Source organism: Choloepus didactylus, chromosome 12, assembly GCF_015220235.1.
Source record: "Choloepus didactylus isolate mChoDid1 chromosome 12, mChoDid1.pri, whole genome shotgun sequence".
NCBI lineage: Eukaryota > Metazoa > Chordata > Mammalia > Pilosa > Megalonychidae > Choloepus > Choloepus didactylus.
Genome location: NC_051318.1, coordinates 37,183,525 through 37,707,237, shown reverse-complemented (window position 1 = coordinate 37,707,237; position 523,713 = coordinate 37,183,525). Strand labels below are relative to the sequence as shown.

The 523,713-nt window shown below is 39.8% G+C and overlaps 2 protein-coding genes, 1 long non-coding RNA gene and 3 pseudogenes across 28 annotated transcripts; 4 read left to right on the top strand and 2 right to left on the bottom strand.

Annotated features, from left to right (window-relative positions):
- The first annotated feature begins 150 nt into the window (after nt 1–150).
- On the top strand, nt 151–14,665 carry LOC119507288. Of its 2 annotated transcripts, XR_005211186.1 has the most exons (6): nt 151–272; nt 758–965; nt 2,611–2,943; nt 3,192–3,272; nt 6,370–6,434; nt 14,448–14,665. It is a non-coding gene; the product is annotated as an uncharacterized LOC119507288 (long non-coding RNA). The 2 variants fall into 2 exon arrangements; XR_005211185.1 differs by lacking the exon at nt 3,192–3,272.
- A 7,888-nt stretch (nt 14,666–22,553) lies between these two features.
- Nucleotides 22,554–23,883, top strand: LOC119507322 (annotated as a pseudogene).
- Nucleotides 23,884–119,666: 95,783 nt separating this feature from the next.
- DOCK9 (dedicator of cytokinesis 9) lies at nt 119,667–419,429 on the bottom strand. Of its 25 annotated transcripts, none has more exons than XM_037800399.1 (56): nt 419,017–419,429; nt 294,337–294,453; nt 267,711–267,800; nt 264,093–264,175; nt 262,289–262,358; nt 260,335–260,430; nt 259,298–259,432; nt 253,012–253,186; nt 251,956–252,023; nt 245,620–245,694; nt 244,659–244,799; nt 244,008–244,211; nt 243,483–243,605; nt 238,948–239,030; nt 238,208–238,330; nt 226,943–227,022; nt 226,669–226,856; nt 226,469–226,534; nt 224,702–224,794; nt 220,246–220,369; nt 219,767–219,888; nt 218,631–218,717; nt 218,153–218,242; nt 216,682–216,797; nt 216,367–216,436; nt 215,154–215,279; nt 214,510–214,581; nt 203,675–203,821; nt 203,368–203,451; nt 202,576–202,687; nt 199,558–199,736; nt 199,209–199,322; nt 193,921–194,041; nt 187,819–187,952; nt 185,747–185,861; nt 183,294–183,360; nt 181,816–181,863; nt 179,122–179,258; nt 171,493–171,608; nt 166,705–166,842; nt 166,398–166,580; nt 164,801–164,914; nt 164,467–164,682; nt 162,161–162,218; nt 161,141–161,218; nt 159,623–159,729; nt 145,401–145,523; nt 144,600–144,713; nt 144,387–144,392; nt 143,867–143,902; nt 142,875–143,021; nt 138,433–138,643; nt 132,279–132,469; nt 129,379–129,479; nt 129,108–129,246; nt 119,667–120,925 (listed from the first exon to the last, which is right to left on the bottom strand). In XM_037800399.1, the coding sequence occupies exons 1-56, from the start codon at nt 419,143–419,145 to the stop codon at nt 120,803–120,805; spliced, it is 6,405 nt and encodes a 2,134-aa protein (XP_037656327.1). In that variant the 5' UTR covers nt 419,146–419,429; the 3' UTR covers nt 119,667–120,802. The 25 variants fall into 25 exon arrangements, with proteins under 25 accessions (XP_037656327.1, XP_037656337.1, XP_037656324.1 ...); XM_037800409.1 differs by having other exon boundaries at nt 179,122–179,189; XM_037800396.1 differs by lacking the exon at nt 419,017–419,429 and adding an exon at nt 353,305–353,526.
- On the bottom strand, nt 275,312–275,970 carry LOC119507259 (annotated as a pseudogene).
- Nucleotides 419,430–448,642: 29,213 nt separating the features above from the next.
- LOC119506812 (arginine-fifty homeobox-like) lies at nt 448,643–449,779 on the top strand. The gene has a single exon (XM_037799903.1). It carries the CDS (start codon nt 448,643–448,645, stop codon nt 449,777–449,779), a length of 1,137 nt encoding a protein of 378 aa, XP_037655831.1.
- Nucleotides 449,780–509,038: 59,259 nt separating this feature from the next.
- LOC119506811 lies at nt 509,039–509,437 on the top strand (annotated as a pseudogene).
- The last annotated feature ends 14,276 nt before the right edge of the window (nt 509,438–523,713 follow it).

Sequence of the window (523,713 nt, the reverse complement as noted above, 5' to 3'; positions counted from 1 at the left end):
AATCATCACCCCTGTCCCTTCCTATACCCTTAAGTTCACCCTCATCATCATGCCTGTCCATATTAGGTCATCAGTCCCCCTTCCCTAGCTTCTGTCTGTATCTAGGCTCCTTGTATTCTGCATTATAAGATGTTTATTTTTCGTTGTTCACAGAGTTTACATCAGAAAACTCACAGCTTCCCGCCCGGCGATCCCCTGTCTCTGCCTGCTCATGATCCAGCCATAAGGTCCTGTATGGTGCTGCTTGAGAGGTGCGGGTCTTTGGTCCTCAGGTGGGTGTCAGTGCGGCTGGGGCGCAGTCAGCTGTGGCACCTGCATCAGGGTGGGGCCTGTGCCTGTCAGCTGGTGGGACCGAGAGCCTTCCGTTGCGGGAGCCCAGTCCTGCTTCTCCTTGGTGACCGCAGATGGAGCTGCTCCCACCACTAGCCCGAGAGCCCTGTCTGCCCTGTGCCCGGCCTTGCCATGGTTGTGCTCCCTTCCCCTGGCACAGGATTCTTGTGGCTTTATCCACACGTGTCTTTAATGACGTTGTAGCTGGCAAGGCTCTTATCACCTTCTTTTCCTAAAATTGGCTGAAATATTTTAAGTGAGATGTGAAAAATATGGAATGGCAACTTGGCTTTCCCTTGCTCTTCCTTTATTCATTTTAATGAAATGGTCTTGTTTGTTATGTGACAACCAGGAAGGATGCTCTGAGGAGGGGAGGGTTGGAGGCCGCCTTTCTGCCTCTCCTTCCAGTGCTCTCCGTGTCTTCCAGGTGGAGGCTGACAGAGGAGGCAGGAGGAGGGGAGGAGCCCGGGTGCTGCTGCTCTCCCAGTGCTCCCGGCCTTGCAGCTGCGTGTGTGAGCCCGAAGGGAAGGCCTGCAGCTGGGGGACAGGCTGCTGAGGGGCCCACGCTCGTGCTGCTGGAGGACGCGGCCACGGAGATCTCAGACTGGATGAGAAGTTCCCTCCCAGGCAGCAAGGTGGGCTGGGCCTCCCTCAAAGAGGTGACATTTCTCCCAAAGTGCTTATCAAATGGGATGTTGTTTTCTAGCCAGTGACAAGTTTCTTTCAGCTTCTCTTTAAAACAGTCTCAAACTTTGGAAAGGTTGTTGGTACAGATCATTTGAGAGTAAGTTGAGGACCAGTTCCCCATCAGCTTTAAATACCTCATTGTGTATTTTTGAAATGCCAGGTCATTTGCCAGCCCAGCCCCAGCACAGCCATCCAAGTCAGGAGGGCAGACACTGATGCCTTACTCCCAGCTAGTCTCCACATCCCACTGAAGTTTTCCCATTTGCCCTGGAAGGTGCTTCATCACAGGAGAGCCTGGTTCAGAACTGTGCGTAGCTTTTGGTCTGCCCCAGGCAGGGTCTGATCCTCCAGCTCATGTGGCCATATTAAATGTCCATCACATGCCAGGCATCATGCCTCCCCCTTTCCTGGGGCAGTGGGGTGAGTCCCGCTGGCAGGAACATCATAGTGTGGGGCTGCGTCTCCCTCCCGGCACCTGCAAGTGGTCAGAGCTGCTGTCCTGAGTGCTCCACTGGGTCAGTGATCCGGCGTGTCTGGCTTGGGTCAGTGATCTGGGGTGTCTGCCCTGCAGGCTCCTCCAGTGGGAAGTCCATCCTCAGGCCCCACACACATACACCACACACAAACTGAGGTATACACATGCTCTCACACACACACCACACACATGGGACCGCTGGGTGGGTGTGCACACTCAGTAGACTAGGAGGGATGTAAAAATTCACACACACACCCCACTTCCATGAACATACATGGTAGAGTGAGGAGAGATGTGTATCCCTGCACACTGTGATGGCTTGAAGTTGTTTGTACCCAAGAAAGTCATGTTCTTATATCATGTCCTTTCCTATGGGTGTGGACACATTTGTTTTCTTTACTTTCATTTTTCTAGTTCTGTTACTTAGATGTATGGTTTAGGGATGCATGTGTGCGTGGTAAACTAGGTGTTAGGAAAAGGAAAGGAATGCTTCTCACATACCCTGATGTTACCACCAGGTGAGGAAGGAGAGGAAGGGAATAGGGAGTGGGGGTGGGCAGAAAGCTGACCCCTGGACAAAGATGGAAGGGACCCTCCAGGAAGCACGGAGGCCTCAGGTTTCTTACATATTGGGGGTGGGGATCAGCTGGGTTTTCAGTTGGTTATTTTTGTCATTGTAAATGAATATTTCATCCATTCTTCTACATATAAGATATATTTCACAATAGGAATATCCAAAAATATCCTATGTGTAAGCAATAAAATAATTTCTACACTTTCTGGCAGCTGGAGCAAAATGGATCAGGTCTGTGTAGGAGGGTCGCCTTGCTGGCGGTGAGGGGGCAATCTGAGAACTGGCTGTGAATGGGGCTCCCTGCCTGAACCCGTGGGTTCTATCCAGAAACCAGCTCCATCAATTTCCCCCCAGCAAATTGACGGCAGCCATCCCAAGGTGCACCTTGATAAGCTTTTCTGTGCACCCCAGCCATGTCCTGGGCCCCCTCACAAATGGATTAAGCTCCACCTGTGCTCTGAGGGACCTGGGGCACTTGAAAGACACAGCCCCTCCTCTGAAGACCTTCCTTGTAGTGTCTTATTGTGTTTTCTTTGTTCTGCAGTAGGACAGCCGCCCTGCCTGCCAGGTGTTCCGTGTTGCCCCCTGGGGTCCTTCAACCTGCAGGCCTTGCTGCTGCCCTCCAAGGAGACCTTGCCTGAGGATTCGGCCCTGGAGAGACCCAGATGTTGAACTTGCTGAACTCTGGCAGCCCCATTGCTTTGGCACCAAAGCGTCAGGATGCTGTCCAGAGTAATCAGATTCCCCACAGTTTGGGGTTGATGTTAGCATCGGCAAGAAGCAGAGGAGTGAGAAGTTGTCCAGGTGTGCAGCTGTCAGCAGGACCAACCACCAAGGACTAAAGAGGATGCAGCTCCGATCAGGGAGTAAGCATCAGGTGAGGACATGTCTCCAGATGCTGACATGACTATGAATGTGGTCACCACTGTAGATGGGAACTTGGGACCAGATGGGGATGGGGCACATCTGAATGGGGTTGAGGTCTCTGGTGGCCTCGAGGATGTGGATGGTGACACGGCTGTGGCTGAGTTTTGGCCATGGGTGGGGACACGCCATCCAGCCAGGTGACCAAAGGCCCTCTTGGTACTCAAGGTGAGGTCAGGATTGACTTGTTCTCTCTTCAAGGCTAGGAGGATGGTGGACTCTCCCAAGACACCCTGGGGCCAGGGTCAGATGTTCCAGTGCTGTCTGTGGTCATCACAATGGGTAATGACTTAGGAATTTGAGAAACAGTTTTGTTAATTTTTCAAATTTAAGGGCGTCTTCAAGGATCTCTAAGGTGCTCAGCCTTCCCCACCTGGAGCAATCGCAGGCAGCCATGGGAAGGAGCCTGGGCACCCCATGGTCCTCGACCAGATCTCCTGAGCTTAGCACAGGCCTCTTTTCATAAATGAAAAGAGTGGGGGAAAGAAGGAGCCATCATTTAGTCTTTTTTGTCTTTGTCTACTTCAGAAGATTTTAGTAAGCTTTATGTTTTGTGAAGCTTAGTGCCAAGTTTTATTTTTGGATGTTAATTACAATTTTCTACACATATGTCCATTGTAAAGCTTTTTATCTAGATAGTCAGGTGGAACAAGAATGAGCAACACCAGAGATTTGTGAAAGAAAAGTTTTTTAAACCTCAAAGGTCCTAGAACACAGAGGAGTGGTGTGCCCTGCAGGACTGTACAGGGAAACACATCAGGAGTGTGGTCTCCACCAAGTTTGTGGGGACCATATAGTTACAGTGGTCCTGGGCCTGTGCTTATAGTGTTATAGTCACAGCAGTTGATCAAGCAAGAGTGGGGACAGGGGACTTTGCATTTGATTTTTGCAGGGGCTCAACCCAGGTGGGACGTGGCAAGGAGAGGAAGGAGCTGTTTGTCTTGTTTAAGCAGGTGTCAGGGGTGGTCACTGAGGATCTAGGATGCTGAGACATTGTGACAATGCAAGAGCCCCATGTGTTACCCCCCACCTTGTGCGTGCTCACATTGCATGATGTGAAAATCCTTGTTTTATTTTTTTTTTAGATTGTTCACATATGATACAACTATCCAAAGATCCAAAGTGTACAATCAATTGCCCATGGTACCATTATAGAGCAGTGCATCCATCACGACAATTAATTTTTTTTCAACTTTTAGAACATTTTCATTACTCCAGAAAAGAGATCAAGACAGAAAAAGGAAACTGAAATCCTCCCATACCCCTAGCCACCTCCCCCCTCCATTAGTGATTCATAGTATTGGTATAGTACATTTGCTACTGTTGATGAAAGAATGTTAAAATACTACTAACTATAGTATATACTTTGCAGTAGGTATATATTTTTTTCCTATATGTGCCTCTATTATTAACTTCTAGTTATAATGTAATACATTTTCTAGTTCGTGAGAGAGACTTCTAATATTTGTACATTTAATCACGGACATTGTCCACCACAAGACGCATTATTTTATACATTCCCACTTTTTAACCTCCAACTTTCCTTCTGGTAACATACGTGACTCTGAGCTTACCCTTTCCACCCCCTTCACACAATTCAGCACTGCTAATTATTCTCACAATGTGATACCATCCCCTCTGTCCATTTCCAAACATTTAAGTTCAACCTAGTTGAACATTCTGCTCATAAGCAACCATTCCCCATTCTTTAGCCTCATTCTATATCCTGGTAACTTATATTTCATGTCCATGAGTTTACATAATATAATTAGTTCATATCAGTGAGACCCTGCAATATTTGTCCTTGTGTGTCTTATTTCATTCAATATAGTGCCCTCAAGGTTTCTTCATCAACCTATTTATTTTAAAACAGTTTTGTTCACATGCCATAAATTCCATCCTAAGTAAAAAATTGTTGGTTCCCTGTATAGTCACGTATTTATGTATTCAGCACCATCACCGCTATCTGTATAAGGACATCTCCATTTCTTCCCCAAAGAAGGAGGAAGAGTCCAAGAAGGCAGAGAAACAAAAGAAAAAGAAAAAAAAGAGAGGAAAAAAATGAGAGGTAGAAAGAAACGAAAGGAAGGATAACATTCCCTCCGTGAATGTATGAGAATGCCTCTTTCCCACATCCCAGCAGCACAGTGGTGTCAAGCGTTTGGCTCTCTGTCAGGCTCATGGAGTTATCTTGATGTTGTTCTCTTAATTCACCCTTCTCTTATCATCAGCAAGGTTGAACACCTATTAATGTGTTTAAGAGCCATTTGTAGTTCTTTTTTGTGAATTTGCTGTGAGTAGTCCTTCCTCATTTTTCTAGTAGATTACAGGCTGTTTTCTCCTGGATTTGTAAGAATACTTAGGAAATTAACCTTTTGTCTTTGATGTAAGTTACAATTAGGTTTCCCCATCTGCCATCTCTTAATTGTCTTTGCCTCTATTGACTTTTCCCAGGAGGAATTTGTGTGTGTGAGTGAGTGGTTCTATCAGTCTTTTCTTCACATTCTAATGGATTTAATGCTTCTCTTTGAAAAACCTCCTTTCTCATATTTTTCTAATCATTTTATAATTAATTTTCTTTTTCTAGTGTTAAATGATAAATCCATTTAGAATTTATTTTGTAAATTTTTTTTTCCTAAATGGCAACTCGGTCATCCTAGTGCCATTTATTGAATGTCCATCTGCACTTATTCCTGCATGTGTTTGTGTTTATTTCTGGATTTTCTTATTATTTAAAACTTGTTTTTAAAAATTATATTTGCTGAACATGAATCCCACCACATTGTAAAAAGTTCAGTCAATGGTGAAGTGTATAGAATGAAAAAGGGGCTGTTTGCTTTCCCTCCTCCCATTTCCTCATTCCTTTTTTTGGGATAATGATTGTTAGCAAATCACTGTGATTCCTTTAAGACCTTTTTTCTAATAATTATGTATGGATGTATGCATATCACACACATGTAGATTAGGGATACACACACACACACACACACTATATGCAATATGCCGCAAATTGCTTTTTTCCCACTGCTGTCTTAGAGTTCTGTGATAGTCCATCCAACTCTATCTCATTATTCTTTTTAACTGCTGCATGGATTTCATAGTACGGAGGCATCATACTTCATTTAACCACTTCTTTCCCTGTTAACGCACATCTAGTTTGTTTCTAGTTTTTTCCTAATCCCATCAATTTTGGAGTAGCTTGTGTTTATGAAACATGTTGCATTGCTTCTCTTTAATTTGTGATATGCTTCTTTTTAATTTGTAATAAAGTTAATATTTATTTATATGATTAATAGCAATGTGTAATTCATCAGAGAGAAAATCTGGACAGCACTGAGTAATATGTTATTAACATTTTGTAATGATCCTGTCTTTCTAGATAAAATTTCATGCTGCTCACTTCTTAATACACACGGACAAAGCTGGAGAGATCAGAAAAATCACGTAAGATACAGTCTTTTAGCCTCTGTTCTAGGTTTTAAATCACTGAAGCTTTTCCTTTTACTTTTTTTTTCTTTTTTTTAATCCTTTCTGGCCAAACTCCAATTAGATGCAGTGCATTTATATTTTCAGAATGCCGCATGTCCCACTTAATCTCTTTGAATGGAATGAAGATAGGGTAGCTCCAGAAAAGTCTTTGTAGCTACTACATTGGAAGCATGTTTTTAAACACCAGCCAATTCCTATTCTACCCAAATGTTCTCTATGTAATATGACCCATATTAAAAATGACCCATAGATCTATGTAATATGACCCATATTAAAAATGACCCATAGATCTTCAAACAACCTTTCTCTCAGGTTGTTGGTAGAGTCAAGTAGATATGTCTGCTATCCAGTGCATGCTTTGGCCCATATATTGAGGAGAACTGCCTTTAAGTCACTCAGCAAGAAGAGAAAAGCCCATTTTCATTTTCTAGAAAAGAAGAGCAAGTTATATGTATATAGAGCTGATATTTTTATTACAATGTGCTTTAACTTGAAATAATATATACATGTATTTCATTGTCACTGAGATAAGCTATCTATTCTGCATTTTTATTTTCCTAATTGCTTCTCGCTCAATGAAATTTTAAAACTATATATAACCCATTTATACCCCCATGGGGCTGATACTACCCTACTGAGAATGCATGCCTTAGGATGTTAATATTCTGTAAATCTTCAAAAAGAAATATACATTCAGGAAAGAAATCTTTTTAGGTTATCCTTAAGCCAGGTGTTTATACATTAATCTATCTTAGTGTAATTATTTCATTACAATATAAAGAGGAAAATATGAACAAATTCATAGACCCATTACATGCCATTCATAATAATTTTTTTTAAATATTCAGTCTTATTGAGATATATTCACCTACCCTGCAGTCATCCACAGTGTGCAATCAATTGTTCATAGAGCTGTGCATTCATTACAATTTCTAAACATTTTCACTGCTCTACAAAAAGATAAAAATATGAATAAAAATGAAAGTATAAAAACACCCAAAAAACTCCATCTCTCATGCCACTCTATTTTTCATTTAAATTTTATCCCCATTTTTCTGCTCATCTCTTCCATACATTGGATAAAGGGAATATAAGCCACAAGGTTTTTTTTTTTGTTTGTTTCAACTCCATTTTATTGAGATATATTCACATACCACACAGTCATACAAAACAAATCGTACATTCGATTGTTCACAGTACCATTACATAGTTGTACATTCATCACCTAAATCAATCCCTGACACATTCATTAGCACACACACAAAAATAACAATAATAATTAAAGTGAAAAAGAGCAATTAAAGTAAAAAAGAACACTGGGTGCCTTTGTTTGTTTGTTTCCTTCCCCTATTTTTCTACTTATCCATCCATAAACTAGACAAAGGGGAGTGTGGTCCTTATGGCTTTCCCAATCCCATTGTCACCCCTCATAAGCTACATTTTTATACAATTGTCTTCAAGATTCATGGGTTCTGGGTTGTAGTTTGATAGTTTCAGGTACCTACCACCAGCTACCCCAATTCTTTAGAACCTAAAAAGGGTTGTCTAAATTGTGCGTAAGAGTGCCCACCAGAGTGACCTCTCGGCTCCTTTTGGAAGCTCTCTGCCACTGAAGCTTATTTCATTTCCTTTCACTTCCCCCTTTTGGTCAAGAAGATGTTCTCCATCCCACAGTTCCTCCCTGGGAGCCATATTCTACATTGCCAGGGAGATTCACTCCCCTGGGTGTCTGATCCCATGTAGGGGGGAGGGCAGTGACTTCACCCACCAAACGGGCTTAGCTAGAGAGAGAGGGCCACATTTGAGCAACAAAGAGGCATTCAGGAGGAGGCTCTCAGGCACAACTATAGGGAGGCCTAGCCTAAGGTTCAGTGGCACAGAGCCAGAAGGTTTTTGCAATCACAAAGTCACACCATGTAAGCTACAGAGTTATACCATCAGCTTCAAGAATCAAGGTTTTGCGGTTGCAGTTTGACAATTTCAGGTATTTCCATCTTGCTTTTCCAGTACACTAAAGACTAAAAAGGGAGTGCTATATAGCACATAAGAACATACTCCAGAGTGACCTATCAGTTCCGTTAGAAGTCTCTCATCCACTGAAACTTTATGTTTCATTTTGCTTCCCTCTTTTGGTCAAGATTTTCTCAATCCCATGAAGCTGGGTCCAGGCTCATCACCAGGAGTTATGTCCCACATTGCTGGGGAGATTTACACCCCTGGGAGTCATATCCCACTTATGGGAGAGGGCAGTGGGTTTACCTGCTGAGTGGGCTTAGCGGGAGAGAGACCACATCTGAGCAACAAAAGAGGTTGTCTGGGGGAGACCCTTAGGCACAGTTATAATTGGGCTTAGCCTCTCCTTTGCAATAACAAGCTTCATAAGGGCAAGCCCCAAGATTGAGGGTCCAGCCTACCAAATTGGTAGTCCTCAGTGCTTGCAAGAACATCAGAAATAACCCAGGTGGGTAAGTTTAATATTTTGGCACTCTTCCTGATTTCCTCAGGGGGGCCCTAGAAATACATTTTTTTTTGTTTGTTTTTGAAATAAATTCAAACTTAGAGGAACAGTTCCAAAAACAATACAAACCCCATATACAGAACTCCAGCGTATCCTGACCCCCCTCCCTGATACGATTCACCAACTTTAACATCCTGTCACACCACCATTTCTTTCTTTCCCTCCCTCCCTCCCTCCATCCCTATCTATCATCCATCATCTATTGCTGTCTTCTGAGACCAAGCTGCACACATCCTTGAACAAAAATATAATTCACCTATACATTTCCCATGAACAAGCACATTCTTTTATGCAATCCCATTAAGCGTAGCTAAGAAGTTCAAGAAATTCAATATTAGTACAAAGTGTACATTCTATATTTCCTTTTGTCCCAACTGTGTCCCTTTGAGCTTCCTCTCCTCTCCTCCATCCTTAGATCCCATCCAGGATCATCCTTGGCATTTAATTGTCATCTATTTAGACTTTTTTTTCAATTGTGGAAACATACATACAGCCTAAATCTTCCCATTCCAACCCCTCCCTAGCATTCCATTAGTGGGATTAATCACATTTAGAATGTTGCAATGCCATCACCTTCCTACAATCCATTACTAGAAATTTCTCTTCACCCCAAACAGAAACCCTGCACTCATTTCTTAACTCCCCATTGCTCCTTCCCCTACTTCTCATAATCCATGCTCTACTTTTCATCTCTATGGTCATATTCTCTGATACTTTGTGTTTACCACGGGGCTTAAATTAAACCTCTTAAATCTATAACAATCTTGTTTTTCTTTGATACCAACTTAACTTCAATAGGACACATAAACTATGTTCCTATACTCCTCCATTCCTCCACCTTTATGTAGTTCTTTTCAAAAATTACGTATTTTATGTTGAGTCCAAAACTACTGATTTATCATTACAGTTTATGTATTTTAGATCCTGTAGGAAGTAAATAGTGCAGTTACAAATCAAAAATACAGTAGTATTGGTATTTATATTCACCATGTGATCTTTACTGGGAATCTTTATTTCTTCAAGTGGTTTCAGTCAAGTGTTTAGTGTCCCTTCCTTTTGGCCTGCGCAATTCCCTTTAGCATTTCTTGTAGGGATGATCTACTGGGGACGAAGTCCCTCAGCTTTTGATTATCCAGGAATGTTTTCATCTCCCCCTCATTTTTAACATCCAGGTGTTTATGAACCTTCCAAGTCTCTGATGGTTATGGATTTCTATTTGTATTCCATTGTAGTCAGAAAATGTGCTTTGAACAAATTCATTTTTTTTTTTTTTAATTTATTGAGGCTTGCTCCGTGTCCCAGCATATGGTCTATTCTGGAGAAAGATCCCTGACCACAAGAGAAGAATGTGTGTCCTGGTGACTTGGGATGCAATGTTCATATATGTCTGTCAAATTTCTCTGTATCTCTCTCCTTTCTTTGTTTCTCTGTTGGTAGGGCTCCCTTTAGTATCTGAAGTAGGGCAAGTCTTACATTAGCAAAATCTCTCAGCATTTGTTTGTGAAAAATTTAAGGTCTCCCTCAAATTTGAAGGAGAGATTTGCTGGATAAAGTATTCTTGGTTGGAAATTTTTCTCTCTCAGAATTTTAAATATGTCATGCCACTGCCTTCTTGCCTCCATGGTGGCTACTGAGTAGTCACTACTTAGTCTTATTTTATTACTTTTGTATATGGTGAATTGTTTTTCTCTGGCTGCTTTCAGAACTTGCTCCTTCTCCTCAGTATTTGACAGTCTCATCAGAATATGTCTTGGAGTGAGTTTATGTGGATTTATTCTATTTGGAGTTTGCTGGGCATTTATGCTTTGTGTATTTGTATTGTGTAGAAGGTTGGGGAAGTTTTCCCCAACAATTTCTTTGAATACTCTTTCTAGACCTTTACCCTTCTCTTCTCCTTCTGGTACACCAATGAGTCTTAAATTTGTACATTTTATTTTATCTATCCTATCCCTGAGATCCATTTTGAGTTTTTCAGTTTTTCCCCCGTTCTTTCTTTTGTTCTTTCATTTTCCATTCTGTAGTCCTTGAGGATGCTGAGTTGTTGTTCAGCTTCCTCTGGTCTTGTACTATGAGTATCCAGAATCTTTTTAATTTGGTCAACAGTTTCTTTTATTTCCATAAAATCATCTGTTTTTTTAATTTACTCTTACAAGTTCTTCTTTATACTCTTCTAGGGTCTTCTTCATGTCCTTTATATCCCATGCCATGTTCTCATTGTCTTTAGTTCTTTGATTAATTGCTCCAAGTACTGTGTCTCCTCTGATCTTTTGATTTGGGTGTTTGGGTTTGGGTCCTCCATATCATCTGGTTTTATCACAGGCTTTAAAATTTTCTGTTGTTTTGGGGCTCTTGGCATTTGCTTTATTTGATAGGGTTCTTTCAGAATATGAAAAACACCAATCTCTAGTTTGTCACATCTACAGCTTGGTTGCATACGCTTTCTGTAACTACCCAGCAGATGGTGTCCATGAGTCGCCTATTCCCCTCAAGTCAGTTCTCCCCAACTTTGTCTTTGTGGTGTGTGGGGGTGTGATTCTTGTGGGGTTCAATTGGTGCACCAAGTTTGGGAGTGTTGTTGGTGCTGTCCACCCTGAATGAGGGGCGTGTGTCTGAGGGGTTTGGGAGGCAGGGCAGCTTTAATAATCAAACCTCCCAGGTGTTCCCGGAGATTTAAGGCTGTTGCAATAGTCGAATCCTTCATTTCAGTCTTGCCACAGATTGTCTCTGCCACAGATCCACGAGTCCTTGGTATTGGCGTAGGGTCCCTGGGATTTCCGAGCAGACCCCCCTTCTCAGCCGTGCTCTTCCAGGACCTCTGCTGAGGGATGGCTGTGCCACATCACAGGAGCATGCCAGCCCTCCAGAGAAGCCCTGGGCCGCTGGGCCATGCAGGGGCGTTCCCAGCCTGTTGTAAAGGTGGCTGAATGGGGTGTGTTAATTTCCACCTTTTTGCACAGCTCCGCCTTCCCAGCTCCAGGACAATTAGCTGTGGGTGCACTAAAGTCCACTGTCCACAGCCAATACTGTGGCATGTGCACGGTGCTGCAGGAAACAGTTCTGTCACACTGGGACCCTTGGTGTAGCTCTGGGCTGTGGTCTCCAGCCCACCGGGAAGATGGCTGCAAGGGGCATGGTTTCTTTCTCCTTTTGGCTCCCCTCTGTGCTCCTGGCTCTGAAACAATCAGCAGCAAGTGTGGGAAGGGCTTTCTTCCATGCCAGAAATTGAGGCATTGGCACAGCCCATTCCTGCTGTGCTTCACTGTGCTGTTCTCGCCGCCATACCTGCAGCTGCTCCTGGGTTGTTGTTTTTTTTTTTTTAGAAAAGTACTAGTCCGTCTCCAAATGTCAACCCACGGTTTCCCCACACCACAGCATGGCCACTGGACTTTCAGCTGGCTCATTCACTTGTTTCAGGACTCAGACTCCTGGTTTCACCAAATGCACGGTCCCTGTGGATTTAGCAGACCTATTCTGGCTGGTGCATTGCTGGAACTGCTGTTCTGGGTCACTTTCTGGCTTTCATCTAGTATTTTTCATGGAGGTGTGTTTTTTTTGCCCTGTCTCACCTAGCCACCATCTTAGGTTCTCCCTGGAAATACCTTTTTATTCTCTCCCCAAATTACTGAGGGATGTATGAGGATTTCACACTAACCTGTGCAAACCTATTCAAAGTCTCCTATAATTACGGTGTTTGAATAAACTGATGATGCATGTTAAATTATTTAGTGTGCTACAGAAAATATAGATCCTGCACTACATATAAATCTCTTCCCTTGGTCCTTACACAGAAGTTGAAGTTGTATAACACAGTCAATATCATCCTTTACCCTTTGGCCTGATTTGCTTCCATTAAGTGCAACAAAGTGATTTAAAAAAAAAAAAGGTAAAAAAAGGGAAAAATATATGTAGAGCCCCCTTTGAGGAGCCTGTGGAGAATGCAGGGGTATTGTCCTACCCCACCTTGATGGTTGCTGACATGACCACAGACATAGGGAACTGGTGGTTTGATGGGCTGAGCCCTCTACCACAGGATTTAACCTTGGGAAGACTGTTGCTGCAAAGGAGAGGCTAGGCCTCCCTATAATTGTGCCTAAGAGCCTCCTCCCGAATGCCTCTTTGTTGCTCAGATGTGGCCCTCTCTCTCTAGCTAAGCCAACTTGAAAGGTGAAATCACTGCCCTCCCCACTACGTGGGATCATATACCCAAGGGAGTGAATCTCCCTGGCAATGTGGAATATGACTCCCAGGGAGGAATGTAGACCTGGCATCGTGGGATGGAGAACATCTTCTTGACCAAAAGGGGGATGCGAAAGGAAATGAAATAAGCTTCAGTGGCAGAGAGCTTCCAAAAGGAGCCGAGAGGTCACTCTGGTGGGCACTCTTATGCACAATTTAGACAACCCTTTTTAGGTTCTAAAGAATTGGGGTAGCTGGTGGTAGATACCTGAAACTATCAAACTACAACCCAGAACCCATGAATCTCAAAGATGATTGTATAAAAATGTAGCTTATGAGGGGTGACAGTGGTATTGGGAAAGCCATAAGTACCACACTCCCCTTTGTCTAGTTTATGGATGGATGAGTAGAAAAATAGGGAAAGGAAACAAACAAACAGACAAAGGTACCCAGTGTTCTTTTTTGCTTTAATTGCTCTTTTTCACTTTAATTATTATTGTTATTTTTGTGTGTGTGCTAATGAATGTGTCAGGGATTGATTTAGGTGATGAATGTACAACTATGTAATGGTACTGTGAACAATTCAATGTACGATTTGTTTTGTATGACTGCGTGGTATGTGAATATTTCTCAATTAAATGAAGATTTAAAAATAAATAAATAAATAAATAAATGCAACAAAGGCAATATTCCAAAGCTAATGTCTATGAGAGGGGGATATAAGGAAGGGATATGGTATTCTTGGTGGTGGTATTGTTGCCTGATGTAATTGCATGGTATTTTGTTTTTATTTTTTCTCCTATCTTTTTGATATTCTTTTGAAAATAATTTTTAAAGTTAGATTTGCTAATAAAGAGAAGATATCTCTATATTTTCTTTTTAAAATTAATTGTGTGTATGTGTATGTGAAGTCCAATTATAAAGATGAAAAAAAATCACCCATATAATACTCCTTAACATTGTTTTGATTTCTGTGTTGTTTTTGTTTTCCATATACGATACTATTGCATGCAAAAGTTTTCATGTAAATATTTTTTAATGTACACCCACTATGCAAACAAAGGTAATTACAGCTTGCGATGATCTTCCACCCAGCAATATGCCATCACAGTATTGTTTTATTTAATTTTTCTTTACATTTATTTAAGAAATAAAATTATAACTTTTTTATTTTCATTAAGTATTTTATAGGTATAAAATACTGTATTAAATGTGATGAAATGGGTGTTTCTAACATGTCTCATGAATCTTATTTTCTATTGATTTCATCCTAGGAATGCTGCATGGCCATTCATTTGTCCCAAATTGTGTTCATTGAAGAACAGGCAGCTGGCATTTGGAAAAGGTTAGGTCTATATATTGCAGTCTTTATCATACTCAAAAAATGCTTCCATGAATCAACCTGAACTGATTTATTGTGATGCCATGACTGCATATTTGGAATGAATCTACTACTGTGTTTTGGAGCTTTAAAAATAAAAGCCACTGATCAGGAGGAAAATACCTTAAGAACATAGTGTGATTTATTAGTGTATGAAGTCATTCTTAAAGAATGAATAAAGTACTAAGGTTTGCTGCAATTTATTCTCATGTCATTGTAAATAAATATGGGCTAGCTATCACTGTATATATTTCCACACCTTCTTTCACATCTGTGTGCTTGTAGTTCAGTATATAAAATCAGAAATGACTCATCTGAGAAAAAAGAACTGACTTTGGTCCATTTCTAATTAATCATCAAGTTTATTTCTCTACTTTGACTTTTTCAGGTATCAGTGTTAAATAGATACTATAATCGTTATTATCCAAGCTGGGATATTTATAAGAATAATATTAAGATTGCATTATATGAATAATATAATAATATAATGTTTTGGGCTAAAGTTCCACCATGTCAGTTATTTACTTGTAGCTAGTCTAATACCCTAGAAACTAGAAAGCAATATTTCTATGAAGATTCAGTGATTGTAGTCTTTTGTTAAATGCTGTCTTATCTGTTGCTACCCTTCCCTCTCATTTGATCACTTTCTCAATCCTCAGGGATACTTGGGCAGTGACCACCCTAAGTTGTTCATATTGTAAAAGGGTGTCAACATAATGGGGAAGGGGGATGCTTCTGGTTGATGTTCTTGAAGAGGCCATTGCCTCTGGGATTTGGGACTTATCTGACATAGTTACACTCTGGAGGATTTAAGTTGAGGAATACTGAATTTGGATTTAAGTTTCTAAAAATCAAATCTGAGCAACAAGAGATTCTCTGCAGAAATTCTTGGGCATAATTATAGGTTGGCTTAGCTTCCCCATTACAGTATGAAGTTTCATAAGTGCAAGGCTCATGATTGAGGACTTGGCTTACCAAATTGGGAATCCCTAATGCTTGAGAGAGCATCTGGAATTTCCCAGGTCAGAACTTCAATAGTTCCATATTTTATTTACAGTCACTTGAGGGACACTGCTTACACTTTCTTATTATCTGCCCAATATACTGTGAAATGTATCAGAGTTTTACTTTATTTAATCTACACAGAATTCCACTTTCTCATTCTGTATTCTAGGCTCCATGTGTTTAGGTTGTTTAAATGAATTGGCCAGACAGATTAATTTATATTGTGTGCCTCAGACTATTTAAATTTTGTACAAAATGAACATCTCTTCCTTTGTTCTCACACAGAAGGTGAAGTTTTAAAATAGAGTTTTAAAATAGAGATATTGATATCCTTTATCCTATAGTCTGATTGATCAGATGAGCTTGCTCATATATCTAATTGAAGTCTGATCTCTTTTTTGGCATCTTTAAAGGTGCTGTATCGAGTAGTGTGATTTTCAGAGCTGCAGAACTTTAACTCTGAGTCTTAGTTGTCACACAGATACCCAAAGTTCACAGAAGTACCAGGTTATTCACATAAAGCACAGCATCTCAGAATTTAGAAATAACACTTAAAAACTCAGGAATAAATGGAACTGCTCTAAGAGCTTCCATTCTAGGCTCCAGTGTTCTTATGTGTATTTTCTAAATGAGACCATGTGATATTTGTCCATCTGTTTCTGGCTCATATTGGTCACCATCATGTCTTCAAGGTTCATTGACGTCTTTGCATGCCTCATAACTTCCTTTATTTATTTATGACTGCAGATTTTGTTGAGATCTACTCACATGGCATGTGTTCTGTCTAAAGTAAATAATGTGTCACATTATCCTCAGTTGTACTATCATCATCACCCTCAGTTTTAGACAGTTTTTATTCTGAAGAGAATGAACAGATAGACATACCCAAACCAAAGAGAAAGCCCAATTTAACTCTAGTATCAGTGTGGTACTAGTGAGGTACTCCTTGTTAAATATGGTCCATAGAATGCAGTCGATGGTTTTTCCCATATACCACTCTGTTATTAACTCTTTATACCAAGTGTCATACCTCTGAAGTAGTTCATGCAAGTACTTATTTATTTTTGTAGTGCTAATCGGTGAGAAATATGACTTTAAACAACCCCTTTCAAAACATGCTCACGTTCAATATGGCACTATTACCTATAATCAGACTAAAGAACTACCATCACGTCTATTCATTCCCATACATTTGCTTTCAACCTCATTAATGACTCTGAACCTATTAGGTAACTCCCCCCCCCTTATCTAGCTTTTCTCTCTAGGTCCCCTATATGCTACATTTTAAGACTCTGGGTTTACATTTTTTAGGGAGTTCATATGAGTTTTGTGTAATATGACTGCTGTATTTTACAATTTAGAATTAACATTTTAAAGCTACATTTTTAGGGGTTCATATTACTTTTCTGCCTGGCTTATTTCACTTAACATTTTGTCCTCAGATTTCATCTATGTTCTCACATGCTTCAGGACCTCATTCCTTCTTACTGCTGCATAATATTCCATTGTATGTATATACCACATTTTGTTTATCCACTCATCTGTTGATGGACACTTAGATTGTTTCCATCTTTTGGTAGTTGTGAATTATACCACTATGAACACTGGTGTGCAAATACATGTTTGTGTCACTTTTTTAAGTTCTTCTGTGTATATACTGAGTAGTGGAATTGTCAGGTCATAGGGCAACTTGATATTTAATTTTCTGAGGAATCAACAAAAGGTCTTCCACAGTGGTTGTATCATAATACATTCCCACCAGCAGTGACTAAGTATTCCAATTTCTCCAATCCTCTTCAACATTTGTAGTTTCCTGCTTGTATAATGGCAGCCCTTCTTATGAGTGTGAGATGATATCTTATTGTGGTTTTGATTTGCATTTCCCTAATAGTTAATGAAGGTGATCATCTTTTCATGTGCTTTTTAGCCATTTGTATTTCATCTTTGGAAAAACATCGATCCATATCTTCTGCCCATTTTATAATTGAGTTGTTTATTCTTTTGTTGTTGAGTTGAAGGTTTTCTTTATAGATGCTGGATATCAAAGCCTTATTAAATATATGGTTTCCAAATATTTTCTCCCATTATACTGGCTGCCTGTTCACCTTTTTGACTAATTCCTTTGAGGCAGAGAAACATTTTATTTTGAGGGGTTGCCATTTATCTATTTTTCCTTTCGTGTATCTATTTTTTATCTATTTTTTCTTTGATTGTGCTTTGGGTGTAAGATCTAAGGTACCTCCTATTACTAGGTCTTGAAGATGTTTCCCTATATTTTCCCTATATTTTCTTCTAGGTGTTTTATTGTACTGTCCCTGTCAAGTCTTTGATTGACATTGAGTTCACTTTTTTGGGGGGTGTGAGCTAGGAGTCCTCTTTCATTCTTTTGGTATGGATAGCTAGTTCTCCCAACTCTTTTGTTGAAAAGACTTCTGTTCCAGTTCAGTGGCTTAGGGGGTCTTGTTGAATCAACTGACTGTAGATCTGGGGAACTATTTCCAAACTCTCAATTAAATTTCATTAATCAATATGTCTATTTTGTGCCAATACCATGCTCTTTTGACCACTGTGGCTTTATAATAATCTTTAAAGTCAGGAAGTGTAACTCCTCCCACTTTGTTCTTTTTCAGGATGTTTTTGGCAATTCAAGGCCCTTTACCTTTCCAAATAAGTTTAATAACCAGCTTTTCCAAGTATGCAAATAGGTTGTTGGAACTTTGGTATTGCATTGAATTTGTAGATCAATTTGGATGAATTAACAGCTTAATGACCTTTAGCTTTCCTTTCCAGGAACATGAAAAATCTTTTCACTTATTTACATCTTTTCTTTCTTTTAGCAAAGCTTTGTAGTTTTCTATGTAGATTTCCTGTACATTTCCCAGATACATGATTCTTTTAGTAGCTTTTATGAGTGGAATTTTTTTAAATTGTTTCCTCAGTTAGGTCATTATTGTGTATAGTAACACAACTGATTTTTTTTTTTTTGCATTATTCTTGTATCCAGCCACTTTGCTGAATTTGTTTATTAGCTGAATTAGCTTTCTCATAAATATCTCACATTTTCTAAAGGTAGTATTGTGTCATCTGCAAAATAATGAAAGTTTTATTTCTGTTTTTCTTTATTAATCCAATTTTATTGAGATATGTTCACATTCCAGATAATCATCCAAAATATACAATCAGTGGTTCATGGTACCATTATGTAGTTGTGCGTTCGTCACCACAATCAATTTTTGTACATTTTCATTATACCTGAAAAAAACAAAAATAATAATAAAAATATAAAAGGACATCAAAAACATTGCATATCCCTTATTCCCCTATTATATTCTGTCTTTATTATCTTACTCATCTGTCCATGCACTGTGTAAAGATAAAGTCAGTCATAAGGTTTTCAAATTACACAGTCTCATCATAAAAGCCAAATAGTTATAGAATCATCCTCACAAATCGAGGCTACTGGATTATAGTTCAACTGTTTCAGGTATTTCCTTCTAGCTAGTCTAGTACACTAAAACTAATGAGGGTTATCTGTATAATTGATAAAAATATCCTCCAGAATGACCTCTCAACTCTATTTGAAATCTTTCAGCCACTGAAATTGATTTTGTTTCATTTTTCTTCCTGCATTTGGTCCAAGAAGACTTTCTCAATCCCATGATGACAGGATGATGCTCATCCCTGGCTTTTATGTCCCATGTAGGGGAGAGGGCAATGAGTTTACCAGAAGAGTTGGCTTAGAGAGAGAGGCCACCTTTGAGCAACAGAAGAGATTCTGTGGGGTTGACTCAAAGACATAATCTTAAATACGTTTATCTTCTGCTTGGCAGGAATAGGTTTCATAAGGGCTAGCCCCCAGATCAATTGCTTGGCCTATTAATTTGGTAGTCTCCAGTGCTTGTGAGAATATCAGGAATTCCCCCACTAGGGAAATTAAATATTTCCACATTTCCCTTCAGTACCTCAAGGGGTTTTTCACATATTTTTTATTCATTGCCCAAATTACTCTGTGATGTATTGGGATATCACACTATCCTGTACAAACCCACAAGATCTTACTCCATAATCAGTGTAATTCAATGCAATTATGTTGTTCAAATAAACTAACCATACAAGTTAAATTAGATAGTGTGCTACAGAAATGTAAATTTTGCACCAAATAAACATCTCTTCCTTTGGTGTCACACAGAAATTGAAGTTGTAAAACACTGTCATTATCATCCTTAACCCATTATTCTGATTTGCTTTAGTCCTAAGCAGATCAGCTTCATTCATATCTCTAATTGAAGTCTGATCTCTTTCTCAGCTTTTTCAACAGTTGCTGTGTGGGGTAGTGTGCTGGTTTGACTGTATTATGTCCCCCAGAAAAAGCCATATTCTTTGATGCAACCTTGTGGGGCAGACAGAATAGTGGGGATTAAGCTGGAATGTTTGAATTAGGTTGTTTGCATGGAGATGTGCCCCACCCAGCTGTGGGTGGTGACTTTGGTGGGATACTCCCACGGAGGTGTGACCCCACCCATTCAGGGTGGGCCTTGATCAGTGGAGCCATATAAAACATGCTGACTCAAAGAGACTGAGGCAGTGCAGCTGTGAGTGACGTTTTGAAGAGAAGCAAGCTTGATAGAGAGGAACTTCCTGGGAGAAAGCCATTTTGAAACCAGAACTTTGGAGCAGACGCCAGCCACGTGCCTTCCCAGCTAACAGAGGTTTTCTGGACGAACTTTGGAGCAGACGCCAGCCATGTGCCTTCCCAGCTAACAGAGGTTTTCCGGACGCCATTGGCCATCTCCAGTGAAGGTACCCGATTACCGATGTGTTACCTTGGACGTTTTGTGGCCTTAAGACTGTAACTGTGTAGTGAAATAAACCCTCATTTTATAAAAGCCTATCCATCTCTGGTGTTTTGCATTCTGCAGCATTAGCAAACTAGAACAGGTAGTGATGACATTCATATCTGCAGAACTCTCAGGTGCCACACCGTTACCTGAAGATCCAGGGAATGATGACCAGGTTATATACACAAAGAGCTGAGCACTTCAGAATTTAGAAATAACCGTAACAAGTTAGGACTAGATGTGACTGATGTATCACTTTCACTTTTGAATACTTTGAGCACAGAATTCAAAGTTGACCATTGTTTTCTCTTGACACTGATGATAGTATTCCATTGTCTATGACTGCCTTGTTGTGGCTGAGCAATCAGCTGTAGATATTACTGTTGACCTACGTAGGGAATCTGCCTTTTCTCTCTGACTGCTATTATCAGGGTTATTCAGTTTAACTACCACATGTCTAGTTGTGGAATTATTTTTATTCCTCCTTCTCAGAGCTTGCTGGGTTAGTTAAATCTGGTAATTTACGTCTCATAAAAATTGAAAATTGTCAACCATTAGGTCCTTGATACTGTCTCTTCTCCATTCTCCTGTCTCTTTCTGGGCCTCCTATATTATTTTAATGTACCTTTTTTGACATTTGAATGAAGTCATTCAATATAAATACTCATGTAACTTTCTTTTTTCACTCAGAGTTTCTGTAGTTCAGCCATGTTGATGCATGTGGCCATAATTCATTCATTTGTGTGCTCTATACCATTCCAGTGATTGAATATACCAGGCTTTTTTTACCCCACTGTTCTGTGAACATTAGAGCTGTTTCTGGTTTCTGGCTATCATGAGCAATGGATCTGGTAATGTATTTTACATTTCCCCTGCTGCACATGTGCAAGCATCTCTTTTGGAAATAAAGTTGTTGGGTTATAGGGTTCAGTTTTGAATAATATGCCAAATTATTTTCCAAAGGAGCAAAGCATAAGAGTTCCTGTTGACCCACATTCTGTCTGACACTTGTGTTGTTGAATTTCTTAATTTTGCCAATTTGTTGAGTTTAAAATGGCATCTCAGAGTGGTCTTAATCTGTAATTTTCTAATTATTAATGAGACTGGGTACCTTTATCATATGTATATTAGCATCCGTGTCTCCTTTGTTTAGAACACAAGTTTACATTTTTTGGCCATTTTTCTACTATTGTTAGCATATCTTCTGATCCACATATTTTTCTCTCAGGGGTTGGTTTATTTGCTTTTCTGTAAAGGGACAGACTGTAAATGTTAGGCTTTGCAGGCCACATATGATTTCTGTCACATCTGCTTCTTCTTTAAATATGTAAAAATCATTCTTAGCTTTAGGGTCAAACAAACATGGGCCTCCAGATATGCCTACCCTGTTACTTACTAAACATAATGTTCCAAATCAAATAGTTAAAATATTTGTACTATACAATGGAGTGAATGGTAAGGTTGTTCACTCCTGGAGGTAGCTAGCCTGGACTTCAGCTATCCCAGGTCGTACCCCCAAAACCAAGGCATTATTCTAGTATCTTCTTTCCTACATTTTTGTTTTCCCTACAGTTGAGAACTCTCTTAGTTTTTGTGTGTGGGGATGGTTTTTTTGTTTTTGTTTTTGTTTTTTGCTTTTTATTGTTATGTTTTTATATGAATTCAACCCTATGCCCTTTTCCAGTTATCTAAAACTTTTCTAAGGATAATTAACTGCATCAGGTTTCCATCAATCTCATTTTCCTGAAGAAGACCCTTCTAGAGCCTTCTAATTTACTCCAGTCTGAACTGTTTGCTGTCTCTACCTATCTTTTCCTTGTCATACTGGAGATTCCTTGACCTTTGTCCTTTGTTGAATTTCCTATTTCCTGTAATCCATTTCTTTCTTTTGTTTGGGTGACTCTCTCATTTTGATGGATCACATACTGCAACAGATTCCTGAGAAAGGAAGGTAGGCAAAGTTTTTGAGACATTTTTGTCTTAAAACATCATGATTTTATTCTTATATTTGATTAGTAGTTTAATTGCATATGGAATTCTAGGATTGAAAGTAGTTTCCTTCAGAATTTTGATAGTGCTCCGTTTCCCATTCGGTTTCTGATGCTACCACTGAGAAGTTAAAATCCAGTTGAGCCGCTCCCCCCTTCCCAGCCAAGATGTCTGACATGGAGGATGATTTCATGTGCCATGAGGAGGAGAACTACAACCTGGAATATTCTGAAGATAGTAACTGTGAACCAAATGTGGATTTAGAAAATCAGTACTATAATTCTGAAGTGTTAAAAGAAAGTGACCCAAAAGCAGCATTAAGCAGTTTCCAAAAGGTTTTGGAACTTGAAAGTGAGAATGGAGAATGGGGATTTAAAGCACTGAAACAAATGATTAAGATTAGCTTTAAGTTGACAGAGATTTCCAGAAATGGTGAATGGATATAAACAGCTATTGATATATATTTGGAGTGCAGTTACACAAGAAATTATTCTGAAAAATCCATTAATTCTATTCTTGATTATATCTCCACTTCTAAACACTTGGATTTACTGCAGGAATTCTATGAAACAACACTGGAAGCTTTGAAAGATGCTAAGACTGATAGACTATGGCTTAAGACAAACACAAAGCTTGGAAAATTATATTTAGAATGTGAGGAATATGGAAAGCTTCAAAAAATTTTACTTCAATTACATCAATCCTGCAAGACTGATGAAGAAGATGACCTGAAAAAAGGTACACAGTAATTAAAAATATGCGCTTTGGAAATTCAGATGTACACAGCACAGAAGACTAACAAAAAGCTTAAAGCACTCTATGAACAGTCACTTCACATCAAGTCTGCCATCCCTCATCCATTGATCATGGGAGTCATCAGAGAATGTGGTGATAAAATGCACTTTAGAGAAGGTGAATTTGAAAAGGCACACACTGATTTTTTTTTGAAGTCTTCAAGAATTATGATGAATGGGGGAGTCCCAGATGAATCACTTGCTTAAAATATTTGGTCTTAGCAAATATGCTAATGAAATCGGGAATAACTCCATCTGACTCACAGGCCAGGCTGTACAGAAATGATCCAGAAATTCTAGCAATGATGAATTTAGTAAGTGCCTATCAGAATAATGACATCACTGAATTTGAAAAGATTCTGAAAAAAATCACAGCAACATCATGGATGATCCTTTCATAAGGGAACATATTGAAGAGGTTTTGCAAAACACCAGAACACAAGTGGTCATAAAATTAATTAAGCCTTACACAAGAATACATATTCCTTTTATTTCTAAGGAGTTAAACATAGATGTAGCTGATGTGGAGAGCTTGCTGGTAGAGTGCATATTGGATAACACTGTTCATGGCTGAATTGATCAAGTCAACCAACTCCTTGAACTGGATCATCTGAAGAGGGGTGGTGCATGATATACTGCTCTAGATAAATGGACCACCCAGTTAAATTCTCTCAACCAGGCTGTAGTCAGTAAACTTGCTTAACAGAGAACAAGCTTTTACAGATGGACTTAAGGCAAAGTGCAGCAATGTAATCCTTAAAAGAACTGGGAATGGCAAAACTACTATCGGTTGATGTGTCCTGAAAATTATTGGAGTTATGGCAGAAGTGCTTTTTTGATCAGCTGGTTTGTGTTTTGCTGATGACTTATCCCAAGAAAAACAGCTTTAATCTCCAGAGGAAAATCAAAATGCCATGGGATTTATGCTGTATTGACATCTTGCCCTAAACATACAACATCATAGTAATTTGTCATGGCAGCATGACCAGATTTAAACATGTTTTACCTGCAGAAATTCTCACAAATAACCTGCAATAACTTGAAATGCGTACCCTTTTGAACACTTCCTTTTCTCATGTATATACTAAAATATTTGCTGCATTTTGCAAAATGTCAATTCTCTAAAAATGTGTCTGTATGTTTCTGTACCTGTAGTGTAGTAAAGGTTTAGATGAAACCCCTTAATGATAGTGGCATACTGTCACTTAGGTTTCAAGCAGCAAAATAAACAGTGCAGTTCAAAAAAAAAACAACAGTTGATTCCTGTTACTTTATATATTACAATTTTGTCCCCTCTCTGGAAGCATGAAAGATTTTCTGTTGATTTGAAATTTCACCAGAATGTGTCTTCATTTATATGTAGATCACAAGGGGTGACAGTGTGATAGTGAAAACCTTATGGATCACACCCCCTTTATCCAGTGTATGGGTGGATGAGTAGAAGAATGGGGACAAAAACTAAATGAAAAATAGGGTGGGATAGGGGGATGATTTGGGTGTTCTTTTTTACTTTTATTTTATTCTTATTCTGTTTCTTTCTTGTGTAAGGAAAATGTTCAAAAATAGAATGGGGCGATGAATGCACAACTATATGATGGTACTGTGAATAGTTGATTGTACACCATGGATGATTGTATGGTATGTGAATACATCTCAGTAAAACTGAAAAAAAAATGCCACAAACTGACTGTAGAAGTTATATTGTTTAGAAAATATAGTTCCTGCACCAAATAAACATCTCTTCCCTTGGTCTCACATGGAAATTGAAGTTTTAACACAGTGAGTTTCAACCTTTACCCTTTGGCTCGATTTGCCCTATTCTTAACCAGATCTGCTTCATTCTTATCTCTAATTGAAGTCTGACGTCTTTTTCAGCTTTTTTTTTTTTAACAGCTGCTGTATGCACTAATACATTCATATCTGCCGAGCTCTAGCTCTGAGTTTCAGGTGCCACACAGATACCCAGTGTTGCAGAGATCAATCAGGTTATACACAAGGGATCAGCATCTCAGAGTCTGGAGATAGCCATTACAATTCAGAAATAGATTTGACTGCTGTAAGAGCTTACAATCTAGGGACCATTACAATAATTGTTTCCCTGTTAGGCTGTGCTCTTAAGTTTCAATTCTGGGTTTACACATTGTAGTTAGTCCATATTGGCGAGGCATTACAGTGTTTGCCTTTGTTTCTGGCATACATCACTCAAAATGCTGCCTACAGGATCCATTCACCTCGATGCATGTCTCAAAGCATCAGTTTCTCATAGTTGCTCAGTATTCCATTGGATGCATACACCACCGTTCACTATTCTGTTCCTCAGTTGATGGACCCTCAGGACATCTCCACCCATTGCAAATGATGAATATTGCCTCCATAAACACCAGTGTGCAGATGTGCATTCATGATCTCTGCTCTCAGATCTTCCAGGTACATACCCCATAATGAGGTTGTTGGACCTTATGGCCCCCACATACTTACCTTCTTGTGGAACCAGCTCACTGACCTCCAGAAAGGCTACACCATTCTGCCTCCTCATCAATAGTAACTAGGTACATCTCTCACTCCATGTTTTCTCCAGCACTTTTTACCCCTATTTATATTTTTCCTACACTTTTATAGGGATATATTCACATACCATACAGTTATCTACAGTGTACAGTCAATTCACAGTATCATATAGTTGTACATTTATCACCACAGTCAGCACTTGAACATATTGATTACTAAGAAAAAGTGTTTTTTTTTTTAGCAAATACGCCACAGTTCTCCATTCTGTTCATCAGTTGATGTACCCTTAGGCCACCTCCATCCATTGCAAATCATGGATTTGCATTTCCATGATAGCTGGTGAAGTTGAGCATCTTTTCATGTGTTTTTGAGCCATTTCTTATTTTCTCTTAGGAAAGGTGGCTATCCATGTCTTGCCTATTTTTAACTTGGGTTGTTGGTCTTTCTGTTGTTGACTTGTAGGATCTTTTTATGTATTCTGGATATTAAACCCTTACTGATAATGTGGTTTCCAAATATTGTATCCCATTGCATAGGCTGCCTTTTTTTTTATTTTGAAATAAATTCAAACTTACAGGAACAGTTGCAAAAATAGTACAAACCCCATAAACAGAACTCCAGCATACCCCAAACCCCCTCCACTGATACCCCAATCTACCAACTTTAATATTTTGTCAGTTTACCATTTCTTTTTTTCCCTCTCTCCCTCCCTCCCTCCCTCCCTCACTATCATCCATCATCTATTGCTCTGTCTTCTGAACATATGAGAGCAAGTTGCACACATCCTTGAACAAATAATATAATTCACATATACATTTCCTATGAACAAGAGTATTCGTTTATGGAATCACATTAAATGTAGTTAAGAAGTTCTAGAAATTTAACATTGATATAAAGCTCACATTCTATATTTCATTTTTATCCTTATCTCCCAATTGTGTCCTTTTGAGCCTTTTCTCCTCTATTCTTAGATCTCGTCCCAGACCATCTATGGCATTTAATTGTCATTATCTATTTAGGCTGTCTTTTTTTTCAATTGTGGAAATATATCTAGGGCATAAATCTTCCCACTCCAATCCCTCCCAAGCATTCCATTTAGTGGGATTAATCACATTCACAATGTTGCAATGCCATCACTTTCCCACCATCCATTACCAGAAGTTTCCCTTCAGCCCTAATAGAAACCCTACATTCATTTCTTAACTCCCCATTGCCCCTTCCCCCACTTCTCATAACCCATACTCTCCTTTTCATCTCTATGATCATATTTTCTGATACTTTCTTTGTGTTTACTGTGGGGCTGAAATTTAACATCTTAAGTCTATAAGAATCTTGTTTTCCTTGATACCAACTTAACTTCAATAAGACACATAAACTATGTCCCTATATTCCTCCATTCCCCCACCTTTATGTAGTTCTTTTCAAAAATAACATATTTTTCATTGAGCCCAAAGCCACTGATTTATCATTACGTTTTATGTATTTTAGATCCTGTAGGAAATGAACAGTGGAGTTACAAATCAAAAATACAGTAGTATTGGTATCTATATTTACCGTGTGATCTTTACTGGAAATCTTTAGTTCTTCATGCGGTTTCAGTCAATTGTTTAGTGTCCCTTCCTTTCAGCCTGCACAATTCCCTTCTGCATTTCTTATAGTACTATCCATTACCTTTTCAAATTGTGTGTCATGAGCATATAGAAATACAAGTGATTTTTGTATAAGTTTGCTAGTATTGTTATTAGCTTTCACAGTATTTTTGTCAATTTTAGAGAATCTTTTTATAAATCATGTCACCTTGCAATGCAGAGAGTTTTACTTCTTCCTTTCCAGTATGGGGGCATTTTCATTCATTTTCTTGGCTAATTGCTCTGGGTTGGACATCTAGGACAATGATGAATAAAAGTGCAAAAGTATGCATTTTTTATTTATTCCTGATCCTGTGAGGAAAGCTTTCAGCCTTTAACAATGGAATATGATACTAGCTGTGTATTCCTAGTTTTGTTCACTTGTTTGTTTCATGTTTGATCATGAAAATATATTAGATTTTGTCAAGTAGGTTTTCTGCAGCAAGGATGTAATCACTTTTCTTCCTTTGTTGAATTAATGTTGCAGTTTCTTTTGCTTTGTTAATTTAAAAGATGTATTACAGAATTGAGGGTTTACAGAAAAATTGTTCATAAAATGGGGAGTTTCCATATACACCTTGTACACACTCAGTTTTCCCTATCATTAATACTTTGCATTAATGTGCTATAGTATTATTATAATCATACTGTTAACAGTAGTCCATCATTTTCATTGGAGTTCACTGTTTGTGTTGCATAGTTCTGTAATTTAAAAGATTTTTGTTCAGATAACATGTATACAACCTAATATTTGCAGTTTTATCCACTGTCAAATATACAATTCAGTGGTGTTAATTACATTCACAATGTTGTCACTAGCATCCACTACCTAAAGTTTTCTATCACCCCAGACAGAAACCTCATGCAAATTAAGCATTAACTCCCCATGTCCTACAGCCACTTGGTAACCTATGTTCTAGTTTCTGACAATAGTATTCATTTTTCAGACCACTTTTAAGTTTATGGAAAAACTTTGCTGAAAGTACAGTTGGTTCTGGTTATCACTCTCTGTAACCTGTGCACAGATTTCTTTTTATTAACATTTGCATTACTGTGATACACTTTTTACATTTGGTGAGCCAATACTGATGCACTTTTATTAACTAGAGTTACACTAGAGTCTACTCTTTGTTGTATAGTTCTTTGGTTTTGACAGATGCCCAAGGACATGTGTCCATTTTTGTGTTGTACAGAATAGTTTCACTCACCTAAAAATGACAGGCATTCCACCAATTCATCCTTCTTTCCCTCTCCCTGAAACCCTGGTGACCACTGAACTTCTTTCTTACTGATTCTATGGTACACCTCTTCAGGAATGACTTATCATTGGTAATAGCACCTAGGCTTTTCTAGACTGGCTTCTTGTACTTGGCAATGTGCATTCAAGTTTCCTCCCTGTCTGTTCCTGCCTGGATAGCTTGTATCTTTGGATCTCTGTTTAACACTCCATTGTGTGCATGTTCCTCAGATTGTTTATCCAGGCACCTATTGAAGGGCTGGTTGGTTACTTCCAGTTTTTTTTTTTTTGGCACTTATGGATAAAACTTCTACAAAAATTCTTGGAAAAGTTGTGTGTGGACATAGGTTTTCAACTTAGTTTGGTACAAACTTAGGAGCACACATGTTGGGGAGTGTGGTGAGCCTGTGTTTAACAGGAGAGTCTTTCCAGGTGGCTGCACCATTTTGCATTCCCACCAGTGAATGAGAGCTCCTGTTGCCCCACATCCTTGTCAGCATTTGGATTTGTCAGCTTTGGGGATTTCTATTCGAATAGGTATGTAGTAGTCTATCTTTATGTTTTAACTTTGCCTTTCCCTAATGACATATGAGGAAAATTTGCTCATGAGATTGTTTGTCATCTGTAGATCATCTTGGGGGAAGTGACCATTGAGACCTTTTGCTCACTTTTAAATTGAGTTTTTTTTCTTTTCTAATTGTTGAGTTTTATATGTTCCTTCTGCATCTTGGATGTATCAGAATGATAAGTCAGATTTACCAGTTCATATGTTTTGCATGTGTTTCCCCTAGTCTGTAGCTTAATTTTCATTTTTTAAACAGTGAACTTCCAGGAGAGTTTTTTATTTTAATTTTATTTTAATCAGATCCAACTTTCATTTTTCTTTCACAAGTTATGGCTTTTGGTATTGTATGTAAAACTTCTTTTTATTCTTTTCCAAGTGTCTGCCTGTCTTATTGCTGCACCATTACCACATTGTTTCAATCACTATGGCTTTACAGTAAGTTTTTATTGCTTGATTTTATATAGTGAACCACTGGTGAATTCTTGGGATAATATCCTCCTTGGTCATCCTGTATAATTATGTAAACATGCTGTTGGATTTGGTTTGCAAATATGTTCAGGATTTTACATACAAATTAAGAATAGCTGTTGGTCTGTAGTTTTCTTATGGAAGGTTTGCTCTCAGGATAATAATGGCCTTGATAAATGAGTTAGCAATATTGGTGTTAATTCTTCTTTAAATATTTAATGCAATTCATCAATGAAAACATCTGATCCTGGAATTTTCTTTGCTGGGAAGTTTTAGATTACTGAGTCAATCTCTTGTTCTAGTTCCATTCTCATTTTCTATTTCTTCTTAATGAGTTTTGTTGGTCTGTGTGCTTCTCGGAACTTGTCTGTTTCATCCAGGTTATCTAATTTGTTGAAGGCCAATTATTCATAATATTCTTTTGTAATACTTTTATGTCTCTAAAATGTGTAGTAATGTCCTCATTTTCATTTCTGATTTTAGCAATTTGATTCTTATCTCTTGTTTTCTTGGTTTGTTTAGGTGAATTATGATCAGTTTATTGATCTTTTCCAAGAAACAAATTTTGGTTTTTTTGATTCAGTGTTGTTTTTTCATATTCTCATTTTGTCTATCGCTACTCTATATTTATTATAGGTTATATGTTCTAGCTTTAAGTTTAGTTTCCTCTTTTCTAGACCCTTCAGTTATGAAAAGACAGTTTATTGATTTGAGACCATTCTTTTTAATAACTGTAGGCATTTGCATGTATAAATTTCTCTCTGAGAATTATTTTCCCTGATTCCCTTAAGTTTGTTGTTTTTTGTCATTTTTATTTGCCTCAAAATATTTTCTAATTTCCTTTAAATATTTTAATTGGCTCCTTTGTAAAATAAATGTGTTTTAAAATTTTCACATATTTGAGAATTTTCCAGCTTTTCACCTGCCATTGATTTCTAGCCTCATTCATTTGTGGCCAGTCTTTTCAAATTTATTGTCTTTATAATTTCAGTCTTTTCAAATTTATTGAGACATGCTTTGCACCCTAACTTATGGTCTCTTTTCAAGAAGGCTCCATGTGTACTTGAGAATAATTTGTATTTTAATGTACTTGGTTTAAGTATTCCATATTTGTATGTTAGGTCAAGTTTTTTTATAACGTTCTGTTTCCCTAATGATTTTCTGCCTAGTAGCTCCATCCATTATCAAATGTTGGATGTAGAAGCTAGTAACTATTACTGTGTAACTGTCTATTTCTGCTTTCATTTCCTTCAGTTATTCCTTCATATATTATTGGACTCTTTGGTTTTGTGCTTATATGTTCATATTTGTTATATATTGTTGATGGCTTGATCTTTTACCAATACCTAATTCCTTTTTATCCTCTTGTAGGTGTATTGGTCTTAAAGTTCATTTTGTCTTCTGATATTTATGTAGCCACCCCAGCTGACTTTAGTTCCCTATTTGACAGGATAAACATTTTCCATTTTTTCACACTCAGTCTATTTTTGCTCTGTCTCTTTAGTAAAGTCTCATCTAGACAGCATAGAGTTGGATCATATTTATTTAAAAAATTTTTATATTCCTAGAGTTTTCATTTAATATTTTATATATCATCACTTCTGCCAACCTCTGTCTTTTAATTGGTGATGTAACACTTTTACATTATTTTCTTAGTTTGTCAGTTTGATTTTTTGTTAGAGAAGTTATGAGTTTATGGAACAATCATGCATAAAATACAGGAATCCAAAACACAGCAGAGTTATCCTTTCAGAAATGTTAAAGGAAGGTGGTCAGAGAGAAGGAAGATGATACCAAATGAAACTTGTCACAGCTACTCAACTCTTCCATGGTAGCACAGAAGCACCAGACAATATGTAAATGAATGTGACTGTGTTCTAAAAAACAACCTTGTTCATGGACACTGAAATGGGTGTAAAAAGATATTCCACGCAAGCAATAACAAAAAAAAACAAAAAAAAACAGGAGTAGCTGTATTAATATCAGATGTCAGATAAGATAGACTTTAAAATGCAAAGATGTCATAAGAGATAAAGAAGGAACTATATATTAATAAAAGGTATAATCCATCAAGAAGAAATAACAATTCTAAATGTCTACCCTATCAGAGTGTTCCAATGTATGAGAGGCAAACACTGGCGATACTGAAGGGAGCACTAGACATTTCTACATTAATAGTGGGGACTTCAACTCACCATTTTCTTCAATAGATAGAACAACTAGACAGAGGATCAACAAGGAAATAGTGAACCTAAATAATATGAAAAAGAATTAAAGCTAACAGACATATAGATCATTGCATCTGAAAACAGCTTTTTGAATTGATTTAGATTTGTTTGAACATTTTCATTGGTTGTTCCAAATTATGTGTCTCCTTTAACTTTTTAATTTCCTCTTTTGACTGGGCCATATCTTCCTCTTTCTTAGTATGGCTTGTAATTTTTTGCTGATGTCTGGACATCGGATTATCTTGGAGAGTTTATTATGAAAGCCAGATTCTCTCTTTTAGATTTGTCATTGGATGGCTTTGTGTCAGTGCTCTTCTTTGACACTTGTTTTGTCAGTATTACCCAAACAGGGCAGGGCATGGTGCCCATGAAGGGGGTGCACACCAGTTCCACAGCCCCCGGGGGAGACAGGGTCCCATGAAAAGCCTTGGGACATCTTGCTGAATGTGCATGGTCCTCTCCTGCAGCAGATGGTGCTGTTTAGCATTCTGTTATCCTCATGCCTCCAGAAGGTGGTTATTGTTAACTCTCTGCTGATTCCAATCCCATAACAGTGCTTGGCCAGGTAGGTTGAAACTGCATGTCCCAGTGCTCCAAATTTGCCAGCTGAAAGCCAGAACAGTGCCAGCCCTGTCTTAGGAAAGTGGACCTTCAGGGCACTCTTAGTCTGCAGCGGCCTGCCTACCAGGGACCGGACACCCTGACGCTTTCTGCCCTGGGAGTGGTTTTGGCTGCAGGAGCCAGCGATGAAGGGGTCATGAGGACCTCTCAGTGCAGCTTCTCTGCCTCTTCATCCTGGCTCTTTTCTGGGTGTTTCACAGCCTTCCCCCAGTCTCCAGAGCCCTGGAACTGTTGTTCCCGACAGAGTCTTCCTGTCTCCCAGTTTTTTTTTTTATGGGAGAAAAGTGAGCTCAACCTCTCCCTAATCAGCCACCTTGGATCCTCCTCTCTCAGGCTATTTGTGTTTGGCCTGACACCAAGCCTGCACAGAGTCCAGGAGGGGCGGCTGCTAGGCTGAAAAGCACACCAGGCACCAAAACGGACGTGGGTTTATTGGGACTTACGAAGAGGAGAAGTTTTCCAGTGATGGCCAGCCAGATGTTAGTGCTCCACAGAGAGGTTTTGAGGCAATGTATGATTTCATAACAAGGACATTCCATATAGCAGGAGGACATCAGGTGTCTGGCATGGTAGTGAAAGGGGCCTAAGATGTGATGGTTATTAAGGTTAGTATGTAACAGTAAGATACAATCAATGCCATTTTCATATCTAATTACTCTCTTCCCCCGTGGGGAGATTATCTTTCTAACCTTTGTCCTTGGTTAAAGCAGATTTCTTACGAGCTTTTAGGAGGCCGCTACATGATTTTTCTAATTACTTTATTTTTATTTCTCCTTTCAGTCTGACTCATTTCAACTGTCTTGTCTTTGAGTTACCTGATTCATTCTTCTGTCGGCTCCAACCTGTTCTTGCAATCCTCTACGGAATTTTTCTGTTTTTTGTTTTTTTGTTTTTTTTGTTTTGTTTTTTTGTTTGTTTGTTTGTTTTTTGTCTTTAATTCCAGTGTGTCTGTTTGGTTCCTTTTTAAAATTTCTACATCTTTATTCAGATTCTCATACACATTCATTGTTTTCCTGATATCCTTTAGTTTTCTCAGTATTTTCTTTTACCTCTTTCAATATATTGAGGATCATTATTTTAAGTTTTTCATGTGGTGTGTCCATAGTTTGGTCTTCTCCATTGATGTTTACTGGATTTTATCCTGTTCCTTTGGATGGGCCATTATTTCCCAATTTCTTTGGTCTTGTAATTTTTTGCACCCTGTATATTTAATCTTTTAAACTGTTTACTCTTGGTTTTAGTCATGGAGCTGTCTGTTTCTTCATTTTGTATCCAGCTGATATTATCACAGAGACTTCTGTCGGTCCAGGGGCTAGCAAAACCACACAATCCAATGCAGAAAACGCTTTTTACAATTTTTGCAGATTTGCTTTGGGTTGGCTGTTGCTCTTCTTCAGAGTTCAGCCTCCTACCAAGAAGGTCAGCTGGAGGCGATTGCAAAGTTCAGGGTCCTCCTGTCTTTCCTGAACCTTATTCTTGTCTGTGGTTGTGCTTGCAGCTGACCTATGGAGATCCCCTGTGTATATAGAAATGTGGATGCATCCAGTGGTCTCCAAAAAGTAGATTTTCTCCCTATTGATTATACCCTGTCATGGGACATAAAGTGGGTAATCATTTGCCCAGGCATTCAGACTTCAGTGTTCCTGTACTGCCTTTTCTGTCCCAAGCTGCTTTTGTCTAGAAGGACAATGCTGGGGGCTGGGGGAAAAAGCCCAAGAGCAGTTTCCCAGGTCAGTCTCTCCCAGCAGGAGCCAGGCCTGGTCTCCCAGTGGGAGTGCATGCTGACTCCATGCTGTGCTGGGGGTGCAGGGGTGCCAGTAGGGTACCAGGAGCTTCTGCTAGGCTCTTGTTGCTGAGTTTTGTTGATTCTCATATCCCTGTTGTTAGGGCCAGAGCCATTCAGGAATCCACACAGCAGCGAGTCAAAGTAGAGAGTTTATTTAGAGGAAGAAAGCAGGTGGGAGCCGACGGGAGAGAAAGAAAGAAAATGGCTCCAGCTCTCTATCTGAGAGCAGCATTTTTTAAAGGAAAAAACCCACGTTGGGATGGAAGGGTGTCGGGAGAAGGGTGTCTGTTGAGTGCATCCTGTGCCTCGACTGGGTGGGTGCCTGTCAATTTCTAGGCTGATAGGTTGTTAGGATTCTGGCCCATTATTCTTCTTAGAAAAGCAGCTGCGTTATCTGTCTAGGGAGAGCAGGCCTTTTTGGTTGTTCATCTCATGGACATATCTGACCTTGCTTTTACCCGCCTTTTGGGGTTGGGGTGCCACTGTGGCTGGAACAGCCTTGAACAGCCTTCATCCTTTAGTTTATGGGGTGCCTGTTTTCTGTGAGATAAGCTGCAGGGGCTCCTGGGTTAGAAACTCCTTCTCCATGTTAGTTTCTTTCTTTCTGGGGTCTAACACCTGTTAGTGCAGCCCTCAAATGTTTTTTGTAGTTTTGAGGAGGGATAATGTCTTAAAGACTCCTCTGCTTCTTTTGCCTGAGGCAGGATGGAACGATGGCCACTCTCAGAGCTGGCCCATAGTAATCTGAATGATCTAAAGGAAAGCAGTGATCACACACCCATGGGTCTTGGGTATTAGGTCTTTATGTCCCACCCTGGCACCAGCAGTCTTCACTAGAGCTGAAGCTGTGGACCCCCGTGCTCCCTGCAGGGAATCTGGGGGATGAATTATCAGAGTCACTGCACAGGGTGTGAAATTGAGCAGTATTTTCAGGAATTTACCAGCCTCTTTCTGCCACTCCCACTCTTATCTGGATGCTCCATAGTGTTCTACTAAATTCTGTAGTTTCAGAATAGTTGATTCAGTCTACAAGTTCGGTAGCTGTTGTGGTGGAAGGATTGATTCCTGGAGCTTCCTACTCCATTATCTTCCCACAGTCCTTCTGTTGTATTCAGCTTTATTTAAAATTTACACACAATGAAATGCATATCTTAGTGATGACTTTTAACAAACATGTTAAAAGTAACCCAAATCCCTTTCAAGTTATACACAATTAACCTTCACTCCAGAATGTTCCCTCATGCCCATTTTCGCTCAATCCCCAAACATGTCCTGATTTTTTTTCTCTAATGGATATTTTTCACCTGTTATAATACTTCATATTAATGAAATAATAGAGTATGTGCTCTATTTGGTAACGCTTCTTTCACTCAGCATAGGGATGTTATATGTATCTATAGTTTATTCTGTTTATATATTTAGTACTTTACAATTATGTGAATTCCACCAATGGTTTACCTATTCTCCTTTATATGTAAACTTGGCCTTTGCCTACTTTTTTTGTGATTTATCACTATATTTATGAAAATATTTGTAGATATCTTTTTGTAGGATTCTCATAGTTTCGGCATTTGGAAATAGGTGAAATTCAGTTCAAGTCCGGCCAGTATTAACAGCTGTTAAAAAGCATGTGTGAGTGTGGATATATTCAACTATTACAAATGTGATAAAGATTTGTGTGAGGAGTCAATTAGACAAATTAAATAAGATGCTTCAAGTTAAGCACCTAAATTGGTAATTGGCATGAAACAAACGCAGTAAACAAATAAGTAAACTCATGTGACACAATGCACATATTTCCAGAGTTCACCACAACAGTCTTAGCAACATTATTCATTTTTAGGAAACCAGAATTGTGTTATAATTGGAGGCAGAAAATCAGAAAAAGGAAGGATATGGGGGATGTTTTTATCACTTAGTACCAAACCTCCACCCGGTGAATAGAGAGACTGGTGGAAAGAATTGCAGATGACACTGTTATACATCAGGGTTCTGTAGATAGAACCATCAGGAGATATATAAAAGTTACAGGAATTGGCTCACATAATCTGGGGTATTGGCAAGTCTCAATTCTGTAGGTCGGTCTAATCAGGAAAGTCTGAGGAAGGTGAAGTTGAATTCCCATGGAACTGACCTGCTGAAGCAGAGGCAGGAAAGCTTTCTGACTTCTGGAGTCCTCAGTTCTGGCTTAAGACTTCAAACTGATCGGATGTAGAGACTCCCTCATTATTGATGGCATTCTCTGGTGTCGATTGCAGATGTAATAAAAGAGATGCCATCCACAGTATGTAGGTGAAAATCTATCTGCAAAATACCCTCACAGTAAACAATTAGGGTTTGCTTGACCAAACAACTGGGTTCTATACCTAGCCAAGTTGACACATGAAATTAACCATCATATCACTCAATGTATAAGTTAAGAAAATTAATTTTATACTGATTTAGTGTAGTATAGGAGCACAGTTATTTGAATAGGTAAAAATAAATGATAAATCAGACAGTTCAAGTACAGAATGAGACATAAAACTCTAAGGAATTATTAATCAAATAAGATTCACATAAATACAAAAACAGTGAAACATATATTGTGAATGTAAATAAATTTTTGAACTCAAAAACACTTGAAAGTAGCATAACATTTTCTAATTATTAAAGGATCAATTCACAGTTAAAGGTAGCCAGGAGATTAGATTTAGGTATTAAACAGCTATAGTAGTATAGTGGTAGTTAAACTTGACTGTATGTCAGAATGAATTGGACAACTTGAGAAAAAATATATACATATATATATCTTTGGGAGCCATATTTGAAAATTCCAGTGTAAGAGACCTAGAATTGACTGGGTGAATCTAGGCTTTTAAAAGTTATGCAGGATGTTAGTGCTTGAAGATGGTAGTATAAATTTGGCATATCCACTTCTTCCAAAATCAGTAAGAGCTACCGGGGACATTGGAAACAAATGGACATTCCTTCCTTACATAAACTGAAAGTATTCTGGAATGGCAGTCCATAAATTGGGGGAAAATTGTTATAGATAAGGGAAAAGCAGGAAAGAAGATGCAGGAGGAAGTGGATCTCAGAATGACATCCAAGTCCATTTTTCCAAGAGGAGAGTGGCAACATCCCGAGTTCACACTAAAACCCCTTCCTTAAACATGTATCAACTTGTTGACCAGCCTGGAATAGGAGATTCTTTTAATTTTTATCCTGAGTATAAAAAACAATTAGAAGAGAGAAATGTGAGTGTGATGTAGGAAGAAGGAGAAACTGATCATCTTTATTGGCTGGTGAAAACTAAAGACTAAAATCTAAATATATGTTTTATATTCCTAATAAATTTTAGGAAGTGTTTGCCAGGATATAGAATGAAGAGAGCTTTCCTATACTGAGGCTCAAAGTGTTCCTTGCTGTAAAATTTGTGTACTACAGTTTGACCCAGCAATTCTACTGTTAGGTTTGCTGCCTGCAGCATACTGCACATATGTCCAAGGATATGTGGAAGAGCCTGTTTAGCATGTTAAAAATATCACTGTTCTATTAAAAACTAAAAAACAACCAAGGTGTTCATAAAATATGGTATAAGAAATTCTTTGAATACTATGTAACAGTGAGCATTACAAAAATGACAACCACTCACACCAAAATAAAAGAATCTTGCAAATCTAATCTTGAACAATAAAAAAGGCACATGAACCTTGAATAAATTTGAGTACATTTAGAAAGTCTACAAAAAATTCAAAATATATTTTTGGGATTTAAAAATGTGTGTAACTGCTGAAGAATACCAACATTTGACAGTCACAGAATTAGGGATAGTAGTTGTCTCATGATAGGAAAATGATCCAGTGAGACAGAGGCTCTCAGATTTTAACTGGACTTTAATAAACACTCTCTATAGCTTAAATATGTCTTGTATCTCTATTTAAAATAGTTATATGAAGTAAAATAAATATAAAGTAAAAATATAAGTAAATTATAGGAGCTAATGTCTATCACATTGAAAGTACATCTCTGTGTCTCATGTTTCATTTTGTAAGAAATGAGAAAAAATCAAACTGCAAGGAACTTATTTCAAGATAATTGATCTCATAAAAAGAAAAATTTCTAAAAAAAAAAAAGAAACAGCACAAGACTAACACAAAGAAGTTAGAAGAAAAAGGAAAGAAAAATAAAAAATAAAGTTTCGTCTTAGAGTATTTGAGAAAATAATGCATCAGAATGAATGATACTTTAAAATTTAAAAATCTGTCCCCAGATTACAAACTTAAAGAAGTCTTTTCATCTCCATACAGGAGATAAATATAGAGAACTCAGGATTCAGGAGAAAACAAAACAGATTGAGCTGAAGGGGAAGTGGCAGCACCCAGAAAAAATAAGTGTTAAACCCTGAAAATGCCTGTGTGGAGGTGCCATATTCTTTTTTTAATTCAGTTTTATTGAGATGTATTGACATATCGTGCAATCGTCCATGGTGTACAACCAGCTGTTCACAGCACCATCATATAGTGGTGCATTCATCACTCCAAGCAATTTTGAACATCTTCCTTACACCAAAAAGCATAAAAAATAAAAAAGTATAAAGGAACACTCAAATCATTCCACCACCACACCATTCCACTTGATTTTTCATTTAGTTTTTGTCCTCATTTTTTCACAAATCCATCCATACACTGGATAAAGGGGTGAGCTGCAGGGTTTTCCCAATCACACCATCACACCATCATAAGCTACATAGTTATATAATCATCTTCAGGAATCAAGGCTACTGGGTTGTATTATGACAGTTTCAGGTATTTCCTTCTAGCTATTCCAATACACTGAAGACCAAAAAGGGATATCTATGTGGTGCATAACAGTGCCCTCCAGAGTGACCTGTTATCTCCTTTTGAAGTGTCTGAGCCACTGAAACTTTATTTCATTTCATTTTGCTTCCCCTTTTGGTCAATAAGACATTCTCAATCCCATGATGCTGGGTCCAGGCTCATCACCAGGAGTCATATCCTGTGTTGCCAGGGAGACTTACACCCCTGGGAGTAAGGTCCCATGCAGTGGGGAGGGCAGTGAGTTCACCTGCTGACTTGGCTTAACTAGAGAGAGAAGGCCAGATATGGACAACAAAGAAGTTCCCTGGGGGAGAGTTTTAGGCACAATTATAAGTAGGCTTAGACTCTCCTTTGCAGTAACAAGCCTCATAAATGCAAACCCCAAGTTCTAGGTCCCGGCATACCAAATCATGAGTCCTCAATGTTTGTGAGCATATCAGCAATAACTCAGCTGGGGACATCAAGATTTCTGCATTTTTCCCCAGCTCCTCATGGGGTCCCTGCAAATATATTTTTATTCTTTGCTGAAAGTACTTTGGGATGTATTGCTAATTCATACTAACCTCTACAAGCCTACCAGGACTCACATCCTATTCAAAGTTCCATATCATTATGGTATTTGAATAAACTTTTAGTGTGCTGTAGAAGATACATATCTTGTACCAAGTAAACATCTCTTCCCTTCAGTCTCACATGGAAGTTTTAAAACAGTATCACCCTTTACCCTTTGGCCTGATTTGCCTTAGTGCTAATGAGATCTGCTTCATTCCTATCTCTAACTGAATTCTGAACTCTTTTTCAGCTTTTTTACCAGTTGCTCTATGAGGTAAAAAGTGACATTCATAGCTGCCGAGCTCTAGCTCTGAGTTTCAGGTGTCTCACAGATACCAAAAGTTCCAGAGACTGACTAGGTTGTTGTATATTCTCAACAATGGATTCTAGGATTATTTCACCCTTTAAACTATGTGATTGCATAACTTGATTTAAAAGTGTCAGTAATTAAAGCAGCTTCCTTCTGCTGTCCCTGTAATGCTTGATCCCCTTTGAAATTATTCTCTGGAGGAGGAATCTGGCCCCTGCTGACACTCCTCCTTGCCTGGCAGAGCTCATACAGTCCAGGCTGGCTGACCCTTTCTAGTACAACAATAAAAGGTCATGCTTGATGAGTCCCTCTGTCTCCTGGTGTCTTCCCCAGTCCTGAAATCATGTGAATATCTGGGCTGGTTCTGCATATCTCCTCCCTTAAGCCCCAATTCCTGTATTTCCCAGTTACTGCTGCTTGTTCCTGATGTTTGCAGCCCATGAAACCCGAGCCCTACACCCAGGCTTGTCCTCCCATGGCCTGACCGCTAGGGCTCCATTTATTTCCACCACAGGATGTTATATCTGGATACCTGCCATTCTAGATCACCTTATTAGCGGTGGTGAAGTGTGGGGATTGCCATCTTATATTTTCGTTGCTAAGGGGTTCTTGTTGAGATAGTTACCCAGCTTACGAAAAAGGTCTTGTTGCTTATTATGGGTATTATATTTTAGACAGAATTTCATTTTTAGATATGTGTTTTGCAGACATACCAATTGGTGGCTTGTCTTTTTATTTTTTTACTGTGCCTTTCATGGAATAGAACATGTGAATGTTAATAAAGTCTATCTAAATATTTTCATGAGTCAGGCCTGTGGTATTGGATGGAGGAGGCCATCACCAGATTCTAGGTCAAATATTTTTTCTCCTATGCTTTCCTGAACAATTTTTATAATTTCCTAATTTTCCTTTAAGACTGTGAAACATGTTGAGTGACTTTTTTTGGTAACATGTATATTTTGTGTCTCTATTCTCTCTTTTTTTTTCCTATATGTTCGTCCTGTTTGTCCATCATCATATTTTGGTTTTATTCACTGAATTACCTTTATGCCTTTGAGAAAAAGCTGTTGAATATACTCATAAATGCATATTTGTGGGCTCTCTATGATGTTACATTTGTCTGGCTATTTTTCGCCAATATACTTTTTAAAAATACAAATATAGAAAAAGATTTGTCTTGTATTTATTCATCTTGTACTTTGTTTCTTGTAACCTCCCTCTATTCCACTCAGGGATCATGATAGTGAGGTCCATTTCTCTTTGTACTTCCAAAATTATGACTTTGGAGATGCTGCATTTCATGATTCGGCGAGAAGCCCTGGAGGGCCACGAGGGCTCCACTAAACCATGAGCCCAAGGCCCCTTGGGCTGCACACCCCCTGCGAGGACCCGGCACCCAACCCTCCTTTCCACCCACCGCTGCTGCCTCGGGCACCCTCCTGTTCAGCCCTGGGACATGGTGAGGCCAAGAGCTTCCTCCCCCAGGACCGAGCAGTGGGGCAGCTGCGGCTTTGGGCCCACTCGGAGCTGGGTTAGGACTTCCTCAGAGGCTTCCTGTTCACCGCGCTGATGCCAGGGAAGGGCCTTTCTGTGGTTCCTCCTGGGGTGTTTTTAAGTTGCCAGGAAGGAACCTTTTGTTTTCTGGACCCTTCAGGTGTGTTTCATTGTTTCTGTTCTTGTGTCAAGTTTCAGGAAGTTTACAAAGGTATCCACTCCTCAAAGAGATTTTTCCACCGTTTCATTTCAACCTCTTTTTGTCCTTAAGTCTAAAGTGAGTCTCTTTTAAAAAGCATATAGATGGGTCATGTTTTTGTTTGTTTGTTTGTTTGTTTAATCCATTCTGCCATTCTGTCTTTTGATGGAGGAGTTTACTCCATTAACAAGCGGTTTTGTAAAGCCAATACTTACTTCAAACATATTATATGTTATTTCTTATTTTTCTCTTTTTTTACACTTTTAATTACTCTTACTGATAGTCTACCTTTCTATTCTTTCCTCTAAACATCCCTCTCTCTCTCTCTCTCTCTCTCTCTCTCTCTCTCTCTCTCTCTATCTATCTATCTATCTATCTATCTTTTTCTCTCTCTTTCCTATCACCTGCAGCATTCCCTTTAGTTTTTCTTTTAGGGTAGTTCTCTTGTTTACAAACTCTCTCAACTGCTGTTTATCTGTGAATATTTTAAACTCTTCTTCAGAGATAGTTTTGCCAGATAAAGAGTTTCAGTCTGGCAATTTTTCTCTTTGATTATCCTAAACATATGACACCACTGCTTTCTTGCCTCCTTGGTTTCTGATGAGAAATCAGCACTTAGTCTTACTGAGTTTCCATTGTAAGTGACAGATCTCTTCTCTTGCTGCTTTCAGAATTCTCTCTTTGTCTTTAGCATTTGACAGTCTGGTTAGTAAGCTTCTTGCAGGAGGTCTGTTCAGATTTGTTGTTTGGCCTATGTTGCACTTTTGGATTTGAATAAGAGTTGGGAAATTTTCTACTAAGTTTCTGTTTCGAGTAGGTGATACAATCCTGTCAAATTTCAAATGACCCCAAGTAATATAAACTATAAATTTGCCCCCTACACTTGTCTCTTGGTCACCCTGTTCCCATTTAGAGGCAAGTGCTGTATCAATCTAGAGAGCTGTGCATAGGGATGCAGTAAGCACTTGTGTTAAATATGTTCTTTCTTTTTTAAAATATACATTTTTAATACAGTGCACATTGTTTGGAACCTTGCATTTTTCACTGAACAGTCTATCTGGAGAATGTACCATATTTCATCAATTCTAAGTGCACATTTTTTTCTCACATTTTACCAACTCTGAAATTAAGATGTAGCTTAGCTGGCAGCTTAGATTTTATCAAACACAGTAAGTGCTTTAAAAATCACCTCATTCTATTTTTCCTAATTCAGTTTTATTGAGATATATTCACATAGCATACAATCATCCATGGTGTACAATTAGCTGTTCACCATACCATTGTATACTTGTGCATGCATCACCCCGATCTATTGTTTGAACATTTTCCTTATACCAGAAAAAGCAATAATAACCATAAAAAATAAAAAAAGAAAAAGACCACCCAAATTATTCCCCCCTTACAACCTATTTTTCACCAAGTTTTGTCCTCATTTTTCTACTCATCCATCCATTCAGTGGTTAAAGGGAGTGTGGTCCACAAGCTTTCACAATCACACTGTCACCCCTTTAAGCTACATTGCCATACCATCATCTTCAAGAGTCAAGGCTACGAGGTTGCAGTTTGATAGTTTCAGGTATTTACTTGTAGCTATAACAATGCTTTAAAATCTAAAAGGTGTTATCTATATAGTGCATAAGAAAGTCCACCAGAGTGACCTCTCGACTCCATTTGAAATCTCTCAGCCACTGAAACTATTTCATCTCATTTTGCATCCGCCTTTAGGTCAAGAAGATATTCTCAATCCCACAAAACCAGTTCCAGGATCATCCCCAGGAGTGATATCCTGCATTGCCAGGGAGATTTATGCCCGTGGGAGTCAGGTCCCACTTTGGGGGGAGGGCAGTGAGTTCACCTGCTGAGGTGGCCCAGTTAGGGGGAGGGGGGCACATCTGAGCAACAGAGAGATATTCAGGGAGACTCTCAGGCACAATTATATGCAAAATTAGCTTCTCCCTTGCAGCAATGAGCTTCACAAGGGCAAGTCCCATGACAGAGGGCTCAGCCCATCAAACCACCAGTCCTAATGTTTGTGACAACCTCAACATCAGCCCAGGTGAGGAAGTCCAACACTTCCACACTTTCTCGCAGCTCCTTGGGGTGGGGGGGTCTGTAAATATATTCTTATTCTCTGCCCAAATTACTTTGGGATGTATCACTATTTTGCTCTAACCTATACTATCCTACTGTATCTCACTTCCTATTCAGAGTTGTGGTGTTTGAACAAACCAACTGCAGAGTTGTACTGTTTAGAAGATATAGAACCTGCACCAAATAGACATATCTTCCCTTGGTCTCACATGGAAGTTGAAATTTTAAACACAGTTTTGACCTTTACCCTTTGGCCCAGTTTGCCCTGTCTTAACCAGATCTGCTTCATTCAGATCACTAATTGAAGTCTGGAGTCTTTTTCAGCCTTTTTTTTTAAAGTTGCTGTATGTGCTAATACTGACATTCATATCTGCTGAGCTATAGCTCTGAGTTTCAGGTGTCACAGGGATACCCATTTGTCCAGAGACCAATCAGGTTATATAGTAAGGGATCAGCATCTCCAAATTTGGAGATAGACATTACAATTCAGGAATAGCACTGACTGCTGTAAGAGCTTCCAATCTAGGGACCATTACAATGATCATTTCCCTGTTAGGCTGTGTTCTAAGATTCAATTCTGAGTTTACATATTGTAGTTAGTCCATATTGGTGAGACATTACAGTGTTTGCCTTTTTTTCTGGCGTACTTCACTCAAATATTGTGTACAGGATCCATTCACCTCGTTGCGGTCTCACAGCTTCACTCCTTCTCGTAGTTGCCCAATATTCCACTGTATGCATACGCCACAGTTCACCATTCTGTTCCTCAGTCAGTGTACCCCTAGGCCACCTGCACCCATTGCAAATCATGAATACTGCCTCCATGAACACCAGTGTGCAAATGTCCATTCATGTTTCTGTTCTCAGATCTTCCAATGCAGAATTGTCCTTTTTTTTCCATTGAATCCCTGAAGAGAAGTTTTCGGTACCAGTTTACATTGCCATGTTGATGATGTCAGTTGATGCAAAAGCTCTAGCTTTCTTCCATGATATGTCTGTATCCTTGTACTCCAACAGTGAGAAGCCTGTCTCCCAGCATCTGCTATCTGTTGAATAGACTGTTCAATTCCAATACACACATATAATAGCTTCACAGTTGCTAACCAAAACCCCCATTGGCAAGAACTGTATCTAAGTATTTTGCTTATTCATGGTTACTTTTGCCGATAGTCTTACATATTTTACTTATTTCAGAGTTACTTAGGTCCCCACATTTTCCCTTCCCACTTGTAGTACTTTTGCTTCATATATTTGTAATTCAGTTAGATTCTTAAATTGCATTTGAATTAATCTACCTGAAGTGAATTCTTTTAATTTGCATACATCAAGAATTTCTCTTTGTCCTGTAAAATTCTACAGGTTTTGGAAATTCATAGTGTCAGGTATCCACCATTAAACCTCATAGAGTATGCTTCACTTATTCAATCCTCTACACTTCCATCATGAATCCCTGGCAACCACTGATCTGTTTATAATAATCTGTTTACAATGTGTGTAATTCTGCCTCTTGGAGAATTCAAGAGGCTGAATGTAACCTTATCATGCAGTATGTAGACTCTCTGATTGACTTCTTTCTCTTAGGAATATGAATTTTATGTGCATCCATGTTTGTATGTGACAGGATAGTGCTTTCATTTTTATTGCTGAGTAGTATTCCAGGGCATCATTATACTACACTTGGGTTTTCCATTCACCTAGTGAAGGACTTCTTGGTTTCTTCTAGTTTCTGGTCATTATAATTAAAACTTACTATGAATTTGTGTGTGATTTTTTTTAAATGTCATTAATTATCAAAGTTGGGTAAATATTTTACAAATGTGATTTATGAGTCACAGGCTGAGATATCTTTGACTTTGTAAGAAATGCCACAATGTTTCCCAAAGTGGCTGTACCATTATGCATCCCCTCCAGCAATGATTGAGAATTCCTGTGGTTGCACTTTATTGCCAGCAATTGGTTTGACTGCTCTAGGGGTGTGAGCCATTAGAGTGGGTGTGTAGTGTCTCTCACTGTTTTAAGTTGATTTCCTGTAATGACAAATAGTGTTAGCATCTTTATATGTGTTTATTTCCAAACTGTATACCTAATTTTTTGAGGTGTCAGTTCAGTCCTTTACCCATTTTTCAATTGGGTAATTGTGATGGTTAGGTTCATGTGTCATCTTGGCCAGGTCATGGTACCCAGCTGTCTGGTCAAGCAAGCACTGGCCTCTCTGTTGCTGTGAGGACATTTGTGGCTGGTTAATAAACCAACAGGCTGGTTTATTACATCATCAGTCAGTTGGCTGCGGCTGTGACTGATGACGTCAACAAAGGGCGTATCTTCCCCAATGAGAGAATGCAGTCAGCTGGATTTAATCCGATCAGTTGAAGACCTTTAAGTGAGAGAGATAGAGGGCCTTCACTCCTTCTTTGGCTGCCCAGCAAAGAGTTTCCTGAGGAGTTCATCAAAGTTGCCAGTTTGTTTCCTGAGGAGTTCATCGCAAATGTTCATCGAAGTTCCCAGTTCATTTCCTGTGGAGTTCATCAAACATCTTCCTTGGAATTGCCAGTTTGTTGCTGACAGGGCAGTGCAGGAATGAGACACAGACACAAAGTTAAGAATTAAGGGAGCAGGGGGCCCACTGCATCTCATGCTAAGTGGACAATAATGCACCTTTGCTCCAGTTATTTATTTCAGAAGATCAGGGAGTATATGCTAAATGTCCTCAGGCTCGGGAGAGCCCACCAGATACCTATGTTTACATCCTGTTGCATATGAGAAGGAAAAATCTAGGTTTAGGACAATGGTAAACATTGTCCTCATAGTCAGGAGACACATGTCTTTACAGGGCGGGCCTGCATGGCATTCCATGCAGGCCTGCGGCTTAGCGTTCTAAGCTACCACCCTAGATATGCCTCAGGCAACATGGAAGACTCGGTTTCCCACACCAGTTTACTGCCTGTGCTATGGAATTCAGAGTTGCATGAGATGCTTTTTAAAATCTTATATTTATAGATATTGCTCATTGATTCTGTTTCCCTAGAGAGCCCTAACTAATACAATAATTTTTTTCTTATTATACACTTAAGGGTCTATTGTATATTTTGGTACAAGTCCTGTTTAGATACATGTGGGTGGCAAAACTTTATCCCACTGTAGGGCTGAAGGCTTTAGCATTCTATTAGCAGTGTCTTCCATAGAGTAGAATTTAAAAAATTTTTGATTACTTTCTATTACTTTTTCCTTTCATGACTCTCTTTAGGTGTTGCACATAAAAAATCATCAGAAACTTAAGGCCACATAGATTCACCCTTCTTTTGTCTTCTGAAATTTTTATAATTTTGCATTTTACACAAAAATCTAGAGACTGACGAGGGGACAAGATGGTGGCATAAAGGAGTGGAATTTAGTTAATCCCCTGGAGCTAGTAATAAACAACCAAAAACAATGAGTAAATAATCTGGAATAACTTCTGGGGGGCAACTGTGACTGTCCACACATTATACACCAACCTGGATTGGGGGGAATGTCTGAGATCACAGCATAAAATCTGTAAGTGAAAACTTCAGGACTTCACCAGGAGCCCACTTCCCCCATGGCAGGCTGAGCTTCAAAACCTTGCTGTGGTAGAAAGCAGCACTCTTGGAGCAAGCAAATATAGCTCAGCCCAGCTCCAACTAGGGTTTTAATTAACAAATGTGGACTGCTGAATACAAGCTACAATTCCTTAATAAGCAGAGACTTTTAGTGATGTCTGACCTTAAGGAGCCAATAGACTCCTGTGTCCCAGGAGGGGGTTGCCCAGAAGACCAGGTGCTCTCTGGCTGACAGACAAAACTGGGGGGCCTTGGACCACCCCTGAAAAGGGGCATTCTGTCCCTTTTTCTCTCTCTCAACCTGAGCAGTTCAGTGGAGAGGGCATCAGCCATTTTCAGTTCACTACGGTCTGACCCAGACAGGTGGATATAACAGAGTCAGAGAGACAAAGAAGCAATTCATATTCAGAAGATAACTCCCTAGGGGGTGTATCTTTCCTAAGAGGAAGGAGGTGGGGCCCAGATAAAGTGCCCACCCTTCCTTCAGAACTCAGACCCCAGGGCCTGGGTGAAAACAGCCAAAAGAGGAAACTAAAGGGGCTGCACCCACTTAACACCAGTCAGGAGTGACAGGCTGATGGAAGCCACCAGCTGGGCAGCTTAGGAAAAGCACAGCAGCTAGAGGCCTCACAGAAACATCTGTCATTCTCTAAGACACACCCACAGGGAGACTTGAAACTGAATATATCCCCACCCTGAGATCCGAACCCATTATGGTCTGGGAAAATCTGATTGGGGTAACCAAGGAAACAAGATGCCTAGACAACAGAAAACTACACGCTACACTAGGAAAAGTGAACATACAGCCCAGTCAAAGAACAAATTTACACCTCAATCAAGATACAGTTGAGATATTGTTTCACATTAGTGAACCAATCTATTAAAGATTTGCAAAGAAATATGTTAAATCAAATCAAAAACCAAATCAATGTGTTGAATCTCTAGTGAGGCTTTTGGTAGCTATTTATGTCACCATGTTGATGATCTCACTCCTCCTCATGTGATTTATGTTGTGGCTCAATTTGTTCCAGCTTTGGCCATTGGGAGATCTTACAGTTGGTGTCTCCTTTACACATACTTGTGAATGTGTGTGTGTGAGAGTGTATATGTATGTGCTTTGTTATTGCTTTCTTAATTTCTTACTTTTGTCACTAGAATATTCTCCAGGACTGCCTTGTATATTTCCTAGAATTAGCCATTCCTGGAGGGACACATGGCTCCTTTTATTGGAGAATAGCCTCAAAAGCCTTAATATGAGAGCTTACCAGGATTGTTCTTGCATCACCACCCTCTCAGCTGACAGTGCCAGGAAATTCATGTTATTATAGTAAGGTATGTATGTACACCTGACTACTATACATATTTCTATATGGAGCAATCTGTATTGAGCTAATCATTAATTCATACCCATGTCTCCAACTCTAATCCATTACCAAATGGATCATTCTAGTTTTCTCCCTTGAGTTATCTGTAAATTCCCACTGCATCAGTGAGAAACCTGTCTCCCACCATCTACAATATTGATTGTTCAGTTCCAGTGTACATGTATAGTAGTTCCACAATTGTAAATCAATACCTCCATGGACAAGAACTTTATAAATTAGACTCCATTGCTTATTTACATTTCCTTTTGCCTGTAGACTTACAGATTTCACTCCTATCAAAGTTAGTTCAGCACATTTTTCATCCCAGTTGCAGTAAATTTGTTTCATACCTAAGTAGTACAGTTAAATTCTTAAGTCACATGTGAATTACCTACCTAAGTGATTTTTAACATTTGCACATGTTATTATTCTTTGTGCTGTGAAATTCTGTGGGTTTTGGAAATTCATGGTGGCAGATATCCTTTAAATATCATATAGAGTACTTGCCCTGTTCAACCCTCTGTTCTTCCAACATAAATCCTTGGCAACCACTTACCTGTTTACAATTTCTATAATATTTCCTTTTGCAGAAAACAATAGGAAACCACATAGTAAGTATCCTTTTCCAACTGCTTCTTTCTGTTAGCAATATGAATTTGAGATGCTTTCATGTCTTTATGTGGCAGGATACTCCTTTCCATCTTAGTGCTGAGCAGTATCCCAGGATATGGTTGTACCACAGTTTGCTTATCCATTTTCCTAGTGAAACACATTTTGGTTTCTTGTAGTTCCTGGTCATTATAACTAAAACTTGCTATAAATAAATAAATATATGTATATATATATGTCTGCTGGTTTTCATTAAAAAAGTAGACATTTGTTATCAAACAAATTTGGTGATTGACGATGGTAAGTCACATGCTAGATGTTTAACTTTGTAAGAAGTGCCAAAATGTTTTCCAGTGTCTGTACCATGATGCATCCTCTTGAGCAATGAGTTAGAGTTTCTCTGGCTCTATATCATCACTAGCAATTGTTTTTTTCTCTTCTTTGGGTGTTAGCCTGGCTGTGGATACGTAGTGTCTCTGGTTGTTCTAAGTTTCTTTTCCACAGTGACAAAAGATGTTGAGCATCTTTTTGTGTGTTTATTTCCAACAGTATACCTAGTTTGATCAGCTGTTTAGTCCCTTACTCACTTTTTAAATCTGTGGTATGCTTTCTTATTGTTGAGCTATGGTTCTTTTGTATATTTTGCACAAGTTGTTTTGAGATATCAGTGTCTTACCACTCTTTCTTCCAGTGCAGTGCTAAGGTTTCTTCATTCTGTTACTAGTGCCTTGCATAGAGCAAGATTTAAAATTTTTTATTAAAGTGCCATTTTTTATTTTCCTTTAATGACTCTCTGCCAGGTTGAATGTATTTTGTCCCCCAAAACACCATTATCTTTGATGTAATCTTGTGTGGGCAGATGTATCAGTGTCAGTTAAATTGTGATTCTTTGAGTGTTGCCATGGAGATGTGACCTACCCAACTGTGGGTGATGACTTTGGAGAGTTTCCATGGAGGTGTGGCATTGCCCATTCAGCGTGGACCTTGATTACTTCACCGGATCCCTATAAAAACTCAGAGAGAAGGAGAAAGCTTGCTACAGTCAAGAGGGACACTTTGAAGAATGCACAGGAGTTGAGCGAGAAGCTGCAGATGAGAGACAGTTTGAAGACGGCCTTGAAAGCAGACTCTTTCTCTGGAGAAGCTAAGAGAGGACAGACACCCCAAGAGCAACTGAGAGTGACATTCTGAAGAGCTGTGGCCTAGAGAGGAACGTCCTGGGAGAAAGCCATTTTGAAACCAGAACTTGGAGCAGACGCCAGCCACGTGCCTTCCCAGATAACAGACATTGTCTGGACACCATTGGCCATCCTCCAGTGAAGGTACCTGACTGTCGATGCATCACCCTGGACACTTTATGGCCTTAAGACTGTTAACTGTGTAATGAAATAAACTTCCTTTATAAAAGCCCATCCATTTCTGGTGTTTTGCATTCTGGCAGCATTAGCAAACTAGAAAAGAATTTGGTACTGGAAGTTGGCTGCTGTTGCTGCTGAGTTTGCAAACTCCAAACATGTTGGAGTGACTTTTTAAATAGATAAGGGGAAGATTCTGGAAGAATTGTGAGGAGCTTGATAGAAAAGGCCTAAATTGCTTTGAAAACACTGTTTGTGGAAATATGGACTCTAAAGATATGTCTGATGAGGCCTTGACCAGAAATGATGAATGTGTCATTCCCAACTGGAAGAAAGGTGATCCTTGTATTATGGTGGCAGAAAATTTGGAAAAACTGAGTCCTTGTGTCAGATGGAAGGAAGAATTTGGGAGCAACGATCTGGCATACTTGACTGACGAGATTTCTAAACTAAAAGTTGAAGATATAGCATAACTCCTCCTTGCAGCTTATAGTAAAGTGCAAGAGGACAGAGATAAGCTTAGAACTGAACTCTTGGGTTCAAAGAAACTAGAAACTGATGGTTTGGAAAATTCCAGGCTTCTAGGAGATGGAATCCTAGAAGCTACAACCCAATGGGAGGATTTAACCAAACATGGAACCCAACCACCATTCCAGTACAAGCCAAAATTGGAGATGGAGTTATCCAGAAAGGATTGTGGATGGCTGTTGTTGGATGGCTTTGACCCCTGTGTACTTCATGTGAAGCCAACAGAATTTTTGTGAGATCTTTATAGACAGAGCCACTGCCAGTCTGGACTAGAGGAGACAGACAAGGAACATATTGAAGGAAAAATTTCTTCAAAGACAGAGCCACATGAAATTTGAGGTCTAGAGTCAAGAAGTCTCAGCCTGGGAAAGCAGAGTGGCCCACATGCAAGGAAAGGGTGAGTTTGCCCCGGAGGTTGAGGGTGGGCCTTCTACCTCAATGTTCAGGAAAGATATTGCCACCTCAGGCCTCAAAGAGAGTGGAGCACATTCCCAGGGGACTGGGGAGAGCATGGCCACCACACCACTGTTCTGAAGGGGTTGATCATGTGCCCCAGAGATGGAAGAGAATCTGAGTGCTGCCCAATTTTTGAGAAGGGTGGGGCCAAGAAGGTAGTGTTCCCTGTGTGTGGATATGTTGGAGCACTCACCCCAGCATTTGGAGAGGAAAGGGCTGCTTCAGAGGCCCTTAGGAAGGGTTAGACTCCTACTCTCTCAAGCCCCAAGGATGCAACATCATTCTGTAATTGACTCTCAGACTTTGAAATCTAATGGAGTTTGTCCTGCAGGTTTTGGGAACTGTTTTGGTCCCCTAAACCCTGCTTTCCTTACTGTTTCTTCTTATGGCAATGGGAATGTTTATCCTATGACTGTCCTTTGTATATTGGAAGCACATAACTTGTTCTAAGTTTCACAGGTCCACAGGTAAGAGGGGAATTTTGTATTAGGACAGACCATGCCTGTAACTGATTTTGATGGGATCTTGTACTTAACTTTGTTACTGAAATGATTTAAGTTTCTATGATAATGTGATGGAAGGAATGTATTTTGTGTAAGGAGAGATCATGTCATTTTGGGGTCCAGGGGGTGGAATGTGCCAGTTTGAATGTATTATGTCCCCCCAAATGCCATCATCTTTGATGTAATCTTGTGTGAGCAGACATATCAGTTTGATTAGTTTGTGATTCTTTGAGTGTTTCCATGGAGACATGACTCACCCAACTGTTGGTGATGACTCTTAGGAGTTTGCATGGAGGTGTGGCCCCTCCCATTCAGTATTGGCCATGATTAGTTCATTGGAGCCCTATAAAAGCTCAGACAGAAGGAGCATGCTTGCTACAGCCAAGAGGGACACTTTGAAGAATGCAAAGGAGTTGAGAGAGAAGCTGCAGATGAGAGACAGTTTGAAGATGGCCATTGAAAGCAGACTCTTGCTCCAGAGAAGCTAAGAAAGGACAAACACCACAAGAGCAACTGAGAATAACGTTTGAAGAGGAGCTGCAACCTAAAGAACATCATTCAGGGAGAAAGCCATTTTGAAACCAGAACTTGGAGCAGATGCCAGCCACATGCCTTCTGAGCTAACAGAGGTTTGCTGTACACCATTGGCTATCCTCCGGTGAAGGTACCTCATTGTTGATGCATTACCTTGGACACTTTGTGTCCTTAAGACCACAACTGTGTGACCAAATAAACCCCCTTTATAAAAGCCAATCTATTTCTGGTGTTTTGCATTCTGGCAGCTTTAGCAAACTAGAACAGACTCTTTGGATGCTGCATGTAAAAATTCATCAGCAAATCTAAGGTCACATAAATTTCTTCTTTGGTTGTTTTCTGAAACTTCATAATTTTGCATCTTACATAAGTATATAACTATGTAAACTATTTTGGATGAATTGTTCCATAAGATATAAAGTTTATGTCTTTATTTTTTCTGTATTTATTGAATTGTTCAATCACCATTTGTTGAAAGATAATGTTCAGCTGACTATATTTGCAATTGTCTACATATGGACTCTATTTTTTTCCATTTTTCTTTGGGCCAGGATCACACACTATAATGAAGACTTATAATAACAAATTATAATAAAATAATAAACTATGTGCAAAGCTCTTCAACTTTGTTTTGATTTGGATTGCATTGACTCTGTAGACCACGTAATTTGGCCAACATTTTCTTTTATTTCCATAAGATCTTCTATTTTTTTATTTACTCTTGCAATGTCTTCTTTATGCTCTTCTAGGGTCTTTTTTATGTCGCTTATATCCTGAGCCATGGTCTTCTTGATGTCCTTTAAATCCTTTGCCATGATTTCATTCCTCGATTGTAGTTCTTTGATTAATTGTGTGAGGTATTGTGTCTCTTCTGATATCTTGATTTGTGTGTTTGGAGTTGGATTCTCCATATCATCTGGTTTTATCATATGCATTAAGATTTTCTGTTGTTTTTGGCCTCTTGGCATTTGCTTTGCTTGATAGGGTTCTTTCAAGTTGTAAAAAAAAATACCTATCTAATTTTTCGGAAACAGTTTGGTGGTGTACACTTTCTCTAACTAACCAGCAGATGGTGTCTGTGAGTCACCTATACCCCTCAAGTCAGTTATCCACCTTGTCCCTGCGGTGTGTGGGGAAATGATTCTTGTGGGGTTCAGTTGGAGAACTCAGTTTGGGTGTGTTGCTGGAGCTGTCTGCCCTGAATGTGAGGCGTGTGTACGGGTGGCCAGGGAGGAAGGGCAGGTTTAATATTCAAATCCCCCAGGTTCTCAGAGATTCAAGGCCACCTCAAGAGTCTAAGCCTTCATTTCATTTCAGCCCCAGACCCTCTCTCTTGCTGTCCCACAAACCACCAGACTTGGCATAGTGTCCTTCCAGGCCAGACCCTGAGAGGCCAGCCCAGCCCCCTCTTGCTGTGTTTTACTGCATGGTTCCCACTATCACAACTGCAGCTGCTCCTGGGTTTTTCCCTTTTTTTAAAAAAAAAAAGAGCTAGTCGGTCTCCAAACGCCAAACCCTGGCTTCCCCAGACTGCCACATGGCTGCGGGTCTTCCAGCCAGCTTACTCACTTGTTTCAGAAGGCAGACTCCCAGTTTCACCAAGTATATGGCCCCTGTGGAACTAGCAGACCTCTTCCAGCTGGCGCATCACTGTAACTGGTATTCTGGGTCACTTTCTGGTTTTTATCTAGTGTTTTTCATGGAGGTGTCTTTTTGCCCTGTCTCACCCAGCTGCCATCTTAGTTTCTCCTAGAGCAAGTAAAAAGCAACTGACATCTTAAAATTTTTGAATCTGTAAACTATAAAGAGGAACATTTCTATATTTATTTAGATTTGCTTTGATTTTTTCAAATATTTCATAGTTTATGAGATAGAGATATTTACCAAATAATATGAAAGGCTGATTTCAGAGATTCAGAGGAAGGCCTGGAAGGAGTGCAGATGCAGAGCTGAACAGAACCAAGAGTGCTGTGCTGTGCTCTGAGGCCAGGAGTGGGTGAGCAACCCCCTTTTTTGACCAAATGAGCCTGGAACCAAGCAGCAGAGGCCTCTCTTTTGAGTCCCAGGGACTGTGGCTCCTTGTCCATTGTGAGGATAAGAGCTTTTTCCTTGTGGGACCCAGAGGGGAGGCACTCCTTCCCACACAGTAAAGATAAGAGATTTTTCCTGTGGACCGACAGGGAAGGCAGCTGCAGCTCTGGGAAAACTGGGGCTTTGGATAAAAAGCTTCCTGTTCCTGACTGGTGCTGGGCAGAGAGCTTTTTGACAGGGAGCACTGTATGTTTCATTTCCTGCACTTTCCCTGAGTGGTTTATTCTTGATTTTCTCATGGAATATTTGGGCAAGACATGCAAGATTCCATTCATGGAAGGCTTTGACAGCAGGAAATAATGGCATGCTGCAGTATCTTTTGCCGATTCAGGATTCTTTCTGGCGAGAAACTCCAATGGATTCAGAAAGAGTGGGAGAACATATATGGTCATGACACAAATGCACAAAATGTTGGGCCCTCCAATTGGATGAGATGGTGTGCTGGTTTGAATGTATTATGTCCCCCAAAATGCCATTATCTTTGATGCAGTCTTGTGTGGGAAGACTTATCAGTGTTGATTAGACTGTAATTCTTTGAGTGTTTCTGTGGTAATGCACCGAACACCCAACTGTGTGTGATGACTCTGATTGGATAATTTCCATGGAGTTGTTGCACCACCCATTCAGGGTGGGTCTAAATTAAATCACTGGAGCCATATAAATGAGCTGGCAAACAGAAGGAACTCAGTGCAGCTGAGAGTGACATTCTGAAGAGGAGCTACAGCCAAGAGGGACACTGTGAAGAATGCACAGAAGCTGAGAGAGTAGCTGCAGATGAGAGACACTTTGAAGACAGCTGTTGAAAGCAGACTTTTGCACCAGAGAAGCTAAGAGAGGACAAACACCCCAAGAGCAATTGAGAGTGATAGTTTTGAGGAACTGCAGCCTAGCGAGGAACATCCTGGGAGAAAGCCATTTCAAACCCAGAACTTTGGAGCAGACACCAGCCATGTGCCTTCCCAGCTAACAGGGGTTTCTGGATGCCATTGGCCATCCTCCAGTGATGGCAACCCATTACTGATGTGTTACCTTGGATACTTTATGGCCTTAAGACTATAACTGTAACTACATAAACCCCCTTTATAAAAGCTGATCCATCTCTGGTGTTTTGCATTCTGGCACATTAGCAAACTAGAACAGATGGGAACAGGATGGTGCCGTATGCACCATATGGAAGCCCAAGGAGACAGGGAACATAGGTGCTCCTGTTCACATGCTTCTTTTAATGTTTATTTCATTCAGTTTTGAGATATATTCACATACCATACAGTCATCCATGGTGTACAATCAACTGTTCACAGTACCATCATATTGTGCTTTCATCACCCCAATCCATTTTTGAGCATTTTCTTTACACCAGAAACTAAAAATAAGAATAAAAAACAAAAGTAAAAGATTACACCCAAATCATCCCACCCATTCCACCTCAATTTTCATTTAGTCCCTGTCCCCATTTTTCTACTCATCCATCCATACACTGGGTAAAGGGAGTGTGATCCACAATGTTTTCACCATCACACTGTCACTCTTGTAAACTACATAGTTATACAATCATCTTCAAGAGTCATGGCCACTGGGTTGAAGTTTGACAGTTTTAGGTATTTACTTCTAGGTATTCCAATACATTAAAACCTAAAAAGTGTTATCTATATAGTTGTTCTAGTTTGCTAATGCTGCGGAATGCAAGACACCAGAGATGGATTGGCTTTTATAAAAAGGGGGTTTATTTGGCTACACAGTTACAGTCTTAAAGCCATAAAGTGTCCAAGGTAACACATCAGTAATTGGGTACCTTCACTGGAGGATGGCCGATGGCGTCTGGAAAACCTCTGTTAGCTGGGAAGGCACGTGGTTGGCATCTGCTCTAAAGTTCTGGTTTCAAAATGGCTTTCTCCCAGGACATACCTCTCTAGCAGGCTTGCTCCTCTTCAAAACATCACTCACAGCTGCACTGAGTTCCTTCTGTTATGTCAGTTCATTTATTTGGCTCCACTGATCAACTTAGACCCACCCTGAATGGGCAGAGCAACACCTCCATGGAAATTATCCAGTCAGGGTCATCACCCACAGTTGGGTGGGGCGCATTCCAAAGGAACAGTCAAAGAAATCTAATCAACACTGATAACATCTGCCCACACAAGACTACATCAAAGATAATAGCATTTGGGGGACACAATATATTCAAACTGGCACAGTAGTGCATAAGAATGTTCACCAGACTGACCTTTTTTTTTTAAATTCAGTTTTATTGAAATCTATTCACATACCACACAATCATCCATGGTATACAATCAACTGTTCACAGTACGATCATAAAGTTATGCATTCACCACCACAATCTATTTCTGAACATGTTCCTTACATCAGAACGAATCAGAATAAGAATAAAAAATAAAAGTAAAAAGGAACACCCAAACCATCCCCCCATCCCACCCTATTTGTCATTTAGTTTTTAGCCCCATTTTTCTACTCATCCATCCATACACTAGATAAAGGGAGCATGATCCACAAGGTTTTCACAATCACACTGTCACCCCTTGTAATCTACATTGTTATATAATCATCTTCAGGAGTCCAGACTACTGGGTTGGAGTTTGGTAGTTTCAGGTATTTACTTCTAGCTATTCCAATACATTAAAACCTGAAAGGTGCGATCTATATAGTGCATAAGAATGTCCACCAGAGTGACCTCTCAACTCTATTTGAAGTCTCTCACCCACTGAAACTATTTCATCTCATTTTGCATCCCCCTTTTGGTCAAGAAGTTATTCTCAATCCCACGATGCCAGGTCCAGATTCATCCCCAGGAGTTACATCCACATTGCCAGGGAGATTTACACCCCTGGGAGTCAAGTCCCACGTAGGGGGGAGGGCAGCAAGTTCACCTGCTGAGGTGGCTCAGTTAGAGAGAGAGAGGGCCACATCTGAGCAACAAAGAGGTACTCAGGAGGGAGACTCTTAGGCATAATTATATGCAAGTTTAGCCTCTCTTTTGCAGTAACGAGCTTCATAAGGGCAAGTCCCATGATCGAGGGCTCAGCACATCAAATCGCCAGTCCCAATGTTTGTGACATCAACACCAGTCCAGATGAGGAAGTCCAACACTTCTGCACCTTCCCCCAGCTCCTCAGGGCAGGGGAGGGGGGAGGCTGTATACGTATTTTTTTTATTCTCTGCCCAAATTACTTTGGCATGTGTCACTATTTCACTCTAACCTATACTAACCTACTGCATCTCACTTCCTATTCAAAGTTCCATGTAACTGTGGTGTTTGAACAAACTGTAGAGTTATACTGTTTAGAAAATATAGAACCTGCACCAAATAGACATCTCTTCCCTTGGTCTCACATGGAAGTTGAAGTTTTAAAACACAGTCAGTTTCACAGGTCACCATTCTTTTTACATGAAATCATGGGAATGGTGTACTTCTTCCAGTTTACTCTTCTAGCTTGTCTCTTTGCTAATATAAACACCAGTAATAAAATCAATTTATATGATACCTCTGTCAACTACCTGGATTTCCATTCCACCCAGGCCACTTTAGTCTTCAAGGAAGTAGTTTCATTACTTTGGAATCATTGCATGGCAAGCTGTTTGTCCAGAGATGGGTATGTGCACTGGCTTGGATTGTGCTAGCAACACTTAAAATTATACAAGATGCCCCAAATATTATTTTTAACATAAAAAAAGTTTTATTTATATATGTGCAAACATATTTGGAAAGAGGAATGTAAAAATACCTTGGCAGAAGATCAGAAAAAAAGATGAGGATAAAATTTAAAAATATGTACAATATACAATGAAAACCATAAAACATTGCTGGGGTAATTAAAGAGGATGAAAATCAATGAGTGTTTATGCATAGGAAGACTCAATATTGTTAAGATGTCAGTTCTCCCCAAACTGACCAACAGATTCAACACAATCACAATAGAAACAGCAGCAGGACTTTTTTCAACATTGATAAACTGAATCTAAAATTTATAGGGAAATGCAAAGCACTTTGATAAAGCAGAGCATAGTTGGAGAATTCAAGCTCTCTGCCTTCCAGGCACATTTTAAGGCTCTATTGAAGACTGTCATACTGGCAAAAGTGTTGACAAACTGAGCAATGGAACAGAACAGAGCCCAAAAATAGACTCAACTGGTCCACTGATTTTTTATTTTAAGCAATGTTATTGAGATATATTCACATACCTTACAATCATCCACAGTGTACAATCTATTGCAATCTGTTGTTCACAGTACCATCATGGTTGTGCATTCATCACCAAAATCAAGTTTTGAACAGTTTCCATACTGCAAAAAATAAATAAAAATAAAAAAGAACACCTAAAATAGTCCAACACCACCCTATTTTTCATTTAGTTTTTGTCCCTATTTCTCTTCTCATCTGTCCATATTATTCTGGCTTATCTGGAAAAATACGGTCCCAATCTGGAGAAAAAAGAAGGAATGGCAGTAAATCTTTGTATACATTCTAATTGGAAATGCCCAACTCCCATTAACCACACTTCACTGAGTTATCTGCAGCTGTTAGGATGCAATGTAAAACCTAATGTATCCTATTTATGAAATGATATTTTCATTTAGTGTACCAATTTTTTTACCAAGTTTTTATAATTTGATTTTCAGAAATCCTGTCTAATGTGGCATTCTGTAATCATCACTAAAAGGTTATTATTTTCAAACAGAAGAGACTGTCTAATTGAATCAAATAAATAGCAGATACCAAGTGAAGAGAAGAGAAGAGAGAGAGAGAGTGAGAATTACAATACCGGGTACCCGAAAGTGGTCACCCATCCAAATTCTAACCAGGTCCCACCCTGCTTAGCTTCTGCTATCAGAGGAGATCCGGGGTGTTCAGGGTGGTTTGCCCACAGATGCTGGTTGATGCCACCTGCAGACTTAAGAGCAGGTGCTGTGCTTGGCTGTGCGCATGGCCTGGCCAGCTGCGGGGTCTGTGCCACACGGGGCGGGGATCTGAGACACCGGGCCAGGCTCACTGTTCTCCTCAGGGGTCTCTCTGTGCCTTCTGACCATTGGTGCAGGACAGCCCTGTGCAGCCCAGCTCAGTCCCCAGACTGACCCCCTAATTCTACCCCCACCCAGGCACCCCACACAATCCCATTCCCACCCTGTGTGCCCACCCCTGCCAGGACCCTGCTTCCCCCAGTCTCCTAAACCGAACTGCCAGTGCCCCTGCCATCCCACCTGCCCAGCCCGCAAGAGGCGACCTGCCCCTCCCGCCCTTCCTGGCAAGCCAGGCCCGGGTGAGGCGGAAGCCCGGGGCCTGCGTGGCCGCCAACGCACCCGAACGTCTCTCCCCAGGAGCCATCCCCTCGCCTCGCCTCCCCTCCAGTGGGGTCCAGCCGACCCTCCCGCCCTCCAGCCCCTGCTGCCCACGGTGCTCCTTCCACTGGCCGCCCTGGGATGAGCACCGCACCCGTCCCTCGGGACGCAGAGCCAACCGGGAGCCGTCCTCCCGGGAAGCCGCCTTGGGGCGCGAGGGCGGGCCTGGCGCGCCGCCACACCTTCGGGCCACACACACACTCCCTGGGCGGTGGCAGCCCGTCCCCTGAGCTGCTGGAGCAGCCCCGCACCTCGGGTCCCCTCCACTCTCGCGGGGAACCCACGCCAGGCCCCGAAACCAAGGCCAGCAGGTCGTGGGCTCGGGGACGGGGTGTCGGAGGCATCCTCCGCGGGCGCGGAAGTCCTCTGCGCGGGCACCTGGGCTCTGTCTTGGCCGGGCAGGTGGTGCGGACTCCGGGAGGAGGGACGAGGCTCCGGGGTCTCGGTGGGTTTTCCCGATCGGCAGCGGCAGTGGCGGTCTGGCTGGCGGGAGCCTGCGGGAGCCTGCGGGACGATGGGCGGAGCCCCCGGCACACCTCTGGCCCCTGCCGGGCTGCGGGCAGGCTCCCTGGTGAAGGCCCTGGCGGTGCAGAGGCTGCCGCGTTCGGCCTTGCTGTGGGGAGGAGGGCGGATGCTCCCCCAGCACCCCAGCCCCTCTGCCCCCGCGCCACCCGGCACCACCCCTGCTCGGCCTCGGTGCCACAGCGGATTCTGACCCAGGCGTCGCAGAGCTCCTGAAAAGATGCGCCAGGGCCGCGGGAAGACGATTGGCAACGGTTTCCAAAACTTAGCGAAAGCGTCCAGGCCCGTGGAGACCCCTTGGGGGCTCCTACTCCCAGTGGGCTGTCACTTGGGGATGGGTTCCCAAATCTGCCCGGCAAGGAGCCCTCCCTCGCAAACCTCCTGGCACCTAGAGTGACGCCCTGATCTGTTGGGTCCGTCAGTCTCCACCCACTCGCCTCCAGGGTGCAGCTTGCTGGGCTCTCATCCTGGACAGGATGTCCGGCCACCCGGTAGACCCTTGGCCAACCTGGGCTCTCCCAGCCTGAGGTAAGGAAGTCCAGGTGTGTGGCCAGATGTGGTGGGGGCCAAAGGACTCGGACATGGGCTCTCAGACGATGGTGACAGTTGCACAAGGACACAGCACTCAAACTCAGACTCTGGTGAGCCTGAAGATGGGTCTGGTCTATCACTCCCCTCTGATTTTTTATTAAATTCAGTTTTATTGAGATATATTCACATACCATACGGTCATCCATGGTGTACAATCAACTGTTCACAGTACCATCATATAGTTATGCCTTCATCACCCCAATCCATTTTTGGACATTTTCTTTACACAGTTAAGAATAAAAAAAAAAGTAAAAAAGGACACCCAAATCATCCCCCCTCCCCATCCTACCCCAACCTTCATTTAGTCCCTGTCCCCATTTTTCTACTCATCCATCCATACACTGGGTAAAGGGCATGTGCTCCATAAGGTTTTCACCCTCACACTCTCACCCCATGTAAGCTACATAGCTGTACAATCGTCTTCAAGAGTTATGGCCATTGGTTTACTCCCCTCTGTTTTGCCAGTGTTTGCCTGATGTATTTTTTGGGCACCTTGACTAGGGGCATAAATATTTATGATTGTTATTTCTTCTTTGTGAATTGCCCCTTTTACTAACAGATAGTGGCCTTCTTCATCTCATAACTGTTTTGCATTTAAAGTCTATATTATCTGATATTAATATAGCTACTCCAGCCTTTTTTGGTTACCTGCTTGCCTGGAGTATCTTTTTCCATCCTTTTGCTTTTAACCTATTTGGATCTTTGGGTGTACAATGAGTCTCCTGTAAACAGCAAATAGATGGATCATATGTATATATTTTAATCCATTCTGCCAATCTGTGTCTTTTGATTGGGGAGTTTAATCCATTACCATTCAAAATTATTACTGTAAAGGCAGTTCTTACTTCAAATATATTATCCTTTGGTTTTTATTTGTCAGATCTATTTTTTCTCTTTTTATTCTTTTAGTTACCCTGACTAATACTCTTCAGTTCTGTACCTTCCTCCTGGCCTCTGTCTCCTGTGTTTTCTTTTTAGCTGGCAGAACTTCCTTTAGTAGTTCTCCTTGGGCTGGTCTCTGACTAAAAAACTATCTCAGCTTCTGTTTATCTGTGCATATTTTAAACTCACACTCATTTTTGAAGAACTGTGTTGCTGGATAGAAAATTCTTGGTTGGAAATTTTTGTCTTTCAGTATCTTAAATATATTGTACCAGTGCCATCTTGTCTCCATGGTGTCTGATAAGAAATCAGCACTTAGTCCTATTTGACTTCCCCTATATGTGGTGAATTGCTTTTCTCTTGATGCCTTCAGAAATTTCTTCTTCTCTTCAGCATTTGACTACCTAATTAGGATATGCCTTGGAGTGGGTCTAATGGATTAACTCAGGAGAATGGTGGGCATCTTGGATTTGCATATTTATGTCTTTTATAAGAGTTGGGAAATTTTCAGCCATCATTTCTTCAAATATTCTTCCTGGCCCTCTTCCTTTCTCTTCTCCTTCTGGAAAACCCATGATGTGTGTGTTTGTGCGCTCTGTGTGGTCAGTCATTACCCTGAGACCCTGCCCAAACTTTTCCATGTTTCCTTCATTGGTTTTTTTCTCTGTTTGAATTAGGTTGTTCTATCTTCTAGCTTGCTGATTCTTTTTCCTACCTCTCCAAATCTGTTTTTGTGTATGTCCAGTATATTTTTAATTTCATCTCCAGAGTCTTTATTTCTGTAATATCTGTTATTTTTGTACGTATTCTGTCAAGTTTTTCTTTATGCTTTTCTACTTTTTTTTTTAATATCCTTTATCTCTTTATACACATTACTCTTCATTTCTTTGAATTTATTCAGGAAATTTTTTGTCTCCTCCAACTTTTTGATTTGTTCCTTTGACTCGGTCATTTCTTCTTGAGATTTAGTGTACCTTGTGAATTTTTGCTGATATCTGGTCATCTAATTATCTTGATGGGTGTGTTCTGAAGGTGGGTTTCCCTCTTGTCTAGGATTTAGTTGTTGCCTTTGTTGGTATTAGGGCATTGCTTTGACCATTGAGTCTTCACTATTTCTCAGCCAAAACAGGGCTGGATCCCTGTGCAGGGCACTTCCACTCTCCCTGAGTTTGGCTTGGAGAGGCTCTGAAAAGTCTCAAACTTTCCCCCTGCACTTTCCAACCTGCCCAGGCTCTTCAGTCACTTAATCCTCAGAAGATTTTACCTCCTTGGAACTGCAGAGAATCTGATGATTGGACCTGAAATTGTAAGGTTCCTGTGCTCTCACTGCACAAGACAGAATCTGGCTCTGTACTTGCAGTAGACTTCCACAGCCACCCTAGTCTGCAGCCCTCCCCACGGCAAGGATTGGGCTGCCCACAGCAGTTCCCTCAAGGATGGGGGATGGGCATCAGGACCATGGCTGGATTTACAGTCTCTGCCCCCATTTTCTCAGATTCTTCCTCCATCACTGGCCTGTGCCTTGAAATGTCCTCCCCTCACCCCTGGGTCCCCAGAGAGTTGATTCAGACAGTTTCTGCCTGCCTATGTGCTGCTTTGGGGAGAGAACTAGGTTCTGACCTTCCCTCCCTAATCCTCCATTTGGAAGCTCTTCCTCACTCCTCTTTTTGTATCCCCCTCTCCCCAGAGGCTTGAGTCTTGCTGTGGGTCCCTCTGGGCTTGCATCTCTGTGTCCGGATGTAGATGGGGATCTGTCTCACTCCGTGAGAGGTTTCATAGTCGGTGTCCCTGGTGGGAGGTGGGAGGGGTCCTGGCTGCTACCTCTGGGCACTTCCAGAGCTGTGTGGTGCTGAGGGGGAGGGGAGAGGATGACTGGTCCAGTATAGAAGTTTCCTACCTCACTTCTCTCTTTCTTTGATTTAGTGTTTGTGTGATGTTTCTCCAGTCTTTACCTTCCTCCAGAGTTCTGAACAAGTGAGAATTGCCCCTTTTCACTGAGTCTCTGGGGAGAGGTTTCAAGTAACTGTCCCACATTGCCATGTTCTACCCAGTATGGACTTCTATATGATGTGATTAAGTTTTTTAATAATTTATTGTTTCAAGTGTTTGTGTTATTGCTGGTTAGTAGGTTTATAATCTACCTTATTCAAAATAATTTAAGGAGGTTTAACAATTCTTTTTGTTATAGTTTTACATCCTTTGAACCTCCATGAATTTGTTTTCACTGAAATAAATTTTATCAGGCACATGATATATGATGTGCCTGAGAAAATTGCACTGATTTCAAATGCACATTCTTGGGTTTTTGTTTTTAGTTTTTAAAAAGTTTTGATATTTTTACTGTGGTAGCATATATACAGCATAATTTTCCCTCCTTTTAGTCACTTTCAAGTATAAAATTAGTGGTGTTAATTACATTCACAATGCTTTGCTATCATCACCACCATCCATTGCTGGAAGAAATTATTGTTTTTTAACATGAGGTTGTTTATATTCCAGGAACTTTATAGTTTGAACATAGAAAAATTCTTCCTTGTACTTTTAGATACTGTAATAGACTCATCTATTTTTGTGCCTTGAAAAATTTTTTAAAACCTGAATTTTTATTATGAAAGAGGTTCCAACATGTCTCAGCCTCAATACTGAAGAACACGCAGGCACAGAGTTAGACATGAGTTCAATAGGACTTATGGACAGGAGAGTTCTTCCCATTGGAAGCCAGTGGGGAAAGATGGAAGTTAGTGCTCCACAAAGAGTGGGCATTGCAAGGAGGTGATTTATAAGGGTTAGAACAAAGACACTCCATTGGATGTGAGAGCAGAGTTTTGGCAGGGCCTTGTGACACAGGGTGTGGAGAGTTGTTATCAGCAGTGATCAGGGGAGGGGATTTTTTGTGCTTTTTTATGATACAATTTGTACATTATTTTCCCATGCCCCTGAGAGGTCTTATAACCATTAACGACTTTTCCAGTGAAGTAGGCAATACATGAAATAACTCACTTTCACTATGGAGGGGAGGGGGGATGGGCCCTGTCACCATAGCCTGGTAACCTCTGATCTGTGTTCTGTCCCCATTAATTTGCTTCTTCTAGATATTTCCTATAAGCAGAATCATACAATGTTTGTACTTCTGCCTCTGGCTTATTTCACCCAACACAGTGGTTTCAAGGTTCATTCATGTTGCAGCATGTGCCAAAATGTCATTCCTTTTTACAGCAGAATAACATTCTGTGGTATGGATAGACCATATTTTCCTTATTCATTTTTCTGTTGGTGGGCACTTGGGTTGTTTCCAGCTTTGGACTATTGTGAAAAATGCTGCTATTGAACATTGGTGTACAAATATCTGTTCAAGTCCCTGTTTTCAATTTTTTTGGAGTATATACCCAGGAGTGGAATTGCTGGCTCATATGAAAATTCTATGTTTAACTTTTTTCAGGAAGTTTCCAAACTGTTTTCTACAGCATCTGCAACATTTTATACTCCTACCAGGACTGCACAAGGTTTCCAATTTCTCCATATCTTTGCCAACACATTTCCATTTTTTTGAAATAATAGCCACCCTGGTGTGTGTGGTATCTCATTTTGGTTTCGATATACATTTCCCTAATGACTAATGATATTGAGCATGTTTTCCTTAACTTATTGGACATTTATATATCTTCTTTGGAGAAGCGTCTTTTCATGTCCTTTGCCTTTTTTTAAGTTTAAGGGCAATTTTTTGATACGTACTCACACACCATAGAATCCGTCTAAACTTTACAATCAATGGCACATGGTATCATCCTATAGTTGTGTATTTGTTGCCACAATCAATATTTGAGCATTTTCATTACTCCAAAATAAAAACAACTATAAAAATTTTAAAAAATGGAAAAGAACACCCAAACCATACCATACCACTTATTCCCCCTATTTTTATATATTTTTGTCATTATTTTATTATTCATCTGCCCATACATTGGGTCTAGAGGGAGTGCCAGTCACCAGGTTTTCAGTATCACATGGATACACAATAAAATCTATGTACTTATACAATCATCATCAAGAATCAAGTCTACTGGATTACCATTCTACAGATTTAGGTATTTTCTTCTAGCTATTCTAATACACTAGAATCTAAAAAGGAATATCTACATAATGTGTAAGAATAACCACCAGATTGAACTCTTGACTCTATTTGAGATCTATCAGCCACTGAAACTTAATTTTGTTTCATTTCTTTTTCTCATTTGGTCAAGATGGTTTTCTCAATTCCATGATGCCTTGGCTAGGTTCATCCCTGAGAGTCATATCCCTCATTGCCAGGGAGACTTACACCACTGGAAGTCACATCCCATGTAGGGAGAAGGGTCATGTATTTATTTACAGAGCTGAATGAGAGAAAGTTTTTGCCCATTTTTTAATTGGGTGGTTTGTCTTTTTGTTGCTGAATTGTAGGAGTTCTTTTTATGTTCTTAATATTAAACATTTATTAGTTACGTGGTTTCCAAATTTTTTTTTCTTTTTTTGCATTCTGTAGACTGTCTTTTCACTTTCTTGATAATGCCTTTTGATACACAAAAGCTTTAAATTTTGGTGAAGTCCAATTTATTCTTGTTGTTGTTCTTGCTTTTGGTGTCATGTCTAAGAAACTATTGCCAAGTCTAAGGCCTATCCTTTCTTCTAATAGGTTTTATGGTTTTAGCTCATATATTTCAATCCTTGATCCATTTTGAATTAAGTTTTTCTTGTGGTGTGAGACAGGGTTTCATCTTCATTTGTTTCTCATGTTTTTTCAACACCATTTGCTGCAGAGATTATTCTTTCCCCATTCAAGTACTTGGCTCCCTTGTCAAAAATCAGTTGCCATCAATGTATGGTTTGTCTCTGGTCTCTCAATTCTTTCCATTGCTCTCTATGTCTGACCTCATGCCAGTCCTACCCTGTTTTGATTACTGATTTGTGGTAAGTTTTGAAATTGGGAGATGTGAGTCCTCTGACATTGTTCTTCTTCTGCAATATTAATTTGGCTCTTTGGTCCACTTGTGATTCCATATGGATTTGAGGATCTGCTTTTCCATTTCTACTTTTAAAATGTTGCTGAAACCTTGATGAGGATTGCATTGAATTGTAGATCACTTTGGGGAGTGTTGATATCATACCAATATTAATTCTTCCTGTCCATGAAAACATGCTCTTCTTCAATTTCTCTCAGTAGCATTTTGTAGGTTTTAGTGCACATGTCATTCACCCCATTGGTTAAATGTATTCCTAAGTATTTTGTTCTTTTGGATGCTATTTAAATAAAATTCTTTTCTTAATCACCTTAGCATCTCTTGGCTCTTTATGCCCCCATATAAATTTAATATCAAGTTCCACACACAAAATAAACCTTCTGGTGGGATTTTGTTTAGAATAGCATTGACCCAGATAGGTCAATTTGTAGAGAACTGACAACTTTCCCATGTTTTCTTCCCTTGTGAGACTATGATCCGTTCCTCCATTTCTTGAGTTCTGCCTTAATGTCTTTCAAGCAGGTTTTATAACTGTTATGCTGGTTTGCATATATTATGTCCCCCAGAAAAAAATATGGCTTTTTTTTGATGAAATTTTGTGTGGGCAGATGCATTTAGTATTGATTAGATTGGAATCCTTTGATGGAGTATTTCCATGGAGATGTAACTCAATCAACTGTGAGTGAAATGTTTGATTGGATAATTTCCATGGAGGTATTTCCCTGCCCACTTGGGGTGGGTGTTAATAGGATCACTGGAATTCACAGACAGAAGGACCTCAGAGCAACTGAGAGTGACATATTCTAGAGCAGCTGCATCTTACAGAGACATTTTGAACATGCCTGCTGAAAGCTGACATTTTGGAAAAAGCCATTTTGAAACACAATCTGGGAGCAAAGAAAGAAGACACTAGCCATGTGCCTTCCCAGATAACAGAGGTGTTTCGGATGGCACTGGCCATCCTTCAATAAAGGTACTCTCTTTTTATGGACTTAAGACTGTAACTGTGTAACCAAATGAACCCCCTTTTATAAAAGCCAGTCTGTTTCCAGTGTTTTGCAAAATGGCAGCATTAGCAAACTGGAACAACTGTCTTTAGAAAGAGTTCTGCAACATTTTTAGATCTATTCCTGGGTACTTCAATTTTTGCTGCTTTATGGTATAGCTTCCAAATTACAGTCATTGATGGTTGCTAGAGTACAGAAATTCCACTGACTTTGGTATATGACTTTTTTATCCAGCCACCTTGGAAAATTCTTTTATTAATTCTATAAGTTTTTCTGTTGATTCCATCTTTTATTTCATTTTCTTTTCTCTCTTTGCTGGCTAGGACCTGCAATAAATTGCTGAATAGAAGTAATGATAGGGGGAATACACATCTTTTTCTGGATCTTAAAAGAAATGGTTTCAAGTTTTCTGTTTATTCCAGTTTTTTGTACACATGTGTAAGTGTGTGTGTGTCTGTGTGTGGTTTGATTTGATATTATGTGAAATGCAGTTTATAGGCTAAAGTATTTCATCCTAATCCTAGTGCGCTGAGAGATTTTGGTGTCACCAGGAATGGATACTGAATTCCTTCACATACTTTTTTACATCTGTTGCCAATTAATTACATTATTTTCTAGAAGACCAATCAGGTTCCTAGGATAAGCCCAACTTGTCAAGATGTAGTAAATGTTTCTATACATTGCTGGACTCCATTTGCTAATATTTTGTTTAGGATTTTCCCATTTAAGTTCCTGAATGAGATTTGCCAGTCATTTTCCCTTCCAGAATTATTCTTTTCTAATTTGGGGACCAAGCTTATGCCAGTGTCACGAAACCAGCTGGGGAGTGCTCTATCTTCTTTTCTCCTGAAAGCATAGGTAAGGTTTGTATTTGTTCCTTCCATGATGGGCCAACTCTGATCAGAAAGCCACCTGGGCCTCATGATTTCCTTATGGAAAAGATGTTTAACTTCTGGTTCAGTTTCTTTCAGGGAACTGAGTCATTTGAGTCATTTGTCCTAACTCTGGATCCATTTAAAAACTCCCTATCCAGCTATTCAAGCATCCCCAATCCTATATCTCCAGCCTCTCCTGCTGCTCTTCACTGCCTTCAAATACATGGATTTCCATTCTGACAAAGCTGTTCAGGTTCTCTCCACGTGCCCTTCATTCAACTGACAAACAGATAGATTGATGCACCTTCCTGCACCATCATCACCTGCTGACATGGGCTCTCTACCTGCTGTCCCTGGTCCCACAGCCATGGCCATGGCTCCCTGCTGGGTGGAATCTGGGCCCCTTCATTTCTGGGTCCCAGCCAGGCCCTGTCGTGGGTCAGGCATGTGGCAGGAGATCTGAGGGTACAAGGTAGGGTCTTGACGGCACTGGGCTGTGCACCATGCAGAGGGGAAGTGTGGACTCCCAGGAGGGTGGCCACCACCACTCACCTGACCTGGAGGCACAGGGAGGCTTCTCTCAGGTTTTAGCTCAGGTGGGCTCCAGTGGTCCTGGACCAGATCTCTGCATCTCAGTACCTCTGCCAGCCCTGGAAACTTTGAAACTTGGGGCACTTGCTTCCCCCTTCTTTCTCAGGTATCAGTGTTTTAGAGGGAAGCAAATTAAGTAGGAGGCCCACATGGTATCATGAAATGTCTGGGGTCCAGCCAAGTGCCACAGGCCTTGTAGACATCTACTGAGCATCTACTGTTTGCAGGTGCCACATGGTGCCTTTGGGGAGGAGGCTCCCCTCCTGGGTGGATGGGGGCCTAGAAAGGCACTGCCATTTGCCCCCTCCCTCCCTTCTCCCATGACTCTGGGGTATTGGGGGTGCTCCAGGCTGCAGTTTCTATCCTCTGATTTGCAGAGCAAGCAGACCCAGCCAGAGAGGTGGCCCTGAGCAAGGCTGGGCATTTCCAGAGGGGAGGGTGAGAGGTGGCTCCCTCTGGGGCCCAGCAGCCTCTCTGCAGACATGAAAAGCTCTGCTTTAAAACCAGCCTCACCCATGTTATAAATACATTTGTTAAATTACATGTTGCTATGGATGGTGCTGTGTATTTTTTTTGTACTGTTAATTCCTTTATTTTCTGCATATTAGTGCTGTACTAACACCACAACCATAAAGAACACAGTTCCAACTTCTGTATGTTTTAGTCAGTCTACAGACTCATTTACTTATGTTAGACAAGATTAACCTCATTCCAAACTTACTGCAGTTTATAAGTTGACATAAATACAGAAGTTGATGCAGTTAAATAAAAACTTCAAGATATTATTTTTAAAGTCTTAAGTTATTCGATTATACCTGTGCTGGTTTGTATATATTATATCCCCCAGAAAAAGCGATATTCTTTAATGCAATCTTGTGGGAACAGACATATTCGTGTTGATTACATTGGAAACTTCTGATTGGAGTTGTGACCCACCCAACTGTGAGTGACACCTTTGATTAGGAGGTGACCTCTTGATTGAATGTTTCCATGGAAATGTGGCCCCACCCATTCAGCATGGGCCTTGATTGGTTTACTACTGCCCTATATAATAGCTCAGACAGAGGAGTTTGCCGCTGCAACTTACAGAGACATTTTGAAGACAGCCATTGGAAACAGAGTTTTGCTGATGCTTTGGCGGTACTAGCCCAGAATTTGACCCAAGAAGCTGATAAGAGACATTTTGGAGAATGCCATTTTGAACCTGGGAGCAAGCAGACACCAGCAATGAGCCTTCCCAGCTAACAGATGTTTTCCGGATATCAATGTCCTTTCTCCAGTGAAGGTCCCCTATTGTTGATGCCTTACTTTGGACATTTTATGGCCTTAAGACTGTAACTTTGTAACCAAGTAAACCTTCTTTATAAAATCCAATCTGGTATTTTGAATTCTGGCAGCATTAGCAAACCAGAACAATACCTTTCTCTGCAGGCTATTTATTACCTATCCTGTGATAACCACTGAATTAACTATATCAATTATAAACCTTTTTTTTACTCTTTAAAAAATGTAAGTAGTTCTGAAAGCAGTGACACAAACAAATATCTGCATGCCAATGTTCATAGCAGCATTATTCACAATTGCCAAGAGATGGAAACAACCCAAATGTCCTTCAACAGATGGGTGGATAAATAAAATGCGGTATATACACACGATGGAATACCACGTGGCTGTAAGAAGGAACGATGTCATGAAACATATGACAACATGGATGAACCTTGAAGACATAATGCTGAGCAAAATAAGCCAGGCATAAAAAGAGAAATACTGTATGCTACCACTAATGTGAACATTGAAAAATGTAAACCAAATGGATTATAATGTAGAATGTAGGGGAACTAGTGATATAGAGCAATTAAGGAAGGGGGAACAGTAATCCAATAAGAAAAGTTAAGCTATTGTGGGTAAATTTAACATTCTGGGATGACTATGGTCTGTTAATTTTAGATGTGTATAGTAGGAACAAGTTCACAGAAATGTTGCTATATTAGGTTACTTTCTTGGGGTAGAGTAGGAACATGTTGGAAGTAAAGTAGTTACCTTAGGTTAGTTGTCTTTTTCTTACTCCCTTGTTGCGGTCTGTTTGAAATGTTTTTATATTCAATGTTTTTAAAAAATTTTTTATTTTTATATAGTTGATTTTTTTTAAAAAAAGGAGTTAATTAAAAAAAAAAAAAAAACAGGGAAAAAATATGCAGAGCCCCCTTAAGGAGCTGGTGGAGAATGGAGGGGTGTTGGGCTTCCCCACCTCGATGGTTGCTAATGTGCCTGCAGACATAGGGGACTGGGGGTTTGATGTGCTGAGCCCTCTATCACAGGACTTGCCCTTGGGAAGACTGTTACCACAAAGGAGAAGCTAGGCCTGCTTATAAATATGCATAAGAGCCTCCTCCCGAATGCCTCTTTGTTGCTCAGATGTGGCCCTCTCTCTCTAGCTAAGCCAACTTGGCAGGTGAAATCACTGTCCTCCCCCCTACATGGGATCTGACACCCAGGGGAGTGAATCTCCCTGGCAACATGGAGTATGACTCCGGGGGAGGAATCCAGACCCGGCATTGTGGGATGGAGAACATCTTGACCAAAAGGGGGAAGTGAAAGGAAATGAAATAAGCTTCAGTGGCAGAGAGAATCCAAAAGGAGCCGAGAGGTCACTCTGGTGGGCACTCTTATGCACAATATAGACAACCCTTTTTAGGTTCTAATGAATTGGAGTAGCTGGTGGTGGATACCTGAAACTATCAAACTACAACCCAGAACCCATGAATCTTGAAGATGATTGTATAAAAATTTGGCTTATGAGGGGTGACAATGGGATTGGGAAAGCCATAAGGACCACACTCCCCTTTGTCTAGTTTATGGATGGATGAGTAGAAAAATGGGGGAAGAAAAAAACAAACAAACAAAGGCACCTAGTGTTCTTTTGTACTTTAATTGCTCTTTTTCTCTTTGATTATTATTCTTGTTATTTTTGTGTATGTGATAATAAAGGTGTCAGGGATTGATTTTGCTGATGAATGCACAACTATGTAATGGCACTGTGAACAATCAAATCTACGATTTGTTTTGTATGACTGCATGGTATGTGAATATATCTCCATAAAACGAATCTTAAAGAAAACATAAGTGAAAATTACAATTTCTTACCAAAATATTTATGGCTTTCCAAATTCCAAATATTTGCTCCCCATCCCACTTTTTCAGACATTTCAAATAAACTAAAAAGAACCCACATCTCAACTGCAATACTCAAAAGCAATCACTTAACGTATAAAATTTAAACTATGCCCCCAGTTATTTGAAGAAACAAAAAAATGGCTGCCTGGCAATCTGTTTGTCACAAGTCAGGAATACTACATTTAAGAATTAACATGAGGGTTTCACGTTCCCTCCAGTTTAGGCATTTATACCCTTGTGCTTGTCTTCTTTCAGGATGTTACTAAGCATTGACATTTGTATCATCCATGTTTATGTACCTTCAAATATCATCAATTAACACTGAAGATTTAAATTTATGGTGGAGTTTTGGGAAGTTTACAAGCAACCAATGTTCTTAGATGTGCTTGTCAGCCTCATTTCTAGAGATACTTCCAATAAAGTGAAAAAGAGAACTTTATACTTTAGTTGCATATTGAATTCAAAAACCCCTCTGTACCATCAGGAGACTGCAACCTTTTTTATCTGTTTTAAGTAAAATGTTTGTCAACAGTTTTACTTTGAATAATTTTTCATAGCCTTATGCTTGTCATACATCTTTGGTACAAGCTCAATTATGCAATATGGCCAAAGCATAAAGGACCCATACTGTCCAATTATAACATGATATCCTGCTCAATTTTAGTTTTCAGACACCGTCATAATCAAAATCCACCCCACCTTTCCCTGTATACTGCCTTTGCAGGCTACATTTCTAAAATTCCCTAAGTTTAATTCATAGAGGATGTCTAAAATTAACCCTTAACGCTACTGTTCCAGTTTGCTAATGCTGCCCTTTTGCAAAACACCAGAAATGGATTGGCTTTTACAAAGGGGGTTTATTTGGTTATACAGTAACAGTATTAAGGCCATAAAGTGTCCATCAACAAAGAGCACCTTCACTGAAGGATGGCCAATGGCATCCGGAAAACCTCTGTTCGCTGGGAAGGCACGTGGCTGGTGTCTGCTTGCTCCCAGGTTGGGTTTCAAAATGGCGTTCTCCAAAATGTCTGCATCAGCTTCCAGTAGCCATCATCAAAATGTCTGTATCAGCTCCAGCTAGCTATGAGTTCCTTCTGTCTGAGCATCTATAGTGCTCCAGTAAACTAAACAAGGCCCACACTGAATGGGTGTGCCACGGTCCCATGGAAATTATCCAATCAGAGTTATCACCTACAGTTGTGTGTCATATCTCCATGGACACTGAACCAATAGGTTCCAACCCCACACTAATACATCTGCCCCCACAAGAATGCATTAAAGAATATGGCTTTTTCTGGGGGACATAAATATACAAACCAGCACAGCTACATAAGAACCAGATGCTGTTTCACAATTCTCTGTCAAGCACTGGCATTTGCTTCAAAGTGTTAGCATAGTGGTTTCAACAACCTAGTTACAGTTAAGTAACTATCTTGCTAGGATCTGTTTATCTGCACACTTCAAGAAAAATACATTTACATTCACTGTCTTCTGTAGCTTCTTTCTCTTTCTCCTAATTCCCCTTTGCCATTCCTCAAGTCTACATATCATTCATTTCCTTAAAGAAAATAGTATATTGTTGAACCACCAGGCATCTGACTTACTACTTTCATGAGTTCATTTTACAATTGAACAAAATTAAATTATCTTTTTAATAAAACATCTTTTCATCTAATTAATGGAGATGTGGATCACTCACCTGTAACAAATGACTTATAAACTTAGTCAGTTGCTGTAATGTGAAAACATAAATGTATATTTCTCCAAGTAGGTAAAAGGTGCACATTATTAACTGCCTTATTAACAAGCAAGGTATTCTAGTAATTTTAAAACTGCTAGTCTTAGACATTTGAAATAAAGTAAATATGTTTAACTCAGTTTTGTAAAAAGTCATTAAAATATATACAAATATTTCATCTGTGTGGCATACACCATTATTGCTTCATTTTCTAGAAAGAGTCTACTAAGTTTCAAAAATGAGGGAAAATACAGCAAAGTTGCTAACTTTGCAGTGAAAAGATCTGTGTCCTTGATGGGTTGCACTTTGATAATTTTATGCAGTGTAAGTTAGCTGCATTATGAGTAACAGGTTTTGTCCCTACTCATGCATGATGTATGTTTCACAACTTAATAGGTAACATTTCAAAGAACTTCTTACATTGCCAGTTAAACATACTGATGTGTAACTGGAACATATTAAAATATTACTCATTCTTTGCTACTGTGAGCTCAGTTTACTACACTTATCTTAGATGTGAAAGGTCACATTTGAACTTACTAAGCTAAAATTAGAACTCCTAAGAGAGGGGAAAGGGTCTTAAATATAAAAAAAAAAATGGTTTGATTAAGCAATACTTTTAAGTTTACTAGATGAAACAGACTTGCAACATAGTCTGCATGAATGCAAAATAAGCCATCTACAGCAAGTGATAAGGAAGGTGGGCAAAGGGGAAGAAGCATACATTGGAAAAAACTATTCCCTTGATATTAAAAAAAAATCAAACTGTTATTATAAAGCACTTTAACAAAGTGCTGAATAACTCCCATTCCATTTGCTAGAAGTCAACAGGAACATCTGCCGCTTTGTGTTCATGTCACATCAGAGCATCGTAACGCAACGCCGCCCCATCGCCTGGCTCCCCTCCCAGCATGTCCGGCGCTCCCTGCGGTCCTCCACGCCCCACGACCCTTGCTATTCCTGCCACTGGCCCTACTGGCATGAGACCAGCACCTGCCCCTTGGCCATAGAGCCAACTGGGAACCATCGTACCAGGACGCCGAACTATTGGGGCGTGAGAGAATCACGCCTGGAAGACCCACTGCGTCTTCCCGCCACACCCAGTGACTGGCCAGTGGGCATCGGATCCCCACGAGTACTGGGAGAATCCCCGCGCCTCTGATCCTGTCCGCACTCACCAGACACACCAGGATGGGCCAGAAACGGAGGCAAGCGGGTCGGGGGCTTGGGGACACCCTGTGCGGGGTCATCCTCCAGCGGCCTCCTAGAAGCCCTTGCAGCGGGCAACTGGCACGGCTCTTGGCCGGGCAGATGGCGCGGGGTCAGCGAGGAGAGGCGGGCATCCAGAATTCGGGTGAGACTTCAGGGCAGCGAAGCCACATCGCAGGCGCAGGCCCAGCGGCTGCTGGCGGGAACCCTCCGGACAGCGGGCGGGGCCTCCGACGCCAATCGCGCCTCTGGGGCGCTGTGCCTGCAGACCTGAGAAAGGCCCCCACAGCAAAGGAACTGTCGCCCGCTTTCCTCAGCCGTGCAGAGCATCCCGTGTGGCTCCACCACCCCAGCCCCACTCTAGCCCTCCCCCTCCCTCTCCGCACCGGCTCCCCACCTCCAGGCGCCAACCCGCACCACCCCCTCTAGGCTCTGCAGCCACTGTGGTTTTGGACCTAGGCTCTCTCGAACTCGCGAAATCAGTGGGAGCACCAGGGCCATGGTAAGTGTATCCATGGCATTTCCAAGCTTGGCGAAATGGTCCAGGCCCCCAGAGTCACAGACGCTTGTAGCTCCCTCAACCGGGGTGTGGCTTCTCTTAGAGTGCGCCTTACCGATCACCGTGGCAGAGGAGCCAGCCCTCTGACAACCTCCGGCTCTACTGTCTCCCTGATCCCGTGGATCAGTCGAAGTCCACCCAGTCGCCTAGGAAGCGCGTGGATACCACTGATTCAACCCACAACGCTCTCATCCCCGACAGGAGATCAGCGCCTAGGGAAGACCTTTACCCAGTCGGGGCCTCAAAGTCAAAGCAATGAACTCCAGGGAAGCGGCCAGATATGGGGCCGGCCCAAGGCTCAGAAGGTCGGTCTCTGATCCGGTGACCTGCCGGTGCGCAGGGAAAGAGCGCTGTAGCTGGGAGAGGCGCTGGCAAGAGGGAGCTGGTGACAGGGCTGGAGGCTTTGGGGGAAGGCATTGCCCTAGAAACTAATACACCGAAGTTGTTGATTCATGTTTTTAGTCCTTGCCTTTTTGGAGAACAGAATATTTTCATTGCAGTTATTCATTATTTTCAGGAATGGGCAGGTTATTTCACAAATGGGGAAATACTGGTCGACTGGGCCCATGAAATAAATACTCAGGAAAAGGACCCAGATCTGCCAATATAGAAGGCAGGGGAGAATTTGTCTTTTATTTCCATCCTGTTACATGAGGCAGCAAGAGTTTGGTTAATTTACTGACGTTTATTATGAACTTTAATTTCTTTCCAAAATCTAAAAAGCAGAGCCACTTGAGTGAACACAGTCTTCCCAGGCAGTGGTCTGAATAACCATGAACTCTACAATACATAATCAAGCGAAATACTGGCCATTTGAAACAGTGCAACATAGTATTTTAGTGCAATGTAGAGGCAACAGGGTGGGAAAAGCAAGTCAAAGTAGGAAATTCTGTTTAGTTTTGTGAAAGCAAGAAACGTGGACTTCCCTTTTTCACTTCTCCTTGAGTAGATTTTTAGTGCAATATTGCCCGGAAAGAAAAGCTGGAAGGCGCAGAACGCCTCTGCTGGCGAGGGAGGGAGCGGCCCTGGCGGGCACGGTTTGAAAGCAGTTGCAAGTGGCTCGGGGGCCCTTGGCGGAGAAGGAGTCTAGGGGGTACGGGTCTCCCCTTGTCCTTGGGGATGGCACAGTCCCCGAGCCCAACCACCGCAGGGTTTCTTCGGGGACCGACGGACGTGGAGAGGCGGAACGCAGCCATCTTCCTGCCTGCGGCGCGGGTGGCAGGAGTTGGGACAGCCGAGGTAAAGACGAAGGCGAGCTTCTACGGGAGGGGGCGCCTGGCATTCGGTGTGGGAGCCCAGGTGGGATGCGCGACCGCAAGAAGGAGGGAAGTTGGCAAGGGGACACGACGTGCCCAGCAAAAGCTGCCGGCACCCGGTATTCCCGGGCGGTCTCCCATCCCGGTAGGAACCGGCCCGACCCTGCTGAGCTTCCGAAGGCAGAGGGGATCCGGCCCCGTCAGGCTGCGAGAGCCGCGGAGGGGCGGGGCTGCGCCGGGGGCCTCAGGAGGCACTTCTGCCTCTGGCAGCGCAGCCTCAGAGGGCCGGCGGCTGGGTTGTACCGCCCGGCACAAGAACTTTCCCACCCTGGTGCCTGCCCCTGGCCGGAACATGTTTGCCCATCCCGCTGAGCGGAGTCGCCGGAGCGCGCTGCCATCCCGCCAACTCTGGTAGGAAGCAGCCACCCTCCCGTCCAGCCCCTCCCCTGCTGCCCGCGCGGGTCCCCGATCCCCGCCAGGATCCCGCCCACACACTGCAGGGCACTGAGCGCGCCAGGGCAGGCGAGGGTGGCGAGCAAGCCGGCGGAGGGCTTGGCAGCCCGAGACACAGGCGCGTCTCCTCGCTAGAGCCAGTCGACTGCTTCTCCCGCGCTCTCCGCGGTGCTCCGCCCCACCCGCTACCGGGCTATCCCTGCCACCGGCCGTGCCGACACCGGACGAGCACCTGCCCCTTGGGGAGCCATCGTGCCCGGATCACGACCCCTTGGCGCGCGAAAGATCCGGTCCCCCCGAGGTTTCCGCGAATTCCTGCGCCTCTGGTCCTGTCCGCACTCACGCGGGACATGAGGCAGGGCCCGAAACGGAGGCCACCGTGCCGGAGGCTTGGGGGCACCCTGCGCGCAGGCATCCTCTGGTGGCCTCCTAGATGTGCTTGGAGGGGGCAGCTGGCAGCGGTCTTGGCCGGGCAGAGGGCGCGGGCTCTGCGAGGAGACGCGGAGATCCCGAATCGGGGTGAGATTTCCCAGCCGGTAGCAGAGCTGCATCAGCGGAGGCGGGGGACCAGCAGCTGCCGGCAGGAAGGCTGCGGGAGAGGGGGCGGAGCCTCGTCCGCCCATCCTGCCCCCGGGCGCGGGTGCGCCTGCAGACTTGGGAAAGGCCCCGGCAGCACAGGAGCCTCCGCCCCTTTCTTGAGTCGGGCTGAGCGGCCGGTGTGGCTCCACCACCCCAGCCCCGCTCTAGCCCTCGCCCGCCCTCCCCGCACCGGCTCCCCACCTCCGGGCGCCAACCCGCACGACCCCCTCTGGGCTCTGCAGCCACTGAGGTTTTGGACCCAGGCTCTCCTGAACGCGAGAAATAAATGGGAGCACCAGGGTCAGGGGAAGTGCTGCTACGGCATTTCCAAGCTTGGCGAAATGGTCCAGGCCCCCAGAGTCACAGTCGCTTGTAGCTCCCTCAACCGGGGTGTCACTTCCGGTTTCGGTGGGGTGTGCCCTTAGAGCGCGCCTTACCGGTCACCGCGGCAGAGGAGCCCCCTTCTGCCAACCTCCGGCTCTGCTGTCTCCATGATCCCTTGGATCAGTCCAAGTCCACCCAGCCGCTTAGCACGCGCGTGGGAAGCACTGATTCAGCCCACAACCCTCTCATCCCAGACAGGTGATCAGCGCCCACGGTAGTGGAGGATTCTTCTCTAAGAAATATAATCAGCATGACAAAAAAGACCGATTTCCACTGGCATTTAGGGCACCACAATGAAAAAGCCAGTTTGCAACAGGTCCATGGTTGACAAGCAACTCCCCCAACACAAATACACAGAGAAAAGTCTAGCCAAAGTTTAAGTCCACCTGTGAATATGAACAGACAACCAGAGAGAAACAAGCATTTGAGGAAATGTCTCTAACATGAAAGACGGGGAGCAAAATAAAGAATGCAAAGAAAAAATTAATGCAGGGACCAGAAAAAAACCTTAAAAACAAAAAATACAACACAGATTTTTTTTCCCAGGGAAACCAAAAAATTTGTACAAGAGAAGAAACATGAACATATATATTATTTAGTTCAGTGGTGCCCCACATAGAAGAATAAGCACTGACTTTGTGAAATAATTATGTTGGCAGAATGGAGGGCGGGAGAGCAAGTGGCACTGGGCTAAACTCTCATCCAGCCTCGCTGCAAGTCGATACATAGCCTCTTAAAATCACAAAGCATGAAACGAAGCGTGGGATTCTGGGCAAGCGGCATCGGCGTCAGTGAGGGAAACAGTTTCCTACTGGTGCTTAATGGCTTAAAGCCACACAAATCCATGGTTCTCCCGGTCTGGAGGTCAGAAGTCTGAGATCCGCTTCCCTGGGCTGGAAGCAGCAGGCCGAATGCTGTCTGGAGACGCCAGGGAGAGGCTTCCCCTTGCCCTCCCCAGCACCCCTTGGCTTGCGGCGCGGCCTCATAACCTCTGCTCCCAGGGGCGCCCCCTCCCCGGCCCTGCCACGGCCGCCCCCCGTGACTGCGTAGGTCCCACCGGAGCAGCCCACGGGGAGAGCCCTCCTCGGCACACGCAAAGCCCCTCTGGGGGAGGACACCGAGTCTCAGGCCCGGGGTCAGGGTGCGCGCTTCTTTGAGGGACGCTGCTGTTACCCACACAGTGGGTGGTGGCTGTTTTTAATCTCCCCAACCCCCTCTAAAAAGACAGAACCCAAAAACAACACATAACAAAAAAACTAGGCACCCCCGTGAACGCCAAATTCTGAGTGCTCAAAGCCGAGCCACACGGGTGACAAAGGCCCCGGGAGGCAGCTGCAGGAGGAAGCGGGAGGGACAGCCGCACCTGGCAGCCCCGAGATCTCCAGAATCACCAGGTGCTCCCTGGAGGCTCTGAGTGCCTCTCTGCGGCAGGAGCTGGAACCCAGAGGGCTTGTCCCCTCCGGCGGAAAGTGAGTGCGCGGTGACTCCATAAAGCCTGGAGGCAGGAGGCAGGCTGGGCCCTGTGCAGATCAGAATCGATGAGCCAAAATTCCTGTCTCAGACAAAGACCCACACTGAAGGAAAACTGCTGGGAACAGAGCCCACCATGAGCAGGACAAGGACAATACGGAAAAATACCGTCTAGATAAAAGTAGGAAAGGAGAACAGACCCGGAGAGCCGAGAAAAGACAACTGCTGCTTTTTTAATTGTTCACAAAAGCAATAGAAAAGGAAAGCCCTAAAACCACGAAATTAGAAAAACTCTCCCAAACCAGGTCTCCCTTCAGTAGTTTAAAAAAAAAAATTCACAAAAAAATGATCCTTAGTATAGGATCAAGGTCAAATGAACTGCAGAATTTTTGAAAGAAAACAGGAAATAAAGAGAAGAATAACATCCCGACAGGTAATGGAAGCATCCAGAAAGGCAAATCCAGAAAACAGATTAAAACTATAACTTAATATTTCAAATGAGCCAAAAGATATTAAGAAAATGGGACAAGATATAAATGAATAACATAAATCAGAATAAGAAAACTCTGAAATGAGGTAAAAACACTCTGCAAAACAGACATTTAAAAAACTAATTTTATTGAAAGAGGACTAAACAATAGGGGACATAGGAGGGACCAAACACAATAGAAAATACCTTAAATAGAAGCATAAAAGGAGCAGGTTTGAAAAATAAAAAAGAAACACAGAGATGAAAAGTATTCCAGATAAAAAGCCAAATTTAGAAAACAGGAAATGAAGACCCAGCATGCCTTAGTGGGAGGCTGAAAAGACCAAATACCTAAATAAGAGAACAGAAACAGACTAAAAACTATAATTCAAGAAACTTTCCTGAAATAAATGTAGCGAGACTTGAAACTATATCTTGAGAAAACACATTTGGTTGAGAACATGGCACCAGGATGGCCATAACAAGGCACCCTTTGGGAAGTCCAGGGGAAAAGCTCAGGCAAATTCTGAAGGCAATGCAATTATATTGTCATCAGAAATTTTGACAGAGATGCTGAACGCCAGAAGGAAATGGGGTAGTATATTTGAGATTCTTGAGGGATAAAAAAAAAATATGAACGAAAGATTTTATATTCAGTCAAACTGACTTTCAAGTTTAAATATTGAAGACAGGCTGACCACAACACGGAATAACTCAGGAAACACAATTCTCTTGAGCACACTCCCTTAGGAAACGTCCAGAGAATGAGGAACAGACAACTAAAATGCCTGGCTAGACACTGCCGTAAAGAAGGGTGGTGAGCATTAAATATATATTTGTTCATAAAAGTAAGACTAAATGAGGAAGAAAGAAGAAGACAGCACAGTAAGTTGTGACTATGTGCTCTGATGATATAGATACAGTACAAAAAAATAGGGAGAGAATGGGAAGGGCATAACCAGAAACCCTTAAACTATTTTCAGGAATCATATTGATGGTGATATTGTAATGCCAGTTTTAAAATGTTCTGTGTGAATCTGGGAAAAGCAAATGAGTAACTATAGGATATTCTCATTCTATTCATTTCTGGGGACCTTGAAAAACCAGGATTTTCTGCATGAAAGAAAAAAAAAAGAGATCCCTATATACAGTAGATGTGGTTAAGGAAGAATCCTGCAGTTCCAAATTTGAAATGGGGGGTGGGGGCATCAACATGAACTTGTGTGTGTGTGTGTGCATGTGTGTGTGTGAGTGTGAGTGTGTATCCTAGCTCTGTACATGACATGGCCAATCTGGTAGAAATGAGGACCTTTAGCAATTACAACGTGTTTTTAAAATATTATTTCCCACCGAAACTGAAAATAAACCAGCATGTCTTAGAGAAATGCCTGGGTCAGGAAGGGCTCAAGCTGAGCCTGGAATTTACCACAGACTATTAGGTCACATCAAAAGGGCACAGAAAATAAAAAGGGCACAGTAACCAACTTGACATTCTCACTGACCCAATATGGGGCAACTTGAGCATCAATAAGGAAAATACGTGCAATGGAATGAAACACATTTTAATCCACAAATTCACAATGATATCCCCTCCCCCTAAAATCACCTTTGGATGGTTCCTGGGAACTAAGTCTGTATTTTGAAAACTGGTGAAAACAAAGAGAAGCAAGTGTCCTACCCTTCTTAATAAACCGTACCTCTGGGTAACTAAGGTTTTCTTCAGAGACGTATTTCAACAAATGAATGACGAATGCAAAAATCAAAATGTCATCATCCTGCAAGGCCTAACAAGTAGGCCTTAGAGATTAATGATGGCTGACACTGCAGAGAGAGAACGGGGTATTGCTTGCCTCTTAGTGAACAAACACAACACTACCTATGAAAGACATTTGCTACCCCCTCCCCAAATAAATCCAAGTATCAACTTTCAGGATAGACAAAGAAGGGATGAAAACATTAGACTCCATGAGAACTCAGTCACCAAAACCAGACTGTGGAAACTCAACAGGAAAAAATAATCTGGAATTTTCCACAAATAAATTGCCAGAAAACCAAATGAGATAGATATAGATGAAAAGAGACTTAATAGATAAAACCCCCTCCAAAATAAAATCAACACTTGGGTGATAAAACTAAAAAGAAAAGGAAATGAGTGATGACCATAGCAGTGAGGAGAGCATAGCCCAGGGAGGAGGGCGTGGGGTGTGGACGGCGCCGCGAAAGGCATCTGGGGTCACCGCAACGTTACAAGGGTGTTCCTCTTACACTGCTACACTATACGTTTGTTGTATGTGGCTTTCTGTTTATATTTAACAATAAAAATAAATAGTAGAATCAACATCTTATTCAGAAATATGACAAATGTGAGAAGAATTTGTGAAAGAGTTGGAAGTGGTTGTCCTTGAGGAAGAGCAGTTGGAGACGGCGAGGAAAGGAGCCGGGACCACCTTTTGTAAGGTAAGCGTTGTCCTATTGGCTTTTTTTTTATGCATGCCTACTTCCCTTAAAAAAGTAATAATTAAAGAACGCATAGTCCATAAGGATCCGTCTTCGTGAGCTCTCCACTGGCAGCACCTGGCCCAGGGCCAGGGACGTAGCACACGACCTTCAGGGTCTTCTAAACCCAGGCCCTTTGTTCTCCAGGTCATGTTCTCAAATCACCCTGGGTGGCTCCAGGATCAGAAGACCTGGTTTCCAAATCTAGTTCTGCCTCTCTCTGGCCTTGGCAAAACGGTTTTAATCCCTGCAGAGAAGAGGGCCTAGAGCATGGTGTTGCAGTGGTTTGATCTAAAGCTTAGGTTGATCTTTAGGGGCAACACAACTTCATAACTGGTGTTGTGCTACACCTGTCTGAGGGAATTTGGGGGCAAGATTTGCTTACACTTAATTAAGTAAAATCAGCTACTTACATGTGCCCAGCACATTATCAGCATATAATGTGCAATTTTTAAAATTTAATACAACTACCATCTAGGGCCTCGTGAATGAACATCACAAAAGCCACGGAGGGGACCCTGGCCCGAGCGGCTGCTCGGCTGAGCCACAACCCACACGCGGCTCTGCGGGGTCACCGTCCGGCCCGCACTCGTTTTTGATGGTTGGAAAGTGGATCAAATCTCTGCCCTTCTCGTGCAGTGTCACGCACCTGCGACAGCAGCCAGGGCTGCGATGGGCAGCAGGTGCGCGGTGAGCCGCTCCTCCATATTCCAAAGAGGGACCCACTTCCTTGGGGTGTTCCAGAGGTGGCGGGAATGACTGCTCTGGTCTTCACAGGCAGGGCAGTGGCTCCGGAAAGAGCTCAGAGGGGAATCTCCTTTTGGAAGAGCATCAGTGGCACTGAGGGTGTCCGGCTGCCGCACGTCTATGCAGCCCTTTACAGTTTACAAAGCACTTTTACACCCTGGTTTCACTGGAATTTCTCAGCAGACGGGGAGCACGCCAAGGATCAGTACACTGCGTTGGCAGGGGAAAAAGTTGCAAGCATTTTTAAAAGATGCAATTAAACCAGCTAGCTTTCTGCTTCATTTCAGGGATTTCTTAGTTTAATGTAGGTATAGGTTGGATATTTTATAAGAAAAGAAAAAATCACATTAAATATGTCTGCTAAACTCACTTTGCCATGCTAGCTAGGAGATGAGGAGAAGGTGAGTAATGATTTTCTCTTTCTCTGTCTCATTAATTCTCTCTTGGTTTCTGTTTTTTCTCTCTCTTCCCCATCTGATGCTAACAAGACCCATTTCAACCCAATGCGCCACCAATTAGAGAACAGGAAGTTGTGCCAAAGCGGGAGAGGGGCCACAGAAAATAAGTCTAGGAAAAGCACACATTTGAATGTTTTTCTTGTAGCACACCTGCACACTGGCACACCAAAGGCTCTGAGAAGGCCCGCAGTGAAGGAACCAACCACCCGGTCTGACTCTGTTTAGATGAGTCCTTCCCAAACTTATTAATAGATCCCGTCCTTCTTCTTTAGGGCAGTCTCAGGACCACAGCATGAGAGCTTCCCCAGGAAAGCCAGGAAGGCTGAGTTCAGCCACCAGGTCCAGATGGGAAGAGCTGGCTCCTGGGCAGGAGATAAGCAGGAAAGGGGCAAGTGAGGCCTGTGATGGGCAGCAGCAGGCAGGGGCACATCACCAAGACCCACCAGCCCAGTGTGGAGGGCAGAGGGTTTTGAGCAGCAATGACGCCCCTAACGAGCACCGTCCTGCAGGGCGGGGGGTTGTTTACCTAGCCCCAGCCCAGCCTCCAGCCCCAGCCCCAGCCCAGCCTCCCTTGGCTGTGTGAGAACTGACCTTCGGGCCTCTTCCTTTGCCGTGTAAGGTCATGTTTCTAGGAACACGGTGTGGGGAATGCTGTCCCAGGGGCGTGAGTGTGCACTTGCCTCATCCTTTTCCTGTGCTCCACGGCTCATGCCTCGGCCAGCCCCACGTTAGCCTGTGCCCACCACCCACAGGGCATGGGCTGCACACGGGGCGTGGCTGCCAGGCTTCCATTTATGGTTGTCCACTTCCGCAGCCCACCAGAAAGCCCCCCGGGCAGCAGCACCTGAGCTGTGGATGAGGCGGAGCAGGAAGGTCGAGCTGTGACCACTGGTTTCTGAGGAAGGGGCTTTATCACCGGGAGAAAGAAACCCTCATATGGACTCGCCTCGCAGGCCCTGGCCTCTGTCTCTCTCTCCACAGGCCTCTTCCAACCCCGGCAGCGAGAGGAGGCTGTGCAGGGCCTGTTGCAGTTGGACACGCTCCGGGGCAGCTGGAGCGAGTGCAGGATGGGCACTGGGGGGCTGTGGAACCTCCTGAGAAGGCGTCCCTGGGGCCAGCATTGTGACCACTCCCCTCACCCCACTGAAGGCGGGAGCCCACCCTGAGCAGCGGGAGGTGGCCAAGCCCCAACCCCGACACGGCCAGGTGGATGCCGCAGTTCATTAGGCACAGACACCCCTAGCCAGACGAGGAGGACACCGCTCGCCACACAGGGCACTCAGGGGGCACTGAAGCCACAGGGCCTGTGCGAGGCTGTGTACTGGCTGGAGGATGGGGTGACCGTGGTTCCCGTGGGTACCCGGGTGGGGCAGCTGGTCCGGCTGAAGGGGGAGCTGGCCGGGTGGGGGGCCTTGCCCTCTGGGTGGGGGGGTGCATGTGGCGAGAGCCGGGGACTTCACGGCTGGCATGTGGGGTCCTGTGAGGCTCAGAGACGTCTGGGCAGCACTGGAATCTCAGACCTCATGATGCAGCAGACACAGCCACCGGCTCTGTCACTGCCACTGCTGTCACCAGAGAACACGGACCGTGCAAAGGCCAGAGCCCCAGGCCAGAGCCCACGCGACCCCTCTGAGTCCCGCACCCTGTGTCCACGCCCCGTGTCCACGCCCTCAGTCTGCCGGGACAGCGCCGCGAGGGGACGCTGAGCACATGCCAGGCCAAAGTGTTAAGAAGATCTGACACTTCCGCTCTCGGATCTGGGGAGCCCTGAGTCTCCCACGATGTCCGGCCACCCTGCTGGGGAGGACACATGAAGTGAGCACATGAGGCCGCAGAGACGCAGCCTCCTGCCACCCCACCCAGGTGACAGGCCTGGGGAGCAGCCACCTGAGAGGGTCCAACCCAGCAGACCCCATGGGAACAGGAGCTGCCCGGTCAGGATTCCTGAGCAATAATGAGTGTGGTCGGGGTCGTTTGTGAGCAGCAATAAATCACCGAAACAGAGAAGCTCCGGGATGCACCTGGACTGGAGTCAGAAGCCCTGGGTTCCAGGAAAACAAGCAGACAGAGCATGAGGGGTGCTGGCTGCATGGGCCAGCGGGGGACGGAGGGGACCAGAGGAACCATCAACAGGCCCAGAAATGACCCCACTGCAGAGGGTTCCGGCACAGCGAGGAGAGGTCCCCTGTGTTCTGCCTAGCTGGGGTGGGGGGTGCTGAGCAGGAAGAGAAGGCTGGGCAGGCCTCGCCCCGGCTCGGGGTGCACCGTGGCCAGGGCAGGGTGGGTGGGAGAGGACAGGAGTGGGGGAGCCTATCCCAGCTCCCCTGTCCGTAGAAACTCCCCCAGCACACCCACTTGGGCAGCGTGGCACTGTGGCACACCCACCTTGGCTGACCCTGGCACCATCCGAGGGGGAGGTAGCGTCAGCCCCTCCTGTGTGGCTCAAGAAGCCGGGTCTCCGACACTGACCCCATCTGGGAGTGAGGTTTTCACCTGGGGTACGGGGTGTGGGGCAGGCGGCCAGTCCCCCGAGACCCCCCTCCACGGCGGGACGAGGCTGTGCTTTGCTTCTTCACACACGGACGTGGCTGTGCAGAGGCCGTGCGCAGGGCACAGACGGGAGAAGCAAGCGTCCCCTTTCCACAAGCAGCTCACGTACGCAGCATGGCTCCGCATCCCAGTTCTGCCACTGATCCATGGTTGACACTTGGACAAGTTCCTCGACTTCTCTCTGCCTTTGCATCCTCGTCTGTAAATGGGAATGATAACAGTTCCTAACTCAGAGAGCAGATTCAAGGACTAAGAGTTAATATCTGCAAAATTCTTAGAACCATGCCTGGGATCTGTAAGTATTTGTTAAATATACAACTGAGAGCTACCTGTGCAGCTGTCCCCCAGCCAGGCTGGAACTCAGAGGGCAAGAAGCCAAGTTCTGAGAGTCATATGTGGATGGACGTCATCTTCAGGTCCCCTGCGGATCGACTCTGTCCTCCGTGCCTGATGCGGCAGCCGCCTGGGGCAGTGGCCGCGCTCTCTCCAGTCTCCACCTCACAGGCCCCAGCCTCTCCCAGCACCCAGGTGACGGCCACCCCCTCCCCCACCTGCCCGGGTGGGAGACCCACCAAATCCAAATGCCGGGTCGTGGCCCTTATCTCTTGGCCAAAGAGGTCTCTCCAGCCCATCCTCTGCTCCCGTGGTTCCGTCCTTGAAGTCACTTGACCTTCCCTTTGTCCCATCTCAGGTGCTCTCAGCCCAGGCTGGCAGTGCTCCTGCTCACACAAAGTTCTCAAAAATCCTGTTGGTTTTCCACGGAATTCAAGGGTTTCCAGCCAGCAAAGGTACATTCCACAGACCTTCCTGGATGACTCGTCTCCAGTCCTGACTTCCTCTGAGACGGTCGTTGGATCCATGAGTCACACCCCTCATTTCATTAGTGAACTGCTGTCTGGCTACACCCTGCTGCAGAGCCCCCTTCCCCGGGATGCCCTCCCAGGGGCTCGGGAGAGAGAACCCTGCCAGAGCCGCCTGTGGCCCTAGGATCAGAGCAGGCCATCTGGATTGGCCGAGAACTTACTACAGGAACTGGCTCATATGACCACAGGGACTGGCAAGTCCAGATTCCATAGGGCAGTTGGTGAGTTGAGAACTCTGATGAAGGTTTTTGATGAATCCCCCAGAGCAGCTGGGTGACTGAGCTCACAGAGAAACCCTTGTTCTGACTGCTGAAATCATCAGTTCTCCATTTAAGTCCTTCAACTGATCAGATGAGACTTCTCTCATTGTGAAGGCAATTTCCTGGGCTGATTGTAGGATGTAATCCACTGACCAATGATTTAATCCACGAAATGCCTCACAGTAAGCCATCAGGCGGTGTTTGCTGGACCCACACACTGGGCACCATCCCCCGGCCAAGGTGATGCAGGGGCTTCCCCGTCCCCAGGCCCCGTCTGCACCCTGTGCTGGCTGCTGGGACGGCCTCCGCGAGGTCCAGGGAAAGGCCTCTTCTCTCTTCCCAGTTCTGTTCTCTTCCAGCTCTGGCTGCCCCCTGGCTTCTCTCTCTGTGGCCTTCCCTAAAAGGTCCCCAGTAATAGGATTAAGACCCTATTGATTCAGCTGCACCACACTGTGACTGAAGTCACCGCATCAGAAGGTCCCAGTTACAACGGGTTCACACCCACAGAATGGATTAAGATAAGACATGTTTTTTGGGGTACAGAGCTCCATGGCCTGGAATATATATTTAAACCTGAACAAAATGTGTGGATGAGAACATACCCAACCCAACAGCTTCCTGTCCCCACCGCACACACAGGGTTGCTAAACGCACCCTTGGAGATTTACTTTGTCTCCACATACGGTGTCTCCAAGCCTGGGCCTTTCTCTGCGCGTGGCCTCTTCCCTCAACTGAACGCCTTTGCCTGCTCTTCAACAGCCTAGGCACAGCTTTTTTTTAAACCTCTTTATTGTTTTTGGCTTCAAGAACATCCATTTTTCACTCAGCCGATAATTTTGCTCAATATCTAATTCATCTTCTGTCTTGAAATAAAGCCAAATGTGGACAAGATGCAATTATTTGTCGATTTCAAGCCAGCCCATATGTCTTCCAGAGAGAGAGTTCGGTTTTCCTCTTGGGCAATCTTTGTTTTTAATGGAATTACATTCTGGACAGTGGCCTGGCTCAGAGCCCTAAAGAACCAGAGGAACTAGAAGGAAAGACAGAAAGAGCCAGAAGTTTCCAAAATCATCCTGAGGCAAATAAGACTGATGAGTTGAAGCAGAACATTAAAAATAATCCCCTATCCTCAAAAATAAGCCATCTATCCTCAAGTGTCTATTGCAAGACCACCCTGGAGGCACGAAGAGGGTTTGGTGCTGACTAGGGACCCGGCCAAAGAACCAGCCCCAGCCTGGATCTGCTTGAGCCAAGGCCAGAAGCAAGGAAAGTTCTGGGTTCCCAGTGGGCCCTACTGTGGCATGGCAGGAGCCAATGCCCCTCTCTGGCTGGAAAGAGTGGAGTATTTCACCCGGGCAATGAGACCCTCAGGGCTGAGCTCGACTAGGGCTGCCAAGGCAAGTGGAGACCCCGGGGGACCCCCCTTGGGAGGGTGTTCTAGTTTGCTAATGCTGTGGAATGCAAAACACCGGAGATGGATTGGCTTTTATAAAAAGGGGGTTTATCTGGCTACACAGTTACAGTCTTAAGTCCATAAAGTGTCCAAGGTAATGCATCAGTAATCGGTAACCTTTACTGAAGGATGGCCAAGGGCATCCAGAAACCTCTGTTAGCTGGGAAGGCACATGGCTGGTGTCTGCTCCAAAGTCTGGTTTTCAAAATGGCTTTCTCCCAGTACGTTCCTCTCTAGGCTGCTGTTCCTCAAAAATGTTTACTCTAGTTGCACTTGGGATATTTGTCCTCTCATCAGATTCTTCAGAGCAAGAGTCTGCTTTCAATGGCCAGTCTTCAAAACTGTCTCTCATCTGCAAGCTCCTGCGCTTTCTTCAAAGTGTCCCTCGTGGCTGTAGCTCCTCTTCAAAATGTCACTCACAGCTGCACTGAGTTCCCTCTGTTGCCAGCTCCTCTATATGGCAACTTAGACCTACCCCGAATGGCGGATCAATACCGTCCGTGGAAATTATCCAGCGAGTCATCACCCACAGCTGGGTGGGGCACATCTCCATGGAAACACTCAAGAGTTGCATCTAATCAACACTGATAACGTCTGTGCCCACACAGGATTACATCAAGATAATGGCGTTTGGGGGGGGGGCACAATATTTCAAACTGCACAGCCCTCTTGGCCCCATGCCGTGTCCCTTCACTCACGACCAACCCACCCATCCCTCAGCCTTTCCCGGAGGCTTCTGGACGAGGACTACGGCAAAGGTGGAGCTGCGGGGGGTCCCAAGGCTGCAGAGCCCTTCCACCTGGGACGGGGGTCCGCGACACCACTGCTTCCGGTCCCAAGTGGGGCCCGCGCCCTCGGCAGATGCTCCCCGCCAGGCCCGGTGGCCCCCGCTGCTTTCCGGAGCCCTTCAGGCCGCAGATCCACCCTTACAGCCGCAGCCCCCAGCTCAGCCAGGCCCCCCCCACCCACAGACAGAAACCCCGTGCCATGGCCAGGGGCCCGTCAAGCCCCGTCGGGGGACCATGTCTAAGCCCAGCAGGAGCCTCAGAGGACGCCCACGGGGGGGGTCCAGGGAGGACAAAGCCACAACCCTCGGCCTCAGCTCAGTCAGTGCAGGTTTCCTGCCTTGGTTAATCCGTCCTGCTGCGGGCTCTCTGCTGTCTTCAGGGACCCCTTCTCCGTGACCGTCCCTACCTCCCAGCAGAAATGCTCGACACACCTGACTGCAGGCTCCCCCCACACCTGCCAGGTGCAGACCGCACCGAACACCTTCCCAGAAGCTGGGGAAATCCTGGATTTCCGGGCGCCCTCGGTCCCGGGGCTTCGGCTGAGGACGGGAGCCCCCTTCCTTTCCCGTGACGCAGGCACCACGGACACTCAAGAGTTCCGGGTCCTTGCTCAGTTTCCAGGCTGCTGTGACAAACGCCCCCGCGACGGCCTGGCCTCAACACTGGGACCCTGGAGAATGTCCCCGAATCGCGGCCCCAGCGAGGCGCCGCGCTCTCCCACAGCCTGGGAGGCGCCGGCACTGGCTACCGGCGCCCCTGGGGTTCCTCCTCGGCTTGGCTTCGGCCTCGCGTCCCGGGGCACAGGGGCCTCTCTTCCTCCTCCCTCCGCCTCCATCGGTCCCTCGCCCTGGCCTCCTCCTGTCAGGCCCCCAGGAACCCGGTCGGATGCATCTTCCCTCGGCGGAGCAGCGCTGCAGGGGCCCAGGGGACCGTGGGCCACACCCGCGGGAGCGCGGACGAGGGTCCCCTTGTCTAAACGGGGCGCATGACTCAACCTGCCCGAGGCCCTGGGTCGGACCCGTCTCTCCTCCAAGAACCTGGGTGGCGGTGACGCCCCCGAAAACCACCATCGTCCAAAGAGGACGCGGCCCTGTGCAGTGTGGGAGACCAGGGCTGCTGCAGGGCACGAGTGAAATCAGTCAGAAACGCGGACGTGGAGAGGGGCGGGCCTGCCGGGGGGTCCAGGGGCTCCCGCGGGGCAGGGGCGCGAGGGGACCAGGAGAGGTGCTCGGGAACGTCCGCAGGACCGCATGGCAGAGGAGGCGCACCGGCAGGAGGGGCTGCGCTTCCGGGAGTTAACCGGCAAGGCTGGCTCCTCGGGGCCGCGGGCAGGCGGCGACTGTGGGGTCCAGCGGGACGCTGACGAGGGGCTCGGCTGCCGGGGCCAGGGCGGCTCAGATCCGGGGGAGACCGTGGAGCGGGAGGGAGAGGGCGGGGGATCGTGGAGAGCAGTGTCCATGGGGCACCTGGCTGGACACTGAGGTGGCGCGCGGCTCCCCGCTGCCCTCACCCAGCCCCCTCCGACCGGCTGCGGGGAGTCGGGCCTCATCGCGATCGGCCAAAACCATCCCTCTGGCACTGCAGCTCCCGCCACCACGAGGCATGCACGCCTCCGACACCGTCAGTGCCCGTCGGGCGCTTGTGGGAGGAGTGTGGCTCGGTCACCTCTGTGCCCCTGTGCCTGACCACAAGCCCTGCCTGGCCTCCAGTCCCTCAGCACCACAAGCTTCCCTCGTGGGCAGTGCCACTGGGGGCCCGCAGGGGGAGATTCTTTGGGAGCCAATTCCCAGGCCCCCTGGCACTGCAGCAGAGCTGGAGACGGAGCTCAGGTGGGCACACCACACGGCTGAAGCTGACGCTCCGGCCGTGGCCCACGTGTCCGGCCCGCCCCTGAGGCACCCTGCTTGCCCAGCCACACTCGGTGCAGCGCTGGGCAGGCCCGCCCAGAGGCTGCCCCAACACTTCTGCTCAAGCAGCTTCCGTGTCCTCCTCCAGGCCTGGGGAACCATCTGCTTCACTTCGGAGAAGCCCTCCTGGGGGTGGCTCCGCGGCTCCCCAACCTCCCTGAGGCTGGCTCAGCGCAACTCCGGGGGCATTGCTGAACCCAGGGCGCTCGAGCCGTGAGGTGGTGGGCCCAGCCCGCTGGCCCGGCAGTGTCTCACCAAGCAGAGCTCACCCATCTCAGGCCGCTGCGGCGGGTGTTGGACAGCCCGCTTCCGGCAGGCCACTGGCTCCAAGTACATTCCCCGCTTCACGTAGCACTCGGCCACGGCCCATCCAAGGCAGCAGACACCTGCAAAGAGGGCGACGCTTGGTCAGCACTTTCTCGTCAGCCTTATTCAAGTTCCAGGCCCTCTGAGAGGCGGTCCATCACCACCGCTGTGCAGACGAGACGAGGAAGCTCAGGAGGGGCAGCGGCTCGCACAGGCCCCACCCTCCACCCTCCGCCTCTCTCCCTAGGACCTGCGTGCCTTTCCGGGTCCCCCGCGAGAGGCCCTGAGCAGGCCAGGGGGGCTCTGGGTGGGCCCGCCTGCCCCTCTTGCCCCCTGTGGGCTCCAGTGGGGCTCCGAGCAGGTGTGTGTGTGCCTGAAGGGTCATTACAATGCAAGAAAAAAGTGGTAGAACATACTATATTTTTACATTTATTTACTATCTTGTCCTTTTAAACTTTATGTTTTGATTATCTTATAGTTACCACAACATATATTTTGCATGTATTTTGCATGTATAATTCATGAATGAATAAAATGCATATGTAGGATATGCACTCAAATTCAGGGTGGGCCCTGAATCCCAACTGTCTAATTGGTCTCTGGATTCACGACACCAGTGAAGTACCTGACACAAAATCTCTTGAGCAGTAAAAATGTCTTCAGGTATTCGGTATTGTTTGGGTTTGCTAAAGCTGCCAGAATGCAGTATACCAGAAATGGGTTGGCTTTCGCAATGAGGCTTTATTAGCTTACAAATGTACAGTTCTAGGGCCATGCAAACGTCTGCAGCAAGGCCTCGACAGGACACCTTCTCCGTGGACAGCTGCCGGCACCCGGGGCTCCTCCGTCACACAGGAAGGCACATGGCGGCGTCTGCAGGTCCTTCTCTCCTGGGTTCCGCTGCCTTCAGCTTCTGGCGTCAGTGGCTCCCTCTCAGCTCCTCTGTGTGTGTCCTCGTCTCTCGGCTTCCTGAGCTCTCGGGCTTTATCTGTGTGTCCTTTATCGTCTCATAAAGGACTCACAGTAAGGGGATTAAAGACCCACCTTCAGTAATGTTGGGTCACAATCTCAGTAGAAACAACCTAACCCAAAGGTCCCACCCACAACAGATCTACACCCACAGGAAAAGGATTTTAAAAGAACAAGACCTTTTCTGGGGTATGTGACAGCTCCAAAACAGACAGGTATGTATAAATCATTTTTTTTTTAAATGAGTGGCTTCCAAAGGCCTTTCCAACACTGATCAGCTCATCTGTTGGAATCTCCTCACAGTGAGCTGAAATCTAGCCACTTACCTGTAGGCTGCACCTGGGGGAGGCAGCTGGGGCCACCCCCTCCTAAGGAGGGAGGGAGCTCTGATGAGGCAGAGCTCGCTGCCCCCGGGGCCCGAGGCAATGCCTCCCAGCCCTGGGCCTCCCGTGCCTTCCCTCACTCCCCAAGCCCCGATTTCCCTGTTTTGTCCACTTCACCATCTCCGATGAAGTTCAAATAAGAAGATGGAGTGTTACCACTTCTAGAACTCCCTGAACAATGTAAAATCAGTGTGTTACAATAAAGAATATTGGGGGACCTAGAGATAGACAGAAGCTAGCGGAGGGGGAATGACAATCTAATATGTCAGATATGTTAATGAGGGTTAATTTAAAGGTGTGGGAATGCATAGGGGGTGACGATTGTGGTTAATGGATTATAAGTATTTAAAGCTGTATTCAACGCAAATAGGATTGAAAGGGGTTTGTTTAAAGGCATGTTTCCCACAGACCAGCACCACAAATACAGATAGGTGCTTGCATGATATACTTCTAAGGTATGACACTAGCACAGAGACTTCACAACAGACGGTGTGACAGTTTGAATGTATTGTGTTCCCAAAAATGTCATTTATCTTTGATGCAATCTTGTACAGGCAAATGTATTAGTGTTGATTAGACTTAATTCTTTGATTGTTTCCATGGAGATGCGACCCACTCAACTGTAGGTGATAACTCTGATTAGATAATTTCCCTGGAGGTGTGGCTACACCCATCCAGCACCGGCCTTGATTAGTTTACTGGAGCACTCACTATATAAGCTCAGACAGAAGGAGTGAGCTTGCCACAGCCAAGAGGGACACTCTGAAGAACGCACAGAAGCTGAGAGAGGAGCTGCAGCTTACAGGGCAACATTTTGGAGATGGCCTTTGAAAGCAGACTTTTGCTCCAAAAAAGTTAAGAGAGGACAAACGCCCCAAGAGCAACTAAGAGTGACATTTTTGAGGAGCTGCAGTCTTGGGAAAAAGCCATTTTGAAACCAGAACTCTGGAGCAGTTGCCAGCCACGTGCTTTCCCAGCTAACAGAGGTTTTCTGGATGCCACTGGCCATCCTCTAGTGAAGATACCTGATTGTTGATGCCTTACGTTAGATACTTTATGGCCATTAAGACTGTACTTTGTAACCAAATAAAACCCCCTTTATAAAAGCCAATCCATTTTTGGTGTTTTGCAAAAGGAAGCATTAGCAAACCAGAACAGATGGGTATATGGGAAAAATCTACCTATTGCATATTAGGGACTATAATTAATAGGAAAACCATGCTAGCACCACACAGATACTAGGGACAAAGGAGAGGCGAGCCAGTGGTGATGGGAACCGAGCACTTCCATGGCAGGTGGGGGCTAACCTCAACAATTGCAGGTGACAGAGCCACTCCTGGCTTGAACAGGTGTGATGACAGGTTTGCCTTCAGCAGGTGACAAAAACAGTATAGCTGGTAGGAGTCTACTTTTTACTAGAAATAATGGCGTTTGTGTGTTTGTGTATGTGTGTTATGTATTGGCTAAATTTTAAAAATAAGCATATCTTGCTTTCACAAGTAGGAGTAAAACAATAAACTTGCTTCCAATTTAGGGGGAAGGCTCTTTCTGTTTGAATGGCGGCTCTTGGAGTGTGCAGCAGATGTGCTGAGGGGCCCCACCTGGCAGTCCTGGACCTGTCGCCTCACAAGCCCCCCCCCCCCCCCCCCCCCCCGGGCGACTGTGAGAAGGCGCCACCCCACCGGCCCTAGCTCCCCCCCCCGGGCCACCGCGTCGTGCCGCAGGTGCACACACCCTCGGAGGTCGCGAGAGAGAGAAGGAAACGCCGGAGCGGGTGGCCTCGGCCCTCGAGGGAGCCGGCATCCTTCAGAGCAGAGGGTGGAGGTGCAGGCAAGCTGGAACCCGCTGGCACACCACCCAGGCGGTGGGGCTCAGGCCCGGGGCTTCCAATCCTCTCCTCTGTCCTCCTTGTCCCCAGATGAGTGAAGCTCAAATTAACCCTTTCCTACTTTACGATTTCTTGCAGCTACCCCCTTTTTCTAATAGTCTATTTAAAGGCTGGAAGAGGAACTCATTTTGTTACTAAAACGTAATTTGAGAGAATTTGCATGATACACAGCGGAAACAAGTGGGTCCTGAAATTATGTATGATCTCCTGTAATGCGCCCGAGTGCTTGTGTTTGGAAAATGCAGTCTTATAAACTACTGGGTTGCTTTTTATGGCAAATTGAACACCGTTCCCCCCTCTTGCTTTACATATTCTCCTAATTAGGGGAGATAAAATAGATTTTAGGCCTGAAAGGAGCGATTTCTTTTCCGAGGTGCCACATTTGGGTGGGAGGATGACGCTCATTTGAGTCAGCTGTGCGCCTCCAATTTAGAGCTGTTGTCAGCATAACGCAGAACCATAAGGGTTTCTTTCCTTCTCCGCCAGGCGCACCGACGAACGCCATCGGATCCCGACGGTGACATTTCCGAGAGGCAGGGAGCGGGGAGGTGTGTTTCCTCCAGGTGCCTCCGAGAGAAGCCAGGGAGTTTGAAACGAATAATATACCGAGGCCCCTGCCTGAGGGCCAGGGCCACGCCGGAAGGGGTTCGGGCGGGTCACTCGGCAGCCACGGGCCGGGCCGGGGCCGCGGGGGACACTGGGCACACGGTGACAGGCCCTTCTGCGGCGAGCGCGACCCCGGGGTTTCAGGGGCGCGGGAGGGAGGCTGGGCCGGGGGCAGCGGCGGGGCCGTGCGCGGCCGTGCGGGGCCCGGGCTCTCCGCTCTCCTCCGGGGACTCGCGGGCCCCACCGCAGCCACAGAGAAGCGGCCGCCTGGAGAGGGGACCGGCGGCACCGACGGGTACCGGGCGCGCCCTCCCGGGACCCGCTGGAAGGCGGGTCGGTCCGCGAGGAGAGGAGAGCGCTGGCCCCGAGGGCAGGGAGACCCCGGCCCGGCCGCGCAGGTCCCCCCGAGGCCCCGGCGCACGACAAGGGCGGGCGGCCTCTCCCCAGCGGCCCGGGGCTGGTCTGAGGCGCGCGCGGCCGGCGAGGGGTGCAGGTGTGGACACGGGCGCGCGGCCGGGAAGGCTTTATTTACAGGAACAAGGGGGCTGGGTCCGGGCCCTGGCTCGGGGCAGCAGCCGCTCGTCCGGGGTCATCGGCTTCGTGGGCCCCTCGGGCGGCTCCGGCCGCGTCTCCACAACCACGGGCTGAGCCTCGCGTCTCCCCGGAGCTCGGGCCTGGGTTCTGGATCCCCTGCTGGACCTGCTGAGCGAGAACCTTCTCCTCTGCGCGCGCGGCCCGCTCCACGTTCAGGCAGGGCCGGGAGCACCGGCCGGCAGGGAAACGCGCGCGCCCGGGGCCCCGCTCTGGCCCCAGCGCCCGGCGGGTCCGGCCCCCCACTGGCCGGCAGGACCGAGGGGCGACCCAGCCAGGCCGGCTCCACCCGCCCCCCCCCGGAGGAGCGAAAGCGCGTGGAAGCTTCTAGCAGCTGAGGAGTGGGAATGCGCGGGGCCGGAGGGCGCAGCTGAAGATGAGAGCTCGAGAGGGGCCCGGGAGCCCCGCGCTGTGACACACGCGACGCCGAGGGACTTCGGGGCGCCCAGGGCCGCCGGAAGGAGCCCCACGGACCCGGCGCCCCAAAGGACGGAACTGGAGGAGCGGGTGAGGAGACAACCCGCAGGACGCGCAGCCGGGGAGACGGGGGGCTCCGAGCGCGAGGAGCGGCGCCCCTTCAGTCGGCCCCTGAAACAGGGAGTCCCTTTTCCTTGAGAGAACGAGGGAGGGAGGAGGACGTCTTTTGTTTTCTCCTTTTTCTTTTGAGACGTCAGCTGTTTTTCGCGTCTTCATTTGCCGGCACCCTGGGGCGCAGGGGCTGCGGGACGCGCGGGGGGTCAGGACAGAGCGGGCAGGGGCCGCCACCCCCAGCTCTCTTCTTCCCTCTGAAATGTCACCCACACAGGCCACCATCACCTTTTAAAAAGAGAGAAGCAGCTTCTTAAATGACTACGACCGCCGTGCAGCCACACAGAGCTGCCTGCGGTGATTTTGGGGGGTGGGGCGGGGAGTGGGGGTGGAGAAGTGGGAGGAGGCGCCGGGAGGAACCCCGGATTTCCCCAATCTTTCTGGCTCCTTCGCCTGGTCTTCCTGGAAGCTCAGAGGGTAAGCCAGCATTCCGGCCCAGGAGTTATGATTTTCAGGTAGTAAATGTGATTTTAATGTGCGGTAATGATTTTTATTTGATGCTTCTATATTTATTTTCAGGGTTTTTCGTGTCATTTTTTTAAATGCAGTTTTGAGAGTCACGTATCATATAAGCATACAAATTCTATTGTTGTTTACAGTACCATTCATCTCAACAATTTTTGAACATTTTCCTTACTCCAAAAAACAAAAAGAAAAAAGAATACCAAGAATATCCCATACCCCCGTGCCAGTTTGATGTATTATGTGTCACCCCCCCCCCCCAACACCATTATCTTTGATGCAATCTTGTGTGGGCAGACATATTAGTGTTGATAAGATTTTGGAATCCTTTGGGTGTTTCCATGGAGATGTGATTCAATCAGCTATGGACAAGACTTTTGGTTGGATAATTTCCATGGAGGTGTCACCCCACCCATTCAGGGAGGGTCTGAATTAAATGACTGGAGCACCACATAAGCTCAGACAGGAGTGAGCTTGCTACAGCCAAGAGGGACACTTTGTAGAATGCACAGGAGCTGAGAGAGGAGCTTCAGCTTACACAGACATTTTGGAGACAGCCTTTGGAACCAGACTCTTGCTCCGGAGAAGCTAAGAGAGGAAGAACACCCCAAGAGCAACTAAGAGTGACATTTTTGAGGAGCTGAAGCCTAGAGAGGATCATCCTGGGAGAAAGCTATTTTGAAAGCAGTACTCCAGAGCAGACACCAGCCACGTGCCTTCCCAGCTAACAGAGGTTTTCTGGATGCCATCGGGCATCCTCCAGTGAAGCTACCCAAATTGTTTGATGCGTTACCTTGGACACTTTATGGCCTTAAGACTGTAACTGTGTAACCAGAAATAAACCCCTTTATAAAAGCCAATCTGTCTCTGGTGTTTTGCATTCCAGCAGCATTAGCAAACTAGAAACACCCCCCATAACCACCCCATTATTCATTTAATTTTTGTCCTTATTTTTCTATTCACCTGTCCATACACTGGATAAAGGGAGTCTGAGCCACAAGGTTTTCACAATCACATAGTCACGCCATATAAGCTATATAGTTATACATTCATCTTCAAGAATCAAGACTACAAGACTACTGGGTTGCAGTTCCACAGTTTCAGGTATTTCTTTCTAGCTATTCCAATACACTAAAAAGTAAAGAGGGATATCTATATAATGCATAAGAAAAACCTCCAGAATGTCCTCTCAACTCCATTTGACATCTCTCAGCCACTGAGACGTCATTTTGTTTCATTTTTCTTCCCGTTTTTGGTCAAGAAGGCTTTCTCAATCCCAAGAAACCAGGTCCAGGCTCATCCCCAAGTCATGTCCCATGTTTCCAGGGAGAGTTACACCCCTGGGAATTATGTCCCACATAGGGGGAGGGCAGTGAGTTCACCTGCCGAGTGGGCTTAGAAAGGCCACATATGACCAACAAAAGATGTTCTCTGGGGTGACTCTCAGGCACCATTATGAGTAAGCTTAGCCTCTCCTTTGTAGTAACAAGCTTCGTAAGGGCAAACCGCAAGATGAGGACTCGACCTTCTAAATTGGTAGTCCCCAGTGCTTGTGAGAATCTCAGGAATTCCCCAGGTGGGGAAGTTTAATATTACCACGTTTTCCCCCAGTCCCTCAAGGGGGCTTTGCAAATACTTGTATCGGGGCTTCATGCTAACCTGTACAAACCAACCAGATCTCACCCACTATGCAAGGTTCCACGTAAGTATGGTGTTTGAATAAGCTGATCATACAAGTTAAATCATATATTGTGTTACAGAAAATACCGATTTTGCCCCAAATAAACATCTCCTTCCTTTGGTCTCATATAGAAGTCGAAGTTTTAAAACACAGTCAATATCATCCTTTACCCTTTAGTCTGATTTACCTTAGTCCCAACCAAGCCTCTTTCGTTCATTATCTCTAATTGAAGTCTCAGCTCTTTTTCAGCTTTTAAAATAATTGCTGTATATGGTAATGCTGACATTCACAGCTGCTGAATTCTGGCTCTGAGTCAGGTGTCAGTCTCAGGTGTCACGCAGTTACCTGAAGTTTCAGGGACCAACTAGGTTATAAACAAACAGCTCAGCATCTCAGAATTTAGAGATAACCATTACAACTCATGCTGTAAGAGCTTACAATCTAGGAACCTTTCCAAGAAGTCTTCCCCTGATAACCTATGCTCTCAGATTCAGTTCTCAGAGTTTGCACATTAGATATAATTAGTTCATGTAAGTGAGGCATTATAATGTTTGTCTTTTTGATTCTGGCTTATTTCTCTCAACATGCTGTCCTCAAGGTCCATTCACCTAGCTGCACACTTCACAACTTCATTCCTTCTTGCCACTGCTCAATATTCCATTGTGTGTATACACCACAATTCATCATTCCATTTATCAATCGATGCACCCTTAGGCCACTTCCATCTGTTGTGAATCATGAATTCTGCTGTCATAAACACCAGTGTGCGATGTCCATTCATGTCCCTGCTCTCAGTTCTTCCAAGTATATACCCAATAATGGGGTTGCAGGACCATATGGCAGCCCCATACTTAGCTTCCTGTGGAACCACCACATGCCCTCCAGATGGGCTGCACCACTCTACTTCCCCAACAGCGAATAGGTACATCCCTCTCTCCACTTTTTCTCCAGCATTTGTATCCTCTGTTTATTTTTTAAACAGTCTTATTCAAACACCATATAATCCATCCTAATTAAACAGTGACTCCAGATATAATCATAGTTATGCATTCATCATCACAATCTACATAAGGATATTTCCATTTCTTCTTCAAAGAAAGAGGAGGAAAAATGAAGAATAAAAAAAAAGATAGAAGGAAAATAAAAATAAAATAAAATGAAATACAATGAAGATCAGACAACACCACCACCACCAAGGATCCCATACCACTTCCTTATAACCCCTCTTATAGACGTTTAGCTTTCGTATATTGCCTTTGTTATAATTAATGGAAGCATCTTACAATGTTACTATTAACTATAGACTCTAGTTTGCACAGATATTTTCCCCCTATACCATCCAATTTTCAACAACTTGCAATGTTGATATTCATTTGTTCTCCCTCATGTAAAATCATTCTTATATTTGTACATTTAATCACCGTCACTGACCACTCTAGGGTTCACTAAGTTATAGTCCCAGTCTTTATCTTCTATCTTTCCTTCTGGTGTCATACATGCCCCTAACCTTCCTCTTTCACACTCAGCTTTATTCAGAGCACTTGGAACATTATGCTACCATTACACAGTATTGTGCGATCCATTTCTGGATCCATATAGTCAATCCTGTTGAACTCTTTGCACTCCTTCAGCATCAAATGCCTCATCGCTACCGTCTTTCTATCTCTTGATAACCTGTGTTCTCAACTTTAACTCCCCAAGTTCGCTCATTAATATTAGTGCATATTAGTGAGACCATACAGTGTTTGTCTTTTTCTTTCTGGCTAATTTCACCCAACATTATGTCTACTATCTACAATTTTGTCTTTTGGATTTTTTTTATGTCATACTTTATTTTTCTTTTCCTCTCTCTCTCTTTATACCCTTACTGACAGTCTTCATTTCTGCACTCTTCTCCGAACCTCTCTCTCCTGTCTTTTCCTATCTGCCTGTAGTGTCCATTTAGTATTTCTTGTAGAGCAGGTATCTTGTTCACAAACTCTCTCAGTATCTGTCTGAAAATATTTTAAACTCTCCCTCATTTTTGAAGGACAGTTTTGCTGCATATAGAATTCTTGGTTGACAGTTTTTCTCTTTTAGTATTTTAAATATATCATATCACTGCCTTCTCGCCTCCATGGTTTCTCCTGAGAAATCAACACATAGTCCTACCTTTGTGTGTGGTAGATCACTTTTGCTGCTTTCAGAATTCTCCCTTTGTCTTTGACACTTGATAATCTGATTATTAAGTGTCTTGGAGTAGGTCTATTTGGATCTATTCTCTTTGGGGGATGCTCTACTTCTTGGATCTGTAATTTTATATCTTTCATAAGAGATGGGAAATTTTCACTGATTATTTCCTCTATTATTCTTTCTGTCCCCTTTCCTTTCTCTTCTCCTTCTGGGACATCCATGACATGTATATTTGTGTGCTTCATGTTTTCTTTCAATTCCCTGAGACCCTGCTCATATTTTTCCATTCTTTTCCCTATCTGTTCTTTTGTGTATATGATTTCTGATGTCCTGTCCTTTAGTTCCTGAATCCTTTCTTCTGCCTCTTCAAATCTGCTGTTGTATGTCTCCATTGTGTTTTTCTTCTCTTTGATTTTTCCTTTCATTCCCATAAGTTCTGCCATTTGTTTTTTTAAGCTTACGAATGCTTCTCTATGGTCACCCAGTGTCTTCTGTAATTCCTTCATCTCTTTTGCCACATTTTCCTTCAGCTCACTGATTTGATTTAGAAGATTTGTTTGAACATCTTTAATTAGTTGTTCTCACTTGAAGTGCAAGTTTGTTTCTTTGTGCCATATCTTCATTTTTCCTTGTGTGAATTGTAATTTTTTGTTTTCTAGGCATCTGGTTTCCTTGATTACCCCAATCAGATTTTCCCAGACCAGATGGTCCCCAGTCTCAGGAGGAAGATGTAGTCAGTATCAAGTTTCCCTGAGGAGCAGGTTGTCAGACTTTCCAGTGAGGCCTCTAGACTCAGTGCTTTTCCTATCCTGCCCAGCAGGTGGTTGCTTGTCAGACCACAGCTCCCCACTGGCATAAAGAGGTGTCGTTCCTTTAACTCTCAGTGGATCCTGTCACTGCCGGGGCCGAGGCTAAATCAGAAGTCAAGCTTAAGCTGTTTCTATTTTATTTTTTCTTTTCCCTCAGGCTCTGGGGTCTGAATTCTCTGAGGAAGGGCAGCCTCTTGAGCACCCCTCCCCTTTCCTTTGGGAAGATATGCCCTTTAGGGAATTATCTCCTTGACTTTACTTCTTCCTCTATCTTACCTCCACCCTTGTGTGGGTCAGTGCTGACAAACTGAAAATGCCTGAGGTTTTCTCTAATGAGCTACTAAGAATGAAAGAAAACAAAAGAAAAAAATAAAGAAATCCCCTTTTCAGAGCCTGTCCCCAGCCCCCCAGTTTTGCCAACCAGAGTCATTATCTGGTCCTATGTACCAAGTTTTCTTGGGACACAGCCCTTTTCCTGTATTCTAAGCTCAGCCAATTCCAAAACCCTCTGTTTTTATTTTATTATTACTTTTTTTCCATTAGCCCTGCCTCCTCTCTGCCAGAAGAGAGACCTCAGGGTCCCTTTCCTGCTTGCTCTGGGTGTATCTGTGCTCATAGCTTGTATTCAGTAGCCCAAATTTGTTAACTAAAACTGTGATTGGAGCTTGGTTGACCTACCTTCCCTTGCTCCCAACAGATTGCTTCTTTTTCCCACAGGGAAGTCTTCCAGCTCAGCCTGCTGTGCTGGCGGGGGAGGAGTGCCAGCTCCACAGTTTGAGGAACTTTACTTACAGTTCTATGCTGGCCCACCCCTCCTTAACCCCTGGCAACCAATTGTCTGTTTGCCATTTCTGTAACTCCATTATTTCAAGAACATTATATAAATGAAACCATATGTATGTAACATTTTGGGATTGACTTTTTTCACCCCAGATAATTCTCTGGAGATTTTTCCAGTTTGTTGTATATATGTGTGTGTGTATATATATGTGTGTGTGTGTATAAATATATATATATATATATTTGCTGAGAAGTATTCTATGATATGGCTGTACCACAGTTTATTTTACCATTCACCCATTGAAAGGCATCTGGGTGGTTTCCAGCTTTTGGCTATTGTAAGTAAAGCTGCTATAAACATTTGTGTACAGGTTTTGTGTGGATATACATTTTCATTTCACTGGGATGAATGCCCAACAGTGCAATTGCTGGGTCGTATGGTAGTTGGATGCTTAGGTTTTTAAGAAACTGCCAAACTGTCTTGCAGCAGGCTGCACCATTTTACATTCCCACCAGCAATTTATGAGTGATCCTGTTTCTGCCCAGTCTCACTATTTTTTTTTAGTGTTGTCATTATTTTTTATTTTAATCATTCTCATAAGTGTGTAGTGATTTCTCATTGTGGTTTTAATTTGCATTTCCTTAGCAGCTAATGATGTTGAGCATCTTTTCATGTGCTTATTTTCCATCTGCATAATGTCTCAAAGTCTTTTGCCCAAAGTTCTAATTGGATTGCTTGTGTTTTTACTGTTGAGTTTTGAGTATTCTTTATATATTCTAGATACAAGTCCTTTGCCAGATATTGGTTTGCAAATGTCTTCTCCCACTCAATACCTCATTTTTCATTTTAACAGCATCTTCCACAGAGCAAAAGCATTTAATTTTTATAAAGTCCAATTTATCAGTTTTTCTTTTATGGATCATGCTTTTGGTGTCAAGTCCAAGAAATATTTTGTTTTTGCTTAGCCCTAGAACCTGAAGATTTTCTCTTACGATGTTTTCTAAAAGTTTTACATTTAAGCCATGGGCTATTTTGAGTTAATTTTTATATAAGGTTTGAAACATTATTATTATTTTACCTATGAATGTCCAATTGCTCCAGCAAAATTTAGTGAAGAGGCCATCTTTCTTCTCTTGAAATGCTTTTGCACCTTTGTCAAAACTCAGTTGGGCATACTTCTGGGTTCTCTCGGTTCCATTGATCTCTGTGTCTATCCCTCCTCCAGTACTGCACAGTCAAGATTATTATAGTTATATTAGATGCCTACATGTTGGGCAGACTGACTCATCACACTTAATTCTTCTTTTAACAAGCAGTTTTAGCTGTTCTAGTTTAGAACAGTTTAGCTGTTCTGTTCTACTTCCTTTGTCTTTCCATACAAATGTTAGAACAACCTTGCCTATATCTTTAAGAAATCTTGCTGGGATTTTGATAGGAATTGCATTAAACCTATATTTCAATTTGGGGAGAATTGGTATCTATACCCCTGAGCCTCCCAACATATGAACATGATGTGTCTCTCCAATTATTTCTTCATCAGCATTGTGCATTTTTCAGCATACATCCCAAACATGTTTTTTTAGATTTATGCCTATGTATTTTATTTTTCTATTTTATTTTTTTATTTAATTCAGTTTTATTGAAATACATTCACACACCATACAATCATCCATGGTATACAATCCACTGTCCACAGTATGATAACAGTTATGCATTCATCACCACAATCTATCTCTGAACATTTTCCTTATATCAGAAGGAACCAGTACAAGAACAGAAAATAAAAGTGAAAAAAGAACACCCAAATCATCCCCCCATCCCACCCCATTTGTCCTTTAGTTTTTATCCCCATTTTTCTACTCATCCATACACTAGATAAAGGGGGTGTGATCCACAAGGTCTTCACAATCACACTGTCACCCCTTGTAATCTACATTATTATATAATTGTCTTCAGGAGTCCAGACTGCTGGGTTGGAGTTTGGTAGTTTCAGGTATTTACTTCTAGCTATTCCAATACATTAAAACCTAAGAGGTGTTATCTATAAAGTGCATAAGAATGTCCATCAGAGTGACCTCTCGACTCCATTTGAAATCTCTCAGCCACTGAAACTATTTCGTCTCATTTTGCATCCCCCTTTTGGTCAAGAAGATACTCTCAGTCCCACGATGCCAGGTCCACATTCATCCCCGGGAGTCATACTCTGCATTGCCAAGGAGATTTACAATCCTGGGAGTCGGGTCCCACGTAGCAGGGAGGGCAGCGAGTTCACCTGTCGAGATGGCTCAGTTAGAGAGAGAGAGGGGGGGCCACATCTGAGCAACAAAGAGGTACTCAGGGGGAGACTCTTAGGCACAATTACATGCAAGTTTAGACTCTCCTTTGCAGTAACGAGCTTCATAAGAGCAAGTCCCATGATCGAGGGCTCAGCACATCAAACCGCCAGTCCCAGTGTTTGTGACAACATCAACACCAGTCCTATGTATTTTATTTTTGAGCAATTGTACATGGTACTGTATTTTTAATTTTTGTGTCCACATGTTCATTGCTAGTATACAGAAATATAATTGAATTTTTATATTTATCCTGTATCCTGTGACCTTGCCAAGCTCATATATTAGTTCTAGAATTATTTTTGGGTATTATTTGGGATTGTCTACATAGACAACCATGTCATCTGCAAATAAGGACAGTTATTTTTTTCCTTTCTGATTTGTATGCCTTTTAATTCCTTGTCTTGCTTTATTGCATTGGCTAAACTTTTGAAAACTATGCTGAATAAGAGTCATGAGAGCAGACATCCTTGCTTTGTTCCAGTCTTAGGGGGAAAGCCTTCAGGATTCACCATTAAGTATAATGTTAGATTTAGGTCTGTTGTAATTTATCAGGCTGAGGAATGTGATGGTTAGGTTCATATGTCAGCTTGGCCAGGTAATGGTGCCCAGTTTTTTGGTCAAGCAAGCACTGGCCTAATTGTTACTGTGAGGACATTTCATGGACTCAAATTATCACTAAGTTGATTGTGTCTATTGCTGATTACACCTACAATCAACCGAGGAGATTGCCGTCAGCAATGAGAGCTGTTTCATCCAATCAGTTGAGGCTAGAAAAGCACAAGTGATGGTTTCAGCAGTGAGAAGAGAGAATTTTTATCTCTGCTTCAGTCAGCCAGTTTCTCTTGGGGGACTTCATTAAAAACCTTCATTGGAGTTCCCAGTTTGCAGCTTGTCCTTTGGAATTTGCACTTGTGCATCCCCACAGTTGATGAATCAATTTTATAAAATCTTATAATATTTACAAATACCTCCTGATGGTTCTGTTTTCCTAGAGAACCCTGACTAATACAAGGAAGTTCTTTATTTCTAGTTTTATGAGCATTTTTGTCATTAATGGTTTTAAATTTTGTTAAATGCTTTTTCTGTATCGATTGATTTTTCTTCTTTAGTCTGTTATTATAGTGGATAGCATTGATTGAGTTTTGAATATTGGACCAATCATGCATCTCTGGAATAAATCCAACTCGTTCCTGGTGCTTAATTCTTTTCTATATTGCTAAATTCTATTTATAAGTAATTTGTCAAGGATTTTTGTGTCTATATTCATGAGGGATATTGAGGTAGTTTTTTTTTTTTCCCTATTGTCTTTATGTCTTGATTCTGTTTTTGTGTCAGGGTAATACTGGAAGTGTCCCCTCATTTTCTATTTTCTGAAAGAGATTTTATGTAATTGGTGTTAATTGTTCTTTAAACATTTGGTAGAATTCTCCAGTGAAAACTTCTGGGCCTGGAGATTTCTCTTCTGGAAGATTTTATGTTATACATTAATTTTCCTTAATAGCTACAGGGCTATTCGAACTTTTCATTTTGGGTGAGTTGTGGCTGTGCTTGTCATTCAAGGAATTTGTCCATTTTGTCAAAGTTCAGATTTATGCATATATAGTTGCTTGAAGTTATTCCCTTATCCTTTTGATGGTGGCAGGGTTTGCAGTGATATGCCTATTTCATCACTGATCTTGGTAATGTGTCTCCTCTTCTTCTCTATTAGTCTTGATAGAGGTTGGTAAATTTTATTGATCTTTTCAAGAAACAACTCTTACTTCACTGATTTTCCATATTGATTTTCTGTTCCAACTTTATTATTTCCTTCCTTCTGCTTACCTTGGGTTTATTTTGCCCTTTTTTTTTTCTAAGTGGAAGTGGAAAACATATTATTGATACGAAACTTTTTTTTCTAGCACATAGATTTAGTGGTATAAATTTCCCTCTCAGAACTATTTAGCTGTCTCACATATTCTGAATTAAATTCAGTTTTACTGAGATATATTCACATACCATACAATCATCCATGGTGTGCAATCAACTGTTCATAGTCATCATATAGTTATGCATTCATCACCCCAATCTATTTTTGAACACTTTCCTTACACCAGAAAAATAATAAAAAATAAAAGTAAAAAAGGACACCCAAATCATCCCCCACTCCCACCCTATTTTTCGTTTAGTTTTTTGTCCCCATTTTCCTACTCATCCATCCATACACTGGATAAAGAGAGTGTGATCCACAAGGTTTTCACAATCACAATGTCACCCCTTGTAAGCTACACTGCTATACAATCATCTTCAAGAGTCAAGGCTACTGGGTTGGTGTTTGATAGTTTCAAGTATTTACTTCTAGCTATCCCAATACATTAAAACCTAAAAAGGGTTATCTATATAGTGTGTAAGAATGTCCACCAGAGTGACCTCTCGACTCTACTTGAAATCTCTCAGCCAGTGAAACTTGATTTCATTTCATTTCACATCCCCCTTTTGGTCAAGAAGATGTTCTCAATCCCACGATGCGGGGTCCAGATTCATCCCTGGGAGTCATATCCTGTGTTGCCAGGGAGATTTACACCCCAGGGAATCGGGTCCCACGTACGGGGGGAGGGCAGTGAGTTCACCTGCCGAGGTGGCTTAGCTAGAGAGACAGGGCCACATCTGAGCAACAAAGAGGTACTCAGGGGGAGACTTTAGGCACAATTTTAAGCAGGTTTAGCCTCTTCTTTGTAGAAGCTTCATAAGGGCAAGCCCCAAGATAGAGGGCTCAGCATACCAAGCAGTCAGTCCTCAATGTTTGTGTCTCACATATTTTGAAACGTTGTGTTTTCATTTTCATTCCATTCAATATATTTTTTGATTTCTCTTGAGACTTTTCTTTGACCCATGGATTATTTAGAAGTCCCTGTGGTTTTTTCCTCATTCATAAGTTACCTTCCCATTTTGCTTCCCTTTTTCTCAGCGGCTTTCTCCAGTGCTAAGTGCTGGCTCAATTTATGTGTACTACTTACTTAATTAGTTCCCAAGTAGCTAATATCCCTTAATAAGGTCTTCACTAGAGTTTTAATTCCAAAGTTGCTTCAATTTCCCCAGAAATGCCATCTTATTAGGTTACTTTATACAGAAATTAAAAAGTTGTACCTAAATCCAATGAGGTTTTGATACAAATTTTTTCCATTGCAGGGCCAGTAGAAGATGGTGTGCCAGTCTGAATGTATTATGTCCCCCAAAACGCCATTATCCTTGATGTAGTCCTGTATGGGCAGGAAACGTATTGGTGTCAATTGGGTTGGAGACTTTTGATTGGATGTTTCTGTGGAGATGTGAGCACTCAATTGTGGGCAAGATCTTTCATTGGATAATTTCCATGGAGGAGTGGCCCCACCCATTTAGCATGGGCCTTGATTAGTTTACTAGAGCACTATATAAGCTCAGACAGAGGGAGAGAGTTTGCTACAGCCAAGAGGGACACTTTGAAGAATGCACAGAAGCTGAGAGAGGAACTGCAGTTTACAGAGACCTTGTGGAGATGGCCTTTGAAGGCATACTTTTGTTCCTGAGAAGCTAAGAGAGGACAAACACCCCAAGAGCAAGTGAGAGTGACATTTTGGAGAGAAGCTGAAGCCTAGAGAGGAACGTTTTTGAAACCAGAACTCCAGAACAGATGCCAGCCACGTGGCTTCCCAGTTAACAGAGGCTTTCCGGACACCATTGGCCATCCTCCAGTGAAGGTACCCAATTGTTGATGTGTTACCTTGCACACTTTATGGCCTTAAGACTGTAACTGTGTAACCAAATATACCCCCCCCCTTTTATAAAAGCCAATTCATTTCTGGTGTTTTGCTTTCCAGCAGCATTAGCAAACCAGAACAGATGCTCTTGACTTTGAGAAGGTTCTTTTCTCCAATGTTGTAATAAATGGGGGCTGGCCCACTTCCAAGTTCAACCTCCTCTCACATGGCATCAGTATAGATTGTTCTCCAAATCTTTAATGAGAGATCAAGTTAGCTCTTTCTAGACCTATATTTATATTACTACTTGGTAGCTTGAGTTTCATGGCTTCCAAATGAGGCATTTATGACTCAGAAATCTAGCTCAGTGACAAACTCTTTCATCCATCCCTACTGATGATAGAGTCAAGGTTTATTGCACTGGGTTGGGGTTGCCAGAGACTCAGGATAAAGCTATAGAGAGAATTTTCATGGCTCTAAGTCCAGATCCACTGTGAATAGCAACTGGACTTGAGTCACTGTGATCCTTCACCAAGACTTTCCTCTATCTGTAAAGTATAGCCTCATCATCAATACACAGAGAATGTTTCAAAGTTACCCAAAGATCCCTGGCTTCTGGGTCCTCGAGATGCATACAGCATCACCTTTCCCTCCTTAACTAGACAGCCTTTAAAATGCTTCAAGCAAGAAAGCCAGTTATTTGATTTCTTGTAGAAAAACTCCCCTCCTTCCTATCTCTGGAACTGTATGTGGCTGAGTTACAAAGAGCAGACTCACCTGCCAGGACCACTAGATGCCCCGGAAGTGGGAGCAGCACCTGAAACCTGAGCTGTTGATGGGAGCTGGGCACGGCGTCTGCGAGGATGGGGGGCAGAGGGGATGTGTGTGTGGGTGTGTGCAAGTGGGGCGGCCTGGTCATTGCTGGGATAAACAAATGACCACTTCATCCCACAGAATTCATCTCAAAAGAAAGTAAGGCAGATAATACAGAAGGAAGTCTTGATGTAAAGAGGAAAAGCTGGAGGTAATAAGGTGTCTACGTGTGCTTGTGACTAGCTGGTATGGTTCAGAGGCAAGCCACGGTGCACAGAAACATTCATCCAAATCCTCCGGAAGATCTGGCTCCTAGCCCTGCCTTTTTTTTTTTTTTTTTTTAAATTCAGTTTTATTGAAATATATTCACAAACCATACAGTCATCCATGGTATACAATCAACTGTTCACAGTATGATCATATAGTTATGCGTTCATCACCACAATCTATTTCTGAACATTTTCCTTACATCAGAAAGAATCAGAATAAGAATAAAAAATAAAAGTGAAAAGAGAATACCCAAACCCTATCCCCATCCCACCCTATTTGTCATTTAGTTTTTACTCCCATTTTTCTACTGATTTTTTTTCAATTTTTTAACTTTGTTTATCAAAAAATTAAAAACAAACAGGCAAACAACAACCAAAAAAACCCCACAACATTTCAAACAAAGCAATGGATTAAGGAAAACAAATAACCTAAAATACCTACTTTGCTTCCAATATGTTCCTACCATACCCCAAGAAAATTAATAAACCATGTCCAAACAGAGGAGTAAGAAAAACAAATAATCTAAAATAACTACATTGCTTCCAACATGTCCTTACCATACCCCAATAAAATTAACAACCCCTAAGAAAACAAAGGAATAAGAGAAAAAAAAAAAAACCTAAAATAACTCTATTGCTTCCAACATGATCTTACTATATCCAAGAAAGTTTACAAACCATAATCATTCCTGAGCATTCCCATAACATTGAGATTACCCTCCATAGTTTTTCTGTTCTTATTAGATTATCATTACCCCTCCACTAATTGGTATCTCTAGGTCCCCTACATTCTACAGTATAAAACATTGTACATTTTTCACAGAATTCACATTAGTGGTAACATACAATATCTCTCTTTTTGTGCCTGGCTTATTTTGCTCAGCATTATGTCTTTTTTTTTTTTTTTTTAATCTTCATTTTATTGAGATATATTCATATACCACGCAGTCATACAAAACAAATCGTACTTTCGATTGTTCACAGTACCATTACATAGTTGTACATTCATCACCCAAATCAATCCCTGACACCTTCATTAGCACACACACAAGAATAACAAGAATAATAATTAGAGTGAAAAAGAGCAATTGAAGTAAAAAAGAACACTGGGTACCTTTGTCTGTTTGTTTCCTTCCCCTATTTTTCTACTCATCCATCCATAAACTAGACAAAGTGGAGTGTGGTCCTTATGGCTTTCCCAATCCCCTTGTCACCCCTCATAAGCTACATTATTATACAACTGTCTTCGAGATTCATGGGTTCTGGGTAGTAGTTTGATAGTTTCAGGTATCCACCACCAGCTACCCCAATTCTTTAGAACCTAAAAAGGGTTGTCTAAAGTGTGCTTAAGAGTGCCCACCAGAGTGACCTCTCGGCTCCTTTTGGATTCTCTCTGCCACTGAAGCTTATTTCATTTCCTTTCACATCCCCCTTTTGGTCAAGAAGATGTTCTCCGTCCCACGATGCCAGGTCTACATTCCTCCCCGGGAGTCATATTCCACGTTGCCAGGGAGATTCACTCCCCTGGGTGTCTGATCCCACGTAGGTGGGAGGGCAGTGATTTCACCTTTCAAGTTGGCTTAGCTAGAGAGACAGGGCCACATCTGAGCAACAAAGAGGCATTTGGGAGGAGGCTCTTAGGCACAACCATAGGGAGGCCTAGCCTCTCCTTTGCAGCAACCGTCTTCCCAAGGGTAAAACCTGTGGTAGAGGGCGCAACCCATCAAACCACCAGTCCCCTATGTCTGTGGTCATGTTAGCAACCATGGAGGTGGGGTAGGCGAACACCCCTGCATTCTCCACAGGCTCATCAAGGGGGCACTGCATCTTTTTTTTTTCCTTGTTTTTTTGTTTTGTTTTTTTTTTTTTTAACTTTCCCTTCTTTTTTAAATCAACTGTATGAAAAAAAAGTTAAAAAGAAAACAAACATACAATAAAAGAACATTTTAAAGAGACCATAACAAGGGAGTAAGAAAAAGACAACTAACCTAAGATAACTGCTTAACTTCCAACATGTTCCTACTGTACCCCAAGAAAGTTACCTAATACAGCAACATTTCTGTGAACTTGCTCCTACTATATCCATCAGAAATTAACAGACCATAGTCATTCCTGGGCATCCCCAGAACGTTAAATGGCTTATCTGTTCTTCTTGGATTATTGTTCCCCCTTCCTTAATTGCTCTCTATTAGTAGTTCCCCTACATTCTACATTATAAGCCATTTGTTTTATATTTTTCAAAGTTCACATTAGTGGTAGCATATAATATTTCTCTTTTTGTGCCTGGCTTATTTCGCTTAGCATTATGTCTTCAAGGTTCATCCATGTTGTCATATGTTTCACGAGATCGTTCCTTCTTACTGCCGCGTAGTATTCCATCGTGTGTATATACCACATTTTATTTATCCACTCATCTGTTGAAGGACATTTGGGTTGTTTCCATCTTTTGGCAATTGTGAATAATGCTGCTATGAACATTGGCGTGCAGATATCTGTTCGTGTCACTGCTTTCCGATCTTCCGGGTATATACCGAGAAGTGCAATCGCTGGGTCGAATGGTAACTCTATATCTAGTTTTCTAAGGAACTGCCAGACTGACTTCCAGAGTGGCTGAACCATTATACAGTCCCACCAACAATGAATAAGAGTTCCAATTTCTCCACATCCCCTCCAGCATTTGTAGTTTCCTGTTGTTTAATGGCAGCCATTCTAACCGGTGTTAGATGGTATCTCATTGTGGTCTTAATTTGCATCTCTCTAATAGCTAGTGAAGCTGAACATTTTTTCATGTGTTTCTTGGCCATTTGTATTTCCTCTTCAGAGAACTGTCTTTTCATATCTTTTGCCCATTTTATAATTGGGCCGACTGTACTATTGTCATTGAGTTGTAGGATTTCTTTATATATGCAAGATATCAGTCTTTTGTCAGATACATGGTTTCCAAAAATTTTTTCCCATTGAGTTGGCTGCCTCTTTACCTTTTTGAGAAATTCCTTTGAGGTGCAGAAACTTCTAAGCTTGAGGAGTTCCCATTTATCTATTTTCTCTTTTGTTGCTTGTGCTTTGGGTGTAAAGTCTAGGAAGTGGCCGCCTAATACAAGGTCTTGAAGTTGTTTTCCTACATTATCTTCTAGCAGTTTTATGGTACTTTCTTTTATATTGAGATCTTTGGTCCATTTTGAGTTAATTTTTGTGTAGGGGGTGAGGTAGGGGTCCTCTTTCATTCTTTTGGATATGGATATCCAACTCTCCCAGCCCCATTTGTTGAAAAGACCATTATGACTCAGTTCAGTGACTTTGGGGGCCTTATCAAAGATCAGTCAGCCATAGATCTGAGGGTCTATCTCCGAATTCTCAACTCGATTCCATTGATCTATATGTCTATCTTTGTGCCAATACCATGCTGTTTTGGCAACTGTGGCTTTATAATAAGCTTCAAAGTCAGGGAGTGTAAGTCCTCCCACTTCGTTTTTCTTTTTTAGAGTGTCTTTAGCAATTCGAGGCATCTTCCCTTTCCAAATAAATTTGATAACTAGCTTTTCCAAGTCTGCAAAGTAGGTTGTTGGAATTTTGATTGGGATTGCATTGAATCTGTAGATGAGTTTGGGTAGAATTGACATCTTAATGACATTTAGCCTTCCTATCCATGAACATGGAATATTTTTCCATCTTTTAAGGTCCCCTTCTATTTCTTTTAGTAGAGTTATGTAGTTTTCTTTGTATAGGTCTTTTACATCTTTGGTTAAGTTTATTCCTAGGTACTTGATTTTTTTAGTTGCTATTGAAAATGGTATCTTTTTCTTGAGTGTCTCTTCGGTTTGTTCATTTCTAGCATATAGAAACATTACTGACTTATGTGCATTAACCTTGTATCCCGCTACTTTGCTAAATTTGTTTATTAGCTCTAGTAGCTGTATCGTCGATTTCTCAGGGTTTTCTAGATATAAGATCATATCATCTGCAAACAATGACAGTTTTACTTCTTCTTTTCCAATTTGGATGCCTTTTATTTCTTTGTCTTGCCGGATTGCCCTGGCTAGCACTTCCAGCACAATGTTGAATAACAGTGGTGATAGCGGGCATCCTTGTCTTGTTCCTGATCTTAGAGGGAAGGCTTTCAGTCTCTCTCCATTGAGTACTATGCTGGCTATGGGTTTTTCATATATGCTCTTTATCATGTTGAGGAAGTTTCCTTCAATTCCTACCTTTTGAAGTGTTTTTATCAAAAAGGGATGTTGGATTTTGTCAAATGCTTTTTCAGCATCTATTGAGATGATCAATTGATTTTTCCCTTTTGACTTGTTAATGTGTTGTAGTACATTGATTGATTTTCTTATGTTGAACCATCCTTGCATGCCTGGAATAAACCCCACTTGGTCATGGTGTATGATTTTTTTAATGTGTCTTTGGATTCGATTTGCAAGTATTTTGTTGAGGATTTTTGCATCTATATTCATTAGGGAGATTGGCCGGTAGTTTTCCTTTTTTGTAACATCTTTGCCTGGTTTTGGTATTAGATTGATGTTAGCTTCATAAAATGAGTTAGGTAGTATTCCATTTTCTTCAATGTTTTGAAAGAGTTTGAGTAAGATTGGTGTCAGTTCTTTCTGGAAAGTTTGGTAGAATTCCCCTGTGAAGCCATCTGGCCCTGGGCATTTATTTGTGGGAAGATTTTTGATGACTGATTGGATCTCTTTGCTTGTGATGGGTTGGTTGAGGTCTTCTATTTCTTCTCTGGTCAGTCTAGGTTGTTCATATGTTTCCAGGAAATTGTCCATTTCCTCTACATTATCCAGTTTGTTGCCATACAGTTGTTCATACTATCCTCTTATAATTGTTTTAATTTCTTCAGGATCTGCAGTTATGTCACCTTTTTCTTTCATTATTTTGTTTATATGGGTCTTCTCTCTTTTTGATTTTGTCAGTCTAGCTAGGGGCTTGTCAATCTTGTTGATCTTCTCAAAGAACCAACTTTTGGTGATATTTATCCTCTCTATTGTTTTTTTGTTCTCTATGTCATTTATTTCTGCTTTAATCCTTGTTATTTCTTTTCTTGTACTTGGTTTAGGATTGGTTTGCTGTTCATTTTCTAGCTTCTTCAGTTGATCCATTAGTTCTTTGATTTTGGCTCTTTCTTCCTTTTTAATATATGCGTTTAGTGCTATAAATTTCCCCCTTAGCACTGCTTTTGCTGCATCCCATAGGTTTTGGTATGTTGTGTTCTCATTTTCATTCGTCTCTATATATTTAGCAATTTCTCTTGCTATTTCTTCTTTAACCCACTGATTGTTTAGGAGTGTGTTGTTTAACCTCCAGGTATTTGTGAATTTTCTAAGTCTCTGATGGTTATTGACTTCTAATTGTATTCCATTGTGGTCAGAGAATGTGCTTTGAATAATTTCAATCTTTTTAAATTTATTGAGGCTTGTTTTATGTCCCAGCATATGATCTATTCTGGAGAAAGTTCCATGAGCACTAGAAAAGTATGTGTATCCTGGTGATTTGGGGTGTAATGTCCTGTATATGTCTGTTAAATCTAATTCATTTATCAGATTGTTTAGGTTTTCAATTTCCTTATTGGTCTTCTGTCTGGTTGATCTATCTATAGGAGAGAGTGATGTGTTGAAGTCTCCCACAATTATTGTGGAAACATCAATTGCTTCCTTTAGTTTTGCCAGTGTTTCTCTCATGTATTTTGTGGCACCTTGATTGGGTGCATAGACATTTACGATTGTTATTTCTTCTTGCTGAATTGCCCCTTTTATTAGTACGTAGTGGCCTTCTTTGTCTCTCAAAACATCCCTGCATTTGAAGTCTATTTTATCTGAGATTAATATTGCTACACCTGCTTTCTTTTGGCTGTAGCTTGCATGAAATATTTTTTTCCATCCTTTCACTTTCAGTTTCTTTGTGTCCCTGTGTCTAAGATGAGTCTCTTGTATGCAACATATTGATGGTTCATTTTTTTTGATCCATTCTGCGAATCTATATCTTTTAATTGGGGAGTTTAATCCATTTACATTCAACGTTATAACCGTGAAGGCATTTCTTGAATCAGCCATCTTATCCTTTGGTTTATGTTTGTCATATTTTTCCCCTCTGTTTATTAATATCCTTTATTGTACCCATACCGAATCTCTTTAGTACTGAACCTTTCTCCAAGTCTCTCTGTCCTTTCTTTGTTTCTCTGTCTGTAGGGCTCCCTTGAGTATCTCCAGTAGGGCAGGTCTCTTGTTAGCAAATTCTCTCAGCATTTGTTTGTCTGTGAAAAATTTAAGCTCTCCCTCAAATTTGAAGGAGAGCTTTGCTGGATAAAGTATTCTTGGCTGGAAATTTTTCTCACTCAGAATTTTAAATATATCGTGCCACTGCCTTCTTGCCTCCATGGTGGCTGCTGAGTAGTCACTACTTAGTCTTATGCTGTTTCCTTTGTATGTGGTGAATTGCTTTTCTCTTGCTGCTTTCAGAACTTGATCCTTCTCTTCTGTGTTTAATAGTGTGATCAGTATATGTCTCGGAGTGGGTTTATTTGGATTTATTCTATTTGGAGTTCGCTGAGCATTTATGATTTGTGTATTTATGTTGTTTAGAAGATTTGGGAAGTTTTCCCCAACAATTTCTTTGAATACTCTTCCTAGACCTTTACCCTTTTCTTCCCCTTCTGGGACACCAATGAGTCATATTTGGACATTTCATATTATCTATCATATCCCTGAGGTCCATTTCGATTTTTTCAATTTTTTTCCCCATTCTTTCTTTTATGCTTTAATTTTCCATTCTGTCATCTTCGAGGTCACTGATTCGTTGTTCAACTTCCTCTAGTCTTGTACTATGAGTGTCCAGAATCTTTTTAATTTGGTCAACAGTTTCTTTAATTTCCATAAGATCATCCATTTTTTTATTTAGTCTTGCAATGTCTTCTTTATGCTCTTCCAGGGTCTTCTTGATTTCCTTTATCTCCCGTACTATGGTCTCATTGTTCATCTTTAGTTCTTTGAGTAGCTGCTCTAGGTGCTGTGTCTCTTCTGGTCTTTTGATTTGGGTGCTTGGGCTTGGGTTATCCATATCGTCTGGTTTTTTCATATGCTTTAGAATTTTCTGTTGTTTTTGGCCTCGTGGCATTTGCTGAACTTGATAGGGTTCTTTTAGGATTTGTAGACCAATTGAAGTCCTTATCTCTAATTTATCAGATCTACAGCTTCGTGGAGTACACTTTCTCTAACTAACCAGCAGGTGGCGTCCACGAGCCACCTGTTCTCCACAAGCCAGTTGTCCCCTGCTTAGCCTTTTTGGTGAGTGGGGGAGTGAGTCTTGTGGGGTCCAATTGGTGTACCAAGCTTGCGTGTGTAGTTGGTGTTGCCTGCCCTGTATATGGGGCGTGTTTCTGGGCAGTCAGGGAGGGAGGGGTGGCTCTAACAATCAAATCTCCCTGGTGATCCTAGAGTTTTAAAGCTGCTGCAATAGTCTAATCCTTCAGTTCAGTCCTGCCACAGTTTGTCTCTGCCACTGACCCACAAGTCCTTGGTATTGGCGTATGGCTCCTGAGACTTGCAAGTGGGCCCCTCTTCCAGGCTGTGCACCCCGGGTCCTCTGTTGAGGGATGACTGTGCTATGTCACAGGTGAGTGCCGTCCCCCCAGGGCAGTTCTGGGCTGCTGGGCTGTGTAGGGAGGCTCCCAGTCTGCTGAAATGATGGCTGAATGGGGCTTTGTTAATTCACACTGCTCTACCTTCCCAACTCTGGGACAATCAGCTGAGGTTGCAGGGAAGGCTAATGTCCACGCCCAGTTTTGTGGTGTGTGCCTGTTATTTGTAGCACTTCCGTCACACTGGGTTGTCTGGGGCAGTTCTGGGCTATGGGGCTGGCGATGGGCAGGAGTGTTTCCTGTCCACCAGGATGATGGCTGTGAGCGGACACCCCCCTTTTCTTGGGAAGTTGTGGTGTTTAGTGAATTTTCTCAGCCACTGGATTATTGCCTTTTGTCTCAGAGCTCTCCTAGTTCTGCTCTTGACTTGACCTGCCCAAATAGCAAGTCTTTGAAGCTTTCTGTATTGGGCTTCTTAGAGTAATTGTTTTAGGAAAAGAAAAAAGGATTAAAAAAAAAAAAAAAAAAAAAGGGGCCCTCCTCAGAGATCTCATGGGTTATTGAAATGCTAAGAGACAAAGCAACCAGGGCCATTAAGGAAAGGTCCACAGGGCAGAGAGATCAGCTTTTCTTCGGGATTTGCATATGCGCCTCAGGGCCCTTCCCCTTTCTGTGTTCACCAGAACTCCAAAAATCCTCCGCTTTTATTTTGGAGTTTTTCGTGTTGTTTTTTTTCTATGCCTGTCTCCTCTCTGCTGGGCTGGCTGCTCTCAGATTCTCTGGTGTCTGGTCTCAGTCTATCTATGGTTGGAGTTTGAATCAGTAGAATGAGTTTCCGATAAGAGCTGCCACTGCAGTTCTCCCTTCTCCTTCCCGGAGCTGACAGCCCCTCCTCCCCCGGGACTGAGCCTGGCAGGGAGGGGCGCGGGTCCCCTGGCCGCAAAAACTTACAGATTTCGCTGATCTCAGCAGTTCCACGTTTTCATGAGTGTTGTATGAAGTATGCCCAAAGTCAGATTGCTCTGTGGTGTCCAGTCCACGCAGTTCCTGGCTTTCTACCTACTTTCCTGGAGGAGTAACTAAAACATACAGCTCACCAGTCTGCCATCTTGCCCCGCCCCTCTAGCCCTGCCTTTTGAAGTCTGTATCATGGGAACTTACCCAAAAGTAGAGAAAGTAGTGTAAACCATTCCCCCTGGACTGAACCCTAGCTTTAACAATGTCACACATTGTGTCAATCTAATGTTTCTTCTACCAATCCTCCCCTCGTTTTTGGTCGAGTATTTTAAGGAAAACCCCAGATACCATGTTATTTCACCCCCAACTACATCAACATCCTGCCTGTTTTGTGGCTGTCAAACAATAAATACCCAGAATTCACTAGCAAAAATCAGCAATGTTACTTTTAATACAGATGTGGTACAGGATGTTTAATTACAGCAGGGCAGTGATTCCAGTTAAATAAAATTAAAAACCTTTATTTTCCCAAATATAAAATTACTAAATTAATGTCTTAAAAGAAAATATAACATGGTGAAAGCTATAAATTATACCAACATTCACCACAGGATTTATGATTTACCAATTACACACTCCATCACTTTGGCAAAAGGATGACAATTTTAAAACAGTTTATAAACCTCACATAGCAAAGACTGTATACATCTCCATATTGCACTTATTTATGTACAAGAATAAAACAGTAAAGTCAAAAGTATTGCATATACTAAGAACAGCACAATTCATCACAAACTTAACGCAGAAGCTGATGTATTAAAAATGTATAGAAATGTGATACATGTATGTACAGAATGCCAAGACTGTATTAACAAACTATATGTACATAATAATATACTGTACTACTTTTTAGTTTTCAGCATAGTTGTGTTTATTAATACAGGCCTTTGGTTCTAAACTGCTTGACTAGTTTTAAGTTCACATAGTTTCTTAAACTTTCGTAGTTTTTAAATGCAATTAAATGAGTACAAAAGCACTAAATCTGGTTTTAACTGGTACAAAAATTACAATGGTTGATTCCCTTACATCAAAAACTAGTCACAAAAATAGTTCTTGCTTTCAACCTGAATGTGCCACAGGGAAAAAATATTTTCAAGCTTCTCCAGATTAGCCTAGAGACAAAAAGGCTAACCCAACCCCAATTTCAGTGCTACTGTTTCTGCTATGTACATTCCATAACACTTGTTTTCTTTAGGCCATTTACTACTCTATAAGGAAATAAAATTTAGCTACAGCTTAAGACTCCTCTGTTAAGATACAATGAAAACTCTGAATATTGCCAGTGGGATTTAAAAAAATAAGTGCACCCTCTTACTACTTCTATAGAAAATCTATGAAACAACCCAGTTCTTTATTTCCTTTCCCACCCATTCCCCTTGACTTCTCCTTGTGCTCCGTCTTCCCCATGTCTTGCATGAGCCCAGTGATAAGCTTTGGAAATCATCCTGAGTTTGCAAATGACAAAGTAAGTCCACACAGAGTCCATGAGGCGCGATCACACAATCGAAGAAGAGCTGGTCATGCCGTGAACCATTGTGCTTGTTGGCGTTCCACTGATGGCATTGAAGATATGAAGGGAATTCGGTAAGACACTTGTCTTCTCCTCCAGGGGGCAAATCTTCAGACACAGAAGAATAAAATTACCAAAGTGTAATGCTGTAAACAAGCATTTCTCAAAATGGTACATTTCTCCTAACATATACAACTTCTTATCCAATTGTGTCATTAGTCTGAATGGTGCTCTCAGACAGCTTGGCTTTGACAGTCTGCAGAGACAAACTGTTAGTTTATCTAGGAAGTGACTATTTCAGATCAGAATTATAAGAAAGTTTTGTTTCCTTCACAAGTTAATCAATGGGAAGTCTTTTAGACTGACTAGATTTAGAGCCTTTTAGTCTCATTTACACATTCATTTCTTGAATCCTTTCAAAATGTTTTCTACTTTTTAAATGCCCAGAAGACAACTGCTTTCCTTTGCGCACTTGTATTGTCACTATATCAATGTCTGCAGTTGCTGCAACTCAGTAACAACTTTACGTAAGTCAGTTTATCAAGATATGGAAAAATAAAATTAAAAAACAACATTACCATCCCATCTGAATGTGTTAGCATGGAGGAGGAAAAAAGTAAGAGAGTTAAAGTGCAAACATTTAAGTTAATTTCCAACAATGAAAATTTTCTAACAAAATGATTATATAATATGATAACTGACACAAATGGTCCTGTTTTCCATTTTGCAAGACCAAAGGGCAATAATGTAGGAAATAGATGAAAGGAGGTATGTGCTGTCGAAGTAATAACATTAGTCTTTTTTTTTTTTTTGAGGAGCATTTATATTTTAGTTAGAAAATGTTTTTTAATAATTCAACTTTATTGAGATATAGTCACATACCATACAGTCATACAAAGCATACAATCAATTGTTCACAATACCACCATATAGTTGTGTGTCCATCACCAAAATTAATTTTTGAACATTTTCATTACCACACACACAAAAGTAATAAGAATAAAAATTAAAGTGAAAAAGAACAATTAAAGTAAAAAAGATCACTGGGTGCTTTTTTTCTTTTTTTTTTTTTTGCCCCTGTTTTTCTACTCATCCATCCATACACTGGACAAAGGAGAGTGTGATCCACATGGCTTTCCCAATCACACTGTCAACCCTCATAAGCTACATTTTTATACAGTCGACTTCAAGATTCAAGTGTTCTGGGTTGCAGTTTGATAGTTTCAGGTATTTACTGCTAGCTATTCCAATTCATTAGAACCTAAAAAGGGTTATCCATATTGTGCGTAAGGGTGCCCACCAGAGTGACCTCTTAGCTCCTTTTGGAATCTCTCTGCCAATGAAACTTATTTCATTTCATTTCACATCCCCCTTTTAGTCAAGAAGATGTTGTCCATCCCATGAAGCCGGGTCCAGATTCCTCCCCGGGAGTCATATTCCACATTGCCAGGGGTATTTACACCCCTGGGTATCAGATCCCACGTAGGGGAGAGGGCAGTGATTTCATCTGCCAAGTTGGCTTAGCTAGAGAGAGGGCCACATCTGAGCAACAAAGAAGCACTCAGGAGGAGACACTTAGACACAATTATAAGGAGGCATAGCCACACCTTTGCAGTAACAGTCTTCCCAAGGGCAAGTCCCATAATTGAGGGCTCAGCCCATCAAACCACCAGTCCCCAATGTCTGAGAGGACATCAGCAACCATCAAGGTGGGGAAGCCCAACACCCCATGCATTCTCCTCCAGCAATGTTCACATTAGTGGTAGCATATAATATTTCTCTTTTTGTGCCTGGCTTATTTCAAGGTTCATCCAAGTTGTCGTATGTTTCATGACATCGTTCCTTCTTACTGCTGCATAGTATTCCATTGTGTGTATGTACCACATTTTATTTATCCATTCATCTGTTGAAGGACATTTGGGTTGTTTCCATCTCTTGGCAATTGTGAATAATGCTGCTGTGAACACTGGCGTGCAGATATCTGTTCGTGTGACTGCTTTCAGATCTTCCAGGTATGTACCGAGAAGTACAATCACTGGATCAAAGGGTAACTCTATATCTAGTTTTCTAAGAACTGCCAGACTGTCTTCCAGAGTGGCTGAACCATTATACAGTCCCACCAACAATGAATAAGAGTTCCAATTTCTCCACATCCTCTCCAGAATTTGTAGTTTCCTGTTTGTTTAATGGCAGCCATTCTAATTGGTGTGAGATGGTATCTCGTTGTGGTCTTAATTTGCGTCTCTCTAATAGCTAGTGAAGCTGAACATTTTTAAATGTGTTTTTTGGCCATTTGTATTTCCCCTTCAGAGAACTGTCTCTTCATATCTTTTGCCAATTTTATAATTGGGCTGTCTGTACTACTGTCATTGAGTTGTAGGATTTCTTTATATATGCAAGATATCTGTCTTTTGTCAGATACATGGTTTCCAAAAATTTTTTCCCATTGAGTTGGCTGCCTCTTCACCATTTTGACAAATTCCTTTGAGGTACAGAAACTTCTAAGCTTGAGGAGTTCCCGTTTATCCATTTTTTCCTTTGTTGCTTGTGCTTTGGGTGTAAGGTCTAGGAAGTGACCTTCTAATACAAGGTCTTGAAGATGTGTCTCTCATCATTGAGTACTATGTTGGCTGTAGGTTTTTCATATATGCCCTTTATCATATTGAGGAAGTTTCCTTCAGTTGCTACCTTTTGAAGTGTTTTTATCAAAAAGCGATACTGGATTTTGTCAAATGCTTTTTCAGCATCTATTGAGACGATCATTTGATTTTTCTCTTTTGATTTGTTAATGTGTTGTATTACATTGATTGATTTTATGTTGAACCATCCTTGCATGCCTGGAATGAACCCCACTTGGTCATGGTGTATGATTTTTTTAATGTGTCTTTGGATTCATTTTGCAAGTATTTTGTTGAGAATTTTTGCATCTATATTCATTAGGGAGATTGGCCTGTAGTTTTCCTTTTTTGTGGCATCTTTGCCTGGTTTTGGTATTAGATTGATGTTAGCTTCATAGGTAGTGTTCCGTTTTCTTCAATGTTTTGAAAGAGTTTAAGTAAGATTGCTGTCAGTTCTTTTTGGAAAGTTTGGCAGAATTCCCCTGTGACACCATCTGTCCCCGGACATTTATTTGTGGGAAGCTTTTTGAAGACTGATTGGATCTCTTTGCTTGTGACTGGTTGGTTGAGGTCTTCTATTTCTTCTCGGGTCAGGCTAGGTTGTTCACGTTTCCAGGAAATTGTCCATTTCCTCTACATTATCCAGTTTGTTGGCATGCAGTTGTTCATAGTATCCTCTTATAATTTTTTAAATTTCTTCAGGATCTGCAGTAATGTCACCTTCCTTATTCATTCTTTTGTTTATATGGGTCTTCTCTCTTTTTGATTTTGTCAGTCTAGCTAGGGGCTTGTCAATCTTGTTGATCTTCTCAAAGAACCAACTCTTGGTGTTATTTATTCTATTTTTTTTTGTTCTCTCATTTATTTATGCTTTAATCCTTGTTATCAATTTTCTTCTACTTGATTTAGGATTAGTTTGCTGTTCATTTTTTAGCTTCTTCAGTTGATCCATTAGATCTGTGATTTTAGCTCTTTCATCCTTTTTGATGTATGCATTTAGTGCTACAAACCTCCCCCTCAGTACCACTTTTGCTGCATCCCATAGGTTTTGTTATGCTTTGTTCTCATTTTCATTTGTTTCTACATATTTACCAACTTCTCTTGCTATTTCTTCTTTAACCCACTGTGCTGGTTTGAATGTATTATGTCCCCCAGAAAAAGCCATATTCTTTGATGCAATCTTGTGGGGCAGACATATTAGTGGGGATTAAGTTGGAACGTTTGGATTAGGTTGTTTGCATGGAAATGCACCCCACCCAACTGTAGGTGATAACTCTGATGAGATATTTCCATGGAGGCATGGCCCCACCCTTTCAGGGTGGGCCTTGATCAGTGGAGCCATATAAATGACCTGACAAACAGAAGGAACTCAGTGCAGCTGAGAGTAACAATTTGAAGAAGAGCTACAGCCAAGAGGGACACTTTGAAGAATGCACAGGAGCCGCAGATGAGAGACAGTTCGAAGATGGCCGTTGAAAGCAGACTCTTGCTCTGGAGAAGCTGAGAGAGGACAAATATCCCAAGTACAACTAAGAGTGACATTTTTGAGGAACTGCAGCCTAGAGAGGAATGTCCTGGGAGAAAGCCATTTTGAAACCAGAACTTTGGAGCAGACATCAGCTACGTGCCATCCCAGCTAAGAGGTTTTCTGGACACCACTGGCCATCCTCCAGTGAAGGTACCTGATTGCTGATGTGTTACCTTGGACACTTTATGGCTTTAAGACTAACTATGTAACCAAATAAACCCCCTTTTATAAAAGCCAATCCATCTCTGGTGTTTTGCATTCCGGCAGCATTAGCAAACTAGAACACTCACTGATTGTTTAGGAGTGTGTTGTTTAACCTCCAGGTATTTGTGAATTTTCTAAGTCTCTGATGGTTATCGACTTCCAATTGTATTCCATTGTGGTCAGAGAATGTGCTTTGAATAATTTCAATTTTTTTTTTTAAATTTATTGACACTTGTTTTATGTCCCAGCATATGGTCTATTCTGGAGAAAGTTCCGTGAGCACTAGAGGAGAATGTGTATCCTGGTGATGTGGGATGTAATGTTCTATATATGTCTGTTTAATCAAATTCAGTTATCAGATTGTTTAGGTTTTCAATTTCCTTATTGGTCTTCTGTCTGGTTGATCTATCTATAGGAGAAAGTGATGTGTTGAATTATTGTGGAAACATCAATTGCCTCCTTTAGTTTTGCCAGTGTTTGTCTCATATATTTTGTGGCACCTTGACTGGGTGCATAAACATTTATGATTGTTATTTCTTCTTGTTGAATTGCCCCTTTTATTAGTATGTAGTGGCCTTCTTTGTCTCTCATAACATCCTTGCATTTAAAGTCTATTTTATCTGAGATTAATATTGCACTCTTGCTTGTTTTGGCTGTAGCGTGCATGAAATACTTTTTTCCATCCTTTCACTTTCAATTTCTTTGTGTCCCTGTGTCTAAGATGAGTCTCTTGTATGCAACATATTGATGGTTCATATTTTTTGATCCATTCTGCCAATCTAGATCTTTTAACTGGGGAGTTTAATCCATTTACATTCAATGTTATTACTGCAAAGGCATTTCTGGAATCAGCCGTCCTATCCTTTGGTTTATGTTTGTCAGATAAATTTTTTCCCTCTCTCTCTTATTGTCCTTTAATGAACCAATACTGAATCTCTTTAGTACTGAACCTTTCTCCATCTCTCTCTCTCCTTTCTTTGTTTCTCTGTTGCTAGGGCTTCCTGTTGGTAGGGCAGGTCTTTTATTAGTAAAATCTCTCAGAATTTGTTTGTCTGTGAAAAATTTAAACTCCCCCCCAAATCTGAAGGAGAGCCTTCCATGGATAAAGAATTCTTGGTTGGCAATTTCTCTCTCTCAGAATTTTAAATATGTCGTGCCACTGCCTTCTCACCTCCATGGTGGCTGCTGAGTAGTCACTACTTAGTCTTAATTGTTTCCTTTGTATGTGGTGAATTGCTTTTCCCTTGCTGCTTTCAGAACTTGCTCCTTCTCTTCAGTATTGACAGTCTGATCAGAATATGTCTTGGAGGGAATTTATTTGGATTTATTCTATTTGGAGTTTGCTGGGCATTTATGCTTTGTGTATTTATGTTGCATAGAAGGTTTGGGAAGTTTTCCTCAACAATTTCTTTGAATACTTTTTCTAGACCTTTACCCTTCTCTTCCCCTTCTGGGACACCAATGAGTCTTACATTTGGATGTTTTTTTTATCTATCATATCCCTGAGGTCCATTTTGATTTTTTTGTTTATTTCGCCCATTCTTCCTTTTTTTCTTTCATTTTCCATTTTGTCATCCTCCAGGTTGCTGATTAGTTGTTCAGCTTCCTCTAGTCTTGTACTATGAGTATCCAGAATCTTTTTAATTTGGTCAACAGTTTCTTTTATTTCCATAAGATCATCTATTTTTTTATTTACTCTTTCAATTTCTTCTTTATGCTCTTCTAGGGTCTTCTTCAGGTCCTTTATATCCTGTGTCATGCTCTTCTTCATGTCCTTTATATCCTGTGCCATGCTCTCATTGTTTGTCTTTAGTTCTTGATTAACTGCTCCAAGTACTGCATCTCGTCTGATCTGATTTGGGTATTTGGGTTTGGGTTATCCATATCGTCTGTTTTTTTCATATGCCTTGAAATTTTCTGTTGTTTTTGGCCTCTTGGCATTTGCTTAACTCGATAGGGTTCTTTTAGCATATGTAGGGTAATTCAAAGTCTAATCTCTAATATGCAGATCTACAGCTTGGTGGCATACACTTTCTCTAACTAACCAGCAGGTCGCATACGTGAGCCACCTATTCCCCTCAAGCCAGTTCTCCCAAACTTCCTTTGTGGTGTGTGGGGGACTGATTCTTGTGGGGGTCCAACTGGTGCACCAAGTTTGGTTATGCTGTTGGCGCTGTCTGCCCTGAATGTGGGGTGTGTGTCTGAGTGGTTAGGGAGGGAGGTTGGCTTTAATAATCAAACCTCCCGGGTGTTTCTGGAGATTTAAGGCTGTTACAAGAGTCTAAACCTTCAGTTCAGTCTCGCCATAGACTGTCTCTGCCGCTGACCCACAAGTCCTTGGTATTGGCATATGGTCCCTGGGATTTCCGAGTGGGTCCCTCTTCCAAGCTGTGCCCTTCAAGGGCCTCTGCTGAGGGAAGGCTGTGCTATGTCACAAGTGCGTGCTGTCCCTCAAGGGAAGTTCTGGGCAGCCGGGCCGTGTAGGTGCGTTCCCAGCCTGCTGTAAGGATGGTTGTATGGGGCACATTAATTTCCCCCTTTTTGCACAGCTCTGCTTTCCTAGCTCCAGGCAATTAGTTGTGGGTGCACGAAAGGCTACTGTCCACTTCTGATATTGTGGTGTGTGCGCATGATGCTGGAAACACTTCCCATCACACTGGGATTTTTGGTGCGGCTCTGGGCTGTGGCGCCGGTGCCGGGAAGGAGTGTTCCCAGCCTTTCAGGAAGATGGCTCTAAGGGACGTGGTTATTTTCCCTTTTTGGCTAATCTCTGCCTGCCTCGCTCCGAGACAATTAGCAGCGGGTGCGTGAAAGGCCATCATCCATGCCAGATACTGAGGTGTACCCACAGCCCGTTCCTGCTGCGCTTCACTGTGCAGTTCTTGCTGCCGTATCCGCAGTCGCTCGTGGGTTTTTTTTAAAAAAGTACTAGTCCGCCTCCAAATGCCAACCCACTGTTTCTCCACACCGCAGTGTGACTGCCAGATATTCAGCAGGCTTACTTACTCATTTCAGGATGCAGACTCCCAGTTCCACCAAGTGCACAATCCCTGTGGATTTAGCAGACCTTGTCCAGCTGGTGCTTTGCTGGAACTGGTGTTCTGGGACACTTTCCGGCTTTTATCTAGTATTCTTCATGGAGGTGTTTTTTTTGCTCTGTCTCTCTTAACCGCCATCTTCCGGAAGTCCCCAACATTAGTTTTAAAGACTGGTATAGTGACTCAGAAGAAGGCAGATTGTGACTTACGGAGAATGGAACACAAAAGGCAAAAATGTGGATGCTGCTCTTTGACATTCACTTTGTACCCTGGTCAGCTGTCCCTCTGATGACTACTGAGCCGACATACATAATCCTACCAAAAATAATAATAGATGAAAGAGGCAATAGCAATGTCATAATGAAAGATGCCCAGAATGATAAGGGATATAGAAGAAGTAATCATGAAGAATCCACTGGAGCATACAGGTCAGCTGTGAACAGCCAAAAATTGAACAAGCCTATTTTTAAGTGGCAAAAGACATTTAATGCAACAGATAATTCCTTAAGGCAAGCTGGCAAACCATGTTCTTTCAAAAGACTGGGTGAATAAAGACAGTTGTAATATCCATATTGGTATTGCTTTTTTGTGTGAGATTTTTTTGGGCTAGTTTGATGTGTGGAGAGACAAAGTTTATGAAATATTGTCACCTCTACAAACAAAGATGAGCAGGTAGATGCTGCTCTCTTTTACTCGCTTTAGATCTTAACAGATGGGCAATCTGTTTGCTGTTCCCCAAAGACCCTGGGGTTAGAGAGTAGCAGGGGTGTGGTATGCAACATCATTCTACTGATATCAAAGTTCTCGGAGGTTAGTTCATTGGAAGGAGTACTTCCAATTCCAACTAATTTAGTCCCTAAATGAGAAGAATTCCAAGTTGTCAGAGCCAGTTTGGCGCTTACCTGCTCATGCATAATTTCAGAAAGCTCTTTTGCCATTTCCCTGTAGTTGGCCTTCATTTCTTCCTGATACTCTAACTGGTCTTCTTTAATCAGACGCTCATTTACTGCTAAGGCTTGACCACAAGCTTCCACAAATTGCCTGAAATGGTGCAGGAGAGGGAAATAAAGGCATACAATGGACAAAGAATGAGTCCAACTAGTAGTATCTCTTTCCTGATTGATGACAGAACTTATCAATACTTGAGAAAAAGATACTTTCAGTGTGCTTTACCTGAAAACTTCTTTAAGCAATTTCACTTTGTTGTCAGGATACCTCTTTGTGTTTGTGTCATCTAAGAAAGCACGAGCATATGCTAGTGGACCAGCATTGACCTAGATAAACAACCAAGAATTAAAATTATGTTCTGAAGAAAATTACCAAGATCGTATATTCAGGTTCAGTTGGCATGTGCTAAAAATGCTGTTTGAGTGAACGGGTTAGTCATGATCCCCATACCACTTAGGAACTTGTAACCTCAAAAAGGAAATAGTGAATAAAGCTTTTATTCTCATATATCATTTAATTTTATCATCTTAGTCACCCTATGACATAGACAGGGCACTTATAACAGTGGTTTGTTTCATGTAGGAATAGAACAAGGCTTGGAGAATTTAAGGTTGAAAGTCAAACAACCAATAAGCAAAATACCTGGGATCAGAGCTGGAGTCTTCCACTACATGTCAAAGATTCTTACAATCAAGGTATTTAGGTCACTAAAATTTGTGCTACACTACACTGAATGAAGGCAACAATGTGGTACAGTGACAAAATTTTAAAAATAGTATACATGCCAGTTTTTAAAAACAATTGTTCACTTTATTCCACTGACATTATTGCCACGGACAAACTGATTTAATGTCTATGAATGAAACAACCATCCATGGTGTATCAAGAAGCCAAAGATTAGGGGTACTTAGCAACATGGGGCACAAATAAGAACCCTTCATCGGTCTTTCAATTAGCCAAGAAGAGTTCTCTGAAGTTGAGTAAGTCAGGAAATGTAGGAATTTGGAAAGAAGGTGGCTCACACTGGGCCAGGAAGGAGAATGTTCCAGCCCTTGAAACAAGATGGGAAGGGGTCTGACCATAAGATTATTGCATGATTTTTACTGGAAATTATGGTGGGCTTGGAAGGAAAAAAAGTGGGGACAGTCATCTGCCTTGTCTGTCACTGTTGGTAAAGGAGGACGGGCTGTGGTTCTGATCCATGACGTGCAAGATGGTAATGGCAGGGGAACTGAGCCACGAGAAGTCACACCGGGAGATGGGGAGGCAGAGCATATAGGCCACAGTGGCTAGAGGCAGAACCTTAAGTCAGGAACAACCAGGTAACCTCTTGTGATGACTGAATGCGTAAGGGCAGGACTTGGCATCCGACTGGATATGGGGGGACAACCACGTCAGGAACCTGAAGACCATCCAAATAACCATGATCCAAAATGATAACATATATTCAGCTTTAAGAAACTGCAAAGAAACTTCATAAGGGCTAACATAACAAGCTCTTTTAGTGTAGTGCCAAGAAGCCACCTAATGGCTCTGTCCTGTAAAGCCGCAACGCTGAGGAGCCTCTAGGTAAAACAATGACAGAAATACACAAATAAAATGATACAGTTACTTCCTTTTCCTCCCATTCTGTTGTTACCTTGGTAGGCATACAAATGTAAACGTAATCTCTTCATTTCATCATGTACCATATTTCTTTGCTTTTTAAGAGTCCTTGTCCAATGGCAGGGCACATGTTGCCCTATAGAAAGCTCAACAGGCCTGGCCAGCCCACCTTTACTAGCCTTTAAGATAAGACTGGATGTTCCCAGGTCACAGTTATTGAATGTTTTTGGCTTAAATGGAAACAACTGTGGCCTCTGGCTCCATTATGCAATCATACACATTGCTGGAATATTTATCACAGTCATTTACTAACTTATTTTGATGCATAAATCTTTCAGTGCTTAAGAGAAGAGGTTGAAAACATCGGCAAATACTTTGTGGTTGATGACATTTAGAAAAATGTTAGACAATGACCAATGGTTCTGTAGTGTGGAGCTTATGAAAAGTTGACAAAAACTAATTTCAGAAAATGAGTCAAAAAAAAAAAAAACAAAACAACAAAGCAAAACTATGCATTACAATCTACATGCAACTTTCACTAACACACCATTCTTGAAAATACAGGAAGTGAAAAGAAATGGGATATAGGGAAGTATATTTTTACATAAAACATGCTAGAATGATTTGTATATACTTAAAAATAGTAAGAAGCCTAGTTATCACTGGAAGGAGGTTATTTAACATTTATCAATTATTCAGGAAACCATGTAAGCACATCTTTTTAAAAACCTATTATTGAAGTATAATATATTTCACAAATGGGACATATTTTTGTAATAGGTGCTTACATCAAGGATAATGTTTTTAATAAATAGTGAACATCAACTGAACAGTCACATGGAGAAAAATGTCTCTTGACCCCTACCTGACTCCACATACAAAAATCAATTCCAGATGGATTGTCTCAGATCTAAACGTCAAAGCTAAACAAAGGAAGAAAACATAGGAGAGTATCTCTGAGACTTTGGAATAGTCAGAGATTTCTTTAAAAGTACACAAAGAGTGCTACCCATAAAGGAAAAATTGATCAACTGAGCAATCTTAGGATGATGAACATCTGTTAATCAAAAAATACCATTAGGAGAATGAAACTTAAGGTACCTTGGATGATACAGTTTTCATAGAAAACAGAAAACAAAAGTTCTTTAAGAAAACCTACTGCCTGTCCATACCTTATATTTAGATGAGTCTAATTAGGCACCTAGAATTCCCAAAATTATTGAAAAATCAGGTTGGCACAGAGGCCCAGGTGTTTGAGAGCTCTCTCCTGTTCTTTTCCAGCAGGGCAGCTTAGTAAGAATGACAGATCTTGTAGGTGGGTTGGGTGGGCCCTAAGGCTACCTCCCCCTCTGATGGAGAAACTGCATGGATGCTAGGGAACATGAGCTGGGGATTGTTTTGCCACAGGGGTCTAAACTAGACCTTGCTTGCAGGAAGGCCTTGAGGTTTGCCAAGGTCCAGAGGAGGTTTCCCCTTGGATGCTCTAAGTTCTGCTTTTCGTCCCAGTGCCGGGCGCTCACCTGGACGCTCACGCTGCCCTGAAGTTTGAGCTGCAGTTTGATCATGTCCACCTCGGCGGAGGAGCACAGCTGCCGGAGCTCAGCCACCTTCTTACTCATTTCGTCAATGGCCACCTCAATGGGGTTCAGATCGGTGTGATGCTGGTACATGACGGGGATCCGCTTCTTCACGTAAGGGAAGCAGTGTATTGCTGCAGAGGAGTGAGCCCCAGAATTATTCCACAGCTTGCACGGCCTTTAATTAGCATTAAAAATTAATATCATATTATAATCATGGCTAATTGACATAAGGGAATGCTCACTATGGGCTAGGCTGTGTACCCTCAATGTATTATTTCATTAATCCTCTCAATAAACTTGTTAAAAAGCTACAATTATTGAGATAGAAGTAATCATTATCCTCATTTTACAAATAAAGGACTTGAAGTTTGCCAAAGTCACACAACAGTGAGTTTGTGGAATCAAAATATTGCCTTCTTTTATAATAGTGCAACTATGTTTAATGACGGTCTTTGTTATCCATTTGTGAGAAGTGTCTTTGAATAAATCATTCCCTGCTCCATTTTCTCAGCTATATATGCTCTAACTCCCCAGAAGCTGTGTTGAGAACTAGTAGGTATAAAATGAGCTAGTAGGTATAAAATGGCTTTGAAAACATAAAAAGACTAAACAATTTTGAGGTATCATATAACAAATTAAGTCCAGAAAACAGCCCCATAAAGAGGTCCTTGAGGAAATTCATTGTTCTGCCCAGAGCAGCTTTGCATGGCATGATAAAGTTTGCACGAATCTGAGAAACCAATGAAAAATAACAAATGAGAGAATATTTCCCAGCAAAGTATTTCATGAACCAGACATCTGCAAACTACTGGAGTTACACTAATAATAAAGATATTTTGAAACATTCATAGCTATAAATGAAAAAATATTTTTTCATATGATTTTTTAAACAAAAAGATCATCAATATAGTTTTTATTTATCATAATAAGATTATCTAAACATACTGACACCAAAGAGTTAGTTTAAAAAAAGAATAGAAAACAGAAGGTTTTAGCTTGGATCTGTTCCACATTTCTATCTCACTGCTTTATATGGTCTCTAAATATCTATGAGTCTCAATTAAAGTATATTTACTAGTAGACATGTAGATTTGTGCCTAAAAGCTTATTTTATTTTTAACAAGCTAAAGTAAGATGGGAGTGGTTATGTTCAGACTCATTACTATTTTGTAAGTGGTTGGGAAGAGTTTACTCTTATCACAAAAGAGAAAACAGCTTCCTGTGAAAAAAAGTTCAGACAGGCCAACCAAAGGTCTGGACAAAGACGAAAAGATGTTCAATCTGATGCAACCTCATTTGTCACATGCTCAAGCCCTGTTCTATTCTCTAAATGTTTTACCAATTTAAGTTCAAGGGTTGTTGCATTTCTTTTGTGTTTCTTATGAACACAGAGTTTTTCAGTGGTGGAACTGGGATCAATAAATCCTCTTTGAACTGAAAACTCCTTTTATAGTGTGACAAGAACTGCATATTGCTGCTTACAAGCCATGGAAACCATGATCTGACCAGAGGTATAACTGTGTTTGGACAGACTGATGTGCTTTATAAAGTTCTACCACATTCCTGTCTGTGAGGAAGAAGTACCAGCGGAAATGTTTTGTGATGCTGACAGCCAGGTCAAAACACATGTAATTAGTATCGTTAGAGTATTCTGATTCCATGAATAACCAAATTCATAGAGTCAGAAACTAGAATATAGATTGCTAGGGGCTGGGATGGGGGTAGGGAATGGGGGTTTCACTACTACAGAATTTCCAATTGGGGCAATGGAAAAATTTTGGTAATGGATGGTGGTGATGGTAGCACATAATTAAATTATATGTTTGAATGAGGTTAAAAGGGGGAATTTTAGATTGTATATATGTTACTAGAATACAATTTTTTTAAGAAACCAATGAGTGTACAATACAGTGAGCCCGAACGTAAACTACAGACTATAGTTAATAGTACAATTATAATATTCTTTCATCAATTATAACAAAGGTACCACACTAATGCAAGGGCTTAATAATGGGGGAGGGGGTACATATGGGAACTCTATTTTCTGAATGATTTTTCTATAAACCTACAGTTTCTCTAATAAAAAAAGTATATTGAAAACACATGTAATTTGTATCATCAACATATTGTTGACCACCATTGTGTGGTAGCATTGTTATTTCAGAAAGAAAAACAAACCCCAAGGGTAATGTTGTATGTGTGTTGTCCAAGGATTGACAAGGATATAACTCCTCCTCTGATGATATCTGGAGACTTAAAGAGTAGTCAACTTTAAGGTACAGGAAGATACAATATTAATACTCAGAGAAAACACAGGGTCCTTTCAAGAGCCCACAAGGTCCCATGAGATCTGGGATCCACCACCAACTTCCTTGCTGGCCTCTTCTCTGCTCCTCTCCCCCTTCTCCCCCTGCCCCAGTCACCCCGGCCTTCTCACTGCTCCTGGAACATGCCAAGCTCACACACTCCAGCTGCAGGCCTCTGTACTGAGGCTTCTTCCTCCAGATATCTCATGGCTTACTGCCTTACCTCCCACAAGTCTCAGCTCACAGCTCACCTACTCCATGGGGGTCCCACTCCACTTACTCCATTTAAACTGCAGCCCTCCCACTCAACCTCACATTCCCTAACACTTGTCACTTTCCAGCATAAGTTCTAGTTACTCATTATGCTTAACCTCAGTCTCCCCTTGCTAGAATGTAAGCTGGACATGGGCAGAGATCTTTGTCTTATTAGTATGCCCAGCTGGAACACTGTTGAATTAATGAGTGTATAACTGCCAGAATGACTAAAGGAAAGCGCAAACTGACCCTGGAAGGCGGAAAAGGAGGGGACCGACTGACAAGCCATTGCGTTGATAAATGACTCACATGGACCTTTAGGAAGGAGGATTAGGAATAGATGGCTAATGTGTGTGTGTGTGATTACACGGTCTGGTTAGAGGGAATAGATGGTGTTGGGCAGGAGAGTATTTCCAACCTTAGTTCCTGGTAAGCGCTGGGGGTTTGGCCATGATTTAGAAGGCCATGGAATAGTGACTTGGAAGAAACTCCACGGCAAAGTTCCATGAAAGAAGGAAAAGAGGATCATGTTGGGGACAGGCTCAGAAATTTACATCTACAGAGACTGCAAGGTGATCATAAGGTTTTCAAACGTTCACACAATTGCAGTTAACCAACAGGCTGTGAACTATACAGGAATGTGATCCTTTGCTGGGTTAAGAGGCCAGGGCAGGCCAGGGCTTCCCTACAACTTGGAAGGTCAAAGGTCAGGTCTGAAGCAATGGAATGGAACAGAAGGACATAAGGGAAAGTTCAAAGTCTTCAGAAAGTCCTAGTCTGTGTATCTCTAACAAGGCTGACAAAAGAGTTTATAGCTTTTATTTTTAGTAGCATTTTTATAACGCATTCTTTAAATCTTTATAGTTCCCAGTACCTATCCCTTCAATACTTTGAAATCTTTCAAAGTAGTGCAAAACCAGCAACTTTTTTGTGTTTTGTTATACTATAAACCCCTTTGCTCATCATTGACCCCAAAAGGCAAGGAGCTTTTGGTGGATGAGATCCAGCAAAATGAAGTACATTCTTTCCCCTCCTGGTTACAATTTATAAAATTATATAACACAATGAGATAGATGATATAACTCATTTTTACAGATCAGGAAACTAAGGCACAGAGAGGTTAAGCGACCTGCCCAACGTCACACAGTGAGGATTTGAATCCAGGCCTGAGGGAATCCTAAGTCCAGTCTCTTCACTGCCCCTCATGGCTGTGTGACATGGTTGCATCCTAAGCCAACAGCATGGGGGTCTACTCTGCCTCTCTCTGTAGTGGACTCTTCCTCTTTATTCCCTTCTGTTCTGGCAGACACAGAGCTTTGTTCACATCCTTCATCATATAAAATATTTCTGTAACAAAATGATAAACTACAGCCCTGAAGGAAATGTGCCCAGGGAAAACACCCTATGAATCAGTATGCTGCCTTCACAAAATAATAATAAAAAAATCCTGGCCTTGCTTCATCAGTGAACAAGCTTTACTTAAAGCAGCAGTTCACAAACTTGAGTGTGCTTCCGAGTTTACCTGGAAGCCAGTTAAACAAAACAGTTGCACCCCCATCCCTAGGGGTTCTGATTTAGGGTTCTGGGGTAGGGCCCAAGAACTTACGTTTCTAACAAGCTCCCAGACGATGCTGGTACTTATCCCGGGACAACCCTTTGATAAAAACTGATTTAAGGAATCAAATGTGAGGTCATCACAGCTGTATAGATAAGCATTGTAAATGGGAAATTGCCATAAAATGACTCCTTTTAGAAATGTAGCTATCCTGCTTAATAAGAATAATTTGCTCCTGAGGTATGCACTGGAAAAAATAATTCATTTACTTATGGGGGATGGGCTGATTTTAGTGGGAACAATATTATTTGTACTTTATGTATGTTATCTGATTATTCTAAAAGGGGACAAGGGATTATTTCTTTCAGAATGTAGATTTTTTTAAAAATTTAACTTTTACCTCATTCCCCTTATATGGAAAATAAAAATTCCCCTTGATATGCTGTTCTGAGCTGTTTTACAATAATCCATATTCCTTTTATGTAACAGCTTTATTGATATAATTCACATCCAATAATTCACTCATTTAAAGTGTATAATTCAGTGATAAGAACTGAACCTCACCTGAAATCCAGCATCTTAACAATAGGCATTTCACTTATTTGAATGGGGATATTACCATTAACATACGAAAAAATTCGTAAACACCAACTTCTAGAGAAGCAATGGATGCTTTCTGGTTCACCTTCACTAAGGCCGTTCTGAAAAATCTGCCTGAACAGTGGATACAGACACACTGGACATTCTGAACAGGCTTCCCCACCATTTTTTAAGTTCAAGCATGCATTTTATTTTAGCTTATGCCAGCTACATTGCCGACCTTGACAATGGTTTTGACTCCCCCAAAGAAGGTAAAAAAAAATCACCCCTAGGGGGCTCTACACTTGTCAGGAACTGGATGCCAGGAACTGGAAAATGATGAAAAATACATTTCTGAGAATTGGTTACCCATGGCTACAGAGTACCAAAGGGATCAATTAAATAAAACTCTGAAATGATGGAACAGGGGACTCCTGAATGCAGTGAACCTCCTGGCACTGAAAGTGTTTAAGCTGAGATGGGTCAACCACTGTCAAGAATGAGGGGGCTCAGCCCTTCCCATCTATTCATTTGGACGGACGAACAACGCAGGGGTTCTTGACCTGGGGACCAGGGACTTACTGGGGGGTCCACATGCATTTTAGAAGGAGTGAGTAAATCATTTGAAATTGTGTGCAAAGGTATTCTTGGGAGATGAGTCCAGGGTTTTCATCAGATTCTATGTAAATGACCTCACATAGGATATGACCTTATAGTCTAATTGAAGAAAAAAATGAGAAAAGATAAATATAAACCATGACTATTAAAATGTAAGCACTTGATAAATGTTAAACTGAAAGGAGTTTGCGGGAGAAGCGAAATAAGCTCAAAGGCACTGAATGGGTCGAATAAAGGTTCCCCAAGTTATGTCCACACAGAACCCGTGAATGTGACCTCATTTGGAAAAAGGGTCTTTGTAGAAGGAAGGCAGGTTCCTGAGATGAGATCATCCTTCCTCAGGGTGGGCACTAATTCCCACCGCAGAGAAGGGGAGAGAAGAGGGGGAGACAAGCACAGACAGGATAAGGCCACGTGATGACGGAGGCAGAGTTTGGGGTGATGCTGCTGCCACAAGCCCAGAAAGCCAGGAGCCACCAGAGGCCAGAAGTGGCAAGGAAGGCCCCTCCCCCGAGCCGCAAAGGGAGCAGGGCCCATGGACGCCTTGATTCCAGGCCTCTGGCCTCCAGGACAGTGAGAGAACACATTTCAGTGGTTTCAAGCTGCCCAGTTTGCATCAGTCCCAGGAAACTAGGATAGGCTGCTTCCAAATCTGAAAGCTTGTCCAATTCCGTCCAGAGAGCTCTTCTTCCTAGACGCCCTGTGGCTGATGTCTGGATGTGATAGGAAACTAAAGTGGAAGGTACAGCCGCGCTCCCGAGAGCAGGCTGCTGGCCCCTACCTGTCAAGATGGTGCGGCGCTTGCACTGCTCCTCCACCCCGCCCTGCCGCTTCCCGCTCTGAGTGAAGGGCATCTCGAACATGAAGCGGCGGATGTTGTGGGACCTCTCAAACTCCGTTTTCCGCTCCTGCAATTCTTTTTCATCAAAGAAGGGGATCACATGAGTCACCTGGATATATGCGTACTTGGAGTCCAGATCCTTAGGGTTGACCTTTACGTAGATAAACAGAATAGAAGATTGGTGCCATTTAAATGGATTTTTCAAATCTTGCCTAAACTGTATCTTTCAACTTTTAATAAATAAAAGTCTTTGAAAAATTCAGAAAAGTTGAAAAAATAGTGCAATGAACACCCATATACTCTCCGCTTAGATTCATTAATTGCTAATATTTTGCTATATTTGTTTCAAATACAGACACACATATACACATGTATATATACACATATACATACATATACACATGTATATATATATATTTTTACTTTTTAGCTGAACCATTTCAAAGCAAATGGCACACATTCATGACACTCCTTTTGGTGTCTCTGCAGGACATTCCCCCAAATAACCATAATATCACTACTTTACCTAAAAAAAAAAAAAAAAAAAAAAAATCAACCATTCCCCAACATATCTGGTCTATATTAACATTTTCTCAAATGTCCAGAAATGTTTGCTTTTGAGCCAGACTATAATCAGTGATCACACTTTACATTTAGTTGTTACATCTCTTTAGTTCTGTTTAATCTAGAAGAATTCCCCACTATTTTTTTCATGACTTTGATTTTATTTTTATTTTGGAAGAAATCATACTAGTTTTGTTGAATGACCTACCATCTAGATTTCTCGGGTTGTTTCCTAAACTGCCTTTTTATAGATTTGATTTAGAGAGAAAAATGTTTGTTTTACTAATAATGTTTGAAAACTAGGCCTCCAAATTATAATTCATACAGCTGTAGATTAATTAATCCATTAGAGGTAGAGATTAATTGAAGACTAATCTAACCATAAGTGCAGTTCTGATTAACAACATATAAAGGCTTTTAAAACTACATTTCTAAAAATGGTGGTGCCCTAATTTCTGCAACACGATAGAAAATTAAACACAGGCATTTTTCATACAGAAGCAAAGCTAATTTATTAGAGAGAGAAATTAATTTTGCACATTTTAATTACATTTAACCTTCTAGAGCAATAAAAAGAACATGGAAGAAACAGCTGTGCAGAAAACTTTGAAAATGTTATTAAGGGCAGGCAAATGAATGAGAACAAGATGGTTTTATTGGTCTCATATAAATTATCATAGATGTACCACTATTCACTCAAAAGAGATTTTTGTGAAGACATATGAAAAATAGAAGTGAAAGTGCCTTAAACTTTAAAAGTTAGATACATGAAGTCACAAAGTTATTATTTCTATTAAAAAAAAAATCTGGCCAACCATTATAATTGCATTGAAACCTGTAAAACTTAAATTTCTTTAGCAGAAACAATTTAAAAGCAGTGAAAATGAAACACTCTTGCCTATTTTTCCATGGTATTTCCTTACTCTTCATTTTCAAAATTGTATGTATATAACCCTGGCATCGAGGGGTTGAGAATGCCTTTTTGACCAAAAGGGGGAAAAGAAAGGCAACAAAATAAGGTTTCAGTGGCTAAGAGATTTCAAACAGAGTTGAGAGACTGTCCTGGAGGTTACTCTATGCAAGCTTCAGCTAGATATGCCAAATGGCCAAAGTATAATAAGCCCAAGTCAACAGCAGTCCCGAAAACCCTAAATACCTGGGTCCCTATCTGAGACTCTATAAAAGTTCACTCACTAAGTTTATTCTTCAGAAACGTAAATCTACAGAGAGCTCTTATGCCAGATAAGTCCCAAAACCCAGAGGCAACAATGTCTTCAAGAACATCAATCAGTTGCATCTCCTTTTCCCATAATGTCAACATCCCTTTTCTACATGAACAAGTTAGGGTGGTCACTGCCTAGACATCCCTCAAGATCAGAAAAATGATTAAACTAGAGGAAGGGGTAGCAACAGACAAGATAGAATTTAACAAAGGATTATGAATTCTGAATCTCTGTATAATTTTCTTTTTCTTAGTTGCTGGGGTATAAGAATAGCTAGAAGGAAAGAATTTAAATGGTAGAACTGTAACACATAACATTCTTTGAAATCTGCTCTATAGCTACTTGTTAAATTGTAATTTGAAAGTTATCACCTTTTTGCATAGATGTTATATTTCACAATAAGGAAATGAATGAAACTGTGGAACTATAACCCATAACATTCTTTGAAATTTGCTAACTACTTGTTAAATTGCACTTGGAAAGTTATCACTTCTATGTAAATATGTTATATTCCACAATAAAAAAAATTGTGTGTATGTATCTTTAGAAGGAATGGAGGATCAGTGCTTGGGGGAAGAGAAGGTTTAGTTAATTCTTTTAGTTGCCATATCAAGGGCCACATATTAAAAGGGAAACAAGAATGCATGAGAACCTCGATTGAGAAAAGGTTATATTGTTAAAGTCATAACTTAACTCTCAAAAAAATTTCAGTTTCCGAGATAAAAAGGCAAATTAGGCCTCAGTTATTTGAACTAAGAAGTACATAGGTCTTAGTAAGGTTGTGCTGAGAGGTTTCTGGTTAAAAATGAACCAATACCACGTTTATCCTTTATCCCCGTGTAAAACTCTGTTAAAATGACAGTAAAGAATTAACTCACAAGGGTCAAGAAAAGAGGGCAGCAGATAGCAGTGGATATGCAATTTCAGTGAGTTTTTGGAAGGCAGCCATGCAGGCGGGGTGTGCTACCTGACTTGGCAGAGTGGGGAAAGTTATACCCTACGTGTCCAGGAGAGAAGCAGCTACAGGAAGCCAGTCAGCTCACTCTTCAAACCCTGGGAAGGACCAGCTCTTGCAGTCCCTAGGATGAGGGTGATGGGTGAGGTAGGGGCTGAACCCCAGATTCTCTCTCCTAGTCACCATCCCACAAGGCAGCAGAAGTTTTTCTCTGGAAAACAGGTTTGGATACACTCTAAGCGAGTCTACCAGTCTCAGCAGAAAGCAAGGGCAAGGCACTGAGCAGTCTCACAGGGAGAGCTAGTGGAATGTTGTAGGCTGAAAAGTAGGATGGTGGTGGACTGGATTGCGTACCCCAGTTTGGACATGTTCTTGGTCTTGGACCACATCCTGGTGTGTGTGGACCTACTGTAAAGAAGATCTGTTCAAGATGTTACTTCAGGTAAGGTGTGGCCCAAATGAATCAGGATGGGTTTCAATCTGTATTAGTGGAGTCTTCTGTAAGCAGATGAAATTCAGACAGAGAAAGCTTTGGGGAACAGCCAGAAGCTGGAAGTCAACAGAACCCAGAGGAGAAAGGGGAAGATGCTGCCACATGCAATGCCATGTAACAGAAAAGCCAAGGACCAAGCATCGCCAGCAGCCAGCCCAGAACACCATAGTCTTCAGGGAGAAAGCACCTCGATTATAGACTTCTCCTAGCCTCAAAATCATGAGCCAACAAATTCCTGTTGTTTCAGCCAACCCACTGTATAGTATTTGTTTTAGAATCTAGGTAACTAAATCAGTGACCATCAGCCCTTTCTCCTCTCCTGTATCCAGGATTCAGAGTCAGATATTTACCCCTTTCCTCATCCTCATACCACTTCCCTACCCACCTGGACAGGAGCCTGGAGCAGTCTTCTCTAGAGAAAATGAAAAGCCCCAAGGAAACTGTTCCCAGTTACTGGGGCTCAGGAAAGAAAAGGAACTACTAAGTATCACTCCAAAATTGTGTACTTGAGAAAGAGTGGAAAGCTGAGCAGTAGGAAAGTAGGAAATAGGAGATTTATTTTTGCTCGAGTTTTCACATGCTCAACCTCGTGGAGATGTCCTGAAGACAGTGAGACACATGAATGCACAGGAAAAATTTGCAAGTTCGGGATGGGTCTGCATGAGAACAATACACCAGAGAACAGCCTCTTGAAATATCAAGTCGATCTCATTCACACAAACACACTAGCTAGTTAGTTCATTTCCTTGGTCCGTCCATTTGTCCATCCGTTTATCTATCCATACATCCAACAATCAGTTAGGGCCAGGCACTGTGCTAAGTGTAGCGGGAAAATCACAGCAACTAAGAGAGCCTTGGTTCCTACTCTTACAGACTTTCTAAATGTCTGAACCAAAAATGTTACATCTTTAAGACACTAATTATTTTGTAAATTAATATTATTTTGAAAAACCATAAAATAAAGATTTGCTTAATGCAGCACATCTGGGAAGCACAGAAAGGTGTTAAGGAAAAAGATAAATATAAGGCCACTCAATTTTTCTTTTTGTTTTTAACACATTTATGAATATATAAGATAGGCTAAATTACATTTGATCAATCAAAACAATGTTACATTGCTGCAGAACTTATCCAAACATGACCATACCTTGCCAGAATCTTGTATCATTTTGACATTTTCAGAACCAAATTTATCTGAGTAAAGTTTAAGGAGTCTCTGAGAAATTTCTGACAGAGGTGTGAGTTTGGGCTCTTTGTAAATATACTCTTTTCCATCTTCATCTTCAAAGAATCCCTGTGACATAAAGCACAATTAGAACCATCCTCAAACATAAACCGAAGGCATACCACCAGGAAGAGTTCTTTTGTTATAAGGGTTAAAACAAAAGGGGGGGGGATGATTCTAAAATAAAATCCTACTTAATCAGGCTTTCCTGATGGAAAAGAAAATAATGTGAAGTCTGGGTACAAAGATAAAGAACACAAAATTGCAAACTTATTCAAGAATGTTGTCATTAAGTGTTGAGTGAAATGGAAAAATCTGGGATTCAAAACTGCATTCTCTCAGTCAAGCCTAATGACGGAATTCAAACCTGTTTCACATTCCCAGGAAGGAGAACTCACTACAAAAGATTCAGCAGCCTGCTAGAGCCAGGCCTGAGAAAGGCATATTCAACCCCTCCCCTGACAGGCCCCTTTTACACAGGATTTTAAGGTGTAAGCTGAAGCATTCAGATCTGGAGAACTTTCAGTAGAAGTTATGTGATTTTTGCGTAAATTCTCTTCTGCTTTACTGATAAGAAAAATATTACAGGCCTGTAGTATGAGATCAGAACACATTTTCGTTATCACCAGTCATCATCTGTTTTAGCACCAATCTTGTTTGAATAAAACAAGGCTTAGAATTGCATGGGAAGTGAAAAAGGTTGAAATTTTAAAAGTTCACATTGGGGTTAATATTTGAAAATTTTAAAAAAACATTTCTCATCTAAAATGAAAGAGAGAAAACGGTGCAAAAAAACACAGTGTATAAAAAAATGCAGGCTAACATGGAAAACAAAAAACACCCACATCAAACTAGGAGTTTAGATGCAGTCATTTTACTACATTACTTGCTTTTTAAGCATTTACTGTAATTACCTCCACATCTGTTTCACTGTCTGTAAACTGGTATTGCTATAAAGTTATAAAAGACAATAACAAAATAAATTTAAGGTTATATATATATATATATATATATAAAAATGTTATATAACGTATAATAATCATAGAAAACCACACACCCTAAAGAAACAGATAATTTATACCATTTAATAATGTTAGAGACTTGAAGGTTAAAATTTAAGTTAAATTTAAATGAAGGCTTCCATATAGGTTTCTGAATTATTGCCACAGTAAATGTATTTGTGGAGATACTGTATTACAAAAGATAAAGATGGGACAAAGGAAACCAGGAAGTCTTAATTTTGGTTTAAAACATGCAGTACAGATACACAAGGAAACAGGTGATTTATTTCTGTGAATGGAATAAAATGTTAATTGTTTTTGGAGAGCTTGTAATGACTAGACGGATATACATACAGACTTGAAATGGAAACTGGGAAACCACACTGAAGTACCAGAGACGCCGCTAAGAGAATCTTATGGAGGGAGAACTTACCGCTGCCTTTAGAAAGTAATAAAGAAAAGACAGGAAGGAAGAAAAAAGCAGAAAGTTTACTGAGGAAGGTAAGAATCAAACTAAATACGTAAAATTCATCCAAATAGCATTTATAGAAGTTAAAACAGAAAATTAAAAATATAATTTTATAGAGTTAAAAAAAAAAAAAAAAAAGACTTAAAACAGCCTGCAAAAAGGAGAGGTGTGGCTCACCTGTCCAAAGAAGGCCACTCGGAAGTAGGTCCCCAGGAGCCTGCGACCTGAGTGCATGACCTCTGTCACTTTGCTGTAGGCCCGGTGCAGTGTGTCATACAGATGGGCTAGCCTCTGCAGGTTAGAACAAAATCCATGTCTTCCCACTTGCAAACAGTAGAATCAATTTTAAAATAACAGTTAAACGTGATAATGTAGGTGAAATTTTCTTAGGCTTGAGTAAAACAAGAATATCTTTTTGCACAATTCACAGTGGTCATTTTTTGAATTTTAATGTCTCCCACAGTCAAGGGCCAATTTACATATGATGACCCACCAACCCTGGATTTTAAGAAGTTATGTGTCCACACCACAGTTTTCAAATTAACGTGAAATGCCGGAGATGATACATCTATGACGAAGCTTTTAGTCTTGGCTTTTAGTACTCTATTTGATACACGATCACGTAAGAGAAATTGGACTACCTCGCCAGCCCAGGAAGGTTGGAAGGAACACCATTTTCCCACACAGGTGGAGCAGAGAAGAGTTCTGAGGAAAAGGGCACCTACTGTTACAAGGTTCTGTACACAGCAACCTTTCCAAAGCAGAATGCCAAGGTGGTGCCCATGTGTGCCTGATGACTCTGTTAGGCTGGTGACTGGTGGTCATGTCCAGTGTAAATGTGGAGGGACAAAGACCACCTGTTCAGCACTGAACTGTGGCCTGCCTGTTCTCGTTACGGAAAAGACAGGTCTTAAAATATATGTGACTCCACTGTTCTCTCAAAGAGGGGAAGAAAACAATCCACTCCCACTCAGGTACCTCAAAATCTCTCCGCTTCTCATAAATGGGGATGATGAGCTTATAGATGTCGGCGATCAGCTCATAGCGCTCAGCCTTCCAGAGCCCATCTGCACATTGCTCCAGGAGCTCCATCAGCACGTCCTAGTCAGAGGGGAAGGGAACCGACCAGAAAAGAACATCAACAAGGTAGGAATGGAACGTCCTATTCCTTGCAGAATGCATAACGGGTAAGAGAGCTAGAAGGAAAATAATATACAGACAATTCCAAAATGTGCAATACTTTTTAAACACTAACATCCATAGATTTAACAACTCATAGTTATGTTCTTTCTCTCAGGAGCCATTTTTCAATCATGTTTACAAGTGAAAATGAAACAGGGTCACATTGCAGTGACTGTGACAGTGACCTGCATGGAAAATAACATCTATAGCTTCTCAATTTACATTCCTAGTTCTCTTTTTAAAATATATATATTTTCCTCCTTTCCGAAGAACAGTGACAATGCTGACACGTGGATTGTTCCTAAGCATATGACTTCAACCCAAATTAAACAATCAGCAATTTAGCAGTGGACCGTGGTAGGTAGCCATAGTTTTTCCTTCCCTCTCCCATTGAACTCTGAGTAGCCACTATGCTTCCATAAAGGTCTTGAACTTTGGAAGAGGCTACTTCTCCCTACAGCTCAAAGGTTGGGGGCATGGATTTAAAGTAATCAGCATAATTCTACTTCTTAGCCAGTCATTGATTTGTCATGAGTGGGCATGTGACCTAAGCTGACCAGTCAGGGTGAGTTTTAGGACCTCAGCATGAAATGCAGGGACAGAAGTGCTCTCACCAGACAGGACAGGAGAGGTTTTGACTGGGGCTGGCATTCATCTCATGACCACAAAAGGGGCCTGCCTGACTTTGTAACAGAGTAGAGAAACCCCTGCAATCTCCCTCAAAAAGCAATCTTGAAGTCAATCGCTCTATGGAATTTCCTAACAGGAACTAATCCTTGACCCATATCTTCGAAGCCCATTTGAATGGGGGTTTCACTAATGATGTTGAATAAATTTTTATGTGCTTATTTGGCATTCTGCATATCTTTGCAGAAGAGTCTGTCCAAATCTTTTGCTCGTTTTTCTACCAGGTTATTTTCTTATTAGGTTTTGAGAAGTCCCCTTATCAGGTATGTGATTTGTAAATATTTTCTTCCAATCTGTAGCTTGTCTCTGGATTTTCTTAACAGTGTCTGTTGAAGAGTAGACATTTTTAACTTTGGTGAAGTCCAATTTATCAAGTTTTTATTTTGTGGACTGTGCTTTATATGTTTTATCCAAGAAATCTTTATCTAACCCATGTTCACAAAGATTTTCTCCTGTTTTCTTCATAGAAGTTTTATAGTTTTACATTTTACATTTAGGTCTATAAAACATTTTGAGTTATTTTTGAATATGGTGTGAAGTATAGGTTGAGGGTTGGGTTTTTTTTTGTTGTTGTTGCATATGGGTGTCAAATTGCTCTAGCACCATTTAATGAAAAAGTATCCTTTCTCCACTGAATTGCCTTTGAACCTTTGTAAAAATCAATTGATCATATATGTGTGGGTCTATTTCTGATCTTTCTATTCTGTTTCATTGACCTAATGTCTACCATGGTGCCAATAACACCATGTCTTGATTACCACTTAGCTTTTGGAGCAGAGTTTCTCTATAGCGACGTTATTGACATTTTGGGTTGGGTAATTCTTTGTTGTTGGGGGCTATCCTGTGCATAGTAGGATGTCCAACAGCATCCTTGGACTCTATCCACCAGTGCCAGTAGCGCCACTCCCTCTCCCAGTTGTGCCAACTGAAAATGTTTCCAGGCATTGCCATATGCTGGGGGGTTGGGGGTAGAGGGGGACTGGCTGTCCTTTGATGTAGGGAAATGCAATAAGATTCCCTTTATCAAAGCCTTGCATTTCTTGTGTATTTTAGATCAAAGACACTGCTGATAAGTATTTCTCTGTCTGTAGGGCTCCCTTTAGTATCTCCAGTAGGGCAGGTCTCTTGTTAGCAAATTCTCTCAGCATTTGTTTGTCTGTGAAAAATTTAAGCTCTCCCTCAAATTTGAAGGAGAGCTTTGCTGGATAAAGTATTCTTGGCTGGAAATTTTTCTCACTCAGAATTTTAAATATATCGTGCCACTGCCTTCTCGCCTCCATGGTGGCAGCTGAGTAGTCACTACTTAGTCTTATGCTGTTTCTTTTGTATGTGGTGAATTGCTTTTCTCTTGCTGCTTTCAGAACTTGCTCCTTCTCTTCTGTGTTTGACAGTGTGATCAGTATATGTCTCGGAGTGGGTTTATTTGGATTTATTCTATTTGGAGTTCGCTGAGCATTTATGATTTGTGTATTTATGTTGTTTAGAAGATTTGGGAAGTTTTCCCCAACAATTTCTTTGAATACTCTTCCTAGACCTTTACCCTTTTCTTCCCCTTCTGGGACACCAATGAGTCTTATATTTGGACGTTTCATATTATCTATCATATCCCTGAGGTCCATTTCGAGTTTTTCAATTTTTTTCCCCATTCTTTCTTTTATGCTTTCATTTTCCATTCTGTCATCTTCCAGGTCACTGATTTGTTGTTCAACTTCCTCTAGTCTTGTACTATGAGTGTCCAGAATCTTTTCAATTTGGTCAACAGTTACCTTAATTTCCATAAGATCATCCATTTTTTTATTTAGTCTTGCAATGTCTTCTTTATGCTCTTCTAGGGTCTTCTTGATTTCCTTTATCTCCCATACTATGGTCTCATTGTTCATCTTTAGTTCTTTGAGTAGCTGCTCTAGGTGCTGTGTCTCTTCTGGTCTTTTGATTTGGGTGCTTGGGCTTGGGTTATCCATATCGTCTGGTTTTTTCATATGCTTTATAATTTTCTGTTGTTTTTGGCCTCGTGGCATTTGCTGAACTTGATAGGGTTCTTTTAGGGTTTGTAGACCTATTGAAGTCCTTATCTCTAATTTATCAGATCTACAGCTTCGTGGAGTACACTTTCTCTAACTAACCAGCAGGTGGCGTCCACGAGCCACCTGTTCTCCACAAGCCAGTTCTCCCCTGCTTAGCCTTTTTGGTGAGTGGGGGAGTGAGTCTTGTGGGGCCCAATTGGTGTACCAAGCTTGCGTGTGTAGTTGGTGTTGCTTGCCCTGTATGTGGGGCGTGTTTCTGGGCAGTCGGGGAGGGGGGGTGGCCCGAACAATCAAATCTCCCTGGTGATCCTAGAGTTTTAAAGCTGCTGCAATAGTCTAATCCTTCAGTTCAGTCCTGCACAGTTTGTCTCTGCCACTGACCCACAAGTCCTTGGTATTGGCGTATGGCTCCTGAGACTTGCAAGTGGGCCCCTCTTCCAGGCTGTGCACCCTGGGTCCTCTGTTGAGGGATGACTGTGCTATGTCACAGGTGAGTGCCGTCCCCCCAGGGCAGTTCTGGGCTGCTGGGCTGTGTAGGGAGGCTCCCAGTCTGCTCAAATGATGGCTGAATGGGGCTTTGTTAATTCACACTGCTCCACCTTCCCAACTCTGGGACAATCAGCTGAGGTTGCAGGGAAGGCTAATGTCCACGCCCAGTTTTGTGGAGTGTGCCTGTTATTTGAAGCACTTCCGTCACACTGGGTTGTCTGGGGCAGCTCTGGGCTATGGGGCTGGCAATGGGCAGGGGTGTTTCCTGTCCACCAGGATGGTGGCTGTGAGCGGACACCCCCCTTTTCTTGGGAAGTTGTGGTGTTTAGTGAATTTTCTCAGCCACTGGATTATTGCCTTTTGTCTCAGAGCTCTCTTAGTTCTGCTCTTGACTTGATGTGCCCAAATTGCAATTCTTTGAAGCTTTCTGTATTGGGCTTCTTAGAGTAATTGTTTTAGAAAAAGAAAAAAGGATTAAAAAAAAAAAAAAAAAAGGCCCTCCTCAGAGATCTAATGGGTTATTGAAATGCTAATAGACAAAGCAACCAGGGCCATTAAGGAAAGGTCCACAGGGCAGAGAGATCAGCTTTTCTTCGGGATTTGCATATGCGCCTCAAGGCCTGAGCTCCGCCCTTCCCCTTTCTGTGTTCACCAGAACTCCAAAAATCCTCTGCTTTTATTTTGGAGTTTTTCGTGTTGTTTTTTTTTTTCTATGCCTGTCTCCTCTCTGCTGGGCTGGCTGCTCTCAGATTCTCTGGTGTCTGGTCTCAGTCTATCTATGGTTGGAGTTTGGATCAGTAGAATGAGTTTCCGATAAGGGCTGCCACTGCAGTTCTCCCTTCTCCTTCCCGGAGCTGACAGCCCCTCCTCCCACGGGACTGAGCCTGGCAGGGAGGGGCGCGGGTCCCCTGGCCGCAAAAACTTACAGATTTCGCTGATCTCAGCAGTTCCACGTTTTCATGAGTGTTGTATGAAGTATGCCCAAAGACAGATTGCTCTGTGGTGTCCAGTCCACGCAGTTCCTGGCTTTCTACCTACTTTCCTGGAGGAGTAACTAAAACATACAGCTCACCAGTCTGCCATCTTGCCCCGCCTCCTGATAAGTATTTATTATCTTCATTATCAGGGATGCTGATAGTATCAGGGACTGGAGTAGATGTGGAAGAATTCTGAGATCATCCAGTTCCTCACCAAGAATGAGAACACTGTACAGCCAATATATTCTTCGGATAATAAAACAGTCAAAAGGCAAAGAAATTTTCCATTACAATTTTTTTCTTCATCTTAAGTCATAGACTAATCATTTGGCCTTTTCTGTTCTTTATTAGTGAACTTTTTTCAAAGAGAAATATAAACTTTCTTTGAACAACCACCATTGCTCCCACTGGAATATCATGCGTCCACGCTGTGAATGTAACCATACAATGAGGACACCCTGTTAATTGCGGATGGGATCAAAGAGATCTAAACATTCTTAATTCCATGTCATAGAAGTTATAGCATAACAAGAATCTGGAGTAATGTATTAATGCAATCTCAAAGGAAACTGAATATTATTCTGAAAGTTATAACTATGCACCATCACTTTCACATAATTAACTATTTCATTTTTTCATTCAATCATTCATTTGAACATTTTACAAAGTATCTACTATGTGCAAGGCATTGTGCTTGACAATGGCATTATCAAACAAATCTATATAAATAAAATTAAGTTCCCCTACTTTATAAAAATAGCTTGATAGTTTTTTACCAAATGTGGAGGGTGGATTTTAGATGGTCTATTGGGCTTGTGATGACATAAACGATATTTGCTTTGGGGCAGAGGGGGGTGTCAAAGACATACACAATTACCCTTCTGAGCAGCTAGAACTGATGTACTGGAGACTCATGAACACTAATTGGAAGAGAAAGGCATACATGTTAAGACACCAAGGACAGAGAAAAACAATGATTTCAAACACATGCCCACGTAAGTCACAAGGGCAGACAGTGAATTGAAAGCAGCAGGGGTTTATTTATCAGTCAGTGAATCTCTGGGTCAGTACTGGGGAGGACAGCTATCAAGTAAACATGGCACTTTCTTTGTTCTCATGTCTAGCATGGGAGACAGATCCATAAAGAGATGATAAAAAAAAACCACTGTAAGTGCACTGATAAGTGCAGGGAGGTGGAGAGGAGTGACATCCATCCAGTGATGAGGGAAAGGCAAGGCATGGAAGGCTGAGAAAGTGGTAACTGACTGAGTCTTGAAAGGTGAGCAAGAAATCCTAAACAATTCTAAGCAGGGACTCAGAGATCCTACGGCACCCATGTTCACAGTAGCATTATTCACAACAGCCAAAAGGTGGAAGCAACTCAAGTATCCACAATTGATGGATGGATGGATAAACAAAATGTGGCTGAGCCATACAATGGATTATGATTCAGCCATAAAAAAGGAATGAAGTACTGATATTTGCTACAACACGGATGAACCTTGACAGCATCAGGCTGAGTCAAGTAAGCCAGACGGAAAAAGACACTTACATGACATGTCTAGAATAAGCAAATTCACAGAGATAGAAAGTAGATTAGAGATTCCTAGGAGCTGGGGAGCTACTGCTTAACAGATGCAGAGTTTCTGTTTAGGGTGATGAAAAAGTCTCGGCCATGGATTGTGCTGATAGTACCACAACACTGAAAATGCAGTTAATGACGCTGAATTCTGTACGTTAAAATGTGAAATAAGCCAGGCACAAAAAAAAGAAATATTATATGCTACCACTAATGTGAACACTGAAAAATGTGAAATAAATGGTTTATAATGTAGAATGCAGGGAACCTAGCGATAGAGAGCAATTAATGAAGGGGGAATGATAACCCAGTAAGAACAGATAAGCTATTGCTGGTAAATTTAACATTCTGGGAATGCCCAGGAATGACTAAGGTTTGTTAATTTCTGGTGGGTATGGTAGGAACCAGTTCACAGAAATGTACTATATTAGTTTACTTTCTTAGGGTAGACTAGGAACATGTTGGAAGTAAAGTAGTTATATTATGTTAGTTGTCTTTTTCTTATTCCCTTGTTTTGGTTTGTTTGAAATGTTTTTTTTACTGTTAAATTAAAAAAATTTTTTTTGATATAGTTAATTAAAAAAAAAATGAAAAAAATATGCAGAGTCCCCCTGAGGAGCTGGTGGAGAATGCAGGGGTGTTGGGCTTCCCCACCTCAATGGTTGGTGATGTGCTCACAGACACTGGGGACTGGTAGTTTGATGGGCTGAGCCCTTTATCACCAGACTTGCCCTTGGAAAGACTTTTACAGCAAAGGAGAGGCTAGGCCTGCTTATAATTGTGCCTAAGAGTCTCCTCCCGAATTCCTCTTTGTTGCTCAGATGTGGCCCTCTCTCTCTAGCTAAGCCTACTTGGCAGATGAAATCACTGCCCCCTCCCTTACGTGAGATCTGACACCCAGGGGTGTAAATCTCCCTGGCAACGTGGATATGACTCCTGGGAGGAATGTAGATCCGGCATCGTGGGATGGAGAACATCTTCTTGACCAAAAGGGGGATGCGAAAGGAAAAGAAATAAGTTTCAGTGGCTGAGAGATTCTAAAAGGAGCCGAGAGGTCACTCTGGTGGGCACTCTTACGCACAATATAGATAACCCTTTTTAGGTTCTAATGAATTGGAATAGCTAGCGGTAAATACCTGAAACTATCAAACTACAACCCAGAACTCTTGAATCTTGAAGACGACTGTATAACAATGTAGCTTACGAGGGGTGACAATGTGATTGGGAAAACCATGTGGATCACACTCCCTTTTGTCCAGTATATGGATGGATGAGTAGAAAAATGAGAGGAAAAAAAAAGGCACCCAGTGTTCTTTTTTACTTCAATTGTTCTTTTCACTTTAATTTTTATTCTTATTACTTTTGTGTGTGTGGTAATGAAAATGTCCAAAAATTAATTTTGGTGATGAACGTACAACTATATAATGGTACCGTGAACAATTGATTATATGCTTTGTATGACTGCATGGTATGTGAATGTATCTCAATAAAATTGAATTAAAAAAAAAACTCATCCCAATGATATGACACATCTAAAAAAAAGGTTAAAATGGCAAATTTTATGTTATATATATATATACAACTGCAATTTAAAAAATAAATTACATTGATGGGACAAAGGTGAGCAAGAAGGAGGAACAAAAAGAGGGAAAGGGATAGGACAGGCAAAGTCCTGGCATGAAAATAGGTCAAGTGGGTAAGTTACTTGTAGTTTGAGGGGTTAGAGTATAAAATCTGAATCAGAGAGTGGCAAGAAATGAGACTAGGGAGATGAGAAGGGTTCAATGTAGACAAATCTGGCATGCTCCAAGTTTTCTATGTCAAAAGTAAATTAATAATTGAATATGAATAATTTTGTGAGACACAAAAACATAGATAAATATACGACAACCACCACAATAGATAATGAAGTATTAGGTAAGTCAGATATTACTTGATTTTAAAATGATGTTCTGTATGTTCAGGTAAGGTATCTGTGCACAGCAGCCTTTCAGGTTTATTTTAAATAGTCCTAGATTTAGTCACCTAATAAATATTTATCAAATAGAACATATGTGCAATCTCCTGGGCCAAATACTCCTAACTGTTGAACTAAAATTGAAAACTATTTTTACCCTTTTTTTTCCTTTATTTAAATTAAAATGACTTTATTTATGAACATTGTAGCTTAGTTTTGCAAACCAGAAACATGTAGAGAATTTAATAACAATGAAGCATGAATGCAAGTAGCACATTAATGCTACTTCTTCATTATGGAAAAGCCTGTCATATTCAGTAAAAAAAGATGGACATTAATCTAGAGAAACAAATTCCTGAGAAAGAATGGTCAGGGAACGGACAGTTTGATAAAACGAATATAGCTGAGTAAATAATTATGAAATAAGTGTGATAATTTGATGGCTATCAAAGAGTTAAATAACATATTAACATTTATAATCCTCTGAACATTATTTTATCTTTCTTTTCTGATTCAGAGGGCATTCAGGATCTGTAGTTTACCTGAATATTACTTATTATTGCAAAGAAATGATATGTAAGCTATAAAAAAGGCAGTTAGTAGAGATTTGGTCTAATAACAAACTAAAAATGGCTTTTATAAAAAAAGTGGTAAATCCTTCTCTTGTAAAAGTTGAGTGTGGACTACTGAATATCGACGCTTAATTTGGTAAGGTAAATTTAGTCAAGTTAATGCCAACTCTACCTAGATGTTTATAATTAATACATCTAATAACAATTCTTAGATAGAATTAACCAATAACCATACCAGGTTAAGTCTGAGAGACTGGATATAAATACAAAATTCTAAAGAGCCATAAAAACTAAGTCACACTGGTGGTTTGATGGGTTGAGCCCTCTACCATAGGTTTTACCCTTGGGAAGACGGTTGCTACAAAGGAGAGGCTAGGCCTCCCTATGGTTGTGCCTAAGAGCCTCCTCCCGAATGCCTCTTTGTTGCTCAGATGTGGCCCTCTCTCTCTGGCTAAGCCAACTTGAAAGGTGAAATCACTGCCTTCCCCCCTACGTGGGATCAGACACCCAGGGGAGTGAATCTCCCTGGCAACGTGGAATATGACTCCTGGGGAGGAATGTAGACCTGGCATCGTGGGACAGAGAACATCTTCTTGACCAAAAGGGGGATGTGAAAGGAAATGAAATAAGCTTCAGTGGCAGAGAGATTCCAAAAGGAGCCGAGAGGTCACTCTGGTGGGCACTCTTACGCACACTTTAGACAACCCTTTTTAGGTTCTAAAGAATTGGGGTAGCTGGTGGTGGATACCTGAAACTATCAAACTACAACCCAGAACCCATGAATCTCGAAGACAGTTGTATAAAAATGTAGCTTATGAGGGGTGACAATGGGATTGGGAAAGCCATAAGGACCACACTCCACTTTGTCTAGTTTATGGATGGATGAGTAGAAAAATAGGGGAAGGAAACAAACAGACAAAGGTACCCAGTGTTCTTTTTTACTTCAATTGCTCTTTTTCACTCTAATTATTATTCTTGTTATTTTTGTGTGTGTGCTAATGAAGGTGTCAGGGATTGATTTAGGTGATGAATGTACAACTATGTAATGGTACTGTGAAAAATTGAAAGTACGATTTGTTTTGTATGACTGCGTGGTATGTGAATATATCTCAATAAAATGAAGATTAAAAAAAAAAACTAAGTCACAGTAACTAAACTTTAGGGCATATATAAATAGTATTCTCAGCAGAAATTCTACTTATTAATTTACTTTCAATTCTCAGCAATCACTGCACCTGAGAACCAGAACTAATCCAGACAATGGTCAAATAGTGATGACTCTGAAAGGCTGTTATGCAGAAGGTTTGATGGTTTAAAAATCTTACTTAAAATTTAAACACAAAGACATTTTTTCTAAATTGTCAATACATGCAAAGAACTGTACATAGTAATTGGTTAAAAACAAACAAACCTCAATCAACTTTATGCATCCGGAAAGTACACATTTTATGATATTAGACTAATCTTAGGAAGATCTCAGTGCACCAAGCTCATAGACCACTTAGAAAGCTGTTTAAAATGTAATTAAGCCAGACCCATTTAAAAATGTGCCACAGTGATCGAGAACATTGAGCATTTGTCTGTGGCAATAGCACACTAATGCTGTGTGTGTGTGTGTGTGAATGCTTATGTGTGTCTATGTTTGTGCACAGTGTTTTAAAATTCTTCATTTAAATGCCGTTTGTTCCATCTTAGAATTGATTGATCTAAAGATCCTTACCTATGAAGTAAAAGTCTCCATTAACGACTATTTGGGAATAACTGTGAATGTGTGACCTGGCTTAGGCCATAGCACATACATCATGATATAATTCATCTTTCCAGGATACCATCATTTCTCAAGCTACAGTTGAGGACCACCTCCACCAGAATAATCACCTGGAATGCAGATTAAAATACAGATTCCTACACCCCAAACCTACCCAAATGAATCTGGGGATGGTGGGGGTGGGGGGTAAGAATGGGAATCTATATTCATAACAGGAATCCAAATAATTCCTAAGCACACTAAAGTTTGAGAACTACAGCACTAGACGAAAATGCCTGAAGCACGTACCTCACTTATATATCCCCGAGTTAGTACACAGCACACAGCTAGTTAAATAGTATGGATCTGCATAAGCTAATATAGAAATTTCCAGCTCACAAAGAATTCAGACAACTTTGAGTTCAGATGCTAAGAGACTGGTTTAGGAAGAAAGCATCAGAAGCAGTATAGCTTGTTAGGGAAGGGACGACCACATCCTGCCCACCTTTGTATCTCCAGCACCTAGCTCAGTGTCAGGGAAACTCCGCAATTATTTCCAAAATGAAGCAGGATGATGTGTCCTGATATGAGAGGCAAGGGTACAGGAGTTAGGCAAATTCTATTGGCCGAGCTCACTACTCACTACTACTACTGCTCTGGAGAACCATTAAGATAGTGAAGATATGGTAGGCAACTTTTATGGTTCTAATAGCACTGTCAGGGAACAGGGGAATGGTTAGAACAGCCTACATGGCTAAAGACAATTGTCAAGGCATGGATGAGATGTGAACAGAGTAATCCCTCAATATGCCTTCTCCCTTCCCCTCTCCCTTTCAATGTTCTACAGATATAAACATTTTTTGTTTGTTATTGACAACTATTTCTGAATAGAAACAATTTTGGCTAATAGAAGCCAGAGAACTGCCTGGTTAACTTTGTATAAGGCTTATCATACCCAACGGTGATTCTACAATGGTGATAGTTGCTGTTCTGTAAAACAACAGGTGCTAGATATTTTCCATTTCCCCCCCTAGATCTCTCCCCTGTCCCCCCAGCTCTGTGCTCTGGGAGGCCGAGACATATGGAATGATGGGCTGCATGATGGGCTGCATAATGGGCTCTCTTGTCCTCTGGTTCCCGGCTGAGTACGGCCAATGGAAAGTGCCAGCAGGAGACTGGAGAGGAGGAAGTGAGTAAGTGTGGAGCAGTTATCTGCTTGGCTGCCTCCCTATCTGGGTGCTAGGGCTGACTGGGTGTTGTACCGGTCCTGGCAGATGGACCCCTCTTTGACGTTTTTCTCTCTTCCCTTGCTTCTCTAGTTTGAGGGGTATCAACCCACCTGTTGCTAACTTGGGGAGTGCTGCAAAATTTCTTGTTGAATCAACTTCCCAGTTTGAGTGTGCCATCTATTTCCTTCCAGGACCCTGACTGATAAAAATAATGAGGGATTCAGAACTGCACGGGTTGTGTGGAATTTTGACACCTTCATGGAATCAGAAGTCTTCAATCTATACATGCTCCACCTTGTGAAACAAAACTGCAAATAGGAACTGGATGTTCTCTTTGTCTAATTCAAAAGCATCTGGGAGTCTGCTCTTTAGCTCAGTCAGGGAAGATGGAATTCCTACAACAGAAACTCATCTGGGGTGGGGCATATTCTTATGCAGTGCCCCTCAAATCATTTTAGTAGAGCATTTAACGCATTTAGTTATATCTAATAATGTGGATGAAAAGTATAATGATTTTTATACTATGCATTATCAGCTATGCATTATACACTTATTCTTGTCAGCTTTTCTCAAAATGCTTTCCTTCCTCTCCGATGAGATTTTAATCTCTCATAAAGAGACACTGTTTCTTGAAAAATCTTGGTAGCCAAAGCAAAAATGTATGTGGCAATTTCTGTTTTCCCTTCTTTCAGAACACATGCTATTTTTCCCTCTCCCCATTAGTATCAATCTTGATGGATATGGCTTGTTCAGTACTTCATAACCCCAGTGTCACACTCTAATCCTTATGAAGGGTCATGTACTATGGACCTTGTTAAAGATTTACCAACTTTATGCTTCAAGGACAAGGTGGGAAATCCATATTCTGAAAATAACTGATAAAATTATCCTTATCACATGTTTAGTTGCTATTGAGAGTGGGTGCCATTAAAAAAATTTCCTTGCAATTTTTGCACTTGATTTCATTTCCTTACAATTTGAGCACTTGATTTCTGCTTGATTTCATAATTCATTAGGCTATAATTATTTCAGCCGATTACTACCAGAGGAGCAATCTCAAGCTTCATTTTATCATCCCTGCAGGATAGGTTACTGAAAGTGTTTACTTTAAAATCTTTATAGTTGTTCTTGGCATCACTGCTTTTCTTATCTAATTCCAAACAAAGTGCTGCATTCAGGAGGTCTGACTTGGCACCTGGGTGCAAGGGTGGTTTCTACAAGGAGACAATGCAGGGAGAAACGTGCCGGAGTGTGGGCCTAGTTACTGCAGAGATAGATTTCATACTTCAGAGCAAAAATTACAAAATTACGATCTGTCTAGGCATTTCAAGGTGAAGATATAGCTCAACTGTTACTGCCATGAATTAACAATTTGCTTTTTTTTTTCCCTTAGGATACTAGAAAATTTTATATATTGTGATTAGAATTATTTCAACATCTAAAAAACTTTCCTGGTACTGCGTAGGCACTCAATATACTATCAGATTCAGCCTTTTTCATGTTTAGTTTTTAATTTAGAAGGTCATTTTGAGACTAGACAATTTATGGCAGTGGTTCCTGAACTTTTTGGTCTTGGGACTCCTTTACACTCTTAAAAGTTATTGGACACTCAAAAGAAATTTTGTTTATATGAGCTGTATCTTTTAATATTTACCATATTAGAAATTAAAACAAAAAATGTAAAAATATGTATTTATTCATTTAATAATAACAAATCAATTGTGTGTTAACAAAAATAACATTTTTAATGTAAAACAATATTCCCCACCAAATTTGAGAAAAGAATGGCATTTGTTTAATATTTTTGCAACTCTTTAATGTCTGATTTAACAGAAGAAAGCTGGATTCTTATATCTGCTTCTGCATCCAATATGATCAATATTCTGTTCTGGTTGCTGTTTACAAAGAGAATCTGGTCTCACACAGATATTCAGTTAGAAAAGGGAGGCCCTCAAAGACCTCTTGAAAAGGTCTTAGGGACCCCTTGGGTCTGTGGACCACACTTTGAGAACTGCTAATTTATGGACTGGTAATGTCATGGAGAATGTTTATGCATGGGCCCTATTTACTAGCATGAAAATGGTTAAAAGCCTTAATATCAACTCTATGCCACTACACCATAGGTCAAGAAAAAACAAGTAAAACACAGGCAAAAGATAGGTACTCCTTTCTGTTTGCTTTCTCTTTTCATATGAAGAAATGGATAACTTTATTTTTCCTTAAAAGAGCAGCAGGTATTAAAAAGCTCTCCGTTTAACATTTCATTCTGCCCTGGGTTGAGGTGAGGCAGACACACATGAGAAACTCTTCTGGCAGATATTCATGGAAAAGGAAATAACAGCAAGTGCAACCAGAGAACTGGCATCTGTTCAAATTCCTAGCTTTATTTTGAAACTCGCAAGCTACAATTAAGTGGCTGCAAGGTTATCCGGTTTTGGCAAGAAATTGCATATAGTGCTACAATTATTTAATGCTAGATTGTTTTTGGTCTCTAGAAATGCTCAAGTGTTCAGCCTCACTTCACCACTAACTGGCCCCTTAAACCCGCTTTCCAGAGAGGAGGAGGAATTCCTAGACAGGAAGAATGGCAGAGGCTTTGCTGTTTTGTTTAAGTTGTCTGGAAGAATTCTCTCAGTGGGAGCCAAGAGAGCACCTGCAGGGAACAAGCCTGGGTTTGACAGAGTGGTAGGATAAACAGTGGGCTCTAAGGTCCTCTAGTACTTGCACTTGCAAACCCACGTAAGTTCAAGCACTCACCTCGTTGAAATGGACATCCTGCATTCCGACATCTTCCATCATGGAGGCCTCCTCATCTATGTTTGGGGTAATTACCCTGAAGGCTGTACACCCTTGTCTAAACATGCCTAGGAATTGAGAGAGCAGGAGAGAGAGTTAAGGTTATTAACCTGAAAGTAGGCAAACCCTGGGGGTTCTTCCTACCCTATATGTTTCATGTTGAGTGAAATAGGCAATTTTGAAATCTATTGTCTTAGGCCAGCATTCACACAGGGAGACTGGGGTCTCTGCTTTTCTGAGCCCCATGCCCCATTCAACCCTCATCTCTCTCAATTTCTTTCTTTTTCTCATATCTTTATTTTTTACAAACCTTGTTTAAAATTTATACAATCTTTAAAGTAAGCAAACTGAGAAATGAGTACTGAATCAAATGATTAGTAAAATAATAACAAATAAACTACAATTTGATTTGGCAAGATGACCAACGCTCAGACACCAAGAAAAATAAAGATGCCAAAGCCGACCAAGACAAAAATACGACTCAAAAATTACTCTGTTTCCTTCAAGCTGCCATCTTACCCACTCTAGCTGGGGATAACCCCATAACTCAGGTTAGATTAGAACATTACCCTCCTCAACAGCCACATGGGGCCATGAACTGAAAGGGTGCCTTAGCTGGTTCTAACATCAACTGCCTAGAGGGTTAAGGAGAGTTCTTTTCCTCCACCCTAGAGAGGAACTGGATCAACAAAGAGCATGTACACTTTAGTACACTCTCATTCTCTAAGGGGAAAACTGTTGTAAGGCTGGAGCTAGGATAACTGTCTGGGAAAAATTCCTTAACCAACGATGCTCATTTGGGGTCTTCATTCATCTCATAGTTACAGGTACGCAGAGTTTTAAATCTGGCAATGTCAGCTGTGCAAAAGTCATCAAGTGAAGGACTCGAAATGTCTACGTACTTTATTTTGAGATGGCCATGGGCAATAAAATGAAACAATAGTCAAACCGTGAATTGAGACATTCCATATTTTGGGAAAAAGAAGAACAGAGTATTTTGAAATCAAGGCTGGAAAAAGTAAGTTGTAAAGCCAGAGATTTTTTTCTGCTGTGTATTAGTGAAGAATAACCAAGCCATTCATGGATGATCTAGCATCTCTGTCCTTGTCCTAGTCTAGCCTTGCTTTTATTTTGTTATTTGGAAACAAAAGATTTCCCAGTGAAAAGTATTCTTCTAGGAGCCTAAGGATATACTAACTTACAAAAAGAATTATAAAAGCCAAGCACCCATGTTTTAGGCTACCAGGTTAAATGTATAACTCAGCTCTGGTGGAATGCAACTAAGATGATGCCCAAAGTGCGTTCCCTCATTGCCCATATGAACAGATTGCCAGCGGGCTGGAGAGCCTAGGAAAAGAAGGGAGGGAAGGAGATTGAAGTCTGTCCATGCAAAGTTGCAACAGAAGATCCCCACACCACTGAGTGGCATGTGAACAGAGTAGCTGTGGCCGCTGCGGCTGGGCCGACCCTCAGGCTCACCTCCCCGGCTCCTCCTCTGGCAGGTGCTGTGGCTGTAGGGGAAGAGGGGTGGCTCCCGCCGGAGGGCTATGTCTGCTTCTAAACGTGAGGAAATGTATTACCTGATAAATGGTCTCAACAGGAAATAGTCATGATAGTAAATGCCTATGAGGCCCTCTAATTTCTTTCTCTTTTGGGCTCTGATATATAACTAACCTGGACACCCTTAAAATTCCACTCCAAATCACCAGCTTTACCAGAAATATACATTTTTTTTTGGCCTCCATATTTGTAACTTTATATCACTTTCTCACTTTCTAAAGGTAGTACTCCTCAGCCCAGGTTTGATACTGCTGTTCTCCAGACTATGGGGCTCTTCCAGGAACCTCAGATTCCAAAAACAAACACCACAGTTTGAGACTGATGATTTTGAAATGCAAATGAGAAACTGGTATTTCACCAAAAGGAATGAGTGAAAGACTTTATGGTCTGCTCATCTGGGAACAAATATATAATGCACAAATTAGCAGCATTCATTCCATGCCTCCTTCCTTCCACTGGGAGGACAGGTTTCCTTCCAGCAAGCCTGTCTTCTCACACAATAATGGAAATTGGGCTGTGTTCCAGAAAATGATGATTGATAATCTCCCATTACAACTGTCTATTGACTGATAAACAGTTCCACTGGGAACTATCTTGCAAGGAAAACAAAATCAAATCTTTTCAGTTCTAGATTGGCCTTTCAAGGACCCCCAGATGTAAAGATCATTAACTAGTTTTTGAAGATGGAGCCATTGGCAAGGATATATGACAATATGTCATTTACTTTTCTTTTTAATACTGGAGAGTCTGCTGTGCCTACCCAGTCAAGCAAATGTCATGTCAGGGAACAAAACAATGAATATAGTTCTCTCGCTCACACACAAAAATCCCCCACCTCTAAATCTTCCTGAATGGCTCTCAAACAGGACACTCTGTCTTGTCTTTACTTCTTTGTAAAGGTTTATAGTCATTTCACAAGACACAGGAATTGTTTCTTACCTTTCCGTGTGAGATATTCTGCCACCAGGGCTGTTACATGGACATAGCACATTGCTGCCTATAAAGAAAGACACGAGTACTAGAATCATCATTTATGCTCACCAACAGACAGAAACTAATGACGGTACGTATGTATGTAAGATCTCAAAGCATCAGCCCGTGTTTCTAAAAATTTATTGGCCTTTTGAAGGGCAAGTCAAAAAATGGAAGCCAAAATCTTACAACCAGTTGTCTGAAACAACAGCTGATAGGTTGAAAAAGGAAGTTCAAAAGCAAAAGATGTGTCAATTATCAATTTCAAAAGAACCAACTGATAGAAATTACAGAAACGACACATGGATTTTCAGGTGCTAATATAAAAATTTCTCTTGACTTAAAGGAAAAATAGATGAAGTTGTAATTTTTTTTCCAGATAAGAATTATGAATCAAAATCTTAATTCAATCTTAAATGGGTAAGATTACAAACACCTTACAATGAAATTTAAAAGTTACTTTCACCAAGATGCCATAGTGTTTAAAAGCAAATCTCCTGTAAGATTCTAATGCATGAGCCCCTGGTTCTTGTCAGTTGGGCCTGCTACCACTCCGGTGTGCCCTCTGCCGAGGTCTCACCCCTAGCCGGCTGATTCTCACAAGGCTTGAATATGTAAAAATACATATAAGTACTGTAGCCTAACACTATGTTCTGTACTTAATAGAGAGAAAAATCTGTTAGACTGTGGATTTGCCACACTATCAAATCTATATCTTAAATGTTTTGTCCCTTTCCCCAGGGCATATCATGATAATATCCCCAAAACAGGCACTCAAATATTTGATGGTTTGTTGATCAGATACATAAAACCAGAGATGGCTGGAACTAGAAGAAATCCTGTAAATTATCTGCCTTAATTCCTTATTTATAGAGAAACAACTGAAACTCAGTGATTTTTTTTTAAGAGACCTGGATCACACAAATCATTTAAAAAATCTTAAAATCTGAGAATGACATAAAAATATAACTATTAATATACGTAATTCATCTTACTATGGCTAACATAATTTAGATTAAATTTAGGGTCAAAACAGAATTGTAATACAATGTGTACTTTTTAGCACATTGGGCCCCTTAAATAACCAATATGTAAAAATAGTTAACGTAAATTTCAGACTTAGAACATTAATTATACTAATGTAAAAAACTGTATAATTTAAAAGTAGAAGCATGTTTGCTTTCGTAATATCGTTAATCATACCTAAATGTCTTAGGAGCACACCTGAACACAGTTCTCAAGGAAACACAATCTGCTTTACAGTCTATTGTTTGCATTCTTTTCCCCGTTTTACAGATGATGACACTAAGGCAGAGAGAGGCTAAATAACTTGTCTGAAGTCACAAATTAGTAGGTGTTAGATCTGGGGTTGAAAGTCACTCTCCAGATTTCACATACTCAACATCCATGCCATGCTGTCTACATATAGAAACACATTTCAGTTGTGTAAAAGAGGGAACATTCTAAAACCTAACATGTCTGAAAAGGAGCACATCATAAAAGAGAAAGTGATGCCCTACCATTACATTAATAGCAGAAAAATTAATCTTACTATAAAATAACTGCATTTTAAAACTAGAGAGGACTTCAACAACTGACATGTACTTTAATAGCAGGCAACTACATGAAGAAGTATGTTTTCTAAAAGCTTTCAAAGAATGTTTTTTTTTTTTTTTTTGAAATGAAACAATTTATTCTCAGTATCATCCCATATAATGAAAAGAACAAAACATGTATCCTTTTTTTTCTCTTGACAGTCCTAAAAATAGTAATGACTCTGAAAAATGACTCAGAATGACACTTTTCTAGTGAAAACTGTGTGTGGGGGGGGGGGAGGAAATGATTCAAATACCTTCACTTGGTCATTTTCAAAGAACGTTCTTTTGTGATAGAAATATCCCCTTACAATCTTTAGATTATTAAAATGCTTAGGTAACTATAAAGAGACTACCACTGTTTGAAGTATCACATATTTTAAATTGGCTTCCTTTAATTAATGGGACTTTTTTTTTTTCAAAATTGACTTCTTTTGATTTATGGAATATAACTATTTTTTTCAGGAACCCAGATCAAGAAGCTTGCATGTTGAGGTGATGAAAAAGTTGCGGTAATGGATGTTGGTGATGGTAGTGAATGTTGCAAATATAATTACCACTGCTGAACTGGACACTTGAAAGTGGTTAAAATGGCAAATTTTGAGTTGTATATATGTTGCTACAATAAAAAGTTAAACAAACAAACAAACAAACAACCATGGAGGCTTGCATGGCTACCTCTGAGAGATCCCCGTTTTTGACGTGGATTCTGGCCATGCTGTCGAGCCACGTCTTCCTGAGCTCCGGAGTGCTGGCATAGGACTTGGCCAGGCTGTACTGGAGGTCCACCAGCATCTCAGGGTCATTCTCATGCTCCTTCATCTGGGCAGTGGCCATCAAAACCGTGCGTATCCTTTTGGTCAAATCCTTCACATCGGAGGAGAAGCTGGTGTGCTGAAACGGGGGTGGAAGGAGGATACGTGTCGTTCATCTATTTTCTGCAGTACACACACAGAACAGAAAATGAGGCAGAGTCCTGGGGTAAAAGATCAAATGGGACCAGACCACACACCTTAATGAGTCTGTCACTGTTGGCACAGTTGTTGATGATAGACAGGGACTGCTGGAATCTGGTTCCCCCAATTCCAACAACATCTGCTATCAGCTGACTGACAGAAATAATGACCTGAGGGACACAAAAAGGTGAGCAAATCAATTAACATTCAAAGGACTTCCCAGGCTTGGCTTCTGTTTGAAGTTAGGATAGATGCATGAGGATGGGATATAGGTGGGATGATTTGAGCAGTGATTACTTTCAAGCAGTAAAAAGGTCTCATTTTTTTCCCCTTTTAGGAATTATTCCAGAAGGTGATTGTGCTATCTTTAAGTACTTAATTTGCAAAGCAAAATGCTAATCAGGAAAATATAAAAGAATAAGAATTAGATAAGCCTGCCTTACTTGGATATTTGTTTACCTACTACTTTCTTGAATACAAAGGAATGCCTTATTATTTATCTCCTTGGGTTTTTGGTTTGAACTCACTTGTATTAAATATTCAACAGGCAGACTGTTCTTTGCATTTTTTATGTGAACATATTTGTATTAAATATGAAACAGGATTTGCCTCTTCGGATCTATGAATAACACCTTTTTACCTGGTGGCTCAAACTAAAAATGGTGATGCCATCTATATTCCCTTTTTCCCTTCACCACATCCAGGTAAAATCAATCACTACATACTGTCAACTCAGTCTCCTCTGCTTTCTAATCTCACCATCCCTGGTCCAGGTCACCATCATCTTAGATTTGACAATGGTCTCCCAAAGGTCTCTCCAGCTAAAGTCTTGACTCCCTCCAATGTATTCTCAACACTGGTGCCCAGGAGATCCCTCCATGTGCCCAGTGATGTCCTCTGCAACTCGTTCTCGCTCAGCTCAAAACTCCACTGTCAGGAACTTCTCCAGTTCCCCAGACGGGCTCTACCCTTGGTGCATCCATGGCCTGGAACACACTTGTTCCTCTTCCCTTGCTAACCCTGACTCATCCTTCACTTCCTGGGAGAAGCCTCCCCTGACCCCAGAACCCCAGCCAGATGCCTGGCTTGGTATTCCTACTTCTCTCAAGTACCTATATTATAGCACTTGTCATACTGCATCCTAAGAGCTTTAGTATTTGACCGTGTCCTCCACAGAGTCTATGTTCCATGAAGGCCAGAAAGAGTTCTATTTTGTTTAGCATACAAACAATAAATATTTGTTTTTAGACTCATCAGTATCTTCCAAGATTCCCAGGAGAGAATTTGGGATATGTTAACTCTGGAGAGACAGGGATAGGTCAGGAGAAGGAAAAGAGAAAAGAATCACCTTGGGCTTTTTTTTTTTTTTAACCTATGATGTTTATTGTGAGATATCCTCACATAGGTTCTGATATTTCTTGATTCATTCATTGGAATTTCAATCAGTCCAACTATCTTGATTCAATATTTAAATGGCAATTTACCAATAGAAATATGTCTTGGGCCCAGATATTACAATATGGCAGATGAAATAAACCAAACCAGTAAATGTGACTTTCTTCTTGGAAATTAGTAAATGTAATACTCAAAAATTTCCTGCTAAAACAGAATTACGTACCATAAACTTGCATTGGAAAGCTAAACCACACATACTTGCAAATGTGTCCGGACAAAAGATTTCTTTCCGGTGTAGTCGAAGTTATTCCTCATCAGGAAGTAGAGCAGCTGGGAGGCCTCCGTTCGGATGGAGCTCAGTTTGGAGTTACAGCACTTCAGGATCTCATAACACAGAGCAGCACACATGTCGGCTCTCCCTTCATAAAAGGTCAAGGGAAACTGGGCAAAACATGAGAAAGGATGCCAAGTAAGAATTAGTATTTGGTAATATTCCCTTCAGGTCCAGGTGGCAAGAGAAAAACGATCGCAATCAATTATTACCATCATTGATGAAACAACTTACCTTATAAATTAATGTCCTTAAGGCAGTGAAGACATTTTTTAAAGCTGTTTCAGATTGATTTTTTTGAAGAAAACACAGGTAAACGTCAAAAACTTTTTTCATGAGGGGATTATGTCCGTGGTCAGCCAGGAGCTGATTCTTAAAACACAAATTGAGAGTGTACTTAGTGACATACCAGACACTTCCAAGAGGTATCATCCAATTTCCAGGTTCAAAGACTAAGCTTTGCGTGCATTAAGGCAATTTATAATTTAAACGTACTCTCCCATGAATCCTCTAGGAGAACAAAGAATTTTCTTGTAATAAAATAAGTCTACCCACAAATTTGTACTTTGAAGAGTTAATTTTTTTTTATTAAGGCAGGGACTAATTATAAAATTTCCCAGTAGACTGTAATATAGTTTAAAGTACCACCATCTTTAGTACTGATAGAGCCCTAATTAATTATTACTAGACTCTATAAAGGTCATGTCTGTGACACCGTCTTAATTCCAACAAGGAAGTCTCGTTACCATTGTCAGCTAATGAATGGGTGGGAAAAAACATTGAAATGGGGTATATGACACAGGTACTCTAAAAATGAGCCTGTTTTTGTTTTTGAGGCTTATGAGGCACTCTGCTCATCTATAAATAATCAGGCAGGGTGGTATGGTGGGAAATGGGTAGGCTTTGATCATGCATCACTTCCATTCGCATGGATTTGCATAGGTTTCTCAACCAAATCAGCATTCTTGTCTGCTAAATGGGAGCACCAAAACTGACCTTGCACAGCTACTGTGAAGACTTGAGATAAAGTATAGAAAACATCTGGCACATCCTTGTTCTAGATCAGTAGGTGGTAACTGGTAGCACATCAACATTTTATGGATTTTACTTCATAGAACAAAACAAGAGGACCACAATCAACTGCTTCCAATCATTCTTCGAGATTTCCTCACACCAGTAGTGAATTCACACTCATTAAATGCCTTGTAAGCCTGGTTGGCTAAAAATTCACATTAACTGCTCAATACACACAGAAGAACCATGTGCAGCACAGCAAGAAGCCAGAATGGAGATTCACATCCAATATGCAAGACACCAAAGAGCAGTGTCTTCAAATATAGACAAGCCTGTTTGAACAAAGGCCAGCCAATATCTCAAGCCAACCCTACAATTTGGCCAACTGAACAGAGATAACTTATGTCCAAATAATTTTGTTAAATAGCAAATTATTGTTGGAATCATAGTTTCAGAGCAAGACCTACCTCATCTTATTGTTGGAGAAAATTTTTACTCAAGGGATACCTTTTGTTTTTTAAGCCCAGTGATTTGCAGATGTAGTCACAGCTGCTGAACATGTGGAAGCACAGCGATCCTAATGTAATATGATGAAATACTGATGTATAGTATTGGATTCCATCATGTGAAAGAGAAGCAATTTAATGAGCAGAATATATGACTTTATTAAATGAATATGATGTAATTCTCAACCATGAGGAGCTCTTCACCAAATCAAAAATAAATAAATAATAAAGGCTGTTCCCAATGCTTTGGGAACCCTTACATCTTTTGCTGTCTGTGAAAACTGCTTTCCTCAGGAGCCCCACAGTTTAAAAGCCATAGCTTTTCACATTACATTCACTTTCCTAGTTATGGTTGGATTAAAGCTTGGGTGGATATGGAAATAAACTTTTATTCTGCCAACATTCTTTGGTGGAGCTATCCAAGAGAGACTATTCATACAAGAGTTGCCAAGGCTGTTGTGAAGGCTAATGCCTGAGGCACAGAAGGCACTCGATAAATAGCAGGAAGCTAATATAATAGTAATCACCAGAATTCAAGGCTTACATCTTTTCAAATATTTTATTTATTCAGAAATTGATTTCTTGGTTGCCTTTGGCAACTTATGAGATGTGGCAAATTAGAGGAATGATAGGGCTTTATCTGTAGAAGATGATTGTTCTGCACAGAATTATAGCAGCTAACAATCTTATAATTTCATTTTTCTGATATGCTCCAACTGGTGCCTCTGTTGAGTAAATATCTGCAAAGCAAGATCCCAGGGGCTGCTGAACCAGCATGCCTCATGAACCTGTGAACTGAGGCCAGGTGAGCCTATCGCTTGGTGCGACACTACATAAATGACACAGAGTGCAGCACGCTATTTACCCATTTGCTCACTCTTTAATGGGGAGTGCTGAGTGTAAAACAGCAAAGATTTTTTTGCACACAGGCATATAAAGTTTGTCAGAGATAACAGCAGTTCTATAGCTCTAAATCATCATTTGCTGCTCTCAGGAATCAGATCCTTTATCATAGGACCAGGGAGGCAAGAACACAGGTGTGCTGATTTGGAACTGTATGTATCCTACAAAAGGCCATGCTTTTTTAATCCATTCTTGTGGGTGCAGACCTACTGTGGATGGGACCTTTTGATTAGGTTGTTTCAAGGTGGAGCTCGATTCCTTTACTGGGGCCGTTTATGAGGAAAGCACAGAAAGAAAGCACTCTAGGAGAAGCAAGAAAGACCCACAGAAACTGAGAGAGCCATTTTGAAACCAGGGCCCAGGAGAGAAGGACCAGCAGATGTCACCATGTGCCTTCCCATGGGACAGAGGAACACTGGATGCCAGCAGCCTTTCTTCAGAGAAGGTGTCCTCTTGTTGATGCCTTAATTTGGACATTTTCACGGTCTTAGAATTGTAACTTGTAACTTAACAAATCTCCATTGTTAAAAGCCAAACCATATTCTAGTATATCACATTTCAGCAGCTTTAGCAAACCGAAACAACAGGTAAAAGTGTTTATTTCTAAACTAGAGCCAATATTTGAGGGCCTAGTGGGTGCCAGACACAGAGCAGATGTTTTTCATACTTTATATCAACCCACTCACACAGCAACCTTATATATAGTAGGCATAATGTCACATTCTAGGTAAGAAAATCAGGACTAAGACACATCAAGTAGACTCAGCCCAAGGCTGAAAAGCTGGTTAATGGTGGAGCTGGGATTTAAAGCCCACGGTCTTTCCATATACATGTTATCTCCCTAGTGTACTGGAGCCTTGTATGTATCAGCAGTGTGGTAGACTGTTCCAAAGGTTATCTTATTTAAAACTCACAACAGTCCTGTGAGGTAGACATTATTTTTCCAGTTTACAAATGAAAAAATCCTAGGTCCAGAGACTTTAAGTAATTTTCCCAAGGACATTCAGTCAACAACTGTTAAAAATCAGCTTTCAATTAGAAACCAGCAGATACTGTTCTTTCTTGAAAGTCAGAACCTATCTGGTAACTCTGACAAATACTACTCTTTAATATTAAGCAAGCACTTTAAAGGGGGCTGAATAAGAACTGAAGGCTGTTCACTAAGGAGGCTTTCACGAATCCTGTGGGTGCCTCCCAGACCATGCTGTGGCCACAGGTGCCTGTGCCTCACTCCCATGATGTCAAGTCAGCACCTGCTCTGCTGCTCCAGGAGTTTCTTCTAATTTTACATGGTGGGGAACAGGGGAGACAGGAAGCAAATGTTGCAACCACTGTTTCGAACTTAAGGATTCATGTTTACCATGGACAGAGGTGTACATGGCCAAATAGTCACATTCAAAAACTTCACTGCCTATTTATGTAAGAATTTTTAATTAAAAATGGAAAGAGGTTCCACAAACGGTTCTAGTAGAACCGTGGTTTTCTAGTAGAAATATAGCACCTAGTTTCTGATTCAGTACATCTGGGGTGGGGCCTGAGAGTTTGCATTTCTAACAAGCTCCCAGGTGACACTGAGGCTGTAGCCTTGGGACTGCACTTTGAGAACCACTAGAATAGAGGGTCCATGTAATAAGACACCGTTGTGCCCCATACTCATTCTGTGTGGGTCTTGATTTTCTCATCTGCCAACGGGGTTCCCAGTAATGACATTTTATGGGGACAGATGTGGCATGGCTGCTAAGAAGAATAAAGATACTTTACAATAAAACAAGAGGATATCAGAGTCCATTTTTACCCTCTCTAATAAAAATATGTGCTTTATGAGAGGTGAAGGTAAGTAAAGAGAGGGTGTGTTTGGTTATAGCTGGACGTTTTCCAAAATACTTTAGCAAATAAACATACTGTTTCAATATTCATTGTGGATTACGACTAATTCAATTTCCCCTTTCTTTCCTGGAAATGGAAGTAATTATTTAGCAAGAATGGGAAGTCTTAGGTTCCTTAAAACAAGATGGTGGCTGAAAAGTCCATCTCTACGTACTCGAATATTACTTTCTAAAACTTAAAAACAAAATAAAGAAAATTCCATATTCTACCCCTGAAAATTTTTTCATTTAATTTAGTAGCAGATAGAAAAATTTAAAACAATTAATGTTTGAACTTATTGTTCGTCTATGTATAGATATCTAATTTTAACTGTTACAACATTTGGATATATTTACAAGTATAAGAGGCAGAAATACATGAATAGGTTCCCATATTTATCATCCTTGAGGGTAGGGTAAAGTAATATTTCCCCTAGTAAATGCTTTTTTGTCACCAAGAATTAATTGCCTTCAGAGACTGTCTTTCTGTCATTTCCAAGCATGTAGCACACACTATCTGGCTAAGTTTTATTGTATTTCAGGGAATTCAAGTCATTAACTATGCAAAATTTCATTAAAGACATTTATGGATTAAGTGTTTTCTTATAGGGGCCAAAACAATTGCTTAAGTAAAAGCACAACACAATTTAAGTTCCTCTTGCTGGTTGAGCTAGATAGGCAGAATGAATGTAAGAGGTAAAAATCTGATCATGAACAGCTTGTTCAGTACGAACCTTAAACGCCAAGGTAAACAGAGACAGAGTGTCCAGAGCCGTAAGGCAAACCTCAGTAGCAATGTTGGCTTCGAGTAACGACTGGTGAAGAACATCTGCATCTGAGTAGCCATAACCTGCAGGAATCATAACACAAGATTACTGCCGAGTGCCTCAGACAGAAAGGCTGGGGGATGGCATAGTCACAGTCAACTTTTGATTATTTCGAGAAGGCACACTTTGGGGCCTTGTCTATCTGTTTGCCATTTTGAGGGAGTAAAAGGGGGAATATTAGCAATGTTTCCACTCAATTATAACTGTTTTTCAACTCTGAAAAGGAAACAGCAGCAAGCATTTATTGTGTGCTTGCTATATCCTAGCTACTGTTCTATGAACTTGACATGTATTAGCTCATTTAATTCCTCAACAGCCCTATAAGGCATGTATATTATTAAACCCATTTTATAGACAGGGAAACTAGGGTACAGAAAGGTTAAACTTGTCTAAATTCACACCATTACTGAACAATGGAGCTAGGATTTGCACCTGGGCAAGAATTAATCAATTCAGCTACTTGACTAAACGGATACCATGGTGGGAATGAAGGCGGCAGATATTTCTAAAGCTACCCTTGTGGGGAGAGGCAGCAGCCCTGCACAGGGGTCAAGATAATGAGCCTGCAAGCCAGGCTGCCGGTCACTGAGTCCAGCTCTGCCACTTACCAGCTGTGGGACCTTGGGCAAGCTACTTGACCTCTTCAAACGTCATCTGTAAAATGGGGTTAATAACAGTGTCTACCTCAAAGGGTTGTGGTGAGTACTAAATTCGTTAATATTTGTGAAGCTCATAGAACAGTGCCTGGCACCTAGGGGACACCGGGTAAGTGTTAAGTCAATAACATAAAGATCAGTATTATCAGAATCATGAATGATAATCAAGAGTTGACTGCACTGGTAACTGTAGTCTAGTTGCTTTAACAGAAAGCACAAAAGCCAATGTCTGAAAGAAATGTTTAAGAAAAGGAAAGGAATTTAAGAATCTGTGGTTTAAATTTAGCTTCATCTTACACAATTTAAATGCAAACTAATAGCCTCTTTATAATCAATTTAGAACTGATATAAATGTGGTTTGACATAAAATTCAAGATATTAAATTATGAAATGATATGCATTAGCAGAAATACATACAGGGATGCAAAGATGTTACAGTATTGATCTAGATTACAAAGAAAGATGGCAATATCATAAAATACCAAGTAATGTCTTTCTCCATGGAGCAAAAATAAATCAACACTTATTATTCAGGTAATTTTCTTAATACTCTAGAGAGGAAGACATTTTATAAATAGATCAGGAAGTACACAAAGCTGTAGGGAATTTTCTTGAGACCAGTAATGGGATAACACCAGAATCTACACCTCTAAATTCCTTTTCCAGGTCACTGTACTATAGTACATGCTATTAGGATAAAATAAATGGACTAGCATAAAATCATTGTGATTTTAATAAACGTTAGAATTTCAGAATGATTTTTGGAAGATTGCAGAAAGCTTTTTTAATGCTACAGAATTCCTTTTTAAAATATGATGAAGGCATATTATGTACTTTTATCCAATTCTGAATTGATTTTAAAAGGTGGTTCTAGGGTTTTATGTCTGTGGATTGCATTATTTTTACCCTGCAGCAGAGTCAAGGTCTCTTTTTAGTGAGGATATGTAACATAACTTGGCACCATGCTAGTTCTGTTTTTTTAATTTCTGTTTTTTGGTAATAAATCTCCCAGAGAAGAGAAAGATGGATGATTTTTGGTACTAATATTAATCATATCACCTTTATGAGCCACGGCATTATTTCATTCTGTGAGGTTTGTTTGTAAGATACAGAGACAATGAAAGAGGAAAACAAACAGATCTATGAATGTTGTTAAAATGATCATAAACCACGATAAAAGGGAACAAGACAAATACAAGACCTGTTATTAGACCAACCAAAATTATCATACAGGTCAAAAGGACCCTTTATTGAGAACCATTTACTCCAAATGAGCTTTAGTCTGATTAAATTTTAACAAGAAACTTGTTTTGGAGATTATTTTCATTTCTTTCTCTGCACTGACTTGTCGTTTTCTCTTTTGAGACAACCTATGGGCTAAGTATGTTCCAGGTGACCATGATGGATGAGATGAGGTAGCCTAAAAACTGAAGAATTCCTACAGAATTTACCTACTCCTGGCTCAAAGCTTCAGACAATTCCAGAGTTAGAATTTGGCAATACAATGTTCTAAAGAAAGTATGTAATCAATGGGCCATGCTAATGGAGTTATTATATAATTATGTATATATTTTATACATCATATAATTATGTACACATGTATGAAAACGTGGTAATGACAAACTTTCTTTATTACACCACCTATAAACCATTGCACAATCCACCTAATCTACTTTAGAATAAGAATTGGATTCAAATAGAAATCTGTCTGCCTTTGTCTGAATCATACAGGAACCTAAAAGAAATGGTTCTTTTAGTCACAGTTTGTTATATTTTGCTTTTCCTTAAGCTGTTTCATCTCAAAAATCAACCAGATTTCTGATCTAATATTATTTTAAAAAAATCCCTGAAAATAAATGTCAGTGTAAAGAGGTTGTCCAAGTGCTGGAATCTGTGAGGACAGTCTGCCACGTGATACCTCAGCAGGCTGTATGCCTTAAGGTCTGGAACAAAGCTCAGGGAAGTCGTGGATCAGTGGTCACCATGGTACAGGCCAACACAGGAAAATGAAACTGAACTGGTCAATCCAAGAAGGGGGTTTTAAGAGGCAGAGCAGTTTCTAAAATTAAGGGTTGGGCACCTTTTGAAAGCAGCTTAAGGAGATTCTGGCCCAGGCAAGTGAGGAGTGCAGTGTAAACCACTGCGATTTCCACTGGGGACAGAGGGGCCTGGGAACACCGGGCACTGCTCCACGTCACCCTTGCTGCTCGGGGACGGTGGGCACCTCACACAGGTGCCATCTTGGGCTTGTACTCTATGGCTTAGCTGTTTTATAGTCCTTGGGAGTCACTGCTCAAATTTATGCTTCTTGCAGTCAGTTGTCACTGTGACAAGAGACTGAATTCTAAAACTCCAAAATCTCAGGGACAAAGAAGTCAAGAAAGATAAGTTTGTTTCTTTCTTTTTCCTCCTAATAGTCCTATGCTATGTTTAGATGTAATTAACCTTACTCTCTTTCGTAAATGCATGCTACCTAAATAGCTCGATTTAATAATGCTGGCAATCTGTAAACTATCCCTCCCTTCTCACTACCACGACTTCAAGGGTTTCGTGGTAGACAGGGCAGATGCCCTATCCATGACCACAGTCCTTTTCTGAATGTCAGGGGACATTTGGGATAGAATTCAGCTACACATTCTCATGCTAGGCACTTCCATTTTGATAGCTTCTTCAACCTTTTATAAAAACAGAACTCATTTTTTATTTTCACTGGTTCAAAATACGGATTCAAAAAAATATTAATTTTTATGAGAAAATACAAGTACTGAACAAAATGGAATCGTCTTGCTAAAAGAAATACCAAAATGTGAAAGACTTAATCCCCCAGATATTAACTCATGGTATACAGCTTTACTGACTGCAAATATTTATACAAAATACCAACACAATCAACCTACACACAATCTATTATTCATGCGAGCCTCATTTTTATTGTTAAAAAGGTTTTCCTCACAGATGGACAAACAATAGAGGGTAAAATTATACTCCAAGGGGAGAATTGTATGATTTGAGCCACATATGAAGAAAGTAAATACGTTCAAAATGATTTGCAGAAATAGCCTATAATCTTTGAGTTTATACCCTAGGAAATGGTTGTCATGTCATCTGCCTTCTCTTTTCTGTGAATACCTCAACCTAATATTTAGCTGTGTGTGAAAATGGTACCTAGTAAGGGATATAGACCTCAACAGTGAAAACACTTGGGTTAAATATACCATCCTTAAAAACAAGTCCCCTTTAAGGACATGATTCACTTTAAATGGGCACTGTACCAGACCTCCTCAATTCTGAGACACCATTAGTTGCAAAAAATATCAATGAAAGACCACCATATAGATGTACACTTATCTGAAAGATATACACTGATTTCAGAAATAAAAACAAACATACAAAAAACATATCTCAGAATCAAGGAAAATGTCTGAGAATCAAGGAAATGTGGGCTCATAAGCAAACATTTCATTTACTATCTTCAGTATACACATTTAAAACATCCGAGCATATTTTATTTTTGAAGAGGTATTAAACATGCTAACAACTTTTGAAAAATATTAATTTTAATTCAGAAAATGTGTACATTCTCTGGATTTTTCATATTCATTCAATATTATATATAATAAAGGCATTTAATTATTACCTATACTGATTTTCTTACTTGTGCTTCATAGATATCAAAGAATTTCTGCATTAGATGGGGCCTTACAAGCCATCTACTCCAACTCCTATGATGCTTCAGTGATCTGGACAATATCCCCAATGGGTTGTATCCAGCTGGTTTTCACACCTCCAGCTCCAAGTGTCCACGCTTGCTTTAGAGGCAGCTCAGCCCATTCCGCTAACCGACAGTTCAGTTAGAAAATGCTCTCTCACATTCATCAGAAATCCAATTCCCTGAAACTTAATCTAGTGATATTAAACTGCCCCTTTTGTTGAATATAGGTTTTCTTCAAGTTGTTTCTACCTCATGGCTGGCTTTACCTCCCATAACATCAGTGGGAAATATGAACTCCCATGCAAATGAATATAATAGATTCCTAGAACACTACATAACATCAAAATAAATACAAAGTCTTATTTTATCTTTTTCTGCACATGTATCACTTATTTTCAATTACATATCACTTAGTTTTCTCTACATAATGTGGTTTAAACTATAAAATATTCCACATGTAGTTATCACTCTAATCCCATACATTGACACAATTTCCTTCCATTGATACACAATGGGGGCAAGTTACAGTAAATGGGTCAGTATCTTAATGTTCTAAATATTTATTTTTCATATACCTTGGAAATGACCCAAACAACAAACCTGCCACTGGATTAGTCTCATGGTCCACTGCTGCTCCCTGCTGGCCACATTGAGGTCTGCCAAAACCCTTCCTACTCAGAGGAAGAGGAAGTGAAAAAGCCAATTGTGTTGGGGCTCTTAATTTTTTATTCTTTTCTGAAATAAATTCATTTAGACTTCTTGGCAAGTCTCTTACATATTAGATCTATGTCATATTGGTTGGCCCAACAAAAGGTACTGTATTCATTGTTAAATGGGAATTTTTTTCTAGACATAATGACTGTAAATTTCCCATAAAATACCTAGGTATGGACATAAAAAAACATGTATAGATATATGCATATATATGTTCACACACATACACATGTATACATATCGTATACATACTGAATTGATGATTTGGAGCTCAAAAGCTAAAAGAAAGAAAGGCTGAAGCCACTCAAATAAATAATGAGAATTAAGAGCTGTTAATGAAGACTGAGTTCTACAGGAAGATGCAATGACTTATGAGATATCAGAACCAATTCAGAATGAGCAGGAATTGTAGGTAGGAACACAGGAGAAAGTTAAAAGAATCAGCTACACACTGTTTACTGGCAAAGCAGGAGATAATTTGATTGAGGATGGTATGTCACTGAAAACTGACAAAAAGCAAAAACTATAGGATGAAAGAGGAGAGAGACAGGAAAGATGGGGTTCTCTGTAGGTAGTAGGGAGAGAGAATGGAAATCAACCATGTTAGCAATATGGTTTTTGGCAGCAGAACACAACCAGCTGTCTCTCTCCTCCAATTCAAACCACCACCACAAAATCCATTCATAGTGGGAGGAGCTGCTGCATATCTTAGCGGGTTAAGGTTATTTATTCATGGGTTGACTGCTTCTTTTATTTTTGTTTTCTGTGTTTCTTAAATGATTATCTTTGGAGACAGGTACCTTTGTCTGTTTACGATTTTTAAAAACATGCTTCAAAGTTCAAGCATTTCAGCTGACAGTGAATTAATCCTTGTGTTATGTAACTTATCTGGGAAAAGGCTGTTGAGCAGATCCTGACTATTGGCTTTGTACATCACTGGGGATTTCATTTCTGTTTGCCAAATAAGAAATGAAAAATAGAAATAACAAAACTCCTGGTTTGATTCAACCCCTTGTCTTCAGAGCTTGAAATAACCCTAACAGATGGGATGTTGAAATATCAAGTATTGTAGCCTTAAATGTGTCACTAATGTACGTTGTACTGGTAAATGTATAACCCAGAACTAGTATTTTAAGGTTACTAATTCAGTGTGTGGCAGACTGACATAATATTGATGTAAATTTTGCCTAGAATTTTATAACGAGAGACTATACCAATTACATTTAACTTTGCTAGGTTAGAAGAGGGGGAAGCTGCTGTATTTTGATCCCTCGGCCTTCTTATGAATACCAGGCACTGAAAATAGTGTCTTTGCTCTTATCATATATTAAGAAATAGGTGAGAAAGTCACAGTGAATGAAATTCTTATGATTAGATATGATGGGAAGATATTAATAACTGTGTATTAAAGATAGTACTTGGAATGACAACAAATAATTTTCTAGATAAAACAATAGCTAGCTGTGTCATGCTTGGAGAGATGGAAAAACTTCAGGGAACAGACCACTAACAGAAATGATATTTATTATAAATGATCACATTAGTTTTAAACATACTGCACAACTGATATCGTTTCAGTTTTCTGGCTTTGTGAAACTCTTAAGAAGATGAAACAGCTACATTTCTAGAAAGAGGACACAATGCCATGTCCCCTCTGGTGACTGATAAAAATAAACTAAAAGTACACTCCCATTCAGCAGAATTTCTATTGTGAAGTTAGAAAGCCCCAAAGTTAGGAAGGCAAGATGAACAAAAAGATTTCGGTTTTGCAAGGGAAGCAGCCTCATAAGCAGACTCCAACCTGATCAAATCTTACCATTGTCTACAGAAATTCCAAGCACACTTGATATCTTTCTCACACTGAAAACACAGAAAAAGTCACTTTGTTATTGGATGCTTTTCCACACCCTCACAAATTGATTCACGGGCTTCATGTTTTCACAGCGGTTTAAGGATTAACATACATTCAAAGGAGAAATGTCAGAATGTGGACACTTGATCAATTACACACAAGGTATCAGGAAGGATGTGAAGGAATCCATACCAGATGTTCTCAGGAGTTGCAGGGGCAAAAAAAAAAAAACAAAAAAAAAAAACCTAACAATAAGTTGGTTCCAGGCCATGAATCCAAACATTAAAATACTGGAAAATGTTTGGCTATTGAATCTGCCAAATTTTGCCTTAAAAGTATCAAGCAGAGGGGATGTGGCAAAGGGCCTAAGTTTTAAGCTTTAGGTTGGGTGTTGTAGCTGACCACGTTCCACATTATGTCACTCCCAAATGCTGAGCACTCTTTTCCGAGGAAGGGAACTGTGCCATGAACTCTTCATCCTACTTGCTTTGAGCTGGAAGAAAAATCAAGTTGGTGATATAGTCTGGTGTGGCCTGGGGCTGTCCCCTCTTGGATGGCAGATGAGATGGCTGGCTGTTATGATGGTATGTCATGGGACTTACTGTGGTTAAAAGTGAGAGAGTTATCCAGGCTGCCCAGCTGCTGCAATCTGGCATGCATCATTCCTGTTCTGTTACGGGAAACAGGCAATGTCTGAGACTTTCGATCATGAACTATGGGTCCCAACCCCTCCTGGTTCCTGCAACATGAGTGAAATGGGATAGAAGCAAAAGTTAGACCTGTTACACTGCGGCGAGACGGGGAGCGTTAGTGAAGCCATTACAGCACACATGGGACTGGCCGCGCCTGACCCAGAGCAGCTGAGAAGCCTGCATGGGTTGTATGAGAGCCAGAGACAACGGCAGCAGCTCTTACAGTGTTCACAGCAAAACATCTGACAAAGAAGAAGCAAAAATCAAGCCAAAGCAGAGACCTTTTCATTTTTAGAAAGTATGTGACAGACACTACTTTTTAAAAAATTGAGCATCATTTAAATGATGCTTAAGGTTAATGCTCTGACAACTGTCAAAACATCACACATCTTTTTGGATATCATTAAAGAGCAATTTTTTAAAATTAAAAAATGCACTGAAAGAAACAGAGAACAAACATGCAATGGAAGGGATTATATGGGGCAGTTTTAACACCTTTATTCTTACCCAGGCAGGAAGAAGAGCCATACACTTTGTTAAACTTGTCAGCAATCAAGTGAAGAAAATAGAAAAGTGATCTGGGTTAGCAATCAAATAGCTGACTTCCTACTGTGTACCATCACCAGAGCAGATGAAAAATGAAACTAGTGCTAGAATCACACTTGTCCCCTATCCCACAGCCAACCATTTCCCTCATTGTGTTATTGTGTGTAGTATAACAGGACATGCATGGATTCTCATCAGACAACATGCTGCTGGGTGCTTTCAGAGTGACACAATGAAAAGCCACAATATTTATAAAACCATGGATGGCAAACATTGTCAAAATTTAAATTATAATTCAGGATTTTTTTCACATGCAGCAGAAACCGAAATGCACAAAGCAAAGTAACATGATCTTCCTCTCTTGTCTTCCTAGGCCTATCTATTTTTAAGGCAATCAAATGAAGTAAACCTATATAGGCCAATATATACAGGGTGCTTATGAGGTTGGAAGATTTTCTTTAAAAAATTAAATTTATATCCATTGAAAAAAATATATTAACAGTTTCACAAAACCCAATTCTAAAATATTTTGTTAGGACAGAAATCTTCAGCTTTCAGTATTTACCATTTTAAGCTCTGAGGCATTTTATTCTGTTTTGTACAACATTCTCCAAATGCCATCTTGTGACATGGGTGACAATTACTGGCCCAACACAGTGCTTGTTATAAAAAATAAACTGTCCATCTCCACAGGACAAACTTAAAGGAATAAAATCAATGTACGAGATGTCAATGGTGTAGACATCCTGTATATATTTGTAGCTGGTACTCAAAAATCAAATTAAAAATTTGCTGTTATAAAAAATAAGGGTTAAAATCAGAGAACTTTTAGTGACATCAAGTTTCAATAAAAATTGAAAATGCATATTAATAGGAGGAATAAGCAAAATATTCTATTTGCTTTTTTAAAAAGAAAATATATAGTTTTATTTCTTAACACAAAATGTAATTCTGAAAATTTCTCAAATATCCCCAGAAGAGAACAATCTTAACATAGAAAATGAATCTTAACAGAGTCTATTAAAAATCTTTCTTATTCTTGCCATAAAACAGAATTACAAATGATATAAGATAAAGAAAACTCAATTACAACTAAATTTTAAAACTTTTCTTAAAACCCAGATGTAAGTTTACTTGTAATTAAACTGCAAGAAAAAAAAAAAAGTAAAAAAATATGATACTTAGACCAAGATCCCATAAATACAGTAACACAAAATGGCTCACATACAGAGAAAAAAATACAGACATACTGAACAGATGCATGGGCAGAAATAAGAACTTGGTAAGAGAGGAAATAAGAGCAAGAACTTGTTAACAGTTAGGACATACTTCCAAAGAAGCAGCTGTTTGGGCACAGATCAGCAAGGAGTTTCTAGCTCTCCTTGACCTCAATGCAGAACCAACAGGGCATTCTTGGACAGGGCAGTAAGGATTTACGATATTCAACAAAGAGTTCTGGTCAGATAAGAAATTAGGGCACTTATAGATTATTCAGAATGAGAGGAGGAAAAGTCCAATTCCTAAGAAAGTTTTGTGGTAGTCTGAATAAACTTGGGGAGGGTTGAAAACGTTCTTTTGTTAAGGAGGAACAAAGGGGTCAGGTGAGATATTACTGTCTGTGTAGTTGGGAGCAAGAATGGTAAAAATGACTCATGAAAGAGAAACAGGGAAGAAAAATCCTTGAGGATGGAGAAAGAGAAAAAACACATCCAGAGGAACTGGGGAGAATAGAAAGAGGAGGGAAGAGAGTATGAGGAAGGGTTAGGAAGGAAGTGTAAGTGTGGCAACAGGCAACTAAAGAAATGCCTTCCAAGAGATATGCAGGAAACAAAATGAGACAGAAGGAATGTACGGCTGTAGGCGAAAAGATGCTGCCAGCTTTTTACAGTGGCAATCCAAAGGGCTGCCAACTGTCTTCATGGCTGTTTACGTGAATTCCAACTGCCAATCACCGCAGATGATGAGTCCCACAAATTCAGATCCAAGTAATACAGGAGGGGAAGGGAGAGGAGGGAAACCAAGTGACACAACATTTCACACTGAAACGCCCCACAGTACCTGGCTATGTATCGTTTTCCCATGTACTGGAACTGGTGCAAGCAGACCCTGCAGATTAGATGAAAAATTATTAGGGGAAACGTGAAGATGAAATTATTTTCAACACATTGCTTTATTTAAACTAATTAACAACAACAGATTCAATAAAATCTTGCATCTATTAGCCCCTTACTTTGGGTTTTCTCTACACCCAGTGAAAATCACTGACCTATAGAGGAGATCCCATCTCAAGCTGCTTCTTAGCACTGCAGTGGAATGTCAGAGGAACACAGAAGAAAGGCCCATGACTAACAGGATTTTCTGTCTACTCAGTCTGGAGCTTTATTCAGAGGCAGTTTTACCTTAGAAATCATGTTGTAAACCATATACACTCTTCCATGTTGCTTATTGTTCTTCACTCAGTTATACAAGGAGCACTCAATTTGGCTCAAGTGTGTGGACTAGTCTTTTACAGACATCAATTATGTAGTTTTTTGTTTTGTTTTGTTTTGTTTTAATATATTCCCCCAAAATGGGAAGTTGACTTTTAAAATAAATTATATTTAAAAATAATGTCTAGTGGGTTGCTCTGGCGCTAAATCTCAGTCTCAGCTACATGACAACTCCCACCCTATCTCTAACTCAGCCGAGGAAGGAGATATGAGGCTGAAACTGACCATCCCCTCTGCTGGAGGGTTTGGGTCCACAGTCTCTCACCTGCAATTCCAAAATGCACAAAGCTTTGAAAACCACAGGTTTCCACCCATTTGCATAAAGACACTCACCAGCAAAACATGACCCAAAATAACAGACATAAAGTGATTCATAGTTATTTATTTATCCAATGACTGAACAATCATACATCTCACTGCAGCAATGATAATATGTGTGATTGTGGGGTGCTGCCTGAGACTGTGCTGGAGTGCTGTGTAATATACTCTTTATGCAAAATTTTAAAAAATCTGAAATATTTTTGAATTCTGAAAATCCTCTAGCCACAGTGGTATCAGAAAAGAGATTGTGGACCTGTGCTTCTAAAAGAAAGGGCTTAAAGGAAATCAAAAACCTAGATTGAAAAGATAAAATGAGATAACATAGATAATATCTAAGATTTCACTTTACTTCTAAGATCTTTTTACACCAATTTTTCTGTCTTAGTTTTTGTATGCTTTTGAGCTTTTCATTTTAAGTTAGATTCAACGTAAGGAAGAAGCATTCATCCAATTCAGGTAATAAATTTTGTTATTAAAAAGGTATATACACATAAGCAGTTACCTCTCATCTTTTGACAACCATACAATTTCAGGCTAGCTACTGCCGCTGGGCCATGAGCCACTGAGAGCAGGGGTCGGGGTCAGTTTCAGGAGAAAGAAACAACTTAAGGAGTAAGTGAGGATGTGATACATGCTGCATTCCTGCTTCAACTAAGCAGGGTCCTTCACACCTTCCAATCAGTCAGGAAAAACCAAGAGGCAATAAGCAAAGACAAAACTACTCACTCAGATATTGTAAAAAAATCCATAAGTTCAGATGTAGAAGCCTTGTTCCAATACGTAAATAAGGCATCTGGAAAAGTAAACATTTATTTGGTCAGAATCATGATGCATATTAGGTACAATATGGAGAACCACCAATTATGAGAATGGGAAGGGACCTAAGAATGTAGGCCTCCAAACACCCACCTCTGCCTTCTTTAGAATGGATCAAAGGAAAAACCCTAGAGGCTAATCTATACTGCACAACTATGCTATAGGTTATTCAATTTAAAGAAGCTGCATTTGAACATTTGAACTTGAATGTCATCATATATCATATAGTATTTTATAGTTCAATTGCATATTTAACTCACACATAATGTGTTCTTAAATAAATGAGAATACAAGTGGGTATAAAGTTAGGCTATCTCTTCTCTTACTATAGAAACTCTCCCCAGTGGGGAGCCTGTTGAAAACTTTTGCACGTACATATATGCACTCCCTTCCCAATACACACAAACACTGAAATGGAAACATGCAAACCACACATTGTTTTGCTCTGAGTTTCTAATTCAACAATACAGCTTGTTGACAGTTCTATGACAGCATATTTGAATTAACCCCATTCTTTTTCAAGTTGTTTAATATTCTACTCTATGGATGTACTATAACTGCATTAACCAGTCCTCTACTGTTGAATACGTACAGTTTATTTTCCCTAAATACATTATGATTCAATGAACATCCTTTTACATGGATCTTTGTATAACACGTCAAAGTATATCTACAGACAAATTCCCAGAGGTGAAATGGCTGTGTTATGGTATTATGTACACATAAAATTTTCACAGGTATTGCCAAAGAGTTCACCGGCCAAACTTGCCAAAGAATGTATGAGAGTTTCTGTTTCCCAACACTAAGGCACAGTAAGAACATATGTCTGCTCTTAATCTAGGGCAACTTGGCATATTTTTTTGATTAAGGTAAATTCTAAAAATTCATTTACATAAAGTGTTCTGTGTGCATGTCTCTTAACCACTGAGTATTGCACAAAGTGTTCTCATTTAATAGTTTAAAATGTTTTGCATTTTTATATTTTACATTGAAATTGAAAAATAGATGAAGTGATTTCTCTCAGGGAAAAAGCAATTTAGTCTTTGGTACCTAAGATGAGCTGGAGTACAGCGAGGAGGACAAGATATTCTGAAACAGTTTTGAAAAAGTGGCTGCATTTTTTTTAAACTTTTTATTCTGAAATAATTTCATACTTGAAGGATAGTTGCAAAAATAATACAAACCCATACAGAGCACTCCCAACATACCCCATCCCCTCCCGGATCCACCAATTTTTACATTGGTGGTTACATTTGTAAAATATGTGCATAACCTTCCAAAGGGCTGATTTTAAAGTCTTTCACTTTGGATGTGATGGTTTTGGCACATTCGTCTTTAAAAAGCAATAACTGTCTAGTTATATATCATACCATGAGGCAAAGTTTTAAACTTCTGTCTTAAATGGGAAACCTTTTATAATTTTATAATCAACTTTGTAATTCAGACATCAAAATAACTGCCTGGGACGTTTGTACTTGGAAGCTCAATATAAAAGAAACACATATTTTGCAGGCAGAAATACCTTCCACTGGATTTTTTATGCCCACACCTAGAGCCATCAGATACAAGCAGCAAAAGAGGCCTTTGGGTTCTCAAAAAAATAAAAAAACCCACAGTATTTGTTTTCAAAAGAGTTCATCTTAATTAAATGACCTTAATGAAGCTCATATTACACGTTCTAATTTGTTGCAGGGAAAATAAGACACGATTTTTGACCAAGATAAGAACTGGTACCTTGACATAATTTCATGCGACTGCTTATATCACACAACTAGAATTGAAATTATCCTGTTATACATGTTTAAAAGCTTTATGTAGTACAGATAAAGCATTAATTGTGGTCATTGCTGTTAAAAACCCTTAGTAAGAAACAAAACCTACTATGAACCACTATTCCTATTAAAAATAACATATCTCCCTTCCAGTTGGACCCAGTAATGTCATGCACACTATAAATGGAGGTAATCCAACAATATATTTTCTAATACAAGAGATTTACAAATACAGATATGCAAGTGGCTGTTAAGGATGAGTTTGTTTGGACAAATAAAATATAAAACTACTTCCATTATCTGCTTCTGTCTCCTTTGATTAAGATGGCAGGGTCAAGTTTAAAATAAAATTTCAAAATATACCCATTCACATTTTAGAACTTATTTTCTAGAATAAAATGAGTAACAAAATATTTTTCCTCCAAATTAAAGCTTTCATTTCTACTATATTTAGTACATTAATATGTATTTCAAAAGAGGAAGAAAATCCTTCTAAATTCATGTATCTTTTCAACTAATTACAATGTTTTAAGAAAACAGATCAAATACCAAAACAAGGAAGGTAAAACAGAAATTTTCATTTTTACCTACCATCAGACATGCTTTTTAAGATATAAAGGAAACACATCAGCAGGCTCTTAATTTCAGACTGGTCAAGTTTGTCACATCGAACCACAGAATTTCCCAAAGTGCCACTTTGTTGGAGCTAAAAAGAAAATAAAGGTGATTTTTCTCTTCAAAAAGGGGGAAAATTTTAGTTTCACTTTTTTTCCCTTGAAAGAGAAAGATTCTTAGAAATTAGTCACGTCATACAAATTGGGAGGTATGAGCAATTCATCAACCATTAAAACTACAGACACACCATCACCTGGATATACACACAGATGCTGTTCCACAGAAGCTTTGGCTTGTCTTTTTTGTATACTTTCCTAAGGGGCACGCCAGAAGGCACAAACTTTTCAACTGGATAACTACCATTTAAGTTTCCAGCTTAGTGCTGAAATGCCAAGAAAAACCTCATGCAAAAAAAGTATGTGTGCCAGGATCAAACAGAAATGGTGATTCAGAATATTCTGCAGAACTAACCATATCCTCAGGGAAACAAAGTGGCTGAAACAACAAATCAAGTCTATGGTGCCACAAACTCCTGGAGGCAAGTCAAGTTCCTGTCATTCAGTAGACATCATGGGGCACCCTGAGGGGAAATCAACCAGTAGGTGCCCGACAGGTACAAACAGGGACATCTCAGCACAGCACTGCCAAAAATAACCTAAACTGATGAGGTCATCCCATCATCAGCTTAGCTCAACACTGCAAACGTCAGAATGCTCAAGGCAGAGCATTAGGGCAGTTTTGCCACTAAGCAGCAGGTTCACATGTTTAAAGTTTTCACACTTTAAAAAAAAAAAACAGAACAAGCATCTTATCTCGTGAAATAAATATCCGAGATTTAAAAACCCTCAATGTTTTATTTCCAAATGAAATGAAGAAAAAATTTTTTGTCCAATAGAAAGCAAAAGATCAGTGAACAAAGATTTTCATTCAAGGTGTTGGTGGGCAATTGAAAAAATATATTTAATAAGCAGGCTTAATTAATAAAATACAAGATTTTTTTTTATTTAAGGAGGAAAAGAAATGTACAATTAGTGGCAAAACTGTGGTGCAGATGCATCATTGCGCCTGCCTGTTTAATCAGAGCTGCTAGGGGAACTCAGTACTTCTTGCAGTGGGGGTGAAGGTGTAGCATGCAAAGTTTCCTCTGGCAAAGGTGGAATTGTTAGAAGAGAAAAATCCACAGTGACCCGGTTTTTCCTGGCTGATTGGCAGCTTTCCTCCTCTCCAGGGCTGCGTATGACACAAGCAGAGTGCCTTCTGAGCAGCTTCTCCCTCTGCCACACGAAGGCATGTTAGGGTCAAGGGAAAAGTTAGACAGCTCATGACACAGTTGTACCACGAAGCCTGCACTCTCCACAACTGCATTTAAAATAACCAAGTCAATCCAGTCACGGTAACAGGTGACAAGAGTATGAACCTGATGCTGAGGAAGAATGCTTCCCACATTTCTGAGAAACAGGAAGGCATCCCTGAATGGTTCACTTGTTTATTGTGCTGCTTTGTGTGCCTGCATACAACCTGAAATATCTTAGGGGAAGGATGCTCAAGATAATAGCAATCTGTCGTGGTTTCCAGGTTTAAAAGCCAAGTCTTTATTCTTTCCCACAAAGTTCCAGATAGAACTATTCAAATCAAGCTTTATCCCTAATCACTAATATGATCAATTAGTCTGTTTTGGAGTTGCTTTTGGGCTTCGTACCCATTAGTCTGTATAACTGTGGTATAAATTGTGTTCTCTTAGCACCAAGACTAGGATGATTCTAAGTGAGTGGCATTTTGATTTCCAACCTCCAAGAATCATTTGCTCAAGGTGTTACATTTAACACTGTCCTGATCTGACATCCTGGCAAAAGGAATTAGGGAGATTCTGGAACGGGCCCCATCTTTAGATAGTGCTCTGATGAACTAACCCAGGTTAACTGAGTTGTTTAAAAAGGAAAAAAAAAAAAAAAGGTTGTACTTAACCAACACTACAACATGAAGCATATTTACTTTGAGCTCAATCCACTAATTGTAAGAAACACTTGAGTTATATGAAAAGAAATTACCTTATCCAGGGAATAGCTTTTCTCACCATTCCTTTCTGGAAGGCTGTTACCCGAATCGGTGCTTATGAGAGATCCCCTCGAATCTGCATTTCTCACACTGTTGATATTTGGAGTTGAAGTGGTATATGGAGAAGCTAAATGGAAATTAAGCCAAGAACAAAGTTTGGTAAGACAGAGCAACACAAAGATAAACACTGGTCTTTAAGGGAAATTGATTTCAAGGTACTTTTTCTGTAGGTAATTGGCTCAAGAGTTGCTTTTAATCACCTCACCTTAAAGACTCTGGCCATAAAGTGAGAGATAAAAAGAAACTTTAATTTGACACATACAGACATAAATATCAACTCACTTATTAGAAACCTTTGATTGCTAAGACTAAAGGAATGAATATACACTGTTTCTGAATGGGATGGAATGAAGGCTTAAAAAATAAAGATGAATTCACCTAGAACTATCAAATAAAAAAATTAAACCATACAATAATTCCAAACTATGCTGAGGTGCCCTAGCAAACACAGAAATGTGTTATGAGGCATTTTAAATTTTCAAGAAAAACTCAGTGATACCTGACATTTGGCCTACACTGCAGTTTCCACATGAGATCAAACTACATTCCTTTTGATGACAGCCTAGCTTTGTGAAGCTGGAGTTCTGGAGGCTGCTACAATAAAAAGTACGTAGTGGGCAAAAGTCACTATCTAACAGGAAATGAGGTGGCACAGTGTCCAACCTGGTTCCAAAGTTTCAGAAGTTGTGCAGTGCCCAACTGGTACATATATTCCATTCATAAGTAATTGTAGTCATTTAGGAAAATTTTAAATTGAAATTTTAAAAATTTATGTGTATTATTTATTTCAGATAGTAGACTAAGTTGTAGAATGTAAGTACCTATTGAGTTATTTGCCCCTAATACTTAGTAAATATAACTGTTGTGTGTTTCTTTTGGCCTAGATGTGGCATGAAAAATTACTGTGATACCAGAGGAGCTGTGACCTAAGAATGTTTAGGAATCTCTGCAATAAGCAGTTAGGAGCAGAAAAGAAAGCTAACTTGGAAATAAAATATGAATGAATGAAGTTTGTGAAAAATAGCATTTGAAGGCAGAAAAGAGCCCCATCTTGGTACTATGGAATTTTTACAGGTTTAAATAAATCACATAATTAAAAATGACTCTTAAGACTTGTGCATCTTGTGCTGAACCCAAAAGCATGCCCTCCAGCTGAAAGCCTTGGCTGTTTTTGCAGATTGCATCAGGAGATTTTGGCACCATGCTCCTGCAAGCTATAAGCACAGCCTTCCGTACCAAAGCTGAAGATGCAATTACCAGCATCTCAGAACAAGTCAGTTGTTTTCAGGTTTCAGTAGGCAAATTAGCTCCCTTGGACAAAGATACTGCACTTTAGGCTTCTAATTAAAGAAAAAATAAATTATACAGCTAGCTCCTGAGTCACACCAAAAGTATTTTAAGTTGCACCATGTCAAGACAGTCTTTAACCTTAGGAGAAAGACCTGCTACAATGAAGCAGTAAATTCCTCCCCCTACTTAGCACTCATGTTTACCTAGCACCATCCCTGAAACTGATTCGTTGGATGGGAGTAAAAATAAGACCAAGAAAAGAAAAGCCTGGGGATTTGAAAATTTAAGGCTGGAACATGTAAACGACTTGGCCTTATCACCTGCCACAGCCTGTATCTTCCCAAGACAGAAACTGCGTAACTGATGGTCACAAAGGAGCAAGTGAAAACCCTATGAAAAAACTGTGAATGAGCCTTTTTCTGTACTCAGAATAAAGATAAACATACATTAAGATCGAATTGTAATTATAATCCTCCTAATACAACCATAATTTATAATAACACAGAACTCAGGAGAAAGAGATCCTCAGTAAAGTAAAATGAGATCCTAAATTCTCAGAGTTCTAGGCTTCATTCAAGAACTAGACTCCTAATCTAAGGCAAACAGATGGAAATGCAATAAATCAGTATCAACATGCTTAATAGAACTACATTCTTGTTGTGTGTGTGTGTGTGTTTGTATTTAATATCCTGGCCCAGTACATAACTTTTAAAAACCTTAACATGTAAGTAATATGAAAAGAAGTTTAGTTCACCTCCCTCCCCCTTATACAGACGGTTCAATGCAGTACAGTGAACAGGTAGAAAAAGGAAATCTGAGCCTATGAATGCTTGCCTTTTAAAACTAATCGAATCTCAGACTAGTTTTTATCCAGGCAATGAATCAGTTTTAGAAATTCTCATGCACCACATTTCAAAGACATTAAAAAAACTGGTGAGGCCACATCTGAGCAACAAAAGAGGTTCTGTGGGGTGAATCTTAGGCATAATTATGAGTAGACTTAGCTTCTTCTGTGCAGGCATAAGTTTCTTAAGGTTAAGCCCCAAGACTGAGCGCTTGACGTTAAATTGGGAGTCCCTAATGCTTGCAAGAATGTCAGGAATTCCCCAGGTGGGGAAGTTTAATAGTTCCACATTCTTCCCCAATCCCTCAATGGGACTTTTTGCAGACTTTTTTATTTTCTGCCCAAAATACTCTAGGATGGATTGGGGCATTACATTAACCTGCACAGAAAAACAAGATATCATTCCTTATTCTAGATTCCATGTAATTATGCTGTTTACATAAACTGACCATACAGGTTAAATTAGACAGTGTGCTACAGAAAATTTAAATTTTGTACCAAATAAACATCTCTTCCTTTGGTCTCAAACAGAAGTTGAAGTTTTAAAAAACAGTCAATATCCTCCTTCACCCTGTATTCTAATTTACCTTAGTCCTAACCAAGTCCGTTTCATTCATATCTCTAATTGAAATCTGATCTCTTTTTCAGCTTCTTTAAAAGTTGCTGTATGGAGAATGCTGAGTTTCAGAGCTGCAGAATTTTAAGTCTGAGTCTCACACAGATACCCAAAGTTCCAGGGAACTACCAGGTTATACACAGAGCTCAGCATCTCAGAATTTAGAAATAACAGTTAAAACTCAGGAAGAGATGTGACTGCTGTAAGAACTTACAATCTAGGAACCTTTACAATAAACCTTAGTATACAGTCCGTACTCCTTCAACATTGACTGCCCAATCTCTACCCATGTTTTATCCTCTGTTAACCTATGCTCTTGAATTCAATTCTCAGCATTTGCTCATAATAGTTTATATTACTAAGGCTTACAATATTTGTACTTTTGTACAACATAATGTTCTCAAGTTTCATTCACCTATTTACATGCCTCACAACTTCACTCCTTGCAGCTGCTCAATATTCCGCCTCTCTCTCTCAGCCAACTTGCAAATAAATTCACTACCCTCCCCCCAACATGGGACATGACACCCTTGGGGTGTAAGTCTCCCTGGCAACATGGGACATGAGTCCTGGGGATGAGCCTGGCCCTGATATCGTGGGTATGAGAAAGCCTTCTTGACCAAAAGGGGGTAAAGAAATGAAACAAAATTAAGTTTTCAGTGGCTAAGAGATTTCAAATAGAGTTAAGAGGTCATTCTGGAGGTTACTCCTATACATTATATAGATATCCCTTTTTAGTTTCTAGTGTATTAGAATAGCTAGAAGGAAATATCTGAAACTAATGAACTGTAATCCAGTAGGCTTGATTCTTGATGATGACAGTATAGCTACATAGCTTTTACCGTGTGATCGTGTGTTATTGTAAAACCTGTGACTGACTTCCTTTATCCAGTGTATGGGCAGATGAGTAATAAAAGAAAGACATACATACATACATACATATATAAATAAATAAATAAATAATAGAGGGAGATAAGAGGTATGGGATGTTTTGGGTCTTTTTTTTTTTTCCCTTCCTTTTTTTGGAGTAATGAAAATGTTCTAAAATTGATTGTGGTGACGAATGCACAACTATATGATGATTCTGTGAGCCACTGATTGTATACTTTGGATGGCTTATATGGTGCATGAATGCTTCTCAATAAAATTGCTTTAAAAAAAATCATAAAAAAAAACTGGTGAGGACTCATGCTCAGTAAATGTGGAAACAGGATTTCTTCTAAACAAAGACATAAGGAGAAAGTCTGCTTTTGAAGGATAAGCACTGAATCTAAAAATAACTAAAAACTCCTTGATGACTTAAAGAAGAGTCGCTAAAAAAACCCCAGTTCAAAGGTAGGACTTCCCTGGAAAGCAATCCGAAAATGAAACAAGGATTTAAGGTTTTAAAGAGGAGGGGTAGGAGTAGGGGGTAAGATATACAGATAAAACCCGAGTATAAAGAAGCCTGTCATGGTAAATTCTTATGGAAAAAAAAGTAGATTCACATCTTGAAATTTAGAAGGAGTGAAGAGAAACTACATCAGTCTCAAGTGCTTCTCATAATAGTGCCAAGAAAACACAGCAAAGGCCATCTGTGACATTCAGGACATGATAAAGATACCCGATGGTTTATTTCTAAGTTTTCAAGAATCCCAAATCTGAACGAAGTGAAATCTGAATTGGAGAAGTGAGTCAAATTAGTTGAAACATCCTCTCATTTACACAAGTCCTAAACGCTTCTCTCTGATATCCTTTCCTACAGTGTACTTGGTCAGAGGGGACAGAGAATTAAAATTTTCCTGGACCCATCTGACTAGTTACTCAGGGTATAACAAAAGTATCAAAAACCTGTGCTTGTTATAATAGGAATCAAATAATTATACTGGGTGTACTAGGTGTTTACCATGCCAAGCACTGCATGCATTATACTAGCTTGTTGCTCCTCATGATGATTCTGTTTTAGAGATTTGGACACTGAGGGTGGAGAGGATAAACACTTTGTTCACGACAAATAGTAAATAGTGAACTCCAGATGTAAAACCACATCTGTTTGACTTTAAAGTCAGTGCTCTGATCTACTGCAGACAAAACCATCTGAAAGAAAGCCCCTTCCCCACTCCCAGAGCAGTGGGCAGACATAACGGCAAAGCAGAGCAAAGGAGAAGACAGCCTGAAAGCCCCAGAGGAAGGCAAATGGAACCTCATGCTAGCGGCTAACATTTGCTGAGTGTTTAACCACATGCCAGGCTTTGCTCCAAGCACGTTTTAACTCATTTAATCTTTACAAGGGCCACTTGTGATAGGATACTATGAAAAATTACATAACTATAAAAAGGGATTCATATTGTAGAATAAAACTGGGCATTGGTACAGGGTTTCCAATTTTCTCTTCTGCCTGGTTTCATCATCTACATGAAATGGCATATTAAAAACACCACCAGCACAATAGGTAAGGGCATAAACTCAGAGTGAAGACCATCCTGTGAATTAATTGAATAAAAGGACTGCTCTTTATTCTGCCCCATGAATTGGTCCCATTGTTGGGTAGTCTAACTGCTAGCTATTGTAGGATGCTTCATTTATTCAAAGTACAGTAAAGGAGCATGAGAAATACAGACAGAAGAAGCCCATGGCATTTCTGTGACTATATATATATATATTTGTACTATATCTTTACAAAGGAGCTGGCACAGGGGTTCAACTAATCAGAATACTGTAAGCACATTTCTCAGGCAATTTCTTATGGAGAAACTAATCAACCTGAATCCTGATTTATGCCATCTGTTTTCTTCTCCAATGGGCCATTTTTACATTATACCAGATAGAAAAAATATTCTAGAAAAAATGATTTTAGAAAACTGACCTTAGGATTGAATTCTAGCAACAAAGCACTATCACCTTTCAGGAATTTCTCTTTTACATTTCCTCTACATCGCTAACACTACAAAGCCACCCATCCATCCACCCCCACTTAGCTGCAAAGATATTCTTTTTCTAAAAGCATCAATGATGCAATTTGAAGATTTAAAATGATAGATTAACATAATAAGCATTAAACAAAAAACAAACAGTACAAGTAAATGATTAAATGTACTATATCAGGGATTCACGAGAATTTGGGAACCTTTATTTTAATGTAGAATTGAGGGTAGTCAGTCATTTTTAAGGATCACAAAAGAAAACACTCAAAGCAGAAACTCAGACTTCAAAATACTAATCCGCAGGTTCAAGACTTTAACAAAACATTTGATCAAAGTCCCCTTTGGAGTTCAGCTGAGAGCAGATGAGGGCGCCAAGCCTTACCAATGCCAGAGATAGCACCAAGCAGGTCTTTGTGCAGGTTGTTATCTGGCTGGCTCCCTGGCTTCTGCGGAGTCACTAACGGATTTACGGCTGGCAAATTAAGTGATTCATCCTTCAGCGTCTGTCAAAGGGGAGAGAAAAGGAAGAAATAATCAAAGATGACTGAAAAGATTCACCAGCTGTTCCTGCAAGTGTGAGGGCAAGTGTTAGAACAAGACAGAGCAACCCGACACGTTCAAGGTGCCTGCATGGGGGAAACAGTCGCCTGACACGCGGGAGGCAGGGAAGGTGCTGGATGGCTCAGGGAAGGGCAAGGAGAGAAAAGAGCACGGACTATTTAAAGTTGGGGCAGATCTTGTTCCATAAAGTCATGATTTTTCTTTTTCCAGCAGCTCTAAAATCTTTCCCTATCCAGAGCTCTGATGCCCAGTATTTCTTTAGATTATTTCAGCATGTTTTTTCTCCTTCAGAAAAAGCCTCACATCCTCTTCCTAAATAGAACACTGATTTTTGTCTCACAGCAGAAATCCTCCAAATGAGCCACAGCGAATTACAATAGCAGCAACTGAAATTTCTGAAAGATGGAAAGCTTCATGAGTGCTCCTAATTAGCGGAGAAGTACTTATTTTGAAATTATGTCAACAAAGGGATATTACATTATGGTGATTTTACTTTTGGTGAAAGGCAAAGAAAGACCTTGTGTCCATTTTTTTTTTTTCCAGGATTAATACAGTACAGGAGGTCACATTACACTCTGAATTACTTATTCCATTTAGAAACTGACAGGTTTAGAGAATACAAGTGTGAAATACAACGTTGTATAGGTGAAGTTAGTGAGATACACTTCATTTAAGGACAGAGAAAGACTCTGTCCTTTGGAACAGCAAAAAAAACATTCTATAAATATGGCTTATCTCAGTGTAACTTATTTTAGGAAATGTATTCACAGGTGGAGAGTTAGTGTAAAAAAGAGGACAATGCGGAGAACCTAAGATGGCGGCTAGGTGACACAGGGCAAAAAAACACCTCCGTGAAAAATACTAGATAAAAACCAGAAAGTGACCCAGAACACCAGTTCCAGCAATGTACCAGCTAGACAAGGTCTGCTAAAACCACAGGGACCATGCACTTGGTGAAACCAGGAGTCTGCATTCTGAAACAAGTGAGTAAGCCGGCTGAAAGTCCTGCGGCAGTGCTGCGGTGTGGGGAAACGGGGGGTTGGCATTTGGAGACGGACTAGTTCTTTAAAAAAAAAAAAAAAAAAAAAAAACCCAGGAGCGGCTGCAGTTATGACGGTGAGAACTGCACAGTAAAGCACGGCAGGAGTGGGCTGTGCCAACCTCTCGGTGTCTGGCGTGGAAGACAGACCACTGCTGATTCCCTCAGAGCCAGGGGGGCAGAGGGGAGAGCCAAAAGGAGAAAGAAACTGCGTTGCTTGCAGCCGGCTCCCTGGCAGGCTGGAGACACTCCTCCCTGGGGCGGGACCCACAGCCCAGAGCCACGCCAGGAAACCCAGTGTGACAGGGAGTGTATCTCACGGCACTGCGCACACACCACAATATCGGCCGTGGACAGTGGCCTTGGGTGCACACACAGCTAGTTGTCCCAGAGCTGGGAAGGCGGAGCTGTGCGAAAAGGGGGAAGTTGAGATGCCCCATTCATCCATCTTTGCATCAGGCTGGCAGCGCCCCTGCACGGCCCAGTGGCCCAGGGCTTCCCTTGAGGGACGGTGCGCACTTGTGATGTAGCACAGCCTTCCCTCAGAAGAGGTCCTGGAAGATCACAGCTGAGAAGGGGGGCCTGCTCAGAAAACCCAGGGACTCTACGTCAGTGCTGGGGACTTGTGGGTCAGCAGCAGAGAAAATCTGGGGCAAAACTGAAATGAAGGCTTAGACTCTTGCAACAGCCTTGAATCTCTGGGAACACCTGGGAGGATTGATTATTAAAGCTGCCCTGCTTCCCTAACCACCCAGACACACGCCCCACATTCAGGGCGGACAGCACCAACAACACACCCAAACTGAATTCACCAATTGAACCCCACAAGAATTATTTCCCCACACACCACAAAGATGAAGTTGAGGAGAAATGACTTGAGGGGAATAGGTGACACGCAGACGCCATCTGCTGGTTAGTTAGAGAAAGTGTACGCCACCAAGTTGTAGATCTGAAAAATTAGATTGGTATTTTTTATAACTCGAAAGTTCCCTATCAAGCAAAGCAAATGCCAAGAGGCCAAAAACAACAGAAAATCTTAAAGCATATGATAAAACCAGATGATATGGAGAACCCAATCCCAAACACCCAAATCAAAAGATCAGAAGAGACACAGTACAATAGAAGAACGAGAGCATGGCACAGGATATAAAGGACATAAAGAAGACCCTAGAAGAGCATAAAGAAGAAATTGCAAGAATAAATAAAAAATAGAAGATCTTATGGAAATAAAAGAAACTGTAGGCCAAATTAAAAAGATTCTGGATACTCATAATACAAGATTAGAGGAAGGTGAACAACAACTCAGCCTCCTCAAGGACTACAGAACAGAAAATGAAAGAACAAAAGAAAGAATGGAGAAAAAAATTGAAAAAATCGAAATGGATCTCAGGGATATGATAGATAAAATAAATCGTCCAAATTTAAGACTCACTGGTGTCCCAGAAGAGGAAAAGGGTAAAGGTCTAGAAAGAGTATTCAAAGAAATTGTTGGGGAAAACTTTCCAAACCTTCTACACAATATAAATACATAAAGCATAAATGCCCAGTGAACTCCAAATAGAATAAATCCAATTAAATCCACTCCAAGACATATTCTGATCAGACTGTCAAATACTGAAGAGAAGGAGCAAGTTCTGAAAGCAGCAAGAGAAAAGCTATTCACCACATACAAAGGAAACAACATAAGACTAAGTAGTGACTACTCAGCGGCCACCATGGAGGCGAGAAGGCAGTGGCATGACATATTTAAAATTCTGAGAGAGAAAAATTTCCAACCAAGAATACTTTATCCAGCAAAACTCTCCTTCAAATTTGAGGGAGAGCTTAAATTTTTCACAAACAAATGCTGAGAGATTTTGCCAATAAAAGACCTGCCCTACTTCAGATACTAAAGGGAGCCCTACCGACAGAGAAACAAAGAAAGGAGAGAGAGATATAGAGAATTTTAACAGACATATATAGAACTTTACATTCCAAATCACCAGGACACACGTTTTTCTCTAGTGATCACGGATCTTTCTCCAGAATAGACTATATGGTGGGACATAAAACAAGCCTCAATAAATTAAAAACAAAAACAAAAACAACTGAATATATTCAAAGCACATTCTCTGATCACAATGGAATACAAATAGAAGTCAATAATTTTTGATTTATAACTCTATTTACTTCCTACATGATATAGAATACACAAACTCTAAGGACAAATCAGTGGTTTTGGACTCAATGTAAGATATGTAATTTTTGACAAGAACTATATAAAGGTGGGGGAATAGAGGAGTATAGGAACATAGTTTACGTGTCCTATTGAAGTTAAGTTGGTATCAAAGAAAAAAACAAGATTGTTATGGATTTAAGTGGTTAATTTTAAGCCCCACAGTAAACACAAAGAAATTATCAGAGAATATGACCACAGAGATGAAAAGTAGAGTATGGGTTACGAGAAGTGGGGGAAGCGGCAATGGTGAGTTAAGAAATGAGTGCAGAATTGCTGTTTGGGGTGAAGGGAAATTTCTAGTAATGGATGGTGGGAAGGTGATAGCATTACAACATTCTAAATGTGATTAATCCCACTAACGGAATGCTAGGGAGGGGGTGGAATGGGAAGATTTAGGCTGTATATATGTTTCCACAATTGGAAAAAAAAAAAAAAAAGACAGTCTAAATAGATCACAATTGAATGCCAAGGATGATCCTGATGGGATCTGAGGATGGAGGACAGGAGGCTCAAAGGGACACAGCTGGGACATAAGAAAAAAAAAAGGAAATATAGAACGTAAGCTTTGTATCAATGTTGAATTTCTTGAACTTCTTAGCTGTGCTTAATGAGATTGCATAAAAGAATGTTCTTGTTCATGGGAATTGCATATGCGAATTATAGTGTTTGCTCAAGGATGTCTGCACCTTGCTCTCATATGTTCAGAAGACAGAGCAATAGATGATGGATGATAGATAGGGAGGGAAAGAGAAATGGTATGACAGCATGTTAAAGTTGGTAGATCAGGGTATCGGGGGAGGGGGGCCAGGGTATGCTGAAGTTCTGTGTATGGGGTTTGTATTGTTTTTGCAACTGTTCTTATAACTTTGAATTTATTTCAAGCTAAAATTAAAAAAAAAAGAGGACAATGCATAACTCTTGGGTGGCGGAAGGGACAGCAACATGCATGGAATCATCCCAAATGTACGCCATCATGACAAAGCAGCAAGGTTAACAAATGATCCGGTTCATGGGTCCAGAATAAAAGGGGAGAGGAAATTGTTGGCTGGTAACATTTGCCCAAATTAATGGTAAATAAGCCTTCTGAGGCCCAGAAAAGGAACTTTTGAAAGATAAAGAATATGGGTTTGAGTTTGTAAAATTTTACAAATCTTAATAATTAACTATTATAGTTCATTATAGTTTAATAATTAAAAAGCCTCATGGAATTCAAAAGTGACAAGATATTGACAGTGATAATGCTTTAACAAACTGAATTTAAGATGATACCAAAAATCCTTTTCAAATCAGAAGACAAATTAACAAGTACCAAGGATTAGGTGAAAAACATAATCTCCAGTCAATAATTCCCAGGGTCATCCTTCAGTCAACTTAATTTCCAGTGCATCTTTAAACAACTGTGCAAAGGTCACATAGACTAAGGTGGTCAGTTCTTGGAGGGTGAGAACACGCGTCACTCACCTTGGCATCCCTGATGTCCACCCTAACTTTCTAATGTTATAGACAGAGAAAAACTGAGAGGTGGTTTGTCCTAGACCACTTGGCATATTCCTATCAGAACTGGGGCTAGAACTGAGCTCTCAGAACAGACAGGTCAGGGCTATGTTCTATTTTTGATGTGAAAATGAAGATCCTGAGGTTTATAAAGTACTGGGCCATCAAGAGGGCATGGTTTTTATAATGATTTCAAAAAGAGTTCAGAAAGTTTTACCAATTGATTAGGAAATGCAATTTACCAGGAGCACTGCAGATTATTACAGTTTTACTGTCCTCCCTACCACTACCACCTCCCCCCCTCAAAAAAAAGGAGAAAAGAATAGAAAAGAAGGTGCGTAGATGGAAGCTGACATACACTGCTGGGGTTCACAGGGAAGGGCGACACGTCCCTCACGTTGATCCGCTGGACGTTTTCAATAAGCAGACCAAACAGAGGTAGGTAGAGAGTGACTATCCTTGCTTGATGGCTCTGAAACAAAGACACAAATTACAAGCCTATTCCACAGGTATGAGAACTGAATGAAAAACCAAGCTGTCACTGGCCATTTCCTTTATTTGGATCCTACCTATAAAGACTGATATTTTATTTTATTGCTTAAGTAGGGAATTCTTAGTGCTGACTGCATTGATGGGTTACATTCTTTATATTGCCTAAATAAAGGGTATTTCTTTGCCTGTATTTCCCTCCATTGGAGAATACTCACCCTTGAAGCATATCTGTCATCAAAAGAATGCTTTATCAGCAGGTTCTTGAGCACACCAATTGCAATCAGTCGGACTTCCCTAAACTCCTGGAGGGCAGTCCCCACCTCTCTCAGCAACAATCCCACCAAGAAGTGGTTCCTGCAGAACTCATCTGTTAATGAGTAGTCAAGCTGGAGATCTGAAATAAGGATACAAGCTACTTTAATCAGGATGTAATGCGATTTGAATAAAATAAAAACAAAATCTATCTCTGCACTCATACCAAGCTGTGCATATCTACAGATGATTATATTTGGCTTCAAATAGGAAAGGGTCAATTATCTAAAAAACTGCTCTACTTAAAGTTTCTAACTCAAAGGAAAACAATTTAAATACAAATAATTGAATTGGATTTTGATTTTGGAACATACTGCATGCTACATAATTATTGAGTTAATGAATAGTTTTAGTACCAGTTTTTAAAATACAGAACAGCATGTTACATTACAGTTGTAATTTGTTATTAACAAATAACAAATTAACAAATACTGACAAATAAAGTTAATGTACTAATTAACAGAACTATAGACAAGTAGTAACAAGCATGTAATGAAAGAAAGGGAATATATATGTTCTATCAAAATGTTCTTTTCTATGTGAGTTTTACTCATTTTCTTGTCATTAATAACTATATACTCCACTTAACACCCAATGTGTTTAAAAACGACCAAGTTAGCATACAACCTATTTATTCTGCTATCACTGAACAAATTAATAAATTATTTAATGCACTACATTCTAAAATATACTCAATACTTCTGCCCCTCTAAAAGTAAATGAAAAAAACTAATATAAAGGAGAACGAACAAAGCACCAAACCAAACTAATAAATCATCAGCAAGCTAAATGACAAGGTAAATGACAAAACTGAAAGCTTTTCCAGAAAAAGAAATAGTTGTGCATGTACTCACATACATTTGTTTGTGTGTGTGTATGTGTGCATGTGTATGTGTGTGTATAAGAGACAAAGAGAAGCACAAGAAGGGAGAAGAGGGAAAAGTTCAAAAAATGTTTACTCCTATCAGTGCAAATTATCTGTGTGACCCACACACACCTACCTAGGGTACCCCTCTTCTACCAAATATCCCAAGAGTTTCCTAAGAGCTTGAATAAGTTGTGGCAGCAGGGTCTGCTGGGCACATGAAGGATTTTCAGTTCATTCAGTTTATAGGAAAAATAATAGGGCCCTGAAGGGCCAAAGGGGATGAACGGGCTTTGGCACACATTCACAGGGCAGCCACTGGATCTAAAGCCCTGGTCTCAGCACTTTGACAGGTGCAAGGAAAAGAGTTACAGTCCCCAAGTACAAGTGAGCTAGTAACTGTGAGATGAGGCTTAGGAGTGCAGGGTGGGATGCAGAGGGGGGCAGTGTCAGGAAGAGCAATTAATTCCAGTTGGAGTACTGGAGAGAGGGGAGGGAGACCTTGGGGAGCCACACATAGGGGTGCTGAAGATTCAGATTCCCCCAGGAAAGCAGCTATTTGAGGTTGAGAGAAGTCCAGGATGGGACGAAACTGCTTGCATGCCATGTTTGAGAAGCTGGGAAATGTGGGAAACAGTCAGAAGGGAGATCACAGGGGTAGGGTGGGGTTAGACTGGGGTCTGTGAATGCCTGGCTCTTACCCTTGCTCAGAAGGCTTTCCTACACACATGTGCATGGCTCCAACCTAGTTTCTCCAAATCATTCTTCCAAAGTCACCTCAGTTAGGGTTTCCCTGGTCACCCTATTTCAAATGTTATCCCTCCCACATCCCTTTTCATATCCCCTTTCCCAGTTTTGTTTTCGCCTTATCACTGTTAAATATACTTCCTATTTTACTTATGTATCTTTTGTTTCTCTGTCGTCCCCTACTAGAAAGTAAGCTACAAAGGGCCAAGGATTTTCATTCGTGTTGCCCATGCCCGTATTCCAGAGGCTAGGGCAGTCCTGACACACAGTTCGAGCTGCTCCTCAAAAGGAGGGTCTGTTCTGGAAGAAGAGACACATGCTTCTGAAATCTGTGTGCATCTCTGAATTTTAGAGGCAGCTGATTTAAGTGTTATTAATAGTTTGGTGGCATCCTCCCACTTTTTCTTTTCTTTAGCACAAATAATCCTGAGCAAGGCCCAAACTCAATAAATAGTACTTGAGACCTGATAAACTAATTTGGTGAATTTTATTTAAAAGAAATACCTTTTAAGCTCAACTTTTTTCAAACTTAAAGAGGATACAGAATAAAGACTCAACATGCAAACATAAAAAGCATGTGAAAAAGCCGTGTTGCTTGTGATTTAGGTTACTGCCACTAACATGGACAAGGGCTATGAAAATAATGGAACAATAAATGCTTTGGGCAAAGTAGGGCTTTTTGTTTGTTTCTTTTACTTAAAGAAGCATCCTAGAGGATCTAGCAACTCCAGGAGCAAAAAACTAGAGGCCTCTCTGGTATATTACAGCAGTGTCTTAGGTACAGTGAAAATAAATTCGCTGGTTTATCATGAGTATAAAAATTGATCAAGGGATATAGGAAATGCCGAAATGAATAGCGTATGTAAGCATTTCAGCAATCACTTGCATTTTTTTTAAAGGAGGACAATGCAAGAAAGCAAGCATCACACCCCACACCTACCTACAGGAGTGTCATTTGACTCCACAGTTGGTGAAAGAAAAGCTAATTCACAAGAAAAAAGGAAAAGTAAAACAAATAAAAATAAGCTACTGTAAGTAAAATGGATTTCTATTGTTTAAGCAAAGGAATTTTTAAAGCAAAAGTCACAATGGCTTCATCTGTAGTCTGATAGGTTTGCTGAAAAGTAAGTGCCCCATATAATGTTTTCATCAATACCTTTTAAAATGGGAAATTAACAAGAAAAAAATTTAATTCATCAATGAAAAAAAATCAGAAAGTTATAATGTCACGTTTAGATCAATTTTCTTATTAAAAATAAATGGGTCTCTCTGTGAAAAGATTAACATGAATATATATAGGGATAATCACCTTGATATCTTTGAATCCTGCCTTTTCCAAATGGCATTGGTAAATTCAGAGGAATATAATGTTCATGATTGCACACCACACGGAGGAATTCAAACTTGTATTCAAAAAGGGTCTGCAGGACAAAATGTTTAGTCATAAATTAAATATTTCATTGGATAGTTTATTCAGCATCCTAAAAAACCTGTAAGACATATATATCCCAGTCTTTAGCTTCTAGACTCTCTTGGAACTGCATACTCTACATTTTACAGATTTTAGAATGGCTAGAGGGATTTGATTGAAAAATGAGAACACACTTCATTAAACAATGTCCTCTACTGACTTTTAGGGCATTTATTATTTACGTTCCTCCTACTTCAATAAAGGATTTCAAGAATCTCATCCTTATAGACACAGAATCAATATAATAAAAAATTACTAAGGCAGAGATTAAAAATAAAACAAAACAAACAACTAAGGGAAGAGATGCAGAGAGATAGTCTACCACAGAAAGGATACATGGTTACTTCTGCTACCTTGTTAGATAAACTATAACTTACAACCAAATACTTTCAGTTTTGGTGTTGAGAAATCAGTTTAGGTATTCATAAGAAAATTAACAGGTAATGTTTATTTCTCATTTGGGGTTATAGTGTGTCCCTAATATCTCACATGTGTACTGGTGAAGTACTAGGATGCCAGGAAAGGGGTCTGAGTGGTGCCTCTGGGACTGATGTGAACCGAGAGAAAGAGATGGACTTTCAGTTGGAAACCAGAGAGAAAAAAAGGAATAGCATATAATATCCACACTACCTTTGGATCTCCAGGAGCAAAGCAGCTGATGTAGTTGTTGATCTGCTTAAACACAAAGCCCCTGTCCATAAAGGTGAAACATCTCTGTGGAGGGTGAGAACTCACAAAAGTAAATATTTCAGGTCCAAGTTTTCTGGAAAGTTGGTTTCAAATCAGCATTTACTGTTAGTAAGTTTATCCTTTAGCATGAAAACATGCAGTCGACACTGACAAAGCACCTCTTATGCACTGGTCACTCTCTAAGATAGCTACTCAAAAAGAACATTGTAGTCACGTGGCTAACACTATCCCTGCTGGAGATACTCACCTTGATGAAGACAGCAAGGCTATGATTTGCATTCTTAGATGCCTCTGGGTTATCTCTAAACTTCTGAGTGATGTGTGGCATCAGCATATTAACAACAGTTTCCACTGCATGGTGATAGGAAGCAGGAAATCTCTGATTTCGCAATAACTAAAAAGAATTTAAAGCAAACCTTTACTATTTTGAAGTTGCATTCCTTTTAAAACAAAAATCTTATCCTAGAGTCCAGAGCTCTACTTTTATTTATCTGAAATTAGATGAGATGAATTATTCTTTCTTCTTTCAAAGTACTATACAAATATTTAAATACTTCAAATAAATGCCATGTGTAAGCCCTCAAACTTCAGTGTGGTAAAGATCACCTTGGAGGTATTTGTGAAAATGTAGAGCTTCTGCCTCCACTCCCAGAGATTCAGATTCGGGAACTTGGCAGAGCGTGGGGAGAAGGAACAGGGACCTGCATTTTCACCAGGCACTTTGGGTGATTCTGATATGTGTACCTTCCAGATCTCTCTTTAGAAAATACTGGCTTGGGTTTAAGCTTCAACTATTCACCTGAAAATCCATGGGGTGACAATTGGACATAACCAGTTTAAACTGCTTAGAAGCAGTTCTCTTCAAATTAACTTTACACAATAATTTTTCCATATCAAGAATGCTTTCCTCAGAAATTAAACTCAGACTACTTATCAATTAGCCACTGTTTATTGTACATATTCTATATGCCAGGCACTGTACTAGGTATTTTTATGTACTTTTTAATTAAATTCTTACACAAACCCTTATAAGTTTAATTCTAATTTTATAGAGGGCAGGCGTCTCTTCAGTCACACAGCTAACAAGTGGCAGAGAGAAGATCCAAACCTAGATCCACCATGAATCCAAAGCCTGGGCTCTTTTGGCTAGGTGACGCTGTCCTGACCCCCTTTCTCACCTTCTAAAACTGGAACAATTTATTGAGAGCCTGTAAAAAGAAGGGCACTAAACTAGAGGTGGCTTCATTACATTTATCCTTCCCGCATTTAATTCTAACAGCCACAAGAGGGGGATATTTTCATCCCTATTTTACAGATGAGGAAACAAGCTTAGCAAGGTTAAGAGGGCTATTTTTCAATAGCCCTCCTTTCCTTCTCCCAGAGCTTTAGAGGCTGGTTGCCTAGTTACAGCCTGGCTGCCCAGTTAGAGGCCACACTTCCCAGCCTAACGTGCAGCTAATATGGGCCATCTGACTTTGTTCTGGCTGACAGGCTGTAGGAGGAAAGGCCATTTCCAGGTCATGCCCTTAAAAGAAGCTGCTTGCCTTCCACTTGCTCTTCTTTGCATTGCCTGGAGAGTGTTCTGGGGGTGGTGAACCAGCTTCTCAATCATGCAGATGAGAGTTACACCTAGGCTGAATAATAGGACAGAAGGCGCTTGAGTCCCCGAAATGACCTGCCTCACTCTCTAAACTCTCTACCAGCTCATAATTTCCAAAGAACCTTCTGTCTTAAGCCACTATTATTTTGGCCTCTTTCAGAACAGCCAATCCAGTATTCCATGCCAAACAAATAGCATTTTGAAAAGCTAGAACTAGATAATTTTTCATTTGCAAGCATGTGTCATTCTTATGTATTAAATACCAGAACCTATTGTGAAATTTTGAAATACCAGCTTTATAACCAAAACCAGTAACACAAAACATTTGTGCACTTATATAGACTAAAGTATCCAGAGAGGTAAGGATCAAACAATAAGAATTTGAAGTTTAGCTAATTTCAAAAACAGAGCAGCAAATTTTGAAATTTCAAAGGGATTTTGTTCCATATGTGTAACCAGTAATTATATCCTGGGATGTTGGCCTCAATAAACAATCAGCTTCCAGGAGTCCAGTCTGGCTCTAACCATCAGCCAGCTACCCAAGCTGGCCACTCTTGAAAAAGAAGTCTCCTAAGAAATGTCTGTGGTTTCAGAATGGGGCCAAGTCAATGGCTGCTAAAATCATCAGATGAAAAGTTGATGGAGAACTATATAACAGATGTATCAGGAACCACCAACTAAATCTGCTCATTGATATTATCATCACTAAAAGTTGGACACTCAAGACTTCAGAAGCCTCCTTATGTGATACAGCACCACTGTGAAATATACTTGCCATTGGGAAACTGAACCTGACTTTAAATATAACTACAAGTTTAAAGAAAACAAAGAGGGCAGAGGAATACATCAATACTGTAAGGCTACAATCAGCCAAGTGTAGAATGTGGGAAATTCTACAGGACAAAGGACTAACTTTCTTCAACAAATATATGACATTAAAAAACAAACAAAAAACGGAGAAAGAACAGTTTGAGATTCACTGAATCTTAAGAGACACATCAATCAAATGCAACATATGGGTCTTATTTAGATTTTGATTCAGACAAACCAACTAAAAAATGACATTTTTGAGACATCTGGGGAAATGAAATACAGATTCGCTGTTAAAATGATAAAGAAACATTGTTAATTTTGTTGGGTGTGACAATGGTATAGTGGTTAAAATTTTTTTTAAAGGCCTTACTGTTAAGGGTGACAGATTAAAGTTTTTATAGATGAAATGGTATAACGTTTGAGAATTCCTTTAAAATACTCTAGGAAAAAAATGTAGGAGGCTGGATATACAGAGCAAGAAAGCCAGAATGTTGGTATCTGTTAAAGCTGGGTGATAGTTATAGAGATTCATTACATCATTCCCTCTACTTTTGAATTTATTTGCATAATTCTAAAATAAAAAGTTTTTGTTAAAAAGAAAGAAAATGTGGTGAAGAATCGTGGATAATTAACATACCAACCCATCAATAATGCTTGCTCAGTGATAGGGAAATGACAACTCAGCATCTTTCAAGGTTGAAATGAAGCTCTCCTTGCCATGACAAACAGCTATTGACTGGAGTCCTAATTTGGCAACCAAATGCCTTTTTATGAGGTGAGACGTGCATCTTAGGTAATGTACACCTAAGTAATTAGATGTGTTTATGGAGATTACTATAAACTGAGATGGAAGGGAAAACTCCTAGGAATGGACTGATGTCCAGAGGGTTGAGTATTTAAGAGTTTGATCAGGGGAGAGGACACCAAGACAGTAAGAGACGACTCAGCCAAACAAAACCCACTCCTGACCACGTCCTGCTGCAGGATTTCTTGGCAGCGCTGCTGCAGCATTCCCACTGGCCCAGCCACCACCATCTGCTCCTCTGACAAATGCTGCCGGTGTGGGGTCTGCCTGCCCAGCACCTGTCCACATGAGATCAGCCTCCTCCAGCCGACCTGCTGTGACCCCCGTCCCCCTCCCTGCTGTGAGCCAGACACCTACATGCCATCCTGCTGGCTGCTCAACTCCCGCCACCCGACTCCTGGGCTGAGTGGGATCTGCCTGATGACCCACACTCAGCCTTGCTATGGACACCCCCATGAGCCCTGCTGTTGACAAGCAAAGTCTTGGCAGAGACCCACTGTTGGGGCTCCACCGCATCCTACATGTTCTCAGGGTACAATTGCTGCTGACCAAATCACGGCTTCATCTGTAAGGCCTTCAGAACCTCCTTCAAATTTTCAATTCTTTGTGTCCTTCCACACTCATATGGGGTTGAGAGATCTCCTTTCTATGGGCTATTTTACTGTTCTTTGAGATACAATAAATAAGACTATTAGTTAATATTCATTTTTCTGGCTTAGCAAACAACAACAAACTAATGGGGCCAAGAAGACATTTGCCAAATGGTATTTTTGGCATTTTGAAATGCTTCTCCTTGTTGGAATCCTTATATTACTTCCTCTCTCCTCCACTTTGCCTACAACTTCTCTTCTTCCTCCTACCCCCTTCATTATTTTCATTCATAAAAATCAGTATCAGTATCCTCTCTATATTCTCTGTGTTTATTTTTCTCTCTAGCCTACTGGTACTATGGGAATGGTGTCTCTAATTTCTGACTGCAGGGAACATAATTAGCCTATGGCCCAGCTGCTGTGCTCTGAAATCCACTGCTGCATTTGCACCTCAGCCACACTTTGCACAGGCTGCTCCCAGCCAATGATGCTAAGGCAGGATTGCTCCTGGGAGAAATGGGACCCCTTTGACAGTTGAGTTTGGCTCCAGCACTTTCCAATGGTCTTGCTGGGCTCTCTTGGCGCTGCACTGCAGTCTAAGATGTTTCCCTTCTTCCTTCTTTCCTTCATCTGGGGTCAGACCTGTACTGCAGACTACTGGTTCTCCCAGGTTCCCTCCCCATCTTCCCAGATAGTCATTCCCTTAATAAATCCCTTGTGTGGATAATCCCATTGGCAACCCAGACTGGCATGGAACTCCCCAGAGAAAAGTGTAGGCTTACAGTTCAGCAAATGGGGCTCACAAATCTATTTCTTTATTTCTGTCTGTTTTCTTCCTTGTCCAAGCCTGAATCTCTACCTGCCAACTGGAAATTTCTGTTTGGATGTATCATTGCCCCGTAAGGCAACAACTGTTAGTTATCTTCCAATATTTGTTCTCTCCCTTCTCTCTTATGGCAACAGAACCTCAACTTTTTAACTGGGCACATGAATATCCAAATACAGACTACATTTCCCAGTACTCCTCACAGCTAGGTGTGGTCACGTGACTAAGTCTGTCCAATAGGAGAAGTGCTCCATGCAACTTCTGGGTCATATCCTTAAAGGGAAAAGGTGTGTCTTCTCCTTCCTTCCTTCCCTCTACAATTTGGATGTGGTGGTGAAGCCAATTTAATGGTGAGGATGAAGAACTGCTCTCATCCTCACCATTAGCAATGAGATGTAAGGAGCTTGAGCCCCTGAAAACTTTTGTAGAACAGAACCCCCATGTTAGCTTCGACTTTCATGTGAGAAGAAATAAACATTTTTTCTTGTTTAAGTCACTGTTATTTTAGGGCTCAGTCACAACAGCTGAACCTATAGCCTAACACACACCTAAGGTTTAAGACATCCCAAGCATAACTCAACCCCTTCCATCTTTCCTGGTAAACCAACTTCTCTACTCTATTATCCATCTCAAAAGCTCTATTATTCTATGCTCTCATATCTAGGAGGCCCTTTTATTCCCACTTAAGACTGATGCTACAATTTTTTTTTTTTTGAAGTCAGGTTTATTGAGGCATAATTTACATAAAAAAGAACCCACCTTTTAAAATCTACAGTTGGTAAGTCTTGACAAGTTTATACAGTTATATGGCTACCAGCATGATTGACATAGTACATTTCTCTCACCTCTAAAAGGTGAGTCAATTCCTTTCCCCTAGCTCTGGCTACTGGCAACCACTGCTCTGCTTTCTGTTCCTATAGTTTTCTTTTTCTAGAACATCACAAAAACAGACTCAAACAGTATGTAGTCTTTTGTGTTTGTCTTCTTTCACTTAACATAATGCTTTTGAGATTCAATCATTTGCCGCATGAATCAGTACTTTGTTTCATTTTATACCTGAGGAGTATTCCATTATATGGAGATACCATCATTTATTTACCTATTCGCTAGTTGAAGGACACTTGCTTGCTTCCAGTTTTGGGCTATTATGAATAAAGCTGCTATGAACATCTGTACACAGGTCTTTGTGTGGATATACACTTTCAATGTCTCTTTAGTAAACACCTAGAAGTGTATTTACTGAACACACGTCTTTCTTAATATAATGTCTTACTCATTCATAATGCTTTCCATCTTTATCATCCCTCCCAGTGCTACATCTGCAACAGTTCCTTTCTAAATTACTACACCATAACATATTTCATATCATCTCAGTTAGAGAGCTAAAAAAAGAAGAAATATATAAAGCAACAAACCTACTAATTGCTCCAAAGGCTATTTATGCTAGGTGCCCAGAATGTATTAATATAATAAGCTCCACTGGGTAGGTAAACTCATTGATATGAAAGTTTCCAAGCCACTCTATCTTTTATATCCTCTTTTATCTTGTCACTCCTGTTAAAGAACCTTTTCTACCTCTCCACAGTCTCTACAAAATCAAGTCTACTATTTGGCTTTCAGAGTGCTCCATAATCTCATCTTTGCTTCTCAGCTAATATTATTTTTCCATCTTCCTCCTCTACTCTCATTCTAGACAGCATGGGCTCCACCACAGAGCAAGCCACAGAGGCCCTTACCTCTGCATGAGCTCTTTCCTCTACCTAATATTCATTCTCCGCTTTGTACGTCGTGGCAACCTTCTTGGTCCAGGTAAAACTCCACCTCTATCCCCACATGAATCTCCTATCATTATTGGAGATTACCTACACCTCCCAGCGCTCTTCTCTAATTGTTCCAAACTGAGTATCTTCTTTATCCAATGACTTTATCCAATGAATATGTCACACTCTACTTTATTTGCATTTCTTCTCATTGTTCTGTTGCCCAATAGTGAACAGCTGTTCAAATCACTCATTCGTGGGTAGAATTATGGCTATTAACATTCCCTGTCACAGATGTGCAATGTTTACAAGTTTGGGTTAGGGAAAGTTCAACCAGTCCACTGAGAATATGTACATATCACCCTTCTACAACTTTAAAAAATAAAAACTCTTTCTTTGCTCAATTAAGCCAGAAAATGGTTAAATGCTAAACAAGTAAAGCTTACTCAGGGTATATATTCATTTTATCCCACACCAGTCTTTCCAACTTCCTTTCTTGAAGTACACCTGTAGAATACTAGCAATTTACTTGATTCAGTGTGGGAGGAAAGGATATTCAAACTTAGCCTGCTAAATTATAGTTGCTAAATACAAATGACAGAAAAGAAACACCTAAAGAATGTTGACCAGAGGGGATGGGGAGGGCTGCTTAGTATGCCTTAATGAGGTCTCACATTTTCCTCAAAAAACATTCACTGTAAATTCCAAGCACAAGTGAAGCACTAGAGACTGGCACAGTCAAATATAATCAATCCAAACTGCAGATCCATCTGTTGTAGTAAGGAAATGACTTATGTTAGATGTCGGTCCAAAGGCATCTTTTATGCCTTTCCTCAGCAAATTAACCAGGTGCATTGACAGGGGCCTGGAAGGTGGACACAGGTGGGCACCTCCACCTTTCAGCAAGAGTGCAGCATTAAAAGGAAGCCAAACCCTGTGAAAATGTATCCTTCTGTATAAATATGCATCAGCTGGAGTCACTCCACTAACACTGGGTGTGTATATCGAAAACATCAGCTCAACATGCCGATCGGTGCTAGATATCCTCAGAAAGGCCACATTAATCAAAATTGAAAGGATTATCTGGCTCTTATATGAAACCACAGCCCAGTTGCTCCTGCAAAACTGATGTGTACCTGCTTATGGCACTTTAAGAAAGACTCACCAATGAGGAAAAGAAAATCAAAATCAGGGTTATAAAGACATCAGAAGAAATTAAGAATCTTCAGTCTAAAACTATAAAAACTGAGGGGATTTGATCAAAGTTCTGGAAATCACGAATAGTACAGGAATGGTGAATGTGAACTTGTTCCCTAAATTCAGAACACTAAAACGGGGGACTAAAGCAAGAAGTGTTCAAGACATAAATATAAGACAAACATAACACCTAACAAACACATAAAACTCATTACTCCTAAGAAATGAGACAAACTGAATGAAGGCATCAAAAAACATTCTAGTCGTCGATAGATTAATAATGTGTGATTCAGAGGACAGAGCAGTATGGTTCCTGAGGTGACACGGAGCAGAAACCATCTTAGAATTCATTATTCACCCTGGAGAGGAGAGCACCACAAAAGTGATAATGTTAAATTCTCCAAAGAGGTAAGCAAGTGTGCTGGTTTGGAGTTGTTATGTACCCCAGAAAAGCCTATGTTCTTTTAACCCATTCTTGTGGGTACAGACCTATTGTTGAATCGGACCTTTTGATCAGGTTGTTTCCATGGAGATGTGACCTAGCCCATTGAAGGTGGGTCTTAATCCCCTTGCTGGAGACCTTTATGAGAGGATAAATGATGAAACTCAGCTCAGAGAAAGCTAAGAGATGAAATACAGAGTTTGCCTCAGAGGAGCTAAGAGAGGACCCACAGACACTCAGAAGGAAATACTCAGAGACATTTTGGAGAGAGCTTAGAGAGAAGGATCAGCAGAGGTTGCCAGGTAACTTCCCATGTGACAGAGGAACCCCGGATATGAGCAGCCTTTCCTCAGAGAGGGTATATTCCTTTTGATGTCTTAATTTGAACATTTTCATGGCCCTAGAACTGTAAATTTGTAACCTAATACATCCCCATTGAAAAAGCCAACCCATTTCTGGTATATTGCATTAAGGCAGCTTTAGCAAACCAAACCAGCAGGTTTTCTGAATTTCTTTTTATAGTAAATTATGCTATGGTTAAGTTTTCTCCTTTTGGATACCAATACTGCATTTTAAGCTTAGCTGAATAACAATTCAAAAATGAACTACTTCTAAAAACTCTTGGAATACTGTTTTAGGACTAAGATATAATTAACTTATGGAAAAGGTTGTGCACGATAGCATTTTAGTGGCTTGTGTAATGTTCCAAAGACAAATAAACTACTTGCCAGAATTATTGGAGAATGAAGCTTTAAGGTTGGAAATGGCAGGATGAAGTTATAAGGCTGGAAATGGCAGAACACCGGGAAAGAGGCCGATTCTGACTCTGGCTCTCATTCTTGGCTCTGCTAAGTTGTGCGACCCTGGGCAGGTCACTTCACCAGGCTAAATTTCTGCCTAGACTTCTCTCCCCGCATCTGTGAAATAAGGGTGGAGATGGACTAGGAGGTACCTATCAGGTCCTTACCATCCCTAAAGTTCTGTGGTTTAATTTAGTGTCTTGAGAACAGAACACATGCAAATCAATGCCTTTATTAATCTTCTAACACAGGACTCATAAAGATGCCAAAGATACTTGATTTTGAATATAGGTCTTGCGAGTGTTTTTGGAAGTTTGCATGACCTCTCTAGACCATCTCTCATGTGGTCTTCTCTGCAGTCACAGGAGGGAATGGGCTGGTGTAGTTCCTTGAATGTGTGATGCTGTGTCCCAGCTCTTTGCCACCACAGGCCTCTTCTTTGCCCAAAGTGTTCATTCTCCTCCACATCTAGCCAACCCCTAATCTATTCTTCAAAGCCCATCTCAATTCACACTTCCCCCAGGCAGCCTTTTTTGACAGTTCCCCCACCCCTATTCTTCTGGAGCACTCTGTGCCCACCTCTATCTGAGCACGTGAGATAAGGTGACTGTTGATTTCTTTGCATATTTTCCAGCCTAAATTCTTTGAGAGCACAAACCATGCCATATTTAACTTTGTAAATAGCACATAGCAGGGGCTCAATGAATACTTTCTGATGAATCAGTGATAGTGATAAATATGATAAAATCATTACTCTCTCTAAAGTGATCACATTTATTTAGGTAGGAGACCAAAAACAATGAAAAATCCAGGGGTGGGGTGGGGGTGGAGCTTAAGTCTATCCCATATATGACAATATTTGTAAAAGAAAAGTAATAAATCCAAATAACTTCTGTGTGTGTGTGTGTGTGTGTATGTGTGTATGTGTTTAGATGCATACTGCATCTAATCTGCTAGATTTTTCCTTGGCAGGCTGTCCTGGCATCAATTGGCTGGTGCATTACTCTGTGAAAGGCAGGGCCCACTTCCATCTGGCAATCCCCTGGGCAATAAAATCTTTAACAGGATTTAAAAAAACAAAAAAGGAACCCACATGGTCAGGCACCAGCACCTGCACTACTATAAGAAAGTACAGCTTGAGCTTCTGAACCAGCAACTTTCCTCCTGGCGAAAAACCTAGCAGCCTTTCACAAGGCTTTCACAGAGAGTTCAGACACCTTGCTTGGGAGTCCTGGATCTCAAACGTCCCTCCCTATTGCTTCTCTCTCCTACCTGCCAGATTCCAACAGCACAAGCAATCATTATGAGAGGGAGCTCCAGCACCAGGACCAATGCCCCTGCATGAGTTCCTCCCACACCGCATCAGAACTCATGGCCCACTTCTATATTAATTCGAATAAGGCAAATATTCATATTCATCATGATAACTCCAAGCCTCTGCATGTCTCAGAAAGAACTCAGGAATCATCAAAATGGGACAGTTACATTGTCACCTGTGTTTACTGCATTTGAATTTTATAAAAACTAATGCTTCAGCCTCAGACAGACAAAGGCCGATCACACCTTGATGGGTATTAGTGCAGACATGAGACCAGGTGTCTCATGGCAGAGGCCAGCAGGAACCCAGGGACAGCATGGGAGATACCCACAAAGACAAAGTCACAAACCCAGACCCCATGTCAAGGAGGCAATAGGGGAAAGAGGAAATTTCAGACTGAGCATTTACAGCAAAGAGATTGTGATATTGCAGAAAAATCTATTAATTGGTTATTTAGAGGACATGAGATTGGGTCAGGCAATCCCATCCTAGTTTCTGAGAAATGTCTGTGATGGTCAAGATACTTAATAAACATTGGGTAATGGCATTTTAAATTAATCCTTAAAGAACTATTCTCATTTCAGCAAACTTGAAATTTAGTAAGCTAGTTAAAGGAAAAGACATTGTTTTTCTTTGGATTTAATAACATATGGCTTCAGAAGCAGGCTTTGGAGCCAGACTGGTTTCAAAATCTGGCTCCCCTACTCACTAGCAGCGTGACCTTGGGCAAAAAACTCAAGCACTCTGGCCTCAGTTTCCTCATCTATAAAATGAGGGTAATAATAGTACTTCCATCACAGGGGTGTGATGAAGCTAAAATGATGTATGACTTGTAAAGCACTTATACTGGTACTGTAATTGGCACATAGAAAGCAGGAATAAAAATTAGCTACCAAACACAGTGAAAGAGACTTGCTACGATGTAACATACCTTAACTTTGGAGTTCTCGATCAAATGCTGAGCCATGGATTTTATCAAAACATCAAAGAAAAACCATGAATACTGAAAGGAAAAAAAAAATGACCCCAGTAAGAAAAGCAACAAATAATAAGGTAGGAAGTGAGGCTCACAATGTTACTGACATGAAACAGATATGGCCCTAAAACACCACTGCATGTCTTAGCAAATTATCATCAGACCGAAGAGGTGCTGCTTCTGCTTTCACATGTTCAACAATAAAAAACTCCATTCCACTCGGAAATCAGGTGTACACACTCCAGCATGGCACAATCCAACAAGTCTCTAATATTCAAAATTACATGTGCAATGTTTTCCCATAGTTGAGTCTGTCACTTGGTAATATCTGCCCTTATAATCTCTAAATCAGTCTTTCAGTAAATTTTAATTTGAATGTTAAGGACTTAATATTCAAGAACCAATGGAACTTTGAATATAGTGATACTTTGCAGCTCCCCTCTCAAGACACAGCAGCAAACTTGGTATTGGAGAACTAACTCTGCTACCCTTTGGTGGCGACAGTCTTTCAGAGCTCACAGAAATGGATAGTCTGTGGTATGTGAATTTTCTTCAGTCAGTTTCAATGCTGCAGAGACACAATGACTCCCCCAACATACCTTAAGTAGTTTGTTGCTGGTAAGGAAATCTGCAGAAGGCTTGAGAATCACGGTCATGGATTTGGTCAGTTCTTCATGCACTGTCTTATATTCAGAAGCAACATATGGCTCAGCTTTATAAGCATACTTTGAAGAAAAGGGAAAGATACTTTAATGCACTCATTCGTAAACTGGGCTGAAAGCTCAAGAGGTGCTAAAGAATGGAAATGAGCGATGGATGTACAACTTCATCGGTGGGAGAGGAAGGTGTGGAAACAGAAAGTGGCACGAGTGATTGTCATTTAACAGAAAAGGGGAGGTTCATGATGTTTTCCAAGAGCATGTCAAAGTATGTGAATCAACCGACTCAGTCAAATCAGTGGCATTTCAGCCCAATAACTCCTTCTCTACCAAGGACTGCAAGGACTGTGGCATATGACACTCGGTAACCAATATCCTGAAGAAACCAAACCTTATTTTTTAAACTAATACATACCTATAATTCACAAAGGTGTCTAAAACTTACTAGAATGTATGTACTTTTTAGAATAGTAAATGCCATCACATTTATCGAATGTTACGTATAGAAAAGAATTTGGGATGGGGAGTAATTGCTTAATGAGTGAGGAGTTTCTGTTTGGTATGATGAAAAAGTACTGGAAAGAGTGGTGAAGGTTGCACATCATTATGAATGTACTTAATGCCACTGAATTGTACACTTGAAAATGGTTAAAATGGTGAAGTTATTTCTTACCTCAATGACAAAAGGCAAAAAAAAAAAGAACTTGATGACATTTACCCTAACGACATCTCTTGCTGTTCCAAAGTCATCTAATTGGATTGTGAACAAAACTAACTTTCCTATCTTGGGAGAAGCCATTTTATCAGGAATTTTAGAAGGTAAAGAGAAAAATGAAGACAGCTAGCTACACTTGACATCTAGCCAAGAACAATTCAAATTCTTTAAACTTTTATGTCATTTGGATTGCATTATTTGTAAAACACATTACAAGAAACGTAGTTGAAAGAATGAAATTAAGTAAATAAATGAATGGGTGCCCCTCTTCTGACTTCTGGTTCAGTATAAGCACTGGTCATTAAGCAGAGAAGAGAAAGCACTGGTATAAAGTAACAAGTACATCCCCCCAAAACAAAACTTTAAAAAAAAGGTGTCCTTAGAAGGCAAACTGGAGAGCCACAGATGTAAATGATCAGGACGGTTTATTTTACATACCTTAACGTATGACCTCAAGTGGCTCTCCAATCCTTCCTCATGGCACTGGGCAACCACATGAATAATGACCCTACACACCACAAGAACAAATAAAGGAATGAACAATACTGTGGAAATGGAAACATTTCATTGTTATCACAGTAGTAGTAGAACAATGATGATGCTATTGGCACTGCAAGAAACAAGGAATTAGATGTGGTCCCTATAAATGGGCTCAAAAGAAATTTCTTAAATTATAATGTTCAACGTGTACTAGCATCCAGATGTGGACACGCTGAAAGAGAAGACGCGTACTCATCCATCAACTTATCTCACCGTGTCACGTTGACTGCGACCTCCTCCTGGGTGGCTCTGGTGAGGACACGGAAGAGCTGGTTTAAGATGGTGGGCAAGAAGGCGATCATCACATGGCCTTCCATCGCATGCAGACTCTACAGGCATGGAATGGCAAAGGTCATGTTCTCTTTCTAAAAGTAAACCAACTCAAAGTAATCTCCACTCAGTTTCAAATAAAGATGGAAAAACTCCATCTTCTAAAACAAACAGAAGTTGTAGTGGGCAGAGTAATGGCCCCTAAAGATGCCCACATCCCAATCCCCGAGAACCTGTGCATGAATATGTTACATGGCAAAGGGAAATTAAGTGACCTTAAGATAGGGAGATTATCCTGGATTATCCAGGTTAGCCCAGTGAATTTACACGGCCCTTAAAATTGGAAGGAGGCGGCAGAAGAGGAAAATCAGAGGGAGATGTGACTAAGGAAGAATGGTCAGAGAAATGCTGTGTTGCTGACTTTCAAGATGGAGGGAAGGGCCACAAGCTAAGGAATGCAGACAGTTTCCAGAAGCTGGAAAAGAAAAACAAAAATACCAAAAACCAGAAAAACAGATTCTCCCCTAGAACTTCCAGAAGGGAACACTGCCCTGCCAACACCTTCATTTCAGCCCAGTGAGACCCGAGTAGGACTTCTAACCTACAGAACTGTATAATGATAAACTCATGTTGTTTTAAGCCACCAAGTTTGTAGTGATTTGTTATAACAGCAACAGAAGACTAATATAAAGGCTCTTTTTAAAGTCACATGTTGAAGGTGACTTAGCAAAGTAGTAATTCCCTAAAACCTTGTTCCATTTTCTTTGCTCAAACTAAATAAACCTCTACCCATTTCTCACATTTCATATAATTTATCCCCATGATTAGAATGCCCTTTTAGTACTCTCCTTTTTCAAATGTCCCTCAGAATCACATTCTGGATGAAATGCCTCTAGACAAATTCTATCTTACTCTCACTGCTCAGTGACTCCAGGAACCTCCCTAATCCCTACGCAGAGCTGGGATTAGTTATATGTATTATTTCTTAGTTTCATTTACCCACCCAGCACAGATTCACCAAATCTGTATTATCTCTTACAATGAGTTAGAATTTTGTTAAGGGTGGGGACTGAAGCCACCACTTCTTATGTGCCCATAATTGTGCTCTATATCCAGTGAGCACTCAACAAGGAGAGCCTGTGCAATGTGGTTTTATATGCAGGGGAAAGAATGTGGTCTAGAAGTCCAGTCTGAGAAAAATATACATGAAGCGAGGAGGAAAGCAGCAGTAGAATTATTTCTAAGTCCACCTTTTGCCACTACTGAGAACCACATAGCAGCTATGGTTGCCCACACATCTAGGTAAGAGCATCCTTTCAGAGGCTGCCAAGGAGTAAGAATAATGTGACCAAACAGAAAACCCAATCCACTCTAATCTCATTAAAAAGGTGTCAGTAAGAGAGTCATCTGATACCTTAAGATATTTTACAAGTTCACTTCCCAAGGCCTGAGCTCCAGATTCAGTTTTCTGACAGTACTGGAAAAAATTATGTAAATGCTGGTCCTGAAACACACAAAAAATAAAAACCAAAAAGAGAAAAGAAAGCCTGTTAACATTAACATAACTGCTGTGGAAACAGAAGTATCTGCTTTTTGTAGCATGCATACTTTTGTCTGGCTATGCAATGGATCACATAGAAATGACAACCCCCAAAATACCTCAAAGATCCTCCAGCAAAAGAGGAAAACTACTGAGAAATGTGACTTGTACTATTTATTTATATCAGCACATATGAGCATCTATGTACTTGTTTTCTTTAAAAATAAAAACAAAAAACTATAGAGTAAAAATATATCCAGAGAGCATATTAATTAGGCTTTTGTTTTACAAAATAAATGTGCAAACTCAGTCGTGGAGCTATCACTATTTATTTTAACAGAACAGCACATACCTGAGTATATACTGTAGAAACAAGATGAGTTGAAACTTTCAACAGGGGCTTGCCTCCATCTACCCATTTAATTTCTGGACCATAATGCTGAAAAAAATATGGAGGGAAAAAAAAACACATCACAACAGAAGAATTATCGGGCTTCAGATGTGATGTAGTCTAACAATGGGTGTACTGTTGAGGTACTGGATGCCCAAAGAGCTTCAGAGACTTGAGAGTGGTGCCTGGTCCACAGCAGGAATGCAAGCGTTACTGATTTCTGCCCACTTTCTTCCCTCCCAAGGTCAATGATCTTCATACTATATTTTCTAGTTATCTTTCCTGTTTAGTTGTAGCTATACGAGTTACTGTACATGTGAGAGGAAAAAAATCCTATTTCAGCAGTAGCTTAACCAAATTTGAGTTCAGGATTCTGAAAGAGATGGTACCAGGTAAAGCAAGCAGGACAGTATGTAAGCCTGGCACAGGCAAAGGCTCAATCATCTGTTTGCACTTATTTTAACTTCGGAAACCTCCATTTTTCTCATGTTCAGATGAGGGATTTATAACTGGAAGTTATACGATTTGCCCTTATTTTGGAATATTTTAACTATTTTTCCATAACATGGGCCCAAATTTGGCATTATTTAAATGCAGAAAAACTATTAAAGTTAAGTCTATAAAATGTGAGACAGCTAACAGAATACAGAACCAACAAAACCATCGGAAAAAACTGAGAAAAATCAGGCTTTCACAAATCAGAAAGGTATTAAAACTGGCTACCATATGGGTTAGAGATTTGCTTATTAGACATATATTAAGCTAGAAAAAAATCCCTAACAGTTTTTACGACTCCTCTTTATGTGAGCGTGGCTAATTTGCAGACACAGACTTCTACCTCATCCAGTATCTCCAAGTCTCTACTCCTCTGCAGAGGCACTGCTAGTCCAGGGCTCATAAAAGGTGCACACTCTAATTTTGAGATTGTGATAACTGTTAACTGCTTTCCAATGGTCTAAGCTGACTTGGAAGTGAATAACTAAAACCAAAATGTTGGGAATGGCAAAAACACTGTGTGCTTTTTTGTTACTGTTGTTTTAATTGTTTTTAATATTTTCCAAAGGAATTGGGATAAACCAATGTTAAAATCCATATACCCTGCCCATGCCAAGTTCTTGGTAGCAGAGGTAGCCAGATGGAAGATTAGCTGACACAGAGATGTGCTGCTCGTTAGTCACCACCCTTCCATCTCTCAGGAGAGGAAGCCAGGAATATCCAACTGTTGAAAACAAAGAACAAAAAACTTCACTCTGAGTGTAGGAAAGCTCATGAAAGAAAGCCAATGTGAATAAATTGCCTAATCTTTTAGGAACTGTTAATATCAATCAGAGTAAGACATTGAAAAGGTCTCAAATACAGTTTTGGCAGAACACTGTCTACAATGAGCTTTGTACTCCTTGGCACTAGAATTCTGAAACCACCTTTCATAAAAATTTACATATGCAATCCAGGCATGGTAGCTTCACAAAATTTATGTAAAAATCCCTAGCAAAAGGATGCAAATTCAGAAGCAAAATAAAATTTAAGAAACTAAGGTATAAGTTATTCAAAATTGAAGGAAAATGAAATTCCAAACCCTGTGTTTCAATGACGTCCTTCTTCTTTGTGCTTCCTTTACTTGAATTATCACAGCTGACATGGAAAAATGTGAACAACAAGTGGTGCTTTTCATGTAGCTGGGTGGGCAATTCTATTTTAATCTGCAAGAAAGAAAAAATAACAATCCTTCTAATATTCCAAAACAATTAACAAAAATTCTCTTGGTGAAAGCAGCAACACGTGTCACCCAATACACAACTGTGCATTTGTTCTCTAGAGTGATGTTAACATTTGCATTCAAAGACATCTGAAACTGTAACTTGTACCAGAGAAGAAATGGATTCTTGATTCTCTAAGGAGAAACAGGAGGAGGGTTGATAGGTATTTCAACTAGAAGGAATTGAAAAGCACACAACAGAAACCACCACTAATTTAGCACAGCCAAGGCAAGAACCAGGGAAGAACATTTAAAAGTATGATTCATACAGCATTTTTTTTTAAATTTTATTTTGAAATAAATTCAAACTTACAGGAACAGTTGCAAAAATAATACAAACCCCATACACAGAACTGCAGCATATCCCGACTCCCCTCCCGATACCCCAATCCACCAACTTGAACATCCTGTCACACCACCTGTCACATAACCATTTCTTTCTTTCCCTCCCCCCTTATCATCCATCATCTATTGCTCTGTCTTCTGAACGTATGAGAGTAAGCTGCATACATCCTTGAACAAACACTATAATTCATATATACAATTCCCATGAACAAGAACATTCTTTTAAGCATTCCCGTTAAGCACAGCTAAGAAGTTCAAGAAATTCAACATTGATACAAAGCTTACATTCTATATTTCCTTTTTTTTTTTCCTTATGTCCCAACTGTGTCCCTTTGAGCCTCCTCTCCTCCATCCTCAGATCACATCCAGGAACATGCTTGGCATTTAATTGTCATTATCTATTTAGACTGTTTTTTTTTCCCCCACTTGTGGAAACATATACAGCCTAAATCTTCCCATTCCAATCTCTCCCTAGCATTCCATTAGTGGGATTAATCACATTTAGAATGCTACAATGCTATCACCTTCCCATCATCCATTATTAGAAATTTCCCTTCACCCCAAACAGAAACCCTACACTCATTTCTTAACTCCCCATTGCTCCTTCCCCCACTTCTCATAACCCATATTCACTTTTCATCTCTATGGTCATATTCTCTGATACTTTGTTTGTTTACCATGGAGCTTAAATTTAACCTCTTAAGTCTATAACAGTCTTGTTTTTCTTTGATACCAACTTAACTTCAATAGGACACATAAACTATGTTCCTTTACTCCTCCATTCCCCCACCTTTATGTAGTTCTTGTCAAAAATTACATATTTTACATTGAGTCCAAAACCACTGATTTATCATTACAGTTTATGTATTTTAGATCCTGTAGGAAGTAAATAATGGAGTTACAAATCTAAAATACAGTAGCATTGGTATTTATATTTACCATGTGATCTTTACTGACAATCTTTATTTCTTCATGTGGTTTCAGTCACTTGTTTAGTGTCCCTTCCTTTCAGCCTGCTCAACTCCCTTTAGCATTTCTTATAGGACTGATCTACTGGTGATGAAGTCCCCCAGCTTTTGATTATCTGGGAATGTTCTCATCTCCCCCTCATTTTTACCCTCCAGGTGTTTGTGAATTTTCTAGGTCTCTGATGGTTATTGACCTCTATTTGTATTCCATTGTGGTCAGAGAATGTGCTTTGAATAAATTCCATTTTTTTTTTTTAATTTATTGAGGCTTGTTTCATGTTGCAGCACACGGTCCATTCTGGAGAAAGTTCCGCAATCACTAGAGAAGAATGTGCGTCCCAGCGACCTGGGATGCAATGCTCTATATATGTCTGTTAAATTTCTATATATCTCTCTCTCCTTTCTTTGTTCTCTGTCAGTAGGGCTTCCTTTAGTATCTGAAGTAGGGCAGGTCTTTTATTGGCAAAATCTCTCAGCATTTGTTTGTCTGTGAAACACTTAAGCTCTCCCTCAAATTTGAAGGAGAGTTTTGCTGGATAAAGCATTCTTGGTTGGAAATTTTTCTCTCTCAGAATTTTAAATATGTCATGCCACTGCCTCCTCGCCTCCATGGTGGCCGCTGAGTAGTCACTACTTAGTCTTGTGTTGTTTCCTTTGTATGTGGTGAATAGCTTTTCTCTTGCTGCTTTCAGAACTCGCTCCTTCTCTTCAGTATTTGACAGTCTGATCAGAATATGTCTTGGAGTGGGTTTATTTGAATTTATTCTATTTGGAGTTCGCTGGGCATTTATGCTTTGTGTATTTATATTGTGTAGAAGGTTTGGGAAGTTTTCCCCAACAATTTCTTTGAATACTCTTTCTAGACCTTTACCCTTCTCTTCCCTTTCTGGGACACCAATGAGTCTTAGATTTGGACATTTTATTTTATCTATCATATCCCTAAGATCCATTTCGATTTTTTCAATTTCTTTCCCCATTCTTTCTTTTGCTCTTTCATTTTCCGTTCTGTGGTCCTTGAGGACGCTGAGTTGTTGTTCAGCTTCCTCTAATCTTGTATTATGAGTATCCAGAATCTTTTTAATTTGGCCAACAGTTTCTTTTATTTCCATAAGATCTTCTATTTTTTTATTTACTCTTGCAATTTCTTCTTCATGCTCTTCTAGGGTCTTCTTTATGTCCTTCTTATCCTGTGCCATGCTCTCGTTGTTTGTCTTTAGTTCTTTGTGCCAAGTACTGTGTCTCTTCTGATCTTTTGATTTGGGTGTTTGGGTTTGGGTTCTCCATATTGTCTGGTTTTATCATATGCTTTAAGATTTTCTGTTGTTTTTGGCCTCTTGGCATTTGCTGTACTTGATAGGGTTCTTTCAGGGTCTAAGAAATCCCAATCTCTAATTTGTCAGATCTACAGCTTGGTGGCATACATGTTCTCTAACTAACCAGCAGATGGTGTACACGAGTCACCTATTCCTCTCAAGTCAGTTTTCCCCAACTTTGTCTTTGTGGTGTGTGGGGATCTGATTCTTGTGGGGTTCAATTGGTGCACTAAGTTTGAGTATGTTGTTGGTGCTCTCCACCCTGAATGTGGGGCGTGTGTCTGAGCAGTTAGGGAGGCAGAGCAGCTTTAATAATCAAACCTCCTAGGTGTTCCCAGAGATTTAAAGCTGTCGCAAGAGACCAAGACTTCACCTCAGTCCTGCCATGGATCATCTCTGCCACGTGACTCACAACTCCCTGGCACTGGTGTAGGGTCCCTGGGATTTCCGAGAGGGTCCCCCTTCTCGGCCATGCTCTTCCAGGACCCCTGCCAAGGGAAGGCTGCGCCACGTCACAAGTGCACGCCAGCCCTCCAGGGAAGCCCTGGGCCACCGGGCCGTGCAGGAGCATTCCCAGCCTGCTGTAAAGATGGCTGAATAGGGCATGTTAATTTCCCCCTCTTTGCACAGCTCCACTTTCCCAGCTCTGGGACAATTAGCTGTGGGTGCACTAAAGGCCACTGTCCACAGCCGATATTGTGGCGTGTGCGCAGTGCTGCGGGAAACACTCCCCGTCATACTGGGAACCTTGGCGCAGCTCTGGGCCCCAGGCAGGAGCGTCCCCAGCCCGCCGGGGAGATGGTTGCAAGGGGCACAGTTTCTCCTTTTGGCTCCCCTCTGCCCCCCTTGCCCTAAGACAATCAGCAGCAGGTATGGGAAGGGCTATCCTCCATGCCAGACAACGAGGCGTTGGGACAGCACGCTCCTGCTGTGCTTCATTATGTGGTTCTCACTGTTGTATCTGCAGTCAGTCCCAGGTTTTTTTTTTTAAAAAAGAACTAGTCCATCTCCAAATGCCTACCCATGGTTTCCCCACACAGCAGTGCGGCCACCGGACTTTTAGCCGGCTCACTCACTCGTTTCAGAATGCAGACTCCCAGTTTCACCAAATGCACAGTCCCTGTGAATTTAGCAGACCTTGTTCAGCTGGTGCATCACTGGAACTGGTGTTCTGGGTCACTTTCTGGCTTTTATCTAGTATTTTTCATGGAGGTGTTTTTTTGCCCTGTCTTACCTAGCAACCATCTTGGGTTCTCTCCCATATAGCATTTTTAATGAACTGTATTATAATTCTACATGAGCTAAACCCAATGGGAAGAAAGGAAGATTCTCAGGCCGATAAATATAACTATACTAAAGTATTAATTTGAAAGGAAATATGCTAGAATGTTAATTATGGTAGTGATGGTGGGATTATGACTTTTCCTTTTCCATATTATTTGTATTTTCCAAGTTTCTTTTCACAATAAATATATTACTTGCATAATTAGAAAAAAATATTTGAAATAAATACTTAAACATTCAGTTCAATTGCTGTAATTTCAGTATGGTATAATGCAGCTTCTTTTGAACTTTGCTTTACCAAGCAAATAACTAGGAGAAATCTTTAAAACTGGTTAAATTGAGGTTTTCCTGGAAAACATCACTTACCTCATCATAAAATTCTGGGTTTTGGTGATGGTGTAAAACAGCAGCAAGGGCGCTTCTTGTGAACACTGGCCCACCAGGTCTGCCATAAATGCACTAAAGAAAGAGTTAGCGAAAGGGAACACCAGTATTCAATTAATGGAGTAAGAAATTAAACTCAGATGCATTGCAAAGGAAGCGGCACTCCCACAGAATAAACTTAACATAACCACCTCTGATGGTTTTCTTCCGCCTGCACAGACTCTAGGCCTGCAAGCCCTGTTACAACTGGATTCAAGTCAAGCTCATCTCCAAGTCCTCCTACCCATTACCCTGCCCTTGCCTCCAGGTCTAGCTCTGAACTTCTCTGTGCTCCCTGTCCAAGGTCACACCTGCACTGCTTATGCAATTCCTGTCTGATGACCTAGGTGCATCAAGCAAACTGTCACTCATCCTTCAGCATCCACTTGATCATGAGGTCAGGAAAAAGAAATCACTACCTTCCTCTCTGTTCTCTCAGTATTGTTTTGTATACCCCTTCTATGATAATTATTCAGTTTTGTCCAAATAAACATTTCAGTACCTTCTGTATACAGGAGATTGATCATTACATTGCATTTTCTCCATGATTGTTTTTTCTACTCAACTGTGAATTCCTTGAAGGCAGAAACTGTATCTTATTCTTCTTTGCATCTTTGTCTCCTTCCCTTCTTTGAAAGTCATTTTAATATAGTTACAGTAAAGAACATGGGCTCTGAGTCAGAATGCCTGGGTTTGAATTTCTGTTCCACTATGTTAACTATATGACCCAAACTATTTGTTTAAATTCTATGCATGTTTCCTAATAAAAAAATTAAAATGTAGATAATAGTACCTAACTCAAAAGACTGTTAAAAAAAAAAAAAAAACTGTTAAGAGAATTAAGAGAGTTTAAGGCACAAAGAGCCTGGAACATAATAAACCTTCAATAAATGTCACCTATACTCTATTAATATTATTATTACCATAATATAATAAGCATTTAATAAATGGCATCTATTGTGAATCTATATTATCAATATTACTAATATCACAATTCCTAACATCTGTCAATGCCTAGCTCACAGTAGGTGCAAAAGAAGTGTCTACTGAATTAAATACGAATAAGAAACCTTTACCCCTCATTTAAATACAATTCAGCATCCTTAACGGATCTAAAAATGGAGGAGAAAAGGCTCAAGAGGACAATATTGAACCATATGAAAAAATTGGAATATAATTTTTGTAGCAATGTTAAATTTCTTGAACTTAATAATGGTACTTAAGGTGGTTATATAAGTGAACATCCTATTGTTCAGAAAATGTTCAGAAAACAGATCAACAGATATGCAGATAGACAGATAAGTGGCTGGGTGGATGGATAGATGGAATGATACAGAAAATGTGGCAAAATATTAGAATTGGTAGATATGGAGTTCACTGTATGTGTTTTATATTATTTTTTACAACTATCCTGTGAGTTTGAAATTATTTAAAAACAGAAAATTAAAAAACTTTTTAAATAATAAAAAAAGAAACATTCATCCCTAAAAAGTATCACAAAACAGAAAAAGGAAATGAGAAGCTAGAACATAATCATTTCATACTCTGTAAGGTTCAGCATATGTGGTTATATACTATAATGTCATATATTTTGGGGGTTTGTGTCAATTAAAATGGGCTAAATTCCTTTAGTTGTGCAATATCATGCAACTGCATTTTTAAAATGGAAAAAATCAGAGTATGGATGCGAACATACATTAAAAAACAAACCTTTAGAGGCTGAGAGTCTTCTTCATCTGAATCTCTGAATTCAATACAAATGGCAATATTTCTGGCCTGAAGCAACATTTAAGGACAAAAAAAGAAAATCAAAACAAAAAATCAGAATCCATAAATACTAATAAAAGAACAAGGCAAGCCAAATCCTAAGAGTTTGAGATCAAAAGTGAAATCTCAATCTTTGCACTCACCTTGGCAAAAGACTTTTGACTATCATATTTCAAGTACTTAGGATAAACATAAAGGTGATTGTTGTAGATGGTATAAGGCTGAGTGTGTTTGGGGATACAGGGCACAAATTCCTCTACTTCAAATGTGACTGGAGTTTTAGTACAGGTTTCAAATTGCTTCATGGGAATGTAAGATGAATTAACATAATCTGAAAAGATATTAAAAACAACCAAATTGAAGTAAAAACCAACCAAACAAAATTCTGTCTGTTTATCACATAGAACTTACACTTACTAGGGAAGTCTGGGGAAACATTATCAATTGTAATGTCTAGATTGCCTAAAATCACTGGGAGTTTAGCCATCTTCTCCGGTCTACAAACAGAAGAAGAGAAAAGTCAAACATTGATAAGTTAGGTTAGTTCTAGAACCTGAATTCTAGAGCAGCATTTCCAAGAGAAATATAATGCGAGCCACAAAAGTTACTTTAAATTTTCTAGTAGCCAATTTAAAAAAAAGTAAAAAGAGGTAAAAGTAGTTCTAATAATACATTTTATCTAGGCCAATATATCTAAAATCTTACTTCACTATGTAGTCAGTATAAAAATATTAATTCTACATTTTCAAAATCAGATGTACATTTTACACATATAGCACATCCTAATTTGGACTTGCTATATTTCTACTGCTCAGTAGTCACATGTGGCTATTTTCTACTGTGTTGGACAGCACAGGTCTAGATTATGAATTTCAGCAAGATGGTTATAGTTAAAAGTATTCCAGATCCACTTTTTCTTCACCAAAAATATTTGGCTCATTTAGAATCATCAAATTTCAGAATTAGAAGGCATCTTAGGTCCCAGTGTCTAGCAATACAATGGGTACAAAGTAGGTGCTCAAGGGATGTTTATTGTTTGCATTTGGTCTGACTTCCACCCAATACAGGAACCCCCTCCCTGATATTCCTAACAAGCACTGCTGCTGCCTCAACCATTCCTGGTGCTAAGGAAACTTTCAACACAGCCATTCCATCTCCACACTGCTCTTCATCATCATTTGGTGAAATCTGCCTCCCTGAAATGTCCATTCATCAATAGGCCTAGCTATATTTCTCTATGTAACACCTTTCAACCATCTAAACACAATTTTCCCACCTTTCTCCAGTCCTCTTTTCTCAGCTCTTTTGCACCTTCTGCCAATGCCATTCTCTCCTTGAAAAATGCCCCCATTTACATCATGGTACCCAACTGCATAGCTCCTACCCAGGATAGTCTGACCAGCTTGGGGTACAGTAGCAGCTGTGGTTTTGAACAATATACCCTTTGACAAAGCAGCCAAAATGCTATTAGTTTGGAGTAGCCATGCCAATCTTGGTGATCTATGTTAAATTTACAATCATCTACAACTCCTAAATCCTTTTCCACATGCTTTACTATAATGCCGCATTCCTCCATTCTGTATATATACAATCATGTTTTTGGACCTGAAGTATAGGATTTTATTTTTGTCTTTTTGAAATTTCATCCTTTCATATTAAGCCATTTCTAGCTTGTCAAAATCTTCCAAAATCCAGATTTTAACATTGAATGTATTAGATATTCCCAATAGCTTTATGTAATGAAGATATTTAATCAGCAAGTTACATTCTCATAAATGTCATTGATGAAGATATTGCACAGGATATTGCCAAGAACAGGCTCCTTCTCAAACTGCTAGAGACCCATCTTCAGACTGATACTAGCCCATTAATCACACTTGCTTGCATCTGGCTACTCTAGCAGTTGAACGACTGTCCTCTCCTGCACACAGCGTTTCTCTGATTTATTCATAGAATAGCCTGGTATGTACACTCTATCAAAGGCTACTGTCCGAGCTTAGTAACCAGTTAAAAAGAGAGATGGAGAAAAGTGGTAAGGATAACTAGTTTGATATGACATGACTTATTCCTAGAAAACAAAATGCTGCCTGGTGGTTTTTCACAAGCCATCTGTTAAATAATTTCTTTTAGAACATTGCCAAGGACCACCAAAACTCAGTGGCCTATAGATTCAGCATTTTGTTCCCATTTTTAAAAAGTTCCTAACTCTAGTTTTAAAGATTCCTAGGACATTAATGTTATCTATTAAACAATCTCATATGTAACTTCCCAGTATATCTTGGGATACTGTTCATCTGAATCAAGATTTCCATAAAAATCTAAATTCTTGCTACCCTATGACTAGCAACTATGTTGAGTATATCCATCTTTGCCCATCACAAGTTCAGAAGTTGCAGAATCACTTTCTCTCATTTCCCCTTGTCTTTTCTTTACAAGTGAGTTTAAATTAGCAATTCCCATTATATCTTCCTTGAAGTTCTGAGAGATGAAACTGTCAGGAAGGCAAGTTGATAATTTTTCACACATTCTGCCTTCAGTTAAAAGATTTCTGGCCAGCCCTGTCCATTCAAGATGGTGGAGTGAGATGCTTCAGAGTTCCATCTCCCGAACAGAAGCTTTGAACAACCAGCAAGAATGGGCAGAACAGTTAAAGGACTGCAGAAACACATGAGCACCAAATCAAGAAAAAGGCTGCCTAAAAGCAGAAGACCTTGTGGCTCTCTGGTTGGCCATCACCATTTTGAACTTGATAACTGCACTTAAGATTATAAGTGAATATCCTTGTTCTTAGGAAATACACATGGCAGTAATAAGTGTTCCAGGAGAATGATGTATATACCTACACTCAAGTGTTCAGAAAATGAATTGATAAATAAATAGGCAGACAGATAGATTGACAGATGGATAGACTGATAAGGCAAATGTGGCAAAATGTTAAAATTGGTAGATTTAGGTAGCTGGGAGGTAAGGATATGCTGGAGTTCTCTCTATGGGGTTTGTATTATTTTTAAAACTGGCCTGTAAGTCTGAAAATACTCTAAAATTAAAAGTTAAAAAATTAAAATAAAAATAATTTTAAAAAGACTCCTAGCCAAAACATGTCCTGGTATAGTCCAGCCTTACTCCTACATTTTATCTCTGTGCCCACTGTGCGGCATGTATCATAAACACAGTATCCTTTTCTTCTAGAAGGAGGGAGGTCAGAAACACTCTTTAATAATCATTTCCTCTGAGCACTGTGATAGGCTGTTCTTCTGTGGCATCTACCCTTACTCCCATGGGTTTCTATGCAAATATATATTTTCTTGAAATAGAATGTCTTGCTGTACCTTTCTATCACAAATATTTCACTTGAAATATTTTACACTGCAGTGTTCCAGATCTGAATCTATTCTACAAAATCTCAGAGGCAACTACAAAGTTGTATTTACTTCCATGAGGCAGAAACAGTCTGCTTTTTCCTAACGACACTTTTATATATAAGTATCCAAGAACAATTTATTTCACCTCCTCCTAATTATTTCTACCTTTGAAAGAATAGGAACTTATTGCATGTGCTGGTTTGAATGTATTATGCCCCCCAGAAAAGGCAGTATACTTTCATGCAGTCTTGTGGGGCAGACATACTGGTGTGGATTGAGTTGGAACATTTGGATTGGGTTGTTTGCATGGAGATGTGCCCCACCCAACTGTAGATGATAACTATGACGAGATAATTTCCATGGAGGCATGGCCCCACCCATTCAGGGTGAGCCTTCATCAGTGAAGCCATATAAATGACCTGACAAACAGAAGGAACTCAGTGCAGCTGTGAGTGACGTTTTGAAGAGGAGCTACAGCCAAGAGGGACACTTTGAAGAAAGCACAGGAGCTGCAGATGAGAGACAGTTTGAAGATGGCTGTTGAAAGCAGACTCTTGCTCTGGAGAAGCTGAGAGAGGACAAATATCCCAAGTGCAACTAAGAGTAACATTTTTGAGGAACAGCAGCCTAGAGAGGAATGTCTTGGGAGAAAGCCATTTTGAAACCAGAACTTTGGAGCAGATGCCAGCCACGTGTCTTTGCAGCTAACAGAGGTTTTCCAGACACCATTGGTCATCCTCCAGTGAAGGTACTCGATTACTGATGTCTTACCTTGGACACTTTATGGCCTTAAGACTGTAACTGTGTAACCAAATAAACCCCTTTTATAAAAGCCAATCCATCTCTGGTGTTTTGCACTCTGGCAGCATTCGCAAACTAGAACACTGCACCATATTTTTTATCACTCTCACATCATCCACAATATAGAATATTTAAATCTATTGAGAAGGAATAAGGAGATGAGACTAGAATTCACAGTGAGAGAAAGCACCTAACATGCATTTTTATTTATTCCCCAGGCAGAGGCTATTATTATCCTCCCTTTAAAAAGAATAAGAACTTAAACTAAGAAGCTGAGTAACCTGCCTATGGTCTCCCAGCATGGAGTGAGTTATAAATTGGGCTTTGAAAGACTGGTAGGGTTTTCTCAGAGAGAGAAAAGAAAAAGGGGAATATTTGTGATGTATGTTTTGGTGATTTGTGTGCTGTTTGGTGGGGGCAGGAAGGGTGCACAATTTGGGCAGAGGGAAAAGCATGGTGGTGTGAAACTACAAGGAGGGCTTAGAGAATGCCGGGTAGCCCCACTTGACTTGATTACATGTCAAGTAATCAAGGGGAATGGAGGCAAGAATGTGAACATAAACTAGGAAAGACTGAGGGAAACTTTCCTCCTTGTCCAAAACTGAGGATCCTAAGAAAATAACTGCACAAACACATATACACAGTAAGTCTTATATACAAATAACTGATATTATTATTACCTAAAGTACCCAAATGTAGTGGTATTAAAAAAGGTCTACATTTTAAGGAATATGCTCTAGTTTTATACTTTGCCTTTATGCCTTCAGATTTTCTGCATAAAAACACTGACTATTTATTCTTATATAAATAATTCTTAGAGCATATATGTCAGTAATACAAACCATCTGACAGAACTATTTTCTTCCTAATTCTTGGAACATATCCCCTGGTAATTAATGAAAGGAAAAAGGAAAAAGGGGCTTATTAGTTTTGGCAGCTATTTAGTAAGGACTGGGGCAGTTTGAGAACATTCTTCTCATCCAGCATTAACTGACATTTTGAGATAATAATGAGAGCAGAAATGATGATAGTTTTGGATCCAATCTGTGTGGTCAGGCCACTGGTATATCAGATTATTCCCTGCAAAAAATAAAGAGGAAAGAAAAACAGCAAAGCTGAAGTTTAAAAAAAAAAAAAAAAAAAAAAAAAAAAAAAAAAAAAAAAGAATTTCCATTTCCCTAACTCTATTGTGAAGAAAATAGCGAATGGATACTGGAGTTTCTTTAGATTCATATTAAGGATATCGGCTACTGCCACTGCATGTTCTGCCTCTGTTAGTATCTCATCTGGTTCTATACCTGGAGCACACGCTCTTCCCACCCAATCCTTCTTAAGGAGCACAGGCACAAAGGTGTGGTGTGCCGGGAAGAATCCACACTTGGTTTCTTCCTGTGTTCTGAACCAGTGAAGGTCTATGTTCACTGCTGGCTGACTTTGCCCTCAGATCCCTTTTTATTATAACCCTGAAAGCACCCCCTCCAGCCTCCACTGAAGAAAACACAGCCATGAGCTCTGGCTATCTCAGAAAAGCTGCCACTGTGGGGGACATTTCAACCTAATCAGTTTAGGAAGTAACTTCTGACACAGGGCTTCCAAATTCTATCACATCTAAAAAGCTTTATTGACTGTCTGCTTTTCCTGAATATAAAAGTAAATGTTAGTTTAAAAAAAAAGTTCATGCAAAAAATGATGGAAAGCTATAAGGTGGAAAGCGAAAAATCACCTATCAACCCATCCCTCAGAGAAAATAAGCATGATTAAAATTTTTGTGTACGTCCTATGTGAATATTTTTATGCCTATTTTCCCATCTAACTAGCTATATACCTATTTATTCATTTATACATAAAAAGAAATACATAAAATATTTTCTTTTAAAAAATGAAGTCATATAGATATACCTTTTTCTCCCTAATAATCACTTTCCTGGGCTCATATAGACCTACACCATTATTAATAGTTGCATGGTATTCTAGTGAGGGAAAATATTACAATATATTTAACTAAAGGTGGCTGGATTTTCAAAAAGTTAAATTTGTATTCTGAAAACAAGATTGAAAGTTTCCTGGAACTCAAAGACATTAATCACTGCTTCGCAATGTATTACCCAGTATCAGAGAAGGTTTTTATAAGACAATTAATTAATTGTGGCCCTATTTATAATTCTGAAAAATAAGAAACAATCTAAATGTCCAAAATAGGAGAAGAGTTAAATAATCCACAGTCCACCTGCTCCACGGACTATTATGGACTCATTAAAAATGATATTTATAAAAACATATAATATCTTCAGAATGTTATGCAGGAAAATATTACATCTATAGTATGATTACAACCACATAAAACAAACTAAATACACATAAAAGAAATGTCCCCAGATGTTCAGCATGGTCTTCCATGAAGGGTAAAACTATAGGTAAAACCATTTTTCTTCCTTTTATTTTTCTGTCCTCAAAATTTCTATAACAAACATGTATTACTTTTTTTTAATTTTGAAATAAATTCAAAGTTATAGGAACAGTTGCAAAAACAATACTAACCCCATACAAAGAATTCCATCATACCCTGACCCCCCTCCCCCAATAGCTCAATCCACCAACCTTAACATGCTATCACATCACTATTTCCTTCCCTCCCTATCTATCATCCATCATCTATTGCTCTGTCTTCTGAACATATGAGAGCTAGCTGCACACATCCTTGAACATACACTGTAATTCACGTATACACTTCCCATGAACAAGAACATTCTTTTATGCAATCTCATTAAGCGCAGCTAAGAAGTACAACAGGTTCAACAATGATACAAAGCTTACATTCTATATTTCCTTTACCTTATTCCTCAACTGTGTCCCTTTGAGCCACCTGTCCTCTATCCTCTAATTCCATCCAAGTTCATCCTTGGCATTCAATCGTCTATTTAGACTTTTTTTTTTTTTTTTTTTTTTTTAGTTGTGGGAACATATATACAGCCTAAATCTTCCCATTCCACCCCCTCCCTAGCCTTCCATTAGTGGGATTAATCATCTTTAGAATGTTGTAATGCTCTTTCCCACCATTACTAGAAATCTCCCTTCACCTCAAACAGCAGCTCCACCCTCATTTCTTAACTCCCCATCGCACTGTCCCCCATTTCTCTTAACCCGAACTCTACAATTCATCTCTATGGTTACATTCTCTGATAGTTTCTTTGTGTTTGCTGTGGGGGTTAAAATTAACCTCTTATATCCATAACAATCTTGTTTTTCTTTGATACCACCTCCACTTCAATAGGACACATAAACTATGTTCCTATACTCCTCCATTCCCCTACCTTTATATAGTTGTCTAAAATTACATATTTTACATTGAGTTCAAAACCACTGATTTGTCATTAGGGTTTGTGTAATTTATATCATGTAGGAAGTAAATAGTGGAGTTACAGTTCAAAAATTATTGACTTCTATTTGTATTCCATTGTGGTTGGAGAACGTGCTTTGTTTATATTGAATTTTTTTTTTTTTTTTTTTTTTTTTTTTAATTTCTTGAGGCTTGTTTTATGTCCCAGCTTATGGTCCCTTCTGGAGAAAGATCCGTGATCACTAGAGAAAAATGAGTGTCCTGGTGCTTTGGGAAGTAAGGTACTATATATTTCTGTTAAAATTCTCTATATCTCTTTCTTCTTTCTGTTGTTTCTCTGTTGGTAGGGTTCCCTTTAGAATCTGAAGTAGGGCAGGTCTTTTATTGGCAAAGTCTCTCAGGATTTGTTTGTCTGTGAAAAATTTAAGCTCTCCCTCGAATTTGAAGGAGAGTTTTGCTGGATAAAGTATTCTTGGTTGGAAACTTTTCTCTCTCAGTATTTTAAATATGTCATGCCACTGCCTCCTCACCTCCATAGTGGCCGCTGAGTAGTCACAACTTAGTCTTGTGTTGTTTCCTTTGTATGTGGTGAATAGCTTTTCTCTTGCTGCTTTCAGAACTTGCTCCTTCTTTTCAGTATTTGACAGTCTGATCAAAATATGTCTTGGAGTGGGTTTATTTGGATTTATTCTATTTGGAGTTCACTGGGCACTTATGCTTTGTGTATTTATATTGTGTAGAAGGTTGGGGAAGTTTTCCCCAACAATTTCTTTGAATACTCTTTCTAGACCTTTACCCTTCTCTTCCCCTTCTGGGACACCAATCAGTCTTAAGTTTGGACGTTTTATTTTATCTATCATTTCCCTGAGATCCATTTCGATTTTTTTGATTTTTTTCTCCGTTCTTTCTTTTGTTCTTTCATTTTCTGTTCTGTGGACTTCTAGGACACTGAGCTGTTGTTCAGCTTCCTCTAGTCTTGTATTGTAAATATCCAGAGTCTTTTAAATTTGGCCAACAGTTTCCTTTATTTCCATAAGATCTTCTATTTTTTTATTTAGCCTCGCAATGTCTTCTTTATGCTTTTCTAGGGTCTTCTTTATGTAGCTTATATCCTGGGCCATGGTCTTCTTGATGTCCTTTAAATCCTTTGCCAAGCTTTCGTTCCTCGATTGTGTTTCTTTGATTAATTTCGTGAGGAACTTCATTTCTTCTGATAACTTGACTTGTGTGTTTGGAGTTGGATTCTCCATATTGTCTGGTTTTATCATATGCATTGAGATTTTCTGTTGTTTTTGGCCTCTTGGCATTTGCTCTGCTCGACAGGGTTCTTTTAATTTGTAAAAAATCAAAAAAACAAACAACAACAAAAAAAAACCTATCTAATTTTTCAGAAACACTGTTTGGTGACTTACACTTTCTCTAACTAACCAGCAGATGGCGTCTGTGAGTCACCTATACCTCTCAAGTCAGTTCTCCACCTTGTCCCCGCGTTATATGGGGAAACGATTCTTGTGGGGTCCAGCCGGAGAACTCAGCCTGGGTGTGTTGCTGGAGCTGTCCGCCCTGAGTGCGGGGTGCTTGTACGGGTGGTCAGGGAGGAAGGACAGCCTCAGTATTCAAATCCCCCGGTTCCCGGAGATTCAAGGCCGCCACAAGAGTACAAGCCTTCATTTCGTTTCAGCCTCAGCCCCTCTCTCTCGATGACCCACAAACCACCGGACTTGGCGTGGTGTCTCTGGGATCTCCGAGCAGGTCCCCCCACCCAGCCGCGATCCTCCAGGACCTCTGCTGAGGTAATGCTGTGCTACATCATCAGCGCACGCTGTCCCTCAAGGGAAGCCCCGGGCTGCTGGGCCAAGCCAGTTCGCTTTCAGCCTTCTGCAAAAATGGCCAAACGGGGCGTCTCCACACCCGCCTCCTCGCACAGTTCCCCTTTCCCAGCTCCGGGACAACTGGCCGGGCTCTGGGCTGTGGGCACGGCCCCAGGCAGGAGTTTATCCAGCCCTCCTGGGAGCGAGCTGCTAGCCGTGGGGATTCTTTTGGCTTCTGGCTCTCTGCTCCGTTCCCCCGGCCCCAGGAATATCTGCAGTGGGCTATCTTCCAGGCCAGACACCGAGAGGCTGGCCCAGCCCCCTCTTGCTGTGTTTTACTGCGTGTTTCCCACGATCGCACCTGCAGCCGCTCCTGGCTTTTCCCCTTTTATCTTTTTTTTTTTTTTTAATTAAAAGAGCCTGTTGGTCTCCAGACGCCAAACCCTGCCTTCCCCGGATTGCCACATGGCTACGGGACTTCCAGCCAGCTTACTCACTCATTTCAGAATGCAGACTCTCAGTTTCACCAAGTATACAGCCCCTAGGAACTAGCAGATCTCATCCAGCTGGCACATCGCTGTAACCGGTATTCTGGGTCACTCTCTGGTCCTTATCTAGTGTTTTCCAAGGAGGTGTTCCTTAGCCCTGTCTCACCTAGCTGCCATCTTCTAGGTTTTGGTATTACTTTTTAAAATGAAAGAACCTCTGTTATTTAAAAAATAATACATCTGGGATCCAGACACAAGCTCTAACCAGTCCCTCCTTCCTTACCAGGGCACCTGACGGCCTGCAACGAGGGACGCCCTGTGTGGTCCAGGAGTCCGGCGAGGCTGAGCTTGGCGAGGTCTGACCCCTGCATCTTCATCTATTCCAGCTCTAACAGACCTAGTGAGCTGGGGAAAGCTCATGCAGAATCCACCAGTAGGTGTGCTCACCGAGCACCTCAGGTTGCTCACTACACCAACTACAAATCTCATTGGTAGAAGGAAGGAAATTAATTTAGTGAAGGGAAATCTGGGATTACATTTGCCATTAAAGCCCAAAATGTGTGTGTGGGGGGGGGGAGAAGAAGGGGGGATATCAAAACAATAAAGAATCACAGAATTGATTGAAAAAAACATTGAAAATTCTTCCTTGATTTCATTAAGACCCACCTTGATCCATCTAAGATTTTCTTCCCTCTCCTCCACTTTTTAAAACCTCTTAATAAGGGTCTCCATGTCATCTTTAAAGCTAAAGCTGCTTGTTGACAAGGACAAATTATTGGATTATTATGAGACATGCATCTCTAAGTTTTTGAAATTATTGAGCCTGTTTCTATGGCTCATTTCTGCCACTCTTACCATTTGTAGACAGATGTAAGCAGAAGGTAAAAACTGAAAGCGAATAGCCATTCTTGAGTTCTAGGCAAACTGATAATACTGTTACTTTGACATGTATTTTAAAAAAATAAAATAATAAGACTGAAAGGTATCTATGGCTTAAATAGTTAGTACCTGGCTTTTAATTGTTCTTTTCCTTTCATTACCTCCATTTCCTTCGCATTCCCAGATATTTCTCATAAAAAAATTCCAAAATCTATCTCTCTAGCAAAGGAAATCAATTTTATAGGTTCAGACGTGAACACATTAAGATGGAGAGGCACAGCAGTTAAGAATACAGATTCTCAGGCCAGACTGACTTCCACCTACTACTGGCTAACCAATGTTGGACACCCTGCTTAACTGGTCTTTCCCTCACTTTCTTGCTCCATAATACAGGACAGCAATACTACGTACCTCATTATAGGTAAAGCACTTAGAACAAATAGTAAATACTACAGAAGTTATCTTTTCCCCCCAGTCACCCATGCAGTTAACGGTACTATGAATCAATCCATCACGCAAGCCAGAAACCTGGAGTTACTTATCTTATTAAACTACAACCCACTTCTCTCTCCTTCCACCCTCACACCTAGTCAGGAAACCAAGGCCTATCAATTCTGCCTCTTTGGCATGACTTGAATTTGTCCCTTCTTCCTATTCCCACTTGCAGTAGCTTTCCTGAGGCCTTAGTCATACCCTGTCAAAGATTCCTCAATTGTCTCCTTCCTGCTTAGGCTCATTTCTAGCCTCAACCCATCCTCTGCAGCTCCACTGTAAAGATTCTTTATAGAATTCAAATTAGCTAGGTTACTCTTCAGATTTTAAATCCTCTCTCCCTTCACAAGGACTTCCGGAAAAGTTCCACACACGTTAGCATGGCCTATAATGGCGTTCGTAAGCTGTCCCCATTCAACACTCCCTATGACACTTGAGCAATTTAACACTGCTCCCTCCCCAACTCCCCCCCACCCACAGAGTGTGGAAATAAATAAGACCTTGAAACTCACTTCCGAAAGTCTGCAAGTAACTTGAGCATGTCATCATTTGAGAGCTTATTGCTGTCTTGCTTGTAGAGAGCAGAAAATCTGGCATTTTTATCAAGGTTTCCAGATGCATCCTTAAACAATGTCCTGAAATATCAAAGCAAAATTTCTAAATGGGATTTCAAAAGACCAAAATAAATCCATAACTTAACTCTGGTTTCTATATGAAGACTTATTATTATTCCATTGGCTATAGCCAGCCAATATCTTACTTTCTAGAGAGATGGAAGATATTTATGAGGATGAATAAAACTAACTCAATTTACATAGAAAACAGTTGCAGCAAATGGCCTGTGCTCAGGAAACAACATACACAGTCAAGTAGACTACAAATGAAGATTTTCTGCAGGCCTCACTGGGCTGCCACCTCATTTCCAGCTGGAGACAAGAGTGGGACCTGGAATCCCAGCCCTGCTGCAAACACTCCTGTCCACCCTGCCAGTTCCAACATCCTACGCTCCAGCCAGCATCTTCCTTCTCTGTGGCTCCACTGAAATATGGTCTAATAAATGCTTTTTAGATTTGAAGCTTATTTATTTTTCCACTTTACATATTCTAATTCTCTTTTTCAGTGAACAATTCAAACAAAATAGGCTGGCTGGTTGGACATTCTATATGTCTATTATATATGTACGCATCTATCTATCTGTTTCTTTCTCTATGTCTCTCTCTCTCTCACTCTGAAAAGTATTCATTCCCCTTACCTTGCTGCCCAAGCAAATGGCATTCTGTATTGTCCTAGTCTCTGGCATGCCTGCTTGGCATTCTTTAGCACCTTCTGGGCAACCTTGAAGACATAAGAATAAAGTTATGAGATATCGTATCCCACCGACAGGAAGAATTATGATATACAGAGCCATCCATCATCACATGTTCATTGAACAAGCCCTTAGCATAGTACCAGATGCACAAAAAAGTGCATCCTACAGTAAAGAATATGACTGGATGTATACTCAGTGGACTTTTTTGTTTAATGCATTCTCTAACAGTGACTCTCAAAGAACGGACCACAACACCTGGGACTCCTTTTGATAGATGAGGACTGTTTCCAAAATGCATGTCTTTTCTTTGGTCTTCACAGGTAATAAACATGCTATTTCATAGAATTTAACAGTTCTTTACGACTAAGGGCTACTTATTACTACTAGCCCACTGAGTTATTTGTAATCAGTAATCTTTGGTATTCATGCAAAAGATATCACAATACTAGAATTTAATGAGAACAATAATGAAAACCCTAAGCTTTTATAGATCTTAATGTGCAAATTCCCACAATCTGGGAGACAGGTCTTCATTACTAAGACATTATGGGTGCTGACTTAAGCTAGCCAGGGTTCTCAATTCTATATTCTGGAGTTTTAAGAATAAATTACTGCTGACTGCTGTTTTCACTTCCTAATGGTCAATTTTGGTTTGTTGTGGGTTAACTCATTAACACTTTAGTGCAAAGCAAAGCATATTTGCTTTGGACTGAGACATATATGTAAGGCAGTTCTATTATTAATCAACGGTACCCCTATAGCTAAAGCAGATGATACATAATCTTCCCAAATTTGCTTGTACCGTGATTTTGCAGTTACCAATGCACAGTTCGATTGATTCTAAAGGTCAGAGTGGTAGAAGTTGAAGGGTCTTCTAATTAAGTACATCAAAGTCAAACCAATTTTGAGAAATGTGCTCTAGTATCTTCTGAACCAGAGTGCTCTGCAAACCTGTAGCATCACCATCACCTTGGAAGCTTGTTAAAAACACAGTTTCAGACCTCACTCTAAACTTACTGGATCAGAATCTGCATTTTGACAAGCTCTCTGGTGATCTGTGTGCACCACCAAGTGTGACAATACTGAACTAGAAGACTCAGAAGTAGAGCAATAGAGCTGTCTGTATCTAAGACAAAGAGGAACCAGCTGTGGGATCCTGTAGGTCATCAAACCTTTCTAGGCTTGACTTCCCTCACCTGAAAAATGAAGGACTTGGCTATACTTTACATTATCCCTTCCAGTTACAGAACTTCATGATTCTTCCCTAATCATGCTGTGGGAATTGCTGCCTTCATTAAGTGAAAGAGATAACATAAATCTGGATTGTAATAAATATCAGAAGATCCTCAAAACCCTCCCTTACTTCTTTAAGTGGGGCATGTTTACGCCGCCTCCCCGGGACAAGTTAGTGGCATCTCAGGTCTATGTGGTCATAGGTAAAACGGTCTACCTCCTTGGCGTGTCAATTTTAGTTAAACATTTCCTCATAGAAACTATTATTTTAAGTTTTAACAATAAATAGATATGTTCTGAAGTAAAATACAATATTTGCATAAAATTTAAAGTTAAAACACAAGACTTCAAATAAGTTTCACTATTCCCTGCAATGAATGAGGACTAGAACTCAGATTTACTTAGGGTGTAGAAAGAACATAATATGTTTGAAAGGCCAAGTTAAAAATGCATTTTTGCCCTCTGGGTTTTTTCTTTTCCTTTTTTCCTTCTCCCTTCCTCCTTCCTTCCCTCCCTCCCTCCCTTTCTTTTTTAATCTATTCATGGCAGACACCAACAGAGATTTTTCATAAAAATTTCCTCCAAAACAAAAATTTACTCTAAAAGATGTTCTAGATCATCTTAGAGAACATGAAGAGACAATTTTGATATAAAGAAAAAAAAAACTCGTCTGTAACATCTTGTACCTCATGTAAGACAATTGAGTCTTAATCTCCCCTTAATTTAATGCTTTGAAGGTGTTAGGAAATGACTGCATGAAGTAACAGACACATGGATGAGCTCTGCATACTATATGTAATGAGGGAAAAGGCGACTTCAACAGAGGCCCAATGGACACTGGGCAGTGTACAGTGTAAAGTTTAATGCACAGCGATATGTGCTTTTTGCACCAATATGAGATGCCAAATATGAAACAGTGCATATGGCAGCCAGAAGTAATAAAGTTGCCTTGAATGGGCCTTGGAAATGTGTTGCACACACAGTCAGTGGAAAAAATTTTATCTTGGGCTTTCATTGATTATTAATAAAAACATAAAAGACCTGGTTTAGAAAAATAAAAACAGCTTTTCTTCCGAGACCAAACTATACCAGCCTTCATCAGCCAAAAAGGCCTATAATGGAAGCAATGTGTCTGGCTGGATGGGTGTTTATTTGACTGGAACTGTAACAAACGAGAATAATGTCTTACATGTGTCCAGTGCTTTACGGAGACCACAGCACAGTATCATACACTAGCTCACCCTAACACTGACCCTGCAAGGAAGTTGGGGGTGGGGGCAGGTAGTAACCTCATCCTTATGGGATCTATGGAACCCAGAATGGTGAAGGGGTTTGTCCAAGGTACCCAGGTTAATTAGGTGCTCAGAACCCAGGTCTTCTGACTACCAGACAATGTTACTCAAAGAGCATTCTGCAATCTTGGTGGACACACCTGTGATATATGTGCCCTCAAAAAATGAGAGGAACCTCTGAATCAATTCAGTAAATGTAGGTCAGAGACTCTGGAGTGTCCATTCCTACTGGTGACCAGCTCCTTAGGCCACGTATCAGAGGCCATCTCTCAGATGACCTCTTACAAAAATTAGAGGAAAAAAAACTAAAAATATTGTAAAACTGGCAGGCACCACAGCACTCAATAGGTAAGTCTAACCAGGTAGAAGATGCTATCAGGTGCCCTTGGGCCACAATAGCTGTGTGATACTAAACCTTTCTATATCTTAGTTTTCTGAAATATGAAAGGAAGTCTTGGACTTCCTTCTAATACCCTTCACTTAATAATTTTATAGTATGTCCAAAGCCAGGCACTCCCCAAGTAACGAACGTTACTTAGGAAATGTATCACACATCTTGTATGTTTTTCTTCCCTCTTCAACCTAAAGATACACCATCTCTGCCATCATAACCAAGCTTCCTCTGGACAAAAACACAAGTGGACCAGAATCAATGACACTTCCTAGCCAGACCACCTGAGCCAAAATCATCTCCTAGCCTCCAATCTTCTCATGTTTCTTCTTTCACTGCCCCAGCTCAATTATTTCCACTCAGACAAATACATTCATGCAGGTGCACACATACATGCAGGCATGCACTCTCTCCAGCTCGTACTCTCCTTCCTCAATCTTCTTCTCTATACTAATCCTTGCTCAGTTACCTTGGGAGATTTTTTCTCCCTCTTTCCCTTCCATTTTTAAGTTTAAAAAACAAAACGAAACAAAATGCTGCTCACAGCTGAGAGTGAAAAGTAATATGATGACAATTCAATATCAAATTGGAAAAAAAAACATCTGCTTCAAAGGTACTAATCTATCATTAAAAAAAAGACCAGGACTATTCATTGCTAAAACTCTGGAAAAGTTCCCAAAGTCACTTTCACTTCAGAGTTTGTATAGAATTTTCAGTTGCCTATAATTTTTTCTAATTAATCCCCCTTTTTTTTTCAGCAACTGCCAGCAACAAAAAAAAAAACCATAAACAAGAAAAAGACAGACCCACTCAATTATTTGGCTTGTATGCTATTTTTTTTCCATCACAAATACACAATATTCTATGTCTTTATAGGACATAAATTCTATTCACAACATTGTTTCTTTGGAAAAGGAAATTCTTTGTTCCATATAACAAATTATAATCTCCTATGTCTTGACTTTCTAGTGTATGCAAAGGGCCTTTAATAGGTATTTCTGAAAAAAAAACACACACATGTCCTTTCTTATTATAGGCATAGTATATGACATGTATTCTTATCTTGGATAACATTTTTCCCTGGTGACAACTTCATGATACATTTGTAAAATCATGCCTCTTAGGTTTAAAACACAAATACCTAAAACAATAGTCATTTTATCTTAAGGACTGACTCAGTGAAACTCATAATTGAGTGTAAATGGACAGAAATGTAATTCCAGAACCCAGAGACACATCCAAGTAAAATGAACTCTATCTGAATATAGTTCATGCATTTTTTTAATGACAAGAAGGTTTACTATTAAACTGGTAAACTCCCTTGCAGATTATTTTAGGATATCAAGATAGATTAGCCAAATGAAGCATTTTATTTACATATAGGAGTACTTTTCATAGGAAATATAACATGTAAAGTTAAATACACGAAGAACATTCTGTATCTTTTAGAATATAAATACGGTTTAATTTTGATTCTTTAAGTATTAATCTTTCAACATAAAGTCACCTAAAATTTCAATTGTTTTTGGTTTTTATCACATAAAGCATAAAGTCATTCATACCTTAGAAGAGTCTGAACTTTTCATATATGGCTCAGCACAATGCGTGATGCTTCCTTGAAGGACTTTTTCAATTTTAGCCACAAGAAATATATCTGGATGAGGACATGTGACTGAAAATATTCCCTAGAGGACAAACAATTTTTTTTCTGTAAGTAGAATTCATAGCCATATTAAACAAATCCCATGAACATAAAAGTTCCTAAACCTGTGAAAAACAGTGAAACAGCATAGTTATGAAGAAGCACCTTGTGCCAAACTGATTAACTGATCAATAGCCCAGCATCTGCTCAAAAAAATCTATTTGTAGGGGAGGCAACTAGGAAGATGTTTAGAATAAAGAAATAAATTTTAAAAATTACTCCTTATCCCTCAGGTTGCTTTTACTATCTAATTATATTTATATACTGTCAATTTCACTAACAGTCAAATATAGCCCCATTGTGCATTACAGGGTCTCATTTTGGCATTTTCGATATATTTACATAGCATGTGCAAGACAACTCTTAGCAGCACTTGTGCCCCCACCTGCTTCGGATACTGCATGGCGGCTTCCTGAAGCATACCCTTCAGGGCAGGTGAGGTCTGCCCACTGCCATTCATCAGAGCTGCAGGTGTGGTGGCCAGCATCTGCCTCACCGAGAAATGGTTCAGGTCTACGTGGAAATCAGCAGAAATCTTTCGGTTGTGTTTTACATCAAACAGGGATAGAGTAACAAAGAAAGGTTCCACCTGAATAAAACAAAACAATGCAGACCATCGCTATTGCTCAAACTGTAAGGAAGAAAAAATGCTGCTATCAAAGAAGAAATAGTGAGACCTACTAACAACTGCTGCCACAAATGACTCATGTCTTTTGTCATACAGAGTGTTAGGTTATAAAATTTTAGGAGATAAAAAATAATATTATCACCTATGTGCTTTGCCACTTCATTGATGCTCTACAGAAAACAAACACCTGTGCTCCTCAAGCATCTAGGAAGAAAACCCTCTCCTAGAATGCTGAACATAAAACTTCCCTCCTTATCCTTGGTCATAAGCATTCTTTCCCTGAAGGCTAAACAACTATCTGTGAAGCACCTCTCTGATACCAAGAACTAGAACTTCATGCCCCAACAGCATGGCAACTGAAAACCCTAAATACCAAAAAAAAATCTTTATTTTTAAAAGGAAATTTACATTTGTGGTGGGTCCTTCTTCATTTTCTGCAACACAACATTGCAAATTGAAAGATAAATCATTGCACTTCACAAGAATTCTTTTTCCAAACTTCTCTTCAAATGGCTTCACTTCTGGCTCAGGTGATGAATAGTCAAGCTTCTTTAAAATAAAAATGTAAATATTGTAATTATACATATGTATTAGGCGCCCATTAAAAAGAAACCCATTATAAAAGTATCCAATGGACTCCATCTAATATATGGAAAAGCTGTATACACTCCTCACTCACAATAGTGTTACTTATGATGTTAAAAAATGGAAAACACTTAAATTTATAATGGTCAAATAAATGATCTATTAATTATACAACAGATGATTATGCAGAACTTAAAAATTATGGTTCTGAAATCTGTGAAGAAACACAGAAAAATACGATTAAAGTTAAAGAGGGAAAAGGAGGTCAATAAAAAAGACAACTAGTGAATGGGAAGAAATACAGTAGAACTTTTGACCTCTTCAAGTAACCTTATGAACTGCTTACAATTTGTAGGAAATCCTGATGGCATGCCATGCAGGTGTTTTGGATTTTGTTGGAACACAGATGTGGATCTCATACAGTGTAAGACTTGTGCATGGGACTTGAGTCTGGGCTAGTTAGAAAGTTGTCACTGACTACTGGGCATCTACAGTGATGGCTATTTTATGGAGTAAATTACACATTCTTTGTGGACCTAAGGGGCTTTGAGAATGTCTTAGGATAAATCTCTTTCAGTTCTTAGGAACTTTACTGAATATCAAATATTAACAATAGTCATGCTATGGTGATGAGATTATTAGGTAGTTTTTAATCTTTCCTCTTCTCCCAAAATTTTCTACACTATTATTATATTGCTTATCAATCCAAAACAAAAAAATAGCCCAGTCAAAGGTTTTCTTCCCCATTCTTAGTTTTAACTTTAAATATTAAAATACTTCTTACCTGGGCATCTGGGTCCAAGTAAAAAAGTTTAACTCTGCTTTCACTTTTCAGTTTGATTTCTGCTTCTCTTGTACTCTGAAGGATAAGTAAAATTACATTAAAACAAATCCTTTTTGTCATCGATTGTAGCAAATATACCACTCTAATGCAAAGTGTTACTAATAAGGTAGTACGTGGGAACTCTATATTTCACAAATGATTTTTCTGTAAACCTACAACTTCTCTAAATAACATACATAGAGGGGGAAAAAAAAACCCAAATCTTTTTATTACACATACATATCCAATTAGGTTTGAAAACTGCCCCATCCTGCAGAGTCAGGCTGCTAAATAACTGTGCCTCATCTTGAAGAGGCAACTACATTTCACTGAACAAGTATGTACTAATAAGTATGTAGCCCACAAAATAAGCTCTGTGCAGAAAAAAAGAATTTCAAATATGATCTCTGCCCTTAGGAAGCTGACAAGCAACTGGAGAGCCAAAAATAATACAAAGAAGTGAGAGAACAAGCATTAAACTATCAAGAAAGGCTTCAGAAAGTAATGGAATATGGAATTGGCTTTGAATGAGGGATAGAACATTCATAAAGTGACAGGAGAAGACAAACATCTCAGGTTGAAAGAAAAGGATGCATGGCATGAACAAAGATACTGAGGGTGGAAATGAGCCCAGATGACTAAAAGGATTTAGATCCACTCTAGGATTGAGGGTTCAAGCAAAGGAAGAGAAGGGAATGTTTTGAATGACTAGGTAGGGAAACTACAGTAGATGCTGAAGGACAGTTGCTAGAGCTTCTGGCAATCAAGAGGGGGCATTACTGATTTATTCAATAAATGCTTACTGAGCACCTATTATGTTCCAGGTACATGAATGGAACAAAGTCGCTACCCTCAAGGAACTCCACTTGGGGAGACAGAGCATAGACAGGCAACAAAAATGACAAAAGTGTAAGATACAGTGGGAACAAATCTGCACTACGTAGTCAGGCAAGACCTCCCAGAGGAAAGCCCACTTTGAAGGATAGGGAATGTTTGGACAGAAAAGGAGAAAAAGACGTTATAGGAAGAAGGAACAACAGGTGCAAGTCACACCTGAGCAATGAGCAAATCACTCATTCCTATTAAATGGTTAGGCTTGAGGGAAAAAATGAGAAGAGACATGAATCTGGGGTTTGTTAAGGATTGAGGATTTCATTTGGAATCCAGAAACACCTGCAATATTGTAAGCAGGGGGATAAAATAACCAGATCTTTATCTTTTGGGTAGGGCTGAGGCAGTGGATTATAAAGGGTGAGAGCAGGAGGCCCACATGATCTCTCCTGGGTAATCCCAACAGCCTCCTAGACTTGTAGCAAGACCCATAACAAATCCTACATTTCTAGCTTGTAGCTTGCTGAATGTTAAACCTATTCATTGAGGAAGAAGAGCAGGCTTGTGGAGATGATAAAGTAGGGTTTGGAGAGGCCTGTGGGATTTCCAAGCAGAAACATCCAGTAGACAGATAGATAGAAAGGACTCGAGCACAAGGGAGATGAATGCTGGGATTAGAGCTCTGGAAGGTATCAGCATAGAGGTGGGAACTTAGTTAGGAATGGATGAGGTCACCTGGGGGAAAGTATGCAAAGAGAGTCAGAGGAAAGAATCCCAGGGGCCACAACACTGAAGCCATGGAGAGAAGAAGAGGAGGCATGGAGGGAAACAGACATATGGTGACAACGATGGGGGCTGGAGATCTGGGATTTGGGAATGGAAAGAGAAAAGGCTTCTAAGACATTTGAAACACAGAAGTCATTTCTAACCTCATTATTTCTCATGCCTGGTGCCTCTAAATCTATCTTCTCTTCTTAATCATCAAAATTCTCCATGAAGTCTATAGAGTCAGAATAGAATGTCCTCTCTCATCTGCTACTTTCCTTGAAGACCATGAATCACATCTCACCACTCAGTGGGGTAGTGACAGCCACAGTGGAGAAAGTCATGTTGTCTTCTCTGTTGGTGACTGACTGAAGTCTAATCATGTCCAATGAGAAATTAAACATCTTCCTAATTTTCTTCACCATGAAGTTGTTACAATAAGTTCTCAGCAATGAACCAAACCCTAAGATGACTATATTTAACCAACTGTCTCTGTCTAGCAACATGAAATGACCACCAGAATGGTAAATGAGAAACTGGGTTCCAGTTAAGGCTCAGTCATTACCTGGCTGTGGCACTTAGCCTCACCTGGACTCCATTTCCATTTCTGAATAAAAATGCTGAAGATGATGGTGGCTCAAATCTCTTGCCACAACAAAGTTTATCTTGATGATATCTATGGGACCTTTAGGGCTTATGTAGGTTAAGGGGCATGCCTACAAATCTGTTCATGTTTATAGAGTAAAACATGTGGTTGTGGCTATGGCTGAGGTAGGCTCTCTCCACATGGGGATGGGTTCACATCCTAACTCCATTTCCCTAAAATCTTTCCTTATTTTTCACAGTAAAAGTGCTAGAACATGTACAAGTGGAATCTACTTAACAGAACCAAAAGAATGTGCTTTATACTGTATACTGCCATGACATTTCCTTGCAAAACCAGCAGTACAAGTTGGTAACGTGTCCTACTTCTGAATTGTCTGCTTGAGTCCTTCAACAAAGGTAAACACTGTGATCTCAGACGCTGGAGCAGAGCAATGCGTTCTTAACGCAGATGTTATGGTTGGTGCCTTAAATAACTAGTAACGGAGTTTACGAACCTGCCCATGTTACCCTTGACTTTCTAGAGAAGAAATCAATTAACAAACTTCAAGTACAGTTTGTGTATTTAATTAAAAAAAAAGTTTACAGTACTCTTTATTTGATACTATTAGTCCTGTTACATTTACAACAAAATGTATGCTTGGTTCCATAGTAGACAATGGGAGGAAAAGAACAGATTTAGGGTAGATACAGCATGTGCCCCAATATGAAAACAATAAAGATGTTCAGTACTAAATGTACGAAGACATAAGTTCCAAGATATACAAGATATTCTGAAACCTAGGTCCACATCACTCATACCATAAATAAGGGGACTCTCTATAATGTTCCAGAATGAGACGTTGGTTATTTTTGTACTAAAACAACTTCCCATCAATCATATCCTGTTTGGTTACATCTTAGTCACTGTGGAAAACAAAAGCCGGGGCAACAGGATGAGTGAGGCAGAAAGAGGAGTTGACCAAAGATGGAATGCAGATTAAACTCCACCTTCAACTACCTTCTATCTTCTTTAATTGTTCTATTCCTTTTCTCTGCAATTCCTACTTAACTATGGCCCTGCCTCCCACCTCCAACCCTCTCTTACAGCTTCCTTCCCTGGTACTTGGCAGCTTTACCTCTTGGTCCTCTGACTAAACTCTCCCTCCTTAAACATGTGCCTGTGCCTTTCTCCCTCCACCCTCACCCCCTACCCCTCCTACCCATGTTTCAAGCTCTGATTCTGTAACCACAGGAATCCACTGCTTTTAAAAACTGGACCAAAGGTTACCAGTCAACTTCCCTGCTTTCTTAACAGGTACAAATGATTTCTACCCCAGACACGCCGGGGGGAGCAGGGGGGTTGGGGGGAGAAGAGATGATACACAGCCAAAACCACACTTTTACTTGGGGCTCTGGATTGTGACTGGGCTGAGAGCTGGGCACAGGTCTCCAGTTTGTACCTGGCCCCCCACCCTGCATACAACTGAACAGGCTGTCAAAAATGCAGTGCTGATAGACAACCGTGCCTTACAAACTCAATGGCAAGATGTTGAGTAAATGACCATACAACTTAATTTTAAAATATTCTCCCTTTCACAAATTACCTTCTGCCTTTTCTGAATGCTTAAATAATGCTTTTTAAAAACCAGAAAGCAAGCAGAGAAAAAAAGCAGTCCCTGATAATGTTGCATTTTTAGACTTTGACCATGACCCACAGTAAGAAATATATGAGATACACACACACATACACACACACATACAATTGAAATAATATTTATGACTACTAAAGGCAATGTACTCATTCTCTGTTCAACTCCATTCCATTTATTGTTTTTAAATGTGGGCCACATAATGTTGAGCTAAAGAAGCCTAGTACAAAGAGTACATTGTGTAGGATTCTATTCATAGGAAGGTCTACTATAGTCAAACCTAATCTATGTGATGGAGGGCAAAATAATGGGAGTATCACCGCAGAGGGGGCAGAAGTGAGTCTGATGGGTACTGAAAATGTTATAGATCTTGATCTGGATAATGCCTACATGGGTCAAAGATGTGAAATCTATCAAAATGTACAATAATACTTGAGCATTTTACTCCATGTAAGTTATATCTTAGTAAAAAATTTAATTTTTTAAAACATGAAACAAAAAAGTACGAAATTGGAGTTGGAACCAATTAAATTAATTACACTATTAAAATGACTTCAACTAACTTGGTTGTAACCCATAGTTTGAAAATAGTTCTAAATATAAGTTATATAGGTACTATTTAAAAAAAAATCTCCCTAGGTCTTAGAATCCAGGAATATTGAATTATGTTGGCCAGGTAGGGACAGACAGTGATAGAAAAGATGAGGGGCTATACCCCTGTATGTATTCACAGGAGAAATTACTGATTTCTAATTAATCAACATTAGACTCAAATAATGTAAATCTTCTCCTAGGTGTCAATTCTGTGCACCACTAACTGTAGAAAGATTCTAAATTTTAGACTGTATTGCATAGATTATCTGCTACAAAAAACTAAATTCAAAAATGGTTCAAACATTTTGTTTTGAGAAATTATGAACCCTAAAACATTCAAAAACAAAGAAGCAAATCTCAATGTAAAATATGAAACACAGAGGTGCATAACATCAAAAACACAGACTCACAAGCCAAAACTCTTCCCAGCCTATTAGAAGGTTTCAAGAGGGGCACTAAAATTAACTGTAATAGGCAGGTGCTAAAAAGACACTGCGGTAACAGTCAAATCCCGAAGAAAAACAATGTCTAAATTTCTAGCCAGGAAGGGAGAGACTTCATATTTTAGAACAGTCATGCTGTCTTAAAATAAAGGTCAATTCTGAATGCTACTCTATTTATAATTGTATGTAGATAAACCATGTTTCTATTACAGTACTTAAGATGTGGGTGTTTAGGGTCATTACTTCACTGTTTTCTCAAAAAAAAAAAAAAAAAAAAAAATAGAAAGGCAATAATAGAGTAAGACTCTAAAGGGCCAGGGAAGACAAAGATACTTCTCTCATTTAAAAAAAGAGTCATTCACAGATGCATTCAAGGAGACAAGAATAAGGATACTCACTGTAGCATTGTTTGTAGCATTGGAAATAATAGAACAGCTAAAATAAAATGTTTATACAACATAATAAAAGGGATGCACTAGATCTATACGCCAACTTAGATGAATCTCAAAAACAAGGCTGAATTAAAAAATAAAAGCAAATAAAGAGAATACATATAGTATGTTAGCATTTATAGAATATTTTAAACATACAAAACACTATTATATATACGTAGTTTGACAGATTTTTTTGTAAAAGTATATAAATGAAATGGAAGCAATCTCAGCAAACTCATAATAGGGATTGTCTCTGTTGCTACAGGGGAGGAAAGGAATGGGATTAAGGATGGTACTTAAAAAGAAATTCAGCTATTATGGATGTTTTATTTCTTAAAAAAAAAAAATGGAAGCTAAAAATGACAGTATAGTAACCAGTGTTGAATCTGAGCGGTAGAAACAGAGCTGTTTTGTTTTTCTTTGTGCATTCAGTAACTGTAAGCTTCTCAAAATTATAGAATACAGATACAACTTTTTTTTTTCATTGAAAGTGACCTAGGAAATAAGATGTTAGCAAAGATTCTATCGGTGATTTTTATATAACTTCAGCAAATTCTCTTTGGTTTAGTGGCAAAATGATCACAGATCCAACTGCTTTGGAATCGTGTCCATAAACTTGAATAAAGGGAAATATATGTATAAAGTTGGCAAGTACCATGTTATTATGGAAACATTTTATCTGTGTATTTTGGTTATTTCTTCAAAATTTGAGATGCAGTAATAAATATTATAGGAAGTAAACACCTAAATAATAAATAGAATAAAAAGGCAATACTTTGTAGGGAACACCCTGGAAAACACTAACGTCAGTAATATATTTCACATCATCTCACATTCAGGTCAGGAAATAGAAAGCAGTAACCACAATGTAATTATTAATGACTTACTACAATGTAATTGTTAATGATTTCAACAGATTCCATTCTGGATAAACCCATAAAATGGTAAATATTTCAATATCATTCTACCAAAGCAGAACATTTAAGGTTATGTTACCTTGGCAAGTTCAGGCAGGTAGCTATCTAAACCGGAACCAGAACCTTCCAATTTGCTTTGTTCATCATCTAAAATGGTAAAACAGATAACCTGAGTCACCAGTAGTTGAAAATATTTTATTTGAAACAGGAGGACAAAGGCTCTCTATGTGCCCTCCAACTCGGTGGTTTTCAACCCTGGCTGCACATTAGAAACACCCAGGGGTTAAAAAAAAAAAAAGAAAAAGAAAAAAAAAAGATGCCCAGGCCCAGGGTGATCATTAAATATTTAGTAGCCAGTACAGCATGGACACTGTCTGATTAGAATTGATACAGGCTATAAACAACAGCCCATGTGGCCACATCCATGTATATCTGCTAAAAATCAGACCTGCCCAGACCCTGTCCCAGGCCAACTAAATCAGAATCTTTGGTAGGGCCAAGGAAACAGTGATTTTTAAAAGCTCCCCAGTATTTTTAGTGTGCAGCCAGGGTTGAGAATCACCTGAGGGCTTGAAATGAACTGTCAAAAACTTAGCTGATTTTTCCCACAAATTTACTCCGTGGCTTCCACTCATCCTAACTTTGTCTTGAAAAATCCAAAGGATATTATTAATAACAAAAGCAGTAACTACGATACTAAGTGCTGGCTCCATGCCAGGTACATTACATTATTTACTCTCTCCCATCTGACCAGTAAGTTTCATGTTTATTCTCATTTGATAGCTGATTAAGCTGAGGCTCAGAAAGCGTTAAGTAGCTTGCTCAACATCACATAGCTGAAAAATGGTATTACTGGGATGTGAATCCAGGTCTTCCTTTCTGCTTCCAAAGTCTTGGTTCTTCTCATTACATAAACCTCCTCCTTTTTTACTGTATCCTTACCCAAAAAAATGATGTCAGGGTAGTAAATTCTAATGTGACATAACCTTCACCAACAGAATATTTGTAAAGAGCTCACTTCTGTCCACCTCCAATGCACACGTGGAATATATATGTCTCCTTCCTTTACCTGCCTAGCAAAAATAAAGATACCCTGCAGAGTATGCGTGCCAGGGGGCAAGGTGGACCAACCTACCTTCATGAGCGTCTCCATTTCGCTTTTCTTGCATTGCAGCTTCAAAGTTGAGCTGGAGAATCTTGTTTAGAGTTGTAATCCATTCTTCCATTTCCACTTCACTATCTGCCGCCAAAAGATAACTACTTTTGTCCTGCATTTTGAGCTCAAAAGCAAAACGCCTGACTTTGTTGTTCTGAAATGCAAAAATGATAAAATGATACATTTTCAAAGAATTTGATTGCCTTAGAGTAAAAATTATTTACCAATGGCTGCTATCTCCTTGGCATTTCAGACCACCCTATTTAAAATTGCAAGCTCCCTCCCTACACACCCCCAATGATGACATATTTATTTTTGTTAATTGTCCTTCCCCTTTAATGGAATGAAAACTACAAAAAGGCAAAGATTTTCCTCTTCTTTTGTTCAACGCTATATCCTCAGTCTCTAGAATAGTGCTGGCAAGCAGTAGGCACTTGAAAAATATTTGTTGAATGAATGAATTTCACTTAAAGTTTCATATTCCTCTAGCTCATATTTTTCTCAATGAAGCGGTGTGTGGAATTACATTTTCTACAGCAAACCATTACCTATCAACACATTTCACTTAACTTACCTGGAACTCTGTAATCACTTATGAATCCCAAAACACATTTGGCCTCCATGTTTATATAGCCTTCCTTCAAGCCTACAGTTTTGATGCCCATGAAAGTGTGTCTGGCTCAAAAAATAAACACAGTAGCCCACATGTATTAAGCAGTGCTTCTCAAACGTGGCACTATGGACATTTGAGACTGGAGAATTCTTCATTGTGGGGAGCTGTCCTGTGCATTGTATGATGTTGAGCAGCATCCCCCACCTCTACTCAAGATACCAGCAGTAACTCCCACCCTCCCAGTCATGACCACCAAAAAATATCTCCAGACATTGCCAAATGTCCCGAGGGACAAAATCACTCCTGGTTGCAAACTGCTGCACTGGACAGAGGCTCAACTCTGGCACAACACTGACAGGGTCTCTTAGAAGTATAGGCTGAAAAACATGAAATCACAAACTCCCACCTACCCCACTAAAATTCTAGCTGGCTATGCACAGGTCTATAAACTCCTCAGCATATGTCTCAGGGACAGGACAATCCCTCCAAGCATCTGCCCGTGTTCTCTGCAGCACAGTTCTTAGAAACACAGAGGAGGGTGCTATTCTTGGCAAAGCTACACAAACTTGCGCACAGACTGCTGTGGGCTCGGTAATTGCCACCCTGGACGTCACTTAAACTTCAATTCAAGGCAAGAAACAGAGAAGAAGTCAAATAAAATAAATGAGTTTGCTCCCAACCCCTTGCCCCCAACACTCTTCACATATTCACAATTATCTACGAAAACAAAAAGTTAAAGGTGGGGAAAGAACATTTGGCCTTGATTCTAAGTTATTCATTTTACTAAGCCTCATTTTCATCATCTGCAAAATAAGTGTAATAAATTTTAAGGATCCTAAAATAACTTTTAGGACTTAAGATTCTAAACCCTATTTCTTTCAGGGCTATTGAAAATTTAGTTAAAGCATTTCTTCAAACTAATAGCATTAACCAACCAATTGTTTTCATAATGTCCAAGAGAAAAAAAACACTTAAATCGCAGATTTTAGGGCTTAATTTATAAACAGACATGTATGAAAAAGTAAATTATTTTAAACTTTTGAAGGCTTAGATACAATTCATTAAATGCAAAACACCATCAGCCACACCCTGCAAAAAAGAATTTGAAGAGAAGAGAGACTCCTGTTGAAGTCAGAACCTTAGATTTTGAAATGCATTCCACAAACTTAAATGATAGCCCTGCTAACTCCAGGGCTGCTCTACTTACAAAACATCTATACATGTAAGCATGAAGAAATGTAACAAAACTCTTTTATACAACAAAACAATTACTTCCTACTTTAAAAAGCAAGGTTACCAAATATTAAACTTTGTTAGGTCAATGCCAGAAAATTCAGCTGAAAACTAATTAAAATCCCTCTTAATTTAAGAATATAATTGAAACTCCTACTTGGGAATCCTCCACAAGGGGTTAAGTTTATAATTCACTGTGGTACCCCTAACTTTAACACTGGCAATAAACATATTTTCATATCACCCTGTTGTTCACAGTGGCAGCTGAGGGTTGAGCTGCTGCTATGAAACATCTACATGTTGATTAGATATCAATGAAAAATAATTTTTGATGAGCATTAACTGGTGCTATAGTCTTGACCTAGGGCTCAAATACACCTTCATGTGCCAACATGTATGGTCTGCCCAGCAGGCCCTCTTTTCTTCTGTGACAGAAGTTGCAAACTAGCACACTAGCCTATAGGTAGATGTCTTGTTTTCCATCCACTGCTTCCAGCATTTTTTTTGTGTGTCCTGCAAAGTGTATTTTGCTTTTTAAAATTCAATACCAATAATTAAAATAACAAGATTGAACTAAAATTCTGTATTTCTTGTACTTCTTGAAAAAAAAACAGATGATCTGGCAACACTGACGAGTTAGCTCTACAAAGTAACAGCTACAACTGAGAGGCAGCGACCCTCTTTAAAGAGGCACCTAGGCTCTAGCTCATCACAGTGCCCAGAATTCCCAGTGACTTTACACCAAGGCCACCTCTTTCACTAAATTTACCTGTATGGCCCTTTTAAACATCTGATTTTGGACCCCTAACTTCTAGCTATGAAGGAGTAACAGGGTCTAGACTTACACTCCTACATAACAACTAGAAACCAGGACAAAAGGGACTGAAACAACAGTTTTCAGATATCAGACACCAGGCAGTGCAAGCCTATGAAACCTCTTTTGAAGGGAAATAAATTCAGGGAGCCCTATCAGCACCTCAGCTTTCTGCTGGGAGACAACGCCAAGTCCAGCTGTCTTGCTCAGTTGAAGAGACCAGATGGAGTTCAGGAAGGCAATTTGACTAGAATGTGGGGAACAGAGTGCCCACGAGGAAGAAACTATATAAAGAAAGCACTTCATAAATCTGTAAAGAGGACCCCTAGAATACTTTATTAATACCACACCATGGACATGTAGATAGAAACTCCATGAGACTAGGAAACAAGTGCCAAGGAAAGTACATTCACCATGTTCAGCTGTAAACCAAACAACTCACATAGGGCTAGTAATCATTTGATTACTCCCCAGCTGCCCTGCCTGCTCAGTTTCAAAAGGCCTGCAGCCAGACAAAGACCAGAAGATCCTACTCGGAGGAAACTGAATATCCCTAGTGAGAACACCTACAGATGCTAATATGTATAAAAGTCAAAAAGGCTGGCTGGCCATTTGATCACTTCATATAGTGAGGGCCACCAGTCCACAAGACCTATCCATGTACACTGAGCTTTCCATCACTCTCTAGTTCCTCACGCTTAGGTTTAAACAAATGGCCAAGGATCCCTAGACTTTTGGAACATCCTCCAATATGAAAGAGAGGCTAAACAAACCATAGGAAATGCAGGGAGCAAAATGAAAATTTAACCTCCTCCCGAATATGTCCTTCTTTCCAAGAAAGAGCTCTTGGAAATTATATGAGAGCAGATTTTAAAAATTCTATAAAGAAAAAAGAAATAGTATTGAAGAAACCTCCAAGGAAGTAGGACGAATAGAAAAAGAGGGAGAATTTTAAAGAACATTAGAGAAATGAAAGGATGACAATATTAAAGTAAAACTACAAGAAAATTTCCCCAAATCTCCAGAATAAGAACTCTCCCAGAGTCTTCAACACAAAAGATAAAAAAGATTCAAGCCTAGCAAAAATTCACTGCCACACATTCATTATTTGCATTTCCCTATTTGAATGTTACACTTCAACAAAAAAGTTTACCAAAATAGAAACATCAACAGAAAACTAAAGATAAAGAGAAGATTCTAAAAGTTTCCAGATGGAAAAAGAACACAAAGAATATGGAATAAGAATGGCATCTGATTCCTCAAAACAACACTAGCATCTAGAAAATTCTGGAAGACCTTCTAAATTTTAAGGTAAAATGATTTCATCTTGGATTTCTACATCCAGTCAAACTATTAACCAAGTGTGAATATAAAAATAAAGATATTTGAAGATATGCTAAGTCTCAAAAAGTTAACATCTTGCTCACAACTTCTCAGAAAGCTACTGGAAGGTGTGTTCCTTCCAAACAAGAAAATAAACCAAGAAGGAGGAAGATTCAGGGGTCCTGGAAACAAGGAATCCAATAAGGGGAGAAGGCAAAGGGAATTTCCAGGATGAAAGTTGTGCAGAGGCTGAGAAAGCAATTAGTCCAGATTAGAGCAGAAGATGGATGACAGGGGCTAAAATTCTCATCTACCATCATAGGAAGTCATTAAATAATGAACAAAATTAATGAATAAAGAAGTAACAGTGGACAAACATCTAGCAAAACAGAGGCAAACTGGAAGAAACAGTGAAAAAGTGTTAATAATGGTTGCCTTAAGGAATGGGGAGGTGGGTGAGGTGGGGGTGATGCAGGCAGGAATGTACTTTCAGTGCTGCCCTTTAGCACTATTTGACTATCTAAACTAGGTGAATGTATTAGTTTGATGTAAATAAAATTTACTTTAGGTAAACACATAAATATATAAACAAGTATACCTGAGAGTCAGACCAGAGAGCTGTGCCCCTGACCTTAATCAACTTGCCCCCACAAAACAAGCTTTTTTATAGAATCGAGTCTGGGGCTGATGTCATTAGCCAATATTGAGTCATTTTAATGATAATTCTCTGATAACGGTGACTGCATCTATTGTGAGGAAATTGTCAAGGAGACTGTTCACTAATCACACAGTGCCCTCTTTATGAGAGCCCCAAGAGAAATGCCTGAATGATCTTCATTCTGAGATTACTTGGGCAGATTCTGACTAATTGGATTGTTTGTATCTTAAGCACACAGTCCAACTGTGAAACTGAACAGGTCTCCAAGCTAGAAAGTGTGAAGCCAGTCTGTGGACTACCATAGCAGGCATCAGGTCTTTAAAGCATATGTTTCTTTTTCTTAGCTTAATTCCACTTTTTCTCTCCCCTACTCTAGCCACTTCCTCATTTTTCTTCTTTCACTCCCACTTTAAGTTCATGCTATCCTGTGTTTTACGTATCCTTTTAAGCTGCTGCCTTAAATCTTCCTGAAAATTGCAGGGGCAAAAGAGGAGGATGAAGGGATGATGAGATGGGGAAACTGGCAATCTACTTTCAAAGAAAACCCTCAAAAGGTATGGAAGAACACAAACTGAACAGGTGACAGCAGCTGGGAAAAGGAGAGAAAAGGTATAGGGGAAGGAAAGTCAGGAGGGGCTTTATCTGTATCCTCTGATTTTTTACAGTAAGAACACACTCATGTTTTATGTATATAATTAAAAATAAATTTAAGAATAATCCCACAACAGCAACACACTATGATAACAAAAATATCTCATACTGACTTTGAATGCTGGCCTGTGCCTGCACTGTTTATAATTTAATCCTTTCAGTAACCATATTAGGTACTATAATTATCCCTATTTAACAAATGAGGAAATCAAGGCACAGAGGTTGAATAACATCTCCTAGGCTACACATCTGATGACCATAGAGCAGAGATTTGAACTCAGTCTGGCTCTAAAAACCAGCCTTGATCAACACACCACACAGCCAACAGTACTATGATGGAAGAGATAAAAGCCAACACTCATGGAGTTCTTACTAGATGCTAAGCACTGCTCTAAATATTTTCATATGTTAACTCATCCAGTCCTCTCAATTAGCCTATTAAGTATTATCATTTGCAGCAGAAGAAACTTAAATAGCAGTCTAAGGTCATACAGCTAAAAGCCAGGCTTTAAACACAAGAACTCAAGCACCAGAATGCACATGCTTACAACATAATGCTGCCTCTGTGTAAAACCTGCTATCTTCTAAGTTGATGAAATCAAGCCTTTACTCATTTTAAAGTTAGATACTACATTTCTACCACTAATATTTACTTAAATTTTTTTTATTATGGTAACATATATGCAATATAAAATTTCCCATTTTAACCACTTTCAAGTTTACAATCCAGGTGGTATTAATTATATTCACAAATGTTGTGTTACTATCACCATCATCTATTATTACCATCTTTCCTCACCCTGAAGAGAAACTTTGCAAATTAAACAGTAACTCATCTCCGCCACTCCCCAGAAACCTATGATCCACTTTCTGTCTCTATGAGTTGGCAAAATATTCACATTTTTTTGAAGTGTTTGCTTAAACTGCAAATTCAAACATGATATTTTTATAGATAGGAAAACAAAATATTTACCTGAACTACACCCATACAGGAATCCAGAAATATTGATCCTTTTGGTTCTTTGGAGATCTTTTCATCTTTATAAAAATTCAAATTATAGGATCCATCACCAAGTTGAATCAGGTGGAAAAACCGTCTCTTAAATGACTGGGGGTAAAATACACACACAGCTATTCTTTTGAAATTAAAAGAATCACAATCTTGATCAATAACTGATGTATAAACATATCCAAAAACAATTTTAGTTCTCTCCAAAACAAATTTAATTATAGCCAGTGAACCAGGTAATTGGATGAGCTGACTCTCCGTCACATGTAGTAGTCTTGCTGCATTTCAGTTCTGAGGCAATGGTTCACTTAACATCCATGCGTCATTTTTCTTACACACAGAATGAGATTTTCCATAAATACCAAAAGCAATGCAGTGAATTCCAATTTGGGTTGCAACACAGGAGGATGTAAACTTTCTAAATTCCCCAGGGTTTCTTGTTCACACAGAATAGGAACTATTTTCCTGCCTCTAGATTAATAGAGACTGAATTTCTACTTCTTTAATTTTCACCTCCCTATTTGCTCTACCTATCTTCCCTTGTTTCTTTTCTCTCCTGCACTGAATAGTTTTCTGCACTAATTTTATTTTTCTCTTGGCAACCCTCTTGGAATTTAACCATTCCCTTTAGTCCTCAACTGTTGCTTTACCTGTGTCACAATATACCTTCACCTGCAAAAATAGTCTCTTGGTGATGTTCTATGAGGTACCAAGTATCATTTTTTAAGCTAATATAGAGAAGGAAGACTGTGTCAATGACTACACCTTCACATCAGCTAAATGATGGTCTCTCCATGCTGGTGGTCAGAGAGTACTGAGAGGAAGTGAGCGGATGGGTCTGTACCAATGGTGGTACTATCAGCAGGGACACATCTTACTAACCAGACAATGTCATTTTTGCCAGGATGAATAGCACGTTCATTCATTTTGAGCATTATTCTCAAGACCTATAGCAGAAAGGGTTTAACCACAGGCGAAAAAGGGGTGATGAGCCTCCTTACCCTCATGGTCACGCTGATTGCACTGTTCATGTTGCCTTTGTACAGCCACCCGTGCTTGGTGATCCCACCTTTCTGAGAACCGAGGGAGGCAGCATCCTAGGAGACAAAGAAAATACCACCACACTCAATTTCCCTTTATTACCTCATGTTGTTTGCTCTGAGTTTGATCAACGGGAAAGGCATTTGCCCCTTTACTGGAGTAATCATCTGTGGCCAATGCCAAAAGGTCACTTCAAAGTTCATTTAGCAGTAAAAGAGGTACCAGTCTAAGTTTATGAAAACCCTACTCCATTAAAAGGCAAAACTAGCTCCAGTTCAAGTTTTTATTTTTAAGTGCTTAATGAGCCACAGAAAGTACATACCATATTAGCCCACTCAAGCTGTAAGGCCTCGCCCGGTTGCATGAAAAAATGTTTTCGAATTACACTTCCCTTACAGTTGAGGGACAAAAGCAAATACCTGGAAAACTTCCCAGAGGCTTAGTTCAGGGAAAGGTGAATAAAGAAAGGAAGGAAATATGAAGCAATACGTTAAATCATGGGGCAAAGGAAAAAAAGCAGGAATTTAGGCAGGAATGCAAACAGGGATAGGAGAGAAGGAAAGTTAGAAGAAAGGGGGCTGGGACCAGTCAGAGAAGTAAAGAACCATGCTTCTTGAAGTTCTGACCACAAGATGTGAGAGCTGAGCTTAAAGAGGTGGGCATGGAGCTGCCACAGCTACTAAAAATGTCAGGCATCCATTTGGGTATGTAATAAACAGACAGATGAACAATACACATATGCAAACAATCTGGCAAATCTTCTGCCACACTGGGACCCTGACCCTTTCCACCCATGCTCTAAGATTGCTCCCTTGTGATTCTTTTGCCCTTTTAAGGCTGTGGCCAATACACTCTTCAAAAGGTACCTTGGGAGGAGAGGGCCACACAGTGTTAGGTTACCCCGCTCATACCTCCTAAGACTAACCTCTAATTATAAACTTTATTTTTGTAATCAGATAGACAATTGCAGCAAGACCTGTCTTAGGACATCTCAATATTAATACCAGAGGTTTTATGGTTGTTGTTATTATTATCATTATGGGCAATATTGGAAATAACTTGCTGTCTAGGATTTCATAGTTTACTGTGTGCTTTTACATGCATTATTTCTATTGGTCCTCCTGTTATGATTAATAATCAAGTTCTTAACACATCTCTTGTTTATTTTGAATAACTACTTAATCTTGCCAGAATTATTTCATTGGTGGCTTCTCAAATAATTTGCCACTATGGACACTGTTAAAGTTCATAAGTGGCTGGTGTTATGGTTCAGCAGGCAATTAAAAAAAAAAAAGGAAAAAGACTAAACTCATTACAGGATAGCGAATATTGAGAAGAGAGAGTGAGAAATGTGGAGGTGGGTAGCACTGACTATTGGTTTCCCTTGCTTAGAGGACATACTCAGTTTAATGCTCTGATCTCTTTATATACCCTCCAGCCATAATCATTTCCCCAGTACTAGGGGGAGTGGGCATGTTAAAACCAGATTCTCTGGGTACTTCAGTGCTCACTCAAAGCAATCATTGAAGAAACAATCATTTAAAATCTACTGGCTGCCAGTTTGTCTCAAGATACCCTGCTGAAAAACAACCTAAATTTAAGATCTAAGTCATTTTCATATCTTTTTAACAATGTAGCCAAATTTGATCCAAGTCTTTGAAAATGATCTCAGAACAAATAAACACAACCAGAAGAACATATGAAATGCTAAGCAGCCAGGCAGAAACAAAGACCTTTTTTCAATCAACGAATCAAACAATACATTTTTAAAGTTCTTCCCCTGTTTCAAGAAACATTCAATTTCCTGCTTCAGCTAAATGTTGGTAATTTTCAAATTAATTTTCTTAGTCTGTAAAATAAATCATTTTTTAAATCTAAAGTGAAAAGAGAAACAATAGCAAGCAATCATCCCACCTCATCTTTGTCGACCTCCTCATCAACTTCATAGACATGAACTGGAAGTTTATCCAACTTTACCACTTTGCTTTAAAAAGAAAAAAGAAAATATGTTCTATAATTGCCTAATCAATGAAGAATCTTTGCATTTCTTCGTCCATCAGAGGAAACAGCATTTAATAAATCCAAAGCCAGTTCACTCACATAAAGAATAAACATAACCTATCCCATTGCTTTTCAAGTGAGTGACCCTAGAGGCTTGAGTTGTAGAGCTCCAAAAAGCTACATGGAAAAGACAGCATAGCTTGCTGGGAGTTAGAAATGTCTATTAAAAATGGGAAAGTGGGTTGGTCATAATTAATAAAGATTTGGTAGAATATCTTTTAATATGGTGTTTCTGAGAGAAAAATGTAACATGGTGTGACCGCATTTCAAGTGATTAGAAACCACAATCTTAATGATGGTGTTAATAACAAAAATACAACAGCGGTAACAACAGAAGCAGTATTTATGAAACAGTTGTTATGTGCTAGGCACCATGCTGTGCAGTTGACATGCATTATCTCATTTAACCCTTCAGATGTTAGGGACTATTATTAAGATCATTTAAGAGATGAATAAACTGAGGCTTACAGAAGTTAAATAACTTGAGGGCAGAGTAAATAAGTGAATCAGGCAAACTACCAAATCTATGTTTTTAACCCCTGTTATACTCCCTCTCTTTCTCATCCCACGATAGGGAGCTCTTATTAATGCCAAAGGATAAAATCTACCAGCAGTAAAAGTACAGTTTATAGACATTATATCTTACAGACTAAGACTACCTTTCAACCATGAGAATAGTATATGAGTGAGGCATTCAATGAAAATAGATTAATCCAATCAAATGGGAAGAATTTTTAAAGCCCCACATGAGTATTAGGTAAACATAGAACTAAAGAGCAAACCCATCTGGAGAAGATAATGCTAGAAAGGAGTGTTCTCTGCTGAGGTTAAAAAGAGACAATCGGGAAGTTGGCTGAACACTTGTAGGAGAGGCTGAACCACACAAATAGAAAAAATAAACAGCTAAGTCCGCTGAGAATAGTATAAAAGGTTCTCCCACACTCACAGATCCAACAAACACAAAGGAAATATATTAATTTTCACTGGCTATGGTTATTTTTTAAACACAACCCATCATCTGCTAGTTCATAATCAATTAATAGTTAAATTTGCCAACTGCGTCATTTCAGGATGTACCATTTTATAACAGATATCCTCTCAAGGAGAGAACTATCCCAGGTTCATATTAACCACTACTAGCCAATCTTTAAGCATATTTGCTTTTGATATATTTTTGAACAAGTTAATACTTTAAAGGGAGGAAAGAAATTTGGGAAAATGCTTATTCCTTGATTTACTTATTTTTTAACATAAAATTTACTCAATATAAAATATCTTCACAATATTCTTTTTAAGTTAACACACTCTATAGCATATTTTAATACACTTCCATTTCTTTGTTTTCTATATCTTACTTAAGAAATTTCAACTATTTATATTTTATCAGTGACACCCCGGAAAACATCACTGGGCATAATTAAGCCATCCACATGTTTACTACCACCTACCAATACCAGAGTAATAGGAAACTAGTTTGATTCCTATGATCAAAGGCCCTGTAAGCAATAGCTACACCATATACATACAAATCATCTAGAAATATATTCTCTAAATACTTTGATTACAAATAAAGTTACATAACTCCCTGAGCATTTCAAGTACAAAGAACTTTTCTTTCTGTATTACCCTGTGTTGTGTGGTCTGACAGTTTACTCACTTTGGAAGTTGTCGAAACTCTCCTGAATAATCTTCATATTTATAATTCACAAGATGCCAGTCAGAGTTATAGGTTTTGATGCACTATTGGGAAGTGGGGAAGGAGGGTAAAATATAGAAAGCATAAGTGGGGACAAATAAAAAGAAATGCAATAGTTAAAATACATAACTGCCTATGTGATAACTTTTGGAGAACATTTGGGAAGGTTTGTGAAAGCACACCCATACAAACATCAAAAAAACTCTTTCCCATCAACCAGCTAACGTCTGAAATTTTATAATCAGTGACTTCTTGTGAAGCTGAAAACTTTGATCCACTGAAACATGAATCTTGGGAGAGCTATCACTTAAGTTATCATCATTAATGATCTGAGAGTAGACTTTACACAAAGACACATTTCACCTAACCTCCCTGGCAATTACAAAGCAATGTACTGTTTCTGCCTTAGGCACACTTGGTTCTTAAGAAGTCCTATGGCCTCTGCTAGTTTAGATCTAAAGATGCTTTCATGGAATTAACTAATACTCCAACCAGCTCTATCACTCAATATTATCACATAAAATTAAACTTTCACTCAGTTTTCCCTGTTTTCTTTATTAAATGGCACTATTTTACCCTCAGTTTCCCTTCAACTCATAAGCGACAAAAGTTTATCAGGAAGAAACATTAAATTACATTTCAGAGGGGCACATGACTTTTGTGTGTGTATGTGTGTATATAGAGCATTCTAATGCCAAGGATTCTATTAGCTACACTAACCTATACAGACTACATTTAAACTATCTCAGTACATGACAGATTTAATGGCCCAGCATGGTGTCTTTCATTCATCTTCCCATGAGGACCCATCAAGTATTATGTAGAGTCTAAAGATTATAAGGCTTCATCTACCAAAGCTTCAAATATGAATGAGTTAAAATCAGTAGATGCAGATTTGACTTGGTTAACATCAGCTTAGTTCAAATGATTTTCTGTAGTTAATTCTTGACTGTATATACCTATGAAGGCTTCAGTATGGCAAAGGGATGAATGAATAAATTAATATACTGGTAAATATATTTGTGTCTTCCTCGTTTATTTGACTCTGGCTGTAATTAGCATCATGACCAAATTTTCTATCCCACTTACTTCACTTCACCGTTCATATTGCCAATCTTTCTATTTTACAACCTATGCCTAAAAGGCCTTCTGAAACAACCCTCCACCCACAGCCACACATACAAACAAATTCATGAAAATAACAGCAACAAGAGCTGTACCAGGATCTATGCTAAGCACTTTATTTGCTAGGCTGCAAAAAGAAGGCAGTTTAAGTGTTTTATATAATCATCCTGGGCGGTAGAATAAATCGCAGAGAAATGTTAAAAGTAGAGTTAGATGTGGGAGCTTACCAACTTTTCAATTTCTTTGCTATGCAGTTACAAATATTTTAAAACATTTTATTCTTGCAAATGCTTTTTTAATTTTGCAAAGCATTTTTACATTTAGACCATGAGATATCCACTCTCAGAATTATATTCCAAAAATAATATGATTTCAGAATTATGGTTTTGGATCTTCCCACTACTGCTCCTAGTTCCACTAGCCCAGCTAAGGCAGGCCTGAGTATGTATAACTCAGCCTTGTGACCCCACCCCTATTCTCTTTGTTCTGGAGGCCAAGTCAGAGAGAACAGAAACCTTCCTGGCCACAGTGGTTTTCCATTAATCACTACAACTAATTTTTCTGGTGCAATAGAAAGTTGTACCACCAAAGGCTCTTACGGGACAATAAAATCATTCTTAAGGATAAAATGTACGTGCCCAATTAAAAAATAAATAAAAACTAAGCACAAACTTATATATGACGACTACATATATGAATGGAACATCTGAGTGCCCAGATGTCTAATATCTTAAGAAAAATGGGTAAGAAAAATAACTATAAAGTTTAAACATTTTAAATTATAAGGAACCTCAGAAATATAGCTAACCAGATAAGTACCTAGAGATTCATTAATTTAACCATCATTATTGAATGTCTAGGTAGCAGGCACTAGCAGAGGCACAGAATAAGGCACAGCCTTAGCTGGAGATAGAAAGTCTGGGAAATAATGGATTCAGTGAGAAATCAATATTCAGAGCATTGTATCTCCAAAAAGACAGGGAACTGACTGACTGATTACATAATTAACCTTTCAAAAACTTGTGAAATGTAATAATATTTTGAAGTTTTGTTGAAAGATTTTCTAAGTTGTTTTCTCGTTAAAGCCATTAGGTCATTCTGCTCTGGATCACGGGATGGAGAGGAAGTATTGTTTCACTCCACCCAAGTGGAACCGTCCCAAAAGGAGTTGGTTATGTTGGCTCCTGAAGCATACAATGAAGCAGTTATTGCTCAACCTGCAGTGATTAAAGGATTTAATGGAGAGTTATCCTACAAAAATCAGATTTTTTAACCAATTGGGAGAAATGAGTTAGTAATCAATAATTTTCCTATATGCTTTATGACAGGGGCCAGCAAACTTTCCTGTAAAGGGCCAGATAGTAAATATTTTTGGCTTTTCGGGCCACACCATCTCTTGTGCAACTACTCTAAACTGCATTTTATTGTGAAAGTAGTCAAAGACAATATGTAAACAAATGGCATGGGTGTGCAACAGCTACCAAAACAGGCTGAAGGCTGGGTTTTGCATGGGATAAGGATAGGGAGCTGTAGATTGCCCACCCTCCCCTCTAAAATAAATATTTATGACTATATATATAAACATTTCTGGCTGTATTTGTCTGGAATTTTACATTTTAGGAAGGATGAAAGAACACACTTTTAAATTTTAATGCATATTTAATTTTTCAAAATTATTGGTGAAAATGAAATATCATTATTTTAACTGGTCTTGGCTTATAAAAGCAAGGTTTCCTTATAGTGGGTATATTTATTGATAGGCAAATTTATCATCTAAATAGAAACTAGAAAAGTGAGGATAAATACCCATTATTTTTAAATGAAGGAGTACTTCAAGACACAAAACTAAAATTCCTAATTAGTTCATCCTACCTAAAAATACCTGGAGCTAAAAAAAAACACACCACACATCAAAAAAAAAAGAAAAAGCATAATTATTATTTGAATGTTCAAGGAAGAATAAATTATAGTCATATTATTAAATGTCACTGATGAGGAATAGTCAGACTCTGCTTATTATCACCTGGCACTTGATGAATATTAAACTAGTCTTGAAAATAACTTAAAAATATAAACATATAAATAAAGTACATGAATACATAAATGTGTGTGCTGGGTTTCCATCAGAAACAGTTTCAGTAACAGTAACAAAGATTCAAGTTTCCTACAGAGATTTCCTATGAGTTCATCTACAAGTTATCCCTTACTTTAAGACTATGAGATAAATTGTGTAGAATTCACATTTCGTGGTCAGAAATGACACCTGTTGACATTTCTGTGCAAGTTTCAAACTCTGAAAACTTCATGTTATTCTCATATTTAAAGTTCCATCATAAAATGCAATTACCTCTCTTAACACTTTTTTGAAAATATCACTAAAACTCAAAGAAATAGGAGATTAGAGAAAAAGTGCCTTAAAACGACAGGTAAATTAATGTAGGAAAAAAACATTACCTCTGTAACAAATAAGCTCTGTGCTTCCTGTTCGGCATTTGCAGGAACTGTTGAGCATATGTATCGACCCTGTCGTCTGAGAACCGCAGTCTATAAAAGCACAAGGAAAAGACTCTATTAAATGAAGATAAAAAGGAGCCGGCCTGAGAGCTTAGCTGAAAGCCCAGCAGCAGGGCCTAGCCCCAAGGCAGGCACTTCCCTCTTATGTTACACACACAGATTCCATTTGGTACCCTAACATTCAAAAGCCCTGCAGGGCAGTAATGAGTCCTGCTTATTTCTGGATCTAGGGCACAGTGATCCCTCCAGGGAGTCTCTCCTGCTCCCCCAAGGCAGGGTAAGAGGCCTCCTTCATAGACCCTAGGTCCCCCACCATGTGTTTGATCTAGTGCATGATATTACCTTTGACTTGCCTTAATTGCCTTTTACCACCATTCCTGTTCACTAAGAGCACAGTAACCAGACACATAGAAGGTCATCAATTAGTATTTGTTGAATGGATCAACGAATTGGGAATGCTAATTGTTCTTATTTCAGGTGGCTTACATGTTCATTTTTAATAATGAAATGCATCATGACTTTTGGCAGCAGCACATCCAACCCTATTAACATTGTTTGGAAGGAACTGCAGAGTACCAATAAGAGGAAATTGGGCCTCAGTATTCACAAAGGTATGTTCTAGATTTTTTTCTCCCGGGGAAATAATCCTTGGATACTAGCAATAGGTCACAGTCATGGAAACAGCATATATGAAAGCACTCTTCTAACAGAGTCTGTTCTGTTGGCTCTTGGTGACTAATCACTAAGCTGGGAGCTCCAGGCACCTCTTATGGCTACTTCCTGTTCTCCTTTGTTGGAAGAAGCCTGTCTCAAATCTGGGATCCCTGCCCCTCCAGCACAGGTGGAGAACTTCATAGCATGTATTTGGCATATAATTTAATTTTATTTCCTGCCTATATTTTCCCTCTGTTGTGTCTATTTCACCTATATTTAGTTTTATCTTGTTGTGCTGTGTCTGTCTTGGAAAGTAATCTTAAGCCCTATTTTTTGGAATAAGGCTTCCTTGTTTTAAAAGAAAGAAAAATGAAGGAAAGGAAGGGACTCCATTCTCAACAAAGTCCTTTGCATTATGAACCCATTCTGCCTCTGGGAAGGCTTTCAAGACTCCAGGTATTGGTTTCTTTGTGAATATCATAAACAAAAGGTGACCTTTATTACACATCTATTCTCATGAAACGTCATAGAGATAAGTGAAAGAAAGCATCTAACAGAGGCACAATCTATTTTTTAAAGAACTACAAAGCAACATGTTGATTAAAGAAAGTGTCAACATTGTTATGAATCAAGTATGACCCCAATAAGGGGGAATTGTTTAAGAAATTCTGTATGCTTCAAAGAAGGGTATGTTTTATATCACTACTTACTATGTCCTTCATCGTGACTTTTTTGGGTCTTTCAAGATTTTTGAAATTAATTTTTGTACTTATGAAACATTCAAGAAATGGCTCAGGTCAACAAACAGGACTATCGGGGACTGAATGACATCCCCCACTAAAGGCATGTTCAGCTCCCAAGCACTGGTACTATGGGTGTGAAGCCATTTATAAATAGGACCTTTTGATGAGGTTACCTCAGCTATAGTGTGGCTCAAATGAATAAGGATAGGTCTTAATCCAATTACTGGAAGCCTTAGAGAGAAGGCCACAGAAAGAGCCATGAGAAGCTGGAAGCCAGAAATCAATGGAACCCAACATAAAGGCAAAGCCAAGGATCACCAGCAGCCAGCCTCAGAATGCCACCGACTTCAGGGAGAAGATCCACCTTGCTAACACCTCAATTTTGGACATCTCCTAAACTCAAAACCGTGAACCAATAAATTTCCATTGTTTAAGCCAATCCACTATATAGTGTTTGTTTTAGCAGCTGGGAAACTAAGACATTTTAGCCCATTTTCCATAGAAGCACCAAGAAGAAAGAAAATTTCTTGAAAATTCTCATACTGGAATTACCAACTCAAGAAGCTTTAATAACATGACACTTTCCCAAACACCCCATTAAGGAGAGAAAAATAGTAGGAAATGGATCTTTTTTATTCTTATGAATCAAAGCTCCACTGTGCTCTCACTTTAAAAAAAACAAAACCAACTTTAATCATCAACGAGAGACCTGAATTTTAATAGATCAGATAGTATATCGTTTCTTATCTTTAACTTGTGTTTACAAATTAATCATTGCTGATCAATTCCTAACTTTGATTTTGCAAAGCATAGTTTTCTGCCGAGAGCCTTTTCTGCCAACTGCATTCAAATAAACATAATATAATTCTTTAAAACTTGTCGCTTAAACTAGACATACTTCTTTAGTACATATCTAGCATAAACGCAATTTTTATATTTATCCTGAAATGCATAATATTAGATCTGTGTTAGATAATCTCCAAAGATAGCTGCTCTCCTTCCCTGTATATGCATGCTGCTCTTCACACCAAAAGGTAGAGTCTATTTCCCCTCCCCTGAGTCTAGGCTAACTTCAACCAATGAAAGGAAATGCAAGTGAAGAGGTACCAGTTCCAAACCTAACCTTTAAGAGAGTTGATGGTTTCTACTTCCTCCCTCTTGGAAGCCAACCACCATATAAGAGGTTCTACTACCCTGCAACCTCCATGCCATGAGGAGGTCCAACCTAGCCACATGGAGAGGCCATGCAGAGAGAGGAAGATGCCCTGCCAGCCCCTAGCCACAGCTGAGGCACCACGATGTAGTGGAGAGGCCAGCTTGGACATTTCAGCCCTGTACACATCAAGGAGCACAGAAGAATCCCCCAGCTGAGCCTCAACCAGATTTCTGAATTGTAAGAAATAAATAAACTGTTGTCCTTAAGTTACTAAGGCTTTGGGGTTGGGTTTGTTACTCAGCAATAGATAACTGAAACAAGATTGTAAGTGACTAGGAACATCTCCAAATTAATGTACTGAAGAATACTTCCATTTTTATGTTAATAGTTTTCAAATACTAACTACACATAGGGAGTTAGGACAGAAGCATTGAGGGGACATGGTAAGTTACAAACTAGTTTCTATTATCACCCTTCTACTCAGGGTTAATGCAGGTTAAGATAGAGAAAAATGTCTGCTGGATCTTAACAGTAGCCTGCAAAGGCTTCTCTTCCTGAAAGGTATTCTACTGATCATTTAAGGACTCAGCATATCATTCCACCCACCCATCTACCCATCATCCATCCATCCATTCACCCAAACCTTTACCAGGTCCCTACTTTCTTACCAGACACTAAACCTGCAGCTGGAGACACAATGTTTAATAAAATGCAGCTGCTGTTCTAACAGAGCTTATACTCTGGTGAAAGAGGACAAGGAAATAAATTATTATCATGTTATAAGTATCATGGAAGGGGTAAGCACAAGATGGTAAGAGAGAAAAGAGGAGGGGAATCTATATCAGACTGGAAGAAGAGGACATCAAGAAACAGTGCACTGGGGAAAAGATGTTCAAGCTACAATGTAAAGGATGAGTACAAGTTGCATTTAGTACAAAAAGGGAAACTTGGAGATAAGCTTACCCTTGAAAAGTTAAAAGAACAAAATCAAGACATAATAAATGAGATTAGCTCTTTGCAAAATAAAAAAAAAAAATCCTTCAAACCCTAGAACTAAAAATATCTCCTATGTCAAAGGCAAAACTGCCTAGAACTCTAACAGAACATGCAACAAACGACAATAGTAAAACCTCCACCAATCTATAGCTCAATCAATAGTCTTTACTCATCTGGGAAAAGAATAGGCCAACAGAAAGAATGGGGCTTGCACGGCTGGAGGAATTTTGTCAGTGTCGCTATAACCATTTGAAAAGAACAGCTGGGACCCATCAGGCTGGAATCCACTGGCACCAATAGCATGGAGTGTAGTCACCATTTGATCCCATCACGTGCCAAGGTCTTCCAACTCATTTCCCTTCTTCTGAGTCCAGCCTCACCAAGCCACTTGTTTATAATGTGCTTCCCATTCAGCCTTTTCTAGTGGGAGAAAACACACAACCAATGAACATACCCTGATCTTCTTGTTGGCTGCAGTTCTCAACGCACATTAAGAAAATAGTATTCTGGTTCAACATTCTCTTGTGGATTTGGCTGCTACAAGTCAGTTTCTCTGACTTGCTGTCCCTAAACAATTCTGGTCATATCGATCAAATCCAGTCTCTGGACTTCACAAAACTGAAATCTGATCCTGGACTTCCATGACCTTGTAATCCCACCCCACCCCTCTACTCTCAATCTCCTTGCAAGGCCCAATCTGAATAGTGAGTCAGCCTTCCACTTTGACTCCATTATCAAAACCTTCCTGCGGGTACATGTCCTTTTCTTTCCCCTACCAGAATGAGAAATCATTTGAGACATATTTTACTATTGTATCTCTGTACTAAGTACTCAATAAACGTTTCAAGAATGAATGAATAAAGCAATAAATGGAGAAACAAACAGGAACCAACAACTAACCATTCATTACTTGCCTACAAAGGTTTTCTTTTCTATTATTACAAGTTCTCTGGCCTGTGAAGGAAAATGAAGACTAAAGCATAAGTGAATGTCCTATTATAATTTCTCCATATTTCACGTATTAAAAGTCACATTATGCCAAACTGATTCACATTAAATTTCTGTAGTTCTGTTTATCTGGTTAAAACAGAATCCAAATCAATACCAGGAGATTTTTACTCCATGAACACTAAAGCCCTTCTGAACAATGAACTTAAATTTTTTTTCATGACTGTGATGTTCTTTTCTACTTTATCATTTAGAATTATATTTCTGCTAAAAGATGAGTCTGTATTCACTTTAAATAAATCAACATCAAAATCTTTGATATTCAAAGAATATCAGTCCCATTCCTATGTTTGAAAATACATTATTTTTACATTGTGAAAGGGGGAGGGAAAAACTTTCACAACTTGTAGTGTGATACGGATCTGAAAATTAAATCTAAACACAGCTAGATTCTCAGACAATCATTGGCATAGAAATCTCACAGATAAAACACATCTTAAAAATTAGGAGGCGGGGCAAGGTGGTGGCATAGGAAGGTGTGGAATTTAGTTAGACTTTTAGAGCAGGTAGTAAATATCCAGGAACTGTCTGGAACAACTGTTTAGGGGACATCCATGACTGGACACACATCATACACCAGTCTGGAATGGGTAGAAGGGCTGTAAGTAAAGCCCCCAAACTACAGAGCTAGTGCCCCTCCCCCACTGGCAGGGCAGGCTGACTTGGAATACTTCCTGTGGGAAAAAGAAGCAGTTTCTACTAGGAGCAAGGGAAGGTAGCTCAACCAAGCTAAAACCGTGGTTTTTTTGTTTTTGTTTTTGTTTTGGATATGTGCATATATTTAATAATGAAACAATTCATCAACAACAAAAAATTAGAAAAAATTCATGAGACCTCAGTTCTGTGAAAGAGAATGAGAAACAAAGGCAATAAGATATAGCAATTGACCCAGAAGGACACATGATGAGTAAGGCAAAGGCAAATTTGGCTAAGATAATGTTATATGCTCTTGAAAAGGAGCATGACTTAAGTACCCACTTATTTGACTGGTTCGAAGCAGGCAGCCTCACTGTATGCTATATGGAATGGAGGCAAAGAACCAGGGAAGGGTGGGAGAGGACAGGGAGAGGAGCAATGTGGAACTAGGGTCAGCAGATAGAAGAAATTGAGAGTTACCAAAGAGATGACTGTGCTGGTTTGAATGTATTATGTCCCCCCAAATGCCATTATCTTTAATGTAATCTTGTGTGGGTGGACCTATCAGTGTTAATTAGATTGGAATTCTTTGAGTGTTTCCATGGAGATGTGCCCCACCCAACTGTAGATGATGATGCTGACTGGATAATTTCTATGGAGGTGTTGCTCTGCCCATTTGGGGTGGGTCTAAGTTGAGTCACTGGAGCCATATAAATGAGCTGACAAACAGAGGGAACTCAGTGCACCTGTGAGTGACGTTCTGAAGAGGAGCCACAGCCAAGAGGGATACTTTGAAGAAAGCACAGAAGCTGCAGATGAGAGACAGTTTGAAGACAGCCATTGAAAGCAGACTCTTGCTCTGGAGAAGCTAAGAGATGACAGATACCCCAAGGGCAACTAAGAGTGACATTTTTGAGGAACTGCAGCCTAGAGAGGAACGTCCTGGGAGAAAGCTGTTTTGAAACCAGAACTTTGGAGCAGACGCCAGCCATGTGCCTTCCCAGCTAACAGAGGTTTTCTGGACACCATTGGCCATCCTCCAGTGAAGGTACCCGATTGTTGATGTGTTACCTTGGACACTTTATGGCCTTAAGACTGTAACTGTGTAATGAAATAAACCCCCTTTTATAAAAGCCAATCCATCTCTGGTGTTTTGCATTCCAGCAGCATTAGCAAACTAGAACAATGACTCTCAGGCCTTTTGTTTCCTCTGAAGTCTAAAACAAACCTGTTCTAAGTCTTTAAGTCAGTCAAATTCAGTGATCACATAATGAGCACTAGGCACTGTGAAGAAAGCGGGGGGGGGGGTTGCATTTACAAAAATAAAGGAATGACATAGTTCCTACTCTCAAGGAGCTTACAACCTATATGGGGGAACAGATCCCCCACAAAACAACTACAAGACATATTTATAAGGTAATATAAATATAAATAAATATAAACAATATACGAAAGCTAAGGGGTACTATAGCAATAATTGTTTAGAAATCCTTAGTCAGTCACAGAAAACTTCCTGAAGGAAAAAGTTTGGACTTCAAGTATAATGTTAGCGGTGAGTAGGGCACATGCAAAGGCATGGAAGTGGGAATAAATATGTCATGTCCAGTAAGTAGATTAGCTTGGTTAGAGTATAAAGTCTAAATAGGTATAGTAAGAAGTAAGAGTCTATCTGATGAAAGACACTGCAATGTTAGGTCCCTAAAACAAAATGAGCAGGGAAAGAAAATTTCCTTTTGGTAATGATTATAAGTGACCAGAGGTCCAGGATCAACTCTACAGTTCTCAAAAGTTTTGGAGTTACTCTAAGAGAAAGAAACTAGCAGTGGGATGGTAGAGAAGTACCCAGCATCCTTGAGCAATTAAAATAAAAGGAACCGCCTTCTATGAGAATTCTCAGGAAGTGGCATGTGGACCCCCAAAGGCAAGGAAGTTAGACTCAATGAAATTCCTAGGTAGAGGATCTGTCACCCAAGTCAGCTAGATCCCAGCAATCTCAAGGGCTCAAGCAGAATGTCCTTGACCCTTGTTACTAATTCTTGGTGGGAAGCAGATTGTGTATGCTTATAAAATAATTTTTAAAATTTTGAACGATAGTGACAACTTTATAATTCTAACATTTTAGAAATTAAAATAGGAAGATGAGAAGAGCCCTAATCTGTAGGGAATGTTCCCATCCCTGAAGAAGGACAGGTTAGTAAGGGCCCAAATTCTTCCCTGGTCTTTAAATGGAAAGGCAAATCATCACACCATGGAAAGAGTTCGCTCTCAGCCAAAGCAAACAAGACCTCTTCCTTTAAGCCTGTTGATCTGAACCTGTTCCAGGAAGAAAAAAAAGAGTTCAGGCCAGATGTTTAGCAACAGCCAGAGTTGTACCCTAGGTCACGAGAGTTCTGCTGAGAGGTGCAGGGTCCCACAGATGTTGAAATTGGCTGCTGGGGCCCAATCTTGACACCATTTGCCTCGTTGTGAACATCAAATAAACCCTGCTGGATCTTCCTATATATTTCTTTGGCTGTGTTAATGAAGGCCTCTTCAACATTGGAAGCTGTTTTGGCTGAAGTCTCCATGAATATAAGTCCAAGCTCCTCTTGAAGAAGGCCTATCCTTCTTCTCTCTTTACATACCTGCAGGACTCTAGGTCACTCTTATTCCCAATCAACATGATAACCATATTGGAGCTGGAGCGTTACCGGGCATCCTCTAACCATGAGGTGAGGTGACTGAAGGTTTCACGCCTTGTAATGTCGTACACCAGCAGTGCTCCAGCTGCTCCCCTGTAGTAGGAATGGGTGATAGAATGGAAGGATTCTTGTCCAGCCGTATTTCAGATTTGCAGTTTGATTTGTCTTCCATCAATGTTGACCACATGGGCACCAAACTCCACACCAATTGTGAGGTCGTGAACAGGCTGGAACTGTTTGTCGGTAAACTGCAGAAAGAGACATGGTTTGCCCACACCTGTGTCTCCAATGATGATGTACTTGAAGAGATAAGCATAAGTCATAGTCCCAATTCCTCTGGACTCCGGGTCCACCCAATTTCTACAGTCACTTACCTCCGGCCTCTCTGGCTGCTCAATCTACCCATCTCCTTATTTTGCGCCCCTGCCCCCCCCTTCTCCAGCTCCTCTAGCCTAGATCACATTTCTCCAACTGTGGTTTTAATTAACAATTTTAGACTACTGAATACAAGCTACGAGCACAGATAAACTCGGAGCAAGCAAGAAAGGAACCCTGGGGTCTATCTTGGCAGAGAGGAGGCAGGACTGATGGAAAAAATAAAATAAAATAAATTAACTAAAACAGAGGCTTCTGGAGTCAGCCGAGCTCGGAATACTGGAAAAGGGCTGAGCCCCAAGAAAAATGTCACATAAAGGCAGGTACCAACTCTGGCTCTTGACTGGTGAACTTGGGGGCTAAGGAGTGGCTCTGAAAAGGGGATTTTTTTTTTCCTTTTATAAAACTATTCTAAGTAGCTCATTAGAGAAAGCATCAGGCATTCTCAACTGTCAGCTCTGACCCAGGCAGGGGTGGAGTTACGATAGGTCTGAGAGATAAAGGAGTCAAGTGAAGGAACAATTCCCTAAAGGGTGTATCTTCCCCAAGAAAAGGTGGAGTGGGGCCCAGCTCAAATGGTGGCCCTCTTTCAGAGAATTCAGACCCCAGAGGCTGGAGGGCAGAGACAATTTAAGCCCTCCCTCTGCTTCAACCTCTTTCTCAACCATACCTCTGGCAGGTACAGGGTCTGCTGAGAATTAAAGGCACCACACCTCTTTAATCTGGTGGGGAGCTGCAGGCTGACAAGTGCCACCTGCTGGGGAGGATGGGAAAAAGCACAGAGTCTTGACACCTCACAGGAAAGTCTGACTACCTTCTAAGTCTTATTCTGAGGGAAACTTGATACTGACTACACCCTCCTCCTGAGACCTGAGACTGTCTGGTCTGGGAAAATCTGAGTAGGGTCGGTCATATCTGGTAAACCCTCCTCAAAAAAAAAAAGAAGTTACAGGTACAGTTAAACCAGAAGCTATGTTAGAGGTCTAGAATAAGTTGAAGTGAATGCTGAAGCACAGATAGAGAATAAGCCAACCAAAGATAAAATCCTAGGTAAAACAGTAAAAACGACCTCTAGAATAAACTAATCAAGGAAACCAGATGCCTAGACACCAACAAAAAATTATGAGTCACATTAGGAAAAATGAAAATATGGACCAGTCAAAGGAAGAAACTAACACTTCAAACTAGATACAAGAGTTGAAACAACTACTTAAAGATGTTCAAACAAATATGCTAAATCAATTTAAAAATCAAATCAACAGGTTGAGGGAAGATACGGCAAAAGAGACGAGGAATAAAAAGAAGACACTGGTCGAACACAAGGAAGAACTTAAAACTGTGAAAAAACAAATAGCAGTACCTATGGGAATGAGAAGCACAATAAAAGAGATGAAAAACAAAATGGAAACTTACAATAGCAGATTTGAAGAGGCAAAAGAAAGGATTAGTGAACTACAGGAAAGTACATCTGAAATCCTACACACAAAAGAGCAGATAGGGAAAAGAATGAAAAAAATATGAGCAGGGTCTCAGAGAACTGAATGACAATCTGAAGCACACAAATATATATGTCATGGGTGTCCCAGAAGAAGAAGAAAAGGAAAAGGGGCAGAAAGACTAATGGAGGAAATAATCACTGAAAATTTCCCAGCTCTCATGAAAGACATAAAACAACAGGTGCAAAAAGCAAAGCATACCCCAAATAAAATAGATCTGAATAGACCTACTCCAAGACACTTATTAATCAGATTGTCAAATGTCAAAGACAAAGAGAGAATTCTGAAAAGAGCAAGAGAAAAGCAATCCATCACATGCCAGGGAAGCTTGATAAGACTACATGCAGATTCCTCAGCAGAAACCATGGAGGTGGTTAAGATACTGAAAGAGAAAAACTGCCAAGACTTATATATCTGGCAAATCTGTTATCTGGCAAATCTGTCCTTCAAAAATGACGGAGTGTTTAAAATATTTTCAGACAGACAATGAGAAGGTTTGTGAAAAAGAGACCCGCTCCACAAGAAATACTAAAGGGAGCACTACAGGCAGATAGGAAAAGAAAGGAGAGGGAGGTTTGGAAAAGAGTGTAGAAATGAAGACTATCGGTAAGGGTAAAAAGAGAGAGAACTTTGAGAGTTAAAGTTGAGAAAACAGGTTATGAGGAGATAGAAAGAAGGTAGAGATTGAGCATTTGATGCTGAAAGAGTTCAGAATGTTCAACAGGATTGACTGTAAAGATACAGAAATGGATAGCAGATTACTATGTGATGGTAGCAAAATATCATAAGTACACTGAATAAAGCTATGTGTGAGTATGGTTAAAAGAGGACGGCTAGGGATATGTATGAAAATGGAAGGAAAGATAGACGATAAAGTCTGGGACTGTATAATTAGCAAAACCTAAAGTGGACAATGATGGTGATTAAATGTACAAACATAAGAATGCTTTTACACAAAGGAGAACAAATGAACTTCAACATCGCAAGGTGTTGAAAATGGGACGGTATATGGAAAAATAGAATCAATGCAAATTAGAGTCTATAGTTAACAGAAACATTGTAATATACTTCTATGAAATGTAACAAAGGCAATATACAAAAGCTAAATGTCAATAACAGGGGGATGTAAGGGAGAGGTATAGAATTCTTGGAGTTATTGTTCATGTTTTTCCTTTTTATTTTATTTCATTTCATATTTTTATTTTTTATTCTCCATTTTTTTCCTCTTCTTCTTTCTTTGCAGAAGAAATGGAAATGTCCTCATACAGATTGTGGTGGTGAATGCATAACTATGTGATTATACTAGGAACCACTGATTGTTTACTTAGGATGGATTGTATAGGGTACAAATAAACAGAAAGATGCAAGTGCTAGAGAAAATGTGGAAAGAGAACTGTACCTATTCATCACTGTTGGTGGGGAAGTAGAATGGTGCACCACCTCTGGAGGGCACTGTGGTGGTTCCACAGGAGGCTACGTATAGAGTTGCCATATGATCCTGCAACCCCATTATTAGGCATATACTTGGAAGAACTGAATGCAGGGACATGAACGGACATTTGCACACTGGTGTTTATGGCTGCAGTGGTCATGATTTGCAATGGATGGAAGTGGTATAAGGGTACATCAACTGATGAATGGAAGGGTGAACTGTGGTGTATACATACAATGGAATATTGAGGGGCTGCGAGAAGAAATGAAGTTGTGAGGCATGCAACTAGGTGAATGAACCTAGAGGGCTATATGTTGAGTGAAATAAGCCAGAAATGAAAAGACTAATATAACACCTCACTAATATGGAGTAACTATAATGTGCAAACTCTGAGAACTGAACTTGAGAGCATAGTTTATCAGCGGAAGGCTTATTGTAAAGTTTCCTAGATTTTAAACTCTTAGAGCAGTCACATCTATTCCTGAGTTGTTGCGGTTATTTCTAAATTCTGAGATGCTGAGCTCTTAATGTGTAACCTGGTCATTCCCTGGAACTTTGGTATCTGTGTGCCACCTGAGACTGAGAGCTAGGGTTCTTCAGCTATGAAAGTCAGCATTACCCCATACAGCAACTGTTTAAAAACCTGAAATAGAGGTCAGGCTTCAAAGAGACATGAATGAAGCTGATCTGGTTAGGACTAAGAAAATCAAACTAAAGGGTAAAGGACAATATCGACCATGTTTTAAAACTTCAAATTTTGTATGAGACCAAAGGAAGAGATGTTTATTTGGTGCAAAATTTATATTTTCTGTAGCACACTATGTAATTTAACTTGTATGGTCAGTTTATTCAAACACCATAATGACATGGAACCTTGAAATAGGGAGTAAGATCTTGTTGGTTTGTATAGGTTAGTATGATGCCCTGATACATCCCAGAGTCATCTGGGCAGAGAATAAAAAAGTATTTGTAAAACCTCCTTGAGGGACTGAAGAAAAATGTGGAAATACTAAATTTCCCCAACTATGGAATTCCTGATCTTCTCACAAGCTTTGGGACTACCAGTGTACCAGTTTAGCAAGCCCCTCAATCTTGGAGCTTGCCCTTATAAAGCCTGTTATTGCAAAGCCTGCTTATAGTTGTGCCTGAGAGTCACTCTCAGAGAACCTCTTTTGTTGTTCAGATGTGGCCTGAAATGGTACTGATGATCTTGAATACCAAAAACACTGTAAACATGTTGCTCTCAATCAGAATATTGACAAATATTGACAAACTGAGAAAACACGTTTTTGTAACAAGTGATAACCAGACATTTCTGACAGGAGATGGTATGGACTGGCTCGATGCCTGCCAGAAGGACACTCTCTTGATGAGAACATGCATTGACCCAGTGCAGATGCCACTTGGTAAGCATCAGGTAGAGGCAGGCTGATACCCACTCACTCTGACTCCTTGTTCCAATGTCCAAGTTGTGCTACAGGGCTTGCACCGATGCCCTCACTGCTGCCCTGCAACCAGCACCTCCCGCAGATGGCTGCATCGGACCAGCTCCCGAGACCACAAGTTCAAAGCACCTACCTTGACTTTAAAAGAATCCGGTATTCTCCACCTTTAAATTTGTTGCATGCGCTTGAACTGGTTATTGTGTATTGGTTGTATTGTTAGCTTGGATTAAGCAAGCAAATAAATTGCATTGAGCAACCAAAATATAGTGGTTCTGAATCTGCTTTCAATTTGAGGACATTTCTCAGGTCACTTTATAACAATGCTGTAACACTTCCATGACACCCCTGTGGTTTAAAAATTCCACAGTTCTGTGACTATGAAATTCTAAGTCTCAAATGTTTTATCTGAGTGAAAAGAACTGCTTTGTGAGAAACTAAAAAACAAAATGCATCCAGGAAAAAAAAGATGAACACTGTATTTGCTTTGATTTATAATCATATAACCCCACTTCTTTTTTACTGAAAGGAGTTGTTGGATCAAAAGCAGGGACAGATTCACTATGCAGATAAATATAGGCATGAGTATTAACAAAAACATGGTTTTGTGTCACTGTTTATTTTTCTAACTCTCTCAACCCATATGGCAACTGGTTTTTCTATTACCCACTTTACAATGGGCAGGCACCTATAACAAAACAACCCTCTTAATTTCCAGGGGGGGGGGAGAATACATATACACTGTGTGTTTCAAATATCATTATTTCATAAGATTTTAATTAATAGACTGAAACGAAAGCCCCACCCTTCCCCTGGGACCATCTGAACAATGAGCTAAAGACAATATCCCAGAGAAGTGGGTGGGCTGTAACCTGAGCCAGCGGCTGTGGTCAGGGAGTCTGGACCTCTCCCGGCCTCTCCCCATCTCTACTGCCCAGAAAAGCAGACAGCTGGGAGTGTCCTCCCTCAGGCAGAAATCAGCACAGCAGCTCAGCGGAGTGTGGGCTTTGAAGCAGGAAGAGATGGGGAGTACAGGGCGGCACCTCCTCAGATCTGGGACCGAGAATAACCAACTAAGGGTGAGGCCACCATATACCAACCAGCTGAGACATTAAAGTAGAAGAAGTGAACAAGCTTCCCTTAAAGACAAGGCTGGGTCATAACAACATGACTGCAGCTGTGGAGACCGTGCAGGGGAATTTTTCTAGGTACCTACAATCTTCTTTGAGGATTGAGAATGGCCAGAAGAGAGAAAGAAAAGGGCTTGAGGTACACCCTGACAAAGCCTGCAAGAGCAGAGAAGCCCTTCAGGCCTCTGAGCCAACTCCAACCTATCCTTGGCTAAAGCTTGGAACATCTTTGCTTAGCAATCACCCCCCAGCCTCTTTGTAATTCCATAAAAAAGGATCTCATACTTGGTTTGTTTTTTGTGTTTGTCTTAATTTGCGTAGCAAAACTATCCCTTTGAACTTTTGAGTTTTATGCATTTGCCAGAGAAATAGTACTTTAATCTGTGGAGATAAGGGTACTTTCATCTGCAGGAAGGGTGAGGGAAGGGGGACGAAGCTCAGGGAAGGGAAGGAAGTAGGTGGGTCACAAAGCAAAGTCCAGAGGGTCCAAAAGAGATGGAGATCTTCAGGCTGGCGTCCCTGGGGCCTGTTCCATCTACCTCACTACATGAGTAAGCCCTGAATTGAATTTTTATGGTACTCAACTGGGCCAAACGGAGACAGAGGCCACTTTAATGTTCTGAAGTTATCTCGGACTGTGAAATACCCTGCTAGATATATGGCTCCCAACGGCTCCTTCTCTTCCTCTCCAGGCCGGAGCCAAGCCGCAGGGTACCTCGCAAGTCTGTTATGTCCCTTTGATATCAGCTGGAACTCTGCTTGGTTGTATTTGTCTGTACATTCAATGTTTTATAACTAGCACAATATTAAATATTACTGTTAGACAACTCGGGGAACCTTGCTCTGACTTACTGAGCACAGCAGTAATGCAACCTTTCCAAATATCTGGCAGAAGTATTTGTTTCAGAGCGTATAACTTGCTTTTGAGAAGATTCAATACCAAGCTAGGCTGGAAACTAAAATTCATGCAGGGCGTTCCCCACATCTCACAGTTCATGTTCTGGCAGCTGACTCACAATGTTCTATTAACATCAGACAATTCCATCTTCAGGGAAATAGTTCCTGAGGAGTCTCAATGTTTAATTTGCTAATAATTAAGAAAAAGACAAAAGCACGGGGCAAGACAAGGGTCTGAGAGAAGAAATTCTATTTCATTTACTGGAGAAATTTATCAAAAAACGATTTCCAAGGTACTAATTAAAACATTACAAGGGCCAATCCTTGATATGGGTAGAGAAATGTATTGTTTCCTATGTACTTTCTGAGCCTGGGTTCACAAAACAGAAGATTCTACGAACTGCCTCTCTAACTGCTCCTTTGCACAGGCTCCTTCACAGTCCCCAAGCTCCCATCCCTGGCTGTAGTTCTCGGCTCACTCAACAGTGTCACCCTGGGAGATGTCACTGACTCCTAATGACTCTCCCTCCTATTCATCCTCACTACAATACACTCAATTTAGGGCTCTCTTATATGAACCACAAGGGGTTCTTACCATCCTTACTGGTATGCATGCCATAGTGGGTTATGTCCCCCCAAAAGATATGTTGAATCCTAATCTGCAGTACCTGCAAATGTGACCTTATTTGGCTATAGGGTCTTAGCAGATGTGATCAATTCTTTCAATGACTCCTCACTATCACCAGAATAAAATCCAAACTCTTCAACCTCACCTAAAACCCTGCGTGACCCACCTGTCTACTTTTCTGGACTCCTGTTCTGCCCTTCTCCAACCTTCACCACCACTGGAAGATTTCTCATTCCCTTATGCACAGGCCCCTCTGCTGGCTACGGAGTTGCTGGTACTGACCTCAGGGCTCCTGCAGCTCACAGGCCCTCCATAGTAATTCTCCTGAAATTACTCAGAAACATTTCTCTATCTCCTACTAGACTTGAAAACTTGGGACTTTCTGTTTCTCCAATACACAGCATAACACCTGGAACAAGATAAATGTTTATCGAATCAATGAGCAATAAGGATTTAAAAATGGGGAGTCTTCTATTTAGTGAGGTCATTTGGGCTTCTAAATGGTCAGATATCACGTAGCCTCTATCAATGGATAATATTCTGTTTCTTAAAGAGTCATATACATTTATCATTTCAAAACCTCGAAAGCCATAAAAATTTTTGTCCTGCTACCTTCTCAACTGCTCCAAACTGTACAGCATCTGATCTCCTATTCAAATGCAGTGGTCTATAACTAAATAAATAAGTCAAATGTTCAGAACCTTTAATAATGAAACTCAGCAATTAAGTTCATTTTTAAACAAGTTTTTCTGTTTTATTTTTTTTTGGGGGGGTGTGTTTTGGTTTTGTTTTGTTCTACAAAGCAGCCAGTTTTTCATCACTCCATAAGGACCATGGTGCAGTTAGATAGTGAAGTATCCATAAAATCAGATTGGTCTCAGGATCCAAGTGGCAAGTCCAGCTTCCCCATTATTAAGGGTCTCAGCCAGCTCCACACAGCCTCGTTTTGCATCCCCCAAATTGTCACCCCCCTGTGCCGGTTTGGATGTATTAGGCCCCTCAAAACACCATGTTCTTTAATGCAATCTTATGGGGGCAGACATATTAGTGTTGATTAGGTTGTAACCTTTTGATTGTTTCCATGGAGATGTGACTTGTAACACCTTTGATTAGGGTGTGACCTGTTGATGGGATTGTTTCCACGGAGGTGTGGCCCCGCCCATTCGGCGTGGGTCTTGATTTAATTACTGGAGCCCCATAAAAGCTCAGAAACATAAGGACTTCAGAGATGCTACAGCCAAGAGAGACACTTTGAGGAACGCACAAGAGCTGAGAGAGGAGCTGGAACACAACCTGGGATCAGCAAATGCCAGCCACATGCCTTCCCAGCTAACAGAGGTTTTCTGGATGCCATTGGCCTTCCTTCGGTGAAGGTATACTTGTGTTGATGCCTTCGTTTGGACATTTTCATAGCCTTCAGAGTGTAATTTTGTAACCAAATAAACCCCATTTATAAAAGACAATGCATTTCTGCTATTTTGCATAATGGCAGCATCAGCAAACAGGAACATCCCCAAAATAAAACAGTGTTACCCAGGGAAGAGGAAGACCCAGCTCCCTCTGCCTACAGAAGAATAACAGCGAGAGTATGCAAACAACTCTCCTGAGAATCCAAATCTGAGGGCAAATGTTATCCCTGAAACAGAGACCATGACAACTGAGTTTTAGGAAGGTTTATCACTTACCAAAAGACCAGATTACTAACAGAGAGACCTGGGGATAAAATCTAGTGCTCACACAACAAAATCTTGGGTCTTGCCACTCTCATGGGTGTCTAAAATGTCTGCCATCCCTCTGGTTTATTTGCATTTCATTCAGTAACATAACCTGGAGAAGGATGTAAGGAAATGCAGTTTTTTGTTTTTGTTTTTGTTTTTTTAATTTTTAGTTGTCTGAGTATGTGTCCATATGTCTTACCTTAGAATGAATTTTAACTGCTAAAAGGACAATATCTTTGTGTGAACACCTAGCATGGTGAAAGTGCTTTATGATAAAACATTTCCATTATTAACCTATTGCAATACACCAGTGACCTTTCTAGGTCCCTCATAGACCATCCACAGTTCATGTATAAAATTTCACTCACATATAAAGTTTCACTTATGCACTGAGGATCATTTCATTCAAATCCCTCCATGCATTTATCAGCACCACATTGGTCTTGTCAGAACAGCATTTCAGCATCTTGGATGCCATCCAAAGTCTTATTTCAAACACAGTGGAGCAGAGAGCATGCTTTGCAGAAAAAAATGCTAAGCAGATGGGGAATACCCTATGATCTGAGTACTTCTGATGTCAGAAGACTTCACTGAAGTTTATGAATTTGTCCTCTCTGGATCTCATACACACATTCAGGGATGTTGGTTTGAATCTTTCTCTATTCATGACTGCCAGGCATCTTTAAAATCCTAAGACATGTATCTTAACTGGGTAGATAATATTGTTCTTCTGTCTTTACATTAGTTACAAAAATGGTCTGCATTTACCCAGGTCTATCAATTACAAAACTTTTACCATTCTCTCTGACCTATTTAAAATGTGAGCTGAATATTACTTTTTTTAAAAAAAGAATAAGAATGTGAACTGACATGGGGAACAAAAGCATACAGTGATAGAATACTGAACTCATCTAATATCCTTTATTCTACTTGATAAGACAATAAAATCTTAGATTTATTTCTTTTGAGCAGGTATTATCTTATACAGTGTGTTCTACTTCTTCTACTTATTTTTGTAGTTCATCTCAACTCCCCACTTGATCGTCAGTATTGCCAACAAAACTCTTGTAACAAAGTGTCCACTACAGTGAGAGGGGAAAAAAAATCTATTTCCCTCACCAGGTTCTCTTCAGGCAAAATGGAGAAAAAAAAAATGGTTACAGTACTTTGTAAACATAAAAATCAATATGGCAGTCTTCTACTATAATTGTTTTAGCAGAAGGCACAGTGGTTCCACTGAGTTCCAGCTCCCCAGGGTAGCATCACACTGTATTCTGTGTGAATGCTGCACTCTCCTCAGCATAACAGAATACAACATGAACTAGAGTTGTACATGACACCTAGAGTTGTATGCTGTGGAGCAGGGGGGCACAGCTACCCACATATTCTTTAATGACAAATGAGCATCCTCTGGCTGTAAGAGAGCAAGGGCTTCAGAGGGATACTCATGGATCCATGGGGGAAGATGGGAGTGCCCACCTAGGGGCACTGAACTTCACTTACGGACAATGGGGGACATGGCCAGATAGTCATCCTATCCTATGTGATACCACCTTCATGCGAAAAGGATGGTCCTCAATATACTGTTGTGGTTGCTGATCTGGAATCTGGTATAACAGCTCTTTTTCAGAAGCAATATTCACCCTCACTGAATACTCTTCTTTCTTCAGTTTAGGCAAATAACCTGAACAGGCACAGCCCAATGCTGGTATTTCTTGAAATGTGGTGAGCGGAATAGGATGATTCCAGTTAAATGAATTAACTAAAGAACAAATGAATCATTCAATATAATAATGATAACTACATGTTCCTAATTAACCTCCTTCTGCTTTTTTTTTTTTTTCCAAGGAGCCTTGGAATCATCAAGTTTAGATTAGATGTTCAAAATAGCCACTTGCCAGGCTGTACCGGTTTGAACGTGTTATGTGTTAATCTTGTTGGGTAGAACTTTTGATTGTTTCCTTGAAGACGTGACTGACCCAACTGTGGGAGAGACCTTTGATTAAATTATTTCCCTGGAGACATGACCCCACCCATTCTGGGTGGGTCTTGATTAGTTCACTGGAGTACTTAAGAGAAGCTAAGAGCCAACACAGACGCTGACACTTGGAGATGCAGACAGAAGGATGTTTGGAGATGCTAAGCTAAGAGATGAAGCCCAGAGTTTGCCCTAGAGAAGCTAAGAGAGGAGCCCCAGATGCTTAGAGAGAAATACCCTGAGAGAAAGAAGCAAGGACGCACAGGAGCTGAGAGACAGAAGCGAACACAGAAGCCCAGAGACATTTTGGAGAAAGCCATTTTGAAACACAATCCGAGAGCAAAGGACCATCAGATGCCAGCCACATGTCTTCCCAGCTGACAGAGGTGTTCTGGAAGCCACTGGCCTTCTTCAGGGAAGGCATCCTCTTGTTGATGCCTTAGTTTGAATGCTTTTAGAACTGTAAATTTGGAACCTAACAAAATCCCCTTTATAGAAGCAAATCCATTTCTGGTATTTTGCATAATGGCATCTCTAGCAAACTTGAACACAGGCTTTACCCATAACTTATTGCTTATTTCTATTCAATTTTTATATATCATTTAAGTTCAGTAGGCCCAATAGTTGGACCGAATGTTTTTACAACTATCAATTTACTGAATCCCTACCAAACGATTTAATGCTTTGTTACATGTTGACTCTCCTTAGCTGTGAGCCACCCAAAGTCACCTAGGTCCCCTAGAGATCTCAAACACTGAAATGGCCCCTCTCTGAGTGCCAATTTCTATACCTCAAACTACTTCACACCAAGGATTTCTGCTCATTCATCCTCAGGATCCCGTCTTTTCTTCTCTGTCCACCTTCCACTTCTGGAAACTCCCCACCCTGCTGTGAGTACATGGGAAGCATTTGAGTGCCTTGGCCTCTCACTCTTGGACCTGCAACCATCCCCCTGCCCCACCCCCTTAGCCCAAATAACCCCGTCCTTTACTTTCTCTCCTCTTTTCCCAGGCTGTTGACATTCCCAATAAGGCTAACTGATTTCAACAAAATCTTAGCTTGAAGGAGCCCTCTCCTGAGTGATAATTCATTCCATCTCTCTCTTTCTCATTCAATGGTTCAATTCAGTTCTGCAGGTATTTACTGAATTCCTGCCATATGCCATGTGTTCTATACATTTGGGAAACATCAATGAACAAAACTAAAGTTGCTGTCCTCATGAAGGTTACATTTATAGGAGTAAACAATAAACACAGAAGCTGATAAGCAATCTTGAGAGAAAAAAATGAACCCAAGCAAGGTAAAGGGGAACAGGAAAGCCAAAGGGGTAGAGGGGATGGGAGTCAGCAATGGCCTCACTGAGTAGGTGAGATCTGGGGAAAGGCCTGCAGGAGATAAGGGATAGCTAGGTGAAGACTGAACCAGGCAGAGGGAACTGGTGAAAAAAGGCCCCAGGGAAGGAGACTGCCTCGAGTGATAGAAGAATCCCAAGGAGGCCAGTGTGGCCAAAACAGAGAGAGCATGGGAGGTGCAAATCCAGGAGATGAGTGGGAAAAAGTTCAGGGAGATAATAAAGGGTAGACAAGATCGTGGGGGTCCTTCAGGCCACTGTAGGGTCTTCACTGAGAGATTCTGAACAGAAGAGTGATACTACCTGACTCACCTTTTAGACAATCAGTCTGGCTACTCTCCCAAGGACAGATGGTAAGAGGGCAAGGATAGGATTGAGAAGACCTGATAGGAGGCTCCTGCACTTATCCAGGAAAGAAAGGATAAGGGCTGTGGCCATGGTTACAGCAGTGGGGACACTAATTGATGATACTTCCTGTTAGCCCCCTTCCATCCCATTCTCCAAAGCCTCCATCTTCATCTCCCAAGCTGCACCCAATGTTGGCAAACCTGACATTACCTCCCTCAGCTCAACCCACCACTAAATTTCTCTATACCCAATCCTCTCCTTACCACCCAGAGAAAGAAGTTTCTTTCCTTCTTCCCAGTCTAAACTCTCCCTCAAAGACCCTTAATTCCATCCCCTATACCCGCTAAAGAACCTTCCTTCAAAACATATCCCCATGTTCTCTCGCATCTTCAATTTCTCTCATTCAAAGATTTCCCTCCTTTGTCCATTCTCACCATTCTCCATTCCTGAAAAAAATTTCTCGCAGACCTTATTACAACTCTGAGCCACTGTGATTCCTTCTCTCTCCTAAGATTTCACTCGAACCTCTTTACCCCTGGCTAGAAACTGTTTCCACAGGCAATGATGTCCTAGTTATCAACTCCAATGACTTTTTCCAGACCCCAGCCACTAAAGCAGGTCATGCTTGTCTGCTCCCACCTATCAGACTCTCCCCTTCCTTGTCTTCCAAGACCTCAAAGTTTCCCAGTTTTATTCCCCCTGAGCTTTCTGTCTCTACTCCCCACACTCCTTTTTCCAAAGTGAAGGCACTCTCCAAAGATGTAGTCCCCTAAAGGCAATATCACACTCTTGGCCTCTTTGCTCTTGTATTTCTGTGAATGAATCATCTTAGGCTAGACTATTGTATTTTCAACCACTGAAAGGCCTGCTAACACCAAACTCCTACTAAAATCTCCAACTTAGTATTCTTAGACTAAATTCTCAAGAGACTTGATTTGTGTCATAACATTGATTGCATTTTTCTTCTGTTATATTATCAAAATTAATACATGACTTTACTTCCTCTACTAAGCTTTGAACAATTTAAAGCAGGAATCCTGTCTTATAATCTTTATAGTCCCAAGTACCTCACAGAGCTGAGCCCTTTGCACAACATAGTGTAACAATAAATATGAGCCAAATAAATACCCTCTTCAATTCAGCTGATCAGTGCTAACTGAAAAATAAGCTTTTCTTTTTAAGGACTATTTGATAATTTGATAATAGAATTATCTGTCACTGTTTTCTATAAAAGGCAACACTTGAACTAGAGTTAAAAAATTCTCATCTCCTGAATGTCTGGCCAATGTCAATTCAGAAATAATGTTCATCCAGATTTTTCAGGTAGATCCAATCCGAGACATGAACTAATATCCCAGAAACCACAATATTCATTGGAAAGTTACATTGTTGGCTACTGAATTCCAACTGACAGAAATTTCGAGGAATTTATAAAAAGAATACTTTTGAATAAAAAGCCAAAAACAAAGTTTTGGTACTATTTTTTGGCAGCAATAATAAAAAGCAAGGACAAAACACTGTGGAAAAAAATATTTTCTTTTCAAAAGGACAGATGGGAAATGAGATTAGGGGCTTCCAGGCCCTTTGTAAATAGCAGGCTTGGTTTCCTTTTCAGGTCAGTGGTTTGCAGATTATTATCAGTCTCATGTAAGTAGAATAGGAAAAGAACCAGAGGAAAAATAAAAATCAGGATGTTATTTAAAGGGAAATGAATTAGCCACATTTTTCTATACAATGCTGAGAACACTCAAAGATTCTCCTCTACCTAAACATTTCCAAAAGTGAATTTTTTTTTTTTTAGGATTTGCCAATTATTAATGATCTTTGCTCAGCACTCCCATCTTTTCTTTTAAATTCTCTTCCAAGAGATTTTATATTGATAATACACCATGAAATTTCAGTAGGGAGAGTAACTGAGAAATCATTCCTCACCCTGACTTTCACATATACCTCTAAGGATGACATCTGTTTCACATACATGTACCACAGAAATCCTTTAATAGCATATTCTTTTTATTCCTTCCATACAAACACCATCCCAAGTTAGTTTACACCAAAGAGATCAAAGTCTTAATTTTTTAAAAATATGAGTAGTATCTATAAATTGCCAACTAACAAGCTTTTTTACTATTTACTAATTTTTCATATTCTAATATTTTAGATAATTGTACAAACATTAATAACTTGTGCCACAAGGAGCTTAAGCAGAAGCAGTGGATTGACTGCAACAGTTAAGAAGATCACCAAAAACTTCATTTCATAAAGGGCTTCCACTTGAAGAAGAATCATGATTTGACAGACCCCACAACGAATTTGACATTTCTTAAAGGAAAGATAGGAGTTCTGGACGTTATATTCAGTTATGCAAAGATATGTATTTTTTAAGTGACAACTTACATTTCTTGATCTAAAACATTTTAATCAAAAAGATCATCACTTCTATCCTACTGTTAAAGTTTACCTACAATTTTGCTCATAGAAAAGTAAGTTCTTAGACTTATGCCAGGTGAACTTTATAAGGTCATGAAACTTAAAGAACAATAAAGCTCCAATAACCACTAGAAAGTATACTACTTTTAAGATCCTATTTCACCTGCAAATTTTAATTTCAGAAATTATCTAATTCCACCAAACCAAATCACTGATATGGCAATCAGTTTTACAAACCTAGTAACTGGCACTTCCATATGTGATAAATTCTACTCATATTTATTTCCTGAATCAACAAAAGACTACCTAATGTTAAAAATAATTTTACTAATTTTAAATATAGCAACACATATTCAATACTAGTAGGATTTTGTATATGTGGAGGGTGAAATGTACAAAAAAAATGCAATATCATTATCCATACTTATATTTTAATAAATTATCATTCTGAAGAAGTTTGGAGGACACTGACACAAAGTCCTAACATTTTAATACTTAGCTAATATTGTTTAATTAATAAGTGTAGTATTGTAAATCAATCCTCACCATGCATTTTGCTCACTATGTAACCCATTTCCTAACCTACTCATTATCCTTTTCCCACATGAAATACAATACTTCCCCTGATCTATTCTGTTCCCTCTACCTCTTGTAACACAGTAACTTCCCTCCTGTTATGCCTAAACCAAAGAAGGGTGGGAAGGGACAGACAAAAAGAATCTATGGCATCATTAAAATATTCTACTCATTCAGCTAACGAGACAGTTATTGAAAACACCGAGACAAGTTAGCAAAAAAATAATTTTGCAAATGGCCTCACCTGATTAGAATATGGCAGTTTCCAAGAAAACAAATAATGGCACCCAAACTTAACTGGAGCCCACCACAATTACTGTGATAGGGATCAAAGTTGACATTGAGGCTCTTTAATCTTTGGAGAAACTTTCCAAAAGCAGAAAACAACACTTGCTCATTCATCCTTGGTCAGCAAAACGTGGGTGAATTCTTTGCCTTTCCTAGAATGTTTGTGCCTGGTATCACCAGATAAGTATGTTACAGACAAAAGAGACAAGAGGTTTTTCCTCAAAGGTTCAACCGTCTGATTTTACAACTAGTTACACAGGTTCCTTGTGTCTGGGATAAAAGATGATATAAAATTAACTGTATCTTGTTTCTTTGTTTCTTAAGCAATTTTATCTCAGGCCACCAAATAAAAGGACATACTAGGTTGAAAAAATCAAAATAACTTTGTTTCTCCAATTAATACAAAAAAGAACAGATACTTCATGCTCAGAGAAACTTGAGATAACCTTTAGCTTCCTCAGAGAGCACTACAGGAAAAATATGTCAAGATGTAGTATAATTTGTAATCATCTGATTTTTTTACTTTCCATGCTAATAAATTTGTTGCCAAAACACAGGCAAAAGACATCATTCTGATGTTCCCATTAATGTATCCTTTAGCTGTGTCATCTATTTGTATAGTGAAGTTTCAAAGCATGGGATTTTTTCTGACATGATCTGAAACCATTTACCTGGGGAACACACTTTGGCAGCAACATCACACTAATGATCAGTTGCCTTCCCAGAGCTTTTTTTTTTTTTTTTTCCAGAAAAGAACTAAAAAATAATCATTGTTCTGCACATGGATAGCTCAAACAGGTGAGAAAGAGTAAACATTTGTGAAAAATCTCACCTCTACTGTAAACCAGAGTCTCCAAAAATTGGAGGGAAAAATAAACTTCAAGAATTACAATTCCAAACATGGAAGTTTTTAAAGACAATTCTTACACACAGACCACATAGAAGAGTTATGTTCTGGGGACTGGGATTAGAGAGAAGGTGGTGGGGAAGCTTTTAATGTCAATTACTTCAATACTGCCCCCCACTCTCTTTTTTTTACAAGCATGTAGTACTTTTAAAATTAAACAACAAAGAATCAATGGAGCTTCAAAAAAAAAAAAATAATAATAATAATAATAAGGCAACTGAGTTCACAGAAGCCAGGGCTTGGATGCTGTTAACGGTTGAATTTATGGCCCTTAAGAAGATAAGTTGAAGTCCTAACCCTGGTACCTTGGAATGTGACCTTATTTGGAAAGAGGGTCACTGCAGATGGAATTAGTTAAGATGAGGTTATCTTGGAGGAGGACAAGCCCTCAGCCCAATATACTGGTGTCCTTATAAGAAGGGAAGAAGAGACACAGACGCTGAAGGGGAGGGTGTCTGTGTGAAGTGCTGCAGCTGCCAGCCAAACAACACTAAGGACTGCTGGCAGGCAAAGAAGGATTGTTCTGTAAGGGTTTCCGAGGGAGCAGAGCTCTGCCAACACCTTGATTTCAAAATTCCAGGCTCAGAACTGTGAAAGAATACATTTCTGCTGTTTTAAGCTAACTCGTTTGTGGTGCTTTGTTCCAACAGCCCTGGGAAACCAAGACAGATGGTAACAACATCAGGTAGAGAAGCATCCAGATAGAGAGGAAAGAAGAGCCAAGATCAGGTCCCAGGAGAGAAGGGAAGCAGCCAGAACCTCCACATCAACCCAGGTGACACTGGGTGGCCAAGCACCCAACACTGCTGGGTTTCTTGGAGAAAAAGTATCGTTCTCCCACCTCAGTGGCCTCAAAGCCTCTTGCGGGTCATTTAGCCATAGGCTACAACCTGAAAGATTTCAAGCATTATCTTTAGACAACAGCTCACAGCAGGACTTGTGCTGAGTCCTCTGCAGGCAGCTACTGAGCTACATATTTCCTAGCTCTTTGGGGGAACTGTTCAAGAACTAGCAGCAACATCACACTAATGATCAATCTCATTCCCAGAGCTTTTTTTTTGTAGAAAAGAACTAAAGAATAATCATTGTTCTGCACATGTGTATCTCAACAAGAGAGAAAGAGTAAACATTTATGAAAATTCTCACTTCTACTGTAAACCAGAATCTCTAAAATTTGCTTTAGAGACAGTTGACCCATCAACCTTTGTCTGTGAGCCCACAGACAGTTCAGAGCCTCTAACAAAGCAGTCTCCCAAAGTGCCATCCTAAAAGGAGGCATTACAAAATCCTCCCCAGCAAATCCTGTCCCTCAGATACTAAGGCATTCAGGGAAAAAAGCAAGATTCCTCTTCAAACAAATTTCATAAGACACAGGAGGCACTTGTATCCACTAAATCAGCCCACGGTATAGCACTTTTATTCAAGATAACACACACATGCCCACATGCACCCATATGCATGGATGCACACAAACACTTATTTCACATATATCTATCAAAAATAATGCCATTAAAAATATCAACCCCTGAAGGAATGCCTGGAAGAATATAATTACTTTTCTCTCTTGAATAGTAATTTTTTCTTCATCTCTTAAAAACCACAAATTAACTACCAAACAAATAAATAAAAATAAAAAAGAATTGCCTGTGAAGATCAGCCACATGTTTCTGTTTACAGGAGCTTAAAAGTTACTTACCTGAAAGTCGTCATAAGGGAAAAGCAGCATCTCCCGTAAACAATCATTCAAGATCTGTGTCTTCTTTTGAACAATGACATTTTCATAGTCGAGTGGCTCAATAAGCTTTGGCTTTGCCTGGAAGGCAGAAAGATAAGTAATTAAGAAAGAGCTAAGTGCAATTTTTAAGATTAAAGAATTTATATGCTCTATTCTACATGTTTCCCAACTTTTCTACAATGAGAGTGTTAGTTTTGCTATCAGAAATAGAAACAACAGATAAAAGTTGTTTTCAAAAGATACTATAAATACACTTTCTAATATTTAGTTATTTAAGCACAAAGGAGTCTCTGGAGTGTGGTGCATCCTCCAGTCACTTCTGGGTCACCTCTGCCTAGGTTAGTCCCATCCCAAGTCCTAGGGTTTCCCTAGAGCTGCTGTACTTAGGGGCAGCCCTGGCCCGCAGAGAAGGATGGATGCCCAGACTGGCTCCAGCCCTAGCCCCACTCCTTCTTGGGCCAGGGCCTCAACACGAACACAAGACTCACTATTTTATACAAGGGTCTATGGAACCCTTCTGAGGCTCAGAATATTCCTGTCTACTTATCCTGAAATAACTAAACACAGATTTAATGCCTACACACAGGAAAGCGTGAATAAAAAAGTCTTTTTTTCAGAAAAAACTGTGAGCTGGACCAAAACCAGGTAAACAGAAAAAAATAAAAATGCTACCTAAACTAGGGTTTGTGGGAGAACCTCTGAGGTAGGAAAAGAAAGAAGAGAATACACCTCTTCTAGCAATATCCAAAATTAGTCTTCCAAATAAAAACCTCTTTTATCTATCTCTACTCAATGCCACAGTGTTTACTGATCACAGACTGAGCTGGGCAGGGAATAAAGATTCATATTCAACTGAGCTGGGGGGGGGATAAAGATTCATATTAAACTAACTTAAGTACAGTATGCTAAGTGCTAAATAGGCACATCTATAGGACATTATTGGAAGTAATTCTGTATCAGTAGGTACTGAGAGATCATTTTTCAAAACCATTATTCAGTGGTTTTGAAAACCACATATAATCTCAACTGCTATATATGTATTAAAATGACTATTTATATATAGGAATATTTTATAGACTTCTGATACTTAATATCCAAATTAAGAATTGTAATAAGGCTGCTCTGTGCCCCTAAAACTTGTCTCTTTTCCTTCCTAAAATAGCTAGCCGACAGTTCCCAGCCTCCCTGTGGTTAGGTGTGGCCTCGTGACTGTCTTCTGGCCAATGGCACATGAGCGGAAAGGATGTGGTCGCCACCAATCCTGGCCGGTAAGAGCCTCCCACGTGACCTCGGCTCTCTGCTAACCACACACACAGGACCCAGCAGTGGATTCTGAGGCCTAAGGAGGGTAGAGCTCCAAGATGCAAGAAATCTGGGTCTCTGATGAATCATCGTGCATAAGGCTGCCTGCTTAAAACAGGCACTGAAATATCCCATGAGCAAGAACTAATTTGTTGACTCCGTTAAGCTGCCGAGATTCCGGAGTTGCTTGATACAGCATTCATCTCGTTCTGCCCAAGGTATAAATGCTCATATTTAATTTCAATTAATTGATTTAAGCAGACTTTATAAAAAATGTTTTGACATGTTGGGAAAAAAAAGCAATGTGCAAATAAGTGCACAATTATATAATTAGATAAAACATTTACAGACAAACCAAAAAATATGCAAAAATTTAAAAAATTAAAGCTATAATAGTGAAAACGTAGATAATTTCTCCCCACAACATATTTGTAAGGTTAAATTGTTTTTACATTCCAAAAAGGTCAAAAAAAGACATTTATGCAAAGTAATTATTTTTAAAGGAAGAATTGCCACAGATATAATAAATATATTCTGTAACTATTTTAATCCAATATAATAAAATGACTCGTTCCTTTATTTTCATTTGTCACATTATATATAGCAATCAGTCAGTAAATACTTGTTGCCAAAATGAATAACTGTCAATACTTAACAGCATTTTCCTTACCACGAGCATATTCCTAGTAAAATCCAAATATGCATATAGCTTTCTACAGGGACAGAGTTCAGAACTTTGTCAGGTAAAATTACATTACAAAAAGGTCAGATAGACACATACCCAGAATGGGGCATGCACTGTTACCCCATGACCTAGATACAGGCCCCCCTGACCTAGACACATGTTTACCACACCACCGAAGGTTGGAAGCCCAGAATCAAGGAGCTCTTCCTTCATGACAGCCCTGGGGTGCCTCCACCGACAGGCTGGGCCAGGGGACCCTCAGCTGTGCATATCCTCCTTCCTCCAGCCCTCACCATTCCCTCAACCACTACAGGGATAGGGGAGACCGTCATTCAGACTACTGTGGCAGGAGAGAGCGGTATTTGCCCAGTGTTAACCACTGCTACAAAATTCCCACCCGTGAAATGATATAATGTCTGGGATTTTCTTTAAAATACTCCAGCAAAAAAGAAAATGTACATAAGAAGTTTTATAAATATTTTTAAGTTGACATCCAGAGTTTTTATGTCTCTGTTTATCACAGGGAATTCTACTTAAATGAATACTTCTTTCCCATGGCAAAAAGTTGTTCTTTACCTTTCTTGCTGCAATAGCCCTATATTTAACATTGACCTCCCAAATACATAGCTTTTTATTCTCCAATGCATTCCTCATTCTCTCTTGCTCAAAAACTTTCAATGGCATTTCATTCACTAACTATATAGAATATCCTAAAAGCTTTAAAACGTTTCATTCAAAACCATCTGATATTTAGTCTAGTCTCATTTCTCACTGTTCCCCCAAAAACCCCTTTTAAACAGGCATATTAAGCTGTTGACTCTCCTCTGAACGTATCTTCCCCCACCAACTTCCTGCCAACTCATACCATTCTCTCCAAATGAAATGACTTTATCCTCATCAATCTAAATCCTATTTATTATTGCATCTTATCCCAATACACACATACTCCCCAGCCCCATAAATAGCAGTTGTTACCTCTAAAGTCATATATAATTTTCTTATTTATTATGTTTATTGTTTATCAACCCCCTCTTCCACTTAAATATAGCTTCTATGGTTATTTTATTTATTGATGTATCCCAAGCATTAAAATAATGTCTAACATATGATAGGCATCCAATAAATATTGGTTGGATAAATGAATCAATACGAAGTACAGAAGTTTGTGTGAATTACACTGCTACCATTAAGGAGGAGAGGGGAGGGGAGGAGCTCTGGGGAAGGAAACTATGTACTTCAGAGATGGGAGTAGAGAAGAGACTTCCTTCACTTTATATTCCTTTTTATTTTTGAACTCTGTGCTATATGCACGTATTAGTTATTCACAAAGCAATAGTTTTTTAAATCCTATTTATCACCCCAGGCCCAATTTAGATACCATGATCTGCACAGCACTTTCCTTGAGGACTACAGGTTAACATGATAATCCCCTACTCCTCTGAGATAATCATTTAGCATCTTCTCTATCTAGATTCTGTCCCTTAGACATTTCTTAATGAGGAATGAAACCTTTCCTCACTTGTTCTAAAGTTCTCTCCCCTTACCTAAATTCTGAAGTCAGTATCAGCACTAGAGTATACAGACATCCCATGGAATCAGTTAAAGTAGAAAAGGGAAAACTATGATGGCAGCCTGGCATCAGCAAGACTTGGTCCAAGGGCCTTAGTTTGCTGACACATGCTTTAGAATTATCTTCACTCCTTACTTGTTAACCCCTTTTTTCCAATTTAATCTTTTTAATATTAATTTCCATGATCAATTACTAGTGTATTTTCTGTCTCCAGACTGTTAAAGGCAATATGTTTACATCTTCAAGGATTGTAAAGATTTGGAACTTCTACAAGCCCTAGATTGTTTAATGAAATAAGTGAAAAAGATGTGATTGGGGCAAAATCCGCAGCAGCTTCAAGGAGCACTGAACAGGAAAGAATCGGAAAGGGAGTCAACTGAGAGCAACTCACCTGCTCTCTAGATTAAGAACCAGATAAAAGCCTCTTAATTCAAACACAACACCTCCCTTCTACACATGGTCTTGAGAAGGAATAAAGAAAGCAACTATCAGGGGAGAAAGACTGGGGAATGGAGACAGGTGAGGGAAGAAAGGAAAAGGGACCCAGACAGAGATGCAGAGGAGGAAAAGACAAACACAGAGTCACCTGGGGTGAGGCAGGCAGAAGACCCAGAGACGGAGGAAACAAAAGGAGGAAGATATAGATAGAGAGAGAAGATAAAAAAAGAAAGGAAAGGAGAGAGGGGTCTGGGAGACAGGTCCGTGGGAAGTCACTACTATATTTACTAGACTGTGGGTTAAGAGTATAATTGCCTATTTTCAACTCTCCTTGAAACTGATGATTCACTGCATAGTTTCAAGTTCTGTTCTGCAACTCCACAAAGCTTTTCCTGAGCTAACCGAGTGGGGAACAGCGCCCCAGGATAAGGAATTGACCGGCCTACAGCATCCCTGGTGGCAGGAATGTCACACTAACAGCAAAATGAAATCAGGCCTGCAGAATGAGGCTTAGCACAGATCGGACATGCCTTTAGTTTTAAAGCCGTCAAAACATACTTAAGTTCAATTCTTCCCTTGGAGACATAACTCCAAGAGCCAAGTTCTTGATTTTCTATCGCCAAAAGAAATGCATTACCTGTATCAACCAGTACTCATGGATGGAAGGCTCCTAGGCCATCGACACCATGTTTTGATCACTTACATGGGAAACCTTAAGAATTCACCAGTTTGCATCTTGAGTATTCAAGGATGCTGTGGTTTCCCTAAACATGATGGGGTTGACCAACATAGTATGTGGTCCTGAGAACAAGCATTAGCATCACCTGGGAACTTGTTCCAAATGTGAATTCTTCAGCCTCACCCCAAGCCCAAATCAGAAACCCCAGGGTTGGGGGCCAGCATTCTGTGTTTAACGTGTGCTCCCTGGGATCCTGAAGAACCAGTGGTCTACAATGATGCCCCAGGAACTGTGTTAGAATTTGGAGATTCAGAAGAGGAACAAGGAATAAGGAGCAAGTCCAGTGCTAAACTTTTTAACCTCTTGGGGGTTACAGAACCCTTTGAGAATCTGGGCCCTCTCACCAGAAAAATGCATTTATACATTACTAACCAAAATTTTATGCACAGTTTTGGGGATAGGGTTATAATTCCCTGGAGAGTAACCATGGGGTTGAGCTCAAGAAACCCTGGGCTAGTGACAGAGGTGGGCATTTAATTCAAAATAGTGAGAAGTGTTGGTAGAGTTAACTGCAGAGCAAAGGAAGGAGGGTGGGCAAATTGTCATCCAGGGTTGTGAAGAGTCCTCACTTCACTAAGGAAGTGATGCTTCAAAAATGCAGAAGGAACAATGAGAATTCTCTAGGTGGACCAAGTTTAGAACTCCCTAACTTGACAATGGAGCCCCCTGAGCTGGAGAGATGTGAGGGTTTGGCTCATATGTCTCTACTCCCCTGGGCCTGGCACGGAGGCAAGGAGGTTTACTGTTTCTGACATGGGCTTGCTCCTGGCTGCCCACAATCCTGGCTCCCCCTCCACCAGGAAAACATGCCCCACCCACCATCCACCAGTCCCTTGGGCCAGGGGTCCACAAACATTTTATTTTAGCAGCAGAATCCTTTCTATAAAAAGAACTCTTATACCCAAGACAAATATGACAGTAACAAGTAAAAGCAGAGTTTTTGAGCCCCAGCATATATAGTACTGCACCCCATAACTGGGGCACCAACTCCCTCAACCCACTGAGCAGTAGCCTTCTCCTTCTCTGAATGGCTGCTTCCTTGGTCGGTACCTGTCTACCTTGGTCTGTAATGACCTGTGAAGAACTCATCTACCTCGCTGGGAGTGCCTTGAGGCAGGGCTGGGTCTTGTTATCTCTGCACCCTTGTCAGCATCTAGTCCACAGGCCAGAGTCATATTTATTGTGAGGTTAATAAAGCTTAAAGCTCCTCACATGCACAGACGCCACTCGAGGTCCCAGGAGGAGCCCTACACACTTCCATGTATAGTTTAATTGTTGCTAGATAGGCATCTTGGGTTTGGAAGGATTCCCAGGAATATACCCACTGTGTCACCTGATCCAATAACATGACACTGAGGGGCAGGATAAGAGGCCATATGGCAAAGCAAGCATGTCTGCAGGTGCTTAGCACCAGCACTATTTGGGGGTATTTAAGGTTAGTCACTACACAAAGTTAGAATGCCCCCAAATCATGCAACTAATATATGAAAGAAAGCTAAGAGATTTTCTAATCTTAGAACTGTATGTGACAATACCAAATAGCCAGAAGAAATTTTTCTAATCTATCGATAATAAAATACAAATTTCTGACTAACCATGATAAAGGGAATACTGAATGATCTATTCTTGAGACATAGAAGGATAATACGAAATCATAGCCATATGAAGAGGTGATAAAGAGGATAAAGCCAAAAAATGTAGGGAAGAAAGTTTTACAGAGCTGTGTCAAGCTTTTAATTGGTAATATCTTTCTGGATATCTGGTTTTTATGGTTTTGGTTAACTTTTAAAAATTGTAATTTATTGTGATTTCAAATTCTAAATAAATATTCACTTTCATACCTTATTTTCTATTTGTAGTTTTAAATTCTTTTTCTTAAAGAAGGCCCCCAAACCATAACAGCTTCATCTCTCACACACATGGATCTGCCTGATAGAACCATATATACAACACAGGTGCTGATCAAATCAGAGCAGTTAAGAGAACAGAGCTCTACAGTCATGTGGGACTGTTGTTAGGCTCAACTGAGTTAATGTATGTAAAGCTGACCTTGCAGAGCCTCAGGCACATAATAAATGCAGCTATTAGTAGTAAGAAATGTATTTTGTAAGACAGTATGATGTTAGATTTTTGTTTTTGACAGCTCCATGTACATTCATTGTTACCAATCTGTTTACAAAAACTTTCCTCCACCTTCCAGGATGGCAGGGACATTCACAAAGACAAAACATAGAGGAACCTGTGTAATAAACAAAGATGACACTGAAGTTCAGGAACTAAGCCCAAAGAAAACACAAATAGGTATTTACATTACAAACTGAATTGCATATTGGTGACATCTGTCAGGAAGGATGGAGAAGAAAAACAGTTGGAGGGTCGGGATATATAGAGAAGCACTTTCGACCCACCCCCAATAGGGCAGCCTATTTAAGAGAATTCCAAAGGGGAAGAGAGAAGGCAGGCCCAAAGGATGCTGTTCACAGAGAGCTATTTGGAACCTAGCCCTGGGGAGGAGGTGGACAGACTGGGAGGCCCAGGGCCCACAGTGGCTACATAACAAAGACTTGAAACCTTGGCTTCCAAGGAGGAGAAAGCCGGGAATGACCTGAGGCAAGGGGCCACGTGATCAAAATGGCTGGGGAGAAGCAGCTCCTGCTCTTGAGGGGACAAGCAAGGGCACAGGTTACCCCTGACATCGAGGCCCCACCAGCCCCCATCTACTTGGCCAAGCAGAGGCAGCCCAACGAACCTCCAGTGATCACACTTCCCTGCAGCTCTTTTGGATGCAAAGACCTGGTTCACATGACCTGCTCATGAGCCTCCCTATTGGGCTCTCTAAACCCACTCCCTCCTAAAGCATTCGCTGCTTTGGGTCGGGCTGCACAGCATTCATGAAAATTGCAACTGCAGATCAACAGGCAATCAAAAGCCAGGGAATCTTCTCAGCGCCAGGAAAATAAGATTCCTCTGGAATCTGGCAGACCTGGAGAGCATCTGCCCACAAAATGAGTTCAATTTTGGCCAAACATATATGAAGAAGCCTCAGAAACCTTAAGAAGAGCTCAAAGGCTCTTATTCCATTGCTCTTCCCTGGGATGTGAAAACTTTCCCTGAACTCTCTAGTCATTTCTTCGCCTCTGTCTCTGGAATTAAATGTTAACACAAGCTGAAATCCTGTATGCTACTTCTTGAAATAGCAAACTGAGGAAATGGCACATATTGGAGCACTCTATTTTAAGAAATGAGAAATTCATTGTTACTGCTTATAAAGAATTCAGAAGTTCCTTAATTTATCTACGTGGCTGTAACCCCTACTTGAGGAGTAACTGAGATCAAATTCTTGATGGAAACTTAATCCATTTTCAAAGTGGTAAATTTCTGAAGTTTCCTACAGGATACAAGCATTGTTGCTGGGGAAGGGGACGTGCAGCTTGTGATAAGTAGGGGCTTCTAAAGCCAGGTGCTTCCTGCATTACCATCTTGCACATGACTCTCACTACACACTCAGATCAAGAACTTTTTGAAACTGTCAAATCTGAAGGAAGAATCCTCATTTTTCTATAATTAGAGCAGGCACAGGAAACTGACAGCTGTCTCCCTGCCTTGCATACAAATGCATAGTAGTTGTGCCAGTTTGAAACTGTTATGTACCCCGGGAAAGACTATGTTCTTTAATGCAGTCTTGTGGGGGCAGACTTATAAGTCTTTTGATTAGGTTGTTTCCATGGAGATGTGACCCACCCAACTGTAGGTGAGACCCTTTGATTAGATCATTTCCATGGAGGTGTGAACCCACCCATTCAGGATGGGTCTTAATTATATCACTGGAGTCCTTTAAGAGAGCTCATGGAGAGAAGGAGCTCAGAGAAGCTGAGAGAGACATTTTGGAGAGAAGCTAAGATATGTAATCCAGAGTTTGCCCCCAAGAGAAGCTAAAAGCCAACACAGACCCAGATGCTTGGAGACGCTAAGAAATGAAGCCCAGAGTTTGCCCTGGAGAAGCTAAGAGAGGATTCCCAGGTGCTTAGAGAGAAACATCCCAGGAGAACCAAGCAGAGAGCTGACGGAAGCTAAGAGAGATAGAAGCTCAGAGACATTTTGAAGAAAGCCATTTTGAAATGCAACCCAAGAGCAAAGGACCAGCAGACACCAGCCACATGCCTTTCCAGCTGACAGAGGTACCCTGAATACCATAGGTCTTTCTTCAGTGAAGGTATCCTCTTGTTGATGCCTTAGTTTGGACACTTTTATGGCCTTAGAACTATAAATTTGTAACCTAATAAATCCCCTTTATAAAAGCCAATCCATTTTTGGTATTCTGCATAACAGCAGCTCTAGCAAACCAGAACAGTAGCTATATGTTCATTACCTCCAGATATATTTTTTGAGCCTGTCCATGTGTATTGTTCCAGGTCTTTGGGACACCATGATAAAATGACACATGGTCCCTGCCCAAGAGAGTTCACAATCCACAGGGGAGATAGGTGTGTAGACAATTAAAGAAGAATGCTGTAACAGAAGTACCACCTGCCCTACTCGAATGAATCTGACTTTACCCAACTAGCTTATAAGTTCCATGAGGGCAGACTTCTGTTATATTCACTGCTATCCCAAGTGCAGAGCCATACCTGGCATATTGTAAGCATCTAACAAATATGTTCTAGATGAGTGAAGAAGTCTAACAATATGGGACGCTTCTTAAAGGAGGCTGTTACATCTTAGTCTTAAAAGATGAACAAGTCAACCATGATTCAGAGCAGACTGGGTATTCCTTGAGGAGAAAATGGAGACATCATGGAGCATGCTTATGGATAGATCCAGACTTTGTGGGACCTGATACTTGTACAATGGGTGGGGGGGGGGTATCATTTACAAAATTTATAAATATAAAATTGGTGGGTCTCTTCTAGAGCCTTGGAAGGGATCCTGAAACTTAAGCCTTATTAGATTCACAGTAAATCCTCCTCTGAGCACAGTGAGTTGAGAAAGCAACAAGTAGTTCACAATAGCTGGAAAAGAACTGCATAAAGGGGGGTGCAGCAGGCCAAGGGCTTGGAGCACCAGTCTCTAGGGATGCTACAGCAGTACCAGAAATCCAACATGACAGAGAAAACTATATTTATGAGAACTGCTTTCTGAAAGGAAATTGTATGTGGCTGCAAAGAATACATTAATAAACTCCCAGGGTGAGGAGCAAGAATCTGGATGGACATGCTTGCGTAATAATGCATGTTAACTGTCAGGTCTTGGTTTCTTTGAATGGGGGTACTAGACAGGAGTCAAAGTGGAATGGCTCTTCACAAGGGGTCCCCTGCTCCACCTCTGCCTTCTGCAGCCTTCATCCTCACCCCTAAAATATTAAACAAATATTTGAGTAGTATCACATGAGGGGGGCACAATTAGCTTGCCTGGGTTGCCCACGGGTCTCAAAGCCATCCCTGGAGTACAGCCTGAGCCCGTGGGGGAAGTGGTGAAAGACGAGGAGGGAGTGGGAGGTGGGCCACACTGAGAAGGAAGCCAGCAAAAGGAGGAAGAGAAAAGAGACTGAGAGACATAAAGCTACACTCTCCTCCAGCCAGAGGAAAATGACCTCCCCTCTCCTTGTAATAGACGTAATCTTCTTCCCTTAACCTCAAACATTAAAACTTAGGAGATAATGACAATCATTATATAATCACATTCTCATTCCTTAATAAATGTCCTTTTCCTGATTGCCCATTAGTGTATGTAGGGACAACGATCTCAGCATCTGTTTAGAAGCATGCTTTGTAAAAAGGTACTGTGCAAACCTCAGAACCTGAGATTACCAGTCTAGCCCTCTCATACTACAGATCCAAGGAATCCAGGAACATGGGCCATAAGTGACTTTCTTGGGGTCTCAGTAAGAGTTGCTGGTGGAGCCTGGCCTGGACCCCAAGTCCCCCAACCACTGGTCCAAGCTCCTCCTTTCAGCCCCTACCAAAATGGTACCAACATTTTAATTTTTTTGCACTTTTATTGACAATGTAGGAACATCTAATATAAAAACTGGAGGGAAAAAATAACTTTATCCAAACTTGGATTTAGAAGCAGGCTCAAAAGTACCTTTCCTGAGCTTTAAACCACAACAGTTAATGATTTGGAGAATGTATAAAAGAATGAATAATGAACACCCAACTCTCAGACATCTAAATATATTTCTCATGCTGAAATGTGTTATCCTCAGAACAAACACCAAGAATGACACACTTGTGAATAGAGTTCTTTATATTACAAATACAAATAAGATGTTGAATTCTCCTTTTATACAGCCCTAAAAAAAGCACTCAAATTTGAGAACTTGTCACTGAAAAAAAGATTTTATTTAATAAAGCATGTTATTAGTAAACTTGAACACTCAAAATCAATCAGTTTGATGAAAGGAAAAGATTCTGAGTTTTGTATTTGTCATTTTATAAACAACTGTGGTTTCCGAAAATTATTACCCTATTAAGAAAATGAGCAGAATTAAAGACTTGATGAAATACTGTCAAATCAATAGCATCTAAAAAATGGTGTAGCAGACACATAATAAGGGAAATCAAGGTAATAATAAAGAGAATAATAACAGCAACTAATGAAAACCCAAATAACTGCTTGCTTCTAAGTCAGCTGTGCTAAATGGGGATGCTGCAGAGAATGTTAATGAGAGAGGAAGACAAGATGGGGATTTAAGAGAATTATTCCACGCCCTGTGCCCATGGAGTCACATGAAGAGAGCTGAGTGCAATCAGAACATCTCCCTTGCAAATACAGTGCTGGAAGTGTTTTCTTTCTGTTATGACATGGGAGATGATCCAAAGAGAAGCAAAGAGGGTGTGAGGAGAAGGGGGAGACAGAGATGACAAGACAGAGCCTGAAGGGCAGGCAAGAGCCTGTGTCTCTGACACACACAGAATCAGGCTTCTAATTCTGCCTGTCATTTTTCACATGCAAAAGGCAATTAAAAAAAAAAAAAAAAAGCACAATGGGAGTTGTATAGTAATTCCATCTCAAATCTGTACTTTACCACAGACTCTTTTCCAGCCATTTTTTTCCCCTTCTTTTGCACTGTGGCCTGAAATTCCTAATTCTGACTATGTCAATAAAAGCTATTTTTGAAACTCTGAAATGAAGAGCTCAAGTAATTAAGCTAAAAAACTCTAAAAGCTAGATTTAGTCAGATTTCAAAACAACTTACTTTAAGCTATTTATTTTAAGATATTGGGGACAGGGGATGGAATATTCACAAAATAGTTTCAGCATAATCAATGCAAGGAAGGCAGCCCAGAGACTAGTTAAGAGCAGGTACTGAGTTAGAATTAAAATCCTGGTCCCAAAATTTTTACTATTGTTGGAGCTGGCAATAAGTGGGGGTTTATTCTACCAGTCCAGTGGTTCTCAAAGTGTGGCCCCTGGACCAGCATCAGTGTCACCTGGGAACTTGTTAGAAATGCAAATTCTCGGCCCCACTCTGGGGGCAGAACCCAGCAATCCAGTTTTTTTAACAACTCTCTAGCTGATTCTGTTGCTAGAATTTTGAGAACCACTCTTCTAGTCTTCTGTGTATGTTTGAGAATTTCATATTTTGAAGTGTGTGTGTGTATTTTTTTTTAAACCCGAACTCCAATACTTATTGGTTTGTGGCCATGGGGCAAGTTACTTAACCCCTCTAATTCTCCATATCCACATCTGAAAATTGGAATAGTAACAGTTTCTCTTATCATCATCACAGGTATTGAAGGCGTTCATTACATAGTGCCTGGTATAGAGGAGGAACTCAATAAATCATGGGGTCATATAGAGTTATTTATAGTAGAAATTCAACAGAATTTTAGCCCCTATAGCATATACATGCTTTGCATTTACACACATATATAATCTCATTAAACCTCCCCAAACTCTGTAAGGTTGTATTATCACCATTTTACAGATAAGGAAACTGAAGATCAGAGGGGATATGCAGCTTAATTAAGGTCACACTGATGGCAAAGCCATGAACAGACACTTGGGTCTCCTGGCCCCAAGCCCAGGACCTTTCCATCACCCCACCAGCAATAAGCATTATGGAATTTCAGTTTTCAGAACTGCAAGCACCTCCCCAATGCCTCCACTTCTCTTTGCATGAGAAATTCATAACGCTGCTCCATACCATGGCACTTCAGCCTCCACACTTCCAGGGCAGACAGAAGTTTGAGATTTTTTGCCCAGCTCTGAGATCCAAAAACTTAAAATGCCAAGCGTCATAATCTCACCGAGAGAGAAAAAAAAAGAGTCCCTTCCAGAAAGATACTCACTTTCCACCTCAAGAACACTAAAAATCATACCCCCAAACACTAAATCTTTCTGAAGAACCAGTTTTGAATGCCTGAAAACATATTAATGGCATTAGGTAATATTTAATTTATATTACCATCAAATACTTCAAGGACATGATCCTTCCAGAAAAACTCCATCTTACCCTTTAAACCAGGCAATTTTCCCCTACAGGCCCACAAATATGGTATCATCTAACGATCCACCCAAAAAATAAAGACAATTTTCTAATGTGAGGCTTTAGTACAGTTTATAGACCTACCCTCTTCAATATGGTAGTCCCTAGTCATATGTGGCAATTGAGCACCTGAAATGTAACTATTCTGAATTCAGATGTGCTCTAAGTGTGACACAGATATCAGATTTCAAAGACTTATTGTGAATAAAAGAATGTAAAATTTATCATTACTACTTTTCCAAGGATTACAGGCTGAAATAATCATTTGGAAATATTGGGTTAAAATATATTACTAAAATTAATTTCATTTGTTTCTACTTTTTAATGTGGCTACAGCAAAATTTTTAATTACACATGTGGTTCACATTCTATTTCTATTAGACAGCACTAATACAGACTGTCTGAAACTTTAAATAGAGGTAACCGAAAATTTCAAGGAAAAACAAAGATCTGACTTCTTCCTGAAATATTTTCTTGAAGGGATGAGACTTTTGGAAAAACTACCCCAGGAGAGAGAAAACAGTCAGGACTAGCCCCAGGTCATGTAAAACAGGCCACCTGTGTCCAGCATTTCTAACAGATCCCATCTTTCCTGGTTCTCTGTCTTCTTTGCCCTATATCTTGTGGGTCTCCACGTTTTCCACACATAATCAATTTCCTGGGGTGATGGCAATACGGTCACACCATGATTTTTCCAATAGCAACTACCATCAAAGATGATGTTAAGGTTTCATGCATGACTCAGGAAGAAGTGATGCTGATAACAGATAAGGGTGATGGCTAAGAGGGAGAGACAGAAGGGTTAGGTTTGGTCCCATTCACTTTGTATTTCTGTACTCAAATACTCACATAAAATGTTAGCTAACATTTTAATTTATTTGAAAGTAACAGAAGCACTCAGGGGCACAATTCCTACTTTATATGTAAGTAAAGCAGGTTCCTCTACTTGCACCCTCACCCTTTTTGACTTTTTGGAAATTCAACACATTTGGATACTGGTGGCTAAACCTCTGCAGATGGAAGAAGGGAGAATGAAGAAGGAGAAAGGAGAATGATCCTCAGATCCAGGTTCTCCTGGAGACCCTTTCCGTAACCCACTGTCTTTCAATACATCACCCCAAAGCAAAAAGTGATCAGGACCATGCTGGAGAGCCACAGCCCACCATCCCCCAAAAAAGAAGCAGCAGCTTGACATTTATCATAGGATGCAAAGGTAACAAAACCACTCATGGTTCTTGCTGGGCATAAACCCATTGAGGGTTATTGGGGTATAACCTTTAGCTGCAATATGGTAGAGATGCATAAAAATGGACCATGCCAGAATAAAGACCCTATGATTGGATTATGGGAACTCAGAAATCTAGGAAAAATACCTGGAGAGGATTTTAAAAGGCTTCTTAGAGGAGACGGCATTTGAGCTCGGACTTGAAAGATAAATCGGAATTATTAGGCAGTGGGGCACACTCCAGGCAAAGGAGGAACTGTGCCCAGGGGTGAACTCACACCAGGTGGAGGAATGGGAGGGCCAGGGCTTAAGTCGCATGTTAGAAGCTGCAGGATATGAGGCCAGCAACCAAATTCAGGACCAGTCTGTGAGAGTCAAGTAGGCCAGGTTTTACCTTCTCTGTAATAGAGTCTGAAGTCAGAGAAGGATTTTGCACAGGAAATTAATGATCGTATCTATGCTGTGGAAAGAGCAGTATGGTGGTGTGATGGAGCACAGCTCAAAGTAAGAAAAAATTTAAGCTGAAAGTTGACTGGAACAGTCTGGATAACCTTCAGAGATGAGGTGTCTGTAGAGCAGATACTACTATCTCCATCTGACACACAACTTGGAATCTTGGCTTAGAAATGCTAAGTGAGTTTTTAAAAGACATACTTATTATTATGATGGAACTAGGACAAAAACCCAGACTCCTGATAATGAGCCCAGGGTTTTTTGCACCACTGGCTTCTGCTTTCCCCTGGTCGTGGTAACTCTCCACAGCTAGGAGATCCCAAAACAGAACTACAGGACTGGCTCCTTCCCAAATACCTGGTAAAGCCTTCAGAGATCCACAGTTAAGTGGAATGTACACTTGTCTCGAAAGGAGTACTAAAACTTCTAAAGCTCAAAACTTTAAGAGAAACTTAGAACTAGCTATATCACATTACAGGGATATTTCAAACTTTGGAAGCTTGAAGATAAACTAAAATTATACTCAGAGCAATAATTCATCTGTAGGCTGAGGCTAGATGTTGAATCTTCTCCGTAATCTTTTCTGCTAACTCCAAATTCTGCTGTGACTTATATTTATTTCCAGGTTGGCCAATCCATTTCATTCATCTTACTTCTTATGTTGGATGGAAATTCAATATCCCTTGTTTAACAACTTCTGCAACTCAAAACCCAAACAATTTTGAATAAACTAAGCTTAGAACCTGAGACAAAAACTCCAAGGTCCTAACCTGACTCTATCACAGGTTATTCTGGGACCAAAGCTAATAACCCTGAAACACTAAGCTTTATCCCCAGAAGAGACTTTAGAGATTACTGAGCACACGCCTCATATTTTACAGATGAGAAAACTGAAGGCCACGGGATGATATACAGTAATTTACTACCAGATCCATGACCAAACCTAGGTCTCCAGACATCAAAGAGCTTTCTACTGGACCACCCACACCACCAGCTATCTGTAATATATGTTTGCTGCCTTGTATTTAGCCACCAATTTTCAAATAGTTTAGCACACCTGGCCAAAAAAAATTGCAGCCAGTTTTAAACACTATAGGGACCTTGGAGCCCATTTTACTGCTTAGGATTAAACATTTTAGGATCATCCTGGATCATACTGTAAATTAATGGAAAGAGAAAAGATGCCTCTAGATCCTCAGATATTCCACCAATCTGTGCTCCTATATAACTTTCTGGGAAGATGACAAAACGTGACACCCAAAGTAGAAGTGACTTCTAATAACTCTCTGTTGTTCATATTTTCAACTTCTTCAGACATGGCCATCACTCTTTTTATCTATCTGTTTGCACCATGCAACTACTGTTCCTCTGTCACTTATAATTTGGCCTTTCTCTAACAATTTTTACACTTTTTAAAGGCAGGGATTTTTGTTTTAACTTTTATTTTTCATCTTTATATTTCAATGCCAAGCACAAGTGAATATGTTCATTTTCATTAATAAATTGTATATGTGTGTCCAGATATGGATTTTGGAAAACTGAATCAGAAGACTAAAATCCTGGCTCTGCAAGTTACTAAATTTGTAACTTGAGCCAAGTTAGCTGACCTCTCTATGACTCAGTTTCCTCATGAGTAAAAAGAGGAAATAATAACAGTATCTAACACCTAGAGTTGTGAGGATTAATTGAAATAATGTATTTAATGGGTTTAAACCAGTGCCTCGCACAAAATAAAGCACTATATAGATACTGGCTATTTTTATTTTTATACCAAAAAAAGAAAATAACTGTCGTTAACCTGTATAAAAATTAGTGACCAACCACTCTGCTTCCATGTTAACGATAGAACATGAGAAAAGAAATACACTAGAGTTGGATGGACTTTAGTTTTCTATGCAATCATAAATTTCAGGAGATGACAGCAGTTCAGCATTATAATGAATCAGTGACACTAACTGTGGAAGTTCTTTCTCTGGAGGCCTTGACAGATGGGACAGTTTTCCTGTCATGTATGGCATGGTTATTAAATTCAACCTGACCAAAGTAAAATGGTACAGCTACTGTGTAAAACAGTTTGGCAGTTCCTCAGAAAGTTAAATACAGAATTACTATATGACCCAGCAAGCCCATTTCCAGGATTATACTTAAAAGATTTGAAAGCAGGGACTCAGAGATATACTTACACACCAATGTTCATAGCAGCATTATTCACAAAAGCCAAATGGTGGAAGCAACACAAGTATCCATCAACAGATGAAAGGATAAACAAAATGCACCATATACATACAGAATACTACTCGGCCAAAAAAAAGGAACAAAGTTCTGATACATGCTACAACATGGGTAAGTGTTGAAGACATCATATTGAGTGAAATAAGCCAGACACAAAAGGATAAACATTGTATGAATTCACTTAAATGAAATACCTAGAATATACAGTCATACATACAGAAAGTAGATTAGAGGTTACCAGAGGCTGGGAGAAGGGGAAATGGGGGGTTATTGCTTCATGGATAGAGTTTCTGTTTGGGGTGATAAAAAGTTTTGGTAATAGATGGTGGTGATGGTAATACAACATTGTAAATGTAATTAATACCACTGAATTGTATACTTGAAAGTTATTAAAATGGGAAATTTTATGTTGTAAATGTGTTAGCACAATATAATTTTTTTAAAAAATTCAACCCAAACTATCTGAGCATGCACTCCCCAAAGATTACTTCCACTAACTACTCCACAAAATCTGTGTGCAGTAACAAGGGGTCTCATTTGTACGAACTGTTCATATGAACGTTCAGTGGTCACCATGCCTTCCTTAAAGCAGGATTATGCCTGCTCTAGGTGCTAAAAAAAAATTAGGGAACATGTCTTTGCTGGAGCTGATATGATTTAAGTTGTTATCTGTCTAAGCAGGAAAAGATGGGTAAGATTAACACTTACTATGCCTAATAAATACCACTTGAATAGCATTTCTGAGGAATGAATCCTCTCATCAGACCTTGCTACCGGGGAAAAGGACAGGGTTGGTCTCATTCCCCTCAGTATCCCCAACACTATACAATAAGCCTGGCAAAGTTCAGAGCTTGTAAATATGGGATGAATGAATGAATGAATGAATGAACAAATGAAGGGTAAAACAAAGAATTTTCAGTGACATCCTGGGCTCTGAATAAGTGAATTTCATGTTTTGGTTTTCCCTTTTTTTTTTTTCCTCACTTAGGACTATGCCACAACATAAAGCTTTCAGGAACTTCTTTTCTTTTACCACCCAATATTTTAAAAAAGTAACTACCTAGTAAATGTCATCAATATAATATAATTAACTAATTATTTCTAAATAAGCCTTAGGAGCAGAAAGGGTTTCTGCATAAATATGATTTCATTAACTTAATCACAGAAATCTAAAGTCTTACAGGTTATTAACAGCAACATGATCATTATCCATAGCTTATACTTAGGGTTTCTTAATTCACTTACTCTATTTCTAGAGTAAATAGAATTTCAATGATAGAAAAGGTTTTCTAGTTTCATTCCTTCTCTATTCAAAAGAAAAAACACATTTCCCAAGTAATGTACTGACTTATTCAACCAGAAACCAAGTCACTTACTCCTTTCTACAGCAGGCTCACAGCCTTCTCACATGGTTGGTGAACTAGAGTAATAATTTGTTCATTCAAACATTAAAATAAAAACTCAGATTCAGTTTTGACACTCGAAAAATATCAAAAATAGAAAAGGTGTCTCCAAAAAAGACAATTTTCAAAAACTACTAATGAGTCTACCTTTTCTCTCTCTTGAAATATTTCGACCTTCAAAATTCCCAAAATAAGACCTGTGCTGCACTCCTTGCCTGCCTAATGAAGGTAAAATGAAAAGGCAACACAAACAACATCTACCCTTAGCCATGTTTGATTCTTTGGGGCCAAACCCTTTTCCTCTAAATCATTGAGCCGTTACAATTATTTCCAGGAAATGCTTTAGAATTTGGGGGCAAAAATAGGTATTCAAATGAAAGCAGGGTAGGTGACATGTAGACATCAAGAATATCCTAACTCTGTTGACCTATTAGTCACCCAGAGCCCACAAAGTCATTTTTAATGGGTTTGGCAGTGAGCCTGGGATAGGAATGGGGAAGTTTCACCCTGTACTTACTGTCACAATGCAGAGGATAAGACCTACCTACGTAATTGCCTGTAAGCTGAGCCTTGTAGCCTCTGAAACTTTATAATGTCCAGGCACATACTTCTCTTAGAAACACTGAATAACTTCAGCACTGAACAAGCAGCCACTGCTAAGGGAAACCTTCCCTGCTGTCTTGGCAGGGGAGAGAGAACCATTATCATCAAACGTAAGGGCAAGAGGAAAGGAAAACTGATAGACATTTTATAGAAAAAGCACTATTTCTGATTTGCATAAGTGGTTTAAGATATATTTACCAGGACATTCACTGTGACATAGAATTGGAAACAAACTGAATAACCATTAAATTATGTCATGGCAATAAAGTGGAATATTATACAGCCATTAAAAACAATAGCATACATCTATGTAGGTGACAGAGAAGGATGTTCTGGATACATCTGGGAGAAAATTAACTTGCAGAAATCTATAGTACTATCACATTTCCCAAACACATATATGCACATAATAAACTGTGCTTTTATATGTATAGGAGAAAATCTAAACTATATACCCTAAATTATTAGTACTGGGTACCTTTGGAGAGGAAGGAAGTATAAGAGCATGTCCCCCCATTTCTACACTAGTTGTATTTGTTATTGCATGCATTAATTACTGCTATGCTTTCTAAACTAGCCAATATTTTTTCTAAGGACTGTTTATGTACGTGAGTAAAACTAGCAAAACATGACTCCAAAGTGCCACCTCTTGAATTTAAATGTTCCCTTGGTATAACACATGTAAATTATATATAGACTGGGGATTCTCACCAAGCACATGGAACAATGATATCACAATAATGAATAGTAGGACAAGAAAAAGATCTCATGGCTGTGTATACATACTTTAAAAAAGTCATCCTGAGCAACAAGTTGTATTCTAAGCAATCTGTTGAATTCCCTTTGCCATGGGCAGTGATAGTTACTGTAAGGAGATCTGCCCTTTGCAAAGGCCCTGCTGAAATATCCTTGCTTCCCTTATCTGATATTGGTTCTTTTATCTTGTTTACCTCTCAGAAAGAAGAGAAACACAATCAGATAAGAAAAAGTTTCTTGCTGTATCACTGCTGCCTTCCCTTCTCCCTCACACCTCTCTCAGAGGCACAGAAAGCCAGAACTTTCTCCACACTGCCAGGGGCTTCCGGGACCTGACAAGCATGCCTGCCAGCTGCAGCTGCAGCCTTATCCATTATAGTGGAAAAATAACTCCCCATGGAATTGGATGTAGTGAGAGTTGACCTAAACAAATAACTGGGATGTGGACAGCTTCTTTTGTAGGCACTAGAAAGAGAGCTAGGTTTTTTTTAAAAGTCAGTTGTGTAATTTAAAAAAAACTCACTGGATCTTTCTACCGTGTATTTAATCCTTTTGAGAACTATTTCTACACATCTGGAGAATCACTGACAAAAGATTTTTAAGAATATTCACAAGGGAACCCAAACCACACAACTTCCTCTAAGAAATCATAAGCTGCATCAGCTGAGAACTTTAACCAGTTAAATATACATAGCATGCAAGCTGCTCAAGCTAAGCAATAAATAAAGTAGCTATTGTACTAGCAGAAAGGAATCCAAGATAATGAATAACATCTCTAAACAATATACCAGAGAGTGAAACAGAAATCTAAATCTCTTATGTTGAAAATGTGCCTTGAAAAAGAGTCATCATATTTTACTGACTTTCTCAATTCAAGGTTAGCAATAGAGGGCAATACAATATGAGGCAGGGACACATGTCGCAGAAGAAAGCAATTCAATTCAAATCAAATTAGCCACAGGAAAGTTTAAGTTCAGATTCTTAAAGACATTAATTGAAAATTAAGTAACTTAGTAAGCAAATACTTAATGATAATAGCAATTGAACCACCATGCTTTAAAAAAACATCACTACACAAAATAGCTAAGTAGTAGTTTAACAATCCCTACAATAGATAATTTGAAAGGTTCAATTGTCTCCTCTATAGTGAATGTTGGTGGTTTTTTGCAGCTTGCCTAAAAAATTATGTGCCTTTATTGTACTAAAGAAATTCCGAGAAAGAAGCACCACCTACTCATTGATAATAACAACACAAGCATTTTGTACATTCCTCCCTTAGCAAGTCCACCAAAGCACTTGACTGCATCCAAACTGCTAAGAGTTTAGCTAACATTAAGAAGAGAAACTTCTGAATTGGTTCAAAGTTTAGGTTCCTTCTTAGTTTGTTCGAGACAATCTCCTGTTAAAATGAGTAGAAGAGAACACAAGAAACCTCAATAGTTATGTTCCTTAAATGCCCAAAGGTCACCTCCCTAATTTTCTTGATAACATAAATACATAATGTAAATTTTTAGAAGTTGTTGGCAAAGTACATCTTTTTTCAACCCTACAAAAAGCAATTATAACATGCTCCTCACATTTACCTTTGGAAACACTGCAGCTAGGTGGGACATGATTTTGGACAATACATGATTGTTCTTTACAAAGAAGGCTCCTGGAAACACATTCACCAACAAAATGTCAACATTTCTTTCTTTACAAAAGAAGAATCAAAGTGAAATGAAGTCAATTTACAGGAAAAGAGAGAGTTCACAACAGCCAAGTAAAGAAAGTTTTAAAATCAAACAGAGGATAAAAATGCATGAACCCCTGGCACACAATAAAAACACTGAGTGGAGACAACATAAAAGTTTTTGATAAGACTCTCTTACCAGCGCTGGAGCTGGGCTCTCCACCTCCACTTCTCCCTGTGCTGCATCCTTGTTTTGCAAGGGGGACTCAATCACCAGCTCTTTCTTGACACTTCTACTACTTGTCCTGCATTTATCAGCCTGCATTCTCGGCTGAAAAAGCAAGTCAGAAAGCCTGCAACTGGGACAGCTGGGAGTCCCTGGCTGTGCAGGGCAAGCACATGCCAGTGGCCCACGGAAGGAAAGGAAATTGATTCCCAGACACAAGTGGTCAGCCCAGCTGGCTGGGTCTCGCCTAGGAGCGCCGTCTGCAGAGCTGTGTGGTGGAAAGGCATGCAAGTTAAGGCCAGCCTCCAGGGGTGTTACTACTCCTCGGAAAATGGGAGGCTCCCACTCGCCGACCAAAGGAAAACAAACCCCAAATTGTACAATGCCCAGGGTCCTGCCTCTCAGATAAAGACAGGCCTTTCTGTGTCTATTCCACACAGCGTGGGCCAGATCAATTCGAATCAAAATAGTGCAGTGTTTAAAAGAAAACTATTCACAGTTACAGTTAGACTCCATAATTACTTCAAATCTGAAGCTCATGGCTCTTTTAGGAGACAACTACGTCATCGTGTTTTAGAATGCTTATAGTTTCGGAATGCTTTCATTTGTGTTATGGCTAAACACGAAATGCTTGGCTGGTGATCAAAGCAGAGAAGAACAACCAGCGAGGGTGTTCTTACAGCCACAGCTAATGCCACAGTCTCACAGGTGCAGGTGTAAGGCAAGAGTTTCTCCCAGCAAGACAGACCCACAGCACACAGAACTCAGTTTATCTACCATTTTATGCCAGAAAGACAAGGTCATCAAATATTTTCATGTGATACCATGTTTAGTATTTCCTCAGATTAATAGTAGAGTCATTTTTAAAATTCATCTCTTAGGAAAGATTGAAACAGAGGAGTTAAGTGATTTATTAAAAAGTTACATGGAAAATGAGCATTAAAGATGGGATTGAATTTTAATCTTCACTTCCTGGGATGCTGCAGTTTCTCCCGTTACTCAGTTTATTTTCTTGAAATCAGAGAGAATTTAGCAAAAGTAATTAACAGAAGTAGCAGTTGTTAAAAACAAAACAAAACAATAATTAAACTAGCTCTTCTATAGCAACAGCAGGTACCATAAAGTATACCACTCCAGGGTAATATACAAACTATTATAAAAGCATTATCTCAAATCTTGCAATATAGGTACAAGTCACCCTCCTTTCCAGGCAGAGTAACTGAGGCTGAGTGGGCTCCGAGGGCAGTGGAGGAGCCGGGACCACCAGGGCCCCCACCCCCTCCATGTCCACACATGTCCTTTCTCCCCACCAGGCCTGCTGCGGCCACCCCACTGCAACAAGCTGAGGCTCTGTCACTTCAAACACCAGAAATCCTTCTGACTGAGTGTGGATGTTAATTATGTAATAAATCACCAGGGTTCAAAGAGTCTATAGCAAAATTTAGTTGTTTCTATAACAGTTTATTATTAAAAAAAAAAAAAAAAAAAAAAAAGCCATGGGTAATCTTCCAGTGCAAATATAAGCTCTCCTACCAAATCTTTATTCTAAAATAATATGAACAAATAATTCTTTTAAATCCATCTTTGTAAGGTTACAAGAGGATAGGGAGAAAAGGGGGTCCCAGTTACATAAATATAGAATTAAATAATTATATGAAAACTGATAAATGTGCTAAAAGCAGAGAAGGAAGAAAGGATCAAGCCAACAACACTGTAGAGACAGAATATTATTATTAAAGCAGCACAACCAACTCAACTCAAACACCTTTTTGAAATGGCTTGAAAATAGCCCACCACTTCCTCAAATCCCCATCGTCATTCAGCCACCAGAAGTTGTAGTGAGAAACGCTATCCTATTTGTTCGGTCAAAAATACCCTGACATTCTGTAACAACGTGGAAGGAATTTATCTGGTTCCCATACAGACACCAACTTATTTAATCCTCATAATAATCATATTAAGTAGGCAACATTATTATCCCCATTTTACAGATAAGGAAGCTGATGCCCAGAGAGGTTATGTTATGTGCACAAGATCCCACAGCAAGCAGTGGCAGTCTGAATCCAGAATGTGGGATATGATGTGGGACCAGTTGTTTATGCCAATGATGCTCAAATTGCTAAGAAGCACAGCATGCAAAAGCTACCGGTCACCAGTCAGTGATTAAAGAAAACAGAAATGTCTGAGTTAAATCATCCCATTGAGGTGACATAGTGAAGGAGTAAAAAAGGTCTTTAACTGGCATAGCACAGTGTCTGATATGTTGTAAGGGTCATTTATTAGTAACCACTGTTACTGCTGTTGCTGTTGTTCTAATCTAAAGAAATTAACCCTAGTCTTCAGTTCAGGACTTAGACAAATTCAGGATTCAAATAATAATTCTATCAACTATGTTGCTACAACACACTGCAAAGTGCTTCAGCAATTTAAAATCAACTGTTCTTCCCTCTTTGCTGCCTGATTACGACAGCTGCCTTCAAATACACATGTAAAGCCCACGGGTTCTTGCCAAGAGCCAGGCACCTTCTTGTTGAAGTTTTTCTATATTTTTCAAATTTTTAATGATGAATCTATATTTCTTTTGTAATCAAAGAAAAAAATTTAATTGCCTCTGAGTTTCCAGGAAGCTAGGACAAACAGGCAAATATGATCAGTAATATAATTCATATCAAAAGGAGAAAATGTAATTTACAAGCAAGCAAATTTTTGTAAGTTTCTCACACGAGGCAGGGATCAATTTACTAGACATGGTTCTCAACATGTTTATAGGAAATGCAGCAGCCAGACTCACACAGTTGTTTCTTGCCATTATCTCTGTCTGGGGCATAATAGTAAAGCCCACATCAAGGAAAGCAATTTTGAGAGCAAGAGTCATCTAAGCCTATCACCTTCAAGTGGTCAACTTGATGAAAGAAGGGAATTCTGAAGACTTAGAGGAACAGAGAGAATATATGTCAGCTTTCCTGCCACATAGCTTCTCAGGCAATATAAAGTGCTTATGTTCTATACTGCTTGTGTAGGACAGACCAATGCTTTAGAAATCTTGCAATCAAGGGGAATCACATCGTACAGCATTTAACTTCAGAACCTAAACCTACAAATAGGATGTGGTTTCCCTGAAGGGTTCATGACATCAGTGTCCAAGGGCATGAGAATGGCAACTGGTCAGAGCAGCCACAAGAGGAAATGCCATCCTGGAAAGACAGGAAGTGGATGGCCATGTTTTCCTTTACAACATCAAGGTATACATGGGAACTTTGGATTCAAACCCTGCAAACATTTATTGAGCTCCTATTATCCACCAACCTCAAGTTCTTTCACACATTATCTTGCTTAACTCTTACATTAACAATCCCATCTGATAACATGTAGGGAAGCAGGAACACTTCCAAAGTAGAACAAACTGAGTGCCTATACTTCTGCATATGGGTTTTAGTCCTCAAATTTTAATGGGCAAATGAATTATTATGCAGGTTATGTACACAAAACTATGAAAACTTTATAGAAAATGAAAGGGATTTTTCAAGAACTATTTTTGACTATAAGGAGGACTAACTTTAAATCCTAAAACCCTGTCTCTTCACCATCTTTGAGTCTTAAGCAAACGTATTTGCTGAATTCAACGTTTATATCAATTTTGTGGCAACTGGACATCTTTAACCCTGAAATGAAATGCAGTAGTTGTAATATATGCAAACATTTTCAGTTGTTAATGGCCCAAATTAAGGCAAAGAACTATTCATAAACTGAAATACAACATACAATTTACTAATTATCTCCATAAGAAAATGTTGATCTGCAAATCTCGCTAGACATTTCTTGAGACAAAGGTATACTTGTAAACAGTACAACTATACCTTTTTAAAAAGTACAAATACATTTGTTTTTAGCAATCAATCTACATAAAGTTTGAAACTGCATTTGCTATGGCTAATAACCATACAATATACAAAGAGTAAATAACATCTATAATCTCAACTCAGTGGAATATTTTTACCCTCTTAGGGCTCCTGGCTCATCAGAAGGACATTTAAAATATAACAATTAACTTTGAAGACCAAAGAAAAACATAGATATACTGTTTATTTTAAGTCTCTATTCCAAAGTGATCATTCCTTTTCTCCTGTTCTGGGGAAATAAACAGCAGTTAATAAGTAGGAATTACTTTTAAAAATTGCAAAAGGAAGCAAATGACTAAAGATTTTCCACAATGTATTGTTACCTGTCAGCTTCCAGGCCAAATAAAAGAAAAGGTGTCAGGAAATGATCTGCCCTTCTGAGAAAAACAAAACCATGGTAGAAAAAAAGGCACAAGAAGTAGCAAAACAGAGAAGAATGGATGGCATGAGAGGCAACAGTCAGGTGAAGCAAGGTGGCCAAGAGTCAATGAGGCAATAGATGGGGGATGCGGAATGGAGGACAGGGGGTCGGGGAGGCAGGTAGAGGTCAGGGGAGAGAGATTTCCACACTAGAACCCCAGAGGGCCTCGTGGAACAGTTACTACCAAAACAACACATTCTAATGATAAAGTCTGATGCTTACCTCAATGATCTTTATCATTAGTAATTTAATCAAATAATCGCAGCAATGTGATCTGCATTATCTCACAATCTAGTGTTTCTAAGCCAAGAGTCCAAGGCTGGACTTGGGGGGAAAGTTGTCCATGATTCTCTAAAATTATATACAAATGTTTGCATGCCTGTGATTTTTCTGTAGAGCCCTAGAGTTCATCGAGTTCTTAGAAAGGAGACCAGTATAAGACCCTCCACTCACAGAATGAGGAAACCGAGTTCTAGAGAGATTAGCTAAAGAGCCAACCAGAGTTTGGGGATGCAAATCTCTTCACTTTAGCAGGTTTGAATTCTATTTAAATTCAGATAACAACAGTTTAAACACCAGGCATAAGTTAAATAAACCTTTAGGCTGCAATCAGAAGTGTCAAGCAAGACATGCACAGTCTACTAATGTCTTGACCGATGACAAAGTCAGGAAACGGGTAGTTACATGAAGCCTCATGCCAGGATGACAACCCACAGTCAAATTCTACCTCCAAAATAGAGCAAATAATATAATCAATAAAAATCATGCTTTCTCAGAACTTGTAATGACATTGAGAAAATGTTCATAATCACACACATATATAAAACACACACACATACAAAACACAGAAAAAATATATAGGCCAAAATGTGACTCCTGACTACCTCTGATATGTGGGATTATTAGTATTTTCTTTTCTTTAAACTCTGTGTTTTGCAAAATTTCTTCAAAAGTACTCACCACTTTCACAGTCAGAAATAAATGGATGACATGGATTACTCGATAATGGTATAGAGGATGCTCATGCAAGGGTTCTACCCCCCACTATGCCCAGCTATGTGACATTAAATATCACTTCACCTTTCTGGGCCCCACAAATTTCACCTATAAAGTGAAGGACTTACACCAAAAAATCTTTTCAGTGCTACTGAAACATGTCTATGGTATTAAATATTAGAATTTATCCTTACTGATGATATTTGGGGAAAAACAAACCATGCCAATGGAATATTAAAGATTTCAAAATCATATTGCCCTATTGTTCACAAAAGGAAAGCACAAAGATTAAAAAATGGACATATTCCTAAATGCATCATGTGCCTATTTCTAACAGAGCAGGGCAGAGTTGACAGGCCAGCAGACGACAAGAACTACAGAATGCCTTTTGGTGAAGACAGTCACTGATGGAGTGAGTGTGGACCTGGATCCCCAGAAAGCCTGTTGCCTTCCCTCTGCAGTAAGCCCATAGCGCTGGGATGGCAGCAGAAAGACCCTAAAGAAATCTCCTTTCAGATAAGAAAACTAAAACAGGGACAGTTCTAGAGACCACTATCTGGTACTAGCTGTGTGAATTTAGGAGAGTGACTTCACAACTCTGGGATCCCAGTTCCTCCCCCCCCCCCACCCAAAACAGGGAGCATAATGTATACCATTGTAATCCTATCCAGATTTGGTTCATTCCCAAGACCCACATGGATAAAGGAAGTGTCCCACTGTAAGAAGCTACAGAATGTTCAAGAAGCTTCTCAGTAAAGCCAGCCCCCTCACCCTCCCCATCTGTGACACCTCTGTCTCCTTCCCCTGCTTTCATTTTTCCATAGCTTCTTTCACCGTTTGGCATTCTATATTCTATTTCTCTTATTTGCTTAATGTCTGTCTAACCCCAATAAAAGCTGCGTGAGAGGAGATTTATGTCTGCTTTGTGCATTGCTGTATCCCCAGATGCTCAAAAATACTTTCTTGAGTGAATTCACTGAAAGATCAGAATGCCCTCAGTTTGAGTATGGCATTCTTAAACTCCAGACACCAGTTTTTCTGTAAATGATCAATTTATTTTTATCATGATAATGGTAATTCAGCCAGCAGTGTAACAATTTATTTTAGATATGGAAATGTACAAAGCCAAGGAAAACATAATGTGCCTGGGAGTTTTCTCAGGAAACCAAACTCCCGGTATGAGTTCACAAAACCCTGCCTGCCATGGTACTGGCAACCTTGTTTGGAAGTTATGTGAGCAAGCTTTATCTTCCCTCATCAGCTTGAAGCACTGGAAAAGGAGGGGAGGGGCTGTGTCCCCCATGCCTCGTACCATATTCGCATGCAGTAAGCAATCCATAAATGTATGCTGATAGAATAAATGATGAAACTGCTTCCGCTTGGTATGATTTATCACAAGCCCCAGCCTCTCACAGGAGCACATGTGCGCTAGAATTTGCACTGTCCTCACTGCGTAACAAATTTTGAGGTTAAGGACCAGAGAATTGTTCTTGGTGAGAAAGGCAATCAAAAACTTTTTTTTAAAGCACTAAAGATGTTTCTTTCTAATTAAAATGCATCATTCAATTATAATTGAAAGACAAATGGTCATTCTTTCACTTCTCTTCATGTCTACCTCCCAAAGCAACCTAGTCAAAATCATAAACAGCCATCCTCCAAATTTATCTGTTTTTTAAAACCTTCACTTGTGTATGTAAAATTTAGCAAGGTTCCTGTGTGTTCATAATAGCAAAGCCAACGGCCCATCTACCTTGATTTTTAGAGGCTAGAGATATTACAAGCCACCAGGGGTCCTGCGGCTCTGATTACTCTCAGGTGTCACAGTTGATGTCAATCAGCTACCGAGCATGGACAAAGTAGAGAGGACAAGCCTCCAGGCAAACTCTAGACACCTATTCCTGCAAAAAGAAAACACTCCAAGACTCAAAGGGGAAAATCCACTATGTGGAAACTTTGCAAAGGTCACTGTAGTTTCCCCCATACTTTTGGTGTAATTTAGTTTGCATTTTAAAGACAATGAACATTTGAAATAATAGAGGTTGCCTGACAATAATTGGGAAGTCCCCTCTTTTAAAAGGTAGTAAATTATATCCCTTCCATAAGGTAATATCATCAGTAGCAAAGATGATGTATCCCTTCTCATCCTGCTACCTAAATGAGAGCCTTCTATTTCTTTCAAACTCATTGTAACTCATTTCCTACATGAAATGAAGGTGACTGCCAAGGAATAAAAAACAAAGCCAGACAGTTTTACAGAGCTCACACATCATTCCTGGACACCACATCCTGAAAGTCAAACCTTTTCCCCCAAGTTCTTATAAAAATATGATAATGAAAATAAATGAATTTCTTCATAGATATGATAGAAATAAAGGAGACTAGAACTGTAGCTGCAAATACGGTAGGTGGGGAGGGTAAATGTCATGGACGGCCACCAAAGCTTTCAGTCTCTTCAGTGTGAAATCAAAGCAGACGCATCATGTAACTCAGAAACATGATGGTGATGATGGTGGTGATGCAAGGCTATCAGCCCTGGTGCTTTACTTAAGCTGTGGGACAGCCCAACGTTACTTCTGTTACATTTCTAAAGCACTGTAGGTGTAACACAAAAAGCTTCAACCCTGCCCTCTCAAACAAGGAAACAAAACCCTTCCAGGAAAAGTGTTGTTAACAGAGACAGGGCCATGTTTAATCAAGCTCTGAAATAATGGAACATCAGTAGTTATAAATATTCCACTGGTCCTTCACAAACAAGGGCCAGCTCTTAAAGCCCCCTTGGTTCAAAAATAGCAGGTTAAATAAACACAAAATAAATGAGGCTTCCCATGTTACATGAAGCATTTAGTAACTCTCCAGACGTGCTCTTCCATTTATGCTTTGCCAAGATGTAAATATGGAAGTTGGTACTTATTTTTTTTAATATAACTTTCATACAGGAATTTCAACGCAGAGGGGAAGACAGAAGGGACGTATAAGGCTTGGAGTGTAGCAAAGACGTGTAAGGAAAACATTTACTTAGCCCCTACCATGTGCCAGGCACTTGACATATATTCCAATTAATTTAGTTCAATTAAACCCTTTTAATAGTAACACTATAATTAACAGAAACTGGTGCTATTATAAATTAAATAACTTTACCAAAGTTCATATGGTTACTATGTTTTAGAGCTACAGTCCAAAATTAATCTTAAACCTGGTAATTAAATAGAACAAAATGGTTTATGTTTTCTTGTAAACCTAATTTTATCTTCCTTTTGAACATATATCTCCTTAGGGAAGCCATAAAAAGTATTGGCAGGTTTTCTAAATCCTGATATTAAAATGGAAGAAAAGAGGAAATAAAAACTGAAAGGAAACGTACTGTTAATAGTGGCTATATCTGATATATGAGGAAAAAAGGCATTTATTTTCCCTTCTTTCTACTTGTCTATATTTTTAAACTGTCCTTAATAGGAATGAATTCTTTTAATACTAAACACATTTTTTAAAACTTTTAAAAATCCATTATTATTCAGGAATTTTTAAGAAGTAATATTTATAAAAGTAACTAATGTTATAAATTGTGCTTCCTCTATGGCCTGATCTAGGGTGAGGTGAGCAGAATACTCATGTCAGGAACAAAATTTAAGAATGCACTAATAAATTCAGTAATCAAGATCAATAATATTTTAATAAAATATTTTTTTAAATAAGAATTAATGCCAAAAAAGCCATGATAAATCAAAACACGAAACAAAGATAGAATCAGTATTTCTGATTTTTCCTTTTGCCTCAGGCTTCAATATAGCTACTCTGGGCACTGGGTTACTCTGCCAGATTACAAGGATTATATTTAATCCTCCAACAACTCTGAGATAGGTACTCAATTTACAGATGAGGAAGGGAAGTACAGAGATTAAATAACTAGTATGGAGGTCACAGAGTTATATGGCAAAATCACCTTAAACAAATTCACAGGATGTAAGTTTTACTTTCTTTGTCCATAAAGATAAAATCGACAAGCAACAACTGACCAGATTCTTAGATACCATCCACACTTGAAAGATTTAAAGCTCTTAGCTCAACAGACTTCCTTCTTCCTTATTAGTAATTCAAGAGGAATTTAAACCTTTTTATTGCATTGTTCTCTACACATAAGTGAAAGCCCCCAATAGCTGGAACTATAGATCAAGTTGAGGTAAATAGGAAATGCAGAAGTGAAGGCAAAGTCTTCCCTCTCATTTTATTACCTAAAGGAAGGAAGGAAAAACAAGCAGCATTATCGTGAGATGCCGCTCCCAGCTCCGGCTCTGCCACTGTGTGTGAACTAGGCAGGGGAGGTCCTCTGTGCTAAACCGTGATCACTCCCCCACAGCAACCCTGCACCCCATGTCCTCAGGGCTAAGGGCACACAACCCCCTCCATGGTCTCCCCTGCCCTCCTCACCACTCCCTGCCCCAACCGTCTGCACAAACACAATAACTATATTGCCTCCTCACACGATACCCCATTGTTCACCTTCATACCTCCAGAAATGCTGTCCTCTCCATCTGGAATGCTCTCCTGCTTCCTCCTGATCTAAACCTGTCAAATGCCTGCTCACCTCTCAAGGTCCAGCTTGACGGTCCCCACTTTCATGAGGCCCTTCTGAGGAGTTCTAAAGAATGCCTTCCTTCACAGTACTCCAGGGGCAAGAAGCTACAAGATGGTAGGTCTTCTTTGTCTTGCAGGGGTTCCCAAACCTAGCTCTGCACCAGTCACTTTGGGAGCTCTAAATAATAATAATAATAATAATAATAATAATAATAATAATAGTAATAATAATAATAATAATGATACAGATTCCAGGACCCCACCCAGAACTTCTGACCTGGAATCTTGCTTGAGGCTGAAGCCCACGGAAGTGTATTTTTCACAGCTCGCAACGATACCTATGCTACAGGCTTTCACCCATCTAGGACTAAGGTATAAGAATCACTGATCTTAATATAATAACTTAAAAGATACAGGAAGAACACCCACAATGCTTAAACACTGATGCAATACAAGGAAACATGGATGAGTTCCCAGAAATACCTGTGCACAGGTATGACACAGATGAATGAATTTTGGCTGAAGGGAGCAGGGGAATGGGAATCGAGGCCAAAAGTTTATCATCCTCCACAGAATGGAACACACACCTTAGCCTTATCAAAAAGGCCACTGCAGACTTCAACTCATTAATTACCGATCATTTTCTATTTAGCTGAACTTTTTGGGAACAACAAAATTGTGGGTGGGTTCCTCTTCTAGAATCATCCTTCCCCCACCTCTGCCAAAATAAAATGCCTTTTGATTTCCAGTCAATAAGAAAGAACCTACAGTGCATTACAAGCTTCACACATTTCAGAAATATTTTTAATGGTGTGATCACATACTGAAACACTTGTTTAGCAAACAGTATTCTTTCCTAAAGCGAATACAGAACAAAATCAACCCTCGAGATTTGTTCCCTACTATCACTTCACCAACACCTTACTTGCTTTCCAAATCTGTGACTGTTAGAGGATGGTCTCTAACTAACTGCAGTGAAGCAATCTGTTTGGAGAAAAGTGCATTTCTAAGGATTTCCTTTCTCCCATCCATAAGAATAATAAAATGCCGAAGTTACATCCTCCATATGCATCCTCAATAATTCACTACAATTAGGCCAGTAATGAGGGAAAATAAAAGTCCTTATCCAATAGTACAGGCTTAACATTCCATTACTTTTTTTTAAATAGAATCTCTTACTCAGACTGCACATTGTACTGCCATAACTTTCATGAATTTTCTTATTTCCTAATGTAAGATTTGAAGAGAAGACACAGTACAATAAACAAACAAAAAGAATTTAATCAAGTTTTGTTTGGCAATATTTTTAAATTGAGACTGTGTTAAATAATACTTTCCCCAACATCTCATTTTTTAAATAACTGCAGCACATACTACACTATATTCATTATCTTGGGGAAAACACAGGACTTCTAGATTTACTACAAGAAAGTTACATCAACCAAGTGTTGGCAGAACCAGCTCCCAGAGCTGGTAGAAACACCTTTAAGTTACTACTCATCCCAGGGACACACATCCATAAATTAAGGACACTGGATACTTGATTATCAAGTTCTTTTCAGCTTTTTCTGCAATTCAACAGCACATATTAGTGCTACAGTAAATTGGGCTCACTTCATCCTGCTGTATGACACAAATTTTGTGATACTCTGTGCAACCCAATACTTACCACAAAAGAGCACATCTTAGGAACTTTCAGTAAAGTCATCAAAAGAACCAAGAGGAATACACTACTGTTTTTACCCATTAATCTGTTTGCCGATGGTTAATTTATGCATTAACTCCCTTGCCTGCTCAATCACTCACCAAGTATTTCCTAACCACAGGTACTGTGCAACAAAGGAGAGGTAAGGAACACACAGAAATGAGAAGCAAGGAACACGCACTCTAGTGGGGAATAAGATGGAGCTGTGCAAACAAATAATTCCAATGCTTGCTGGCTGAGACTGGCAAGACCTGCACTGTACAACATAGTAGCCACTAGCCACATGTGGCTATTATGCACTTGAAATTTTGGATAATCGAAGTGAATTTCAAAGACTTTGTATGAAAAAACAACGTAAAATATGTTAATAATTTTTATTGATTACATGTTGAATAATACTTTGAATCTACTTGGTTAAATAAAATGTTAAGATTAACTTCGTCTATTTCTTTTTACTTTTTTTAATGCAGCCACTAGAAAATGTAAACTATGTGGCTAACATTATATTTTTATTGGACAGTGTTGGTCTAGATGCTCCCCAATCCTGTTTCTTCTTCCTGGGCACTCAGAAAGACCACATTTTCTAAGTTCCTTGGCAGTTAGACATAAATTACATCATTGGGCTCTGTACAAGGAATATAATAATAATGAAGTAGCAAAGTCTAGGCACAGTCATAAAACACAGTGCACAATCATCCTCACACTCTCTCTTCACTTGGTGGTCCAGTGAATGCAGAGAAGCCAGAGCAGGACTCCAAGGAGGTTGTGGGCAATGTCGCAAGGAAATTAGATTCTTTAATCATCACATGGAAGTTGCCCAATATACACCAAATGGGACTGTGTCAGAAGTGAGAAATAAATATTAACAGTGTTATGGCTGCTGCCATTTAGAGGGTTTTATTACAGTAGTTAGCCTATTTTGACTAATCAATAAACTAAAAATAAAAAATGCCACAACAGGATGGATGACTAACTGTTCAAGGTTGTCATAATAAGCTTCAGGGATGAGGTACCAATTAAGCGATGTCAAGTGAAATGGTTCTCTCCCCTCTCAGCATGGTGTGGATCCAGCCTGAGCTCCCATTGTGAGTCTCCAGCCCTATTCCAGAAGGAGCAGAGTAAACCCTATGCATGTACTGAGGTGCCCGTATGTCAGTGCCAATCTATTGGGTGGCAGCCTGATAGACTGAACCAGAAAACTCATCCCTGGCTCACCCTTCCAGAACTTGCCCTGCAGGCAGAAGCAGCTAATAGACAGCTAAAACAATGTAAGAAACAATTAAGTCAAAGCAGTCTATAGCAAAGGATTACCTTCTTTAAGTCATACAATACAGCACCTTTGAGGGAGGAGAAAGTCTATATCTTAAGGGGTAGAGGGAGCATTCAAATTCCTGTTAATGGGGGGATTCTGAGACCACAAGCAAGCACAAGCCCAGGACAAGACCCAGGTTCACATTCACCTACTGGGGCCGATCTTCTTGATAGGAGCACTAACCTCTGAGAGCACCAGCCAATGTAGAGCCAATTTGCAAAGATTGTGCAAGGTGTTTTTGCATTGGTTTGTTTGTTTTTGTTAGCTCCTGGCACTCAAGAAATCTTTGTCATATCACTATCTGGATACAAAACTTAAGGAACAGACAGCTCAGGAACTAAATCCCAAAGTTAACACTTTAAAATATTAAAATGTGCAGTGTGGAACAAAAGATTACAAAACAAACCAACAGGAAATGATAAACCATCCAAAGAACAAGACCATCCAAAGAACAAGAACCATCCAGAAACCATCAATGAAGACCAGACTTTCCGCATACTGGACAAAGTCTTTTAAAAAAATTATCTTCAATATGCTCAAGGAAATAAAGGAAAACACAAAGAAAGAATTAAAGGATATAAAGAAAACAATGAATGAACAATATGAGAATCTCAATAAGGAGATAGAAATTTTAAAAAGGAACCAAACAGAAATACTAGAGTTGAAGACCACAAAAACTGAAATGAAAAAGCCCCTAGAGGGTTTCAGATTGGAGCTGGCAGAAGAAGCAGCAATGAACCAGAAGACAAGACAATTGAAATGATTCAGACTGAGAAGCCAAAAAGTAAAGAGAATGGAAAAAAGGGAATCGTGCCTAAGAGACCTGCGGGATACCATCGAGCATACCAATATATGCATTTTGGGAGTCCCAGAAGAAAAAGAAAGAGAGAAAAGGAAAGAAAAAATATTCAAAAAAAAATGACAGAAAACTTCCCAAATTTAATGAGAGGCACAAATATGCACATTCAAGAAGTCCAACAAACCCCAAACAAGATAAACTTGAATAGAACAATGTCCAGACACACAGTACTCAAATTGTCGAATGCCAAGGACAAGGAGAGATTTCCAAAAGCTGCAGGAGAAAAGCAACGTGTAATGTGCAAGGAGGCCCTGATAAGATTAAGTGCCTGTTTCACCTAATAAACCATGGAGGCAAGAAGGACAAAATATTTAAAGTGCTGAAAGAAAACAACTGCCAACCAAGAATTTCATATCCAGTGAGACTGTCTTTCAGAAATGAGGAAGAGATTAAGACATTCCCAGATAAACAAAACCCCAGAGAGTTCACCACCACTAGACCTGCCCTCCAAGCAATGCTAAAGGGAGTTCTTCAAGGAAATGACAGTAGACAGGGGATCAGACAGTAGGTCTGATTCAGTAGGACTGGCGTGCAACTGGGAATTTGCATCTTTAGCAAGCTCCCAGGTGCTTCTGATGCTGCTGGTCCAGGGACCACATTTTGAAAACCAGAGTCTTAAAGGACAAGCAAGATTTTGTTAAGCATGAATACATTAAAAGAGATTCAAGAAAAAGAAACTACATATACAAAAAATTTGGGGAGGGAAGGGGGAGCATGGTGAGTTCCAAAAGCAGTAAGACTTTCAGTGAAGCAGTATCACAATGCACAGGAAAGAACTGGAGGAAGCAAAAGCCAGAAAAACCTTCATTCTGGTAATTAAGAGACTTGAATTCTGCATTCAGGACTTTGGATCTGCCTCCTCAATGAGAGCTCTAAAACACAGAGCTTTCCATCCACAGCATATACAGTAACAAAAAAATTACTCTAAAATAAATATGAATACCTGCTAATACAATTACCCACAAAGGACAAGGGAAAACAACTTGGGTATGGTAACTTGATCACTGTGGAACAAGTGTGAGATTCCAAAATCATAATTCTTGGGTTAACCACCCATTTATTACTAATTTGTTTGTTATTTGATCTGAGAAATAATTTAATTGCTGTGTTATAAGCAGAGTAGCATGTCCCTTCAGGTGACTTCACAAAAACCTTTGAGAGATTAGATATGGAATTTTTTTAAAATTGTTCCTAGAAAGAAGTACATAATTAACATGCAAAGAGCATGTATTGTTTTAACCAGATGCTCCTCAATCTAATATACAAATTGTCTTGGAGAGACGCAACCAGAACTGACAAACACCACAACAAAGAAAGCAAGACAGATGGGTTCATGATCTGTTAAGAAAGGCAGTGGCTATGGGATTAATGTGACTTCCCTAGAAATCCTTTCCAACACTACAATTCTGAGTGCCCTCCTTCCCACTGTGCAAACGAATTTCTCCTACCCCACCCCCAAAATAAGTTTCCAGTTTACCAAACTGGCTTAAAAGCAAGATGTTAGTGCTTTCTGAGTATCTGTAAAATATGAGGGCAGGATAGATAATCTCTGGGATTACTGTGAACAATATTCTACAACATCATAGCCTAGCTTATGACAATACCAAATTTTGGACCCCTACCACAGATATTCATACATATAGGCAACATAACAACTGAATGGAGAAAATGGACTGCTAGGTACAAGATGCTGAAATAGGCGTGCTATTTTTACTGTATCCAAATGGACACTGTGGAAAAGATTTTAGTATGTGTTTTTGTTTCTAAAAATGCCAAAAGGAAGGATTTTGTTTCAGTTAAATACATTATTTGCTTTATATAGAAATCTAAAGGTCCCTTTGTGATCATTCAGAGGGAAAAGAAGTGATTAAAATAGTTTATTAAATTTTTCTCTCAGTATAGTTAGAATTAGATGAATAATACATGGTACTGCTGATATCAAAGATCAAAAGGAGTAAACTGATTTTATCTCAAAGAGAAGAAAATGACATTACTTTCAGTAATATATGTTAATATCATCAGGGCCCAATATGAGATGATACCTTTGATATCTTTCATTCACATATAAATTTTTCAAAAGGAAGTTTGAAATATCAATTTATTTTTATTGGGGACTGTCAAAAAGCTTCCAATACTTTATCTTGCCAAGTAATAATACCAAAATCCAAAACCCCAACAAACAAAACCCAAATAACACTGACCACTACCACTGTTCCACTAAAAAAGGCTGTTAAAACACACAAACACACATACACACACAGACATAAAACATACTTAAGACTCGGAATGTCAATCCATAATTTAAAAAAAAAAAAAAAAAGCTTTAAAAAATTAAGTTAGGAGCTTACAACATTTTCTTATTTTTCTCATTCCCATACTAAGAAAGCTTTGTCATGGTCTGAGGACCAGAGTTTGGGAACCAAGGAGGGAGGATCAAAGGAAGAGCTCCTTGCAAAGGTAGGTTGGAGTTGGTTCTTAAAGAATAAGTGAGGTTTGGATGGGTGCCAAAAAAAATCAATGAACTAGACTTCATCTACTCTAGAAAAGTTCAGAATAAAACATCCACTGTTGGTGAAGAGGTGTTAGCATGAGTCTCGATAGAAGCTCCTAGGCAATTCCCCACTTCCCCACCCTGAACCAGAAAGGAAAGTCTGGCAATGTCTGAAGACATTTTTGTCTGTCACAACTAGAGCAAAAGTTGCTACAGGCAACTAGTAGGTATAAGCCAGGGATGCTGCTAAATACCCTACAGTGCACAGGACAATTCCACACAACAAAGAATTACCCAACCCAAAATGTCAAAAGTGCTTAGACTGAGAAACACTGAACCAATCTTACCAGAGCAATTACTTTTAATGCGTAAATCTTCTGCAATAAGGGTGTGCGTGTCCAAAGAGTTCTGTTTATTTGTCCTATAATTATATTTATATAATCATAATTATATGGTATTTATACATAATCATATATATGCATGCATATTATGTTTTATATATACATATATAAACATATAATTACATTTAGGTCTCTGAATAAGGTCAATTAATTCACTGTCTTTCTTCTCAACAGTGTTCCTAATTAATACCTGTATATAAAGTGCTAGTTCCTCTACCCATCCCTTTTCCTTCCATACATGTATGACTTCTGGAAAAAAATTAGGAACGAACTTAACAAAAATCTAGGCCCTATATATGATTACTAAGGTTTTGTGTGTCAAAGATACATAATTATTAAATTTTAGAATAGTACATTCTAGAAGTTCAATAACATTAAACACAGTATTTTATGTCTCTGTTCACTTTAAGTTATAAACAAATGAAAAGCTGTAAGAAATTAATGAGGTATGATTATTACAATTTTGTCAATTGGAAATTGTGTAAACAACCCGGGTGCTGAAATGTACACATAGGAAAAAACCACTAGAATCTTAATCATGGTGTTAGAAGTCTATCTGCTAGATGGAAAATGATTCTCAACTGTTGGGTTTAGGTGCAGGTCACCTGGCCATCAAGGACTCCGAGTCCCACCATGACAATTAACAAAACACCTTTTCCCAGGAAGGCCTTCGTGGGCAGTCTATTAATACAGTTCACTCATGTAAAGCTAATCCAGGGTGTTGTCTGAAGTAATAACATTACAGTGGCTTATCGTATACGAGTGGGCTGGAAGGAAGGAATAGTGGGAAACACGTCAACTTTCCAGGGTTTACAAACACACCTGTGATGGAATATTCCAGTGGACAAAAAGCGACAGAATTACTGGTATATTTACAACTGTGATAAGTGCAACGAAAGAAAAGTAGAAGATGCTTAACTAGTCTTGAGTCAAAGAAGGCTTCTCTGAGGAATATACTTTTTAGCTGTGGCTAAAAGAAAGAGTGAAAGTAGAATAAAGAGTTGGGGTGAGTTGAAGGGTGGGGACAGCATGTACGAAGGCTTTGAGGCACAAAAGTGCTTGACCTCTGTGGGGAGCTGAAAAGTGGCCCACGTGGTTTCAGTGTAGTGGTCCAGGGGAGGGTAGCACACGAGGAGTCTGGGAGGTGTGGACAAGGTGCAATTCCCAGGACCTGCATGTTTTCGGGACTGCATGTTCAGGCTAAGCTAAACAGGAAGCCATGAAATTGTTTTAAACAGGAAAATGGCACGTGGCCATATGTGTATCAGAATGACATACAGGGCTTCGGGGTGTGCATACGGAGAAGACGACACAAGGCAGGTGGTGGTTAAAACAATGAAAGTGAATGACATCACCTAGGAAGAGGATGCTGGCCAAGGACGAGCGCTCAGAAACACAGGTGTTACTGGTGCGCACCACAAACCCTCCGTCTCACTCACACCATGTCCATGGCACAAACAAGAACATAACTAAGACTGTGCCTTATAGTTCCTTGCATTATCTATATATCCAATATTTGATTTCAAAAATCAAAGAATTTCTGACCAGAAAGGGATAATCTAATCTAAACTCTCCTTTAGAAATGAGGAAACTATAACTCAGAGAAATGAAGCAGCTTGGCCTAGGCCTGTCCATTGTGGGTACAATGTCTAATTTCCTAGTATAAATTATTGTCTGTTTTATTACAAAGTTATAATAACGTGGAATTTACATTGCTCTGCCAATGTAAAGCAAACAGCATAGCTTACCATAATAAATTTGGGTGTTCTGAAGTCCAATGACATTCTATCCATGTTAGGCCCAATCCCGTTTCTCAGCTGGTTTAACAGGAAGGAAAATAAAATATAATAAAAAGATATGTACCCACTTTCCCACATCTTTGAACAGGAAAAGCGATCTCCCTGAATGCAGTGGCCAATGTGTGCCACAAACTCACACAACTGGCACTCACTCTGAGAACACACCTGCTTGGCTGGGGTGCCTGCCGCTGTTGCCCGCAGGTCCACACGTTTCAATAATTTCAAGGAATGGATCGTGAAATCACTTAGCTAAGGCACTCAGTAGATAATTTCACATTTTCCACTTGTTATTTAGGCATTTTTGGGTTTTTGGGGATTTTTTTGGGGGGGGCTTTTACCCCCCTAAAACATGAAAGATGTGAAAACTTTAGGAAAGGAACAACTCACCAATCTGGCTCAAATTTCTAAAGAAAGCTTTTTATTTAACCTTTTCAGACATGCTGACCCCTCACCTCCACTTTGACTAAATAACTATAAAGAAGACACCTCTCAAGGGCTTTGATGATATGTCTCCTGATAACATTTCCCATATCCAAAATAAAAACATATCAGCAGAAATGTGAAATAAGGTTTGCCGCCAGACCACCCACACCTCTGACATCCTTTGTCGTTAACTTTTAACTCTTTGCTCCCTCATCCTTCCACAGCACCCACCTCTGTCTTCAGAATATTTTCCAGGTATTTTCCATGCTCAGCCTTCACTGCTTCTTCCTGGCAATCCACTTTTCCTGTCTGCACTGCTGACTCACAGCTAATCAGGATAAGGTTCCCAGTGAGAAGGGACACTGCAGACTGCCCCTAATTTTGTGCATCTTTGTCACGCAAAAGAAAGCGCTTCAATGTGGGGACAGGGAGAGGACTAATTAGAAGCATGCCACTTTCCAACATCATAAATTGGGAGTGGCTCACTCTACCTAGGTGTGGTATGGGTCCTGACCCACCCTCCACTGACACAACAAATCCCTGCTACAAACCCTCTTTGCAAAAGCCGTGAGGATTTTCTCAGACTGTGAGGCAGAAGTGGTTCTGCTTTTCCCAGATGTGCAGCATTCCCCAGAAATAACCCTGGGATGGTGCTACAGGTACAGCACGGTACCCAACCCGACACTGTCTTCAGCTTTTCCTCTGTTCTAGGTTGGACCTCTGTGAGCTGGTTACAGAGGGAGGAAACATACCTCAGAGAACGGCCAAGGTGGGACCTGGGGAGGTGGTGGAGCCGGGGGCAAGGGGCACATCATCAGAGAAAAGCTGAACAGGGCACAACAAGGTCTGGGGCACCCACAGACCTCCACACACAGCTCCCCTCAGGCAAGTCCCCTGAAGGTGGGGACCATGAGAGTTTCAGTTGTGCTCACCCTCTGGCTATCAGCTGAGGGCAGACCATGATGCCTAGGAAGACAGACAAATGGAAAATACCTGTCACTAATTATGAATTTTGAGCGCCTGAAGGCCCTTTATAACCTCAAGTGCACTTACTGCACTCCTGGCTTAGGTTTCCATCTGAATCATGAAAGCGGAGGCTCAGCCAGAACGCCAAAATATTTTAAGAGTCTCCAACCCATAAGAGCCGGTGAAATCCACAGAGGAGGAAGAGCTGCGGTGGCAAGAAATCCGGCCCCTCTTCCTTCTAGCCCAATCTGCCCTTCCTAACACCCACTCCCTGCTCAACTGTATTCCTTCCATCTCCCACCCCAATACAGCAAGAACAACACCCTCCAAAAGGTTTTTAATAATCCAAATGCTTAAACTCTAGGTACACAAATTCCTCTAGATTATTCCGAGTGCTCCCCATCACTTCCAGATAGTAATGGAGAAAGGCAAATGTGCAGTCCGCTCCTAGCAGCAGCCGATTCCAAAGCCATCCATATTTGCATATGCATCTGAGCAACAATAAGACCCATCTTCCTAAAGATGCTTCACTTTGGGCTATTACCAAAATTAGTTTGCAATCCCAAACACATAGTGAGTGGGTGGCAGAGGTAGGTAGTCAGTGTCCCTGAGGGGACAAAGAGGGATAAGGGGAAGCAAGCTTAGAAGCACAGTTTGCTATATAAATCATCTTACCACAAATAACAGGGTGGATCAGAAGTCAAGACATGCATCAACACTTCTTTTCATTTATAATTAAAAAAAGACCCAACTCAAACTCAAATATACACCTACACTAGAGACCCATATATTATATATTTTGGAAATAAATGACCTAAGCATTCTCTAAAATCTGTTGTGGCAATTCCCTTAGTTCTTCAACAGTCCTTCCAACAAATTAATCTTGCTGTTCAGAAGACAAGCTCAGAGGTTGGGTATGTGGCCCTGAACATGGGTCATAGGTACAGCTAATGAACACGCATGCACACACACACACACAGGCACGCTGGAAGGCAGCCAAGGAGAAAACACGAAAACAACTCTTTTTTTATTAAGAAATACAAAAATATTCTTAAGGTTTTTAAAAAATTCATTTCCCAACAGGAGGATTTCTTAAAAGATGAATTATCTTGCTTGTTTCAAGATCATCTGGCATTCCCCTGAATTCCCTAATTGCCTGCCTAGAGCCAAGTCTTACATGTCTAGGGTTGCAGAAAATACCACATAAACAGCCCTAAAACTTCTGCTCACTGTTTTTTTTTCTTTGCTTTTCTTTTTTTGGTGGAAAGAGGGTGATTAAAAATTATAAAATTGAAAAAAGTTTCAAAATTCTGATGCAGCTAGAGGTTGTTTTTAAATTAAGACCACGACTGCCTGCTTTGCGTTTGGACCGTGCCCAGCATTTTTCAGATAAACATGCATCTGCGCAAACTATCAGAATTTCCACTTGTTTTAAAACCCTGGTCACAAGAGAATATGATTTGGATAGCAGCCTGAATCCTCTGTAACAAGAGTCCAGTCTAAAGGTGGTTGAATTCTAAGAGTATAAAGTGAAAACGGAAATTCAGTGACAACTCTCTCACGTCAAAGTTCCAAAGAACCATCAACTCCCTCTCCTTTATTATTTGACAAAGAAAAACTGATGAAATCCTACTTGAGTTAGTAGAAAGGAGAAACCAAAAATAAGGCAATGTCCACTTTTATGAGACGGCTAAAATCTTCACTGCTCTGCCTGCCTTCCACACATCCCACCCAACCCCTGAAATCAGAAGAAAAGCAGGACACTCTGGGTCTGGGTTAAGGCCTGTAGAAGAGAGCATACATGGAAGGGGCTCCTACCTACCAATGTTAGGTTGTAAACACATACCAATCCTTTTAATAGCACTTCCCTAGATTTTCTCCTATCTCATTATGTCCTTCCTAAAATGCTGCAATCAATTCTGAACATAGAATCCAGAATGCCAGCAAGTCGTGGATTTGAATGAGAAAGAAGTATCATAGTTCCTTCTTCACAAGGTCCCAGGATTTCAGGCCCAGCAATGCCACTGGCAGATATTTTCAGTTTGTAAGAGCAGGAGCCAACCTTCCAATTGCTAGGTCCTAGATCTCTAAACTCACCTTTCCGGGAACTTGGTAGAGGAACTGGGGTGAAGAGCAGGTGGCTCGATACAGCAAGCAGGGAAGGCCACCCACTAAAACTCTCATATCCTCTCCAATTAAACTTTAGAAATTTGCTCTAGATGACCATACACCTACTGGAAATGGACGTAGGAAAACGAGGCAAACGCATTTTCCTCCAGTAAGCAAAACGAAAATGCAAATTCACACAAACTCCATTCATTCTACAGTTTGGAAAAGAATGACAAACCCTCCCTGGCACCTCCAGTGCCACCCTTAAACTCCTCCTTAAAGTGCAAAGATCCTTTGGCAGATAGGTCTTTTAGTTATTTATACCACGGTGTGAATTTTTTTAATCAGATAAGAGCTTAACACCTAGCTGAGATCATTCACACACAGGAACTGTTAGTTCTGACAATGAAAGAGTGGGGATGGAATTCTGAGGCATCTGGATGGATAGCTACCCAACGCCTGAGGCACCGTGGAAGTGCAGTCCCGAGGCCAGGGTTCCAAAGGCTGTGCAAGACTGGAGGCCAGCAGGGGATCAAGGGGAGAGGGGACAAAGGAGGATGTATGTATCCTTGGGAGTATCTGGCAGTTACCTCCCTGCAGCAAAAGGCTTCTCAGTCTGAGTTATCTAACACAGACAAAACAATGATTCTAGGATTTTCTTCTCTCCCATTTTACCACTAAAGAACTCATTTTGTAAGTATTATGGGAATAATTATCTAAATATACTGCCTTGCATTTACTCACTAGTATGAAACTACTTTTAATCTCTATTCAGAAACCACTTAAATTTGGTTAAAAAGGTTTCGTTCTAAGTGAGAGGTTTAGGTAAATAGCTTTATATAAATAGCTTCCTAAAACTCTTTCATAACAAGCAAAGATGGAAGTGCTATGGTCCCATATATTCATGGCTACCACTTCTTGCTGATAATATAAATGGAGAGAGTATATTTCCATCCTCTTTCAGGCATGAGTGGTGATAGTAGATAATAGAAGAGTGCTTATCCCACACAAGCTCTTTGTGGTTTTTCTTTCGGTTTCCCTTGTGTGTTACGAAGACAGTGGAAGCCAGGTACCTTGCCAGCAGCAGCGGAGACAGGGCATGGACCTTCCTGGGCATCACGATTAAGTAATGGATTAACTTTAATTAGCTCTAATAGTCCAACAAAGATGATGACTAGCCCAGGGCTGAAAGAGAAGACTCTGGGGACACATTCCCACACGAGAGGGAAAGAGACTGGGACCCAGGCACCCTCAGGCAGCCATGACGCAAGAGCAGGTTTACATGAAGTTAATAAAGCTCAAACTTCAGGACCCTCTCTTTGCAGGGGCCTCTTCCGAGTTCTGTACCTAACTTTGTAACTGTCAGTCAGTTTTCTTAAAGAAGAACCCCCAAATTGTAAAATCTTCAGGGAGCCCTACAAATGCTGGCTCTGTCCCTGACCTGAAGAATCCTCACCCATTACAACTTAGCAAGACCAACTGAACTCACCATCTCCCTCCTCCCACTCCCTCCAATCTCATCTCACCAATGCTTCTACCTGCTCCTCCTTCTGTGCCTCCAGGTGCTTATGGAGGTACCATCTCCCAAGTCAGAAGATGGGGTGCTTTACTCCCTGCTCTCTCATCCACTTCCAGCCGTTCAACAGTCAGTAAATGCTAGCTGCATAAAGAAATCTCTGCAGTCTGACTCTTTCCCTCCATCACCTCTGTCTCTGGGTTTGTTTAGTTTGTTTGGGGGCTCAGGGCTTTCACTCCTGCAGCCACTAACCACCCCTTGCCACCAGTCGATGTCTTTCATACTGTGACCCCACTCTGATGTGGGAGGGATGGTTCTAAAATACCCCACAATGGCTCCTCAGGCTTACAGGCTTGAACACAGATTCCCCAGCACTCACAGGCAGCTCTTCACAATTTGCCCAACTCATCCCAGAGGCACCCGCTGGACAACTGCAGCTCTGAACTTCTCACCCTTCCCTGAACACCTCTGAACCTGCTATTCCCTTGAGCAGGTCCTCTCCACCCACACCCATACCCTAACCTCCAAATCATTTGTGTTTATCCTTCAAAACCCAGCTCAAATGCACCTTCTGTTAAATCCTTCCCCATCACCCCTGGTTAGTAGGCAGCTCCTTTCTCTGAGTTCACACGCCCTTCAATCATTCATGGAATTCAGCCATTTATTTCTACTAATATCTACTTTTGTCTCCCAAGCCAGACTGGGCTCCCTACTCATCTTTGTCTCGTCTTTCTCTCACTATTTCACTGCTGTAGGGTTCATTCATCTCTGACTACTTTTCCATACACACTCTACTTAACCTTAATATTCACTTAAGCTAAACTGACAGGCAAGGACTCTGTGGTATAGTGGTAAAAGGAATGGTTTGAATCCTGGCTATGCTACTTACTAACTGTGTGACTTTAGATAGTATTTATCTTTTTCTTATTTCCTTGTTTCCTCACCTGTAAAATAAGGATAATAATAGTACCTACCTTGCAGAGTTGTTATAGGGATTAAATGAACAAATAGGCATAAGAGTTTACAACAATGCATAACACCTAGTAAATATTCAATAAACCTTAGCTCTTCTGATGAGGAGAAAAAGAAGATGGTTTTATTCAATGATCTCTTATTTACCCACTCCACCATAAGCCCCTTCTAAAGGGCAAAGGAGAGATTCTGTTGTACCTAGAAGGATACTATGCACATAATATATTTTGCTAAATGTTTCTATAAATAATAAAGATGGCACTATTGGTGCATTAGAAGCAAGAGACTTAAACACATGCAGACAACGTTGTTCAAGTTCTGGTTATCTAGTTTGTTGTAATCTTGTTTTCAAATGCAAAGTGGACTATCTTCTACCTCCCCAACTACTCATCTTGTTCATCTTTTTCAAGTTCTTTTCCCATGCCCTTCCCAGGGCCATTGGCTCTCTCTATTCTGAACACTCTCACCAGGAGACCACATCCACTCCCATGTCTTCATTACCAGACATCTATACTAGGATACAAACTCTAACTACATCCCTAGTTATCATATCTTGCTAATTTATAGAGGTCTCCATTTCAATGTGCCAGACTTCAAACTCAGGATATCCACAAATGAAATCATCATTTCCATCCCAACACCACCACCACCACCACCAACACCAACACCCCATCCTGCTCCTCCAACACTGTTTCCAGCTAGTAGACAGCATCACGGAGGTGTTAAAAGAAGAAATCTGAATAATGCTCTTGACTTCTCCCTCAATCACCTGTTCTGCTGATTCTCTCACTTAACTATCTCTTAACTCCAGACGCTTCCTTCCAACTCACTACCGTCTATCTTAATTTGGGCCACCATTACCTGTTGCTCTTCTACAACAACCTCCTCACCAGTGCTCCTATCTTCAAACTTCCCTTTCTCCAACCCATTATCCACTCTGCAGTCTCAGTGGTCTTTCTAAAACACAAATCTTTCCTTTTTTAACACTTCTGTAAATGGTCTCTCTCTGCCACTGGAAAAAAGTTCAAACAAGACTTGCCATGATCTGGTCCTTGCTTACCTCTCTACCCTTACTGGTCACCACTGTACCCCAACATCGTCCTCCAGCTGATAAACCTCCTTCAATCTTATGGAATAGTAGCAGCTCCAAGGAGACCTCAGAGCTCCCTCTCTAGGCCTTTGCTCCCTCTGCAGAAATGCCCCTCTCCTACCCCTCCACCTGGTTAAATTCTCCTCCTCCAGGAGCATTCCCTGACTCTCCCAAAGCTCAGCCAGGAGGCTCTCTTAGGGTTCTCTCACAATACCTGTAATTACCCCCATCCCAACCTGTATCACACTTTTGAGCTCTAAGGGCCATCTGAGAGCAGGACTGTGTCTTATTCACTATTGTACCACCCTGTGATTATCCAATACCCAACACATACTGAATGTCCAGGACATATTTGAGGAATGAACAAAAGATGAGAGGGGCAAAAAAACAAGGAGTTTCAGGATTTTCTTCTGATTATTCTTCACTGATAAAGAAAACATAGAAAAATAAGAATAATTTATAAGACTAATTCTTTAATGAAGCTGTTACCTATTTTGTCGGCCTAGAGAAATAGGAAATACCAACAAATACATGAACAAGCATGTATTAGATGATGCGCAAGGGAAAACTATTTGGCATATAAGCCTGCTACCAAACCCACATCTTATAATTCTATAAAGCAAGCTCTTATCACAGAGATTCTGTAAAAGCAGAACCAACTCAAGAAGTGAAGATAAAAATCTATGTCACCCTGCGTGGTATGTGAATATATCTCAATAAAATGAATATTAAAAAAAAAAAAAAAAACTATGTCACCACCTAGCTCCATGTCATCCCTCATCTTAGACTGGCAAATCGTGTCTACTTTACTTTTTTAAGAATATGTGTTTTTCCTTGGCAGGGAAACAAATGTTTATTGAAATTCATCCCAGAAGGAGGCCTTTGATTGTTTATTGACACTGGGGAAAAAAAGTAAAGTATCTTTTATCCAGCATTCTAGTACTGAGTTGACAACAAAAAATACACACATACACAAACACAGTCATACACTTACATATAGATAAACATTTGCACACACACATAAAATCCAGGTTAAGAGGGAAATTAATTATCTTTAGAATTCATATAATGTATGGGAGAAAAACTAGAATTTACCATTAAACTATAAAGCTACAGATGTATTTCCTGCAGATCTGAACATAATTGTTTTAGAAACTCCAGTAGCACCTCTGCTTATATTTTGCTGGAACTCCTTTTGTTAGCAGAAACCGGATATACAAAAAAAAAATGTAGATTCAAATCAAGGTTACTTGAGGATGCAGCTGTCACACTGGAATTTTCTTTCATCAAAGTGCACCAGGGAATCCATATAAAGACAAGCTTGATCTACTTTATGAACAGGCTATTTCCCTAGGAAACAAATTTACAAATATACTTAACTCCACACTCAAACCTTAACTCTTGAGGGCCTAATTCTTAACCAATATGCTTTATAGGAACACTTTATTCAGTGGCTTATACAGTTATTACTTATACTGTTTATTCTGTCTTAAAAATGTAGAATTTATGTCTCTCTAAATTTCTTGTTTCCATTTTTACTGAAAAGCAATTGAACTAACAGCTGGATATGGACTTTGCTCCTATACTAAACATAGGGATTGGAGGAACAGAACAGAAAGGGCTTAATATAATAAATAACAAGCAAATATATAAAAGAACACAAAATAGAATGAAGGCAGCATAGCAAATCAACATGTGAGGAATTAATTACTCAGCAAATGGGAATGGGAAAATTGAGTATAGGTAATGGGAAGGGAATCATGTTAGAGCCTCAGCTAAACTATATATCCAGATAAATTCTAGATCAACTAAAACAGGGGTCAGCAAACTATTTCTGTAAAGGCCAGCTAGCAAATATTTTAGGCTTTGCAGTCACAGGTCGTTGTCACAACTACTCAACTCTACCACAATGAAAGAAGCCACAGACTAATATAGACACAAATGAGTAAGGCTATGTTCCAATAAAACTTTACAAAAACAGGTGGCAGGTCAGATTTGGCCCACAGGCAGCAGTTTGTTGAGCCATGTACTAAACAGCCAAATAGAAAATAAGTAAATAAGTGAACAAACAAAGAAATAAATCCCAAAAGAAAATACTGGTGAATATCTGATCTCAGATCTGGCAAAAAATTTTTTTCTAAGCATAAAAGGGGAGATATCACAGTGAAAAGACAGTTATGCTTGTCACATACATTTAAACTTCTGTAAGTAAAACAAGAATCATAAAGAAAATTAAACAAAATTAAAAGGCAACTGACAAAATGGGGAAACATTTGCAATTAATATGAGAAAGGATATGTAGCTAGTGAGGGTATGTGCCAGTTTGGATATATTATGTCCCCCAAAAGGCCATATTCTTTAATGCAATCTTGTGGGGGCAGACTGCTTAGTCTACTGATTAGGGTGGAAACAGCTGATTAAATTATTTCCATGGAGATGTGGATTCCACCCATTCACAGTGGATCTTAATTAAATTACTGGAGTCCTATAAAAGAGCTCACAGACAGAAGGAGCTCAGAGCAGTTGAGAGAGACATTTTGGAGAAAGCCATTTTGAAACTCAACACGGGAGCAAAGGACCAGCAGACACCAGCCACGTGCCTTCCCAGCTGACAGAGGTGTTCTGGACACCATCGGCCATTCTTCAGTGATGGCATCCACTTGTTCATGCCTTAGTTTGGATACTTTATGGCCTTAAAACTGTAAACCTATAACTTTACTTTTGGGTAGGGATGTCCTCTGTAACTTTAATTTACAACAACCTGAATGCCTAACAACAGAAAAGCATTTAAATAAATGCTGGTATGTACATACAATGGAATATTATATTCATATTAAAATCATGTTTTAGTAGAACATAGTTGGCATAGGAAAAATATTCATAATAAAATGGTAAGTGAAAAAGGCATCAGAAATTGTTTATAGGATATTACCTCATTTTTTATATTTTTTTAAACACAGAAAAATATTAGAAAAAATACACTACATGTTAAGCAGAAATTATTTTTGGGCTGTGGGTTATAGGTGATTCCTTTTTCCTCTTTATTCCTCTCTGAAGTTGCTAAATTTTCTATATGAAAAGACAAAGTTGCATTTAAAAATCAAAAAAAGCCATTGCTTGTCACTATGGCTGTGGGAGAGACATAAATCAACTACTCTGAATATCTAAAAAGTAAATCTTGAGCAAAACAATACCAGCTTTATTCATCTGTTTTGTATTTCTGCTGTTCCTTCCTTCTTAATGTCTATGAAATAGCTATACCAACTCTACAAGGGTGAAGACCTCCCAGAACAAACACATTCCAGATCCTACAATGGAACATTTCAGAATTCTCCTGGGATATTTAAGAATGCTAGCAGTCATACTTTCAGGAGTTGAGGAAAAATTAGTGATAATTTGAATCCCAGTATGACTATGTCATTTGCCTGAAAATACAGCAACCAAAATGGATGTCATTCTTTGAGCACGTAACCCCGTCAACAGCTTACTAAAGAGCAATAATGAAGGCAAACTGCTTAAGTCACAAGGGAAGAAAACAAAGTCTTGTCTTCAATTCTTTAAAATATCAAAGTAATCTTTCTAGAGGACAATCTGGCTATATGTATCAAAATCCTTTCAAAGGTAATTATAGTTTGACCCAGCTATTCCTGTTTTAGAAATCTGTACTAAGACAATAATTTGACAAGTATTTAAATTTGCAAGAATGCTTATCACAGCATTTATAATCAGGGAAAAAAAATGGAATCGTGAATATAAGTTAAAAAAACTATATCTATTTCCTCTATACAATGAAAATTATTTAACCTATACCTATTAGCCATTAAGAATGAGATATATATGTGCATTTACTGACATGGAAAGATGTTTGTGATACATTGCAGTCTTTTGAAATCAAGTTACAAGACCATATAGTAACATTATTGTTATATATATTTATGAACAGTGTAATAAATGGATGAAATTCCAGGTTTTGCCTCAAAATATTAACTGAGTGGTTATCTCTTTATCTTTGTGCGGTAGACATAAGCATGCTTAATTTCTACAACAAATGTTTACTACATGATTATTGTTTAATACATGCTAAAATAAATGCATCTCAGTGATAAAGGAGATGGTAAATTTTAGTACAGCATCAGAGAAAGTCTATACTCTTGCTAACATGTTGGCTGCATTCACAAAAAGCAGCATCAATAGAGTACAATTTCAGTTATAATGCAGGAAATGGATCTAGGAATCAGAGCAGACTGTTCCTTGAAAACATCAGTTCAATTCGCTGTTGTGATCAAAACAGACAACAACATTCACTAGGTATCATTAGGAAGGATATTAGAAATAAAATAGAAAACAGTCTGCCCACAAAGCTACAGTCCCATGAGCTCAGCTTGGAATTAGAGGACTCTGCCAGGCCCTGGTGCTTTGCAACAGCAGACAACCAAGCAGATTCCTGCTTTCCTCTTTACATCTCAAGACACACAGAGCAAAACAAAAAAAAGTCATCAGAAAACAACTAAAATAATCAAGAATCAGCTTTTGCTTTCCCCTCAAGCTGACAGGTATTATCCTATTTATCATGTATCACTTATCTTTTATTATATCACTTATTCCACTTCCACCACATCCTATCCACCCCCACCCCCAGAGACAAACATACACAAGCACAACTGGAGGCTCTTATAAACCAGAGATCATATAACCTTCAACTCTGTTGTTTTTGCACGGTGCACATATTCAATAAATGACTAAGTAAGTATATAATAAATCAAAGGACTTGCCTAACCAATAGGTGTTTTAAATTAGGAAGGAATGACTGTTCAACCTAGGAAGACTAAAGTGATCTGATAAAATTCTATAAAGTATTAAGTAGTGAAAATGTATTGAAGACATTTAGCAAATCTTGTAATGGTAGAACCATGAAAAACTTCAAAGCTTTAAGAAGGTAAAACAAAAAGATTAAATGTTAATTACTAGGATAAAATTATTCTATACTATTCCAAGATGTCATACACAAACTACACACATACCAAAAAAACTACAGTTTCTACAAGTTTTACGTGAAATGATGAGTAAAATCTCTAAATCAGTTTTAAAGGGAATATAGAGAATTTCTAGAGATTCATAAATATTTTGAGGTCAATAACATGGATCAAAACTTCCATAAAAGGTAGGTAAATATTTATTAGAGAAAAATACAGAAAGCTCTAACTATATAAAGAATTCTATAAATTGGACTTCAATCAAAATTTAAAATTTCTGCTCATCAAAGATATCATTAAGAAAATAAACATGCAAGACACAAACTGGGAGAAAATATTCCCAACACATAATTTGACAAAGGACTTATATCTAAAACATGAAAAGGACGTCAACATCATTAGCTATCAGTAAAATGCAAATTAAAACCACCATGAAATATTACCACACACCTAGTTGAATGGCTAGAGCTAAAAAGACACATCATACTGTTTTTAAGGATGTAGGGCAACAGACACTTTCCTACATTGCAAAGTGAGAACATAAAATGAAACAACCAGTTTAGAAAACTGTTGGCAATTTTTAAAAAAATTAAACACACATTTCCCATAAGACCCAGCAATTTCACTCTGAGGTATTTATCAAAGAGAACTGAAAGCATATGTACACCAAAAGCCTTGTATAATAATTTTCACATCAGCTCTATTTATAATAGCAAAAACTGGGACCACAAACACCACCAGTTAATGAGACATAGCGACATCATGAGCCTCCTAATATGAAGCACTGAGAAGGGTACAACATCACCTCCATGATATGTTGGCCAAAATGGCAAAATGTAAGTTTAAGCATGAGGAAGTATCAGACAAACCCAAATTGAGACAAACTGAGGCTTTCTAAAAAATAACTGGCTAGTACTCTTCATGAAAGATGAAGGAATACTGAGATACGGTCCCAGATTGGAAAAGACTAAAGACATTTGACAAACATAATGTGGAAATATTGCATTGGATTTTGGATGGAAAAGGCATTAGTGGGACAATTAACAAAAAATTTCTGTTAATTTCATAGTTTTGAGAACTGTTCTATGGTTATGTACTACATTAACATTTGGGAAAGCTAGATGAATGGTGTACAGAACTATCAGTACTAATGTGGCAAGGTTTTCGCAAGCCCGAAATTATTTCAAAACAAAAAGTTCAAAGAGCCCATGCATCCATCAACAGAAGAATGATATGAGAGTGGTATACTCATAAAATAGAATATTACTCAGCAATTAAAATGAACTATAATACATACAATCAAATGGATAAACCTCAAAACACTATGTTGAACAAAAGAAGACAGGCAAATGATTCCATCTACATTAAGTTCTAGAATAGACAAAACCATCTATGATGATAGGTATCAACAAGTGGTTGCTTCTGGGAGACATGAGGAAAGATTTAATGGGAAGAGGCATGAGGTGACTTTCTGTGTGATGGAAATGTTTTTTATCTGGGTAGGGGTATGGGTTCTTGACTAGACAGTACACTTTAGATCAGTACTTGAGGAATACTACAGATAAATTATATTTTTTAAATGGAGGTAGAGTTGTATCAGTTAATATGGAAATTCTAAGACATATAATTACTTTTTTTAAATGTTGGATAGTATATAAGGTATACCTTTCAGTAGATAAAAATTAAACCTTCTCTCTTGAAAGTTGGGGGTGAAAATCTCCCATAAAAGTCCTTATTGCCACTGTCTAAAAAACAATATTGGACTACATTTAACACAGTTGGGGCCAACAGAATATTTCCAAAGTTTCATTCCAAAATACACCTCTAAGGAAAATGACCACGGAGAGATTTTCTCTTTCCAAAGGAAAAATCAACTATTTTCCCATTTGAAGTTCTACCCCAACCACTCACCTTCTTTCATTTGCTTCCTCCTCACCCCCAAATCCCAATACTTGGAGTCACTACATGTAATGTTAATTATTATTAGAACTGAGGTCAACTAGGCAACATTTCTGTTTATCAACCATGTCTTTCTCCACAGTCTTCAGACCTACAAATAAATTAGAGATAGCATGTAGGGATCTGCTAATGCTTCTGCTAGCAGGGGATTGTGTATAGATCCAAGCATATAACGGGTCAAACTAAGGATTTCTTCCCTCACATACCAGATTAAATAGAGTCCCTTGAGAACTTGGTGAAATCGTCCATTCAAGGTCCCATGGTATGAACTGCAGACGCCAAGTCAGGACAGGTCTAGCTGCAATTAAGGTTATGATAACTTAGCAACTTCTTTCACTTCAGTTATAATCAAGCAAAACCAGAACATGTTCTGGAAAAATTCAACGGCTCCTCAATTTTTCCACAGAAACATTAAGAGAGTAAAATGTGGTATTATCGGCTATGAGTAAAATAGGTCAAGTTCTAGTCAATAAAGGCCAGACCCATCACAAACCTTTACAGAAAAGGAAAAATAAAATGTACAGGTGCCTAGTTTCAGCTCAAGCTTCCCCTCCTCAGGGAAAGTATCCAGGCTGAGTGTGCCTTCCTGTCATCTCTATATGCCAGCCTCCCTGGGACTAGAAGGTGAGCTCCTTTTCCGCATGCCCAGCTCGCAGCACGATTAAGCACTCGAGAAGCTCCAGTGGTGCAATCAGTCACCATGAGGTAATTATAAGACAAATAAGCACTCAAGATTGTGTCTTTGAATGAGTTAAACTAATACATTTAATTAATTATAAAAAGGAAAATCCTTTTTTTAAAAAAAGATTTAAATATAAAAAGAACCTTCCTGTACAAGAGTACACAATCCCAGTCTTACACAAAGCTGAAGTCTGCACTCAAAACATCTGTTTTTCACTTCAGAATCATCCTTAATGATCATAAAAAGACTTTTTCTTCACTATGTAGTTCTCTACTAGCTTATTAATTTATAACCTGCCTTGTTCCAAAAGTATTTAAAGTGATTTACATACAAATTAAGATTAGAAGTATTTTAATAAGCAGATGAGGAAAACAGGCTGTGTTAACATAGCAATAGAGGAAAATAAGAAGCAGCAAAGTTTAAGGGTAATAATTTAAAAATTCATGTTGAAAGAGCTAATATAACTGTTAGCATTGAGTCATAGGTTTGGAACTAATCTTTCCAACAGTCAATTGAAGAGGTGGCTGGGATGAGTTACATGAATCAAAGTTTACATAAAACAAAAACAAAGTAGCTGCTCAGGAAAAGCACAATACTCCCAACACTGAAAATTTCTTACAGGGTTCCTCATAAAGGGGACACTAAAAAATAGAAAAAATGATAATTATAATAACAGCCAACAACTAGCCTTACACTGTCCTAAAAGCTCTAAACATAGTCATTCATTTATTTATCCTGTGAGGTAGGCATTACTTTTATCAGCATAGAACAATTAAGGGAACTGATGAACAGGAGCAGTTAAGTAAATTATCCAAAGTCACGTGGCTGTAGCTGGGGTTCAAACTGTGCATACTGGTTCCAGAGTTGACAATCTAACCCCTGTACCATGTGCCTCTCACTGTTTCGAAAGTAAATAAACATCATCCTTCCAGTAGAGAGAGACCACTTTCATAAAGATAGTCTTATAATGTCCTTCAGTGTAGGCCAAGAGGCAAACACAAAGCTCATCTCAGGAGGAGTAATTCCACAGAGGCCAAAATGAAGCAGTCCAGGCACGTGCATGGGTGCCCAATGGGCAGATGTGTGAGGTCTTTACAAGAATGGGTGGACCTGCATCCTTCAGGCTATACTCCATGAGCATTATTTCACTTCTCGGAGATTGGAAAAGTACTGAGTGGCTGAGGTGGGGTTATTCTCTCTGAGCAGTAGGTGAAGATCTTGGGTGTTGACAGTTAAAGCAGAGCCACAAGCTAGAGCACCCACCCGAGCCGGAGGCAGGGCAGACACCCCACCCACCCACCCATCAAAGCTGAGGAACCTCACAAAGACCCACTTCTGCCTGAAGATATCAGTCTACCTTTGCATGGAGGTGACCCAAGGGAGTGCCCGTGGGCAGGGCAACCTTAAGAAAAAGGGTATGAGTGGCTCAAACCAAAGGACAGTATGGCTCCTGAATTTCTTTGCCATAGAACAGGCCCAGTATAGTTAGGCTGGATAATATCTGAAAAGAGAATAATCAGTTATCAATCATGGCCACAGCAAACCCATGGAACCTTCAGCCTTGAACCATATTACTTCTTGGTATAGCCCTGGGACAAAAGGGTTGGAAAGTGTAATGCTAGAGAGCTGAATGGGTTAACACAGTGGGAGAGATTATTAAAGATGAGTCACCTATTGTTTGGAGGAAACACACCTCCCATCCCCCAAAAGAAGATTTTGGTTTAAGTGATTATAACCTATCTTCTCAGTACCTATTGGCTAGCTTCTCCAAGTTTAAGTTCAGGACAATAAAACCATTTCATCTGAGCTTACTCACTTATTGAGCACTTGCTATGAACCAGGCACTGTTCTAACTGTTGGGGACAGCACAGTGAATAAAACAGACAAAAATCCCTGCCATCATAAAACTTAGCCTCATTATAGTTACTATAAATACACTTACTACTAATAATTACTACATTGTTATTATTCTTGACTACTAGCACATCAGATGGAGATAAATATCATGGACAAAAACCATGGCAGGGAAGCGGGGAAAAGCATGCTGAGGGCATCACAAGATTAAACAGGGTGATAAAGGAAGCCTCCCTGAGAAGGTGAAATTTGAGCAAAGACCTGAAGGAGGTCAGTGAATGAAAATGTGACTACCTGGGTAAAGACCATCCCAGGAAGAGAGAACAAGGGCCAGGCAGCCTGTGCACACAGCAAAGGAGGAATAAGGTGATGAGAGAGGGAAGGCAGCAGGGGAGGCGGGGTGGGGAGTGGCAGGTGGTGCCAGGGCCGGCTTGGGAGGGCCTTGCCGACCACTGTGAGGATTCAGGATTTTACTAGGGGCTCCTGCAGGGTTTTGAGCAGAGAAGTGACATGGTCTAGCTTTCCTTCTCAAAGGGTGACTCTGGCTACTAGGTGGAGAAGACACCGAAGAAGGCGAGGACTGAGCAGGGAGACCAGTTCTGAGCGAGAAGGCACATCCTCCCGCTCAGCAGCACCTTTGCCACCTGCACCCACCGCGATGTAGCCTTCCTTTGCCTGCAGGTACAGGACAGGATGGTGGGCAGAGAGCAGTTGACACGATGCACAGGAACAGAGCTTCAGAAATTCAGCCCCAGAGCTCTGGCGGGTTATTATTTCCTTGTGCAAAAACTAAAATAAAATAAAAATAAGCAAAGTCCCTTAAAGGCAGGTTAACCAAAGACAAGTCAATTTGGCCTGAGGGAGGAGAAGCTTGTAGCATGTGAACAGGATTGCAATTAGTGGCCCAAGCGGGTCCTCCCAGCCATCAGGGTTATGGATTACACTGTCTACTGGGTCAGAATGCTGTAATGGGCTAGTCCTTCTCATCTTTGATACAAGTTATTCTCAAAAGCATGTTCCAAAATACATTAGAGTTTAAATATTTAACAGTTAATATAGCACCACTTAAGTTTCATCTCCACACATAACACTGCCTTCCAAAATGCCTCCAACAATGCTCTCCTTTTCTTCCTAAGTGCTAATATCACACGACCCCCTGGACCAAATGCATCCTCTCTCCAGGCTCCTGCAAGGCAGAAGTGACCCGATATGATCCCGGGGTGCATATGGCATGCTAACCCTCCCTCTCAGTTTCAAATGGCAGTCTGGCAACCAGGAAAGGTTTCAGGGTTCCCTCATGGCAACCTTGAGAGAAGAGAGTGCCTACTGGCAAGACTCACCCCAGAAACTCTCACATTTATTATTCCCACTCATTCTGACAAAAACTGTGATAAGAACTGGAGAAGAAAAAAGGCAAAGCATCCCGAGGGAGGAGGAAACCAATATGTGGCTTCCTCAGAAGTATTTGTGAAAAGGCCATCAGAGGCACACCCATGTAGGACTGTATACCTCTTCGTGCATTTTAAAGGGAGAAAAGAACACAGAAGTGTCCTGTCAAACCAAGATTCCTTTCACTTTCAAAAGCCTTCACCCAAAAACACTGTAATTAGCTGGATTTAAAAGCAATAATACTATAAATATTTTTCTCACACCCATTACAGTTTTCTTTCATGCTCCCTTTAAATTTCTCTTCCTGAATTGAAGGACTGACCACAAGCTATTAGAAAGAAAAATCTAGTCAAGTTAAAGAATAAGATGTAAAGGAATTCAATAATTCACCATCACTGATCACTGGTAGAGGGTTGAAATATATATCTAAGTACACATTTTGCCAAGTTTATTTCTAGAACCATGTCAAAAACATGTAAGCTCATCAAGCAAACTTAGAAAACTATTCTGTAATAAAAGATTTTACTTTCAAGCTCCTCTCCATGTGTTTAACCTTGATGTAATACAAGGCATTCCCATACAAACAGGCACCTCATAATTTAAACAAAAAGCCACTAATTATCCATTAATAAACAAAGACTACATATACAAAAGTATACTGAAATAAATACATTTGCTTTACAAGTAAAGACTAGTTTATTCTAACACCATTAAACTACTTGTTAATTAAGCAAAACAGCATTTACCAGACAGGAGGAGATCAATAGTTCTGAATCTTCTTTTGTCCAATTGTATGCTGTATATTCAAGGGTATTATTCTCTCCTGGCTGTTTGCACATATAAGCACAGTTTCTTTCAAATACAGTGCGGATGCCTTTAAACAGGATCACACTAGTAGTGCAACCCATCCCCAAGGTAAAGATGTTCAGATTTCTAGCAATCTCTACTCCATTTCCACATCATCTTCCTTGGCTCCTGAGAAACCGGCTCCCACTGTACCATCTTCAAGACAAGCAGTTACCGGTACCTTGACAGAAGGGAAGCTCCGAGCTGTTGTACTAGAATCCTCTCCTCCCAACAACAGCCTGACAAAAATCCAGGCTCCAAGCGTAAAACAGGAGGGGTGATGCAGAGACAAGATGACACACCTCGGATGCACCAAAACCTCTGAAGTACTGTTTTTCCAATAGATTGCTTCACTATTAATACCAAAGAACAAATGAGCAGAAGATTTACATGTGGTCACTGGAAGACTGCCGGGTCCAGTGATTTGTTTGGGGTTGTTCTGAATCTCAGAACCTGCACAAAACGAAAAAGGCAGTGCCAGACAGCCACTCTGCTGCAGATGCTGCTGGGAGGCACAAAGAATGTTCATCTGCTGCAAGAAATCCCTCTCCCAGAATGCTTAGCCTAGCATTTATATTAGAAGCCTCTCTTTCCTTGACCCAAATATGCTGTTTGTTTAATCCTGCACCAGCAAGGAATAGAAAAGGAAAAAAAAAAAGTCCCAAAAATGAGTGAAATCATTAAGATGACTGCTGCTATGGAAACACATGTAAGCCCACTTCAAACAACCTTTTGCATGTATGGGTAACAGCTTGCTGACAGCAAACCACAAAGGAACACAAAATTGCCATGTCAATCTTGACTTCTGCCCACCTCCACTCTTTGCTACAGAGATGGTTAGCAAGTCTGCACTGCTTCAAAGGATACTCCCACCTCTCATACCCAAAGATGCAAATGAGAACATGGCTGAAGGGTTCCTTGGTTCAGCTGGATGTTTACTTTCTGATGTGGCAATCCAGTGTGCAATGTTAAATACATACTGAAGTTCACAATCAACATGGTTATTATTTTCAGTGTGTAAGTAATAAAGGTTCTTCCAATGCAGACTGAACTCGGTGCTGCTATTTTGTGTCTTCGGGAATGACTAATAAGGAAGTTACCACTGATATATAACAAGCTGACTCTGGCCATTTTCCTTCCTTAAAAAATGAAAAGCTAACTGTGCAAAAAGGGGGAAACCCCTCCCACCCACAACATGCATCTAGAAGAAAGTTATCACTCTTATAAGATCTGTTCTGCTATCATCCCTTATTTCACAAGGCAACAGATGGTTTTCATTTTCTATCTATAGATTTCAAAGTTGGAGGGAATTATCATGATTGAGTACCCAGGGGCTGGAACAGAAACTTGTGTAACGTACTAAAAACAGACTTTTAGAGAACGTCATTCAATCTTCTAACACCAAAATTTCTGTTTTCTTTAGCTAGTGTAGACGTTATATAAAAGCAAAAATCTAGGCTTTGTCTATCTCCTGCAATTATATGCAAAGTATAACTAATAAAGATCAAAGGAATGGAAATATTAGCCACATGCACAAAACAAAGTGACTCTACGTGGTCTAGAGCATTCTGCTTCAGAACAGGAATTCTGTTTAAACAGGTCTATAGAGTTTAAGATTATACTCAAGTTCTGACATCAAAAGATCCAGGTTTCCATGTGATGTCACAAAGCTAGGGGACAAATAAGATAACATGGAAACTTATCTACATAGAAAATGAATGCAACTGTTAACCGCAAAGGAGAGGCTAGGCCTGCTTATAATTGTGCCTAAGTGTTTTTTTTTGAATGTCTCTTTTTTGCTCAGATGTGGCCCTCTCTCTCTAGCTAAGCCAACTTGGCAGGTGAAATCACTGCCCTCCCCTCTACGTAGGATCCAATACCCAGGGGTGTAAATCTCCCTGGCAATGCAGGATATGACTCCCAGGAATGAATCTGGACCTGGCATCATGAGATCGAGAACATCTTCTTGACCAAAAGGGGGATGTGAAATGAAATGAAATAAGTTTCAGTGGCTGAGAGACTCCAAAAGGAGCCAAGAGGTCACTCTAGTGGGCACTCTTAACACAATATAGATAACCCTTTTTAGGCTCTAATGAATTGGAATAGCTAGCAGTAAATACCTGAAGCTATCAAACTACAACCCAGAACCCCTGAATCTTGAAGACAATTGTATAACAATGTAGCTTATGAGGGGTGACAATGTGATTGGGAAAGCAATGTGGATCACACTCCTCTTTGTCCAGTGTATGGATGGATGAGTAGAAAAACAGGGTCAAAGAAAAAAAACAAAAATTAAAGGAACAGTGGGGGGGGACAATTTGGGTGTTCTGTTTTTATTCTTGTTTTTTTTCTTCTTGCTTTCACTTTTTTCTGGTACAAGAAAAATGTTAAAAATTGATCAGGGTGATGAATGAATGAACAACTATATGATGGTAACATGATCAATGGATTATATACTTTGGATGATTATATGGTATGTGAATAAATCTTAATTAATAAAAAGAATGGATTAAATTAAAAAAGAAAAGAAAGAAAATGAATGCTAGCGACCATAAAACACTAAACACATGGGCTAAATTGTATTGAGAATTCAGAAAATCCACCAATTTACCTAACTCCTATACTACAAGAGAAATATTTAAATTAAGAGTTCATTCAGTATAAATAAAGAATGGTACCTAGAAATTTAAAATTAATTTATTATTAGAGTTACCTACCTGTTTTAGACATTCTGGGTGTAGAAGACAGGAAATATCATTTAAGATACAAAAGACTTTGAACTTTACAAAGGATCACAAATGGTAACCAAGCAAATTTGAAGGCACTGGTAAGTTCTATTTGATTTACTTTAAAACCAGAAGTTAAAACAGGAGAGAAGAGAACAGTTTCCTAACAACCATCCAGAGGAAACATAAATGTTTCCTGGAGATACATTAATAAACATTTAAACAACTTGTATCAATTTTAAACACTAATCATTTTCCAGACAATAAAATTAGTGGGCAAGAAAAAAATAACAGGTTTCATGCTAACAGAAGCATGACAAATGAATCATTCAAAAGGTATATTTGGTTTCACTGATTTTTCTGCTTTGGAATGATCTCGATTGGTCTAAAATGATAATTACCATGAATTTCTTGAGAAGAATAAATAGATGGATGGTATCTATTGGCAACCAGTTCAGTCATCCACAGAAATACATATTTCAATTTGGAGACATTTACTCTCTCATCTTTAAATATCACCTCTAATTTACACAACTCCCAAAACTGGATGTCTGCCCTTGACTCCCTTTTGAGATCCAAGCCCATGTCTTCCTCTACTGCTAAAACTGACTCCAGACCCTCCCAACACCATCTCATCCTCAAATGTCCCAAACCAAGCATTTTTTATTCTGGCAAACTAGCTTCCCAATGGTACTCTTCTGTTTCACAGAAAATTATATCATTGTTAAGCTCTTGTAAATGCAGGTGAGTTCTCTCCCTCTCCCGCCCCCTCACACTTGTCCTCCCTCTCCCTCTTCAAAAGCACATTTTCCATTTTCCTGGGAACAAATCCATAACTACCATTATGTTTTCATTTGGCACCAGTGGAAACTGCAGGAACCATCATTGTGGTCACACCCCCAACCACTATAAAAATTCTAAGCCAGTCTCCTTTCCTTGCTCTGTCAAGCCGGTTTAAGACCTGTCTGGGAGCTGTCCTGCTCTCCCCAGAAAGCCTTACCATGTGACTGATAAAGCCTTACACACTCTGTTGGTGTGTGTATGTGGCCTCATCAGTCTCAACATCCAAACCATACTCTGGGTGGGGGTGCCATCTGTTTCTGTGGTGGGGTACAACAGTGAATTATATCTCAATAATGCTGTTATTTAAAAAGGGAGGATGATGACATCTACTCTGTTCACCTCATAAGGTTGTCAAGTTCAAATAAGATAACAGAGACAATTCAACCAAGAAATTGCTATAAATATATAAGGTGTTATTGTTTTATGTAACAAAAGGTTTACTGTGTGTAACTTTAAGCAGCCACCTTGCTTGATGAATTTAACAATTTAGTTTCTGTATGTTGCTTTGATCTCACTTCTCAAAAATATACCAACCACATTAATAGTAGAGGTTCCTAGGGCTGTCCTCAGGGTATGCATTTTAGACCTGGGAGAGGAGCGCCACACTATACAAATCACTAAAAAGCCTGTACAAACAAGAAGCTCAGGTTAAGATTTACTGGCCCACATCAGTGGTCAGAACAAACCTCAGACATGCAGCTAGAGACCATGGCAAATTGGTCCCACGCTTTGAGCCTCCACAAAGCATATCCATCTGGAGCTGCCGGTCTCATCTGCAGCTCTCTCCTTGCCAACTGTCTTTTGTTTCAAATATCTTCTAAAAGTTTACTTAATTTGATTGGTTGATTTACTTAATAGGCCTCCAGAAAAATGTAGATAAAGAAGAATCTGAAGTGGCACTTAAAAACTCTAGAACTACAAACTGGAACTTATATTGTATTCCAAACAGACAAAAGTCAGGCCAGGAAGGGGCAGAATTCTCTCCATTCTGGGGTGGCTGAAATAAAGATGTCACATGATGATAACACATGTCACGTGATACAGCCACACTTCACAAACTTGAATAAATGGAGTATGAGTAGAATTCTACTTAACATGTCATTCATTCTCTGTAAATGCCATTACATTTATAAGGCCAGTCCATATAAAAAGTTATTTCTAACCCTTGGGAGACTGTATTTCATATATTAATGTAATGAATTCTGCTGAACAAAGAAAACTGATGTAAGTTGGCCTCTCAACACCTATCCATTTTATATTCAATCAGTACAGCTAATGGTATTAGTAAAATGTCTTGGCACAAGGCCTAGCACATATGCATGCACAATTAATGTTGGTCTCTCTTCTCCCTTTTGCCTGAAATTAAATTTTTTCTTCCCGGATATTGAAGTGAAGAGTGGGGTAATTCTTAAAAAATACAAGCATTTCTTACACAAAATTCAAGCTATGAGAACTGCAGCTCTAACAAACTCAATCTAGAGGAACAGAATTCATTATATTTAGTTTCTATTTCTTCATTCCACTTGGTACTTCTTAGAAAAACCCTTAGAACTATGTCCCATCATAGAAAAAAGACAGCTGAGATTTGAATTTCTGATCCATTAAGCAACTTCCACTTCTTTCACTGAGATCTATAATAGGAACAAACTAACAAAGTTTATATGGGTGCTGATTTATCCCTCAGCTCAAGCAGCTACAGGCAATGTCAGAACTTCAATTACTGTTATGGAAGTATGGAACAAAATCATGGTTCCAGAGGGTTCTTAATTCTTTGAAGTGAAACCAACAAATCCCATAAACACTGATCCTATATCAAACATGAGAAGTTGCCAAAAGATCTTACATATTTGCAAAGACTTACAACCTCACTGTAATATCTGTGGGGGGGGGGGTGCAAAGTAGAGTGGTGGAGGGAGACAAATCCACACAAGATTACAATGAGTATGTAAGCATCAGTGGTCCATCTGTACATGAAAAACAAGGAAACAGAGCAAATTCACAATGGCATAATGAAATAAGAACTCACAGTGACCTCATCTTGGCCTCCACCAGGCTCTTCCAAGGAAATTCTATTTTAGGAAACATCAGAAAAGATTACTTAACAGCAAAATCTACTGAATATAAACAAGAGGAGAGGTACACTACATAATTCTACACACTTCAATTACTTGTATCTTACATTTTACAGGTGACAATTTCAAATCTTTTACTGTCAGTGTCAGCACAGGCATATTGGCTCAACATGAATAAAAACCCCTTGAGCGCAAAGAACAAAGCATAAAACGTAAACAAAATTTGAGTTTACCATGTTTAAAACTATTGTAATAAGTCAGTTTTCAATTAAAATAATCAAAAGATGAATAAGAAATAAACAGATACTATAGCAGTTACCCCCATAAAATGTATCAAGCAAAATTCAACTTTTCAAAATAGGAATTTGTTTTTGAGAAAGTAGATGAAAAAGACATAAAATAAACTCCTTTATCCAAGCTTTCAGTCAAGTCCAAAAGGAACTGAAAGGGCCAGAAGTCTTCGCCGAGAGTTGCCATGGTTTCCTGCTTCAACAGTGCTTGAACAGAAGCCGGCGCTCACCCTCGTGGGGTGTCCACTCCGAGCAGTCCTCCACCCCTGTTCCAGCACCATGCAGCTGCCACCTCCTCTCCACAACTGCCTGCTATGATGACCACATCTCTGCCACAAGTGCACCAGAACTACAACCAGGTCTCAGAGGCCGCCATCGGCCGCCATCAGCCGCCAGATCAACCTGGAGCTCTACGCCTCCAACATCTACCTGTCAATGTCCTACTAACTTTGACCTTATATTATATTTTCTTCACCAATCCCATGAAGAGAGGGAACATGCTGAGAAACTTATGAAGCTGCAGAACCAACAAGGTGGCCGAATCTTCCTTCAAGATATCAAGAAACCAGAACGAGACGACTGGGAGAGTGGGCTGAATGCAACAGAGTGTGCATTACACTTGGGAAAAGGGTGAATTAGTCACTAATAGAACCACACAAACTGGCCACTGACAGAAAGGACCCCCACTTGTGGGACTTCATTGAGACACATTACCTGAATGAGAGGGTGAAGCCCATCAAAGAATTGGATGACTATGTGACCAACTTGTGCAAGACGGGGACCCCAGATCCTCGCTTGGCAGAGTATTTCTTTGACAGGCACACTCTGGGAAACAGTGATGATGAGAGCTAAGCCTTATGATGTCTTCCCCAGAGCCACGGGGTGACTTCCATGGTCACCACAGCAGTACATGCATTTTGGGTTACCTTTACCTTTTCTATAAGGTGTATCAACATCCACCAAGTTCTTTCATTTGTACCATTCCTTCAAATAAAGTAATTTGGTACCAAAAAAAAGGAATTAAATGTACCATATGTCCCACTTACAAATGCCCATAAAAATTTCATTCTCTGACATCTTAAAAGATTTTAATTTCATTTTACAAGACAAACTGCAGACCTTTGTAAGATCCTCTTTTACAGCCAGTCTATACTTGGATTATGGACTAACTGTATCTGTGTTTTTAAAAGAATATGACTTTGACCAAACTTTCTCTGATGTTTAAGTGGATTTAACTAGGTCAGAGAAATGGGATATTTTTAGGGGAAACCACCCTCCACATCAGAATTAGACAGATTATAGATATTGCCAACCTTCCTTGCTAATTAAAAACAAACAGGACTGAGAACTTCTGGGGAAGATGGCAAAATAGGGAATTCCAGGACTCACTCCTCCTCCAAAAAGAGTTAGTGGGCAAGCAGAAACTGTCTGAAACAACTAGGTGAAAGTGAAAGGACGGAAAAAGATATTTCCATGCAAATAGTAACCAAAAAAGAGCTGGGGTAGCTATACTAATATGGAACAAAATAGACTTTAAGTCAAAAGCTAGGGACAGAGAGGGATGTCGAAGCCCTCTACCCCAAGGATGGAGGTGGGGGGCATGGCAGAGCACTGATAACATCTTTTGATCAGCAGATTTAGATTGCTGAGTCCCAGCTCTGAACTGCCATTCTAGCTCGCCCTGGATAGGGAGCACCGTGGCCATTGTTTCAACCCCATCCCCCAACAGGGATGAAAATGGTGAAGGTTTAAACACAGAGAAGATTCATAGACGCAGGGCCTCCTCAGGGATATGAGGAACAGTTTATAGAAGCGCACCATCTGCTGGGAGTCAGGAAGTACAACATCAAGGAGCTGTCAAAAAGGCTTTCTCGTCTTTCCCAACCCTTTTCCTGGGGCTTTTTGGAACTGGTCTGCAACCCCTTAGTGGGTCCCTGGCTCTGTTATGGTGGGGAAATAGTGACTTGGGAAAGAACTCTCCAGGGTGACCCTCTTCCTAGAATTTGCCCTATAGGCAAAAAGCAGCTGGAGGTAATGAAAGAAGAATTAAACAAACAAACAAACAACAACAACAAAAAAAAAACCCGGAGGCAAAAGAAAAATAAACAGAGATTAAGATTCCCAGAAAAAGGAAGCTTTCTCCTGTGGGTGAAACAACTGCACAAATAGTGCAGTCTTAAAAATTTTGCCACACACCCAGGACAAGAATCAGATGAAGAAGAGCTGAAAAAATATGATCAGTTAAACATGGACAAGTCTAAAGGTCTAGAATAAGTTGAACAAACAGGTTGAAAGAGAAAGAATGTAAAAAGATATTTCCGTGCAAACAGTAACCAAAAAAGATCTGGGGTGGCTATACTAATATGGGATAAAATAGACTTCAAGTCAAAAGCTGTTTTAAGAGACAAAGAAGGACACTATATATTAATAAAAGGGGCAATCTACCAAGAAGAATTAACAATCATAAATATGTATGCCCTTAATCAGGGTGCCCCAAAATACATGAGCCAAAATCTGGCAAAACTGAAGGGAGAAATAGACACCTATACAATAATATCTGGAGACTTCAATACACCACTCTTATCAATAGATAGAAAGAACATCTAGACAGAAGATCAATAAGGAAACAGAGAACTTGAATGATATGATAAATAAATTAAACCTAACAGACACATACAGAACATTGCACCCCAAAACAGCAAGAAACACATCCTTCTCATGTGCACATGGATCACTCTCCAGGACAGACCACATGCTGGGTCATAAAACAAGTCTCAATACATTTTGAAAGATTTAAATTACACAAAGCATCTTCTCTGACTATAACGGAATGAAGCTGGAAGTCAATAACAGGTGGAGAACTGGAAAATCCACAAATATATGGCAATTAAATAAAACATTGTTGAACAATCGAGGGATCAAAGAAGAAATTGCAAGGGAAATCAGTAAATATCTCGAGACAAATGAAAATGAAAACACAACATATCAAAACTAATGGTATGCAGCACAGGCAATACTGAGAGGGAAATTTATAGCCCTAAACTCCTACATTAAAAAAGAAGAAAGACCTAAAATCAAAGACCTAACTAAACACCTGGAGGCAAACCCTCTACTAGGTATATACCCAAAGAATTGAAAGCATGGATTCGAGCAGATATTTGCACACCAATGTTCATAGTGCCATTATTCACAATTGCCAAAAGATGGAAGCAACGCAAGTGTCCATCAACAGATAGATGGATAAGCAAAATATGATAAATACATATGTGGAATATTATTCAGTCATTAAAAGGAATGAAGTCCTGATACATGTGACAACGTAGATGAATCTTGAAGACATTGTATTGAGAGAAATAAGCTAGACACAAAAGAACTAATTACAATAAGAAAAGTCATAGAGTCACAATATAGATTACAGGTTATCTGGAGACAGGGTAGGGATATGGAATGGGAAGTTAAGGCTTAAAATGTGCAGGGTTCCTATTTGGAATTATGGAAATGTTTTGATAATGGATGGTGGTGACGGTAGCAAAACATTGTGAATGGAATTAAGAGCATTTATTTATATATATATATATAAATTTATATCTGAATGTGATTAAAAAGGGAAATGTTATATTGTGTATATGTTAACAATAAAAAATTCCAAAAAATTCCATGGAACACTACACAAAAGGGATCACCAAGTTAAATCATGTACTATTGTTAACAGCACAATTATAAATACATGCTATCATCAATTGTAACAAATATGCCATACTAAAGCATGGTATTAATAACAAGGTGGTATAAAGCAATCCTGTATTTTATGCATGATTTTTCTGTGAACCTACAACTTCTCTAATAAAGAAAAACATTACTCATAAAAAATAGAATTAATAAAACCAAGAGTTGGTTCTTTGAGTGGGTCAATAAAATTGACAAATCCTTAGCTAGACTGACAAAGAAAAAAAGAGAAAAGATGCAAATAAAATTGGAAACAAGAGGGGGAACATTACTACCGACCCAGGAAAATAAAAAGGATCATAAGAGGATCCTATGAACAATTTATGCCAACAAATTAGACAACCTAGATGAAATGGACAAATTCCTAGAAACACACAACCTACACTGACTCTGGAAGAAATAGAAAACCTCAACAGACCAATTACAAGTAAAGAAATTGAATCAGTTGTCAGAAATCTCCCAAAAAAGAAAAGTCCAGGCTTAACAGGTGAATTCTACCAATCATTCTAAGAAAAATTAACACCAATCCAGCTCAAACTCTTCCAAAAAATTGAAGAGGAAGAAACACACCATAACCCATTCTATGAAGTCAACATCACCCTAAAACCAAAGCTACTACAAGATACTACAAGAAAACTACAGAACAATTTCTCTAATGAATGTAGATGCAATACTTGCAGCAAATTAAATCCAACAGCACATCAAAGGAATTACACACCATGATCAAACGGGTTTTATCCCAGGTAGGCAAGGGTGGTTCAATACAAGAAAATCAATTAATGTAATACACCACATTAACAAATAGAAGAGGGAAACCACATGATCATATCGATTGACACAGAGAAGACATTTGCAAAGTCCAGCATCCTTTCTTGATAAAAATACTTCAAAAGATAGGAATAGAAGGAAACTTCCTCAACATGATAAAGGGCATATATGAAAAGCCCACAGCTAACATCATACTCAATGGTGAAAGACTGAAAGCTTTCCCACTAAGACCCGGAACAAGACAAGGATGCCAACTGTCATCACCATTATTCAACATTGTGCTAAAGTTCTACCTCAAGCAGTTAGGCAGGAAAAAGAAATAAAAGGCATACAACTTGGTAAGGAATAAGTAAAACATTCACTATTTGCAGATGACATGATCCTACATATAGAAAGTCCCAAAAAATCTACAACAAAGCTACTAGAGCAAATAAATGAGTTCAGCAAAGTGGCGGGATACAATCATTATGCAAAAATCAGTAGTTTCTATACACTAGTATGAGCAATCTGAGGAGGAAATAAAGGAAAAAAGTTCCATTTACAATAGCAACTAAAAGAATCAAATATCTAGGAATAAATTTAACCAAGGATGTAAAGGACTTCTAACACAGAAAACTAAAAACCACTGCTAAAAGAAATCAAAGAAGACCTAAATAAGTAGAAGAACATTCCATGTTCATGGATTAGAAGACTAAATATTGTTAAGACATCAATCCTACCTAAATTAATTAACAGATTCAATGCAATCCCAGTCAAAATTCCAACAACCTATTTGCAGAAATGGAAAAGGCAATTATCAAATTTATTTGGAAAGGTAAAGGGCCCTGAATGGCCAAAAATATCCCGAAAAAGAATGAAGTTGGAGAGTTCACACTTCCTGACTTTAAAGCATATTACAAAGCTACAGTGGTCAAAACAGCATGGTTCTGGCATAAAGATAGATATATTTGAGCAATGGAATCAAATTGAGAGTTCAGAAATAGATACTCACATATATGGCCAATTGATACTTGATAAGGCTGCCAAGTCCACTCAACTGGGACAGAATAGTCTCTTCAACAAATGGTGCTGGGAGAACTGGATAACCATATGCAAAAGACTGAAGGAAGACCCCTATCTCACACCAGATACAAAAATAAACTCAAAATGGTAAGAGTGAGGACCACAAAACTCTAGAAGAAAATATAGGGAAGCATCTTCAAGATCTTGGGGTAGGAGTGGTTTCTTCAACTTCACACCCAAAGGACAAGCAACAAAAGAAGAAATAAACAGGACCTCCTCAAATTAAAAACTTTGTTCTTCAAAGGACTTTGTCAAGAAAGTAAAAAAAAAAAAAAAAGGCAACCTACTCAATGGGAGAAAATATTTGGAAACCACATATCTGGTAAAGGTTTACTATCCAGAATATATGAAGAAATCCTACAACACAGAAATAAAAAAAATCAATCCAAATAAGAAATGGGCAAAAGATCTGAACATTTTTCCTAATGGGAAATACATATGGCCAAAAAGCACCTGAAAGGATGCTCAACATCACTAGCTATTAGGGAAATGCAAATGAAAACCACAATGAGATATCATTTCACACCCACTAGAATGGCCACTATTTAAAAATACAAAAAACTACAAGTGTTGGAGAGGATGTGAAGAAACAGGGACATTCATTCACTGCTGGTGGGAATGTAAAATGGTGCAGCCAAAGTGGAAAATAGTGGCAATCCCTTAGGACACTAAGTATAGAAATGTCATAAGATCCAGTAACCCCACTACTAGTTATATACCCAGAAGAACTGAAAGCAGGGACTCAAACTGGAATTTTCACACCAATGTTCACAGCAGCATTATTCACAATTGCCAAAAGATGGAAGCAACCCAAAAGCCCTTCAACTGATGAACGGATAAGCAAAATGTGGTACATACATAAAATGGAATATTATGCAGCTGTAAGAAAGAATGAAGTCCTCATGTATGCAACAACATGGATGAACCTTGAGGACTTATTCAGAGTGAAATAAGTCAGCACAAAAGGACAAACATTGTATGACCTCACTAATATGAACTAATTAGAATAAGCATACTCATAGAGTTAGAATCTAGAATACAGGTTACCAAGAGACAGAATGTGAGTAGAGAATGGGGAGCTGATGCTTAATTTGTGCAGAATTTCTAATTAGGTTGATTATAAATGTTTGGAAATGGATAGTGGTAATGGTAGCACATTATTAAAAGTGTAATTAGCACTGAATTATGCATGTGAATGCAGTTGAAAGGGGAAGTTTTGGATCATGTATGTTACTAGAAGGAAAGTTAGAGGATAAAACCTGGGACTACATAAGACAGTAAACCATGCTGTGCATGATGGCACATTTAATAATACAGTATAATAATAGTTAATAGTAAAAATATAATAATGCTCTTTCATGAATTTTAACAACTGTATGACACTAAGGTGTTAATAATAGGGTGGTATATTGGAAGAAATACACCTCATGCAAACCATGGAGTATAGTTAACAGTAATATTTTAATATTCTTTCATTAACTGCAACAAAAGTACCACACCAATGCAAAGTGTCAACTATAGGAGGGTATACTGGAATGTTGTATTTTTTAGATGACTTTTATGTACACCTACAACTTCTCTAATTAAAAATAATAACAATAGTTTTTTTAAAAAAACATTATGCTAAGAGAAAGAAACCAGATGTAAATTACTACACATGGTATGATTCCATTTGTATAAAATATAAATATAAATAAATCTATAGAGACAGAATTAGATCATTGGTGTGTAGGGGTGGGAAAGATAGAGGGATTGAGAGGTAAATGCTAAGGGGTATAGGGTTTTTCTTTTTGAAGTAATGAAAATGTTCTAAAATTGTGCTGATGAATGCACAACTCTGTGATTATACTAAAAACCACTGGTTGTACACTATGGATGGATTGTATGGTATGTGAATACATCTCAATAAAACTGCCTGCTTAAAAAAAAAAAAAAGACAGACCCAAGGATAATATTAAGTACATGGAAAGATAATCAACATCATTAATCATTAAGGAAATGCAAGTCCAAATCACAATGAGATACCACTTTACACCAACTAGGATAGTTAGAATCAAAAAGACATAAAAATAAGTGTCAACAAGAATGTAGAAGAAATGGAGCTCTCATGCATTGCTGGTGGGAATGTAAAATGGTACAGCCACTTTGGTAAACAGTCTGGCAGTTTCTCAAATAATTAAACATAAAATTACCATGTAATCCAGCAATTCTACTCCTAGGTTTTACCCAATATAAATGAGAACATATGTCCATGCAAAAAATTTGTACACAAATGTTCACATCAGCATTATTCATAATAATCAACAAGCAGAAAGTGTCCATCAACTGGTGAGTGGATAAATACAATGTGGTTTATCATAACAATGAAATATAATTTGGCAAAAAAAAGAAAAGAAAAGAAAAGAAATCAGGTGCTGGTACATGCTAAAACATGGATGAACAGTGAAAGCATTATGCTAAATAAAAGAAGCCAGATACAAAAGACCACATAATATATGATTCCATTTATATGAAATATCAAGAAAAGGCAAATCTACAGAGATAGAAACTAGATCAGTGGGTTGCCTAGGGCTGGGGAAGATGGGTAGAGTGGAGATGATGGCTAACAGGTACAGGGTCTCTTTCAGGGATAATGAAGTTCTAAAATTGATGTGGTGATGGTTGTACAATTATGTGAATACTAAAAGCCACTGAATTATACACTTATTACACACTTTAAAAATGTGAATTGCATGATATGTGAATTGTATCTCAATAAAGCTGATTTTAAAAAACAATATCAGGAACACACCTATAAAAAGTTCAATTTCTTTTAAAAAGACTACCCCTCAACACAGTTATCTCACTATAGCCAACACAATGAATTCGCAAAAGTATCCCTACCACTGTTTATGCAAAAGAAAGTACAGAAGAGAGCAAGGGCCAGTTGAAGATATTCTGCTTTAAATTTACAGGGTACTTAAGAGAACCTTTCGTCCAGTCAATAAACCTGGCTCATTCATTATGTTAGGCAAGGTCTAGAGCCTGAAGCCCATGCCATGTATCCTAATTCATTCAAAGTAATTTATTTTGCAGATATTTTCCCAAAAATTTTCATCTTCGCCTGAACAACAAGTTCTCTAAATCTGAGAAGAAAATACCATTTGCAGAAAAAGTCAGAAAAGGGGTAGAGAGAGATAGATCATTAACAGGGGGTGCCAAATTTCATTCAAAGTATGGAATTGGTTCTATTTAGGCCATTCTATTCCTCTGTACAATGTAGGAGATTTAAAATTTAAATGTAAATTTTAAAGTTAAATATTATGTTATACAAATAATATACTACTGGGTACATCATTGCTGAGCTTCCCCTACACTGCTTAACAGCATATTACCTGGGAATAATTCCTGTTACCTACCAGACCCGAGCACAGGATTTAGTTACAGGGTCTCATGTAATCTTCAAAACAACCCTAAGAGTTAAATTTTATAGGTGATCTCACTTATGATCACAATCCTTTGAACTGATAACAATAAACAAGATTTTCACAGAAACCCGTCCTTGTTTATGACCAATGAAAATTGCAACCAACACTGACCCCATGTGGAGTGGGGCTTATAAACCAATCAACAGGGGTTAGGGACAAGTAAACTCCAAGTTCAAATTGTCTCTTAGAACAGCAGCTTTCAAAGTATTTTCACCACGCCTTATATTACGAAGTACTTTTTAAATCATGATACAGTAAAAGTTTGTGAAAATATTTCAAAAAAAAAATACCCTTACAACATGTGATACGTTACTTTCTATTCTAGCCTCTCTGCTCCTTCCTATGCAGCAGGTGAATCAGGTTTGCAGTTTTTCCAACACTTACAGCACCAGCCTCATTATGACCCCCTCAGAGACACCATTACCAGCCACCCAGCACCCTCCGTCAGAGGAATGGGTTTCAGCTCCTCTAAACCTCTAGGATTTAGCAATACCAATCTCATCCCTTTGTTCCCCAGCCCTAGAGTTGATGACAGCTTCTTGTAGCTGCTACTTCCATACCTCAGTGTTCTCTTTTTACCTTTTCAGTTATCCACATAACACCTTTATGCCTAATAACAATTTTTTATATTTCATTCTCTGTTAAAATAAACGGGGTGATTTCTGTTTCCTGGCTGCATTCTGTTACACTGCGCTAGGTTATAAGCAATTTTAAAACACTATGATTAGCAAAAAAGATACATGAATAGCCATTAAGCACAAGAAAAGATGTTCATTTGTCATTAGGGAAATGCAAATTAAAACTACAATGGCATACCACTAGGTACCTGTTAGAATGGTTAAAATTAAAAAAGACTGGCTATACTGAGTGCTGGCAAGGATGTAGGAGAACTGAAACTCTCACACACTGCTAGCAGAGCCACTTTGGGGAACAGTTTGACAGTTTCTCAAAATGTCAAATACAGAGTTACCTGATGACCTAGCAATTCTACTCCTAAGTACCTTTCCCTAAAAGATGAAAACACAGATCCACACAAAGACTTGTATGCAAATGTTCAGGGCAGCATTATTCATGACAGACAAAGAACAGAAACAACCCAAAGGTCCATCATCCAGTGAATGGATAAACAAAACGCAGTATATACATACAATGGAATGGAATACTATTTGGCAATAAAAAAGAATAAAGTACCAATACATGCTACAACATGGATAAACCTCAAAAATACTCAGCTAAGTGAAAGTAGTCATACACAAAGGCCACATGTTGTATGATTCCATCTATATGAAACGTCTAGAAAAGGCAACTCCACAGACACAATTAGTTGATCAGGGGTTACCTGGAGCTTAGAGTGGGAATAGGGAATGACTGCAAATGGGCACAAGACTTCTTTTGAGGGTGAATGTTCTAAAATTAAATCATGGTGTTAGTTGTACAACACTGCAAATTTACTAAAACTCAATGAATTGTACATTTAAAACAAGTGAATTTTATGCCATATAAATTATACCTCAATAAAGTTGTTAAAAAGACTACAAAAAGTATTTACAGAATGTAAGTATTCAACAATAAAAATAATGATTATATATAAACAATGTACTACGTAAAATGGAACATTTGTGTCTGGATATACATATAAGCACATATGGTAAATACAGTATGCCTAAGAACCAAACAATCTCAGCAAAAAGAATATCTTTCTTCTAAATACTTAAGAATATGTTTGGTGTGTGGTATTAAAGAAAATGTCCAGTTTGAGTAAAAGATGGATGAACTGCTTCAGAAACACAATAGTTGAGACAACACCAATATTTGGATCTAGCTAAAGCCATTAAAGAGAAAGATACTGTTTTGAGATTGAGAAAATTCTTTCACGTGGATAAACTTTTTTTTTTTTTTTTTTTTTTTGAGGTGGACGTAGAGAGTGTGAATGCCTCCTAGCGACACTGCCAAAGAAGAAAAACTGACAATGTCTCATTGGATAAGACTGACAACTGGCATCAAATACAGCTAGATATATCAAATACATCACTGAAATTGTATTTGACCTTGAAAATTGACTTACATTTGAATTGTTAGACTCTAAATCACAGGAACTCAGATATCATTACAGTGTAAAAGTAAGGGAATACATATCTGAAGGCAGAAAGTTCCCCCCACTACAACAATCATCCAAAGACAGGCAAATACTCAATATATATTCAATATATATATATATATATATATAATGAATATATATTCAATATATATATATATATATATATATATATATATAATGAATGACTCAGATTTTGAACTCATTTGTTGATTCCTGGATGATGAAGAATGTCTATGCTTGTTACAGAGACTTTAATGGAAAAGAACTAATCTTTAGCCCAAAGTTCAGCAGATTCACAATTAAAGAAAACTCTTCTCCAAAATCCCAGGTAAAAAATTTCAAAAAGGAATACTGATAGATTTTATAATAAATATTCTGATTTGCATAATTAATGTTTCAAAAAGCAAGTGTCTGTTAGCAGTAGTACCACTTTTTAAAAGTAATTTTTGGTGCTTTTATGGTATAAAATTATTTTCCTCAACAGAATCCCAATTTGTAACATTGTCCCTAAAGGAGATATGAGCGCAATTTAACAGACATCACTTCAAATGTTATCCAGGAATTAGTTAGGCCATGAGACATGGGTCACCTTTATCACTCACCCTTTACAGATGAGGAGAACCAAGGCCCAGAGAAGTAAATTACCTTGACCAAAGTCACACAGCTCATGGGATGTGAACCCAGAGCTTTCTGGCTCCTAAGTCCTTGTTCTTTCCACCATGTCCCATTAAATCACATTAACAATACTGATGATGATACAAGGAGGAATTAAAAACTATAAAGTATGTATACATGTAAGATTCTGAGAAAGAACATGAACTTATAGTTCTTTCTTTAGTTGTATTAGCTCCTTAGAATAGATCTATTCCTCTTTCTAGGAAACATAGGATGGAAGATAGATCCCTTCCGTCAACTGAAAGGGGAAGTACAAACCTCAGAGCCAAACAGCAACAATGAAGATTTTCAGTAAGTGGCCAAGTGTTGTTTTTATTATCCAAGGTCACCTACCAAAAATTCTAAAATATCAAAGGTGGGTTCATGCTCAGCCAATGTAAAGTCTCCACTTTAAAAGCCTGTTTCATATTCTACTAACAACATAAATCCCTTACTTCCACGCAAGTCGAGGAGTTATTCCTACTGTTCCCGATGAGTACCCCACAAAATTCAAGGGCTCATGTCACAGCTACCTGCTTATGACACTCCAAAACATGCCTCTGGTAAGGGGAAGAGATTAGATTCTTCCAGCTTCTACAAATGGACACATTCAAGACTACTTCTAGGAAGACATTTTTTAATTTCTCAATAACTAAAACTTAATTACATCAATTATGTGACCAAAGCAACATTGATGATTCGATATTTTCTGGGAAAACCCAATAATGTGTTTCCTTCTCGTAAACCATCAGTCACCAGTGTGTATCACTGGCTGGAGGTCATCAGAACATCAAGGTGCATCCCTAGTGCCACTGAGGGTACGGCAGAGAGAGATGATATACTAACATTAAAACGGACTCTAAAACCCATTCAAATACAGGAACCCGTAAAACATGGTGTAAATTAGAGTGGGCTTGGTGATTTGTTGCTTTATCATTGGGGATACCAAACCGGTACAATTTTAAAGGAAGTCTGATGAATGTGTTTCCAAATATCACAATCTTTTTTGTATTTAGCATCCAAGAAGAATGTCAACCTATGTAAAAGTCATTATTCAGCAGATGTCTAATTAAAAAGCAACAGAAGTTAGGAATGGTAAAATTACACATTCCCATAGAAAGTTCAAATCTGCCTAAAAACAAAAGTTTTATTTCCACTTCAATAAACATTTCATAGCAGATTCCAGTAATGTAAGATATTACAGGCTTTTAGGAAAAACTGTGTCAACAACCATTAAAAAATTGTTCCTTGCTATTCTGAAGGCTAAAAAAATTTACAGCATATGATGTTTTAATGTATCTGAGCACAGATAACAGATTTAAATATACATGGCCACCTTCTTATAGTCACTGGGTGAGAACTAAACACTGAAAAATATTTTAATGATACGTTTTATTTCTTGTAGACTAATTCAGTCAGGGCCAAGCAGTAGGGAAGGCAAAGACAAATACATATTACATCTTGATTTTTAAAGCAGGAAATCTGAATACGGAAGACAGATTAGACTTACAAAATCTGGACTGTTGTAGAGGGGAGAACCAGGACCAATATGTGAAAACTCTCTAATAAGCAGTGTCGCCCTAAAATGAAACTCCTATCTCGGGAGGTGTCCACACATTAGCGAGAATGCCAGTAAAATGACAGAAGCATTGCTGTAGCAATTGAGCTAAATGACATCAAAGGTCCCGTCCGGTCTTGCAATTTGATGGATTCTCCACTTTATAAGCACTGGATGTGAATGCAATTTCTGATAGGCAAAATGAGAATTACTGCATCTTGTTCACATGGATGGCCTGAAGGCATGGCACAAAAGGCCCAATATACCTATGTGTCTTCTTTCTAACACTGAAGGGTTGCCATCACATTGCCGGCATCACATTGCCACAGGTGAAAGCACTGAGGCACAAAGACGTTTAAAAATGATGTGACCAAGGTCACAGAATATTGAGTGTCTGAGCTAGGACTTCTAGTCTCATATACCCAGACTCCAGATTAGACCTCTTTCCACTCTACCATTGTGCTTCTTTGTCGGGCCCCCAAAGAACCTCATACATTTCTTGCAAACAGAAGTGCTGAATAAGTAAAAGAAAAACCAATAGAAATGACTGGCCACCTTCAGGGGTCTGCAACATGGCCCTGATGTCAAAACCAAGTCTTCCTTCAAACTTCTAATCATGAAATATATTCAAACCATGTGCTCCATCTAGTGGATTAATGGAAGATCCTCAGGACGAATGAAATGCACATTTTTAATACTGTTCAATTCACACAACCCTAAAGCATGTATTTGCTATCCTATATCTCTACCCAAAACAGTGGCTCTGAAAAAGAGATTATAAAGATTACAAACTTTCAGGAGTCAAGGATGAATTCATCCCAACTGGTTAAAAACGTAATCCAATTTTGCCTCCTCCCTCATTTTACCAGATTTCCTCAATATAAGTAGAGAGCCAGCAAGGCGGGTCATTTTATAAGTAATCAAAGTAAAAGCTCTCGGGTGACACATACCCAGCAGGTGTAACTCAGACGTGACTCTGAAGCTCAAGGAGACTCTACAGCCCCTTGACATTGCTGCAATTACTAACTTTTAGCTTAAATCCAAGAGCAGACCGTCCTCTCAAAGAAAAGAACAAGGTGTGGAGGGAAAACCCCAGGCTTAGAAGTCAGGCAAAATTTCTGGTGCTACTAGTATCCGGCTGTTGTAACCTTGAGCAAGTCATTCAATCTCTAGGTCAGTTCCTCATCTGTAAAACATGGAGAATGATAACATCCCTCACAGGGTGCTGCAAGGATGAAGAGAAAGGACAGCTGCAAAGCACCTGGCACCCTTCCTGGAGGATGGAACACTCAATGAATGGCACAGATAGACACACAAGTGGATCTACATCAGCTCACACCGCCAATTTATAGGCCCTTTCTCTCTTTTACTTCACCTCCAGATTTCTACTAGAAAAAAGTAGTACAAATGGGAAGCAGAGTTACTGGACCACATTGAAATACATCGTAACATGAAGCAGTCAAAGTACTGTCTTTTATTCAGTATGGCCAGAACATAAGAGAAAAAGGTAGACACCAGGAGTTGTGGTGAAAGAAATAGGCAAAACGTTGTAAACTATATTAATGAGTTTGGATTTCATCCAACAATCAATTCCCAGCCATCAGATTCTCTTTCCATTACTCCAGTCTATCATATTCTCACACTGCTCCAAAATATTCAGTCAACCCATTTCCTAAAGAATGAAGTAGAATATTCTTAACAAGGTGGGTTTTGAATCTGTGTTCCTGTCTTCTGCCTCAGCTTCACATTTTACATGCCAACTTTCACATATACATTCACCCAAGACTTGTGCTTTAAGTGCTAAAGAAGGGTCAAATTCAGTAACAAATTATGAGCCTTATGCTGTGTCATAACTCTCAATTTTGAGTGAGCAAATTTAATATTAGCAGTAAGCACCCTCAACTCCAATTAATTAATTAACCATAAGTTAACAGACTACTCGTTGCCTCTTTCTACTCCAACGTCTATCCTCCCCTTTTGATATAGTAACAGAAGTTTTAGCAGGCTAATGACCACCCAGCCAGACTACATTCACCACCAGCCTTTCTTGTCACTAGGTATGGCTACATGACTAGGTTATGGCTAACGGACATAGGCAGAAGTGATTGATGTGTGCAACTTTTTAACAACATGCACTTAAACGGGAAGTTGTGTAACATCTCCCCCTTCCTGCTAACCAGAATACGGACAAGTTGGTAGAAGCTGGGGTAGCCATCTAAAACTACAAGGAAGCATCCTGTTAAAGATGGCAGAACAACAAGATAGGAGTCTGGGGCCCCAAAATAGTAGTGTCGTCAATCAGTCTTGGACTATTTACACTTGAATTCTTAATAAGAGAGAAATCAACTTCTATCCTTTATAAGTCGTTTGGTCTTTGTTAAAGTTGTATCCTAACTAATACTGAAACAACTACAAACCTGAAAACAAACATTTTGTCCACTCAGGAAATATTTATTGAGGACCTACTATTTACCAGTATAGTTTAGGATCTACTATGTACCTGGAAATACAACTGAGTCTAAAATACGGTTCCTGCCCTTGAAGAGCTCAGTCTGGTGGACTTTTTAAGACTTTGGACTATCATGTTGTATAAAAGGAGAAGAAAAATTATTAAGAAGAAAACCAAATTTCAACTCAATGATTTAAGGTTTTCAAATCGTGTATCTGGCAAAGGACTTATATCCAGAATATATAAAGAATTCTCAAAACTAAATAGTAAGAAAAAAAAGTAAAAACCAATATAAAATGACAAGACATTTGAACACTTACCCTAAAAGGATATACTCATAGCAATAAGTGCATGAAAAGATACTCAACTTCATTATTAATCAGAGAATTTAATTTAAAATCCAATCAGATCCCTCTACACACTTTTCAGAATGGCTAAAATTAAAGACTAACCATACCAAATATTGAAAAGGATGTGTTTGTAGCAAATGAACTCCCATATATTGTTGGTAGGAGTGTAAAATGGTACAACCACCTTGGAAAAGTCTTTCAATTTCTTAAGTTTAAGCATATACCAACCACATGACCCAGCCATTCTGTAATTAGGTATTACCCAAGAGAAATTAAAACAAATGTCCACAGCAACTTTTTTTGTAATAATCAAAACTGGAAACAACACAAATGCTCAACAACAGCTGAATGGATAAATTATGATATATCCATATAACCAAATATCACTCATCAATAAAAAGGAATGAACCATTGATACAACATGGATGAATTTCAAAACAACCATGCTGAATGAAAGAAGCCAGACAAGCAAAGAATTCATACTGTATAAGTCCATTTTTATAAAACTAATGCATAGTATCAGGAAGCAGATCCATGGTTATCTAGGAATGAAGAGGGTACAAGAAGGAGATTTCTGGGGATGAGGGATATGCTTATTTTCCTGAATGTGGTGATGGTTTGATAGATGTATACATATGTCAAAATTTACCAAATTGTATATTTTAAATATGTGCAGCTTAATATAGATCAAATATCTTCAATGATGCTTTTTAAGTGAAAAACAGACTTTGTGGTTGCAGTCATTTTCACACAACAGACTCTTAGATGTATACTCACTTATTTTAGCTTAAACCAATCTAATTCAGACTCTGATCTAAAGGTATCAAAATATCCCAGTCTTCATAGTGAACTAGAAATAATTACTAAGCTGAAAAGCTGACTTTATGCCCCCTTTAAGCCAAAACAAAACTGACTTCTGTAAACAAGGAAGAATATGCATTTCACACTTGGTATTCCTTGAAAAATAATAGATTTCAGTTTTCCCTTATGTCATTTTTGGTACCTTCCATGGGAACACACATTTATTTTCAACCTATGCACATGTCTATTCTTCAAAGGCAGACTTAGAAAGGAAAGGATAAATAATGACTAAAACTTATCAAGCATTAGTGAATGAACCAGGGTTCTCCGAATTCCACCATGAGAATTTCTCAAAACACAATGGAAAACTCAAGTATACACTGGATGTCTTGAGAGCTATGCAACACTTGGTCCATGACATGATTATTACACATCATTCTCTGAATGACCATGAAACATAAAGAGTAATTTAAATTTTATCCACTTGATTTTTACTCACATACTTTCCTAGAGAATTTCTAAGTTAAAATCTATGCTATTGCATTTGCTATATCCAACATAAAGTACAAAAGCTCTCAGGAAACATATTTTTGGGTTAATTTTTTAATGCATTATTTGAAAAACAACATCTGCTTGGGCAATGGATCAAGTAAATGAAACTACTTTTTGATGTTAGAAAATTTATTGTTTTGTACACATAATAATTATGTTAATAAACTCTCTAAAACATAAGACAGGAGTCTTAAGAGTCATAACAACACTCCAGTTCACAAAATAAACCCTGTAATTTATGGGTGTTAAAATGGTCAACAATCTAACTTTTTAATGACATTATGGCCAACCATGACTGGTGGGAAGAAAAAAAATATTTCTCACACTTCAGTGTTTGTTTTATTTTTAACTACTAAGGTAAAACTAAACCCTACTCTCAAATGAAACTGTGGGAAAATGTTACAAGGAAGAAACCTTGGTAGAAAGTCACACATATGATACTTTAATTGAATATCAATAATAGTAAAATAGAGTGGCTATTCTCTATAAGATGATGACATCGTTTTATTATTCTATCAACAAGCATTATGCTGAGTGTTGGAAACAGTGAAATAATTCATTTCCATAGGGGTCTCAGTCTAGTAAAAGTTTTCTATACAAGAGGTAAAACCAGACCATTCTTGGTAACAGACCTGAGTGTTTCTTTCCCCACATTTGCTTAAACACCAGCACCTAATTTAAGGAGGCTGAACATCTTATCTTGGCTACAAATTCTTGCTTGGAACTGCCTTATGCGAGGTACATATTCCTGATACCCAGATCTTCACTGGCTTTGAAATCAGAGAGTCCTGGGTTTGAGCAGTTCCAGCAGTTCCACCTCCTACTGACATGTAACCCTGAACAAGTTACTAAACCTGTATAAGGCTCAGTTTTCTCATCTGTTAAAGGGGAACAATAATAGACCTACCTCTAACATATTAAGTACCCGGTAATTGTGAGCCATTACTGTATTTTATATCACAGTCAGCAGGAGGGACATCTATAAGTATTGCTGAAACCTGGGTGGAAATTGAAAAAAAAAAAAAATGACACTTTCTGAGAAAACAAAAATATCACAGTCAGACATATAAATTTCAGGAAAATACATACACTGGGACTGGGTAAATGGAGAGTTCTGCTTCACAACTTAATCCAAATATTATACCAGAGATTTAGTGCAGTATAAGTCATTCATGGTGCCCCAGAACTCATGTGTTCATTCACCCAACATTTACAGAGAGCTCCTACTATTCTCCAGACAGAGGGCAAGGGATACACAGAGGAAAGATCTGCTCTGGCCCTAACACAGCCCATGAGAAAGGGGGTGGTGACGATTAGGGGGAGGGAGGGAGGACACAAATCATTATAACACAATGCATCCGACAAAGCCCTTCCTGCATGCTCCACCCAGGACCCCCAAAGGACGGCTGAATGTGACTGTCTTCCCTAAGTCAACAGCATAACAAAAGATGGATTATTTCCTCCAAAGCAAACTAGAATGGAAACTGGTTTGGTAGCCCATTTGTCCCACAATAAATGTTCCCAATGCACATGAAGGCATGAAGAGATTCAAGCCAGACAATAGGCGAAAATTAGCTGCTTTCTATTCCTACTTAGCTAGAGAGAATATGTACAGCTAGGCACACTTTTTCCCTGATTTCTTTATACTCGTCTGTACATTTAAAATTTTCTACAGTTAGCTAAGAATGAACTACATTCTCTAAAAGTATCATTCTCACAGAGGTGTGGGTCACTTTCTATTCATCAGGATACAGATGGAGACCAATACAATCAACACAGGATGGTGGCTGTAAGAACTTTCCGGTGGCCTTTTTTTGAGAGCCTACCACATTTCCGATACAGCCGATAATCCTAAAAACCTGCAAAGTAGGCATTATCATCGTTTTACAAATGCACTAAAAGTTAACTTGTTTGAGAACATGCAGCAAGATTTAGTGGAGCAGAAATTTGTGTCCAGGTTTGTGTGACTCCACCAAATGTGGTCATTTTTCCTACATCTCCAAAACTTCCATCCAAAAAATGTGTAAGTTTTTCACACTATCCAGCCTCCTCTTACCACACCAGCTGCCTCCCATCAGTGGTGCTAGGCACGGTGATCTTTCCAGACTTCTGAACAGATCCGTCCAGACGTCTGAATGGATCCCCCATCAAGGGAGGAAGGGACCTGAAAATATATTTTAAACTTTGATTGAAATGTGTTAACAGCATTGAGTTACTGTTCCCCAAGGGTTTACATTTTTAAACATTTTACTTTTACAGAAAGATCTGTCACTTCAACAAAGCTTTCAGGCAAAAGGAAGAAACTGGGGAAGAACTCATCCAGTCTTTCCCTTGCCTTGGAAATCATACCTCCCTTGGAGCTGGCCCTAAAGATAAACCATGCAAGTGAGAAGCTGCAGGCACCTAAGGTGTGCAGCCCCGGAGGAGGGGGGACATGCCCAGCCCTCCACCCCACATCTCTGAGGGGCTACCCTCGTGGGCACCCCTTCTGCTGCACCAGTAATCCTGGAAGGGTTCCTTTCTCCCATGAAGGGTCATCATGCCAGGTTTCTCTAGTCTCATATTCTGGCATGGCAGCCCCAGCAGCTCTCTATCACTTACGATGCAGCACCTAGGAGCAGGGAATCAAGGGACCTCCAGACACATGGGAGAGAGAGGTAAGCAGCCAGACAGAAGCACAAACAGGACCCATAGAAAGATTAGACAGACCAACACGTAGCCACCAAGAGCTGTCTATATTGGGACTGGGGTAAGGAAAGATAGTTGAGGATATCCCAGCAGGAATTTGAGGTTTAAAATGGATAGTGGTGATAATGGAGGGACCTGATGCTTTCATGACTAATCACCATGCCTGGATCCCTTCCAGACTCAGTTCATGCCCTCTTTGAAGCCCTCTATGACCACACAAGGCACTGAGGAGTTTGCGCATCCCAGACCATACCATTGTGACCCATCCCTCCACATGCACCATGACTCCCTCGGGGCAGGGAAGAGCACCTCTAAGAGATGTTTGCTGAATGAATGAATGTGAGCCTCTTACTTATTTCCATTTAATTACCATGCAACCCAATTATGATTCTTATTTATATGACAGATTAACTCTGCTATAAATTCATTGGTTAACAACAGCTCAAGAAGGCCCAGTCAAGGTTGGCTGGTCACAAAGCATGTCCAACTGCTTGTGCAACACTGCTGAATAGTCACACCTGGAAAGCCAGGGCTGGCCCTGATTGTTCACTGCCCCAAGTTTTAATAAGCAACTTGAACTTAGACCCTGGGAGAGGCAACCAGCCAGCCCTCCTGCAATTGTTTCCATTAGAATCACTGAATCAGGAAGACTGCAGGCAGCTCAGTGGCAGACACTGGGCCTTATTTACATACGTTCCCTAACCAGCAGCCGGATGCCTGGTATACAGTAGGGTGGCAATAAATGCTTATTGTGAGGTTTCCTGCAGTAGCAGGTGCTTCCTACAGCTGAGGTATTCCAGTCTCTGGAGACAACAGACATCCCCTCACCAGAACCACCCCATTCAGGACCACCATAAGGAAGCTACTATAAAGGAACAATAGAGCAATCTCTATGAAAACCAGGATTACTTCCTAGCTCTGAATTGCAGAAACTACTCACTGATACTTTAGAAAAGGACAAATTTTGCCACTGGGTTAACTTAAGACATTTGGCCCCCTTGGAAATCATTTTTATATTGACAATGGGTTGAAGATAAAAGCAATCATTTCCCCTAAACTATAAAGCAGTCTTTAAAACCATGAGTAGAAATAAAACTAAAAGAACTACCGCCTGATTACAAAATGCAAACTGCTTACATCACACGCATACTCCTCCATTTCCTTCTACCTAATCTTTTCCAGGGAAAGGACTAGATTTTACCATAATGAAAAAAAGGGGGGAAAATTCCCACCATTATTCCAGCCCATAAAAATATAGACCCACAAATCAGTCAGTAGCACCCTCATCTATAGACCTACTTCAAGAGATGATTCACCATGTTAATCATAAATTTTTAAAGCAGTGCTAATATGTTTGTCACTGAAAAAAAATGAACAGGAAATAATGAAAGCAAAGACAGAAAAGGCAGGAACTCATACTCCGACACTGGGCCATCCCAGACGCAGCAGCACAGGGCAGAAACAAGCGGAGCGAGTCCTCCGTGCCTTGCACTTCTTCCCTGGGAAGGTGGGATGCACACCAACCAGTGTTGCTGGAACTGAACGCACGGCCTTGTCACTCACCCCATTGAAGATTAAGAGAGGAAGTACTTTGTTGGTTTTGAGGTTTCCTAAAGGAGGAAAGGATTTTACACCCAGTGTGCTAACAGTCCGGAAAACAGCAATTACAGAGCGGCTCAACTTGAGGGACTCGTCTAGGCGGCAAACACCCCAAAGAACTTTCCTGGTTACTAGGAGGTATAGCTGACAGGAAAGTCAAGAGTTCACAGATGGGGCGGTCCTGAAGAGCCGCTCTGAATCACTGCTTTGCTATCAAATACCGTGTGTGTGTGTGTGTGTGTGTGTGTGTGTGTGTGTGTGTGTGTGTGTGTGTGTGTGTGCACTCTTGAAACCTGATTTATTCATAGTAGAAGAAACTCAGACACTGATATTTGTCTTTGCCTGTAACTATCATTTACTTTCTTATTCCTATATCCCATTCCTGATATCCAACTCTCCTAAAGACATCACCAGAAATAACTTCATGTGTACAATGGACACCACAAAATTATTGTTGGTATGTTTCTTAAAAAGCCTCCTCTTTAGGTTACGCTCCAAGTGAAAATCCATCTTGAAATTTCCTCTTCTATAAGGAGCAGTATGAAGAGACAGCAAAAGTAGGGTAAGTCAAAGTTTAATCTCTTATTTCCCTAATATTAATAGACAAAATATTGTCTTAAAACACCACCAAAGAGCCACTGAAATATGTGCTATTTTGGGTGACTGGGTTGGACACAAACAAGGGGCCAAAAAAAAACAAAATGAACAAGGCCTATGAGTAAACTTTTCTTAGTGCTAAGACTCCCCAAGATGATGTGCTGATTAGAATACATGCCAATTAACTCTAGAGGCAAAATACTTGCCAAAAATCCCAAAAAAATATATTCAGACTCTCCTCAAATGGGCAAAGAGCACCCATACTGAGAAATATGGGGCTGGACAAATCTCTAGGCCATATAAGTACTTAGGTTTCAAATGAAAATTTGTATTGCTCTCAGGGTCCTGAAATTGGACAACAGAAACAAGAATTAGGGAATTATTTTTCTATTTTTAAACCTTCTCAGGTCTAAGAAATTCTTGTCACATTGATTTTTCACTCCTGGGGTGTTCTCTGAAAATAATAAAACAAACATAAACTTCAAAATCAAACTTTTTCTTAGAATCAATATTCAAAGAAGCACTAACCTTAAGCACCTGCCTTTTCCTGGAATGTGTACCTGGACACAAACTTATCATTTCCCTCTCCCTGTCTTTTCCTTACCGTTTTGGAATTCATTTCTTGCTTACCTATTATAGTACTCAACAGCAGAGTTCCTTCCTATTAGTCAAATAATCAACTCTGTTACAAATTTTCAGCCTGGCAACACCCCTGTCAGGGGAAGCAGCACAAGGAGCCACAATGCAGCAAAATCATTCATCAAGCCTTGATGTTCAATGACAGTTTTCATCAATAACATATTCCAGTGTGTTTTAAAGTCCTGGAAAATATATACATAGTATTTAAAAATTATCCATCATTTTCTGTTTCTTCGTTTACCACTTCACTTGCTTTGTTGTTTTGTTTTCTCCTGGTTCAAAGTCTAGCAAGATTTTCACCAAATTCTAAGTTCTGGAGAAAGAGCAAACCTGTAGAAAGCCTGTGGGTAAACAACTCGAAGCTTCTCCCAATTACACTTCCTCACTTCCATGGCCTAACTTTTCACCACTTTGCTTCTGTTATCTACTTTGGAAAATGAAATAAAATAGAATTTTTAAAAAATATGTGTTTCATGTTCTTCAAAGTAATATACACACATAAGTAAAAATGCAAATATAACAAAATGGCTTAAAATGAAAAGCAAGTGTAGACTGGCTCACCCCACCCCACCCAGCCCTGCTTCTTTAGGGGCAAACCGTTTCAATTATTTTGGTGTTTTGGTAGTTCTCTCCATATCTCTAAATAATACATATGATAGATGAGAATAGCTCACATACAACACTCCTGTCCTCACAAAGGCACCATGTTTAGTTCTTTTGCATTATCTCTGTAACTTAAATAATATACTTGTACCTTTGTTATTCCATCACAGAGAAGCCAAAGTCATTGACTTCCCACTTTATAAGATAAAGATGTCAGCACCAAAAAGTGAAATTCAAACCACTGAAATTTAGCTTTGCTACTGATATGAGCTGCTAAATGGTATGGCTGAGAATGGAATTAAAATGAAGAGGTAAAAATATGCTTTGGCACTATAAGGAGTTTGATAAATCACTCTTTTCCCTAGTTCCAATTGGCAATGTAATCAATGGTTATCCTTAGTTCTCTTATTACTTAAGAATTTTGCAGTAAAGCCCAACTGTGAAGCATAAATTCATAAAGAGTAACACCAAGTTCATCTGAATATGTTTACACCACCTCTGAATTCACACACCCAACCTGCTCCCCTCACCTGCCAATCTCAGATTATCTGGCTAAGGAGGAGGTAGCAGGTGATCCTGAAGGTTCCTCATGGAAGCAGGCAGCAGGCAGCAGGCAGCGAGGGGCCTGCTTGGTCAGCCCAGTGCTTCAGGAAGTTGCTGAGCCATCAAGTAAGGACATACTAGAAAAAACTGAATATGATTCGAGGGGACCTGATAAAGGCTACTGATGTAACAGATATATTTTTAATTTTTTTTACTGTAGTAACATGTATACACCTCAAAATTTCCCATTTTAACCACTTTCAAGTGTACAATTCACAATATCGTGCTACCATCACCAATACCCATTACCGCAACTTTTCATCAGCATAAACTCAAAGTCTGCACCCATGAAGCAATAACTCCCTCTTCTCCCCTATCCCCAGCCCCAGCATCTAGTAATATAATCTTCTATCAGTCTATGAAATTTGCTTCCCCTCAGTATATCATATAAGCAAGATCATACAATATTTTTCTTTTTGTGTCTGAATTATTTCACTCAACATGATGTCTTCAAGTTTCATCCATGTTGTAACATGTATCGGAACTTCACTCCTTTCTACAGCTGAAAAACATTCCATTGTGTGCATATACCACATTATGTTTATCCATTCATCTGTTGATAGATGCTTGGGTTGCTTCCACCTTTTCGCTACTGTGAAAAATGCTGCTATGAGCACTAGTGTACAAATACTTGTCCAAATCCCTGTTTTCGGTTACTTGCGGTATTTACCAAGAAGTGGGATTACCAAGTCATATAGGAATTCTATTTTCAACTTTCTGAGAAAAGCCAAACTGATTTCCACAGTGGCTACACCATTTTACAATGCTACCAGCAATGTATAACAGATATATCTTTGAAGCATGACACATACTGTATTCCCAATGATCCCCAACACCTAAAATTAATAATTTCATTAGGAAATTATTGATCTTTCAAGATATTCAATGCTGCAGGTACTCTCCTAGGCCACCATCTTCATCACATCTAAATATACAAGCAGCAATTATGTTACAGGTGACAAAAAGATTTAAATAACCTAAGAAGCTTTCAAAGTATATAGAAAATATTTAGGTTTCAGAATGTAAGATGACACCTGATTACATGCTTCAGCCTGTCTAACCCTGCCTAAAATTTCAAACAGTAGACACAAGTAAAAACAAATCAAAAACTCAAACACACATGGAATGTGTAGTTTATATGTCTCAAAACAGAAAATAAAACATCAGTAATGCTTTAATTATAATTGTGTACCTACAGTTCATCCCATATTTCAGGCCCATGGGAGAAAAATAAACAAAACAGCTTTCCCTGCAGTGATACAGTAGTATCTTGTCTCTGAGAGACAAGAAACCTGAATCAGCTACAAATGATACAACTTTGAACAACTCATTTATTTGCTCATTCACTCAAAAAACACTGAATAAGTGCCCACTATGCTCCAAACACCGTGGACAAGTTCCATAAACTCTCTGTGCCCAAATTTTATCTATAACCTAAAGAAGCTGCAGCTGTATCAACTCTATGACGCCTTTCACTCCAAAATTAGATTACAGTTCATGTACATGATCTCTCAAAACGTTGGTTCTCCTTTAATCCAATAGGTGATTCTCAAAATCAAAGATAAAAATTTTTCAGAGACAACTGCCAGTATGTAAAGCCAACCACAATACGCTAATCTTTCAGAAGGATGGGAGTCAAGTGGGATACTACTCTCTCCATCCTCCGACCCTCACACCCAGCTCCCCTGTCCACCCCTTCAAGGACCCCTACCCATCCAGCAATAAAAGGTGTGCAAGCCTCTGCACTCTGTGTGTGACTTACAGTACCTCCACTGTTACCTGAAGTAACAGAGGTAAAAATGAACTTGCAATGCTGAAGGGAAACCTCACCTGCATCTCTGCCTAATTAGCCAGCTCAAGACTTCCCTGTGCCAACAGTGAGCTGGCAAGGAAAAACTGTGGATTCTTCCAGGCTACCCTTTTCCCCTAATTCCCAAGATCCAAAGCTCAATTACTGCTTTTTAATTCACTGGTTTCTACAGTACTCACTATTTATGTAAAATATGTCTGCAACTTCCTCAAAGGCCCTAAAGAAGATAGACCCTAAAAGATACACATCTTCACCCAGGGTCTGGGGCCAAGTTCCCAAGAGTTTCTCATTTTCTCCCTTCCTTTCTTGTCCTCTAACAGGAACCTGAGTTCTGCAGTTTTCATACCAAAGAAAATATTTCCCAAACAAGAAAACTATGCTTTTTAGCATCCAGAACTAAAAGCTATCAAAATGCTTTACAAGTTATTCACTGATAGTTATGTAAAAACCCTAAGCAAACCAAGCAAAGAAGAAATGCGAATGATGAACACAATAGAGAGAAATTCTCCCAGGCACAGAATTTAATCATTCACTGTCAAGATGCAGTCATCTTTTTTACCTGCCACTACCTCAGTACTCAGATAAATGTGTTCCTAGTTGCTAAGGATAATCCACAAAGGTACATAAACCCACACAAAATTCAACAAAAACTCTATTTCCAAGTTAGGAGATAAAGAACAGGCTTCACTCCTCTAGAGTCTAAAAAAAAGTTGGAACTCACAATCTACTGAATTTCCCTCATAATAAATTTGCCCACAAAAACACAGGAAACACCTCATTGGAAAGAGAAAAGAATTGGCTTCATATCCTTTTGAAAATAGAGAAGAAATTCAAGGAGCAGCAGAAGCCAAACTGATATTCAGCCAAGATACAATTCCTGTTTAAAGATTCAAAACATCCTTAATAACCACAAGTCATCTGCTCTTGAGATCTCAGCAGAATCATTTTTGCAATGCTCAGACGACCAGCAGAACTGGGTATACCGTGGAGATGACGGGCACGAGCCCACAGCTCCCCGATCTGTGGGGAATCCTCAGGGGCCAGGATGGTATGGGGGACACCCAGCAAAGGTAGGCGTGCACACTGTAAACCACCTCTACCCTCAGCATCCCTGTCCTCCTCAAGGACCTCGCCCTTCTCCCGCCCCCTACTGTCTGGACATGGGAAGAATTCCTTGTTACACAGATGCCAGCACACAGCCTACTTTCCCCTTCCTGAATTCCACTCCCCTTCTCTTCAGATTCTTTGAAGGGGTAATAATCTACATAGAAAATTTCTACTATCCTAAAATATTTCAAAGTCTCTGTTTCTCCATTCTCCTATTTGCCTCCATCCCCAAGGAAGAAAGACTACAGTTTTTATTATAACATTTTTACCCAAGAGGTCTTTGCCTTTCATTCTTAGAGAGTGACACTATATTATTATTGATAACTACCAATAATACATTATTTTTAGAGCCTTCATAAATTCAGTGTCTATCACATGCCAAAGCTTAAGTTAAATATTTTATATACCTCCTCTTTCACCATCTCAGGGTATAGTATAAAATCAGTGATAGATAAACGCTGCCCTGGATCATTACTGACCCATTCTTGCCAGAAACAACTGCCCAGTTAATGAAGTTCCTAGTCTTACTGCCAACTCAGCTATCAATCATGGCAATTTATGAAGCTCATGAAGTTGCTCTCCCATTCTGTGCCCTATTTCCCCTTTTATCATTCCTTTTCTGTATTCCCCATCTTTTCTTGAAACAGAGTTATCTCGTACAGAAAACCAATTCATACTAAGACATTGCTCCAAGAGATATACGCTCACTAAAAGGCGATTGCAGGAAGATGGTTATGCTTAACAGCAAACAAATGAATTACTAATGGTAAATTTTTCAAGTCTCAATAAAGATTATACAGTGGGGTGATTTCCCTTAAATCAAACCACTTGCAGTACCCTATTTTTTGGATGTCTCCAGGAGCCCAGTTCCTAAAAAAGTACTGAAAATAACACCTGCAAGCAGCAACCTCTACACTTTCCCCCTAATAGATTACTATAACATCACTATCATTCCCTCTCCTACCTTCCACTGCGTTCACTTTCCTACTGTCCCTTTCTATTGAAATGAGGCAAAAATGATGTTGGTAATAACTTAAACCACAGGAATTACTAGAACTTTGTTGGATGAGAAAAGTAAAAGTTCATGAGCCTATAAAAATTTGCTAAGAAGATAGTAGAATCATCACTCATGTATTGTTCAAAGCTGCAGCAAAAGGTACTATAAATAATTTATAAAAATATTAATAACATATAACAAATCATATATGTTTAAAAGATAGGAATAAACCCAGCAAACAAATATTTTACATATTTGTAAACCATTACATTATGCTTTTAAGAAGAGTTAAAGCATAATTTTAATTATTCAAATTTAATTAAATTTAATGTAATGTAATTGCATTCAATTACTTAAATTGTTTTTAAAGATAATCTTTCGGTAAGCACTTGAAACAAGAAAGCCACATAGTTTCATTTAAGGCCAACTGTAAGAACTTTTTCAGACAAGCAGAAACCTCTGTGACTAGGATCCTTGGACAAATGAATAAAAAAATAAAAACGGGGTTCCAGGTTTCAGTAACTGCTAAAGGATTCTGCTTCCTGCCAGCCTGGAGTCAGGATCAGTTACTGCAGCTAAGAAACCTCAGACTGTCACCTGGTCCCCAGTGATGGTGCAATGTGCAGCTTGGGCCCATCAGATAGCACAGACTCAGAGGGTTATCACCAAGGGGGGCAAAGCACCCCCTTGTGCACACCTCCTCTACCCCACCCCCCACACACACCCCGAGTAAACACCAGGTGGTTGTAACAACAAGGTTAATTCTGCATTGAAAAAACACACAACAGATGGGGCTGAGATGCTTTAAATACCACATCTCAAAGAAGATTATCTGCCCAAACACATTAAGCAAGAAAGGGGGAATCATGAAGAGGCCAAAGTCAACATGTGGGAAGAATTTCTTTGTAGATAATTTCTCACCTTCTTCCTTTTCCACCTAAAAATGATGCTGCAATACTTTCAAATGATGCCACTCTTCCCGTGGCTTGCTCTGAAATCCATTTTGCGGGGAGTATCCAGGGCTATTTATAAACCACAATGGCTCCAAAATTACAAATATAAATGCTCTTGCTCAGATAAAAGAAGCTGCAGTTCTAGAGCAGTAACAACAAAGAACTCCATTCTCTGAGTTCCTTATGGTGGATTAACTTCTGGCCCAGCCCAACATAACCTAGTGCCCTAGGCCAAGACAGCTTAACCCAAAATCTTAGAATATCCTAAAAACCAGACAGATACTCAGTTCACAATAGGAGAAATAACACAAATCATGATAAAGCAAGTTTTTACAGAATAGCTCAGGAAACCACACAAGCACACAGAAAACAAAACTTCCTAACTCAGATAAACCTGAAAATTGGGCTTTTTGATTTCTTTATTGGTTTGTCTGACAGGCTTCAGGGCAAGTAAGAAGGAAGTCACAGGGAGAGAATAACATTTAACTTCTTTTATTGCTATTGTTTTGCTCTAGGCATAAAGCACAAGTCGATGAAACCTGCTCCTCTTTGTACATTTCCTACTTAGGTTCTCTCCCCAACACAGGGAGATTCTTTTTTTCCCCTACTGGTAGATTTTTAACCGTACTAGTATCACCTGCAGAGCAAAGACCCCACCATCTTGAAGTTAAAGGATGAGACTGAAGGAGAGGGGAGGAAAAGATCAAATCACCTTTCAACTGAGCTTGCCTTTACTATGACCATTTTAAAAACCAGTATCTTAGGTATGTACTCCAGCATGGAGAAGACAAAAAAGATGCTACCTCAAAATTATATGGTGCCTTCTTCATTTACTTCCTAACTCAGAAAAGAATTTTTCATCCATCCATTTCACAGACTGAGAAAATAAATCAGTCACAACTTGCTATTAGTATATAAGAAGTAGGTAAAGAAAGGTTTTCATCCATTTTTCATGCAGAAAGTTTCTGCTACAAAAATTTCTTGAATGAATGCATGAATGAATGAATATCCCATTACTTGAAAGTTCAGGGGCTTAACTAATTCTGTTTAACTAATACGAGGATGTGTCAAGAGTTGGAGGAGGAAGGGAGGGACACTCTCTGCCTACCTGGCGGGGAAATCACCCCAGGTGCAAAGTCTGCTGCCCTACTCCTTCTCTACCAGGTCCCTTCCCTTCCTCCCTCTTCCTGACCCCAGGACACATAGAGCAAGGAGGATATGAAACACCAAGAACCTCTCCTCTCTCCCCAGTTTCTTCAAGTATCTTTGCAGCCTGACACACAGAGGATGCACAAAGAAAGGTATGCTGAAAGAGTGAACAGGAGAAGCTGAACTTAAGAAAAAACATAATTACATTTGACTACTTAATAAGGCTTATCTTACTAGCTCTTCTTAGGCGCTTCAAAGGATGCAATATTAATTACTATTTGATAAGAGATAAGGACACATATAAGACAAAGGGAAACAAGGCCTAAAAATACAGAGATTCGGGGGATTTTATAGAAGAAAGAAGAAATTATATCTGGATTGTGCTTTTTCCATATGCTTTTAGGTAGATTACCAATAATTTACCCTACTGTAGGCACATGGGGTAAGAGTTTAAGTTTGAAATTAAACCAAAAGCTACCCCAAGAAAATAGGAAAAAACAATAATTTGCCCTCTAGGTAGGTTAGGATTCCACTGGAAACCAACATTAAAGGAGCTCTCCACAACCTTTCAAAAACAAAATCTGTATCTCTAGGCAGAAGCAGGAAAAGGGGATTCCCTATGAGGAAAGGAAAGAGGGAAATTCTGTGTGAATAGGAAATGGAAATGTTTGTTTTGGCAGGGCATGCAGCAGTGAGTGGAAAAGGGCACTGCAGGACAATGCTGCGCCTGATAAGAGCAAGATCACTAGTGCTCATTTGTGTTGAGAGACAGATGAATGCAAGGATTATGAAGGAAAGGACTACTTGGCAAGCACACAGGGACAGAGGTAGAGGAGGAAAACAGGCACAAGGAATTCGGATTGCAGTTTTAATGAAAAACTATATGTAATTATATGTAACATAAATTCTATGCACCTAATTATATTAACAAGTACTACCCCATAGTCCTTAACTTTTCCCTGGGCTTCTAAAAGGACTGCCTATAAGCCTGTACAGCTTCTTTTCAGCCTTAAAGGAAGACAGACCCCAGATGCAGGTAAGAAAAGCCCACAACATGCACTAAGGTTTGCAGTGACTAGAGCTATGATCCGAGCCCTATATTGTAAATTCCTAACCCAAGGTATCTAGGCTTTTTCCGAAAGAAGTCAAGTTTTCCAAAAGCACTGTCAGAACCAAATATTTGCTGCACTTGCATCACAGGGACATGGAATTTTAATAACAAAAGTGCCTTTGTAGCTGAATGAAACAGAACCTGATCTGTTTACTATATTCCAGACCAAATGCTTTGAAGATGACAAAGCTAAATTCCAAAGTTAAGTTCTTCTTCCAGTTTAGTGAACAAAAAAAGTCTCCCTGGAAATTTTTTTTTTTCCAATAAAGAGAGTGCCAAATATATTTTTTGAGTCACCTTGGAATGTGTGTGTAAAAATGACTTTCCAGAATGCTACTGTGAGATCTGTTTTGCCACAGACTAATAACAGGCAATTCAGTTTCCCTGGGCATCCAATTACGTACTTGTTTGACATTGTTTTGGCACATTAAATGGTGACAATGACGTTGCTTTAGAACTTGTCTTTAAATTCAACAAATATTAACTGAAAATATCATCAGAGTGAGATGTAAATATGAGCTATGCAAAAGTATTATAAAGATATATTTTTATACCTATAAAGGACAAGTAACATTATTTTACACATCGCTAACTGGGGTGAAAAAAGATGTTTTATCTGTAATGGTTCAACTAGGTGTGGTCCAGATTTCATGAGTAATATCAGCAGAACAAAGAAATGAGCAGTCCAAAAGACATTTCTGAACGGATTTAGATTTTGGGTCAACAAACGTCCCGTCCCCCCCCCCCGCCCACAATTCTATTTTTCTAAGTTAAAATAAATTTCATGGACTGACTATCTATTGGGGTGGCTGCTCAGCACCTCCCTTTCCCCATTAATCCACCTTTCTTTCCAGGATACTCCTACTCCCTCCCCCATAGTTAGAGCAGTGGAGTTCCCAGAAGCCATGGCCCTAGCCACAAAGGAACAGCCTAAGGGATGGGCATCAGACCAGAGCCAAATTCTGTCCCTTGAGGGTTAGAGCTGAGCCTGAGAGAAGGATGGGTCGCTTGCCAGGTAGCTAGATCTCAGAAGCCCCATTTCCCATCATGTAGATGGGAAGCAGGAAAAAAATGGACCTCCAGGTGAAGAGGAGGGTCAAAGCTTAAGGAGAGCAGAAGAGGTAAAGCAAGCGCCTTGAAAGCCAGGAAAACTGCAACCCTGCCCTTGATTCTGGGAGACACCCTGTACCTTTGTAATACATTCCCCTCTTCGGCTTAAATTACTTGGATTGAGTTTCTGTCACTTGCAACCAAGAATCCAAATTAACAAATATAATTCTTAACATGCAAATTGGACAGACTAAGAAATTGTCTCAAGATATTAGGAGTTGACACAGTGGAAACGGAATCATACAACACAAAATACAAAACTTACACATGGGGTGGGAATAAAAAGCTATATATTTTAATTCCCATTTATAAACAATTACCCTATCACTCAGGAAGACAAAGTCCTGGCTGAGCTGGATGACTGGGATTTCATTTCACCTCTGATTTCTTTACTTAGCCTCTGACTCAGGGTCCACTTTGCATTACGGGACTTCCTCATGCTGCACAATATTCCCCAAATAAAATAATATTTATTTTAACACCTAAAAGGTTCCATGAACTAATACACTGCCTTTTATAAAGAAAAGAGTAACTGCAACTTACAAAATAAGGGTAAAAACTACAAATTTTAGAAATTTATAAGTGGAACAACTTCAAAGCTCTTTGAAACAACTATCCCCTCCTTAAAGAATGGCAATTTCAAAACTAGATAAGCAGTCCTGGAGTTCCACACCAGCTTACAATACACTGAAAGACTAGCAGACATTCTACCTAGAAAAGAAACTAACTGACATATATTTAACTGAGTTTAAAGGTACTGTAATTCACATTGATTTTCCTTTTACTGATAATACACTGTAATTTTGTTATGCTAAAATCTCATGAGACCCAGATTTACAATCCTAAGAGAACTACACAATTTTATTAGGCAATATTTCAAGAGGCAAAAGAATGTGCCAAAGGAAGGCAGAGGAAGCTATTACTTCCAAGTATTTGTACAATCTCTCTCTCAGAATTGTACATGACCAACAAACCAAGAAAATTATGAAATGCCTGAACTTCAGAAGCCCAGGCCTCAGTGACACACACTGTGCCAGTTTGGATATATTATGCCCCCCCCTCCCAAAAAGCCATACTTTAATCCAATCTTGTGGGATATTTGGATTAGGTTGTTTCTAAGGAAATATGACTCACCCAACTGCAGGTGAAACATTTTGATTAGATGGTTCCACGGAGATTTGACCCCGCCCATTTGGGGAAGGTCTTGATTAGTTTACTCGAGTCCTTTAAAGGTAGCTTGCACAGAGAGCAGAGAGACGGAAAATGTCCCAGGATATGCTGAACCAGGACACAGATGTTAGATGCTTAGAAATTGAAAATGCCCCAGGATACGCTAAGCCAGGACACACAGATGTTAGATGCTTGGAAGCCGACAGTGTTGCTGTTGATGCTAAGAGACGCTAGCCAGAGTTTGCTCCAGAGAAGCTAAGACAGGATAAAATGCCCCAGAAGCAACATTTTGGAGAATGCCATTTTGAAACACAACCTGAGAGCAAAGGAAGAAGACATCAGCCACATGCCTTCCCAGCCAACAGAGGTGTTCCAGACACCATTGGTCATTCCTCAGTGAAGACACCCTCTTGCTGATCCCTTAGTTTGGACACTTTTATGGCCTTAGGACTGTAAATTTGTAACCAAATAAAACCCCCTTTAAAAAGCCAATCCATTTCTGGTATTTTGCACAATAGCAACATTAGCAAACCGGAACACATACTTAACAGCACTTTATACCTTGACACAAACAGAGCCAGGGCCATGAGTAGAATGAAGAACCAAACAGGACTGCCCTAACACTGTACCTCTCTTCCTCCATCCAGCTCTCCACGCCCTAAGGGACTGGGCCATTCACTAACGGCTCTCTCCATTCACCCTGGTTAAACATTGACCCAACAAAGACCCTAGAAGCACTTGTGCTCAAATGAGACAACACCAGGGAACAGGGCAGAGCCAAATAAAGCATGCTCGGTGACACTGACCATCACACTTCAAGAGCTCCACCCCTTTAAGGACCATGGGCCACATGTGGTAGACACTTGCCAGGCCTGCTTTGGAGACATCTCTGCACCATCTACGGCCTTAACAAAGTCACTACTTCATTTGCAAAACCAATGCACACTTTGCAGCTCTCACCTTAATTTGTCAGGTTATGACACATCCTTCTTTTTAAAACACTGTCCCTTTAACTTCCCTGGCACATCACTCTCCTGAATGCCTCTTAACTCTCTGGCTGCAGGGCCCAAACTTCTTTGAGATCTCCCCTCCCTCTACTGGACTCATAAATGGTGATGGAAACTTCTCACCTGGAACAGCCACTGTAGACCTCAAATTTCAGGTAGATCCACTACAATCAGAGATTCTTATTTAATAGATTCTGAACGGGAACCCCAAAATTTGCATTTTTAACCTTCCCTGGGATTCTGGGTTCCTGAGCTCTATTATCAGCTGCCTACCGGACTCCTCCATGTCCCCGATCCAGGGACATCTCAGTGAATGCAGATATGGGAATGAGGAGGTCATCCTTCTTCCCTAACCCACATACTCCTCTGTGTATCTGATATTGGAAACCAACAGTAACATCCACCCATGGTTTAAGCTAGGATTATCCTCGATTCCTCCCTCCCTTGCACCTCTGATCAACCACCAAACCTTATTGAGTTTTGTATTTTGAATAGTCCACCTCCTGTCATTCTCACTGCCATTTCCCTAGTTTAAACCACCAGTGTCTCCCACCTCTATTACCTTAACAGCCTCTTAAAGGGATCCCTGTCTCCAAACCACTTTCCCCAATGCAGCGTGATCTTCCAAAAAACACAGATCTAACCATGTCACTGCCCTGCTTAAAATCCTTCAGGGGATCCCAAATGAACTCAGGTTAAGTTCATACTTTTTTTAATAAAATCTTATTGAGATATATAATTGACATACCATAAAACTCACCCTGTTAAAGTGTACAATTTAGTGGTTTTTAGTATATTCACAGAATCGTGCACTGTTAACCACTATCTAATTTTAGAACATTTTCAATACCTCAAAAATAAATTCTGAATCCACTAACAGTCATTCCCTATGCACACATCCTCCCAGCCCCTGGCTATCTCTAGTCTATTTTTGGGTCTCTATGGATTTTGCCTATTCTGGACATTTCATATAAATGGAATATAAAAAGCCATACAATGTGTGACTTTTTGTGTCTCGCTTCTTTCATTTATGTTTTGAAGGTTCATCCATGTTGTAGCTTAAGTACTTCATTCCTTTTAATGGCCGAATAATATTCCATTATATGGGTGTACCACATTTTGTATATACATTCTTCAGTTGAAGGACATTTGGGTTGTCTCTACTTCTTGGCTAATATAAGGCTGCTATGAACATTTGTGTACATATTTTTACATGAAAACATGTTTTCATTTCTCTTGGTTATATACCTAGGAGAAGAATTGCTGGGTCATATATATTATTTCTATATTTAACTTTCTGAAGAACTACGAAACTGTTTTCCAAAGCCGCTACCCCATTTTGCATTCCCACCAGCCATATAAAAGTGTTCCAATTTCTGTAAATCCTTGCCAAAACTTATTTTCCACTTTTTTCTTAATAATCTTCCTAGTTGGTGTGTAGTGGTATCATATGGTGATTTGGGTTTGCATTTCCCTTACAGCTAATGTTGTTAAGCACTTTTTCACATGCTTATTGTCCATTTGCATATCTTCTTCAGAGAATGTCTATTCAGAAGCTTTGCCCATTTTTTAATTTGGTTTAATTGCATTGTCTTTTTATTATTGAATTGTGAGAGTTCTTTATATATTCTAGATGCAGGTTCCTCATCAGATATGAGTAGCAAAAATTTTCTCACATTCTGAGGGTTTCTCACAGTTTACTTTCTTAATACTGTCCTTTGATGCACAAATGTTTTTAGTTTTGATGAAGTCCAATTTATCTACTTTTTCTTTTGTTGCCTGTGCTTTTGGTTTCAAATCAAAGAAACCAGTACCTAATCCAGGGTCACAGAGATTTACTCTTCTGTTTTCTTCTAAGAGCTTTATAGTTTTAGCTCTTAATTCAGGTCTTTCATCCATTTGAATTCATTTTGGTATGAAATAGGGGTCTTTTCACTTTTGATGGTGTACTTTAAAGCACAGAAGTTTTTAGCTTGATAAGTCCAAATCATCTACTTTTGATTTGGTCATTTGTGTTTTTGTTGTCATATCTAAGAAATCATTGTCTAATCCAGGGTCACAGAGATTTATTCTTACGTTTTCCTCTAAGAGCATTATAGTTTTAGCTCTTACATTTAGATCTATGATCCACTTTGAGTTAGTTTTTGTATTTGGTGTGAGGTAGGGGCCCAACTCCATTCTTTTGCATGTTTATATCCAGTTGTCCCAGCATCATTTGTTGAAAACAACTTCATTCTCCACTGAATTGTCTTAGCATCCTTGTCAAAAATCAATTAACCATAAATGTAATGGTTTATTTTTGGACTCTCAATTCTAATGCCATTGATCCATATGTGTATTCTTATGCCATTATCACATTGTTTGGATTACTGTAGTTTTGTAATCTACAGTAATCTAAAGTTCTAAAATAAGAAAGTTGAGTCCTCCAACTTTGCTTTTCTCTTTCAAGTTTGTTTTTGCTCTTCTGGAGGGATGATACTAAATCTGTAGATCAATTTGTGGAATTCTGCCATCTTAGCAATATAAAGTCTTCCAATCTGTGAACATGGGATATCATTCTGTTTAGTCTTCTTTAATTACTTTTAACAATGTTTTATAGTTTTTTTGGTGTACAAGTCTTACATTTCCTTTGTTAGATTATTCCTAAGTATTTTATTCTTTTCAATGTTCCAATAAATGAGTTGTTTTCTTAATTTCATTTTTAGATTGTTCTTTGAGTGTAGAAATACAATTGATTTTTGCATATTAACTTTGTGACCTTGCTGAATTCATAATTATAAGTTCATGCTTCTTAACATGTCCTAGAAGGCCCTTTGTGTTGAGCCCTCTCTTCCCTCTTCAGAGCCCCCTCATCTCTCCCAGCAGGGGCTTCAGGCCTTGGCCATACTGAGCAGTTTTTAATTCCTAGATGACTCTATGGTTTTTCTTGCCTCCAAACCTTTGTGTATATTATCTCTTATGCCTAGCCTTTCCCTGCCCCCTTTATCCAGCTCATTCCTACTTATCCTTCAGGTCTCAGCCTAGATGTCACCTCCTCTGGTCCTGGGCAGGTATCTCTCCCATGTTATCAGAGACATTCCACATCTCCCTCTTTGGAGCTTTAGCCCACTGTGTTGTAACTGCCTCATTACCTGCTTACACCATCACCAGATTGTGAGTCTTGAAGTCAAGGGCAGTATCTGTCTTATAGCTCTATTCCCAGGGTCTGGCCCAGTGACTTGTATGTAATAGGTACTCAATGAAAATTTATTCAATGAATATTTATTCAATAAATGAGCTAATCAAATCAACAGTTTATCCAGTCCAAACCTCTACTTCCTGTCTCCCATGTTGATCCTACATTATCTATAATAAAATGGCTACTGGATTTGACAGTAAATATGTTCTCACAGACAAAAATGCCCAAAATAGTTTGGGCCCATGCCTTATAAGGATTAGTCTCACTATCTTTATAAGCTAAAACTGACTGAAAGGATGATCTGCTGACAGCTGCTCTATAAATATTTACTGAGACAAAACAGCGGAGTCCAAGCTCCTTCATTCCATAGAACAGCTAAGCATTTGCCAATATATGGCAAGATAGAGAGAGAAGGTAGGGGTAAAGAAGACAAAGAAGGATAGCACAGGCAGTTCTACATTTCCTTTTTCCCCATCAAAAATTTATTTTACTCATCTGCATCTCATCTTTTATATTGTCTTTATCTTCCTCACAGCCAAGGTTCTCAAAGATTCTCACATATACGTGCAAAACACTAACTGACATAAACCTCTGTCTTTAGAGACTCCCCTTTCCTAGCATCTTCCTCTTAACTGACCGGACATAAAATGAATGAGTTAACTGACCTTCCAACTTGTCACTGCAGTTTTCTAGCTCCAAACAAACGGAATGGTCAGGTCTAGACCCAGGGAAGACTGGGGAGGTCTGCTTCAACGGGTAAAAGTTACAACAGAACGTGTGGCATCCGGGCAGTAGAACTACCCCACGGTCCCAGAGCAGTCTTTCCCAGCCCTCCCTCCTCATCCCCTTTTCCCCAAACAACACCTGGTGTTCCCTCCTTCACCATAATGCTCTGCTTTTCTGTGTCCACGCCATTATTCTAGCTCACTTCTGGACTGTTCAGTTGCCTGCATGTGTTTTCTAGTTTTCCTATTATAAATATGTATTGATCTTAGAATAAGAAGGGAAAAGTTAGTTCTTTTTTAAAGAGTAGCAAAGAATGGTCCCCTAAGAGCATATGACAAACCATCCTCTTGTAAATCTAATTCAGCAAGAAGTTTGCCATTTTTAAGCAGTGATTTTAAACTTTAAAAATAAATAAGGATGAGTAGAAAAATAGGGGAAGGAAACAAACAGACAAAGGTACCCAGTGTTCTTTTTTACTTCAATTGCTCTTTTTCACTCTAATTATTATTCTTGTTATTCTTGTGTGTGTGCTAATGAAGGTGTCAGGGATTGATTTGGGTGATGAATGTACAACTATGTAATGGTACTGTGAACAATCGAAAGTACGATTTGTTTTGTATGACTGCGTGGTATATGAATATATCTCATAAAATGAAGATTAAAAAAAAAAAAAAAAAAAGACATAATGCCTGAGAAAAAATAAGCCAGGCACAAAAAGAGAGGTATTGTATGTTACCACTAATGTGAATTCTGTGAAAAATGTACAATGTTTTATACTGTAGAATGTAGGGGACCTAGAGTTACCAATTAGTGGAGGGGGAATGATAATCTAATAAGAACAGATAAACTATGGAGGGTAATCTCAATGTTATGGGAATGCTCAGGAATGATTATGGTTTGTAAACTTTCTTGGATATAGTAAGATCATGTTGGAAGCAATAGAGTTATTTTAGGTTTTTTTTTTTCTCTTATTCCTTTGTTTTCTTAGGGGTTGTTAATTTTCTTGGGGTATGGTAGGAACATGTTGGAAGCAATGTAGTTATTTTAGATTATTTGTTTTCTTACTCCTCTGTTTGGACATGGTTTATTAATTTTCTTGGGGTATGGCAGGAACATATTGGAAGCAAAGTAGTTATTTTAGGTTATTTGTTTTCCTTAATCCATTGCTTTGTTTGAAATGTTGTGGGGTTTTTTTGGTTGTTGTTTGCCTGTTTGTTTTTAATTTTTTGATAAACAAAATCAGTAGAATGGGAGTAAAAACTAAATGACAAATAGGGTGGGATGGGGGGGACGGTTTGGGTATTCTCTTTTCACTTTTATTTTTTATTCTTATTCTGATTCTTTCTGATGTAAGGAAAATGTTCAGAAATAGATTGTGGTGATGAACGCATAACTATATGATCATACTGTGAACAGTTGATTGTATACCATGGATGACTGTATGGTTTGTGAATATATTTCATAAAACTGAATTAAAAAAAAATAATAATAAAAAAAATAAATAAAACTTGGCTGAGGTTTACACTTACTTTTACAGTTTACTGCCCCCTCTCAGACAAACTTAAAATGACCTCATGGGCAGGGGGGAGACTGCTTAGTTTTTAAAACTTGTCATGTGCTATAGATCTCTGTGTCTGACAAGATTTTAAATCACAAAGCACATACACTTACAACCTTCTTATGAAGAACCATAAATAAAAGGAAAGCCATCTTGACTTGGCCTGCAGAGTGACTGATTTCCTTCCTATCCCCTCATTTTCCTTAAAGACAGAGAAAGAATGAAGTGTATTTGTCTGCATTCACCCCACCAAACCTTCTCCAACAGGATATCTCCATCCGCTGCCTGCTTTTTGTTCACTGCTGGTAACAGGAAAACTCGCTTTCCTGCTTTCTCAATACCAAATGGGTTAGTACGGTGAGGGAAAACATCCCCTCAAAACCCACCCCAAGGTTACCCAGAAGACAAGAGAAACAAAAGCCGGCCCATTCTTTCCCCAAATATTCCATTGGCAGGCAGCCAAGGACTGCGCCAGTTCGGTGGTTTAATATCCTGTTGCTTCAAGCGGGAAAGGAAGAATTATGAAGTTGCCAGCCCAGAGTGCCAGAATCTGCTCTGCTGGTGTTAATATTTGCTGGGCATCCATCAAGACCCCAACTTTCACGGAGAGAATAAACCAGCCACTGTCAGACAAGTGACCAAATTAGGAAAAGGCCTATATAAAGGCACCTGGCTCAAAATACAAGAGGTCCAGGAAAACTATTAACAGAAGGAATCATTCTCCACCTTAGAAGATTTTTAAAGAAACGTTCAGGAAACAAAAGAGAAGACTCAAAGTTTAAGCTTTGCAATATTCAAGCAAGGAAGACTAGGGAAAAATAAAAACTAAAAGACAACCTTTGGAATGAAGTTCTGATACATGCAACAACATGGATGAACCTTGAAGACATCATGTTGAGGGAAATAGCCAAACACACAAGGACAAATAATACATTATTTCACTTACATAAAATACCTAGAATAATCAAATTCATAAATACAGATGGTTACCATGGGTAAGCTGGTGGGAAAAGGGCCAGCAGGGAAGATGGGGAGTTACTACTTAACAGGTAAGAGGTTTTTGTTTGAGGTGATAGAAACAGGTTGATGTATGGTGGTGACGATGGAACAATATTGTGAATGCAAAAATACAATCAATGAATTGTATACACGTAAGTGGTTAAAATGAGAAATTTTCTGTTGTATCTATGTTACCACAATAAAAATTTAAAAAAGAAGAGCAACCTTTAGTTACACAGAAAGAAGTGATATCTTATTCAAGTCTAATAAGCCAAAAACCATACAGATGATGATGCAACAGCCCCTACTTAAATTACGAGGAACCCTTCCCAGCCTAGAGAGCCCAGCAGGACAATTCACACATTCCGACCAAACACTAGGCCCTCACCTGGCTATTTGCACTCAAGTATCCAAACACCCTCCTTCACCCTGCAACTTCCTTAAGTAACAAGACTCCATCTTATTAGGGCTCCCTTTTCCTCAGGTGCTCAAATGAGCACCCACCTGTCAACAAACCCTATGCACCCCTTGTTCCTGCTGCCCAAATCAACCACGTCTAAATAGAATATCCCCCCAAATACTGTCCCCACAAACCTACAACAGCACTTCTCAAACTACTTGTGGCGAAGGTCCGTTTCCTCCCCCAATCCACTGGGGACCAATATCTTAATAAAATACTAAAAAATTAATTATTAAAAAATGAAATAAAAAATGAAGAATGAACACATGCAAAATATAAACCCCAAATTTTTATTATTCAACAGATTTAACACTACCCCGTCAAATTGCTAAATGTTTCTAAACACTTTCAATTCTGTACTTAACTTACCAAAGGTCAATTATAAATAGTTCTCAGACCAACCCGTCCTTGAATCACACTTTGAGTACCACAACCTTCAAACACGAAACGAAAGCTCAACACCTTCACATTCTCACTTCTTACTGAGCTTCCACGAAGACCTACAGATCTTTCCCTGTATGTGGCAAACTCCCATTTACCCTACTCCTTTTTCTCTCATCTCCCTCCACCAGCTGGTTTTCTCCTGACACACACAAATGTCCTGGATATTTGTGCAAATGAGACCTGGGAGTGAGTCAATGGAATACAGGTAGTAGCTAAAAGCTCTTGAAGGTATAAGAACGAGAACATCAGGTACCCATCCTTCTAGGGGATGGTTAAAGTAGGAAGCTGTAAGTGAAAACAGTGAAAGACATGAAAAAAAAAAATAGTTATCAATATTACCACTGTCACCATATTGATTATCACCAAGTAGTAATAACAGAGCTTGAATATCAAAGGAAGATGATGTTTCAAAGAGGAGAGATCTATGGTCATATGAAGCAAAGGAATCCAAGAGGAGGAAAACCGAGAACACGTTTCCATCTATAATTTATCATACATGCAGGGACTTAGTCTGTATTTGAAAATGTTTAGAGAGCTCACATCCAAAAGTGAACAGGCGTTCCTGTTTCACAAAAGTCACATTTATTTTCTCTTATGTAGAAAAAGTAAACTATAGAAACATATATGAAAAAAGGGCAACAAAATAAACTAATTATATATCCTGTTTCTAAAGAATTGTTTATAAGTGCACCATTTCTAAAGCCTTCTTTAATTTTTCCCTTAAAAGGGGAAAGGATGTTTCTGAAAACTGATACTAAGTCAAAATGTCAGCCTTGGAGATGCAGAGTTGGAGAAGGGAGTATCTGGGGTCTTCATAATTATTTAAGTACACACTGAGCATGAGTGGATATTTTAAAGAGGACTAGATGTTTTTTAAAGTTGTCTGCTCTACTCTAAACATTCTCTAAAAAATGAAAGCCCCTAACGTCTCATCGCTAATCCCCTTCTCTGGTGGTTCTTTATAGCAAGTGATGATATCTTTACCTGTCTGCAGTGGTTTATCTAAAAGCAAGGGGCTAGATAAATTGTACACTTACTCCCATCAAGGCCTGTGTAACAGGGATGGGTGTTCTCAGATTTCTGCCCCACCACCCTCCTGGTCACGCTCGGCTGAAACCTAAGGTTATATTTGATGCCTCCTGCTCCACAACATCACCTAGCCACTGAGCTCCAAGCTCAACTGGTATTGGGGGAGGAGGGATTATTAATAAAATATTTACTGAATAAATAAATACCTTAATCTAATCAGATTCAAATACGTATCAAATTTATCCCAAAATACTTCTTACATGTTATAACCTCTTCCTCTATTTCAGGCCCTCCTCATCACCATTTTCTAAATTATGGCAAAAGCCTCCTAAATAATATCCAAACCCCCAACCCTGTGCCCAACCATGCCCCAGCCACTAAGCTCCATTCACATGGCCACCATATTCCATGGCAAAGCTCTCATGTTGGTGCCTTCCAGCTCAAAAAAAAAAAAAAACCTCTGGTTCCACAAAGAATAAAGTCAATACACCACCACCTGGCCCTTGTCCATCATCCCTCCTCCTTAGGGGACCCTAATCTGTGCACAATTAACTCTTCCTGCAGTTCACCAGACTCAACTACTCACTGTTCCTTAAACACACCCCCATGATTTCCTTCACTCCTGCAGGATCCTCCACCTAAAACACCCTCCTTCCACTTTCATCTGTCAGCTCAAACGCCATTTCCTTCATTAAGCTTTTTCTGATCCTCTCGACTAGAGATAAGCTCTCTCCTAAGGCCCCTTTAATGCTTTACTTATAAGTCTAATGATACACTCTTCTATTTAAAGGTACACCAATCTTGTTTTGCAATCTTCTCTTCCCTATTAGTCTATCAGCAATGTGGGACAGGATCTGTCTTACTTGTCCTGGTTCCCCTAAACACCCAGCACAGTAAGTACTTGGCACATAATAGGGATTCAACAAATGTGTTAAATTAATATGATGCATGTGTGAAATTAAAACTCTACCCATTCAGATATATGTGGGAAATCATTTTCAAGCCACCTATAACATACATGTGCATGTATATCTGTCAATCAAATACTTGCTCATCTCTTTTCCCAGGGGATTAGCATGAATCACACATGTCCTTCATGGCAAGAGGCAGAAAAAAAAAGCTAAAATTAAATAAAAATCAAGCCTAAACCAAGTACATGCACCTTTATATAAGACCAACATTATTATTTTACTAATAAGGATGTCTCCTCACACTCAAAAAATTGGTACTTTTCTAGAAACAATAATCAGTACTGTTATCAGTTACCGTAGGCCCACTGCAATCAGCACAGCATTATGTGGCTTCCAAAAGCCCCCATGCTAAGGATTCAGTACCTTTAACAATCTCTAAAACCCCAAATAACAGCACCATGCAAATCTGTGTTCCATGGAGCTTAAAGTCACTGATGATTTTGCATAAAAACCTTAATTTTATTTTCATGCAGAGCTCTCACATCGATTCAGATTATTTTTAATCTGGTGCTCCACAAAAACTGGTTTCATTTTCAGTTCTGAGGAAAGCACAGGTTTCAAAGTTCTTGTATGCTAAACTGATATATAAAAAAACTACAATACTATATTACTCTATTATTTAGCATAAGTTTAAGACAGTTTCTGGGGTAAATCAAAGACTTAATCAAGATCCCAATCCCTGCATATTTGGGAGATCTTTGTGCCCAGGGGAGATGTTCTAGATGCCAAAAGAAATAAATCTCTTAAACACCAAATCTATTTCTTCTAGTTCATGTCAAAGTAAATTATATGGGTATAGCTAAAAATCCTAGTTCTGAGACTCTTTAGAACGATAATAACTACATTAGCATAAATATGAAAAGCCTCCCCTCCCTCCCTAGGCTATTCCTTTGGGCTCTGACCCACCATCCTCATTGTACTCATCGTTGCAGTGATTTTCCCCTGTCCCTACACAATGTCTTCATAAGAGAAATAATCACTACTCCTACAACTAAACATCCACATCAAGCTTCATGTGTTCTAGGTCTCATCAAAGCAGAGTAATAGATGTGTAGGTTCTGATATGTTTCTACTCCCCAGAAAGCTGACAGGCCTCAATTCCTTCCCCTACACTCTATCTCCACTGATCAGAACCTCCCTTACTCTCTCCACAGAACAAAATGGCCAAGGGGAATATCAACTCAAAACTTCCTGGGTCCAATCTGTGCTCCTTTTCCTCCTCTAGATTACCCACTCCTTGAGAACAAGGTCTGTGTCTTCATCAAACATCCTTTCGTGTTTGTTGAGTGAACAAATAGTCAATGACAACTGGGATCTATTGAATACTGAAGCATGACAACTTTTAAAAAAAACTGGAATAATGCTGCATTTTTGTCTGCTAACATCATCGTTAAGAACTCAAAAATGTCTCAAGATCTGCTAAGATCTTCCACTTGAAGATAAACAAAGAAAAGCCTGAATTCTCATGAGGCTCCAGGACAAGACTCCAGCCTGATAATGTGGAAAAGGATCACAGGGGAGAAACCAAGAGCAGAGAAGACTGGGTTCCATCTGGCCTCTGCCCCCACTCCTTCCCTGCCAAGGGTCGGGTCACTGCTGAAAGAAATAACTCCAGGCCTGCACCAGGCCAGATTCCAAATCAAGGGAGTTGGTCAGAAAGAAGTAGCTTACATCAACCCTGGGTTGGTCACTGCCTCCCCTATCACAGAGGTAACAAAACTGAGAGGCCAGCCCAAGACCACAAAGGAGTAACCATCACAGGCAGAACCCAGTTTTTCCAACATTAAGTGTAATGCTCAGTGGAATATGCTGATTCTCCTTACAAGCGGCAGGAGGACTGTGGGGTAGCGTATGTTTGGAGCTTATTTCCCAGGGTGGAGGATACCCAGGACACCAATGCACCAAAACTTCATACTGTAAGGACAGAAGTGGGAATGCTTTTTGACAAATTCTAACAACTGAAGCCATAAAGAAAACATCTTTGGTTCTCCAAAATTCTGGGAGTTACTCTCCCTCAAATGGAGCTCCCCATGTCTACAGAAGGAGTCCATCCCCCACCACCTCCCCTGTGGAGTCTCCAGAAATCTATCATCTTCAACTTCCTTCTCTCCAGATTTGAAACCCTAGACCATAATAGGTAGTTTATCAAATGTGACTGCCCCCAATTCAAGAAACTGTCATCTACTATTGGTGATATCTCCTCTCTCATGCCACCTCTTACACATTATACTAGAATGTTCTTATTCAAGTCTGCCTAATATATTAACTGTTCCAGAGAAACTAATATTGAGTCAGCATTAGTTTTAAGTGGTGTTTTAAGTGAGTTTTAAGTGGTGGTTCCTTTAAGAACTTGATACATTAATTGGTTTTTCACAAAATCACCTCCAGAGAAGTGATTCTTCAATTTCCTAAGAAAAATATCTTATAACAAGCAGTTACTTCTGATCTTCTGGAAAAAAATAAACATTCTAACACTACACATAAGAATATAGGAGGTTTTCTTAAAATGGAAAAATGGCTAAATGAACATATTAAAGTCTAGAAAGAAAAAGTTAACCTAAGAGTAAATTCTAGCTAGTATAATAGTTTATAAATGAATCTAAAATACTATAAATATTATGGCACCTCTGCTATCACCATAGGAACTCTGCTTTCTACTTAAGAAAACAGTACTATGTTAGAATGACAGATTAATTAAGTCCTCTAAACAATCTCAGAAATGCAACTCTTTCCATACTAATACAATTTGAACCAAATTGCCATTTATAGCTGAATATTTATTTTAGCTAAGGCAAAGCAGCATGAGAAGTAAAATGATCTAGATTAATAGAGCTTATTCTATATTAAAGAATTTTAGGTAATAGGCCTGTAAGGTCTTTTCTTAAGCCACGTAATTATTTTAACCAAAATGAACGTAAAACCATTATCTTCTGTCCCATAAATAACATTATTTGACCACTAAAATAACTTTTCCTTTTTGAATAAGTTACTATTGACATCTATTTTATATTAATTTTTAAATTATTGTGCTTTACTTCTTTCTCCCTTTCCTTCTAATACCCCTAAACAGAATTGCAGAGCTCCTTTCTTGACTTATGGAAAAATGAATGTCAATTTCACCTTAAAAAAATGGCAGAAGAACTAATGAAATATTCAAGCAAGGAGGAAATCTGTGATGTAAATAGATATTTCACTTTCAATATTATCAGATTACTACAGTCTGTAGAGATATTTGGCGAAATGCAAATAAAACAAAATAAATTCAATTATTTTGTGTAGACAGTAGAAAATACATTCATTCAGGAGTCAGTAAATTAGATTTGGTTCTTGACTCTGATACTAACTAGCTGCATGACCACAGACAAATTGCTTAACCATTGTTGACCATTCTTCCTCGTCTATAAAATTAGTTAGCTGGACCAGATGACCTCAAAAAATAACTTTCACCCTCAAAACAGTATGAAAATTTTATTTCCATGTCACATTTTTCTATCAACCCAGAGAATTTATGGTACTTTCCAAAAAGGTGTCTAATGATTCAAGTTAATCATTTAAGTTTCTAAGAAACACAAATTTGTTAATTATATTTTAAAATGTTTTGGTGCTTTAGACAATCCTTGCCATCTTACCAAGAAAAATGTTAGGAATTAGTCTAGTGACCATAAGCAAATCACTTGATTTCGCTGGTCTTCAGTTTCCTCATTGAAAAAAAAGAAATAATAAATCTATCCCTGTCTATCTGACCAGATTTTCCAGTCTTAAGCAAGATGATTTTTTGAAAGAACTTTCTAAAACTGTAAAATGCAAAGTTTCATTATTAAACATGGGCCTCCCTTCTCTGTCAGCATTTAATCAACGCTCTTAATGGGTCGACAACATAATTACTATCAACATGCACATATATGTCCACACTTCAGGAACACATCTTACACTAAGATGCACATCTATACAAGCAATTAGAAGCACAAGTGCAATTTCTGAAAATTACAAAATTGTACGTAGTAAATAGCACCAAAATTCTCCTCCTAAAATCACTGTCCTTTCCTTTTCTGGAGAGATTATCTATTCACTTATGAAAGTAAAAAATTGGAAAATATTAGAATATATAAGGAACAAACTGTATTCCTACCTTTTCATGTATTTCCTTCCAACTTTTTTCTTACACTCAGATTATTTTTTACATAGTTGTTGTGCCAGTTTGGCTATATTATGTCCCCCCCAAAACCATATTCTTTAAAGCAATCTTGTGGGGACAGACATATTAGTGTTGATTAGGTTGGAATCTTTTGATTGAGCATTTCCATGGAGATGTAACTCAATCTACTGTGGGCAAAAGGTTTGATTAAATTACTTCCATGGAGATAAGGACCCCGCCCATTCAGGGTGGGTCTTAATTTAATCACTGGAGTCCTATAAAAGAGCCCACAAACAGAAGGAGATCAGAGCAGCTGAGGAGGACATTTTGGAGAGAAGCTAAGAGCTGACATTGACACTGACACCTGGAGATGCTTGGAGACATTTGAAGATGCTAGGCCAGAGTTTGCTCCTGAGAAGCTAACAGAGGACCCTGATGCTTAGATTCACAGGAGCTGAAGAACCTAAGAGAGACCCAGAGACATTTTGGAGAAAGCCAGTTTGAAATGCAACCTGGGAGCAAAGGAACAGCAGATGCCAGCCACGTGCTTTCCCAGCTGACAGAGGTGTTCAGACACCATCGGCCATTCCTCAGTGAAGGTACCATCTTGTTGATGCCTTAGCTGGACACTTTTATGGCCTCAGAACTGTAAATCTGTAACTTAACAAATCCCCTTTATAAAAGCCAAACCATTACTGGTATTTTGCATAACAGCAACATTAGCAACCGGAATAGTTGTTATCATACACATTTCTGTATACTGCTTTTTTTAACCCAATAGTATAATCATTTTCCCATGTTATAAATTCTCCCTTTAGGCTGCCCTCATAAATAATAATAGCTTGCACTTACTGGATATTTACTATGTGCAAGGCTCTATTCTAAGTGCTTACTTGCATCTGCTCAGTTAATCAACATATAAATCTATGGGATAAGTCAGACTATAACGTCCATTCTCCAGAAAAAATAAGAAAGCAGAAGTAGGTAATGGAAAAACTGAAATTGGAAACTTCTGAACTCAAATTCTTATCCACTATATAATACTGCCATTCCTAGAAAGAACAATCCTCCTGTTAACAGAAACTTGGTTATACCACTGTATTCTCTATGTTCTAGAATTCAGGGAACAAACATCTAATACTTAGCTTATTCCTGAAACAAAAAGGAATGGCTTACCATAGCATCTGTAAGATCATAAACCTTCTTCATGAAAAAATATTGCCTTTTTTTAATCAGTGAATTATTCTATATATACTGTTTGATATCCTTTTTTCAACTTAACATGGTGAACATCTTTTCCTAAAAATTTTTTATACACATGACAGAATATGTATTTTTAAGACAAAATGTACAAATAAGAGTACATGAAAATCCAACTAAATATATAATAGTTTTAGAATGAGCTTCAAGTGGTCTGAGGAGACCCTGGGTATTTCATGGAATCTCACCTGTCTGTGGGCTTTCAGATTCACATCCAGATTAACACTCAAGAAATGGGGGATGTCTCTAACACATGCCCTGACCAAGCCTGCCTTCCAATGCTGACACACCCAAGCACTATCTTAATTGCATTTATCCCTGTCAACTTCAAAGAAAGAGGAGGAGTAGGGGACAGGGAAATTCAAACAAACCATTTGGCACTATGCTACAGAGTTCTGATCAGATAATAAGTCCCCTCGCTACTGATTAACTGATAAAAAGTCAAGGAGTCCATTAAAAGTGACAGAGATGTAAAAGAAATAGAAATAACTCCACCATCCAAGTGCTTCTTGATGGTTTGCATAACTCATGGTTCATCTGAACGAAAAGCACTTCCAGTGGTTTTTATTATTTGTATTTTTGTCTTACTTTGTTTTGCTTTCAGATAAATGAATTACCTGACACAAGCCTTATATCAGTGTGTTTGGTCTTTTACACATCAGGGCTCTACAGAGCTAGTGAAAACAAATGTCTACAAAAAACGGAAATTAATCATAATTTGTATCAAAATGGGCAGCTGCTTTCAAGTATTTTGCAATGATCATACAGATTTACTAACAATCTGACCAGTTTTTTCTAAGGTAACGCTTAGGCAAACAAAGGATCAGCCCCAAAGGGATACATTCTTTATGTGTAGGAGTATCACTGAATTTATCATGGGTGTCAGTGAAGAACTAATGTTATGATGGAACCTACGCATTAGGAAATTAATGTGGAAGTAGGAGGTAGCCTGAAATGGAGTAAACAAAAGTGAGTGCAGGGGGAGAAATTATTTTTCTTTTATTTCGAGATAGATATTCTAAGGGTCTACATTGCAGTAGGGGCAATGCTGAAGCAAAAAAAAAAAAAAAAGATGGAAAAATAAAATGTATCAGATGTGAAGTCTTCAGAATTCATTCATCCAAAAAAATATTTTTTGAGCCTCTATGTGATGGGCACTGTTTAAAACAGGCTGGACAAATAGTCAAGTGAGAGAGAAAGAAAGAAACATGAAACAAATGCACACACAAATAAATATATAAAGAAGAGGGGTGACCTGCTTTAGTTTGGATGATTAAGGCAAGGCTTCTGTGAGGTTAAGGTGTTTAAGCATAGTTCTGAAGTTCTGAAGACCATGGCAAGTAGCCTGGCAGATGGGGGGTGGGGAGGCAGGGATTATTCTAGGCTTTTGCCAAGGTCCTAGGGTATGAAGGAGCTTGACAGACATGAGAATCTAAGATTAGCCACTGAGCAAGGAGAGGGTGGTGCCTGATAAGGAGAGCACCTTACAGTACAAGAGAAAAAACCTGTGTTCCAAGGGCAATGGGAAGCACTAGTGTTTTAAGGGTTAAGAACTGAACCTAGTATTGTAAGGATGGAGCAAAAAAGGAAGCAAGGAGACCTGATAGGAGGGACCCAATTCTCTACTGCTGCAGGGACCAAAATAAGGGTAGGACACAGAAAGAAGGCGATGACAGACTGCAGTAGTAATTAGAGCAGCTCTCCTCTCCAAATATCCCTAGGTCTCCTTCTGGTTTCATAGAAAGAATTGCGCTTCCCCACCCTTTGGAGTTAGGTATGGTCATTGACTTGCTTTAGCCAATCAATTGTGAGCAGAAGTGACCTAGCGGAAGCTTTCAGTGCCACGAGGAGGGCTTCATCACACTAGACACTCCTTCCCACCACGAAGACCCACCACACTCGAGAAAGTGACTGTCCCATCAACCAAAGTTGCGGAATAAGGACAACATGAAACCAGGACCCCCAGCCCACACTCAATGACAGCATGGGGTAGAAATAAACCTTTGTTTTAAGCCACCGAGATTTTGGAGCTGTACCACATAATGACCGATGCAGAAATGAAACTTACTGGATGCAGTGAAGATTAAATAAGGAAGGGAAAAGGAGATGAATAGATGAGGCAACAGAGAAGTTAGAGATTTCAAGGTTGACAACTATGAAATAATGTCCCTCACCAAAGAAAAGAATGCAAAAAGGGCAGCCTGGTTTGGGATAAAAGGTGTTTCAAAAACACTGAACTTCGGGGGCTGGTAGGACAGACAAATATATTTCAATGTATTTGATCAAAGGAAATGCAGGTCTGAAGCTGGGGGCAAAAATCAGAACTGAGATAAAGATACAAAAATTGTTTGCAATGAAGGTGATGGAGTGAAGGGAAGAGATTAAATTCTATAAAGCAATGGTGGAGAACAGATCCTTAAACACTGTCCCTGTGTGCTGAGTGTAGGGACAGGAAGAGTGAAGAAGACAAGAAGTAGATACATCAGGGAGGAAGAAGAAGAACCATGAGAATCCAGTTTTGCAGAAGGATGGCTAGTGAATGGTATCAAATGCTGCAGGAAGAGAAGATGAGGAGATGAGGACTGAAAGGTAACCCTACACTGAGGACAGAAGCCAGCTCACAGGGACTGAGGAGTCTGTGGGTGGTGAGGAAGCAGAGGCAGACATAACAAGAGTGGAAGTAAAGAGAACTAGATGAGTAGACAGAAGGAAGGTCTGGGAATGTTTGACGGCATAAGGTGGAGGAGAATGAGGCCAACAGAGCCTGCAACAAATAACCTCCCTCTTAGTGAACTCAGAGGCCCTCAAATCTCTACCACCTGCTAATATCTGAGGGACATTATTTCAAATGACTTAAAATTGCAGGTACTAAAATATAAAATAGGAATAAAAACCCTACCTTGTAATAATAACCGTTTTGTTCTGAGGACTGAATGAAATATGGTATGTGACAGAACCCATTTCCCACAGCACATTCTCAAAAACATCTCTTCCATCAACATTATCTTAAATAATAAAAGTAATAAATATTTATTATAGAAAATCTGGAAAATACAGAAAGTCGTAAAGATAAAATGTGAATTTCCCACAACACCACAACCAGAGATAACCACCATTAACATTCTGGCTTTCTGGTTCACATCCAAGGCTAAACAACATACTTATGGACAGTCAACTGATCTGCATGATAAATTTATGCCAAAGAAAAATTATTTTATGACAGACTTTTTTTTTTTTTAAATTAAATTCAGTTTTATTGAAATACATTCACACACCATACAATCATCCATGATATACAATCCACTGTCCACAGTATGATAACATAGTTATGCGTTCATCACCACAGTCTATCTCTGAACATTTTCCTTACATCAGAAAGAACCAGAACAAGAATAAAAAATAAAAGTGAAAAAAGAACACCCAAATCATCCCCCCTCCCACCCCATTTGTCCTTTAGTTTTTATCCCCATTCCTCCACTCATCCATACACTAGATAAAGGGGGTGTGATCCACAAGGTCTTCACAATCACACTGTCACCCCCTGTAATCTACATTATGACAGACTTTTAAAACTTAACTTTTGTCAAATCTACATTCCATACTGTATAGTATAGCTTATGTCTAAAAACTTACCTAATTTCAATCTTTGCACTTCTTTGGAAAAAAACAAACCAAATCAGACATTGTGGCTAAACAGTCTTATTCTTCATATCCTTCTCATACTTTTTTTTTCCTGCACATACAGTTTTTAAAAATACAATTTGTTTATACTGTGTTTATAGTTTTATATCCTTATTTTTATTCCCACAATAGTAGTTTTAACCACAATGAGCCACAATTATTGAGTGCCTACCAAGTGTCTGAACAGTGTTCTAAAAGCTTTCTAAGAATTCACTCATTTTCTCCTCACAATCCTATGAATGGGTTACTATTATAATCCATCTTTCAAATAAGAAAAAACTGAGGCCGGAGAGGTTTACCACCTTATCCAAGCTCGAGCTCACACAACTGGTGAGTAGCCAAGGGGTAAATGAACCCAGACAATCTAGCCCAAAGCCCCTGCCTTTAACCACAAGCCCCCACTGCTTTCCAGCATACTTTGTGAGAATTTTCTCAAGTTATTACTCTTCTAAAACAAGAATGCAATGGCTTCCTAAGTAGTCCACATTCCACAATTTATTGAGACTCCTGTTAAGACCTTTAGATAGTTTGCAATTGGTCAGTATTTTACATTTTCTACCCTGAACAACCAGCACTATGACTTCAGACACTCCACTTTATGCAAATTTCAGGTAGTCCTTAGAAGAAACTCCTGTAACTGTAATTACTGGGTCAAAAAATGTGAGCATGTTAAAGTTCTTGATATATATAGCCAAACTGTAAAAAGGTTAAGCCATCCATCATGTTATAAAAGTCCAGGAACACAATCCTCATAAAATACCATGTGAACAGGGTCTCCTAGAGTTGTGGAATGGCAAGCCTTGAAAACAAAAGGGCCTGGGTCACCGCATCCTTGCAAATACTTGGCTTTAATCTCTTCTATCTTTGCAACTTTGTCAGGCAAAAATGACATCTTATTTTAATGAATGTTTCTTTAATTATTAGTAAGGCTAAACATTTTGTCTGCTCTTTTCCTGGCTAATTGTTTTACTGTCTTTGAGGAACTGCCTATTAATGTTCTTTCCCATTCTTCTATTGGACTGTTTATCTTTTTAAAATTGATTTATAAGAGCCCTTAGTACATTAAAAACTTAACACTATGGCTGAAATATAGATAAATAGATACAGGCAAATATTGTTTCTAAGCTTGTTGACTTTTAAATTTATGGTATTATGAAATATGAAACAGAATTTTAGTTTTCAGCTTTAGTTTTACACAGGGAGGTGGCAGGCAGGGTAGTTAGGAGGGAGCACAGTGCACAAGTTCACACACAGCCCCTCCACTTACAGCTATGTGACCCTAAGGTGACTTAACCTCCCTTATGTAAAGCCCTCACACAGATACTAGGATATAATAAGTGCTCAATAAACCCTGGCTCCAGATAAATTTAGTCAAGAAACTCAATCTATTCTTTTATTAACATAGTAAGAGCTTACATTTGTTAAGCACTTACTATTAAGTACTTTACACGCATTATCTTATTTAATCTTTATAAAAATTCTCCAGGATAATACCTAACAATCCCAATTTTTAGACGAGCAAACTCAGGCTTGGGTAAAGTACCCTGCTCAAAAGCCTCAGCTAATCAGGGGCAAAACTAAGGCCCAACTTCAAAGTCCAGGACAAACTGGTTTCTTCCTTGACTTTCATGCTCTAAAAATCCCTCTTCACACATGTTTTCTGTTGTTTCTTTTATTTATGCATGTATTTTACACCCAACTCTTAAATTTAGTTATAATTAGCAGGGTATTCTAAACATTTGCTCAATCTCTTAGCTTTTCGGGGGGGGGGGGGGGATCTCTCTTATCTGTGCATCTCCCAGATCCAGTTCAACCCTTCAAGTACACCCATTCTCTAATACTTCTTCCTTTATTCTCTGAAGGATATAATTGACTCTTTAAATGTGCTCCTTCATACCATAATCCATCTTTTTGTAGACAACTGACCTGTCTGCCTGTTCAGATCTAAACCTTCATGAGATGTCCTGATCTAACACAACAACCTATTCTCAGCACACAGCCAAGCCCTCAATAAATGTGGATAAAGATTTCACAATTCCTTCCCTCCCTTTTCACACTCAAAGCATTACTAATGTCCTCCTGTCTCCTAATATTCAAATGGACCAGAAACCAAAGAAATAGAACCTGTTGTTGATTATCTAGTTGGACATAGGTCTCCACCCTGCTTCCTGTATTTGGGGACGTTTCTGTTCGTTAGGGCTCCACCAGAGGGTGGAGAAAGACCGGGAGGTGAAGCTCGGGCCAGTTCAGTTTTCGGCTTACTAACATATCTGATTTAAAATTACAGCCAAAATGAGGTTTTAGGTTACCTGAGGATTTCAAAGAACACCACACAGCCGGGTGTCATTACCTCAGATAATGCTGGAATCTTGAGCTGACTGAACTGGGAAGGTAAGGGAGGCCCCAAGCACATACTCTGTCAGATATCCTCCCACCTTCTGTCCATCCTCCCCCAGGAACACAAAGCAAAATACAGCAATGATCTGACTTGATTTCGTTTCATTTCATACTGCTGGATCTCAAAGAAGTGTGGAATGGTATCACTAGCAGGGGAATGGCATCAAAGGAGAGTTTGAAGCTGAACATATTTAGATAGGATCGGTAAGGAAGCCAGGCGGCCAGATGACTTGTATATCAATACCCAAGTGCAGCACAGTGGGCAAACCCAGGCAAAGGTATATGTCACAATATTTACACAAATCTTTCAGAGAAAGGATATTTTTAGGCCTTGGTAGATCTAGGCCATTATGAGGCTGTCTTTAATATATCGGAAAGACGTGAGGTAAAACTCCTTTAGGAGCTTCAAAAGCAATCACAACTCAATCCTGCTCAGGGAATTCTAGCTTTCCTTCGGAGCTTGCAGGTATTTTGAATGTGATGCCTCCCACCCCCACCCACCCCCAACTCTTTCTAAATCACGGAAAACTGACTCGGAAACTTTGAGAATTCTTTTTATATAACCAAAAATCATAAATTATTTTTCCTACAATTAGGAATATCATTAGTAGTAGCTCTACCACTATTACAAAAGTGACTTAAAATCAAAGCCTGTTGGTAGAAAAAGGGATTCTAGAAGTAATCTAATGTAGTCCCCTCATCTTATAGAACAGGAAGCCTAGGGTTCAGAGAAGTTAAGCGACTGCTCAAGGTGACTCAAGAAGCTGGTGGAATAGGTGCCAAGAACTAAGAGATTTATATATATTGCTCATTTAATCCTCATAACAACGCTATAAAGTAAGCATGATAACCATCCCCACTTCACAAATGAGGAAACTGAGGCACACTGATGTTGAGTTACATATCTAAGACTGCACATCTGGGAAGAGGAAGAGCTGGGACTGCAACTCAGGAGGTCTGACTCCAGCGTCCATGCTCTGAACCACTAAACTTCTAGGATTAAAATCCAGGGCTCTTGAGCCCACACAGGGTTTTTTGCATCATAAATAATTTTAAAGATCATGAAAGAGCCAAACATTTGAAAAGGCCCAATAATCTTGTTTGCATCTTGATTAGAACAAAGTAACAATCAAAAATATGTTTTTAAACAATCTGGGAAATGTAAATGGTGTATAAACAAATTATTGTCAATTTTATCACAATGGCATTATTGTTATGTATGAAAATATCCACATATTTTAGCAATACATACCAGGTATATGGGATGAAATGACATGAGGTCTGGCATTCATAATCAAAAAAAAATTAAAAACAGAAAAAAAGAAACACATGAAGCAAGTTTTGCAAAACTATAACTGTGGTATCTGGGTGATGGAATATGAGGGTTCATTATACTATTTTATTTTTGTATGTTTATTATCAATCTTTTCAAACAATTTAATACAAAATTAAAATAAAGGCCTGCAAATCTGAACCTATGACAAAAAATTAAGATGTCAAACAATGAAAAATGTATGAGTACATGTCACTTTTATATTTTAAAGTTTACTTAATGGCAGTCTTTATTATCCACTGAACTATTTTATTTCATTATATTTCTGATCTCACCACCATATACTCATCAATACTTGAAGCATGGGAAGAGCTAGTTAAATACATATACTGTTACTTTTATTTTTGTCCATCTGCAGAATTGCTTTAATTAGTCAGCTAGTTAAGAATATGTATTGAGCATTTACTACGTTTTGGACATTGTACTCATGCTGACCCAAGTTACCAAAGACAGAGCAGAGTATTACCTCCATCTAACCCGGATTGATAGCCGATGAGATTCCGAACCCTGGCTTGTTCTTTTTTTTCTCTGCATTCTGTGAGGATCAGGATTACCTTCTTAGATTCTCATTCCACAAAGCTGGGCCAGAACTTTGTGGCAGGTGTACCTGCCGTGACCTCCTGGCAGACACTGGCGTGTAGCAAGAAGAAGCAAGCCATTGCAAACTACCTGAAGGGAAGTGGGGGGTTGGGAGGATGGCTGAGGCTGATGGATAATTTTTGGTATCTGTAAGTTATCTCAAATTCCTCCTTCTGCAATGCAGAACCACTGCAACGCATTTCCCATTCAGCCAGGAGTCTTTTACACTCCAAGCAGGCCCACCTTACTTCCCATATTTTGTATTTGTTTAAACAACAAGGGTTTCATCAGAGACGTGACCATATACACACAAGACTAAGCGATGAGACACCAGCCAGTCATCTGGCTGCTCATGCTTAAGGCTGTTACAGATGCCATAAGGGTATCTGGAGAAAACAGATGTACTATCAAAGCATCATGAGGCAACCCAAAGGATGTCACACAGGAGAATGGACACAAGGTCACTATCAGTAGGCTCTCCTTTCACAGGCAGGAAAGATATTCAAGGACTGTTGCACACCAGTAATTAGCAGTATGTGCCTGTGTTGACACTTCTGTGTTCAATGTGATGGCTTATTAAACTGGTACCACCTCTTCAGTCACAGTTTGTCAGCACTTTGGAAATCATGACAGAGTAATATGTTTTATTTACTCTTCTTTTGCCTCAAATGCCTGATGAAGACCAGCAGCCCCTAGTTAAAACAACCAAGTTTTGTGTGAGAACAGAAAAGATGCCACGATGTCGTGAGCTTTATCCTTAGTACAGACACACTGGTAAAAAAACTTAGGAAGATCCAGAACGTTATACTTATGCCAAAGCAACAGAAGTTAATGTAAAAGATGGCCAAGTTCTAGTCTGTTCCTACCTCCCGCTCTACTCCTTACCATCAACTGATCAACTTCAGTATGACAGAAAAATAAAATCCCTGTTTCTTACTGTTCAAATTAGCGGCTGAACTAACACACTGAAGGAATCTGGAGTTAGCTGACAGATCTGGCAATGGAGAGAAAAATCAAACTGAGCAAACTGGATATGGAAATCAGGGAAGCTTTATCTTCATTCTCCACGAACTTCACTGATGCAATCCTGTGTCTGTCCATAAAGGATATCAATCTACCACCAAAAAGATGCCTCCACCCATGTATTAAGGACCGGCACTTCACTTGGGCACAGTACTACCACCAACCACCACACACACACACACACACACACACACACACACACACACACACACACACACACACACAGGCAAGTACAGTGCCACAAAGCCCAGATAATCACTTCCAAGGCCCATCTTCTTGCATGTTCCAACAAACAACACAAGTCACCACCCACAAACAAACCCCTTTCAAGGAAACAAATGCCTGCGGCAATGCAAGGAGCTTCTCAAAGTTTCCAGCTGCCCTGCAGAACACGCTTCTGTTCAAACGTCGCTCCGAAGACTCCCGCACAACCCAAGCGACCCGAGTACTGTGTTTCCAAATATAGAAGGACTCGCCCCGGCTGTGGAAAAGTTGATTTAAAACTTCATTTTCGTCACACCCAGAGGCCTATTCTCTAAAAACTTTCTGTCACAATCAGATTAATTTGGGGGATGCTTATTTCAAATCCCCAAACTTAATAGTAATTTTACACCAACGCTGAAATTACCAAGGGCTCCTATCAGGCCCCGTGACCCTTCGTAAGAAGATACCAGCTTGCCAGCTGGGGAGGGTGGGGGGTTGCTGAACCGTCTCCCTCCCAGAGCGCAGGCTACCCAATGGTCCGCAGAGCCATCTCCCACCCTGAATGGATGAGGAAGCCCCACCTCCAACTCCCCCTGTGCACCCCCAGGCCACAGGTGCCAAGCCCCTCCAGAATACGAGAGGAGGAGGCTGTTGGAAGGTTAGAGGTTTTTGAAAGAAGAGTAATTTCCCAACTGGCAGAAGGAAGGCAAACTGATGGGCGGTTGGGGAGGAGATGGTAAGAAACTGCGGGAGATGGCGATCTCATTCCCAGTAAATTTCCCAGGAGGACAGGGGCAGAATGAGCAGAGGCTTCCTGGACGCACAGAGAGGTCTGTGAGTTGCTGCCCCTGCATGACCACCCCTTCTCTCCATTCCAACGCCACCCTCCCGCCCCCCTTAATCCTGCAGACCCAGGAGGGTCAGCGGCTCCGCTTTAGCCCGGCCAACTTAAAAGAGCGTGGAGGAGGTGACGGCGCGCAGGGAGCCAGGGGATGAGCTGCGCTCGCGTCCAGCCCCGAGCCCGCAGGGCTACCTGAGCTCGCCTGCCTCCCACTCCCCCTCCCTCCCTCACTCACCAGGAGCACAGAGCCGCGCACCACCTCGGACACGCTCTGCCGTAGCTCGGCGGCCGTACCCGGCTTACTCAACGCCCGGGTGAACTTCCGAGTCTCCGCCGAGGCGGGGAGCAGCGGCGGCTGCGACATACTCGCCGCCACAGCCGCCGCCTTCCCCTGCTCCCGCGGCCCGGCTCGGCCGCGCCGCTGCCAGGTGCACCCTCCGCGGCCCGCCGGGTCAGCCGGCGGCTCCCAGCCCCGCCGCCTTCCTGCTTCTCCCGCCGCTCGCTGAGGATTCGGCTGGCGCAGCTCGGGCCGGGCTCTCTGCGCCGCGGTCACGCTCCGAGGCGCCCCCTTCGGTGTCCGCGGCCCTCTGCGTCCTGAGCAGAACCTGGGCTCACTCGGATAGACGGTGCGTGTGGCGGTAGCAGCTTCCCCATGCCACCAGCCTGCCTCCGCGACCACTCTTCGGGCCGCCTCCTCAGGGCGGGGTGTCCGGCGCGGCGCGGGGCGGGGAGGGGCAGCGGGCGGAGGAGGGGCCGACGCGGCGGGACCGCGAGCTCGGCAGGTCGGCCTACCGGCAGCGGCGCGAACCGCGGAGTATCGCGGACGCGGGATCTCCGACGGGGAAGGAGGGGAGACCCGAGGGACACCTCCGCTCCGGGCTGACTTTTCCCCGAGGGCTAGTCCGAAGATCCGAGGCGAGGCCGGCTCACGCCTCCGAGAGAGCTCACAAGAATCCCCGGCACCAGAGCCTCAGCACTGGGCCTCTGGGTTCCCTGTCCGTGGAGCCCTGCAGCGCAAGTGAGGACCTTGAGATCACCGGAGGGGTCCGGGCTCGGTGGCACCAAGTCTTAGCTCCCACACCCGTGGCACCAGGCGTCCGCCGGAGTGAACCGGGGGCCTCTGCGAAGACGGAGGTTTTAGAAAAGTGGCATTTATACGGCGCCGAGACGGCACAGGCCCCTTCAGAAACCGCCGTTGCGCGGAGCTGGACGGAGCGCCTCTTCTCCGGATTTAGCATTGGAACACTGCATGCACCCCAGGTTGCGTTTCTCCGCCTAAATCCACAATTCCTCCCCCAGAAGAATCTGATTAACGGTGGGGAAGCCTCTCAGAGCTGAAGTGAGCTTCCCGGGACGAGGGAAGTTGGATGGAAGGGCAGGCGCTTCTTAGCGAGTGAGCATCGCGGGGGGGGAAGGGGTGTTTGGGAGTCACTCAGACCCCAGCCCGCAATGATGGCCTGCTTTGTCTCCTTGGACGTGATGCAAAACTTTTGAGCCCCGCTTATTTTATCTGTAAAATGAGAATAATCCTGAACGAGGTTTCAATGACACAGCGTGTCTGTGACGCGTTTGGCTTTGTTTGGCCCGAATCGGAGGTTCTTCTGTCGCCTCTCCCACGGAGGGAAAACAAGGCGCAGGGCCAAGGAAACTGGATATGTGGGCCTGCGAGTCCAACATCTGACCCAGAAAGCTGCCCAGCCTCCACTATTCAGGAACTTCTTCCTTACACAGCCTTTACCATTTTTCCATTCCTAAGAGTCCTCCACGGCCCCTCCTCCTTTTTCCCTCTTTTTTTTTTTTTTTTTTTTTTTTTTTTTTTTAAGGAAGCCCGGAGCAGCGTAACATTGGCCGGGATAACGAGAAGGCGCGCAGTGAGCCGGGATTAGCTCGGGCCTGGAAGAGAGCTGTGGCGCATGCTCAATGGTTTGGGTTTGGGCGGGTTCCTGGGGCGGAGAGACTGTCTTAAAAGCTGCGCCGCTGACTGGCCGAGCTGCTCAGGCCCCGCCCATCGCTTGGTGAAGGAGCTCCTTACCTGTCCCGCTGACCTCCAAAGTGCTCGCGGTAGCGTGGTAAACTCGGGTTTTCTGGAGGAAATTTCAGTCCCAGGTTAGCCCAAATGCCCTGAGGTGTAACAGCCGTCGTCGCCGGGTGTAGGAGGCATATTTTTGCGTCCCACTCCACCAGAAAGGCAAACACTGCCTAAAGCGTACTCTTAAAGTGGTAGGGAAAAATAACCATCTAGTGCAATAAAGCAAACTACCACTGTTGGGGATTTAATGAGAAGGTCTAGTACATAATGTAATTGGAGGTTAGGCATGCAGTCAGCACTGAAATGCATGCTGGATTTGAACTGTTTTCCTAGTGAATTGGGACCGCAGGATGTGGCACCGACTGATCCTGACAGATTGGAAGATAAAACAAGTAATAAATGGTAATAAAAAACAACTACACACTAACCCGTCTCTTCCTCTGTGAATTGAAGAAATAGTCCAGAAGATTTACCAGACCCCTTGCGTTGTAAAGTAGGGCAGGTTCAAACGGGCCTGACTCTGCCTTTCGTGGGGAACTAGGGAACTTGGGCGGTTTTGCATGACCTTGCACAGCCCGCGTTTACACCTCGGCACTGCCTGGAGTGTGTCAGCTCGGTCCCTATGTGAGCTGTTAAGATACTAGACTGAAGATCATGAAGTAAGGTTCCCCTTTGAGCTTCTCAGTCCTGAAGAAGTCTCAGACAACAAACATAAACCTTTCCACACCTCTGTTATCTTGGCTCTAAACCTTATCTACTTCCAAAGGCAAACATTATATATATATTTATAAATATATAAATATAATTTAAAACAAAGAAGGCACCTGGGGTTGTGGGATTTTTTCTTTCCTTTTTTGTTTGTTTTTTGTTTTGTTTGTTTTGTTTGTTTGTTTACGTTTAAGAACTATATGAATAAAGAAAAGAGAATGTGAAAGTGGAAATTGAAATCTGGAAAGTGAAGAGTCCCCCAACCTTCTATTAATGCCCCTCCACATCTCTACCACGCCTAAATTCTGCACCAGCTGATTCATTACATTCTAAAATTGGCAGATTTTCATTTAGGAAGCAGGGGATGAAGCTTGATTCGCAGACGGTAGTCATTGACAATGTCTAACCAAGTGCAAGTCCTGACAGAGAACAAGGCATGGGAATGTGAACTCAGTCCAGGAATGTGGATTTACCCAGCAACCCAGAGCTGAGCCTCTTCTTCCTGGTGAAGTGTTGCTGATGGCAATGGGACATTTCTCATTGAGCAGAAACATAGTCCTTAGCGAAATCTATTTCTTAATTCTCCACCAGAGTGGCCCAGAGTTCTAAGTTCTTATTGCATCAGCTCTTTCTTGGAGACAGGTGATCACACCTTTTTAGAAGGAGGAGAACTAGCTACAGGTGAGGGTGCTCCATGGGATGAGGCTGAGCTATGGCTGGACAAGGTTTGATGGTGTTTCAAGTGTGGTAGAAGATACATACATTTACTATAACTTGAAGGAGTAACACAGTTTTTCCAAAGATGTAAGAAGAAAGCTTTCCTTTCCATTGAGGATGACACTGGTAGGCAATAGAGATGAAATATAATTATAGCCAGTTTTCAAAATTTGCATATAAATGATACTACACCCAAATATTTATAATTTTAACATTATCCGTGATGGAATAACCTTTCCACATCATTTCCTTGTTAGTTTGCTTTAGAATTTGTTTGTGTCTTAATGACATATAATTAGTTTAAAATCTTTCCAGATATATCTTGAAAGCCTATTTGTTCTTAGTAAAAATAAAAAGTAATCTATGAAAAGTAGTCCAATGGAGTACAGGGCCCAGAGAAGTGCGAAAGGGGGCTTTCATTCTTTATCTTACTCTTGAATGGATCGAATTTTTTTCAATAAACATCTACTTTTGTGCTTCTTCTAAATGTTTCTCATAATGCCTTTTTTCTATAATTAATTGACAAATGCTTGGAGGTAGGCTTTTGTTAATTCCACTGAGTAACAAATAGAAGACAGTCATTCAAAGAATATCTAGGGGAAAGGTATACAATTAATCTAATACATAAGTTTAGAGACAACACTTAGGGTTAATGTTACTAGAGGAACTTCTATTTTATTCAGGAGAGATTCTTAGAGGAGATCAAATATAAGGTCTTTAAAGAGATAGTTGGGAGGGCGGGGCAAGATGGCAGACTGGTGAGCTGTAAGTTTTAGTTACTCCTCCAGGAAAGTAGGTAAAAAGCCAGGAACTGCGTGGACTGGACACCACAGAGCAATCTGTCTTTGGGCATACTTCATACAACACTCATGAAAACGTGGAACTGCTGAGATCAGCGAAATCTGTAAGTTTTTGCGGCCAGGGGACCCGCGCCCCTCCCTGCCAGGCTCAGTCCCGGGGGAAGAGGGGCTGTCAGCTCCGGGAAGGAGAAGGGAGAACTGCAGTGGCTGCTCTTATCGGAAACACATTCTACTGATTCAAACTCCAACCATAGATAGACTGAGACCAGACACCAGAGACTCTGAGAGCAGCCAGCCCAGCAGAGAGGAGACAGGCATAGAAAAAAAACAACACGAAAAACTCCAAAATAAAAGCAGAGGATTTTTGGAGTTCTGGTGAACACAGAAAGGGGAAGGGCGGAGCTCAGGCCTTGAGGCGCATATGCAAATCCCGAAGCAAAGCTGATCTCTCTGCCCTGTGGACCTTTCCTTAATGGCCCTGGTTGCTTTCTCTATTAGCATTTCAATAACCCATTAGATCTCTGAGGAGGGCCATTTTTTTTTGTTGTTTTTTTTTTTTTTTTTTTTTAAAATCCTTTTTTCTTTCTCTAAAACAATTACTCTAAGAAGCCCAATACAGAAAGCTTCAAAGAATTGCAATTTGGGCACGTCAAATCAAGAGCAGAACTAAGAGAGCTCTGAGACAAAAGGCAATAATGCAGTGGCTGAGAAAATTCACTAAACAACACAACTTCCCAAGAAAAGGGGGGTCTCCACTCACAGCCACCATCCTGGTGGACAGGAAACACTCCTGCCCATCGCCAGCCCCATAGCCCAGAGCTACCCCAGACAACCCAGTGTGATGGAAGTGCTTCAAATAACAGGCACACACCACAAAACTGGGCGTGGACATTAGCCTTCCCTGCAACCTCAGCTGAATGTCCCAGAACTGGGAAGGTGGAGCAGTGTGAATTAACAAAGCCCCATTCAGCCATCATTTGAGCAGACTGGGAGCCTCCCTACACAGCCCAGCAGCCCAGAACTGCCCTGGGGGGACGGCACTCACCTGTGACATAGCACAGTCATCCCTCAACAGAGGACCCGGGGTGCACAGCCTGGAAGAGGGGCCCACTTGCAAGTCTCAGGAGCCATACGCCAATACCAAAGACTTGTGGGTCAGTGGCAGAGACAAACCGTGGCAGGACTGAACTGAAGGATTAGACTATTGCAGCAGCTTTAAAACTCTAGGATCATCAGGGAGATTTGATTGTTAGGGCCACCCCCCCTCCCCGACTGCCCAGAAACACGCCCCACATACAGGGCAGGCAACACCAACTACACACGCAAGCTTGGTACACCAATTGGGCCCCACAAGACTCACTCCCCCACTCACCAAAAAGGCTAAGCAGGGGAGAACTGGCTTGTGGAGAACAGGTGGCTCGTGGATGCCACCTGCTGGTTAGTTAGAGAAAGTGTACTCCACGAAGCTGTAGATCTGATAAATTAGAGATAAGGACTTCAATAGGTCTACAAACCCTAAAAGAACCCTATCAAGTTCAGCAAATGCCATGAGGCCAAAAACAACAGAAAATTATAAAGCATATGAAAAAACCAGACGATATGGATAACCCAAGCCCAAGCACCCAAATCAAAAGACCAGAAGAGACACAGCACCTAGAGCAGCTACTCAAAGAACTAAAGATGAACAATGAGACCATAGTACGGGATATGAAGGAAATCAAGAAGACCCTAGAAGAGCATAAAGAAGACATTGCAAGACTAAATAAAAAAATGGATGATCTTATGGAAATTAAAGAAACTATTGACCAAATTAAAAAGATTCTGGACACTCATAGTACAAGACTAGAGGAAGTTGAACAACGAATCAGTGACCTGGAAGATGACAGAATGGAAAATGAAAGCATAAAAGAAAGAATGGGGAAAGAAATTGAAAAACTCGAAATGGACCTCAGGGATATGATAGATAATATGAAACGTCCAAATATAAGACTCATTGGTGTCCCAGAAGGGGAAGAAAAGGGTAAAGGTCTAGGAAGAGTATTCAAAGAAATTGTTGGGGAAAACTTCCCAAATCTTCTAAACAACATAAATACACAAATCATAAATGCTCAGCGAACTCCAAATAGAATAAATCCAAAAAAACCCACTCCGAGACATATACTGATCACACTGTCAAACATAGAAGAGAAGGAGCAAGTTCTGAAAGCAGCAAGAGAAAAGCAATTCACCACATACAAAGGAAACAGCATAAGACTAAGTAGTGACTACTCAGCAGCCACCATGGAGGCAAGAAGGCAGTGGCACGATATATTTAAAATTCTGAGTGAGAGGAATTTCCAGCCAAGAATACTTTATCCAGCAAAGCTCTCCTTCAAATTTGAGGGAGAGCTTAAATTTTTCACAGACAAAGAAATGCTGAGAGAATTTGCTAACAAGAGACCTGCCCTACTGGAGATACTAAAGGGAGCCCTACAGACAGAGAAACAAAGACAGGACAGAGAGACTTGGAGAAAGGTTCAGTACTAAAGAGATTCGGTATGGGTACAATAAAGGATATTAATAGAGAGAGGGAAAAAAATGGCAAACATAAACCAAAGGATAAGATGGCCGACTCAAGAAATGCCTTCACGGTTTTAACGTTGAATGTAAATGGATTAAACTCCCCAATTAAAAGATATAGATTCGCAGAATGGATCAAAAAAAATGAACCATCAATATGTTGCATACAAGAGACTCATCTTAGACACAGGGACACAAAGAAACTGAAAGTGAAAGGATGGAAAAAAATATTTCATGCAAGCTACAGCCAAAAGAAAGCAGGTGTAGCAATATTAATCTCAGATAAAATAGACTTCAAATGCAGGGATGTTTTGAGAGACAAAGAAGGCCACTACATACTAATAAAAGGGGCAATTCAGCAAGAAGAAATAACAATCGTAAATGTCTATGCACCCAATCAAGGTGCCACAAAATACATGAGAGAAACACTGGCAAAACTAAAGGAAGCAATTGATGTTTCCACAATAATTGTGGGAGACTTCAACACATCACTCTCTCCTATAGATAGATCAACCAGACAGAAGACCAATAAGGAAATTGAAAACCTAAACAATCTGATAAATGAATTAGATTTAACAGACATCTACAAGACATTACATCCCAAATCACCAGGATACACATACTTTTCTAGTGCTCACGGAACTTTCTCCAGAATAGATCATATGCTGGGACATAAAACAAGCCTCAATAAATTTAAAAAGATTGAAATTATTCAAAGCACATTCTCTGACCACAATGGAATACAATTAGAAGTCAATAACCATCAGAGACTTAGAAAATTCACAAATACCTGGAGGTTAAACAACACACTCCTAAACAATCAGTGGGTTAAAGAAGAAATAGCAAGAGAAATTGCTAAATATATAGAGACAAATGAAAATGAGAACACAACATACCAAAACCTATGGGATGCAGCAAAAGCAGTGCTAAGGGGGAAATTTATAGCACTCAACGCATATATTAAAAAGGAAGAAAGAGCCAAAATCAAAGAACTAATGGATCAACTGAAGAAGCTAGAAAATGAACAGCAAACCAATCCTAAACCAAGTACAAGAAAAGAAATAACAAGGATTAAAGCAGAAATAAATGACATAGAGAACAAAAAAACAATAGAGAGGATAAATATCACCAAAAGTTGGTTCTTTGAGAAGATCAACAAGATTGACAAGCCCCTAGCTACACTGACAAAATCAAAAAGAGAGAAGACCCATATAAACAAAATAATGAATGAAAAAGGTGACATAACTGCAGATCCTGAAGAAATTAAAAAAATTATAAGAGGATATTATGAACAACTGTATGGCAACAAACTGGATAATGTAGAAGAAATGGACAATTTCCTGGAAACATATGAACAACCTAGACTGACCAGAGAAGAAATAGAAGACCTCAACCAACCCATCACAAGCAAAGAGATCCAATCAGTCATCAAAAATCTTCCCACAAATAAATGCCCAGGGCCAGATGGCTTCACAGGGGAATTCTACCAAACTTTCCAGAAAGAAATGACACCAATCTTACTCAAACTCTTTCAAAACATTGAAAAAAATGGAACACTACCTAATTCATTTTATGAAGCTAACATCAATCTAATACCAAAACCAGGCAAAGATGCTACAAAAAAGGAAAACTACCGGCCAATCTCCCTAATGAATATAGATGCAAAAATCCTCAACAAAATACTTGCAAATCGAATCCAAAGACACATTAAAAAAATCATACACCATGACCAAGTGGGGTTCATTCCAGGCATGCAAGGATGGTTCAACATAAGAAAAACAATCAATATATTACAACACATTAAAAACTCGAAAGGGAAAAATCAATTGATCATCTCAATAGATGCTGAAAAAGCATTTGACAAAATCCAACATCCCTTTTTGATAAAAACACTTCAAAAGGTAGGAATTGAAGGAAACTTCCTCAACATGATAAAGAGCATATATGAAAAACCCACAGCCAGCATAGTACTCAATGGTGAGAGACTGAAAGCCTTCCCTCTAAGATCAGGAACAAGACAAGGATGCCCGCTGTCACCACTGTTATTCAACATTGTGCTGGAAGTGCTAGCCAGGGCAATCCGGCAAGACAAAGAAATAAAAGGCATCCAAATTGGAAAAGAAGAAGTAAAACTGTCATTGTTTGCAGATGATATGATCTTAAATCTATAAAACCCTGAGAAATCAACGATATACCTACTAGAGCTAATAAACAAATTTAGCAAAGTAGCGGGATACAAGATTAATGCACATAAGTCAGTAATGTTTCTATATGATAGAAATGAACAAACTGAAGAGACACTCAAGAAAAAGATACCATTTTCAATAGCAACTAAAAAAATCAAGTACCTAGGAATAAACTTAACCAAAGATGTAAAAGACCTATACAAAGAAAACTACATAACTCTACTAAAAGAAATAGAAGGGGACCTTAAAAGATGGAAAAATATTCCATGTTCATGGATAGGAAGGCTAAATGTCATTAAGATGTCAATTCTACCCCAACTCATCTACAGATTCAATGCAATCCCAATCAAAATTCCAACAACCTACTTTGCAGACTTGGAAAAGCTAGTTATCAAATTTATTTGGAAAGGGAAGATGCCTCGAATTGCTAAAGACACTCTAAAAAAGAAAAATGAAGTGGGAGGACTTACACTCCCTGACTTTGAAGCTTATTATAAAGCCACAGTTGCCAAAACAGCATGGTACTGGCACAAAGATAGACATATAGATCAATGGAATCGAATTGAGAATTCAGAGATAGACCCTCAGATCTATGGCCGACTGATCTTTGATAAGGCCCCCAAAGTCACCGAACTGAGCCATAACGGTCTTTTCAACAAATGGGGCTGGGAGAGTTGGATATCCATATCCAAAAGAATGAAAGAGGACCCCTACCTCACCCCCTACACAAAAATTAACTCAAAATGGACCAAAGATCTCAATATAAAAGAAAGTACCATAAAACTCCTAGAAGATAATGTAGGAAAACATCTTCAAGACCTTGTATTAGGAGGCCACTTCCTAGACTTTACACCCAAAGCACAAGCAACAAAAGAGAAAATAGATAAATGGGAACTCCTCAAGCTTAGAAGTTTCTGCACCTCAAAGGAATTTCTCAAAAAGGTAAAGAGGCAGCCAACTCAATGGGAAAAAATTTTTGGAAACCATGTATCTGACAAAAGACTGATATCTTGCATATACAAAGAAATCCTACAACTCAATGACAATAGTACAGACAGCCCAATTATAAAATGGGCAAAAGATATGAAAAGACAGTTCTCTGAAGAGGAAATACAAATGGCCAAGAAACACATGAAAAAATGTTCAGCTTCACTAGCTATTAGAGAGATGCAAATTAAGACCACAATGAGATACCATCTAACACCGGTTAGAATGGCTGCCATTAAACAAACAGGAAACTACAAATGCTGGAGGGGATGTGGAGAAATTGGAACTCTTATTCATTGTTGGTGGGACTGTATAATGGTTCAGCCACTCTGGAAGTCAGTCTGGCAGTTCCTTAGAAAACTAGATATAGAGCTACCATTCGATCCAGCGATTGCACGTCTCGGTATATACCCGGAAGATCGGAAAGCAGTGACACGAACAGATATCTGCACGCCAATGTTCATAGCAGCATTATTCACAATTGCCAAGAGATGGAAACAACCCAAATGTCCTTCAACAGATGAGTGGATAAATAAAATGTGGTATATACACACGATGGAATACTACGCGGCAGTAAGAAGGAACGATCTGGTGAAACATATGACAACATGGATGAACCTTGAAGACATAATGCTGAGCGAAATAAGCCAGGCACAAAAAGAGAAATAGTATATGCTACCACTAATGTGAACTTTGAAAAATGTAAAACAAATGGTTTATAATGTAGAATGTAGGGGAACTAGCAGTAGAGAGCAATTAAGGAAGGGGGAACAATAATCCAAGAAGAACAGATAAGCTATTTAACGTTCTGGGGATGCCCAGAAATGACTATGGTCTGTTAATTTCTGATGGATGTAGTAGGAACAAGTTCACTGAAATGTTGCTATATTATGTAACTTTCTTGGGGTAAAGTAGGAACATGTTGGAAGTTAAGCAGTTATCTTAGGTTAGTTGTCTTTTTCTTACTCCCTTGTTATGGTCTCTTTGAAATGTTCTTTTATTGTATGTTTGTTTTCTTTTTAACTTTTTTTTTCATACAGTTGATTTAAAAAAGAAGGGAAAGTTAAAAAAAAAAAAAAAAAGAAAAAGACAAACAAGGAAAAAAAAAAAAAGATGTAGTGCCCCCTTGAGGAGCCTGTGGAGAATGCAGGGGTATTTGCCTACCCCACCTCCATGGTTGCTAACATGACCACAGACATAGGGGACTGGTGGTTTGATGGGTTGAGCCCTCTACCATAAGTTTTACCCTTGGGAAGACGGTTGCTGCAAAGGAGAGGCTAGGCCTCCCTGTATTTGTGCCTAAGAGTCTCCTCCTGAATGCCTCTTTGTTGCTCAGATGTGGCCCTCTCTCTCTGGCTAAGCCAACTTGAAAGGTGAAATCACTTCCCCCCCCCCTACGTGGGATCAGACACCCAGGGGAGTGAATCTCCCTGACAACGTGGAATATGACTCCCGGGGAGGAATGTAGACCCGGCATCGTGGGATGGAGAACATCTTCTTGACCAAAAGGGGGATGTGAAAGGAAATGAAATAAGCTTCAGTGGCAGAGAGATTCCAAAACGAGCCGAGAGATCACTCTGGTGGGCACTCTTATGCACACTTTAGACAACCTTTTTTAGGTTCTAAAGAATTGGGGTAGCTGGTGGTGGATACCTGAAACTATTAAACTACAACCCAGAACCCATGAATCTCGAAGACAGTTGTATAAAAATGTAGCTTATGAGGGGTGACAATGGGATTGGGAATGCCATAAGGACCAAACTCCACTTTGTCTAGTTTATGGATGGATGTGTAGAAAAGCAGGGGAAGGAAACAAACAGACAAAGGTACCCAGTGTTCTTTTTTACTTCAATTGCTCTTTTTCACTCTAATTATTATTCTTGTTATTTTTGTGTGTGTGGTAATGAAGGTGTCAGGGATTGATTTAGGTGATGAATGTACAACTATGTAATGGTACTGTAAACAATCGAAAGTACGATTTGTTTTGTATGACTGCGTGGTATGTGAATATATCTCAATAAAATGATGATTAAAAAAAAAAAAAAAAAAAAAAAAAAGAGATAGTTGGGACCTCAGTTTATCACTTCTACTTTATTCAGGAGAGATTCTTAGAAGAGATCAAATATAGGTCTTTAAAGAGATAGTTGGGACCTCAGTTTCATAAACTTAATTGTACATATAAATCACTTGGGATCTTGTTAAAAAGCAGGTTCTGATTCAGAGGGTCTGGGGTGGATCCCAAGAGTCTACAGTTCTAACAGGGTCCCAGGTGATATGAATCTCGTAAATCATGCAGATGCTGCTGATCCACAGACCACACATTGAATACCGAGCACATTGACTTCCATTTCCAGCAGCATGGCATACTTAAAATTCTCCTTAACCAATTTGGCAGGTAAACTCACTGCCCTCCCCCCATGTGCCCATGACTCCCAAGGGTATAAATCTCCCTGGCAACGTGGGACAGGACTCCTGGGGATGAGCCTGGACCCAGCATCATGGAATTGAGAAAGCCTTCTTGACCAAAAGGGGGAAGAGAAATGAAACAAAGTTTCAGTGGCTGAGAGATTTCAAATGGAGTCGAGAGGTCATCCTGAAGGCTACTCTTATTCATTATATGGATATCCCTTTTTTTAGTTTTTAGTGTATTAGAATAGCTGTAAGGATATATATATAATATATAAGGAAATATCTGAAACTGTCAAACTGCAACCCAGTAGCCTTGATTCTTGAAGACGATTGTATAACTATGTAGGCTACACAGTGTGACTGTGTGATTGTGAAAGCCTTGTGGATCACACTCCCTTTATACAGTGTATGGACAGATGAATAGAAAAAAAGGGAACAAAAATTAAATGAATAATGGGGGGGATGGGATGTTTTGGGTGTTATTTTTACCTTTATTTTTATACTTTTTTTGAGTAATGAAAATGTTCAAAATTGGGGTGATGAATGCACAACTATATGATGGTACTATGAACAAGTGATTGTACACTGGATGAGTGTATAGTATGTGAATATATCTCAATAAAACTTAATTTAAAAAAAAATTCTCTTTAAAAATTCTCCAGGCTGACTTTTAGAATTCAAGAGAAAAGAAGACCAGAAACTCGATAGAAAATGGACAAAAGCCAGGACAAAACAAGTCACAAAAGAAGATATAAAATGACCTTAAACATATGAAAAGATGTTTGACCTCTTTTCGAATTAAAGTACACTGATATTCAGTTTTTCGTCAATCACCTCTTAAAGTTTTTCATCAATCACCTCTTAAAGTTTAACACTGTTGGAAAGGCCATAAAGGAGCAGGTTATCATCAGTGTTAACAAATTTTCCACACCAATGCAAGTGTTGGTGGTGGGGAAGTAGATGGGAATCCTGTATTACTTGTGTGATTGTTCTATAAACCCACAACTTCTCTAATAAAAAAAATTTTTGAAGCATATTATGCCAGTTTGAATATATTGTGTCTCCCACACAATACATCTTTGATGTAATCTTGTGTGGGCAGATGTTATCAGTGTTGATTAGATTGCAATTCTTTGAGTGTTTCTGTGGACATGCGCCCCATCCAGCTGTGGGTGATGACTCTGATTGGATAATTTCCATGGAGGTGTTGCTCTGCCCATTCGGGGTGGGTCTAAGTTGAGTCACTGGAGCCATATAAATGAGCTGACGGACAGGGGGATCTCAGGGCAGGTGAGAGTGAACTTTTGAAGAGGAGTTACAGCCAAGAGGGACACTTTGAAGAAAGCACAGGAGCTGCAGATGAGAGACAGTTTGAAAATGGCCATTGAAGGTGGACTCTTGCTCCGGAGAAGCTGAGAGAGGACAAATATCCCAAGTGCAACTAAGAGTGACATTTTTGGGGAACTGCAGCCTAGAGAGGAACGTCCTGGGAGAAAGCCATTTTGAAACCAGAACTTTGGAGCAGACGCCAGCCACGTGCCTTCCCAGCTAACAGAGGTTTTCCGGACACCACTGGCCATCCTCCAGTGAAAGTACCCGATTGCTGATGTGTTACCTTGAACACTTTATGGTCTTAAGACTGTAACTGTGTAACCAAATAAACCCCCGTTTATAAAAGCCAGTTCCTCTGGTGTTTTGCATTCCAGCAGCATTAGCAAACTAGAACACATATCATTCAATACCTTTTCAAATATGTGGCCATTATGACCATATCCATTTGTCTCCTATATTTCTTATAATTTTTAATATTTATAATTCAATTGTTTTAGACTTTACTATATAGCATAGAGCATCATTTGAGGTTTGAACTACACTTTTTATAGTAAATAGTGGCTTTCTCTTCTTACAAAACTAATAATAAAGGGGAGGGGACTATTAAATTAGCTGAAAAAAATAACATGTGTTTTGAAATTAGCCCTTGTTTCTGGTACATTAGAGTAGATAGAGGGAAATACCTAAAACCTGAACTGTAATCCATCTGCCTTGATCTCTGATAATGATTGTATAGCCCTTATCTTTTGCCCTTGTGTGTAAAAACCTTGTGATTAACCTTCACTTGTACCTATTTATCCAGTTTTTTGACTTCAAAGTCTTATGACCACTAAAGACAGCCCCTAATGTTTATTAATGAAGATCTTAGGTCAGCCCAGAACTAACCCACCACAAGTCCAAAGTTATCTTTTTTTTTTTTAATGGGCCTATTTGCCTTTTTTCTTTTCTTTTTAATTTTTATTGGGATTGTTCAGATACCATACAATTATCCAAAGATCCAAAGTGTACAATCAGTTGCCCCTGGTACCCTCATACAGCTGTGCATCCATTACCGCACTTAATTTTTGTTCAATTTTTAGAACATTTTCATTACTCCAGATAAGAAATAAAGTGAAAGATGAAAAAAGAAAAAAAAAGGAAAAAAAAACAGAAACTCGAATCCTCTCATATCCCTAACCAACCCCCCTCAATTGTTGACTCGTAGTGTTGGTACAGTACATTTGTTACTGTTAATGAAAGAATGTTGAAATACTACTAACTGTAGTATATAGTTTGCAATAGGTATATATTTCTTCCCTATATGGCCCTCTATTATTAACTTCTAGTTGTATTGTCATACATTTGTTCTGGTTCATGGAAGAGTTTTCTAATATTTGTACAGTTAATCATGGACATTGCCCACCATAGGATTCAGTTTTATACATTCCCATCTTTTGACCTCCAGCTTTCCTTCTGGTGATATATATGACTCTGAGCTTCCCCTTTCCACCTCATTCACGCACCATTCAGCACTGTTAGTTATTCTCACATCTTGCTACCAACACCTCTGTTCATTTCCAAACATTTAAGTTCATCCTAGTTGAACATTCTGCTCATACTAAGCAATCGCTCCCCATTCTTAAGCCTCATCCTATATTTTGGTACCTTATATTTCATGTCCATGAGTTTACAAATTATAATTAGTTATCAGTGAGACCCTGCAATATTTGTCCTTATGTGTCTGGCTTATTTTACTCAGTGTATTGTCCTTGAGGTTTTGTCATCAACCCATTTTTTTTTTTAAGATGGTTTTGTTCACACACCATATATTCCATCCTAAGTAAACAATCAGTGGTTCTCTGTATGGTCACATATTTATGTGTTCACCACTTTCACCACTATCTGTATAAGGGCATCTACATTTCTTCCACAAGGCAGGAGGGAGAGTCAAAGAAGGTAGAGAGGCAAAAGAAAGAGGGAAAAAAATGACAGCTAGGAAGTAGCAAAAGGAAAAGTAACCTTAAATCAAAGTAAAGAGTCAGACAACACCACCAATGTCAAGTGTCTAACATGCCTCCCCTATCCCCCCCTCTTATCTGCATTTACCTTGGTATATCGCCTTTGTTACATTAAAGGAAGCATAATACAATGATTCTGTTAGTTACAGTCTCTAGTTTACGTTGATTGTATCCCTTCCCCAATGCTTCCCCATTTTTAACACCTTGCAAGGTTGACATTTGCTTGTTCTCCCTCGTAAAAGAACATATTTGTACATTTTATCACAATTGTTGAACACTCTAGATTTCACCAAGTTACACAGTCCCATTCTTTATCTTTCCTCCTTTCTTCTGGTGTCTCACATGCTCCCAACCTTCCTCTCTCAACCATATTCATAGATATCTTTGTTCAATGTGCTTACATTGCTATGCTACCATCTCCCAGAATTGTGTTCCAAACCACACACTCTTGTCTTCTCCTATCACTCTGTAGTGCTCCCTTTAGTATTTCCTGTAGGGCAGATGTCTTGTTCATGAAGTCTCTTATTGCCTGTTTGTCAGAAAATATTTTGAGCTCTCCCTCATATTGGAAAGTCAGCTTTGCTGGATATAGGATTCTTGGTTGGCAGATTTTCTCTTTCAGTATCTTAAATATATCACACCACTTCCTTCTTGCCTCCATGGTTTCTGCTGAAAGATCTGCACATAGTCTTATTAAGCTTCCTTTATATGTGATGGATTGCTTTTCTCTTGCTGCTTTCAGGATTCTCTCTTTGTCTTTGACATTTGATAATCTGATTATTCAGTGTCTTGGCATAGGCCTATTCAGATCTATTCTGTTTGGCGTATGCTGCGCTTCTTGGATCTGTAATTTTGTGTCTTTCATAAGAGATGGGAAATTTTCATTGATTATTTCCTCTACTATTGCCTCTGCCCCTTTTCCCTTCTCTTCTCCTTCTGGGACACCAATGATACAAACATTCTTGTACTTTGTTTCATCTTTAAGTTCCCGGAGATGTTGCTCATATTTTTTCATTCTTTGCTCGATCTGCTCCTTTGCGTGTAGGCTTTCAGGTGTTTTGTTCTCCAGTTCTTGAGTGTTTTCTTCTGCCTCTTGAGATCTGCTGTTGTATGTTTCCATTGTATCTTTCATCTTTTGTGTTGTGCCTTTTATTTCCATAGATTGTACTAGTTGTTTTTTTGAACTTTCGATTTCTGCCTTGTGTATGCCCAGTGTTTTCTTTACAGCCTCTATCTCTTTTGCGAAATATTCTCTAAACTTTTTGAATTGATTTAGCATTTGTTGTTTAAATTCCTGTATCTCAGTTGAAGTGTATGTTTGTTCCTTTGACTGGGCCATAGGTTCGTTTTTCTTAGTGTAGGTTGTAGTTTCCCGTTGTCTGGCATCTGACCTCCTAGGCCACCCAATCAGGTTTTCCCAGACGAGAACAGGCTCAGGTCACAGAAGGAGGAAATATTCAGTGTCTGGTTTCCCTGATGGTTTTTCTTAGAGGATTGATACACCTATGCTTTTCTGCCTGTCAGCCTGTCACTGGCTGGTGTAAGAGGGTGTGCCCTGTGGCTCTCCTCCCCCAGGCTTTGGGGTCTGGTTCTGTAAATGCAGGCAGTAGAGCTGGGCCCCTCCCTTTCCTCTTGGGAAGCTATGCCCCCTCCAGAGAGGTCATCTGAATATCAATAAGTTCTTTGTTTCTCTGACTCTGCTAATCAAAGTGTTTTGATTTTAAAATGGCTGAGGCTGTCTTTACTGCAAAGCGCTGCGGGCTGAAAATGGCTGGGTTTTCTTTACAGAGAGAGAAAGGGACAGAAAAGCTCCCAGGTTCACCTGTCAGCCAGAGATAGCACCTGATCCTCTCGGCTCCCCATCCTGAGACAGATATGTCCCCCAACTCTCCCAAGGTCAGTTGTCACCAGAGACTCTGTCTGCTTGTTGGGGATTCACTGTTTGTATTGAGTGGTTAATATGAGAACCCCAGTTGGGGCTGGGCTGAGGTCCACTCGCTTGTTTGGAGAGTGCTGTTCTCTAGCACCGTGAGGCTTCCATGAGGGAGGGGCTCTCAGCTCTCGGCTCTCAGCGCGGGTCCACAGTTTTTACTTACAGATTTTATGCTGCAATCTCAGGCATTCCTCCCAATTCAGGTTGGTAGATGATGAGTGGACAGTCATGTTTGTCTCCCCGCAGTTATTACAGGTTATTTACTATTTTGTTGATCATTTATGAATTGTTCCAGGGGGGGACTAACAGTCTTCCACTCCTCTTTATGCCCTCATCTTAGCTCCTCTTCCAAAGTTATCTTATAGCCGAAACTGAAACTAACCAAAATGGGCCTGCCTGACATGCGCAGTAGCTTTGACTTTAAACAAGTCACCTGTACCTCATTATAATACTAAAAATCACGCCCATCATCATATTAAGGCTGCCATTTTTTTACATACATTCTGCGACTAAGCATGTAGTCAATCTGTGCATGCTCAATAATTAGATCGCCTCTAATTACATCATCTGGGGTCATTGTACTCATTATCCTAAAACCTGCCCATCTTTTGATGCTATAAAACTATCAGAATTATTGCAGTTTGAGGAGATAGATTTTGGACCAATAGGCCATCTGCTCTCCTGCTTTGTGCCTAGCAATAAAACTCTTTCTCTCTTTGAAACCCCGGTGTCTCAGGAATTGGTCATGGGCATTGGGCCAAATAATCCACCGCCTTGGTCCAGTAACAAACCCTTGTGTATGTGACTCCAAAGCCTCTACGTTTTCCATTCTGTATTTCTTGATATGCCAGAAACTGTGCATAATCCTGAAGACACAGAACATTGCCTGGGCTTTACAGAGTTTGCTGCCTACTGGGAGAGACACATACACATAACATTACATCACATTGTAGTAAAAAGTATAATCGTTGACTCTCCTCTGTGCTCTCTGAATGGCTTACTAATAAGATCAAGGAAGGCGTCTCTAGGGAGGTGGTGCTTATGAAATTTGCACAGAAGTTTATCTGTAGGAGAGGTGAGGATTCCAGACAGAAGGAACATGAAATTTTGCTGAGGCTACGGCAGTGGGAGAATGGCTTGTTTGAGACATGGTGTGGGGTTAAGTAAGACCTGAATTTGGGGAGGAGGAGGGGCAGATACCAGATGCTGTGGAAAGATACTGTTATTCCACTTGAGGAGTAAAAATGTGCTCTTTGACCTCTGAGAGATTTTAAGCAGGATGGAAACATGGCTCGATTTGCATTTTACAAAGAATGTTCTGGGGGTGATGTGGAGAAAGGACTGGGGAGGAAAGAGTAAGCAGAGAGACCACTTAGAAAGCAAGTGGAATGATCTAGGTTAGAGACAAAAGTCTGAAATAAGTCAAGAGTGGAGAAGAAGGAGAGGAATGGGTGTGAGGGAGAGGGATGCGTAGGAGCTAAAATACACATCTTCTGATGACAAATTAGATGTGGGGAGAGGAGAGAGAGGACTCTCGGGTTCTGACTTGAATGACTGAATGGATTTTGTTCCATTTACTAAAAGAGTTCCTATGGGGAAAAGAGCAGGTTGAGGACAGCTGGGAAGTTATTATAGAACATATTTCCACAGAGCTGAACTGGAGGTGTCACAGGGCCTCCCTGCCATCCCTTGCTGGGGGAAACCACCAGCCATACTAAGGGAGGTGACAGGGCAGTGACCAGGTTTTAGCCTCCTGACTCTGACCCCACCTGGTCACAACTGATTGGATCAGAAATAAATACCTAACCCTAGAGCAGCCAATCTGTAAGTTGAACAGTAACCTATAACTTACGACCTATGACCTGATGCACAACAAAAAGTGCTAGACCAGATTTTCTTTCTTGTGAATGTGCAATTGGGGGTCAGAAACTGAAATCGTAAAATAGCAGGAGCTGAACCAAAGGAATGCAATATGAAGTATGATGGATATGGTTGGGTCTGGGGCATGCCAGAGAATACATGAAGGCTGGGGCATGAACCAGGAGAAATGTGAAGGAGTGTGCCACAGAGGGGGCAGGGAGGCAGAAGCAACAGCCAGGAGCAAGCCAAGAGAAAGAGGAGAGCAGAGAGATAAATACACAGAAAGACACGCAGGCAGAAAGAGACTCGCTTCTGGTCTTCTCTCTCACCATCACAATAAACCCCCTTTTACTTGAGATAGCATGGGGAGGGCTATCTTTGTTCCTTAATGTAATCAGACATGTCAGACTGACAAAGGCTTTGAATATGACTTAGCACTTCCACTAATCCATCCCTTCTGGAACCTCACAACAACCTACCAATTGTAAACTCCTCAAGGTCCTGGAGCTAGGTTTCATTCTGTTCGAGTGTCTGGACACTGGAAGCATTCAAAAAATTAAGGAAAGAATGAACACACAAATAAACAACCACATTGCACATCGTATGGGAGATGGCATTATTAGCTCCACCTATGGGTAAAGAAACTTGGGATCAGAGGTTATTTGACTGTTCAAAGTCACATAGCTAAAAACCTGTAGACAAATCCTGGGCTACAGCTGCTGAATATGCAATGGTTAGAAATTAAACATAAGATCACCCCGTCAGTGATTCTTTGTCATTTCCAATAGAATGACAGTGTTGCTTTCAAATGGTCACTGACCCACAAAATCATGAACACAAGTTCCTCTCCCAGGTCCACTAGTTATTAACTTGAATGACCTGGGCACGTGTCTGCATTTCCTTACCTGTAAAATAGGGATAACAATAGTACCTCCCTCATGGGGTTCTTAGGAAGATTAGATAGAAAGTACTTGGCAGAAGCACTTTATACATTATCTTGGATAACTTAAAAATGTGAGACATTTATTTCAACTAGAAAGTTTGTACAGTGTGACACTTGAAGGAGTGAGCATGAGTGTATCAGTTACCCAGCAGCCCTGGAGGAAAGTAGGGGTCAATCTACCAAGTAATGGAGACAGAGAAGCAGATGAGACCAGGCTATGGTGAGAGGAAAGGATAGGCAGGACCAACACTGACATACGCAGGCTCCTCGGCAGGAAGAAGAGAGGGGCTCTTCAAACTGGGATGGGTTTGCAGGCAGCCTCTAAAAGAAGGAGCCAAGAAATCACCAACAAGAAGGCAGTAAGGGAGCATAGGAGACAGAGGGGCACAAATGTGTACCCAGAAGATGAGAATGATTCTGGAAGGTCAAGGTGGGTTATTTCAGCAGAATAAGGACTGTAACCATGATTTATTTTTCTTTAGATAGCCAGATCCTAGCAAATACCCAGAACTGTCTTCAGTTAATAGTGTACATGAATTTTGAATAAATCTATTAATAATATTTTAATGCCTATATTGTTAACAATAATACCTCACACTTAAAGAGTGCTTACTATGGTACAGACACTGTTCTAATGGGTCTACATGTTTTATTTCATTTAATCCTCACCACCATAACATGAAAAATGAAAATTATATAGTTTTATTACATAAAGAACATCATATAATTGTTGCATCTGAAACTGAGAACTGTAGGGCGGATGTGGTATTATAACTATGATGGTGTTTTAAGTATGATCACATTCCATTTAACTGTAAAGTAGCTTATAAAAGTTGTAATTTGTAGATTGAAAGTAAAAGGATGGAAAAATATATACCATGCAAATAGTAACCAAAAGAGAGCTTGAATAGCTATACTAATATCAAATAAAATAAACTTTAAGTAAAAGACATAAGACTTTGTTATGAGGGACAAAGGAGGCCACTATATATGATAAAAGGGACAATTCAACAAGAAGGCAGAACAATTATAAGTATACATGCACCTAAGGCCAGAGCTCCCCAAAAATGTGAAGCAAATATTGACAGATTTGAAGGGGAAATAGACAGTTCTACATAAACAATAGGAGACTTCATTACACCATTTTCAATAATGCATAGACCATCTAGATAGAAGATCAGTAAGGAAGTAGAAGACTTAAATAATACTATAAACCACCTAGACCTAGAAGATATATATATAACACTTCATCCAACAGCAGGAGTATACACATTCTTTACTAGTGTACATGGATCATTCTTCAGGATAGATACTTGTTAGGTCAAAAAACAAGACTCAATAAATTCAAAAGTATTGAAATCATACACTGTATTTTCACTAACCACAATGGAATGAAGCTAGAAATGAATAACAGAGGGAAAACTGGAAAATTCACAAATATGTGGAAATTTGAAGCACACTCTAAAACAACCAATGCATCAAAGAAGAAATCAAAAGGGAAATTATAAAATATCTCAAGGCAAAAGAAAATGGAAACACAACATACCAAAACTTATGGGATGCAGCCATGGCTGTGCTGAGAGGGAAATTTATAGCTCTAAATGCTTACATTGGAAAAAGAAGAAATAGCTCAAATCAAAGACTAACCTCACAATTGCAGGTTCTAGGAAAAAAAGAGAAAAACAAAGAACAAAAAAACAAAAAAAAATGAAAGCAAGCAGAAGGAAGGAAATAACAAATATTAGAGCAGAAATGAATGAAATAGAGAATAAAATAACAATAGTAGAATCAATGAAACCCAAAGTTGATTCTTTAAAGATCAATAAAATAACTTTGCTAGACTGACAACTTTGCTATACCAACAAAGAGATAAGGAGCAGGAGGTGGGGTAGAAAGGACACAAATAACTAAAATCAGAAATGAAAGAAGAGGCATTACTATTGACTGCCTGAGCAGAAATATAAAGGATTACAAGTGGATATTATTAACAACTGTATGCCAATAAATTAGATTAAATGGACAATTTCCTAGAAACACACAAACTACCAACACTGAGTGAAGAAGAAATATATGATCTCCACAGACCAATAAGTAAAGAGATTTAATCAGTGGTCACAAACCTCCCAAAAGAGAAAAAGCACAATACCGGATGACATTACTGGTGAATTTTGCCAAACATTCCAAGAAGAATTAATTAACACTGATCCTGCTCAAACTTTTCCAACAAATTGAAGAAGAGGGCACACTCCCTAACTCATTCTATGAGGTCAATATCACACTAATACCAAAGCCAGATAAAGATATTACAAGAAAAGAAAATTATAGAACAATTTCTCTAATGAATATAGATGCAAAAATCCTCAATAAAATATGTGCACATAGAATCCAGCAACACATTAAAAGAATTATACACAATGATAAGTGGGTTTTATCCCAGGTATGCAAGAGTGGCTCAACATAAGAAAATCAATTAATTTAATCACCACATTAACAAAAGGAAGGGGGAAAAAACACATGATTACCTCAATTAATGCAGAAAAGGCATTTAATAAAATCCAGCATCCTTTCTTGATAAAAACACTTAGAAAAATAGGAAAAGAAAGAAACTTTCTCAACATGATAAAGTTCATATATGAAAAACCCACAGCTAACATCATTCTTAATGGTGAATGACCGAAAGTTTTCCCTCTAAGATGGGGAACAAGACAAGGATGCCCACAGTCACCACTCTTATTCATCATGTACCAGAAGTTCTAGCCAGAGCAGTTAGGCAAGAAAAATAAATAATAGGTATCCAAACTGGAAGGTGTACCAGTTTGTATATATTATGTCCCCCAGAAAAAGCCATGTTCTTTGATGCAATCTTCTGTGGGCAGATGTATCAGTGTTGATTAGATTGTAATTCTTTGATTGAGTGTTTCTATGGAGATGTGACCCAACTATAGGTGATAACTCTGATTGGATAGTTTCCATGGAGGTGTGGCCCCACCCATTCAGGGTGGGTCTTGATTGATTTACTGGAGTACTTTAAAAAGAGCCGCACAGGCCCAGAGCTTGCTACAGACAAGAGGGACACTTTGAAGAATGCAGAGGAGCAGAGAGAGGAATTGCAGTTTACAGAGACATTTTGGAGACACTTTGAAAGCAGACTTTTGCTCCAGAGAAGCTAAGAGAGGACAAAAGCCCCAAGAGCAATTGAGAGTGACATTTTGGAGAGAAGCTGAAGCCTAGAGAGGAATGTCCTGGGAGAAAGCCATTTTGAAACCAGAACTGTGGGGCAGATGCCAGCCACATGCCTTCCCAGCTAACAGAGGTTTTCCAGACACCACTGACCATCCTCCAGTGAAGGTACCCTTTGTTGATGGACACTTTATGGCCTTAAGACTGTAACTTTGTAACCAAATAAACCCCCTTTATAAAAGCCAATCCATTTCTGGTGTTTTGCATTCTGGCAGCATTAGCAAACTAGAAAAGAAGGGAAGAAATAAAACTTTCACTATTTGAAGGTGACATGATTCTATATATAGAAAGTCCAGAAAAATCTACAACAAAGCTACTAGAGCTAATAAGCAAATTCAGCAAAGTGACAGGATACAAGGGAAACTAGTGTTTCCATACACTAGTGATGAGCAATCTGAGAAGATCAAGAAAAAAATTCCATTTACAATAACAAGTAAAAGAATCAAATATGTAGCATAAATTTAACCAAGAATGCAAAGGACTTGTACACAGAAAACTACAAAACATTACTAAAAGAAATCAAAGAAGACCTAAATAGATGGATTAGAAGACTAAATATTGTTAAGATGTCAATTCTACCCAAAATGATTTACAGGTTCAACACAATTCCAATCAAAATTTCAACAACCTACCATGAAGAAATGGAAAAGCCAGTTATCAAATTTAGTTGGAAGGATAAGGGGCCCCAAATAGTAAAAAAAAAATCTTGAAAAAGATGAACAGAGTTGGAAGACTCACACTTCCTGACTTTTAAGCATATTATAAAGCTACAGTGGTCAAAACAGCATTTTACTAGCACAATGATAGATATAATGACAAATAGAATTGAACTGAGAGTTCAGAAATAGACCTTCATATCTAAGTCCAATTGATTTTTGACAAGGTTGCCAATTCCACTCAATAAGGAAAGAATGGTCTCTTAAACAAAAGATGCTGGAAGAACTGGACATCATATGCACAAGACTGAAAGAGGACCCTATCTCACACCTTATACAAAAATTAACTCAAAATGGATCAAAGACCTAAATATAAGACCCACATCTATAAAACTCCTAGAATAAAATGTAAGGAAACATCTTCAGTACCTTGTTTTTGGCAATGGTTTCTTAGAGTTTACATCCAAAGCACATGCAACAACAACAAAAATAGATAAATGGGACCACCTCAAAATTTAAAACTTGGGCATCAAAAGACTTTGTCAAGAAAGTAAAAGGACAACCTACTCAATGAGAGAAAATATTTGGAAACAACATATGTGATAAGGGTTTACTATCCAGAATATATAAAGAAATCCTACAACTGAGCAATAAAGAGACAAACAACCCAATTTAAAAATGGGCAAAAGACTTGAATATAGACATTTCCCCAAAGAGGATATACAAACAGCTAAAAAGCACATGAAAAGATGCGCAACATCACTAGTTATTAGGGAAATGCAAATCAAAACCACAGTGAGGTATCATTTCACACCCACTAGAATGGCCACTATTAAGAAAACAGGATATTACAAGTGTTAGAGAGGATGTGGAGAAATAGGAACACTCATTCATTGCTGGTGGGAATGTAAAATGGTGCAGCCTCTATGGAAGACAGTTTGGCAGTTCCTCAGAAAACTAAGTATAGAATTACCAGATGAGCCAGCAATCCCACTACTAGGCATATGCCCAGAAGAATTGGCAGGGAGTCGAACAGACACTTGCACACCGATGTTCATAGCAGCATTATTCACAACTGCCAAAAGATGGAAGCAACAACCTGGTGTCCATCAACAGATGAATGGATAAACAAACTGTGGTATACACAAACAGTGGAATATTATTCATCCATAAAAAGGAATGAAATCCTGTTACATGTGACAACATGGATGAACCTTAAAGACATTATGCTGAATGAAATAAGCCAGACACCAAGGGACAGATATTGAATGATCTACAGATGTGAACAAATTATAATAAGCAAACTCACAGAATTAGAATCTAGAATATAGGATATCTCTGGGGGTAGACAATGGGGAGTTAAGGCTTAATTCGTATAGAATTTCTATATTTAGGTTGATTGTAAAGTTTTGGGAAGAGATGACAGTTATGGTAGCACATTATTCTGAGTGTAATTAACAGTACTGAATTTCATATGTTAATGTGATTAAAAGGGGAAGATTTAGGTCATATATATGTTACTAGAATAAAAGTTAAAAGATAAAACATAGGATTGTATAATACAGTGAACCCTATTGTAAATGATGGGCTATAGTTAGTACTATAAGCCTAAGAATGTTCTTTCATGAATTATAACAAATGTACCACACTAATGCAAGTTGTTAATAATAGGGTGGTATATGGGGAAAAATACACCTAATGTAAACTATGGACTATAATTAGTAGAACAATTTTAATATTTTCATCAACTGTAACAAAGGGATCACACTAATACAAAGTGTCAACAATAGGGGGTTATATGGGAACACTGTGTTTTACATTTTACTGTAAACCTACAATTCCCTAATTAAAAAATTTTTTTTAATTTTAAAAACCACAATGAGATACTGCTTCACACCCACTAGAACAGCTACTATTTAAAAAAAAAATGGAAAATAGCAAGTATTGGAGAGGATGTGAAGAAACCGGCATATTCATTCATTGTTGTTCCACATTGCTGTGGAAATCAGTTTGGCAGTTCCTCCGAAAATTAAGTATAGAATTACCATATGACCCAGCAATCCCACTTTTTGGAAAAAGCAGGGACTCAAACAGATATTTGCACACTGATTTTTCTGGTAGAATTATTCACAATTGCTGAAAGGTGGAAGCAACCCAAGTTTCCATCAAGAAATGAATGGATAAAGAAAAGTAGTATATACATACAATGGAATACTATTTAGCTGTGTGCCAGTTTGAATGTATTTTGTCCCCCAAAACGCCATGCTCTTTGATGCAATTGAGTGTTTCCATGGAGATGCGACCACCCAACTGTAGGTGATAACTCTGATTACATAATTTCCATGGAGATATGGCCCTGCCCATTCAGCGTGGGTCTTGATTAATTTACTTGAACACTATATAAGCTCAGACAAAAGAAGCAAGCAAGCTACAGCCAAGAAGGACACTTTGAAGAATGCACAGGAGCTGAGAGAGGAGCTGCAGCTGAGAGACACATTTTGAAGACAGCCGTTGGAAGCTGACACTGACATTTTGGAGAACACCATTTTGAAACACAATCTAGGAACAAGCGATGTCAGCCACATGCCTTCCGAGCTAACAGAGGTTTTCCAGATGCCAATAGCCTTTCTACAGTGAAGGTACCTGGTTGTTGATGACTTACCTTTGACATTTTTATGGCCTTAAGACTGTAATTTTGTAACCAAATAAACCTCTTTTTATAAAAGCCAATCCATTTCTGGTGTTTTGCATTCTGGCAGCATTAGCAAACCAGAACAAGCTGTAAAAAGGAAGGAAGTTCTGACACATGAGACAACCTGGATGAGCCTTGAAGACATCATGTTGAGAGAAGTAAGCCAGAAGTAAAAGTACAAATACTATATGATTTCACTGGTATGAAATAATTAGAATAAGTAAATTCATAGAGTCAGAAAATAGAATACAAGTTACCTGAGCCAGAATAGGGGTAGAGAATGGGGAGTTAATGCTTCATTGGTACAGAGGTTTCTGTTTGGGTGATGGAAAGGTTTTGGTAATGGGTGGTGGTATTGGTAGCAGAACATTGTGAATGTAATTGACACCACTGAATTGTATATTTGAATGTTACTAAAAAGGGAAATTTTAGGTAGTATATATGTTACTAGAATAAAAATTGTAAAAAACAAAAAAACAAAAAACCCAAGCATGACGTATAACATGAATAAGGAACCCTAATATAAACCATGGACTATATAGTTAATAGTACAATTATTATAATATTCTTCATCCATTCTAACAAATGTACCACACTAATGTAAGGGGCTAATAAAGGGGAAGGGGTAATATGGGAATTCTGTATTTTCTGCATGATTTTTCTGTAAACCTACAACCTCTCTAAATAATAAAATAAAATAACCATAGGATTGTGCAACACATGCTGTGAACCCTAATGGAAACTTTGGACTATATTTAACAGCATAATTTTTTAAAAAGCTTTTTTAGACTTATTTAGGTATAGACTTTTCAATCATACTTCACTTTGTACATATTTACATGAAAATATTGGTGAAACAAATGGGTTAAGATGTTGCTACAATTTCTTCACGAAGTCAAAATCTTCGGAGTCATTTTTAAATTCAACACTGCATGTCCATGATTTTCTAAGAGTGTTGGTGGTGCAGCATTTCCTCAAAGGAGTGCTTCATTACTATCTCCAGGATTTTCTTCTAAGCCACTGACACTCATTCTACAAGTTTTGAGGCTGACAATTTCTTGACATTATCAGAAGGTATCAATGGAATGTATTCTGACAGAACCAGAACTCATAATTCTCCCTCAGATGGACCCTAAAAGGTTTGTGGATGGTCAGTTGTTCGTTTTTTCAACCAGAAGTAACAACCAAATTCACATGTTTCTAGACAATGACACTCACCATGACTACCTTTGCAATGATTGTAGGACTTCTGCATCTCAGAGATGTAAAATTGTGAAAAAATGTGCAAAACAAGAGTTTCTATTGCTATTTGGGTCTCATGTACCCTTTAAAAAGCATGATGAATGATATGAAATTTGTAGGTGCATCTGGTGTATCCTGGAGTAGAATTTTTGCCCTCATGTCCATCCAGCTATCCAGTGATGGTTCCTGTCTTGTAAATAAAGTAGGTTGTGCTTGCAGATTATCTAATAAAAGGGCTGCTTACGTCTAAGCTATCATTATAACTAATTGTGTGGAGCAAATATAATCAAAATACATGTGTATTTTACACATACATTATCATTATTATTTACAGTGTTATGATTTCTTCATTTGAGGTAGCTTCTGTCATGAACTTATTAAAAAGAGAAATGTTTTTAATTTTACAGCTCTACACACAAACAGTTAAAATCAACCTTGGGCCTAATACATTAAACTCTCAATTATCTGCAATTTATCAAAGATTAATTGACCTTTGAAACTTGTGTATAATAGACTTTAGCAGCTTCTGCTTCTGGAAGTTAAGAGAAAAAGATTTCGCTAAGCTGGTGGCATGACTATGAGAAGTGGAATGTGGAATTTGTAGGAGGTGAAAAGTTTTCCCTCACTCCTCTCCTGCTCTGAGCTAAAGTTACTACTAGCCTATTACAGTGACTGAAATTCTGTTTACTCCTTTCTTTAGTCAATGGCATTTTGCCTGTTGGAAATCTCAGTTTCCTAGAAGTATAGCGTTAACAACCTCTATTTATTGCAAGTGCCCTGTGTGCCAGGCCTGGGCTAGGTGTTTTACATTTAAAGCACAAGAAACCCAAATAAAGGCTTATAATGAGTTAGCTCAAAGACTAGCTTTCTAATTGATAACCTCTTAGGTGTGAGACCTTGAGGGACCAAGAGTATTTGTTCTCCTCAAGAGGAGCTTTCCAGTGCTTGAGGACATTTTGGGAAATTGTGGGAGTGTTACTTTTGTTCATTTTGACATAAGGATTGGGGTTGCTGGCATTTAGAAGTCAGGGATGCTAAGATGCAGGTCTGCCCCATATGGTTATTTAGTTGTTGTTCTTGTTGGGGTTTTTTTAACCACACAAAGGAGTGAATGGGACTGAAATCCAACCTGAGCTCCACTTGGCAAGTAGAGAGTGGCATTAGTTCTAGTGAAGAGCTCCATACTACAAATCTTCCATCTAGATGGGGCACATTTTTTGTAATTTGCCTGCCCAAAGAGGGTATATTTTGCAATTCAAATACAGCTGTCCATAGGTGCTAGCTGCAGCCCTGGCTAGACATATGATATGACATACTTCAGCACAGCAAAGAATTGTCCTAGATCTCATTCAACTTTTGAACTTTCCACTGGACATTCAAATCAGTTAAAAGAAGAAGAAGAAGAAAAATAACAGTTTATAATTTCCTGAGCCTACATTCTAACTGTTTTACATATAAAAACAAGGTATTTATTTTATTTTATTTTTAAATTAGCATTAAAGACCATTCACCATGAGGACACACTGAAGAAACTGCATTTCCAGAGAGAGAAACATCAAACAGGACTGAAAATGGATACTTCGAAGGGATTCATGATAGACCTACCAGTGGAGCCCTGTGGTGCCCAGATGGGCAGAGGGGCCCCTGGGAATCCCCAGCCCCACTCTTTTATCCACATGGGTGATTCCAGCATGAACACGATACCACAAGAACGAGTGGATCACAGCTATCCATCTCAGATTTCGGGACCTTTGATGAACAGAATGGCCCCAGAGAATCCCCAGCCTGAAGCTTTTGTCAACATGGGTGATTCCAGCATGAACTTGCTATCACAGAATCCAGCTGATCCCATACCCCTGCTGAACAGAATGCCCCTTGAGACTCCCCAGCCAGACCGTTTTATCAATATGCATGGTTCAAACATGTACTCGGTACCTCAGGATCAAGGCAGTTCCTCAATTTGGAGGAAGCATCATGACCGTACCTCATTCTCCCACAAACAGCATAAAGAATTGGAGTCTCTATTCAGCCAGACCATGTTTCCAGATAAAAATACCCAGAAGGAACTTGCTTTGAAACTCAACATAGAGGAGTCAAGAGTGAAGATTTGGTTCAGGAACCGGCGATCCAAATTGAGGAAGCAGCAGCAGCAGCAACAGCGATCACTGGAGAAACCAAGCCAGATCCTTCCAGCCAAGGAGAATGTGCCCATCTCATCCAGAGCAAGCGCCAATCCTTATTCTTTTTTTCCTGTGGTTTCCCATTCCTACAGCTTCCTTCCACATCAGCCATTAGGCCCTTCCAATTGGGCACGGGACTCTGACTTCTCTGGGAATCGCACAAGGGAAACCCAAATGCAAGATCGAGAGTTGGAAATGCTTGTGGCCTCAGTTCCTGCTTTGTACTCCGATGCTTATGACATATCCCAAATCATGGAATTGTACAGTTTTCCTGATGAGAACGAGATATCTAGCTCTTCCTTCAGCTGTCTATATCAGTATCTCTCACCCACAAGACCTCAGCTAGGAGGACAGGGTAACATGCTCAGCAATTTTGCTGGTCCAGCTGTAGGTCTGTCTCCAGAGCGAACCTGGTCCAGTGGGACAAGCCAAGGCTTTGAAGCCTACCGCCTAAGATACAGCCTGGAGTTCCAGAACCCTTCCAGTATGGTGGACTATGGATTTCTGTATCAGAGTAATAGCAAATAGTATAGGCCTCATAGAAGCAGGGTCTTCCCACCCCTTGCACTTGCTTCTCTTCACTCCTTTGTCTACATTTTAACTCAGATATCATGGAAATCTTGTAAAAACTAGAGATTTTCTAAGTATAGCTCAGCACCACACAATGAGCCCCCACAACTCTCCCTGGGGAAAGGCCTTCCCGGTTCCTCAAGTGGCCAATGAGACTCCATAATGTCCTCTTTGCAAAACTATCTTGTACTTTTTAAAGGAGTGATAGACTGGGGCATTTAAGGTCATTCACTTTTTTTTCATAGACTATTTTTTTAGAGTAGTTTTAGGTTTACAGAAAAATTGTGCAGAAAGAGAACAGTTCTCATATAACCTCTCTCACCCCCATCCCCTGCACAGTGTGGTACATCGTTACAATTAATGAACCTATATTGATAGAATATTATTACCCAAAGTCCACAGTTTACATTAGGGTTCACTCTTTTTGTTGTTTATTTCTATGGGTTTTGACAAATGCACAATGTCATATATCCCTTCCAGTATCATACAGAATAGTTTCATTGTCCTAAACATGAACTGGACACCACCTATTCATCCCTTCTCCCATATTTGGAACCCCTGGCAACCACTGGTGTTTTTACTGTTTCTATAGTTTTTCCTTTTCCAGAATGTTGCAAAGTTGGAATATTTATCTATTTAGCAATATTTATCTAAAGTTCCTCCATGTCTTTTCATGGCTTGGGAGGTCATTTCTTTTTATTGCTGAATGATGTTCCATTATATAGATTTACCACAGTTGGTTGATCTATTCACTCTCAGAGAACATCTTGGTTGCTTGCAATTTTTGACAATTATAAATAAAGCTGTTATAAATACTAAAAAAAAAAAAAAAAAAATTAGCATTAAAATTAACTATATTGGGGATGCACAGTTTTAACATGCATGCAGATTTGTGTAACTACCACCACAATCGAAACATTAGACGAGTTCCATCTCCACAAAAAACTTCTTCATTTGTCCATTTGCAGTCACATCCAGCCCCCATCCAAAACCCCTGACAACTATTCTCCCTCACCATAGTTTTGTCTTTTTGTGAGTGCCACACAAATGGAATAATACACTCTGCAGACTGGCTTTCTTCACTCAGCATAAGGCCTTCAAGATTCACCCATGTTGCTGGATGTATCAATACTTTGTCTTGTTATTGCTGAGTAGTATTCCACTGTGTGGAAGACAACAGTTTGTTTATACATTCACCCATTAAAGGACATTTGGGTTGTTTCCAGGTTTGGGCTACTATGAATAATGTTTGTATAAAATATTCATGTATAAGTTCTTCTGTGAAAAAAAGAATTTGTTTCTCTGCGGTAAACACCCAAGAGTAGGTTTGCTGGGTTATATGGCAAAAGTATGTTTAACTTTCTAAGAAACCTCCAGACTGCTCTATCGAGTGACTGGACTATTTCTGCATTCCCACCAGCAACGTATGAGTTCTAATTGCTTCTCATCTTTGCCAGCACTCGGTATAGTATTCTTAATTTTAGCCGTTCAGATAGATGTGTAGTGATGTCTCACTGTGGTTTTAGTTTGTATTTCCCTAATAGCAATGATGTTGAACATCTTTTCATGTGTTTATTTGCCATCCATGTAAATCCACTTTGGTGAAGTGTAAGTCTTTAAGTCTTGTCCATTTTTAATTGGGGTGTTTGTTTTCTTACTGTTGACTTTTGAGGGTTTTTTATATACTATGGGTATAAGTCCTTTTTGGGTGTATGATTTGAAAATACTTGCTCCAAGTCTGTAGCTTGTCTTCATTCTCTTAACACTGTAATTTACTATAATCAGATAGCATGTGTCTCCAACTTATTCTTCCTTTTCAAAATTGTTTTAGTCATTCTACCTCCTTTGGCTTTTAATGTAAATATTAGAAAAAAATGTCTGTATCTACAAAACTCCTGCTGGAATTTTATTCCATTAAATCTGTAGATAAATTTGGGGAGAATTGACATCTTTACTATGTTAAGCCTACTAATCCAGGAGCATGTATGTCTGTCCATTTTTTTAGTTATTCTTTGACTTCTTTAATACGTATTGTATAGTTGTCAGCATACATCCTGGACATGTTTGGTCAGTATTTCATTTCTGGGCACTAAATTGTATGGTATGATTTTTTATTTCCTTTTCCCAATAGTCCATAGAAATATGATTTTTTGTGTTGATCATGTATCTGTAAACTTGCTGAACAACTTACTATTTCTAGGAGTTTTGGTATAGATTTTCTGGGATTCTCTATGTAGATAATCATGTTGTCAGCAAATAGGTACAGTTTCATTTCTTCTTTTCCAATCTGTATGCATTTTTTCCATTGTATTATTGCACTGTACATTGTTTAATTGAATTGTTGGGAGTGAACAAACTTACCTTCTTCTCCATCTTAGTTGAAAACATAGTCATTCTCTATAAAGTATGACATTACCTGTAGATTTTCTATTGATGCTTTCTATCAGGTTGAAGAATTTCTCTTCTATTGTCAGTTTGCTGAGATATTTAAAATCATGAATGGATATTGAATTTTATCAAATACGTTTTGGTATTGACTGATATGATCATATGGTTTCCCTTGTTTAGACTGTTAATATGGTGGATTACATTGGTTGATATTTAAACATTTAAACATTCCTGGGATACAATCCATTTGGTCATTTTATATATTACTGAATTTGATTTGCTATTATTTTGTTGAGGACTTTTGAGTCTGTATTAGAGGCAAATTAGTCTGTAGTTTTCTTGTTTGTCTTTGTCTGGTTTTGATATCAGAGTAATGCTGGCCTCATAAAATGAGTTGAAAGTGTTTTCTCATTTTCTGTTTTCTGGAAAATATTGTGTAGAATTGGTGTTATTTCTTCTCTAACTGGTAGAATTTGCCAGTAAAACCATCTATGCCTGTATATTTCTGTATTTGGAAAGTTTTTAACTATTAATTCAGCTTCATTAATAATTATAGGATTATTCATGTCTTCTAGTTCATCTGAGGTTAATTTTGATAGTTTGTGGTTTTTAAGCAATTGGTCTGTTTCACCAAACTTGTCAAAAGTACGTGTGTAGAATTCTTCATACTATTCCCTTATAATGCTTTTAATGTCTGAAAGGGGACGAAGGGGTCAGTAATTATATTCCCTTTTTCATGTATGATACTAATTTGTGACTTCTTTTTTCTTTGTCAGTCTTGCTAAAGGTTGTACTGATATTTTCAAAGACCCAGCTTTTGGTTTCATTGATTCTCTCTCTGTGTCTCTCTCTGTCTCTCTCTCTTCAATTTTATTGATTTCTACTTTTATTTTTACCTTTTTATTCCACTTGCTTTGTTCTTTTTTTAAAATATCTTAATGTAGATTATTGATTTCAAGCCTTTGTTCTTTTCTAATATGAACATTCAATGATATAAATTTCTGTCTAAGCACGCTTTAGCTACATCCTACAAATTCTGCAAGACAGGTAGGTCTACTGGAGACAAATTCCCTCAATTTTTCTTTGTCTGAGAGCTTATTTCTCCTTCATTTTTAAAAGTTAATTTCTCTAGGTACGGAATTTTAGATCAGTGGGTTATTTCTTTCAATACTATAAATGTGTCACTCCACTCTACTTGCTTACATTGTTTCTGAAAAGAAGGCTGATACAATTCTTATCCTTGTTCCTCTATAGGTAAGGTGTTTTTCCCCCTCTGGCTTCATTCAAGATTTTCTCTGTCTTTGATTTGTCTGAAATTTTCAAATGATATACCAAGGTGTAGATTTTTTTTTTTTTTTTTTTTTGGTATTTATTCTGCACAGTGTTCTCTGAACTTCCTGTATCTGTGGTTTGGTGTCTTTCATTCATTTTGGAAAATTCTCAGCTGTTATTACCTCAATTATTTCTTGTGTTCTTTTCTCTCTTCTCCTTCTGGTATTCCCATCACACATATGTTACATCTTTTATAAATTTTTCCACAGTTTTTGGATATTCTGTTCCATCTTCTTCATTATTTTTTCCACTTTTCATTTCAGTTTTAGTCCAATATACTGATATGCCCACTCAGTTACTCCAACCAGAACTAGTGGGCTTTTTCTGGAACTGTTTCTGTCCATGACTGCTGCCCATTGCCAGGTTTCAGACCCTCTTGAGACTAGGCCCAGAGGATACTGGAGGGGAGCATAAACAGGAAACTTACCTCCCATTAGGTGCTAGTTCAAATTCTGGTCTTCTTTCCCAGTTTACCTGCTACCATTTACTGCTGGTAATGCTGATTTTATAGTTACATTCAGTGGAAGAGACAGAATGCAATGTGCTTTCTCCATCTTACCTAGAATCAGAACTCCTAAACACAAAGCATTTTTTTCATTGTTTGAATATACACTGAATTTTCTAGGAATGTGCATAACATGTACAGGAGGTATCATATTTGATTGTGTTTGGAACTTCGCAAAAATTTGTTTATCATTTTGTAATGTCACCGAAGGCAATACTACCCATGATATTTGGGCCGCATTTGTAACTATCTTATTCTCCAGTGATTTTTACACACATATGCATTCTTCTTTATGTCTATGATCTTGTGCCTTGCTTGAGGCATTAAAATATGAAATAATATAATTTTATTATAAATAGTTAACTTTTATTTTATATTATTTATAGTGCATCATACTGATTTTTTTTAAATGATAAATTTTGGCAGATTAACTATGGCTCTAGATCTTTTGATACTCCTTCTGTCAAGATGTGCTTTAGGGGCTGGCCAGGCATCTCTCTCTTCAATTTCAGGGACTCTGTGTTCTTTCTAGCATGGTGGCATCAGGATAGTTGGATTTCTTACACGGCAGCTCAGGGCTCCATGATTGTTATCAGAGCCTCAAGAAGTAGCTGCAAGTCTTATGCCCCAGCTTTAGAAGTCCCCAAATTCCACATTCTGTTGATCAAGCAAGTCACTAAGGGCCAAACCAGATTCAAGGGGAGGTAGGACAGGGAACTTCCTAGAAAGGGCTGGTGCCAAAAATGGTTTATTGGTTAGGTATTAACCTGGAGAACCAAAGTTCCCCAGACTCCAATCAGTGAACAAACTGCTTAACATTGAGTGAGTCTTTGAGTCTTGATAATTCATAAAACAAATAGAGAAGAAAGTCCCTTTTATTGGGTTAATTTATGTGTAGTGTATGTGATATCTTTCTTGCCCTTGAACAGAGCTGCCAGTGATGTCCTTTGAATGCCTATATGCACAGAGCAAACATATATTTATTCAATATCACAGTTCTAAGTATTGTAAAAAAAAAAAAGTTAAAGTCACTGCCCTTCAAGGTTACGATGTTGTTGTAAAGACAGACATACAAATATTCACAAATCAAACAGTATGCAAAAATTGCCGCAAAAGAGGGTTGAAGAGCTTTATGAGTCATGAGAAGAGAAATACCTATTTTTATATCTAACTTTCTATCTCTGATTTCAACCCTGACTTCCCTTTAGAATCACCTGGGGACCTTTTTTTTTTTCCTTTTTTAATGCAATTTTGTTGATATAGTCACACCCCATACAATACATCCAAAGTATACAATCAGTAGCTCACAGCATCATCATATAGTTATGCATTCATCACCACAATAGATTTTAGAACATTTTCATTACTCCAGGAAAGGAAAAAAGAAAAAAAAAAGAAAAAAGAAAAAACCCAAAGCATCCCATACTCCTTATTCCCACCACCACCCACATCCCCATTATTGATCCCTAGCTTTGGTGTGGTACATGTTTTACTGTTGATGAAAGAATATTAAGATATTACTGTTTACTATAGTCCATAGTTTGCAATAGGTGCATTTTTTCCCATATTCCCTTCTATTATTAATTCCTTATACTAGTTTCATACATTTGTTCTAGCTCATGGAGGAAAATTTTATATTTGCACTTTTAATCATAGTCATCATCCACCACAAGATTTACTGAGTTATACAGTTCCAAGTTTTAAATTCTGGCTTTCCTTCTGGTGACATATAACTCTAAACTTCCACCTGGGAACTTTCAAAACATACTAATTCCCCTCCACCCTCCGATTCTGATTGAATTGAGAGGCAGAGCCCAAGCATTAGTATTTATAAAGCTCTCTCCTAGATGATTCTAATGAGAAGCCAGCCTGTGACCAGCTCCCAGCAATTTCTATTTTCCTCATGATCAGACTCACCTGACTTCCATTGTAATGGTATAGCTTTCCCTGGGAGACAAGGATTCAGCAGGTATGATGGGCCAGGAGTTTGAAGTTGTAACAATTGCCCTGGTGAATCTTATCATCAGGGAAGTTTAGTTAACATTGTCTTGTTCCAGTTCTTTCCCAGTACTTAATGCAAACCCCACTGATTCCAAACTCTATCCCAGTCTCAAACATAGAGGCAATCCCCACCCCAACACTCTAGATAAAATCCTAACTCCTGGCACCCTCAGCTGAATCCTAACCATATGATTTACTTCAATTCACATCCTAACACCAATTTCAAATTTTAATTCCCAGATCTATTCACTCACAGCCCTGGGAAAAAGTCTCATTTTTATCCCTATTTTCTCTATATTTTTCTCCATCTTTATCTCTATCTCTTTCAGCTTAAGTCAGCAGTTAAAGACAGACAGACCTTCATTAAATCCTCATTCCACTCTCAGCAATTTTTTTAATCTCTAAGACTCACACACATTTCCTTATCTGTAAAATGGGGATAATGATATCTGACTTATATGGTTATCTGGAAGAATTAAGAAAGATAACATCTGTGAGGCATTTATGACTATTAGACACAATTAACATTCTTATAATTAATATGATGATTCTATTCCTGGCCTCAATCCCAGAAACATTAGTCAAAACTCCTGCTTTAGAAAATCTAAATTAATTTATTTGACAGTGTTCTGAAGGTCAAAAAGGGATCTTACCTTAGGATGAGACAAGAAAGTTTTGCTGAGATATCTGGTCTCTCCCTTCTTCCTATCACTGAAAGTTTAGAAAGCAACTTTAAAAAATTTAGACCTACTTAATTTAAAAATGTTTGTTACATACAATAAAGGACTACTTCTTATCAACAGATGTTTCAAATTCTTTCTCATTTGACCTCATTTAGAAGTTTATCAAAGTTTGCTGTTCACTTTTTAGGAGAACTTGTTTTTCCTTTTAAATTGTCATTACCTTTCTCTAGGCTTGGATGTCATCACAAATCCACATTACTCCAGAAGAAGCAAAATCATATATACAGATGATTTCAGCTTTAATATCATTTTCAAAATTATAGAAAATAGAGAATGACTTTTTTTTTTTCTTCACCACAACTCCCTTTAAGGTACTCCTCAGCTTGCATAGGCCCTCTTCTAGAAGGAAACCATAACCTACTTGTATGACAGTTATTAAGTACTAAAGGAAAAAATATACTCAAATAACTTTACAAAATAGTTCCTTTTTTAGTAAATTGGAATTAAAGGAAGTGGATTTCCCTATGAAAATGGGAAAATAGGAAAGATCATTTATAAAAGGAATACATTTTCATTAAATGCATATAGTCAGATTCAGGGGCTGTCCCTGAATAATATTAAGGAAAAGGATGTGTTATTAAAACATACATATGTATGAGTGTATATATGTGTATGTATGTACATACACACTTATTTATATGTAATTTCTTCAGGTGTAAGGTTTTAAACTATATTGTTAATAGAAGCTGTGATTAAAAAATCATTACTTGGATAGCACAATACTGTGTGATGGTAGCACAATATTGTAAGTACTCTGAACAAAGATGACTGCGAGTAAAGTTGAAAGAGGAAGGTTAGGGGCATGTATGGCACCAGAAGGAAAAATAGAAGATAAAGACTGGGATTGTATAACTTAGTGAAACCTAGAATGGTCAATGATGGTGATTAAATGTACAAATACAAGAATGTTTTTACCTGAAGTAGAACAAATGAATGTCAACATTTGCAAGGTGTTGAAAATTGGATGGTATAGGGGAAAAAATACAATCAATGTAAACTAGAGTCTATAGTTAACAGTAACATTGTATCAGATGCTTCCATTAATTGTAACAAAGGCAATTTACCAAAGCTAAATGTCTATAAGAGGGATATATAAGGGAGTGGTATGGGATTCTTGCTGCTGTTGTCTAACATTTTCATTGTATTTTATCTTATCTTTATTTTCTCTATACATTTTATTTTTTTACTCTTCATTTTCCCCCCTCGTCCTCTTTCTTTAAATGGAAATATCCTCACATAAATTGTGGTGGTGAGTGCATAACTATGTGATTATACCTGGAATCATTGATTATTTACTTAGGATGGACTGTATGGTGTGTAAATGAAATTGTTTAAAAAATAAACAGAAAGATGCAAGTGCTGCAGAAAATGTAGAGAGAGATATGCACCTATTCCCTGTCGGTGGGGAAGTAGAATGGTGGAGCCCATCTGGAGGGCAGTGTGGTGGTTCCATAGGAAGCTAACTATGGGGTTGCCATATGGTCCTGCAACCATTATTGGGTATATACTTGGAAGAACTGACAGCAGGGACACAAATGGACATTTGCACAGCGGGGTTTAAGACAGCAGTATCCACGATTTTCAATGGATGGAGGTGGCCTAAGGGTACATCGGCTGACAAACAAAATGGTGAACTGAAGTGTATATATACAATGGAATATTGAGCAGCAGCAAGAAGGAATGAAATTGTGAGGTATGCAACTAGGTGAAGGAGCACTGAGGACAGTATGTTGAGTGAAATAAGCCAGAATCGAAAAGATAAAACATTATAATGCCTCACTAATATGACCTAACTATAATGTGCAAACTCTGAGAATCACAGCTGAGAGCATAGGTCATCAGGAGAAGGCTTATTGTAAAGGTCCCTAGACTGTAAGCTCTTACAGCCATCACATCCATTCATGAGTTGTAACAATTATTTCTAAATCCTGAGATGGTGAGCTGTTTGTGTATAACCTGGTCAGTCCCTATAACTTCGGGTATCTGTGTGACAACTGAGACTAAGAGCCAGAGTTCGGCAGCTATGAATGTCAGCATTACCCCATACAGCAACTGTTTAAAAAGCTGAAAAAAAGATCAGACTTCAATTGGAGATATGAACGAAATGGACTTGGTTGGGAATACAGTAAATCAGGCTAAAGGGTAAAGGATGATATTGACTATGGTTTAAAACTTTAACTTCTATGTGAGACCAAAGGAAGAGATGTTATTTGGTGCCAAATCTATATTTTCTGTAGCACGCTATGTAATTTGTATGGTCAGTTTAGTCAAACAACATAATTACATGGAACCTTGAATAGGGGTGAGATCTGATTGGTTTGTACAGGTTAGCGTGAAGTGCCGATACATCCCAGAGTAATTGGGGCAGAGAATAAAAAGGATTTGCAAAGCCCCTTTGAGGTAATATTAAACTTCCCCACCTGGGGGATTCCTGATATTCTTGCAGGCATTGAGGACTACGAGTTTAGTAGGCTAATTGTGCCTAAGAGTCACCCCCAGAGAACCTCTTTTGTTACTCAGATGTGGGTTTTCTCTCTAAGCCAACTCTACAGGTAAACTCACTGCCCTCCACCTTACATGGAACATGACTCCAGGGTGCAAACTCCCTGGCAATGTGGGACATGACTCCCAGGTATGAGCCTGGACCTGGCATCATAGGACTGAGAAAGCCTTCTTGACAAAGGGGAGAAGAGAAATGAAACAAAATAAAGTTTCAGTGGCTGAGAGATTTCAAATGGAGTTGAAAGGTCATTCTGGAGGTTATTCTTGTGCATTATGTAGGTATCCCTTTTTAGTTTTTCATGTATTAGAATAGATAGAAGAAAATACCTGAAACTGTTGAGCTGCAACCTAGTATCCTTGATTCTTGAAGATGATCATATTATATAGCTTACACAGTGTGACCATGCAATTGTGAAAACCTTGTGGCTCACACTCCCTTTATCCAGTGTATGGACAGATAAGTAGAAAAATGAGGACAAAAAGTAAATTAATAATGGGGGAGGGGGAGAGAATGAATATGAGATGTTTGGGCTGTTCTTTTACTTTTATCTTTATTTTTATTCTTATTTCTATTTTTTTGAGTAATGAATATGTTCAAAAATTGTGATAATGATTGCACAACTATCTGATGATAATATGAACTGACTGTACAACTCAGATGATTGTATGGTATGTAAATATATCTCAATAAAATTGCATTTAAAAAACCATTACTGAGATATCTAACATTATTAGAACTCTAGAAAATGAATAAGAGTGAGGGACAACCTTATGTTAATTGACAAGGCATAGAGACATTCTCTATGCTGGGAAAGGCCCATTTCTTCTGACTCTTTTTTTGCTGGGCAAGAAAAGTAATCCCATCCCTCCCTCTGATCTTCTTTTTTGCAGAATTTTCATTGTTCTTTTTCTGTTTGGTGTGGCTTATTCTTTCTCTTTGGTGTGGCTGCCTGCTGGAATAAGAACACATTGTTTTTAATTTCTCAAAAACCCATAAACATGAAACCAAAATAAAATAGAAAATGTTTAGCTCTAAAGACGCAAGTTCTTTCAGCCAAACTTTTCAGTTCCCTTCTTCTATAATTTCTAGATTAATCTAAGTGTCTCCTGTCTGTAGATCTGTGTTTAACATTTGAGTGGTACTGTAAAGTAAAGTGAATAATAAAAGGCTTGATTTGGTTTTAAAAGGAGCAAAGTTTCAAGTCCTAATTACAATATGAAAGAAACATTTATAAAAATTTGCCGAAGGGACCACAGAGAAGACTTGTCAATATATGTGCATCATTGTTGTTCGTTCTTAAAGGGGATACTTGGGCTAAAATATGGTAGTATTTTTATTTCTTTTTGCTTTGGGGTGGAATGAGATGGCAGCTTTATACTTTGTTTTTGTACATTGTCATCTTGCATATAGAGCATTTCAGTCTAAAAAATTCTTATGCTTTAAGTTTCATAACACATAAAATGAAAGAAAGCCCTTCTTTATCAATATGGCAGATTCTTAAATTAGCGACAATCTGAACAAATACTGAGTATATTTTAAATCCTGTAAGAGGGATAGGCGTCACAATGGGGGAAAATCCTGATGCTGCGTATACAACGACAGACCAAAGGAAAAGGAGACTGCCGTTTCTGTTTGCGACAGCACCTTTTATTAAATTCAGTTTTATTGAGATATATTCACATACCATGCAGTCACACAAAGTGTACATTCAGTTGTTCACAGTACCATTATATAGTTGTGTGTTCATCACCAAAATTAATTTTTGAACATTTTCATTACCACACACACAAATAATAAGAATAAAAATTAAAGTGAAAAAGAACAATTAAAGTAAAAAAGAACACTGGGTGCCTTTTTTTTTTTTTTTTCACCCCCATTTTTCTACTCATCCATCCATACACTGGACAAAGGGGAGTGTGGTCCATATGGGTGTCGCAATCACATTGTCACCCCTCATAAGCTACATTTTTATACAGTCGACTTCAAGATTCAAGTGTTCTGGGTTGCAGTTTGATAGTTTCAGGTATTTACTGCTAGCTATTCCAATCCATTAGAACCTAAAAAGGGTTGTCTATATTGTGCGTAAGAGTGCCCACCAGAGTGACCTCTCGGCTCGTTTTGGAATCTCTCTGCCACTGAAGCTTATTTCATTTCCTTTCACATACCCCTTTTGGTCAAGAAGATGTTCTCCGTCCCACGATGCCAGGTCTACATTCCTCCCCGGGAGTCATATTCCACGTTGCCCAGGAGATTCACTCCCCTGGGTGTGCGACAGCACCTTGAGTTATGAGCCTGAGATGGGAAGTAGAAGGTCTGGGATGAGGAACTTGGCAGAAAAGCACTTCAGAGACATGTGTCCATGCAGCGTTGCCTTCCCTGAAAATAAATGGAATGGAAGTTTAAAGGAAACCGGGGGGGGGGGGGGGGGGGTGGGAAGGACCATTAATCACAACATTTTGGGCATTATCTCCCTAATTTTTCACAAAACATGAACATCTAACCAAAAGGAAGCTTTTATGGGCCAGGTACTATGTTGACAAAACCTCTTGAGACTGATCAAGGAATTCCAAAGGGCAGCAGTAGGACCAAGGAAAAGTTAATGATCAAGGCACCTGACCCCTGCCCCAGTACGCAGCAACTGCCCCTAATGATTTCTGCCTGGTCTCATAATGCCCAAATCCTACAGCATTGCTGGATATTAGTTGGTCCTCCCCGTGAGCAAATGGGCTTAAGCCTAGTCTCGGCTCCCCTTGCCTTGGCCTAAGTAGCTAGTGCTAAATGGTGCCAGGTCTGGTGAAACCATCGCAGTCCAGCTTTTTTACCTACCACACTCCTGGATTTAACCTGCCCTATGGGCCCTTCTTCCTGGCTCCCTGACACTCATGTTTTCAACTTTATCTCACCAGGGAAGTCAGAGGAGCTGGAGGCCTTGCCCAGCTCATGGGCTTCCTTGCAACCCTTTTGTCCAAGGTTAAACTCTGTGAAGTTTTCATCCCCTGGGGACCAGCCACATACCTCAGCCAGGCAGTTGCAGGGAGGTTGGTATTTCCATGTCATTCCTCACAATTTCCATATTTGGGCTACTAAGGGCCTACCTAATCATGAGCTGACATCATCTAGTGCTGATTTTATTCTCACTGCTCTTCTGCTCCCTATTTTGACTCAGGTTTTGCACATCTTCCCTCAGACTTGTTACCTCTATTGCACCAGTGTTTATCCCCTGTTCACTTGCACCCCTCTCCATCCACTGGGTACCACTGGGTTTAAGAAGTGAATGTCCTATCATTCCTGCAGGTTACGACTAGGGAGTAGACCTTAATTATTTCTGTCTTCCTGTATATAGCAGATGCTATAGGGTTCTCTGCATACCCAAGCACACCATGGCATTCCCTTGTAAAGCCAAAGGCCACTTACAGTTGACACCTGAAAAATCTCCACTGGAAGGTTTTTTCTGGACTCAGGAACATGCTGTGCACAGAAAAGCCAGAAAGTTATTTTGCCTGAAAGCAGTCCTGAACCAATGACAGATGGAGAATTGGTGGATAAATACTCCAGCTTCCTTGCCCCTTGGCTGGGTTAATTGATTCTGAGGCCTGGCCTTCAGAGTTCCCTAATGGGATTGAGCTCTGTGTGCCCAAGATGGTAACATGCTTGATAATGAACTTTTCTTCCTTGTCACACATTCCCATTTCCCGAGTTTCCTGGGATCTTTTCCTAGACTACTTGCGCTTGAAACCTTAACCTCGGGTCTGCTGTTGCGTGAGGCCGAGCATAACGTCTAGCACACAGTAGGCACTCAATAAATAAATGAATGAAGCCTTGGCAGGTCAACTCTGTAGGTGGGATTTCTGCATTGGGAGAGAGGCCACGCTATATGACCATTAAAGATTCTTTCAGGAGCTATAACCTTCCTGTGCAGAAATATATTTCTTTCCAACTAGGAGACCTAGAAAAAGGGCTGTGAAATGAAAACATGTGGGGAAAAAAAACGAGAATTTTCTCCCCACTGTGCCAATGACCTTTCAGATGAGAAGGGGAGAATTAGGATCACAGGTTAGTTATGAAATCATTCAATTTCTCAAGCCAGCACGTTGCCTTTTATGGGTACTGCAGTTCAGGGTACTGTGCAGGGAGTGATTTTCCATCGGGTTCTATATAGTTCACAGCTTCTGGCACAACAAGCAGAGCTAGAAATAATTTAAGATGTTCACATTCTAGCATATTGTATTATAAATACATAAGGTCAAAATCATATATGAAATAAAAGTTTAATTACTCTATGAGCAGCATTCTCATAATACTCTTTTATGGTTAGTTGGCACTTCATTAGTATTTCTGTGTTACAAGTGAGGAAATGAGTCACAGAAACTGTGAAAAGGACGTGCTGAAGAGTTGATGGCCGCTGCCTGAGGAGAGCTGGAAGAAAATGTTCCTGACTCCTCTCCTCAGATGCTCAGGCTAACACAGGGTTTTCATCACAATTCCATACTCGGGAATCTTTCTGATATATTTTTGTAACAGAACAAAACCTTATGGTTAAAAAAAAAAAAACTTATGGTTAATGAGCTACATAATGGTCAATTGTGAAGGGAGTTTGATGAAGCTATAAATTTTTGGAGATAAAATGTGACAATCAGATTTTTTCTTTTCATAATAACTAAGAGTTTAATATAGTTGAGCACATGCAAAATGAGGTCCCCACCTCCAAGGAGCTGCCCTGCTTGGAAGTTTCTGAATTGCACATACTTTCCAGCAGAACAGGAGCTTAGGAATCGAGTTGACAAGACAGGACAGCCTGGGAGGGGTCTGCACCTGGAGTCTAGACACGTTCATGAGGCCAAGACAGACGCTTGGAAGAAGGGACCACACTGGCAGTGGGCCGGGCAGTGCCTCGCACTTGGGAGGTCCAGAAAAAAAGGAAGTGGGCAGATCACTGAGGCATGGCAGTGGGGGGTCAGTAATAGGCAATGAACCAAAGGGACAAGCAGAAAGGTTTGGCAGCCCCAGGCCTGGCTAAAGGGACAGTTGCTTGCGTCAGACTAAGTAAGCTTAGAAGTCAAAAGACATTGGCACCAAATACTAAGTGTGGGAGAGGAGCTTAGTCCCTAAAACTAGAACCAAAGTGAGGCCAAAATCTTATGTATGATCTTTCAGGCCAGACCACAGACAACTACAAAGACTGTATGTGGCAGACCTTTCTTCCCTCCACCAGACTCAGTGCAGGATTCAGGCTCTCCAGCTGGCCATGCTCTCCTGCTTATATATATTCCTAGCACAGGCAACTCCATTTGGAGGCAGAGAGCGGGGAGGGGCTCTGCCAAGACCACCTCATGGGGTGTGGATAGAGTGGGGTTGAAGACCCTTTTCTCCACTCCGATTCAGTACTCAGTACTTTTCTACTCTTAGCTCCTCTCCTTCTTCTGCCCCTTGCCCCCAGGTCTGGTGCAGCCTGTTGCTTATTACTACCAGAGTAAGTGATTCAAGTCCTCACTGTTACCTTCATTTAGGCTGGTTGTTTTAGTTCGACTTCTGGACACCTGAAGCTTAGCTCTCTCCAGCTCAGCTCCTGACACAAAGTTCAAGAAAAACCAGTAACAAGAAAAACAAGTAACTTGATCAGTCACTTGATTGCTGAACTAGGCTTTTAAAATTCCCTACAGCTAAGGACAGGTTTGGTTCCCAAACTGAGCATAGGGGGTTGATGTGGTTTACTTAGCTTGTAAGGGAGGTTGTATCCGTTTTTTAGGAAATGGGAGAACCAGATATAGAGACCTGGAAGATAACACTATAAGTAATCCCCAAGAAGAAAAACACACATTTCTAAGAAGTAAAGGAAGGGAGGTACCCGTCTCTTTAAAACTGAGGCCCATGATGAAAGGGCTCCCAAGTTTCCCAGAGCAGAATGAGAACAAAGTAAATGCAATTTCCTATTTTTAAATTTGGGCTTAGGAAAATGAGAGATTAAATGAAAATTAATTGGTTTCTCAAGAGAAGATAGTTTCTGGGATGCATCCTTGGCTCTCATCTCATTTTATCAATATCTTGGATGAAGACATAAGATGCATAGTTCTCAAATTAGAGAATGATAAAATTCTGGGAAGCTAGGAAAACTTGAGATTATAAAATTAGTTTCCCAAAGTATCCTTAATTCCAATGAATTATACATTTGTTAAAATTATACATTTGTTAAAATGGCAAATTTTATATTATATTTATTTTACCATAGTTAAAAAAAAAGTATCCCAAGAAAAGTTTTAGGTAGAAGGTGTCTTAAATGTCCCCATGCTGCCCTCCCCTCCCGACTCCAAGCTACCCCAGGAAACCCAGAAGATATAAGGAGGGCCTCATGCTCTGCCATGGTTCTGATAGAGATGGCCCAGGCCTGCCCTACTTTTGGATAAATTGTGTTGTTTTACTCCATGGTTTGTGGTTATTTGTTACAGCAGCAATAGGAGACTGTTCCAGTTTGCTAATGCTGCTGGGGTGCAAAACACCAGAAATGGATCAGCTTTTATAAAGGGGGTTTATTTGGTTACACAGTTACAGTCTTAAGGCCATAAAGTGTCCAAGGTAACATATCAGCAATCGGGTACCTTCAATGGAGGATGGCCAATGGTGTCTGGAAAACCACTGTAGCTGGGAAGGCATGTGGCTGGCGTCTTTCTGGTTTCAAAATGGCTTTCTCCCAGGATGTTCCTCTCTAGGCTGCAGTTCCTCAAAAATGTCACTCTTAGATGCTCTTGGGGTGTTGGTCCTCTCTTATCTTCTCTGGAGCAAGAGTCTGCTTTCAAACGCTATCTTCAAACTGTCTCTCATCTGCAGCAAGCATCTCGGCCTGGATCCAGTGATCTAATTAAGACCCACCCTGAATGGGTGGGGCAACACCTCCATGGAAATAATCCAATGAAAGGTCTTGCCCACAGTTGACTGAGTCACATCTCCATGGAAACACTCAATCAAAGAATTCCAATCTAATCAACACCAATACATATGCCCCCACAAGATTGCATCAAAGATAATGGTGTTTTGGGGAACATAATACATCCAAACTGGCACAGAGACTAATACAAGTAACTAAAGGGGTACAGTAGCCACAGAGAAAGAACAATCAGAACACCCATAACAGTTAGGTTTTAGGAAATAAAATTATTAGAGGAGACAGGCAAAAACAAGATAAAAATAAGAAAGCCTAAGATTCCACTGCAACACATACACACTCACATGAACCTTCTGGAACTAAAACAATTTTTAAATACTAGAAGATAAAATGGTCACTGTTCCATAATGGTATGGAAGTCAAATGGGAAAAATCTTAAAAGATGGAGCAAATATACAAACAGAACTCATGAGAGAAAAAAAATTTTAAACCTTAAAAAAACATAAATAGGAAAAATAACATATATGTAATAGGAATTTCAGAAGGATAAAAAATATATATGGGTTTGCTGGAAAATAGAGTCAAATTTTATGACTAACACTTTAATGGGGAGTGCAATCTCAAGGAAGTGGTGTGGGGAGGTGGGGAGGGTGGAAATGGGGCAGGGAAGGGAGGAGAGTAATTTCAATGGGGTTCATCTCAAGCTGGCTGTATCTTCATGAAAACCACAGCTGATAAAATGGTCTTGTGAGATCTGTTCAGAGGTGGTATAGACTACTGTGCTCTATAAAAAAAAAAAAGAGGGGAACTTACTCTCCAGCTCCCATTTGTGCCCTATCTCTTTTTTTTCATTCAATTTTATTAAGATGTATTCATGTACCATACAGTCATCCATGGTGTACAATCAGCTGTTCACAATACCATCATATAGTTGTGCATTCTCACCCCAATCTATTTTTGAACACTTTCCTTACACCAGAAAGAATAAAAGTAAAAGTAAAAAAAGAACACCCAAATTATCCCCCCCCCACCCTATTTTTCATTTAGTTTCTGTCCCCATTATTCTACTCATCCATCCATATGCTGGATAAAGGGAGTGTGATCCATAAGGTTTTCACAATCACACTGTCACCCCTTGTAAGCTACATTGTTATGCAATCAGCTTCAAGAGTCCAGGCTACTGAGCTGCAGTTTGATAGTTTCAAGTATTTACTTCTAGTTATTCTAATACACTAAAACCAAAAAAGGGATATTTTTATAATGCATAAGAATGCCCACCAGAGTGACCTCTCACCTCTATTTGAAATCGCTCAGCCACTGTGTGCCCTGTCTCTTACTGATCAAAACCAGGTACTTCCATTTTACATAACTTGGCCTCTCTGGGAAACTCTGATGGAGCCAGAGCATTCTCGGTCCACTTGAGGCACTACACACATGGGATTCTTTGATCTTTATTGGTGGCAGCAGAAGGTGCAGTGACCTGCCTTCACGACCTCCTGAACAGCACAAAGCTATTACTGCAAAGCCAATCTGGCCAGAAATTAAGGCAAATGGGTGGATCTAGCATGGTGCATAAACTGAATCTGGTACTGGTACCGTACCCAAAAGAGATGTAAACAAACAGTCAAGGTGGTGGCCAGTAACAAATTTTAGCAAACCGAACTAGAGTCTCCTTTGCTGTAGCAGGTTATAATTAGAGTGACCAATTGTTCTGGTTTACCTGGGACTGCGGAGTTCCCAAGGTGCAGGACTTTCAGTTTTAAAACTGGGACAGTCCCAGGAAAACTGGAATGAGTTAATCACCCTAGATAAGTGATATCATCAAATTCCTTCTTTGCCTGTCAGTCTCTGTTTCCCTCAGCTCCAGCCAGTACTGTGGCTGCTCTGGGTCTCTTGCCTGCTGGGGTAACCCAGATGTTCACTCCTAAGGGATCTGAGCCCTTTTTTTTTTTTTTTTTTTTTTGCCTGGTTACAGTTATCATGGATCAGGAAAACCCCAAAGATACTTCTCTGGGTTCCAAACTGCCCCCATTCTGTACCAGCAACTCTAGCTCTGCATGGTAATCGGAGACGATTACTTTAGCCAGTATCTCCTCTCTTTGCTGTTGATCTACTGGTACAAGGAGCCCAGAGTGACCACATGGTAGTCTTAACTTCCAATTCAGAATAGCCTTTATTCTTCTAGGGAAAGTGTTTTCCCCTAGGAACCAAGATCTTTAATTTTACAGAGCCTAAGTTTGTGGTGATGGGAACCACAAATTCTGAAAACTGGTCACTGGAGGTAAGTATGAGAGAGACTATTCCTGCTTCTAGCTCTTAGTTCTTGGTCTCATATACTCTGTGTGTCATATATCAGCTGGTGGTACAATGCCTATATCCTGCAAGATGTTTTCCTCAAAACTACAAGAGAGAATTCCTGAGCTGGCACTTTGAGCTTCAAACACTCCATTTTACCACTCTATCAGACCAGCTGCTTCTGGGTGATGGATTACAGGATAAGATCAGTGAATCCTGTGGTTACATGCACATTGTTATGCCTTCTTTATTGCTAAATGTGTCCCTTGGTCTGGGACAATGTTGTGTGAGATATCATATTGAAAGATCACATTCTGTAAGCCATTAGCTGGCAGTACTTGAGCAGGCACTACTGATAAGGGAGGTAAACCCATATCAAGAGTGTGTTGATTTTGGCAGGGAAGAACTTCTGCTCCCTCCAAGATAGAAGAGATCTAATGTAATCAATCTGCCAGCAGGTGGCTGGCTGGTCCCCTCAGGGAATGATGCCATGTTGAAAGCTCAGTGATTGCCTCTGCTGCTGGCAGGTCAGAAATTCTGCAGTGGTAGTAGTTAGATCAGCTGTGGTGAGGGAAAGCTCATGTTGTTGAGCCCGTGCCATGCTGACTACACTGTTCATGGGCCCCGTTGCACAAACACTGATATGGCTGAGGAGACAGATGCTGGCTGACACCATCAGAATGTCATCCTGTCCTCCTGCTTGTTGAGAGCTTCCTCTGCAGAGGATGTTCTCTGGTGGGCATCAACGTGACAAGATACACATGCTTTGTGCCCACTCCCAAAGATTCATCCCACATGACTCTTTCTCAGAACTCCTTGTCTTCCAGTCTTGATCCTTCTAAGCCTCTAGGCAACCAGTTCAGCCATTCATCCCTTCTCAGAGTTTGTGTGTGTCAATACCTCAGGGCACAGCACCTCTGATATGAAATGAACACCAAGTGTCCTCACAGCTCTTTCCCCTGAGACTTCCCTTCATCATTGTCTTTTAGGACCTCCCTGAACGGGGCTGTAATTTTGCAGTTGTTCATTTCTAGCTAGCACCAACCATCTATGAACGAGGCCTGAATTTATTCATTCTCTATCGGTTTGGTCACAGGGAATATCCCTTGAAGTGACAGATGTTAGATGAGGGAGAGATGTCAGTGCCAAGAGAGGTAGCAGACTTTAGAGTTTACAGCATCTGTTTATATAATTTACTTGTGCCTTTGGGACCTGCTCAGATCTGATTTTAGAGAAAGAAAAATGCAGTCCCTGAGTATTGTCAGATTGAAACCGTTCTTTCTCTAACAATTAGGCAATGGTGATCTCTTGTTGAACATAGACAATTTCACATGAGTATCAAAACAAGCTCACTCTGTGACTATGATAGAGCAAGCCCCAAACACTATAATCATGTCTGAGCACAGAAAAACCAAGGACACTGTCTAAATCATAAAAATAACCCCAAACAGCTCTTTCCCCCAGCAAACATGAGCACTGGAATAAACCTCACTTGGTCATGGTGTTTAATTCTTTTAAAGTATTGCTTAATTTTGTTTGCTAATATTTGTTAAGGATTTTTGCATCTATACTCATGAAGGATAATGGTCTGAAGTTTTCTTTTTTGTACTCTGTCTGGTCTTGGTATCAGATAATATTGGCTATATAAAATGAATTGGAGAGTGTTTTCTCTTCTACTTTCTGGATGGGATTGTGTAAGACTGTTGTTAATTCTTCCTTAAACATTTGATAGAATTCTCCAGTGAAACCATTTGGGCATGGAGATTTCTTTTTTTTTTGGAAGTTTTAAAATTACAAAGTCAGTTTCATTGGTAGTTATAGGGTAACTCAAATGATTAACTTCATACTGGGTGAGTTTGGTAGTCTGTGTTTTCAAAGAATTGATCCATTTAACTTAAGCTGTGAAATTTATGTGTACAGAGTTGTTTGTAGTATTTCCTTATTATCCTCTTGATATTTGAAGAGTTTCTACTAATATCCCTTGTTTCATTCCTGATATTGGTAATTTGTATCTTGTCTTTTTTGTTTCTTTATCAGTTTTGGCAGAAGTTTATCAATTTCATTGATCCTTTCAAGGAACTAGCTCTATGTTTCATTGATTTTCTCCCTTTTTCCTGTATTGATCACATCAATCAGCTCTAATCTTTTTATTTCTTTCCTTCTACTTGCTTTGGCTTATGTTCTGGTTTGCTAATTCTGCCAGAATGCAAAACACCAGAAATGGATTGGCTTTTATAAAAGGTGGCTTATTTGGTTACAAAGTTATAGTCTTAAGGCCATAAAATGTCAAAGGTAAGACATCAACAATAGGGTAGCTTCACTGAAGAAAGGCCATTGGCACCTGGAAAACCTCTGACAGCTGGGAAGCCATGTGGCTGGCATCTGCTGGTCCCAGGTTGTGTTCCAGCTCCTCTCTCAGCTCCTGTGCATTCTTCAAAGTATCTATCTCGGCTGCAGCTAGCTATGAGCTCCTTCTGTCTGAGCTTATATAGGGCTCCAATGAACTAATCAAGGCCAGTGCTGAATGAGCAGGGCCATGCTCCATGGAAATTACCTAATCAGAGTTATCACTTACAGTTGGGTGGGTCACATCTCCATGCAAACAATCTAATCCAAAGGTTCCAACCTAATCAACACTAACATATCTGCCTCCACAAGACTGCATCAAAGATAATGGTGTTTGGGGGGCCATAATACATCCAAACTGGCACAGCTTATTTTGCTCTTTGTTCTGGGGGCTGGAGGCAGGAACTTAGATTTTTTATTTGAGACGTTTCCTCTTCTAAACATATGTTTAATGCTATTAGTTTCCCTCTCAGCACTGTGTTAGCCACCTCCCATAAATTTTGGTATGTTGTATTTTCATTCTTATTCAATTGTTTATATTTTTAAAAAAGTTTCCTTGAGACTTCATCTTTGACCCTTGAATAATTTAGAAGACTGTTGTTGGTTTCTAATTGTTTTGAGATTTTCCTGTTATCCTTCTGTTATTGGTTTATAGCTTTATTCCTTTGTCATCAGAGAACACATTCTGTATGATTTCAATTCCTTTAAATTTCTTGAGGTTTGTTTTAGGGCTCATGATATGATCTATTTTGGTATATGTATGCTTGAAAATAATGTTTGTGTGTGTGTGTTGTTGTTGTTGTGTGTGATTTATGTCTTTTGCCAAATTTGGAGAGTTTTCAGACATTATTTCTTCAAATACTTTTACTGTCCTGCCCTCTTTCTCCTCTCCTTCTGGTGATGCAAATGTTAGAGGTTTTGTAATAGTCTAACCGAGGCTCTGTTCTTTTGTTTTTTCAGTCTAATAATTTTTTTCAGAATAATTTTTATTATTCTGTCTTCTAGTTCATTGATTCTTTCTTCTGTCCCCTCCATTCTGCTATTGAGCCCAGTCATTGAGTTTTTTCTTTTGGTTATTGTATTTCTTTCTGTTCTAAACATTCTATTTGTTTCTACTTTACATCTTATATTTATTTGCTGAGGCATTCAATTTCTTTTTTCATTTGTTTAAAGAACATTCATAATTGCTTATTGAAGCATTTTTATGATGGTGTCTTTAAAACCCATGTCAAATAATTCTAAAATCCCTGGCACCAACTGATTGTCTTTTTTCCTTTATCTTGACATCTTCATGATTCTTGTTATGTTGAGTAATTTTCTATGAAACCTGGACATTCTGGGTATTACCTTCTGAGACTCTGGCTCTTATTTAAACCTTCTCTTTTAGCTGGCTTCCTCTGACACTTCTCTGGCAGAGCAAGTGGGGGACAAACCTCATTACTGCCAAAAGGGGTAGAAGTCCAGTTTCCCTCCTGGCCTCTGTTGATACCCAAGGTTATTGCTGTGTGGGCATGGGTGCTCTGTCTCCCCACTAGACCTCCACTGACACCTTTCTGGCTGGAAGGAGTAGGAGTGCCTTGTTACTGCTTCCCACATGGCCTTCTCTGAAAACACCCTAGCATGGAGGGAAAAGGGTACCCCATTACTCCCAGAGAAGAGTGGAAACCCAGGCACCCCATTGGTCTTTGTTGGCCTATGTAGAGATAGGGCCATAGTTTTTTCATATTAGTGAGGCAGTAGGTTTTCCTATTCATTTCTGGTTTATTTCACTCAACATACTGTCCTTAATATCCATTCACCTCACAACTTCACTCCTTCTTGTAGCAGCTCAATATTCCATTGTATGTATACACCACTGACCATACAAGTTAAATTTGCCATTCCGTTCATCAGTTGGTATACCCATAGGCCACTGCAAATCATGAATACTGACACCATAAACTCCACTGTGTAAATGTCCATTTGTGTCCCTCTTTTCAGTTCTTCCAAGTGTATACTCAATAACCGAGTTGCAGGACCATATGGCAGCTCCATGCTTAGCTTTCTGTGAAAACCACCACACTGACTTCCAGATAGGCTGCACCATTCTACTTTGCCACTAACAGTGATTACGTACATCCTTTTCTCCACATTTTCTCCAGGACTTGTATCCTTCTGTTTATTTTTTAGATCATTTTATTCACACAGCATATATTCCATCCTAAGTGAACAATCAATAGTTCCCTGTATAATCACATAGTTATGCATTCACCAACACTATCTGTATAAGGACATTTCCATTTCTTCCACAAAGAAAGAGGAAGAGGTGAAAAAAGTTAAAAGAAAAAAGAAAAAGAAAGAAAAAAATGACAACTAAAAAGCAACAAAAAGAAAAAAAATTAAAATTAAATACAATAAAAAAGTCAGACAACAGTGAATATTCACCACTTTTGCCAGTTTCACATCTGTTATGTAAATTTATTTCAGCATTCCCTCAGACCTCCATTTGTGCATGACTCTTTGATTTTCCTTTGAATCAATTGTAACATCTTACTGGTTCCCTCATTAAATAATGAGTTAAAAAAAAAAAAAAGTTTGGACAACAACAGCAATATCAAGAATCCCATATCCCTCCCTTGTAGACATTTAGATTTCTTGTATTGCCATTGTTACAATTAACAGAAGCATATTACAATGTTACTGTTAACTATAGACTCTAGTTTGCATTGATTGTATTTTTCCCCAATACCACCCCATTTTTAACACCTTGTAAAATTGACATTCATTTGTTCTCCCTAATGTAAACACATATGTGTACATTTAATCAAAATCATTGACCACTCTAGGTTTCGCTAAGTTATACACTCTCTGTTTTTATCTTATATTTTTCCTTCTGGTATCCTACATGCCCCAACCTTTCTCTTTCAACCCTACTCACAGTCATCTTTGTTCAGTGTACTTACATTATTGTGCTACCAAACCTCTCTTACCTGTCTTTTCCTATCTACCTGCAGTGATCCCTTTGGTATTTCCTGTAGAGAAGGTGTTTTGTTCACAAACTCTCTCAGTGTCTGTTTGGGAATATTTTAAACTCTCCTTTATTTTTGAAGGACAGTTTTCCTGGATATAGAATTCTTGGCTTGCAATTTTTCTCTTTCAGTATCTTAAATATATCATACAATTGCCTTCTTGCCTCCATGGTTTCTGCACAGAAATCTGTACATAGTCTTATCAGTATCAAGTTTCCCTTAGGAGCAGGTTGTGAGACTTTCCTGTGAGGCCTCTAGACTGTGCTTTTCCTATCCTGTCCAGTAGGTGGCACTTAGCCTGCAGCTCTCCACTGGTTTTAAGAGGTGCTGTCCCTTTAATTCTCAGTGGACCCTGTCCTGGCTTGGGACTGAAGGTGTCATAAGCCAAGCCTAAGGTGTTTCTGGTTCCTGCTCCCCCCCTGCCCTGGGGTCTGAATATTCCAAGGAAGGGCTTCCAGTTGAGCTGGGCCCCACTCACCTTTTCTTAGGGAAGAGACATCCTCTAGGGAGTTATCTTCTACACTTGAATTCCTCCTTTGTCTCTCTGACTCTGTTAACTCCACTCTTGCCTGGATCAGCACTGACAATTAAAAATGCCTGAGGGGACAAGGAGCTAAGATGGCAGCATAGAGAGGAGTGGAAGCTAGTTAGTCCCCTGGAACAACTGAAAAACAACAGGAACAACTAGTAAATAACCTGGAATAACTGCAGGGAGACAAATGTGACTGTCCACTCATCATACACCAACCTGAATTGGGAGGAATGCCCAAGATCGCAGCATAAAATCTGTAAGTAAAAACTGCAGACCTGAGCCAAGAGCCCCTCCCTCATGGAAGCCTCATGGAGCTAGACAGCTGCACTCTCTGTACAAGCAAATATACCTCCGCCCAGCTCCAACTGGGGTTTTAATGTTAACCGCTCAATACAGATTGCGAATCCCCAAGAAGCTTTTGATGACAACTGACCTTGGAGAATCAGGGGACGTATGTGTCTCGGGATGGGGAGCCCAAAGGATCAGGTGATATCTCTGGCCGACAGGTAAATCTGGGGGCCATAGACTCACCCTGAAAGGGGGCTTTCTGTCCCTTTCTCTCTCAACCTGGGCAGCTCAGTGGAGAAAGCCTCAGCCATTTTCAGCTTACAGTGCTCTACAGTAGAGAAAGCCTCAGCCATTTTAAACTTGCAGCACTCTGACCCAGACAAGGGTGGAGATAGCAGAGTCAGAGAAACAAAGAATCAGTTTATATGCAAATGACCTCTCTCCAGGGAGCATATCTTCCCAAGAGGAAAGAGGTGGAGCCCAGCTCTACTACTTGCCTTCCATTCAGGGCCAGACCCCAGAGCCTGGGGGAGGAGAGCCATGGGCCACACCTCCTTACACCAGTCTGTACTGACAGGATGACAGGTGCCACCTGCTGGGCAGTAAAACACAGGGTGTGTTAATCCTCTAAGACATACCATCAGGGAAACCAGATACTGAATATTTCCTTCTTCTGGGAACTGAGCCTCTTCTCATCTGGGAAAACCTGACTGGGGTGGCCAAGGAGGTCAGATACCTAGACAACAGAAAACTACAACTTACACTAAGAAAAACGAAGTTATGGCCCAGTCAAAGGAACAAACTTACACTTCAACTGAGATACAGGAATTTAAACAACTAATGCTAAATTAATTAAAAAAGTTATAGAAGATATGGCAAAAGAGATAAAGACTATAAAGAAAACACTGGGTGTACATAAGGCAGAAATCAAAAGTTTGAAAAAACAACTGGCAAAATCTATGGAAATGAAAGGCACAACACAAGAGACAAAAGACATAATGGAAACATACAACAGCAAATCTCAAGAGGCAGAAGAAAACACGCAGGAACTGGAGAACAAGGCACCTGAAAGCCTACACATAAAAGAACAGAGAGAGAAAAGAATGGAAAAATGCGAGCAACATCTCTGGGAACTTAAGGACAAAATGAAATACAAGAATGTACGTATCATTGGTGTCCCAAAAGGAGAAGAGAAGGGAAAAGGGGCAGAAGCAATAATAGAGGAAATAATCAATGAAAATTTCCCACATCTTAAGACACAAAATTACAGATCCAAGAAGTGCAGCATACCCCAAACAGAATAAATCTGAATAGGCCTATGGCAAGACACTTAATAATCAGATTATCAAACGTCAAATACAAAGAGAGAATCCTGAAAGCAGCAAGAGAAAAGCGAACCATCACATGCAAAGGAAGCTTAATAAGACTATATGGGGATTTCTCAGCAGAAACCATGGAGGCAAGAAGGAAGTGGTGTGATATATTTAAGATACTGAAAGAGAAAAACTGCCAACCAAGAATCCTATATCCGGCACTTCAAATATGAGGGAGAGTTCAAAATATTCTCTGACAAACAGACAATGAGAGAGTTTGTGAACAAGATACCTGCCCTGCATGAAATACTAAAGGGAGTACTACAGACCAATAGGAAAAGACAGGAATGACAGGTTTGGAACACAATTTTGGGAGATGGTAGCACAGCAATGTAAGTACAGTGAACAAAGATAATTATGAATATGGTTGAAAGAGGAAGGGTAGGAGCAGATGGGACACCAGAAGAAAAGAGGAAAGAAAAAGACTGGGACTGTATAACTCAGTGAAACCTAGAGTGTTCACCAATTGTGATAAAATGTACAAATATGTTTTTCCACGAGGGAGAACAAATGAATTCCAAACTTGCAAAGTATTAAAAATAGGGAGGTATTGGAGGAAAAATACAGTCAACGTAAACTGGAGACTATAATTAACAGAATCATTGTATTATGTTTCCTTTAATGGAACAAAGGCAACATACCAAGGTAAATGCAGATAAGGGGGGGCAGAGAGGAGGGGTGTGAGACTTTTGGCATTGGTGCTGTTGTCTGACTCTTTATTCTACTTTGATCTGAGGTTATCTTTCCTTTTGCTGCTTTCTAGCTGTCATTTTTTTCCTCTTTGTTTTTTCTTTTTCTTTTGCCTCTCTACCTTCTTTGATTCTTCCTTCTGCTTTGTTAAAGAAATGTAGATGTCCTTATATAGATAGTGGTGAAGGTGGTGAACACACAAATATGTGACTATACAGGGAACCATCGATTGTTTACTTAGTATGGAATGTATGGTGTGTAAATAAAACCATCTTAAAAAAAAAATGGGTTGATGACAAAACCTCAAGGGCAATATACTGAGTGAAATAAGCCAGACACATAAGGACAAATATTGCAGGGTCTCACTGATAGGAACTAATTATAATATGTAAACTCATAGACCTGAAATATAAGCTACCAAGATATAGAATGAGGCTAAAGAATGGAGAGCAGTAGCTTAGTATGAGCAGAATGTCCAACTAGGATGAACTTAAATGTTTGGAAATGAACAGAGGTGACAGTAGCACATTGTGAGAATAACTAACAGTGCTGAATGGTGCGTGAATGTGGTGGAAAGGGGAAGCTCAGAGTCACGTATGTCACCAGAAGGAAAGTTGGAGGTTAAAAGATAGGAATGTATAAAAGAGTAAACCTTGTGGTGGGCAATGTCTGAGATTAACTGTAGAAATATTAGAAATCTCTTTCATGAATCAGAACAAATGTATAACACTACAACTAGAAGTTAATAATAGAGGGGCATATAGGGAAAAACATATACCTATTGCAAACTATAGACTACAGTTAGTAGTATTTCAACATTCTTTTATAAACAGTAATAAATGTACTATACCAATACTATGAGTCAACAATGGAGGGGGTGTGGTTAAGGATATGGGAGGATTTGAGTTTCCTTTTCTTTTTTTTTTTTTTTTTCTTCTTTGTCTTTATTTCTTTCCTGGAGTAATGAAAGTGTTCTAAAAATTAGCAAAAATTAATTGTGGTGAGGGATGCACAGCTGTATGATGGTACCACGGGCAATTGATTGTATACTTTGGATCTTTGGATAATTGTGAACAATCACAATTTTTTAAAAATGCCTGAGGCTTTCTCTAACAAGCATTCTGTGCTGTGATCTCAGTCATTCCACCCATTCCAGACTGGTGTATGATGTGTGTGCTGTCACGGATGTCCCCAACTGTTGTTCCAGACCATTTACTACTTGTTCCTGGCTATCTGCTATTTGCTCTAGAGGAGTAAATAAATTCCAAACTTCCCTATGCCAACAGCTTGCCCTGCCCATCTCAATTCAGTTTTATTGAGTCTCACATACCCTACAATCATCCACAATCTATAATCAGTTGTTTACAGTACCATCATATAGTTGTGCATTCATCACCACAATCAATTTTTGAACATTTTCATTACTCCAATAAATAAATCAAGAAATCAAGAAATACAAGTAAGGAAGAATATCATAACATCCCATCCCCTATTCCTCCCTATTATTCATTTAATTTTTGTTCCCATTTTTCTACTCATCTGTCCATACACTGGATAAAGGGAGTGTGAGTCACAAGGTTTTCAAAATCACACAGTCCCACCATGTAAGCTTCATAGTTACACAATCATCTTCAAGATTCAAGGCTACTGGGTTGCAGTTCAACAGTTTCAGGTATTTCATTCTGGCTATTCCAATACATTAAAAACTAAAAAGGAATATCTATATAATGCATAAGAATAACCTCTAGAATGACCTCTCGACTCCATTTGAAATCTCTCATCCACTGAAACTTTATTTTGATTCTTTTCTCTTCCCCCTTTTGGTCAAGAAGGCTTTCTCAATCCCAAGATGCTGAGTCCAGGCTGATCCCTGGGAGTCATGTCGCACATACTGGGGAGGGCAATGAGTTTAAATACAGAGTTCACTTAGAAAGAGAGAGGTCACATCTGAGAAACAAAAGAGGTTCTCTGGGGGAGACTCTTAGGCACAATTATAAATAGGCTTAGCTTCTCCTTTGCAGTAACAAACTTCAAAAGGGCAAGCCCCCAAATTGAGGGCTCAGCCTTCTAAATTGGTAGTCCCCAGTGCTTGTGAGAATAGCAGTAATTCCCAAGGTGGGGAAGTTTAATTTTTCCCCAGTCCGTCAGGGGGGCTTTGCAAATACATTTTTATTCTCTGCCCAAATCACTTTGGGATGTATCAGGGTTTCACACTAACCTGTACAAACCAACCAGATTTCACTCCCTATTCAATGTTCCATGTAATTATGGGGTTTGAGTAAAGTGACCATATAAGTTAAATTATTTAGTGTGTAGAGCATATATTTTTAAAAGTTATCCAAGTTCCTATAGCTAAAATGTCTGAGTTAGAACTAGAACCCAGGTCACCTACTTTCTGCTACTTGATCTTTGAATGCATAAGTCATGGCTGATAACATTGTGCCTGTTATTGAATCATCATTTGATTATATAACTGTTCTTACTTGTACTTTATTTATAAGAATGATCCTTATAGAAAAAAGTCACAAGCAAAATATACAAATGGTTAAAACAGTCAATATTTTAATATGTTAACTACTAGATTGAAAACTAAAGTTGATGACTAGGAAGCAAGCAATAAAATATACATCATTCAAAATAAAATATTTACTGATTTGATTACCATTAATTTGGTAAAATATTAATAAAAAGACTAGGAAGGGAACTTAAATGTAACAGAATGATGTAAGAAATAATTCAGAAAATTTTTATTTGTGTTTTATTTTTTATAACACTTTTCAAAGGAAGAGCAGTAAGTTTGGTTAAACTGCTAATACACAAAAAATCCTCAAGAAACTGCATCTACCGTTTGGAAGTTCTCAGTTTTCTCATATAAAGTTCAGTTTAAAAAAAAATCCCTTTAGGTTTTGTGCCAGTTTGAATGTATCATGTCCCCCCAAACGCCATTATCTTTGATGTAATCTTGTGTGGGCAGACCTATCAGTGTTGATTAGATTGTAATTCTTTGAGTGCTTCCATGGAGATGTGCCCCACCCAACTGTGGGTGATGACTCTGGATAATTTCCATGGAGGTGTTGGCCCGCCCATGGGATGGGTCTGAATTAAATTACTGGAGCACTATATAAGATCAGACAGAAGGAGTGAGCTTGCTACAGCCAAGAGGAACACTTTGAAAAAAGCATAGGCACTGCAGATGAGAGACAGTTTGAAGACAGCTGTTGAAAGCAGACTCTTGCTCCAGAGAAGCTGAGAGAGGACAAATACCCCAAGTGCAACTAAGAGTGATATTTTTGAGGAACTGCAGCCTAGAGAGGAACGTCCTGGGAGAAAGCCATTTTGAAACCAGAACTTGGAGCAGATGCCAGCCACGTGCCTTCCCAGCTAACAGAGGTTTTCTGGATGCCATTGGCCATCCTTCAGTGAAGGTAGCTGATTGTTGATGCGTTACCTTGGACATTTTATGGCCTTAAGACTGTAATTGTATAACCAAATAAACCCCTTTTATAAAAGCCAATCCATCTCTGGTGTTTTGCATTCCAGCAGCGTTAGCAAACTAGAACAGGTTTCCTGCTTCTCCAGCAGAGAAAACTCAGTGTGTGTATGTGTAACATCCCACTGAACCAGCAGCAGAACTTGCCTCAAAAAAAGAAATAAGGGAAGACCCAACTGGGACTGCCCCAAACTTCCCTACAACAGGACCAGCTGTGATTCTGAATAAAGAGGTATTAAATGCCAGGCTGATCAGTCAAAAAGCATTTATTAAGGGAATATTTACAGAGAACTTCAGATACCTTGTGACAGAGAGCAAGATGGCAAGAAGTTCACTCAAAGATGTCTGCACCTATGGCAACTGCTCCACAGGTTATATATGGCTGGGGAACAAAAGTGGCTAAAAGTCAAGGGCTTGTGTGTGCTGGACACTGATTACGTGCTTCAACTTGGCGGGCCTGGGCTGGGGGACCTGATCAGCCCCTGGGGAGGGTGGTGGGCACGGGCGACAGCGCCCTCCGCAGCCCCCCGGGCCTGGGAAAGTGAGGCCGGAGGCAGGCCCCATTTCCTCACCCAAAATAACACTGTTAGGGGAAGCTTGCCGGAGGGAACCGCCTTTTCCCCACCCCCTTATCTTGCCCGGACACTCCCCGTTGCCAGTGCAACTCCCATTACCACCAGTGCGCATACATTGTTGCCAGACACCGTTACCGGAGCAACTCTCGCCCCTTTTCAATCAACCTCCGCGCCCTCTCAGAACCAATCCAAGCCTTTAACCTCTACAGCTACCCCGCCCTCTAAACGCCCGATATAAGCTTGTACTCTCCCCTAATAAACTCTCTTGGCTTCTTCACCCTAAAAGAACCGTGTCCCGCTTGTTCCTTTCTCGCCGCCCTCCATACTTTGCACGCCTACGCCGGGGACCGGGCCCAGTCCCCCGCCTCGCCCTCGCCTCCGGGAAAGAGCCCCCGCCGCTGGTGCCCTCCAAGCAATCCTGAGAGCCTAGGATTTGGTAACCGGCCGCCACCTCCCCCACCCAGACGAGTCAACTGCGACCGCATGTGTGCAAGTTTTGGAAAACTATCTTGGTATGGGCTCTTTTCTCAAAACAAGGTGTGTTCAGGGCAGGCAGTATTCAGTTATAGCAGCTAAAGCTTGGTGTGTTTCTAGGGAGTTATGGAAAGGAATGCCTGAGGAGGAGGCAAAAGGAGGTCAATCCTCAGTCAGGGAAATGCTACATGTATTACACACACAAGAGTAGAGCAGGCCTGATGCCATCAGCCCCTCACTTTATCTACCTGCCCCCGTGCCCCAACACACACACCTCAGAACACAGTTCTGGGGCTGGAAAACTAAGAATGCAAGTAATGGTCTCAGAAGAAGTCAAAGCTTTGGCAGCCAAAACAATGGGGATCTCTTCTAGGCAAAATAAAAGGTTGGGCAGGAGGGGGAATGAAAGGGGAGCTTTGGAGTTTAATAAGAGAAGAGAGCAACTGAATGTGTTTGTTTTAATTGCTATTTGTCTCTCTGGTCTCATAACAAAGCAGTAAAGTCAAATTCTGATTAAGGAAGGAGAAAAATCAACACTGTGAAAAACATGGAATTCAGTCAAGTAGATTTTAATGAACTTAGGAAATTCATTGTAAAGGCTCCATGACAAGAAGATATAAAGGACAAAGTGATATGGAAAAAAAAAACAAAACTGGTTTGCTTTCTAGGAAATTGTCAATTCTATGTCTTATCAGGGTGTCAGAGGCAGCAAGAAATTTTTGAACCTTTACAGTCCACTGGGAGCTGAAGTCTCTTGAGTGTAGAGACTGGAGGAAAGGTGATGAGCTAGCTGGTATTAGGCAAGGATCAGGTCAACAAGTCCCAAAGAATAGGTGGTAATTCTGGGTTATTTCAACCAGACATTTTGGTAGAAAATCAAGAGAAATAAGATGATGTATCTAGGAAGGTCTAACCTTCCTTATATACACGTGTATGTAAAATGATGTGTGTGTCTGTATAGCTGTGTGTGCATGTAAGAGACAATTTGTGTGTGAGTGTAGAAAGCAGGATAGGGCACAGCCAGCTGGAGATCACAGAAATATAAGAATTACTCAGAGACATTAGTCTAATATTGGAATAAATGAGCATGGAGAAATGTCCAGTCATTGGAAAACAGGCTCTGAAATAAGGTGGAAAGCAGATTCCATTCCTCTGGTTGGGATATAGAGTATGGCTCCCCTCAGGGTGCCCCAACATTGGGGACCATATTTTCTAAGCCCCAATTTGGGACATATGCTTCGATAATAATGTTTGAAAATGTGTCCATCCCACAAAATCCAGCACTTATGGTTGCTGAATCAGCAGAGTTTCTCAGACTTGACACTTGACACTTTGGACTGGCTGATTCTTTGTTGGGGGGCGGGGGGAAGCTATCCCCTGTATTTTAGGATTTTTAGCAGCATCCTTGGCCTCTTACCCACTAGATGCTAGTGTCATACCAATCCAGTTGGGACAAACAAAATGTCTCCAGCCATTACCAAATGACGTCTGGAGTCAAAACTGCCTCTATTTCCAAGGATACATCAACTGATGAGTGGAAGGTTGAACTGGGGTATATACATACAATAAAATATTGTGTAGTTGCAGAAAGGAATGGAAGTCCTGAGGCATGCAACAAGGTGAATGAACACCTTGTTGAGGACATTATGTTGAGTGAAATAAGCCAGAAATGAAAGGACAAATATTGTATGGTCTCACTAATATAAAGTAACTATAATGAGCAAACTCTGGGAATTAAATTCTAGAGCATAGGCTATCAGGGGATAAAAAGTGGGCAGAGATGGGCAATCGGTGATTAAGGACTACAGAATGTTCAATAAGGCTCATTGTAAAAGTTCCTAGACTGTAAGCTCTTACAGCAGTCACATTTATTCCAGAGTTTTTTTAATGCAATTTTATTGAGATATATTCACATACCATATAATCCACCCAAAGTATACAATCAGTGGCTCAAGTGTCATCATATAGTTGTGCATCCATCGCCACAATCAATTTTAGAACATTTTTGTTACTCCAAAATAAAGGAAAAAAGGACACCCAAAATATTCTACACCGCTTATCCCCACCCCGCTATTTTTTATATATTTTTTGCCTTTATTTTATTACTCATCCATCCATACAGTGGATAAAGGGAGTGTCAGTCACAAGGTTTTCACAATCACATGGTCAAACAATAAAAGCTATATAGTTATATGATCTTCATCAAGAAGCAAGTTACTGGATTACAGTTTGATAGATTCAGGTATTTCTTCTAGCTATTCGAATACACTAGAAACTAAAAAGGAATCATACAATGCATAAAAATAACCTCCAGAATGACCTCCAGAATGAAATCTCTTAGCCACTGAAACTTTATTTTGTTTCATTTCTTTTCCCCCTTTTGGTCAAGAAGGCTTTCTCAATCCCACAATGCCAGAGCCAGGCCCAGCCCTGGGAGTCATGGCCCACATTTCCAGGGAGACTTACACCCCTGGGAGTCATGTCCCACATAAGTGGAAGGGTAGTGAGCTTATTTGCAGAGTTGGCTGAGAGAGAGAGACCACATCTGAGCAACAAAAGAGGTTCTCTGTGGGTGACTCTTGGGCAAAAATTATAAGTAGGTTTAGCTTATCCTTTGCAGGAATAAGTTTCATAAGGGCAAGCCCCAAGATTGAGGGCTTGGCTTATTAAATTGGGAGTACCTGATGCTGGTGAGAATATCAGGAATTCCCCAGGTGGGGAAGTTGAATAGTTCCATATTTTTCCCCAGTCCCTCAAGGGGACTTTGCAAATACTTTTTTATTTTCTCCCCAAAATACCCTGGATGTATTGGGTATTACAATAACCTGTACAGAGTAACAAGATCTTGTTCCCTATTCTAGGTTCTATGTAATTATATTGTTTAAATAAACTGACCATACAGGTTAAATTATAAAGTGCACTATAGAGAATATAAATTTTGTACCAAATAAACATCTCTTAATTAACAGTTAAAACTCAAGAATAGATATGATTGCTGTAAGAGCTTACAATCTACGAACCTTTACAATGAGCCTTATTGAGCATTCTGTACTCCTGCAACATTGATTGCCCAATCTCTGCCCATGTTTTATCTCCTGACAACCTATGCTCTTGAATTCAATTCTCATCATTTGCTCATTACAGTTAGTTTATATTAGTGAGGCCTTACAATATCTGTCCTTTCATTTCCGGCTTATTTCAGTGAACATTATGTCCTCAAGTTTCATTCACCTACCTGCATGCCTCACGACTTCATTCCTTCTTGCAGCTGCTCAATATACCATTTTATGTATACACCACAGTTTGTCCTTTCATTCACCTGTTGATGTACTGTTAGGCCACCTCCATCCATTGCAAATTGTGTTTTCTGCCACCATAAACACCAGTGTGCAAATGCTTAGTCATGTCCCTGCTTTCAGTTCTTCCAGGTATATACCCAATAACCGTGTTGCAGGATCATATGACAACCCTCTACTTAGCCTCCTGCGGAACTGCCACACTGTCCTCCAGAGGGGCTTCACCATTCTACTTCTCTACAAACAGTGAATAGGTATATCTCTCTCTCCACATCTTCTCTAGCACTTGTATCTTTCTGTTTATTTTTTAAACAGTTTATTCACAATCCACCCTCAGTGAATAATCAATAGTTCCCAGTATAATCACATAGTTAATGCATTTACCACTACAATCTATATTATTCCTGAGTTTTAACTGTTTTCTCCAAATTCTGAGATGCGGTGCACTTTGTGTATAACCTGGTAGTTCCCTGGAACTTTGGGTATCTGTGTGAAACCTGAGACTCAGAGTTAGAGTTCTGCAGCTCTGAAAGTTAGAGTTACTCCATACAGCAACTGTTAAAGAAGCTGAAAAAGAAATCAGACTTCAGTTATATGAATGAAGCTGATCCAGTTAGGAATCCAGGATAAAGGATGATATTGTTTGTATTTTAAAACTTCAACTTCTGTGTGAGACCAAGGGAATATATGTTTATTTTGTCAAAAATTTCAATTTTCTGCAGCACACTATCCAATTTAACCTGTCTGGCCAGTTTATTTAAATGACCTAATTACATGGAACCTAGAATAGGGAATGAGATCTTGTTATTCTGCACAGGTTATTGTAATACCCTAATGCATTCCAGAGTATTTGGGGCAGAAAATAAAAAAAAAGTATTTGCAAAGTCCCTTGAGGGATGGAGAAAAAATATAGAACTATTAAACTTCCCCACCTGGGGAATTCCTAATATTTTTGCAAACATTAGGGCCTCCCAATTTAATAAGCCAAGCCTCCGAACTTGGGGCTTGCCCTTATGAAACTTACTTCTATAATGGTGAATCTAATCCCACTTATAATTATGCCTAAGAGTCACCCCCAGAGAACCTCTTTTGTTCTTCAGATGTGGCCTCTCTCTCTCAGCCAACTCTGCAAATAAACTCACTACCCTCCACTCAAGTGGGACATGACTCCCAAGGGTTTAACTCTCCTTGGCAACATGGGACTTGACTCCCAAGGAAAAGCCTGGCTCTGGCATTGTGGGATTAAAAATGCCTTCCTGACAAAGGGGAAAAGAAATAAAACAAAACAAAGTTTCAGTGGCTAAGAGATTTCAATAGAGTTGAGAAGTCTTTCTGGAGGGTACTCTTGTGAAAACTTCAGCCAGATACTGCAAATTTCCACAGTATGCCAAGCCCCAACTAACAGTATTCCTGAAAACCCTAAAGAATACCCTGGGCTCTAAGACTCTATAAAAGTTTTGCCTATTAAGTTAATTTTTCAGAAACTTAAAGCCTCCAGATGGCTCCTATGCCAGATAAGCCCTGAAACCCAGAGGTACCAGTCTCTCCAAGAACATAAACCAGTTTCATTCCTCTACACCATGATATCAACACCCTTTTTCAGCATGAAGAAATTCAAATGGTTATTGCCCAAATATCCCTGAAGATTGAGAGAATGATCAAATGAGAGGGAGGAGTTGTAACTGAGAAGTTAGGATTCAACAAATGATTATGACTACTGACTCATTATATAGATATTTCTTTTTAGTTTCTAGTATAATAGAATAGCCAGAAGTAAATACGTGAAATCGTTGTACTGTAATCCAGTAGCCCTGATCTTTGATAATGATTGTAAAACTATATAGCTTTCATCTTGTGACTTGTGATTGTAAAAACTTTGTGACTGACTCCCCCTTTATCCAGTGTATGGGTAGATGAGTAATAAAATAAAGATATGCATGAAAAAAAAATTGCCCCTATTGAAAATAATTGCTGTTTCAGTGATATACTAATTGCCACATCTAGTGGTCCCAGTACTAACTAATCCTATTTAACTTCTGCAGCATTTTACATTCTTGTCTCAGCAGCCCTCCTTTTGTAAACCCTCTCTTCTCTTGGCCTCCATGAACCTTTATTCCCATGGCTCACCTCCCTTTCACAGCTTACCATTTCTCAGCCATCACCAGGGTAGATAAAGTCCTGGAATCCATTGGTAAATCTTTCTATTTTCTCCCTGATGATATAATCTGATCTCATGACTTCTCCCTCAAAGTAACTAATTCCCAAGCCCACCAGTGATATTCAAAAGAGCTAGCACTGGTACAGCTCAGGCACTGACTGGGTCACCGGAGCAGTGCAATCAGCTAAACATCAGTCCTGCCAATCGACTTCTTGCTCTGAATCTCCAAATGGATGTCTCTCTGGTGAAGATGAAAATGTCCAGTAATGAATTCTCTCCTTGCTCCAGAATGTGTTCCCTATCTTTGTTGATGGGATCATCTTCCTGTACCCCTAGTTAGACAGTTCTGAAGCAATTTGTCTTCTTGCCCTAAATAGACATTTGGTCCTCAAGACTGGGTCATTCTTTCTCTCTGCTGTTAAGTCCATTTGATTCTACTTGTGCAATGTCTCTATATCCATGTCTTTCGTTCCACATCACCAATGCTGCCCTTGGTCAGATCCTCTTCATCTCTCAACTGGATGGCTTTCCTTCCACCTACCTCTATTTTCTTCCCAATTCCCATTTATCCTACACATTTTAGCCCTCCATTTTACCCTCCATTGCTTAAAAGTGGTTCTTTGCTGCTTATAAGGAAAAATCCAAACCCTTTATTGTGACATTCAAGGCTTTCTACACTTGGATCTTATGGCAGACAGACCCTAGGGTGGCCCCTATGTACAATCCCATCTTTGTTAGTGTGGATGGGATCTGTGACTTGTTCCTGAATATGGCAAAGGTGATAGGATAGCACTCCCATTATGTGTATATATAAATATATATATGACTCATCTTGCTAGGCTCTATCTATCTCCATTGCTTGTGTTGTTTTAAACTGCTGTGTTTGTGGTAATGTGCTACACAGCAATAGAAAACTAATATGGGCTCCAGTTTCAGTTGAACCTGAGCTCTAAAATTTGTATTAAGTAAAAAAATAATGAATGAATAAATAATGAATGAAACTGGCCTGGAGTTAGTGCTGTGTTCCAGATGTTGCAGGACAACCGGACGCTATCAGAAGGCATCTGAGAACCAGAAACTTGTCCGGAAAAGTTCAGGAAATAGTGCTAAGGCCACTGACTGGAGAAGCTCACATTATGTTGTCCAGGAAAGCGTTCCAAGCTGGGCTCCATTCATGAGATAGTGGGAAGGGAGACCTTGCAAGACACTACATGGTTCAAGACACCAGCATCGGCAAACCTGCCTGAGTCAGACACATAATAAAAGCACAAAGCCACCTGGAACATGGGTGGAAGCCTAACAGAGATGTTATAGAAGGGAACGTGCTGAAGTGAGGGACACATCAAAAGGCACAACCACATCAGTATCAAAGACAATGAAAACAGAGGTGTGAAATGTCTCGGGGTAGTCAACCACATGATAATGCTCCAGCATCCCCAAAGCATATATTCAATTCACTCATTCAACACTGTTCACTTATTTATTCTGTCAGACAATATTTACTGAGCATTTTCTGTATGCCAGATACTACCTGGTGTTGCAGATTAAAGTAGTCCGGATTCCTGCTCTTAGGGACCCTGCCATATTTTATAGGAATGATAAAACCGTTTCACAGGTACTCAAAACTTCTATTATCCTTGGGCTAGAAGGCTTCTCTAACAAGCTGGAAGCGTGATAAGGCTATTCAGAGCCTTCGGGGGCATATCCGCTGCCCCTGCTGCAGTCTTCCTGTCCCAAAGCTTGCCCGACTTCAGGTCTTGCCCAGACTTGGACCTGCACTGAGGATATGATGGCTGAGGGTTCCACACGTGGGCCCCCTGCCCTCTCTGGCTGCCTTTGCCTGCCTGGTGTGTGTCTGGAGGGGCCGGGTGGGGGAGGGGGGTGGTGGATTCACCTCAGCCCCTTCCCTGCTGTTACTGGGGCTGCTGATGAGCTGTTCTAATTTGCTAATGTTGCCATTTTGCAAAACACCAGAAATGGATCAGCTTTTAAAAAAGGAGGTACATTTGTTTACAAAGTCACAGTCTGAAGGCCATAAAGTGTCCAAGGTAACACATCAGCAATTGGGTACCTTCACTGGAGAATGGCTGATGGTGTCTGGAAAACCTCTGTTAGCTGGTAAGGCACATGGCTGGCGTCTGCTCTGGAGTTCTGGTTTCAAAATGGCTTTCTCCCAGGACGTTCCTCTCTAGGCATCTGGGGTATTCTCATAGTTTCTCCCAGGCAAACTCTGGACTAACTGAAGTCTACTTTCAACGGCCATCTCCAAAATATGTTTCTCAGCTGCAGCAGCAAGCTCCTTCTGTCTGAGCTCTTATATAGGGCTCTAGTAAACTAATCGAGGCCCACCTGAATGTGCAGGGCCATGCCTCCATGGAAATTATCTAATCAGAGTTATCACCTACAGTTGGGTGGGTCACATCTCCATGAAAACAACCTAATCCAAAGGTTCCAACCTAATCAACAATAATACATCTGCCTCCACAAAATTACATCAAAGAACATGGCATTTGGGGGGACACAATACATCCAAACCAGCACATGGGCCCAGGAGTCAAGCTCACATACACTCATTTTCTAAGACCTGAAGCCCAATTACAGAGGGATTACAGAGGATTGTAGAGGGTTATTATTGTTACACATTTGCTTTTAGGGTATATTGTCTGGCAAATCCTGAGCCAGGAACAGGATCTGCATTTATAATGTTGTTCTCGTTGGTAAATACCATGTCTTTTTTTTTTTTTTTTTTTCCAGATACAGTTTCTAGGAAGGATTATGTTTACAAGCAGGGTTTATATATACACATACAAGGAGTGGAGGAATTTGAGTCAGTCTTCAGCCTTATATTCTTGCTCTATACAAAGAGAATCTTAGCATAAGGAAAGAACCCTTTGAAGCAACAGTCTTCAAACTGGGTTACCGAATGCCTTCTCAGGTGATTGAAACAAATGGATAAATTTAAGGGAATCAATTTCCAGACTCTCAACTTCCTTTATGTGTGTAAGTTCTCCTTTCCCAGCTCTCCTTTCATAATCCCTTTTCCCACTTATAAAAGAAGGCAAACATCTCACCATCCTGAATCTTATTATGGTGCATTGCCCAGGGGTGAAATAATTTCTCAGGCATTAAACAAAAAGGTTTTTGAAATACTGGTGTTGGTGTTAAGAAAGGAATGATTCCATTGATTAAAAAAGAATTTTTTTTTCAAATCAGGTAGTTTCTCATTTTTACATCCAACCAAATTAAAGGAAGATCTAATTAAAATGTCAGCTGACAGATCATTAAAAATAATTTTTGATAATATACCATTATGTACTATTGGGGACATAAATCAGAAGGGGTTCAAAGAATTGAGGGGTAAGGCCATGTTTTAGTTTCATAGGTTGCTCAAAGCAGATACTATGAAATAGGGTGTCCTCAACAATGGGAATTTATTAGTGTATGGTTTGAGGCTGGGAAAATGTCCAAATCAAGGAATCATCAAAGTGATTCTTCTCGAAGACTGGCTGCCGGTGATCCCTGGTGCTTCTGTCACATGGCAAGGCACATGGTGGCATCTGCTGGTCTCTCTCTTCTCTTCCTGGTTTCATTGCTTTCAGCTTCTTGCTTCACTGGCTTTCTTACTCTCTCTCTCTGAACTCATTCCATTTATCAAGGACTCCAGTCATAAGATTAAGACCCATCTTGAATGAGGTGGGTCATACCCTAACTGAAATAGCCTCATCAAAATGTCCTACATATGATGGGTTCACACCCACAGGAATGGATTAAATTTAAGAACATGATTTTCTGGGATATATACAGCTTCAAACCACCACAGGCCATAACAAAACTTCCATTTCCATATACTTAATTAATGTAACAAGTTTTCTCAGTGCTTACGTTAAAAAAAAAAAAAAAGGAAAATAGGCATAAAATTGATGCTAAATCTCATCTCTTTCTAGCATTCTGGATACATGAACTGGCTGAAGAGACTTCCACCCATCTCCATAAGAGATGCATTGTCAATAAAATTTTCTCAATATTTTATTAGAAAAATTTCAAACATACAGAAAATTTGAAAGATTTTTACATAAATACTCACATACCCACGACCTAGATTCTACAATTAATATTTTGCTAAGCTTGCTATATCACATATCTATCCATTTGTCCTTCTCTCCATCCAGCAATCCAAGTAAATTTCAAAGTAAATTGCAGGCATCAGTACATTTTCCCCTGAAATACCTTGGCATGAATATCATTAGTTAGAATTCAATATTTGTTGACCATTCTATTTCTCTTTTGAGGTAAAATTAACATGCTCATTGCATGCTTGAATCTTAAGTGGACCCCACAATAGGTTTTGACAAATGCATACACCTGTATAACCCAAACCTCATCAAGGAACAGGACCTTACTGGCACCTATAAAGTTCCCTGATGCCATCTCCCAGTCAATCTCATTCCGAACCCAGCCCCAGAGGCAATCCTGTTCTGAAGTTCTTCTACCACAGATTAGTTTTGCTTGTTTCAGAACTTCATATAAATGGAATCATCCACTATGTACTCTTTTGTGCCTGCATTCTTTTACTCAGAATAATGTTTTCTATGTTTCATGTATTATTTGTTCCTTTTCTTTTCTGAGTAGTATTATCCATGCACTTACCAATCAATGCCAAGGCAATTTTTAGTTTTTGGCTATGTTTTCAATAAAATTGTACCTTAATAATCATTCATCAACATTTGTAAAATATTTTTGTTATTTTAACCAATTGTAGACTAAGAAAATAATTATAATATTAACTCAATCCAGAATATTTTTTAACACTTTCCATTTTAGTTATAGGAAGTTAAATTTATATACACACTTTTATTGCAAAGTGTCATAAAATTGTGAGAATAAAGGATTTTCAATCATAAGAAAATTACATTAAGATAAACTTCTAAGGGGGAAGTGGAACAGAAATAGGGGTTCAGGGAGAAACGAGAAGCAATATGAACTAACTATGAAAGGTGAGCTATATATATATTTTTAATTCGTTTTATTGAGATATATTCACATACCATGCAGTCATACAAAACAAATCGTACACCAAAATCAATCCCTGACACCTTCATTACCACACACACAAAAACAACAGAATAATAATTAATGTGGAGACACGGAAGTTTCCCTGGCTTGATAAATTATACAGTAGGGCCACTTCCTAGCTTCGGAAGCCTGAAGACAGGCACCAGGCTGGGAGAAGGCCAAAGCTTTGCATGCCTGAAGGCAGGCAGCAATTTAGATAAGGGTAAAGTCACCAGGCTCCTTCCGTGCTCCTGTCTCCTGCTCCTGCTGTCTCCCTTCTAGCCCTAAACACATTGTCTCTTAAGATCAAAGACATGCAATCACACCTTATGGCTTTAGAAAAAATGTACCCTCCCTGAAATACCTGAAAACAGTCATGTAGGAAACTACCTTGTATGCTATAAAAACCTGTAGGAAGCAGTAGAATAAAACTTTCTTTTGCATGAACACAGAGATGGAGTTGGCTCCCTTCTTTCACAAATTAAAGTGTAAAAGAGCAATTAAAGTAAAAAAGAACACTGAGTGCCTTTGTTTGTCTGTTTGTTTCCTTCCCCCATTTTTCTACTCATCCATCCATAAACTAGACAAAGGGGAGTGTGGTCCATATGGCTTTCCCAATCACATTGTTACCCCTCATAAGCTACATTTTTATACAATCCTCTTCAAGATTCATAGGCTCTGGGTTGTAGTTTGATAGTTTCAGGTATCCACCGCCAGCTACCCCAATTCTTTAGAACCTAAAAAGGGTTGTCTATGTTGTGCATAAGAGTGTCCACCAGAGTGACCTCTTGGCTCCTTTTGGAATCTCTCTGCCACTGAAGCTTATTTCATTTCCTTTCACTACCCCCTTTTGGTCAAGAAGATGTTCTCCATCCCACGATGCCGGGTCTACATTCCTTCCCGGGAGTCATATTCCATGCTGCCAGGGAGATTCACTCCCCTGGGTGTCTGATCCCACGTAGAGGGGAGGGCAGTGATTTTACCTGCCAAGTTGGCTTAGCTAGAGAGAGAGGGCCACATCTGAGCAACAAAGAGGCATTCGGGAGGAGGCTCTTAGGCACAATTATAGAGAGGTGTAGCCTCTCCTTTGCAGCAACAGTCTTCCCAAGGGCAAGTCCTGTGGTGGAGGACTCAACCCATTAAACCACCAGTCCCCTATGTCTGTGAGCACATCAGCAGCCATCGAGGTGGGGAAGCCCAATACCCCTGTATACTCCACCAGCTCCTCAAGGGGGCTCTGCATATTTTTTCCTTGTTTTTATTTTTTTAATTAACTCTTTTTTTTTAAATCAACTAAATAAAAAAATTTTTTTAAAAGATACAATAAAAAAAACATTTCAAAGAGACCATAACAAGGGAGTAAGAAAAAGACAACTAACCTAAGATAACTACTTTACTTCCAACATGTTCCTACGCTACCCCAAGAAAGTAACCTAATACAGCAACATTTCTGTGAACTTGTTCCTACTATACCCATCAGAAATTAACAGACCATAGTCATTCCTGTGCATTCCAGAACGTTAAATTTACCCACGATAGCTTATCTGTTCTTATTGGATTATTGTTCCCCCTTCCTTAATTGCTCTCTATCACTACTTCCCCTACATTCTACATTATAAACCATTTGTTTTACATTTTTCAATGTTCACATTAGTGGTAGCATATAATATTTCTCTTTTTGTGCCTGGCTTATTTTAAAATATTAAATTGCTATGGCATTTAGATTCCATTGGACATATTTTGAAAGAGTGATGTGACAGTTTAAAATTCAAACTGTCATATTTATAATACTCCAGAATTGGAATACTTATGAGGAAAAAAAGTTAGATATCAATATAAAAATATCCAAGAAGCTTCACAGTTTTCCCAAATTATTTTAGGGAGTATATAAGCAAAATAGCTTGAAGATCACTGAAGATGATTGTTTACAACCTTTAGTTTCACTATTCTGGCTACTACTGCTACATAACAAATTACCCCAAAATTCATGGCTTAAAGCAACAACCGTTTTATTAATACTTACAGAGTCTGGGGGTCAGGAATTTGGACAGGGCACAGTGTGTATAACTTGTCTCTGCTCCCCAATGTCTGGGACCTCAAATGTGAAGACTCAGAGGTGGGGGAATAACTTGAAGGGTGAGAACTGGAACCACGTGAAGCCTTGTTCACGCTCATGTCTGGGGTCTGGATGGGGGGCACTCAAAGCCGGGACGACCAGTGAACAGGGCAGGAGCTGCCTGGCCTCTTTTGGGGCATCACTTTCCCACATTCTACTGGTGAAGCAGTCAGAAGCCCACCCCAGTCAAGGGGAGGGGCTGTAGACCTCCCTCTCCATGAGAGGCATGTGTAAGGGTTTTACCTCTCTAGTCACTGTAGGAAAAAAATGAGTGGCTGTATTTCAAGCATTTATACTGCTACTCAATGGGTAGCTGTTAATTAAAATACAGGTGAAAATAAATTTTTTTTGTCCATAAAACAATTCCAAAGCCTATCCAAAATACCATGAAGGAAAATATGGTTCTCTTCCCTGATACCTGCTACTTATTGTGCTAAATTGTGTCCCAGGCTCTAATTAATCACTCTTTAGCTGTAATTGTTACCTGTGAATCTCAATATGCTCTGTTGAACAGTACTAACTAGGCCAACATCTTAAGGAAGATTTTGTTTTTATTTTGTATCTTAGGAAACGGAAACTGAGGTAAGCACTTGGGTCAAATGCAATCCAGATGGCCAGTCAATGAGGCTTCATTAAAATGTCATCTTCTTGGTCTGTGGTCAGGCTCTGTAGAACTGAATTCACATTTCAAACTCTTACACTGGGAAGACCATGGGCCTTCCATTATTTCCTTTTCCATTTGTCCACCAATGTGGCTTGGAACACTCCCAAGGAAATCATAGGTGTCTCTGCACTGGTTATTCTCTCTCTGAGAAAGCCTCATTTTGCTGGAAACTAACATGCTACAGACCCTGTTGCAGAAAATAGTGAATGCAGAATTTTACAGGTTCCTTGTATGTTCTACTTAGCTGTGTTTATAGGCACAATGTGAAAACTCTAATTTGTGAAAAATTCAGTAAAAGTGATGGGAATGCATAAACAAAATCACTGACTGGAGAAATTTTAACTTGAATTCCTGGAGCCTTACTGAAACCTAAGGAACTTAACCATTCAGGAAAGTCAAAGATTAATATCGTGCCCTTTATAATGTTTTTACAAATTTTTTTTTCAGAAAATGCCACTTTTCGGTGTCAGGATTGCAGAGTTTCACACATAATTTTTCCTAGTTAGTTCATCTGCATTTGTTCACTTCTCAATTAAGTTATAAGCCTCTTGAAGACAGAGATTGTCATATTTCTTTTCTGTTGCTCAGAGTTCTCATCACTGGATTAGGTACAGAGCAGGTTCTTAGTATGGGAGGGACAGTCAAAATCTTTATCAATTTACCAATTAGAAAGGACACTGGTATAGCACTGGAGACCCCCACCCCCAGCCTTGCCAGGCCACTTTGTTGCTGAATCATAGGAGGTCCAGGGGGCTTCAGGGAAGGGACCAAGTTGTAGGGAGTATTTGGGGACCCCAGGGCAGTGGCTGTTTACCATGCAGCACAAAACTATTTATAAATTGTAATAACAGGTATGTAACTATACCAGCAAATACGAGCTGAATATCAGCCCTGCATGTGTCATTTCCTTTTAACAGAAGAGCAAGCTGGAGCCTAAGATGAAACTTGATGTTCCCAAAGTTACACAAGTTAATAGGACTGGAAATCAGCACCCATTTTTCTCAACTCCAAATATCCCAGGCCAGATAATTTTATGTATTGGATCCATCCATTCATTCAATCATTCATTCATTTATTTATGTGCTCTCCCAACTTCTGGATACTTTTGATCTCAACAACCAATGTCTGTCACACTTTAATGGAGAACTTTCTTCTAGTTACAGGAGCCCTGCAGGTGAAGTCCTTCAGAAATGGAATATAACCTGTGACTGATAGGCTGCTGATGCATGAAAACCCAGCTCCCTCTTCTCAGGTGGCACCACCTGGAAACACTGTTTACACCTACAGTCCCCGCAGGATCAGGCGACAACCATCCTCCACGCAACGTGACCTAGCCCACGCTTTGCTTGGCTTCCTCCCCTTCCCTGCCCCGCTTCTTCTCTCTCGTAGTGGTTTTACCTGTGAGCACGTCCTTAACAAGTCACTAGCACACCAGTGTTTTTTGAGGGAACCTGACCTAGGACATTTTGTTTATTACTTTAAGGTTTCACAACGGCCAAGAAGATAAACATTAAAAACAGTATGTCCTGCCTATGTAGCAGAGTAGTCATATTTCTCCAATTGTTATTCAATTACCTTAAAATATTATTTTTTATATTTATGTATCACTGGCCATAAAATCAGAAACAAAATTGTGACTTTATGGAGCTTCTGATTGGCAATGTTTGTGTTTCTAATTGTTTTAGCTAAGTTTCGACTCTTCCTGAGGAGTACCTGTTTTGAATTGGACAACCGTTAAATGTTGTTTTGTATGAAACAAATAAGTCACTAATAATACAAAAAACAAACAGTACTGTGGTTAAGAATGTGGATTTTTCTCTCTCTAAGCCAACTTCGCAGGGGACTTGCTGTCTTAATCCCTAGGTGGGACATGACTCCCAGGGGTGTAAATCTCCCTGGCAATGCAGGATATGACTCCTGGGGATGAATCTTCTTGACCAAAAGGGGGATGTGAAAGGAACCAAAACAAAGTTTCAGTGGCTAAGAGATTTCAAATGGAGTCAAGAGGTCTTTCTGGAGGTTATTCTTATGCATTATATAGGTATCTCTTTTTAGCTTTTAGTGTATTAGAATAGCTGGAAGGAAATACCTGAAACTGTTGAACTGCAACCTAGTAGCCTGGATTCTGGAAGACAATTGTATAAATAAATAGCTTATATGGTGTGACTGTGTGATTGTGAAAACCTTGTGTCTCACACTCCCTTTATCCAATGTATGGACATTTTTCTATACATGAGTACAAAAATGGGGACAAATGGTAAATGAATAATAGGGGGTGTATTAGTTAGGGTTCTTTACAGAAACAGAATCAACAAGAGATACCTATAAATATAAGATTTATAGAAGTATCTCACACAACTGTGGGTATGCATGAGTCCAAATTCCATAGTGCAGGCAGCAAAGTGGCAACTCCAATGAAGATATTCGTGAACTCCTCAGGCAGCAAACTGGCAACTCTGACGTACTCTTCAGGAAACGCTTCGCTGGTCAGCTGAAGAAGTGAAGGTCCTCTGTCTGTCTCGCTTAAAAGTCTTCAACTGATTGGATTAAATCCAGCTGATTGCATTCTCTCATTGTGGAAGACACACCCTTCGTTGATGTAATCAGTCACAGCTGCAGCCAATTGACTGATGATTTAATAAACCAGCCTTCTGGTTTATTAACCAGCCATAAATGTCCTTGCAGTAATGGTTAGGCCAGTGCTTGCTTGACCAGACACCTGGATACCATCACCTGGACAAGTTGACACATAAACCTAACCATCCCAAGGGGGCAAGGGGGTATCGGATATTTTAGGGATTCCTTTTTCCTTTTATTTTTATTATTATTTTTATTTTGGAGGGGAGTAATGAAAATGTTCAAAAATTGATTGTGGTGATGAATTCACAACTATATGATGATACTGTAAACAACCAATTGTACACTGTGGATGACTGTTTTGTATGTGGATATATCTCAATAAAATTGCATACAACAAAAAAAAAGAATGTTGACTCTGCTGTCAAACTGCTTAGATTTGCATCCTGGTTCTGTAGTTTACTAACCGTTTGCCCTTCGGCAAGTTAATCTCTCTATGCTTTCATTCCTCATCTCCAACAGGGAACTGAGGACAATGCCAGCGTTTTGAAACACTTTGCACAGTGTTGATCTAGTGAACTTATTAAATATTAGATACTATTTTATCACTGACATATTATTGTGTATATAATAATTCTGAAAATGGAAAGAGGTAACAGGTGAATTTTTTAAATTCTCTTTTGATAGAGACTCACACTTTTCCAGAAAACTATCACTAACATTTTCCTTTCAAATGACAGAATATAACTAGTCCTTTTCTCTTTGTCTTTCTGCATTTAACTTCATACCACCAAATTAAATATCATTCCAATTTCTTTCAAGGAAATTTTACAATTATATATAACAGTTTAAAAAAATAGTTAATTCTTGAATATGGTACAAATTCAAACATCACAAAGGGGAATACAGTAAAAAGTAAGTCTTCTCCCTTACTCCAAATTCTCAGGTCACCTTCCCAGAAGCAACCACTTTTACCAGTATCTTTTATATTTTTCCAGAAATAGTCTATGCATATGCAAGCAATTTATGTTTATTTCCCTACCCATATTTTTAGACATGCTAGCATATTATGTACACTATTCTTCACCTTGCTTTTTCAATTTAATAATATATCTAGGATATTTTCTTTTATTGATATCAAGTAGTTTTATTTCATTTTTTTTACTATTGCATAGTATTCTACTGTACGCTTGTACCAGAATTTATTTAACTAGTTCACTATCAATGGGCATTTGACTGGTTTCTTACTGTAAAGTGTATTTGTGTTTTCATACTCATGTGCATATACATCTGTAAGATAAATCCCTAGAGATAGACTTGACATGTCAAAAAGTATATGCATTTAAAATTTTGATGGCTCTTTTAAAAGTGTCCTGTGAAGAGGATATACCAGTTTATACTCCCACCAACAATACTGTTTCCCCATTTTAACATCAGAGTGTTATTAAACTTCTAAAATTTTTTCAATCTTATAAGTGTCAATAGCATCTTACTAAACTTTAAATTTGTATTTCTCTTATGAGCATGAGTTTGAGAAACTTTCCATTATTTGTGAGTGATTTATATTTCCTTTATTACAAACTATTGGAATTTTCCCATTTTTCTATTTGAATGTGTATTTTTTCATAATAACCTATATGCACTTTTTATATATTAAGAAATCTAAGCTTGGTCAGAGGTGTGGTAGATATTTTTCCTGTTGAGTCATTTGTGGCTGATTTTGTTACAGCAATTTTTTGTCTGCAGAAATTTTTTAGGTTTTTTTGTTGTTGTTGTTGATATCATTGGTAAATTTATCCATAAGGGAGGACACTATTGTAGCTCTCCAGGTAGGAGGTGGGTTGGCTTGGGCTAGTGTGATGCTAGTGGATGTGGCAAGAAGTGGTAGGTTTGAGGATATAGGTATTGTGAAGTTAGAGCCAACAAGCCTGGATGAGATATTAAATGTGGGGGTTGGGGGTGAGGTGAGGGAAAGAGGCAAATCAAGGGTGCCTCTGAGGCTTTTGGTCTGAGGAACCAAGTGGATGATGATGCCACTGACTGAGATGGGCAAGCCTTTAGGAGGAGCAAGTCTGTAATCGTTTTGGAAACGTGTTTCCACATGCCAGGTTTCATAACATGATACACATTCAGGTCTTGTTCATTCACTGTCTACTGAAGTTCTTTCCATCAAAGGGAAATGTTGAGTCAGACTAACTACTTGGCACGCCTGAAACAGGCATTTACCATGTTGCATATATCCACAGGTAATGACTTAGAGACCAAGAGAGCTAACATCATACCTGCAATGTTGGGGCCACACACTGCATCCGCTTTGGATCTCATATGTGGACTCCAGCACAGGCTATGCAGTAAATGGGGGAAACATTGATCTGTCTCTGTGTCTGGGACTCATTTAAGTGAGTTTGACCGGTTTCACCAAATTTATAGATATTTTTGGTAACTGACCAGTCAAGTCAGTTAAGCAACTTGGCCTGGTAAACCAAATTAAAAAACAAAAAATCTGTCCAGTTTGTACATGTCCATGGGGCTATGGTCTGTGAGCTCTGACGATGGGGAGCATGGGAAAGGGTTGCTTTTATAGGAGACTTCACAAATATAAAATTCCATGTGGATGATTAATATTTCCATGCAGCCTAATGAATGTTGGCACACATGTGAAGAAAATCTTATTGGAATAGAAAAAAAAAAAAAAAAAAACCCCACAATATTATGGAATGAACTCCTCTGGGGCTATAAGTCAACCTCAAGGAAATATTTGAAAGTCTGTTTTAATTCCTGCTTTTTTCATGTATCCTTTTGACATGAAATTTAGTGCCTTGCCCCTCTCTCTCTGGCTAAGCCAACTTGAAAGGTGAAATCACTGCCCTCCCCCCTACCTGGGATCAGACACCCAGGGGAGTGAATCTCCCTGGCAACATGGAATATGACTCCCGGGGAGGAATGTAGACCTGGCATCGTGGGACGGAGAACATCTTCTTGACCAAAAGGGGGATGTGAAAGGAAATGAAATAAGCTTCAGTGGCAGAGAGATTCCAAAAGGAGCCGAGAGGTCACTCTGGTGGGCACTCTTACGCACACTTTAGACAACCCTTTTTAGGTTCTAAAGAATTGGGGTAGCTGGTGGTGGATACCTGAAACTGTCAGACTACAACCCAGAACCCATGAATCTCGAAGACAGTTGTATAAAAATGTAGCTTATGAGGGGTGACAATGGGATTGGGAAAGCCATAAGGACCACACTCCACTTTGTCTAGTTTATGGATGGATGAGTAGAAAAATAGGGGAAGGAAACAAACAGACAAAGGTACCCAGTGTTCTTTTTTACTTCAATTGCTCTTTTTCACTCTAATTATTATTCTTGTTATTTTTTTGTGTGTGCTAATGAAGGTGTCAGGGATTGATTTAGGTGATGAATGTACAACGATGTAATGGTACTGTAAACAATCGAAAGTACGATTTGTTTTGTATGACTGCGTGGTATGTGAATATATCTCAATAAAATGAAGATTAAAAAAAAAAAGGGTCATTGGCAGTATGGACCTCTATGCCTACAGTGCAGGCTGGTCAAAGTTTGGGTCTAAAAAAAAAAAAAAAAAAAATTTAGCAATGATGAAGTTGCAGTTGACAGCCTAGCCTAGTTGTTTCCAGCAAATACGTGTCCTCAGCTGCTAGCAACAAATCATGGGTCAGTCATCTTTCAGCTTACCACTTGGTTTATGGTAATAATTTGATCAGTCATTAAAGCCTCAGCCTTTGACTTGGGCAGTACCTCATGGGACTTCCTCTGCCCTCTTTAGGCAAAGAACCTATTCTATATGGAAGAAATATCTTGGCATGTTGTATTCATTTCCATGGGCAGCAGTTCTCAAAGTGTGATCTGGAGGTCCCTGAGACTCTTTCAGAGTGTCCAGGAAATCAAAACTATTTTCATGATAACACTAAAATGCCATTTGCTGTTTTCATGCTCATTCTCTTAACAGTGACGAGTGGAGTTTTCCAGACACTACATGACATATGATGATATCATCATTCTGAACGGCTAATGGAATGTGTACTTATGTGTTTTTGTGCTTTAAAAGTTTCTCACACGCTATTTTTTAACTTCCTGTGAATCTATATTTCAAAATGAAAGTTAAAATACACAGTAAATATCAATGTATAGTCACATAAACAAAAGCTCTTTGGGGTCCTCAGTAGGAGTGTAAAAGGGTCCTGACACCGTAAAGACTGAGAACTGCTGCTATAGGACATGTAAATAGGATAGGGGTTTTTTTCTTTCCTTTAGAAACTTGGAAGAAATTACTCAGCCTTTATTTTATGTACTTTTTGCCTTCCACTTCTTGATGTTCTCCTTACTCGGGAGCAAAGAAAAGTGAGCAGAACTCTGGTTACCTTACCGAATCCCTCTGAATAAGTTGTCCAGTTTGTCTTATTTACTCCATCACTGTTAATTTTATCTACAGTTCATGTAAAACAGTCTCTGAAATAATAAAATTTAAAAAAAAAAAAAGAAATTTAGTGCCTTGCATTATCAGAAATGCTTAAGATCAGCTGCCAACTAGCAATTTGTTTCAAGGGCTGAGGTGAATTACCAACTCTTTGCTATCATTTTGCCTGGTGCCTGGCTGTTCTGGTGAAGTCTATTTTATTTCCTCATGTACTGCAATGTCTGAACTGAGACTGAGTACAGGAACAGCCATGTGACTTAACAGAGTAGACAGGAGCAACAGGACAAGCCTAGGTGGACAGAGCAAGTGACCGCCTGCAAGCTGCTAGGCTGTTTGGAGTGTGGGGGAGAAGCACGGTGGACACCACAGTGGCTTTTAAGACTCTCTTTGCTGGGTGGAAATGGTGACACCCCTGGAATTACTCTCCCTGGCATGGAGGTGTTCTCTCTTGATGGTTACCATTCAAATGCTTTGTTCTAAACTGGAGATTAAGAAGATCTATGTATTATCCAGGGTTCTCTAGGGAAACAGAACCAATCGGAGATATATGTAAATATTATGAGATGTTAGACAAGTGTCTCATGCAACTGTGGGGATTCATGACTCCAAATTCCCAAGGGTAGGCTGTAACTTGGCAACTCCAATGAAGGTTTTCGATGAATTCCCCAGGAGAAGTTGACTGGATGAAGTAGAGATGAAAATTATCTTTTCTGACTGCTGAAGCCATCACTTCTCCTTCAGGACCTGCTCGAGCTCTATCTCGTATATACCATTTCCATTTTATAATGGAGTGCTGCTGTGCACGCCCAACTTTATGGGTTGATGGATCAGACAACACCCAGGTCATGATAGGCAACTCAGGTCTCATGGTAACTTGGTGGCCCATGGATAAGCATTTGGTCACTACTAAGGCCCAGTAGCAGACCAAAAGCTGTTTCTCAAAAGGAGAGTAGTTATATGCAGAGGATGGCAAGGCTTTGCTCCAATATGTTAAGGGTCTGCATTGTGATTCAACTATAGGGGCCTGCCAAAAGCTCTAGTTAGCATCTCTATTTGCCACTGACAATTCCAGCACTATTGGATCAGCTGGATCATATGGCCCAAGTGGCAGAGCAGCTTGTACAGCAACCTGGACCTGTCACAGAGCCTCCTCTTGTTCCAGTCCCCACTCAAAACTAGAAGCTTTTCTGGTCAGTCAGTAAATAGGCCATAGCAGCACACTCAAGGAAGGAATATGTTGTCTCCAAAATCCAAAGAGGACAACAAGGTGTTGTGCCTCTTTCCTGGTCATGAGAGGGGCCAGATGAAACAGCTTATCCTTCACCTTACTTCATACCACTGGAACCTAGAAACTTCACTGAGATGGAAGGACCCTGTACTTTTGTTGGATTTGTCTCCCATTCTCTGACACGCAAATGCCTTATCAATAAGTCTAGAGTAGCTGTTACTTCTTGCTCACTAGTCCAATCAACATGAATCATCAATATAGTGGACCAGTGTGATGTTTTCTGGGATAGAGAAAAAAGCAAGATCCCTGCGGACAATATTATGACATAGGGCTAGAGAGTTGATTACCCCTGAGGTAGGACAATGAAGGTATACTGCTGGACTTGTCAGCTGAAAGCAAACTATTTCTGGTGGTCCTTACTAACAGCAGTTGAGAAAAAAGCATTTGACAGATTAGTAGCTGCATATCAGGTACCAGGGGATGTGATGATTTGCTCTCGCAATGATATATCTGGAACAGCAGCTGCAATTGGAGTCACCACCTGGTAAAGCGTACAATAATCCACTGTCATCCTCCAAAACTCATCTGTTTTCTGCACAGGCCAAATAGGAGAGCTGAATGGGGATGTGGTGGGAATCACCACCCCTCCAAACTTCAAATCCTTAAGAGTGGCACTAATCTCTGAAATCCCTCCAGGAATCTGATATTGCTTCTGATTTACTATTTTGCTAGGTAGGGGCAGTTCTAATGGCTTCCACTTGGCCTTTCCTATCATAAAAGCCCTCACTCCACAAGTCAGGGAACCAATGTGGGGGTTCTGCCAGTTGCTGAGTAAGTCTATTCCAATGATGCATTCCAGAACTGGGGAAACAACCACAGAATGGGTCTGGGATATGGACCTGAGCTAAAACCCCACTGATCACCTGATCTCCATAAGCCCCTACTCTGACTGGTGGACCACAGTGACATTTTGGTTCTTCTGGAATTAATGTCACTTCTGGGCCCATGTCTAATAATCCCCCAACTGTCTAACCTTTTCCTTTTCCCCAATGCACAGTTATCCTGTTAAAAGGCCATAGATCCCTTTGGGGAAGGTTGGGAGGAAGAGAAACAGTGTAAATTTTTGGCAATGTAACAGGGTCAGTCCTTCCCCAAGGGTACCCAGCCTTCCCCTCATTCAAGGGGTTCTGGGACTTTAAACTGTCTCAAGTCTGGGAAACAATTAAGGGACTGTGACTCTGTTTTTATAATTGAAGTCAGATTTTTGTTCATTTGATCTAGAATTCTTCTGCTTATACAGATCAAGTAAGAATTTATTAGACTGCCCATCTATTTTATGTCTAGGTACCACATGACCTACTAGACAATGCCATAGGTTTCTGAGAATCAGGATATTTTGACTGCTGCTTTGAGTCTGCTGTCCATTATGGTAGCCACGCCCACCTTATCTTTGGTGATTAACTGCTGCCACATGGTTTCTGTTGACTCAGAATTTGATCATCCCCATTGTGTTTAAGGATTCCAGCTCAGTGACAACAGTTCCCACAGTAATATCTGACCTACAGAGAAGGGCAATTACAGAGCTCTTCAGAGATAACAGAGATAACAGAGCTAGTATCACAAATTTATTCCTCACAGTCCTGTAAAAGGTGTGTCCTCTGGATATTCCTGGGGGTGTGAGCAGGTCTTCCATGACAAATCTCTCTAAGCCTTTGGAACCCTTCCTCTACATTATACCAGGGCAGTTCTGGCATTTTGACCTCAGGTAATGTCGGCCACCTTTTGATCCATGTTTCAGCCAAAGGACACAAACTGTTAACACCCTTTCTAATCCCTCAAGCTACAATATTGAATGCATAATCTTTGCTTAGTGGACCCACATCAATAAATTCAGCCTCAGCCAACTTTATATTCCTTCCACCATTATTCTATACCCTTAATACCAATTCCCACACATATTCCCCTGATTTCTGTATATATAAATTGGAAAACTCATGCAATTCTTTTGGACTCATACCTCCTCATGGGTCATACTTTGTACATCACCTTTTGGGGCCTGTTGGGACTTAAGTCTAGTTACAGGTCTAGAAGAAAAAAGGGATGGTGGGTGGTCTTGAGAAGAATCAGTAGTGTCTTTCAAGCCAATTACCTCAGGGCATTCTATTGCAGTTTCATCTGGTGAAACAGGATTAATCTCTCTAGACAGAAGAGTGAGGGCTGTTTCTCCAGGGGAGGTGATTACAGGTTTAGCAGGCACTGTAGGATTAATCTCTTCGGGTAGAGGTTTGATGGCAGATTCCTCAGGGTAGACTGGAGGTTGGGTAGCTGTCTCCTCAGGACATGCTGGAGAACAGGTGGCTGTTTCCTCAGGGCAGACCATTACAGGTTTATCCAGCAAATGCTCAGCAGAATTTAGGGTTCCAATGCCCCCGCTGCCACTGTTATCAATCTATATGTCCCCACTTTAATTTTCAGGATCCTATTCCTTTCCAGTCAATGTCCTCACTTTAACAGGTGTCTACTGCAAGGTTTGGAATTTAGTTTATGTTGTAGCTCTGCCACTTACACAATGAGACTCTGCATCTGATTTTCAGAGATCTCAAGTCTGTGGCTACAGGAAATCAGATGTTCTTTCAGGGCACACATAGAAACTTTCACATCTTTTGTGTGGTGCTTAATTGTAAATTTGAAGACTTCAGCTCATCCCTTTCTTGTATAACTGTATTCAGCATATTTAGGAACGACCAGCCAACATCATTATACCTTTTAATTTCACAAAACTCTGTTTAGGTGTCAAAAACACTCTCACTCAGAGCCTTGCCTCTTATAAGCATATGACTGGCTTATCCAATGGTGATATTTTACATATCTCTATTGCCAACCCATGCTATGGACTATCAGTACCATCTCGATTATTGGAAATAGTCATTAGTGCCTTTGAATCTAAACAGATTAAAATTATTAATTTTAATTGAGATTAATAGAGATTAATTGAAAAACCCCAAAACTAACTCAGAAAGTCTATTTCTAAGATCCTGTTTCTCAAGAACCACTCCTGGTACCGAAGCTTTTTGAGTCAGGGTTCTCTAGGGAAACAGAACCATTGGAGATAACTGTAAATATTATGAGATTTTATAAAAATGTCTCACACAATTACGGAGATGCATGAGTCCAAATTCCTAAGGGCAGGCTGTAACGTGGCAACTCCAATGAAAGTTTTGGATGAATTCCCCAGGAAAAGCTGGCTGGAAGTAGTGGAGATGAAAATTTGCTCTTCTGACTGCTGAAGTCATCACTTCTCCTTTTAAAACCTTCAACTGATTGGATGAAATGTCTCTCATTGCTAAAGAAACTCTCCTTAGTTGACTGTAGATGTAATCAGCCATAAATGCAATCAACTTACTGATGATTTAAGTTCACAGAATGTTCTCACAGTAACAGTTAGGCCAGCGCTTGCTTGACCAGACTATGGGGCACCAGTATCTGGCCAAGTTGACACATGAACCTAACCATCACAACCTATTAACTCACATATAGTCACATAAGTGCATTGATTAGAATTGATCTTCATTTTGCCAGGCAGTTTGGATCTAGGAGATATACAGAGCCATGAGTGATAGTTATGGGTGGAGAATATTCCCATATTCTGTGAGGAGCACAATGCTTCTGTTATAAGAGTTAGTTCCTCAGGGAGAGCATCCAAAACTGCTTTGTCCATATCTGTACCCCTGACAGCCAAAGCCATACCTGGAATATACTAGCAGTCATTCATTAAACATTTTATGAGTGAAGGAAATTGTGAACTGGGCATAGGAAGGGGAGTGAGTGTCCATAAAGAGAAGGAGAGTGTAAGGTAGTACTCAACACCAGCTCTAATTTCTCTAAATCTTCCCTGAGTCCCAGTTCTGGAAAGCAATCTATTTGGATTAGGGAAAGTAAGAAAAGAAAAGGGCACAATGACATCTTCTGAGAAAATGAAAAGAAACAAAATCACATCTTCTGGGAAAATTTTTTTAAAAAGAAAATCATAAAAGACACATAATCTGCAAGGAAAAAAAAGTATAATGGTTTTTATTTTTTACTTTTATAGTGAAAAAACACACCTACAATAAAGTCCACTAAGTATACAGCTCTATGAGAATTGTTTAAAATCTACATTGTAGACTTGTTTTCTTACATGCTTGACTGATGGATTGATTTTATAAAATTCCAGATGAAACTCTGTTTTACAGTCCAGTAAAACAAACATTTATAAAGGGCACCCTATGTGTCACGCATTGGGCTTGGTGGTGGAGATAAAAAGCGAATAAGCTAGACAGCCCCTGGTCTCAGGGAACCTGCAGTCAGGATCTTGAAAAGTAGGTGTCATGCCTTGGAAGGAAACCAGAGGGCAATCAGAGGTGAGAGATGTCTAAACAAGCCATCAACAGCCTGAAGAAACGTAGCCAAAGAAGAGGCAACTTGTAGAGTACAAAGGTTATCCAAAAACTGATTCCGGATTTCCCCTCCCAAATCTATGTCCTTTCCAGTGTTCTACCCCCCACCCCCACCCCCGTCAAGAGCATCCTTATCCACCCACTGCATTATAAAGAAACCCACCCACAAAAGAAACATCCTTGACTCCCTTCCCTGCACAACCAATCACCAAGCCCTAAATATCTTCCTAAATAGCTTTCAAATCCATCTTTTTTCCACAGTTCAATGAGTACACCTGTGCAATCACTGCCCAGATCAAGGTATCAAACATTCTGAGCACTCTTGTAATATTCTTTAAATTAGTGAGAATAAGAAAAATTGTGTTATACAGAGAATGGATAGTTACATGTATTTTTGCTCTTTAGTTGGTTTTGGGCCACTAAATCTGTTCAATTCTGATCACCCAGCAGACTTTCCTACAATGTCTTAAAGATTTATCCAGATGCCAGGAGAAGAGGAGAATATATTATGTCAAGGCAGCCTAAATTCCTAAGCAGATGGGTTACAAACTAGTACAATTACAGAATAGAAACATATATGTTATCAGCCTTGACAGATTGTATTTTCCCAAGATGTCTGCAACAATATATCCCTTCCCCCTACTTCTCTGTAATGTGATTTTGTCATCTTCCCATCAAGAGTCTGGATTTTACTCCCCTCTCCTCAAATATGGGCCAGACTTAGTGACTTGCTTGTCCAAAATAATGGGGTAGAAGTGAGATTTTGGGACTTCCCAGGCCAGGTGATAATAAGTCTTGCAGCTTCTGCCTGAGAATCTTGGAGCACTCGCTCTTGGAACGCTCCGTCTTTGAAAGAGCTGTCATTGTGTAAAAAGCCACATGGTGAGGCCAAGTATGGGTGCTCTGGTGGACAGCCCCTGTTGAGCTGACTGTCAGCCAATAGCTAGCTTCATCTGCCACCATGAGAGTCAGCCAACTTGGATGTTCAGCCCCGTTGAGATGACTGAAGCCCCAGCTGATACCTGACTGCAACTGCATTAGGGACCCCAAGTGAGAACTTCCCAGGTGAGTTCAGTCAACCCAAGGGACTTTGACTGGCTCGTTATATAGCAGCAATAACTGAAGCACTTGTCATTCTGGATGAAATAGTGGTCAGAGAAAATCAAAGCAATAAACACATATTGAGCATCTTCAATATGTAAGTCCCTGGAAGATACAAAGAATAAGTATATAATCGAGATGAGAAGGGAAATTTACATTAAGAGTAACAGATAGTTTAAGGTAGCACATAACTTATAAATATAGATGTGCAGTGGGCAAAAAGATCACTGAAGGCTGGGAAGTCTTCATGGAGAAGGAAAGATTTGAAGGGGGAATTCAAAAATAGAGTATATTCAGACAGAGAAGAAGCATGAGGCATGAGTACAGTATGGCCTAATGGATTATTATTGAGCCCAATGCTCAAAGATTGAATTGATTAACTTGTCTGAAACATAGAATTTATGTACTCATGTAACGGGTGAAGAAGTTGGAGATGGACCTTGAATAACAGGCTAAACTGCTTGTCAAGAGACAGGTTAGGGCAAGAGTTTTAGACTGAAGAGTCATCTGTGTTTAGGTTAGAGGTGAAGCCATGGAAGTGAAAGCCTCTAAGGAAAAGAGCCTCCAAATGACTTCAAGTTTGTGAGGAGGATATAATCTTTTAAACTGATTATTTTGGTAAAATCCAATTTCCTCAGAAGAAGCCCCACATTTATGAGGAGGAGGAAGGAGTGTCATTCAAGGACCTAAGACTTTTGGGACCAATAGAAGGAAAACGATGCTCTTTCAGCCATCTTTGAGCCTGCGAAGGCCTGCTGGGAACAGGACTTCTGAAATGGCAAATGTGTCTGGAAGGATGTGGGTCAAGGCCACTTTTGCTGGCTATAAGCAGGGTCTCTGGAACCAGAGTGAGCACACAGCTCTTCTTAAAATTGAAGGCGTTTATGCCCAAGATGAAACTGAATTCTATTTTGGCAAGAGATGTGCTTAGGTGTACAAAGCAAAAAACAACACAGTGACTCCCAGCAGCAAACCTAACAAAACCAGAGTAATCTGGGGAAAGGTAACTTCTGCTCATGGGAACAGTGGCATGGTTCATGCCAAATTCCGAGGCAGCATTCCTGTTGAGGCCACTGAACACCAAATCCGTGTGATGCTGTACCCCTCAAGGATTTAAACTTTTTGAATAGCAAATAAATAAAATTGTGGATTTGTAAAGAAAAAAAGAAGAAGGAGAACAATGATAATTTGGAGTGATTCCAGCCTCACAAAGAAATCTGGAGTTAAAAGTGATGTAATTAGAGCTGAGGCCACCAGTACCAGATAGTGAAGGCAGCTAGTCTAGTTCCTTCACTTACTCTGGAAGTCAGTTTCAGAAAGGAGACACAGTTCTCCTTAGCCAAATACCACAGGCCTATGATAAAGAAGAGGAAGTTGAGATGTGATGCAGACCCAACAAAACCTCAGTCAACCTGACAGGGAGCTGTGGAGCAAATATTGTCCATTACAGTTGTCTTGTATCAGGTTGACATAATTGGGCCTTTCTAAACACACCTCACCTTTCACTTCTCCCAGGAAGGGCATGACCTGAGGCAAAGTGATCCTCTGCATTTGAGACAGACATTAAAGTTGCTGACAGCTGGAGGCTGCCTGCTGACCACGTTCCCCTCAGCTGGGCAACATGTCCTCCCTTAAAGGGATGTGCGGTGCATCTCCATGTCTACAAGGGGCTAAGCTTACATTCATATTAATGAGAAGAATATACTTTCCCTTTATGAGCCCAGACTAATGCTCACTCTGATAAATTTGCTGGATTATTTTCTTACAAATACATACACACAAACACACACACATACACACACACACATATATATTTATCAATTGCATCTGCATCCCCTGACCCATGGAAACCTGTAGTCTACTACCTGTCTCTATGAATTGCTTATTCTAGGTATTTCACATAAGCAAGATCATACAATATTTGTTTTTTTTTTGTGCCTGGCTTATTTCACTCAACATGATATCTTCAATGTTCATCCATGTTATAGCACATGTCAGAAATTCATTCCTTTTTACAGCTGAATAATAATAATATTGAAATTTTTAACCAGTTAACTTTAGCCATTTGATTTGATGTGAAAAAAATATATGCTCTCCTCACAAATTTTCTCCCAAACTGATATATAATGGGAGAAATCAAAATCAAAATATTTTAAGAATTAAAAAAGAAACTTCTACTTTCCTAGAGATTGGAGAAATCTCAAATTCCTTGGGATATTTCCCATGACTCCTCAGTGAAACATCTTCAAAGATTCCAAACAGTACTAGTCCATGTATGAAGAGTTTAGATAAACATAGAGGTTAATAATTCCTTATGAACTCTTCAATACTGTTTGGGGGAAAAAGAGATTTTTTTTTTTTTTCAGGCATTTGGATCAACTCAGCCAATTTGCTTAATCAGAGAAGCTTAAGACAGCTATATCCAAAAAAATGAGTTTTTTTTTTTTAGAAAGGAAAAGAGTTTTAAATATTTACAGCAGAAACTTACTATAGTGAATGATTTAGAGGCCTACACCACCTTCCTGACAATGACTAGACAATAAAACTTGATGATTATGTCCAACTGCCTGTAAAAGTCAACAGCTAAAAGGAGCGGTGCTGTGGTTTTTGTAATAAAATGTAAATCCACTTTCTGACTTACTGACAGAACAACTAAGAATGCAGTTAAGAGAATGCTCTTAAGTAAAAAATTTGACCTATGCCCTTTGTTAATAATGGGAAGCATGTATGGCAGGGGAAGAATTCTTCTCAGAGAGCAGGAATTCTCTACAATTTCTCCTTCAAGACCACTTAAAAATAATAGATAACCTCTGATGAAAAAAAATCTTGATTTTTGTTATAACGGCCTCAATTAATGAGCAACCCATCCCTTGCTTTTATTCATTATCACTCCTTCCCCATTATGTGTTATCATTTTGACTAAATATATACTGATTATTTTAACTACCAATGTACTTTAAATCAAAGTCTTTGTTTAAGTTAAAAAATATGAAATCCTTAAATATGAGTCTATCTAAATAGTAAGTTTACATTGCATTTCCTCTGATACCTTACTTAATGTGGGAACTTATACATTACAAATTAGTGAATTATTAGGAGTTATGCATATAATAGCTAAATATAAAATAGCCAAAAATCAGAAAATAAGCATAAGTATTTTTATATGGAAATTCCTACAGAAAAATTAAATAAGATAAGGCACAAAAGCTTGATTTTTGTGCCTAGCACAAATAAGTGGAAGGAGCCTAGCAGAAAATAAGTGCTCAATAAAAGGTTTTGTTTAACAATATTGAGGTCTTAAGTTCCCTTCATTTTAAGTTCATGAAATATGTGATAAATACTCACTGTATTTTTAGTGGGTAGGAGTCAATTGATAGGCTTTATGGGCAACAGAAAGTCGAATGAGATATATACTGTTGAGAGAAGTATCAATTCCTCTAGGGATGGGGAGAAGACAATTAAATAAATAACAAAGCATTCAACATAAAAGAGACTACCCAACGGGTTAAGGAGATTCAGATAGATGAGGGAAAACCTCAAAGTGGAAGAGGCATTTTATCCTGGACCTTAAATGATGGATGAGATTTTAACTGGCAAATATGAGAGAGGTACATTCTAGGTGGAGGGAGAGGGGAGAGTACAGATACAGAAGAAGGGAGAAAATGAGGGCAGGAACAGGATTATCTGGTTTGTCAGGATCACAAGATGGCAGCAGGAGAGTTTCTGGTTAGCCTGGAAAGGCTGGTTATGGCCCGAGCACTGAGATCTCAGATGATGAGAGATGGGGAGCCCTTGAAGACATTTCTACATGAAAGAACATGAATACAAGAAGTTTCGGGAAGATTAATAAGATTAATGTGGAAGCATTTTGCATGTGCTGAATTGAAGTAAAGAGGAAAATTCCTTTCATACAAGAAAATAGTTAGTCCTCATTCAAAAGATGTGGTCATTGACTTGCTTTAGACCAGAACCAACTCTTGGTTTTCAGAATTGAAGCCCAATGCTTTTTCCATTTGGATATTATTTTGAAAGATCTTGTCACTACTACTCATATTACCTGGAAGTTGGTGAAACTTGAGAAACTAAGCTGGCAGTGATACTTGTTTTCTGGAAATATTGTGTTTGAGATCCTGTAACTGGAGGTGTGGCATCCATAGTCAAAAGTAATGATTTTAATTTTACAAAAACTGATATAGAGCTTACTATTGTGCCAGGCACTACTTTAAACATTTTACAAATATTAATTCATCTAATTAGCATAAAAATCCCATGAAGTAGGTATTGCTATTATCGAAAGGTCAAGTAACTTGCCCCAGATCTTACATTTAGTGGAGCCAGGATTTGGACCTCAGCAGCCTGACTCCAGAATCCATATTTATGGGATCCAACTGGATCCACTGGGATTGTGGAGAGGTGAAGTATCCCAGTGTTGGTAGGGTGCCAGGAAACCAAATATCAAATGGAAAGAGCTGCTTTCCTTTGCTTTGCAGAAGGAGCCAATAGGAAGGGGACCCTCTTTGACCAAATGTGGTGCTTTCCAGAGCACAGAGGATCACGAATAAAACTGAGAATCAGCTGGGACATTCCTCCCCAACCCCTCCCACTCCTAAAGTGGGAGCAAAGATTAGTTTGAGCAAACAGATACCTTTTTAAGAATGAAAATATCCCTGGGAAGATTAATTTATCTTTGTCACCATACCTTAAAGATAATTATTTTATTTAGACTCTCTAACTGTAAAATCTGAGGAACTCAGGGTAGTTTCTTTTGAATACATCAAAGAAAGGATAAATTTAATCTTTTGAAGGTTGGTTTAAACCAGGGTTACTTTGAAAAAATGAGCTCCTACACAGTCTCTGAAGGAAGTTCCAAAGAGCATTCTGAAAACAGATAGCACTACTTAAATAAATATATGACCTCTTAACATACCTCCTTTGAGATGAGTCCTGTTTGGCTTTTTATTAAGCTATCCTCTCCTTCCTGGTCACACTGCTAAACCACATTTCCCACGCCCCTGATGTCTAGGTGGGGTCATGTAACTGGTACTAGTCTTATCCAGTGGAATGTGGAGAAAAGTGACATGTGGTACTTCTAGAACTGACCCCTCATCCCTCCCTTGGATTCTCCATGTGTCTTTCTTCCCTTGTCTGTTGATTAGATGCAAAGAATCTTCTGAGGACTCTAGGTCTCTAGAGGATGGAAGGATTGTTAGATGAAAGTAGCCTGAGTCCTTGAATAACTATGTAGAACAGAGCCCCCTATCCTCCACCAACTCACATTGGATTGTGACTCTTTTTTGGTTAAGCCACTGAGGTTTAGGGACTGTTCATTACAGTATAAGCCTCTTCTGACTAATATACACCATACCTCTTAGATTACTAATGAAGTTGTTAACGACTCTATAGGTGACACCTATCCTGAGTATGAATGCCAAAACTATGGAGCAATGGACACAACTGCTGCTCTTGGATTTATATAACACTGGTGCTATACTCTTTTAGTCCCCAAGGCAAACCACTTGATTCAGTTTTCTGTTTCACTGTCCATCAGTGGACTGAGTTCAACCACCCTAGCAGGAAGAGTTCTGTGTGGGTGGTTAGCTGAGTTGCTGATAAGAGGCTTTGACTATCCAGTGTTCCCTCGTTTAGATAGTATGTCAGATAGTTTCAACAGACCTGAAAACTTCACCACTCCTGAAAAGTGATCAGAATCTTTCCCATGTTTTCTTGAATGTGTGCTTTGAGATTATGAACTGTCGCTACACAGCAGAGCCTGACCCACAGTGCAGGAACTTTCAGTAACATTAGCAGCCCCTTGAGTTCCCAGAGAATGAGAAATCTATTTTAATATCATCCTCATGTTCCTTTTTTGAGTCCTCAGGGAGTAATATGCACAAATTCATTCTATTTGTTTATTGGAATAGGTCAGAGTATAAACGAGTAATTCCGATACAAGTGACCAAATTCTTCATCTGTCAGGCTCAAAAGCTCTCAGTAGAATGAATGCATTTCTCTGGAGGTCAAATATGTATTTTTACTGAGTTAGTTACATGAATTTTACTGAATTAGCAATGATGTAAAGTAGACAGAGGTCTTGATATTGTTCTCTGTGTGTCTCCATGGAGGGGCCCTGAAGCAAAGACCATGTCTGCTAGATAACACTGTGTATAAATGTGAACTGTGATTCTAGGAGTTAGCTGCTGACAGTTGTGGTAAATAAGGATATTTTGTTGTATTTTGCGTCCAGAAAAAAATTTTTTACCAAAATCTAAGTGGGCCCATGGGCATAATTGAGGACTGTTGATCTAAATAGGCCTAGATTTCTTGGAATTTTTGTACATGCATTAATTTGAACTGCTTGTTGCTTTATCAGAATTATATTCTTTTTTTGTGAAATATTGAATAATAGAATGGCAAGGCCTAAAGCCAAATATGCCGACGTTATAGTTCAATCTCTTCAAATGACAGAGCCACACACCTAATAATGGAACTAGGAATAAAAGCAAGGGTTTTGAGTTCATATTTTTAAGAGGTCTCCAAGGAGGAGATGTTTTAACTTTGATGTTCAGAAATGTAAGCAAAACAATGCTTCTGAGAATTAAACTGGTATCAGGGGAAGCATGATTGAATAAAAAAGAGCCTCATAAGCCATCAAGCCCTATATTGATGAAGGTTCTCATTGCTTCTCTTATTACAAATATTTATAATTATGTGCTAGTCACTTTTCTCAGTCATTTTGATGCATCAGCAAATAAACAGTCCCTGAAGCATTCTAGTGCTGAACAGACAATATATAATAGATTTATAATATAAGGTCAGGAGGTGATGATGAATGCTTTGATATAAATAAAGCAAGGTAAGTGTATAAAGAGTGATAGATGCTGCTATTTTATATAACGTGATCAGCAAAGGCCTCTCTGAAGAGATGACATTCGATCAGAGATCTGAGTGATGGGAAAGAGTGAGCTGTGTGATATCTGAAAGAAAGGATAAAGAAACGAATGTGGGAGTCTTCAGCATACACATTATTTATTCATTGGCTTGCATGAGATTATCGAGAGAGAGAATGCTGAGAGAGGAGAGAGGCCCTCCTAGGACATTCCTTCCTTTAGAGGGTGGGAAGAGGAAAAAAGAGGGAACAATGGAGACCAAGAAGCAGCGACAAGTTAGAAGGGAGGAAAACCAGGAGCATCTGAGGTCCCTGAAGCCAAGTAAAGAAAGAATTTCAAGAAGCTTAAGCAAGTTGTAGTCCATGTGGAAACATTATAATTAAATCTCCACCTTATCTTACATGTAAAAATGGGTTCCACATACATTAAAGACCTAAATGTGGAGAGCAAAACTAAAAAACTTATAGAAAGAAGTATAGGCAAATATTTTTATGACCTCTATAAGTAGAAGAACGTCTTTAAAAAGACATGCATGACATAAATCACAAAGGCAAAAAAAAAAACTAATAAACTTTAAAATTCTAGTCCTCAAAACCAATATTAAGAGGGGGCGGGGCAAGATGGCAGCATAGAGAGGTGTGGAATTTAGTTAGTCCTCTAGAGCAACTAACACATAGCCAGGAACAACTAGTAAATAGTCTGGAACAACTGTGAGGGGACATCCACGACTGCTTACACATTGTACACCAGCCTGGAATGGGTGGAATGGCTGAGATCACAGCACAGAACTGTAAGTAAAAGTGTGGAGCTGGTGCCCCGCCCCCACAGGCATGGCAAGCTGAGTTGCAAAACTTCACTGTGGGAGAAAGAAGCAGTCTCTGCCCAGAGCAAGGGAATGTAGCTCAACCAAGCTTCAACTGCAGTTTTAATTAACAAACTTTGGCTACTGAATACAAGCTACAAGCACGGGTAAACCCAGAGCAAACAGGAAACTAAGGTTCCTCCCAGCAGAGAGGAGACAGGGCTGATGGGGAAAAAAAAAAAAAAAAAAAAAATATATATATATATATATATATATATATATATATATAACTAGATAAAAAGAGAGGCTTTTGGAGATGGCTGAACTCAGAATACTGGAAAATGGCTGTGTCCCAAGAAGAGGGGCACAGAGAAATGGGTACCAATACCGGTCGGCCAGTGAAACTGGGGGGCTGGGGACTGTCTCTGCAAAGGGACTTTTGCTCTTTTTCCTTTTTTTTTTTCTCTCATTCTAAGCAGCTCATTAGAGAAAGCCTTGGGCATTTTCAATTGTCAGTGCTGACCCAGGCAATGGTGGAGTTAACAGAGTCAGAGAGACAAAGGAGGAATTCAAGTGTAAAAGGTAATTCCCTGAAGGATGTATCTTCCCTAAGGAAAGGGGGGGGGGCCCAGCTCAAGTGGCTGCCCTCCCTCAGAGAATTCAGACCCCAATGCCAGGGGGAAAACAAACAAACAAACCAGAAACAACTTAAGCTTGGCTTCTAACACCCTTGGCCCCTGGCCAAGACAGGGTTCACTGAGAATTAAAGGGACCACATCACTTTACACCCGTGGGAAGCTGCAGGCTGACAAGTGCTACCTACTGGACAGGATAGGAAAAGCACAGAATCTAGAGGCCTCACAGAAAAATCTGACAACTGACTTCTAAGGGAAACTTGATATTGATTACTTCTTCATCTTGAGACCTGGGCCCATCTGGTCAAGGAAAATCTGATTGGGGTAATCAAGGAAACCAGACGCCTAGATGACAAAAAATTACTAGTCACATTAGGAAAAACAAAGATATGGTCCGGTCAAAAGAACAAACTTACACTTCAACTGAGAAACAGGAGTTAAAACAACTAATTATTAATTAAACAACTCTCCTAAATCAATCCAAAAATCAAATCAGTGAGCTGAGGGAAGATATGGCAAAAGAGATGAAGGATATAAAGAAGACATTGGGTGAACATAATGAAGAACTCCAAAGTTTGAAAAAACAATTGGCAGTACTTATGGGAACAAAAGGCACAATACAAGAGATGAAAAACACAATGGAGACATACAACAGCAGATTTGAAGAGGCAGAAGAAAAGATTCATGAGCTGGAGGACAGGACATTTGACATCCTACACACAAAAGAACAGATAGAGAAAAGAATGGAAAAATATGAGCAGCATCTCAGGGAACTGAATGACAACGTGAAGCACATGAATGTATGTGTCATAGGTATCCCAGAAGAAGAAGAGAAGGGTAAAGGGTCAGAAACAATTATGGAGGAAAATAATCACTGAAAATTTCCCATCTCTTATGAAAGACATAAAATTACAGATCCAAGAAGTGCAGCAGACACCAAACAAAATAGATCTGAATAGACTTATGCCAAGACACTTAATAATCAGATTATCAAACATCAAAGACAAAGAGAGAATCCTAAGAGCAGCAAGAGAAAAGCGATCCACCACATACAAGGGAAGCTCAATAATACTATGTACAGATTTCTCAGTAGAAACCATGGAGGCAAGTAGGTAGTGGTGTGATATATTTAAGATACTGAAGAAGAAAAACTGCCAACCAAGAATTTTATATCCAACAAAACTGTCCTTCAAAAATGAGGGAGAGAGGAGCTAAGATGGCAGCATAGAGAGGAGTGGAAGACTGTTAGTCCCCCCCCGGAACAATTCTTAAATGACCAAAAAACTAGTAAATAACCTGGAATAACTGCGGGGAGACAAATGTGACTGTCCACTCATCATCCACCTACCTGAATTGGGAGGAATGCCTGAGATCGCAGCATAAAATCTGTAAGTAAAACTGCGGACCTGCGCTGAGAGCCGAGAGCCGAGAGCCGAGAGCCCCTCCCTCACAGAAGCCTCGCGGTGCTAGAGAGCACCACTCTCCAAACAAGCAAGTGGGCCTCAGCCCAGCCCCAAATGGGGTTTTAATATTAACTGCTCAATACAGACAGCGAATCCCCAACAAGCACACAGAAGCTTTTGGTGACAACTGACCTTGGGAGAGTAGGGGGACATATCTGTCTCAGGATGGGGAGCCCAGAGGATTGGGTGCTATCTCTGGCTGACAGGTGAACCTGGGAGCTTTTCTGTCCCTTTCTCTCTCTGTGGAGAAAACCTCAGCCATTTTCAGCTTGCAGCGCTTTGCAGTAAAGACAGCCTCAACCATTTTAAAATCAAAACACTTTGATCAGCAGAGCCAGAGAAACAAAGAACTCATTGATATCCAAATGACCTCTCTGGAGGGGGCATAGCTTCCCAAGAGGAAAGGGAGGGGCCCAGCTCTACTGCCTGCCTTTCCAGAATCAGACCCCAAAGCCTGGGGGAGTAGAGCCACAGGCCACACCTTCTTAGACCATCCGGTGACAGGATGACAGGTGTACCTGCCAGGCAGAAAAGCACAGGTGTATCAATCCTCTAAGAAAAACCATCAGGGAAACCAGACACTGAATATTTCCTCCTTCTGTGACCTGAGCCTGTTCTCATCTGGGAAAATCTGATTGGGGTGGCCTAGGAGGTCAGATGCCTAGACAACAGAAAACTACAATCTACACTAAGAAAAACAAACCTATGGCCCAGTCAAAGGAACAAATGTACACTTCAACTGAGATACAGGAATTTAAACAACTAACACTAAATCAATTCAAAAAGTTTAGAGAAGATTTCACAAAAGAGATAGAGGCTGTAAAGAAAACACTGGGCATACATAAGGCAGAAATTGAAAGTTCAAAAAAACAACTAGTACAATCTATGGAAATGAAAGGCACAACACAAGAGATGAAAGACACAATGGAAACATACAACAGCAGATCTCAAGAGGCAGAAGAAAACACTCAAGAACTGGAGAACAAAACACCTGAAAGCCTACACGCAAAGGAGCAGATGGAGAAAAGAATGAAAAAATATGAGCAACGTCTCCAGGAACTTAAGGATGAAAGAAAGTACAAGAATGTACATATCATTGGTGTCCCAGAAGGAGAATAGAAGGGAAAAGGGGCAGAGGCAATAATAGAGGAAGTAATCACTGAAAATTTCCCATCTCTTATGAAAGACACAAAATTACAGATCCAAGAAGCGCAGCATACTCCAAACAGAATAGATCTGAATAGGCCTACACCAAGACACTTAATAATCAGATTATCAAATGTCAAAGACGGAGAAAGACTCCTGAAAGCAGCAAGAGAAAAGCAATCCATCACATACAAAGGAAGCTTAATAAGACTATGTGAGGATCTCTCAGCAAAAACCATGGAGGCAAGAAGGAAGTGGTGTGATATATTTAAGATACTGAAAGAGAAAATCTGCCAACCAAGAATCCCATATCCAGCAAAGCTGACCTTCAAATATGAGGGAGAGCTCAAAATATTTTCTGACAAACAGGCAATAGGAGACTTTGTGAACAAGACACCTGCCCTACAGGAAATACTAAAGGGAGCACTACAGAGTGATAGGAGAAGACAGGAGTGCGTGGTTTGGAACACAATTCTGGGAGATGGTAGCACAGCAATGTAACTGAATAAAGATAACTATGAATATGGTTGAGAGAGGAAGGTTGGGAGCATGTGAGACACCAGAAGAAAGGAGGAAAGATAAAGAATGGGACTGTGTAACTTGGTGAAATCTAGAATGCTCAACAATTATGATAAAATGTACAAATATGTTCTTTTACAAGGGAGAACAAGCAAATGTCAACCTTGCAAGGTATTAAAAATGGGGTGGCATTGGGGGAGGGATGCAATCAATGTAAACTAGAGACTGTAACTAACAGAATCATTGTACTATGCTTCCTTTAATGTAACAAAGGCAATATACCAAATTTAAATGTCTATAAGAGAGGATATAAGGGAGCAATATGGGATTCTTGGCACTGACTTTTTTATTGTATTTTATTTTTTCTTTCATTGCTTTTTAGTTGTCATTTTTTTCTTTTTCTTTTTCTTTTTCTTTTTTCCTTTTTTTTTTTTTTGCCTCTTCCTCTTTCTTTGTGGAAGAAATGGAAATGTCCTCATACAGATCACACTGATGAATGCATAACTATGTGAAATTATACAGGGAAATATTGTTTGTTTACTTAGGATGGAAGGTATAGTGTGTGAATAAAACCATCTAAAAAATAAACAGAGGGATATAAGTGCTGGAGAAAATGTGGAGAAAGGGTTGTACCTAATCACCATTGGTGGGGAAGATAATGGTGCAGCCCATCTGGAGGGCAGTGTGGTGGTTCCATAGAAAGCTAAGCCTGGGGTTGCCATATGGTCCTGCAACTTGGTTACTGGGTATATACTTGGAAGAACTGAAAAGAGGGACACAAATGGACATTTACACAGTTGGGTTAATGGTGTCAGTATTCACGATTTGTGGTGGACAGAGGTGGCCTAAAATTGCTCAAACAACACAATTATATGGAACGTTGAATAGAAAGTGAAATCTGGTTGGTTTGTACAGGTTAGTGTGAAGCCCCAATACATCCCAGAGTATTTGGGCAGAGAATGAAGATATATTTACAAAGCCCCATTAAGGGACTGGTGGAAAATGTGGGAATATTAAATTTCCCCACCTAGGGAATTAATGATATTCTCACAAGCATTGGAGACTACCAATTCAGAAAGCTGAACCCCTGATCTTGGGACTTGCCCTTAAGAAGCTTATTACTGCAAAGGAGAGACTAAGCCTACTAAAATTTTGCCTAAGGGTCACCCACAAAGAACCTCTTTTATTGCTCAGATGTGGCCTCTCTCTCTAAGCCATCTCTGCAGGTAAACTCACTGCCTTTCCCTCTACGTGGGACATGACTCCCAGAGGTGTAAATCTCCCTGGCAATGCGGGCTGTGAGTCCCAGGGATGAGCTTGGCCCCAGTATCATGGGATTCAGAAAGCCTTCTTGGACCAAAAAGGGGAATAGAAAGGAAACAAAGTTTCTGTGGCTGAGAGATCTCAAATAAAGTCAAGAAGTCATTCTGGAGGTTATTCTTATGCATTATAGAGATATCCTTTTTTAGTTTTTAGTGTATTGGAATAGCTAGAAGGAGACACCTGAAACTGTTGAACTGCAACCCAGTAGCCTTTATTCTTGAAGATGATTGTATAACTATATAGCTTACCCTGTGTGACCATGTGATTGTGAAAACCTTGTGGTTCCCCCTGTATACAGTGTATGGACAGATGAAGAGAAAAATGAGGACAAAAAAGTAAATGAATAATAGGGAGAGATAAGGTGTATGGGATGTTTTGGGTGTTCTTTTTTACTTTAACTTCTATTCTTACTTTTTTGTGTGTGGTAATGAAAATGTTCAAAAATTGATTGTGGTGATGAATGCACAACTATATAATGGCACTGTGAACAATTGATTGTACACCATTTTGTACACTGTGGATGACTGTATGCAAGTGAATATATCTCAATAAAATTGAACTTACAAAAAGGAAGAAAACCACTATTAAAGAAGCTAAAAGACAAAGCACAAACTGAAATAAAATATCAGCAGCACATACAATCAACAGCAGCTTAATTCTCCAGAATATATAAAGAACTCCTACAAATTAGTAAGACAAAGACACATAATCCAATAGAAAAATGGTCAGATGACAAAAATAAGCATTTCTCACTGGAGAAAACCTAAATAGGCACTAAACATATGAAAGAATGTTCAACTTCATGAGAAATTTTGAAAAAAATGCAAATTTAAATTCCCAAAAGATATCATTTTGCACACTAGACTACCATAAATATAAAAAACTAACAATACAAAATATTGACAATGATATAGAGCATAAGAACTATTATTCACTGCTACAATCACTTTGAAGAGCAATTTCACGTTATCTAATAAAGCCAAAGAGCCACCAACTCTGTGGCCCAGAGTCTCCCTCTAGAGAAGCCCTTGCACTTGTGCACCAGAAGTCACGAACAGGAAGGATCATAGCAGCACTGTTTATAATAGCAACAAAAATGAAATAAAAGTCATCAACAAGAGAATAGGTAAATAAATTGTGGTACAGTCATTGTGGGAGTCAGCCTCCAAGATAGCTTCCACTGATCCTCACTTCCTGGTGTGCATGCCCTCATACATCCCCTCCCACTCTGAGTTAGGATGACCCATGTAACCAATAGTATGTTTGAGAAATGACTGTATATGGCTTCCAAGGCGAGGTCATAAAAGACATTGCGATTTCTGTCTTGCTGTCCTGGATCACTCTCTTGGGGCAAGCCAGCTGCCATATTGTGAGGCCACTCAAGCATCCCTAAGGAGATATCCACATAGCAAGGAACCAAGGCACCAATTTGGCAGCTATGTGAGTGAGCCTTCTTGGAAATGAATTCTCCAGTCCCAGTCAGGCCTTTGGGTGACTGTATACTTCACTGGCATCTTCAAAGCAACCTCATGAGAAACCCTGAGACAGAACCATTCAGGTAAATCTCTTCTAAATTCCTAAGCTACAGAAACTATTTATTGTTTTAAGCTGCTAAATTTGGGGGCAATCTGTTACACAGCAGTAGATAACACATTAGGGCATATAAAAGAATATGAAAGTTCGGTGAAAATAAACTATGGAACAAAGAACAGAGAAAGAAAATTCAGGAAATTTCTACTTAATATATAAGTAGAAAAAGTGTTATCCTTTTGATGGCATCAGCGTTTGAAATTATATATTGGTTGCCTGAATCTTTTATTTTTAATATCTAATCCACTGTTCTTAAATCTAGTTTGGAAGTCAGTAGCCTCTTGTATAATGTCAAGAATCATTACTTTAAATCACCTCATATTTTTCTATATTATACAAACCAGTTTGGGGCACTAGAAACATTTTGCTGGCTTTATGATATTTTTAAAGGATTTTCTTAAAGTTCTCACACTTTGATTTTTATCTTTCTTGCTTCAAATTCATATGACTAGAATCCATTACAGTGTCCTAAAATGAAACAAGGTCAGTCCATGTGAAGGTTTTGTTCTAAAAATTTCAGGCAATTTCTATTTCTGCTCTATCGGTGGGGGTTCTGAGTGGGGACCTGTGGGCTCTATGCAGGCATGCTTTCTTTTTCTTCTCTTGTTTTCATGTCATAGGTTAGAAATTGAGCATTTTTCTGCCTCAGAGACAGGGAGAAGAAAGAAAAATGTAATATGCGTTTGGCCACAGCTGACTCCAGTGAGGATCGGAGCCTTTTCTTGACCTCAAAGTATATCTAGTCGTGCTCTTTCAAAGTGTCCTCTAGTCATTACATTTTGAAATAGAGAAGAGATGACCATGGACAGGGCGAGGGTGGTAATGACGGACAGCATCAAGGCAGAGAGGAGGGTGCGAGCAGGGATCCAAGCAGAAAACCTGGACTTGCCGCCCTTGCTGCAACCTGCTTACAGTGGGGCAAAAGCACTCCTACGTGGAATTTAGGTTAATTGCTGCTAAAATTATACTGCTTTTTTTTTTTTTTTTTTACTCTTTCTTGTCATAAGTAAAAATCTCGGAAGTTCTGC

Coding starts and splice junctions, on each gene's coding strand:
- DOCK9 (XM_037800396.1), bottom strand. CDS start 353,466: ATGGGTTGCACTACTAGTGTGATCCTGTTTAAAGGCATCCGCACTGTA. Junction 199,323..199,557: donor ATGACAGATATGCTTCAAGG/GTGAGTATTCTC, acceptor TCTTTGTTTCAG/AGCCATCAAGCAAGGATAGT. Junction 183,361..185,746: donor CTTAAAAAGCATGTCTGATG/GTAGGTAAAAAT, acceptor TTACTTTTCCAG/ATGCCTTATTTACGTATTGG.
- LOC119506812 (XM_037799903.1), top strand. CDS start 448,643: ATGGATACTTCGAAGGGATTCATGATAGACCTACCAGTGGAGCCCTGT.